The following is a 576,716-nucleotide window of genomic DNA, read 5'->3' on the forward strand; positions in this document are numbered from 1 at the left end:
TCATTTTGACTGAAAGCCACGAAAGCCGTTGCATAGGTAGCAGCCTTAAAGGAGAAGAAGGAAAGGTTTCCTGTATGAATGATATGTGAAAGTGCTACATGTCGAATTTCTGCCTGGATATTTACCAGACAGAAATCCATCAGGTGTATCTGTAAGAAGTGATTGTGATTTAATTAGGGAGCTTTCGAGTTTCTGACTGGACCGTTACTATATAGGTGACATTTTGGGGACATACCATGCTTTGTAGGGCTGCAGCAGGCAGAAATTCATCAGCGGCATCTTTAGTAAGTAATTCAGGAAGCTTCACCTATTGAATTTCTACATGGATGTATCTCTCATCAACCCATTTTCGAGCTGACAGACCAAGGCAAAGTGTGGTTTCATAGAGTCTCATTTCCAAAGCCAGGGTTATATGATACTCTAAATATGAGAATGTACAAAGTTTTTACATCTTATATGGCATGGGAGTTAATATGGACACTTTAACTCCAAATTTCTATGCTTTTTAGAGTGTGAGTGAAAACTGAAAGCATCTTAACTCTCATCTTAAACTGTAGCGTTGTTTAAATAATTGAATGTAAACTAAAGACCATATGCAGATTAAATGGAGATTACATGAAAAATTATCTATTATATATGTTTGACAATATACAATTGAAGTATAGATGGAAGAGATTATTACAGCAACTTATGACAAGACAAAGAAAAGGTCTTGGCTATCCACTGTGTACAAAACCCTGTGGAAGTTGATCTCATATTTCTAATCCTCTCATCTCTTCCAGCAGGGAAAAAATATCTTGAGAATAGAGGGATCAAGAAGCTAGTAGCAACATATTTTTCACAGACTGAACTCACATTAAGCAGTTAAAGTCCTACAAGGAGTTAGGCAAACTTAAACTCTATTGTCTCCAAAGGAGACTTTCAAATACCTAATTAATTTTCATTCATTTGATAGCTGAAACAGCTGTTGTGTTTTCACGGATTAGCTCATCACCAAAGTGAATGCTAAAACCAAGAGTTTTGCTAAATTCCCAAATATTGTAGGCTCCAAGAACAGACACAAAATGAAAACTTGAGCTTTCTAGATTTCATGGGGATTTCAAATGAGCAAAGACAGCTAATCCTGTATTAAAACCACCCAATACATTCAAGAGCAATCTTTTCCCCCCCTGATTGCTCATTTGAAGAGATCTTCTCCATGTTTTACTTTGCAGCATAACTTACCGCCCACAAGTACATCAAACTTTGACTCCACAACTTCAGCCTTGAAAACTAATGACCTGATTCACCTAATGTCCTGATTTTGTGATCTCTTATATTATTTCCAAGAAGTTTAAGATTGAAAAACAGCTCCAGTTCAAGTACAAAATGGTGCCTTGCGCTGGCAAAAGTTCCTGGGTGATATACTGCATAGCCTACATACATCAGTCTAGTATTTGTGTAAATTGCACAGAATGCAAAATTTTTGCACATTAATATTAAACAAAAATAAGCCCATTTTTTCTACTGGCTTTACTGTCATGTAACACAATTTGCACAGATTTTGCATGTTTGCAACTTATTCAAAGGCATCCTCTTGTTCAGTATGTCAGCCACTGAATGGTGCAATAGCAATGACAGCCATTCATGATGCTGTTCCACACAGTTGTACCCAACACTTGACATACAACAATGTTATATAAGATTTGTGCCCTATCTTCCAGGGGAGTCATAAGAACAGCTTGCTGGATCAGGCTCAAGGACCATCTAGTCCCGCATCTTGTTTCGCACAGTGCCTCACCAGATGCCTCTGAGAAGCCCACAGGCAAGAGGTGAGGGCATGCCCTTTCTCCTCCTGTTTCTTCCCTGCAACTGGTATATAGAGAAATCTTGCCTTTGAAGCTGGAAGTGGCCTATAGCCATCAGATTATTAGCCATTGATAGATCTTTCTTCCATGAATTTGTCTAAGCTCCTTTTGAAGCCATCCAGGCTGGTGGCTATCACCTCTTCCGCTTTCATTCATACCCACAAGAGCTGTGACACTGCACTGGCTATAACTGGAAGGAAGGAGGAAGCATGGAGAGTATGATGATTTTCTTGATGTCCATTTATGATATGTATATCCTACTGTTTGGTAAAATTTGCCTCCAGGACAACTCACTGGCTGACATGATGTGCGGAGTTATCAAGTGGTAATGCTGCTCCCTGGGGCTGCTGTGGCATCTTAAGGTAGCCCTGATACTAGTGGTTCACACCAGGTAGACAGCCAGAGTGGTCAAGCAAGAGCCAAAGGCCAATAGCACACCAGGGGTCAAATAGTCATCAGGAGTGAGAGGGTCAGACAGGAGTCAGGAAAAAGTTCAAGGCCAATCCAAATCAGCAGTCAGAGCCTCCTTGGTGCTTTCAAGACTGTGAGCTGAAGCATGGGAGGAAGTGGTGTGAAATCTGATGGCTTAGCCATCTTTTTTTTTTTTTTTACACCACTTCTTCCCGTGTTGAGGCCTTGAGGGGAAAGAGTGAGAGAAGGGAGAAGCAACCCATCCCCACCCCTGGATCCACACACAGGGTGCTTCCCTGTGAAAAAGATAGAGAGAAGCGGAGGAGGGTGCAGGTGACGCAATAACTTTCCCTCCCTTCCTCCCCCTCCCAGCCAGTGAATTTCTGCCAAAACACACTTTAGCCAATTGCAACCGAAGGAGGTGCTGCTGGTACCATTGTGCAAGAGCAGCACCAGGGACTTTTTTTAATTTTTAAAGCTGATTGCAGAGGCTGGTTGCTTTGTGCAAGAACAGTGTGTGGGGGCGGTTATAATAATTAAAAAGGTTGATTTCAAAAGCTGAGAGGCAGAGATTAAGATATATCCACTGATAAGCCCCTCTGTATGACACCTTGGGGAAAATGGAGCAAGCCTGCAAACTGTTCTCAAAACTAAGAAAACCAGCTATTTTTTCACGCACATACAACACTTTAAACCTGAAATGTCAAGATAAGATCCGAATACAGGCTATGGCTGTGCCAATGGCACCTGGCTGTTCCATATGCAAGACGGTGTCAAAACCCAGATCATTCGGACGCACTCCAAGCCTATATGTAGTAAAGCAACTTCAAGTTGCCATCTGGAAAGCACCCTTCAGATGTTATCCAAAAGCCCTAAGGTGGCTGTCCTACAAAAAGCTCTCAGGTAATTCAGAATTCCAAAATTCAGATGAGGAGGAAATTTGGAAGTCACTGTATACAGAAAAAGAGCAATTCCCTCTTGGCCTTCATAACACACATTATTTAAAACTATATTTATATCCTGTCCCCATTTGCTAAAAGAAAGAAATTTCTTCAAACCCATTTAGAGTTTAGCTCACATTTTCCCCCCAAACCATGTTTATTGTTTATGGACACCATGCCTACTTGTCCAATTCAATTACCATTTCAATCCAGTCATGCTGGTAGAATTTATGAAACAGCTTCTCTGTTTCCCCACATTTTAATTCTCTCACACATTTGACTGTGAATTTAGTCTGATTGTGGGGAGGTGGGAAAAACCAGTCAAGTTGAACTAGAATGGAAGAGATGGAGATAAAACAGACTTTGTTTGAAATTTAAAACAAAAAACAAATGAATTGCTCTTCCACTTTATTCCAGGCAACCTAAAACATGGCCTGGAAGAGAAATAGATCCATGAACAGAGATGATGGTTATATGAGTGATATTAAATAAGAAGAGGCAGATGGAATAAATACAGTTATGTCTGGCTCCTTAAACAAAGGAAAAGGTGAAAGGCATGGCCACCTGGTTCTCGGTTTCAGGGAAATCCCCAAAGTGGCATAAAGTGAACATGACTGTATGGTTACTAATAAAGGAAGAAGTGAGTCATTTATGGTTTGGAACTGTGTCCCTATCTCATTCTTCCGCTGTCTCTTCTGGAATGAAAGGCCTAGTTGTTTTCTGTTCTCATTGGATTTAGCTTCCCAGTAGCCTCAGCAAATCTAAGCAAGGAGTTGCTGGCCACCTAGCTGATGCACCATTTCAGAAGCGGGGTGGGGCGACAATGTTTTCCTCTTGTATTTCAACTTGCATGAATAGTCCTCAGTTGCTAAACAAGTCACTAGTTTCACACACTGAGTGACTATAGCTATAAATAATTCAATGGGCCCTTGCTACCCTTGTTACCCCTGCTAACTGGGCAAAGAGGCACCTTTTAATGTGGTGATTCTCTTTATTTAGCAGGGGGAGAGTAACTGGCCCTCTCCACCCCCAGCACAGGACCTCCAGTGACTGTTGCTGGTGTCTATCTTATGTTTCTTTTTAGATTGTGAGCCCTTTGGGGACAGGCATCCATCTTAGTTGTTTGTTATATCTTTGTGTAAACTGCCCTGATCCATTTTTGGAAGGGCGGTATAGAAATCGAATAAATAAATAAATAAATAAATCTAGGAGAGATCATATTACTCCTGTGTTGAAAGAACTACACTGGCTACCGATACGTTTCTGGGCAAAATACAAGGTTATGGAGGAAGGTTGGTCTTGTGGCAGCAAGCATGAATTGCCCCTCTGCTAAGCAGGGTCCACCCTGGTTTGCATTTGAATGGGAGTGCATGTGTGAGTACAGCAAGATATTCCTTATAGGGGATGGGTCCACTCTGGGAAGGGCACCTGCATGCTTGAATGCAGAAGGTTCCAGGTAGGGATGTGCATGAAGCAGTTTGGCAGTCCCTTTATGGACCACCAAACTGGTCGAGAGGTCCAGCGTTTGTACAAGTTCAGAGGCAGGGGGTTACCTTTAAGGAGCAGGGACAGTGCAAACACACACACACACACACACAAAAAAAAAACTTTTCCCCCACTAGCACTGTCTCCAAAAACACTGGCGCGGGGCTGCTGTGTTTCTCCTTGCAATCCTAGTCAGCATCGTACCAGCCACTTCCAGTACGACACTGACTGGGGTGTAAGGAGGTACACAGCAGCCCTGCACCAGCGTTTTTGGAGACAGCGCTGGTGGGGGGAAAGTGGCGGGGGGACATGGGCACCACCCCCCACCTCCCGGGAGTACACTAACCCATTCATGCACATCCCTAGTTCCAGGTTTTCTCCCTGGCATCTCCTAGATATTATTGAGGGGGACTCCTGCGTACAACCTTGGAGAAGTGTAGACAATACTGAGCTAGATGGACCCATGCTCTGACTCAGGATAAGGCAGGTTCCTATGTTTCCATGAGGTGTGCAGGCCAAAGACACACATTCCTTTGCTATAAAAAGAATGACTATTGTACCTTGTACCTGTTCTTCTCACTCCTTGGCCATTTGGCTAATATCAAGTGTGTGTGTGTAGTAGTAGTAGTAGTAGTAGTAGTAGTAGTAGTAGTAGCAGTACCTGTTCTGAGATGGTCAGGGATGTGTTTCAGAGAACACATTGAAGTCAACCAACTCCAAAAGTCTGGGTGTTGAACCCAGCATGGTACATTTGGGGGTGTGGAATTCTTTGAATAGATGCAATCCATCCCAACTCCAACAGTTTTGCAGAGATCATGTTGGTACTCCTGACAATGTTGCTGGCTTGGGGAGCTGGGTCAGAATGAACCTGACATTCATTCATTCATTCATTATTGTGGTGCACAGGCCTAATAATCTCCACCAGTATATTTTATTTAGAGATTATCTAAACTTTAAAGCATCGGACAGGCATTTGAAAACTGGGTGTGTTCTCCCAGTAGAGGGGGCAGGGAACAGCATGCTAATTAGCTGCAATCCTGCACCAGTAGCACACTCCTTAGCCATGCCCCCCTGATCTACCTGAGTTCAACATCTGTCTGAGGAGGGAACTGCTGAACCTGGCGATACGTGGTTCATTCAGATCTTAGAGCAAGCATTATGTAAATTAGTGAATACATCTTTGGGACATGTAGAATTGTGAGCTATATCTATCACTAAAGTCAGTTTAGGTTGGATTCCCAGTGAAGATATGCAGAACCTGCCTGAGTGGTGTTGATGGCTTCTTTTCTTTTGTTAGCAGCTGAGAAATTCCATAGGAAATCCTAGCATTAATCAAAATTCATATTTTATTTTATTTTTAAAAAAGAAAATGCCAAATGGTAAATACCACTGAACATGAGTATTTTGCTGGATATATCAATGTTAAATTCTTCTTCCCAGATGTGCCTTGTTCAGAACCCCAGATCTCCTGGTTCTGCTGGCTACTCTTATTCACTGAAGTAAAGGCACTCTGCACATACTCAGATGTTCTAATTCTTGGTGTGTGTGTATGTGGGAGAACTCTCCTTCTTGCTCTTCAGACATCAACTGGAGCACTTTCAGTACTGCATGGTTATCCCCTAACCCCAATCACAAAGAGTCAAACCATTAAAAGTTTGTTTTCATTTCCAGTTCTGGTTCATCAGCATTTTTCAACTTGATGGTTCAGATGCCAGCTTTAAACAGTGGCACTGTTACTGGTTCAGGCAGTCCAAACCTGTTTTGCAGTGCTTTCGATACATATGTTTCATGCCGAATAAGATTTTTCGCTTGCAATGCAACTCTATAACAAGAATATTATGATAACTAGTTAATGTGAGAAAAACATATTTTAAAAGTCTGCTCAACTTTGAATTTTAAAGAAGTATTTACAAACAAAATATATACACCACCATTTTAAAAACAGGATGATAAAATATTAATCATATAATTGCAAGCTGAGTACATAATTACTGAACAGCTTACCTGAATCCAGTTCCCACCTTTTGTGTTTAAGGATTCAGTTTCATTTCAGGTTCCAGGCAACCAAGAGATCTGGCTTTAGTTCTGCTTCACTGGAAAAATATCTATGAACTGGTTTTTGGGTCCTGGTTCAGTCTCACTCCCTAGCTAATACCTTTATAATCCTAAAGCAAAGCATAGCTTCTCAGTGGATTGAGGAGGGGTGAGGAATACATGTTCTCCATCATTTCAGAGATGAAATAGAAACATTTTATCCATCCATCCATTCCTTTCCCCTTCTATTCACTACTGCTCAGGGCAGCTCACAAAGTTAAAACAGATAAAGCATAAGAACAATAAAAAATTAATTAATTACTACAAATTAACTAAAACAAGATCCAGATTAAAAATGGATTTAAGAGGTACAAATTAGAAAGTTTAAACCCAACAGTTGCGAGCTACAGATAAATATTATAAGGCACATGCTTCTAACAACCCTATGCTTATAACAAAGATCACTATTCAAGCCCCCTCCCTCACAGAGACACATGCTACAGGTATCCTATGTTCTGTGCAACTTCTCAAACATCAGCATTTAGGGTGCATAAAGGGATGCTTACAAATTACAGTAATTCCTTTTATGCACTCTGAAAGCTAATACCTGAGAAGCTGCGTAGAACATAGACGCAAGAACCTATGTTCTTGGTGAGTGATATAATGTGACAGGATACACCTATCTCTTTGTAATGATATTTTAATGTGTATAGTACAATGAACCTGAGAATTCCACATTTATGTTGGAAGGGAAGCACTTTGCTTTTCGGGCCATTGTGGGCAGCCATTTTAAAATCCACTAATCTTCAGCCTGGCCATAAAATAGAAAGGTATAAAATCTACATTTCCTATTTTTATTCAACATTTCCTCCAGATGGATTGAATATAGAGGGTGAACTAAAATACCAAGGTTTTTGACAGTTATATTCTAAAAAAACCCACCTACAATGGAAATAGAAAATCCTCTATAGAATCAATACAGAATAGATGAACTGAGCATACAAAGTAGTCTTATTTTTAAACCTCTTTGGGGGATTAGCAATAGATTCTAATTGCTAGATAGTGTTTCTGGTTGCTATTCAATTCGACTCTTTGTCTTCTTTGCTCTGCATATTCCCCTTTCTATTCTAAATGCAATACACCAGAAAATGGGAAATGTAAAATCAGCTACACAACTTTGTATATTATTTTGCATCTCTGCAGGTAGTTTGGAGGCAAATTTCTAAGTGTTAGTGAATAGCGAGAAGACAACACAACCTTAACTTGCTGGCCATGCACAACCTGAATTCATATTCATTATATTCGTAATTCATATGTGGATAAAGAATTATTTTAAAACATTCAGTTATCAAAAGGGGAGAAGTGATTAAGGAACCCTTATCTTGACTTGTCCACTTGCTGGGAAGAAGGTGGCTTATGTGAGTAATGAGAAAGGGAAAAGCTGAGATCTGGGGCTCTTCTGGGAGTCTAGTAGGGTGAGTCAAAATGAGAAGGGGAGTGCTTTTCATGAAAAAATTCAGCAGTGTCAAAAAGTGCACTTTCTCAATGTTTTGTGGGGCTTGCTCTGAAAGGACATTCAAATGTTTGAGGGGCATCCTGATCCAGGAAGGTCTCTCAATTGCACTCTCTCAATTGGCTTTGTTTACCCAAAGTAGCTTTGATTTTTGAGTGAGAGAAGAGCTGTCTTCTTCAGCAAGCATGAATTGTCCCCTTCACTAAGCAGAGCCTGCCTTGTTTTGCATTTGGATGGGTGACTATATGTGAGCCCTGTGAGATAGTCCCCTTAGGATATAGGGCCACAGCTTAGTGGAAGACCATCTGCAGAAGGTTCCAAGTTCACTTCCTGGCATCTCTAGGTAGGGCTGGGAGAGACTCCTGCCTGAAAACTTGGAGAGCTGCTTCCAGGTCAGTGTAGACAATACTGAGCAAGATGGACCAATGGTCTGACTTGGTATAAGGCACCTTCCTATGTTCCTATGTACCCACAGCAATGGTGTCACATCATCAATTGGTTGGGTACATAGCATATGGTATCATCGTGATGTTCACCACATAATCCCTAAATGGTTGGGATTTTCATGTGGCCATTCTGATAAATGAAAAGAAGACCCAGAAAATAAAAGGGCAAATGAAAAAGGCATGATGTAGAGCTTTTCAGGAACAACTTGAGGCTTTCAAAAAGCACAACCTTCAGCATGAGAACTGAAACAGGCAAACATCCTGTGAAGGCCAAGCATCTTAAGAGAAGTCTGTGGGGGCTGGATTGAGTGCCAAGGGCACCAGTTATTTATTCCTAAAGTGGTTCCATATTTTTGTTTTTTAAAGTGATCTGTCTTTAAGCTATTATTAGTACGGCTTAGGTTCGAATTACCTTAGAGAGCGCTTTCTTCTGTATGATCCCCACCGCACACTAAGGTCATCTGAGAAGGTCTGCCTCCAGTTACCTCCGGTTTGTCTGGTGGTGACTCAGAGGCAGGCCTTCTCTGTAGCTGCTCCAGGCCTGTAGAATGCACTCCCAATAGGAATCCATAATCTGAGTTCATTTCTGGCCTTCAGGAGAGCCCTTAAAACCTATCTGTTCGGCCTGGACTTCCAGTGTTTTTAAATTGTTGCAAACTGTTTTAATTGTTGTAAATGTTCAACCTGGTTCTCCGGGTTTTTTTAACTGTTTAACTGTTTTAATTGTTAATTAGTTTTATGCTGTTTTTATAGTTTTGATTTTAATGGTTAATTTATTTTAATGGTTTTTATTTTGATGTAAACCTCCCTGAGCCATTTTTGGAAGGGCGGTATATAAATTGAATGAATGAATGAATGAATGAATATTTGGTGATATGAGCACGTTTGCTATGATTCAGAGAGCCATGTATGCAGCCAAGCTTGCTTGTCAGCTATGGAGAGTGGAGAAGTGCAAGCAACACTGACTGAGTTAGATAGACCAATGCTTTGACTTGGTATAAGGCACCTTCCTATGTTCCTGTGTTCCTAAACCACTTCCTTAGGTTTTCTTCCGAGACACCCTCATGTATTTTTAATTCCACCCCCCCAAGTCCTGCTATGCTGCCTCATCATGGTGGAGGATTGTTCCTGTGAGGGATGAGTGAGGTATGCTAGGAGGAATACTCCCACTAGGGTCATCCAAGGCACGAAGGTCACCCCAGCAGCCCAGCTATTCAGCTAAAGCAAGCAGGCATCTATACTGGGCAGCAACAATAAAGGATGGTCTCTTTAGTGACAATGACATAGGCATCCTTTAATACTACATGGGAGAAGGTAATGGTAAACCTCTCCTGTATTTTACCAAGAAAAACACATGGATAGACAAAATAGAATGATTGTTGATTTAATGTCGGCCCCTCAGGTCAGATGGTACTCAACATGCTACTAAGGAAGAGCTGGGGATTTCTCAGAGTACCGATGGTGTTTATGATGTGGTTAGGCTAAAGCCTTTTGGACATCTAGCGGCTGATGTTACCATATGGGAAAAGAAAATCCAAAGCTGCAAAGAATGAATTACAATGGGACCATGGAACGTAAGAAGCATGAATATGGGAAAGCTCAACATAGTGAAAGATGAAATGAATTGACTACAGATTTACATCTTGGGCATCAGCAAATTAAAATGGACTGGAATTGGACACTTTCAGTCAGAAAATCATACCGTTTACTACTTAGGATACGGAAAACAAAGAAAGAACAGTGTTGCTTTCATAGGAAGGATGTAACAATGACAGTACTTGGGTACAATGCGGTCAGTGACCAACTAATTCAATTTCATGGGCAACCCTTTAAAATGACAGTTTTTCAAGTCTTTGCCCCAACAATTGATGCAGAAGTAGAGGAAATTGATGAGTTTTATGTTCAAGTCCAGTTAAAAATTTATAGAACATGCAAGCAAGATGTGCTGCTGGTGATTGGAGACTGGAATGCCAAAGTTGGAAATGGTAAGGAGGAAAACACTTTGGACTGTATGGCCTATGAAGCAGAAATGAAGCAGGAGGACAACTTATTAGTTCCTGCCAATCCAATGGTCTCTTCATTGTTAACACATTCTTCAAGCAACCAAAGCGGTGCCTATATACATGAACATCACCAGGGAGCTTTCTGCATTACATGCAGCGACAATTTCACAACGTATCCGCTAAGTGTGCTTCCGTCCTGCCCACAATCCGACATCACTTGCAGAGAAGTGCCATCCATATTTCTAATGCCCTAATTCAGATTTATTGCTCTGCTGCAGCTTCAATTTTATTTGTCTTTTTAAATTTGATCTCCCTCCCTATTTTTTCTTATTTTTACACTGTATGAAGGGGGAGCAGTGGGTGGACAGGTGGAGCCTTAAGAGCCGAGAGGTTGTCTTGACTCGGGTCAAGCCCGGGTTGCCTTGACTCCCCTGCTGCGGTCCTCTTGTTCAAAATCCACCCAATCCCCAACTCCCCTGATGTCTATCTAGGGGCCCTCTCTGCCATATTTGTTGTTTGTTTTGCGGGATTGCTTGTGCAAGGGTGCAGTGCTGCAAGTAAATTCACACTGTGGAGTGGCGCTTTTCCTGCCATTGTTTTTTTATTTGTTTGTTTGTTTTGCTGGATTGCTTGCCCAAGTGTGCAATGCTGCAAGTAAATTTTTGTTTTTGAACAGCACTTTCCCTGATGGCTTTGCTCAAGGCAGTTGAGATTTTTTTTTTGGGAAGACTTCACATCATCTCCCTGCCTCCTCCGCAACCCCATTGGCCCAAAACGGGGCAGGAGGAGGTGGCAGATAACAAGGTTCAAAGAGAATATGGACACCCCCTGCCTGGAAACCACATTGCAGTACACAACAATATCAATGGCTACCAGCCTACCACAAAGCATTGAACAACCCTTTACTCGCAGTTTTAAACCATTGCACCATTCCGTTGCACCTTGCAAGGCTTTTATTGCCGCAAAGCTCGTGATCTGGAAAAAGCCGTGATGGAGTACACAGAAATCAAATTGATTACATTATTGGTGCAAGGAGGTGGGAGAGCTCAGTTATAATAGCAAAGACATGGCCAGGGGCCAATTGTGGGAACAGATCACAAACTGCTCATATGCGAGTTTCAAGTCAAGCTAAAGTGGAAAAATAAGGCTATCCAGTTTCCTCAATATGATCTTGAGAATGTACTCATCATTTTCAAGGAGAACATCAGTAACCACTTTGAAGCCCTGAACAACAACAAACAACAAATATTTATATATGCTTTTCAACAAAGCTTTCCAAAGCAGTTTACAAATAGAAATAATAAATAAATAAGATGGATCCCTGTCCCCAAAGGGCTCACAATCTAAAAAGAAATGTAAGACGGACACCAGCAACAGTCACTGGAGGTACTGTGCTGGGGCTGGATAGAGCCAGTTACTCTCCCCCTGCTAAATAAAGAGAATCACCATGTTTAAAAGGTGCCTGTTTGTCCAGTTAGCAGGGACTGCTAACATCATCATCATCATCATCATTATTATTATTAATTTGATTTCTATACTGCCATTCCCAAAATGGCTCAGGACGGTTTACACAGAGAAATAATAAATACATAAATAAGATGGTTCCCTGTCCCCAAAGGGCTCACAGTCTAAAAAGAAACATAAGATACACACCAGAAACAGTCACTGGAGATACTATGCTGGGGATGGACAGGGCCAGTTACTCTCCCCCTACTAAATAAAGAGAATCACCACGTTAAAAGGTGCCTCTTTGCCTAGTTAGCAGGGGTTTCTGTAGCGATGCCATCAATTCCTGTAGGCTTCCGACTTGGTAATGACCAGAGTGCTGATCTAATTTCATCTTCCTGTACTAGAGGTTCTTGCAAGTAGGGAATATATTCTAGAGTATCTTGGATGTTGACATCATTGATAGGGAACCAGAGGAACTGTCGAATGAAATCAAAGAGATGAATGTGAAAAGACCAAGAAACAGAAGAAAGCAAAATGGATGTCAGCAATTTCCAATGATGGTGGAAATTGCCAAGAACAGGAGAGAAGCCAAAGTCAAGAAAGATAAAGACCTCAAGAAGGAACTTAATAGGCAATTCTAGAAAGCTGTTGGAAGAGACAAGGAGCAGTTCAACAACGACATCTGTAAATACCTTGAAGATGGAAATAGACACGGAAAAACAAGGAAAGTTTTCCAAAAGATCTCTGAACTCAGAAGGAGGTTCCAACCTCGAATTGGTATATTAAGGGCTGCCAGATAGTAACTGATTCAGAGAAGATCAAACAGAGATGGCAGGAGTATACTGAAAATCTGTACAGCAGGGACATCAACATCTAAGATACTCTAGAATATATTCCCTACTTTCAAGAACCTTGAAAATGAAGATGAAATTAGATCAGCACTCCGGTCATTACCAAGTCGAAAGCCTACAGGAATTGATGGCATAGCTACAGAAATATGACAGACAACAGAAGAAGAATTAGCCAAAGCTCTAACCAAACTATGCCAGCAAATTTGAAGAACAACACAGTGGCCAACAGATAGGAAGAGGTCAGTCTACATACCCATACCAAAGAAAGGGGACTTAACAGATAGCGCAAACCATTGCACAGTATCCTTAATTTCACATGCTAGCAAAATAATGCTCAGGATCATCCAACACAGATTAGAGCCCTACGTGGAAATGGAAATGCCAGATTTTCAAGCTTGTTTCAGAAAAGGCCAAGGAACAAGAGACATTATTGCTGATGCACGCTGGATAATTGAGAAAGCCAAAGAATACCAGAAAGAAGTTAAGATGTGCTTTATTTACTACAGAAAAGTCTTCGATTGAGTCGACCATATCAAGTTGTGGAGTATCCTTAGGAAAATGGGCATCCCAGAACATCTCATTGTTCTTATAAGAAGCCTATACACAGGACAGGAATCCACAGTCCAGACGGAACATGGTGAAACAGACTGGTTCCAAATCAGCAAAGGAATATGACAAGGCTGTTTACTTTCTCCTTATTTATTTAACTTATATGCTGAAAATATACTGAGAGAAGCTGGATTGTAAGAAGATGAATGTGGTTTGAAAGTTGGAGGAAGAAACATCAATAACCTGCGCTATGCTGATGACACACCACTCTGATAGCTGAGAATGTGGATGATCTGCAAGCTCTAGTAATGAAAGTCAAGGAGTACAGTGGAAAAACAGGACTATGACTAAATGTAAAGAAGACTAAACTAATGACAGTGGGTACTGCAACCAGCCTCAGAACTGATAATGCAGACATTGAACTGGTGGATAGCTTCTGCCTTTTAGGATCGACCATCCATTATAAAGGATTCAGCAATCAAGAAATACGCCACGGACTGGCACTTGGTAGGATTGCAATGAAGGCCTTGGAAAGGATATTTAGACGCCATGATATGTCTATACCTACAAAGATTAGAATTGTTTGGACAATGGATTCTCCTGTGACACTATGGATGCGAAAGCTGGACTTTGAAGGAACAAGACAGAAAAAGACACTTTTGAACTTTGGTGTTGGAGAAGACTTTTGAGGATACCATAGCCAGGAAAACAAACTAATGCGTCATAGAACAAATCAATCCAGAATTTTCACTCAAGGTACAAATGACCAGGCTCAAACCATCATACTTTGGAGACATTGAGGCTCTACACACGACTGTGTGTAGAACCTAACCGGGCTCTGCAGGAAGCCCGCTCTCCCAGGAGATGAGCAGGGAGCTCGCCCTGGGCAGTCAGATCCACCCACATGATTACTGGCTCCATCATGGAGCTGGTAAGGGTGGCGGGGATTGGGTGCTGCACAGCCCCTGGAAGTCCCAGAATGCCCTGTGCAGGCCATTCTGGGGAGACCCCCAAGGCCAAGGGGGGGACCCTCGTGAGTCACCATGATGCAGAGCCACACCGTGGTGACTCACAATCACCAAAATGGGGTTAGTGGAGCACTCACTCTGCTAACCTCATTTAAGGGCGGGGGGATTAAGTGGGCTAACCACCGGGAGCCGCACAGCTTCCAGCAGTTTTCATAACTGCTTGAAAGTGTTCTGGGCTCTCTTAGCCTGCTTTCAAGTGGTCATGTGAAAAGCCTCATTATGTGAAGACCCAGCTCCCTTGAGAAGTCCTTAATGTTAGGAAAAGTTGAAGGAAAGAGAAGAGAATGACCAGCAGAAAGGTAGATGGACTCGATTATGACAGCAATGAATGCACCACTGAGAGACCGTAAAGGCAAAGTTGATGACAGATCATGATGGAGAGAATCTGTCTATGTGGTCGCTAAGAGTTGACACCAACAGCACTTAATCAATCAATCAATCAATCAATCAATCAATTTTTTAATCCACCATTAAACCTGTAATAGGATGAACCAGCATGTATTTAACATAAACGTAACATGTATTTAGCATGTATTTGACATAAATGTAACTATGTAGACCACTCTTGGCTCCTCTGAATAAAAACAGGATATAAATATAAACATAAATGAAATAAATAAAAATAATAAATTTACTCTGGAATACTGGCTAGGATCAGGAATGGGCCCATCATAAACTATACATCAAGGCTTGATTACTGCACTGTGCTCTATGTAGGGCTGCCTTTGTACATAGTCCAGAAATTTCAGTTAGTTCAAAATGTGGTAGCCAGATTGATCTCCAGAGAGAGATCATATAGTAGCCCTATTTGGATGTTCTAAAAAACAGGTGCTGGACTGGACACACTTACAGTGTCAAAAGCAGGTTGAAACTCCTGCCATGGTGTTTCACTCACCCACTCCAACATGCCGCTCATGATTAAGGTGGTGTTTGTTTGGAGAGTCGAACATCGTAATCATGATGGTGGGAGCTTCTCTGATCAGCAGCAAGATCATCCCAGGCTGCTGGTCACAGAGGCATCCTCCATCTCAGTTATGGTGTTTGCCTCTTCAGACGAATGCCACTGTAACCATGGAGGGGATGAGTGATTCACCAGGACACGACTCCCAATTCAGCACTGTCCAGTGCCTGTTTTTTGGAATGCCTGAATAGGGCTAATGGGTGTTCTCAAAGAGCTGCTGCTGCTATGTTTCCAGGCTCAATATAAAACACTAGTTATTACTTTAAAGCTATGAATGGCTTAGGTCTGGGTTACCTGAAAGAACACCTTTGTCTGCAGGAGCCCTACTATGAGCTTGGCTTTTAATAGTATGTAAATGAGATTTAATCATTTTAATGAGTTTTATGTTAATATTTTAAATGGTGTTATGTCTTATCATGAACAGCCCTGAGCCATTTTGGATGGGTGGTATAGAAATGAAATGAAATGGATGGATGAATCACCAGTTGGCTTAATAGAATGCATCCTCTGAACCATTCTGATCCTTCCTGCCTGTCTGATCTTTGGAAGCAACATTCCAAAGCAACATCCCTACAACATAACAGATTCTAGCACAATTAGAGCATCAGATGGATTTATGACAACTTGGACCCTCTCACCATATATGTCACATATTGGTAACATATTTGCCATGTTGTCGAAATGCGATCCCTCCACAAACAGCCTCTGGCATGTTAGGTTTATGCTGGGCCAGCTTGTGCACAGCTGATTCTTATTCCAACCTAGACACATGAGCAGACCCCTTAAAATAAAAGACCAGTCACAGACCCAGGTGGCAAAAGATTAATGTTCCTTTCCCCCCTTGCTTTTACACTTTAAAATGTACATGAACGGTTTAACATCTGTACTGTATCTGCTTAATTTTTGTTACCAGTGATGACCTCATCCTTTGGTTTTCTCGGTACCTAACCATCATAGAGTTTAATAAACCTGAGCTTACTGAATAATCACATCTGGATTGCTGCATGTCAAGAGCAGTGCTTGGAGTGGGAGGGAGGAGAAGAAAGGGATCAGTCCATAACCCTACAAATCAAATGTTATGGTACATGAAGTCGTTTCTAGGTGGAAGAAGTATATATGTTCCAGATGTTATGCAAATACACTTTTATCAGCACCTACTGTGAATTTTGAAAAGAATCGGAATTCAAATATTACTGACATTTCTTTTTTTAATATGTTGAAAATATTTTGAATGGGAGATTATCTTTTTATTTGCAATGGGCTGCCATGAAGATTAATGAGCATGCATGTGGTAAATGCACAGCACACACTTTAAGGGAGGGGTGCTTTTTTACTGTCTCGTTCCCTCTGATGCCAACTGTGACTCCCAAAAACATGTCCCCGAGGACTGCATGATAGGGCAGCCTGAGGGCTTTCCCAGAGGGCTGCATTTTTGGAAGTCACAGTCGGCTTCAGAGGGAAGGAGAGATCAAGAAATGCCATCCCTCCCCGGAGGTGTGTCTACAACATCACTGCACACAGACTTCATTAGTTGGCATTTCAGTCAACATTTATATCATCTTTCTGCAGCTGACAATAAAATTTGGATGGACAGATCTCGGTTTCCATTCTGTCCAAATGTGTCATGGTTTCCTGTAACTTCCATTCCACCATCTTCTGCTAAAAATCCCCATATTTATTTTCCATCAATGAAATATTTACATATCTATTTAAATACATATTAGTATCCCCACCCCACCCCAGTTATGCTCCCTGATTTATCTATTACAGTTCTATCTGGCTTTTCTGCAGATCTGCATTCAAAGTGGTGAATTTCTTAAAGGGCTGGTCAAGATCTCTTCTCCCATTGTTGCTATCAGGTTGAAGAAGACAAAATGGGAGGGGAAAATTCTGCACCCTCATGGGGAACTTTCAAATTTTCTTCAAAATTCAAAGATGGGGAAGGAGACTTGACTTAAGCCAGGGGGTGGACTTTTTCTTGCTTATTTCATACACAAAACCGCTGCCTCAGTGGGTGGCAGGAGCACTCAAAAACATTGCTTTTCTCATGCCAGCTTGCCTCCTGGCTGTGGCTGCATTTTGCTTCCTGAGATACCCCAGGAACTAACATTGCATAATGATGTCACAATGCAATAACAGTTCCCAGTGCATTCTGGGAAGCTGTGAAACCAGCAGTCAGGACTCGGGAGGTGAGCCAGCTGCTGCAAGAAAAACAGCATTTCTGCATGCTGAGGTTGCTGCTGTTTGCAAGGCATAAGCAAAATACCCCTTCATCTTAAAACAAGCCCTCCACCCCCATCTTTGTACTCTGAAAGCATTTTGTGGAACAGGAGAGTCTACCAATGTTCCCTCTAACAGAGATTCCCAGATGTTGTTGACTACAACCCCCACAATCCCCAGCCAAAGGCCACTGAAGCTGAGGATGCTGGGAGTTGTAGTAAACAACATCTGGGAATCCCTGCTAGAGGGAAAAATTAATCTAATCCCTGTTGGCCCCCAGCAAATTCATTGGAATTCTGGCACATTTTGGCATTGAACACTTTGAGCCAATGTCTTACCCAAACAGCTGATTCAGTAATATGTGGCTAGGTACTCATTGAAATGTGTGTTTCTATGCACATACAGGGAATGTATAGAATCTGTAGATATCTCTGTGAACCCCTGTCAACTAGGCTGAGAGGAACCTTCCCAAGTGGTACCTTTGACTTATTTTTAACAGGGGGAGAGAAACTTACTTGCCCCATCTAACCCAAGCACAGCATTTCTCCCATGGCTGTTGCTGATGTCTCCCTTGCAGAGGTGCTCTTACCCCTTGGCTTCTGGGCCAAACTCCAGGGCCACCATACCCCCTGGAGGCCTCCAAATTATCTTTAGTCTGTCCTGGGTAGTGTGGTCACTGCGCTGCTGGCCTACACTGCACTGGGCCAAGTGTGACTGTGACCTGCACCGGGCACCAAGCATGACCTCTGCTTTAGAGACAGAGGAAGGAGTGGGGAAAGAAATATGTGGGGTGGGAGTATGTTAAGTAGTGTGCTGAAATGTTTCTCCTAATGCATATTTGCATAAATATACCTGTTTTATATCTTCTTCTTCTTCTTCTTCTTCTTCTTCTTCTATGTAAACCTGAACCACCTTAAGTGGCACAGAGGGGAAATGCTTGACTAATAAGCAGAAGATTGTCGGTTCGAATCCCTGCTGGTACTATATTGGGCAACAGCGATATAGGAAGATGCTGAAAGGCATCATCTCATACTGCATGGGAGGATGCAATGGTAAACCCCCTCCTGTATTTTACCAAAGAAAACCACAGGGCTCTGTGGGCGCCAGGAGTCGGAATCAACTTGACGACACACACTTTATATAAACCACTTTGGGAACCCTTGTTGTTGTTGTTGTTGTTGTCATTTTGCATTTATATCCCGCTCTTCCTCCAAGGAGCCCAGAGCGGTGTACTACATACTTGAGTTTCTCCTCACAACAACCCTGTGAAGTAGGTTAGGCTGAGAGAGAAGTGACTGGCCCAGAGTCACCCAGCTAGTATCATGGCTGAATGGGGATTTGAACTCAGGTCTCCCCGGTCCTAGTCCAGCACTCTAGCCACTACACCACACTGGCTCACTTGTTGAAAAGTGGAATATAATTATTTGTAGAAGAAGAAGAAGAAGAAGAAGAAGAAGAAGAAGAAGAAGAAGAAGAAGAAGAAGAAGAAGAAGCATATTTATTTTCCATCATGAAACTTAAAGTGGCTTATATGTATGGAGTTCTCAAGTGGTCACATATCCAGGCACTGGCCAGATCTAAACCTGCTTCATTTGTGTACAGTAACTCTATAATACAGTGTCTGGTTCTGTGGAATGTTTGACACCTATGCAATGTGTAGCTTCATCTTTTTAAAGTTTACTCAGAAACCTCACTATTTTTGAATGGGAGTTGCTCCCATGGAAGCATAGGATTGCAGCCTAGACGCCATTACAATATTCTTTTATTCAGAACAGAATAAAAACTGCCACAACGTTCTTGTAGTTGATGAATGTGAGGTTGATAGATTCAAAGAGGGAGTGATTCAAAAAGATAGAAAGGGAAAGGGAGAGAGAGAGAGACAGAGATAGAGAGATGTTCTCTCCTGTCCAATTCAGTGAAGCTCAAATGCTATTTATGGTTAAATAGGTTTTTTTAAAACTTAATTTTCCTTCTCTGAATTTAATTCCCAGACTTCTGTCTATTTGCTATCAACTTCATAAAGGAAATCAACTGTTATATTGATTAACAGTGGCTGCATTTTCCAATTATTTCTTTAATGAGTTAAGTAGCAATGACCCAGAAAATGGACAAAGACCTCACTACAGACTAATGTTAATTTGGTTTAAATTGTTATTTTTCCCCTTCCAGCAAATAATGATGATAGAAGCCTACTGTTAATTAATCAAAACTTCTCAAAATAGAGTTCACCAGGTGGAAATAATTAGCCGTTAATTGTCTCTTGTTTATTACTCTTCAGAGATGTAAACAAGAAAGGCTGGGTTTGTTTGACAGTCGTTACTAAAAAGCTGCCTAATAAATAAATCAGAAGCACCAGTGTTGTTGTTATGATGGCAGGGATATTTGTTCTTTTGCATTTGTTCTCCGAGTCAATTTGACAGGTGAAGAATTAGTAATTTCCCTTTAGAATTAAAATATCAGATCAGCAGGTGGGAACATTTGCCTCTTGTTTCATCTTCTTCTTTTTTGTTGATTGTTTTCAAATTGTTTAACTGACTGGCAGAAAGATACAATTCTCATTGTCAGATGGAATAACTTTTAATGATGAAATTCAGGGGCAATGGAGAAATTCCGGTTGCACCTGTATTCTAATTTGAACAACAGTGCTTTGAATTTGGAAGAAGAAGAAAACAATCTCCTCAACTGTCTGCTTTTATGATAGTTTCTCTTCCCTCTGTGCACTCATTTCATCATATCAATATGGATCATTTGCCTGCACACATTTATTTGAAAATAGCAGTGGTGTGATAGATAAAACTTGGAAATGGTATTGGATTAATGGCCAAGGAAGAAATTATATTCAGATTATATTTCCTCTTGGTGAGTGCAGTGCTGGATTTAGGCACAAGCTATGTAAGCTTGAGTTATGTAAGCTCAGCGCCTCACGACCGGTGAGGGCCATTCCAGGCAGTTTGGTGAGGGCAGGAAAATACTGCTTTAAACAGTAGCAAACTTACCCCTCCCTGCCCGTATCCAAAATGCTCTATGGGGCAGAGGTGCCTGACTTGCTGTCCTCAGGAAGGCAACCCCTCCCTTGCTTCGCAGTTGGTCTCCACACGTATGGAGGCCACTTGAGGGGTTACTACAGCACAAACATGCTGTACTAACTCCTCAAATGGTCTCTGAGCATGCGTGGAAGAGCCCCGGGAGCAGTGCTCATAGGCCACTACCGCGTAAGAGCCTCTGAATACCAAAAAATGACGACATTCAAGTTTTACATGATTGGTTGAAAAAAGAAGAAAGGAAAACGCACACTCTAAAACACATTATCATTCTGATAGGACAAAAATATACCGTCATGGCGACACAATTATACACAAATCTACTGTTATGGCTACACACATAAGTAAGCGATTGTGTCGTTATGGCTGCACAATTATCATATTGAGTTTAAAAATTTGTGCAGAAATAACTGCAAGTTATATCGAGATTTTATTAGGCCAGGGCCTGCTTTAGACCAACACCCACCATCATGGATGCAGGTAATGTTCGTCTTTTTAGGCAAACACAGCTGTAACCATGGGTAGTGCAGGGAGGAGAAAGTGAGTGATGTGTCGGGGTGGGACTTCCGACCTGTTTTGTATGCTATGGGGCCTTTTAAGCATGACATAGCTTAGAGCCTCAGCATGTCATGATCAAGCTCTGAGCCAAAGTTAAGCATTTGGTAGTGGCTCATATACCACACTGCACATTGCCCATGGGAGAAAGATGAGTGTGGACTCTGCTCCAGCTGAGAGCCTGTCTGTGCACCTAGTGAGGGCAGAGAGGCTCTGTGAGAATGATGCTATGTGTTGATGCTGCAGGGACCTACTCACTTCATTCCCAAGGAGAATAGGTCGCTGCAGTGACAGAGCCTCCTCCACCCTCACTAAGAGCACAGACAGACTCTCAGCTGGGGCAGAATGCACGTGCATCCCTCTTCTATGCAGGGTCGATGCTACCATTAGGCCAACTAGGCAGCCGCCTAGGGCGCAGACCTCAGAGGGGCTCAGAGTGCACACCTCAGAAGGGCGCAGAGTGTAGAGTGTCAATGTGTTTGCCTAGGGCACAAAATAGTCTGGCACCAGCCCAGCTTCAATGGGCAGCGTGCTGTGCAGTATGTGAGCCAATCTCATTTGTGCTATCTAGAACCTCTGCATTCAGAGGCCATGTGCCTCTGAATATCAATGGGGATGGGGCTGTAGCTTAGTGGTGCAAGCTATTGTCTTGGATGTAGAATGTCCCAGATTCAGTCCCTGGCACCTCCAAGTAGGGCTTGGAAAGATTTCTACCTGAAAAGCTGGAGAGCTGCTGCCAGTCAGCATACACAGTACTGAACTAGATTGAGCAGGGGTCTGACTCAGTGTAGGTTCCTATACTCCTATGCACTAGATGTTCAAGAGACACAACAGGAGAGGGCTGTGCTTTAGGTATGTGCACAAAACCGGTTGGCCCGGTTTGGTTCAAATTCAAACCAGGTTTGAACCAGGAGGGGGTGGTTCAGTTTTGGTTTTGTTCGAACCTCCCCCTGGTTCAGTTCAAATTCAAACTGGTTCGAACTGATTTGGACTGGTTCGGACACCCAAAAATTGGTAGGATGGTAGCTGGCACCCAGGGGTACCTGCCACCCAAACCCCAAAGCAATCAGACACTCGTACGATATTTTATGAACTTTTGAAAATTATTTCTATTTTTTCTCATAGGATATAATGGGAATCGAACCAGACCATTATTCCTTATTGTAGAGCACCCATGGGTGCCAGCAACCATGCAAACCCTGAAACAATCAGACACCCCTATGATTTTTTATGAATATTTGAAATATTTTTAATTATTTTTCTCATAGGGTATAATAGGACCCAAAGCAGCCCATATCCCCTAGTGTGGAGAGCCTAGGGGCACAAAAGTGGGGTAGGTGGTAGACAACCAGGGGTGCCTACTATCTACAAAATTCCAAGGCAATCGGACACTCGTCTGATTATTGGTGAATTTTAAAATTATTTTGGAGTTCCTCATAGAGAATCATTAGGATTGCAGCAAATGTATAGCTTCACGTTGGGGAGAAAGGGGTGTCCTAGAGTGGAGTGTGGTGGGTGGTAGTTCCCAAGGTGGGCAAGGAAGCTATCAGAATTATTTGAAAGGAATTGGGCAAAAGATTGATTTTTAAGTGATTTTTGAAATTTACGCGACTTTAAGGTTTTTCTCCATAAAGAAGCATGGAGGTATCAGCAAATGTATAGCTTTACGTCGGGGGCAAAGGGGTGGCCTAGAGCAGAGTGTGGTGGGTGGTAGTGCCCAAGTGGGGCAAGAAAACTATCAGAATTATTTGAAAGGAATTGAGCAAAGGGCTGATTTTTAAGTGATTTTTGAAGTTTATGTGTCTTTAAGGTTAGCAATGAGAGTGGATTCATAGTTTGTCATTGAAAATCTTATATGCTACCAAAGAATCTACACTCAGAACACTTCAGAAACAACAAAACCCAGGACCCCATGGGTTAGCAACCCATGGAGGTGGTTGGCACCCTCGCTCTGGGCCACCCCAGCACCCCCCCAAGTGCAGTTATGGGGCTGATGAAACCTCCATTCTTCCCTATGGAGAAAAACCTTAAAGCCACTTGTGGGGTGCTGGGGTGGCCCAGAGTGAGTGGTGGTCTAGTGCAAAGAGGGTGCCAAACAAACCCATGGGTTGCCAAAGTTGAAGGCAGGGGTGACTCTCAGCCCTAACTTGGAGATGCTGCCAGGGAGGTAACTTGGAACCTTCTGCCTGCAAGCAGGCAGATGCTCTTTCCAGAGGGGCCCCATCTCCGGAGGGGAATATCTTACAGTGCTCATATGTAATCTCCCATTCAAATGCAACCAGGTTGCATTTAGCAAAGAGGACATTACATGCCTGCTACCACAAGACCAGCTCTTCTCCTATAAGAGATCCTTACTTAAAGCTGACAATCCTTACATAAGGCCAACAATTCAGGAGACCTCATCGGACGGATGCCAATTTGCACTTCCTCCAGCTTCTGATCCTCCCAAATCATTCACAGAATCTGAATTAGGGCTCTGCTGATGCTGTGGGACTTAGTGGGGGCAGCTGCAATGCTGCTCACCTGATGCCTAGCAGCCACTGATAAGAACATAAGAACACCCCTGCTGGAGATGAGTCGGGGAGACAAATTGCCCTTGAGCCCTGGGCAGCTGGATTGGCTGTGCACACGACTACTGGCTCCTTCATGGAGCCGGTAGGGGCGGTGGAGATTGGGGGCTGCTCTGCCCCTGGAAGTCCCAGCATCCCCTGCGCAAGTGCGCAGGGCATTCTGAGGGGACCCCAATGCTGAGAGGCTTGCTGCAGCCTCCGGGTTGGGGGTCTACTCGTGAGTTGCCATGGCGTGGATCTGTGCCACGGCGTCTCATGGTCATAAAAATGGCCTTAGTGGATCGCTCACTCTGCTAACCTCATTTTTGAGAAGGGCTACTTTGGCAGGCTAGCTACTGTTGAACTACCGGGCCCGCCCACGAGGCCAATGGTTTTCATGATGGGGGCAAACCAGGCTGGGCTCCCTTAGCCCGATTTCCACCCATTGTGATAATAGCCTCTCTGTATGTGAATCCTTAGTCTGATGGAGAATCTTGCATGCAAACAGCTGCTACATGTGCAATTCTCCTGCCCATTTTAGTAGCTGGGATTGTGCCCAGCTGGCCTAGCAAAACAAGCTGAAAACCCACTAATCAGCTGTTTTGGAGGGGGAGCAGGGTGCTGGATTCAGTGCACCCTGTTCCTCTTTCCCTACCAAACAGCTGACTGGCAAGTGTAGAGCTTTCTCCACACATAGCCACAGGTGCTGCTCACATGCACTATTGTATCCTGGCTCTGATCTAATGGATTTCTATATACATGCAGAATGCATGTATGAGAATGTACACTATTTCCTCTTTACAATCCAAAATCACTTATATCAGAGCACCATTTCCCATAATATCCTATGGGTGCCTAAAACCATATGAAAGCATGCGTTTGGGGTAGGGGGTAGTTTTAAATATTGACATATACTTTTGTCTGTTTACTACTGTGTGATCATTTCAGAGTAAGAGTTGACGGAAGAATAATATGTTTTGTATGTATCTATTTAAAAATTACAGTGTACGCAGCTGGACAATTACAAAGGCTGTAATTTCATTTTCTAGTCAATTCCAAGAATTTATAAGAGATCACCCCCTGCACTGAAATTATGGTTTGAAGCTCACACAAGGTACATTTTATTCTCAACCACTAGTGAAGATAGCAGTGAAATGCAGTGCTGAACCTGTGCAAAGAACCCCTACTGACATCTAACTGATACAGTCATACATAATTCCTTGTCACGGTTTTCAGGAGTCACATTTAATAATAAGATTACTCAAATTTTATTGTTTTCTCCTTGATTTCCCCCTCTATTTTATTTTATGCTTCCATCAATTCCAGCTAAAGATTAGAAATGGTGGAGGAGGGGTAAGGTGTCGGAGAGGGCTCTGTATTGAAACAAGCTTTGATTTTTAGATTACATTGTAACATGTAGCATTCTGATAGTCATTTTTCTTAACCACCAAATTAGAGCCCCTGAAATTGGAACTGATTTTACACTTTCCTATCATAATATTTTTATGAGAGAAATTGGATGAACAGCCACTCAATAGGAGGGAAGACAGAAATGAAGTTTGGCTGCTTACACAGAGATCTTTTTGAGGGGCTTAATGTTTTACTTGGAGGGTAAGGAGAATTCTGACTAACTAAAAAAAAACCAACAAAACCACCCTGTACAAGGATCCTTTTGTAAGGCTAACAGTGCCTTCACCCAGAGTAGGAATGAGTTTATTTCCACTAAGGATGAGTTGATCTAGTGTTAATTTTAGCCTCTGTTGCAGCAGCAATACTGTACTATGTGGGAGATGAGTTCTTCAGGACTGGGAGAATAGAATTACCAGGTTCCCACCCAGTGACGGTCACCCAGAAATATCTACATAAGATGGGAGTAGGACTTTGGTCAACTTTGCTTGTTAATGGGACTGCCACATTTTCACATGGAACATGAAAGAAATGAGTCGAAAATTAGGCATTGAGCTTATTCTCATGACCAAAGATTCCTGGATAGGACAGGGCTAACCCAGGAATCCATGGTCATCTGTGGAACCAGGAGGCCTCCCAACCCAGGAGCTTCAAACTCACTACCCAGGTTAAAAGTGAGATAGGATAAGAGTCGACATCGACTCAATAGCACACTTTTTACTTTACTTTAGGACAACAACAAAAACAACAAATATTTATATACTGCTTTTCAACAAAGGTTTCCAAAGCAGTTTACATAGAAAAATAGTAAACAAATAAGATGGATCCTTGTCCCCAAAAGGCTCACAATCTAAAAAGAAACATAGACACCAACAACAGTCACTGAAGGTACAGTGCTGGGGGTGGATAGGGCCAGTTACTCTCCCCTTGCTCAATAAAGACAATCACCATGTTAAAAAGGCACCTCTTTGCCCAGTTAGCAGGGGTCAGGACAAAATCAAAGTCAGGCCTACTGTTGTTGTTGTTGTTGTTTTCTGCACTTCAGCATCTATATATATAATTCTCCTGGGTGTGCCTTGGAATGTGCGTCCCAGCGCTCAGCTGATTGGCTGGGCAGCGGACCTGCCTGATTGGCTGAGGCGCACCCAGGAGGATTGGTCGCCATGGCGGCGGAGCAAGGCCAAGGAAGCAAGGCCCAGGAGGGGGGAAAGAAAGCGGGGGCAGAAGTGGTGGTGGGGAGGAGAGGCAACTGGGCCCGGAAGCGGAGACTGGGGCAGAAGGTGGGGGGAAGAGGTAACCGCCAGCCCCAAAGAGCGCACAAATGCTCTGTGCAGGGTTGGATAGTTGTTTTAAACTGCTCCCAGGCAGCCAGCGGCCATGTTTACCATAGAGTCCTATGGTTTGCAGGGCCAGGGAGAGAAGCGCTGCTGCAGTACTGAGGGTTGCCTCTCTGCTGCTTGCACAATGCATTGTGGCATATTGGAGGGCCCAGCTTTGGGTTTTCTGGATTGTCTGGGGCTTGGGTGAGGTTGGGAGAATGTTGGAAGAACATTGCAGTTGTGACAGTGCTTCCATCCTTCCCAGTGGGAGTACCATTGCCACAAGTGAAATTACACACTGCTCAGTAGCCAAGAAGCAGCCTTGTCTGCACAAGCTGCACAGGCACATTTGGAATGGCTCTCAAGCAGCATAGACACTGCACACCTCTTTCTCAACCTCTTTCAGAGTTGTATTTCTCTGCATGGCATGTAAGCCAATGTGTTTTCTTGAGCTCCTGGAGAAAAATGTCCTGGATTAATTCTCTTTAAGTAATTAAAAAGAAGAAGAAGAAGAAGAAGAAGAAGAAGACTGGTTGTAATGTGTTCTCTTGTGCTTCTGAAGTAAGAGAAATCCTGGATTAAATATCCTTTGTTTAAAACCAGTGACAATGTTTTCTGGTCCTTCTTAAGTGGGAAAAATGCTGGATTAATTCTCTCTTCTTCTTTTTAAAGGTGGCAATGTGTTTTTTTGTGCTTCATAAATGAGGAAAAGATCCTGGATTAATTCTACTTTTAAAACAAGAAATTGTTGGCAATGTGTTTGCTTGTGCTTCTTAAGTGAGGAAAGACATCTAAATGAATTCTGCTGTTTTAAACCTGCTTAGAAAAGTGTTTTCATAGTGATTCTTATCTAGTAGGAAAATCATTTTTAACGCTAGGGGAAACAGTGTTTGATCTCAGATCTCATTACTAGCTGCAAGACCAAGTATATGGGAAGTGTACATGGAACCCGTTTTATGATAACTAAATTAAATCTCTTTTAAATTTGCCAGTGTTTTATTCCACACAAGGAATAAAATATTATGCACAAATACTATGGAATGGAAGCAGAAATCAAGGTGATCCTGATGATAAAATGGGGCTAAAGACTGAGAAGACCTCAGGGCTAATCAGTCTCTGACTAAAACTTCCCATTCTGTGCTTGTAATGATGATAATTCTAATAAAAGCATAAGCCCTGTGGGTTCAGTATAACTATGCAATTCTAAGGATGTTTAATGAGAAGTAAGCCTCACTGTGATGGGAGTTACTGTCAGGAAAATGTGTTTAGGATTGCAGCCTGAAGATCCATCTTGTCCAGCATCAGCAGATGCTTTTGGGAAGTCCATAAACATGACATGAACCCATAGCCAGTGTGTGTGTGGGGGGGGTGGCCCTCATGTGCAGAGGTCATGATAATGGCCTCCGTGCATGCACAGAGGCCTGAACCAGGCTGCAGCTGGCCCAGGCTGTCATTTGGGAGGCTGGTAGGGAGGCTGGAGGAGCCCCACCACCACCGTGTCCGCTGCTGCCACTGCCTCCACTGTCTACGCCACCCCCACCGCCTGAAAATTAAAGGTTAAAAGTACCCTTTCACTCCTCCCCACCCCCTCCTTAAGCTAGGGAATCCCCCTTTATTCCTCGCCAGATCCCCCTTTACAAGTATTCCCCCCAACCAGCCCATGAACTGGTTCTTAGAACCGGGACCAGTCTTGTTTACTGGTTCATTTTGAACCATGGTTCACACATACCTAGTCCCTGTCCCAAGAGTCTTCAAATATAGAAAAAAACACAAGGAGAACCCTCTTGAGTATTGAGCTGTGGTAGAAAAATTCTGTGTGTCTGTTTATGTTTCACTGCCTATATTTTTGTGCCTGTCCAAATTGACAACAGGACATTGAAGCTGGACCCTAAACTTAAACAATTTCCCAACTTTCAGAAGACAATGGAAAGAAATAGCAGAGCAGCCATATATCCTATCCACTAAAGATGGAGAAGTGATTAGACTATCAAGCCAGAGGTTGCCAGTTCAAATCCCCGCTGTTATGTTTCTCAGACTATGGGAAGCCGCTATATCGGGCAGCAGCGATACAGGAAGATGCTGAAAGGCATCATCTCATACTGTGCGGGAGATGGCAATAGTAAACCCCTCCTGTATTCTCAAAAGACAGCCACAGAGCTCTGTGGTTGCCAGGAGTCGACATCGACTCAATGGCACACTTTACCTTTAAAGATAGGGCAAAAATCCCAAACAACAAAAAAGCTCCACACAGAGGCTATTCACATGAGCGTGCAAAAGTGGGTGAAGGGAGCCCAGCCCAGTTTTGCATGCTCATGTGAACCACCAGGATTGGGCCAATCCGGGGGCTACATGGTGGCAAACCCTCCTAAGTAACCTCCCAGTTAAACGAGGTTAGGGGAGCGAGCGCCCCCTTATGCTCATTTTTCTGCTCGTGTTTCAGCCGCAGCTGCAGAAGGGGGATCTCAGTAATGCACCACACACATGGTGCATTATTGGGGCTCCAGTGGGGCTAGGGGGAGGTCGGGGAAGGTGGAGGTAGCCATGTTAGGCAGCTGCATCAAAAACAACATTATGGCACTTTAAAGAATGACAGTTGTATTGCAGCACAAACCTTTCATGGAATAGATAGTGCTGAGTTTATTAGAGCCTACTTATCTGAGGAAGTCGATTTGTGTGGTAAAATAGACCCTGACCTGCAGATCGCCATATGGAGAATAAAATTGCTTCTGGGAATATGCAGAATTTGGCTGTTCCTGAGGTACAACCACTGTAGAAACGGCAATTTTTAAAATTGTAAAATTAAATAACAAACCCTGCAGTTCAGCATAGGAAACTCTGGCAATGAATGGTATCTATTTTCCAGAAAGCAAACTGGAAGTTTAATTACCAGTAAACATGATCATATAACTGGTTCTAATCTCCTATTGAGGGGATCATTAATTTTGATCTAAGTAAACAGGTGAAGCTGTGAAAGAACTTGAAATGCAGAGGTTTTCAGCTTTCACACACCAGCATTTTCAACACAGTTCCGCATTTACACACACCCTGACGATGAATGTTGATCCTTTAGCAGACCTCACTTGGCAAATGCCGGGCATCCTCCAAATTGTGATTCATTTGTCTCCACAGAGCGTCAGCAACTTTATTACATAGTCCAAAGCAGGTGGCGGATAGGGTATAGGCCAAAGTCAACAGGATAAAGAGTCAACAACTCCAGCCTACAAGATAGACGTATCTGTTAGCGGAACCATTTTTTAAATGACATAAATAGGCCAGTGGGTATCGTGAGCCAGCTCCTGAGCAATTTTAGCCTACATGTTGACAGGCTGGGTGGATTTTCACATGCTAATTTACCAGTTCATTAAAAAAGAAAACCCTGGAAAGCCTAGTGTGTGTATATCCTCCTCTATTTCCCAGGAAACCTAAATACTGACAAGTTATGTGGATTTTCACATGCTTATTTACCCCTTTGAATCCAAATGTATCTACCATAGGAGCCTCTGTATCGTGTTACATATAGAACAGTCTTCTTGTAACACTCAATAAGTGGTCTCACATGTCTACCATAAACCTTAGCTACACTTGCCAAGATGGAAAGGAACAGAAAAGCAAAACAGAAGCTGCCCTTTCTGACCTAGATTAAATATATACCTTCTCTGGAGAACATGGTTCTCATTGCCTCAGAGAGCTGAATGATACCACCAGCATGATCTAATAATAATGGAACTCTGTATCTGTCTGGAGCCTCTGAAAACCAAGAATTACAAAGCAGTATTACACCTTCAGGCAACAATCAATTGGACTTCATCATCTGTTGTTTGATACACTGAGGGCTAAAATGGTAGAGCATAAATATTATACCCATCTCTAGGTGCACAGAGGACCATTATGGTTGTAACAGGTAAGAAGGCAGAAGGACGTTTGGGGACCCTGCCTTTCCCTCTGTCCCCTCTAATAATCCAATAGCAATTGGATATTGACAGTCTACTGAATCATATATTCCCCAACCCTGGCGCTGGGTGCAAGGCCTCTCTGCTCGGCGGCAGACCCTCAGGTCTCTCGACCCTTTTCCTTGTCCCTGCCACTCGCCTCACACATGTTCGCTCCCCACCTCCTCTCTCCAACCAGTGAATAACCATTGGGTGAGCATATGGAGAAGGATTTGGTTGGGGGGGGGTGCCCCTGAGGCCCAAAATGCTGCTGCAGTACTGCTGTAACAGCTTATGGATGTCCTCACCTCACGCTTGTTCCCTCCCCCCATCCTCCTCCACATGTGGTGGGATAACCAACCTACTCAGGAAAGCTGGGGTGGGGGTGGTTATTTGGTTGGCCCTAATAAAAGTGACACCAGAGTGTCCGTTATATGAATGCGAGGTGGCTTTTCAGATCTTAAATGTTGACAATGGTGAGCATGCAACTCAAGGGGAATCATACTGTGTTACTATTATATGTTTTGAGGTCAGAGACGTCTTGTATCCCAGTGCATTATAATATAGTGCATCATAAAATATATTAAAGGTTGCCTTTTGAGTAATATTTTTGTGTGTGAAAACACACATAGCAAAATAGCCTGTCGCTCATAAGTAATGGTGAAGTCCTAAAGGGGAATACTCTAATTCTGTTGCTAAGTGTAATTAACGCCTGCCTGACAATCTGCTTTGATTAACAAGAGAGAGACACTAAACATCTGCTCTTGGAAAGAAGGATTAGTCCCCTCAAGACCTTTCCTTGCTTTTTAAAAAAAATCTAGTTTAAGGTTCTGCTTGAATTAGGCACATCTTCAAACATGCTTGTACAATTTGGAAATGTACTGGTTATTTCTCATTTATTGTTTTGCCTGCTTCTTGCTAGAGAACAACAGGTTTACACCATCTTCCCTGTTCATTTTTAAAATCAATAAATCTTCCATTGCTTTCACAAAGGAAGAGCTATTTGCTTATTAGTTGTCACTATAGGTTTACATTTATATTTGCAGTGCTTGTATATGCATGTTTTTCCATGCAGAAAATTTCCATTTTTCTTTCCCTTCACATCATTTGTCTTATGCTGCAGAATCTAAATTTTTGGCTATGATTATTTTGTGCTTTTGTATGCAAGGACACCCACCTGATATAGCTTAACAGTAACCTGAGCAACCACTCTGTTAGTGGCTCCTCTGTGCCAGACAGTGATAACTTGGGGCCAGGAAAAGGAGAGGAGGGCAGCGAGGGGCCCACTTTGAAATCTCGTCCCGGGGCTCACTCCAACCTTGCTATGCCCCTGACTCACCAGGCCTCTGGGTATGCATGGTGGCCATTGGAGTAGTCAGCAATGCATTAGGCAGGTGCGGGCCATGAACACACCTCTGGAGGGGCGGCCGGAGGCTTCTTTAAGAGTAAATGGAGCCGGTGCTCCATTCCGCCCAGCAGCCCCCATGGCAGGGAATCACCTCCACCATTCACCTGGCCGTTGGCAGGAGCTCGCCTCGTGGGAGCCAGGTAAGTGGAGAAAGCAATTCCCTGCCATGGGGGCTGCTGGGCGGCACGGAGCACCAGCTCTGTTACACTTAAAGAAGCGACCCACTGCCTCCCCCCCTCCGCATTCACGGCCTGGCATTAGGTGGGGCAGCTGCCTGGCCATGCGGCTTGTAGGTACTGGTGGTATGGCCAGTAAGGAGTTTTAAAGGTAGCTAGCTCTCGCTGCCCATCTTGCACCACCCTCACCATCTGCCATTGGTTCAATCAATGGCATCTCCAGGCAGGGCTGGGAAAGACTCAGACAGATTCGCAGCATATCGTATCAAGACAGATATGCAGCTATGCTTTTTGTTATTGTTTAAGAACCTGGCCATTTAGTAGCCCAGTTAACATAAGAACATAAGAACGGCCATGCTGGATCGGGACCAAGGCCCATCTAGTCCAGCATCCTGTTTCACACAGTGGCCCACCAGATGCCGCTGGAAGCCTACAGGCAGGAATTGAGGCCATGCCCTCTCTCCTGCTGTTACTCCCCTGCAACTGGTACTCAGGGGCATCCTGTCTTTCAGGCTGGAGGTGGTCTGTAGCCCTCCAACTAGTAGCCAATGATAGACCTCTCCTCCATGAAGTTATCCAAACCCCTCTTAAAGCCATCCAGGTTGTTGGTTGTCACAACATCTTGTGGCAGAGAATTCCACAGTTGATTATGCGTTGTGTGAAAATGTACCTCCATTTGTCAGTCCTAAATTTCCTGGCAATCAATTTCATGGGATGATGGCCCCTGGTTCTAGTGTTATGTGGGAAGGGGAAGAATTTCTCTCTATCCACTTTCCCCACACCATGCAGTGGTAAGTTCATTCACTGTAATAAAGACAATCCGACCTCTCAACAATATGTTTCTTGACAATCCTGAAGGCACACTTTCACAAGGGAAAATGGGTAGTTAGCCTGAGGCACTGAGGTGAACAGTTTTTTCTTGGCAAATGTAGAGAGCTGGGGTGATTAGAAGCTTACTGTCCTGCCTCCTAGGAATCCTAGCACACATACACCAGTGCTGCCATAGCCTGAGGGTGAGAGAACCCTCAAGCGTGTTTACCTGGAATGTGGTGAGAGACATGAGAACAGGATTGTGAGTCAGGCCTGCCACTTCAAGTGGGAACAGATTATTAGCTCCAAGGAATCCTGTAGCAAATGTTGCTCAGTGTGGCAGTCCCTCTAACATGGCCAGGTTTGGGACTTTTGATCCATATCACCATTGAGTTGCAGTCACTGTGGAATCTGTATGTTTTGTTTGCAGTTCTTGTTCCATTTCTGAAGGGGAGGGGGTAAGATGAGACTTTCTGGCATTTTAAGTTTCAAAAAAAGTTGGGGCTTGCATTGTAGAAGAAGTAAATGTCAAAAAATAAATCTTAAAAAATGAATAGGATCTGTGACATATTTCCCTGGTTATTATGTGTTTCCACATTCTTTCCAGGCAGCTTTGGGTGGTATGAACTTTGTCCCACTCAATTTGCCATAGTAATTGCCAGCTTGTGCATTTCAAACTCAGCACTTCAGGCTCAGCACTTCTGGAAATGATATTTACATCGCCTCACTATGCTCGGCCTGAATCAACCATCTTCACCATGCAGAAGCTGCCCTTTGAAAGATGAGGTGCATGCTCATTGGGCTGGGCTGGAGCACAAAAGGCAAACTGGAATGCGGAAACAGAAACAGACCGAAATGTGTCTACAGCCCCTATCCTGTGCACACTTACTTGAGTATATGATAGAGGTTTAAAAGATTAGGCAAAATATTCAAGTCTCTTAATATAATTGAACACTAAGCAAGAGTGGCTGGTGCTATCAAGCTGGAGGGGCAGGAAATGCAGAGGCATATCTAGGGGAAATAGCGCCTAGGGCAAGCACTGAAATTGCGCCCCCTGTCCAAGCATCTGACACCCATCTTTCAGATAACTTTACTATAATATTAGCTCAAAAATACAAGTCAAGCTCGTTAATCTTTTAATATTTCAAAAACTATTTAGCAGTGGACGTAGCCAGACCAAAAAATGCTGGAAAACTACAAATTTCAGTATGCTGGGGCTCATGAAATACCCAAACACTATGTGGAGGTGTACTTGGAAAACTAAACAGAAGTGCCTGTCTAATTCTCTACTATGCATTGTAGCATCACTATTACATAAGTTTTAAAAATAAATGAGGGAAATGAGCCCCTGCTTCTGGCCACTGCTCCCTTACTGCCTTCTGGCCCTGTTCTGACTGTAATTCAGTAGTGGCCGGTGTGTGTGCTGCTGTGGGAGGGGAGGTGATGAGAGGTGGTGAGAGGCACCTTTAAGGGTAAATTAATAGATGCTCACCTGAGCGCTGCTCTGAGCTGCAGTATGCTGTTCAAGCATCCCCTGCAGCAGGAGATGAGTGGTGGAGGCAATCCCCCGCCACAGGGGTTGCTGGGTGATGCACTGCAGCTCGGAGCAGCATTCAGGTGTGGTGGTAACGGAGGTAAGCACCTATTAATTTATATTTACAGGTGCCTCTCACTGCCCCCCTCCCCTGGTGGAACCCACAGCGGCCGCTACTGCTGTAATTGAGCTATGTGGGCTGTTCATTAGTCCTGCAGGGGAGGGAAAGGGATTTCCCTTTGCTACTAAAGCTAGTTTTCATGCCCCCCCCCCCGTGGTGTTTTTGGTTAATCCATTCCTTAATCCAAGCCAGCTTTTGGATGGTGCTTTAGTTACTTGTCTTCCAGTCCTGGAGTAGAGGCAGGGTTAAGAAAAAGCCAGCAGCAAGAGCACTGAAGGCAGACTGCATGTGCCTCTCTGTACATAGGAAGCTGCCATATACTGAGTCAGACCATTGGTCTATCTAGCTCAGTATTGTCTTCACAGACTGGCAGTGGCTTCTCCAAGGTTGCAGGCAGGAATATCTCTCAGCCCTATCTTGGTGATGCCAGAGAGGGAACTTGGAACCTTCTGCTCTTCCCAGAGTGGCTCCATCCCCTGAGGGGAATATCTTACAGTGCTCACACTTCTAGTCTCCCTTTCATATGCAACCAGGGCAGACCCTGCTTAGCTATGGGGAAAAGCCATGCTTGCTACTACAAGACCAGCTCTGTAAATAATATTGGTCTCATTAAACTATTAATATTCCTGACTGAACTCCTCCCTCCACTTCCTCTGGATTCTGCACTCACCAAATTGACCCCTTCCTTTGGAAAATCACCAAAAGCCACTGTTCAACTTCACTGCCTGTGAATTGGGCCACAAAATTGAGGGAGGACATTTCGCTCCGATGTGTTTTACACACACAAACACACATTTGCAGCCTATTCCATCAAAACAAAGGCTGACATTCAGAGCAAGGACACGCCAGTGCAACAAGAGAGCAGCCTAACAGAACTTCCCAACTGACTGCGCTGGAACAGTGGGGAAGCGGCAATTTTTGACATATTAGGTGGAACAGAGGACTTCCTGGGGAAGTGTCTAAAATTGCCACATCCCTGATGCACCAGTTAGTTGGCAAGTTCTGTTCAGCTGCTCTATTGCTGAACTGGCACTTCCTTGCTATGAATGTCAACCAGTTTTTTTTTTTTTTGTGGTTTGGGGGGATTCTATGAAAGTGCAATTATCCTTTGCTATATTGCTTGTAGGGGTGTGCACAAAACTGGTTTGCTTGGTTCAGTTTGAGTCCAGACCGGACTCAAACCAGACCGGGCATGTTTGGTTTTGTGTACCCCCAAACCCCCTCCCTTGCAGTTTGGCTCAAGTTTGAGCTGGTCCAGAGTTCAAAATCTTCTTTTTAAAAAACTCACTGCTGGGTCCAGGTTAACTCTGCTGCCTCTGGGGGTGGGGGGCTGCCGTGGTCGTGGGGGATGGCTCTCTAAAGCTTCCCTCTCCCTATGCCAGCCTCCTCCCAGGCTTTCGGGCCCAGCTCATAACCTGGGCATGCAAATAGCTTGTATGCATGTGTGGTGGCCTTCAAAATGGTGGCAGCTGCAGCACACTCCCCCCCTCCGAGAGTTAACCTGGACCCAGTGATGACTTTAAAAAAAATTATTAAAAATGATGTTGAACCCTGGACCAGCTCCAAGGTACCCCGGGGGGGAGGGGCATGTGGCTCAAGGATGAGCCAATCTGGGCCCAGACTGGCTCAAGGGTGAACCCTTGAGTTGAACCAGTTCAATGGCGAACCGGCTCGATCTCAAGCTGGTTCGCACATCCCTAATTAATTGTGAATCTGCATGAAGTGGGAGGGAGGATACAGTAACTCAACTACTAAGAGCCACAGGATAAAGTTTGCACTAAAGCAAATTTTTTTTGTTTTTGCTTGCCTGTTGGTGGGTATGTACAGTATGTGGTTCTTGCCCTGCATGAAATGCTTGTAGTAGAATTGCTGAACTTATTTTTATTTCTGTTTGGAAGGGGTGTGGAGGAATTTCTATTTGGCAAGGGTGTGGTTTTTTCCTTCTAAGACACAATGAGGTCATTTTAATAAGATTTGGGTGAAATTCTGTGGAGTATTTGAGATTTTATAGGAAATATGCAGCTGGTAAGATAGAATGCCTTGGACATTTTTTCAGAAGTGGGACTGCACATCTCTAGGTCTAAACTCTGGTGAGCTTAACTTATATTTAGTAATTTTTTAAAATCAGTTACCTGTAAAAAAATTCCTACCACTGCAGTATAGCAGGAAATATACTAGGCCAGGAAGAGAGCTGGTCTTGTGGTAGCAAGAATGAATTGTTCCCTTTGCTAAATGGGGTTCACGCTGGTTTGCATTTGTTTGAGTAGGAGACATGTGTGAGCACTGTAAAATATTCCCCTTAAGGGAGGGGGCCACTCTGGAAAGAGCATCTGAGGTTCCAAGTTCCCTACCTGACATCCCCAAGATAGAGCTGAGAGACATTCCTGCCTACAGCCTTGGAGACTTGGAGAAGCTGCTGACAGTCTGTGTAGACAATACTGAGCTAGACAGAACAATGGTCTGATGCGGTATTATTATTATTATTATTATTATTATTATTATTATTATTATTATTATTACATTCATATCCTGCTCTTCCTCCAAGGAGCCCAGAGCGGTGTACTACATACTTGAGTTTTTCCTCACAACAACCCTGTGAAGTAGGTTATGCTGAGAGAGAAGTGACTGGCACAGAGTCTCCCAGCTAGTACCATGGTTGAATGGGGATTTGAACTCGGGTCTCCCCAGTCCCAGTCCAGCACTCTAACCACTATGCCACGCTGGTGCCAAGTAAGGCTCCAAGGTATATGGCTGGCTCCAAGGTATATGGCAGTTTCCTATGTTCCTATGCCCCTATGATGTTTTTGAAGACAGAGAACACCACTTGAGTTGAGAGGACCATTGAGAGGACTATTGTACATGATCGGTATGCAGAGCCAAAAGGGGTTCAGTGGGGAGAGCGGGCTTGACCCATGCATGGAGCTGGCAACAGGGGGAGAAGTTTGATAACTTCCCATTCTCTGAGAAGTGCTCTGTGCCACTCCAAATTATGTCCTTGGTGTTGTGCAGCCTTCAGGGACATATTCTCAAGTGTCACACCCGAAGGAGTAGTCATCAAAATCCTCCACATACACAAACACTGGTAGTCTGGAACTCTTCAGAAGTATTGGTGCTATACCAGTACTTCATTAATCTGGATGCCAGCCACTTTAACCTGTCAGGTGTTGGGGATATGACTCTGGCTGCATTTGCACATAACGGGAAACCAGAGCTGAAGGAGCCAGAGGTTTATTTATTAATTATTTATTTTATTTTACATATTTTTATACTGCCCCAAACTTACGTCTCTGGGCGGTTTACAAAAAGATAAAACATTAAAACAGTTAAAAATGAAAACAAAAAATTTAACACACAACAATTTAATTTTAAAAAAAACAATATTCTAAAACAACATTAAAAACAATCAAAACAGTATCAGTTAAAAGCCTGGGTGAACAGATGCGTCTTTATAGACTTTTTAAAAATTGTCAGAGATGGGAAGGCTCTTATTGCACTAGGGAGCGCATTCCAAAGCCTCGGGGCAGCAATGGAGAAGGCCTGCCCCTGAGTAGCCACCAGAGGAGCCGGTGGAAAATGCAGAAGGACCTCTCCTGATAATCTCAATGGGCAGTGGGGTTCATAATGAAGAAGACGTTCCCTTAAATACCCAGGGCCCAAGCTGTTTAGGGCTTTATAGGTTATAACTAACACCTTGTATTTTGCCCGGAAACATATCATCAGCCAGTGTAACTCCTTCAATACAGGAGTAATATGGTCTCTCCTAGATGACCCAGAGACCAGCCTGGCTGCTACATTCTGAACCAACTGTAGTTTCCGGACTACGTGCAAGGGCAGCCCCACATAGAGCGCATTAAAGTAATCCAGTCTGGAGGTTACCAGCAGATGTACCACAGTTTTGAGGTCATCTGTCTCAAGAAACGGATGCAGCTGGAGTATCAGCTGAAGCTGATAGAAGGCACATTTGGACACTGCCTCAACCTGGGAAACCAGGGAGAGACTGGGATCCAGAAGCACCCCCAGACTTCGTACCTGTTCCTTCTGGGGAAGTGCGACCCCATCCAGAACAGGCAGATCAGAATTGTCTCCCGAGTTCTGACCCCGCACAGTGAGTACCTTCATCTTATCTGGATTCAGTCTCAGTTTGTTATCCCTCATCCAGCCCAAACCTATACGTGCAAATGCATGAAACCTTGGTTCTGTCAGAAGCACAACCCGAGGTTTCCCTTGCCAAACTCCAGTTTATTATTATATTTATTTACACAGTCAGACAGGTGTTATTGACTAGTTTGTTTTATCCAGACATCGAGTCCTTCCCAAGGACCTAGGATGGCTGAATTTTATTATTATTATTTTACACAGTCAGACAGGTGTTATTGACTGGTTTGTTTTATCCAGACATCGAGTCCTTCCCAAGGACCTGAGATGCCAGAATTTTATTGTCAATGTTGTTGCTGTTGTTATAGATATCATCGCAGAATATAGGCTGTTCCCAGTAAAGCTGCTTTTTGTAATTGGCTGATGGTGATTTCTGTGGCCCCTATGGTGTTGAGGTGCTCTTCAAGGTCTTTTGGAACTGCACCCAGGACGCCAATTACCACTGGGATTATTTTGGTCTTTTTCTGCCACAGCCTTTCAATTTCGATTTGTAGATCTTTGTATTTGGTGATTTTCTTCTATTTCTTTTTCTTCTATTCTGCTATCCCCTGGTGGTGGTTGTTGTTGTTGTTGTTGTTGTTGTTATTATTACATCATTTATATCCCGCTTTTCCTCCAAGGAGCCCAAAGCAGTGTACTACGTGCTTGAGTTTCTGTTTCACAACAACCCTGTGAAGTAGGTTAGGCTGAGAGAGAAGTGACTGGCCCAGAGTCACCCAGCTAGTTTCATGGCTGAATGGGGATTTGAACTCGGGTCTCCCCAGTCCTAGTCCAGCACTCTAACCACTACACCACACTGGCTCTCACTACACCACGCTGGGTTTAAAACCTCGGGTTGTAGAGTGTTTCACTGCTTGCACCCAAGGTTTCCAGCTGCCTGCTGTACATCCGAGTGAAGAACTGTGGACTGCACTGGCTGAAACCGGAGTTGAGGAACGAAGCTCCTCCCTCTCTCTGGCTGTGATTGGCTGTCAGGATTGTCCTTCATGCCATCAAGGAAATCAGTTATGCTGCTGCTTGGGCACAGAGAGGTGTGTCAGCTCTTCTCAGCTTCCACAGGTGGCAAGGGCAAGGAGGGATGTTCATTCCACTGCCATCAACTTATTTAAGGCAAAGTTGATGGCTCAGATGTTATCTGGGGTGCAGCTGGGACCCTATGCTCACTGTTCCCTCCTGGTGCAGGTCCAAGCCAGGTTCTTAAGAACATTATATCTGACTTCAGCATTTTTGGCTGGTAGATGCAGCAGAATTCCAATTGAGCAGAGAAATTGCCCTTGTAACTCTGATGGGATTGAGTCTGTTGCACATTCATTCATTCATCCAGCCACCCATCCATTTATATCCCACTCTTCCTCCAAGGAGTCCAGAGTGATACATGGTTATGTTTGTCCTCACAACAACCTTGTGAAGTAGGTTAGGATTATACAATCCTAGCTCATAAGCATCAGCTCTGTATTCACAAGCCCTGATTCTCTGTACATAGTGCCAATCTGAATATGTGTACAGTGACTTATATTATATATTATTATTTTTTTACCTGTAGCCCCTTCGGGGGGCTTCCTAAAGGCTGGGGGGTTTGCAAAGGTTCCTTCTCCCCCCACTGGCCTCTAGGGCCTCACAGGGACCATTTGAGCATGTGCAGTGGCCATTTTTAAAAGTCTTTTTTTAAAAATGGCCACTGAAAACAAAATGGCCACCACGCATCCTCAAATGGCCTCTGCAAGGCCTGGCATGACCTAGGGCATCACAGAGGCCATTTGAGCATGCACGGTGGCCATTTTGTTTTTGGCAGCCTTTTTTTAAAAAATTAATTTTACAAAATGGCGCCCCCCTTCAAGTGGCGCCCAGGGCACGTGCCCTGCCTGCCCTACCCCTAGATACACCCCTGGTAGGACTGTCCTCTGGTTCTCTCTTATTTCTGTTTCTCTGCTCCAAGTATCTTGCTGTTGGTGGACTGATACTCTTAGGACATTCCCTTCTTCTTTGTTCTCTCTATTCTTCCTTCTTCCTTCCATCACAAGGTAGCTTGTAGGGTGCAGGCTTTATTTCTAAGTCTGTAACTTGTTAAAATAAATCTTTACTTTTTTGTCCTTGAAACAATTGTCTCCAGATCTCCTCTATTAGCTCTGTTTCTATGAAAAACTGGGTTACTTTGCTAAATAAGGGGTTGATTCTAATTCTCCCCTACATCAGGAATGTTGGGGAGGAGGGGATGGATTAGGATTCTTGATATGCAAGGAATAAGAATGAAATCAAATCATGGGAGGACAAGGGAAGAGAGACCTCAGGGCTTTATCCTTTCCTTCCAATAAGCAAAACACAAACACAGGTATATATGACATATTACAGCCAGAATTCCACATTGTGGAATTCTATTTCACATAGACTGCAGTTATTTGATAATCTCAGTAAATTTCAATATTTGATCATTTCAGAAAAGTAGTAGGTACAAGCTGATAAAAAAATTACTGAGGAACAAACTAGATATTCCCCACAGAAACATATAATATTACCCCGAATGCCCTTTTTCAACAGGAAACACCACTTTAGAGGAGTGTTCACAATCAATGAAGTAGGGAAGGAGTGAAGAGGCACCTTTTGAAGTGGTGTTCATCTTAGCAAGGGGAAACCAATTGGCCCTGTCCATTACCAGCATAGCATCTTTCCAGTGACTGTTGCGGGTGTCCACCTTATGTTTCTTTTTTAGATTGTGAGCCCTTTGGGGACAGGGAGTCATATTTATCTATGTAAACTGCTTTGGAAACTGCTTGAAAAGCGGTATATAAATATTCGTCCTATTCATCCTATTACCCCTATGAGAATCCAAGGGTTATTCTGAAATAAACAAGGGCTAAAAAAAACCCTGGAAGTAGGCAGAAATAAGAGAAATAAAGAACTGTATCTTACTCTCCAGGTCTCAAACTATCAAGCAATGCCCCACCCCACCCCCGACCCCAACCCTCAATTCTTCTGATTTTCCACAAAAAGCCACAGGGATTTTTTTTTAAGTGTCACAAAATGGCTCTGCACTGTAAAATGATGGCCAGAAAAGACATTGGAAGTCATTTTTGGATCATTGCCACTCACACCACTCAAATAGGCTAATTGTAGCCTATTTTTATATTGCGGATACGCAAAAGCATGATTGTTGAAACCACGGGTAAGGAGGACCACCTGTACTGAGATTTTATCCCTGCTCATCCCTGCAACAGTACACCATTGCCAATGCCATTAAAAGGTTTTAAAGGTTGTGATTCCTCCCCTGCAATAAATTGGTTTGCTACTAGGGCAAAAAACTGGCTGGCCTGGTTTGGTTTAAGGCTGAACCAGACTTGGACAGTTCAGTTTTACCCCCCTCGGAAACTCCCCCCTGGTTTGGTTTGGCTCGGGGGGGAGAGTTTACAATTTTTTTTAAATTAATTTTTAAATTAAATTTTTTAATGTATCCCCTCCAGGGGGCTTCTCCAAGGCAGCAGGGGCTCCCTCGAGGTCCCCCCTCCCCCTGCTGGCCTCTGTTATGGCTTAAATCAAGGCCACCGCAATGGGGAAAAGATCTGGAAAGAGCTGAAGACTGCCCAAACTGGGCAATTTAAGTCATAACAAAAGGGGGGGCGTGCTGTTGAGCCAAACTGAGGGGGCAGGATGGCTTGACATCATGCCATTGAACTGAACTGGTTTGAAGTCAAACCAGTTCAGATTCAAAACTGTTTGCACATCCCTATTTGCTACTGTGTCATAAGTGACAAGCTTCTAATCACTGTGACTTTGTTGTTCAAGTGAACACCAATCAAGCGGCTGTTGCTTGTGTCTATCTTTTGTTTCTTTTAGACATGGCTTTGAGCCTTTTGGAGACAGGCAAACAGCTTATTTATTTTTTAATTTATTTTTCTAAGTAAACTACTTTGAGAACTTTGGTTGAAAAGTGGTACAGGTGGGCCTCATTATCTGCGTTTGGGTTCCATTCCCACATATTACCTAAGGTAATGGGACAATGGATATTGAGGCACTGAGTCTATGAGATCATGAGGTTAGATTCCCAGGCTTTTTTTTAAGCACCAAAAAATCACCCAGAGACATGAAAATGGGTCAAATAAAGTGCCCTACCATGCTTCATGAGCCTTCAGGAGTCCAAGGATGCCCACTCAACCCCCATGTCCCCAAGTCTCTGAAATTCCATGAAAATCGTGGGTTTTTAGGGTTGCTTTTTAAACAAATGAGCAACAAAATGGCTCTTCTCCACAAAATGGTGGCCAGAAATGACCTACAAGGTCATTCCTGGCCACCCCCGACCCATGGAAACACAGAATTAACCCTTTTTCTGATGGGTCTCCCCCCCACCCACGTATACCGTATATCAATTGCTCAGCCTTGGATGCACAAAACCGCTGATGTTGGATCCGTGTTTTATATGTAGGTCCACCTGCATATAAATATTTATTGTACTACTACTACTACTACTACTACTACTACTACTACTACTACTTAACTGTTCACTTATACTTTCTCAGCTAAAAATCATTCCCCAAGTGCTTTCTGCCTTCATCATGGGCAAATGCATATACAAGTCACACACACATAGAAGTTTGGGAATTCTGTCACTTCTGTGATTTATAAACATGGCTAGAGGATGAATCATCAGATTCCTTTGCATGTAAGTAGACTTGCATTTCACCCCCTTGGAGGCAGTGACAATCATGCCAGAAAAAGTATCCCCCCACCATTTACTTCTTAGTAAATGTGTGCTGGATGGTGGTGTAAATATATTAAAATGCATATGTTTCTCTCCTAATAAGCACATAATGCAAGAATGATGGGGGGGGGGACTACTAAGGAGCTTTGAGGTCTTCCAAAGAATAATGTTATTTTGTCCCAAAGGAAACACCTCATGTTGTGTGCTTATTAGCGATACATTCAAAACACTGATATTCCATCCTGTGAGTATCAGCAATTGTTCAATTTTTCTATGTGCGTGCCACTATTACAATGAGATATGCCAGGAGTTGTGCTTTTAACAGCATGGAAAAACACATCAGAAATGCACGGCCTGGCATTGCTCATGGCAGTGCCAACATAATGCATTTGCGTCTCGTCCATCTATGCTCAGCAAGGCAAATTGCTGTACTTTTTAAAATTCTTTTTCTTTCCTGTTTATGACCTGATTTGATATTGTTTCCACCAGGAAAGAGCATTCGAAGATACATGCAGTGAATCAAATTGTTCTGATCTGAATTCTCATCCCTGAACAATTAAGTAATTTTTATAGGTTTAAAAGAAATCAAGACAAACTGCTTAGACGTGTGTGTGTATATATTTAAAAAGCAGAGTCTGCTGAGCCTAATGATGATAGAATTGTCTGGAATCCAATCTCTGGTACGTGTGCTTCCTAATGCCTTGTAAAATGCTGGGATTTGTTGTGTTTTACTGCCTGAGAACTCATTGTAGCAGATCTGCGTGCCACAAACATGGTGTTCGGAGTCCGCTTAGCTAATCACAAGCATAGTATGTCCTGCTGGCTCCAGGGAGTTCTTGAAGTGTAGCAGCAAAACATGGGGTGAATCACATGCTGTGGTTATCCTACACTAACTTGAAAATAAATGGCACTTTGGACCAAATATTTCCCTGAAGCTCTCTTCAGCACATGACTACAAAGAGTTATAGATTGTTTTACTAGAAACAAGACATGCTATCCAAGCTTTGGTAAATTTGGGTCATTACAAGCAGAGATATGAACCCAAGTTTAACATCTGTTCAGTTTCATCTGCTTGATGATGGGAAAGCAATGCTGTCTCCTAGAGTGTCTAACATTGCCAGGAAATGACAGATCCATCCACTATCGGACTGTGGAGGTTAATCACTAGCAACCCATTTCTTTTCCCTGCTCTGAGTGAGAAAATCAGCACAATTGCCCATGCACATCACTGCCCTTCCCCAGCAGAGGAAGGGGGAAATAACAGATTCCTCCCTTCTCTGTGTCACTCTCTCTCTTTGCCTCATTCTCTCCTGCCATGGTCTTTTGTGCCTGTCTATGGGCCAAACCAGATAGGACATGGAAGATTCATCATCATGGCATGCCACTATTTCTGCTTTGCTCGCTAGCACCATCTTGGGGCAGCTCTAACAATTGGGGGAAAAATTGCTCTGAAAGAGAAAATATGTTTAACACTTTCTTCCCATACCTTTTCCTCAATATAACCCACCACCATTCTAGTTTGTTTGTTTATTTATATAGTTTATATACTGTCTGACTCCAAAGGCTCTAGGCAGTTCACAAAAATAAGCACAACAAAAACAAATAAGAGAAACTGTTAAAACCATTTAAAACATCCAAAGATTACCCAAAGCCTGGCCAAAAAAATGTGTCTTAAGGGCTCTTTTAAAGGCTGGTAAAGATGCCACCTAATTTTGCCCCTTTGCCCCTGCTAACTTGGCAAAGAGGCACCTTTTAACGTGGTGATTCTTTTTTATTTAGCAGGGGGAGAGTAACTGGCCCTATCCCTCCCCAGCACAGTACCTCCAGTGACTGTTGCTGGTGTCTATCTTATGTTTCTTTTTAGATTGTGAGCCCTTCGGGGACAGGGATCCATCTTGTTTATTTATTATTTTTCTGTGTAAACTACCCTGAGCCATTTTTGGAAGGGCGGTATAGAAATCGAATAAATAAATAATAAATAATAAATAAGTGGGGCAGCGGGGACAGGAGTCAACACTGACTCAAAGGCACAACATTACCTTTAAAGATGTTAAACCATGAATGTCTATAGGGAGGCATTCCATAGCCCAGGAGTGACTAAAGAGAAAGCCTGTTCCCGAGGTCATCCAGAGGTAGACCTCCCTCTATGACTTTAATGTGCAGTGAGGATCATGCAGAACTGGGTCCTCTCCCAGGTAACCTGGTCCTAAATCAGGTTGGTCTTGAGCTAGGGAGAAAATGACTGTATCATCTATACCTGTCATTTTCTGCCTCTTGTCCCCTCCATGAACTAATAGCTAGCTAAAGGTAAAGTGTGCCGTCAAGTCAATTTTGACTCCTGGCGCCAACAGAGCCCTGTGGTTGTCTTTGGTAGAACACAGGAGGGGTTTTACCATTGCCATCTCCCACACAGTATGAGATGATGCCTTTCAGCATCTTCCTATATCGCTGCTGCCCAATATAGTACCAGCGGGGATTTGAACCGACAATCTTCTGCTTATTAGTCAAACATTTCCCCCCTGTGCCACTTAAGGTTTACATAGAAGATGATGATGATGATGATGATGATGATGACGACGATGATGATGATGATATAAAACAGGCTTGTTAGTCAAACATTTCCCTGCTGCACCACTTAAAGTGGCAATAACAAGTTGGGGAGGACAATTTAGGTTGGCAAAACGGCACAGACAATCAGGATTCAACACTCTATCTTCTAAGGCACATTTTTCCCAATCTTCAAAGGAGCCCACAGGGATTTCTAATTGGGGGAAACAACCTCCACAATCTATATAGGACATCCTGATCACAAATCTCCCAAGTTATGCCTTCTTTGGCAACAATCATAAAAATGAAGTCTGAAATGAAATATGCTCAGGCTGCAGTCTTTAAAATACCCCTGGAGAACAGAATGAGGAATGTAGATTTATTTCCTTGAGCTATATGTTCATCGTCCTGGACACTTGAATGTGGGAAAAGATGATGGTGAGTGGGTGCTTAGCTACTATCTCACCATTTCCCCACTTCCTCTACAATTATATCAAAGCTGTCCGCTTATTGGCTGACATGATGCACAGCTCTCAGCCAGGTGCTGCAGAGGGCTAGAGGTACACCAGCAGTCTTCAACAGTCTGGGCGTGGAGGAGTAGACACAATTTTCACCTCTTTCCCCCCTCCCTCCCTCCCTCCCAGTGCCCTCTCCAGTTGTAGAAATCTGTTCCTGAGGGGAGGGGCTGGAAGGGGCTTTTCAAGGGGCCTAGAGCACTGTCCTTATGAGGCTAGGCTACAGCATATGGAGCTCTTTACCTTGGAAAAGAGGCGACTAAGGGGAGACATGATTGAGATAAGTTATGCATGGAGTAGACAGGGTAGACAGAGAGAAATTTTTCTCCCTCTTTCACAACACTTGAACGAGGGGTTACCCCAAGAAACTGAAGGTTGGGAAATTTAGGACCGACAAGATAAAGTACTTTTTCACATAGTGCACAATTAACCTGTGGAATTTTTTTGCCATGGGATGTGGTGATGGTCACCAGCTTGGATGGCTTTAAAAGGGGTTTAGACAGATTCATGGTGGACAGGTCTATCAATGGCTACTAGTCTGGTGACTATAGGCCACTTCCAGCCTCAGAGGCACAATGCCTCTCAATACCAGTTGCAGGGGAGCAACAGCAGGAGAGAAGGCAGGCCCTCACCTCTTGCCTGTGGACTCCCCAGAAGCATGAAAATGGCTCCCCCACCCCACTCACAGGGACACTGAAGGCTGCTTGCACACTCACAGTCCACTGCAGCCCTCCTTCTGGCGCCAGAGGCCTGTGGCTGGCATGCACAGCATTAGTCCCTGTATCAGCCATTACCAGACATGCTGCTGCTGCTGCTGCTGCTGCTGCTGCTTCTTCTTCTTCTTCTTCTTCTTCTTCTTCTTCTTCTTCTTCTTCTTCTTCTTCTTCTTCTTCTTCTTCTTCTTCTTCTTCTTCTTCTTCTTCTTCTTCTTCTTCTTCTTCCTACTGTCATTTGTTTTCCAATACCAAGTGCTTTCTCTAAGCACTTACAGAAGGGAATATCACATTGCAGACACACAGGGGCCAACTATTCATTATTACAATAAATGCATAGTTCAGCCCTACATGTATTGTTTTGTTTTGTTTTTTAATCTAAATAGCAACAGAGGGAGGGATGAATTAGGATTTGAACCACGACAGACAAGGAGGGGTAGTGGCCTTTTCTTGATGCACCACATTCATGAAAAATATCAGGGCCCGCAAAAGGCTATTAGCCTCCTGGAAGGAAGCTTCCATTAGGGCTCCCACAGGAAGGGGGTATTTAATTTAACACGTCCCTGCCATGTCATTCTGCTAATTAAAATTATGCCCCTGTATTGAGACCATGCCATGACATGGCTAAATACACACTTCCTGTGCACCATGGTCCAAATCCTGATTGGGCCTGCCGCACAGGCACAGTTGCTATGAACAGGCAAATACACTATTCTTGTTCCTTGAGGGATAATGGATAATTGGAAATTCCTCTGTAGAAGGTCCCAGGATCATAGTTGCCTAGCTTATTCTTGGAGAACAGAAGGAAGCCTGAGTCTCAGCATAGCAGAGTTTGTTACCAGCAGAGTGTAAGCATGAAGTTGGTCTGACAAGACAACAATGACCAGCGGCTAGATGACACCCCATCCTTTCATAGACTGCTGTGTGCCAGCCATTGTTTTAAATTAGGGATGTACTGATAAATTTCACTGGTCTTATAGGAACTCATTTGGCTTTTCTTGAAAATTCCAGATATTTCTCCTCAGAAAGAGCCCTGAAATTTGCTTCAAATTTCACTTTTTAAAAACTTCAGTGCCAGCCTTATTCTAAATTAATGTGTCCTACTCACACCCTTCAAAAGAAAGAGCCTGTGAATGTCTAGCCAGCACCCAGAGAGCACACTGCACTCAGCATGGAAACATCTGTCTTTTAGAAAGCTGCAACAGCAGCTGGAGCATCAAGGTGTATCTTTGCTTCTGTTCAAGCTAATATATTAATCCTGAGCATCCCCTTTTGTATTAATTAATGAAATGTTAACCCCTGACCCACAGTTAGGAGGCCTTTCTCATCAGCCATCAGATCTTTTCCATTAGATTTTGTATCACCAGTGAGAGATCAATAGCAAACTCAAGTTGAATTACGGTGGGTGTCCAAATAGGGAAAAGATTAACATCAGGGATAATATTTTTCTCTGCCTGTTTCCCTCCACTCCATGGTAGAATGCTTAATAGATTCCTTTCAAATTGTAGCCTACTCAGACTTGATGATGCTCACTAATGACGGAACTTTTCTGAAGAGCAGTAGCTAAAGAAACTGCTTCGAATATCAATGCCAAGGAAAGAATACAAGTGGCCCTGCAGTCCATGTGACTTCTCTTTCTTTACTTCCATATCCTGTATCTCCTTCCATGAACACCAAGGTAGAATGTTGGGAAGGGCTATAGCTCATGGAAGAAAGCCTGCTTTGCATGCAGTAGGTCCCAGGTTCAGTCTCTGGCATTTCCAGCTAGTGCTGGGAAAGACCCTTATCTGGAAACCCTGGAGAAGTCCTGTCAAGTCAACCAGTTTAGGTAATACTGAGCAAGATGGATCACTGGTCTGACTTGATATAAGGCAGCTTCCTGTTTTACCTATCAGACCCTGGAGTGTAGCATGCTAGGGTTTGACGATGATGTCTTTTCAAACGAGACTTAAGAAAGTGAAAGTAAGGCTGCCTTCGGATGTACCGTAAAATCTCAGGTAGATGAACCTGTGGTTGTTCCGTGAGCCTGTGAACCATCCCACATACGTTCGCCGAGCCATGGTTTCACAGCCTCCAGCTTGTGAACAGAAACACTCCTCTTCCAGGTCCACCAAGGCTGCATCCCAGGAAGCTCCATAGCACTCACGTTGCCGGACAGTGGACAGGGCATCAGGACAGCAACAGAGCAGCAACCATTGGCCACAATCTTCAAGAGGGCATGCTCAGCATGATTGTGCCTTTTCGACATTGGTTGCCCGCCATCGGGAGGAAACGGGCATTTAAACCTCTTCATCACACCACTTGAGCCACCCCCTTGCAAGGGCCCGGCAGCCATACTGTCTCGAACAAGAAGAACTACTGCTATCAGGCGGTGCAGAGGAGCACCAGTTCTGTGTTACTCCGGGAAGGGGTCATAATGACATCCTAGGAGGGAGCATGTATAGGAGGGTGGGCAAAGGATACTGGGATTTTGTCTGCTGTAACAAAGGATGTTCTTGGACTCATAGACCTGGGCCAAGCTGTCCAGGAAGCCCCAACAAACTTGTCAAGGACCTGTGTTAGCTTCCATCATTTTGAAGCGAGAGTATCACATTCACAGCATCCACCAGACCTGCCATTCAACAGTCCCATAATCCTGTCTAACACAGGAGAAAATGACACTTTGTACCCACCCACCCAGTGAGGATGGTAGTTGAAAACCCTTTCAACCATGGATAGGTATCAGTCCCACAATCACCTCTACTTACCAGGGCACCTCACTACCTCATTGGCTGAGGAGCTATACAACCTGAGTCCTCATTGCCTACCTCTGATTGGTGGAAGGGGCTCACCACCCTTCCAGATGCTTTGCCTAAGAAACTCTTAGGCAAGGTTTAGGCTTAGATTGTGTGGTGCCTTTGTTAAATGTCAGTTATTTTCCATCAATTTACTGGAGCATCCTTCACCAATACATGTAAGTGCTTTACTTTAGACTTTAGAATATCCTCTGAGTTAGAAATGACTTTTGGTTTATTTTCCTAATGCCTACCTGCTCCCCTTCCTCACCTTGGTTCTAGTAGATTAATAAAGTAATCTTTTAGAGAGAACAATCTTGGCTCTCGTGTGCATTGCTCAGAGGATGAATTGTGGCTCCCTGTGAGCTACGTTTAGGGAAACTTAACTGGAGGGGTGAACTAATCCCAGCTCCCACTCTGCAGACACAGAGGGGATCCTCCAAAGGTTGGTTCAGGCCCAAATTTGAGTTCTCTCTAGAAGCAAAGAATGGGGACAGCAACTACCAGGCACCACACTGGAGCAGGGGTGAATGAGTAAAACTGCCCAAACTCCAGTGGGGTTCCTGTACAAGACTCCTGCTCCGTGATGGATTGCTAGCTGAGGATTAGCACTCTCATGAGAGTGCCAGTTCACTGGGAAGGACAAGAGGCTCCATGAGCTTTGGGTCTCTGTCAGACTGCACTCTCATGATTAGGCCATCCAACTATAGGGGGCCCATGCTGATATGGGCCCCCCAGTATCTCTGTTTAACAATAGAACTCATACTCCACACCTTCCCTTCTCCACTCAATCTTTAAAGACTCCCAAGGAATCGGGGTTGCTCCATGTTTCCGGGTGGTTCTGGGTGGACAGAGTTGGGTAACATTGGAGATGGCTCCTAGTCTCTCTCTTCATGTGCCTTCTCCGATTGGGAGGTTGGCATCCAGCAAAAGCAGGGATCTAGCAAGCGGGCTGGGTGGCAACAGCTCTCTGGCCTGCATGCGTGCCTCTATGGCCTGTCACTCTCATGAGGGTGTGGTCCTTGGGAGGATGCGACAACCAACTGTTTAAGGTTTTAATGTGACACTTGGCTCCCCCCCCAATTAATGTAGTCAATATCTAAGTTTAACCCAGGATGGTTCTTCTCATAAGCTATGGCTGATATTGCATGCTTGCACCTCAGGGGAAGGGGCTGGGGCCACCTTCCCCTGCAAACTTGTACAAAAAATATAACAGAACCACTCAAGAATTGCAAGGGCTGTCTTTTAACCCAAACTTCACCATGACTCCATGTGCTTGTGAAAACACTTCTTGAGTCCTTGATTGCTGCAGACCTTTCCCACTGTGCCTGACTTGTCATCCCATCCTTTTTGTGCGGGTTGACAAAGTGGGGCCATAAGATGCAATGGAAAGCGAGCTCCCCCCCATGTGGTTCTCTGTCCTTACATGTATGGAAGCTTGGGATGCAGCAACGCAATGTCCCTGTTGCCGGGCAACAGCAGGAGGAGTTCAGGGACTGCGGAGGACAGAGCAACTAATCAGAGAGTTGGCCAAGAAGAAGTGGGCAGGCATAGAGCTGATGCATCTCTGGGCTTGTCTAAGCCGCCCTCTCTATGGTTCTAGCAGCAAAGTGAAAGCAAGCGTACGTAGGAAAAAGTCACTAGAAATTACCCCATTTGAATAGTCAGTCCATAAATCATAGTCAAGTCCAATATGGGTCAATGCCAGGAGAGGGGTTGGTTTCCGTAGTTCAGAGGGGTCTGAAAAGAGTCACAAGTTGATAGCCAAGCACAGGGTCAAGATCACAGGAGCAAACAGGAACAAGGTGCTCAAAACCAGGGATCTGGATCTGCATGCCAACGTGATCAATTGAAACCAGAGAGGTGCATAGTGAGCGGTGTGAATTTATATCTCGTCAAGGTTAAATGCCAGGTGAAGCTGATTAAGGCCCTGCCTGCCTTCAGAGCTATAGATTCAGGTGCCTCCCTGGTCAGACTTTGCAGCCAAACTGCTGCTTCTTCTCTGCACAAAACGTTGCTCCTTTCTGTGGCCACACCGACACTCCACGTAGTTCACCGGTCTGCTGCTTGGTCCTGGTTCCTCCCCGTCTGAAGAGGGCAATGGCTCCCCGGCAGCCTCCTGCTGTTCCACAGTAGGTAAGCTCTCCATCCATGGGGCTTCCTCCTCAGTGTCCTGCAGCAGAATTGTATCAGGGGACTCAGACAGTTCCTCCTCAGAATCTTCTGAATCAGACCACTGCCTGACACCAGGTTATGATGGTGGCAGGAATTGAATGACTTGATGTTGCCTTCATACCTGAGGTTCCAACATCAACCACAAAATTGGACGGCCACAAAAATGAACCTCTGGCTGATTCACCTCTGGTTTGGCATTATGAATATGAATACAAAAAATATTTATATACCACTTTTCAACAAAAGTTCCCAAAGCGGTTTAAATGGATATAATAAATACATAAAATGGCTCCCTGTACCCAAAGGGCTCACAATCTAAAAAAGAAATATAAGATAGACACCAGCTGCAGTGTTATGTGCAAAGATGGCCTAAATGCCATGCTAAGAAGGGGGAGAGATGGACACTCTTAGAGTTATAGCTCTTGAGATAAATCATCTAGAAAATCACAGTATATACATTTAGCTGTGTAAAATCTGCAGTTATGAAGCCAACTTGCAGCTCCTATCCATGTTTATTTGGAAGTAAGTCCCTGGTAAGGGATTTATTTCCAGCTTTGGACTGCAACCTTGGGAAAACTTCAAAACTATTTTAAAAAGCTACTGATATTGGAAGGTATGGATGCGAGGATGGGTGGAGAGAGAGAGAGAGAGAGAGAGAGAGAGAGAGAGAGAGAGAGAGAGGGAGAGAGAGAGAGAGCTCAAATGTGCAATGTCTCCTACTTTTCCTGGCCAACATTCACACTAACAATTGTGGTGAAAATTGCTGGTGGTCCTTCAGTGTTCCTGACTAATGTAGCACCAGCACTCATGAAGGGTGGGGACATTTCTACAACCTCGTTTTCTTCTGAAAGCCCTCTGTGTCACCTCAAAATATGGCTCTGAAGGTTGTGTGACCCTCAGGGACATCTTTTCAGGTGGCACATAGTGCTTTCGGGATGTGCACAGAACCATTCTCAGTGGTTCAGTTCAAATCTAAACCAAGTTTGAACTGAACTGCTGGTCTGTAAACCGTTTCATTAGAACTGGCCAGCAGTTTGGTTCAAGAAGTTGAGCTGGATCAAATCAGTTTGGCTCAGTTTGACCCAGTCCGGGGTGGGTGGGGGCTACGTTTATAAAGGGGAATTGTGTGAGGATTCCCCGCTACAAGCAAAAGGGATTCCTAGCTCTAAAGGGGTTCAAGGGCAGGTAGGGGAGTGAGCAACAGGGCATCTTTACCAGCAGTGAAAGCTCCTCCATGTATGAGTGGAGGTCACACAAATGGCCTCCTCGCATGCACAGAGGCTGGAACCAAGCTGCCATCAGCCTGCAGAGCTGTGAAGGAGCACCAGCAAGGCCTAGAGGAACTGCTGCTGCCACCGCCCTGCCTCAGGTAAGGTGCCCTCTTTCCCACCCACCCCACCTGCCCTTTGAATCCCTTTAGAGGTAGGAATCCCCTTTGCTTTTAAAGAGGAATCCTCAACAGATTCCCCATTACAAGTGTAGACCCTCAGACCAGGCCAAACTGGTTCAAATTTGGACCAGTCTTCTTTTGGGGGGCGGTCCATTTTGAGCTCGAACCAGTCAAACTGGGCCAATTTGAATCGAGGCTGCTTTGATTCAAACTGGTTCTGCACACCCCTGTAGTGGGAGATCATTGAATTCCACACCTTCCATCCCACACAAGTGCCAGTGCTACATTACTTGAACCCAGCACCCGCAGCACTTGTCATGTAGCACTCATGTTTCATTAGTATGGATGACAGCCCCTCTCTATAGAGGCAGCTTCTGGAGCAATCTTTTCACATTCTCTACCACCAGAGCTGAGAGTGTGCCATGCAAGCAGCATAATGTCTAGTTTGGCTCTAATTGCTCATATGGCTGATGCTTGTGCCATGAAATTGCTTCTCTGTGCTTTTTAATTTGGAATGATAAGAGGAGCTTTCTCCCCTTGCTAGGTGGAAGTTACAAAGAATGATGGAGACACCGAACAAAGCAACACTTAGGGACTTCTCACCACCCCGTTTTGTAGAGGTAAATGTTAAGGAGACATTTTTGAAGCAAATTCATGGAAGCTTGAGTTCAAGGGCAAAAATATGCCTGTTTGGAAAAGGCTGCAGATGTGTTTGCTGTTGATTGTTTTCCTCGAAGTGCCGAATGATGCTTCTTCAATGCAATGAAAATGCTGCTTGTTAGTGGAGCATGCTGTATCCAGAGAGAATTCATTCAGTAATTCATTCAGCCCTTTATGTTGCCCCCAAATATGTCTCTGAAGGTTGTGTGATGTTCAGGGACATATTTTCAGGTGGCACATAGTGCTTTAGGGGTGTGTGCGGAACCCTTCTAGGCGGTTCAGCCTTTGGCATGCAGAAATTCAAGTGCCCACTTTTATGGGAGCATTGTTTTCTGACATTTCTCTTGTCGGGCCTTCCTGCTGGCCGCTAGCAGGCATGGGTATTCACCTAGTCAGGCGGCCAAGAAGACGGAGGCAGTACAGTCCCTGGGTACAGGCAAAGTCAGCTGGAACCCTACACAGTTGCCAGGGAGTGCCAGGACACACAGGAACCCACAGCCCACTGATGGGTCAGCATGGCCCAACAGGTTGCCTCCTGGTGGCAAAGAGGGGAAGGCAGGGCCTCAACAGCTGGCAAGACAGGCAACAGTTGAAGGAGGTAGGATTCAGGCAGCTACATTGGATAGGGCAGAGTCAGGAAAGGGTGGTTGGGATTGTCCTGATTGCAGGGCTTTATTTAAGGCTTGGATGGCCAGGGATGAGGAGGTCTGGAGAGATGGGAGTGATTTGGAACTAGAGTCTCCTGGTAAGGAGCAGTCTTACCCATCTCCCTGAAAGCTGGTAGAGGAATAGGGTGACAATTAACCCCCTCACCAGCACTTCTGAGGCCACTTCCATAGCCTATGAACAAGATCAGAGAAAGGGAAGCGGTTGGATACTGTGATCCCAAGCCAGTACATGACATTTCTGAAAGCAACAACATCAGCAGTAGTCACTCAGCCAAAAGGAAGATGTTGGACAGAAGCCATTGACAGAAATGAAGTCTCCATGACAGCTTTGTCCTCCTAAGTAGTATTGTAGTTGAATTCCCAATGATTAGCCAAGTGGAAAGCGAAGATGTCTCTGTAGTTTAAAATCCATTCTGCTCTGTTAATCCATCTCAGAGACTAAAGATACCTGATCAGTTGTCTGTTTCCCCTTGGAAAATGAAAGTTGTGAATAATGAGAGAGGCAGAGAAACATTCAATCCAAACCTCCTGCAGGTCTTAAATTAACATATCAAAATGGTGTTCACAACAACAATTACCTGTGGGACAAAAATAGTTATCAGATTTCTAATTTTTTGACATGGTCGGGAAGAGACAGAATAAAAGAGGCAGATGCAAGCAACAATCATGAGTCAGACTGGACCTTTCTATATCTAAGGGCTATTTAAATTCTTATTATTTCATGTAGCTACATTTGGCAGCAAAAAATAATCCCTTGAAACTGGGCTATACAGTCCCAAATGGGTTGTGGCTTTGATTAGTTTGCTGGATTAATAACTTTTCTCTGTAATTTATACTTTGTTTTTGCCTCAAGCCACAATATTCAGCAGCTATGCAATTTCACTGTTTGTCCACAACATCTCTGACACACAATTTGTTCTTTTTTCTACATATACATCTTACATGGAGTGGGATCAAGGGCACAGTAGAACAAGATTCATGTCATCCAGTTCTGGATAAAGTCTTTTTGGTTTGGGAATAGATATTGTGTGTAGAATATCTTGGTCTAAATAGATAGATTCACACAATCATATGGGGGTGGGCTGGAGGGGAGGCATGCTCTAACCCCATGCCTCCCAGACATCTCAAGCTCCAAGTTGGGTTTACTTACACAACCCCAGCACAATCGGGCTCCTACACACTCCAGGAGAGGAGGAAAATGAAGTGGGACATCCAGTATCCCACAATGCATTGCATGAGCAGTGGAGAGTCAGTCCTCAGTACTGCAGCAGTACCACTCTGCTTGGCCCCACTTTACATAGGACTCTTTGGTTCTGATAGCCACTAGCAGCCAGAGCTGCTTCTTACATTGATAAGCCACTCAGACAACCAATCAAGGGTGTGCGAACTGACTCAAATAGAGCCAGGCTCAAGTTCAAGCTGGCTCAGCTCAAAGGCTAACACTTGAACTGGACCGGCCTCATAAAGGGAGAAGCTTTATAAGAATGACCAAGGAAGTCTAACACAGACTTTTTAAATTTCAGAAGAGGAAACTTCTCCAAAATGAGGAATATGATGAAAAGAAAGCTGAAAGGGAAAATCAGGTTAGTCACTTCACTCCAGAATGCATGAAGTTTACTCAGAACCAAAATACTAGAAACACAGTTGGAATGTATACCCAAAAGGAGGAAAGGTACCACTAAGTCCAGGAGGATGTCAGCACGGCTGACAGGTAATGTCAAGGAAGCCATAAAAGGGAAGAAGACTTCCTTCCGAAATTGGAAGGCCTGTCCAAATGAAGAGAACAGAAAGGAACACAAACTCTGGCAAAAGAAATGCAAGGTGACAATAAGGGAGGCAAAAAGAGAATTTGAGGAACATTTAGTTAAAAGTATCAAGGGGAATAACAAAAACTTCTTTAAATACATCAGAAACAGGAAACTTGCCAGGGAGGCGGTTGGACCCTTGGATAATGAGGGAGTGAAAGGGATTATTAATGAGGATATGGAGGTTGCAGAGAAGCTAAATGAGTTATTTGCATCCATCTTCATGGCAGAGGATACTGAGCATATATCTGTTCCTGAACCAGGCTTTTTAGGGATGGAGGCTAAAGAACTGTGTCAGATAGAAGTGACAAGAAATGATGTTATAAACTGTCTGGAAAAACTGAAAACTAGCAAATCACCAGGGCTGGATGGCATCCATCCAAGAGTCCTCAAAGTACTCAAATGTGAAACTGCCGACCTCCTTGCTAAAATATATAACTTATCCCTGGAATCAGGCTCTGTACTGGAGGACTCACTGGAAAGTAGCAAATGTAACACTGATTTTCAAAAAGGGATCCAGGGGCGATCTGGAAAATTACAGGCCGGTTAGCTTAATGTCCATTACAGGCAAATTGATGGAAAGCATCCTCAAGGGTAAAACTGTAAAGCACATAGAAGAACAGGCCCTGCTGGGAGAGAACCAGCATGGCTTCTGCAAAGGTAAACCTTGCCTCACAAACCTTCTGGAGTTCTTTGAGAATGTCAACAAGTGTGTGCATCAAGGTGATCCAGTTGACATAGTATACCTGGGCTTCCAAAAAGCTTTCGACAAAATTTGTCATCAAAGACTCCTGAGGGAACTTAGCAGTCATGGGATAAGGGGACAAGTACATGTGTGGATTGCGAACTGATTGAAGGACAGGAAACAGAGGGCAGGTATAAATGGAGAGTTTTCACAATAGTGGGAAGTAAGAAGTGGGGATCTACAATGATCTGTACTGGGCCCAGTGCTTTTTAATTTATTCATAAATGATCTAGAAGTAGGGGTAAGCAGTGAGGTGGCCAAATTTGCTGATGATACCAAACGCTTTCAGGTAGTGAAATCCAAAACAGATTTTGAGGAGCTCCAAAAGGATCTTGCCAAACTGGGTGAGTGAGCGACAAAATGGCAAATGCAGTTCATTGTTGGCAAGTGTAAAGTGATGCACATTGGGACGAAAACCCCCAGCTTCAAGTACACACTGATGGGATCTGAGCTGTTGGTGACTAACAAGGAGAGGGATCACGGGGTCATGGTGGACAGCTTGTTGAAAGTGTCGACTCAATTTGTGGCAGCTGTGAAAAAGGCCAATTCCATGCTAGGGATCATTAGGAAGGGAATTGAAAATAAAACTGCTAATATTAGAATGCCCTTATACAAAACTATGGTGCAGCCACCCCTGGAGTACTGTGTACATTTCTGGTTACCACATCTTTAAAAAGGACATTGTAGAACTGGAAGAGGCGCAGAAGAGGGCAACCAAGATGGTCAGGGGCCTAGCGCACCTTTCTTATGAGACAAGGCTACAACACCTGGGGCTCTTTAGTTTAGAAAAAAGACGACTGCAGGGAGACATGATAGAGGTCTATAAAATCATGCATGGTGTGGAGAAAGTGGATAGAGAGAAATTCTTTTCCCTCTCACAAAGCACTAGAACCAGGGGTCATCATCCCATGAAATTGATTGCCAGGAAATCTAGGACCAACAAACGGAAGTACTTTTTCACACAACACATAACTTGTGGAATTCTCTGTCATAAGGTGTGGTGACAGCCAACAATCTGGATGGCTTTAAGAGGGGTTTGGATAACTTCATGGAGGAGAGGTCTATCAACAGCTACTAGTCGGAGGGCTATAGGCCACCTCCAGCCTCAAAGGCAGGATGCTTCTGAGTACCAGTTGTAGGGGGGGTAACAGCAGGAGGGAGCGCATGCCCTCAACTCCTGCCTGTAGGATTCCAGCAGCATCTGGTGGGCCACCAGGCAAGGCTTCCCTTTTACAAGTAAAGGGCTTTACCAAAATTAAATGCATGGAGGGGGCAAGGTGAGAAAAAAATGTTGTCTTCTTTACCTTTAAAAACAAGCTGGTGTTGGCCTTGGCAGCGGGAGGAGGTGGAGGTGGTGGTGGGAGCTCCTTCAACCCCTCATCAGCCTCCCAAATGACTGGCTGGGCAGGCTGTGGCCTCTTTTGGGCCTCTGTGCACACATGGCTGCCATTAGAGTCACCTCTGCATGTGTACAGAGGCCATTTCCATCACCATGCAATTTGTGGCCAATCAGTGCCATCCAAGAGTATCTGGAACTGCGCGATTACTTCCGTCTTAAGCACCTTGCTCAAAGGGGTATATTGGTTACCTGTCATTAGTCAGTATAACCTTCTGGGTGCAGTGTAGATTTTTCAGGAGTGGCCACACATTCACCTCCCTCACACAAGAAGCCATATTTAATCCTCAGGTCTTACTCGGTTAACTTACCTCTACTTGATACTATGAGTCACAATCGACAAGAATTGACCAATCTACAGGTTGTTCAGTATATGGCTGTACACTCCCCAAGCATGAGTCTATGTCCTTCAGCCTCAACAACTGAAAATTGTTCAATGACATCTGACCACACTTGACCAATGTCCTGGGCTCATTGGCAGACAGCAGCAGTGGCAGGATCGAAATTGCTATGGAGTCAAACAAGTAGGGATGTGCAGAACTGGTTTGACAGCAAACCAGACCACTGGAAACTGGACTTCTTTGAGCAGTTCAATTGCGAAATGCTTTGAACCGGTTCGAGTTGGTTCGTCAAACCAGCCAGCCCAGCCAATTGTTCTGACTGAACTGGTTCAGATTTGGTCCAAATTCACACCGGACTGGACTGCCCCAACCTCTATGTGCACAACCCTACAAGCAAATCTCCAAGGTCTCCATTAACACCATCCTGATGGAGAAGAATGTTCTCCATTAACACCATCCTGATGGAGAAGGCTTCAGAAGCACTCTGAACTGCTCCTCTGGCAGACATTGTAAGACAGCAATGGTAGTGGGGAAGGACTGCCTAGTTAAACCAGAATGTGAGAAGAGATACGGTGTGGAGTATTAAAATTCATAGAACAATAAAAGAACAGAATGGGGGAAACCCATTCACTTATCTCTAGTCTCAGACCACTTACTTTACAACACATTGGAGCTAATGTGACTTCTTTGGAACTGGTGTGCAGTCATTGTGACTTACCGTGGCAACAGGAATACCAGCATAAATGGAGATCAAGAAATTATGTACAGAATGAGAGATATATGGTTCTGCTGCTGGAATGCTGATAATCCCCTCTTGAGTGCGGAGTAATGATTTTAAGAACATTGAGCTCAGAGAGGGGGGAGAATAATGAAAGGGGCTGACTTCTATCTCCGTATTTCATCTGGAATGCAGTCTTGAAGTGAACTCTTTTTGTTATGTAAACACTCAATTCATCATCTGTTCACATGTCTTTACTGCACCTGGTCTATTTGGAACTGGAACGAAATATTTTGTAAATATATACATACTATTTTACATATAGAAATGTCTAGAACGGTGGCGTAGATTTAGATGAAATGAATGAATGAGAAGCCAACTTCAGAAAGGAATCAGTTCTTGGTGTTTGTTATGTTTCCAAAACATGATCAAGGATAAGAATGTGGAGATAGGTTTCCAAATTGAGAGTTGCAACATATGCTGAAAATCTTTTGAGAATGCAACATTATGCACACTTAACCTGAGAATTAGCCCTACTGAATTCAGTGGGGCGTACTTCTAAATATGCATTGGATTGAGCTGTAAATGTTTTTCATTTAGAACTCACATTGTAACTCACGTTAAAACCTTGCAATATATCCTTTTGGAAAGCAACAATATAGTTGATTGGACTGGCTGACATCCAAATGAAGTTACTCTATAGTCCCCATCAGAAGTATTTTTGAGTTACTATTGAAATTTAGTTATCCTTTAGAGTCATTAGATTTCAATGGGACTTCCACTAGTAGCTTTAGTCAGGATGTCAGCCACTGATAGAAATCTAGTAAAAAGTTAGATACTTTATGGTACATTCTTAGTTTCAGATATGAGAGGAGGAACTTCAGTTGGAACTCCAAGTAAGGAGTTCGGAATGGCTGGTGGGCTGGCAGGCAGTTGGGTGGGTGGGTGGTGGAGGCAGTGGTAGCAAAGGGTGGGGTCTGTTAAGGCACCCATTGTCAGCCTCAGCAGCCCATGTGGTTAATTGCTACCACTGCCTCTGCCACCCACCCACCAACCAGCCAGCCATTCTGTGACCCCGCTAACCACCATCTGCCTGCTTTGCTTCAGATGTGATAGTATGGTGGGATGGGCATACACCAGGTGGTGATGTCATTCTATCACATCAGCTGGCTGGTAAAGCAGGCCGCGACCAATGAGTATGTTTAATGGGGGCTGCGGAATGGCTGGTGGTCAGGTGGACTAGCTGGCTGGCTGGCTAGTTAGCAGTGGAGGCAGTGAATGGTGGGTCCAGTGGCAGAAGAGGCCAAAAAGTGGGTGGGCGAGTGAGTAAGTTAGCAGGCAAGCAAGACTGTGAATGGGCAGGGGAACTGTGGCACTGGTGAAAAGGTCCTGCCAAAAAATATGGTGGCCACTATGATGCCACAAAAAAGGAGGGGTGCAGCACAAGTCTTAAACCTGGGCCCCTTCAGAGGTAGTTATGTTCCTGAGAGATAAATAAAATTGTCATTGTTATCGGAATTAACATTGTCATTACTAGAGATAAGCAGAGCTCCCCTGAGAAATTTTTGGAATTGGCAGGACTCTCAGGGACATATTTTTGGGAGGCACAAGAAGCTGCAGAAATCACCCAACTCTTACTTGGATGAAAGCCATGAAAAATAGAGGATGTGCCACCTAATGGCGCAGTGGGAAAATGACTTGACTAGCGAGCCAGAGGTTGCCGGTTCAAATCCCTGCTGGTATGTTTTCCAGACTATGAAAAAAACATATATTGGGGAACAGCGATATAGGAAAGATGCTGAGAAGCATCATCTCATACTGTGCGGAAGGAGGCATTGGTAAAACCCTCCTGTATTCTACCAAAGACAACCACAGGGCTCTGTGGTCGCCAGGAGTCTACACCAATTCAACGGCACACTTTATCTTTACACACATATATGGGTGCATATAATATGTTTGGGTGTCGATGGGGAAAGGCATACCTTGAAAGTTAGATTTTGGAATCTACAAGACATTCATTCATTCATACAAGACATTTTCATGCTTCTTGCTTTCTGCCCCACCGTCTTCATTCCTACAAATAAAATTCCTTTCCTTCTGAAAAATACCGCTATCTTGCTTCCTGCTATTAAAGTGCATTTAGTGCTTCTCATCATCAAAGCACATTATCAACATTAAGCTACCTTCTTGGTGTTTATTATCTTCAAATATTTATAGAGAATTTCCCTGGTGCTAATTGCCAAATGTTAGTTATGCTTCATGCTGTTCACTAACTATTTGCATAACATTTATTTAACCATGCCGGAACAATGCTACATGTATCTAGAGATTTCCTTGAAATATCCACTTCAGTATTATGTTCAATCAGCTTCCTTCCTTGTAATCCCTTGTCTTCCTTTGAAAGTAAATAACTTGTCATTACTAATTCCTAATGCTCTGATCCAAGAGATCCTTGCGTGCTCGGAGCTCCCACACATACAAACACTTCTCCTTGTAGCCTAGCATTCTCTTTAGTATGTCTGCTCTCTGCTTGTTCAGTTAGGGATGCTGCCAGATTTCATCCTTGCAAGCATCTGGGCCAGAACTCTGGATGTCGGCTGGGGTAGAAGCATTTCTGGAATGGGGTCAGGTTGTATGGTAGATTATATTTAGTAACTGACTGTTGAAATTAATTCCTAGGGTTGCAGAACCATGAAGTCATCTTCTGGCAAGCAGCAAAAAGCAATTTGTATAGCGTATGGTATACTGACAAGAGTAGCACAGAGGATAGAGAATGAAGGCTTCCAAACTGGCTGCCATTACCCAATAAAATCTCCACAGACACAAACATGTTGGTGCTCTCTTTTAATTTGCCAGGGGGAGTCCTGGTTTTCTGGTGCTTGTCCCTGATACATCACGGGCTTACATACTGTGAAAGGAGCCACCAATCGAAGAGAAGGGCATCTGTGGTAGACAAAAGAATACATTTTGTCCTGTTTCAGTCCTGGGTGAGTGTGCTCTAGAGCACAATGATGTGAAAAGATTTAGACCAGTGTTTCTCAACATTTTTGGAGTCATGGACCAGTACATGATTCATGCACAGTTTCCTGGACTAGCAGTTAGTAAGGGGGTCACCCCCTTCACCCCCACCCCCACGCACCTCCCAAAAAAACAATTTTGGGCAGTTCTCCAGAGCTCACTTCCAGGCAGCCCTCTCTGCTGGATAATGTTCATTTCAAGGAAGTGAAATGAATGCTATCCAGCAGCAAGGGCTGCCTGGAAACGAGCTCCAGAGAGCTCCCACTGGCCCCCACTGCCCCAAAATTGTTTTTTGGGGGAGTGGTGGTGGTGATTTTTATTAGTGATGCCTCACAGGACTGGTCCACGGACTGGTGGTTGAGAAACACTGGTTTAGACAACCTGTATGTAAAAACTTGAACAGGCAGACTCAGAGCTTACCTCGTGTCAGGAAGACCTTCTGGGCAGAAGACAGACAGACAGATAGATAGATAGATAGATAGATAGATAGATAGATAGATAGATAGATAGATAGATAGATAGATAGATAGATAATACACACACACTCACAAGCTTAGAAAGCTAATCATTTGTGCCAATATCGAGGAGAGTTTTGGTGACTCCTTTAGATAAATAACTTCTCCTTAGCTCAGGTCTACTCAGCAACTTCTTCTGTGCATGGACAGAGAGGGAGCATGGGGAGTAGTTCTTCCTTTCAGTTGATTGTTAGGCTTGACCTGGAGTTACTTTCCCATGCTACCTGCTTATTCATAGGAGTTAACCCATGTAGGCAAAGGGTAAGCCCGCAACCCCACAAGTCAAAATGGAAACTATAAGCCTGTAGTTCCACATCACATGTAGGGGTGCTCCTGGGAGCCCCCAAATAGGTAGTTCTCTTAACATGATGTAGCCACCATTGGACAAGGTGAGACAAATGTCAGGGGCCCCGCCATGGTGTCCCCTTGCCCTTCCCCCAGGACACCTCCTTGTCCTCCTTCCACACCCAGCTGGCATACAACGTGCTTGCCAGATGGGAATGTGAGGCATGGCCCCTCACTTGCTCCTTCCCAACTGGCAAACAAAGTGCCTGCTGGTGCTTTCTTTTCCCCCTCACTCAGAGCAAGGAACAAAGAAAGAAGCATGTGGCTGGCAATGAAGCGCTGGTTGGGAAGGAGTGGGAGAGAAATTGTGTGGCCCCTTCCTGGTGCTGGCAACGCCCCCTGCATCTGAACTTGACACAGGAGGTATGGCTAGTGTGCACATATGCAGCAGAGCAGGAAGTGACTACTGCCAGGAGCCTGTCCCCATGTTGCTGGTGAGCTCCCTAAATCCCTCGATCAAACAAAAGATTGCTTCTTTCCCTCAGTGCTGTATTGATGTACACATGCGCATTGGTTATGCAGAAAGGAGCAAAGATGCCCATGAATAAAAGGAAGTGAAAGCTGCAGCAAACTCTGCATGATTTAGTTCCAGAATTAATTTTAGAAATGTTACGAATTGCACCTGAATTGAGGACGAGTGCAGAACAAGCCCACAGAACAATAAAGGAATGGAATAGTAGAAAGCCAGTCTTCCCGAACTCTGCTAGTGCACATAATAACTAAATTCCTCCTGTAGCTACAAAGAGCTTACGGACAGAGTTTTTTAGGGCAAGACGAGTTCGACATCTGCGTCTCACATTGATGTAGGTGTTTCCCAATAAAAGTACTGAGTATTTTATGATTTCCACCAACTTTAATAGGGTTCTATGGAAGTTGCTTTATGAAGTGCAGCATTCTAAATGCATTGGATTGAATGCAGAGCATTATATATTTTCCATGGGTTATTTGAATTAAATTCAGCATCAGAAGAATAATTCCCTTCTAAATTGTAAGGGATCGTTTGAAACCATTCTATAAGGTTGTATTGCTGTCTTTTAAGCTCTATAGATACGGATGCCAACTATGTTAAAATATATGCAGGTAATAAGAAAGGGCTGTTTGGGAAGAATAAAAGGAGTTGGGTTCTTTTTAACCAGGTGTGTGATTTTTTGATGGCATATATAGTCATCTGAAGCAATGCATACTATCTCACAATTACCTGAAGCAGCATGAAGGCGTGTCAGAGATTAATGCATGTCCCATTCTTTCCTGGGTGCATACCTGCTGTCTACCAATATCTGATCTGACATTTTGATGGATACAGGTCAGGCATCTACTGCCAGTCGGTAATTTCATTTATCCATAGGTGGTTTGAGTGAAGCCTAATTTATCACAGGCACATCTGTGTTGATGCTGCTCTTCTCGGCTTGTAGTTGCCACACTTATGTAGCTGGAGGGGCGTTTATAAATATCTTGGCTGCCAAACATTCCATCACATCATCAGCTGGTACATTGCAATGTGAAATATGACTGCAGCATTACAGTATATAGATCTGATGGGGACTACAGGCCATCCATACAAGTTTCTGCCCTCTCTTACAGGTTGGGCCAACTAGCAGCCTAAGCCCCCCCCCCATCAATTTCCTTTGCTCACAACAAGCAGTGGTTCTGGGCTACATATATGAGGAATGGTCTGTATTGTGTTTGCAGAGAGCTAAGGCACTCTGTTCTTCTCCAGAGCCAGCGTGGTGTAGTGGTTAGAGTGATGGACTAGGACCGGGGAGACCCGAGTTCAAATTCCCATTAAGCCATGATACTAGCTGGGTGACTCTGGGCCAGTCACGTCTCTCTCAGCCTAACCTACTTCACAGGGTTGTTGTGAGGAGAAACTCAAGTATGTAGTACACCGCTCTGGGCTCCTTGGAGGAAAAGCAGGATATAAATGTAAAATAAAATAAAATAAAATAAAATAAAATAAAATAAATTTATTAAAAATAAAAAGCACCCCCATAGTTCTATAAGGCCTGTAGATGTCTATCAACTAGACCAGGGGTAGGCAACTTTGGTTCTCCAGCTGTTGGTCAACTACATCTCCCATCATCCCCAGTCACATTTTATTATAACTGGGGATGATGGGAGTTGTAGTTTAACAGCTGGAGAGCTAAGGTTATCTACTCCAGGACAAAGACTAGAAAAAGGAAATACAGTGAATGAAAACTAGAAGTTAAGGTTATCACATTCAGCACAGGAAAGTCAGACCACATATTTTGTTTGCTAATGTCCCCAAAGTAAGCAGAATAATATAAGGGGTCACACATCCCCTACCATACTGGTGAAGTGTGGTTTATGATCTATATCTTCCCCTTTCATACATTCCTCCATTAAGCAGACCTGAACAATCAGAGGTGCACCTAGGTAATTTTGGAGCCTGGACTTAAAGGCCTTTGGAGGCCCCCCGCTGCAAGTTAAGCATCATTTTTTAACACATAGGTTCTTGAGGGCACAAACCATACCACCCAGGACAGACTGAATATAATTTGGGGCCCCCCAGGGTGTGTGGAGGTCCTGGACTTCAGCCCTGAAGTCCAGGTGTAAGAGTGCTTCTGTGAACAATCAAGACACAATCTGACCTATGGCATAGCCACATTTCACCCTCACCTTGGAGTCTCTGGTGTGCATGCATAAGCGTTTGCAATACTGCCACGACAGTAAAGTTCTTGAAGTTTCTAATTAAAATGTTGCTACTATATCTACAAAGAATGCATTTTGCAATGGGCAGAGAGCCGGTTCTTGTAATCCCCTTCTTCTCATATTAACTAGTACAGTGTCCTAGTTTTCTCATCCCCTCCTCATTGGCACTGCTGCCATGTTCAGTTGTACTTCATTTTTATCATGTGGTCAAACATGCTGGAAAAAAAGAATTGTCTCTTTCATTTCTTTAATATAGATACTACTGTGTAGTTCACTCCTCATGTTCTAGAGAGGGAGAGGATGAAGGCAAGACACTCAGTCAGAACTTCTTGAATTATGCTTGAATGCTTCCTCCCCCTCCCCCCTTATTTGTCTTTCAAATCCCCCTTTGAATCCATTTCTGCTGGAAAGTCTGTGTCTAAGTTCTACTTTTGAACAGGATATCGAAGGGGGAGAATCAAAGGAGAAGTTTTACTAACATCTCCAAATCGTGGACAAAACTGTTGATTCATGGTGATTCATGATGCCGTATGGAAAGAGTATGTGGGGCCCGCCCTACATTTTAAATCCTAAATTTAATCTAGATTTGTCAAAAGTCATTATTGCCAATTTGCATTTTGGACTTCCCTACAAAGCTAATAACAGTTGCTAGGGAGGCACAAGCAGGGGCGCCCAAGGACTGTGGGGGCACCCCAAACAAAGCCTGGCTTAGGTGCTCCATCCCCTTTTCTGGTGTGTACTGCCCCATTCACCCTCATGCACTCCACCCCATTTCCCCATGTGAACTCCACCACATTCACATGCACATTGCCCCTTTGCCCATGTGTGCATGTGCCTCCCAATGAGCGGATAAGTAGATGCCCAGTTGTTCACCTCACCACCTCTGCCCACTCCTTCCACTGCCAAACCATGTACTTGCAAGAATAATTATCTCCGTATGTGTGAGGAGAGAGTAGAAAAGGTAGATGAGAGTTATATGTTAAATTTATTGTGCCCCCACCCCTTGTCTTTCTCCCTTCTCTTCCCAATCACAAAAGAAGCCCACATCACGATATACTTATTTTGGAGCAGGGTGTGTGTGGAAAAGGGGAACTTAGATACCAAGATACCATCCATACAGCATCCATTCCTGGCTGTAGAAGGTAAGTGTGAAAGAAATTCATCTGCATACCATGCAGAAGAGGAAGTCTGAAAAATTACTAATGTGAAAGATAAATGTATTCATAAAGAGAACCACATGTCACACTGCTTAGCTGGAAAAAAGAAACAGCAATCTACTATGGATATTGGTAGTTCTGAACCTACCAAGTAGAGCTTAACTTTATGGTGGCATTCCTGTTCCAGTGAATGTCCAAAATTTGCTTTGTGTTGTATGTCCTTGGAATCTTGTCAGTGCCGAACAAATTTTGGTACACCTGCAAAATCAGGGCTGTACTGGTAAATATTAAGTCATCTTGATAGGATTGCCATTTTATCTATATACTTATTTCTCTAAGATGGGCCATGCATGGGGACATGGCAGAAAGGAGGTGATTGGCTGACAGAGGAGGAGGAGGAGGCGATTGGCTGACAGAGTTTGCAAGCAGAAGCACCTGATTGGGCAGTGGGGATTCCATATGCAGATAGAGAGAAGTAGCCTGTGAGAGCAGAAGCACCGTGGTGATTGGGCAGTGGGGATTCCATAAGCAGATAAGTAGGAGGAGCCTATGATGGCTGAGGTCAGTTTGAATGCAATTGTTACTGGTCGGAAGATGTTCTTGATTGTAGAGGAGAGGAATCTATATATACATACGTAAAAGGATAGCGGGCAGGGGTCTGTGGGAGGGTTGTGCGGGAGGAAAAAGCCCCTTCAGGAGAAGGAGGCTGCCATTGTGCAACAGCCAGAAAGCCAGGCATGCCAGCATGGTGGGTGGGGGATGGCTGGGCCCAACTAGAGGCGCAGATGCTCTGCGCCCAGGCCCACTAGATCTATTCTTTAAAAAAAAAAAAAAGTCCCTACCCCTTTTCAAGGTTTTCATCATGGCTAATGCCAAAAACATACAATCACAGCAAAAAACTAAACCCAATTACAATTAAAAGCATGAAAACTATAATAAAGGAGCCAGTAAAATACTAAACTACAATGCATTGGCAATGAAAGAAAAAAACAATAATTGTAGGTCTATCTTATGTTTCTTTTTAGATGGTGAGCCCTTTAGGGGTCAGGGATCCATCTTTCTGATTGATTGATTGATTGATTGATTGAGTCATTCATTCATTCATTCCCTATGTAAACCACTTTGGAAGCTTTTGTTGAAAAGCGGTATATAAATATTTGTAGTAGTATATAAACATCTGTAGTGGTTTGTAGAAGTAGTATGAGATAGTACAGTATCCACTAAAAATCAGGAGAATAAGATTCTCTTTAGCTGATGCCTAATGGTTAGTAAGCACGCAGGGGGTCAACTGTGTGTTGACAGTTTGGGGAGAGAATTCCACAGCCATGGTGCCACAACAGAGAAGACCTGATCTCCAATTACCATTCATCTAACCTTAGAAAGCACAGACAGCTGGAGCAGGACCTCTGAAGAGGATCTAAGGAATGCCAGGGCCAGTTCCAGGTTTCTGAGGTCCATCAGTAACTCGATGGCTCCACTCCAACAAAGATGCATTTCCTAAGGTTTATGGTGGGGCCTACCTTGTTGGCAATATGGGAGGAGGTGGTTGTAGTGATTTTTATTGTGTGAGTCACTTGACCTGCTACATGAAGGGATTGCCAGCAGGCCATTATGAGGTCCTGGGCTCCTGGCAGTTGCCTGATAATCCCAACCTCGGACATCAGTTCTTAGAAATTGGCAGGTCCATACAGCAAGCATTTCCTCATTAAAGTCCAAAGAGTTGAGAAACTGAGACTTATTTTTGTACATTCCCCAAATGCATCTGGGTTATTCAGCATTCACATGGGTATGTCAGTGTTCAGTCACCAGAGTTTGGACGTTCACTGTAACATTACAGTAGCTACTGTTAGATGCCATTGCAGTTCATACCATAATGCACCTCCTGTTATTATCAAGAAGCCTGTCTCTCCATCTTTAACCATTTAAATCAATACTGATAGTTTTCTTGACACCAGTCTTGTCATAATCTCACCCCATAGTTCAACAGGATTTATGAAGGAAGGCACATGAGACAAAATGAATCAATGGACGTTTCTCAACAAACATTAATAAAAACATTGTAATTTTTTTTTAAAGTATCTTGCTTCTGTTCTAGTGGAAAATACATTTAATTCATTTGTACTTGCCTCACACACACAACTGTTCTGTGCTACTAATGTGTACATGTGCACTGGGGAAAAAGTAATTTTAATTTTATTCCACATATATCCCTTCTTTCTTCCATGATGGAACTCAAGGCTACATACATTCCCAGGTCCCTGAGTGTGGTCACTAAGGCCCTGAGCAGGCCCAAAGCTGCTTAGCTGCAGTAAGGCAGCCGCATTTGTGGCCTCAGACCAGGCCCTAGAAATCCTGATCTGCTCATCAGTATGATCACTGCATCAAGATTATCTGCTCAAGCCCTGCAACAATTGTACATCACAATCCACACATCACATCCAACACTCATACAGTCTTGTACAGTGTACACAGGTACAAATCAGTGCACAGGTACCACATTATTCCCACATTTAGTTAAATAAAGGTACAGCAGTAAAATTCCTGGTGCCACCTAATGGCACAGCAGGGAAATGACTTGCCTAGCAAGCACAAGGTTGCTGGTTTGAATCCCTGCTGGTATTTCCCAGACTATGGGAAACACCTATATCGAGGAACAGCAATATAGGAAGTTGCTGAAAGGCATCATCTCAGACTGCGTGGGAGGAGGCTCGAGAGGGCCTGTGGAAGCCCTCTGAAGCACATTCCCAGCCAACTGGAGGGAGAGAAAGGGAAATAAATGCACCCAGCCAGCAAATACTGGCTGCCAATGTGGTCCAGAGGGCTCACATGGGGCAAGTAAACTTGTCCCATTCATTTCATTAACACTGCATATGAGTAGCATCATCTGGATGTAAGCCAGTGACTGGAGTAGCCTGTCTCATAACTGCAACCTTTAAGTGTGTGTGTATAAAGGTAAAGTGTGCCGTCAAATCGGTTTCGACTCCTGGAGACCACAGAGTGACTCTGGGCCAGTCATGTATCTCTCAGCCTAACCTACCCCACAGGGTTGTTGTGAGGATAAAAATAACCTCTCTGAGCTTCTCGGAGGAAGAGTGGGATATCAATGTAACAAATAATAAAAATAAACAATAAAATCTTTTTATCTCAGAAGTGTTAGAGTTTTGCACCTATAACAGACTAGGAACTCTTCTCCACGGTATCCTTCAACCAGTGTCGGCTAGTCATTCACTGGTCGCCTGCATGGGCTGATCATTCAACATTGCAATTGCTCCACACCTCTCGGCTGAGGGGCACCAAAACCAAACGTTGCCTAGGGCAGGGGTTCTCAACCTGTGTTACTCCAGATGTTGCTGAACTACCTCTCCCATCATTGTTGTAGTTCATCAACATCTAGAGTACCACAGGTTAGGAAACCCTGGCCTAGGGCACCAAAAACCCTAGGCCTGACCTGGCTCTGTGTACCTCCTAGGGATACTTGAAGTATCCCTAGAGATACTAGTACCCGCTGTTGGGAACCCCTGCACTACATTAACACAACTTATTTGGCAATACTTTGGCATTTTAAAAAGCAGTTTGTTTTCTGTACTCTTAGCAAGCATGCATGATGGGCATGATAGTCATGATTCTGAAGGCTGTGAGCACTAAGCTGATGAAGGAAAGCTAGCAGGCAAAAGAAAAACCTGGAAAAGAGTAGGACGGTTTTAAGTGAAATCCCAGTGATAATGGGAACAAAATGAAAGAGAAAAACAAATTAAAGATCGCTGAGGCTACAATGGTGCAGCCGTGTGGAGTCAGAGCTTTTAAGGTCTCCAATTGAAAGGTTACAGTTTTGCTGATAAAAGGCAATAGGATTGTGACCCACTGAAATTGGAAAAAACGAGAGGAAATCAAGCTAGATGGAGAATATGTCTTCAGTTGACAATTAAAGTAGAATGGGAAATCAATGAGGCAGTGATAAGGCAGTCATATACTGGATTAGTAGCTCCTACAAGGTTGGGTGAACTTCTCAATGAAAAAAGGGAGTCAAGAGGGACATGTTCTATGGCATAATCTAGTACAAGTCCATAGGGGGTTATAAAATAAATGAGGTTGGCGTGCAACCTGGAACAAACCAATTTGTTTCAGAGTGCGCAGTCTGAAGGTGTGTCCTAACTCTGCCTGTCTTTGAAACTTGGTGGCATTTTATGAACACTGCAGTCCTGTGAAATGGAAAGGGAGTCTTATTGCCAGATTGGATTTAATGTTGAGTGCTGCATCATAAGAACATGGGCTGACGGAGGCCCTGCTGCAGAGAACCACCTCAGGCCCCACCATTTGCTGCCTTTGTCATGCCCCAACACACCCGCCCACCATTCCCCTGCCTGTCATGCCATTCATTGTCCTCCCTCTCTCCCTTTTGCTGTTGACCTCTGCTGGTCTCCGTGGCCCCACTAACCACCTCAGTGGCCACAGCTGGCAAAGAAAAGCAAGTCAATTGAATGATGATGCCACCACCCAGCACCAGAGAGTTAAGAGATGGATTCCATAAGAATCATGTATAAGATCCATATGCCATCAGCTGTTGCATACTGCCTCTTTAAGAGGAACACCCAGAAGGCCATGTGTAAGAACTGGGGAAACAGCTTCACTTTTGCAGCAGCAGCCTATAGAGGTGGTTGGGCCAATATGATCTTCTGAGGGACCTGAAGAGTCCCAAGCCTAAATGGACAACTAAGGCTCCATGCACCCACACTTTGCCTTGGTCTTTCAGTTGGACATTGGACTAGGGAGGGATGCATCCAGGCAGACATTTAACAGGTGCAGGTCCCTAATCATTTCCTAGATATGTCTCTGATGAATTTCTGCCTGATGCATCTCTGATCAAGACAAAGTGTGAGTGCATGGAGTCTCATTTCTAAAGCCATCATCATATACCAGACTGTACAAAATCTTTACAGCTTCTATGGAGCAGAAGTTAAGATGAGCACCTTAGCTTGCAATTTCCAATCTTTTTAGAGCACACATGAAAATGTAAAGCATCTTAACTCTCATCTTAAACCAAACGTTTTTGGATTACTGAATACACATTTTTGCATACAAACCTGCAGCTTCTGCTCATGTTTTATGAATAATAGCTAAATTATAGAGTTAAGAAAGCAGATAGAGGTCCACATCCACAGTGTGGGCACAGCAGTGCCAAGTGTGAACTACCTCTGTGCTGTCATGCAAGCAGGGGGAAGGGACAGTTTTCATTGATCTCCCATCTCTGAAGTCCACTCTGCATTGTGAAAATATGGACATAGGAACATTGGAAGCTGCCTATATACTGAGTCAGACCATAGGTCCATCTCTCTCAGTATTGTCTACACAGACTGGCAGCAGCTTCTCCAGTGTTGCAGGCAGGAATCTCTCTCAGTCCTATCTTGGAGATGCTGCCAGGGAGGGAACTTGGAACCTTCTGTTCTTCCCAGAGTGGCTCCATCCCCTGAGGGGAATATCTTACAGCACTAACATTTCTAGTCTCCCATTCATATGCAACCAGGGTGGACCCTGCTTAGCTAAGGGGACAAGTTGTACTTGCTACCACAAGACCAGATCTCTTCCCTGCTGTGGCGCAGGGGTGTAGCAAGGTTGGAGTGCGCCCAGAGACAAGATTTTAAAATGCCCCCCCCTCACTGAAGCTCAGCTCATGAAGTAAAGGAATCTTAAATGAGGCTGAATAGTGGTAACAAAAAGCATTGTGTGTGTGTGTGTGTGTGTGTGTGTGTGTGTGTCCCCTTCTATGTGTTCTATTGTGGCACATATCTCCTATGTGCCACAATAGAACATCATCCTAAATTGTTTTTAAAAAGGTTTTGTAAATTGTGGATGATGCAAGTCATTTAAAGGCACTAGAGAAAGACATGCTGTTCTGTCCAGTTCTTAACACCCACATCCTTTTTGAATGCAACTGACGGAAGTCCGGGCGGGTGTGCAGCTGAGGGAGTCAGTCATGTGACTTGCTTCTGCCCCCCCCCAGGCAGTGGGCCCCCAGACAACTGTCTCCCCTTGCCCTATTATAGTTAAGCCCCTGCTGTGGCCTCATATATCTGTGAGGGTTGTGTGACCTTCAGGGAAATGTTTTTGTGACACACAGTCAGATGTGCTCTTACCCCTGGACTTTGGGGACAAAGTCCAGGACCTCCACAGCACTGTACCCCCCAAATCCTCTTTAGTCTGTCCCAAGTGGGATGCTGAATTTGCAAAGGAGGAGGAGGGGCTTCCAAAGGCCACTTAGGTGTACCTCTGCACGCAGTGAGCTTCAGGGGGAAGAGCAGATTGGTGAAAACCACATCTTCCCCAACTCATGCGACACTGCAGAGGTAGTCTGGAACTCAGCACCACTGCACCCATGCAGTGCTAGCCTGGATGTCAGCCATCAAAAAGCAATGGAGGATTCGATTTTAAATCCTTTCAGAGTGAAATGTCCTCTGAAGAGCATAAAGTCACAACAAACAGAAGAGAAGTTGCCAAAAGCTGGTGTGCGTAGCCTTGGCCTTGGGATCTATTTTATGATAAACTGACAATCCATCCAGCCCTGTAACAGACAAGGAGAATACAAGTATACTCCAATAAAGGGCATTCCCTTTGAGATGAATGCTGAGTGCTTCCTCTAAAGCATGGGGATGGGGCTGTAGCTCACTGGCAGAGCATCTTCTTGGCATGAAGAAGGTTCCAGGTTCAATCCCTGTCATTTCCAGCTAGGGCTGGGAAAGACTCTGTCTTAAACCCTGGGGAGCTGCTGCCAGTCACTGTAGAATGTACCAAGCTAGAAGGCAAAGTAATGTTGTGCCCCCCGAGTCGCTGTCAACGCCGGGTAACCACACCCGATGCCCTAACTCAGTGTTAAGCAGCTTCCACATGCAGTAGAAGGATGGAGAGGAGTTCTTCACTCCATATCGAATATTATTACTTGTCAGTGACATGGAATCTCATTTATGTGCTGATTTTACATCAGAATAGCTTTCAGTCATGGGGCTCTAGGTGTATTTACTACTCAGTCCAAATCAATTGGCCTCTGCTTTAATTATCTAACCGTTTCAAAGCATTCCATTTGAAGGGGTGTTTTTTAAAGACATGGGGAAAATTGACCCGCCTTCCCTCTTCCTTGAGTTAATCTTCAGGGCTCTTAAAAGCCTTTTACCACTCCCCGAAACACAGTTAAACACTCTTACCATCTGCCTTTACTTTAATAAACCTAGCCTGTGTGAGATATACCTTTGCTCCTGACAAGGTTATGCATTTAACAAGTCTTTGCTGGATGCCTTTCTTTTCACAGAAGAACTGCATTCCATCAGTCGATGCTTTCACCCATTTGCCTTGTTGAGAAAATTCACTGGCCTGTAGAAAATCGACCGGGCAGATGACTGGACGGCCCACTCCAGCCATTACGTGGACTAAGGGAAATCTAATTGAGTTGGCCATCTAGATAGCTCCAAGGCCTTCTGGTGAGCACTCTTGCTGTGGCTCCCCCCACCCCATGGGTCCTACGATACTCCAGGCGATAGAGATGTAATTTGTGTTTTGGTTTTTGCAATTTATATTGATAATACAAGGGAAGGAGACAGTTTAGTTATTGGATTCCTTTCCCCTGGCTTGTCCATAACAGCGTGTTCATCAAGCTGAGGATGACAAGAGTTATGGCCTTTCTCCTGAATTCTATTGGCAGCTGCCGGGCACCCTGTGGAGAAAGTTCTAATGTCTAGTAAACCTTTGCGAATGTTTGGCACCTTTCTGCCCTTGTCTGGCCTGTTTTCCTATGCAGATGTTGTCAGCTTTTCCTGATGGGGGAAGAGACACTATTTAATTTCCCTGTGTAAGGGAGAGAGAAATCCATTAGTGTTTGTAGCCTGTCAGTGGAGATTGTGTCATTCGCCGATGCAAACTACAAATTTGTCAGATGGCTCAGCAGCACTGGAGACAGCCAGGAGAAAGCAGGTAGATAGAAGTTGGGCCAGCATTTCAGAGACCTCATCACTTGCAGGTCAAGTGCTTCCATTTCCCAGGAAAAACCAAACTTGATACTCCAAGGTAATCATCATAAAATTATTGCAAGGAACAGGGAAATGTGCTGACATATTATCCTCGTGCAGCCTTAAGAGTCAGGATTGTTCCCATCCTGCATGTGGCACCCTGCATTTCAGGGCAAATGTAAGACACTAAGCTCTGGTAAAATCCTACAGTTCCTTACACAGGTGGTATTTTGAGTCTATTGAACAGTACAGGTGTTAGGATCTAATATCATCAGGGAGGAAAAAGGCATTTACATGCAGCCTTCTGTCCCTTTGTTCAGTTAAAACCGCACATAACTGCAGGGTGTGGGGATCTATCTATCTATCTATCTATCTATCTATCTATCTATCTATCTATCATCACCAAGCCCAAGCCCAAGTCCATCAGCTCAGTAAGGGACTCCATTGGGAAACAAGGTGATGGGTACACTAACAGAAGTCCCAAGTCTATCCCTGGTCCCCAAACTTAAGTACACACATTTAATATGGTCAAATAATTCAACAGGGATCCTATTAAGGGAGATGTTGTTCTTTTGACCACTCCACCTCCTCACTCCACGTCCTCTCACCTGCTCCTCAACAGAATAACCTGGAGGGAGAATCTGGGACCAGACTGGGCCACCAGCTTCCCCCATCCAAGTCTCTGTGATACATACCAGGTTTGTCCCTTCATCCATAATGCATTCCTACTCCTGCTTTAATGAATGAAGCAGGGATTTCATTCATAAATTTGGTTATATAATGAAATATCAGCCATGTGTGCATTCCTTAAAAAAGTAGTCTCAATACATTATTGTTGTTTTTCCTGAATATGCTCATTCTGGAGGACTGGTTTCTCTGTTAGCCATACCTGCAAGGAGCCTTCTATGTATATGCAAATTACTGCTGTGTGAAGAAAGTCATAAGGTGAGGATTTATGAATTGAAGAATAATTCTCCCAAGCATTCTCCAACCCTCCATCTGAAGAATATTTGAAAGAAGAGTGGGTGGAGAATGTTCTCACTCACATCTACAAAATGTTCCTTGAAAGACCCCCTTTAATTTCCCCTTTCTTTTTATGCCTGTTCTCCCACTGTTTGCTGATGCACTGGGCTTCTTCTTCTTCTTCTTCTTCTTCTTCTTCTTCTTCTTCTTCTTCTTCTTCTTCTTCTCAACCCATCAGGGATCACAGTGTGCAGACAATGATCATTCCAGAAAGCCAATCACATTTGTCACTATGACAACATCACCGGGGCAAAAGTAGACAATTCAGAATGAGGACAATACTTTGTGTACTGCATTACATTGCACTCACTCTGGATGGGCATGGGGAGGCATGGGAGTGGGTCCATTGTTTGCTATTGCCTGCTCTTGTTGTTGTTACTAACTCTCCTTGGTGAGATGCATCAAACTTTGTAGCCCTGTTTGCAGTCCACACCCCCCCCAGTGTTCCCTGCAACAGGGATTCCCAGATGTTGTTGACTACAACTCCCATCATCCTCAGCCAAAGACCATTGCAACTGGGGATGCTGGGAGGGAGCTCTAGTCAACAACATCTGGGCATCCCTGTTACAGGGAACACAGCCCCTACTACTAAAACAGGGAAGGCCTTCTTGTTTCCTGTGAAGAAGGTTGCAAAGCCTGGGGAACTGTTTCAGCTTACTCCTAATGTATATTGCTTGACCTAAACCTACTTTGAGGCCACCTTAAGTGGCGCAGCAGGGAGATGCTTGACTAACAAGCAGAAGGTTGCTGGTTTGAATCCCCGCTGGTATGTTTCCCAGACTATGGGAAAAACCTATATCGGGCGGCAGCGATATAGGAAGATGCTGAAAGGCATCATCTCATACTGCACAGAAGGAAGCAATGTTAAACCCCTCCTGTATTCTACCAAAGAAAATCATGGGGCTCTGCGGGAACCAGGAGTCAAAATCGAATTGACAGCACAGTTTACATTTAAACCTACTTTCCTTCTCTCTGTTGATGTCTCTCAGGACACCAAAAGAAAAATTTGGCTTCCTTTTATTAGCCCTATTCAGACATTATGCTGTGTGTGTGATAGATGTCTGTACACCCGTACACATGTTTGTGTGAATGACTGTACCTGCGTTCATTTTAAAAGTAAACTGTGCCTACTCATTGCTGACGGAGCAAATGGAGGAAGTGTCTTAAGCTTGAACAATTTGTTGTTGTTTTTTAAAATTCTGGTCAGCATCAGTGTGGCACAGTTATGAAGATCTAAACAGTACAAGGTCACACAGCACATGAGCTGTCACAATGAGTTAAAGCAGAGTCCTCGGTTACCTGAATGACTGCTGCGGAAGCGCAAACTGCCTCATCAGGAATTCAGTGATATCGCTTGTGGTTTGTGCTTGCTTGTGTGTGTGATGGCACCAAGCAAGGTGGGAGGATCCATCCAGCTCAGACACCATCGTATCTAGCCACTCTTCCATTTCCCGCTTCTGTTCAGGTAGGAGATACATTATAAATAGACTTCTCAAGTCCCTGATGAGGGGTCCTTATCAAGAAAAGAACCTAGGGGAGAGATTTCAATTGGTACTTCCACCTTTAAAAAACAACAGCAACCTATGTGACAAAAGTCTTTCCCTCCTTTATGCAATTGATGTAATTTGCATGCGCTGAACGGTGAAAAGTCAGAGGAAATAGTAATCGGCTGCTAAGTGGTGTCAGAAATTAATTTGCTTTCAGACAATTAGATCTGAGATAACGTGCGCTTTAATACAGCTGAATAAAATGGTTTGGGTTAATTCCCACTACCCCACTGGCCGACATCCTGAGATTCTGCATGTATAGCTAAGTGAGTATGCAGGCAGCTGCTGCTGCTTCCCAGATTAAAGTGGTGGGGGTGCTCACATGGGGAAGGGATGCACACTGATCTCCCCTTCCTCTGACAGTGCTCTGTGCCACTGTGAAACAGGCTGAGGCCAGGTGTCCTCATCTTTGCTGAGAGGAAGGAACTACTGAAGCCTTCAGCAGCTCACCTACAGCAGAGAAAGCAGCAAAGATGGCATGGAGGCTTGCTCAGTTGCTGCTGTCCACAGCCTTTCCAGCACCAACACAAGCAGCCTTCTGGAAAAGGATGAGAGAGGGGCACTCTCCTGCTAACTGAGCAAAGAGGCACTTTTTAAAAGTGGGGGTTCACTTTATTTAGCAGGGAGAGAGCAACTGGTCCTCTCCAGCCCCTACACAGCATCCCTCCAGTGGCTATTGCTGGTGTCTATCTTATGTTTCTTTTTTAGACTTTGAGCCCTTTGGAGTCATGAAGCTTTTCCATCCTTCTTTCCTCCCTCCCTCCCTCACCTCTCTCTCTCTCTCAACCACTTTTGAAACTTTATATATAATAGAAATATCCATCGATATATAAATATCCATCATATACGTATCTATACATGTGCTTTGCTAGCAGGCTGATGGATGCCCTGCCCAGTTCCGGATTTAAATTAGCAACATCTTAGGGCCTCACATTATGAGGGGCCTTTGAAGACCCAAAATGACTAATTTCCGGTTTTACATTTGGTTGAAAACTAAAAGAGAAAGGAGGAAAAAGACTTGAAAACAGAAATCATCATTTAGAGACGACAAAGATATATTGATTTGGCTACACAATTATTTATCATATTGTGCTTATAAATCTGTGCAGAAATAACTGAGATATATCAAATTGTATTAGACAAGGGTCTGGTTTAGACCAACACACAGCATCATGCTATAATTATGAGCAGTGCAGTGAGGGTGAGGGATGAGCCAGCGTGGGACTTCCATTCCGGGATGAACCAGCGTGGGCTGGGACATCTGGGACAAGGCGCTCCCTCAGTAACCCGGCCTCAAGCCATTTAGGGCTTTAAAGTTAAAAATGGCACCTTGAATGCTATGGGCCCTTTTAGGCTTGACACAGTTTAGGGCCTCAGCCTGTCATAATCCACTCTTGGCCCTGGCCCATACTTAGCCTGCCTGCTCAGCTAGTATCTCTCTCCTGCCCTCCCTGCTAAGGCATGTGCAAGGAGAGTGAGTGACGGAGATCCAAATCCCTTAACAGCAGCAGCTGCTACTGAAGCTGAAGCAGGTTTTAAGTGAAAAATGGAAAGGGGTGTGAGTGTGTGTTGGCTTGGCTTCTTAACTTATCATCCACTCCTCCTCTAAATTAATTCCTTTTCAAGACAACATTGGTGGATGGCAGTCGGACTACCAAAAAAAGTATGACTACAAAAACAATGAAGGTAGATACCTCACTTATTTACGTACTCCATTTTATTTAGCTACCTCACTTTATTTGGGTCCAGTCTTGGCTGGAGGGGAGGGGGCAACAATTAAATTCAGCACAGGGTCACCAAAACTCTGTCTTCCTCGCTTGAGGTGTATGATGGATGAGAAAGCATGTTGAAGCAATAGGGTGTATACTTTGCAAAGACTCATGTTGGGCCTAATCAAGTAGTATTATTCAGCTCTAGCAAAGTATATAGTAGGCCTGTCTGCTCATGGCTCATAATATTTGGATTCTGACCCAATCTGACCATTGTCAAGTCATGTTGGGTTGGCACTGGTTGGAAACCTGACATATGTGTTGGAAATACCCACCCACAACACCCTTCCTCCTCCTCCTCTCCTCCTCCTCCTCTACCTACACACGGTCCTCTTAGCTCCATAGGGAGCATCTAACCAGCTGCCTTGACTTCAGAAGCTTCAAAAGGCACCTTTTTGACTCAAAATTTCCTTTTAGGTCCCTGAGTGGCATCGGTGCTCTGAGATTTGAAGTTTTTTTCTGAGGCGGCAACCAATGAATCCCAGAGCCAGCCATGCCAGTTGAGGAATTTTGAAGTGAGAGCTTTTAAAATTTTGTAGTGAGAGCTTTTAAAACAGAAACCACAGAAGGCAAGGCAGTTGGTTAAGTGTCCCCATGAAGTGAAGAGGATGTTGTACAGTCTGTCTCCTGCTCCCACCCAGTCCCAGGGGAAAGAGGATTGGGTAGTGAAGGGCAGGTCCAATATCCACAGACACGTCAGATATCCAGAGTGTTTCACTGCATCAACAGGGATGTTCTGACAGTTCCAGCTGTCAAGAGGCCATGATGGAAATCCCCCCAACAATGCCTAACAGACAGCATGTCAGGTTAACATGTCTGTCAGACCAACACTGCTATACACCCTCTACTTTACAGCTTTAAGTGTTCTCGTCCCTAAAATCCAGCTTTTTCTCAAAGATGTAAGTCCACAAGCACTTCCTTAAAGAACCCTTGCAATATTGACCAAGTTGAGCCCTCCTGGTCCATAGGCCATATTTTCATATTTTCTGGTCCATTGGCTGTATGTCCATAGACCATAATTTCTTAGTTCCAGAATGATGGCAACACCTGTGTCTTCCTGACTCTTTTGAGAAGAAGGGACAAAAGTTCTTCCTCCTCTTCATAGCTAAAGTTATATACCACAGCCCTCATATGAATGAAACACTTTTTTTTAATCTTTTATGAACCGTAGCTTCCCAATCTTGACAGCTATTTTGCCGGCTGGCACTGGAGTTTTGACCATTAGCTATATAATTTAGCCAGGAGCAAGGCCTCAGATGATTAAGGGATGACATGATTGAGGTATTTAAATTAGCCAAGGGTTATTATAAAATTAAATAGGATGATTTATTTGAGGCTATTGGCTGGGCTACAGCCAGAAGGTATAAACTAACATGAAAGAAGAATGTGCTTAAGAAGAATTTAAAGATATATTTTACAGACTGGTGAGTAGGGGGAATGGATCCCCAATTGAAACAGTATCAGAAGAACTAAGCTTACTGACACTGTTACAAGCCATATCTATTTTAGTTAGCCTTGGGACCCAAACTTTAATATAATTGAAGTGTTGGCAGAATGTAACAATGGTTTTATTGCATGTCTGAAAAGGGAAAGAGTAGACTTTTAAATATTTTTGTTAACATTTTGATGCCACAGAATGGAATTTATTAATACATGTGTAAAGTCACTTCCCTTCTTAAACTTTCCATTACTAGTACCTCTTTATTGCCCTTGATGTTTGTGAATGACCCTTTTCTCAGGGAAACTTTCAGAGAGAGAGAGAGAGAGAGAGAGAGAGAGAGAGAGAGAGAGAACAAACACTTTTTAGGGAATCTGAGGTTAAACCCAAGGATAGTGACCAGAGTAAAGAGCATGAAGTCTCTAACTGTAAGCAAGTTCAATGTGCATGGAACAATTTGCTTTTGGGCTTTACCATTTATATGGGTGTTGTTCTTCAAGTCCAGACATCTAGGCCTTTGTCCTGGTTAAATATATGGATATAATTCATAGAGCTTTCATGGACTTTGCGTGCACTTCCTGGGGTCATTATGATGAGAATATAAGGATGTCCTTAAGCACCCTCAAGTGAGAGGAGCCTCTCGATGTGCTGTGGCTTATGATCATGTCACCCTCTTGTCCCATTGATGGTGACCAGATTGATAGTGGTCACCTGTTGTCTAAATCAGCTGGATCAGCAGGCATTCAGGTCTCTGGCAGTCTCTGGGCTGAACCCTACTTGGTTTGCTCAAAATTCAATAGTGTTCTACTCTCAGAACACCTCAGAAACAACAAAACCCAGTGCTCCATGGGCTTGTGGGTTTGGGGGTGGTTGGCACCCTATGTGCACTACACCACCACTCGCTCTGGGCCATTCTGGTGCCCCCCAAGTTGAGTTATGGGGCTGCTGAAATCCCCATTATCCCCTATGGGGAAAGAACTTAAAGATGCACAAACTTCAGAAATTATTTTAAAATCCACCCATTTCGCCAATTTATTTGAAATCTGGATGGTAGCAGGCACCCATTGGGGCACTACCACCTGACCCACTCTTCTTCCCCCCAAACCCCCTTTCTGCCCCAAATCTGCCCCAAAGACATGCCAACTTCAAAAATCATTTAAAAATCACCCTTTGCCCAACTTCTTTGAAATCCGGGTGGTAGCTTCCTTGCACCCATTGGGGCACTACCACCCGCCACAACCCACTCTGGGCCACCCTGGTGCCACCTCACCAGGGAGTTATAATGAAGGCTGAGGAAATCCCCATTATTCCCTATGCCCCCAAGTGGTGACCTCAAAAAATGGCCACTGCCAGTACACAGAGGCCCAGAATAGGCTGGAAACCACCCAAACCAGTACATTCCAAGACTGGGGAAGGCCAGTTGGGGGAGGGGGAACTGCTGGAAACCCCCGTGGCTACGATAGTGCTCCCTGGAGGCAGTGAGTCCTTTAATTTATCTAGATCTAGATCTAGATCTAGATCTAGATCTAGATCTAGATCTAGATCTAGATCTAGATCTATCTACCTATCTACCTACCTATCTTTAAACATTCAAAATCCTGAACCAGCTTGAATTCAGGCCGAGCTGGTGGTGGGGTTCGGGGGTACACAAAAATAAACTTGCCCAGTTCTGTTCAAGCCTGTTTTGGATTTGAACTGAACCAGGCAAGCCATTTTTGTGCACACCCCTAGTGTCTTCCTTCCTCACCTCGGTATGCAGCATTTTCTCATTGAATTGTTCAGGCCTGATGGAGCTCACCTTTCTATGGCGGGGTGAATATATATTTGTTCGATCTGCAGAAGGGGCTTGTTGGATTCTTGGGTCGGGGGGAGGCCAAGGTGGGCTGACCTTTTCCTGTGGCAGGAGAAGTGCAGCCTGGGTCTAGATTTAGGTGGGAACATCTCAGTGAGCAGGTAATAGGTTCCTAGAGGCTTTGTGGCTCTAGGGTTTGATTGGCGCTCCTTTCTGTTTGTGGGGCTTCACAAACCTTAAAAGCTGAATGGCATGAGAGGGGAAAATCCCACAATTTAGCCCTGGCCCATATCAGGTTGGCCAAAAGGGGCAGCAATCAGCTTGCCTGATTGTGGTCTCTGACCCAGGGTGTGTTAACCATATCCCATTAGTGGGATATGTATATCTGATACCCAGCCTAAGGTAGGCCCATACTGCTTCAGGTGAAGTTAATTATTCCCCTTCTATTTGTTCAATAAAGTTCTGGCCCTTTTGACCCAAACTTTGTGTCTGTGATCCCTTTGTACCAAAGCTTGGGGCGTGGGTGCAAAGTCATCTGCCACCTCCTCTTCCCCTGAGCCAAGCACACATCCTCCTATCTCCTTCACAAAAGGCTAGTAATGAAAAGAGAAAGAAAGTGGAAGAGGAAATGCCAGATATTCTATAGAGAGGAATGCTTTGATGCCCCAGCATTATAATCATGGGTGAACCTCTCTTTACACCTTGTTCTGTGTGAACAAGCACAACCATAGGCTGCCTTCGGACATAATGCGGAACCATGGGTCCCGTGGAAGCATGGTTCCGTGCCACTCCCCCACCCAAATTCAGATGTCACGGAGAGCTCCCGCTGCAGAGAGGAGGAGGAAGTGGCTGCCGGGGCTTCCTTCTCTACTGAAGGACAGTCCCAGCAGCCAATAGCAGCCAGAGTGAGAGAGGAGCTTCCTCCCTCAACTCTGGTTGCAGTAGGGGGAGACTGTTGTGCCAGTGTTTGGACATAATGCTGGCACAGCAGAAACAGAGGTCCAGGCGGCAGACCTTACTACAAACTGAAGGTACAAAACATAGTTTGGAGAGGGAAACGGCGGGTCCATTTTTAAAAATCAAACTGTGGTTGTCTGCATTCAGACATACAATTTCCAAAACGGGAAATCCCTTCACCTCTGGTTTTGTGTTACTTGTGAATGCGGCCTTTTTCTGTTCAAACACTGTAACCGTGTAGAGCAGCGATTAGAGTTTCAGAGTACATCACAATGGAGTCAGGGCTTCCAAGTGTTCTCTTAGGGATGTTGTACAACCGGCATAAAGATCTTATTAATTCCTGCTTACTCAGAGCCAGCACAAATGGGTCCAAATGCAAGGGGGGGAAGCATGTGGAAAGTCTCAGATCAGATCCCAGATATTTCTACTGAAAGGATCTCATAAGGCAGGCACACAGGAATGAGTTAATGTGATCTCTTGAACTATGATGAGTTAATGTTATCCATTGGTTTCCAGATTCTTTTCAAAATTGCTCCTTTGAAAATATTGTCTCAAAATACACAGTATTTTCTCAGAGCCCCTTTCAAAGTCATGATGGCAATCACCTAATGTGCTGTTCTCAGACAGAAAGCCTCCAGATGAGTATTTGTAAAGCGCTAAGAGCTTCATTTATTCTGCAAATTGCTAAGGAAGTGGAGCTCTCTCACTCGCTCCCTGTCCCTCTTCTTCCCTCACACCTGCACAAACTGAAAGACAAAGCTTTGTGGTGCTGTCACTTTTCTTGATTGTTAAGCTATTTGTCACAACTGTTGTCTTCATCATGCATATATACACGAGTTTAATTACCCTTGTGTATTAACCTGTATCATTATGCTCTGGAGTGATGGGAAGACATACAGGAAGCCACAGGAAAACTGATGCATCATTCCAGCCTCCGGGGAATTAAACACAGATTTATTCTTCTTTGCACTTCCATCCCTTTTTAAAAACACACGTGGGAATAGGCCTGTGCAAAATTGGACCGGTAAAATCGGATATAATCCCATTTTACCAAAATTGGAGGGGTTCAGACAGTTTGGATCAGACTTCTCTGGCTCCCTTTGTTTAAAAAATATATATATCAGAACTTTCCAGAGCTCCAAATGGCAGCAAGAGACTGCTCTCTTTTTTGCCCTTATATAAATCTGGGCAAAAAAGAGAGCAGTCTCTTGCTGCCATTTGGAGCTCTGGAAAGTTCTGATCTTTTTTTCTTCTTTTTTTTTTTAACAAAGGGAGCCAGAGAATTCTGATCCAAACTGTCTGAACCAGACTTTCTCTGAACCCCTCCAATTATGGTAAAATGGGATTATGTCTGATTTTTAAAAAAATAATAATAAAAGATTTTTAGGCAATTTATCACCCACAAGCAGCTTATTTCCAGGTTTCTCCTGAGATTACCTCGTATTACATCACTTCCCCATAGTTCCTCTGATGTTACATCACTTCCCCATCACTTTCCCATCACTTCCCTCTGGTGTTAAATAACTTGCCTTCTTGCTTCACAGTGACTATCTGCAGTTACTTTAAAAAAACTGTCCAACCTCAACCCTCATCCAACCCTGTCCTTGACTCTGATCCCAATCCTGACCCTGACATATAAAAGGGTCCAAAGGCCACCAAACCAAAATTTGTGGGGTCGGATTAGAACAAGTTGAAACAAATCCCAACATTTGCATTCATGCACAGGCCTGTGTGGGACAGTGTTCCTCATTATCAGTTCTTTTGCAAACTTACTATCCCCTCCTTCAGACCCCCACATCAGATCCATTTCTGTAGCTAGGATAGATTATCGGGTGGCAGGAGTGGTGGAAAAGAGGATTAATTAAATTACTAAAAGGTTGAACAAGACAACATAACCCTTTTTCTGGTGCTTCTCTGCAGGCATTGTAGCTACATGGTGTCAGTGTGTTTTAAAAATCCCAAACCCTTCTCTGGCATCAGTGCTATTGACTGGCTGGGTTGGTTCTCTATATATAACCCCTTCCCCTCCTTTCTGGATAACCTTAGAGAGTTAGTAAAGGTGGTAGTGGGCCTCTGAGTTTAGTTGTGAAGCATATGAACAGAGAGAGCACCCTTTTCTCTATTGGCATCGTTGGGGTCCCCCTTCTCGCTAGAATACTCATTGCCTGGGAGTTATTCGCACATGGCTTCTTGCTGTGAGGTAAATGTTGAGCGAAGCCAGTTGGAAATACACTCGTGGCATTGAGAGAAGCAGCCCCGACCCCACCGCTCTGCTCTCAGGTTTTGTTTTGGTGGAAGTTCACATTGCATGCCTCTGTGTTTTCCTTCTAGCCAATGGGGGCAGGAGAGAGAGATATTTCTAAAGAGTTAAATCTGTATTTCTGAAGAGAGTATCCCCCTTATCATGCTCATGGTTCTACCCATAAAAACCCAGAAATTCATCGAGATAAGCTAGAATTCGCAAGTCAAAGCCCGATTTGTGTGTGTAGTGCTTCCAAGGATCTCGAAGCGACTTTGGGGTAAGGTTGGCTGGTGTCTGAATGCACACACTCTCTTCCAAAGGAGATTCGGGGTAACAGCCCTGTCTGTAAAGCCTCCTGATGCAGTACCTACAGTCTTGTGGGGGCCTGCACTTTGCCAACAGGACTTATCTCTTCAGTGGAGCAGCAGGATGAGGAGCATGGGGCCTTAAAACACAGCTGTCCTTTATGCAACACGAAAGTTGAATGTTTGCAGAAGCTCCACCTCCAGCTACTGCTCCCGAAGCTTTATGAGCTCCTAACCCTCCCCTGTGCAAAGAACACTACAGAGAAAAAAAATATGTGCAACAGCAACCAAGCTCCATCAAGCACTCCTTCCCATCATGGTACAAAACAGTAGTGTTTTGAAACATGCCCCTCGCCCCGGTCCCATTGATGGTTCTCTCCAGAAATTCTTTCTAATGAATGGAGCAACCTGTAGCTCTAACCCGGACATTATTTTATTTTTATTTATTTTATTTTATTTAAAATATTTCTATACCGCTCAAAACTTGCATCTCTGGGCAGTTTACAATTAAAATCATTTACACCTTAAATAAATTAAAGAATTAAAATCATTTAAACATTAAAATCAGTTAAAACCCAACATTAAACATATTAAAACTATAAATCTAATTATAAGCCTGGGTGAATAAATATGTCTTCAGTGCCTATCTATCTATCTATCTATCTATCTATCTATCTATCTATCTATTTATTACATTTATATAAATATTTATATTTAAAAGTTGCCAGAGATGGGGAGGCTCTTATTTCAACAGGGTTTTATTTCAACCTCTTCAGATGATCTTAACAGGCAGTGGGGCTCATGGTGAAGAAGACGTTGTCTTAAATACCCATGGCCTAAGCTGTTTAGGTCTTTATAGGCAATAACCAGCACCTTGTATTTTGCCCGGAAACTTATCGGCAGACGGTATACACAGGTGTAATCTGGTCTCTCCTAGATAACCCAAAGACCAACCTAGCTGCCACATTCTGTACCAACTGTACTTTCCATACTACGTACAAAGGCAGCCCCACATAGAGCGCATTGTAGTAATCCAGCCTAGAGGTTACCAACATATGTACCACCATTTTGTTTATCTCAAGAAACAGACGCAGCTGGCATATCAGCTGAAGTTGATAAAAAGCACCTCTGGCCACCACCTCAACTTGGGACATGAGGGAGAGATTTGGATGCAGAAGCACCCCACAGACTGCGTACCTGTTCCTTCCGGGGGAGCGTGACCCCATTGAGAACTGGCAGATCAAAATCGTCTCCCAAGCTCCTCCACAATAAGTATCCCTTTCTTATCTGGATTCAGCCTCAGTTTGTTATCCCTCATCCAGCCCATTGCTACCTCCAAGCAGGCGTTGAGTGAAGTTCTGCCTTCTCCTGATTTTGAGACTTATAATGGTGGAACATTTATTTATTTATTTATTTATTTATTTACTTATTTATTTACTTACTTACTTATTTATTTATTTATTTATTTTCTATTCACCTTAACTATTTAATAGAGTTTCTTCTTTGTCATGAACCCTGCCACCTACAATGATCTTCTGGAGAGGTCCAGTTATGGTTCCTGTCTGCTCATTTGATGGCTCATTTGGGACCGGGCTCTGTTTGTGACTGCCCCAGGGTTTTGGAATATGCATCTCCTTCTCTGTTTGTTTTCAGGAAGACCCTTAAGATGCACCTGTTCTCACAGACTTTTAACTGGAATTAATTTTTTAAAATTTAACTTGTTTTATGAGATTTTTTAAAATTGTGTTTTTATGGATTTTTAATATGTTTTTATTCTTTTATGTTTTAAATTTTGTACACTGCCTAGAGATTAACATATCAGGCAGTATAAAATTTTGATAGATAAATAAATAAATGAGCATTTCTGTGCTCTTTTAATGAGTCCATGTAAAACTCTTTTTTCAAAAAGCCTATTTTTTATCATTCACAGAAGCGCATAATTAGTGGCCTAAATATGATTTAAGTAGAATCTAGTTTCTCCTGTCACTAAAAAAGCATGCACATTTCTGTTTTAATATACTGTATTTACGTGAATCCAAGACTAGGTTTTTTGATATTAGAAATCCTTTCAAGTAAATGCAGGTGTAACCTAGGAACATAGAAAGCTGCCATATACTGAGTCAGACCATTGGTCTATCCTTCCAATATCTCAGTATTATCCTCACAGACTGGCAGTGGCTTCTCCAAGGTTGCAGGCAGGAATTTCTCTCAGCCCTATTAAGCTAGGCAAGACATTTAAGGAAACCCACTCACATTTCTTAAAAGAGTGTGTGGTAGCCAAAAGAGTGTGGCAGGGAGTAAGCAAGTTGTTTGAGCGGCCTGATTTGGAAAAACAGTCTTGGGAAGAACTAACCTCAAGTTTGAGCGATAGAACCTCTTTTCGAGGTCGCAGAAAGAAACTTTCAAGGGAACGGAACGGAACGGTTGCCCTCATACTAGGGAATTGGAACGTTCCCCTTCTCGTAGTCAGGTTAGTAAACCTGTATGTCATTTATGCAATGCTCCAGCAAATAGGTTTTACAGGCAGTAGTGCTTTGGTAATGCACAACTCGAGCTAACTGAGTTAATAATAATAATAATAATAATAATAATAATAATAATAATAATAATATAAATAAATAAATAAAGTACTGTATGCTTTGGTAATTTGTTGGTTCAATTAAAAAATCTCATCCTATAACAATCTTGTCCTATCTTGGAGAAGCCAGGGAGGGAATTTGAAACCTTCTGCACTTCCCAGAGAGGCTCCATCCCCTGAGGGAATATCTTACAGTGCTCTCACTCCCATTCATATGCAACCCTGCTTAGCTAAGGGGACAAGTCATGGTTGCTACCACAAGACCAGAACTCCTCTCCATTTTAAGGTGGTTGCCTTAAATTCAGAGTCATCTGAGAATCAGGAAAATACAGGGTACATCTGTGTGCGCACACACACCCGCCAGGGTGATGTGTACACACATACCACAAATGTCTCTGGTAAATAGGTTTTACAGGTGTTTCTCATGCTTAAAAAGGCCTGTTAAATCTGCTTGATCAGAGATTATTTTGAGTAAAAAAAAATCATACATACTGTGGGCAATGGCATCTTTATCATGCAGCCTTCAGGTCTCTGAAAAACTATTATCTGTCTCCAGCCACAGACTGTAATTTGCTTGCTCATCAATCTTTAGGATTAGTGTAGCACAAACTGTCAGTGTCAGTTATGGCCCTCATCCTGATCATGCCTCTCTGATTAAGGCTGTCTTGATCAAATAAATGCTTCCTAAAATGGAGCAAGACAAAAAAAATGAGATGACGGTTCATCTGTGCTTTGTGTTTTATTGCCTGTGTATTCTTTTTCTTTTCTTCCACTCCATTATTGAGCTGAGTGTTCTACGCCTTGCTGTGGCTTCAAGATTTCCATCATCATACCTGATCAGCTGAGATCAAAAACATTTGTCTAAGTCCTCTTCTATGACCTCTAAACTTCAGAAAGATTATTTGCAGTGGTGGCATTCTGCATCAGGAATTTGGCTCGTGAAACTATTTCACAATGTTTGGCCCAGATTGCTGAATTAAATTGGGGGGGGGGGGATAGCCTCCAAAGTGGTTGTGCAGATCAGCTTGGATTCAGACCCACTCTGGAGACCCTTCTTCTGTCACTGTAGTGGCACAGCAGCCATTTTCCATGGTTTCATCCCACACTGTCACAGTAATATTTGAAAGTGATATGGATGGGGCTGATCATAAGAATTATTCTTTTCTAGTTGTCATCTGGATGGAAAAGACAGCAGCAATTGAGTAGTAAGGAACTAATGTGGATGAAATCATGGAAAAACAGGTCCCATACCACTGCAGTAACATCTTCAGGGTCCCCCCTCCCAGATAAATAGCTCATCACAATATTTGTCCTGGGACATTCTACTTCAGAATAAGGAATTGAATATACTGTATTCAACTCAAGACTCAATAGAGAGTAGGCTTGTTCTGATGATCATTAACTGAGTAAGACAAGTGTCCTACCCATTTTGGGGTGACGGTGTTGTCCTGCCCAGGATATTACCAAGGTAGGATTAAACACCATCACAGCCTGCACCCACTTCTCACACAATGATTTTCCCCTCCTCTGACCTCACTTTTACCTCACACACAACTTAAAATCAGGAGCACACACAGCACCCCAAATTGGGTAGGATGTTTGTTCTACTCAGTTAATGTTCATCAGAACAAGCCAATACACAGACACACACACAAACACACTGGCTGACATGATGAGGACAATTACTCAAATTAGTTCCATTGAAATTAAAAGGACAATTTAGGCATTACCTAGTGTCCTTTTAATTTCAATAAGACTACTTTGAGCAAAATTACTCTTCCTGTCAGCCACTGCTGTTCCTGCATACAGAAAACTAGATATCAGACATAAAAGTTCTAGCCTGGTCTTATTTTTGAAAGTGTCCAGGGGGAGGATTCAAAAACAGAATTTCTCGACTGGCAGCCAGAAGTATTACCAGTCCAGTTAGAGCTGCACCATCATGTGACTGCTCTTAAAGAATGTTTTCTGCCTATTTAATTGTTTCCAGCAAAAAAATGAGGGTCTACCTTCTGCAAGACCTTGGCCACAATCAGATGTAACAGGGAACCATGGGTCCAATGGACCCACTGTTCTGAATCCCCTCCCCACACTCTCCTATTCACATTCGGAGAGGAGAGCTGACTCTTCCAGTCAGCGAGACTGCAGAGAGACAGGGGAGCTGGCTTTGCGGGCTGTCCTTCTTGACAGAAGGGCAGCCCATGCAGCCAATTGGACTGGAGTGAGGGAGGAGCTTCCTCCCTCAATTCCAGTTCTGTGGGGCCAAAACTGTGGTGCCAGTGTTCAGATGTAACACTGGCATCATAGGAATGAAACTCAGAACCAAAGGTCCAGATTGGAATACGAGGAAGGAAACCACAGGTACCTTACTGCCACAAATTCAATTTCCTGCATTTGGACATGTGGGTAAGAAAACTGATGGGACCTCCAGTTTCTAGGGTTGTGCACAGAATCAGTTTTACCAGTTAGGCTTGAATCTGGACCAGATTTGATCTGACCCAGTCGGGGTTCGGGCTTGGCCGAACCCAGTCCAGTTCAGTTCAGCAGACCAAGCCAGCTTGTGGACTGATTCCTGGGGGTATACTTGTAAAGGGGAATCCAGCTAGGATTCCCCTTAACAAATAAAGGGGATTCCCTATCCTAAGAAGGTTTGGGGGGAGTGAAAGAGGAACCCTTTACCTTTAGTTCTCTGCCGGCAGAGACAGCAGCAGTGACATCAGAGGCAGTGATGGGGGCTCCTCCAACCCCCGCTCCAGCCTCCACATGATACCGGTTTGTGACCCCGCTTTGTGCCTCTGCATGCACAGAAGCATGAACCTGTGTCAAAAAGCAACCTTTTGCTGTCATTTATTTTAACCAATGATTTAATTCCTCTGTTGTCATTTATGTGTTATAACTAATGTTTTAACTTTTCTGTTGTCATTCTTTTGTTGTAAACCGCCCAGAGATGTAAGTTTGGGGCGGTATAAAAATATGTTAAATAAATAAATAAAAGGGGGGGTGGCAGATGAGGAGCCCCTGCCACCACCATCTTTGAAGTCACCGTCACTGCCATCCCCCAAATCAGGAAACTATAGGTAAAGGATTCCCCTTTCATCACTCCTGACTTAGGCTAGGCAATCCCCTTTACTTATCAAGGGGAATCCTAGCCAAATTCTCCATTACAAGAATACCCCCCCGCCAGCCTGTGAGCCAGTTCTTAGAACCGGGGGCAGTCTGGTTTAAACTTGGACTGGCACTTCCCTTGGGGGGGGGGGGGCTGGGCCAGTTCAAACTTGGACTTCTCAGATCAGGCCAGCTCGATGTCAAGCCCGGCTCAATGCAAGCCAACTCGCACATCCCTGCCAGTCTCCTGTTAAGTCCAAATTCGGCCCTTGTTTCATCATTTGTCAACCCCCTTCTTACCTATTTGTTCTTGAGCCAACTCTGAGTGGCTGTCAGTGTCAAAGTACTTCTCTCTGCCCCCACCCCCAAAATACTTTTCACCATTTACTGGCGTACTTTTTAAACAGGCTTTTACATGATTCTTTTTATTGCTGCTTCTATGCGTTTTTACTTGTGTATAGTTTTTATTTTTGTATTTTATAGGTTTTATATTTGGTTTGTTTTTATATTTTTAGCTCAATATTTTATTGTCATTTTCTTGCATGTTTTTAACTTTTGTCAACCGCCTTGAGATTGTTTTTAATGAAAGGCGGTATATACATTCAACAATAAATAAATACAAAAAATATACTTTTGCCAGTTTTGCTTTCAAACATATTTCAAAAGCTTTTGTGACAGTAAGTGTGTTGACAAAAGATTAGGACACCAGTGCACTCTGTTTAAAATAATAATTTGCTAATCTGAGCGCTTACTTCTGTGATACTGGCAGATATCCAAGATTCTAATTATGCTCAAACCTACATTTTCTCTTTGTCTCATGACCCAATCCTCAAGGCCACTTAAGACATGATGTTTCCTGCAAAGGAAGTAATCTCTGCACTGAAAAAAAGATTCACCTTCACTCATTAAGTACAGTGCTTATTTTGCAGCAAGCATGCGGGTCGGAAAGCCTATGCATGTATAACCATTCATTACGAATAGTTCTGAACTAAATGTACAAATAGAAAGCTGTTCACTGAGTGCTGCTGTTGCTTCATTAATCTGCGGTCTCCATTCATCTCAGTGGGCTTTGTACACAGCCCCTGTGCATTTGTCATTGAGATGAATGAAGGTTGCACAGCAGCTGATTGATATTTCATCACTAGTAGGGGCTCCCACCCTTTGGGACAATGAGTATAGATACAATGGTTGCTTGTTTCATCTTAATAAAGGAAGATGGCTGGTCACAGTATGACCTTGCAGTTAATGATAGCACACAATGTTTGTAATTACTTCTCTCGCAAGGAGCACAGGCGTGTCCAACCCATAATGCTCAGCAGCATTTACAAAGTGGGCACCACTGTCTTCTAAAGTTCTTTTCCTGTTCAGATCAGGATTTGAGCTGGATCTTAATTCAGTTCTATGGTATCCTCCCAGGCACCAGGGAGCCTAGGAAACATAGTTCTCCGGGGCCTATTATGGATGCCAGTTACTCTGAAGACTACACTTCACTTAACTTTGCTCCAAGACACAGAAATATTTACACTACACTTAACTTTGCTCCAAGACACAGAAATATTTAAATTTATTCATTAATTTATTATATTAATATACTGCCTGATATATAAATCTCTAAGCAGTGTACATAGTCCAAGATGAAACAAATGTAAAACAGAATAAAAACAATTACCCACCTGTAATTAAACACCTGTTATGTATTACCCAGGTGTTTAATTAGATTGGGGGAAAGTCTTGGATATAAGTGTGGATTTTAAACAGTGAGATATAGAACACTGAGCTGACGTATATACAGCAAAAGGTCTGTTCTTTGTTGCAGCTCCCTCTTTCTATGTTTTAATTTACACAAGAAAAAAGGTCTGGAGAGAAGTATTGTAGCAGAATAAAAACAATTAAAACAATTCACAGAATAAAAACAATTAAACATTTAAAATTAGTTTTAATTTAAAAACCTGAGGAAATAGGTCTGTCTTAATTGTCTTTTAAAAAGCAATCAGAGATGGAGAAGCTCTTATTTTGACAGGTAACGTATTCCAAAGCCCTGGGGAAGCCACAGAGAAGTCCCGGTCCTGAGTCACCACTAGATGAGCTGGCGGCAACTAATATGAATACGACAAATATTTATATATCACTTTTCAACAAAGATTTCCAAAGTGGTTTACATAGATTAGATAGATAGATAGATAGATAGATAGATAGATAGATAGATAGATAGATAGAAGGGCTTCTTTTCCTCAAAGGGCTCACAATCTTAAAAAGAAATATAAGATAGACACCAGCAACAGCCACTGGAGGGATGTTGTGCTGGGGATGGATAGGGCCATAATTGCTCCTCAGGGATATGCCTCAGGGACCTTTGCCCCTGGGACACAGCTGTGTGTAGCCTTATTTATCAGTCCTTGTTTCATGCTACACATTCCTAGTAAGCCACTATCCCATTTTGTTGCTCTTTGGACTTGGGGAAAATGGGGTTAGATTAGAATTCTCCAGGTTTCAGCCTCCTATTCTGCTCGTCAGGGGATTCTATGAAGCTCTTCTCACGATCACTCATAGGTTGGCAGTCAGATTGGCCATCCACACGGCTGCTGACTCCATCATGGAGCCGGTCGGGGCTGTAGGGATCAGGGGTCGAGTGCATGGGGCATCCTAGAAACCGCCCCTCACCCGGAGCCCAGGAGGCTGTTTGCAGCCTCCTGTTCGGGGGTCTACTCTTGTGTTGCTGCACGCCATGGCAGCACACGGGCAATTAACCGAGTGTAACAGAGCGCTTGGTCTGTTAACCTAATTTAAGGGGTGGGTGTTTTAGGCGGGCAAGCCTCCTTGGGAGCACCAGGCTCACCCACGAGCCCAGTGGTTCCCACGATCCACGGAAAGTGGGCTAAGCTCCCTTAGCTTGCTTTCCATGGATCGTGGGAATAGCCTCTATGTGTAGGCTAGATAACAGGGAGAATCTCTTAACTGTAAGAGCTGTTAGACAGTGGAACAGCTTGCCCCATGCAGTGGTAAGCTCCCCTTTATTGGAGGTTTTCAAACAGGGGCTGGATGGCCATCTGTCAGGGATGTAGGAGCAGATTCCTGCCCTGAAGAGTGGGGTTGGACTAGAAGATTTCCAAGGACTCTTCTAACTCTACAATCCTATGATTATTTGGGAGGGGGTGGATATTGAATTATATAGTCCTAACTATTGGGAGCATGTTCATAGGAACATAGGAAACTGCCATATACTGAGTCAGACCATTGGTTCATTTAGCTCAGTATTGTCTACACAGACTGGTGGCAGCGGCTTCTCCAAGGTTGCAGGCAAGAACCTCTCTCAGCCCTATCTTGGAGATGCTGCCAGGGAGGGAACTTTGAACCTTCTGCTCTTCCAAGAGTGGCTCCATCCCGTGAGGGGAATATCTTACAGTGCTCACGCATCTCCCATTCAAATTCAAACCAGGGTGGACCCTGCTTAGCAAAGAGGACCATTCATGCTTGCTACCACAAGAACAACTCTTACAATTCAGAATACTTACTGGTGGGAATCACCACCTAGCATGATAGTTGTTGAGGTTAAAAGTATATACCACTTTCCAACAAAAATAGTACTCAATGCAGAATGATTGATTGATTGTCAGATTTGTTTACTGCCTTTCATTAAAAAAATCTGTTTTTAAAAATCCAATGTTTAATTTTAAAAAATCATTTTAAAAGTTTATATAGCAAAAAGATAAGAAAGTGGTCCCCTGTACCAATGAAGTTCACAAGCTGAAAGGAAACACAAAAGGACATCCTACTGCTAAAAGAGCTGCCATTTAAAAGGTGTCTCTTTGACCATTTTCTTCAGCCCCTGCGATGCATTGGGTTATTACACTGAATGAGAGTAATGGGAGTTCCTGTCTCCCACTGAGGTATCAGTGCCTCCCTCTGCTTCAGCTATGGGGCTTCTGTTATTGGGGTAGTTTCATGCATGGGAGGGTATGGACTGTGCTTTTGATTTACATTTTATACACACACAGTCACACAGGGAAACACACACTATCTTCTGTAGCAGTGCATAAGATTTGTATAACATAGGGTATTGATTGCAACAATACATGATACACTTCCACAAAGGGTGTGATGATGAAAGTGTGTTGTGACTGTGTGCTGGCATAATAGATATCCATTTCACGCACATCAAAATTCAGCATCCAGATGTTTATTTTAAACCAAAGCCTTTGAAGTCCCGCTGCTGATCATTGCCACATTTATTTCAGTTGATTCCTGCTCTGCAAAAGGCAAAAGGCAAAAATAGGATTCTGAAACTCCCCCTTTCCCCCAGTTCTTAATACAAAGTCACCTCACTCTGCCTTTCAGCAGTTCTTTTTAATGTATTCAGCAAAGTTTTCCTGACAAACAACTTGCATCAGTCTCTTACTTGAAGACGTCTTTTGACTCTTTTTTTTTTTTGTTATGTAAAACACTGTATTCATTATGAACTTTTTGGCTCAGTTTTCACTTGTCCGTGTCGAACTGGATCAAATGCAGATGCTTGAATAATATCAAATTTGACCCAGTAAGAAATAGGAAGGGAGACAGTCATTTCTGCTGGAGCCCTTTGCTGAAATGAGTCCAATTATTTTTCGTATTGTAAGGCAAAGGACTTTCTATTTTGGAAGTTTCCTCACTTTGTGTCTCTGAGCCAAGGATAAGGTGCTTGAGATGGGGCACCAGGTCTCCTGAATCACCTGCAGACAATGCATATCTAAAACCTAGGCCGCCCTCTTTTTGAAAATGATGCATCATAGACATGCAAATAACAGATCTGACTTTCAAATTGGAATAAGATGACAAACACAATCTCTTACAGTGCTCTGAGGTGTGCCTAAGTTGTCATTTCCCTCTACATTGTGTGGCATGGCGGGATTTGCAGATGGAAGCTTTCCAAGGTTGCTCTTCTAAAGGATTGTGTCACTGGAATGGGGCAACAGGTTTCACACATTATTTTCCACATAATCCCTTTCTGATTAGAGGCAGGTATCATCTTCTCTTGACTACCACCACCCCACTGCCAAAGTATCCCCAATTGCCATCTCACCAGTTGCCACTCATGAAATTCTCACTGATACTGCTGGAATATGTGTGGGGGATGGGATAGGTGTTTGTGCATTAGGGAACCAAGTCACAGATAAGATATCAGGGGCAGGCTTAGATGACATGGAGAACTGGCAGCACTGTCAAACTGCTGGTTCCTGGTGTGCATGGGGGAGCCAGACCTCTGGTGTGGAGACAGCTATGCTGGCATTGGGCATGTTGTCCAAACCCACCAATGTTGGCAAATCTCGCCCTACTTGGGGTCCAGAAACCAACATTGTAACCAAGGTTTCAAGTTGGTTACAGATGTCAGCTTCCGGTCCATACATATGGTGGAATATGCTGACACTGGTAGGTTTGGACAACATGCCCAATGTTAACAAAGCTGTCCTAACAGAGGAAGTCTGACTGCACCCTGGGAATCTGTGCTTCAGCAGCAATGCTGACTCTCCATGTTGTCTGAACCTGCCCTATTTTATTTCCATGTCAGTCTCTATGTCTATATTCCAGGGTCCAGGGACAATGTGTTGCAACTGAAATGAATATGGATAAAATCTGAGATGGTATCTCCCATAGGATAGCTTTCTCTTATCCTGCTGGAGGAAAGTTGGGGACTAACAGCAAAGCTCAAAGGGAGGTTTTTGGTTGTTTTGTTTTGTTTTTACAAATGATCCATATTCAGGTTTATGAAAGCATCAATTATTGGCATTACTTGGTGTACATGTTTTCCCAATTCAGACATTATGCTGTCCAAGTGTACAGATGTCTATACACCCATACATCTGTTTGTGTGAATAACTGTACTTGCATTCATGTTAAAAGTGAAACTGGGTACATGCCCCTCAAGTACAGATAGGATGTGTACTACTGTACCTGTGTTCAACATAACCTGTTAATGACTGAACCTGTGTAAACTGTACACTCATTATATGAGTGTTGAACATAATGTATGAATGGGCCTTTTATCCTGTGGACATTGAGGTAGTTTACACAACCTCTTTTCCCAGCCTCGATGGTAGCACACGGGTTACTGGCAGCAACCCCAATTGGGTGGTGGGGTAGGAGGGTGCGCATGTGCCTGGGGGTGTGCAAAACAGTTTGAGCTCAAACTAGATCTGATTTGAGCTGACCTGTTTCGAGTGGTTTGAGCTCAAACAGGACCAAACCTCCAAAAAGCGGGGCCTGTCTGAATTCGAGCCAAACCAGGCACAGTTCGGATTGAATTGGTCCAGCCTGGGTCTAGTGCTTGCAAAGGAGAATAATAATAATAATAATAATAATAATAATAATAATAATAATAGGGACAATCCAATAGATTATAATAAAAAAGCAGGCTGGATGAAAGAGGTCAGAAAATGTAAGCAACAAATGCAAGCTCTAATAATAACACCAGAATTAATAAGTGAAAGAGCAAAGAAAATTAAAAATTGGACTGCTCCAGGCGACGATGAACTGCATGGCTTTTGGCTTAAACACCTCACAAGCCTTCATAAACAACTATCAAAACAGTTCAATCACATTTTGCAAGGAGGTGATATTGAACAATGGCTAACAACTGGGAAAACTCATCTCATCATGAAAGACCCAGCAAAAGGTGCAGTTCCAAGTAATTATAGACCCATAACCTGCCTGCCAACCATGTTAAAATTATTAACTGGAATAATAGCAGATGAAGTCATGCAACACTTATTAACTAACAAACAGCTTCCAGTTGAACAGAAAGGAAATTGCCCAAACACCAGAGGCACAAAAGACCAGCTGCTGATTGACAAAATGATTTTAGAAAATTGAAAGAGAAGAAAAACCAATCTTAGTGTTGCATGGATTGACTAAAAGAAAGCTTTCGATTCATTGCCTCACACATGGATACTAAAATGTTTAGAAACTACTGGTGTCAGCAAAAACATTCAGATATTTATATAGAAAAAGCAATGAGCATGTGGAGTACGCAGTTAACAATCAATGGCGAGACACTTGGACAGGTTAGCATTAGAAGAGGCATTTTCCAAGGGGACTCACTATCCCCTCTGTTGTTTGTAATCGCCATGACCCCACTTTCACAAAAACTAAACAAAACAGGCCTCGGATACCAAACATCTAAAACATCAATTCAAATCAACCATCTGCTGTACATGGACGATCTGAAGTTGTATGGAAAGTCCCAGTCAGAAATTGAATCACTGCTAAACACTGTCCGTATATTCAGTAGCGATATAGCAATGGAGTTTGGACTAGACAAGTGTGCTGCATTAATAATGAACAGAGGGAAATTAAGAAAAACAGAAGGAATAGAACTGCCCAATAGAAGCAAGATCAAGAACCTGGAAGAGAAAGAACATTACAAATACTGGGCATTCTCCAGGCTGATAACATCGCACACACTGAAGTTAAAAGAAAAATGGGAAGTGAATACATCAGGAGAGTTAGAAAAATCCTCAAGTCCAAACTCAATGGCGGGAACACCATACAAGCCATAAACACCTGGGCTATACCTGTTATCAGATACACTGCAGGAATAATAGACTGGACCCAGGCAGAGCTAGAGATGCTGGATCGTAAGACCAGGAAAATCATGACCATCAATCATCCTCTGCACCCCCGCAGTGCTGTCGATAGGCTATGCCTCCCTCGCAGCTCAGGTGGAAGAGGAATGTTGCAAGTACATCAAACAGTAGAGGAGGAGAAAAGAGGCCTTGAAGAATATATCAAGGACAGTGAAGAAGATGCACTTCAAATGGTCAATAATGCGAAACTATTCAACACCAATGAAAGAAAGCAGGCCTACAAGAAAGAACAAGTCAAGAACCGAGCAGAAAAATGGAAAAATAAGCCACTGCATGGTCAATATTTGCACAATATAAGTAGAAAATCAGACATCACCAAGACCTGGCAATGGCTTAAGAATGGCAACTTGAAGAAAGAAACAGAGGGTTTAATACTGGCTGCTCAAGAACAGGCACTAAGAACAAATGCAATAAGAGCAAAAGTAGAAAAGTCAACAACAAACAGCAAGTGCCGCCTTTGTAAAGAAGCAGATGAAACAGTGGACCACCTAATCAGCTGTTGTAAAAAGATCACACAGACTGACTACAAACAAAGGCATGACAAGGTAGCAGGGATGATACACTGGAACATCTGCAAAAAATACAAGCTACCTGTAGCCAAGAATTGGTGGGACCATAAAATTGAAAAAGTTGAAGAAAATGAAGATGTAAAAATATTATGGGACTTCCAACTACAAACAGACAAACATCTGTCACACAATACACCAGATATAACTGTAGTCGAGAAGAAAGAAAAACAAATCAAAATAATCGACATAGCAATACCAGGGGATAGCAGAATAGAAGAAAAAGAAATAGAAAAAATCAGCAAATACAAAGATCTACAAATTGAAATTGAAAGGCTTTGGCAGAAAAAGACCCAAATAATCCCAGTGGTAATTGGCGCCCTGGGTGCAGTTCCAAAAGACCTTGAAGAGCACCTCAACACCATAGGGGCCACAGAAATCACCATCAGCCAATTAAAAAAAGCAGCTTTACTGGGAACAGCCTATATTCTGCGACGATATCTGTAACAACTGATAATAAAATTCTGGCATCCCAGGTCCTTGGGAAGGACTCGATGTCTGGATAAAACAAACCAGTCAATAACACCTGTCTGATTGTGTAAACAAGAAATAATAATAATAATAACAACAACAACAACAACAACAATTCAATTTCTATACCGCCCTTCCAAAACTGAGTAACTGTTCCTTCTGGGGAAGTGTGACCCCATCCAGAACAGGCAGATAAAACCCTGCACAATAAGTACCTCCGTCGTGTTTGGATGCAATCTCTCTTTTTTAAAAAAAATAAATTGTATTGGTTTTAAAGATACAAATATACAAAGGTGAGAGAGAGAAATGAAATTAATATAGGATCAAAAGAATAGGATGCATCTCCAAACTTACAATATCCACGAATAAAAACAGTTTTGCATACTTGCTTAGCAAACTTATTATCGACAAATAAAGTACAGTCTTATCATCAGAGTTGACTAATCCAACCAAACGTCCTTTTTAAGCAAAATCCAAGGGAAAAGGTATGACAATGAAAGAGTGGCAACTCTATCAGTTATGAGCTTTGGATGCAATCTCAGTTTGTTATCTCTCATCCAGCCCATCATTGCCTCCAGGCAGGTATTTAGGGAGGTCATGCCTTCTCCTGGTGATGCTGACACAGAGAAATAGATTTGGGTGACATCAGCATACTGATAACATCGTACACCAAATCTTGTGATGATCTCTTCCAGTGGTTTCATGTAGATGTTAAAAAGCATTGGAGACAGTATGGAGCCCTAGGAATCCATAAAATAATTATACTGTAAGCCACCTTGGGGTTATTTTAATGAAAGACAGTATATAAGCTAAACAATAAATAAATAATTCAAATTCAAACAACCCCAACCGCCTTGGAATTGTTTTTAATGAAAGGCGGTATATAAATGTAACAATAAATTTTAAAAAATGTGTTTAGATGATACTAGAGTCCTTGCAAGACACTCGGTAGGAAGATTTCTGTCTCTGACCATCTCAACAACCAGACAAATAAAACAGAAGAACATAGAATAAGTTTGAAAAACCTTGAGCCAAGCTGCTTGGGTTTTATCATAAAACAATACAAGCACATGTCCTTTTTCCTCACCAGGTTGTCTTTTACAAATAAGGCCTCCAACTCCACTATGAATGTAAAATTGAAATCAGGAACCTATAAAACAAAGGCTAGCTTCATATGTAGCACCAAACTGGGGGTCTGGTGGAGCTGCCGGAGCCATGGGCATGTACATGGGTCCTGCTTCTGGTTTCAGGAATAATATGTCAAGTTCATGCATGTTCTGTAAAACCATCAGTCTTGGCATATCCTGCCCTGCATTTGGCATGGAACCCAATATCTCTCCCTGCTTAAAATCTAACTTACAGATTAGGGGTGTGCACAAATCCATATCTATGATTTGATTCGAGGTCAAATAGATAGATTGATTCTTCTGATTGATCCGTTGAAAGCAGCTGGCTTGGCCAACTGATTCAACGAATCACCCTGATTGGCCCCAAATTGATTTGGGCAATTCAGGTGCCATTTTAAGGCCCTTTTTCCTGGAAAAATGGACCTCAAAATGGCTCTTCTTTATGGGGAGAGCTGGTCTACCAATTGAGATCAGCAGATAGACAAGCTCTCCCAGGTGGGCTGATGCAGAGGGTTGGCCTACCCAACCAGGAAAACCAACCAGGAAAACCAGGAGAGTTGGTCTACCAATTGGGATTGGCAGGTAGACCAGCCCTCCACTCCAGACTTGACACATCAGCCTGACTTGGAAAGCTGGTCAACTCACTGATCTCAGTTGGTAGACTAGCTCTCCCCAGAAAGCGGTGTCATTTTGAGGCCTGTTTTCCCAGCAAAACAGGCCTCAAAATGGCACCTGAATCACCTGAATCGATTTGGTTCAAATTGGGGGTGATTCTATTCTACCCTGAATCTGGCCCCTTTTCCCAGGATGATTCCATTTGAGGTACAATCAATGAATCACCCCTGATTCGATCCATATCTATTTGTGGGTGAATCAATATGCACATCCCTGTTACAGATATTGGGTTCCATGCCACACATAGGGCAAGATATGCCTAGATATCTTGTTCTCACGATATATCCAATCTTGGCCTATTGTTCCTGAAACTGGAAGTAGGGGTCACATGCATGCCCAGTGCTCTGGCAGGTCTGCTGAACCACAGGCTCAGCACTACATGTGAAGCCAGCCACAGGAAAATGCCAATGAGCACATGCAGTTCCAGGGTGCTCCTTCCCTGTTAACTCCTTTAACTTAAAGGACAGTAAAAGGTTGCATACATGCATGGTGAAATCTGTCTGAACTAGGAACCTATCAATATTGTTCCCCTTCTCCCCCCCCCCTCTCGCCATGAATTGACTTTATGGCTGCTGAACATGTGCAGAAGAAATAAAAATGGTGCTAGTCTCAGTAAACTGATGGAATTCAGGGAAATTTTGGAGATGATTCAAAACCATACAATTTTAGTAAAGATTTGCATTGTATTGAATGTTTGACATCCTTATTTCTCATGCGCTTATGTCCTTCCACTTTGCCTTTTAAAGTTGCTCTTTACATGTTCAGATCTTATAGCCTGGCTTCATAAATCAGTCCCTTAATTATGTGTGTTGCTGTTTTCAGCGTAGTCTCCAATTTGTCTATGTCTTTCTGGTATTTAGGTTTGCCAGATTAAATGCCAAAAGAGAGCAGTAAGCAAATCAGATCATTTTTAGACAATATTTTGTCTAGTATCCCACTTAAAATCATATTTTTTGTCACAAGAATTATTAAACACACATTCTTAGGTTGAATTCGCATCACACTTTTGTTGCCCATGTCCATATTTCCCCACCCAACAGGGACAACGTTACACTGCTAAGACAATTCTTGAGAGATTTATCATTTCTGAGGAAAATCTGAATTTGCGCCCATAGCCAACTCTACTCACTCGAACTCCCCAAATCCCATGCCATACATCCTTTCCCTTCCATTTAAGCCAGGGGTTCTCAAACTTGGGTCTCCAGATGGCGAAAGCCACTGTGTCTGAGGATGCTGGGAGTTGTAGTCCAACAACATCTGGGGATCCAAGCCTGAGCACCACTGCTTTATGCAACAATTATCCGTCTGGGGCAGAGGCAGGAGTGGTGAACATAGAAAGGGGAAAAGATCTAATCCCTCCCTCCCTTCCCTCTTCAGTATGCTGCATATATTATAGGAATAAGGACCCTGGCCAAGAGATCTTGAATAATGTCATTTTCCTGAGGGCTACTGCGGTAGCCTGTGAACCTAGGTCTCCCCAGTCCTACCCCAACTATTTTGCCACTGCTTTGTTTTTGATATTATATTCTGTTTTGCGTGATTTAATCTTGAATATCTCCCTGAGCAAGCTTTTGAATCCTGCTACTGAAATCTCCCCTTTACAAAAAAGAAAAAGAAAATCCTAAAATGGATTTGTCTTTTTAAAGACCCCTAACTTCCAGGTCATCTGTAAAGTTTATCCTGGTATTGTTGCATCATGGGGAAATTACATTCCTGGTACTGGTGATGCTGCCATAGCAGTATTTCATGTAGTAGGTGGGGAAAGAGATAGAAGGAATGGAGAGAAATGGGGGGTGAAGTGGAGGAGAGATAAAGATGTCTTTACTTTCTTACCACTTAAGCAGCATCAAACAGCACCAATGCCACTGCAGCAGTCAGGTATGATAGTTTGGAGGCTCACTGGGTTGCCATGGAGTTTGGGGGCTCATAGATTCAGGCCCTGTCATTCTGATGATGTCACTGAAAGCATGATGGGTCCAAATTGGGTATGGCAGAGTCCAAACCAAGCTGTTTTCCTTTTGGGAGGAGCGGAACAGTTTGATCTGCCAGACCCAATTCCAAATTAAATTGAGGTTAAGGTATAGTGTTGTCCCATTACTAATTTGAGAATTACTTTATTGAGAATGTTCTGGGGGGAAAGACAGGGCATGTTCTACTCCAAGTTCCATTCCAACTATCCGTGAGCTCTTCATTAAAATATCTGTGTTTGCAGTTTCATGACCAGGGAATATACGTATAATAAAAAGGAGGTTCTTGAAAAATGACTTCTGAAAGATTTCCTATAAAGAACAACCACTGCTGTACCATAGCTTTAAAAAAAAAAAAAAATCTGTAGTCCATATGGAAGAGAGTTTTTCTTATCGCTTTAAATCTGTGTAAGATCAGATGTTAACATATTTCAGTTGTGCTATTTGTTAGCTGATTCCCTGTTTTAAGTAAATGTCAGCATCTGCTCTTGGCTTTGGTTCTAGTTAAGGCTGACATGATAACTTTTTTCCTGTCTGACAAGGCTTTTTCTCATGAATAGTTTTTGTTTGAAGAAAGTCCCAGATTGTGGAGAAAAGCAAAAAGAGAAAGGAAAAGAAAAGAGAGAGAGAAGAAATGCCTTCTTTGGTTTATTTTTCTAAGGCAGAATGCAAGGTTTTCTGATAATGTCAAAACATGCTGAACTGAATTCACTTCCTTTTCTTTTCTCCTTTAAAAAACATATTCTTCTGGTAAGAACGAATCTGCCTAATTTCCTTTCACTATAATCTTAATTGATAATTACCATCTTCACAAGTTAGCCCCCTTCGGTCTTAAATGTACACACATCCACCGTCTTGACTTGAGGTAAGCTGTTGAGGAGTCCCTATTTGTCACTCACTACAACTGTACCAAATTTGGTTCAAATAGGTTAGGCAGTCCATAAGCTAGCCCACCTGTGCCGCATCTATTCACGCATTCACCATCTTGAATTGGGGTGGAGGACATAATCATAAACTATGCCCTTGAGCCATTCCTATTAGTCACTACAGCTATAACAAAATTTGGTTTACATCAGTTTGGAGGTTCATAAGTCAGCCCAGTTATGCCTCAAATGTTCATGTGTCCACTATCTTGAATGGGGTTGATGACATCATCACAAGTTATGCCATTGAGGTGTCCCTATTTGTCGCTCACTACAACTGTACCAAATTTGGTTCAAATCAGTTCGATGGTCCACGTTAGCCCATTTGCACCTCAAACATTTACATATCCACTATCTTGAATCAGGGTGGATGACATAATCACAAACTATGTCACTGAGGTGTCCCTGTGTGTCCCTACCACTGTACCCAATTAGGCTCATATTGGTCCAAGCATTGTAAAGTTGATAGGGGGACACATATACACACACAGTACTGCGTGATCTCATAAGGTTACTTTCCTTAAGGAAAGTAGGCTAAAAATAACATTGACTTCTGTGGATGCTAATGATTTTGGTACACATGTCTAAACTCAATAATCTCAGTTCAAGGTTTTGTGGCATGTTTTGAGCACAGCATTGCACATATATTCCCCTTAGGGGATAGGGCCATCTGAAATGTGTGAAACAGGATGCTCAACTAGATGGGACTTGGGCCTGATCCAGCAGGGCTCTTCTTATGTTCTTATGTAATGCACCGCGCAACAAGCACAATGCAATAGAACAATCATGTAAAGGCCTGGACAGAGAGCCAAGATCTAACAAGCTTTCTAAAACCTGTGATGGAGTCCGAGGAGTGAATGACCAGTAGGGGAGCACTTATACTGAGTTAGACTGTTGGTCCATCTAGCTCAGTATTGTTTTCTCTGACTGGCAGCAGCTCTCCAAGGGTTCAGGCAGGAATCTTTCCCAGTCGTACCTGGAGATGTCAGGGATTGAAACTGGGGACTGTTCGGCATGTCAGCAGATGCTCTACCAATGAGCGATGACCCCATCCCCTAAGGGGAATATCTTACAGCTGATAGTGCTCACATGTAGTCATCCACTCAAATGCAAACCAAGGCAAACCCTGCTTAGCAAAGGTGACAAGTCATGCTTAGTACCGTAAGACTGGATCTCCCCTCAGGAAAGAGAGGGCAAATTGACAACTAGATCCCACTGATATGAATGGAACTTAAGTTAGCTAATGGAAGGTCCAATTCCTTTGCTTTTAATGGAACTTATAGCCAACCTTATGCAAGTTTACTCAGATGTAGGTTTTACTGAGCACAGTGGATCTTATTCATAGGTAAGAGGGCAGCAGTTTTACTCTTGCTAGACTGTGATTGTGACTCCTTAATGACTAATATGAGGTGTGGTAGGTGGACATATGAAATCGTGCCTTCTCACCATGTGGACCCCAGACCTTCCAGTGACATAAGCAAAATGGGTATTTCTGCAAAGTTCTACCTCATATGACTAATTTGCATGCTGTTTTATTGGTATATTTTTTTAATGGGATTGTCAGGTGTCTGGAAGGTTTCATCCAATGAAAGAAGGCATTGTGGGTGGGTGGGTGGGAGATGGTTATGCATTGTGAAACACAGAGGACCATTATGACCTGTAATTCCTTGGACTGCATTTAAACAATGATTACTAGCCAGCCATATAGGAACAGTGCTCTGAGCTCCCAGGAGGAAGAGTAGGACTAACTGAGAGCCCCTGGTGTGCAGTGGTAAAACTGCCGCCCTGTAACCAGAAAGTTACAACTTCGATCCTGACCAAGGGGCTCAAGGTTGACTCAGCCTTCTATCCTTCCAAGTTCGGTAAAATGAGTACCCAGAATGTTGGGGGGCAATATGCTAAATCATTGTAAACCGCTTAGAGAGCTTCCAGCTATAGAGCGGTATATAAATGTAAGTGCTATTGCTATTGCTAACTGCTCTGTACTGAACGGTGATGTAATGTGCCAATGTCCATCATAATGTATTGATGTCTGTATGTTATAACTTCCCTTGGTTACTTTGGATGCACTTATAAGGAAGATTATTGTCCTTATTTATTATCAGTGAGTATTCCTCTCTTAAGTAACATATATGAGTACAGAACAAACTCCAAAAATATTGCCATGGCTACAGCCTTACATTGGAGAAAATGGCTTTGCCGCACCCAACCCTTGGGAAGCACATGAGGCTGGGGGTGAGGTGAGGGCAGGTACCTTTGTAGGGTGGGGCTTTCCCCAAGCTGTCGGCACATCTCTTGCCCAGCACCTCATTTCATTGGCTTCCTTCTTCCCAGAGAAGAGAATGAGCTTTGCTGGTGATCTTATTTTTTGCTTTCTGATGGACTGGCCTAGCTGGAAAGTCTTTTCACCTACTCTCTTCTGTTCCTTTTAATTCACTTTCAGGTCACAACTGACAGTGGAGAATAGAAACAGGGATGTACGACTGGTGAGCACCTTTGGGCATGTTTGCACAAGGGGGGAGCAATCGGTCAGTCCATAGAGCAGGGCTGCTCAACTTCGACCCTCCTGCAGATGTTGGCCTACAGCTCCCATAATCTCTGGCGATTGGCCACTGTGGCTGGGATTATGGGAGTTGTAGTCCCAAAGCAGCTTGGGATAGGGATGTGCACAGAACCGGGCGGCGGAGTTCAAAGGCGGGGAGATAACTTTAAGGGAGTGGGGAGTGTGTACTCACCCTTCCCTCTGTTTTCCCCATGCCAGTGATACATTAGTAAAGGCTTCGTCGGGGCAGCAGCATACATCCCTGGCGCCCATTCCCTCTTTGGCCAGAAGTGGCCAAAAGTGCCGGATGTGTGTGTGCCCCTTCCCCCCCCCGCACCTTCGAGCCTCCGAACCACTCAGTGTTCAAAACTGTTTGGAGGCCCCAAAAAGGGCCTCTAACAGGTCCGTGCACATCCCTAGCTGGGGGGTCTAAGTTGAGCAGGCCTGCCATAGAGGCTTGGCAGCATGAGAGCTAGGAATGGGGCTTTAGATGCACCAACCCCTCAAAGGCTGAACAGCTTGGTGGGGGTGATGGTGGTGAGGCTGCTGGAATTACCTTGACCTCCCTTTAGGGGCTGGCAAGGAGAAGAAGGACTCCAAATGGCTCTGATCCACTGCTCTGAGCCACGGTGTGATTGCCCAAACAGGCTTGGAGGAAGGATGCTGGTGTCTGACCTTTGGCCTGAAGGTAGTGCCTGCACTGCTTGGGAGAGTGAAGAGTCAGACCTGCTGCAGTTGCCCGATTTGTTTAACGGATTATTAAAGCTGTGGCCTGAAAGGCAGCACACACTCAGCTGTCTCTGTGTGCATTGCTTTCTTGGTGTGGGGACAATATAATTGGCCATTAGCACATAATGGTAACAGAGCAAGGTAAACATAAAGTGTGCTGTCCGATCGGTGTCGACTCCTGGTGACAACAGAGCACTGTGGTTGTCTTTGGTAGAATACAGGAGGGGTTGACCATTGCCTTCTCCCGCACAGTATGAGATGATGCCTTTCAGCATCTTCCTATATCACTGCAGCCCGATATAGGTGTTCCCCTCAGAGCAAAGGGGCACTTTTTAAAAGTGGTGATTCTCTTCAAGCACGGGCGAGCAGAGCAACAGGCCCTATCTATCCCCAGCACAGCATCTCTCCAGTGGCTGTTGCTGGTGCCTATCTCACATTTCATTGTTAGATTGAACTTTAGATTTTTAGTTTTTGGAATTTTTCTTGAAAAGCGGTATATAAATATTTGTCATCTTTGTATAATTGCAGCATACTCCTTTACAGGGGCAGGCCTCACATGGGGTGAGGTGAGAAGATCACCTCAAGGAGAGGCTTTCTGGAGAGCTACAGAGGTGGAAAATTGCCTCCCAATACTTCAGCCATGGAATTCACTGGGTGACTCTGGGCCAGTCACTTAACTTTCAGCCTAACCTACCTCACAGGGTTGTTGTGAGGTTAAAATAACCATGTACACCTCTTGGGGTCCTTGGAGGCAGATAGGAACATAACTGTAAAAACAAACAAACAGAAAAATGTAGGTTAGGCTGAATTATAAATTTCACTGCTGAAAAGGGACAATAATGGGGTTCCCCACCCATGTCCAGCATTCAAAGCACTTCACCACATATTTTGTTGCATGCTATGTGTTGCCCTATATGTGTGTGTGTTTGTGTGTGTGTGTGTGTGTGTGTGTGTGTTCCATTTATATACCACCTAATGCAAATCTCTAGGTGGTCTACAAAGTATGCAGTATAATTATTTTATTTACTTTGCACATTTATATACTGCCCCAACTCACGTATCTGGGTGGCATACACAATCAAATATTACATAAAAATTAAAACCACATTTTTAGTTTTTTTAAATTATTATAGGATTTGCTGAGGTTCTGTTCCTAGCAACTTGTAAATGCTTAGAGCCAGTCCTGAAAAAATAAAATAAAATAAAGTTTTGGTTTGGGTTGAAGCCATGAAGCATTTTAAAGATAGGACTTGCTCCATACAAAACAAGCAATCATCATGTTTATGAAACGCTTTCGAATTAAACTCTTTCATATTGTGTAGGGACACTAGCACGGTTAAAACCATTTAAAAGCATTCCGTTTCAGTCCAACTCATACCTGTTCATATTTGCTGGCAGCCAGAGGAGCACTTTGTGGAATGGTGAAAAATCTGGCTTAGAAGCAAGAAGCCTTGTTTGATTTAACTGAAACAAGACCATCTCAGATAGTATTTTGTCATAGCCTTAAAAATAATAATGAAAATAATAATGAATCAACCCTGTATTAAATTGGTGAAACATTGTATATCAATAGACCCTGAACTGTGTGGCCCAAACTTACTTGGGAATTAGCAGATGCTGCTGAAAACTTTAGGTATTGCATATCTTCTTGGCTTCCATTTTCTGATTTGGGGATAGCTATTAGGAATATACACTATGAAACAAAAACAGTATAGGATATTTTGAAATAGCATATACAGTTTTATTAGAAATGGCATTTGATGTCTCACAGCATTTACAATGCAAGGTGCTTACGAATGTAGAATAGCAAATTATTTACAGATTTTAGAAATAGCATAGCATAGTCTTTATTTCGGTCTTTGATCAGCATAACAGCAAAACAGACAAAAACAGTTCAATCTACCCCTACAAAATAATAAAGAGTGCTACAAAATAAAAAAGAGTCTCTATAAAATTACTTACTATGATAAGGAGAAGAAGCTAGAAGTTAAAACTATGAAGATAAAACTATATAAAAAAGTTAATCAACACTAATATCAGAATGACACTGGGTAGAAAGGTAGCAAGACTTCAAAATTATGCAATTAATACAAAACGGTGTAAAATCTCCTATCATATTATAGCCTATACTATGTATGGCAGCAACATATCCAGTGAGTGGAGGAAACATACATATAGGCGTTGGAATATTTAGTTCTTAATGAACTCTAAACGAATTTTGCTAGCTATAAGGCAGAACTTAGCCACATTATAGGATCTAGAGTCATTCTGATCTGTCAAGAGGCAATTTAGGTAAAAGGAATCAGTACAGCATAGATATGAGCTAATATATGAAGAGATGAGCTTATGCTGAATATTGTGGTAATACTGTCAGAACAAGGGTACATGAGCCATTATTTCAATTTCACCAGAGCCACAGGGGCAAATACACTCTCCATATGAAATTCTTTGATATCTCCCTTCCATCACAGCTGTGCACAAGGCATTGCATCGGGCTGATGTCAAGGCTCTGTGGTACTTTGGGACAGTTTGCTGGTTTAAATAGTTGTCAGGGGTAAACCTCAGAATTTGATTGCCCAAGAAGACACCAAGTGGAATGGAGCCCTGATCAATTTGCTGCTCCATATCATACATTCTTCCCCTTATTTTGAGTCTGGCATTTTCATAACCCAGGGTTAGCAGTGCGGTGGGAGGAAAACCTTAAAAATAGAGCCTTTCCTCCACCCCTTTCCCCCATGATTTAGAAATAAAGAGCTGAAAGGGACAGTCATGGCGTACAACTTGATGTCAGAAGAAGCAGGAACCCTTGATGCTATTGTTATCTCAGGACTGATTGATTGATTGATTGATTAAGTGCTGTCAAGTTGGTGTTGACTTTTCACAACCACATAGATAGATTCTCTCCAGGATGATCTGTCAACTTGGCCTTTAAGGTCTCTCAGTAATGCATTCATTGTTGTCATAATCGAGTCCATCCACTTTGCTGCTGGTTGTCCTCTTCTTCTCTTTCTCTGGATAATGTACACTTATCTCTAGCACTGGATGAACAGCTGGACATGTGTTAAGGGGGACCTCAAGTCCACTGTACAAGGGATGAGGGCTGGTTCATTCATGTATGCTCATCATTGGATCACTGCAGCATCAGGGACAATTTCCAGATGTGATTTTCCTATGAATCACAGATCTAACATCACAGATAGAACTTTCAGACCATGTCAAATGCAATGTTTTCCAATGAAGCTGATTTACATATTCTGCTGCAAGTTATCATAGGAACATAGGAAACTGCCATATACTGAGTTGGACCATTGGTCTATCTAGCTCAGTATTGTCTTCACAGGCTGGCAGCGGCTTTTCCAAGGTTGCAGGCAGGAATCTCTCTCAGCCCTATCTTGGAGAAGCCAGGGAGGGAACTTGAAACCTTCTGCTCTTCCCAGAGCGGCTTCATCCCCTGAGGGGAATATCTTCAAATGTAATCAAGTGATGATGTCCATGTGCAAACCAGCCTGGATCTACCTAAGCCAGACAGGGATGGCATTTTTTGGACTGATTCGGGCAATACCCTCACCCCCATCCCCACTACAAACTGGACTTCTCAGTTAATAAGGGAGTCACACCATGAGCACACCCATACTGATATCTTTTGCAGACATTTTTATGTCCTCCCAAACTGTCAGTCAAACTTTATTATGGTATCTCAGACCAGTATAAGATGTCCGATTAATACATTCCTTTATCATAGTTTGAGCAAATCAAAGCAATACAGGGGTCATGAGAGTAGAGCTGCTCTTGTGATAGGAAGCATGACTTGTCCCCTTAGCCAAGCAGGGTCCACCCTGGTTAGAGAGAGTCCTGCCTGCAACCTTGGAGAAGCAGCTGCCAGTCTGTGTAGACCAGGCCTGCTCAACTTAGGCCCCCCAGCTGTTTTTGGACTACAACTCCCATAATTCCCAGACACTGTAGCCAATAGCCAGGGATTATGGGAGTTGTAGGCCAACATCTGCAGGAGGGTCAAAGTTGAGCAGGCCTGGTGTAGACAATACTGAGCTAGATGGACACATGGTCTGACTCAGTATATGGCAGCTTCATATGTTCCTATGTAACACACAGGAGGACATCACAATGGGTGTGATCTTGAAACATCTCCCTTCTTAATCTCATGGGCCAATTTGCAAGAGGTGGGGAGTATCCTCTGAACTGTCCCCTGACCAATCTCGGTTTGTTTCTAACTGCAGTTGGAATTAGCCTTATGGCTGCTTAGGGAGGAACACACAATTCTGAGACTTGGAGCATTGCACAGATTGAAGATTTAACTTTGGTTCTGCGTGAAATCTGAACTGGATCATTTTAATAAAGCATAACCAAAAAGATGGGGGAGAAACTAGTAAGGAACACTAGAATATAGCAACTGTCCCTGTTGGAGCATATGGAAGCAAGGCCTTTAGGAGAAATGGCATGACCTCCTAGTAGGGTTACTCTCTCTTTTTGGAAAGTAAACACTGTTTTGAACTCAACCATTCTACAGAAATCCTTGAAATCTGTCACATCAGGGTTGCAGCAAATGCAGCCAGACTCCTGGCTTTGCACACATTTCCCAAATGTGGCTGTATTCATTCCATCTATTAACAGTAAATGAACCAAGTGGGGAAAATGAGGCCGAAGGAAAAGCATCTGCATGTTTATCTGTGCAATCCTCTGAGGAGGGAGCTCAGTTTCACGCACATCAATATATCCATCCACATACAGAGGAATAACCAGCAACACTGAGCCAAAAATAATAGTGTTTCAAACAGGAAGGAAAAATGAAATTTCAGGAGAAAGACATTTTCGTTCTCTTTGCATATCCTTCTTGGCACGGAGCATGTTTATTTATGGTCTTTGGGGCCATACTAGCCCTGCATTAGGATCATATGAGAGCCTTGTACTCCTTTTTTTTTTTTGATGTGGCTAATAGGATATAAAAGCCTTGGCTATGATTTACCACTTAGAAAGATGCTATGGAGACAAATTAGGGGAAAGTACGAGACACAAGGGGTTACTGTCAGGGAACTCTCCCTCCATACCTCCCCTTGTTCCCATACCATTGTCCTCGAGTTGAGGCTGCTGCAACATTTCTTACATGGCTGAGGAATGACATTTGTAATGGTTCTAAACAGCTGCCCCAGTGAGAAAGCTACCCTGGTTTTTCTGTGCAAGATTTTCCTGGTGTGTGTGTGTGTGTTGTTCTTTGAAATAACTTATGAACCCATTGGCTAACATCCTGATGAGCGCTGCGCATGTCCAGCCGAAAGACGCATGCATGCAGTGGCTGCATTCTTTCTTTCTTTCTTTCTTTCTTTCTTTCTTTCTTTCTTTATTTATTTATTTATTTATTTATTTATTTATTTATTTATTTAAAACATTTATATGCCGCCCAAAACTTGTGTCTCTGGGAAGTTTACAATTAAAACCATTTAAAACATTAAATCAATTAACAATTAAAATCATTTAAAAGATTAAAAACATTTTAAACCCAGTATTAAAATTATTTAAAACAATTAATCTAATTAAAAGCCTGAGTGAATAAATGTGCCTTCAGTGCCTTTTTAAAAGTTGCCAGAGATGGAAGGCTCTTGTTTCAAAAATTCCAAAGTACTGGGGCTGCAATGGAGAAGGCCCATTCCTGAGTAGCTGCCAGAGGAATTGGCAGCAGCTGCATGCAAACCTCCACAGATGATCTTAGCAGGCGGTGGGGCTGTATAAGTGTGGACGCCCACACGTGTGGGGGATGATTTTTGTCAATCTCCACTTCTCCTCAAAATTGAAATTTTGTCAATCTCCACTTTCTCCTCTGTGCAACCCACAAATATGTCCCTGAGGGCTGAGTGACCCTCAGGGGCATATTTGCGGGTGGCATTGAGTGCTTTCAGGGGAAGAGGAGATGGATTAAAATCTCCGCCCCCACATGTGAGCTCACATGTTGCTGAAGCAGGACTGCAGCTGTACACTTGCTTATTTTGGATGCATGGCACAGCATTAGTTAGGATGTCAGCCATTGGTTGTTGCTTAATAATAACAGGACAATTGCTTATGATTCATGAGCTTGTGGGGTTCCTTTGGTGCACTGCTTCAGAACATGCAGAAGCAATGACCTTATGTTCATTCATGGCTCATGCTAATTCCCTGATTTCATAGGTAGTACAGTGGGGCAAGGGGGCCAAGTGATCCTCCAGAAAAATAGTTGCCTTCCCTGCCCCTCATTACCAGACCTCTGTGGTTACATGAAGGAAAGGAACTTTGTACATATTCAGAATGCTTTTCTTTATCATAATCCATCATTATATACAAAAAAGTAGGGGTGTGCACGGAACCGCAGAGCTGCGGTCCGACACTGGGGTGGGGGGTTCCAAATAAGTACGGGGGGGCTTTACTTACCCCTCTCAAAATTAGAACGGTGCCATATTTCATTGAGCAAGCGGGCGGCATACCTCCCTGCCGCCCGCTTCATTCCCCCTCTCGGCGCGGCTTCCTTCTTTTGAATTCTAATGTAAATGTAAATAAATAAATAAATTCTGCATCGGGTGGCACGGTATCTCCCAGCCCCTGCCGCCCTCTTCAATGCCCCCGCTCGGCTGGCGGCCGCCCCCTTTGAGACCCCAAGACCCCTGCCGCCCCTTCCCTTCCCTTTCCATTGCAAGGGGACAAGCGGCAGAACTCCCCTGCCATCCCCCTCCGCTTCGCCGGCTGGGCTGCAAATGGCTTCTTGCAGCCCAGCCGGCAAGGCGGAGGGGGACGGCAGGGAGGTTTCAGGCAGGATTCTTTCCCAGCCCTATCTGGTGATTCCAGGGATTGAACCTGGGAGCTTCTGCATGCAAGGTGCTGTTAGGGGTATGCACAAACTGTTTGATGTAGAACCAGTTTGCATCAAACTGGGCCAGTTTGGTGGTTTGAATGGGGGCAGGTTTGGTCCGCAATCTAACCAGACCAAGCTCGGATTGATGCAAACTGGTTCTGCATCGAGGGGGAGTGGGCCAATGGTGGGGGAATGGTGAGAAAGATTGTTTAAGGCTCTTACCTGGCTCTCCATAGCTCACTGCTTCCAGCTCGCTGCTTCCTGCCGCTCACCTCCCCCAGCCGAATCTGTGTCCAGATTGCTCTTTAGATACAGGCTGCCTGCATGGTGGCCTGTGTTTAAATAGAGTGATTTGGCCGGTGATTCTGATGGGGTTAGGGGCAGCCAATGGTGGGGAGTGGAGAGTGGTGATGAGCCGGGCAAGAGCCTTAAACAACCTTTCTCACTGCTCCCCTGCCTCTTTACTTGTAAGGGGGGAATCCTCATCAGATTCCCTTTTACAAGTATTCCTGCCCAAACTGCCGAACCTGTTTGGTTGAATGGACCAGACCAGCCAGGCAATTCGACCAAACGGGTTTGGCCGAACGTGGTTCAGTTTGAATTTGATTTGAATTTGAACCAAACCATGTTTTGGGGGTTCGTTTACATCCCTAAATGCTTTTCCACTGAGTAGGGGTGTGCAAGAACAATTCATGCAGAACCGGTTGGTGCAGTTCAGTCCGTAATTGAACTGAACCAGGCCCAGTTCAGGCAAACCAGTACTGCAGAGTAAGGAGTGGCCAGGCAGGGGTGACGAGAGGGAGAAAGCTGCTTACCCAGCCCAGCATGGCTGCCGGTGCTGCCACTCACCACTGCTCACCTTCCCGGTGGAGCCCCAATCATGCCCCCCTCCTTTATCAAGCCCCCAGCTCAGCATGGCCTCTTCACATTTGGAGGCCATGCCCACTTGCCCCGCCTGGCCTCCCTCCTCTTCACCAGATTCCCTTTTACAAGCATATCCACCGAACCGGTTCAGCCAGTTCAGTGGTTGAACCAGACCAGACCCAGTTCGGCTGGACCTGGATCCAGTCTGGACCTGGTCAGTTTGAATCCAGTTTGGATTTGAACTGAACTGGCTAAACCGGTTCCGTGCACACCCCTACCACTGAACCACAGTCCCATCCCATCCTGCTATCCAGCACAGAAGCTAGATGGATGGGTCTTCAGGCAACTGCCTGAAGACTCTCCTGTCTGAAGGGATTTCAGGGGTACATTGCATTTCCCCCTGTAGCATCCATTTCCCCCTTGCAATCTTTTAATATCTGCCCATATAAGTATATGAAGCCATCATGTCTCCATGGATTTCAATGAATAATTTTAAAGAGGGGTGCACTTGGAGTGCATGGCTTGGGGGACAAAAGCAACCCACCTCTGAAGCAGGAAGAGAGGAGGATTAAATCCTCCCATCACTACATAGGATGTTACTGACAATTCTCCATCATTATCATCTCCAGTAAGGCTTGAGAACTGTTAAATTAGACCATTCCAGACTGAGTTAACTCCTTGACCAGAAAAGACAATCTTAATGTTTTAAATAACTGTTTTCCTTCAAAGTGTTACAGCAAACTAGAACAAGCACACTCTGCCTTCACAAATACTGCTTGTATTTTTTATTTGCTTTTACACTTTCAAGTGCTTCATTCTTTCTTGCGGTATCATTGCATTTTGTAAATAGCAAATAATTTATATTTTAACTTCTGCATCAAGTTCATTGCTCGTTTTTTAAGGCATGCCAACTTAAGATGCTTTGAAATCTTTTTTAATGGTTTTTTTTTAAAAAGGGGGGAAACATGCCCCAATTGCTTTGCACACCAAAGTTGAACCTCTGTTGGTATATTGCACTTGTCTAGCATATTGCACAGTTGTCTCATTTTGTACTATAATTGTTCTTGCCAGGTAATTCACTCCTCAAGGCCTTCTCATCCCCACCCTCTGACAATCTAGAGACTGAATGTGAAGAAGAATGCATGAGAGGCAATGGAAGTAGAGGTGAATTCAACTGCAGGCTGAGGTCTTAAGAACAACCTTTTTGTTCCCAGAGGTGAGTAGGGAGGATCAGAAGCATGGAGTTAGAGGTGCAGAGCTGTAGAGTGTCTGTTATATTCTATCCAGTAATCTTTTGTAGATTGGAGTTCATGGAGGGAAACCATGGTCTCCTTTCTCCCTTCAACTCCAGTTTCCTGAATTTGGACATGTGGTTAAAAAAAAAAACAAGATGGAAGGACCTCTGGTTTCCTGTTACGTCTGAATTCGGCCAGTGTGGTGCTCAGCCAAGATAATAGGATCCATCTCCTCCTTTCAATCAAAGTACACCAAGATATTTGCTTTTTCCCTCCATCACAGTCAAGATAGCTTTTCGACATTTTCATGGTCAGTTCTGAAAGAAATCTTGTGAGACAACAGCAGGGAAAGCCTTACCAATATAATTCACAATTAGGCAAGAACACATATAGGAATACAGAAAGCTTTCGCCTGATAGGATGATTCAGACAGGTTTTTCCCAGCACCACCACCACCACCAGGAGATGGCTCTACCAATGAGTTATGCCATCCCCACCCACTAACTTCTGTATATTCTAGATCTAGCATCCTTTCATAACAGAATGCTTCCTTGCAGTTGCACTAAGGCCTCTCTTTATGTTACATTTTGTACTCAAGATTTATGTAAACTGGAGCTTTTGTCTACAAAATCCATGTGAGTGACAATCAGGAAATGATCAGTTTTCAAGTTGTATTTCATGTTTAATGGTTGTTGTTGTTTTTTTAAAACAACAACAACCATGCAACATTCTGGATTTGTTCCAGGTTACTTATGTATAAGTAGAGGTTCATGAACTTCCATAGATAAGCTATCTTATTTCCACACTCACAGCATGTGTGGGGTAGGAATGATGTTTCCTGCTCACTTCCCCTCCTCTTCATCTTGCTCTAAATTCCAGAATCTTCTTCCCCCATAGCATCGCAGTTATCCTGGTATGCACACCCTTCCCCATGGGTAAAAGAATTGTGCCCAGAATAAGGGGTGGGTCTTTAAAAGAGATTACCTGTGATATCACCTGAGAAACAGGGCTGGGCAGGGCAGAGGTGTGGGTGTGTGTGTGTCTAGGTGGCCAGATTTGGCTTTTTAAAAGCCAAATTCTGGCTTACGGCCCATTTGACCCACGAGTATACCCCTTAGGTTCTGGCAACCTTGGTGTGTGTGTGTGTGTGTGTAAGAGAGAGAAGAAGAGAGAGAGGCCTCAAAGTGACTTGAGGAAGACACAACTGCAACTTCTTCCCCTCGTCCACTCTCATTCCCCTCCCGCTCCCTCACAGTGCAGCAGCTGATTGAGCCCCTACCTTAAAAGAGAGCTGAGCCAAATGAAACCTGTCTCCCAACAGAAGCCAGTCTAACTGCATGCTTTGTTTTACCATTGCTCACATGGCTAAGATGGTTCTGAAATTCTCCTCTTCCATAGGACTCCCAGTCAAGACTGGTGCCATGGAGCAGGAACATAAGACTGGAGCAGGAACACAAGAGCTCTCCAAGCACACATGAAGGCATGACACTCCCAGTTCTACACCAGTCCCTCCAAATCCCATTCCCCCAACCCTCTCATTTCTGGCTCTTCTGTCACACAGGCTTCTGGCAAAACACAGTGTGAATAATTTCTAGCTTGGTAGGAAGTTGTGACTTCACAATCCAGCTGTATAGAACAGCCAGTTTGCCCATTGTTCTTCATGACTGACTGGGCCAAGGTAAAGCCAGAGAAGGAAGGGTTATTTCTCTGTTTTGCATAACAGAACAGCTTGTCGCATATTATCACAAATTAATGTATGTGGCAATGTTATGGCATATACATTTCCAGAAACCATCTCTCTCTCTCTCTCTCTCTCTCTCTCTCTCTCTCTCTCTCTCTCTCTCTCACACACACACACACACACACACACACACACACACACACCAGACATAGATATACTTTCCAGGACACCTTAGCATGTTGGCATTTCTCCTGGAGAATCATGACCCTCAAAAGCATCCAGGAAATAGCAAGCACTTGGCCTCATTTGAATGGAAAGTTACTTTTCCTGATCCAGCTGCCAATATCATTATTGGCAGTTTAACAAATATCTGAAGGTGAACTGTGTTAGGGAAGAATGCCTGAAACATACATCTGAAATAGATTATAGGATCACATCAGGGGGCGGGGGGACTCCACCCAAAAAGCAAACAAAAAATCTCCTGTTCCAACCATATTTGATTATCTCCAGTGGGGGAAGGGGGGGTAGGGTTAGAGACTTCCATATTAACAAAAGCACAAAGAACTGCTGAATAATGTCTGTAGCTGGTTCAATCAGGGATTATGCCTGTAATGGCCTTTATGTTGGGGACCTGAGAGATGAGAGGTGGATGTGTAGCTTGTGTGCTACCACTAGGCTCTAGATTAAGGAGGAGATGACAGAAAAATTAGATTACAGAGACATTTTTTGTTATGGCCACCATTTTCCCACAGTGTCCTGGCATAACACTGCAACCAGGGCATTGTGGGAAATGCAAATGGTGGTCTGTAGCCAGTGGTTGCACAGTGGAGCAGCTGTTGCTGCTAGGACAAGGTACAAAATCACCCTGACTAAGCAATGAATGAATTCAAATGGGGTTCTGAAAACAAACCCCTTTGATATGACTTTGGTGCTTGTACCATTTGTTTCATTATGAAGGGAAATTGAACCAAATGGGCCCTTTCAGTTCTTTTTTAGCCTGCTTTCCAGTTGGCTTATCCTTCCGTGTGTCTGTGACCCCCCATATCAACTTTGCAATGTCTGGACCAATATGAACCATATCAGGTACAGTTGTAGAGACACATAGGGATATCTCAATGGCGTAGTTTGTGATGATGTCATCCTTCCCAATTCAAGATGGCAGATGTGTAAACCTTTGAGGGGCAAGTGGACTACCTAACTGATTTGAACCAAATTTAGTCCATTTATAGGGATAGTGAAAGTAGGCAGATTAGTTTTAACTAGAACAAATTGTTTAATTTGTTTTGGTACAAATGCATACCCCTGGAATAGATCAACTTATAGTCACTGGCTGACATCCTGACCATTGAAGCACTATGCAATGGAAGAAGCACTGGTGCTTATGAAAAGTTCAACTAACTCAGTTCCGTGGGGACAAATTTTGACAACCTTCCCTTCTCCTGGAAGCCCACTGTCGGATCCAGAAATATGTCCTCCACGGTCCTACAGACCTCAGTGACATATTTTCAGGTGACACCGAAGGCTTTCAGGGGAAGGGAAGTCACTCTAACTCTAACTCTCTCTCTGAGAGAGAGAGAGAGAGAGAGAGAGAGAGAGAGAGAGAGAGGTTTAGCGTTTGTATGGAACTCTTCAAAAGTTTGGGTGATGATAACCCATTGCACTGGTGCTCCATTAGTCAGAATGTCAAATATAAAAGAAACAAACATAATGTCAAATATAAAGAAACAAACATAATAAACAAAGACAAACAAATAAACAAATTCATGTTATTGAATGCTCTCTGTGGGAGACATGGCTAGAGGATGTGTCACCTTGGGGTCATAGTTAGCTGGCGTGTCACCACTCCCCCTCTACTGAGTAACACTGGCTGTCATATTGGCCACATTCACATGTAATGAGTGGATCCGCAGTTCTGCTTCCCCACTCCATTCCCCCATCCATTATTGCACATAACAGACAGGAAGCTCTCTGTAGTCAGGGAGACTGCAGAGAGGAGGTGAAACTGGCTGCACAGGCTTCCTTCTTTACTGAAGCACAACCCGGGCAGCCAATCACAGCTTGAGCGAGGGAAGAATTCCTCCCTCAACTCCAGTTACAGCAGAGTGGGCCTGCAGTGCATCATGTAACACTGGCACCACCAAACTTTAGGTAGGGGTGGCCTTCCCCAATACAAACTGAAGGTTCAAATCCGAGTCCCGGAAGGAAAACCTTGGGTTGCTTTGGGGTCTGGACTGTGGTTGCATGCATTTGGATGTACAACAATTTCAACATGAGGCCCTTTCAACTCCAGTTTTGCATTACATGCGGAGGGGCTTGACATGCAGCCTATCGACTCCAGAAGGATCTGCTGCAGTGCTCTTGTGGACTTCAAAGGAACTGCCCCAAGTCAGCAATTGTGGAAGCGGCATTTCTGCACGTCCCCATTTTTCTGAATGAATAAACCTGTGGAAATCCAGTTTCCACAATCACTTTCTCAGGATAGCAGTGAATGCTTAAGTAAGCAGTGGGCTGCATATCATGTCAGCCATTGTACCCTCATGATAACCAGGTCTGACAGCTCGGTCAAGAGTCACCCTTGTCTTAATGTATATGTGGGGAAAATCTGAGAATGGGAACCACAAGTTAGCAAACAGAATAGATTCTTCCTGTTGCAGTTTCTGAACTTATTGCTTTTCAGCTTTCTGTTGCCTTTCACAGGAGTAAAGACCTCAATCTAACTCTGCCCAGAAGTTTTGCTTACTGGCAAGGATTCTTTCACAACAGCTGCCACACCTGGACTCTTGTATGGCACTCCTGACATCAAAATGAATAAACTGTGGCTGGAGGTGATGGGGGTTGTAGGTCAACAACAATCACAGGGCCAAGATTGCCCTCCCTCTGCCATCATCTGAACTGGATGCAACCCTTGCAGGGTTAATCACTTTGTTGTGCGAGTGGGTCGGGAAGCCACTGGGGGTTAGATTTAGAGCACAGACAGCAGACTATCAAAGGGCTGCATGCTGCCATCCCTGCTGCCTCTGCTCTAATGTTGCTTTCCGTGTCAAAGACATTCACAAGGATAGCAAATGCAAGTGGTGCAATATTTCACAGGAGAAAAGTGTCGTACATAAAGGACAATCTGTAACATTGCTTAAAAAGAGTCAAAATACTTTGTACTGGAAGCAATGTCTAAAGTAGCAATTATAATGAAATGCACAAATGGGGCATTCACACTTATACGAAGCTGTTTATCTCAGTGTGATACAAACGTGTGTGGTGGGGGGGGATGCCCACAGCTTTCTCAACAGGAGCTCCGGATGTAGCCTTGCCAATCCAATAAGAGCAATTAACACACATTACTTACAGGTGTCACTTCTGTAACTGCAGCAGAAATCTCTATGCAGGATGCAAATCTACCTGACTGAGACTAGCAAAGAAATCACGAGGAGTGAGAACAAGAGATGAAGTTCTGGTTAGTGAAGTTGGGAGAGGATACAAATATGGCCCAGAGTCAAACTGGCTGTGGCATGGCAGTTCCATGCATCTAAATCAGAGGTTCTCAAAATTGGGTCCCAGATGTTGTTGCACTACAACTCCCATCATCAAATGGCCAAAAGGGGATGGTGGGAGTTGTAGTACAACAACATCTGAGGACACAGCATTGAGGACCCCTGATTCAGATGCATGGAACTGCCTCAATCACATTGGAAAGGGTCCGGAAAGATTATTTTAACATCAGGAGTAGAATTGTATGGTTGAAGGCCACTGAAATTTCCCCACATACACTGACATTAGGGGTGTGCACGGAACCGGTTGGTCAGGTTTGGTTTGAGACTGAACTGAACCTGAATTGGACTGGGCCAGTTCAGACCAGCACCCCCTTGAAACCCCCCGCCCCTAGCTTCGGTTCGGTCCGGGGGTGGGGGTTTATGAGCTTTTTTATTTTTCAAAATGTTTAAATTTTTTTAACTTACTCCCCCCAGGGAAGTTGTCTGAGGAGGCAAGAGGGGGGGTATCCGTGGAGGTTCACCCTCCCCTGCTGGCCTTCCTTAGTCCAGAAATTGGCTGTTTGGCTGTTCTTTGGGCAGTTTTCATCCTCCCACCCCCAGAGTGGTGGCCATTTTGGAGGCCCCTGCATGTGAGGAATAGGCCTCTGGGAGGCCTGTGCAGGCCTCTGTGCAGGCACAGTGGCCTCCAAAATGGCCTCCACGCTGGGGGAAAGGCCAAAAACTGTCCGAAGAACAGCCAAATGGCCGATTTCTGGACTAACAGAGGCCGGCGGGGGGACCTCCGCGGACCACCATGCCACCTCAGACAACTCCCCTGGAGGGGGTAAGTTTTTTTAAAAATTAAAAATGGGGGGGGGTCTTGCGAACCCCTGGGGTGGTTTGGCCCGAGGTTGGACTGAACAGGGTGTGGTTCGGTTCAACCCCGAACAGTCACACCAAACTGGTTTGATGTCAAACAGGTTCGACTGCAAACCTTTTTGCACATCCCTAGGGAACATAGCTGGAAAGAGAGCACACATACTAGGATGATTATCAAGGTAGGAGGGTTCTCCAGCGTAGTTTTGGAGCTGCCCACGCTCTCAGTATTTGTGTGTTAGATAAAAGTAAGGTTGGAGGCAGGCAGCTTGCTTGACTGTCAAGCTCCAGCTGGGAAGGATGAGTACCCCTACCCAGATTCCATCACCAGCTTCAGAACGAGGCAGAAGGAAACACCTCCTGTCCAGCTAGGGCATGACAGATGAGCAAGCTCCCCACCTCTGAACTTACTTTTATCTAACACACAATCAAATATTAGGGAGTGAGTGCAGCACCCAAACTAGGGTAGGAGAAGCCTCTAACTGCTAAATGAGCAATGAGGCACCTTTTTAGTGATGGGTGATGAAACGGTTCTGCATTTCCCATCCCATTACTCTTAAAAAGATCTGTCTCCCTCTTTCTATGCAACTGCAGCAGTTTCAGCTCAGATAACTTCCACTGTTGTGTCCAATTTGGCCCATAGTTTCTAAGAGCTTGAAAATGGCTTCCACAAAGCCCTATTCAAACACTGCATTATACGTGTGTGTGTATATATAGAGATGTACATGTTTTCGTGTGAATGACTGTACATGCATTCATTTTAAAAATGGACCTGGGAATAGGCCCCCAGAAATTCTGCCCAGAGATATGAAGTGAATTGAACATAATGTGTGAATAATACATTTGATGCATTATTTAGTATTTATGGAATAATACATTTTATGTATTATTATGAATAATACATTGAGCATATTCTTAGTAGTGCATGCATTGAACACAGTGTGTGTACACAGAAGTCCTATTCAGGTATTATGCTATCCATACGTTACAGTATGAGCAACTGTACGCATGTACATGTTTGTATATGAACTCCTACAGTGCTCACTTTAAAAAGGAATCTGGATACAGGTACAGATAGGATTTGTACTAGTGTTTGTGTGTTGGATATAGTGTGTGAATAACTGTACATGCATATAGATGTGCATGCATACACAATACATATTGTATGTGTGCTGAAGATAACTTGGGAATAGGGCTAGGTTGTATAGATGTTGAATATAATGTGCAAATAGGACTTGTGTTGTATTAGAAAGATGAGGAGGCAGGTGCATAACAGATCTGGAGGAGCCATGTTTAGGATTAAAATCCTTCCAAAATCTGGGGTATCAAGGTTAACTTGGTGTTAGCATGGATCAATTTCTACGGATACCTAATCAGTATAAAAGGTTAAGCAGACCATGAAGTAACATAAGCATGGTCATTAGATACCCCACTCTGCAATATCAAGCGGAAGCTAATGTAAGCATCGAAATGAAAATCAGGAGAGGCATCTCCAAGGATGGATAGTAGGTCACAGTCTTTTCTGCCTCTAGGTCACTGCTTCTAATGCAGACAGCTGTGATAAACCAATAAAAGAGCCTGGGGAAGAAAAAGAAAGCCATTCCCCCACCAATTCACTTTTAGCTGGGCCATTTCTAGTTTTCATGCCTTTAGAACAGGGCTTCACAACTTCGGCCCTCCAGCTGTTTTTGGATTACCATTCCATTCATCCCTAGCCACAGTGGCTAATAGTCAGGGATGATAATAGTCAGGGAGTTGTAGGCCAACTTCTGCTGGACTGAAGTGGGGTAGTAGCTGCTTTAGAAGAAGCTTGCTGCGTGTTCCATGGCGAATACAGAAGGCTAAAAACATTGTTAAAATAAATGAATATTAGATCATCTGTTTTTCAATGTTGTAATGTTATAAACCACCTAGAGACTTCAGTAGTGGGCGGTATACAAGTATGCGAAATACATACATAAATTAATAAGAATAAATAAATACCATAATTTCCAGGTTCTGTGCTCACCTAGCATATGGCTATAAAAGTAACCTCCTTTCTACTCCCATACAAAACAACATGTTACATTAAGCACTCATTATTAGGGATGTGTACGAACCACTGTTCGGATGATTTGGTGGCAGTGGGAAGGTTACCTTTAAGGAGCAGGGAGGATGCCCTTCTCCCCTCCCCGCATTTTCCCCACCAGTGCTGCTGCCAAAACTGCTGGCGTGGGGTTGGGGAGTATCTCTTTGCAGCCCTGGTCAGCGTTGGAAGTAGCCGATGCGCTTGTATGACATGCGAACGTGCACTGGCCACTTCTGGTATGACGCTGACTAGGGCTGCAAGGAGGTATGCAGCAGCCTCACGCTAGCAGTTTTGGCAACAGTACCAGCGGGGAAAATGTGGTGAAGGGTAAGGGCACCCTCCCTGCTCCTTAAAGGAAACCCCTCGCCGCCAAACTGGTCCAAATGCCAGACCTCCAAAACAGTTCGGCAGTCCAGAAAATGACCACCAGACCGGTTCATGCACATCCCTACTCATATCTAGGAGTGAGACTGATCAGGATCTGGACAACAGAATGGCAGGGAGAGGAAACAATCCTTTGACCCTGCAGTGGTCCTAATCCACATCCCTCCACCCCACAACGGCTGCTGTTTAGGAAACAAAAACTAAGCAAGCAAGGACCAAAGATGCTCTTATCAGAATGTGCAGTGTGTGTGTACTATTTTTGCGAATCTCTTGTTCTCTCTGAAACATCTTGTGACACCCAAAAATCTGTCCTGCCATGGTGTGAGACAGCTGAAAATACTGGGGCGGCCCTTTCATGAGGCACAGTATGGCAGTTGCCTCAGGCGGCAGATTACTGGAGCGCCAGCAGGGCAACAAGACGCCCTCCATTGCTGCCATTAGAGAGCCGCTCTTTGGGACACACCTGACCTTTGCAAGCTTTGCGAGGAGCACCTTTTGTCATATTTCTTGGAAAACTTGCAAGAAGCACATGGATAGAAGAGGTGGCTGCTGGCAGCTTTCCCTCCTCCCCACTCCTTGCACCACTCTCAAAGCTTGCAAGGGTTGATTTTGAAAGGCGACTGAGCCCCACCAAGGGCATGCCGTGAGGAAGAATCTGGTGCTCCACCACAGGCACCACAATAGCTTGAACCACTGCTGCAGAAATATGTCTTTGAGGGCTGCCATGACATGAAGCATCCAAAGCAACCTACCAGTTTGCACTGTACAGGGAAGTGGGAAGCACTCATTTCTCTCTGCGGAGCAATGAAAATAGGAATGTGGAATCCCCAGGTGCTCTTTGAGGTTCTGTGCCAGGCCTGCTCAACTTAGGCCCCCCAGCTGTTTTTGAATTACAACTCCCATAATTCTCAGCTACAGTGGCCAATAGCCAGGAATTATGGGAATTGTAGGCCAACATCTGCAGGAGGGCCAAAGTTAAGCAGCCCTGTTCTATGCATTGCCGCACACTACTATTTCTGGATCGGAACGTTTACCTCTTGAAGTGCTTGCTAGCAAAGCTCGCCTTCATTTGAATTCCCATGGCTGCATTAACAGGCTGTTGCTCAATCCCACTGGGGGCCATCTTCTAACTGCAATAAGGAGGAAGGAGGAGAGAAGACTAGAACTTGTAAGAACTCCCCCCGCCTTGTGAGGAGTCAGTGGTGACATTTATGGTTTATAATAGGTAGGAAATTCTTTGGGAGACAAATCAAAGGGACCGGGACAGTAAAAGTGATACCAGCAGGAGGTCCAAGACGCAGCAGGAGGCTTACCAAGCATAGACTGGTAACTGGCCATTTAATGAGGCTGCTGAAGAGCTTGATCATCAATGTGCATGGGGCTGCGGAGCTGTGGAGCTCTTAATGCTGGACTGATGCCAGTTTTAAAGATGAAGACACGTACGCTTTGGATGAACTAATACTGGTTGGAAGGGAGGAGAACAGAAGAATAAGAAAACTCAATTCTCTCTTGATAAGGTATTCTGGGTTGCTTTTGATACCTGCAAGCCGAACACCTTCCAATCTGAGGTAGTCGTGTGTGTGCATCAGGAACAAATTATCTTGCAGAGTCTAATAGGAAAGACACACCTTGTCCTTCAGCCCACTGCCGGCATTGTATAACATTCCCCACAGAAAAGGAAAACTGATCTTGCCACAACATGATGAAATCTGATCATATGGCACCTCCATTTCCAGTTAATATTAGCTGGAGTACAATAGCTTGTGTGTAAGGGAGGGAGGGAGCGAGGGAGACTGAGAATCTCATGGTGGTTAGAATGCAGTATGTCTCAGGACACCACAGTTCAACCTGAACTCAGCCATGACCTCACTGTTCCTTGGATCCTTGGCCTACCTTCCAGGGTTATTGTAAGGGTTACTGATATACATGATGTTTTTGGAGTAATTAGGAAATGTATTATATAAATGTGAATTGTTGTTATATGTATTATATGTAGATATCTTAAAAGAACAACAAACTCCTATAGTCACACAGTGAGCAGGTCCCACTGAAATAAAGTTATTCCCGACTTGCTTGTTCCATTGAGTTCAGTGGTTCTTAGTCATGACTTAAAATGTCATGACTTCCTAAAAATCAAGGAGGATGAAATGGGTGTTAATAAGGCATAGTCATGTTCAATATTGTGCCTCTAACATATAATAATGGGCTTCATCCTAAGGAGCATGAGTGGAAGAAATCTCATGCAAATGAATTATCTCCATCCTGTCAACAGGATGGCAGCCTTGTGCACCCTGCTTCTGTGGGCCAGAGGTCCCTCCTGAGCAGGATGGTTTGAGATGTGCAGGGCTGCAAGGGAAAGGGGGGAGGGGTTGGCTAATAAGACTCTGCTTGGGCAAACAGGAGTATCTTCCACTTCTGAAAGAGCTAGTTATGAGCCAGTTGAATGTATTTAAATGTTGTAACATTCACAATGGCTTAACATTGCCTGTATTCTACAGGCTCCTTTGGATTAAGTACTGTGGGGGTTGTGGCACTTAAAGTTGCATCAAAATATAGTGGGTATTAAGAAAAACACAAAACACACATGCCAAATCTTCCAGATCATTACAAACAACATGTGAGTGTCTTGTGAAACAAGGAGGAAATCCTCATCATTAAGGCATGGAGAGCTGGTCTTGTGGTAGCAAGCATGACTTGTCCCCATAGCTAAGCAGAGACTGCCCTGGTTGCATCTGAATGGGAGACTTGATGTGTGAGCACTGCAAGATATTCCCCTCAGGGGATGAAGCCATTCTGGGAAGAGCAGAAGGTTTCAAGTTCCCTCCCTGGCTTCTCCAAGATAGGGCTGAGAGAGATTCCTGCCCGCAACCTTGGAGAAGCCACTGCCAGTCTGTGAAGACAATACTGAGCTAGATAGACCAATAGTCTGACTCAGTATATGGCAGTTTCCTATGTTCCTATTTTCCTAGGCATCAATTTGATTGATTGATTAAGTGCTGTCAAGTAGGTGTTGACTCTTAGCAACCACATAGATTCTCTCCAGGATGATCTGTCTTCAGCCTGGCCTTTAAAGTCTCTCAGTGGTGCATTCATTCCTGCCATAATCGAATCCATCCACCTTGCTGCTGGTTGTCCTATTCTTCTCTTTAAGCCATCGATTTGAGCCATGTAAATTCACTCTAGATGCAGATGGCCACTGGCCATGGCGCAGTGGGACTTCTGAAAGTCCTTCTTGGAGCAGAAACTTCACTAGTTTCACTAGTGAAACTTCACTAGTCACAAAAAAACTTCCCTTTTTGTTGTTGGAATCTCCATGTAGAGTTTTCCCCTTCAGTGATGTGTGGTAACACATACCCCAACTTTATTATATTTTTTATTGGCCATCTTTGGTGGCAGGCATTTAACTGGCTGCTTTTGGTGGAGGCACAGAAATACTCAACCAGGACAGCATGAAACACAGTAAGTGTTACTGCATATTTCATAAGCTGAGAATGTGACACAGAGATGCCATTTAGAAAGGCTACTCTTGCTTAGACATAATAATGCCTATAAACCAAAAGCTGAACCACTGCTTGCTGGAAGATGTCATCTGACAGCGCAGGAAACAGGAAGTAAAACAGAGAAGACTTGGCCTAGGCCTTGAATGACCAGAGTGCACAACTATGAACCTCCAGTTGCTTTTGGACTACTACTCCTATAATCCCCAGCCACAGTGGCTAATAGTTATGATGGGAATTGTAGTCCATGATCTGCAGGAGGGCCAAAGTTGCACAGCCCTGAGTTGCAGGGTGATGAAGCAGTTGTGCCACCAAAAGTGATATTAACGTATGGATGGGTCTGTGCTGGTTTATGACTGTAATGATGGACTATGGATAGGCTTTCTGGGAGCAAGTGGTTCTTTAGCCACCCATGTTCTGAGCTGCATAGGGCTTTAAGCCCTCTCTGTCTTCTTTCTCCTTCAAAATAAATGCAAATAAATTGCAAGAAGAAAATTCTCACAATAACTTATGCAAATAAAATCTCAATTGGTCTTGTATATAAATGTATTTAAATGAAAGGATTTTTTTTTAAAAAAACATTCTAAAACCTAAAAGTGTAAATTCTGGTGCCAGATTCTGACCACAGAATCTATTTTAGTCTCTGCCTCTAATTTGGTCTGCTTGCTTAATTCTCAAACCATTTTCTTTTTGTCGTTTGCAATTTCTGTGTATCGGTGTTTGCTTTCCCCCCCTCTCCTCATCCAAACACATTCTTTAGTCAAGGCCAAAATCTAACTGTGCCTGTGTGCCAAAGTGGAATGGTTTTTCTTGCAACAGGAACTACTTTAAATCTCAGAGGACAAACTCGACACACAATACATTTCCCTTCAATTCTGTGGCTGGCACAAACTGGAATCTCCCAGAAGGAATCAGGCATCTGTTTTCTGCAGTGCATTGCAAAGACCAAATGAGACAAGGAGAATGATGTTCTCCACCTGGATTATAAACAGATAGGCAAATTCATCATTTTACATTTATTTTGCACATTCTCACTACATCCCACTGTCTCTGGAGGAGCCTGTCTCATATGTTGAATGGGGTCCTGCCTAATCTTAGGTAGACTTGGAATGGAACAGGATGTTGAACAGTACCAATCATAGAAGTAACCCTCCAAATAACCTACTTTAGTCTGTTACGTAAAACAAAAAAATGTGCTCCTTGGAGCATCTCCAGTGGTTATCTGTTCAACCGTCCAAAAACAGGAGATTCCAGAGCTTTCCTAGACAGCTTATTCCATTGCTAAACCATTTCCAAAAGCTACAAAGAGAACTACAAAACTGAAGGCTGCGTGAAGGTTGGCTTAAGGCTGTAGTAAAATTGAAATTGAAAAGGCTGCGTGAACTACAAAACTGAAGGCTGAAGGCCTCAAAGGCAGGATGCTTCTGAGTACCAGTTGCAGGGGAGTAACAGCAGGAGAGAGGGCATGCTCTCAACTCCTGCCTGTGGCTTCCAGTGGCATCTGGTGGGCCATTGTGCAAAACAGGATGCTGGACTAGATGGGCCTTGGGCCTGATCCAGCAGGATGATTCTTATGTGACAGTGGCTTACATAAAGCATGAGCATAATTTCCTGCCGCTCCAAGAGTGGAGCACGTTTGCTCATTTCATACCTCTCCAAACCACATCAACACTGCTAGTAAGCTTGTTATTATTGGGGATAATGGGAGGCTCATCGCTACAGCAATGACACAATTGAACAGAATCTTGTGAGATGGTTATTAGCATGGATGCCATTTGGAACAAGCATGTGTGCCCTGCCCTGCTCTTGGATGTGCTGTATACCATATGTATTCCAGAGACACTCTCTCATAGGTAACAATATCCCCAATCCAGTTCTATTCACACATAAGCACTGCTGGCACCAGTGGGGGATGCATTGCCCCCATATGCATCAAAAGATGCATTCAGACAATTCAGTAGGGCCTGAACAACCTCTACTTGGAATACACATCTGCAATCTCATCAGCTGTACATCGGAAGTCTGTTTCTGTGCCTAAATCTCCCTTGCTGATTTGGGGTGTAAATGTATATATGAACATAAACCAGTCCATTCACTTGCCACTGAGTGGAAGACAGGTATGTTTATACATCCATATGTACCCAGATTTAGTGTAATCTTTTCTCCCCCAAAGATGAGTGAAAAGCAGCAAAGATGAGTGAAAGCAGCATAGAAGAATCAGGCACATGAGTACATACCATCTGATACAAAACTGATGTATAGATGTGGATGTCTGCCTTCATGCGAAGCATTGCTACGCTAGGGAGTGTGTGAATCAGCTTTGCCTCTGGAAGTTCAGAGGGAAACTTTGGATGTTTGTGTCTTGAATGACAGCTTCCTATGTTGCCAGTACCCAGTTTCAAAAGTGGCTCAAGACACAGCATTGCTCCAAGGATATATATGGGGACGGACTTCTGATTATTTATCTAAATGCTTTGGATCCTTCTGGCCAAGTGGATGAAATAGGTTGCAATTTAAATAATTTGCTTACAGTAAAAGGAAACTGAGAAAATGGCGAGGAAAGCTATTAAGAAATTGACTTTAAAAAATAGTTTTATCAGGTCAGAGGAAAAGTTCCAATGGGGAAAGTAGATGCTGACAGAGTACACTTGATAATGTTGACTGAGATTAGCTACTATCAGCAAAGCCTGAATTAACTCGAGTTTTCAGCTAGATCTCACAGCACATCATTAATGGTGTTGTATTTCAAGACCTTGGGGAGACTCACCTTTTCCCACACATTCCTACAGGAACCAGAGAGTGAATATGGAAATGATTCAAACATCTTGGTTCCACTAACATGTGAGAACATAGGATCCATTCCACAGAAGACAGTCCATAGTTCCATTTTGATTTATAACTGAGAGAAGTCTTTGCTGTGTATTCTGTTAAGATGGTTAGTTGAATGAAGGCCGATCTTTAGCACTACATTTATATCATACAAGAACAATGTCATCTATATGGAATTTTATTTCCTGGTGTCTCAAAAGGGCTAATGGAAGGCAAATGATCCACTTTAGAAAATAGCTGAATGATGAGGATACTAGTTTAGATCAAGTAAGCACTGCTTATTCCCAGCACAAAAGATTCCAAACATTTTCATTTGAAATGTTGAAATGAATAGTAAAATACGTATTTGACTACCCTTAGTGCAGGGAATTCTTATAGCATGCACAAAAGTTCTTATGTCTATAGGGAATTCTTGTACCCATAGAGACTTCTCAATTTCAGTGGGATATCTAATATTTCTTTGTGCATGTGGATTTGCTTACCGTGTTGAAGTGAATGGTACAGCTCATACACACCAGAGTTTCATGTGCTCATCAAAATATGCACACCTCTGTGTTGTGGCACTTAAGTTTCCACTTCTTTATGACTTAAGTTAAGAAGAGGAATGACTCCAACAAATTTATCTACATCACTGGAGTTTGAAACAAGGTAATATCATAGTCTATATCCAAGGAGCTCAGGATTGTTAGGAGTAAGTCCCCTTTTCATCTCAAAACTATATGCTTATGGGTCTCCTAGGTAGTGGCAGGACTTTTTCAGGTCCACATTGGCATAACCAGAGATCAAACAGAAAAAAGACATTTTTGCAAAGAAATGTGAGAGAAGTTTTGGCATAAGAGCCCCTCCTCCATACTAGATACCAATAATCAAAGGGCTGAACTGGTCTATGAATAAATGGAAGGTAACTAAGCTTGGTATGCACATACTATGAAGCGGGGCTGCTCAACTTCAGCCTTCCTGCAGATGTTGGCCTGCAACTCCCATAATCCCTGGCTATTGTCCACTGTGAGTGGGGATTATGGGATCTGTAGTCCAAAAACAGATGGGTGGTCTAAGTTGAGCAGGCCTGCCATGAAGCCTTCCCCAGGAAATTAAAGATAATCACATGTAAATAAATTCCTCAGCAGAGCACTCTCCCCTCTCAGGTGTGAAAGCTATTTCCTGCTACTGATTAACCTTGAGGACTAGAGCCTCCTGATTAGCCAGTCTCAAAGAATAAGCCTAATCCTAACTGCACAGAGTTCCTCTCGCCACACAGATCTCATACCTCATCATCCCAGCCTAGACAAAGCAGCAGGACAGGTAGATATAGCCCCTTCCCACAACTGCCCACTATAGAAGAGGAATTCCTTTTCTTTCCTTCTATTTCTTTTCAATCTTTTACAGAGATAGAAATGGCGCAGCACTTGTGGACCATTGAATTCATCTATCTCTGATCACAAGTGTTGGTGGTCAGAGGTGGAGACACTGAGCCTTTTCAGCCATTGAGGCCCTGCACATGATCAATGGGGTTATGTGGGGAGAGTAGGCTTATCCGGCTCTCCCCACACACAAGCTCCCCACAAACAAGGAGTTGCTCATTTCTGGGTGGCCGAACCGGCCACTCAGACAAGCAACTGCCACGGTTGGGTGCTCCCATGCCCAGCTGTGGCTCCCTTGGGAGCTCTGGGGGTTGGGGGAAGGGGAGCAATGCCACATGGCACCCCAGCCCCCAGAGCCCCAGGAAGGCATTGTGCAAGTATCCCCCACTGTTCCTGTGGACCCCCTCCCCTCCCCCCACCCCAAGTGGGTCAGCTGCAGCTGCAAACAGCCATGGCTGTCACATGATCAAGCAAACAAGGTTAATGTAGCGCTCGCTCCATTAACCTTGTCTAAGGGGAGAGGATTTTAGGAGGGCTAGCCACCTTAGAACCACCGAGCTTGCCCGGTGGTTGTCACGATGGGGGAGAACCAGGTTGGGCTCCTTTAGCCCGGTTTTCCCCCATCGTGAGAATAGCCTCATTGTCTCTGTGGGAGCAAGAACCTATCCATGTTTTCTCCCTACATGAGAAAAAGAGCATAGCGATGAATGGTATTCGTGAACAGATTTCTCCAAATATACCCAAAGTTTGCCTAAGTTCTCTAAGAATCCCCATCCTGACCTTTCTCACTAACCACATAAATTATAGTAAACAGCCTGGGAGAATTGACCTCTCCTGTCTGTCTTTTCTCAAAATCTAGCCTTCCCTCTCTCTTTCCAAACTGCATGCAGCTGCTGCCAATTTGTCATCTGCTCTTCTTCCTAAGCAACTGCATTGCATTAACTTGTTTTGCCTATCCTCTCCTTTTCTAAGCAGCCTACCCTCCTGATTTGTGGGTCCCCATTTCAAGTCCCACCTGTCTCCGGAACGAGCTAGTGTTGCCACACTAGCAGCTAGTTTAACATCAAGGAGATTTGCTAGGAGTTGCGCTTCCCAAAACTCTATGGTTACCCCATAGGGCACACATGTCAAACACAAGGCCCGCGGGCCGAATCCGGCGTGCCTGGCCATTTTATGTGGCCCGCGGTGACTGTGCCGCATCCAAGCGCCTGACCGCGCTGACTCAGTACCCATTTGTAGGCAGAATGACCCAGTCCCAGAAAGCTAGGTAGGAGCAGGGCGCTCCACACAAGTGCCTGACCGCGCCACAGGCAGAAGGACCCAGTCCCAAACAGTGAGCTAAGTTGCTTCTTCATATCCTTGCTTCTGCACACCCCTTCTCTGCTGAGACCCAGCACTAGGCACAACCGTGCCAGAGTCCCGATCCTGCACCTGCTGCCAGTAGCAACTGCACAGGTATGGAGCTTGTTGTTATTTTCAGAACATGATTAATGCACGAGGATGGCATGTGAGATGGTGTCTCAGGGTGAGAAAAGGATCTATACTTCTACTACTAAGACTAAGTATCATAATAAAAAATTCAGCCCGCAACTTAGCCTGTGTTTTAGATTTCGGCCCCTTATGTGATTGAGTTTGACACCCCTGCCATAGGGGGTAACCATACTCTCTATGGTTATTGAAAACTCTATGGTTTCAATGGTTTTTATTGAATGCATTGCTTTTCTGTGATGATATACATGCAAGTGAGTTTGGTCTCAGATTCTCACACTGATGACTTGGTTTGCTAGTATTACAATTAGATATTTATTTTACTGATTCTCCAAATGAGATTGTGTATTTTGATGGTTACTCAATAAGCATCAGGAGTGGGAAAGACGTGCACACTTATAGAATGTAAACACCCTTAAAGTGAGTGCTATGGCCAGTGGACATGGATATGAATATGATATTTATAAACCGCTTTTCAATAAAAGTCCCAAAACGGTTTACATAGATTATAAATAAACAAATGAATAAAGATGGCTGCCTGCCTCCAAAGGCCTCACAGTCTAAAAAAGAAACTGATGAAGTATTGTCCAAACCAGCCCAAAATTTGTACCTCCATTTGAGGGTTCCAGTATCCAGATTGTTTTTAAAATTCATATATTGTCATTCACAGAAAAATACATCTGTGTGCAGATGTGAAGTGTAATATATGGAAACTCTCCTATTAAAACCAGAACTGAAATGTAGCTCCCAGAAGTACCGAGCAATAGCAACATAGAGTATCAGCTTTTAATTCTTTTAATATCCAGAAACATAAAGAGATACGAAGGTCCTTCCTTTTGCTCAGACATTTCTATGCTCCTCCATACATACCTGGCATGTTTGCAGGAGCTGCTTTGATAAGCTGAAAGTTGTTGCTTTTCCCTAAATGAAGCAGTCTGGGTGGCAGTTGTCAGGGGGCTGCCTTGTAGTCAAGCAGGCCTTGGGTTGTTTGCATATACGTGCATTTAGTTTAAAATGTTGCCATATTATGTAATCAGCTGGAATGATCAAAGATACCATTGCATATGTGTGTGGGAAATAGCTATACGGTCTCTTTTGATGAAAAGCTGCAAGACATTTCAGAATGCAAAATCATGTCTTGAGGACAAGTTTCTTTCAGCAGCTGTTTATCTCCTGTCACTTGAAAGCATTGTCTGATCTGTGATTCCAGGCAGCTTGGCACAAATATTTTGGAGGTTCTCATTTTCTGCATGGAGATACAACCCCACCATTCACATATGAAAACAGGGGCATGCCTTTAAAAAAACTAATTCTCATAGCAACAATTGTGGTGTTTTTGGTTAATCATTCTTTGATCCAGGCCAGCTTTTGAATAGTGCTTGAATTACTGGTATTCCAGTCCTGGCGTAGAGGCGGGGCTAACAAACAGCCAGCAGCAAGAGCACTGAAAAGCAGTCTTCACTTGCCTCTGTGCAAATAATATCAATCTATTGATTGATTTATTGATTAAATTTATATACTGCCTAATATAGAAATCTCTAGGTGGTATACAGAATTACAACATAATATAAAATATAAAACATTTAAAATTCATAAAAAAGATAAAAATCATAATGGATAATAACACATTGAAACTTGAAAATTCAGTCTCAGTTGAAGGCCTGGGAAAATAGGTACATCTTCAGGGTCTTCCTAAAAACAAACAGAGAAGGAGATGCTCTTATTTCAGCAGGGAGCACGTTCCAGTGTCCTGGGGTAGCCACAGAGAAGGTCCAGTCCCAAGTTGCCACTAAACGAGTTGGTGGCAACCATAACCAGACCTCTTGAGATAATCTTAATAGGCAACAGGGTTCACGAGAGAGAAGGCACTCTCTTAAGTACCCTGGCCCTAAGCCATTAAGGACTTTATAGGTGATACATTACAGTAGTCAAGCCTAGAGGTCACCAGCATATGGACCACCGTTTTAAGGTCATTTGTCTCCAGAAATGGATGTATCTGGCATAACTATGTCATTAAACCATTCATATCCCTGATTCAACTCCACTGCCTTGTTCTTGCATTCCACAGCTCTGGATTCTACAAGGATCACCACCAATCCCACTGCCCCCACGGCACATTTCTAATGGCTCTATTCTGCCTGTTGTATGCTGTATTCATTTGCTCTGTGACAGCCTCTCCTCTTCTGCTTAAAAAGTCAGGAAGTTTTGATGTGCACCACCTCCTTATCAAAAGAAGGCTGGGATAGGAACTCGGAGATGTACCCATTAAAATGCTGATTACTTTACTAGGTGTTTGCGACTGAAAAGAATTCCTGTGTTTGCACGTTCAACCACTCCATTTGCATCATCCTATTCACTCGTAGTGCAGCACAGCAGACAAAAACAATGGGAACTTTTGAGATTGCCCAGAACTGCCCTAGTCAAGAAAGAAGGTCAATTGGAAAGTCCCCTCAGGACATGTTTTGGGCTTTATCTGCCCCTGGATTCTTGAGCCAGTGTGCTCCCCTTGGCCTCCAATGCTATCCACTTGGTTACCACCTTGTGGAGTCACCTATTACTTTGACGCTGCAGCAAACTGTTGCTATACCACTTAACTGTGTTTTGCTCTGTGGGCCACCCTTGCTTCCAGGTCCTAGATCCGTTCCTTTGCCGGATCCGATCTTCACTGCCCTCCTCACAAACATCTGGAGCTGGCTTAACAAGAACAGATGCCCTTTGGATCCATCTCTGCTATTTAACTCCTTTGATTCTTCATTGCTTGCTGCTTTCCAGGCTACCCCTGAGGAAAGAGGTCCGTCGGTCGCTCCTGAGCCATGAGGATCCACCCACTACTGGAGGAAGAACCGAGGTTGTATGATAACTGCTGCGCCCCAACCTGGGCCTTCTCTATCCCTGTCTCTTCTATCCTAAATCCAAGAGCGTGTTGGCTCTGAGCCTCCTCTTTCTGGTCAGCCTAGAAGCTACTTTAATTTGGACATTAAGCTAATTTTCCTCTTAGCAGGTATATGGTTAATCTCGTAACATAGTTTTAGTAATAATATTGCTTTTAGTGACTCTTGTATTCCCTTGTACCCCTTACCCTCAAATAAAGCCTTCTCTGTTTTTGAACATCTCTCTCTGTCAGTCTGTCCTGTAACCAACACTTTGCATTAAAATTATTCTGACGTGGAACTGCTCCACTCCAGGCTCAGACTGGGTTACCAGGCAGTGGTGTGAATTCCTTGTGCGCCCCGTCGCCTGTGTGCCCTGTTGCCATCGGAGTGTGACAGCAGGCACCTGCGACCACGAAGGAGGGAGGGGCACTCACACTCCAACGGCGACAGGGTGCATAGGCAATGGGGCGCACTGCGAATTCGCGCCGCTGCCCAGTAACCCAGTCTGAGCTTGCTGCACTCTGAGCTAATATCCCCACACAAAGCCTCAACGTGATTTTTGGGGTCTTTACTAATCACCTGGGGCAGTTCCATTAACAGTACTGACTGGTTGGCAACCCTGTCAGGCCTGCTCAACTTAGGCCCCCAGATGTTTCTGAACTACAACTCCCATAATCCCCAGCCACAGTGGCCAGTAGCCAGTAGCCAGGGATTGTGGGAATTGTAGGCCAACATCTGCAGGAGGGCCGAAGTTGAGCAGATGTGCTGAAGATGATGCCTGCCATTTTGCTGGGCTTCCCAACCCCTACCGCCAGCTTTTTACAACATTATCTAGTCATCCTTCCTGAAAATGCACACAAATAGCTTTTCTCAGACATGCATCCAGTAGTAGCAAAAGCTGTACCCTTAGTAAATGTGTAGATATATCTAAGTGGCTGTTTGGCAGGCATCTTGTGTTCAAGTGTTTCATCATTACTTGTTTAAAACATTTCCATCCCACTTTCCATCCCATTTCCAAGATTACCCAATAATATGTTTAAGCAGGAAAACACAGAGAGTAGAGCAATACACATGCCCACACACAGACTAGCCAGGCCTATCAGTAAGTTTCACTCAGCCTCTAAACACTATTAAGGAGGGGCCAGGTAAAGCTTCCTAGGTAGTGTGTTGGCAGTCTGGGCTCTACAACAGGGAAGGCCTTCTCCCATGAGATCAGTAGCAGCCGGTACGGGCACCACCAGGGTGTGTGTGAGAGGCACCTTTAAGCGTACATCAGTAGGTGCTTACCTCCACTACCACAACATCTGGATGCTGCTCTGAGCAGCAGCTTACCATCCAGCACCCCCTGTGGTGGAGGATAGCCCCCGCCACTCACCTGGCTGCCAGTGGGAGATCTCCTCCACAGAGGCCAGGTGAGTGGCAGAGGCAACCCCCTGCCACATGGGACGCTGGCTGGCGTGCCGCTGTTCGGAGCAGTGTTCAGGTGTGGCAGTAGTGGAGGTAAGTGTATTCATTTCCACTTAAAGGTGCCTCTCACTGCCCTCCCCCCGGTGGTGCCCACACCGGCCGCTACTGCATGAGATTGAGATGCTACATCTCATGTAGTGCTGATCCAAAAGGGCCCTCTTAATTTCTTTACCATATTCAATCATATCAGAAATGCCCCTCCCATTTTCTCTAACATATTCTCAGATGCTGAACACAGGGGGTTATGTGTGTGTGTGTGTGTCTGGGGGCAGGGGGCAAGGTCAACCATTTCTTGGAGTAGAGAAATATCTCAGTCTACTGGCAGTTAGCACTTCCATTGCCCAGCATTCCCCTCAGAGCAGCACTGTATCATAAATAGTGCCACCCTGCTGCCTGCAGGGATGCAGTGAATGAATGAATGAATGAATACAATGTAAAAACGGGGGGAGGATAACTACTGCTTCTCCCACCCAAACAGTGGCAAACCACCTTTCATCATTTCCCCCCATGAATCTTTATAATAATATTGTTCTGCAAAATTGCCCTGTCACATCCTGAGAAGATGAGAAAATTTGAAATTTACTGAAATTTTCTATGATAATTTTTCACATTCGATCTACTATTATGGCCACAAACATAAAGCAACTCATCTCCCAATGATCTAACTGGGTGGGTAGACTGGTATTGAAAATTACATAGTAATATCTGCAAGCAAGGCATTACTATGTAATTTTCAATATTATCAAAATAGCAAGTATAATAATTAGGAGGTGGCTTTGGCATTTAGCGACAGGTGTTTATCCCATATTTGCCTGTCCTCAAAATCCCAAACTTCCTTACATGAGAGTTAGAGTATGAATAAATGTATAAACAAAAGCATTTCCTCTGCTCTCATCATGGGAACCGTGGGAGGTTTTTCACACCCGGCTTTTAGTCTGGATCTCCTCTGGAATGGAGGTGTGTGTTCACTTATTTATTTATTTGCTTATTTATTTAATTTATATACCGCCTAATATAGAGATCTCTACGTGGTGTACAGAATTAAAACATAATATAAAATATAAAACATTTAAAATTCATCAAAAGAATTAAATCATAATAAATAAAAACACATTAAAATATTTAAAAATTGGTTTCAGTTAAAAGCCTGGGAAAATAGGTACTTCAGGGTCTTCCTAAAAACAAAAAAAAGAGAAGGAGATGCTCTTATTTCGGCAGGAAGTGCATTCCAAAGCCCTGGGGCAGCCACAGAGACGGTCCGGTACTGAGTTGCCACCAAATGAGTTGGCAGCAACCGTAACTGGACCTCTCCAGATTATCTTAATAGGCAACAGGGTTCATGACAGAGAAGGCTCTCTCTTAGGTACACTGGACCTAAGCCGTTAAGGGCTTTATAAGTGATAACCAGTACTTTGTATTCTTTTTGGAAACATATTGGCAGCCAGTACACTTCTTTTAGAAACGGTGTTATATGGTCCCTTTGGGTAAACCCAGAGACCAATTTGGCTGCTGCATTCTTTGCCGATCGTACTTTCTGAACTATGTACAAAGGCAGCCACATGTAGAGTGCATTACAGTAGTCAGTCCTAGAGGTTACCAGCATATGTACCACCGTTTTAAGGTCATTAAAACGGTTATTACCTATAAAGCCCTAAACAGCTTAGGCTTTGGGTATTTAAGAGAATGTCTTCTTCTCTCAGGCTTTCAATTAGATTCATGGTTTTAAATTTTTAATGTTGGTTTTAAATTATTTTAATGTTAATGATTTTATTGTTTTGTTGATTTAGTTTTGATTTTAATTGTTAATTGATTTTAATTGTTTACATTGTTGAAAACCGCCCTGAGCCATTTTTGGAATGGCGGTATATAAATCGAATGAATGAATGAATGAATGAATGAATGAATTTGTCTCCAGAAATGGACTGTGTGTGAGAACTGCTGGGATCAGTCCTGATCCCAACAGGGCAGCACTGCCTAGCCCAGCTTTTTAGCCTGGCTTAATGCTTGACCCAGGCTCTGGGACTGTGTGTCTCCTCAGGCTGTGTTCAGCCTGAGAAGACACAAGACAGGTGCCTAGAACACCTGTCTCCTAGGGGAATCCTGGGGGAATACCCCGATGCATTGGCTTGGGATACCTGAGGCCACTGGAGGCTGGGATGCAATGCCCCAGCCTCTGGAGCTCTGTGCTTCTTGGCACAGCAGTGGATCATTTGGGAACGTGCTCCCTGCTCCCAGTAATGTTTAATGAATCATCTGGGCTGGGGGGCGGGGAGGGGGAGATATAAGATTTGTGTAGCTTTCCCCCTGCCCACCCATCCATTCACACAATGGGGTGGCCATTGTGTGAATGGCCCCAGAGTGCAACATAACTGGGAAAATAGCAGGCTGCCATAAACACCAATAGACACTTTTAAAATCAATATGAAAAAGGCTCAGCTTCCAACTACAGAGTTTGTAAAATATTGCTAAAGGGTACGAAAAACCTACTGCATGTTTATGAGTGTCAGAAATGCTAAGAGACTCCTGGTCACACCAGTGGGCAGCTTCTCTACATCTGCATCAGAAAGCTTTTCAACACCAGGCACCATTTCCATTGTTTAGGTTTGGCATCTGCAACACATCCCCCCTCGCCATCCTCCACCACCATTCACTGACACCAGAGATTTGACTCCGTGGATGTTTATGATGTGAATAGCAGCAGTGAGGTTCAGGGCAGGCTGCATAGATTTATTTTTCACATAACTATCTCCAAATATGGCTTTCTGAACAATCGGGAATTTTTGGACACTTCAAAATGTGATTGCTTGCCTCTATACACCAGAAGGCACTCTATCTAATTTTCATTGAGCGTATGACCTTCCAGGTCTCTAAACATGATTCTGCCCTAATAGAGTGATAATCTCAGGATCAAAGGTAGTCCTGTTATTCTCCCTGCATTTCCCCCCAATGATTTTCTCTCTAGCCCTATTCAGATTTTAAATAGATAAAGTGCTTACATGTTTACAAGCATTGAAAGTGGGTCATAGGCCCCACCCCAGTGCCAACCACTCCACCCCACATAGGTCCCACCACTCACTGACCCACCTCCGCCTTGCTTCTCATGGTTATGGTGCTGATTGTCTGCAGATAGAAACACCATAACTGTGATGGCCAGCACTTCAATGATTGGTAGCCTGGAGCGATTCAGGCTGCCAGTCACAGAAGTCCTGGACATCATGGTTATACTGTTTCCCTCTGCAGATAATCACTACCATAACAGTAAGCAGTGAGGTGGAGGATGCCAGTGATGAGGTGGAGGGAGGTCAGTGATGCACTGGAGCGGGACTTCCAATCTGCTTTCAGGGCTTGTATATGTGTAGGCACTGTTTTTGCTTAACCCTACCCTGTCCACGCACGCGCACGCACACATACACACACACATATATACACATTGCACTTGGGCTGCATGGTTCTAAGAAAGCATATTTCCGCTTCAGTATTTACAGTGGGATTGAGAGCATCAATGGATGGCCTCACATGATCCGCTGCAAGTCGTTACTCTGGGGAATCAGCAAATGTAAGGAACCAGCAGCACGTGCTCTCAGTGGGTGTGACATGTGAACCCATCCAGATCTGGTTTCCACACCAGATTCCTGCCATTCTCCCCAGATTCTCCAACCAACTTCAAATGTAAGTAACAAGTGGGTGGCAAATCTGGGGAGAACGTTGGGAGTTCAGCTCAGGAACCAGACTTGGATGGTTTCAGACATCATGCCTGCCGGGAATGCACAATGGCAGTTCCCTACGTACGTCCGATATGTCCCTGGTGTACTGACATGCAGTTGAACATGTGATGTTGCCTGATGTGATTCTTCTATAGTTGTTGGTGGCAGGGGGGCATTGTGTCCTGGAGAAACCCAGATCGGAGGATATACTGGGTCAGTTCCAATGATACTGGCCCCAGCAGCCCTCAGTACACGTGAAGAGGTAAAGATGCACAGAGGGTGAACCCACCCTGATGTAGTTGAAGGACATTCTGGTGCACTATCAGGGCATCCTTCATTAGTGCGAGAGTGCCATTCATCCCAGGAGTTTGGGGCATTTGTAGAGGGAAAATTCAGATGAATGCCCCTTCTGTTACATCAGGGTTGTAACTGAAGGGACACTATTGATCTCAGTGCATCCCTGCCCTCTTCACATGTACTGAGGGCTGCTGAAGCCAGTATTGTCAGAACAGTCTCTCCCCCACCCCCCCACATATTTCCTGTTGAGGACTCTTGAGCCAGTTGGATCCTTAGCAAGGCATGCACTTGTCAGTTCTATCTCCATTAGATAAATAGTGGATTAAAAAAATGTTCTGGAAAACTCCTTATGCACACCTGATTAGGTTCTTTGGGGGATGCATGTGTCCCCTTCATCAGGGATTTTCTGGAGATAATATCTACTCTTTGTCAACAATCAAACACGGAGTGCAAGCAACCCAGTTGCCTGCCAAAAGCTTTGCGCACCCAAGATAAATGTTTCTAGGGTACAAAAGCTAGGGATGTGCAATTTGATTCAACCTCAAATTGATTTGGGTCAAATTAGGGGCAATTAGCTGATTTGACCTCAAATCGAATCACCCTCAAAGTAGAGGGCACGATTCAGGGTTGAAGAGGATCACCCCTATTCAACTCAAATTGATTTGGATGATTTGAGTGCCATTTTGAGGCCTGTTTTGCTGGGGAAACAGGCTTCAAAATGCTGCTTTCCCCTGGGAAGAGATGGTCTACCAGTTGGGGTCAGCAGGTAGACCAGCAATCCACGTCAGACTTAGGAGGACCCAGTAGACCAGTACCCCTAAGTCCATGTCCTTAAGAGGACTTGGTAGACCAGTCCTCCCAGGTATGCAGATGTGCTAAGTCTGGAGTGGAAGGCTGCCCTACCCACCGACCCTAATTGGTAGAAAAGCTCTCCCCAGAAGAAAGTGCCATTTTGAAGTCAATTTTTCCAGCAAAAGAGGCCTCATAATGGTGCTCAAATCATGCAAATTGATTCAGATTATTAAAGAGCCAGCTTGGTGTAGTGGAGAGGGGGAGAACCAAGTTCAAATCCCCATTCGGTCATGAAACTAGCTGGGTGACTCTGGGCCAGTCCCTTCTCTCTCAGCCTAGCCTACGTCACAGGGTTGTTGTGAAAGAGAAACTCAAGTATGTAGTACACTGCTCTGGGCTCCTTGGAGGAAGAGCAGGAAATAAATGTAATAATAATAACAATATAATGCGAAACTATTCAACACCAATGAAAGAAAGCAGGCCTACAAGAAAGAACAAGTCAAGAACCGAGCAGAAAAATGGAAAAATAAGCCACTGCATGGTCAATATTTGCACAATATAAGTGGAAAATCAGACATCACCAAGACCTGGCAATGGCTTAAGAATGGCAACTTGAAGAAAGAAACAGAGGGTTTAATACTGGCTGCTCAAGAACAGGCACTAAGAACAAATGCAATAAGAGCAAAAGTTGAAAAATCCACAACAAACAGCAAGTGCCGCCTTTGTAAAGAAGCAGATGAAACAGTGGACCACCTAATCAGCTGTTGTAAAAAGATCACACAGACTGACTACAAACAAAGGCATGACAAAGTAGCAGGGATGATACACTGGAACATCTGCAAAAAATACAAGCTTCCTGTAGCCAAGAATTGGTGGGACCATAAAATTGAAAAAGTGGTAGAAAATGAAGATGTAAAAATATTATGGGACTTCCGACTACAAACAGACAAACATCTGCCACACAATACACCAGATATCACTGTAGTTGAGAAGAAAGAAAAACAAGTGAAAATAATCGACATAGCAATACCAGGGGATAGCAGAATAGAAGAAAAAGAAATAGAAAAAATCACCAAATACAAAGATCTACAAATTGAAATTGAAAGGCTGTGGCAGAAAAAGACCCAAATAATCCCAGTGGTAATTGGCGCCCTGGGTGCAGTTCCAAAAGACCTTGAAGAGCACCTCAACACCATAGGGGCCACAGAAATCACCATCAGCCAATTACAAAAAGCAGCTTTACTGGGAACAGCCTATATTCTGCGACGATATCTATAACAACTGACAATAAAATTCTGGCATCCCAGGTCCTTGGGAAGGACTCGATGTCTGGATAAAACAAACCAGTCAATAACACCTGTCTGACTGTGTAAACAAGAAATAATAATAAAAAATAATAAAGGGTGATTGGTTGAGACAGCCAGCCAAGCCAGCTGTTTTCGATGAATCACTTCAATGACTCTGCAATTCAAATTCGACCTTGGATTGAATAGCAGGATCCAATTCACACACAACCCTAGTAAAGGCTGTCCTTTCTGAATGAGCAATGTATATACTACAAATGTTACAAATAGGTTATGAAAATGAGCCTATTGTTTATTCATTTGGACTAATTCAGAGCTCTTGCCATTCACCTCACAACTGAACCAAGAATTGAACCCATAAGAATTTAGTTCAGTTTTTCATTTGCTGTATAATGAATGCACACCTCTATTGGCAAAGACCAAAGAATCTGTATTTCACTGGTGTTTCAGGCCCCAGCACTTGTTATTGGATAGTACAGTACAATGTTTTATTTGACAACAAAGACACTTTCCTAGAGAATTAGAGGCTAAGCCTACCTCTCAGTTTTCGGTTGGAAGGATTTGACAACTCATAAAACCACGCCTCTTCAGCAAAGGTTAAAACTCTAGCTCTAAAGACATTAAGGCTGTTCTCACGAGCAGCCTAACCCACACTATGGCAGCCCAGCCTGGGTTAGGCTGCTAATATGCAGCACCGGGATCAAGGTTGATCTTGGTGCTGCTGCGGTGCCTAACCCACCTTTTTTTTGGACCCGGCCTTTTACCCTGGTTCCAGGGTCTTATGATCGCTCGGGCTGCTTGCAGCCAGAGCAGACACAGATATGGCCACCTAGAGCACCTGTTCCATGGGGGTATTCCCCAATGTACCATGCTCGTTGTGCGGTGCATTGTGGGATATGTGGAGGCCAGGCATTGTCCCAGCCTCTGGAGATCCATACTGTGAGCAACAGCATGGATTGTGTGGGAGTGTGGTTTATGCTCCCCACCACCATTCTAGGATAATCTGGGGTGGGGGGGGGGAAGGTAAGTATAGGGCAGCCTTCCCCTCTGCCCACTCCACCTTCCTGTCATATGCATAGTCGGAGAGGCTCAAAAGAGGAGGCTATAAAGAGTGTAAATAATTGACTCCTCCACCCACAAAACATATTTTTCTTCTTTAATTGAAGGGCTGAACTGTCACTGAACTCTGTGTGAGGCTTAACCTTGTGGCCTTTTTGTGCCATCTGTTGATAGACAAAGGGATTGTTTAATTATTTTATATCTACTAGCAAGGAATTGCTAAGTCACATCCTATGTGTTCATTTGTAAGCACACATTATATATACTTCTTGGATTGTAATAAGTCATATTTAATTAACTGTGCCCCATCCCCTTTTAGACATAATCCAGCCTTATTTCCTCTCTTCCCTTGGCCTAGGAGGAACCCTGTTGCAGGCCTGTGTTAGGAACCCTGTCAGATAAATGTATAGGAGGCAGTTGAATAGTGTGGGTTCATTTCCTGTGGTTTTGCCCATTCACAAACTTTCTTGTATAACAATTTAGTTATCATGGGGGTATTTGCAGGTTTTCCAATTAGGAAAACTCCTTAACTACTTCCTAACTAAATTAGCTGCCAATATGTGTCGGCGGACCATTAAAGGTGATGATTATTACCTTTCATGTCCTTAATGGCTTGGGCCCTGGCTGGTACCTGAAGCACCACCTGCTCCTGGCTGAATTTAACCACCTGATTAGGTTGGCTGGCAGAGTGATACTCCATGTGCTGACACCTGCTGAATATCATTTATTGAGCATGCAGGACAGGACTTTTTCAGTGATTGCCCCTCAGCTATGGAACTAGCTCTCAGCTGAGCTCCACAGGACTTCCTAATTCCCAGTTATTTGTGCCCTATTTATCCAACTTTTGGCCAACTAGTAGCCCCAACTTTCCTTTCAGTGCTTGTAATTGCATCTGCTTTATTTTGAGGATGTTTTCATTGCAAATTTATTATTGTTTTAGCTTCTTGTTCATCTTCCCTGGAATCTTAGGATGAAGTGTGGTATTAAAATGTAAATAATAAATACATTATTGTTAGTTATTGTTAACCATTTTGTTGGACCATTTATTATGGGAGAGTGGGATATAAATAAATAAATTTCCTAACAAAGGAATGGTTGGAAAATTACGGCAACCATAACAGCAACCATTTCTCTCCCTAAGAATATCCAGTATACAAGGGATGTGCATGAATTGTGATTCGACACATGATTCAGGACACATACCTGGCCCCTTTAAGACACAGGAGAGCAGGTGCATACCTGCTCCTCCCCCACTCACTGTGGTTGCTGACCACACAAATGGCCACCGCTGATGCATGTGCATGCTGGCGTCCCACGAGGGGAACTGAGGGAGAGCGTTGCTGGCATGCAAAAATAGCTGGGAGGAGCGCCGCTGATTCAGGAAGTGGTGGCGTGTGGTGGAGGAGCAGGTATGCATCTGCTTTCCTCCATTTTCAAGGGGTCAAGGATGTGTTTGGAATTGTGTGTTGATTCGCAATTCATGCACATACCTACAGTAAACCTTGGTGGACAACAACTCATCAGGCATCCAAATGCAGGGAAGCATTTAAAAGAAGGCCTTGGTGTCTCCCCACTAATTTCCACTACCAAATATCTAAGAAGCTTTTTCTCAACAGTGAGTAATACCAGCTGAAAGTAAACAGGTAAGGAGAGCAAGTCTGAAAGTTCTCCAGACTTCAAACTCCAGTGCTGTCATCAGTCCAGCAGTGCCTCATTTTAACGTAAAAGTTGGAAGAAATAACAAGTTTGCCACAGAAGCCAGGCAGAATGGTCCTGTGTTATTTGCATTATTTTTAATCCTTCCCTTCCTCTAAAGAGTTCTTCAGTTGTGCACCTGGTGTTCTCACCTCCTTGTCAGCAGGCCTCTCTACAGCCCCCAAAGCCCATGTTTTGAATGTCTTGCAGAGGTTTGTTTATAGCAGTTAAAATTCAATTTGTTTAATTTGATTGTCAGTCTGTGGTCCCCATCCAGTGCTGGCCAAGTATGCATCCACTTAATTTCAAAGATGGAACATCTGTCACTACAAACTATTCTCTAATTCCACTTCTGAGCAGAGTAGGTCTACTACACTCGATGGATCAGCTGGATGGAATCTTCATGACTATGAAAATGAATGGTCTTTTTTTCACAATTTCAGCATATTTTTAAAAGAATAGAATTTAAAATTAAATAATTAAGAAACAATTCAAAGAAATTGAATGGGCATTATGAAGAACAAAAATGGCAGCTGCTATCCATCAAGAGAAACTCTGTTGCTGCTGTTGCCTATGGCCAGAACCAAGGCAGAATATCATGTGATTATTTGTTCTGATAGACAATGGTAATATCCAGGTAGCAAATCTGATAGACATAGATATGGTATCGGACAAGTGGTTTTTATGCAAAGCTACACCTTCCTGGTTAAACAGAAATGGTCAAAATAAGCTGAATTCATCTTGCTTTTCTGAAATACCTGATGGATATACATCAGCTAATGTACACCCTGAAAGATGAAAAGGTCTAACCAGTGTTCCCTCTAACAGGGATTCCCAGATGTTGTTGACTACAATTCCCTGAATCCCCAAGCAAAAGCCATTGCAGCTGGGGAGTCTGGGAGTTGTAGTCAACAACATATGGGAATCCCTGTTAGAGGGAACACTGGGTCTAACATGAGGATCGTGATATTATCTGTGGATAACTATATTCTGATCTGCTCAACCCATGATCTGAATTTGAACCTGTTCCTTCTGTGGCAAAAACTAGAATATCACTTTCAACCTGTTCAAATAATTCATCACTGAAGCAAGTGTTGGGTTTGGGTAAAGGGGTATAAAACTTCTTCCTTCACATCGGTATAATTATAGCTTCAAAAATCAAAGTACATTACTAAGCATAAATAATCTCATCTTTGACCTCCATTTTGAAACCCAAGGTAAGCAAAGTTACAGTTACCAGAGATAGCGACTCTAAAGTCTCCTCTTCATAGCTGAATATAATACATTATATGTATATAATATGTACATACCAGTTTTAATAAAAAGTTCCCAAAGCAGTTTACAGAGATAAAAATAAATATTGCCTGCCAAGTCAGTACATTTGAGTAGAAGTCCCCACAAGGAATGATGCATAAATCATCAAACACACCACAACACATCTGAATGCATGTAACATATAACTCAATCTACTACATATATAGAATGCATCTCCATTGACCGACTTATTCACTGAAAAAGAGGAACTGTAGACATCAAATCAAAAGTCAGGTGGATAGAAAGGAATCAAGAAAAAGGAAGGTATATTATTTTGGTGCTGTGATAGACTAAGAGCATGATCCAGTCAAATTTGGCTACACTTATTTTAGTGGAATAAATTTAAGCAGATACGTTCCTTTCCCGCTGAAAATAATGGGCCCTGTCAGGCACAATGTGGAGCTTTGGAAGCTTCTAACCAAGCTTTTGAAAACAAGTGGAGAATTCCCTCTACAGGCAACCAACAGCAGAGTGGTTTGTTTTGCTTCTGGGTAGGTTTATTTGGCCCTACCTCTGCCATTCACCCAAACCACAGCTACTTTCTCAGCTGCTCTGGGCCCACTCTGCTCTGCTCTGGTGTGGAGAAAGTGGAGAGAGAGAAATTCTTTTCCCTCTCACATAACACTAGAACCAAGGGTCACTCAATGAAATTGATTGCCAGGAGGTCTAGGATCAACAAACGGAAGTACTTTTTCACATAACGCGTGATCCACTTGTGGAACTCTCTGCCACAGGATGTGGTGACAGCCAACAACCTGGATGGCTTTAAGAGGGGTTTGGGTAACTTCATGGAGGAGAGGTCTATCAATGGCTATCAGTCGGAAGGCTGTGGGCCACCTCCAGCCTCAAAGGCAGGATGCCCCTGAATACCAGTTGCAGGGGAGTAATGGCAGGAGAGAGGGCATGCCCTCAACTCCTGCCTGTGGCTTCCAGCAGCATTTGGTGGACCACTGTGCGAAATAGGATGCTGGACTAGATGGGCCTTGGGCCTGATCCAGCAGGGCTGTTCTTATATTCTTATATTCTTATGTTCACCTCTCTTGCTAAGCTGAGAATAAACCTCTGTGGGGCTGGTTTGGATGCAACATGGTCAGAGGTGCTCTTGCCCCCAAAATCCTCTTTCGTCTGTTCCGGGTGGTGTAGTTGCCTGGCGGAGCATGATGATGCTTAATTTGCAGGGGAGGGGGGCCTCCAAAGGCCTTCAGGTCTAGGCTCCAAAATTACCTAGGTGCACCTCTGAATGTGGTGGCATTTCAACTATGCTTGAAACAAGCAAGCCAATTACCCTGCTTGGGTACAAAAGGCTTGATGGGCAAAACTGAACCTTGGGTGAATTTGAGAGGTACATTTGGATAGAAAAGCACAGTGGGGATTCTCAAATTCAACTGAGGTTCCATGTTGCAACTGGAAGCACCCCATGAGACATAGCAAATGCATAACATATGCTGCCTTATACTGAATCAAACCTTTGGCCTATCTAGCTAAGTATTGTCTACAATGACTGGCAGCAGTTTCTCCAAAGTTTCAGGCAGGAGTGTATCCCCGCTTTACCTAGAGATGTCAGGGATTGAACCTGGGAGATTCTGCATACGAAGCAAGTGCTCTACCACTGAACTACCACCCCATCCACAAAATGTTGGTTCGATTGTGCTATAAATAGTTCAGTTGAGTATGACATCACATTGCAGCCAATTCTAGTTCCAGTTCCATTTCTTCTCACAGATGGTCACAACTTTGCTACTGCATCCTTTCTTCTTGACCTATGATGTACATTATCACAATTTATGGAAACCTGTTTTTGCAAAACTGAGATTTTGCTTGTGACCAAAAGATCATTTGGACCTAATATATCCAAAGAACAAGATATGTTTGGAACCTCTCCTCTAGTTTGCCTTGGAAACATTAAGTACTTGGTTAAGATCTTGATATTTGCCCTTTGTTCCATCAAGATTTCCTATTTCAAACTCAAGGCTTAGGCCTCTAAGCAGCTCCCTCCACAGACCAAAGGTCTCAGGTTTAGAGTGTCTCGCAGAGGATTATTTATAGCAGTTAAAATTCAATTTGTTTAGTTTTATTGTCAATTTGCTTTAGAAAGATAAACTGCAGAGACTTGGCTTGGAGATGAGAATGTTTTCACAATTAGCATTTAGGCCATTAAAAAAGAGTGAAGGCATACTTCAAGTAACAGTGAATTGGATACCAGAGAACTCATAACATAACATAATATTTCAGCATGAATAGAATGCTAATATAACCTGAGGTCTGAATTAAAGAGATGGAAGAGATTTGTTATCAGACATGTGCAATTTGTAATTGAGTTGTTGTTGCTGTTGTTGTTGTTAACAATGATGCTGATGTTCTCTCAGAAAATTACTGAATGAGATCAAGAATTGAATGCTGTAGTTCTTATGTTGTTAAGGCCATGATACTACACACTATTTACGTGAGCTTTCTCCATGCACATTTCTTCTTCAGGTGCTATCTCCTACCATAGGTTAGCTAACATTAAGGCTATTCTGACTTTGGATGCCACTGCTCTAAAAGGCTGTACAGATGTGCATCCAAACCATTCTTGCACATTTTTCAGCCAGGATGTTCATCGTCTCCCAACATTACTTCTTCCTTTAATCTTTCCCTGCATGATTAACTGCAGTAAGGAGTATCCCGCCCCCCTGCAATAACATGGCCAAGATATTCAAGTTTTCTTCTCTTAATGATGTTAATTAGCTCTTTCTCTTTTGCCATTCTTCTCAAAATTTCGTCATTGGTAATCCTATCTACACATAATATTCTTAATATACCTCGATATATCCAGAGCTTGAGAGATTCTAGTATGTTCATATTCTGTTTTTTAAGTGTCCAACCTTGCTTCCATTCCATAAAGCAAGACGGAATAGATGTAATACCTCACCATAAGAATTTTCAGTTCTAAACTGAAATCCCTATTACAGAGCAGATGTTTCATTTTTACAAAAGCCACTCTTGCCATTTCAATCCTGGTGTTTATTTCTTGTGTACTCTCACTGTGTTCATTTAACCATGCTGCCAAGAATTTATCATGCAAAACTCTTTTAATTTGGATGTTGTTGATCATTAGATTTGTTGCAATAGGAGGTCCTTTGCTGACGAATATGTACTTGGTTTTTCTCAAATTCATTCACAACCCATATTCTACACTGATTTCAGTGCACATTTAATTTTCAGTTTGGGTTTGGCATCCCAGTGGTGGCGGCACCAGAAAAATGGGGGGCGCAAAGAAGGGGTAAAGTGAATTCATGGGTGGGCAAGCTGTGTCCCACATGTTACATTTTTGAAACTGAAATGGGGGGCAATGGGAGGGCAAACTATTTGCCTGAGAGGGCACTTGCCCACCTGTGTCCCTCCCCCGCCCCGAGCTGCCCTAGTAGCATCCACATCCATTTGGAATCCATGTGGTCTAGAAACAGGAGTTGTAAATTTGGGAAGAAATGAACAAGCCTTAATAGAAATGAACTCCAATGTTTCCTCCTGATACTATTCATTTGTATCTCGAGAGGAGTGAGATACAGCTGCTAAAAAGCAAATGCTGTCTTGGACTGCATTAAAAGAGGCATAGTGTCCAGATCACAAGAAGTCAGGAAATCTAGGACCAACAAATGGAAGTACTTTTTCACACAACGCATAATCAACTTGAGGAATTCTCTGCCACGAGATGTGGTGACAGCCAACAACCTGGATGGCTTTATGAAAGGTTTCTGATAATTTCATGGAGGAGAGGTCTATCGACGGCTACTAATCAGAGGGCTATAGGCCGCCTCCAGCATCAAAGGCAGGATGCCTCTGAGTATCAGTTGCAGGGGAGTAATAGCAGGAGAGAGGGCATGCCCTCGGATCCTGCCTGTGGCTTCCAGCAGCATCTGGTGGGCCACTGCGCGAAACAGGATGCTGGACTAGATGGGCCTTGGGCCTGATCCAGCAGGGCTGTTCTTATGTTCTAAGTCATAAGACCTATTCAGATGGTCAGCTGAAAAGCGTCTGAACACAACTAGAGCGCCAAAATGGGTCCCAGGCTGCTGATCATGGAAGTGCCTGCCATCACGGTTATAGCATTTCCCTCTGAGACAAATGCTGTGTGCACATAGTGAGGTGGAGGGGGTTAGTGATGTGCCACGGCAGGACCTCTGACCTGCTTTGGCATTGTAAGCCTGTTCAGAGGATTTTGATTTGAATGTCCAAATAGGACCATTGTTCCAATCTATTTTGTGCAGATCTGACAGTGGAACTGTCTGCCTCACACAATGGTGAGCTTTCCTTCACTGGAAAATTTCAGACAGAGGCTGTACAGCCAATTATAAGGGATGCTGTAGCAGTTTCCTTCACTGAGCAAGGATATGGACTTGGAGACCTCCAAGCTGAACTGTAAAATTCAGTGATTCCATTATTCAATTTAGACCATACATTTTGTAATTTTGTCCAGATAGTGGTCAAATTGTCCCAAAGAGGTGGGAAAAATGATCTCCTACAATGCAATACAGGAGGACCTTGATATTTGCAGGGGTTCTGTTCCATGGTACAACCGCGGACATGGAAACCATGAATATAGAGTCATTGCAGCAATGGGGAAATGGGGGTTAAGTTCCTGGTCATGGAAAAACATCAACAAAACATCAGATTTTGCAGGAGGGGGATGCAGGGGGAAGCTGCCTACTGTATGTAGCTGCTCACCCTGAGTCACACTGTATCCTGGAATCCCCCCAAATCGGCTGAAAATCATTGCTTTTTTCTTTTTTAAAAAAGCGGAGCCATTTTGAGGCTGTGAAACACAAAATGGCAGTTGGAAATTACTTCTGTGGCCACTTCCGGCCACCCCCGACCTGCAGATACATGAAGTCAGCATGTTTCCCCCCCCACCCCACCCACAAATGTCGAGGTTGGGTGTCTCATACCTTACGGCAGATATGCGAATCCACGGATAATGAATCTGTGAATATTGAGGATCAACTGTACTGCTTGTATTCCTCAACATTAATAAGAACAATTGCCCTGTGGTTTTCATTCCCATCACCCCCACAACGTTTCTTTTTAATTGCAGCATATACACTGACAGTGATGGAGTCATTTTTTCTCCAAATACATTAAATCTGAAATGGAAACTGACCACCACCAGTTTTTTAGTGTCATATTTGTTTATATTTGTGTATTTATTTATTATTTCTCTGTGTAAACTGCCCTGAGACATTTTTGGAAGGGTGGTATAGAACTCAATCAAACAAACAAACAAACACATACATACATACCAGAGTATCACTATTAAGACACCATTATCTTTGCTGCTGTTCTGTTCTTTTCTTGCCAAAGGGAAAACCTGGAGCTGGAATTTTTTTCTTTGAAGCTAGCGTCTCATGGTAGGCCTCTCAGATTTCTTATTTCTGTTACTTATGTAGAAGAAAATGTGGTCTTCACGCTGTGGTTATTATAATCCAAGTAACTGATTTATTGATACAAAGAAAGTTTCAGCTGAAAACGGGTCAGAGAGACCCCTTGCAGGTCACAGACCTGAACAGACCCCAAAGACCACTTGCAAAGTACAGAACGCTGTCTTATTTGGTCAAAAGAGGAAGTTACATAATTGTCTCAAGTTGCTTAAACATTTCAATCAGATAGCTGAACATTTACATGTGTATATTAAAACAAAGAAGTTACAGTGACAGACCATATTTTCCCTGCATGAGCAGAATGCTCCAGACAGGGTTTTGCAAAGTGAAGCTGCCATCTATGTTTGCTAAAGCGTTTTTCAAATTTCCCCAAAATCTATTTCGAGCCCAAACCCCAAGGTAGCTATTTAGCCCGCCTGCTAAGCTGGTGTCTTGTTTTCTCCTTGCAAAGCATTTCTGCTCAAACAGCTCTAGCATCAAACCAAAAAGATGGCTTCAGTTTGGTCAAGCAAACAAAATGACTCCCACACTTACTTTGGAGTACTTTATCCCCTCATCCATTACACTTTTTATTTGCATGAGGGTTAAGCGTTATTGAAAGTGTCGACTCAATGTGCGGCAGCTGTGAAAAAGGCAAATTCCATGCTAGAGATCATTAGAAAGGGGACTGAAAATAAAACGGCTAACATTATAATGCCCTTATACAAAACTATGGTGCGACCACACTTGGAGTACTGCGTACAATTCTGGTCACCACATCTTAAAAAGGACATCGTAGAACTGGAGAAGGTACAGAAGAGGTCAACCAAGATGATCAGGGGCCTAGAGCACCTTTCTTATGAGGCAAGACTACAACACCTGGGGCTTTTTAGTTTAGAAAAAAGACGACCGCGGGGAGACAGGATAGAGGTCTAGAAAACCATGCATGGTTTGGAGAAAGTGGAGAGAGAGAGATTCTTTTCCCTCTCACACAACACAAGAACTAGGGGTCACTCCATGAAATTGATTGCCAGGAGGTCTAGGACCAACAAATGGAAGTACTTTTTCACACAACGCGTGATCCACTTGTGGAACTCTCTGCCACAGGATGTGGTGACAGCCAACAACCTGGATGGCTTTAAGAGGGGTTTGGATGACTTCATGGAGGAGAGGTCTATCAATGGCTACTAGTTGGAGGGCTGTGGGCCACCTCCAGCATCAGGGGCAGGGTGCCTCTGAGTACCAGTTGCAGGGGAGTAATGGCAGGAGAGAGGGCGCACCCTCAACTCCTGTCTGTGGCTTCCAGTGGCATCTGGTGGGCCACGGCGCGAAACAGGATGCTGGACTAGATGTGCCTTGGGCCTGATCCAGCTGGGCTGGTCTTATGTTCTTAAGATAATTTTTAGGTTGAGAGGTTGTTTGGGACAAGGAGCCATTTTCTCATACCTTTTGCTACATGAACCACTTTTAGAACTTTATTGACAAGTGGTACATACCTATTTTCAGTAAAATAAAAGTGGCTGATATGCTGTGCAATGAAATATGGGTGGTTCTGAACTGCCCTCGCCACTGCGCATGTTTAAAAAGATGCCTGCAGTGTTGCATAAAAACGCTCTGGCACTAATATTTTAAGTTGTGCAATCACACTCCCGTGATGCTGCTTACATTGACTCACATTGTCAGTGAGTTGAATCAGTGTAATGCAGCCCTCCATGACACATTTCTGAAGCCAAAGAGGACTTTTGAAGGGAGGAGAGAGCAGCAAAAATCACTCTGCCCCTCCTCCTCCATGTGCATTTGCTGCTTGACAACACACTGGCTGACCTCTGAGACAACATTTCTGCAGGCACACTGCTCTGTTCCACCCTACTAATGCTACGCAGAAATGCCAGTGTTCCTCTGTACAACATGTCAGCCAATAATCATAACTCAAAGCAAATTACATTGGTTTTCAAAGCACTGTTCCTTCCAGATATGGTCTAAGATGAAATCCCCTTGCTGCGAATGGCTGTCTCAACATTTTCTAGGACTTCACCATTTCAAATGGCAATTCACAATTTTCAAGTAAAATGATTGTGAACTTTTAGGTGAGATTCCACTTTTTAAAAAAGAAAAGTACAGAAAAGTACTGCCAAATGTCATTAGGACAATCCAGAGCTCAGTTTAAAGCTGGGTTCTCAAAGCAAAGTGGATGTATTTTAAGGAATCTTAAAACATAAAAGAGAGGACAATAGAGAGAATGAACTAAAACATCTTCCTCATGTCTAATCTGATGGCAGCAAATTCAACCAATATGCATTTTCTTCATGAAAGAATGCTTGACTTCTTCTGAGACAAGGTTAACCACAATGGTTTGACTGCCTTTTTGTATAGCACATGGCTCTCAAGAATGAAATTATTATTTAAAAATAAACACCATGAAAGAAACGTGTAAATTATCATTTAGATGGCAAATTGTGGAGTATAAGCTAAGCAGGGACATTTAAAAGATCTACCAATTTAAGAATAAGGCTTATTCAGCAAAGCTGTTCTCTCCTATTTGCTGGACTACATTAAAAAATCAAATACAAGGATCAGGTCTAATGACTGTTGTTGAAGCTGCAGAATGCAAACACTAATCCTTTTTCATCCTCAAGCGTCTTTGCAAATAGACTGTGCCAGTTTGGCTTTTATATACATTAAGGAAATCTCGTTAAAATTTTTTGCTAACAGCTGGCTTAAGGCTGATACTTCTGAGGCCGAAAATAGTCACACTCTACCAGTAGGTTCAACTTTTTAAATGGAGAGGAAAATCTTAATTGGAATCTTTGAATGCCCCTTTGCTTCCCACGCACAAGAAAAGTAGTAAGCCGATCTATCATAGCTGAAAGTGGTATGTAAGCAGCAGCCTATAACTAGAAGACAGAACTACTTAGGGATAGAAATTAAACACATTATTTGAAATTCCACCATTATGTTAACAATAGAATTGCAGTCGTCAGCAAGATCACATCAGGAAAATAGGACAGGGGAAAGTGCTAAACTCCCAGTACCTCATTTCCAATTGATCTCCCGCACACCACGATGGCTATAAAAAAAATTTTTTTTCAAAGTGAGAGAACCAATCATGTGCCTCCTGACATCATCTCCAGGTGCATACTTAGTGGTGATAATGGGCTGGAGGAAACACAGGAGAAGAGTTGGCAAAGCTTTATGGAATAGCAGAGGCCCATTAACATGTTATGATTGACACTCATACAACATGTGTACAGTGTACAAAGGTACAGATTTGCACACAGCTACAGTCATTCACATTTTATGCTGAACACAGGTGCAGAAGTGTACTTCCTATCTGTACTATGCATTTGAAGGGCCTGTATCCAGGTTCACTTTTAAAATGAACACAGGGCCAGTTCAGATGATACTTTTAAACATGTGTTTAGTATATCTGTAGTTTGTTATCCCCACTTGGAAAACTGATCAACAGACCAATGTGGGTAGTGTCTTCTCCCAAGGACACATTTAGAATTTTACTGTACCTTTCTTTTATAGATGCAGGCCTATCACTCTCCTCACTCTATGGTCCCCAGGCTTCCTTTGTTGGATTTCCTGCTTAAAATACAGCACCTTCCCATAGATATTAGTACATAAAATGGTAGAGTCATGTGTGAACAGATGTTGAGATACAATTCTTTTCCAAAGCAGAACTGAGAGCTTTGGCTCCTTTGTGTAGAAGAGGGCAACCAAAATGATTAGGGGCCTGGAGCACCTTCCTTATGAGGCTAGGCTACAACATGAGTTTTTATTTATTTTTATTTTGTTTGCTGTGACAAGAAAAACTGCTCCTGTTTTTCTTGTCACGGCAAAAAGAAAAAATACAAAAAAATCTTGTTTGAAACTCAGAGACACACACAATTTTTCACATTTATTTTTTACCAGAAAGTGGATGAAACTTATAAACAGCAGAATTGTCTTGTAAGCAGCATTTATTCCACCTATGTCAGTTAGTGTGGCAAAGATTAAAATACTATCTCACAACTCTCCACAAAAGAGTTTGGACTTACTGCCAATAGTAAATCCTGTCTACATAAATGGATGATCCAGTCTTGGGCTCTGTCCTTGTTACAATTTAAACACTATTGTTAAGGGGGTGGGGGAGAGAAACCACATTGCCATTCAGATGATCATCTAATCACATGATAGTGATAACCCCACATTCTAAATCCTACATTACATCTAGTGTTTAAAAACAGGGTAGAGAACGTGTGGTTTTCCAATTGGATGATCGTTTGTACACAGGTAGAGGAATCTAATCATGCATTGAAAGTATCATCTGAACTGACCCACAGGTACAGTCATTCACAGAAACATAAATGGACGAGTGTACAGACATCTGTACACTCATAAAGCATAATGTCTGAATTGGGCTCAGGAGAACATTTGATGCATATATACTGGTAGCATACTGTCAGCATAACATTATGGGCATTCATCCAAAAAACTCTAACACTCTCTCTCTCTCTCTCTCTTAGAATATTTACAGGTATAGAAAATTTCACAAAGCAGTTTACATAGTAAAGGATGGGGGAACATAGGAACATAGGAAGCTGCCATATACTGAGTCAGACCATTGGTCTATCTAGCTCAGCATTGTTTGCACAGACTGGTAGCAGCATCTACAAGGGTTCAGGCATGAATCTCTTTCAGTCCGATCTTGGAGAAGCCTGGGAGGGAACTTGAAACCTTCTCCTCTTCCCAAAGCTGTGGCCGCATCCCCTAAGGGGACTCTCTTACAGGGTTCACATTTCTAGTCTCCCATTCATATGCAACCAGTGTGGACCCTACGTAGCTAAGAGGACAAGTCATGCTTGCTCCCACAAGACCAGCTCTACTATATTGTCTATACTATACTGTCCCAATGGGGCCCAGCTCAACATCTTTTTAAAAATTGGGGGTGGGGCACAAGGGCGAAACTAGCAACGGCTGCTTGAAAAGTTATGCTGGAATGAATAGGGGCAGTTGTTCCCCACCCCCTGATAAATAGAAGAGCCACCACTGAAACAATACAGAGACTATTCTCACAATTGGCTAAAATCGGGCTAGGGGAGCCTAGCCCAATTTTAGCAGACGGTGAAGAACACCAGGCTCGCAGGTGAGCCCAGTTGCCTCACAGCGGGCTACCTGCTTAGGAAGCCCTCCCCTTAGCCCAGGTTAGTGGAGCGAGCACTCCACTAACCTGGACTATGCAGTTGTGTGTTGCTGTGGCACGGCAACTCACGAAGAGACCCCCCAACTGGGAGGCTAAAAAGCAGCCTCCCGGCTCGGGGGTCTCTCCAGCATGCTCTGCACACTTGCACAGAGCATGCTGGAACTCCCAGGGGCCACGTGTCCCCCAAATTCGCAAGCCCCCGCCGGCTCCACGACAGAGCCAGCAGTCATATGGGTGGCCGATCCAGCCGCCCGGGGATGGGCTAATGAACGTCTGTGGGGAGAGCAGGCTTAGCCCGCTCTCCCCACAAACCCTCTGGAGGCGGGTCTCACCGATCATGAGACCCACCTCACAGTCTGGTTTTTTTACTGTTCAGAATATGCTGAGGAATACTACAGGCCTGTGATATAGTAACTTGCAGTTTCGCTTTATTCATTTAATCCCACACATTGAGCAGTACAACTGGAAGTCAAGTGAAATTTAGTGGCACCACTGCCTTTCATAACTGGGATTTGAAATATGATAGGTAGTGTGGTGTTTATGGTTAACCCATTCTTTGATCCTGGGAGTTTTCCACATTACACTCTGCAACAGTTTCACAACTGTTCGCTAAGTGCCTCTCTGTATTGCCCGTGTTTTGACATTGCATTTTCTGCATTGTCAGCTGGGTGCCGTTCATATTTCCAATGCCATGTTTCAGATTTTATTAATGCGTTTTAGCCCTATAACATTGTATATGCATTGCCAGAAAGAAGCTGTATTTTTCTGTGGTAGGAGGTTTGCCCCATCATTTATGTGTTGTAATGCAGCGTTGTTTGGACGGTTCAGATCACAGTGTGACGATTTGTTGATTTCTAGAGCCCCTTTCTATTCATGAATTTTTATTTCCTGCTCGGGTTCTTGTGCAACATTGCAAACAGATTTTGATTTGCTTTCTGCTTTTGTCTTTGATCACATTTATTTTTTGGAGGGCGGCTCTGCTGTTTCCCCATTCTAGTGTGGTATGCTGTGGAGGGCTCATTCCACAGTTCAAGGAGATGTTGATATATGTAAAGCCCCTTTCTGCACATTAACTTATTATTATTTTCCCACTGGGGTTTCCTTTTAATTTGCTACTTTGGCCAGAGACTTATACTATTGCAGCTGAGCAGATTTCTGAATCCAGCCTTCACCCTTTCTCATTCACTTTTACTGAAGAGGAAGCACATTGAACTAAATCATTTACTTCTGTGCAATCCCAATTGTTTACTACAAGGCAATGGAGCAGTCCAGGGCAGGAGGAAAGAATGGACACTTACTTAAGAGGAAGCCCATTGACCTGAATCATTTATTTCTGTGCAATCCCATTTGTTTACTCCAAGGCAACAGACGACCCCCCCACCCTTGTTTAGTGCAAGGAAGCCCAGTGAACTGAATCATTTACCAGCAAGCCCGCAAGCTGTTCTCAGTGCCATGTGGTGTGGAGGGCTCATTCCACAGTTCAAGGATTTGTTGATATCTAAAGCCCCTATCCATATATGAATTTTTTTTATTTAAAAAAAATGTTCAGGCTCTTACGCAAGAGGCAATCAAGGAATTGTAGTTTGTGACATGGTGCTCACCCTCGTGGCGGTTTTGCGAAAACCACCTAGAGAATTTAAAAAACAAAACAAAAAACCAACCTTGTTACGTCACACAAACCCTTTGACCCCATTCTCCTGAAATGGAGGGCAGGGCAGTGACTATAGGTGGAATATAGACACCTCCTGCACGGAAAACCCACTGCAGTGGTGGGCAATTTGAACAGCTACAACCCTGTCACGATGCACTGAAAAATGCATCGGGAAATGCTGTACTTGCGGTGTTGAGCTGCGGCCTCATACCGTTGCACTTTGCAACACTTTAACCAGTGCAAATCTCGTCATCCAGAAAACACCCTGGCCAGCTTGTGAATGGTGCTTTAGTTACTTTTTAGTTACTTTCAGGCCAAAGCTGGTCTGAAGTGAAACAAACCAGGCCAAAACCTTTTGCATAATGGTGTCAGGCTTAGAAAAAAACACACTGCATTTCCCAGAAGCACCCGCACCATTCCCAGGACTCCAGAGGGAAGGGAGGGAAGTCATTTAAAAAGTCAAGCCATAGAAGATGACTACCTGCTCCCTCATGGCCATGATCAAAGGCAGAAAAAAGTAACTCCCCCCCTGTCCTTGTAAACAGTCCCCAAACTGAAGCAGGGGTCCTTTGCACCAGTCTGATAGGTAGCAAACTTCTCTGTTCTGCAGGCAGCGTTTATTCTGCTCAACCCATGCTCATATCAGGCTTACAGATGACATCCACCAACTGAATATATCTGTTTGTCCCACCCTGCTCTTCACAGATATGTACTCTAAAGAACCTGGCACCAGCCTCAACTGCTAACAGCATACTGAGCTCTTTTAAGAAAGATAATAAAATGGTAGAATTAGAGGAAAATCATGCCTATCTTTTGTTGACATGAAGCAGTGATTAGGGGAAGGAACGCATTTTCTCTCCATCTCCTGAAGCTGCCACTAATTCAGGCTAAATCCTCCTTTGGTCCACCCCCTCATGTCGAAAAAAGGCATTCATTACTCTAAATGCCTTCTCAGGTTTTGTCTCAGCTCACTTAATGCAGTTTATCACCACAGCAAGAGCGAAAAGCACAGAAAAATTAGGTTAATCAATACCACAGCAGTTGTGCTTAGCATTAAATTCAGGAGACGCTCAGCTTGTCAAAGCTTTTACTAAAGGCCATATACTGCCCTAAGTCCTTGTGCACAGGCTGCTATCTTTGAGCACTCCATGCAGATCTAGGGCAGAATGAGGCCTTAAGCTTGAACAAATCACATACTTCCTGTGTGTTGCCTTCCAATAGTCATGCTACTTTGGCCTGCTGCAAATCCTGCAGTGCTCAGTGCAAGCAACCCATTTGAGTACCTCAAACTTTCTCTCCATATGGTATGATACACTCTCTGCTAAAATGTCAACCTGTTTTTAAATCTAAGTTCAGTTTTCGTTTGCTGCCCAGTTCTTGTTTTTACCCAGAGCTACGTTTTGTATTTATCTCTCTATAGGTTTTGTAGAAATAGTGGTAGCCTGTGATAGAGCGAATCCCTAATAAGAACTATTGGCCACGACAATGGAGCAATTGAGGGGAGACGGGCCAGGGCCACACTGCTGCCCCACAGGGATGGCAGACGTGGAGCACTGCTGCTTGAGGAAGCTTGCAGGTGCTGCCGTAATGTTGGTAAGCACCTGTCAGACATGGAGAAAGGGGAGCAGTAGTGTCAGCAACCAGTATGTGGTTGCTGAGTGGCTATTTTCACTCACGAGGAAGTCTGCATGCTCATGGGAAGTCGTTAGCCAGTCAACCACAGTGTGTTTGCCTGGGGTGGATGGAGATGCCCCTCACTTCTCAGCTACCTCCTGTAAGTTTGGTAACATCAGGAATTATCCTCTCCCCTCAATAGCAACTTGTGTGAGCGCTGTAAGATATTCCCCTCAGGGGATGGAGCTGCTCTGGGAAGAGCAGAAGGTTCCAAGTTCCCTTCCTAGCATCACTAAGATACTGAAGGGGGCTGCAAAAGCTAAAGGTTACCCTTAGCCTAACTAATGCCATTTTGCATCTGTGAACTGCTGCTTGGAGCTGTGAGGGAATAAAGAGAGAGAGCTGAATTGGGAAAGGGGACCTTTGGGTGCTGCGGTTTCAGGGCTAGAACCACAAATAGAAGGGGATTTTTGTCAACAAGAAGTCTTTTAGTACTGGAACCACAAACAGGTGGTTGGCCAAACAGATGCTTGCTTGCAAAACTGCTCAAGCTTGGAAACCACAAGGAGGGAAACAGAAGGAGGGGGACTTCCAAAAGGAGGTACCTCGTGAAATGATGTCTGCTTGAAACAGCCAATAGCATTGCTTTGCAAGAGGGGAACTGGGTGGACTTACTGTTTGTTTATCAAAAGGTATAAAAATGAATGAAACTGCTTGTAGGGTGTGCCACTTCTGTCTTAGTATTGAGGTGCGCACCCGGTAGCTTTTCTCAGCTGAATAAAAGATACTGACCAGAATCTCCTTCTTGTCTTTTATTAATTGGCATAATCAAATAGAGGGCAAGAGTCGGGCCTTACCCGGACTAGCTGGGAGGGCGCAAGCCTTCCCTGGCAAGCGGGACCCAACAATACGGCTGAGAGAGACTCCTGCCTGCAACCTTGGAGAAGCTGCTGCCAGTCTGTGTAGACAATGCTGAGCTAGATGGATGAATGGTCTGACTCAGTATATGGCAGCTTCCTATGTTCCTAACTTGACACCAAACCCCCTCAGGATTGATGCCAAGTTGTGCTGGCACCTGAGACAGGCAATTGTGCTGGTCTCTCATCCACATGTCTGTGCCAGGCCCCTTACCCACCAGGTTACAAGAAGGTGGTAGACAGACAGCAGCAGCTCCTCCCCTGTTTATCCACTGAGGAGAGGAGGGGAGGAGGCCACTGAAGCCAACAAAGGCCATGGCAGTAGGCAGCAGCAGCCCTTCTCATCCTCCAATGGCTGGAGGGAAGGAACAGCCACCACCATGGCCACATCTTTGGCCAACCCCTTGCTAACTGAGCAAAGCAACACCTTTTAAAGTGGTGATTCTCTTATACTTAGCAGCGGGAGAGCAACAGGCCCTATCCAGCCCAGCATCCTTCCAGAGGCTGTTGCTGGTTTCTACCTTATGTTTCTTTTTAGATTGTGAGCCCTTTGGGGACAGGGGACCATCTTATTTATGAATGTATTTTTCTATGCAAACTGCTTTGAGAATTTTGTTGAAGAGTGGTATATAATAGCTGTTGTCGTTGTCATCGTCATCTTCATCTTTTGGTATCACTGGCCGTGACTCCTTCCTCTGACACTCCTCTAGCAGAAATTGCCCCTGCAGCCACTAGCCAGAGAGAGCATCCCCCAGGGCTGGAAGATGCTCTTATTGGTCAAGGATTGCCTTGCCAGGAGTGAAAGCAGCAATGGTGTAGCTCTGTGCCATCACTGTTGCAAGATGGTGTCACTGCTGCTACTGCAAAGGGATGGATGGGCAACCTGGCCCGCCTGTGAAGTCTGCTCGCTGTAGTATAATTCTGAGAATTAGGTGTAAAAAGTAGAATTCTAGAAGAGACTTTAGAAGTCTTCTAATTAAGCCCCCGCTAAGGATGTGCATGAACTGAGGTTCAAGCACAGGTTCGGCTCCGAACCGGTTTGGCGCAGCGGGGAGGGGAGTGGCAAGTGGGGGCTTTAAGAAAGAGGAGACAGGTCCTTACCTGCTCTTGGCCACTCCAAGCAGCTTCCTGCTGGGGTGGCATGTGTCCCAAGTACCCACTCACGGCACCCTTTGCATGGTCAGCAACAACATGCTGACCATGCAAATGGCACCTGGGCATGCACGAATGCCATGTGCATGCTGGCACCGTGCAGGGATATTTGGGACATGCACCACCCCAGCAGGAAGCTGTGTGGGGTGTCGGAGAGCAGGTAAGGACCTCCTCTCCTCTTTCTTAAAGCTCTCTCTCGCCGCTCCACTCCCCGCCGTGCCGAACCGGTTCAGCACTGAATCTGTGCTTGAATCTTGGTTAGTGTTCGTCCTTAGCCTCTGCCCAAGGTAGGAAGTTGCTATAGCAGCTCTGACAGATGGCCACTGTGCCTCTGTTTGAAACCCTCTAGTGAAGGAAAGTCCACCATTGTATAAGGCAGACTGTTCCACTATCAAACAACTCTTACAGTTAGGAAGTTCTTCCTAATGTTTACCCTGAATCTGCCTCCTTGTAATATCAACCCATTGGTTCTAGTCCCAGCCATCAGGAGCAGCAGATTTCATGCCTGCTCCTTCTTCTACGTGTCAGCCCTTCAGACATCTGGAGGTGTCTATCATATCTCCCCTTAATCTTTCCAGCCTAAACATGCTGGGGATAAGCAACAGGTGAGGGTTATGCTGAACAATGAACCTTTTGTCTGATCTAACAGCACTCTTCTGTTCTTATGTTGTTGTTGTTGTTGTTGCTTTATATTATCAAAACTTGATATTAGGGAGAAATCCAAGTCTGCTTCCAAGTCAGTGCTTCCTTGCTGGCTGCTTCCATTCCATCTGTTTATATGGGGGCTCTGTAATCTGAGGCTGTTCGTGTCAAGATTTGAAGTGAGAATATTCATTCAGACTACGAGCACTGGGTTAAGTTTAGACCTAGGTACATGCAAACTCTCCCTAATCAAGAACTGCATGCTCTGTTAATTTCTTGAGATCCCAGCCTATTCTTGCAGGGGTAATAGACATGGAAATCTAGTATCCCTGTGTGGTATTCATCTGGTGCAGACTGCTCCTTGGTGGATTAGCACATCTTTTTTTTTACATTCACACCTCAGTCAATCAGGATCATGGCAAATAAATTTAGAATAAACCAAGATGAATGGAAACTATGGACCTCAACTGAGGAGAAATGGGTGGCAGGACAAGTAGAGGATTAACTAAAAGAAATCAGGGTTTTGTTTTTCTTTGCACAAATTTCAAACTCAATTTTGAATTCAATTCAAATTCAGAGATTAAAGCAATACTGTGGCCTTTGGCAGTTGAACTGTGGCCTTTGGCTGCTTTGCAGGATCGGGGCCAGGAGTGAGTCAACAGTTCCAGCCTGTCAGCTGACCAGAGGGTCTATCTCTGGCCCTATATAGGGACACTGTCTGTGGCGGCGGGTCCGCCAGCAGCGGGGTCGCCACCAAACTTTGGGGGACAACGAGGGTGAGGGCCAGGCCTCTTGGCCCCGGTATTTGTATGTGGGAGGCATTTAATAAAGGGGCTTTTGTTTTAACTAGTCCTGGGTGAGGATCTTTTAAAATGTGTCTGGGCTTATATGCAGATGGGGAGACAGGGGGAGTGTCCACTAACTGTAGGGCAGCCATTCCGATGGTGGTGGGGAACAGAAGACGTAACTGTCAGCAGGTCAGCAGGTCATTACAGGGGAAGGCAACATAGAAATTTACTAGCTGTTTCCCCTTCTGGCTGTCCTGCCAGCTCTTTGACCTTGGGGAGCAGTGCCAACCACTCATGGAATCTCACCTTGCTCCTCTGTAATGCCAGGTCAGTCCAGAACAAATCAGAAACCATCCATGATTTGATTCTGGATGAAGGTGCCGACCTGGTATGTGTTACAGAGACCTGGTTGGGGGAGGCTGGGGGCCCAGTGTGGTCCCAGCTTCTCCCTCTAGGGTACTCTGTTGAGGAGCGGGTGAGGAACCGGGGGCGGTGAGGTGGAGTGGCTGTGGTCTACAAGAATAATATCCCCCTTACCAGGATCCCTGTCAGAGTGTCAGACCATATCGAATGTGTGTACTTCAGTTTGGGGACCAGGGATAGACTGGGACTTCTGCTGGTGTACCGATCGCCCCACTGCTCAACAGAGTCCCTAACTGAGCTGACGGACTTTGTCTTGGACTTGGTATTGGAGACACCCAGGCTTGTGGTGCTGGGCGGCTTCAATGTTCATTTCAGGACCAATTTGTCCGGTGCGGCTCAGGAGTTCATAGCGGCCATGACAACTATGGGTCTATCTCAGGTGGTCTCGGGACTGACGCAAGTTGCAGGTCACACGCTTGATTTGGTCTTTCACTCTGATCAGGGTAGTGTTCCATGGGGAATCCTGTGATTTCCCCATTGTCATGGACGGACCACCATCTGGTTAAAGTTGGACTCACAGTCACATCCCACCTTCGCAGGGGCGAGGGACCTATTAGGATTGTCCGCCCAAGAAGGTTATTGGATCCCATAAGATTTCAAGAAGCTTTGGAGGGATTCAGTGTTGGCTCTGCCGGTGATCCTGTTGATGTCTTGGTGGAGAATTGGAACAGCAAACTCACTGGGGCGGTAGACATGATCGCTCCTAAGCGTCCTCTCCGACCCGCTTCAAAACTGGCCCCTTGGTATACAGGAGAACTATGGGGGTTGAAGCAGTGAGGTAGATGACTAGAGTGCAGATGGAGAAAGACTCGGCTTGAATCCGACAGATTGCAACATAGAGCTCATTTGAAGACCTATGCTCAGGCAATACGTGCAGCAAAGAAGCAATTCTTTTCTGCCCATATTGCATCTGCAAGTTCACGTCCGGCAGAGTTGTCCAGGGTTGTGAGAGGGCTAGTATGTGCCCCTCCTCCCTTGAATCAGAATTTGGAACCATCTATTAACTGCTGTGATGTGTTTAATGAATTCTTTGTGGAAAAAATATCTCGAATTTGGGCCGACTTGGATTTTGTCTCCGCACTTACTTCAGTATCTGATGTGGAGATATCCAGGGACTCCTCTTATGTGGTTAGGTTGGGTCAGTTCCAGTTTGTGGCTCCTGAGGATGTGGACAAGCTGTTTGGAATGGTGCGGCCCACCACCTTTCCTCTTGACCCTTGCCCGACATGGCTTGTTTGATCTAGCAGGGAGGTTGTTGTAGAAGGCCTGGTAGAGATCATAAATGCATCTCTGAGGGAAGATAGGATGCCTCCTAGTCTTAAGGAGGCAATTATTAGACCGCTTCTAAAGAAGCCTACCTTGGATCCCTCGGAGCTGAGTAACTACAGGCCTGTCTCTAACCTTCCGTGGCTGGGCAAGGTAATTGAGAGGGTGGTGGCCTCCCAGCTCCAGACAGTCTTGGATGAAACTGATTATCTTGACCCATTTCAAACTGGCTTCCGGGCTGGCTATGGGGTGGAGACTGCCTTGGTTGGCATGATGGCTGATCTCCAACTGGGAATGGACAGAGGAAGTGTGACTCTGTTGGTCCTTTTGGACCTCTCGGCGGCTTTCGATACTATCGACCATAGTATCCTTCTGGAGTGTCTGAGGGGGTTGGGGATGGGAGGCACTGCTTTGTGGTGGTTCCGCTCCTACCTCTCGGGCAGGTTCCAGATGGTGTCCCTTGGAGACTGCTGTTCTTCAGAATCTGAACTTTTGTATGGTGTCCCTCAGGGCTCCTTATTGTCTCCGATTTTGTTTAACATCTACATGAAACCGCTGGGAGAGATCATCAGGAAATCTGGTGCAGGGTGCTATCACTATCCTGATGACACCAAAATCTATTTCTCCATGTCAGCATCATCAGGAGAGGGCATAAATGCCCTCTCCCTAAATGCCTGCCTGGAGTCGGTAATGGGCTGGATGAGGGATAACAAACTGAGACTGAATCCAGATAAGACGGAGGTACTAATTGTGCGGGGTCGGAACTTGAGAGACAATTTTGATCTGCCTGTTCTAGATGGGGTCACACTTCCCCAGAAGGAACAGGTACGCAGTCTAGGGGTGCTTCTGGATCCAAGTCTCTCCTTGGTGTCCCAGGTTGAGACAACGGCCAGAAGTGCCTTCTATCAGCTTCAGCTGATACGCCAGCTACGTACGTTTCTTGAGTTAGACGACTTCAAAACAGTGGTACATCTGCTGGTAACCTCCAGACTGGATTACTGTAATGTGCTCTATGTGGGGCTGCCCTTGTACATAGTCTGGAAACTACAGTTGGTCCAGAATGCGGCAGCCAGGCTGGTCTCTGGGTCATCTAGGAGAGATCATATTACTCCCGTATTGAAGGAGTTACACTGGCTGCCAATATGTTTCCGGACAAAATACAAGGTCATAACCTATAAAGCCCTAAACAGCTTGGCCCCTGGGTTTTTAAGAGAACGTCTTCTTCATTATGAACCCCACCACCCATTGAGACCATCAGGAGAGGTCCGTCTGCATTTGCCACCAGCTTGTCTGGTGGCTACTCAGGGACGGGCCTTCTCCGTTGCTGCCCCGAGGCTTTGGAATGCGCTCCCTAGTGAAATAAGAGCCTCCCCATCTCTGACATCTTTTTAAAAGTCTCTAAAGACACATTTCTCCACCCAGACTTTTAACTGATATTGTTTTGATTGTTTTAATGTTGTTTTTAGAATATTGTTTTAAAATTTTAATTGTGTTTTAAATTTCTTGCTTTTAAATTTTTGTTTTTGTTTTTAATTAATGTTTTACTTTTAATTTTGTTGTAAACAGCCCAGAGATGTAAGTTTTGGGCAGTGTAAAAATATAATAAATAAACAAATACTTATAATAAATATACATATAAAGGACATGTTCTGAAGCAAGCAAACATTTCAGTCCTAAACACAGTTACTGGAAAGTCACCTCTGATCCGATATCCAAAATGCCCAGGGGGGGAAAGAGTCCAGTTCCGACACTATCAGAATTGGATCAGGTCAGGTTCGGATAAGAACCGAGTTTTTCAAACATGCACAGGCCTATTAGATACTACACTTAACTAGGCAACCCATATTCAATGTTACTTTCTTTAGAAAAAAATATGGTTAAAATCTAGGGATGTGTCCACACCCACGCCAGAGGCATTTTGTAAGCCTTATTGAAAGGCTTATTGAGTTTTGTTAGATATTCCAATCATAGCACTGGAACATGGATTAAATGGTGTTAGGTTGTCTGGCCTTCAGTAGAACCTATAATGAAAGCAGAACAGGAAGCAAGACTCATCACTGTGCTCTGAGTAGAAGTGGAAATATACTAAAGTGGCACTATTGGTGACTCTCTCATTGACCCCACACAGTACTGAGAGTGCAAATGCTTTGTGGAATCTCCATTGTACGTTGTCACCTCCTGCTACCTGGCATGACTTCCCACCAGTGGGGACTCTGAGTGTTCATTTAGCATAACAGGGCACATTGTGAGTGCCTTTCAGAATTGCTTCACTTTAGAATGTGTCCAGTGTCTCAGCTTGAAAGGGATGATCTCAGACTGGCTGGCTAGAGGTCAAGAATCTATGCCAGATGACACCCAAAAAAGACTGTATGCTCTGGAATAGAAACAGAGCTGTGTTGGAGGTTTCAGCCATAGGGTATACTGATGATGGCAATGCAGTGGATGAACCAAACAACATATCTCTGGTCACTGTTTTTCTTTCTTTTTATGCAGCTATGAGGAAATACAGTAAGTAATAACTAGCATTTTCAACTTTCTGTTCATTTTTATTCAAGTAAAATTCACACAATACTGTTTTCTGGTTGTATAAGAAAGTTCTTACTTTAAAAACAAATAAATGCTCCTTTTTGACTACATTTTTGGGTGATTTTCATGTTTATATAGATTTCCAGAGAGACATTCAAACGTTTTCCCCAAAATGCTTGAGTGTTCAGAGAAACCACTCAATTGTTCATCATAGTACCATACAGCAAACAAACAAACAAAAATAAAATAGATATTGTAAGTATAGCCTTCTGCCAGAAATAACATGCTCCTGTTTTTGTGTAGAACTGTTTCCTAAAAATTAAAATTAAAACAGCAGAGGGTTTCAGTCATACATTTCTCCACCAAGGAAAATACATTTCCATAAATGTTTTCTCAACTATAGAGGAAATAAAATATTATTTATTTATTATTTATTAAGATATTATTCCAGCTGGGTAAATTAAGATTTTTAAATGTTATAATGCATCTAATGTATAATATGTATAATGTTAAATGCATTTTAACATTATATAAATATAATTATACATACAATGGAACCTTGAATGGGCACGCACGCACACACATTTCAGGATACTGCATTAAAATACTTAGAATAATGTTAAAAAACAAAAAACAGCAGTTTGCATCAATAGGTGATCAAAAGCACCATAATGACAGAGGGTTCCTTCATACAACTGCTGGAAAGCCAGTAATTCAGGAACATTTAGGTAAAATGTTGGGAACTTTGCATGTACACTCCCAAGAGAAATAACGTATGAATGTGTCAAAGTCCAGTTCCAGCACTGGTTATCAAGTTCAACTAGCCTTACACCTGGGAGCCTCTGCCAACTTCAAATCTTTGTGATGAATGAGTGGAGGATCTCAGATAACAGTTGGGTGGAACTTGGTAAGCAGCATGGGAACCAAACTTGGGCTGTTCAGATGTCACACCTGTTGAGACCATGTGTTCCTGATTTCTGACATTTTTCCTAGATGTTCCCAGCTTACTGAGCCCCAGATGCTGTAGCCTTGCCTCATAAGGAAGGTGCTCTAGGCCCCAACCATTTTGATTGCCATCTTCTGCACCTTTTCCATTTCTACAATTTCCTTAAGTTATGGTGACCAGAACAACACAGTGCTCCAGAGATGTGGCTGCACCATAGATTTGTATACGGGCAGTATCATATTAGCATTTTAATTTTCAATCCTCTGCCTAATGATCCCTAGCATGGAGCTGGCCTTTTTCAGGGCCACCCCACACTGTCAACACTTTCAATGAGCTGTCCACCAGGACCCCAAGATCTCTCTCCTTGCCAGTCACCAACAGCACAGATCTCATTGGCGTATATGTGAAGTTAGGCATTTTTGCCCCAATATGCATCACTTTACACTTGCTTATCATTATTATTTTTACATTTATATCCCGCTCTTCATCCAAGGAGCCTAGAGTGGTGTACTACATACTTGAGTTTCTCCTTACAACAACCCTGTGAAGCAGGTTGGGCTGAGAGAGAAGTGACTGGCCCAGAGTCACCCAGCTAGTATCATGGCTGAATGGGGATTTGAACTCGGGTCTCCCCGGTCCTGGTCCAGCACTCTAACCATTACACCACGCTGTTTCTCATTGAACCAATGAGACATTGAACCACATTTGCCATTTTGTCGCCCGGTCCCCCAGTTTGGAGAGATCCTTTTGGAGCTCCTCACAATCTCTTATGGATTTCACTACCCTAAATAGTTTGGTGTCATTAAAAAGAGTCATCTTTTTAAAGTGATCATTCTCTTTGTTTAGCAGGGGAAGAGCAAATGGCCCTTTCCATCTCCAGCACAGCATCCCTCCAGCGGTTGTCGCTGGTGTCTATCTTACATTTACATTTTATATTGTGAACCCTTTGGGGACAGGGAGCAATTTATTTATTTATTTAGTATTTATCAAATTTGTATGCCGCCCCAAACTTTTGTCTCTGGGTGACTTACAACAACATATAAAACAAACCAAAGCACAGAGTAAAAACCTTAAAACAATTTAAAACCACAATTGAATTAAAAAGCTTGGGTGAAAAGGTCAGTCTTTGGTGACCTTTTAAAAGTTGTCGTAGATAAGGAGGCTCTCATCTCAGCAGAGAGTGCATTCCAGAGGGTTGGGGCAGCAACAGAGAAGGCCCGGCTCTGCATGGCCACTGGACGAGCTGGAGGCAGCTGCAGGCGGAATTCTCCGGATGATCTCAATGGGCGATGGGGCTCATGGAGAAGACGATATTCTCTAAAATACCCAGGGCCTAAGTTATTTAGGACTTTATAGGTTATAACCAGCTCCTTGTACTTTGCCTGAAAACTTATTGGCAGCCAGTGTAACTCTTTTAGTATAGGAATAATATGGTCTCTTTGCAATGACCCAGGGACAAACCTGGGTGCCACATTCTGTATAAATTGCAATTTCCAGACTATGTACAAAGGCAGTCCCACAGAGATCACACTGCAGTAGTCAAGTCTGGAGGTTACCAGTGTATGTACCACTGTTCTGAGGTCGTTCATCTCAAGAAATGGATGCAGCTGGAGTATCAGCCAAAGTTGATAAAAAGCACCTCTGGCCACCGCCTCAACCTGGGACACCAGGGAGAGGTATGAGTCCAGGAACACTCTAAGACTGCACACCTGTTCTTCCTGGGGAAGTGTGACCCTATCCAGAATAGGCAGATCAAAATCATTGCCCAAGTTCTGACCCCATACAATAAGAACCTCAGTCTAGTTTGCTATCCCTCATCCATCCTGTGACCACCTCCAAGCAGGCATTTAGGGAGGTTATGCCTTCTCCTGATGATGATAACTTGGAGAAATAGATTTCATAGAAACAGACCCACATACTGATAACACCCTGTACCAAATCTCCTGATGATTTCTCCCAGAGGATTCATGTAGATGTTAAACATCGGAGACTGTATGGAGCCCTGAGGGAAAACATACAAAAGTTCAGATTTTGAAGAACAACAGTCTCCAAGGGAAACCATCTGGAATCCGCCTGAGAGGTAGCAGCAGAACCACTGCAAAGCAGTGCCTCCCACCCCCAACCCCCTCAGATGCTCCAGAAGGATACTATGGTTAATAGTATCGAAAGCTGCTGAGAGATCCAAAAGGACCAACAGAGTCACACTTCCTCTGTCAATCCCAAATTGGAGATCATCCATGGAGAGGAGATTTGGTCTTCAGCAGCAAGCATTACTTGTCCCTTTAGCTAAGCAAGGTCCACCCTGGTTGCATATGAATGGGAGACATGATGTGTGAACACTGTAAGATATTCCCTTTAGTGGGTGGAGCTGCTCTGGGAAAAGCAGGAGGCTCCAAGTTGCCTCCCTGGCATCTCCAAATAGGGCTGAGAGAGATTCCTTGCCTGCAGCCTTGGAGAAGCCGCTGCCACTCTGTGTAGACAATACCAAGCTAGATGGTCCTATGGTCTGACTCAGTATATGGCAGCTTCCTATGTTGCTATGTTCCTATGTTCCAAAGGCAGTCTCCACCCCATAGCCTGCCCGAAAGCCAGTCCGGAATGGGTCTAGAAATAATCATTTTTATCAGAAGACTGCCTGGAGTTGGGAGCCATCACCTTCTCAATTACCTTGCCCAACCACAGAAGGTTGGAGACAGGCCTATAGTTGCTCAACTCTTGAGGGATCCAACACAGGCTTCTTCAAAGGAGGTCTAATAATTGCCTTCTTAAAGCAAGGAGGCATCCTGCCCTCCCTCAGAGAAGCATTTATAATTTCTACCAGGCCTTCAACAACAACCTCCCTGCCAGAGAGTATAATCCATGTCAGGTAAGGGTCAAGAGAACAGGTGGTAGGCCACATTGCTCCACACAGCTTGTCCACATCCTCAGGAGTCATAAACTGTAACTGATCCAGCCTAACCACACAAGAGGAGTCACTGGACACCTCTGCATCAGACACTGCGATAATTGTGGGAACCAAGTCTAAGTCGGCTCGAATATGAGATATTTTATCCACAAAGTACTCATTAAACATGACACAGTGGGTAATAGATGGTTCCAAATAGGGGTGTGCAATTCGGGATTTCGGGTGATTCGGCTCGGACCCGAACCGAATCACCCCTGTTCTGTTTTGTGCCCGAATCTGGGTCACCCGAATCACCCTTGATTCGGTTCGGATTTGGATTTAATCTGAATCCGAATCTGAATCGATTCGGGGGTAAAAAGGGGCCCAGGGGCAAAATTTTGGGGTGGGGTGGTAGTGCCCAATGGGTAGAGTCTACCACCCCAATTTCGGGGGGATTGGGCAAAATCCTGATTTTTGGTGAATTTTTTAAGTTTTAGTGACTTTGGGGCAGTTCAGGGGCATAGCATGGGATATGGGCAAAAGGAGTGGGGTGGGGTGGTAGTGCCTAATGGGTGCAGGCTACCACCCCAATTTCAGGGGGATTGGGCCAAGGGCTGATTTTTGGTAAATTTCCAAAAATTTCATGTCTTTGGGGCAGATTGGGGCATATTGGGGCAGAAAGTGGGGCCTGGGGCAGAATAGTGGGGTGGGGTGATAGTGCCCAATGGGTGGAGGCTACCACCCCAATTTCAGGGGGTTTGGACAAAGGGCTGATTTTTTGAGAATTTTTGAAGTTTTAGTGACTTTGGGGCAGTTTGGGGGTAGAAAGTGGATCTGCCCCAAAATATTGGGGTGGGGTGGTAGTGCCTCATGGGTGGAGGCTACCACCCCCATTTCAGGGGGATTGGGCAGAGGGCTGATTTTTTGAGAATTTTTGAAGTTTGGGTGTCTTTGGGGCAGATTGGGGGCAGAAAGTGGATCTGCCCCAAAGGAGTGGGGTGGGCTGGTAGATAGTGCCTAATGGGTGGAGGCTACTACCCATCCCCAATTTAAGAGTGATTGGGCAGAGGGGTGAATTATGGTGAATTTATTTGTATGAGGTTTGTCTTCATAAGGTGAAGTGTGCTAAATTGATTACTTCCTCATATTATTCATAGTAAAGGAAAGTGTGAAAAAGTGAAAGTGGGGTCATGAGAGTTGTTTAATTGAAAAAAATCTCATTTGCTATGATAGAATGAGAATTCACATCTCAGAAAAAACTTCTGAGGTGTGAATTCTCATTCTATCATAGAAAATGAGATATTTTTCAATTAAACAACTCTCATGACCCCACTTTCACTTTTTTACACTTACTATGAATATGAGGAAGTAATCAATTTAGCACACTTCACCTTATGAAGACAAACCTCATACAAATAAATTCACCAGAATTCCCCCCTCTGCCCAATCACTCTTAAATTGGGGATGGGTGGTAGCCTCCACCCATTAGGCACTATCTACCAGCCCACCCCACTCCTTTGGGGCAGATCCACTTTCTGCCCCCAATCTGCCCCAAAGACACCCAAACTTCAAAAATTCTCAAAAAATCATCCCTCTGCCCAATCCCCCTGAAATGGGGGTGGTAGCCTCCACCCATGAGGCACTACCACCCCACCCCACTATTTTGGGGCAGATCCACTTTCTGCCCCCAAACTGCCCCAAAGTCACCAAAACTTCAAAAATTCTCAAAAAATCAGCCCTTTGTCCAAACCCCCTGAAATTGGGGTGGTAGCCTCCACCCATTAGGCACTACCACCCCACCCCACTATTCTGCCCCAGGCCCCACTTTCTGCCCCAATATGCCCCAATCTGCCCCAAAGACATGAAATTTTCAGAAATTTACCAAAAATCAGCCCTTGGCCGAATCCCCCTGAAATTGGGGTGGTAGCCTGCACCCATTAGGCACTACCACCCCACCCCACTCCTTTTGCCCATATCCCATGCTATGCCCCCGAACTGCCCCAAAGTCACTAAAAGTTTAAAAATTCACCAAAAATCAACCGTGAACCGAATCACCCAAATTTTTCATGCCCGAAATTCGGGTGATTCGGCTCGTGCCTGAAAAATATCGGGGGACATCGGGGGTGATTCGGTTCGGCCCCGAATCACCCAAAATTGTTCATTTCGGGCACAGATCGTTCTGTGCCCGAAATTTTTTGCACATCCCTAGTTCCAAATTCTGATTCAAGGGAGGAGGGGCACACACTAGCCCTCTTACAACCCTGAATAATTTCGCCGGATGTGAACTTGCGTACACAATATGGGCTGAAAAGAATTGCTTCTTTGCCATCCGTATTGCCAGAGCATAGATCTTCAAAAGCACTCTATGTTGTAATCTGTTGGATTCAAGTCAAGTCTTCCCCCACTTGCACTCTATCCATCTACCATCTTATTTATTTATTATTTCTCTATGTAAACCAAAGATTTTGTTGAAAAGTGGTATATAAATATTTGTTGTAGTAGTAGTAGTTATCTGCGAATTTGGCCACTTTGCTGGTTACCCCAAATTCTAGATCATTTATGACAAATTAGAGAGTACTGGTTCCAGTACAGATCCTTGGGGGACCCCACTAGTTACTTCCTTCCTTTTGAAAACTGTCTATTTATTCCCACCCTGTTTTCTGTTGAACCAGTTCCCAATCCACACAAGAACCTCTCTACTTATCCCATGACTGCTAAGTATACTCAGGAGCCTTTGGTTGGGAACTTTGTCAAAAGCTTTTTGAAAGTCCAAGTATACTATGTCAACCAGATCACCTTTATCCACATGCCTGTTGACACTCTCAAAGAACTCCAAAAGGTTAGTGAGGCAAGACTTGCCCTTGCAGAAGCCATGATGGTTATCCTTCAGCAAGGCCTTTTCTTCCATATGTTTAACCATTTTGTCCTTAAGTATGCTTTCCATCAATTCACCCAGCACCGAAGTTAAGTTAACTGGCCTGTTGTTTCCCGGAACCCCCCTGGATCCCTTCTTGAAAATCAGAGTTACATTAGCTACTTTCCAGCCTGATTCTAGGGTCAAGTTACATATTTCTGCTAGGATATTAGCAATTTCACGTTTGAGTTCCCCCAGAACTCTTGGGTGTATGCCATCTGGCCCTGGCGATTTTTTAATTGTTAGATTTTCAAGAAAGTTTAGACCATCTTCCCTCATCACCTCAAATTGGCCCAGTTCTTCAGCCTCCAAGCCTGAGAAGCTCAGTTCATGCAAGCCTATCTGTCATGGCTTCTCCTCCACAGCCTAATGCTAATGCAATCATGTCCATGGAAGCAGCACGTTCTTGACAAACTTATTTTCTGTTGTTAAGGGTCATGACAGTACATGTTAGCTGAGTTTATACACAGGGCATTTGTGCATCTTCAATCAAGAGTCTTCATTCTACAAATCTACATGTGCTATAAATCTGTAAGACTGATGAGTATCCTCAGGGATATGAAGAAACCATCTGTGAAAAATTCTCAGACGTTTCTCCTTAGGAGGAATCCTGATGTTCTCTTCAATTCCAGATTCTCCTTAAAGCAACCATGAAATTCTTTTTGAATTTCACTTTGGAGAAATTTTGATTCCATGTGTTCTTGCCTTGTTATTTGTTCCTGAATGCTTTCCATAATAGCTGAAAGAGTATTAATGAAATAGTACTAAATTTCAGAAAGTTAAGACTTCCTGTAAATAGTAAAAGTAAATAGCAGTAGTAAGTAGAAGAGAATTGCACAGAATATGTCAGGTAGACGCCCACAAATTTCAATTTCAGTCAATAAATAGGAAGACGTATAATCAACCAGTGTGTCTTTTTTCATTTATTCAAAATCCACTCTCAGTAGTATGCTATCCTTAACTAGACATAAAATGGACAGATTGCATTCTTAAATCTGAGTCCCTGCAGACTGTTTGTGTTGTTTTATTAATGGAAGATGCAGATCCTGCTGCCTAATTTCCTGTTCCTGACATTCTTCAGGTAATAGTGATGTAGGATATGTTGTGCCTTCAGTAGAAATTTTAGCATAACACATCATAGCTATCAGTGTAAGAAAAGTAGCTGTCATAGTCATTAGTGTAAAGTTTCACAATTACATTCATTTTTTTCAGATTGATACGGATAATTACATTGTCGCAATAATTATAATAGTATAATAAGATCTATGCTCTAAGGATTTAGAGTGCTTATTGTAATTATATTATATTATTATAATTCCTTTTAATCACATTTACTGCCCATTTGCGTGATCTAATTGTTTTTTAAGAGAACCCTGAGGTCCACCAATAGAAGCCTGGTGTAAAGCAGACGTATACTCTGAGTGACGGAGCACACATAACTTAACCCAGGGGGCCAGAGATGTGTGGGGAATGAGACATGAGTGAACATGCTCCCCCATGATATGATTTGGAGGATTAGCCAGTGAAAAACTCATGCAATGTCTTAAGGGCTGGTTCTAAAGAGACAGCCCAGTCTTAGCCAAATAGTATGGCTTTTATGGCTTAGCTATAAAATAGCCATAGATAAGGCTTGTACATGCACATGCCCACCCTCAGAAGCAGCATCTGGTCCCACCCAAAAATCACGTTGCTGAGAGGGGGAGGCAGAATGTCCTTGACATAATTGCAAGCTACATCAGTAACCTTTCCCCAAAACGTTTGCCCTCACTCCCCCTGCTCTCCAACTCATGAACATCAAGTAAACAAAACAGTCCTCTTCCCTGGTTCTCCATTGCAGCATGGGAGACGTATACCTTTAATGAAATGCTTTGAGTCCTCTTTAAACTGTAGAATTGTTGTTGTGCAAGATCTTCCTCCAAGTGAAATGAAGAAAAAGGAAGGCATTACTCAAAGCATTAATCACAAATAAGCATGTTTGGCAGGCTGAGGGTGTTAGAGATGCTTGACAGCGACACAGCCAATCAAAAAGCCCACAAGAAAGCTGCAGGGAGTCACGTTCACCATGATTGCCTGTCATTATCTCCATATAGTATAAATTATAGCAATTAATTTCTTCCTCCTCATTTTTTATGCTCACGCAACAAAAAGGATGTCAGGAAATACCACAAATGTCTAGTCCAAAACCCAAAGGCAGTGGATACATGCTCAAAGTTCTCAGTGTTTGAGTATGAGATATAGAAGGTGTTGGTTCAGCCAACTAGCACAGAAGAAGGCACAGACAGGTGGAGTCTATTTGGCCCTTACTTTGTTGTTAGAAATGCATTTACCAAATCATAAGAATATAAGAACATAAGAACAGTCCTGTTCAGGCTCAAGGCCTATCTAATCCAGCACCCTGTTTCCTGCAGTGGCCCACCAGATGCCTCTGAGAAGCCCACAGGAAAGAGGCCATGCCCTCTCTCCTGTTGTCGCTACCATGCAACTGATATTTAGAGGCATCTTGCCTCTGAAGCTGGAGGTGACATATCTATATTTCATATCTGTATCAAGTTAAGGTACTGTACAGTTGGTAGGAAGATAGGTACAAGAAACTCAGTGGATTCCTCATCTCTATCTTCAGTCCAAAGGCATTATGTGTTCTGCACATACCTTGAATCCTTGTTCACCTCAAAATGTGAAAAGGCAACCACACCTGTTTCATGAATAGCTCATGGCTCCATTGTTGACTCAACAAATGGAATCAGCCTATAAGAGGAAACTGTATAACCTGACATGAAACATATGCAAAACATCACCTTTCCCCTTCCCACACTACAATTCCCAAGAGGCATAGCAAAATGCACACACGCAAAACGAGAACACACATGTGGAAGGGCCCATAAGCTGGCTTTCCTTCATTTCTGAATCAGAAAAACTTATTGAGCATTATCAGTTTTTTTTCCAATCAAGCCTGCACAAATTTGCCCATCCCTAGTTATTTCACAGGGCTTTTGATTAATGTATACTCTCTTGAAAACTGTGCCCAGCTGCTGCTATTCTGACTGTGCATTTTTTAAATCAATGATTATGATTATGGTGTTTTATGAGGGTGGTTTGTGTTGGTATCTGTTGTATTTTGTTTATTTTGTCAGCCACTTTAATGCAGTTTTATTCTGGTAAGATGGGACATAAATTATAGTAATAATCAGTACAATAGACCAGGATCCTGGTTTGCACAATGGACCCACCTTATGTTTCTGGGAAGGTCACAAGAAAGTCTTGAAAGGGTCCAACTGCCTCCCTGGCAGGTTTTCTGCTTCTGATATATTTAAAGAAGTTTTTGAGGTTGTTCTCATGAGCAGCCAAACCCAGGCTTAACCCGGCTGCCAGGATCATGTCCCATCTCCTGGGGGAATCTCCCAGTGCACCGATACATCTTGTGGTGCATTATGGGATATCAGGAGGCTGAGATGCATCATTCTGGCTTCTGGAGCTCTGTGCTGCCTGGCACAGTGCGGATCATCCCATCAGTGTTTCCTTGCTCGTCTGGAGGGAAGGTGAGTTGGGGCAGCCTTTCCCCCCACCCCCTTGCCTGCCTGGTTGTGTGAATGACCCCTTTGTTATTCCCCTGGACATTACTAGCTATATGCTCCTCAAACTCTCTTTTTGCATCCCTTCCTCTGTTGCCCCCCAACAACAGAAGACCTGGTCTTGTGGTAGCAAGCATGAATGGTCCCTTTTGCTAAGAAGGGTCTGCACTGGTTTGCATTTGAATGGGAGACTACATATGAGCACTGCAAGATATTCCCCTTAGAGGATGAGGTTGTGCTGGGAAGAGTATTTGTATGCTTGCATGCAGAAAGTTCCAAGTTCCCTTCTTGGCATCTCTAAAATAGGGCTGAGAGAGACTCTGCCTGCAACCTTGGTGAAGCCACTTTGTGTGGACAATACTGAGCAAGATGGACCAATGGTCTGACTTGGTATAAGGCAGTTTCCTATGTTCCTATGTAACAGGTTTTCAGTAGTGTACTGACTCTGAAAATGAAGGTCCCACTTAGCTACCATGGCTAATAGTTATTGAGGCTATTCCCACGGGCTGTCAAAATTGGGCTAAGGGACCCTAGCCCGATTTTGGAAGACCATGAGAACCACTGGGCTTGCCCACTCAAGGAAGTGTGTCACCCATTTAACTACCCCTCCCCTAAGCTCAGGTTAGCGGAGTGAGCGCTCCACTAACCTGGGCTTTCTGGTCGTGAGTTGCTGCAGCAACTCACTAAAAAGGCTAAAAAGCAGGCTCCTGGCTCAGAGGTCTCTCCAGCATGCCCTGCGCACTCACGCAGGGCATGCTGGAGCTTCCAGGGGCTGCACGGCCCCCAAACTCCCCAGCCCCTGCCGGCTCCGTAACGGAGCCGGCAGTCATGTGAGTGGCTGGTTCAGCCGCCCGCAGCCAACTGACAGGTCGTCTGCGAGGAGAGCAGGCTAAGCCTGTTCTCCCCACTAACCCAATTTCAGCAGTTCCCACTGATTGTGGGAACCACCTCATTGTTAGATCTACCCTCCATGAATTTCCCTCATCCTCTGTTGAAGCCAGTGGCCATCACCACATCTTGTGGAACCATGTAGCCCATGGTAGTCCTGCTAGTATCCATTGTCTAATATGAGTAGAAAAAGCAGGGGACTAGCCTGGAATGTATGCATGGACTGTGCTGCTCAGGTGTGTTGCAGATGCATATCTCCTTCCTCTCTTCAAAGAGACATGTGGAAACACCTTTAATCTTATGTATGGTGTGCACAGGAGACAAATCTCAGACATGACTTACTTTCAGAGATATGGGAAGCCAAATAAAGCAATGGAGACCAATGAGTTGATCAAGATACTTTGTTTCTTGGTTTATCCTTAAAGCAAAAACAAACAAACAAACAAACAACTATATAAATTGGCCAGGATGAGATAAGAAGATATGGGGATCAAAAGTGAGGTTTCCAGTTGCAGTTCAGTATCACTATCCATATTGCTACACATGCTTCCCACTTCCTTAAGTGGTGAGTAGCTCCAGGGCTAGAGCACTCCTTGGATTCTGGCTTCCTTTGGAGGAGAGATAATTGGAGGCTTATGATGACTTTTTGATATACAGCTGAGCATCAGGTGGAGATGAAATAGCATGGCACTCCTTTGAGCAACAAGAGGTTATGTCAGATCCCCTGAGAGAGAGAATGGCACACCTGCACACTAAGGTTCTTCACCGTTCTGTCCAGATTATTCCTGTCTCTGTCTGGTCTCACACCCAAGCAGCCTTTTAGTTGACTCTTATACTAATACATCATCAACCCCACTCTCGTCAGGTCTAGTTGGGCATGTACCATTTTACAAGACTTCAAGGGCCTCTCAGATAATTCTGTTCTCTCAACCATTTTCTCACATTGAGCAATGTCCACTGGCTTTCTGGACTATCAACCAGTGATCTGTCTAATTATTATTATTATTTATTATTATTATTATTACATTTATATCCTGCTCTTCCTCCAAGGAGCCCAGAGCGGTGTACTACACACTTGAGTTTCTCTTTCACAACAACCCTGTGAAGTAGGTTAGGCTGAGAGAGAAGTGACTGGCCCAGAGTCACCCAGTTAGTGTCATGGCTGAATGGGGATTTGAACTCAGGTCTCCCCGGTGCTAGTCCAGCACTCTAACCACTACACCACGCTGGCTCATCGAGCATTCATAAGCATAACCCCAAACTCATTACAATGTGTAAAATAATTACTGGCTTTAAAACTTGAACATTCAGAGGAATCCCATATAGGTGTAACTGAGCGTATAGCTTCTTCATGAGCTGCCATAGCTTTGTATATACTAGTAAATGGAAATGAAGCCAAAATTGGTGTGTGTGTGTGTGTGTGTGTGTGTGTGTGTGTGTGTGTGTGTGTGTGTGTGATTTACCGTCCCATTGCTAAAATGGGATGGTAAAATATCAGAGGCCTGAATACAACCCACTGAATGACAGCAAGAATTTTTACACACTGTGAGCCAGGTTCACACTGGAGTTCCAGTCCAGAGGACAATAAACAATGAGGGTGGCAGGAAGAAACATCTTGGACGACGTGGTTACTTGCCCCAATTTTAAGAGGCCTTCCAAATGTTGGCAGGCTAAGGACTGAATCCGTTGAGTGCTTTATTATGGCAGATGATAATAATTCTGCTGGGTACTTTATCAATTCTGACATTCCCTGGATAATGGCCAATGGGAAAAGCATTTATCTACCATGTGCATCTACTTAAAAGCTGGAACAAATCTTCATCTTTATTAAACAAGTCACTCACTCATAGCCTTGATTCCCACCCCCCGTCCATTTTTTCCTTTTTTTTTTTTGCCTCACAAGTGCAAATGAATGAGCACTTCGATTGAATGCTCATTCATTTCATGTAGAAATCTAATCGGACACAGGTATGAGGTTATTAGAATAAATCAAATATTTAACTATGTGGAAACAGACTTTCCAATAGTAGGCACATTTACTTAGATGTAAGCCCCCTGAGTTCAACAAGACTTACTCTGAACTGTAAGTGGTCATAGTACAACAGTCTAAATGGTTTTTTAAAACCCGGAAGAGTTTCTTTCTCAGCCAGTGACTCAGCATCATTCTTTTCCTGCCCACAACTCAATTCATTTGAGTCAGTGGCTTTTTACCTTTACTCCAGCCTCCACCCCTTTGGTTCTTAAAATTTGTTCTTGCACCCCTTATCAAAAATGCTTGAAGTAGGTCAGCTCCTAAGTCTAAGATATATCCTAACTATGGAATTAGAGAGAGAGAATTATATACGTATTTTAATTTTGCAGTAAAATTAAGAACACATGAATAATTACACACTCTTTAGAATTATATAATTATTTTGATTTCACAGTAAAATTAAGAATACACGAAAAATTACACACTTTTAAAAGGTTTGTCAGCTCAGTGACTCTTCTGCTATTGCTTTTGTTCAATGGTGTTTGAGAAACAAGGAACTTTTGGGGGAAATAACCATAGACACCATCACTCACATTTAAGCGGTTTCTGGCCTTTGTTTTGATGTGGAAGAGTGATGAAAATCCTATCTCACACAAGTATGTAGACACAAATGGCACAAGGATCTCCAGCACCTTCTTCACCAGCAGTGGAAATGGTGCCCAGTTCCTTGCATAGATGTGCTGAGTTCATTAAGGTGTGTGGATACATCTGCCATGTAGTCCAGGCAAAGGATAAACTCTCTGTTTTTGAAATCATCAACTAAATCACTGCCTCCATTACAAAGAAAGTGATTCATTTCTTTGTGCCTTTCAAAAATGTGAGTATGCATTCAGCCATGGGAAAGCCACTTCACTTCTGTATGGAAAAGAAGGACAGTGTGTCGGCATCAATTTCTTCGCAAAAAGCATGGGAGAGGTGATGATTTAGAGCAGGGATCCTCAACGTTGGGCCCCCAGATGTTATTGGACTTCAACTCCCATAATCCCCAACCAAAGGCCACTGGGGCTTGGGATTACGGGAGTTGAAGTCCACTAACATCTGGGGGCCCAACGTTGAGGATCCCTGATAGAGCATGCCTTCTGATGAAGTTTAGAAGTGCATGACAGTGCAACATGCAATGTGTTTTGCTGGTGGTAGGAGTTCTGTACCAGACTTCGTGTTATTTCATAAAATATTTTATGCTTTCAGACAAAATCATTTAAAATGTATTATGTTAATAAATATATAGGTTTACATAGGAAGCTGCCATATACTGAGTCAGACCACAGGTCTATCTAGCTCAGTATTGTCTTCACAGACTGGCAGTGGTTCTCCAAGGTTGCAGGCAGGAATCTCTCTCAGCCCTATCTTGGAGAAGCCAGGGAGGGAACTTGAAACCTTCTGCTCTTCCCAGAGCAACTCCATCCCGAGGAGACTATCTTACAGTGCTAACATGTGGTCTCCCATTTAAATGCAATCAGGGTGGGCCCTGCTTAGATAGGGGGACAAGTCATGCTTGCTACCACAAGACCAGCTCTCCTTTGTTGAAACAAAGTAGTTGTACTTACATCCCTGTTTTTAATTTGTGTTTTCAGTGATTTACCTTCTAAAACAGGCCTGCTCAATTTTGACACACACACACACCCCTGGTTTATGGGACTACAACTCCCATAATTCCCATCCATAATGGACAATAGTCAGGGATTATGGGAGTTGTAGGCCAACATCTGCCAGAAGGCCAAAGCTGAGCAGGTTTATTCTAAAATAATCTTTATTATTAAAGTCATTTTTATTATTAAAGTTGAGCAGGTTTGTTCTTAAAAAAAATCTGGCATGTTTCACACCCCCAGAAAGGTCATCTCACACTCCCAGGGGGTGCATGTACCCCAGGTTAAGAACCAGTGATTTAAGTGCTTTATAGGATTCTACATCCAGTGAAGTGTAGAACAAGGGGGTGTATGGGGGAGCATTTTTCCCCCTTGGCCAAAAAAAATTGCCATGCCTTTTGAAAAAGGTCAGTCATCAAAATCTTGTTTGTTTTTATCTCGGTAATCATACAGCTAATTTTCTAGCAGGTACATCTTTTTCTTGTGGAGGGAAGGGGGGACACCAAGAATTAGTATCCCTAATGAAGTTTGTTTGTTTGTTTGTTTGTTTGTTTGTTTGTTTGTTTGTTATTTCTCTGTGTAAACCGCCCTGAGCCATATTTGGAAGGGAAATTGAATAAATAAATAATATAAATATATAAATAAATAAATAAGTTAATAAACAATGTGGTATGCTACATTTTTCTGACATCATGAGACTGGAAGAAATGCATAATGCCTTTGCAATCTCTCCTTGGATCTGCCAAACCCTATTATCAAAGCTCTGAGACATCTCAAAGTGATGTAGTAAGGTGATATTGATCAGTTTCAAAACTTGACGTTTTTATATTTTGGCCTTTGTATTATTCTTTTGCTTTATTCTCCTTCCAATGTTTGGTTTGTTCTATATACGTTTATGGCTTTCCACATTGTGATGATAAGAATACAATTCTCTTTAGAAGATAAGGTATTAGAACAAATATCTTTTAAAATGATAATAACACTGAAGTAGCATTATATCTTAGAAGGAGATTAGATACCAAAGAGGGCTAAATAGGTCAGTTTGATGGACGGTTGTGCCTTCCCAGCGCTGCTCATTTTCTTACTGTGGTCCCATTCATACATGCAGATTCATTTTTCAGCCTCACTTGTGCAAATGTTTTATTTATTTATTTATTACATTTATATCTCGCTTTTACTCCAAGGAGCTCAGAGTACATGGTTATTTTTATCCTCACAACTATCCTGTGAGGTCGGTTCGACTGAGAGAAAAATGACTGGCTCAAAGTCACCCAGTGAGTTTCATGGCTGAATGAGGATTTGAACTCAGGTCTTCCCAGTCTTAGTCCAACACTCTAACCACAAACACTCTATGCTATGCTGGAATTCATTTAAACTGACATTCATTTAAATTTCCTTCTGTTACCATAATTCTCAATTGCCTTAATTAATGCATTACATTTTCGCCCCTTCCCCCAAGTAGCTCATTATGTTCCTCCATTACAGTTGTAATTGTACAGGAAGCCACTTTAACTGAGAAACAAGAGTTTGATATTTATTACTTACTAAACCATTGGCGAAGAAAACAGACTAACAGTCTTATATGCAGAGAGGGAGAACCTCTCAGTTTGAATTCAAGACAGCAAGTGAGGAGCAGACAAACAAACCCATACTCCTCCCCCAAGCCAGTACACATGATACATTCAAATAGACAAGGATGTCCTATACAAAGAACAGAGATAATCCTATAGCAAATCCCAGCACCTTCCCCTCAATTTTCTCATGATGACAACTTTGTGAGGTTAGTCAGACCGAGAGACAGTGAGCCGGGTCTCACAATAAGTGAGACCCGGTTCTTGAGAGTGTGCGGGGAGGGAGCCCTGGGCAGCTGAATCGGCTGCCCACATGATTGCCATCTCCATGACGGAGCCGGTGGGGGCTGGGGAGCTTGGGGGCCATGCGGCCCCCGGAAGCTCCAGTATGCCCTGCGTGAGCGCTCAGGGCATACTGGGGAGACTCCTGGAGCTGGGAGGCGGCTTTTCACCTCCCCTTGGGGGTTCTCCTTGTGAGTAGCCGCGGCGCAGAGCCATGCCGCAGCTACTCACAATCGGAAAGCCCAGGTTTGCGGAATGCTCACTCCGCAAACCCAAGCTTTGGGGAGGGCTAAAAAAGCAGGCTAGCCGCTTGTAAGCCACCAGGCTTGCCCGCAAGCCCAGTGGTTTACACGATCAGCCAAAATCGGGCTAGGCTCTCCTAGCCCGATTTTGGCTGATCGTGAGAATAGCCCCAGTGAGTGGCATGGCAACATATGAGCTTCATAGGTGAGCAAGGATAGTCACTCAGGTCTCTCTCTTCTAAGCCCCACTCAATCCGCTACTTAATTGGGTCAATCACGCAGACAAAAACTAGATAGGACAAATGGAGCTGTGTGTGCACCCAATTTTCAATTGTATGGGAGCAAACATGTAGGTAGGAGGAGGGGGACGTGATTAAACTGCATGTATATAAGAGACCAACTGGATCAGGGCTTAAGTGCTTTTTTTGATTTTTTAGGGATATTTCTACCCCATTGAAACTGGTAGACATGAAAATAAAACCTGGAGAATAGTTGGAGCAGTATTAAAATGTATTTCAGAATTACCAGTATATGGAGAAGACAGGGTTAGAAAAGGCTTACTTGCTGGTAATCATTTCATCACATCTCAGGTGGAATCAGGATGCTTGGTGGCTGGGAAGGTTCGCCTGTGCTCTTCTATTTATTTTATTTTTTGCAGATTAAAACCCATCTAATCCCATGTCCTCACAAGTTAATGTCACAACTGGGCTGAGCTAAATGGAGTATTCAATATTGCAGTCTTCACCCTCCCTGCCAGATTATTTTAGGAGGTGCTGACAGCACCTGGCACTTCATATGAGAGCATCATTATCAGGATGTTCACAAATCCAGTGTGAAGCTAGAGGAAATATTTGCTGTTAGCACTTTCCATCCGCTCTCAGCTCCAAGCTCATATTGCCAGATAATGATGCTCCATGATGCACGGAAACAACTTGGTTATTGATAAAGGCTCAGACATCATTTCCTAATGTTTGCTTCCTAATTATTGCAGCAGCAATTACTAATATAAACGGAGTGTTTTTAAAAAGGTTAAGAGTTCCTAATATGATTGGGAAAGACACGGGCACAATCCTAGCAGGCAAGCAGGAAGAAATTGCTGTTGTTTCGCAGTCTAGAACAATTACCCCTAATGCCCACCATATTCCATCACCATCTTAATATTTGGGGCCAGTTCATAGGGGCCATATTTGGGGCTAGTTCATTTCGCTCTGTAAAAGTGCAAGTGAGCAAGTGTGCCAACCTCCATTATATGCATAACGTAACAGTGAAGTAGTGGCATTGCACATACAGCTTGGTAAGTGAGGGCAACATAATAGGGCTGAGAAGTGGGTAAGTGAGGCCAATCTAAACATATGAACAAAAACACTGAGATTTTTAAATACACTGGAGCTGAGGCAGAACACACACAATGTATTTACTTTATTTAATAAAATAAGAATATTCTGCTTTTCAGTGTGAAATCTTCCAAGGCAACAACATTCTTATTTATTTATTTATGTATTTACTTATTTATTTGCAGGTGCAATTTTATATCCTGCCTTTCACTTCAAGGTTCCAAGGCAGCTGCTAAAAAATAAAAATCAATCATGTAACACGAACAGCAATAAAAATCCTACACATTGCACTATGAAAACACTCCACTGTGAGAGTTTCAAACAATCTAAAACACAATTTCCAAACTAAAAAGAAGTGATGGTAAGAAGTGATCTGCCTACTTTCCTTTCCCTATAATTTTAATTGATAATTGCCATCTTCAAATTCATGCACTTTTTGTTGTTAAACATGAAATCTACTATAAAGCGAAACAGTAGTCTCCAGACTCTCATCTGTAAGAACAGGGTGCGTCACGAATAGGTGAAGGATGGCACTGAGATAATAATATCATTATAAAACATGTTGTTGAAATGTCCCTATGTGGCACTACAACTGCACTAAATTTGATCCAAATTGGTCCTGGCATTGTAAAGTTCTTAGGGGCAGAAGTCATACACAGTGGCCATTTCAGTTCTGGAATTCATTGATGTGATATCAAGGATTAAAGTCCTCTATAATGTAAACATGTATACCAAATTTGCTGCAAATTAGCCCACTTGTGGCTCTTAATTTCACACATCCAACATCTTGAATTGGGATGACCTCACCACAAAATATGTCATTGAAGTGCCCCTGTGGAGCACTACAGCTACACTATAACTGTATCAAATTTGGTCCAAACTGGTCCACATATTGCAAAGTTGTATACAAACAATATACATGGACACAGACACACACAGAGACACCCCCGCCAAACACACACACACAAAGACACATACACAGAGTAATGAGATCTCATAAGAACATAAGAATCGCCCTGCTGGATCAGGCCCAAGGCCCTTCCAGTCCAGCATCCTGTTTCACACAGTGGTCCACCAGATGCCGCTGGAAGCCTACAGGCAGGAGTTGAGGGCGTGCCCTATCTCCTGCTGTTACTCCCCTGAAAATGATACTCAGAGGCATCCTGCCTTTGAGGCTGGAGGTGGCCTATAGCCCTCCGACTAGTAGCCGTTGATAGACCTCTCCACCATGAAGTTAGCAAAACGCCTCTTAAAGCCATCCAGGTTGTTGGCTGTGACCACATCTTGTGGCAGAGAATTCCACAAGTTGATTATGTGTTGTGTGAAAAAGTACCTCCATTTGCTGGTCTTAAATTTCCTGGCAATCCATTTCATGGGATGACCCCTGGTTCTAGTGTTATGGGAGAGGGAGCAGAATTTTTCTCTAGGCTGGGCTCCCTTAGCCCAGTTTTGCACGCTCGTGTCAATAGCCTCATAGTGTTCCATGCTTATTATTTAAATCTTAGCCCCAGTTAATACATTTGGTGCCGCTGCAATATTCTGGTGGATGTGTGAGCCCCTCCCCTCCACCATACAGAACGCCTCTATCTTAAATCCATCTTTCTTAACCTAGAGAAATAATATATATATATATAGGATCCAGGTATAGTCCATGTGACTCTTGGTACTCCATCCACATATTAACTGCTCTGAGCGATTTTTTAATATATAACAGGAAGCAAAGGAAAACTTGAAAACTGAAAACTATAAAAATAACAGGGGATTCTTGTCAAGCAGAAGTTCATGACAGTAGGTTGTAGGTGGGTGTCCAATCCACATTCATCATACTTGGCCAAGAAAATCCCATTGACACTCTTGACTGCAAGCAGAAGGGAGGAACCAATCATGTGAGTAGATTTGTCCCATCCAGTCAGCACCCCGCCTGATAACACATGGGATAACATCCAATAGAAGTAGCCAATTGATAAGAACATAAGAACAGCCCTCAGACTAGTAGTAATGGATAGACCTCACCTCCATGAATTTATCCAAACTGCTCTTAAAGCCATCCAGATTGTTGGCTGTCACCACATCTTGTTGCAGAGAATTCCACAAGTTGATAGCATCCAATAGAAGTAGCTATTATTATTATTATTATTATTATTATTTCTTGTTTACACAGTCAGACAGGTGTTATTGACTGGTTTGTTTTTATCCAGACATCGAGTCCTTCCCAAGGACCTGGGATGGCTGAATTTTATCATCAATACTAGTGTTGGTTATTATAGATATCGTCGCAAAATATAGGCTGTTCCCAGTAAAGTTGCTTTTTTTAATTGGCTGCTGGCACTAATAACTACTGGGATTATTTTGGTCTTTTTCTGCCACAGCCTTTCAAATTCAGTTTGTAGATCTTTGTATTTGGTGATTTTTTCTATTTCTTTTTCTTCTATTCTGCTATCCCCTGGTATTGCTATGTCGATTATTTTGACTTGTTTTTCTTTCTTCTCGACTACAGTTATATCTGGTGTATTGTGTGGCAGATGTTTGTCTGTTTGTAGTCGGAAGTCCCATAATATTTTTACATCTTCATTTTCTTCAACTTTTTCAATGTTATGGTCCCACCAATTTTTGGCTAAAGGTAGCTTGTATTGTTTTGCAGATGTTCCAGTGTATCATCCCTGCTACTTTGTCATGCCTTTGTTTGTAGTCAGGCTGTGCGATCTTTTTACAACAGCTGATTAGGTGGTCCACAGTTTCATCTGCTTCTTGACAAAGGCGGCACTTGCTGTTTGTTGTTGACTTTTCTACTTTTGCTCTTATTGCATTTGTTTTTAGTGCCTGTTCTTGTGCAGCCAGTATTAAACCCTCTGTTTCTTTCTTCAGGTTGCCATTCTTAAGCCATTGCCAGGTCTTGGTGATGTCTGATTTTCCACTTATATTGTGCAAATATTGACCATGCAGTGGCGTATTTTTCCATTTTTCTGCTCGGTTCGTGACTTGTTCTTTCTTGTAGGCCTGCTTTGTGACATTGGTGTTGAACAGTTTCTTGTTATTGACCATTTGAAGTGCATCTTCTTCACTGTCCTTGAAATATTCTTCAAGGCCTCTTTTCTCCTCCTCTACTGTCTGATGGACATGCAGCATTCCTCTTCTACCTGAGCTGCGAGGGAGTTATAGCCTATCGACATCACTGCGGGGGTGCAGAGCATGATTGATGGTCATGATTTTCCTGGTCTTACGATCTAGCGTCTCTAGCTCTGCCTGGGTCCAGTCTATTATTCCTGCAGTGTATTATTCCTGCAGGTATAGCCCAGGTGTTTATGGCTTGTATGGTGTTCCCGCCATTGAGTTTGGACTTGAGGATTTTCTAACTCTCCTGATGTATTCACTTCCCATTTTTCTTTTCACTTCAGTGTGTGCAATGTTATCCGCCTGGAGAATGCCCAAGTATTTGTAATGTTCTTTCTCTTCCAGGTTCTTGATCTTGCTTCCATTGGGAAGTTCTGTTCCTTCTGTTTTTCTTATAGATCATCCATGTACAGCAGATGGTTGATTTTACTTGATGTTTTAGATGTTTGGTATCCGAGGCCTGTTTTGTTTAGTATTTGTGAAAGTGGGGTCATGGAGATTACAAAGAGAGGGGATAGTGAGTCCTCTTGGAAAATGCCTCTTCTAATGCTAACCTGTCCAAGTGTCTTGCCATTGATTGTTAACTGTGTACTGCACATACTCATTGCTTTTTTTAAAAATAAATATCTGGATGTTTTTGCTGACACCAGTTGTTTCTAAACATTTTAATATCCATGTGTGAGGCAATGAATCGAAGGCTTTCTTGTAGTCAATCCATGCAACACTTAGATTTCTTTTTCTTCTCTTGCCATTTTCTAAAATCATTTTGTCAATCATCAGCTGGTCTTTTGTGCCTCTGGTGTTCGGGCAATTTCCTCTCTGTTCAACTGGAAGTTGTTTGTTAGTTAATAAGTGTTGCATCATTTCATCTGCTATTATTCCAGTTAATAATTTGAACATGGTTGGCAGGCAGGTTATCGGTCTATAATTACTTGGAACTGCACCTTTTGCTGGGTCTTTCATTATGAGATGAGTTTTCTCAGTTGTTAGCCATTGTTCAATATCACCTCCTTCCAAAATATGATTGAACTGTTTTGATAGTTGTTTATGGAGGCTTGTTAGGTGTTTAAGCCAAAAGCCATGCAGTTCATCGTCGCCTGGTGCAGTCCGATTTTTAGTTTTCTTTGCTCTTTCACTTATTAATTCTGGTGTTATTATAAGAGTTTGCATTTGTTGGTTACACTTTTTGACCTCTTTCATCCAGCCTGCTTTTTTATTATAATCTATTGGAATGTCCCATAATTTCCCCCAGAATTGCACTGTTTCTTCTTTATTTGGTGTGTCTACATTTTTTGCAGTTTCTCCTTCTATGCTTTGGTAGAAACGTCTCTGATTCAACTGGAATTGGAGATTCTGCCTGTGTTGTGTAATTCTGGCTTCGTACCTGCTAATCTTCTTTGACACTGCTGTTATTTGCTGTTTTATTATTTCCAGGACTTCTCTAATTTTCCTTGAATCTAGATGGTATTTTTGGATCAGATACTTTTTGGTGTTTTCATTCTTCAGCTTCTTCTCTTTCATATATTTCAATTTTTTTAAATTTATTATTATTATTATTATTATTATTATTACATTTATATCCCGCTCTTCCTCCAAGGAGCCCAGAGCGGTGTACTACATACTTGAGTTTCCCTTTCACAACAACCTTGTGAAGTAGGTTAGGCTGAGAGAGAAGTGACTGGCCCAGAGTCACCCAACTAGTTTCATGGCTGAATGGGGTTTTGAACTCGGGATTCCTTGGTCCTAGTCCAGCACTCTAACCACTACACCACGCTGGCTATGTGTGAGGTGGCCCTATCCTCCCCCAGCACAGTACCTCCAGTGACTGTTGCTGCTGTCTACCTTGTATTTCTTTTTAGATTGTGAGCCCTTTGGGGACAGGTAGCCATTTTATTTGTTTATTATTTCTCTGTGTGAACTGCCGAGCCATTTTTAGAAGGGTGATATAGAAATTGAATAAATTAAATATAGATAGATAGATAGATAGATAGATAGATAGATAAAAATAATCCCCCATTCTAGTAACTATTCCTTTTAGCTAACCTTGTAGCTATTCCTTTTTACTAAGTATTGGTGAGATTAAAGTGGACAGTTAAGAGAGCCAGCATGGTGTAGTGGTTAGAATGCTGGACTATGACCGGGGAGACCCGAGTTCAAATCCCCATTCAGCCATGATACTGGTTGGGTGACTCTGGACCAGTCACTTCTCTCTCAGCCTAATTGTTGTGAGCAGAAACCTAAGTATGTAGTATACCACTCTGAGCTCCTTGGAGGAAGAGTGGGATGTAAAAAATAAATATAAATAAATATTTAATTGAAGTGCATAGGAATAAAAGGATTTTAATATTCTGCCTTCCAAGGAAGGGCCCAGGATACCTGAGGGACTGCTTGCTCCCAAGGGTTGCTGCCCACTTGATGAGGTCATCTGGGGGCCTCTGTTCCCTCTGCCGACAATGAGGGAGGCTCTGATGTCGTGCAAGTGGGACAGGGCCTTCTCTGTTGCTGCTCCCAGACTATGAAATGCTCTCCCAGTGGTATTCGCTCCTCGGTCTCCATCACAGTTTTTAGAAAGTGTGTTAAATCTTGGCTTTTTACACAGACTTTCATATGATGGTCTCTACTGCTGCTGCTCTGTATTCTGTACAGTTCTTATGCTTGTATTTTAAATCCTTTAGTCAGATTTGTTTTTATATTTTAGCTTACTTTTGTAACTGTGTCATTTTTATAGTCTTGTTTTTAATTTTTGTGTGAACCACCTTGGGTCTGTTTTAATGAAAGGCAGTATACAAATTTATCAATCAATCAATCAATCAATCAATAAAACATTTATTTATTTATTTACACAGTTTTTATACCGCACTTCAAAAGATGGCTCAGGGCGGTTTACACAGATAAATAATAAATAAATAAGTTGGATCCCTGTCCCCAAAGGGCTCACAATCTAAAAAGAAACACAAGATAGACACCAGCAACTGTCACTGAAGGTACTGTGCTGGGGGTGGATGTGAGACTTAAAACGTGTGAGACTTAAATCCTGTTGAACACTGTAAAGAGTTTTAAGCAATCTATAAATGTATATGTGTATAGATATATTTATATGGTGCACAGCAAACTTTCCCTGCAGTCATAGCTGCACTATTTGGCATGCAGATGTATTTGCATTTTAATTCATAAACCTTCAAGCCTGCAGAGACCTTGACTTGCATAAAGATAAAGGGGGGTAAATGCAGCCTTTTCAAAATATTATTTTCCCTTTGCTTAAGAATGGCTGGGAATTTGGAGATGATGCAAAATAATATCCCATCTCCTCATGTAATAAAGTTAAACTGTTTATCATTCTGTGCGTCCTGAGAGTCAGAAATGCTGACAAGATAAAGCAACCACAAAGAGAATGGTTCATAATGAAAGCTAATGTCTTCCAAATACTCGTGGCTCTGCTCATGCTGGCAGCCTAATATCAAAAAGGCTGTAATTAAGACAGCGGCCTCTTTGTTTAGCTTCTTTTACTTGCCTGTTAACTATTCTTTGTCAAACAATTTGATTGTTTCGAATCAGGCCAGCTTCTGTACACATCATGATACAAGGTCAGGCATCCTTGATGGCTTGCCAGGTATCTTATTGGACTGCTTTTATGATAAAATGACATCCTAAGTTCCTAACTTTGAAGGATGATTCCTTCAACTGATGTGCTTTTTGCTGCATTTTGAATTACCAGAAAATGTGAGTCATTAATTTGTCAGTCACCAAAGCAAAGAGATATATCACTATCATTCAAGGCCACTAGGAGGAACTCTTGCTGAGGTGAAGACCTCAAGCTTGGGAATGGTATTCCTTTCTACTCAATCCAAAATCTACTGAATCACAGAATACTGTGGTTTGCTGGCCTTTATTAAATATGGAGTCACTCCTGCCATCTTTGAATACATACAGCTCATTTCCAGAGCGCATTCACTGAGCTACAAGGAGTTTATCCAATGAAGATAAAAATGCCACGTCTCCTTCTGGCATCTCTTTCTAGCTCCTGATTAGCCAGTCATTTTGCATTCCCACTGAGATTGTTCACATCATGTTCTAAATATAATCTGAAGCACATATTCATAGCAATCTTCCTCACCAGTTATTAAAATGGGCATGATTGGATAATGTAGTCACTGTGGTGGTGTTGTCAGCAAACCCTCTTGACCATTTAACAGACAAAATGGCCCAACACAACAGACATAAGATATCTGAATGAAACATCCTGAAAAGGATCCTGGCTCATGCTAAAGATAGTTCCACTTATTGTACTGAACTACATTTAGCACCAGCAGTGTGGTAGGCAGTTATAGAGCGATAGTCTCCCTGCCTAGGGAGTTTGCGTGATCCTATGCTAAAGGAACCTGGCAGGGAGGGAATAGGCAAATTGATGGTTGTAACTGGTCAAGGGAGAGTCAAGTGGAGGTGCCAGAAAGCTGCATTTAGGGTACAGGAAAACTTTATTATCTGCGGATTCGCTATCCACAGTTTCACATATCTGCAGTTGGGTGGTTATTATTATTGTTATTTACACTTTATAGCCTGCTCTTCCTCCAAGGAGCCCCGAGTGGTGTACTACATACCTAAGTTTCTCCTCACAACAACATTGCGAAGTAGGTTAGGCTGAGAGAGAAGTGACTGGCCCAGAGTCACCCAGCAAATGTCATGGCTGAATGGGGATTTGAACTCGGGTCTCCCTGGTCCTAGTCCAGCACTCTAACCACTACACCACACTGGCCTTAGCATATGTTGGAGGCAAAACATCAAAAAAAAGTTAAATTACCTCATGATAATTTCTGGCCACCATTATATAAAAGGGAGCCATTTAGTGACTCATTTAATTTTTTTTAAATAACACCCTTTCCCTTTGAGAAATTGCAGAATAATGGAACAATTTGGGCTTCTGGAGGGCATTGCTGGACTGCTGAAGGTCCATGGAGTATGATAGGGCACTTTACTTGGCATTCCCCCCTCCCTTGTTTTGCCTGTTTTTACCACGGGTTCCCTAGTCTCCAGGAACGTAACCACCCCATCCCCATTGACTTAATGCCCTGCTATCCGTGGTTTCGTTATCCATGATAGAAGCATGGAACGGGTCCCCCGCAGATACCAAGGTCCACATGTAGTTGAGAAAACACTTTGCAGAAGCAGTCTTTTCTGAGGACAGACTAAAAAGAGTCAAGGGTATTACACAGGAAAGCTAACATACACCAAGTGAGACCATCCATCTACCTTAGCATTATCTACACTGACTGGCAGCTGCTCTCCAGCTTTCAGGGGGGTCTTTCCCAGCCCCACCTGGAGATGTTTGGGATTGAACTGAGGCCTTCTGTATGCAAAGCAGATGCTTTTGCTCTGAGCTACAGCCTTTCCTATAACATTTGCTTACAAATACAGGGATAGAGGTTGGTCTGGAATAATTAGGCCTAGTTAACACAAAATATGATGAAAGCTATTCTTTGGATTTTAGAGGGTGGTAGATCACATGACATAATGCTTCTCCCAGCAGGGGGTGGGAACACCCTGCACATGCAAAACTAAATTTGAGGGAGATGGCTGTACTGTAATCCTTCCCCCTGACATACAGCTTTCCACCTGCAGAGAGGGAGGGTGTGTGTCTTTGGATGAAGGGTGTTTCATACACACACACACACACACACACACATACATTCAGTCAGGTGCTTTTTCCTCACCTGCAGTCTAAAATGGAACACTTTGATCACCTAATCCACTGTTGTTATGAACTTGGCCACAGAGATAAACTGGTTAGGATGCTTGGAGTTTCATGTGCTTAGGGTTAAACAATTGCACCACTGTATTCAGCACATGAGATTCTTTATAGAAATCAAGATAGCCTGTACTTTAGTGATCTGAGGACTGAGCTGCGTGTAATGTCCCAATAACCATATAACAACACTGCACAGAAAACTTGGGTTTCACATTCACATTAATTTAATGGTTCTGACAAAATAATTTAGGCAATACAGGTGATCCTCGTTATCCATGGGGATTCCGTTCTTCTCTACAACCTTGGATAACAAAACAATGGATAACAAAACCTTGAGTCAATGGGAATTGGGGGGTTTGGTTCCCAGAGCTTTAAAAGACGCTAAAAAAGCAGGGAAGAGGAAGAAATAAAAGAGATAAAGTACCGTACCATGCTCTCCAGATCTTCAGCTGTCCAGAAATGCCTCATCAAACCCCCAATTGCTCCATTTGTCCATGAAAAATCATGGGAAAATGTTTTTAAAAGAAAGAGCCACAAAATAGCTGTGTGGTGCAAAAAGGTGGCCAGAAATGACATTGGAAGTCATTTCTGGCCACCCAGAAACCATGGATAGGCAAACTTTTAGAATTTTTTGAACCATGTATAATAAGGTTGGGTCTACATTGTCTGACTACAGATATACGAAACTGCGGGTGCTGGGACCACAGATAACGAGGGCCACCTATACCAAGTGGGTGAAACACTCTTCATCCAAAGACAAATATAGTGCCTTTCCCCTGAATGAACAAGTAGATATAAATTATAGGAACATAGGAAGGTTCCTTATACCTAATCAGACTCTTGGTCCATCTAGATCAATATTGTGTACACAGACTGGCAGTGGCTCTCCAAAGTTTCAGGCAGGAGTCTCTCTCAGCTCTACCTGGAGATGCCAGGGAGTAAACCTAGGACCTTCTGCATGCAAGCATGAAGGTGCTCTTCCCTTAAAACATTAAGGAGAATATTTTACTGTGTTCCTATATAGTCACCCACCCAACTGCAAGCCCTGCTTAGCAAAGGGGACAATTGATACTCACCTCCCAAAGAGTAGTTGTTATGATGCTGTTGCAAGGAGGGAAAGTATAACAAAACACACATTTCTTACTTCTGGTTTAAATTAAGCAATCAACTCAAATCTGAGACCATTTAATTATCATATACAAGCATGGTATAGATATTAGACATTATGATTTCACCTTCTTCACTTGGTTAACAGTAAACAATTTAATGGTCAACATTTAGACAAATGCCACACTGGTGGAAGTGTGTTTTAAGTTGCATAATTTCTGGCATTTCCCTCTCACTTCTGCAGTTGCCTGCACCTCCCAAAATTATGGCAGCTGCACGGGGAGGGGGGATCACCAAAAATCACCCCATGAAATGCTCTTCCAGCAGCACCTTGTTAGTTATCTATCTAGTTTGGGGCAGTCTACAAATTTAATAGATAGATAGATAGATTTTTAAAAGACTTGTTAAAAGTTGTCAGAGAAGGGGATGCTCATATCTCAGCAGGGAGCACGTTCCAGAGTCTTGGGAGAGCAAAAGAGAAGGCCCGTCTTGAGTAGCCACCAGATGAGCTGGTGGCAACTGCAGATGAACCTGATAGTCTGCAGATTGGTCAGTAGGTTTGGCAGTGCAGTGGAATCTTTCTGAATCACACCACAACTTGGAGACCAATTTCCATTAAACGTGCTAGCAGACTAGCAGCAGATAAACAATGCAAAAGTAAATAAATGTTGGATAACATATTCTGCTAGTGTTCTCTGATAATTTCAGCTTAGTTTTAATTATTGGTAGCAATTCATAATGCACTGGCAAATGTTTTATGGTATGTTTTGTGCAAATAATAATCATGCAGAGAGATGAGGTCAGCTTTCAGAAGCTTGTGCTGCTGTGCATGGGTTTTTATGTTTGTGCAATGTTTGCGCAACCTTCATAGCAGTCAATAGGCAATCTTCATAAGCCCTGTAATATACTGTTATTATACAACACAACGCACAAGATCTGAACAACATGACCACTGGCTTTTGTATATGACTATTGGGGTTGTTGATGTGATGATGAGTAGTAGTAGTAGTAGTAAATGGATGATATATTACTCTTGGCCACATTCAATTTCTAAGGCCATATTTAAGTTGAGAACCATGAGCTATCTGGTTCAAGAAGACAGGTATTGTGAGCACTGACATTTCCACTCGCATATTGAGGAGAAGAGGAACTAAACCAGCACACTTTCCTCTTCTCCCAAACAGGGCATCATCTCAGAGACAATAGCAAGACATGCCAGTAACTTCCTGAATTCAAGGGATCCAAAGAGGGCTTCTTTAGGAATGCCTGTGCTATGCCTAGGACCAATCCTTCTCTCAGCTTTCAACCTAATAAGCTCAGCCAGACTCTGCTCGCAGTCAGTTTGGTCAGGAATTGTAAGGATCCAGATCACACATGGTTGATTGGACCACTCTAAGAATCTTCTCCACATCCTTGGGCAAAAGCTGGATTTCATTCAAGTAGGAGCAATAAGACAGAACTGTGGACTCCTGAAGAGGCAGGATGCCTCTAAATATCAGTTACAAGGGAGCAACAGCAAGAGAGAGGGCATGCCCTTACCTCCTGCTTGTGGGCTTCCCAGAGGCATCTGGTGGGCCACTGTGTGAAACAGGATGCTGGACTAGATAGGCCTTGGGCCTGATCCAGCAGGGCTGTTCTTATGTTCTTATGAAGTATAGACATAGTTGCAAAAAGTGAGTTCAAGTTGGTTCTGATGCAAGCAATCTTTTTCTGAAATTTGTTTAGCAAACAAGTCACAGCTTATTAGCATATGGTTTTGATGAGGAAAACAGCCAATGGGGAAAGGGTTAAGCACCCTCAGCCCACACACATACTACCAAGGCTCTGGTAAAACCCACAGCTCTTAATGGCTGTATTTCAATGAAACAAATCTTGGGCAACTGCCCTCGTTTCTCTTGAATCATCCGCATGCAGTAAACTAAAAAATAAAAATGGACCTAAGCATCACAGGACAGGGAACAATCTTTCTCTTATGCTATCCTGTAAAGTGCCCTGTGAATCAGTGGCAAATAAGAGTGGAGGTGAGATGATGCAGCTCCTCACAGGTTTGACAGGTTTCTGGTTTCCGGCTCATGGGTTTGAGATGATGCAACTGCCACAGGGTTTTACCTAATGCTGGGGTGGACAAACTTGGCCCTCCAGTTATTGTTGTTGAACTACAACTCCCATCTTCCCCAGCCACAATATATTATGGCTGGAGATGCTGGAAGCTGTAATCCCAAAAAAGCTGGAGGGCCAGGTTTGCCTACCCCTGGCCTAATGCAAAAGCCCCATTCAGACATTTAAGAGTGCTGATGGTGGTGCTGTTGCCACTGCCACCGCTGTTGCTGATAATACAGTTGCCACAGGGATTTGCCTCAAGCCAAAGCCCGGCTCAAACACTTTGATAACTCCTGCTAACTTGGCCAAGAGGCACCTTTGAACGTGGTGATTCTCTTATTTAGCAGGGGGAGAGTAAGTGGCCCTATCCACTCCCAGCACAATACCTCCAGTGACTGTTGCTGGTGTCTATCTTGTGTTTCTTTTTTGATTGTGAGCCCTCTGGGGACAGGCATCCATCTTATTTATTTATTATTTATCTGTGTAAACCGCCCAGAGCCATTTTTGGAAGGGTGGTATAGAAATCAAATAAATACATAAGTACATAAAATAAAGGATGTTGTACTTGCATACGGTGCCGAAGAATGCACCTGGAAATCCCACCGCTGTGTTTCAGAGCCAAGAAGCATCACCTTCCCTGTGTTTCCCATTTAATAGAATTTGTCTGAAGAGGCAAGCACTCTCACACTTACAGCATTTCCCTCTTAAGACAAAAGTAAAGAGAGGGCATGGAGGCTGTAGCTTCTCAGTGCTGGTGTGCTGGGGTAGAGCTTCGAGACACACCCTCAGGGGCATAGTGAGGGGAGAGAGAGCCTGTGTTCATTACATGGGCAGCCTCCAGGATTGGCAAAGCCTGACTGGCCGCTGAAGCAGGTGGCTGGCAGCGGTGATGGGCCGCATGCTAGGGATGCGCATGGAACTGGTTAGCCCAGTTCGGCTCGAATCCAGACCAGATTCAGGGGTAATAGTCAGGGGCGTTGCTATAATTGGGCGAACGGGTTCAAAGAACCCGAGCCGTGCCCAATCAGGAGCCGCCATTCATGGCCCTGACACGCCCCCCGTGTCTGACATCAGATGCGGGGGCAGTAGTTTAGCTCCCGAGCGGGGGCCACGCGGCCCCTTCGGGAGCTAAACAAAGGCTGGTGCTGCGAACGCAGCGCCAGCCTAACTAGCTCCTGAAGGGGCCATGCAGCCCCTTCAGGAGCTAAGACTCGTGCTGCGTTCGCAATGCAGCCCAGAAGCAGCTCTTCCCTGCAGGGAAGAGCCGCTCCTGGGCTGTGCTGCGAACGCAGCACCAGCCTTTGACTAACTGCCGAAGGGGCAATGCTGCTCCTTCAGCAGTTAAGCTGCTTCTCCCGAACGGAGCCTCAAGGCTCCGTTCGGGAGCCAGACCATGCCCCCCGCATATGACATCAGACGCAGGGAGCGGGGCTATCGGGGTGCCCGCCGTGGCCACACACGGGCTGCTGGCGGGCTAGCTACGCCCCTGATAATAGTATTGGGGCTAATACTAGTAAAGGTGAATCCGGCTAGGATCCCCCCTTACAAGTACAGAGGACTCTTTAAGCTAAAAAAGGATGCCTTGTAACTTTAAAGTGGGGGGGGGACTGCCAAGCCGGACTGTCAGTTGGGAGACCAGAGGGATGGCAAGAGGAGCTCCTGCCCCCACGTCCCAAGCCTCCACCACTGCAGCAGCTGGGCCAGACTGTCAGGTGGGAGGCCAGTGGGGCAGTGAGAGGAGCCCCCCCCACCTCCCGAGCCTCTGCAGTTGCGCCCACTGCCTCCACCACCACTTCAGTTTAAAAGGGAAAAATAATCATTTCGCTCGTGGCCTCCCCCCCCCCGCCCCCCAAACATTACAAGACAGCCTTTTTAGCTTAAGGAATCCCATACAGGTACTTATAAAGGGGAATGCTAGATGGATTCCCCTTTACAAGCGTTACCCCCCAGCCAGCCCACGAGCTAGTTCTGCAAACCGGGAGACTCAGACTGCCCGAATCGGGCTGGCCCAATGTCAAGCCTGGCTCCTTGTGAGCTGAATGGCACATCCCTACCGCAGTCATGCTCTCCTTCCAACGCTGGGAGTCCAGCCAATGCAAGGAGAAGGCACAGAGGGAGCTGCTGAGAGAGGCTGCAGCGGCAGAGGTGGGAGCCCCATCTAGGGTGACTTGGTGGCTCCTCCTCCAGAGGCTCTGTGGCTCCCGGATGCAGGCCACGGCGGGTTTTTTGAACCCATCACTTCTATCACAGCCCCGCTCCTGCACACTCTAGGGCACTGTATGCAGGTACATTATCCTTTAAAAAAACAAACCCTACAGTGTTAAGGTAAATACGTCAGTCCCTGTTCTGCTGAATTTTGAAGGAAGTAAAATGGATTGCTTCTCTGTGGAGGTTCACACATCTCAAACGTCTCCTTTTGTAAAAGACTGATGATATCTCAAGGGGTTGCTACAAAGTTAAACAAGATAAAGCCTATGGAGCATTCAGAACATTGAAGAAGTATCATGTGCATGATGATAATACTGTTTACTTTGAGTGTAGGAAGAAGGCTGGTAAAAAGCGATGTGATGCTATTTTTACTTCGGTATAAATAGAATAGGATGATACAGAGTTTTGGTTTTCGTTCTGATAACAAACGCAATCTTCCTATTCGGTTCCTTTGTATTCTTGTGTCAGTGAATGTTACTTCTGCTGTGCTGTGCCTGGGAATGATTGTAATTAGTGAGATTAAAATGGAAAGAGAATTTAGTTAGCAGCAATTTTAGAATTCATAAAGGTCAAGAGAAATGCTGGGAGAACATTCTAATAAACCAGCAGGCATAACACTTAGGATTACTGGATAGAAGGCACCATTGAAGCATTTGTCAAAAGAAGCACCTTTGCATCTTAAAATGGTCAAAGGCCTACTTAACATTTAGGCACGCCATTTTTTTAGACGCTGTCTGTTTTGTTGCCTGAGGAAACTTTGATGGCATCTGCCTTTTATATAGTATCTGGAGAGACTGAGCAGTATTTTTAGTACATCTTTTCAGCTAATATATAGCTTGATCCCCAGTGCTTTTATTGTGCTGTTGGAGGGGGAAAGGTCAAAATGATTTTTTTTTCTTTAAAAGAATTGACACCTTTGTTCAGATTTTATTATTTTACAATACGCTGTTTAAAAGCCTATTTTTGTAAGGAAGCACTTGCACACATTTAAGGCTTGCATATTTATGTGCTTGAGCAAAGTGAATAAAAATACAATGATATCTGTCCTGATAGTCAGGATTTAGAATAATTTGCATACTCAATTTGCTTTGAGGCCCAGTTCAAGGTCCTTACCTTTAAAGTTCTTCAATCATACAAAAAACGTTGGTTTAAGATAAAAAATTTTACATTATCACTTGTACTCCAAAAAGCATCAATATTGCAAGTCAAAGAACCCCTGCTAACTTGGCAAAGAGGCAGCTTTTAATGTGGCTATTCTCTTTATTTAGCAGGAGGAGAGTAACTGCCCCTATCCACCCCCAGCACAGTATCTCCAGTTTCTTTTTAGATTGTGAGCCCTTTGGGGACAGGGTTCCATCTTATTTGTTTATTATTTCTCTGTGTAAACCACCCTGAGCTATTTTTGGAAGGTCGGTATAGAAATTGTAATAATAATAATAATAATAATAATAATAATAATAAGTGTCCATCCTAACTTCCCTTCCATATAAGCTGTAAAAGCTTTGTAAAGTCTTGTGTATTATGCTGGCTTTAGAAATGAGGATCTATGCATGCACACTTTGCCTTGGTATTTCAGCTGGACATTGGACTGGGGAGGAATGCATCCAGGCAGAAATTCAACAGGTGCAGCTTCCCCATCACTTCCTAAAGATGCCCCTGATTAATTTCTGCCTGGTGTGCCTCTACAAGGCATGGTGCCTTGCATGTGTACGTTATTGAGTATGTACAACATTAGGCTGGATGTCAGCCAGCAACTATGAAGCATGTTAGTTGAATGGAACTTCCATATTCAGGGCCACTATCTTATATCTATTTTTGAAAGAGCTGGAAAAGTTGCGATCCTTATGGACACATAACCACCTGCAGGTGAGTGAGAAGCATTGGCAGGCTCACTGACCTGCAGATATGTTGGTGTTCAAAACATCTGGAGAGAGCCCCAAAGTACCCAAAACTGCCCCATGTAAGTTAATGGGACAGAATGTTCATGAGTTCAGAGTGCAATTAACAGAAGAGCAAGCAGGCAGAACTAACAGAACTATACAGCAAGCAGGGGAAGGAGGACTTAAACATAAAGAGTGGGGAATTTATCAGCTTGAAGAATACTTCCTCAAAACAGTCACAATTCCTTCTTCTTCTGAGGGGGAAAGGTGTCTAAAACTCCTTTGTTTTCTCACCAGTCATCTCACAGCTTCATGTTTCCAAAATAGTAAAACAACTGTGTGTGTGAACTCTTCTGAGGAACAGGAGGGGAAGTTGTGCAATGAATCTTAATGTGCTGATCATTGTGTGTGTGCACATGCACACAATAGTCACAATAAAGTCACAACATTAACTTTTTTGTTTTACACCATGGGTATATTGCAGTGTTTCATATTTATACCTCTGAATATTAAATCCTGGGGACAAGCAACTGGTGAGGACTGTTGCCTTTATGCCTTGACTGTGGGGCTCTTCTGCACATCTGACTTACTGCTGTCAAAAAGCGGATGCTGGACTTGATGGGACCTGTGTTCTGAAACAGCAGGGCTCTTCATATATCCTTAAGTTGTGCCTTAACAGACTTCCTCCAACATGTAGCTCAGGGGTGAAGCATATGCTGAAGATTCCTGCCTGAAATCTTGGAGAGCTGCTGCCAGTCAGTGTGTACAGTACTGAGCTAGATGGACCAGTCAGGACTATCGCTAAAGAGTGTGGTCAATGTAGACAGTACTGAGCTAGAAGACCAATCAGGGCCATCCTGAAAGCGGTGTAGGGCCCAGGATGAATGAGGTGTGCAGTACCCTAGTGAGAAGTGGAAGTGGTATGGAGATTCCTGTCACCCGGTGCTGCCAGTAGGGCTGAGGGGGCAGGCAAGGAAGAGCGTGCTCAGCTCAAGCAAAAGCCGAGTGAGAAGAGAGGGAGAAAGAGGCTGCTGCATTGGAGCAGGAAGAGAAAGGGAGACATGGTTGCAGCTGGTTCTGCATCTGCCTGCCCTGCCCGCTGCCTACCAGCCCCAGTCTTATTCACCAGCCACAGCTCCCACCACCTCCAAAGATCCCTCCAAAGGAGGGGTTTGGATAACTTCATGGAGGAGAGATCTATCATCAGCTACTAGTCAGAGGGCTATAGGCCACCTCCAGCCTCAATGGCAGGATGCCTCTGAGTATCAGTTGCAGGGGAGTAACAGCAAGAGAGAGGGCATGCCCTCAACTCCTGCCTGTGGCTTCCAGCGGCATCTGGTGGGCCACTGTGCGAAATGGGATGCTGGACTAGATGGGCCTTGGGCCTGATCCAGCAGGGCTGTTCTTTTGTTCTTATGTAAAGACACCACAGCAACTGCATGCACTCTGACCCAATCAGCCCTGCAGCACATTCTGCTCAGCTGTGCGCCACCACCACCGATGCAGGCCTCCAGACAGTTTGAGGTTTGGGGCAATGGCCCCTGATAACTGAGCAAAGAGATCACCTGTTAAAGTGGTGATTCTCTTACATTTAGCACAGGGAGAGCAACTGGCCCTATCCAACCCCAGCACAGCATCCCTCCAGTGGCTCTCGCTGGTGTTTACCTTATGTTTCTTTTTAGATTGTGAGACCTTTGGGGTCAGGGGACCATCTTATTTATGTGTTTGTTTTTTCTATGTAAACCGCTTGGAGAACTTTGGTTGAAGAGCGGTATATAAATATATGTAGTAGTAGTAGTAGTAGTAGTAGTAGTAGTAGTAGTAGTTCAAAGCCTCTAGGGATGCCCCCAGGACCAATGGTCTGTCTCGGTATACGGCAGCTTCTTATGGTGATAAAAGTCTTTGGAGACAATTGGATATATAGGAGAATCCTGTTATTCATGGAGGTTCCTTTCCATGGAGGAGATAGCAAAACTGCAGATAACGGGGCATTAGGGCAATGGGAATTGGGGTGTTAGGTTCCTGGGGTAGTGAAAAATGGTAGAAAACTTGAAGTGGGGGGGGGGACTGGGGGAGGGAAGTGCCCTATTGAGCTCTTTGTGTCCCCAGCAATGCCCCGCAAAGGTCCAACATGGCTTTTAAAAAAAATCATGTCTCCCTCCCACCCTGCAAAAAAGCCACAAAATGGCTCCTGCCTTCAAAATGGTGGCTGGAAATGACCTCAGAGGCCATTTATGCCTATCCTCAGCCTGCAGATATGCGAGTTTTAACCCTTTAATTGCCTCCCCCCCCCAACACACACCATATATACCGAGATCAGGTGGCAATTACCCAACTGCAGATACGTGGAACCATGGATGCCAGGTCCATGATTAACAAGGTTTAACTGTACACTGATGAGGCAAAGCAGCATCTCTCCCCCTCCTTGTACATCCATTTAGATGAAGAGTTCTGTGTCTTAAACACTATTTGTTCCAAATAAAGACATAATCCCACTTGCTTTGTGTCAAATTTGCACTTCCAGTTTGATAGAGGATTTATTTTGCCTATTTTGATCTGCATTTCTCTTCCCTTTTCATGTGGAGGAGTGATTTGCATGACAAGAGACTCCTTGCCTTTTTAGAGGTCACCTCCTCCTGCTGACTGTTCCACCCCTAAAGTCATAATCCTCTGCCTGTGACATCACAATTAGTTTCTGAGGAGATGATTACAGTCACAAACAACGGATTATGACTTCAGGTGGCTGATAAGCAGTGAGAACAGATGAACTCCTGAGGGAAAATGTTCTCTTTTCATGCTGATATCTTTAAAAACATGGAGGGTGGTGCGGTGGTGGTGGGAATGAATCAGAAGATGGAAGTTACTCCATGTCAGAAAATATTTCCCGACTAAGCACTTTCTCATGAGATGTCAGTGGCTGTTTAGCAGTTGTTGGTTGATTGTAGTGATTTAATTAGCTTCTAAATAAATGCTGTTTGATAGCTTTAGGGGATGGAAAACATTCAATGAGAAATGCTTTAAGCTAGAATTTCTCTAAAACATTCCATTTAGGACACTCAGTGCAATGTTAATCTTCATCTGACTTAAATGGCAAAATAAATGTACTTGGCACATTGTAATAACCCCAAATGGCAGCTACCCCAGTCCTAGAAATTTCCATTTTAAGTTGTGCTAAATATGAGCATCAGGAAGCTAAAGAGACAGAGCAGGCAGTTCATGAGACAGAGAAAGAGGAGCAATGAAATTAGGATTGTCAGATGGAAAATTATTATGTTTACATCGGAGAACAACACTAATTTTGGTCAAAGGGTAGTTACGCATATCCAAATCTATAATTGAGCACCTGTAGTTATGGAGGGAGGGTTAGTTGTGTTGGTATTGTCTGCTTTTTGTTTTGTTTTTAGTCCCTGCATTGTGACCTGCTGTTGACCATAATGCCATACCTGCCAACATTTCCCAATTCATCTGAATGGGAAAATAGGGCCAAGTTGGCAGGTATGTAATTCTTCTCAGAAATCTGGGAGATCCATCAACATCCAGTTTTGACAAGATTTTGCTAGAGGATTTGGTAATACTGTCTGTGAAACCTATCCAGCAACTCCTGGAATGAATCAACGAGTCTGGTGGTTCTATGCTATCCCTGGATCACTCTAAAGCAGGACTCAACTTCAGATCTTCTGAAGATGTTGGCCTACAACTCCCTAATCCCTGGCTATTGGCCACTGTGGCTGGAAAACAGCTGGGGGGCCAAAGTTGAGCAGGCCTGCTCTAAAGGCTCGTTCTTGTGATTATTATTAGGGTAGGAGAAGCTTCCTACCCTAGTTCAGAAACTGCATGCACTCATGTTATGTGATTGTCTGTGAGTTTAAAACAAGGAGGCGAGAGCTCACTCATGTGCTAAGCCTCAGCTGGGCAGGTTGAAACTATCCAGATTCCATTCCCAGATTCAGAATGAAGGAGAGGGGAAAAAACATCCTACCCAGCTGGGACTTAGCACGCAAGCAAGCTCTTAGCCTCTGACCTTGTTTTAAACTCACAGACTATCACATAAGGGGACTATGCACAGCTCCTGATCGAGGGTAGAAGGCCTCTCCTACCCTAATAATAATCATGAGAATGAGCTTTAAGTCTTGCTGCACAAGAGTCTAGACCAGTGGTTCCCAACCAGGATTCCTTCAGATGTTGCTGAACTACAACTCCCAGCATCCCTATCCACAATAAATTGTAGCTGGTGATGATGGGAGTTGTAGTTCAGTAACATCTGGAGGAACCCTGGTTGGGAACCACTGACATAGACAGTTACTTTGTTGACTTCATGCAAGCCATCAGAATCTTCTGTGCATGAGTAGTGAGGCCCAGATATTCTACACTTGGTTTTGGAGCCCAGGATAGCAATTTCGGAATCTAAGAGATTACAGGTCTCAATCCAGAACTTTCGTAGAATTCCGTTGGGAAAACTGGTACTGCTGTACAGTTTCTGAAGCAGAATGCAATGTTTCTATTCATCTCTACCTGAAATGATAAGGATCCGCCCCAAAGTGTTCTTTCCAGACTAAGCATAATTAAGCGCTTTGCAAATTAAAAATGCTACATAGATAAAGAAGCAGCAGCAGAAGATGAGTGCAATCCATCAAGATGTTCTCTTTTGCAATTCCCATTGAAATGAACGTTTACTGTTATGTATTACTTTTTTTATCCTGGCCTTCCTACAAGCAGCTCAGAGCAGCATACAGTACATAGTTCCTGCCCTTTGTCCTCATAATAATCCTGTGAAGTATATTAGGCTACTAGAGTGTGAGCCCTTTTGGAACAGGGAACCGTCTTATTTAATATTTATTTTTATTTCTATGTAAACTGCTTTGAAAACTTGTGTTGACAAGCAGTATGTAAGTCTTCATACTACTACTGCTGCTGCTAGTAGTAGTAGTAGTAGTAGTAGTAGTAAGGCAGTAGTAGTTAGACTGAGAGATTGACTGGCCCAAGGATTTGAAACAGAGTTTCCTCAGTCCTAGCCTGACACTCGGACCAGTGCACAATACCAGCTCCCTAACTCAGGAGCTGCAGCAAAAGGGAAATGCTGACACACAAGTGAACTCCAAGGTGGAATAGCTCCTTTTTTTTTTTGTCCTAACAAAGTAAAGAACCATGAGAAAAAGTCATGTTACCAAGGTTTGAGTGTACTGGGTGGGGAGGATTCCCATGGGTCCACATGAGCCTGGATAACTGAGTTTACTGCCTCTGACCCTCTTATTCATGGTTGTGTGAATATAGCTAATAGATGCCAATAGCTTATGCACATTAGAAATATGTTGGGGGGAAACAACAACCAAGTGCAGCTATCCCTGGGCCCACTAGAGACTGAATGGGAATAAAAATATAAATACTAATATTATAATGCCTTTATACAAATCTAAGGTGCAGCCACATTTGGAATACAGCGTATAGTTCTGGTCATGATATCTTAAGAAGGACATTGTTGAACCCGAAAAGGAGAAGAAGAGGGCAACCAAGATGATCAGGGTCCTGGAGCACCTTCCTTAAGAGGCAAGGCTATAGTATTTGGTGCTTTGTAGTTTGGAAAAGAGGAAACGGGGGGGGGGGGGACATGAAAGAGGTGTATAAAATTATTCATGCATTAGAGAAAGTGGTCAGAGAGAAATCTCTCTCTCTCTCTCTCTCTCTCTCTCCCCCAACACTAGAACCAGGGGTCATCCCATGAAACTGAAGGCCAGGAAATTTAGGACCGACAAGAGGAAGTACTTTTTCACATAGTGCATAATTTTAATTTTTCATATCCTCTGCCACAGGGTGTGATATTAGCCACTAGCTTGCATAGCTTTAATAGGGGCATGGACAAATTCATGGAGGACAGGTCTATCAATGGCTACTGGTTGTTGACTATAGGCCACCTCAACCCTCAGAGGCAAGATGCCTCTAAATACCAATTGCAGGGGAGCAACAGCAAGAGAGAAAGCATACCCTCACCTCTTTCCTGTGAGCTTCTCAGAGGCATCTGGTGAACAGGATGCTGGACTAGATAGGCCTTGGGCTTGATCCAGTGGGGCTGCTTTTATGTTCTTATGACGGGTTACTTCCTTCTGTGCAAATCACTCATGATATGAATGGAATGAATAGAAACCCCTGCTAACTGGGCAAAGAGGCACCTTTTAGAGTGGCGGTTCTCTTTATATTTAGCAGGGGAAGCAACTGTCCCTCTTCAACCCAGGCACTAATATTATAGCAGAAATGGACTATGGGAAAATTTTCTTCCTGCTACTTCTGAACCACCGAGTAGCTTCAGATTCAGATTATAGGAAACTTATTTTGAAGCAAAGAAAGATTCCTTGTAATATGAACTGTCCTTTCAGCCCTTCCATTTAGTGTAGAATATCTATATAATTAATTTTCCAAGATGGGATGCGTGGGGATGAGGCAGAAAGGAGGTGACAGAGGAGGAGGAGGCGATTGGCTGACAGAGGGGGAGACGCCTGTGATGCCGCACTGCTGCTCAGCGATGGGGCAGCCAAGGCAACAGTTATGATGGCCGGCACAGCTGTGGGTGCAGTAGGAGGTGGCCGGCCATGCGTGGGCTGACGACGGGGAGGGAAAGTGCCTGATAGAGAGAGAGAAATACTGAGGACACAGAGAGAGGATAGGAGGCAGCAACAGGTGGCCAAACGTTGTGCAGGTCCCAGAGGAGACGGCCGGGCAATGGTGGCGGGCAGAAGGAGGTGGGCAACAGGCAAGCCGGGGGAGAGAAAGCGGCAGTGATGCTGTGTGCCGGGTATGCTAGGAGGGCCTGAAGAGGCGGGAGGCGAATGGCTAGTGGGTGAAGAAGGCGGCAGCAGGCCTGGGCCTGGTCACCTGGAGGAGGGGAGAGAAAGGGGGCGAGAGGTGGGTGGGGGGAATGGCAGTGGCGGGCCCTGGCCTGGCTGCCGGGAGGAGGGGGAGAAAGTGGGAGGGGCACCCAGGAAGCTGGGCATGCCGGCGTGGGAGCGGGACAGCTGGGCCCAACTAGAGACACATATGCTCTGCACCCGGGCCCACTAGTTATCTTTGAATAGGCAGACAAACAAAAAGCTTAGTTGCACTAAGATCTTAAAAATATGATTGTTGGAAGCAAGTCCCAATGATTTCAACAGATCTTCCTTCCAAATAAATTTGTGGAGAATCTCTGGTGCTGATTAAAAAAAAAAAAAAAAAAACCACAAGAAGAAAAAGACATAACTCCTGATCTGCTGGAGCTTAAAGAAGCATTTACACTGATGTTACTGAAGCATGATATCTTCACTCAAATCCTTTCTAGCATTAATTCACAAATGACAATTAATTGATTTAAATCTTACCTTGATGAAAGAAACCAAACAGCTAAGATTAATCCTTTACTCTCTCAAATTTCCACTTGCCCAGAGGATATTCCATGGTGTTCAGTACTCAACCCCCTATTGGTTTTAATTTATATAAATGATCTGTGGCTTCTTCTCACACAAAACTGTAGTGGGTACCAGACACACATGCAAATTAGAGATGGGCTGTTGGTAATGAACGACACGGCAGACGCTCTCCACACAGGCTGCTGCTAATGCTGATTTAATTATTTCCTCAAGAAATTTAACATTCAAGGAGTTTCTTTTCCAGTATTGTCCAAGCTAGAGCCAGATGCCGAAATAAATTGGTGAGTATTAGAAATGAGGGGCTTTTTCATTTCAAGGCTCTTGAGGGAATTTATAGAGAACAGCACAATAAATAATAATTACAGCACCAAGTGCTTTATTTTTTTAAACCGGACAGCTCATGAAACAAATCCAGCACGGGGTGGGTGAGGAAGGTTTTCAGCATAGACTGGTGCATAAGGTAGATCACTTACCTAAGTATCATATGTCATTGGTCTGTTTTCTCTAATAGAACCCCAAACCAACCAACCAATCCTTCAAAACTTGTGGCATATTGAAAAACAGGATGAATGGTTAAATTTAGCACAAAAATGCACATTAATAATGAAATTGAGATTATAAGCTTACTCAGCTGCCTATCTTTAGACTGGTTGTTCCCTCCATCACAACAGAACTACTAAGCAGAAGGCTGTTAGCTAAGGCAAGGGCCACGCCCCCTCTTCAACAACGGTGCACTGTGATTTCGGAGAAGGTTAACCAATAGCACTGGGAGACATTGTAAAAGTAAAAAGATCCGGGACAGAGAAGAATATAGGAGAAAATAAAGAGAGGGACCACTATACTCATATGTGTTTATGTAGTTCGTTCTTTCCTTCCTTCCTTCCATCATTCCTTCCTTCCTCTGCAGAGCATCATGTCAAACTGCCACCAACCTCTCATTTCTCTTTTTTCCCCACTGGCTGCCACCTTCTGTTCTGAAGCATTTTATACATTTGTTAGTTTGGTTGCTGTACCCGATAAAGAAGAGCCAGGAAATATTTTCAGGGAGGGTAGATAAGAGATGAAAGAAGAAGAACAGAAAGGACAGGGCGAGAGAGGCTAGAGTGGTCCTTTCATCATAGCTCCCCTCCTACCTGTGAGATGTTATGGGCCTCTGGCTAGTACTATATGGACATATGAGAAAAGCATTCCCAACATTTTGTGTATGCTTATATGACCAGGAAACACAACTCTTATAATGGAGATCTGGTTGAGGCTGCTGCTTAATACAATTGGGATACATGAAGAGAAGAATATTCAAGTTAAAAGATTCCATGAACGCCTAAACTTTTGTAAAATGTCCCAAGCCACAGGAAAATAGCTTCAACCACCATTACCTTGTGTGTGGGATCCTGGGTGGTTCATTACTGTAGCTGGGAAACAAAGGCAAGAGAGAGACAGAGATTGGCACAGGCCGTCACTCTCCTAGCCACACCCCCTGCATTGGCATCAAACATACACCAGCACTGGGGTCATGGTCAGCACCATGAATGCGGGATGTGTGACCCCTTGCCTGTTCCCATTTGGTGCTTTCCTCACCAGCTGGGTGCTTCCTTTCTCTTCCTTGCTTTGAGTGAGGCAGAGAGAAAAAGCACCCAGCTGGCAAAGAAAGTGCTGGCTGGGAAGGACCAAAGAGCTGCACATCTCCCCTTCCCAGTGCTGTCCACAACCCCTGCACCTGACACTGATACAGGAAGGCAGGATGTGTGGCTCCTCACCCATTCTCAGCACCCGCTGGGCGCTTTCTTTCTTTCTCGCACTCTGAGCAAGAGAGAGAGAGAAAGCACCGCTGTGACAAAAACAGTGCTGGCTAGGAGCAGGCAAGGGGCCATGCATTGTGCTCCCAACTTCAGGGTGCTTACTTCACTGAGTGTGGGAGGGGGGCAAGAGGCTGCCCTGGGGGCACTGTGGTGGCCCCCAAACTTTGGCATCCCAGGAACATTTGTCTCCTCTTGTCCAGTTGTGGCTACACCATTGGAGGGAGGTAACTAGGGATGTGGAAACTGGTTCGACATTGAACATCTGACCCCGGACCGACCTCCCCCCCCAGCCAGATCGAGGGTTTGTGAGTGTGTGTTTTAAAATCAAACTTACCCCCTCTGGGGGAGTTATGCGAGGTGGTGTGGGTGGGGGTCTGTGGAGGTTCCTCCTTCCCCCACTGGCCTCCCTTAGTTGAATGACACAGGCCACGCATAGGCCCATTGCACAGGTGCTGCAACCTCCAAAATGGCCACCACACTGGGGGAAAAGGAACTAAAATGAGCGGAACAATGGCCGAACAGCCGATCTTGCAAATAAGGAAGGCTGGCAGGGGGAGGGGAACTCTGCGGGGAGGATTCTGTGGACCCCACCCTCCCCCCAGAGGGGTTAAGTTTGGGAAAAAAAATAAGCTCATGAACCCCCACACCCAGACCAAACTGAATGGGGGAGGGGGTACAAAGTGTTGCCGGACCTAACTGGCCCAGTCTGGTTATGGTCCAGTCTGGACTTGAACCGGACTGGATCAGCCGGTTCTGTGTACACTCCTAGAGGTAACCCCATTTCCATCACTTAAGATTAGTTGAGACATTGGCCAGATTCAGGTGACATACAGAACCATGGGTTCAGTTGACTCCCCTCTCCCCACTCTCCCATCTGCATTCAAACATACTGGGGAGTGGGCTCTCTGCAGTCAGCGAGATTGCAGAGAGGTTGGGGAGCTGGCTGTGTGGGGTTCCTTCTTTCCTGAAGGACAGCCTGTGCAGCCGATAGCTGCTGGAGCACGGGCTGCTTCCTTCCTCAACTCCGGTTTGAGGCAATAGCTAACTGCAATCCTGGGATGGGACATACCTCGGTCACCACCAAAATGTAGTTTACTGTCGTGTAACTTAATGAAAATCAAAGGTAACAAATGGAGTTAGGGGAGGGAAACCTCAGGTCCATTTCCCCCACTTTTAACTCCAGTTGCCCAGGTCCAGACATTTGGCTAGCGAAACTGGAGGTAAATGTACAGTACCTCCGTTTTCATGTTTCATCTGAATCTGGCCATTAAGTATCACAGGATGACCTCTGTTAACTAGGTAGCCAGGTGTGAAAGGTACAAAAAGAGCATATGCCTTTGTCAGGCTTCAGTAAAATGGATTTAAAAACAGAACAGAGAAACCAATGGCTGTCTGGCCAGGGTTTAAGGGATGCCTTTTATCTCCATGTGTGTGGTGTCATTGAGCTATAGCTCCTCCCCAGTCTTGTAATATTCAAGGATCTCATCATGTACAAGCCCATCCACCCTCCCTCCACACACAGTCTATTATGATGGTGGACATCTGGCTAGTAAATAAATAATTCTCAGTTATCTTTACTGCTCTGAAAGGGAACGTGCTGGTGTTTATGGACAATTTGTGCACAAGCCACCCATTACTTTTAATTGAATATGTTTTAAAAAACTTTTGCAATAACATAAAGTTGTTTCTTTTTCCCTGAGCCAAAGCTGAATAAATGAGAGGCCTGCTATTGTGTGGTTTGATGCTAGGGGATTTATGTTCAAAGGATTCCTCTTCCCTTGTATCTTGTAGGTCTTGAACTGACACTGCACACCGCTCATCACTTTCACTGACAGAGAAGCCACAGTATATCAGCCTCTGTAATGACAGCAGTGGCATGTCCTAGGATGAAAGGTCTCCCAGGTTTACTCATAGGATGTCAGTTGTTCTCTGTTTCTTAGTATTCATATTCCTCTGGGGGTTATGCAAGAAACGTCACGACTGTTTTAAACATGCCCTTGGAGCTAAAAATGCCCTCTTCTCTACACCCTGGGTATAATGTGTATTCAGAAGTTAGATTCGCTGACTTAGAAATAGGGATAGCGTTTCTTTCACGCCTGCCAAAATTCAATGGAATGTCAAGGATCAAGACTGGGGAGGAAGGGCAGGAAGGAGCCCAGGCAGATTATGGGGGGAAATAACACCAAGCACTTAAACTAGTTTTCTTCCAAACTAGGCATTAGCATTCAGATTGACAACCATTCTCAACAGATGTGGCATTAGGCTGTTGTATAAAGCACAGTGTAGCACCCTGAGAGCTTGAGAAACTTGAGTTGATCTAGGTGCAATTTAATTGTGAAAAAGGATGACCGTGGCGGACATCCAGACCAACAAAGTGGGTGTGCAATGACTCTATACTCACATTAGGGGAGGGGCAATTTTTGTCAATCTCCCCTTCCCTGTGAAGATGACTGTAACCCCTGAAAATGTCTCTGAGGGTCACGCAGGCCTCAGGGACATATTTTCAGGAGTCACAATTGGCTTCAGAATGAAGGAGAGTTTGACAAAATTTGTCCGCCCCTGAAGCGTGTACTGCATGTTTACTGCACCAGCATTTCGTTAGAGATCAGGTCCCTAACAGCCAATTCACATTTTAAAAAAAAATGTTTATCCTCTATAATAAAATGATTAGGTGTGCGCCCGTGTCTCTGTGGCCGTGTCTTTCTCTCATGCGCGGAGTGCATGCCCAGAACGTCCGAGAAAGATACGGACGCAGAGACACGGCAGCCATGTTGGCCGCAGGAAGGCCGGAGGCAACAGCCGTGGGACAGGTCGGACTGCGGGGAGGGCGAAGGCGGCGGCGGCCGAAACGGCCCTGCCACGGGGAGGGGAGAGGCAGCGGCGGCGGGATCGGGCCCGACCCGGGAAGGAGAGAAACGATGCCGGCAGGACCAGCCAGGCCAGGGGATGAGGAGAGACGACGGGGGCGGGACCAGCCCGGCCGAGGGAAAAAAAAACCAAAACCACGGCAGCAAGACCGGACCCGCAAATGAAAGAAACGGCGGCAGCAGATCATATCCCTACTAGCGCCGGTTATTTTAACGGGCTTAAAAACACTAGTATATTATAAAATCCCTCCTATTCACTAAAGTCAGTAACACAGTACATAATCAACTAAAACAATAGCACAACTTGGAAAATTAAACACCAGCTAAAAGGAAACTATAAGTGAGAAAATAGAATAAAGATGGGAGTAAGATGCGGATCAGGAGATGGTGCGGTTGGAAAGGAGATTAAATATGGCCCTGTCCTTCAATTACTGATAAAAAGCACCCTCCCAATTGCATTTGCCCCATAACCTTAGAAGTACTCTTAGGATTCAGTCATGTTTTCACAGTTTAAATAAAATAACATGTTCGTTCTCTCTCTCTCTCTTCCTTTCTTCCTTTCCATTGTCCATGGTAATAGCTAAAATTCTTATAATAAAAATTAAAAACAAAACCAAGATCTGCCTGAGGCAACTATTTTCTCACTGTTTTATTTAATGTTTAAATATTTAACTTGCAATATTCAGGAAAGAATCTGCATGGAAAAAAGGGCTAATCAGAAACAGCATTTTGTTTTGCAATATTGTATTGTACAAAACTAAACTGACTCATTCTGAGCCAGTGTGTTTCATATATTCTCAGAAGTTGGGAGAGTTTTCAGAAGTTGGAGTAGGAGATTTCCCAGATGACTGTAAAAGCAGGGACATATAACGACTAAATTACCAAGTGTCTTCTCATGTTAAGAAGTTAACCTAGTGCTGTACCATTTCGTACAGTGGCCAGCCAGTGGCTCCTGGGAAGTCTACAAGCAGGGCTTTAAGGTAATACCCTCCCTGTTGCTCCCAGCAACAAGTATTCAGTGGTATACTGCCTCTGAACCTGTAGACTCAATTTAGCCATCATAGTCGATAACTATTGATAGGCCTCTCCTCTATGATTTTGTCTAGTCCCCTTTTAAAGCCATCGCATCCATAATATATACTGGCAATACTGTGCCACTATAATTCAGACTCCAAAGCATATATCCTCCTCCTCCTCCTCCTCCTCCTCCTCCAATATACCATTTTGAGAACTTATTTTATTGAACAGCAGCATATGAATAGTTGGAGTCGTAGTTGGAGTCATAGTAGTAACTGTTAGGTCCAGACTGGGGCACCAAACTCAGACCTGGAAACTCCATTGATGCCAATAGCCTGAACTAGAGCATGAAGTGCAGGAGCAGGTCAAATTGCTCTTTTGACGAGACACAGGCAGAAAGTTTAGCTCATAGGCTTTATTTCATGCTTGACCAAAATCTTCATACTGTCTGTCAGTCAACAGGGGTGTGTATTGCACTCTGCTATTTCCTTCTGAAACTACTGAGAGCTCTGAGGCCTGGTAGGTCACTAGGTCCCAGCCTGAGGAAATCATCCTGAGGTTTCCATTTTACGCTCTCGTCTGGAGTCCCTGATGGTAAGAATGTTTTCTGCAGCATGAGTGACATACACCTAATGTATCACCAACCCTGGATAATGTAATGGTATCTATATAGGAATGGGGGAGAACCACCTGAGAAAATTCCCCCATGTTTGTCCTTGTGATAAAGGATTTGTCCTTGTGATAAAGGATGTTTTTCAGTTTCAGTTTCTCCTTGGCATAACCTTCACATTCTCTTTCAAGTTATGGTTTGGAGAAATTTCAGTCTCAGCCATAGGAATCCTGTATGAAATATTTTGTTCTTTATTCATGAGGAGGGTAGGAGGGTAAAAGCTAGTACTTTCCTATTGTCACAAGTTCAAGGGGGAGTGAAACTCTTTCATCTATCCCTTTTAGGTAAAGACACAGGGAAAAAGGAGGGGGGTTAATATGCTTACCAAATATCTGTGTATATGAGATCCTATCCATCTCCAGCAGAGCATCCCTCCAGTGGCTGTTGCTGGTGTCTATCTTATCAGGGGTGTAGCTATAATTGAGTGAATGGACCCCCCAGCTCCTGAACACCCCCCCCCCTCCACTCCTGAGGGGCCCCTAGCTCCACCTTTTCGTATTTTCTTCATTATCGACCTCACTCAGAGGGGCCACCAGGGAGAGGGATGAACATGGGTGGGCCCCTTCTCCCCTAGCTATGACCCTGTATCTTATGTTTCTTTTTTAGATTGTGAGCCCTTTGGGGTCAAGGAGCCATTCTCTCTCTCTCTCTCTCTCTCTCTCTCTCTCTCTCTCTCTCTCTCTCTCTCTCGTAAACTGCTTTGAGAACATTTTGTGAAAAGCGGTATGTGCATATTTGTTGTATTTGTCATATGTCACCTGGAAGGGCACACTGTCATCACCATGAGATTCTTTCTAGCTTTGTCCCTCAAGTCTAGGTGGTAGATATATAAGTGGGCCTCACATTGCCTGTGTAGATGGGTCTCGTTCACTCTTAAGGAACTCATTTGTGCTGGACACTTTTAGGTTGGCCCATCAGTCAGGGTCAGTGAGCAGACTGGCTGATCCCTGGGAATCTTCTATCCTCCATGTCATAGAGTCACAACCTATCTCTGGTCTCTTGCCTCTCTTTCCCTCCTCTCCAGGTTTCCTCCTCCTTCTATCCCCTGTCTTTTTCTGTTCAGTCTTTCTCCTATCATTCCCCTCTTGTGTCAAGCTGCTCCAGCTTGTTTCCTCACTATTGTCAGTTCTGGCCACTGGCAGCTGATCTGGGTGGGTTTCTCACCAGTTGTGCAGAAACCACCAGAGCAAAATTCTCCAAAAGTTGTCCTTGGGAGGAACCCTGTAATTCAGAGAGATTTTCCATTTCTGCTTGAGAGCAATCATAAAAACCCTGATATTCAGAGAGAATTTCCATTTTGGAGGCATTTCTCCACATGTGCAAGGCAAGGCATGCTTTGGCCTTCCCTGGACTACAACCATTGATTTCAAAAGCATAGCCACTCCATGTAAAGTTACTAAGTTGCAATCAGAAACCTAACTTTACTTTTGTGATGATCCGGGGGTGACTCTGGGCTTTCCTGGGATCTACTCTCAGTAGAGAGTGTTGCTCTGATCCCAGTTTAGGAGCACACTGCTCCTTTGAGGTAGGCTGCCACCAGTTGAAGACTGATCTAAAGCCACTAAGCAGGCTCAAATACAGCTTCAACAACTTAAAACTGTCTGGCTTGGGACTTACAGGCATTGCACAGCTGGAGTCCACACAACCCAGCTCTAGACAAACATTACCAAAAAGCAATCTTAATATGATAGTATGTCTGATTGAGTCAAGATTATTTTGGTGTGGTATTTTTTGATGTTCACATGTACTCTTGTGCATTGTGCACCACACAAAGAGGATCTTGATACAACCAAATGTGTAGTGTTTGGTCAATGTGCATGTCTGCATCAGTAATGTGCAATGGGGAAAGACATGAAAGAACGGAAGGAACCAAAAATGATGGCAAATTGTCCATGCACAGGGCTCTCTACAGAATTTAGAGATGAAACTATGGAGGATCTCTAATTCTTCTGTTCCACTTAGAGATCAGGTAATTTAAAACTCCAACATCTGCAAATAAATTGCAATGTCAAAAGCATCTAAACAAGTAGGTCCTCCATGTTTACCATCTCATTTATTTATTTATTTGTTTTGTTTGTTTGTTTGTTTAAAATATTTATACTCTGCCCCTCCAGGACACTACTGCTCGGGGCAACATCAAACATAGGATCCTGAACTGGGACCCAGTACAAATCTATGCAGCTTGATTTTACAAGCCCTCTGACAGTTCACAGTCTAATATTTTATTTTCTCTTCCACTCATAAGAAGCTGGAGGTAAAAATGTACTTGCAATACAAGTTATTTGGTGATGATGACAGTTGAAGGCAGGGGCAGGAATGAACCTTTTAAACTCCCACGCTTTGGAATGGAAGAGTTCAGTTAATTTGGATGATTTGTCTTCCAGCAATGGTGCAAGCAGAGCTTTCAAGCTGAACTTCTCTTGCACTCTACCTCCAATTAAACAAGACACGCAAAGAGGCCTGAGGTCATTCAGTATTGTGTGGGCTATTGACAGAGGAGGATTTATTTGGAGATTTTTGAATGCTTTCCTTCTTAGACTTGACTTCTTGAGTCTACTTTGAATTCAGAATGTGGCTAGTTTTTAATTAATTGTCTTGCTCTTGATTGCACATAAATCTGTGTTTAACTCAGTATGTAGTGAATCTTCCTGTCTAGGGACAGCAGGACATACTTTGCTACGTAGGCTTTCATGGAAGAGCCTGTAACACTCCCGTTAAACATAAGGTTAAAAGAAAGTTTAAACAGAAAAGGCCCACCAATTAAAAACAAAAAATGCTCTCCAATTCAATTTTGTGTTGGCATGACAAAGGAAGCCAAAGTGAAGACATCAAACATTGTACTATGAAGCACCATCTAGTATAAATCATGTGCCACTGGAATAAACCACCAAGCTTCCAGGATACACATCTTAGGCTGGAGACTGCTTTCCAGGGTTGATGCATGCATTTCCCATCAATGGAATGTGGCCTATAAATATTATTGAAATCAAACAGTAAGTGACTGAACACTATAGGTTCCATAAATATTGTTTTCTGTTGTTTTTAATGTTGTAAGGCACTCTGGATGCTTTCAGATAGAAATGTGGCTTATAAATACTGGATAGTATCAAACTTAGCACTGTTCTTGCATTAGAATGTTATGCACGTGCAACAATATTTACCAACCCCCTTTCCCTCTGCTGCCCCTGATATATGTCCCTGAGGATCCCTAGTCAGCCCTCAGAGACCTATTTGCAGGGGGCAGCAGAGGAAGGACAGATCAGCCAAAATAACTGCACATGCAAAACTTTCTAATGCAAGGGCAGTTTTAATCTGGATGTTGGCAGTTTTAGTCGGGCTCAGTTTCTTCTGGCTTAAACATCTTTTTGATTCTGTATCAAGATAGTTTTCTTCATCTTTAAAAAAAAAATCCAGGCAGGTATAACAAAAGGAGAAAGTGTCCAGAAGGTGTCTGAAGAAGTCTGTGTAATGAATAGGTGAATGTCTGGCCAAATTACCTGAAGCTAATCTGATGACACTTCCTTGATTAGTTTTGCACAATAGAAGAAATGGCCTTGCAGAACCACCTAGATGAGCACTCCATTTCCATCCAGATGTCTCCTTCTTTCCTCAATGCTTCTGATGTTGCAATCTACCTCGCTCTAATGGTGACCCTTCAGATTCATGTCGGAATCATCTGCCTATAGAATTTGAATATATAAATATGTGTTCTCACCAACTTTGAACCTGCCTGATAAAAACAAAGTGGGAACTCCCTCTATGATGGGGTGGAAAACACACTATGAAATAGCTCAGACCTTTAGGGAGAGGAGTTTGAATCAGTCCACCAAGCATGCTACTTCCCTGGAAGTTCCTTAGAGAAGAAAACAAGATGGAAACGGAGGCTGTTCAGCAGTGCTGCAGTTCATGGTGCCAAGACAGGGAACTGGCCCTGTAAATTACTTGCCATTTTTCTTGAGGGCCAGGGCACTGGCAGTTTTAGGATTTGCCTAGAGATACAAAAACCCAGGTGAGATTTGAAACTTGTTGGATTAACTCTTCCTGCCCCGGTAAATCTCCCACACCATATAGTACCTGATGCACAGATGCCTGTAGCTGCATTTCTATTAGCCACATTCACATGTAATGGGAAGCCAGTGGTGAAGGAGCCAGAGGTTGACAAACGAGTACATGTGAATGCATGAAACCCTGGTCCAGTCAGAAGAGCAACTCAAGGTTTCCCTTTCTAAACTCCAGTTTGAAACCTTGGGTTGTAATGAGTTTTGCTGCTCATACCTGAGGTTTCCAGCTGCCTGCTATATGTCCAAATGTGGAACTGCAAGCTATGCTGCCTGAAAACAGAGTTGAGGGAGGAAGCTCCTCCCTCTCTCCATCTGTGATTGTCTATCAGGGCTGTCCTCCATGCCAGAAGGAAGCCCACACAGCAAGTCCCCCCTCCTCTCTGCAGTCTCCCTGACTGCAGTACAGCTCCTGTCTGTTTCTTCCGAACACAGACAGGTAAGCGTGTGGGTGGGGGGAGCAAAACCGTGGGTCCATTGGACCTTTGTTCCACATTATGTGTGAATGAAAATGTTATCTTTCCACAACTGTATCCCATATCTCTAAGTGCTATATCCTGTTTTCTGCACCAGGTTGTCCTCTGCTCCAGACTGGTTCTTTCAAGACTTTCCCAGCAACACTCTGTGGACTCTCAGCCCAGTTGGAAGAGAAATATCCTACATCAGGGCTTCTCAAGCTTGGATCCTCCTATGTTGTTGGACTACAAATAGCCTTTGGCCATTGTGGCTGGGCGTGGTGGGAATTGTAACCCAACAACATATGGGGACTCAAGCTTGAGTACCCCTGCCCTACACAGACTTTAAGAATGTCAGTAGGAAAAGGTAGAGGTTGACTTGATCCATCTGTTTATTTTCCCACATCCCTTTTAGCTATTATTGATAACTAATTTGAAATCCTATATGGATTTAGATAGAACAGCAAATGTTGCTGATGTTTATTTTCTTCTGTGCAGAATTGATTTCTTTTGAGTTAGTACATGATCTTAGACCACATTTGAGCTTGGGGCACGGGAAGCATTTTTGTGAGCACTAAGCTTTGAATTAAAGTAAATGGGTTGATGATTAAGGGATGAAAAAATGCTACAGAAGAAGAGTTTTGCAACGAAGGACCACAAAACTCCTACAAACAATATTCAAGATAAGAACAACAGATTTTTTTTTAAAAAAAATGTCTTCTCTATGTGCATTTATTATGTATATCGTGTGTGCATTTATTATGTATATGGTTAGCATATAAAGAGTATACATGTGTGGATGGATGGATGGACGGATGGATGGTCAGACAGAAAGAAACAAGGATTCTATCCCTGGATTAAAGACATCATCTGAACTTTAGTCAATAGATCAGCTACTTATATTTGCACATACATAAAATCAAGGATATAACTTTTTTTCTGAGGAAAAATCTCATGTTACAGGTTCTGTTGCACAATTTTTATGTTCATCTACTATATCGATACTTCTCAATATAAATAAGCTTATACTTAGCCAAACTAGGCAATACTTTAGTTAAGGCTTGGAAACTGAACAAAAATTGAGCAGGCCAGAAATTCTTCTGGTAACTGTTTTGCACTGCTCTGTGCTAGGAAGTATTACAAATCGCAGAAGTTAAGCAACCAGTCAGAGTGCCGATGGAACGAGGTATTTGTGGCTAAAAGCTGATGACAGTAGCAGGAAAAAGAACCAGGGATGGGAAAAAACAGGTGACTACAAATATTCTGTGAAGAAGGAGCAACAATAAACAAGTACATATATGGACGTGATTCTGGGGGAAAGGAAAATGTCAGTTATGTGGAGACATAATATTCTATAGGAGACATATGTGATGGGTGGCACTGCCAACCAATTTTTTTTAAATAGCTGTTGTAGGTAAACTGTAGCAAGTATAAAATTTGGTGTTATTACTTTGTTCAGGGCTGATCTGGATTTCTGAATACAGAATCTGTCCAGTCCAACCAGTTGAACTGCCTAGCTGATTGCATATTTTGGATTGTGGTAAGAATTAAATACAGCCTTAGCAGAATAAACTGAGTTCTTTTCCTTATTTGGGGCATTCAGGGAACAGCTTGCCAAGATCTTATTCACTACTTGAGGTCAATCAGGAGAAGATTACCCAAACAAACCCAACTTTTTGGACAGAATACTTTGGGTAGGCAAGGCCAAGTCTATTTGAATTATATGCAATTGATTTTAAATTCTTTTACTACTTAATCTTTTATTCTAACAGTAAGGTTTTTTAAATTATTATTTATAAAATATATAAATATAATGGCTGACATCCTGAGTAGTAAAGTGCCAGTTCAACAGTGATGCACATCATTATATACACTGCCTAGATATATAGGTTATATCTGTCAGTATATTAATATGACACATAAATAAATAACAGAATATGATTACAATGATAAGTGAAACAGTGGCCGCATTTGCATATAACGTGGAGCTGCAGGCCCAATGGAGCAGTGGTTCCACTCCCCGCCACCCTGCTCTCCTGTCCAAATTCAGACTTTCAGGAGAGCTCCCTCTCTGCAGTCTCACTTTTACTAAAGTGAGTAGCACTTTTACTCAATTCTACTAAAGGGCAGCCCAAGCAGCCTACAGCACCTGACCCAGATCGAAGGAGGAGCTTCCTCCCTCAAGTCCGGTTGCAAAGCCACCAGACTATGGTGCCAGCATCCAGATGTAACACTGGCACCTCGGAATCAGAGGACCTCACTACAAACTGAAGGTACAAATCAGAGTCCGGGGAGGGAAACAGTGGGTCCATTTTCCGGCGAAACTGTGAGTGCCCACATTTGGACATACGGGAGGTCCCTTCACCTCCAGTTTTGTGTTATGTGCAAATGTGGCCAGTGTTGCTTTGCAGACTAAGGATCCAGAGTAAGGAAAAATGATCTCTTTTCTCCCACAGCTGCCTGTGCCACTCAAAAAAATATCCCTAAGTCTCAGCTTAGGAATGGGAGCTCATTTGTCCTTACTCTGGATCCTTAGTCTGGAGAGCAGCACTGCTGAACCAATCAGTGGTGTAGTCACCGTTGGATTCGGGGGAACAGATTTTCAGCCTAGGTGTCCGCTTCTGACTCAGCAAGGATCCACTGCCTTACAGGAAAGGCCTCTGAGGTAGGGGAGGGGGTTAACAACACCCTGTTCCTTCTGCTGTGTCTCTTTCTGGGTCTTTGTGCTGGTGTCTCTCCTCTCTCTTTAAGACCCAAACACTCCCTGACTCCAACCAGCCCTCACCACTGGCCCTGCCCTCTTTAAAGGCTGAATAGCATACCAGACATTCAGACCCCAACCCCTCCTCCCACCCCACCTAACCACTTAGTTATCCCTTCGCCTTTGTTTGCCCTCTACCCCGTTGCGGGCCGCCTCCACCCCACCACGAGGCTGCCCCCACCATGAGGCTGCCTCTGCTGCTGTGAGGCCCCCCTGCCAAAAGGCTGAACCGCCTCTGCCTCCACCACAAGGCCGACCCTCCAATCATTAAAATAATTCTAGTTGCCATGTGCGTGTCAGGGGGTGGGGTGAACCAAGCACCCCCCCGTGGTGGCAGGTGGAATGGGAGCGGCTGCTGAGCCTGACCATCTGGCCCAGCGGCTTTTGAGAACTGTGAGATGCTCAAGCGAACCTCCACAGTTTGAAAAACACTGGGCCAGATGGTCAGGCTCAGTGGTCACCCACTCTGCCTACCGCCGCCATGGGGGGGTGTGTCCCCCCCATGCCATACACATGGTGGCTAGAATTATTTTAAAGATCAGCGGTTCAGTCTTGTGGCGGTGGGGGCGTGGGGTGGTGGCAGGAGGCAAGGCAATACATATGCAACCTAGTTGGGCCCTAGGCCCCCTTCTGGACCTCCAGGCCATGGTAATTTTGACCAGTTCCCTCCCCCCGCTCATCAGCCCTAGGTATGTGGGGCAATATTATTCCCTTAGGACACCTTCTCATCCCCACCAAGCAAGGTAACTCATGTCAGCCACAGTCCTTTTGCTGGCATCAGCATGCCAAGGGGGGAGGGTTGCTGGGCACAGACACACGGCCTATTGCATTTCCTCAGCCAGTAAGGGCTATCACTTTCTTGGCTGCCTAGGTGCTTCTTTCTCTCTCTCATGAGTGAGAGAGAGGAAAGAAGCATCTAGCTGTCAAATAAAACACTCGTTCTTCCTGGCTGGGAGAGCGAGACAGGCCACACATCTATGCCCAGTGCCAGCTATTCCCCCTTCATTAGCATGCTGATGACACAGGTAGAAGGGTCATGGCCAGTAAGGATAGTTTACCCAGAGGAGGCACGCTGGGCAGTGAGATGTTGGTGGTCCGTGCAGTGGGGATGTGGTGTCCACTCTCACACCCTGTCCCAGGGCTGCTGGCAACCTTCCTACACCCCTGGCACCAGCACTTCATTAGTCAGGATGTCCGCCAATATTATTTTTAGACTGTAAATAAACAAACAGCATAATGAGAATGCTATCTGAAAAACCCATCAATACACTTAAAGTTGTTGCATTAAACAGAGGATCTTTTGATGGCCAATACTTGGATATCATCTGCTCTTTTTGACAGAAGTTATGTAAACAAAATATCCAATTGGAACATCAGAACTTGCAGGCAAAGAGTCTATGTAGCTTCATCTCACAGAATGATTTGCGTGGAGCATCCCAGATCTTCCTTGGCTGGAGGATCCCAGATCTCATACTGAACCTTGGAAAGGCTCACAAAACAGATTTATCTTGCTGGCTTCTAAGTCTCAGAACAAATTTGTCACGGTCCCCCACTTTTCTCCCAAGGAGTCCTTTTCTGAAGGACTGAACCTTGGAGGAGATAGGATCACACTGAGAAAGCTCTCTGTTTTCTGAGCAACTGGGAGGTTTGAGGCCTTGGTGATCTCCACACCCTTCTCCAGACTCGGGTGAAGGGCAGGAGAATCTCCCATACTTTGGGCTTACTTCAGAAAGAATTCAGAGTGTTTCTCTGAGTTTAAGTTATGCACTTTCACCCACAGAAGAAAAAAAAAAGGCATTGGATATAAACAGGTGAAATAGAAACTCTTTTCTTGGGGAAATAAAAAATCTTCTGGCAGATTCATAGTCTGAGGTTTTGACATGTTTGTCTTGCAAATTTTCCGATTCATACTCATTGACTGAAAACTTAGCGATTCAAAGCTTGCTACAACCCAACTGAAGAAATTGATTATTTATTGACATATATGTAGAATCCAGAGGAAATTGTTGTCGTATGCAAGGACAAGACAGTGGAGTTGAATCAGGAATATTAATGGTTTAATGAGACAGATATTATTTACAGAAAGGCAAGTGCAGTCTGCCTTCAGTGCTCTTGCTGCAGGCTGTTTGTTAGCCCCGCCTCTTCTCCAGGGCTGGAATAAAAGTAACTAAAGCCCCATTCGAAAGCTGGCCTGGATCAAGGAACGGCTAAACCAAGAACACCACAATATATAAAATAGCCATTGGCATTCCTGCTGGAAGAGAAGGAACATTCCTAGACCTGTGAGTTAACCTTGCCTCTCTCCTAGACAGAGCATAAGGGACTCCCATCACAGAAGAATATCCACAATTCTGGTTGAGTGAACATAAAGGTTGGTGAAGAGGTGCACCATATCGTCTGTTTAGTGTGAGGCCTATTGTAATATGGAAAGCTTTCTGAGCTTCATAGAGCCTGCTGGATTCCAGTGAGTTTGAAGGCAGAAATTGAAGCTCTTAATCTGAAGGAGATTATTGAATGGAGAGAACACTTGGTGATCATTTGCTTAAAAAATCTGCCAAACATTTTCCATTATGAAACTTTATGTTTAGATCTAGCTCGATGAACATCCTTCTTCTTCTAAACTTTTCACTGAAGGTTGCCCATCTTCATACATTTCCCCTCTTCTGGCTAGTTAGGAGGGAAAAAATGTTTCAGGACATCAAATTAAATTTTGCATCAGCTTTCTTCCTATGTCATGCAATGTTTTCTTTCTATGGTCTTTCTGTGGCCCTGCAGTGTTTTTATTGAGTTTGCAAAGAAAATGTCTGCCCTTCTTGCTGGAAAAAAAACTTGGGAAGGTGAAGTCAAATCTTCAGTATGTGAAACATAGTGGGTAGGATGGGGGAAGAGAAGGAAATAGAGATTGATACAATTTCATAAGCTGCTCTCCTTAATGAAACTCTGCCCCTGTCCTCACCTCTAGATGTAATAAAGAAGATGAGGACTTTTGTAGTTTATTCTAAAGGGAATAGACTTGTATTGATTCATGACTGCACGAGGAAATGATGGATTGCAGTAGCAACTAAAATATGGAGGGGAATACCCCAGATGGCTTTGTCATGATCAAAGTGGAGAGTGCTTCATCTCTGTTTCCTGTATACACAAACACACACTCCTGCTGATACTCATGTCAGTTTATGTGCAACAGGATTCTGTATAAAGCAAAATAGTATTATCAGTTATATTCCATTAACAGTTGTCTATTGCTTTATATCAGGGTTTCATAACTTCAGCCCTCCTGCAGATCTTTGCCTGCAACTCCCATAATCCCTGGCTGTTGGCCACTATGGCTGGGATTATGGGAGTTGTAGTCCGAAAAAAACTGGAGGGCCAAAGTTATGCAGCCCTGCCTTATATGATCTAGAGATGTGAACACATACAGTAGGAGTGAGCTTTGTACTCACGTGGCTATGTATGTTCATCTCCCCAACCTTAACTGACAATCGGAGGTGGCAACACGCATCACCTCTGCAGGGAAAGATGCATGTGACTGCAAAGACAGAGCTAAACGTACTGACTATCTGCTTAGGCTTACAATGTGAGTGCACACCTTTACTGATCTGGTCCTGGGAAGCACACCCACTGCTTCCCTTTGTTGAATACAGTAATCCAGTGCAGGTAACTATGCATGCAGCATCTACAGAGTGCTGGAGAAATAAGCAAAACACCTATATGTATGTACACATAGCCAGGCCAGCAGGAGATATACACGTGGTTGCATGGATTCTTGTGTGCATCAGCTCTGCTGGATCGTGTTATAAGTCACTGGCACCCATGTGTATTTTTTGCTCAATATAATTTTGCATCATTCTGTATAATTATGTGGATTGTGTGATTAACTTGATATATATCACAACTAGATCTTAGTTAAAAATTCACTCATGAGACCTTTCAGCTCAGTTTGGAAACCGGAGGGAAATGGGGAAATCAGCTTACTTTTCCCTCCACTTTTTCTCTCCTCCTGATTTACCCAGGATCCTGGTACATCATAATGTTCATTATGAACATTGTGGTTACCAGCTGGAAGCTTCTGGGAAGAGCACTGCTACCACAATCCCCCACCCTGACCTCCCAAACTTTACCCTTGTCCCCTAAAGGAATATCTGAAAATTCTAAACTTTGCTTGTGAATGGAGCTGCAAAAATGGGTGTTGGTGGGGTGAGGAGAGGAGAGCTGGTCTTGTGGTAGCAAGCATGACTTGTCCCCTTAGCTAAGCAGGGGCTGCCCTGGTTGCATATGAATGGGAGACTTGATGTGTGAGCACTGCAAGATATCCCCCACAGGGGATGGAGCCGCTCTGGGAAGAGCAGAAGGTTCCAAGTTCCCTCCCTGGCTTCTCCAAGATAGGGCTGAGAGGGATTCCTGCCCGCAACCTTGGAGAAACCTCTGCCAGTCTGTGAAGACAATACTGAGCTAGATAGACCAATGGTCTGACTCAGTATATGGCAGTTTCCTATTTCCCTATGGGGTGGGGGCTTTTGGCTCAGCAGTAACTAGAAATAAAATTATTATAGGATGAACCAAAATTGCCAGTGTGTGTAATCTTAAATATAACAGGAGGTTGACTCTAACATTTGAACACACATAAGTTACATAGTTCACAACTTCAATGAGCTTCAGCTGGTCTGATTCAGAACAGAAGGATGTAAAATTGGTAGAATCCAACTGTGATTGAGTCTAGTTCAAAAATGTAATGTGAGGAAGTATTTGGGCAAGAAAAGGCAAAGTGGAACAGCCCACCTCATGCAGTGATGGGCTCTCCTTTCCTGCACTGAATAAGGTGTTAGATGAGATGAGATCCAAGGTCCATTCCACATCTCTGTAGTCACACCTAGGATGTGGGATGCACTCCCTATAGACATTCATAGTTTAACATCTTTGCCAGTCCTTAAAACATATTTTTAGAGCCAGGCTTTTACTAAGCTCTGAATGTTTTTTAAATTGCTGTTTTTAACGGTTCCTTTTATTTTGTTTTACTTGTGTTTATTTTTTATGAAATGCTTAGAGACTTTGGAGTCAAGGGGTATATAATAATTATAATAACAACAACAACAACAACAACAACAACAACAACAAGAAGGCACTACCTTGGCATGGAAGGTGAGAGCTATGCCAGAGGTCCAACCATACGGGACAGGTCTCACCAGAGGAGTCAGACAAAGAGTGCCTCTCCAATCAACAATATGGTAAGACGTAACTTTAATAATAAACCTATAATAAACCTATACCAGATCGGTCATCGCCCGGGTCAACAAGGACTGCACCAGGTGTTGGAGTCCCTGGACAATGGACTCCATGGCAAGTGGGCAACAGGACTCAGGATCTTCAGTTGAGCAACCAGGGCTGGAGACGGCAAAGTTACTGGAAGAAACGTCACTTAACGGGGGGGGGGGGGAATACAAAAAATGACAACAAGGAAATAATGATCTGCTATTACAAGTCTAGTCCAACTAGAAGAGGTTATTTAAAAAGAATGTACCAAATTTGGAAAGAGAAGCATCCAGATACAGAAATAACAGAACAAAAGCTAGCAGACCAGAGAAGATTCATAATAAGAAATAAAGTATTCACAGGAGTTCAGCTGGAAGAACTGCAAAGAGCAACACAGGCTCAAGATATGGAAGAAGAATTATCACCAACTGAAGCAGTTGCTCAGGCGCAGGTGAAGAAGGTGTTAGAAATGGAGGATGCCACTGTTGCTGAACTGTTTCAAAATCAAAACCAGGCAACCTCCCCTTTGCCTTCACCTCAAAAACCCAAATGCCGTTTAACAGAAAAGCAACAAGAACTAAAGCAAAAAATAACTGAGCACATGAACCAAACAACCAGCTGGGTTCAACTTCCAGCTCTAAAAACAGTTGCCAAAAACAACTTGCTCAGGCATTAAAAGATGTCAGTGCTGCACTTTCAGAAATAACAACCAAGAATTTGCAAGAATCAAACCAACTAATGTACAGTGCAGCAACAATAACAACACAAGAGCTCAGATATAAGATCAATGTGCCTGTAAAAAAAGAAAGTAGTACATCACCTAAATGGAAGATTAGATTAGAAAATAAAATCTCCAGGCTTAGATAAGATGCTAGTAAATTGAAAGATATGAAAGACAAGAAGCTGATGAATGAAAACACCAAACAGTATCTGATCCAAAAATACCATCTAGATTCAAGGAAAATTAGAGAAGTCCTGGAAATAATAAAGCAGCAAATAACAGCAGTGTCAAAGAAGATTAGCAGATACGAAGCCAGAATTACACAACACAGGCAGAATCTCCTATTCCAGTCAAATCAGAGGCGTTTCTACCAAAGCATAGAAGGAGAAACTGCTAGAAAAATAGAAACTCCAAATAAAGAAGAAACAGTGCAATTCTGGGGGAAATTATGGGACAATCCAATAGATTATAATAACAAAGCAGGCTGGGTGAAAGAGGTCGAAAAATGTAACCAACAAATGCAAGATCTAATAACACCAGAATTAATAAGTGAAAGAGCAAAGAAAATTAAAAATTGGACTGCACCAGGCGACGATGAACTGCATGGCTTTTGGCTTAAACACCTAACAAGCCTCCATAAACAACTATCACAACAGTTGAATCATATTTTGTAAGGAGGTGATATTGAACAATGGCTAACAACTGAGAAAACCCATCTCATAATGAAAGACCCAGCAAAAGGTGCAGTTCCAAGTAATTATAGACCGATAACCTGCCTGCCAACCATGTTCAAATTATTAACTGGAATAATAGTGGATGAAGTGATGCAACACTTATTAACTAATAAACAGTTTCCAGTTGAACAGAAAGGAAATTGCCCGAACACCAGAGGCACAAAAGACCAGCTGCTGATAGACAAAATGATTTTAGAAAATTGCAAGAGAAGAAAAACAAATCTAAGTGTTGCATGGATTGACTACAAGAAAGCCTTCGATTCATTGCCTCACACATGGATACTAAAATGTTTAGAAACAACTGGTGTCAGCAAAAACATTCAGATATTTATTTAAAAAGCAATGAGCATGTGGAGTACACAGTTAACAATCAATGGCAAGACACTTGGACAGGTTAGCATTAGAAGAGGTATTTTCCAAGGGGACTCACTATCCCCTCTGTTGTTTGTAATCGTCATGACCCCACTTTCACAAATACTCAACAAAACAGGGCTCGGATACCAAACATCTAAAACATCAAGTCAAATCAACCATCTGCTGTACATGGACGATCTGAAGTTGTATGGAAAGTCCCATTCAGAAATTGAATCACTGCTAAACACTGTCCGTATATTCAGTAGCGATATAGCAATGGAGTCTGGACTAGACAAGTGTGCTGCATTAATAATGAACATAGGAAAAATAAGAAAAACAGAAGGAATAGAACTGCCCAATGGAAGCAAGATCAAGAACCTGGAAGAGAAAGAACATTACAAATACTTGGGCATTCTCCAGGCAGATAACATCGCACACACTGAAGTTAAAAGAAAAATGGGAAGTGAATACATCAGGAGAGTTAGAAAAATCCTCAAGTCCAAACTCAATGGCTGGAACACCATACAAGCCATAAACACCTGGGATATACCTGTTATCAGATACACTGCAGGAATAATAGAGTGGACCCAGGCAGAGCTAGAGACGCTAGAACGTAAGACCAGGAAAATCATGACCATCAATCATGCTCTGCACCCCCGCAGTGATGTCGATAGGCTATACCTCCCTCCTAGCTCAGGTGGAAGAGGAATGCTGCAAGTCTATCAAACAGTAGAGGAGGAGAAAAAAGGCCTTGAAGAATATATCAAGGAGAGTGAAGAAGATTATTATTATTATTATTTTTACATTTATATCCCGCTCTTCCTCCAAGGAGCCCAGAGCGGTATACTACATACTTGAGTTTCTCTTTCACAACAACCCTGTGAAGTAGGTTAGGCTGAGAGAGAAGTGACTGGCCCAGAGTCACCCAGCTAGTTTTTTATGGCTGAATGGGGATTTGAACTCGGGTCTCTTCGGTCCTAGTCCAGCACTCTAACCACTACACCACGCTGGCTTCCTTTGAGGATGCACTTCAAATGGTCAATAATGAGAAACTATTCAACACCAATGTCACAAAGCAGGCCTACAGGAAAGAACAAGTCAAGAACCGAGCAGAAAAATGGGAAAAGAAGCCACTGCATGGTCAATATTTGCACAGTATAAGTGGAAAATCAGACATCACCAAGACCTGGCATGTCTTAAGAACGGCAACTTGAAGAAAGAAACAGAGGGTTTAATACTGGCTGCACAAGAACAGGCACTAAGAACAAATGCCATAAGAGCGAAAGTTGAAAAATCAACAACAAACAGCAAGTGCTGCCTTTGTAAAGAAGCAGATGAAACAGTGGACCACCTAATCAGCTGTTGTAAAAAGATCGCACAGACTGACTACAAACAAAGGCATGAGAAAGTAGCAGGGATGATAAACTGGAACATCTGCAAAAAAGACAAGCTACCTGTAGCCAAAAATTGGTGGGACCATAAAATTGAAAAAGTTGTAGAAAATGGAGATGCAAAAATATTATTGGACTTCCGACTACAAACAGATGTTTCTGCCACGCAATACACCAGATATAACTGTAGTTGAGAAGAAAGAAAAACAAGTTAAAATAATTGACATAGCAATACCAGGGGATAGCAGAATTACAAAAAGCAACTTTACTGGGAACAGCCTATATTCTGTGACGATATCTATAATAATAACAGGAACAACATTGATAATAAAATTCAGCCATCCCAGGTCCTTGGAAAGGACTCAATGTCTGGATAAAACAAACCAGTCAATAACACCTGTCTGACTGCGTAAACAAGAAATAGATAATAAAATCCTATGTTTCTATGAGACTGTATAAGCACTTCAGTGAATTTAGGAGAAGCATTCACAACTTTGAATGGATCTTGGTGTGAAAATAATTTCACATTTTTAATGTGAAATCACCTTTACAGGTGGTAAGGGTAAAATGGAACATCATGAGAATAAACATTTAGTGTCAATACAGATCATTTTCTGAAAATCAGGGTTGTCTCAAGATGTACCCCTCATTTTCGCCTTCACTTTTGTGGGCTGCAAAATAGTGGGAGGAGAAGCAGAATCCAGGCTGCAACAGTTTTTTTCCAAAATTCCCCTTTGGAGCAGGCGTGGCTTACCTAAAGCAGAGAGCAGCTACATGTGGTGTTTTTCATTTTATTTTAATGTATCAAGGAAGGATGTTGTGTCATGGGGGCACTTAATGCTGTACCTGTTGCCCCCAGTGTTAAATGGGGAAAGCTTCCAAGCAAGAAACATTGCCCCACACAACACCGTACTCTCGCTTTAGGTTAAGCTACCTCAGGGCAATTTTCTAAGAAACTTTTTGAGGTCCCTTGAAAAGATTCTCTGAAAACCTTTTCAGGGTCACTTGCCATGGTCTGTGTGCCTACACATATTTCTGAAGCCCACTCAGTTAATTTTAGATCCTGTTCAGGTTGAACCAGGGTCTCAATTCTGAATGCACGTGCACACACACCGCTTTGATACTGCCACCTAGAAATAAACTCATTTCACACACAGATGGAAAAGATTAGAGCGGACAGTGGTCCCTTGAAAAACATTGGCAAGCTTGGTTTGGGGATGTCAAATATTTTTGCCCAGATCTACTAAAAACATAAAATTACTTCCTGTACGGATGTGAAACAGATTTAGTAAGAAACTATGCAGATTTGGGCAACTTTGCCTGCACTTTCAGACCATTACTCCCATTTAACAGAGCCACACTTTTTACCTTGGTTTTTATAATTAACGGATTTTGGTGGCAATCCTATTCTTAGGCATCATAGCATTGTTGATGGCAATATAAGTATGAAAGTGTGCATTAGGAGGAAAATCTAATCACCAAAGTTTCTCTCACAGTCATGAAACATGGACTAATAACTCACTGCCTTGTCATCTGCTATATTTCATGTTCCTTGGCTAAATACCCTAATGTATGACTTCTTATTTAAGAGCCTTCATTTGGTGAACAAAAGCATAGTAAATGGAACCAGTGTATACATCCATTTTTCTCTTTTGACACCTGCAATACTACATGGGTCACACTAATTAATCATATATTTAAGTATATAGAGCAAGTGTGTGTGTGTGTGTGAGAGAGAGAGAGAGAGAGAGAAAGAGAGAGAGAGAGAGAGAGGAGTTGATGTGAATATTTCAAACTTTTCTTCCCAGTTATCCTGATGTGGGTATATTGCATGTATATGAGAATCTCGGATTAACATTCTCAAAGCCACTAAAGGATGAGAAAAACAGATCCAACAGAGGAAAGAAAGTTAAAAATAATAAAGGACTACCTTGAGTTCCAGAATCTTTATTAAATCTGTTGTCTTCAACATCTGTTATTTTGGGAATTCTCTCTGGTAAGAGATACCCTTCTATTACAGCAGAGTGCACAGAGGCAAAACACAGCGGAGTCTGCCTAGGCATGCGTCTATGCTGAGAGTAAAAGAAACTTAGAGCCTGTTCATAGTTTCAAATCAATATAAGGAGTCTTTATTGGTGAACTCCATTCTAGATAGTGAAGTGAAGAGATAGGATCTCTAATCTAGCTAGCTAGCTGAATGCAAAGGGATGGTTTCTCCATCTCTGCACACATGGTGCAGGGAGAGAGGAGCATGTGTGTTGGAAGCAAGGGTAGAAGAAAGGGAAGGAGGAAGAGGAAGTGACAAGACAGGCAGGAAAGAACCCCCTCAGAGTAGCAATCTGCATATTAAAGGGATAGTGTCAGAGCATTAGAGAGAAGGGATGACCAATGTCTTGACCCCTCTAGCCCTCTGACTCAGTAGTCTGTCCCCCTCTGTCATTGAGACATGAGACAGTGCAGAGTCCTTAACTTCCAACATGTTATGCATACTAATGACACTTACTGATTACTGTATCCATAATAATATGAGGAGCCTTGTCTCTGCTGGGAAGGAGTGAAGGATTCTTTGTAGGGGTGTGCATTTTGGCATTTTCTTGTTTCGATTTGTATCCGAATCGAATCATCCCCATTTTGTTTTGTACCCAAATTTTCTGAATCCGAATTTGGATTTTTAAAAAGGGTCCCAGGGCAAAAGGAGTGGGTGGTGGTGATAGTGTCCAATGGGTGGAAGCTACCATCCAAATTTCAAAGGAATTAGGCAAAGGGCTGATTTTTTTGTGTGTGAATTTTTTTTAAGTTTACACATCTTTAAGAATATTCCCATAGAGAATAATGGGGATTCCAGCAAATGTATCGCTTCAAATGAAGGGAAAGGGATGACCCAGAGCAGAGTGTGGTGGGTGGTAGTGCCCAATGGGGGCAAAGAAACTTCCAGAATTATTTCAAAGGAATTGGGCAAAGGGCTGATCTTTTGTGATTTGTTGAAGTTTATGTGTCTTTAAGATTTCTCCCATGGGGAATAATGGAGGTTTTAGCAGCCCCATAATTCCACTTGGGGGGCACTGGGGTTGCCCAGAGTGAGGGGTTGTGTAGTGCACCTAAGGTACCAACCACCCCCACACCCACAAGCCTGTGGGGTAGTGGGTTTTGTTGTTTCTGAGGTGTTCATTGTAGATTCTCTGGTAGCATATGAGATTTTCAGTGAAAAACAAGAATCCACACTCATATGCTACCAGAGAATCTACACTCAGAACACCACAGAAACAACAGAACCCAGCACCCCATGGGTTAGCAATCCTTTCCCTGGCCAATGTAGTGTCAGTAAAGAGTGGGAAGAAGCAAAAGAGCCAATGGGGAACAAGGAGGGAATTGTCAGCAGGTCAGCCCATGATTTAGGTCACCAATCAGAAGGCTGGAAGGGTGGGAAATTCAAAGAGATGTCAAACACAAAATGGAGACTGACTCAGAGATCACCAAAAAATGGAGGTCTGAAACAACAAAACATTTTGTAGCCAAAACAGGGACATTTTGTTTTGTATACAAAACAATTGGATCTGGAAAATGGGTGTTTTGTTTTGTCTACAAAAGACCCGAAACAGTCTGTTTTGGGTACAAAACGTTTTGTATCTGAAACGTTTCGCACATCCCTAATTCTTTGTTAGCCCCTTTCTTACCTGGCTGCTTTGGGCTGCAACACCTGGAAGTTTTTCACATAGGGCTTTTAAAGCCCTTTAACTCACATCTCCTTCGGAATGAAGGGATATTTCTTCCTTCACATATCTGCCAGATTTACCCCAGAGTACCTGTGAGTTAAGCCACCTAATGGCTCAGCAGGGAAGCAACCTGCCTAGAAAGCAGGAGGCTGTTGGTTCGCGTTCCCACTGGTGTGTTTCCCGGAATATGGGAAACTCCTATATTGGACAGCAGCGATATAAGAAGATGCTGAAAGGCATCATATCATGTTGCGTGAGAGAAGGCAATGGAAAACCACTCCTGTATTCTACCAAGAAAACCACATGGCTCTGTGGTCACCAGGAGTCATCACTGACTCAACGGCACAACTTTCCCTTTCCTTTAACCTGTGAGTTAACCTGGGGTTTTTCACTGATCATTAGACTGTAGCCCAAATTTACATCTGGGGTACAAAAACCACTATTTGTGTCAGGTTTTGGGGACAACTTCGAGTTCACAGTAAAGCCTCCCAGTAACTCATGGTAAAGCCTGCAGTGTGTAAGATTCCCCTGTAGAATCTCAACCTCAGTCCCACTTTAAGTTTGGAAGAGAAAGGTTTGGATGCATCTGAGTTTAGCTGCAATTAGGGATGATGCTACATTATGGAAATGAGAGAGTCGGAATGGTGCATTTACACCCCCAACTGCTTTGATCTAGAGGTGTGCATGGACAGGTCCGACCACGAACCGATCCACCACTAACTGGGCTGGTGGCTGCCCTGGTGCCTATCCAAACTGCTTCGAAATGGTTCATCAACCTGACCATCCTGGACAGTGTGTTCAACCAAACCAGTTTGGGGACCCGCAGTTTGATCCAAGTTTGGACCAAATCACCGCTACCGGTCTGTGCACACCACTAAGTAAATCCCTATTCACTAGGGCTGTGAATGGACCCTATTATAGGGCTGATCCTGACCACAAGTCCAATACTGGTGAATCTCACATTGTTCTAACTATGCAGAAGGTGCTCTGGATTGCTATTGGTTTAGTGCATCGGTATGTAGGGTGGAGGTGCTTTGCTTTCCTGGTACTACCCTATAATGCACCAGGAAAAGAAGCTCATCATGAAATTGTATCCTTTTCCTGGTGCATTACTGGGGGTGGTAGGGAGTGGGGTGGAAAGGTCATACCCTGTAGTTACATGGTGCAGACATTTCCCCCCTCAATAATTACCAGGAAAATGATGTAACTTTAAAACATTGCTTCCTTTCCTGGGAGTTATTCGCACATGGCTTCATGCTTCGGGGTAAATGTTGAGCAAAGCCAATTCGAACTACATTTGTGGCATTGAGGGAAGCAGCCCCTCCCCTCTGCTCTCGGGTTTTGTTTTGAAACAAGTTCACATGGCATGTGCCTGTGTTTTCCTTCTAGCCAATGGTGTGGGGAGAGGGAGAGAGCTTCCTAAAGAGCGATATGTGCATTTCTAAAGAGCGCATCCCTTTTATCATGCTAATGATTCTATGTCAATGTTTCTCCCTATTTGCTCTGGCGTTTTCAGAAAAAGTAGCTTAAAACCAGCATGTTAAAAATCTGGAAATATGTCAAGATAAGCTAGAATTTGCATCACAAAGCCCGATTTGTGTGTGGAGTGGTTCCAAGAATCTCGAAGGGACCTCAGGGTAAGTTTGGCTGGTGTGTGAACGCACACACTCTCTTCTGAAGGATATTTGGGGTAGAAGCTGGGTGTGTAAAGCCTCTTGGTGCATTATAGGGTAGTACCAGGAAACTAAAAGCAGCATTTTGAAATGCCACCACTGACAGAAGGCAGCTAATTTCTTCAAAGAAGCAGGCTCTTCACTAGAGACAAGCTCCACTCCCACCTTCCAGTCCTATTCCATGCCATGCCAATATGATTCAGTATGGTTCTGAATTGTCTCCCAATACTGATCCACTTTTTCTCTGGAATTGTTTCTGAAGAAATATGATCCAATAAAGCTTACATCACCTTGGACCCAAATATTGGCTTGATTATTTGTTGGTTATTTGTTGTTGTTATTTTTGTTTACACAGTCAGACAGGTGTTATTGACTGGTTTGTTTTATCCAGACATCGAGTCCTTCCCAAGGACCTGGGATGGCTGAATTTTATTATCAATATTGTTTACCAAAATAATCCCAGTAGCAACTGGCGCTCTAGGTGCAATTCCAAAACACCTTGAAGACACCATAGGGGCCTCAGAAATCACCATCAGCCAATTACAAAAAGCAACTTTCCTGGGAACAGCCTATATTATGCGATGATATCTATTGTTTTTGTTTGTTGTTGTTTGAATTTATATACCGCCTAGTAGAAAAATCTCTAGTTAGTTAGTTATTTGAAATATTTATACCCTACTCCTCCAGTATACTACTGCTTGGGGCGGCTCACAACCTTAATAAAAGGATACAATTTAAAATAAGACTAATAAAGTTAACTAAATTTAAGTTTAACAATTTAAAAGACCAGGCTAAAACCACATTTTAAATTACAATTTTAAAAATAAGTTTCAAATTAAAAGTTATTTTAAAGGCTAAAAATTGAGAACTATAAAAACCTAAAGAAACTATCAGTTCTTTAAAGAGTTATTTAACTAAGTTCTTTAAGTTAAGAACCCACCAGATTCACAACCTTACTGTGCACTTGTTACATTCACTCCTACAACCTGTGTACAATGTACAAAGGTACAGACCTGTTTGCAGGCAGAGTTATTCACACATCATCTTAAAATGTAGGTACAGTGGTATACTTCCTATCTGTGTCCTGCATTTCTGGGGGCCTATACATTGGTTCACTTTTAAAATGAATGCAGGTATAGTCATTCGAAAAAACATGTATGTGTACAGACATCTGTACACATGTACAATGTGGTGTCTGAATGGGGCTTAAGCCAAACTACAACAAAGTTCAGGCCCAATTACTTTCCTACTTATCTGCGAGTGGCTCTGGTAACAATAACAGGGAGGTCTCACTGGAGGCCTTTCTGCAAGAATTTCATTTTTGCTCCCTCATGCCTTGAATTCTGCATTCTACAAACACAATTCTGACATCTGCATGATGGTGGGAAAGATTGCAGTTGGGACTTTTCATCAGTGGCATCAGCAGGGTAATGTCAGTGGAGACTATGGTGTGCCCTGTGAAGAATGATCCCTATATTTTTGTCAAGGCATCTGGTGTAGAATTGTATACTTGAAATTATGTTGTGTAATACTGTTTTAAACCCGCGGCACAGAACTGTTTTAAATAAAAGAAATAACATTTGGTCAATCATATGCATAATCCATGCATTAGGTGCAAGAATCAGGTCATGATGAAAAATGACACTTTTAGAAGTCTACCCAGCTTCAGATCTACCACCTATCAAGCCAGGATTCATTAAAGTTGCCAATGCTATATTTGCAACAGTGTTTTAGTTTACTTAAATGTCCAGTAATCTGGGCTGCGGCAGCTACCATGGCTCAGAAAAAACAAAAAATTCAATAACCCATTAAACGCTGCCCATTTAGTTAATGCACTACATTTACAGGGAGTGTCATTCCAAATAACTTTGTGCTAATGCAGCACAAATGCTGCCCTTGGTAGCCTTAAACACCTCCTCACTTTTGTCTCCCTATCACTGTATGTTAATTTTTACCTTGTTCTCTATGTAAGTGGCAAACTACAAGCAGCTCCACATATCACACTGAACTTCAGCACTGATGCTACCACAACCTGGGAACTTCCAGTGCTGGGAAGGATATGCCAAGATTGGGCATGTGTCACCAGAACCTGCTCATGTCAGCATGTTCTACCTTACTTATGGTACAGAACCCAACTTGTGTCCCTCATTTCAGATCTTGGGTACAGATGTCGGGTTCCATACCGTAAGTATGTATGGTAAGTATACTGGCAGACTTGGACAACACAGACAATGCTGGCATATCTTTCCCAACACTGGAAGTCAGGCATTAGCAGTTAGTCCCTGCTAACTGATCAAAGAGGCATCTTTCTAAAGTGGTGATTCTCTTTATTGAGCAGGGGGAGAGCAACTGGCCTTGTCCATCTCCAGCACAGCATCCCTGCAGTGGCTGTTGCTGGTGTCTATCTTATGTTTCTTTTTTAGATTGTGAGCCCTTTGGGGGACAGGGATCCATCTTCATTTATGTATTTATATCTATGTAAATGCTTTTGGAACTTTTGTTGAAAAGCGCTATATAAATATTCATCGTATTTGTATTTCTGTTCTTGGGGCTCAGCTGGCTCTCTGAACTTCTGGCATGATGTGTGAAGCTGTGTTATATAATTTATCACTCTGCATGCAAGGAGCTGCCATGCTTTTGCTTTTTTTCTCTCTTCTCTTTTAAAAACCCTCTCTCTAAATAGAAGCCCTATGGAGGTTTCCTCTAGATCAGGGTTTCTTAACCTTGGGTCCCCAGATGTTATTGGACTACAGCTCCCAGAATCGACAGCCACAAAGGCCATGTCTGGGGATCCTGGGAGCTGTAGTCCAACAACATCTGGGGGCCCAAGGTTAAGAAACCCTGCTCTAGATCAACTGCAAAGCACTGGAAGGAGTTTTTTTAAAATTAAACTCTTTGCTCTCACCATGATCCTGATCCCAACTGAGCCACATTTGACTGTTATTTTCAATGGGTAGGAAGTTGCCATTGGCACTAAGGAGAGCTTTCCTCCTGGGGCAAATAAAAACTGGAGGCGGGGCATCTGGATCAGGACCACAGAAGGGGCAAGTGCAAGGTTACCCAAAAAGGACAGTGCAAGGGGGAAAGGCTGCAACCTTATGCATGCATACACTGGAGTAGTCCTATTGAACTTAATAGGACTTACTCTTGTGTAATAGACATGCATAGGAATGGGATGCCTCTCACACAATTTGTGTGAGCATGTGTAACTAGAAAGGGAGGAAAACTAGCTGGGTGTCTGGGTGCAGAAGAACAGCAAACTGTAATACTTGCAAGGGACCCTTGCCAAGTAGCTGATCTTGCCAGTAGATTGTATCCATACATAGTGTACTACGTCCTGGTTAAAGCCCCCAGTGCCATAGCCTGGGCAATCTAGATAAGTCCTTCCCCTGCAAAAAATCTGTTGTTTAGAAAGTAAAAAATCAGCACTCAGAGAAGTATAATACAACATGCAGCATTTCCCTTAAGGCTTTCAGAAACCAGAGCTTCTGGGAAATATTTACATTTTTTTTAAAAAAAACATATACCTATGAATAATGCTTTTGTTCCTTGTCCTAGACTACCTAATTTGTCCTTCCTTCTGATGTACACTGAGGGCTTGTTCACATGATATGCTTTGGTTTGTGGTTAGATGCACTGTGATATAATGCCTAGCTATGGATGTACACTGTATATGCACTGGAAAGAATAAGTAGTTTCTAGCCACTAGACGCTTATAATGATAATCAACACCAGATCATGAACATCACCATCACAGTAATGGGAAGAGATTAAGAATGGGGTCAGCACAGTTGTCTGTTCAATGTGAAATCCTTTCTCTGCATGGATTTTTTTCAGGCAAAATGCAGAAAAATAGAAAAACAGCACCTGTGGAGAGATTTTTAGAAGAAATATGCTGAAATGAATACATTTCTGAATATTAATTATCTCATGAACTTTAGAAAAAAGAAACAAGAATGTCCTGACAAAACGAAAAAAAATAAGCTGGGAAGAACGGAACTTAATTCTGAACAATAACATATAAATGAATTCTGTGCATTATTACTTAAAAGTAAACCCTGCTGCATTCAATAACAGGACAGCATACATGCGGGGAGAGAATCACCAAGGATGTCTAACACAGACATTTTGAATTTCAGAAGAGGAAACTTCTCCAAAATGAGGAGTATGGTGAAAAGAAAGCTGAGGGGGAAAATCAGAAGAGTCACTTCGCTCCATAGTGCATGGAGTTTACTCAAAACCACAATACTAGAAGCCCAGTTAGATTGTATACCCAAAAGGAGGAAAGGTACCACTAAGTCCAGGAGGATGCCAGCATGGCTAACGGATACCGTCAAAGAAGCCATAAAAGGGAAGAAGACTTCCTTCCAAAATTGGAAGGCCTGTCCAAACGAAGAGAACAGAAAGGAACACAAACTCTTGCGAAAGAAATGCAAGGTGACAATAAGGGAGGCAAAAAGAGAGTTTGAGGAACATTTAGCCAAAAGTATCAAGGGGAATAACAAAAACTTCTTTAAGTACATCAGAAGCAGGAAACCTGCCAGGGAGGCAGTTGGACCATTAGACAATGAGGGAGTGAAAGGGATTATTAAGGAGGATTTGGAGGTTGCAGAGAAGCTGAATGAGTTCTTTGCGTCTGTCTTCACGGCAGAGGATACTGAGCATATACCTGTTCCTGAACCAGGCTTTTTAGGGATGGAGGCTAGAGAGCTGAGTCAGATAGAAGTGACAACGGATGATGTTCTAAACTGTCTGGTAAAACTGAAAGCTAATAAATCACCAGGGCCGGATGGCATCCATCCAAGAGTCCTCAAACAACTCAAATGTGCAATTGCCGACCTCCTTGTTAAAATATTTAACTTATCCCTGAAATTGGGCTCTGTACCAGAGGACTGGAGAGTAGCAAATGTAACACCGATTTTCAAAAAGGGATCCAGGGGCGATCTGGGAAATTACAGGCCAGTTAGCCGTTCCAGGCAAATTGATGGAAAGCATCCTCAAGGATAAAATTGTAAAGCACCTACTGTAGAAGAACAGGCCCTGATGGGAGTGAGCCAGCATGGCTTCCACAAAGGTAAATCGTGCCTTACCAACCATTTGGACTTCTTTGAGAGTGTCAACGAGTGTGTGGATCAAGGTGATCCAGTTAACATAGTCCACCTGGACTTCCAAAAAGCATTTGACAAAGTTCCTCATCAAAGAAAGACTATATATGGAGAGTTTTCATAATGGAGGGAAGTAAGAAGTGGTGTCCCCCAGGGATCTGTACTGGGACCGGTGCTTTTTAATTTATTCATAAATGATCTAGAAGCAGGGGTAAGCAGCGATGTGGCCAAATTTGCAGATACCAAACTCTGTAGTGAAATTCAAAACAGATTGTGAGGAGCTCCAAAAGGATCTCTCCAAACTGGGGAGTGGGAGACAAAATGGCAAATGAGGTTCAGTGTTAGCAAGTGTAAAGTGATGCACACTGGGATGAAAAACCCCAACTTCAAGTATATGCTGATGGGATCCAAGCTGTCGGTGATGGACCAGGAGAGGGATCTTGGGGCTGTGGTGGACAGCTCGTAGAAAGTGTCGACTCAATGTGCGGCAGCTGTGAATAAAGGCCAATTCCATGCTAGGGATAATTAGGAAGGGGATTGAAAATAAAACAGCTAACATTATAATGCCCTTATACAAACTATGGTGAGACCAGACTTGGAGTACTGCATACAATTCTGGTCACCACATCTTAAAAAGGACATTGTTGAACTGGAGAAGGTACAGAAGAGGGCAACCAAGATGATCAGGGGCCTAGAGCACCTTTCTTATGAGGCAAGACTACAACACCTGGGGCTTTTTAGTTTTGAAAAAAGTCAACTGCGGGGTGACATGATAGAGGTCTATAAAATCATGCATGGTGTGCAGAAAGTGGAGAGAGAGAAATTCTTTTCCCTCTCACACAACAACACTCAAACCAGCGGTCACTCCATGAAATTGATTGCCAGGAAATCTAGGACCAACAAACGGAAGTACTTTTTCACACAACACATGATCCACTTGTGGGACTCTCTGCCACAGGATGTGGTGACAGCCAACAACCTGGATGGCTTTAAGAGGGGTTTGGATGACTTCATGGAGGAGAGGTCTATCAATGGCTATTAGTCCGAGGGCTGTGGGCCACCTCCAGCCTCAAAGGGAGGATGCCTCTGATTACCATTTGCAGTGGAGTAATGGCAGGAGAGAGGGCACGCCCTCAACTCCTGTCTGTGGCTTCCAGTGGCATCAGGTGGGCCACTGTGCGAAACAGGATGCTGGACTAGATGGGCCTTGGGCCTGATCCAGCAGGGCTGTTCTTATGTTCTTCGGATTTAGAACTGCTTCAGATCAGAATACTTTCCTGGAGATAGCAAAGATAATAGACGAACTGAAGTTGAAATCTATTTCTGCAGTGAAGGAAAGAGAGTTGGAAGTTGCAGAAAAAATTCAGGCTGCTGGAATTTTGAACTAAAGTGGAAATTATAAGAAAGAGGTGAAGATCCTTGATTACAGACTAAAATACAGAGGCTGATAGATAACTGAGTCTTTTGAATGTTTTTTTCCCCATTGCCTGTTGGTGGACAGATGATTTATTGATTTAAAATAAATAAATGCACAACTAAATCAAATAATATTAAATTATACCAATTCGGTATTTTCATTGTGCATTTATTTACTACCTTTATAGATCACCTTTTGTTTAAAGAGCACAAGGAAATTTACAGACAGAGAGCATCATGCAAATATAAAAGATGATAATAGTTCCATTTTGAAAAGCAGCAGCAGGTGCTGACAAAGGTGACTTCCGACTTCCTGTCTTTTCCTCCTCCTGACACCTAAAGATAGCATTATTAATATTAATATTATTAACAGGGCAACTGTGGACAAGAGCTGAATATACCCCCACTCCTCCCAGTTATTTTACCAGGTAAATTGCTCTACCGTCGGCTGAGATATTCTGTTTTCCAGTGGCTTTTTTTAGTTTCAGCATGCTAACACTGGTCACCTTCAGACACAGCATGAAACCTTGGTTGACGACCTCGAGGTTAATTCTTGAAGTCGGGCATTGTGCTGCAGATGATACACCATCCATGGTCCGGCAACCTCTGGCTTCTGGGCAGAGGAGCATCTCTTTCTTGCTGGTCCACCGAGGTTGAATCCCAGGAAGCTACAAGCCGTTTGTGTTGCCAGACTATGGGCAGGGAATCAGAACATCAATAAAGCGGCTACCTTTGGGCATGATCTCTGAGGGGGCATGCCCGGTGTGATCATGCCCTTTTGGTCTTTCTCCACCTTCAGAAGGGCAAAGACATTTTAACCCCTTCTTCATAGTACTTGCACCATTGCCCTTATGGGAACTTCCAAGCCACACATCCATGAAAAAGCAAAAGTATTGATACCCAAGAATGGTAAAGGGCACTTCCAGATGGCAACAGAGTCTTGCGGGAATATACGCAGAATGGCAACCAATAACCTGGGGCTAGGAGTGGTTGGGTTATTGACTGGCTGGGTGGTACAAGATACAGTACACCAGAAAGTATTATCCTGTGACACAACCATGCAGCTGCTCCCAGAGCCCAGGGCAGATCGCATGCTATTGAATTGCTGATGTTTTTTTCTGAGAGGTGTTAGCTGTCCAGAAAGGTGACGCCTCACCAAGCCATGTGCCCCCACCTTGGCTCAGAAGGATTGAACCACATTCTATGCTTCCAGACTTGGGGGCGGGGTTCCACAAATACTTTGTGATCACAGCATTGGAAAGTGCTGTGGTGGGGATTCCCCTCCCCCCGTTAGCGCTCTGGGTGCTGAAGCACACCCCAGCATTTAAGGGCTGCCTGAGGGCAGCGAGGGGACTCTCCCTAGGAGGAATCCACTTTCCTGCCGGCCAGCCATAATTATCAATAAACAGCCAAAAAATAGTTGTTTATTGAATATGAGGATCCCTTCATTCCCCTTGTGGGGGGTCCTCTTTTTATCTCTGTAGGGAAAGACAACGAGGCTATTCACACGATTACAGAAAATCGGGCTAGCCTCTGCTATCGTGCAATCGTGAGAACCACCGGGTTCGGCTGCAAGCCCAGTGGTTCTTGAGCGGGTAACCCGCTCAAGTAGCCCGCCCCTAAAACCGGGTTTGCGCACCAAGCGCTCCGCAAACCCTTTTAAAAATCATGAGTAGCCGCAGCGCGGCTCCACAGTGTGGCTCCGCAGCATGGCTACTCACGAGGAGACCCCCGGAGGGAAGGTGAAAAGCCGCCTCCCGGTTCCGGGGGTCTCGCCAGCATCGCGCTTGCACAGGGCATGCTGGAGCTTCTGGGGGCCAATCGGGAAAAAGAATGAAGGAAGGATTGGGACCCTTGCTTCCCCCTGTAGCCATGTAGGGACAGTCTGCAAGAGCTTTCACCACACCTGCCACCACCTGTATTCCTGATGTGTTCTGCTCTGGGCATGAGCACAAGGCCATTGGTGGCCCATGGTTCCCAGTAATAGGGCACCCCTCCCGTAGGTCCAAAGCCACCCCTTCCACACACCCCTACCTTCTTTCCTGATAAGCTCAACAAAGCAGCCAACCTCTTCCCCATACCAAGTTGGACTCCCCCTACCAACTCTGCAGTACAGTGACAGCAGAGGAGAAGCAAAGATTTGCACCCGCGGCACAACCACTCCCCACCCCCACCCCGCACATGTCCTGTGGACATGCCAGGCACTTATAGGGCAGGTAGCACTGACACAGATACACAACACACTTTTGGAGAGAAATGTTAGCTATTTATTTTTCTGGGCAGTCAATGGAGGGTTCCAGTGGGCGTGGCAAATACAGGTGTGTCCTGGATTGATTCTTTAAGGGGCCACAAGTGCACCCATGGGCAGCGTCCAGTCTTCTCTCAATTTAAGAGTGGCATGCCCTTCCAATACCTTCCAACACCCGCCTGCCTCGCTGCTTCGCTAGTGGAAGATGCTCCCAGCATATCTTGCAAAAGTTGCTCTTACTGCCTGCGCCTCCTTGGTGTTGCTTTGGATCCTCTCTGGAGGAGTGGGGGCAGGTGCCCCACCCACATCTTGACCAGGTATTTGCCTGCTCCTGCTCTGACTTGTGATTTGGGTGGTCCGACAGGAGGATGTCTCCTCTGGACTTACAGATGTTGTGAAGGATGCAACAGGCCACTATCAGCTGTGGGACTATATCATCCTCCATCTAGGTGTATAGGGTGCACCAGTGGATTCTCAGGCTAACAAAAGCCTGCACCAGCACCTTTCTCACTGTGTCAGAATTTGAATTTCCTCTTAAAGGCACTCCAAGGTGCCCAGTAGGGGGTTACTAGTCACTTCTGAAATCTGTATCCCAGGTTCCCCAAATATCACAGGTTTCACAAGACAGCCACCAACAAGCACAGAAACCCTTTTTCAGGAACCCTGCCATCACCTCCTGTGGGTTCCCCACCAGGATCATGTCCTCAAGGAATAGTTCATTCAACACATTAACTACGTCCCAGAAAATTCCACATGCCATTAATGCACCAACCACAGACTGGTCAGGTAGTTGGAGGCCAACTTGTACAACTAGATGGCCAGCTGCTTACAGACTGGCACAGCACATGAATGCATCCTGACAGCGGAGGATTGGCTCCATTTCACTGGCAAGGAAGACTAAGGTCTCTCTGGATATTCTGAAGCTGACTATGAACCACTCATCATCCCATTCTGAGACATTGTCCATGGACTGCCAGGTGTTTTTGTCCTCCTACAGAAGGTGGACCAAGGAGGAGAGTCCCCCAACACTTCTTTGCACACTTACTACAGCAGCCCTAGAGCCTATAGTCAACCCGTCACGTCTGGTTGATACAGCGCAGAACCTGGCAGTTTCCTGGTGGGCAGCAGCTACCCATAAAAGAAGAACATAAGAACATCCCTGATGGATGAGGCACAAGGCCCATCTAGTCCAGCATCCTGTTTCACATAGTGGCCCATCTGGTGGGCAACTGTGTGAAACAGAATGCTGGACTAGATGGACCTTGTGCCTGATCCAGCAGGGATGTTCTTATGTACCCCCATGCTCCCCAAGCTCTCAAGAGCCCATAGTAATTCCCTCTCCTGCTGAGATCTATGTCTGTATTCTTCCTCCATGCTGAGAAGAACCATTTCCATGGTGCTGTGCACAGCCATGCCGGGTGCCCTGTCCACCATTGCAAAAATGTTCCTCAGTGCCAGGAAAGGAGGTGGGATTTGACCGCACACACTTTAAAGACATTGCAGTGCACGGATACTCTGATGGACAGCTCCCATCTCATGGTGGAGGGTGGGAGTGTCTTCCCTGCTCATGGACTGGTGAGCCTTCAGGGAGGGGGAGAGTAAGAGTGTACCAGTTGAACCTTTTGCAGGAAGCACACCCCAACATGGCATTATTTGCAACACTGAATTATTTGCAAGCAGTAGAACAGTTGTGTCTTGAAGGTTTCCACTGTGGGAACGCATGGCTGCCAAGAAGGGGCCCCCTGCAATGAGAGCAGACCGTTACAATGCTACCAACAATGGTAACTGTCTGGCCAATGGTCCAGAGGCATAAACAATCTGTGGTGGCAGGTGGATTTGTGTGGAGGTGCTGCTTGGGTAGGAATTGCCCACATTGAGAGCCATAGAACTCAGCTGCGCAGGCCATTTTGAGGACCCCGAAGCTTCCTCCCACTACATCCCAAAGTTGGCAAGGTCTAAACAACTCTGAGGAGGAGGCTGCAGCTTGTCTTGCGCCAGTGGCACACTGGTCAGGTGGCACATTTCTTAAGGCTAGTGGGCCAGAGTTGCATAGTGCACGGCATGAGCACCATTTGTGGCGTAAGGGACACGGATGTTGGAGGAAGTAGCCCACACTGGAAAACATCATTTAGAGTGCCCCTGTTCTAATGATAGGAGGATGGGGGTGGGGGCGAAAGAGACTTGAATACTGTAGGGTGCGCTCCATGATTTCTGCTACGAGGACCCCATGTATTTTTTCCATGGGGCACCGCATTTAATGGTTCACAGGAGAACCTCTCCTCATGTCATTGTCCCCATAAAACATTCTTTTCATGCCTAGTCCCAAAACATGCAGCAGAAAGCAGTCATCCTTCAATGTGCATTAAATACTGTCACTGGAGGGACACAGAATCCCTGTTGCCAAACAGCAGTGGGTGGAGAAAGGGGATATCAGGGGGTGGGTTCTGAGAGGTGACTGGTGAGAGGTGTGGGTGCTCTTGAACTGACGCAATTTTGGGCTACTCTGAGCCTGTTTCTTGGCGGTAGTAGGAGTAGCTTTGGTGCAAAACCCAGGTTACAGCAGCAGCAGACTTCAGTCGACACTATGGCACCCTCAAACCTGAGGTCTCAGTGGCAAAACTCACTACAAACTAAAGGTTCAAATTACTGTTTGGGGTTCAAGACCTTGTGTTGGCTTGGCGATGAAACCGTGTTTTCACGCATTCGGACAACAATGAAATCGAACCTCAGGCTTGTTGGCCTCTGGTTTGGCATTATGTGCAAAGGTGGCCATTGTCTTGGATTGTGGCCTCTTCTCTGTCTTCCATTGGGATCTGCTGAAACATACAAGTGATGAAGGTAAAGACAGGTATACAACTTGTGTCGAACAGGAATCAAAGCAAAAGGCACAGGTATTCTGCAAGTGGGGTCTTTTTTTAACCATTATTTTTGCTCTAAGCCTGCTCTGGGTTCTGGGACTTTAACTTTGCTTTCATGTACTATAGCACCCTCAGGGGCTCTTACTCACAGCAGGTAAAGCTCTGGGGTAAATGTTGAGCAAAGTCACTTCGAACTACACTTGCAGCATAAGAGAAGCAGCCCCTCCCCTCTGCTCTCAGGTTTTCTTTTGGTGCAGGTTCACATTGCACACTTCAGTGTTTTCCTTCCAGCCAATGGGGAGGGGGGGGAGAGAGAGAGAGCACTCCTTGGATAGGAACACAATGTTGCCTTCAAAACCTTGTGTCCTACTCTGGGAGCATTTGTATACACTGCCAGATTTCTTCCCTTTTTTCCAACACATGTGTAGTGTTCTAAACCAGTTCTAATGTCAGTGCCTCTCCTTATTTGCTCCGGCATTTTCAGAAAAACTTGCTTAAAACCAGCATTTTAAAAACCTGGAAATACATCAAGATAAGCTAGAATTCAGAAGACAAAGCCTGATTTGTAGGTGGAGTGCTTCCAAGGATCTTGAATAGAATTCAGGGTAACTTTGTCTGGTGTGTGAATGCACACACCCTCTTCCGAAGGAGATTAGTGGTAACAGCCCTGTGTGGAAATGCTCCAGGTTGCATACCACAACTCACTTCATTCCCCTGCACAATGAAAGTCCTGTAAGCCATGGTTAGCAGTCATTCATTCTATAAATTCTCTCCCTTTCTTCCCAGCTGGCTGCTGAGGCCAAAAGATTAATCTCCATAGGGGTGGACATTTCAGCTGCAATGGATCAGCTCTCTACCACCTTCTCTTGTCTTTGCATACCTTTTTCGTAAACTCAATAATCACAAGCTGTTTGTTAACCTCAATTGGAGGGTAGACATATGAAGGCTTTGTTATAAACCAGGCTTTCTTTCGTTTAATGTGTATGCTTTAAATCTTCATTATAAATTGCACTGAAGGGAATGGCTTTGGCATTGAACTAATAGGTTTAAGATACCCAGAGCTGTGCATGCTTAAAAGGTCTGGAGCAGTAGCTTGCAATTCTCGGTTTCCCTTGCTGGCTGTTCGTTCTTATGTCAAATTCATCCTTGCCTCTTCACATGGAACTTTGACGGATTTGTCTGGAACGGAACATTTGAGTAAATAAATATCATTGAAATCAAGCAGTGCAATACCTTTCCTTCCCTAGGCATCAGAAGCCAGGAACATGAGGATTACATAATGCCAGACAATTTCCCAAATGCAGCTTAGGCCGGAACGGCATGTTACAAAAATATAAGACGGTGAGCGAAACTAGCAGCTCCATCTCAAGTTCCTTCACTCCCTCTGTCCTGTCTAGCTCCACTTTCCCTGTGACCTGCCACCATTTTATTGTGCATTTCCACATACCTTCAATGTGTTAGGATAAGGTTCTTGGACAGTCCTTCCCAAAGCTGTTTCCCCTCTTTGCCCACATTGTCATTAACTGCCCTTCAGTGTAGGCTTGGGCAACCAGAATACAGGGTATAATAATGACACCGCAGAAGGAATTGGGTTGACCATCTATGATCCTCTATGCAGCCCAGGGCTGCATACCTTCTAAACATTGAGCAAGGAACTGATGTGGCTTGGCCAGTTGGCTTCCAGACACATGACAAACCAGGACAGATGTTACCTGATCTGAATTTGGGGCACTGTTATTTTATAGGGCACTAGCTGATCCAGTGCAGAGCATCTGTACCCCTAGTTCTCCCTGTCTCTCCTCCCCATCTTCATCCCCCACCTTCAGCACCAGTCTGTTCTTCCCCTCTCAGTCCGCTTTCACTTTCCAGCCGGCTTGGCCAGTGCTTTTTCCCCCTGCCGGCCGGCCTGACTGGCACTTTCCCTCACTGCCTGCCGGGGACATTTTATCTCGCTGGCCGGCCTAGCCAGTGCTTTCCAGTTCTCCCTGCCACTCTTCCCTCCCCTGCCTGCCCTCCCTGTCGCCACCATCGTTTTCTCCCGCCTCCACCTTCTCCCTGTGCCCGCCACCGGCATTTGCCCTCTACCGCTGTTATCTCCCAAGCCCACTGGCCGGATGGCTGCCACCACCACCATTTTCTCCCCCCCCCCCGTCCCGTCCCCATTGCTTCCCGGCAGCTGCCACGCATAGGATTAGCCACAGGTATGCCTTAGCGAATCTATATATTTAATTCTCTTGGGACATGCATGCCCAGGATTTGGCAGCGGAACTCTCATGACACACTGGGAGAGTTCCGAAGTGAGGACTGAGGAGGAGAGGGGGAAGAAAGTACCGGCAGTTTCCGGCGGGCAGAGGATGGAGGTGAGAAAGGCGGTGGCAGGCAGCGAGAGAAAGGCAGTGGGGGGAGATAAAGGTGGTGGCCGGTAGTGGGAGAGAAAGGCGGCAGCGGGCGGGGGGAGAGAAAGGCAGCAGAGGGCAGCGGGAGGGGGGAGAGAAAGGCCGTGGCGGCAGCAGGCGGATAGGGGCGAGGAAAAACGGCAGCAGCGGGGCCCTTCCTGGCCGCCCGCCACGGCTCTGTGTGTGGGGAGGAACAGGAGGGGAGGAGGGCTGGAGAGCGTGGGCTGGAGGGAAGGGGAAGAGAGGAGAGACTGGGGCAGGAGGAAGAGGGAGGAGGCAACAGCTGGCCCCAAAGCGCCGCACAGATGTTCTGTGCGGGGTTGACTAGTTATATATAAAGAATATAATAATGACAGCATGGAAGAGATTTGGATTATCAACTTCGGCCCTGCTGCAAATGTTCGACTATCATTCCCATAATCCCTGACTACTGGCTACTATAGCTGGGGATGATTGGAGCTGTAGTCCAGCAATACCTGAAAGCCCAGATCGAGCTCCATCAGGTCTAGTGGCACCTGAGGCAAGCTGTGAAATGCCTCCTTGCCCCATTACCTTCAAGGTGTCCAGGAATTATGTCAGGATATAGGCTCATAAGAGTTTACAGTGTACACAGGTACAGATCTGTACACAGATACAGTCATTCACTGTGTACGCTGGTATACTCATACATTGCATTATGTTGAATACAGGTACAGAAATATACTTCCTAGCTGTACCATGCATTTGAAGGGCCTGTATCCAGGTTCACTTTTAAAGTGAACACAGGTACAGTCATTCACACAAACACATGTATGAATGTACAGATATCCATACATTCGTACAGCATAATGTCTGAATCAGGTGAATGTGTATTCTCAGCAAGTCCCTCTTCTTAATCGTGTGGGCTGTTTCAGAGAAAAGGGATGTAATCTGAACTGAAGGAAAGGTATTGTAGTGCTTGATTTCAATGATATTTATTTACTTAAATGTTCCATTCCAGACAAATCCATCAAAGTTCCATGTTAAGGTACCAGGAGACAGGGCCTGCCCCTGATAAAAAGAGGCAACTGGTGTTGGGAATTCTCTCTGGTAGAGAATCCCTTTTTCAATTATAGCAGAGTGCACAGAGGCACAACACAGTTGATTTAGTTAGGCATGTGTGTATGCTAAGAGTAAAATAATTTGGAGCCAGTTCATAGTTTCAAATCAATATATAAGGCATTTATTAGAGAACTTCATTCTAGATAGGAAAGTGGGGAGTTAGGATCTCTAATCTAGCTAGCTAGCTGGATGCAGATGGATTCCGCATCTTCTCTGCACACATGGTGCAGGGAGAGGAGCTTGCTTGCATGTTGCAAGGTAGTAGGAACAGGAAGAGAAGAGAGGAAGGAAGTTAGCCCCTAAGAGTAGCAATCTACATTCCAAAGGGATAGTGTCAGAGCAGTAGAGAAGGGATGACCAATGTCTTGACCCTCTAGCCCTCTGACTCACTAGTCTGTCCTCCACTGTCACTGAGACAAGAGACAGCGCAAAGTCTTTAACGTCCAACAACTGGAACATATGTTACTTCTTGTGAGGTAAGGAGGTATCCTGGAATTATGTGCATATTAACTTGGCTATTCCCCACCCCTTGCTGCCAGAGTGCATGTGCATGTCACCCTCTATTTCATGATGTAGTGTGTGGAACAAGGAAAAATGTGTGTGGGGGTGTGTGTGTGTCATGCAAATTGGGCTATGTACATACAGCCTCATATGTGAAGTTCTTGTGGTGCATGTTCTCTTACAACCACCACACAAACAGGATCAGCAGTTAGATGAGTGTATGAACCGTTGACTGCAGAAAGTTGAAGCAAACCTAAAATACAAACACAGCTGTCTGTGTTAACACTGAGAATAGTGTTGCTCTAGGCATTAATGCCTGCGCCTTCCCAGTCTTTTGCCTTCCCAGAATCCTTTGTGTCTGCTGTCATGGTAAGGTTCTCTCTTTTTTACATAGCTGGCACCTTCAGGTTATACTTAGTTTTAGGAAAAGCCAAATTGCATTTTATGCTTTTATTCTGGGACTGGTAAGATCCGTAGCAAGTGTGACACCTTCTGGGAAGGATTGCCATCACTTGAGGACATTTTCTGTAGCATGACTCAACCAGGTATTTGCTCATTTCTGACTCTGAGGTGTGCAAGAGCAGACTGTGACCACCAGATTAATACTCAGCCTGAAGCCTCAATGGAAATAGTCAATCCCAGTAATTTCCTCAAAATGTAATAACGATCTATCCTTTCATGCTACTATTAAGCACCATTTCACAGAGAGAGTTGCTACTATTAAGCTTGCTTGTCTGAGGAAATTGATATATGTGAGTGATATATGAGTGTGTATGTTAGCAACTTTTTGTCCTGCCGTTTGAAAATCTCTTTCTTTTCAATGCATGTAATACCAGGTGATAGCAAAAATGTCATTTGTAGCTTTCAGTGGTTATTCTGCCTTAAATAAAATAACTGCATTTTGCAGGAAGAGACTGCTCAGCCTGAAAGAGCGGGAAACACTTTGTATAAGTTCATTTGTCAGAATCGCCAAGCTGAAAAGCAAAATGCTTTGGATCTTAATGGTCAGATGATTTGGAATGCAGTAGAACCACTGAGGAAATACACAAGGAATTAAACACATTTATATCTCACTTTTTCTCCAAGGAGTTCACCATGGTGTACATGAAGTTATCCTATTTTGCCTTCATAAGAACCCCTTTTAGGCTTAGAAACAATGACTGACATAGATCATCCAGTGAGTTCCATGGCTGAGTAAGGATCAGGAACCCCGCCTCCTTAGTTCAAGTCCAATACTCTACTCAGCACACCACATGGGCTCTCAAGGATAAAAAGGATAAAAACAGATGTAGCAAAAATGAATCCCCATTTCAGGTTTTATACAATGGCTGGAGTCGAGAATAATGCTGCACTGTGGGCAGCGACATCACAATCAACATCCCAATAAGTCTGCATAATACTTTTTACCCTGTCGCAGGAAAATCTTTGTGAAGATCTCACTCCATGCTAGCAGTAAGAATAACGCTTTCCCAGATTTTTGTAATTCTCACCCCTCCTTTCCAAGGAGAAAGAAATAATAGGATTATTGTGTGTGGATGTATTTCCCCACTAGATAGCTGATGATTCTGTGTAACAAAAATTGACCTGTTGTGGGTCGGAGAGGGTTAACGTGTGTACAGAGGCTCATCTGGAGCCTCGGGAACCTTTCCTATCCAGAGCCTACCTAAATGGGGAGCCTAGTTGTTCTACCCAGGCTTATGCCAAGGTAGAGCAGAACACCACCACCACCCCGCCATTGTCCTACCTCAGCTTGTGATCATGTGGGTGATTGCTCTGGCTTCTGCAGCTCCTAGGAGCTGGCAGCCATGTAAACAAAAGGGCCCAGTAGAAAACACGGACAGGGAGAAGCAAGCTGCTGCTTTGCCGAGGCACTGTGCAGTACGGGAGGGCTCCCAGCTCCCGAATGCAGCCCTGAGGAATGCCACTGAGGCTTCCTCTGCAGAGGCCAACAAAGGCTCTGACTTGTGTGGGTAGATCCACCTCCATTTGATTGTGTGAAAGAGCTCACTGACTAATTAACTTTAAACAATATTTTAGTTATCTTGTTTTGAAAGAATGATGTACTACTGTATGTTTTCCTGGAAATGGATGATCCCCCACATCTAGACCTTTTTGCTAATTTTATTGAAGACAGTGTTGCCTTCCTTCACAATCACTTGAGGTAATTTTGCCTAGATTTCCCCTCTAAATTTGGTTCATATTTTGCTGCAAAATTCAGTGGCAACCCAGTGGACTGAACCCAGTGAGATCCAATAGAGAGTATATTTGGCCTAAAGGGAAGAATAGTTTTATTGCAATTGGAAGAATGAAGCAAGATGCTTCCAAACACTTATTGCAGATTTTGAGAAGGTGTGTGTGTGTGTGTGTGTGTGTGTGTGTGTGTGTGTGTGCAGGCAGGCATTTTGTGGTGCAATAAAGCTGATGGCAAAAAATGTGGGAGGAGCATTAAAGATCAGATAGACATGATCAGTCCCTTTAACACTAATCTGTATATGAAATGTTATGCTGGTCTCTGACCGTAAAAAAGGTTGGTTGATTGATAGACATGCAATAAGGCAGTTCACAAGATAGATCCAATCTCGCAATCATGGAAGCACATACAATCACACATGGAGCTTTTCTATCTTCAGACAAGCCCCCTGTAAGCATGAGGGGCAGGGCACATTGCTGATTGACGTGGGGGGTGGATGGGACTTCCTCCCCCTTCACTATGCTGTACATGGCTAAAGAGGGGTGATTTTATAATGTCTGAATAAGGCTTCTCTTTTGTATTGACACACATGCATAAAATGGGAGTGGGCACAACTTCCAAACTCAGGTAGGATGCTTCATCATGTGAACTGCCTGAATATCTAAATGCTCTCTAGTTTGGATAGAAACAACCTATGATGAGCTGTGCATGTTAGGCATAATAAGTAGAGAAACTGTGTGGTGAATCACTGCCCTCCCTTTTGGCCACAACCCACAAGGTTGTGGTATTCACACACAGAGTGCCGTTATGAGGTCCGATGATGGTTTCCTGTGCCACGGTTATAGGCACCATTATTTTCATCCAAATGATAAACAGAGCCATATGGAGTCCATGGCCCCACAGTACCATGATCACAAATTCATCAGCTAGCAGTCACTTGCAAGTAGGAAGTGGATCACATCTGTTGTTTGGGAGCAGGGCGCTAGTTTCCTGCTGTCCAGACCCAAGGGACAAGTTTGTGGAGACAATGTATGCATCAGTGCAGGAATCCTAGCAGCTGCTAGCAGCAGCATGTATGATGCTCCGAGAGAGCTTTGGCCATCTGCTGTGTGTCCTGTACAGCACTGCCCATCTACAAGTCTTTTTTTTTTCCTGAGAAGCTGCTTAGCACTGCTGTGCTCTCTTCACAGTCAACAAACAGAGAACATGCCTCTCCCCAGCCAGTCTTCAGGGAGAAAACACTGCCTTGTAATTAATGAACAGGAAGAAGATACCTAGGGATCTTTTTAAGCAGCTGTTGCAGATGCTTAGACCCTGCTATTGATCATCGTCGGGGAAGAAGCAATGAAACTAGAGGTGGTGGAAAGAGAGAAGTTGGGAGATGTGGAGGTTGGCTGTTGAGATTATTCTACAAATGAATGAAAGGAAGCGAATGGCACTCGCACAATTAATGGCATTGCATAATGCACCACTTACTGAATATCAAAAAAGAGAAATGGGAAATAATTTGGTTATTAAAATGTAAATTGTACAAGAATGCAAATAATATGCTATGGGCAATCAAAGGTAATATGAAAAGTTCTGGAGAAGGGATGATGCCGATGAGCTGCTGATGTTTTTACCTCCATCACTTATAGACAACAATTAGTTGGCAATAGTGCAGATACTAACTACAATACCCAGCATACCACCAGTGTGGGCCAGGCTGTACCATCCTATGTGGAGGACAGAGTTTGGTGAATGGAGAGACTGCAAGCATGTAAGGGACAGAGACTGAAAAGACTTTAGAATTCAGAGAAGCAGTCTAAAAATAAAGACATGGCAGAGGTGGAGAGGGAAGGGAAGGGCGTCAGTAGAGAATAAAGGAGAAATGACAGAGGTGGCAGAAGCCCTCTTCAGATTATTATTATTTTTTAAGGATGGTGTACTCATGTACACCCAAGCATGTCTAGGAGCCCCGACCTCTATGTATGTTAGAGAGTTTCAGGAGGGGAGATTTCTGTATCTGCCCCAGCTACAGTAGAAGTGCACAAGTAAGGAAGCACTGCTAATTAATATTGTCTCGAAACATGTTCCAAATAAAGTAGTGTATTTAGGAAATCCATCAGGGATAGATCAAGACTGATCATGCCTCATGGCTAGCTACGTACAGGAAGTGGGGGAAGGAGAAGAAGGAAGTCTGGCTCTCCAGGTGAGAGAATGAAACCGGAGACTATCAATTTTACAAAGCGGAATCGGAATAAAGAATCCATGGTCAGAAAGGGAATGCCCTTACTGGCTACCTCTACCTCTAATGCCCCTAGTGGTCAATAGGGCTGCTGGTGCTAAGAGTCACTGCTATCAGGAGCTGCATCACCAAAAGTGTATAACTCACTTCCCCTGCCTGTGCTGCTCATGGTTATAGTGTTCATCTGAAGAAGGGAGCACTGTGAGTGTGATGGTGGGTGCTTTTGTGAACGGCAGCCTGGCACACACCAGCCTTCTGAGCACAGAAGTGCCCGCCGTCATTCTTACGGCATTCGTCTCTTCAGGCAAACGCTGTGACTGTGAGTAGCACAGGCAGCAAGAGTGAGTGGAGTGCCAGAGGCAGGACTTCCAGACGTGCTCAGGGTGACATACATGAGTACACCATTAAAAAAAAAAGCCTAAAGAAGGCTTTAGTTGTGAGTGAGTACAGTGGCCAAAAATGACCCAAGCCATTGGTGCCTTTATGTGAAGCAATGGATGGCAAGTACAGGATTGGGCAGGAGCTGTGGACCCATCCCATGCCCCTTTGGAAGTAATCACTGGTCTCCTTGGGGAATATCATTCTCAGCCGCGGCAGATCACCATCAGCTGGGCAAAGGATACTACAACAGTCATGTAAAGGGGTGGCCAAGAACAAGGATAAGTCCTTATGAATGAGGATGTTCTAGACAAATGAGATTTGGAATAGGAACTGGATGGCTGTCAGGTGGCCAGAATCATAGACTAGTACAGGGGTAGGCAATCTTTGGTCTCCAGCGGTGGTTGAACTACAACTCCCATCACCCTCAACCACAATTTGTGGTTGGGGATGATGGTAGTTCTCCACAGCTGGAGAGCCAAGGCTGCCTACCCCTGATCCAATGGCGGCCCATGAATGCGCCACTGGGGGCGGGCGGCGGGAGGCACCTTTAAGAGTAAATGAATTCAGTTCTTACCTCCACTCCTGTAGCAACTGAATGCTGTTCGGGAGAAGCAGCGTGCCACCCAGCAGCCCCTGCGGCGGGGAATCGCCTCCACCACTCACCTGACTGCTGGTGGGGGCTCAGCTCTCTGGAAGCCAGGTGAGTTGCGGAAGCGATTCCCTGCCACAGGGGCTGCGGGGAGACACGCTGCTTCACCCGAACAGTGTTCAGGTGCGGCGGGAGCCAAGATAAGTACCGAATTCATTTACTCTTAAAGGTACCTCCTGCCGCCCGCCCAGCGGCACATTCACGGACTGCCACTGTCCTGATCTAGTATGTCCAGCATGAAACTTAATCTGATCCAACAACTCTTTAGGCTTATGTTCTCACATAGGTATTTCTCTGAGAGTTGTGTGATTTCCATATATGAATGTTTTACACTAGAATTTTTTTTAAAAAAATTGAATTTAGGAAATTCTCCTTGCAGCTGAAGAAATCACAGAGTGATTTCACAGTGAGAGTCAGCGTGGTGTAGTGGTAAGAGCACTGGACTAGGACCGGGGAGACCCAAGTTCAAATCCCCATTCAGCCATAATACTTGCTGGGTGACTCTAGGCCAGTCACTTCTCTCTCAGCCTAACCTACTTCACAGGGTTGTTGTGGGAAGAAACTGAAGTATGTAGTACACCGCTCTGGGCTCCTTGGAGGAAGAGCAGAATATAAAATGTAAATAAATAAATAAATAAGAAATAAATAAACAGAGGGAAACAAGAACACCCTTTAAAAACTGAAGAGTGTCAACTGTATTTCAGAAATTATTGGAGCTGTTGCTTTTCCTCAGAGGCAAACTTCAAACTGGAAAATAGCTTTCATCAAAAGCTCTGTAAAAAACAACAACACACCACACACACACACACAGAGCAAATTTTTTAATCTAGTCTTTATGCATCTCATTCCTGACATTATATGCATTGAGTGGGAGGCATGAGATGGTGCATGTTCAACAAGCACATACATGCTCAACCAGAGCACATTCTTCACAAGCACTGTTAGAAACCTTGTGTGGATAACTGTATGTGCAAAAGTATTTTTCTACATGATTAGAATGTTGCTTTTTCAGGGTTTCTGACAACATGGAGAGATCCCTTCATGAGTACACTTCTACATGTGGGGGTTCTTTCGGAACTTATAGTGAACACCTGGAGGTCATAAACCCACAATCTGCTTTTTGCCCTGTCAGACTCCCAGGGAATGAGGTGGGCTCCTGGCCCTTCTTGAACTCTAGAATGACTGTGTAGGGGCTCAGAAAAGCGAGGGGAGGAGGCTAGTTTGTCACCTGAGTCCTCCTCCTGGCTTGCTGAGTTCAGCCACTTCCCTCTCCTGGAGAACTCCTGGATCCCATACTGAGAAGCAGCCCATCCTCCTCAGCTGCCTTGTCTTTCAATACCCCAGTGCAGAGCTGACAGGGCTTAAAGCCTACTTCCAGCACCGCCCCCTTTCTGACCTTGCTTCCTTCCTGCCCCACCCAACCTAGCTGTCTTCCTGGAGCTGTTCCTTGGAGCTCTCCCTGCCTTGTCCTTTCAACCCACACTGAGACTCAACCAGCCTGGACCCTTCTCACCCCTGCCACCTCCTGAAGCCCTACAGTAGGGACACCATACCTCCTCCATACTCCACAGGGCCACACAGGCAACATGTCATCCCAGCAACCTCCACACATTTGTAAAATGTCTGAAAAGAGCTACGGTGTTCCTCACTCCAGCCAAAAGAGTGCCCCTAAGAAAGCTGGATGGGGGTAGATCATACAGAGTTGCCACAAGGAAGAGCCTCAAAAGTTAACCAGGACCCTCTAAAGAATGACTCATCAGTTCATGGTTCTATTTCCTAGTTCACATAGCTCTACTTCCTAAAAAACTGATGCTCAGAAATGTGATTGCAGTGCCACTCTGCCTGAATGTAAATACTGAAAATACCATGGTTTACTGAATGTGTAATTGGTTGTGCTTTCTATATATTCTTTCTATATAATGCAATGAGGTTTTTTTCCAATGTTTTTTCCACACTGTTGTTAATATTGCTGCTTCATCCAGTGCTAAAGGCAATATTCATACATACATTAGTTACTGAAAAATTTAAAAATATCTAGTATCCATACAAATTTGGGTAGATTTCTTTGCGTAGTCAATCAGCTGTTAAAGAATAATTTTCCATCTGGGATTATTCCCTTTACAAAACTGGATTCACAATTTTAACTTAATAGGACTGAGCAGAGAGATAGTAAAATACGCTTTTTTAAAAAAAAAATGATAAGATGGCTGTAATAAATTGAGCTTTAAATAAAGTGGGAAACATTTGGTTTTTATATTTAACACTTGTTTGGGTGAGCAATAGGGTAAATCTACACAGCAGAAATCTAATTAGGAGAGATGCTGGCAAAGTTCTCCGAAGTCAGGCTCAGAAAAAAACTTCAAAGACTCATGACAGCCTGCCTCCATGGAGAGGCAAACTTTACAAGTTCCCAAATTGTTCCCGAATCCAAGTTCCCAAACTGAGCTCCATTACTTTTTAGTGGATTCAGATGCGTGAGGAGAAAGACCCCTGCAGGTCTTTCATGGGGGAGTGGAGTAGGGTTTGGCTTTCCCACTCTGCTGGGCATTTGCCCCTGCAGTGTCTGATTTTGCTCCCTAAACCCTATACAATATAATGGAGCCACAAAATTGCATTACATTGTCTGAAGAGGAACCTTTAAAGTGGTGATTCTCTTTTATTCAGCAGGGGGAGAGCAACTGTTCCCATCCAATTCCAGAACCACATCGCTGCTGTGACTGTTGCTGATGTCTACCTTGTGCTTCTTTTTAAACTATGAGCCCTTTGGTGACAAGGAACCATCTTACTTATCTATTTATTTTTCTGGGTAAAGCACTTTGAGAACTTGTGTTGAAAGGTGGTATATAATTATTCATAGTAGTAATTAATAGTAGTAGTAAAAAGTAGTAGTATGGGGCTAATTCTGTTGACACAGCAGCCAGAAGGCGAGGTTGGGGGTGACATCCAACCCCACATGTGTCCTCACAACAGGTTGGATTCCTTGACTTACTCTTGGCTTTTTCTCCTACTGTGCCTGACTGTGTGTCCAGTTCAGTACAATATAGCAATTTCACTCCATGACATACAATAGTAGGAAACTGATCATTTTCCTGAGCTTTGAATTGGCTTGGACAGATAATTTTTTCTCTTTTTCCAGAAGATCAGATAATTCATGGCTGGCTTGAGAGAACTTGTGCATACCTAGACACCACCACCACCAACCTTCTCAAATTAACACCCATTGGGGTAATCAAGACTGATATTTTGGCACAGAGAAAGAAAAGATTTAACCCTTTCCCCTCATTTAATGGTCTTTATGAAGTCACCCCTCTGAAGCTGCTATTGGCCTAATGAACAAAACTGCCACTTGAGCTTCCCTCCCAAAGCTAATAACAGCTACAGGGGAAATTTTTTCATCCAGAGTGCAGCATTAGCAATATAAATATCTGCTCCCAACATTTCAGGGTCCTGATCATGATTGCCTCTGTGCAATTGCTATTTTAACACTCAGTTTCTTCCATGAAATGATAAATTGTTGTTTTCATTATAGGGTAACTTTGGCCCGGTTCATATGAAATACAGAACCGTGGGCTGCAGTCGGTGAGATTACAGAGAGATGGAGGAGCTGGCTGTGCAGGCTTCCTTCTTTCCTGAAGGACAACCTGTGCAGTCAATAGCTGCTGGAGCAAAGGCTGTTCCTTCCTCAACTCTGGTTTGCTGTGAAGGCAAACTGCACCTGCTGGATCAGGCATAAATCGGTTGCCACCAAAACGGAGTTTGCAATGGCATAACTTAATGCAAACTGAAGGTAACAAATGGGGTTAGGGGAGGGAAACTGCTGGTCCATTTTTTATTTTAACTCAAATTCCCCGGGTCCAGATGTTCAGCTAGCAAAAGCGGAGGTGAACAGACCTCTGTATTCGTGTTTCGTCTGAATCTGGTCTTTGTATCCCATAAAACCATCTGGATTATATTGAAGGAGCCAAAGAAGCTGATAGTTATATGAGAAGGGGAGAGGTGTACCAGAGCCTCCCCCCCCCCAGGGCAAATGCCAATACGGGATTTCTTTTTTATCATCTATTATTTTTGTACCTGTAAATGGGAAAAAATGAAATAGATTTGAGGGACTCTCTCTGGTGACAAAGCTATTCTCACTATATATGAAAATGTTAAGAAAACGAGTATTTCTTCTATGCGGCTAATATGTGTATATTGCTGAGGCTCAGTGGTTGCAACAAGCTTCCTTGTTTTATTTATTCATTAAAACATTAGTATCTCACTTTTCTAGCAAGCTATTCAAGGCAGCTTACAATACCAAAATGGTACAAATATGGAATAACCAAAAATACTCATGGAAGGAAGTGATGCACTCTAAGGGCAGAAAACAACTTTAATTTAACCTGCTATCTGTTCTAAATGGGTTGAGATTATATTATTATCAGCTAGGTTTTCTTATAATGTTGCTTTTAAAAACCGCCCAGAGACCAAAGTTTGGGCAGTATATAAATGTGATTGATAAATGAATGAATGAATGAATGAATGAATGCTATTTTTGGTTATGGGGTAGCATTCAGACAAAGGTACTCATGAGAAGCAGCACTGAAATAAATGCTAGTTATCTTTACTACCAAAGCCCATAGATTTAAATGGAACTTAGTTTTGGCTAACTTAGAGCCAGGTCTCACGATCAGTGAGACCCGGTTTGTGCAGCAAAGCGGGGAGAGCGGGCTAAGCCTGCCCTCCCTGCACACGAGCAGGGTGGGAGCCCTGGGCAGCTGGACCGGCCGTCCATACGATTGTCAGCTCCATGACGGAGCCGGTGGGGGCTGGGGGGAGGGGGGGCAATTGGCCCCTGGAAGCTCCAGCATGCCCTGCGCAAGTGCTCCGGGCATGCTGGCGAGACCCCCAGATCCAGGAGGCGGCTTTTCGCCTCCCCTCTGGGGGTCTCCTTGTGAGTAGCAATGATGTGGACCCGCACCATGGCTACTCATGATTTAAAAAACTGGGTTTGCGGAGCGCTTGCTCCACAAACCCGGTTTTTGGGGAGGGGTACTTCGGCGGGTTAACCACCGGTGGCTCCCATGATCAGGCAAAATCGGGCTAGGCTCCTCTAGCCCGATTTTGCCTGATCATGGGAATAGCCCCTTAGTCTGAATGCTACCCATGTATTCTAGAACAAATTGCTTAGAGAAGCAATATATAAATATATTAAATTTAATACATTACGCTACTAATACATTATTGTTCATGTTCTGACAGACACACATAATGCCATTTTATTAAAATTTTACAGTGAGGCTGTTCTCATGCTCAGCCTAACCCAAGCTAGGGATGCCCAGTTTGGGTTAGGCTGTGCGTGAGAACCACTGGGATTGGGCCTGATCCCAGCAGGGCAGTGCCACCTAGCCCAGCTTTTTAGCCCGGCTGTTAGCTGAGGTTAAGGGAGCTAGTGCTCCATTAACCCCAGCCTATCTGCTCATGTGCAAGCACAGGCTGCTTCCAGTACACAGAGTCAGGAGGACAGAGTGCCCATCTCTCGGGAGAATCCCCCAATGCATTGTGGTGCATTGTGGGATTCCCAGAGGCCGGGGCGTTGCTGTCCTGGCCTCCAGAGCTGCGAGCTGCACCATGTAGTGTTGCTTGTCTGGGATTGTGGTCCACACTCCCATGAACACGAAATAGCTCATCTAGGGGGAAGATGAGTTTAAGCATCTTTCTGCCCCACCTGCCCACCCGGTCATGTGAACAATCTCAATGTGTTCTTTCTTTTGGAGCTCTTCAGGTGGCAAGCGTAGTGCCAGTAATAATCTCCTAGAAAGACAACATTATAGAAATATGGATCAACTATTTCTGCATCTTCTGGGCATCTCAGAGTAAAACACTAACCCAGAAATCTAATTAAGGGTTTTAATGTGTGAAAGAGATGTTGTGCTCCAGGCCTCCCAAGGCAGTCCTTACATGCTCTGCAGGACACTCAAGACATGGACTAGGAGTCTGGCACATAGCCTTGCTTGGATTCCCTGTTTGTGTTGGCTATTGTGGAGAGAAATGCAAGAAAAACACACCAAGTACCTTTAAAGCTTTTACTTAAAAGAAAAGGAGGAGTGTATAAAGGCAGTTAAGATAAGCTTCTGTTCTGTAAGGGAGGAGAGCTGGTCTTGTGGTAGCAAGCATGACCTGTCCCCTTTGCTAAGCAGGGTCCATCCTGGTTGTATATGAATAGGAGACTACATGTCTGAGCACTGTAAGATATTCCCCTTAGCGTATGGAACCACCCTAGGAAGAGCATCTGAGGTTCCAAATTCCCTCCTTAGCATCTCGAAGATAGGGCTCCTGCCTTTAGCCTTGGAGAAGCCACTGCCAGTCTGTGTACACAATACTCAGCTAGATGGACCAATGGTCTGACTGTATATGGCAGCTTCCTATGTTCCTAAACTAGCTGGCAAGAGATAGGGCAAAGGGGACTCTATTTTGCTGGATAGGATGGGAGAGGAGGGAGGTGGGAAAAGGGAAGGAATCAGCAGAGTTCATGGAAGGTCCATTACCAGGGATGGGCGTTGGGTGTCAGCCAGGCAGATGCTTGAATACGTGATCCAAAGAGGCTCATAGGTTGGCAGAGCAGAGTGGAAGGACTTCCCATGGATCCACCATGGAGCCCTTGGAAAAGGGTTAAACACCTCCTTTCTCAGCATTGCTTTCCAGATCACATTAGCAGCCCCATGTATCTATTTGCTGAATTGATCATGGATCTCCAGCATCACATCTATTTTGAAGTTTGCCTATTTGAACAGCAGCTGAATAACTACAGTTTTGTGGCTGCTCAGGACCCCACTGACCCCTAGTTACCCTAGCCCTAAGTGGGCATTTGGATCGCCTAGGGTTGTTGAACTACGACTCCCATCATCCCGAGGCAAAATTTAGTTGGCTGGGGATGCTGGGAGTTGTAGTAGTTGAACAGCAGCTGGAGAGCCAAGGTAGCCTACCCCTGCCCTAGCCCATGATGGGTCTGACTTGATTAGAGTTTATAGATGTATATTAATATAGAAGCTGGCTATAACTCTTTGTCTTCAAGTAGCAGTGCTGTATTCATTTCCTCTGCAATAGCCTGTCTAGTACTAGCTTACAAAGCAAGGTTGCATTGATAAATTGACCACAACCATTTCTGTTCTTCAAAACCTTCAGAATGTTTAATCTTGTGATGGATCTGGGTAGAGTGATAATAGAAAAGTTGCAGCTCAGATACATTTACTGTCTTGATAGGTGATTATGGGGGGTTGTGGAGGAAAGCAAGTAAGTGCATTCTAATGCACATGTGCACACAGGGAGGAATTTTTCAAAAAGGCATCCCCAAGATCCCCCCAAGAGTTAAAATAGGGACAGTGTTGTACCTCACATGTGCACGAAAATACGGACTGCCCCTTGTAACCAAAATAAACTAAAGGTAAAGTGTGCTGTCGAGTCTGTGCCAACCCCTGGCAACCACAGAGCCCTGTGGTTTTCTTTGGTAGAATACAGGAGGGGTTTACCATTGCCATCTCCCACACAGTCTGAGATGATGCCTTTCAGCATCTTCATATATCGCTGCTGCCCAATATACATGTTTCCCATAGTCTGGGAAACATATCAGTGGGGATTCGAACTGGCAACCTCATTCTTGCTAGGCAAGTCATTTCCCCACTGTGGCTTATCTGGAAGTAACCAGAGGAGAATGTGATAGATACTTGTCAAAATGCCTTTGTGTACATTTTGTTCTTTAACAGATCAAAAGGTGGCACTTGCCAATGGATTTATTTATGCTGAGAAGTACTGCAGGTTAGGGGGCCAGCAATGGCCCCCATCAACCCTAAGTGCTGCTCCCTGACTAATGGTTTATTGCAGGGGGTTCTCAAACTTGGGTAAAGTTTTAGAACCTCTATTTCATTGGGCCTATGTGAAGCTTCAGCCAGAGTTGAATAATCTGTACAGCCCTCTGGCACCATGCAAAGATAACCGTTCTCATCATACAGTACTGCACTTCACTCAGCACTGTAGTGGGAAGTTCCCTTAAGGGAAATGGAGCCATCTTGAGACCCTGCACCATCTTGGAAGGCATGCACAGTGTGCAGAGAAGTGTAACTCTTCCCAGAGTTTTCTTCCTAGAGCTCTTAAGAGAGGGCTCTGACTCTCTTAAAGGGCCCTCCCAGCACCAAGAACAGTGCCGTACAGTGCAGAGATCAGCACAGCAGGAAATGGCTCTCACACTGAAGGTCATGTTCCAAAATGGCCCCTGCTTCAAAAATAGTGAAGATCACAGGGCTAGATTTCTTTGTATTCGATCCTTGAGTGACAAGTAGAGCAATCTTGTATTTTATAAAGTCACAGAGTAGCTTTTAAAATGACGCCTGGGGGATTGCTGGCAGGAACAATGTGGGACCTGCTTTGGCCAGCAAAATCCCCTAAGGTGTGAGGGTGAACATGTTTCAAATGAACCAGAAGGGGACAGAGTAGAGCCAGGAGTTAAGCAGAAGGAAACACAAGACAGCTTGCCAAATAGGTCAAATGATGGTAAGGGGGATAGCACACGCCAACACCAGGTGAGGAACCTGGTGTATAGGTTTCTGTATACCAATTCCATAAGCCTCCAAGCCAAGATGGGTGAGCTGGAGTACTGGGTTACTAATGAAAACATATACATAGTGGGTGTAACAGAAACCTGGTGGAATGGTGAGAACCAGTGGGACACGATTATTCCTGTATATAAACTCTATAGAATGGACAGGGAAGGGAGGATTGAGTGAGGAGTGGCACTCACCCACTCAAAGAAGGAACAGATTCCAATCAGTTAGAAAACCTAGGTGGACCAGAGTCCTCCACAGAATCATTGTGGATAATATTACGAGGACTGAAAGGAAATGTGTTACTAGGGATGTGCTGTCGCCCTCTGGATCAAAGCGCTGAGAGTGACCTGGAGTTGGAGAAACAAATAAGAGAGGCATCAAAGAGAAACAGGGCAATAATAATGGATGACTTCAACTACCCACACATAGACTGGATAAATTCAGATTCAGGTAATGACAGAGAGGCCAAATTTCTAGATGTCCTAAATGACTGTGCCTTAGAATGTGCTAAATGACTGTGCCTTAGTCGCTGAACCAACCAGAGAGATGGCGACTTTGGAATTAATCCTGAGTGGTGCCCAGGACCTGGTGTGAGATGTCAGAGTTGCAGAACCATTGGGTAGCAGTTACTATAGTGTGATCCAATTCAGCATATATGTGAGTGGAGAATTATCAAGGAAGTCCAACACAGGTGTGCTGGACTTCAGAAGAGGAAACTTCTCAAAAATGAGGGGACTGGTAAGAAGGAAATTGAAAGGGAAAGTCAGGAGGGTCAAATCACTCCAGAAAGCATGGAACTTATTTATAACCACAGTACTAGAAGCACAGTTGGACTGGACACCAAGAAGGAGGAAAGGGATCATCAAGTTCAGGAGGATGCCAACACGGTTAACAAGTAGAGTCAGGGAAGCTATAAAAGGGAAGAAGACTTCCTTCAGAAAATGGAAGTCCTGCCCAAATGAAGAGAACAGGAAGGAACATAAACTCAGGCAAAAGAAATGCAAGGAGACAAAAATGGATGCAAAAAGAGAGTCTGAGGAACATATAGCAAGGAGTGTCAAGGGGAATAACAAAAACTTATTTAAATATATCAGAAGTAGAAAACCTTCCAGGGAGGTAGTTGGACCCTTAGATTGATTGATTGATTGATTGATTGATTGATTGATAGATTTCTATACCGCCCTTCCAAAAATGGCTCAGGGCAGTTTACACAGAGGAATAATAGATAGATAGATAGATAGATAGATAGATAGATAGATAGATAGATAGATAATAAATTAAGGATCCCTGTCCCCAAAGGGCTCACAATCTAAAAAGAAACATAAGATAGACACCAGCAAATGTCACTGGAGGTACTGTGCTGGCAGTGGATAGGGCCACCTATATTTATTTAGCTCCCCCTGCTAAATAAAGAGAATCGCCACATTAAAAGGTGCCTCTTTGCCAAGTAGCAGGGGTTATGAGGGTGTGATGATGAGGGTGTGAAAGGAGTTATTCTGGAGGATAAGGAGATTGCAGAGAAGCTGAATGAGTTCTTTGCATCTGTCTTCACGGCGGAGGATACTGACCATATACCCTCTCCAGAATTGAGCTTTTCAGGTTTAGCGGCTGAGGAACTGAAACAATTTGAGGTGAAAAGGGCAGATGTCTTGAAAAACTAAAAATTAACAAATTGCCAGGGCCAGATGGCATCCACCCAAAAGTTCTGAAGGAATTCAAATGTGAAATTGCCGATCTCCTAGCAAAAATATATAATTTGTCCCTACAATCAGGCTCTGTACCAGAGGACTGGAAAGTACCCAATGTGACTGCAGTTTTCAAAAAGGGATCCAGGGGGGATCCGGGAAATTATAGGCCAGTCAGCCTAACTTCGGTGCTGGGTAAATTGATGGAAAGCATACTTAAGGACAAAATTGTTAGGCATATAGAAGTACAGGCCTTGTTGAAGGAGAACTAGCATGGCTTCTGCAAGGGAATGTCTAGCCTCACTAACCTTTTGGAGTTCTTTGAGAGTGTCAACAGGCATGTGGATAAAGGTGATCTGGTTGACATGGTATACTTGGACTTCCAAAAAGCTTTTGAAAAAGTTCCCCACCAAAGGCTCTTGAGTAGTAGACTTAGCAATCATGGAATAAAGAGACAGGTCCATGTGTGGATCGGTAACTGGTTGAAGGAAAGGAAACAGAGAGTAGGAATACATGGACAGTTTTCACAATGGAGGTAGGTAGGAAGTGGGATCCCCCAGGGATAAGTACTGGGATCAGTGGTCTTTAACTTGTTCATAAATTATATAGAAGTTGGGGTAACCAGCGAAGTAGCCAAATTTGCAGAAGACACTAAACTATTTAGGGTAGTGAAATCCACAACAGATTATGCGGGGCTCCAAAAAGATCTCTCCAAACTGGGGGACTGGGGGACAAAATGCCAAATGTGGTTTAATGTAAGCAAGTGTAAAGTGATCATATATGTGCGTAGTACATAATCATATATGTGAGTAGAAGTTTAAAAAGGGGGTAGAGGCATTACCTTAATCTTCTTTAATCATCCTTCGGTGCCTAAATAAACGTGGCTATTATAATGCCCTTATACAAATCTATGGTGCGACCACATCTGGAGTACTGTGTACAGCTTTGGTCACTGTATCTTAAGAAGGATATTGTAGAACTGGAAACAGTGCAGAAGAGAGCAACCAAAATGATCAGGAGCCTGGAGCACCTTCCTTATGAGGCTAGGCGACAACATCTGGGGCTCTTTACCTTGGAAAAGAGGCGACTAAGGGGAGACATGATCAAAGTGTATAAAATTATGCATGGAGTGGGGAGGGTGGACAAAGAGAAAATTTTCTCCCTTTCTCACAACACTAGAATCAGGGGGTCACCCCTGTGAAACTGAAGGTCAGGGAATTTACTTCTTGTACTTCAACAAAAGGAAGTACTTTTTCACACAGCACATAATTAATCTATGGAAATCTTTGCCATGGAGTGTAGTGAGGGCCACCAGCTTGGATGGCTTTAAAAGGGGCTTAGACAGTTTCATGGAGGACAGGTCTATCGATGGCTACTATTCTGGTGGCTGTGGGCCACCCCCAGCCTCAGAGGCACAATGTCTCTCAATGCCAGTTGCAGGGAAGCAACAGCAAGGGAAGGGCATGCACATATCTCTTGCCTGTGGGCTCCCCAGAAGCATCTGGTGGGCCACTGTGTGAAACAGGATGCTGGAATAGATGGGCCTTGTGCTTGATCCGGCAGGGCTGCTCTTATGTTCTTATGTTTTAAGGTAAAGGAAATTGCACCACTGTGTTATGTGATGGTAGGAGCTACTCACTCAGTCTCTACTCAGAGAGCTGGAATTCACTGTAGCCTGGTGAGTGTACACTTGATGGCAATCCCGTCTGTTGCTATGAGCTGCATGAGGCACTGCTTCACTTGTGTTCTCTAAAAATGAAATATTTATAACCAGCATGGGCTATTAAAATTGGATCATGCTAAGCTTTTTTGGTGGGTTGCCTCCTTTGAAATCTTTCACAGACTTCAAAGCCAATGGGAAGAAGGGCACGGGAACTCAGGGAAATCTGAGGGGAGAAAACCCTCTCTGAGAAGCAAACTTGAGACACATAATCATCACAATTTAATTGGCAATAAAAACTTGTCAGTGACCCTGGTGTCTCTGTCCTGAACCACTTTTGAAAGCCCAACTTAAATTAATGTTTTTAAAAGGTTATAGGCACACTCTAACAAACTGACTGGTGTCACCCCCAATTATCCAGTGGGTTTTTTAAATTCCCTAGAGACTTCAGAATAATTGGGATCCTACAGTGCATAATGAAGGAAAGTTCCTTAAATAGAACTGAAGATATAAACAAATAAATGGAAGACGTGATTCTGCCACTGAATAGATAAGCATCTCTGATTTTATCCTCAGAAGGCTGTACAATGATGAAAACTCCAATATGCACTGTTAGTTCTGTTTGGCCTTTGCAGGGAGCTGGAATATCAGAGCAATGATCTGATTATTCTAATGCTACTGATTGCTCTTCAGACATCCTGCTTCAGTAATTAGAGCATGCTGGTAATCAGCAGGATCCAAAAATGGCTCGACTCAAATTCCAGTGGCTTCACTCTTATCTGGAGTCTCTGCTTTGAACTTAGCATTCATTTGATTCTCTACATAACTTAACTGCTTAGGATCCTGCTCCTGTTATTATTGCTTGATGGCTGCCTAATTGTCTGAATCGCGGGTTTGGGGTCCAAATATGAGGCATTGTCTAACTGGAAGACTGATCCACATTTACAGGCAACCTTTCCCAAACTGGCATGGCTTTTCTCAAATCTAGGTGCTGTGTGTATGTGTGTGATCAAACCATAGCCATTTTTAACCCATTTGTTTGAAAACACTTGTGAAATATATCAGCCTTTCATTTCTTCCTTGCTCCTTCCACGGGTTTATCCATTAACCCTTAGATAAGTAAATATGTGTATAGAAACAAGGGAAAGGAGGTTTTTGTTTCCCTTAGAAGAAAAATTATTATCAAGTGTTTCTTTCTGATCAGTAGCTGAAATAGAATCAAAATCAGAGGCCTATCTAGGGAAAACAGTGCCTAGGGCAAGCACTGAAATTGCGCCCCCTGTCCAAACATCTGACACCCATCTTTCAGATAACTTTGCCATAATATCAGCTGGAAAATACAAGTCACGCTCATTAATCGTTTAATATTTCAAAAACTATTTAGCAGTGGACATAGCCAGACCAAAAAATGCTGGAAAACTACAAATTTCAGTATGCTGGGGCTCATGAAATACCCAAATACTATGTGGAGGTGTACTTGGGAAACTAAACAGAAGTGCCTGTCTAATTCTCTACTATGCACTGTATCATCACTATTACATAAGTTTTAAAGATAAATGGAGAATTTGACTTTTCCAGATACTCTGAAAATAATTAAAGGATATGCAGAGTAAACTGTGTCACTGCTTGGAATATATTCTAGTATTTCAGAAAGACAGTTAAAATGAGAGAAAGAGAGCAAGAAACTCCCAGTGGGCCTTAATACTAAGGATTTCACACTGATTCAAAGACAGACTCACCATTAATAGCCATATTAGTAAGACATCACATTTAACTCACTTATCACAAGAAGCAAAGTAAGAACAAATGAATACAATCCTAGCTCATAAGCTTCAGCTCAGTATTCAGAAGCCCTGATTCTCTGTACATAGTGCCAAACTGAATATGTGTTCAGTGACTTATAGTATATTATATATTTATTTTTTTTACCTGTAGCCCCTTTGGGGGGGCTTCCTAAAGGCCATGGGGGGGGGGTCTGCAAAGGTTACCCAGCATGTGTGGTGGCCAATTTAAAAATGTTTTTTTTAATTAAAAAATGGCTGCTGAAAACAAAATGGCCTGGCATGGCCTAGGGCCTCACTGAGGCCATTTGAGCATGCACGGTGGCTATTTTATTTTTGGCAGCCATTTTTTAAAAAAAATTAAAAAATTGCACCCCCTTCAAGTGGTGCCCAGGGCACGTGCCCTGCCTGCCCCACCCTAGATACACCCCTAATCAAAGTACAATTCTCATTATTGAATAATTGAGCTGGTTGCCCCCAGCTCATTTGGTGGCGACTCAGGACTGGACCTTCTATGTGGTTGCCCCAGGGCTTTGGTGTATCCCCCCTGCTGAAATAAGAGCATCTCCTTCTCTGTTTGCTTTTAGGAACACTCTCAAGAAACACCTGTTTTTGCAGACTTTTAACTGAAATCAATTGTAATCAATTTGTTTGTATCAGACTGTTCTTATTGTATTTTGTAACTTTTTAACTGAGTTTACTCTGTTTTATATTGTGTCTTAAACTTTGTACACTACCCAGATATGTACATATCAGGCGGTATAAAATATGATAAATAAATAAATAAATAAAAGAGTGTGGTGACAATTTAAAGAGAAGGAGAAGGAAGGAGGAAAAGACTGCAGTTAAAAAACAAACCAATGCAGGGCCTAGAATTAACCCAACAATTAAGAAAGCAGGACTAATGGCCTTCATATTGTGCAGCAAGCCATGGCCCCAAGTGGCAGGCATGCTCACTGCTTCCGAGGTACTGCTGTGTGCTAAGCAGCATGCATATGGAGGAGCATGGAACCTAAGGAGCATGGAACCGCCCAGAGATGGAGGTTTGGGGTGATATACAAGGTTTATTCATTCAACATATTTAATTTTCTATACCACCCAAAACATGTGTCTGTGGGCAGTTGAAAAATGAATAATGAATATTTGAATAAATGCAGTCATGATGGTACTCCTATTAAGAATGATGGGAGTACCATTGCTATTGCATTTGCATGCATCTTAGTAGGCATGTAGCAGTCCTGCCATCAGAAGCAGCGTAGGCTTTACTGTGCTTTACAATGTCTTGGAAGCAGCCAGCGTGTGTGTCCCAGATTCAGTCCCTGGCAACTCTATTTAAATGATCACAGCAAGCTGGCCTCAAGAAAGATCTGTGCTTGGGATCTGATGCTGAGAAGGAAAGCGCTGATTTAATGATATCGCGGAGTATAAGGCAACATCTGTTTGGAGATGTGATTGTTCAGGATCCCAGGTTCACTCTTGCTGCTGCCCATCTCAGGATTATGGAATATCTGGATTTAGAAATGACAGCTGTATTTGGGGAAACATCTGCGGGGTGCTGCTGGAAGATGGTCCTGGGCAAGATAGATGGATGCTCTGACTCGTATCAGGCAACACCTAGATACAGAAAAGATACATGGGGGAAAGCTATATTTGTATACCTCCCATTGAAGACCTAGTTCTTTCCCTTTAACTGTCGTGTGGCAGAGAGAAGATGGCAGGTACCCTTTTCCTCATTGTTGCTATGCCATGACATAGGGAAACAAAGCTGCATCTGTGAAATGGTTCCTGTCTCAGTACTCAATCAATCAATCGATCGATTTATTACAGCCATAGGCCATACAGAGGTCTCAGTACTCTTAAAGCAGGTATCCTCAACCTTTGGTCCTCAGACCTCGCTGGACTATTTATTTATTTAAAATATTTATACCCCGCCCCTCCAGTGCACTGCTGCTTGGGGCAGCTCACAACAACAAGATAGACACAAGATACCATAAAAGTAATAAATTTAACGAAATTAAACAAAAACGCTGTCAGGTTAAAAATCGCAATCATTATTAGGGTCAAATTAAAGGTTATTTTAAAAGCTAAAAACCAAAAATCATAACAAGCTAAAGAACCTACCAGATATAACAAACAAACAAAAGGAGCATTAAAAAGCCTCCTTAAAAAGGTGTGTTCTAAGATGTTTTTTAAGAACACTGAGGGAGGGAACATGGCGAAGTTCTTCAGGGAGGGCGTTCCAAAGCTGAGGGGCCACAACTGAAAACTACAACCCCATCACCCCCAAACACAATAGCTGAAGAGCACTGTGACTCTGCAGATGATGTGATCTGTAGTCCGACAAAAAGACCCAAGACTGAGAACCCCCATCTTAAAGGAACAGGATCTCTAGCCAAGCAGCCTTAGAATAATATTCCATACATGAGGCCACTTGGGGACAAATTCCTCAAGGAAAAACACTTTTCTACACACTCTCTGACACAGGGCCATCGCTAAAGGTTACAGCTTGCCCTGAGCTGTGCTCCTAGCAGCTCTGCCCTCTGTGTATCCACTTCTCATGCCGTCCAAGTTTCGATGGGAACTCAGTGGTATGACGAATTAATGCATTAGCCTTTGGCCCCCTGAGACCCAAGCAAGGGTTTTGAGTGAAAGTGCGCTTAGTCCCCTTAGCTTATAAAGCTCCTGTCTCTTGCCATGATGAAACTGCCAATCATTCTGGCATAACACAGAGTTTCTGGTGCACCGCCTGCTCAAAAGAGCATGAGATTGGAATAACAGGATAGGCTCCAAGGGCACTTGCGATGCTGTGTGATCTTGTGGAACGCCTGCCTGCACAGTGTCTAGCTTTAATCATTGGCCTCAGTCCTTTATATCAGTGGAAAGAAGGTGCTTCAGAATCATGCTTCTCCTTTCAGAAACTTCTTTGCAGTCCATGAGCTGCACAGTGACCCAGATGTGGCATGACAGTAATGTGTAGGTTAAAAAACAGAAGGGACTTGGAGGACAGGAATTCAGTAGCTTGTGATCTCCGGGCCTGACTGTCCTGAGTCTGACCTACTGGCAGAAGTTTTTAGTCTGGTTTGCTAAAAGGCTTACAGGATGTTGGAGTTTCTGCAGTACACACCAAACACACACACACAAATCACATCTATTACCATCAAAGTTTACTGGAGTTGCAGCAAAGAGATAATGTTTTCAATGATTTTAATTGTTAATTGATTTGATGTTTTAAATTATTTTAATTGTAAACCTCCCTGAGATACACGTTTTGGGCAGTATAGAAATATTTTAAATAAATAAATAAATAAATAAATATAATAATAGCCACATTCATACATAAAACAAAACTGGAGGTCCCTTCACCTCCAGTTTTGCAAGCTGCATGTCTGAATGCAGACAACCACAGTTAAACAACAACAAAAAATGGACCCAGGGTTTCCATCCTGAAATGAAGAATTGAACCTCAGTTATCTCTGTGTCCCATGGTCTCAGCCTCCAGTTGAGTGGTGCCAGCATTGAGTCCAAACGCTGGCACCACTGTTAGCCTTGTACCCAACAGGAGTTGAGGGAGGAAGCTCCTCCCTCATTCTGGCTGCTATTCGCTGTGTAGGCTGTCCTTCATGAAAGAAGGAAGACCACACAGCCAGCTGCCCTGCCTCTCTGCAGTCTCGCTGCCTGCAGGGAGGAGGACGCTCATCAGTATGTCTGAATGCACATGGGAGAGCAGGGGGAGGGGGCACAGAACTGCAGGGACCTAAATGCTTTAAAGCCCTAAATGGTTTTGGGCCCTGGATACCTGAGAGACTACCTGCTCCCAAGGGTTTCTGCCCATTGGACAAGATCATCGGAGGGGGCTCTGCTTCGCGTGCCGAAGGTGAAAAAGGCTTGGCTTTTGAGCACACAGGACAGGGCCTTCTCAGTCATTGCCCCCAGGCTTTGGAATGCTTTCCTGGTTGGCATCTGCTCCTCAGATTCCACCACAGTTTTTAGAATACAAGCAAAGACATGGCTCTTCACATAGGCTTTTAAATTAGATTAGTTTTTACAAGCATTTTTATTGCTGTTGCTTTGTGTTTTATGTATTATTGTTTTATAGCGGTTTTAATTTTTTTAAAGAGATTATTTATTTATTTATTTATTTATTTTTAATAGTAGAGCTATTAATAGCTCTACTTTTTGTATTTTAATTGGGCATTATAACTAGACAGTACAGTGGAAAGAGAGAAATTCTTCTCCCTCTCACATAACACTAGAACCAGGGGTCATCCCATGAAATTGATTGCCAGGAAATCTAGGACCAACAAATGGAAGTACTTTTTCACACAATGCATAACTGACTTGTGGAATTATCTGCCATAAGATGAGGTGACAGCCAACAACCTGGATGGCTTTAAGAGGGGTTTGGATAACTTCATGGAGGAGAAGTCTATCATCGGCTACTAGTTGGAGGGCTATAGGCCACCTCCAGCCTCAAAGGCAGGATGCCTCTGAGTACCAGTTGCAGGGGAGTAACAGCAGGAAAGAGGGCATGCCCTCAACTCCTGCCTGTGGATTCCAGCGGTATCTGGTGCGCCACTCTGTGAAACAGGATGCTGGACTAGATGGGCCTTGGGCCTGATCCAGCAGGGCTGTTCTTATGTTCTTAGTATTGTAAACTGCTTTGAGATAGTTTTAATGAAAAACGGTATATAAATCAAACAATAGATAGACAGACAGATAGATAGACCCCTCTGTGACTCTAAACTCCAGGTCATGACACAGAGAAGTGGAATATATGTAAAATGAATGTCAAAGAAATCCGAATTGGAACCTATAGGTTTGAATTTCAGTTTTCAGGACCTATGCCAACAATAAATGAATTTCATGACAATGATGGGGTTTATTTCAATGATGGGGAGAAAAAGCATGCAACGAATTCTGTGGAAATATCTACACATTCCAGTTTGGACGCCAGTTTCTATATAATTCCTCGCTCATCATCCTACACTAAAAATTCAACTTTGTCCTCAGATTCTTGATCTGGAGCAATTAATCGTGTGTGCAACAGCAACCAGAACCATTATAATACTAGTTCAGACTCGCTGGTGTTGTCCTGCATATGCTGGTCATTCACATATTCATAAAACGAATTGAAACTGAAATGAACCTAGAGCTAAGCTGCGAAACACTCAAATTGGTCTATCTATCATACTTATATGCCGCCTCACATGTGTATCCCTAGGCAATGTAAAGTAAAAGGTAAAGTGTGCCGTCAAGTCAATTTTGACTCCTGGTGCCCACAGAGCCCTGTAGTTTTCTTTGGTAGAATACAGGAGGAGTTTACCATTGCCTCCTCCCGTGGAGTATGAGAGGATGCCTTTCAGCATTTTCCTATATCGCTGCTGCCCAAAATAGTACCAGCAGGGATTTGAACTGGCAACCTTCTGCGTGTTAGTCAAGCATTTTCTAAAACACAACAAATGTACAAAATGAATAAAAACCTATTATAACAATTTTACAGAATAAAAAAAATTAAACAGTTTAAAATTAATTTTAACTAAAAGCCTGCAAAACAGGTGCATTCTGAGGGTCTTTTAGAAAGCAATCAGAGATGGAGAAGCTCTTATATTGACAGGGAGTGCATTCCAAATCCCTTGGGCAGCCACAGAGAAGGCTTAAGTTGCCACCAAATGATCCAATGGCATCAGCAAATGGACCTCCCTCAATGATCTTATTAAGCAGCAAGGTTCATGATTGGGGGTGGGGAATCAATTTTATTTATTTATTTGCATTTATATATCACCTTTTGGCCTGAAACCCCAGGGCAGTGAACAACAAATTAAAAGCAACAGTTTACATTCTCCTCCGAAGCCTATTGATGGTGAGTGTGGAAAGGCTTGATGGCTCCTAAGAATTCTTTGCTGTAGCATCATTGCTGTAGCAATGATTTCCCCATCATTCCTAGGGAGAGAAGCATCCTTATAGCAAGCAAACAATTCTTAGGAGTGAAGAAGCTTCTCTGTGCTCACTAGGGGCATGGACCGGCTTTGGAGGAGCATGGAACCAGTGCATATGCCCTACTCTTCGACTGGCAGGGTGCTGCACAGAATATAAGTCAGCAATCGTAAAAATTTTTTTAAAAATGTTTGAAATAAAACAAACATAATTACAATCAGCACAAAGGAAACCAGAGGGATTTCTGCCAAGATTTCACAGCCTTCAAAAGCTTCTCCCTTTTAGGAGTGTTTAGTGGAGGTGGGGTGGAATATTCAGCAAGGCATGGGAGTGTTTACTATGCAGAGGAACTGTAACCCTCCCTTTTTCCTACATTGGGCACTATGACAATAGACTGTCATAGGACATCACGTTGACAAGGGGCCAATGTATCCTCTTCCCCCACCCACCCCAACCCCAACCCATTTATAATCTGGGTAAAACATTTGTTTGTTTGACCTATTTGTATACTGCCCCAAACTTATGTCTCTGGGCGGTTTGCAAAAAAATAATATAAACAAAACAAAATCAAAAGGTCAAAACATTACAATAATTTAATATGTAAAACAATGTTAAAAACTATTAAAATTAGCATCAGGTGTCCTTACTCACATGGTCACTTAGGTAAATCTAACTGGTTATGCAGTGCCATGATAGGAGGCATCGGAAGTAAGGATGTGCACAAAACCTATTTGCCCAATTTGGTTCGAGTCCAAATTGGACCAGGCACGTTCAGTTTTGCCATCCCAAATGAGGGTCCCAGCTCGGTTTGAATTCAAACCAGTTCGGGCCCAGCTAGGGGATGCCAGCACGTTAAATTTTGGGGTTTTTTAAGGTGGACTTACCACCGCCAAGGGTTTCAGTGGCCTCAGGGGGTGCTGCTTCGCCTGCAGGGAGGCCTCTGGCAGTTCCCCTTTCCCCTGGTCTCCCACAGGCTCCCTCTGTGAGCTAACAGTGGTCATTTTCAAGGCTGCAGCACATGCGTGTGGGCCATTTGCATGGCCAGATCCTGCCACACACACTCAGAGAGCCAAAATGGCCCAGAAATGGGCTGAAGTGGCCCATGGGAGACCGGGGGGAGGCCAGCAGGGGGCACCCACCAGAGACCCCCCTGCAGCCACAGCAGCACCCCTCAAGACCGCCAAAGACCTTGGTGGAGTTAAGTCCACCTTTTTAAAAAAGACAAATTTAATGTCACTGGCACCCCCGAACCGGGCCCTCGAGTCTGACTTGAGGTGGAACCCTCAAATTGAACCATTTCAAGCTCAAGTTGGCTCGAGTTCAAGCTGGTTCTCACACCCCTAATAGGAAGCTGCCTTATACTGATTCTGATCATTGGTCCATCTAGCTCATTATTATCTACCCTAATTAGCAGCAGCTCTCCAAGGTTTCATAAAGAAATCTCTCTCAACCCTACCTAGAGATGCCAGGGGATGAATCTGGGGGCTTCTCCAGGCAAGCAGATGCTCTTATCACTGAGCTACTGTCCCATCCCCTGAGGGGAATATCTTTCAACTTGGTTGATATCTTATAATATCTTTGTTGATATTTTTGTTGATATATAAATACAAACATGGTGAATATTTATATACTGCTTTTCAACAAAAGTTCCCAGAATGGTTCACATAGATATAAATACATAAACAAAATGGCTGCCTGTCCCCAAAGGGCTCCCAATCTAAAAGAGAAATCTACAAGAAACATCAGCAACAGCTACTGGAGGGCTGCTGTGGTGGGATGGATAGGGCCAGGTGCGCTCTCTCTCTCTCTCTCTCTCTCTCTCTCTCTCTCTCTCTGCTAAATAAGTGAATCACCACTTTTAAAAGGTGCCTCTTTGCTCAGTTAGCAGGGGGTTACTACAGTAGGACAAGTAAATAGGAGGAGGAGGAGGAGGAGTGCAGTGCTCACATGTAGTCACCCATCCAAATGCAAACCAGATAAAGGGAGCAGTTCATGCTTGCCGCCACAAGTTCAGTTCAGCCCTCAATATATCATGATGCCCACTATGTGATTATTGGTAGGATCATTCCAGGAGGGATAAAGCAGTGGGAAAAGATGCCACAAAAACAGTAGCATAGAGGGGAAACAGAGACTGTAAACCATTGTGCACAAGCACAAAAAAAGAACCACTTTACCTTGAGACCCTTTGGCAGTGAGAAGGCTCTCTTCATGAAAATCTGAAATATACATTTGTGTCACTTGCAGATAAGAACATTTTTTAAAAGCCTAGTTGTATCAGGCCCAAGGCCTACCTTGACTTGACTTGACCACTGGCATTTTCCTGACTTTTGGCTACCGGTTTGCCCTCTTGATTCCTGACTGTCTGATCAGCTTGAGTTCTCAGACTAGTAGCCATTGATAGACCTGTCCTCCATGAATTTTTCTAAACCCCTCTTAAAGCCATCCAGGCTGTTGGCTGTCACCACATCTATAAGATGTCTCAAATTCACAGGATCTGAGCTAAACTTAGTATTTAGAAAGGAAATAGAAGGCAGAGCTTGTCAGAGCTCAGTTGTTGCACTAGAGTGCATATTATCCTATTTTAATTTTTTTAGAAACAACTCAGATGAGCTCCTGTTGATATCAAAGTTAGTTAAAAATACCCTCTGTAAAACACCCATAGTGCTTAACCCCAGAGGGTGGTACCCTGATGAGGATACAATGAGAAACCTTCCTTTGAAAAGCAACATGTTTTTTGTGCACCAATGTACAAAGCCTTTGAAATCCATGTGGGATTGTGCCGCCTACTGAGTTTCACTTTAGACTCCAGAGTTATCAAATGAAAACCAAAAAATGATTGATTCTTCTTTCATGTGCTTAACCCACTATAAAGTTTTTCATAAAAAATTAACATATTCTGAGGGAAACATGTCAATTCCATCAAACAATCTGTTTGAAGGATGCAGCAAACTTGCATTGCCTAGTGAAGTCAACAAGTTTTCAGGATTTTTCCCCCTCTGAAAAGAAGGTGGTTACCCTTCCACCTCCCTATTGCAATCTGTTTTCTTTTTCTTATTCTCTTTCTTTTTTGTAGTGACTGACAACTTAACTAACAAAGCAAGTGCATTAAAAGGTTCTGTGGTGATGTGATGGTGGCCCATGAGCAACTCCCCCAGTACACTGTGTGTGCTGTTGAGTGAGAGGGGAAACTTTGAAACGGGGTGGAGCCACCATTGGGTGAACGGGTTCAAAGAACCCGGGCTGCCACCCCCAGGGGCCACACCTCATGGCCTCAGACATGCCCCCTGCATCTGATATCAAATGTGGGAGGCGTTATTTCACTCCCAAACAGGGCTGTGCAGCCCCATTTGGGAAAGAAATTGGCATGCACTCTGTTGGGCAACACGGGCCAGAGTGACTCTCGCTGCCAACGCAGTGGGGCCAAAATCCCTCCCAAACAGGGCCGCATGGCCCTGTCTGGGAGGCAGTGCAGGCCAATCTCCCTTCCAAATGGGGCCGCGCGACCCCGTTTGTGAGGAAACCACACCCCCATGCCTGACGTCAGACACGGGGGTATGTCTAGAGGCCCCTTGTGTCTGATGTCAGATGTGAGGGGCAGGGCCAGGGGGCTGCAGTGGTGGTCAAACATGGGCTGCTGCCAGCCTCCCTCCACGCCTGCTTTGAAACATACAGTACAGAGCTACCTTGTAAAGAGATCCTTTTTATTCACAGGTTTCGCATCTGCAGTTTTGTGTACCCACAGTCCAGTCATAGAGACCCAGTTTCTTTAATTGTAAGAACAGAGCTATTCTTTGCCTATCCATGGTTCCTGAGCAGCTGGAAATGGCTTCTGATTTAATTTCTGGCCGCCGTTTTGTATCACAGAGCCATTCTGTGGCTGTTTTCTAAAATAATCCCATAAGGTTAAGGTCTCTTTATCTGAGGTTTCGATATCTATGGCAATTGACCAGAATGGAACCCCTGCCAATAAAGATGGTTTCCTGTTCTAAATCAGACCATAGGTTCATCTAGCTCACTATTGTTTAAACTGATTGACAGAAGATTCTCCAAGGTTTCATGTAGGAGTCTTTCCCAGCCCTACCTGTAGATGCTGCCATCTACTGAATCTGGGGCCTTCTGATGCTTCACCACTGAGTTTTGGCTACATCCATAAATATGGCATACGTGGGTCTCCCATCCAAGCATTAGTTGCTGGTGTCTATCTTATGTTTCTTTTTAGATTGTGAGCCCTTTGGGGACAGGGATCCATCTTATTTATTTGTTGTTTCTCTGTGTAAACCACCCTGGGACATTTTTGGGTGGTATGGAAAGGGTGGTATAGAAATCATAAGAACGTAAGAACATAAGAACAGCCCTGCTGGATCAGGCCCACGGCCCATCTAGTCCAGCATCCTGTTTCGCAAAGTGGCCCAACAGATGCTGCTGGAAGCCACAGACAGGAGTTGAGGGCGTGCCCTCTCTCCTGCCATTACTCCCCTGCAACTGGTACTCAGAGGCACCCCACCCTTGAGGCTGGAGGTGGCCCACAGCCCTCTGACTAGTAGCCATTGATAGACCTCTCCTCCATGAAGTCATCCAAACCATTCTTAAAGCCATCCAGGTTGTTGGCTGTCACCACATCTTGTGGAAGAGAGTTCCACAAGTGGATCACGCGTTGTATGAAAAAGTACTTCCGTTTGTTGGTCCTAGACCTCCTGGCAATCAATTTCATGGAGTGACCCCTGGTTCTAGTGTTGTGTGAGAGGGAAAAGAATTTCTCTCTCTCCACTTTCTCCATGCCATGCATGATTTTATAGACCTCTATCATGTCTCCCCGCAGACGTCTTTTTTCTAAACTAAAAAGCCCCAGGTGTTGTAGTCTTGCCTCATAAGAAAGGTGCTCTAGGCCACTGATCATCTTGGTTGCCCTCTTCTGTACCTTCTCCAGTTCAACAATGTCCTTTTTAAGATGTGGTGACAAGAATTGTACGCAGTACTCCAAGTGTGGTCGCACCATAGTTTTGTATAAGGGCATTATAATGTTAGCCATTTTATTTTCAATCCCCTTTCTAATGATCCCTAGCATGGAATTGGCCTTATTCACTGCTGCCACACATTGAGTCGACACTTTCAACGAGCTGTCAACCACAAACCCCAAGATCCCTCTCCTGGTCTGTCACCGACAGCTCGGATGCCATCAGCGTATACTTGAAGTTGGGGTTTTTTGTCCCAATGTGCATCACTTTACACTTGCTAACATTGAACCGCATTTGCCATTTTGTCGCCCACTCCCCCAGAATATTATTATTATTATTTCTTGTTTACACAGTCAGACAGGCGTTATTGGTTTGTTTTATCCAGACATTGAGTCCTTCTCAAGGACCTGAGATGCGAGAATTTTATTGTCAATTGTTATAGATATCGTCACAGAATATAGGCTGTTCCCAGTAAAGCTGCTTTTTGTAATTGGCTGGTGGTTATTTCTGTGACTCCTTTGGTGTTGAGGTGCTCTTCAAGGTCTTTTGGAACTGCACCCAGGGTGCCAATTACCACTGGGACTATTTTGGTCTTCTTCTGCCACAGCCTTTCAATTTCAATTTGTAGATCTTTGTATTTGGTGATTTTTTCTATTTCTTTTTCTTCTATTCTGCTATCCCCTGGTATTGCTATGTCGATTATTTTGACTTGTTTTTCTTTCTTCTCAACTACAGTGATATCTGGTGTATTGTGTGGCAGATGTTTGTCTGTTTGTAGTCGGAAGTCCCATAATATTTTTACATCTTCATTTTCTTCAACTTTTTCAATTTTATGGTCCAACCAATTTTTGGCTACGGTAGCTTGTATTTTCTGCAGATGTTCCAGTGTATCATCCCTGCTACCTTGTCATGCCTTTGTTTGTAGTCAGTCTGTGCGATCTTTTTACAACAGCTGATTAGGTGGTCCACTGTTTCATCTGCTTCTTTACAAAGGCGGCACTTGCTGTTTGTTGTGGATTTTTCTACTTTTGCTCTTATTGCATTTGTTCTTAGTGCCTGTTCTTGCGCAGCCAGTATTAAACCCTCTGTTTCTTTATTCAAGTTGCCATTCTTAAGCCATTGCCAGGTCTTGGTGATGTCTGATTTTCCAGTTATATTGTGCAAATATTGACAATGTAGGGGCTTATTTTTCCATTTTTCTGCTCGGTTCTTGACTTGTCTTTCTTGTAAGCCTGCTTTCTTTCATTGGTGTTGAATAGTTTCGCATTATTGACCATTTTAAGTGCATCTTCTTCACTGTCCTTGATATATTCTTCAAGGCCTCTTATCTCCTCCTCTACTGTTTGATGGACTTGCAGCATTCCTCTTCCACCTGAGCTGCGAGGGAGGTATAGCCTATCGACATCACTGCGGGGGGGGGGGGGCGCAGAGCATGATTGATGGTCATGATTTTCCTGGTCTTACGATCTAGCGTCTCTAGCTCTGCCTGGGTCCAGTCTATTATTCCTGCAGTGTATCTGATAACAGGTATAGCCCAGGTGTTTATGGCTTGTATGGTGTTCCCGCCATTGAGTTTGGACTTGAGGATTTTTCTAACTCTCCTGATGTATTCACTTCCCATTTTTCTTTTAACTTCAGTGTGTGCGATGTTATCAGCCTGGAGAATGCCCAAGTATTTGTAATCTTCTTCTTCTTCTTCTTCTTCTTCTTCTTATTATTATTATTATTATTAATTTACACAGACAGGTGTTATTGACTGGTTTGTTTTATCCAGACATCGAGTCCTTTCCAAGGACCTGGGATGGCTGCATTTTATAATCAATGTTAATTGATGTCGTCACAGAATATAGGCTGTTCCCAGTAAAGTTGCTTTTTGTAATTGGCTGATGGTGATTTCTGTGGCCACTATGGTGTTGAGGTGCTCTTCAAGGTCTTTTGGAACTGCACCCAGGGCGCCAATTATATCATCATCATCATCATGCTCATCCTCATCATCATCATTAGTGTATAGAACCTAACTCTTAGATGTAATACCAAGACAAATGATAATAATAGTAAGTAGAAGTAGAGTATGGAGTAATAATATTGTTTGTCGTAGCAACAGCAGTTGTGATTGACATTGTAGTGATAGTTATTTTCGATGAAGAAGAAGAAGAAGAAGAAGAAGAAGAAGAAGAAGAAGAAGAAGAAGAAGAAGAAGAAGAAGAAGAAGAAGCAGCCTCTCAGCAAACATTAAGTGTAATGGGAGCCACAACAACATTCCACAAAGGCAGTATTATCCTAAGCATATTTATTCAAAAGATCTCCCCTCTCAACCTTCATCACTTCTTCTGCTGATACATATGCACACATATGAGCTTTTTTGCAGTCCTCAGTTGTGCTGGACTCTAGTGGTTACTTGGTGGGAAACTATTTGTAACATACCCAGAGTGCTTTTTATGCTGTCATACATCATTCATATGTGTGTGTGTGTGTGTGTGTGTGTGTGTGCGCGCGCTCACATCCATCCGCCAGTGACAGAACTGCAGTGAGGAAGATAATATCTAACTTCATAAAAATCAATAGGATTTACTCAAGAGAAATTTTCATAGGATCTTAGAGCTGGAGGAAATATGTGGGTCATATAGTCCAATCCCCTGCTTCTTGCAAAAAATCTGTAGCAAGTGAGTGACTTGTCTAGGGCGGGGGGGGGGTGCTTTCCTCCTGACCTCCCTCTAACACCACCCATGTTTTGGGCAGGGAATAAGGGTCTCTAAAGTGTACTGAGAACAAAAACTGTAATTTTCTGAGGCTATTTTTGAAGCAAATACACATGGATTTACTGTACATCAACTCTTTTAATCCATTTGTTTAAAGAAAAAGAGAGTTTTGGCTTAAGAAGTACACTTACAGCTTTTCGAAGCAGTTCTGATGGGATTCTACCCCTCCCCAAAGATTCCAAACATCTATACTCCTCGTCTCTGCAGTATAGGTTCCTGGTGAGGGATGCATTGAAAACTAAACTGAATCGTTCAGATCACAAATAAGGCTTTTGAAATATGTGCACAGATCTCCCACTCATTGCACTAGACTTTAAACTCCATATGTATGAAATTGTGCTTTCCCTCATCTCTTTCCTGTACCAGATGAATGTGCATCAAAAAATATTTAAATGCCTTCTGAAAGTAATGCTCACTCCTGACCATGGTTGTCTCAAATGTCTGACCTTTTAACTCCTGGAGAAATGCTGAGCTTGTCGTTCCATTTGAAATATGCAAAACATTAATAATGATAACAATCAGTTATTGCCATTGCAGGCATATCTCACTGTCCACAGACTCTCCATCTATGGTTTCTTGTATCGGTGGCCGGGTAATGGACACCCAACCTTGGCATAGGTGGGGAAAAACTGAAAAATAAGGGCTTAAATGTGGGTATCCGTGCATCGGGGGGGGGTGGCTGGAAATGACCTTGAAGGTTATTGCTGGCTGCCATTTTGTGGAGAAGATCCATTTTGTGGCTCTCTTTTTTAAAAGCACCAACAATTTTTCACAGAATTTCGGAGACTTTGGGACTTGGGTATGGGTGGGGGGCATCAATGGACTTCTGAAGGCCCGCAGAGCATGGTAGGGCACTTTATTTGGCCCATTAATGTGGTTTTAAAATTGCTTGTTTTTTAAGACTGGGAACCTAACCTGTGCTACCCCATAGGCTGCATTCACATATAATGTGGGATGGGAATTGGAGAAACACACAGTTTCCTTACCATTACATCCAAACACAGCCAACTCCGGTCCTGTCCAGAGCCTGACCCGAGGTGGCACTGACGAGACTCCAATTTAAGAACATAGCAACAGCCCTGCTGGATCAGGCCCAAGGCCCATCCTGTCCAGCATCCTGTTTCGCACAGTGGCCCACCAGATGCTGTTGGAAGCCACAGGCAGGAGTTGTGGGCATGCCCTCTCTCCTGCTGTTACTCCCCTGCAACTGGTACTCAGAGGCATCCTGCCTTTGAGGCTGGGGGTGGCCTTTAGCCCTCCAATTTGAATCCTTGATTTGTAGTGAGGTTTTGTTGTTCCAGACTGAAGGTCTATGAAGATTCCCTTCCATCTGAATGCAGCAATGGAGTCTGCATTCGACCAGACTGGAGTTGAGGTAGGAAGCTCCTCCCTCTCTTCCATCCTGAATGGCTGGGTGGGCTGTCCTTCAAGCAAGAAGGAAGCCTGCACAGCCAGCTCCCCCAGATCTCTGCAGTCTTACTGATTGCAAAGAGGACACTGTCCTAAACGTCTGAATGAGAATGGGAGAATGGAGGAGTGGGGTGCAGAACCATAGGTCTATTGGACCCGCAGCTCCACATTACATGTGAATGCTGCAATAGACTCAATGCCTCATTATCTGTGGTTTCATTACCCACAGTAATTTGTGAGAATGGAACCCCTGCAGATAATTTACTAAGTGCTGCATTAACCCCCTCCTGTACTAAGTGCTACTCTGCTTTCTGTTTATCTTTAGCTATGGGTAACTCCACAAGGTGGGGTTTCCCCTAGGTTTTGTTGATGTCATAGTAGAACATCCAGTGTAGGAAGTGAAATATATGGTTCTCACCACTGATCGATCTGTGAAATCTTGAATATCTGTCTAGTCCAATTCTATTTCATCATATATATTATTGGTAAAATATTATTAGTAAAATACTTTAAGGACTTGGTTATGTTTGTTCTTACAACACTATTGTGAGGTCTGAAATTATTATTCCCATTTTATATATAGGAAAGTGAGATACTGTTGCTTGTCATGGCCGAACAAATCTACAGCAGAGCAGACACTGAGGTCATTCATACAAGCGACAACTATGTTCTACCCTGTTTGGGGAGCAGTGTGTGTTCCCAATATTCCATTATGTGGGTGCAAACATCCAGGTAGGAACAGGGAGAAGTGACTGTGTGGAAGCAAGGTAGGTGGAAAAGCTACCCAGGTTTTCGTCCTACCTTGCTTCCACACATCACTTCTCCCTCCTTTTGGATGTTATACCTTGCGGATGTTATGCGTCAAAATTCTCCTTAAATTTCTCTTTAAGAAAACTATTGTAGCAACTCATTTAAAAAATCAATAGTAAAATGTTAAGCCGTATCTCTCCATGCCCCCAGCTCTTTATTTCAGATAGTTCTGCCATTTTAAAAATGTACTTTATGCAATTATTACTAGTATGTACAGCTGAGACCAAAATGAAATATACACAAAACCATCGTCTTATTGATTGTGATGTTTAAATAATGTTTCCCCTCAGAATCTTGACAATATCTGTGTTCAAACATTTCTTGAGGGTGTTTTCCATCTCAGTAGTCTATACAATCTTTTGAGTTATTTAGAAAGTTAGTCATGGCTCGCTCTCTGTCAGACTGTACGTTAACAATGGCTGATGACTTATACATGATCATAAAATTCCATATCTTCCTAGACCATTCCTTCACAGATGATTTCTTATTGCATTTCCAATTATTTGCAATTATCATTTTAGTTCCTGCTAGCAAGCTACCCACTAACATTCTATTTTCCATTCTTTGGGCTCCATTCTTTGGGCAGATACAATATTCATACAATACTGTATCTGCCTATCTGATTTGGAAGGGGACCTGGGAGAACCTCTTTGAGACCTGCTCCACAGATGCCTGATGCCCTCTCAGCACATCCCTTCATCATGTGAGGGGCCTGTTCCTCTTAATGCCCCCTCTACTACAAATAATTGTGCAGCCCTCAGGGATAAATTTTTGGAAGTAAAAATGGGCTTTTCTGGGAGAGGAGAGCATAAATCACTTCCCCATTGCCCTCCAGACACTGGAGTGCAGAACAAGTCTTTGCTGCAGCTATTCTCCAGCCTTTTTGTGTGGGCAGATCCCTTCTTCCACCCTCATATCACTGCATAATATGTGACCCATCTTCTTCTGAGGATTTCCAAGAAAAGTAGTTTCATTTGTACACAGGCCCTCCTTACTAATTTATTACTACTGCTGCTACTACTACTACTACTACTATTTGCATTTTTAAACTGTCAAATTATAAAATCTCACAGTGGTTTACAACAAAAATTGAGACAATTAAGATCACTTAAACCATTATAAGCAATTAAAATATATGGCAATATGCTAATTTCCATCAAAGTTAGATAGGGGTTAAGATTATACATGGTGTGGAGAGGGTTGATAGAAGATTCTCTCTTTCACACACATTAGAACCAAAAGTCATCCAATGAAAGTGAGGACTGAACACATTAAGTATTTCTTCACATAGTACATAATCAGTCTATGGAATTCTGTGTCACGGAATGTGGTGATGCCCCAAAGCTTAGATGGCTTAGACGGCTTTAAGCAGGGCTTAGACCACGCTGGAAAACTCCAGGCCCATGGGCCAGATCCAGCCTTCACTGATCCTTCCTCTGGCCTTCCTTCCTTCCCTCCACTATGTGGTGTTGGCACACAAATCACATTGGCACATGCATTGATGCCATTTGCGAGGCCAGCATGCTGTTGATGGCCCTGCAAATGGTGTTGACGCATGCGCCATTTGCATGCCGACACCACGTGAGGGATGCTGGGGGAAGCAGCCTGTCACTGTTTTAAAGGAGATTGTGGCATGGGCTGCCACTTTCACAGGGGTGTTCTATTAGAACAGCGCCACGATGGGGCTGGGCGGGGCAACGAAGGCTCACAGGAGGAGCAGGTAGAGCCTGCCTACCTCCTCTTAGGGTAACCCCTCTGAGCCCCCTAGGATGTGCCCAAAGTATTTCATGCACATCCCTACCATTTTGTACTGCTGAGCCATTTTGTGGCTCTTTTCTGCAACCCTCAAAAAAAGAGCAAATATCAGAGGATTTGGATGTTTTAGGGACATTGCTGGATAGCTGAAGAGCTGGAGATCAAGGTACTGTGCTTATTTCTGCTCCCCTCTATTTTTTCTTGTGATTTTCAGCATACTTCAGTGTGCTTAGGAACCAATCCCCAATCCTCATAGGGTTAAGATATCCATTTGTGGTTTTGTTATCCAAGGAAATAGGCAAGAATAGAACTCCTGCAACCTGTGAATAAAGAGGGCCTCCTCTAAACCACATTTTCAGCAGATTGATGCATCTGTGTGAAAGAGTCAGCAGAAAAAATACAGTTATCCTGAATCTGAGAGAGAACATGGCTCAACTGTATGAGCAGTGTGTGATCTACTTCTTTACCAGATTTCACCATGTCCGATGTTACATATGCCTGTGTGTCCCTTGGTCACTTGCTAATGTTTGGTTTGCTTTAGTTCCCTATTTTTCTGTAAGGATAGCCCTTCTTCTCCCCTTCTTCCTCAGTCTGGTGAAATATGGTACAGGTCAATGCTGTGTATGTTATTCCATGCCACTAAGACAATGACTCCACCATATGAACACTCCAGGCCCGTTGATTAAATTAGAACATGAGTCACCTTAATCCTTCAGAATGTGATAAATTGCATATTTTGATTTTATATGTGTCTGTTTGAAATCTCAAGTCTCTTGACTGTTCATAAGATATAAAAGGAAACAGACCCCTCTGGATGTCTCAACTTAATTATGCTTTGTCCCTGGCAGTATGAATACAGTGGACTGATTTCAGAAGGCACTGGGATAAAGCCGATATATGGTTTCCCACTGAAAGCCAAATAAAGACCCCACTGAGCCTTTAATGTCATTGTGGTAATTTTAAACTCTTTCTGCTCTCTTGCAGAACAGATTAAAGGAGGCTTTTGATGATGGAGAACACAAAGATGCTTCCTAATTCCAGAAATATTACAAGTGACAATAAATGAGTGTGTTACATTGTCTGTTTAATAAATTAAAAGCAGCATTTCAAAGGGCTGTGCAATGAGATTCAACAACTACAGGCCTCCTAAAACAGAGTTTTGTAAAATAATTTTACAATGGGCAAGAATGCACCTTGTGAAACAGGGTGTGCTTCTTGGAGCTGTTACGTACAGCATGAAATGTATTATTGAAAATAGGTACTTCAAATGTGCATTTGTGTAGGATAAACAATATGTACCAACCAAACTCTGTCAACTTTTCTGAAGGAAGCACAAGTTCAAAGCCACCAAGGCTTTCAGCCTTGAGAGATAACAAATGCAGCAGTACCTGTGCATGGTACCAACTGAAGGTGTGATAGTAGCACTTATGAATGATGCTAAAAAACAACTTGGACTTTAGACACATTTATGAGCCCTGCTTCTATCAATTGTCAGAAAACATTTGTTTATACAGTACATAGAGTACAGTACATCCTGTGAAGTTATAGTGCTGATTCTGAACAAGTGATGATGTGCAAATCAGAAGACAACTTTGTTAAGCCATTTTCTCCCCATTCCTTTTTGAAACAATTCCCCGTTCAGTTTCAACCTGGGAACAATTTCTCCCTTCAATTTTGCTCTGGGAAGAGCAGAAGGTTCCAAGTTCCCTCCCTGGCATCTCCAGATAGGGCTGAGAGAGACTCATGCCCTCAGCCTTGGAAAATCCACTGTCAGTCTGTGTAGACCACTAGATGGACCACTAGATGGACCAATGGTCTGACTTGGTATAAGGCAGCTTCCTATTTTCCTATATAAGGCCATGTTGGGGTTTGTGATTATTTAGCAAAGCACCAAAGAAGCTACTGCTCCAGTTATAGAGTGCAGAGTTTAGTTATTGCAGCTATTTAAGTAACACACATGGAGACCACTGTAGAGTCTAAACTAAATTGTTTTATTGGTGAAGTACATTTGAGATAGGAAAGACCTATCCTATCTACCTGCTACATAATGAATAGGTGGCGGGGGAGAGAGAGATGTTTCCATCTTCTCTATAGAAAGGAAGGAAGAGGACTGACTCACTACAGGAAGTACTTGAGGAGTCAAAGCAGGGGTCATAGAGTAAAGGAAAGTAGGAACATTTAAAGGAGATTCTCACTAGCTACCTCTAGTGCCCCTAGTGGTCATTAAGATAGTTGGTGCAAAAGGTTGATGCACTGGAACTCCATCTCCAACAGGCCACTTCATATGAACCATACTTCCTTCATAATCAGGGATTGAGACCACTGTTTGAAGTTAGTTTGCAAACCTGTGATGTTAACTAATGACAGAAATAATGGCCGCATTTGCATGTAGCATGGAGTCGCAGGTCCAATGGACCTGCAGTTCCACTTCCCCCACCCCTGCTCTCCTGTCCAAATTTGGATGAAATGGAGAGCACCCTTTCTGCAGTCAGTGAGACTGCAGAGAGGAGGGGGGATTTGCTGTGTAGGCTTCCTTCTTTCATTAAGGACAGCGCTCACAGCCAATTTGTAAGAAAACAATACAACTTCCCTAAAATGAGGTTTAGATGCTTTTGAGAGATCGTTTCACCCAGTGGGGAGCAGTGTGATATGTGAGCTGATAAAGGGCCTAGTTCGAAACTCACTTTTGTCACAAATATATTAGGTGGCTTTAGGCAAGCCACTGCTTCTCATCGTCAACTAGAGTTGCCAACTCTGACTCAGGCTATTTGCTGGAGATATTTTTCACAATATTAAGCCCTTAAGATCCCCAGGATTGTTTTCATTAATCACTCAGAGCTTGAAGCCGATTCCTGGAGACTCCAGGCCAACTCTGTGGGGTTGGAAATACTAGCGTCTGTCCCCTCCCTTTGCAATCGGAGAAAGTAAGCACTTACCTTACTGAGTTGCTATAAGGAGTACTGAAACAGTGTATGGTGTTCAGATACTCAGTTATGCATTATTATTTTTTTCTCAGTGCCAGAAATACAAAGAACATACAGAGCTATTACTTACAAAAACGTAATGATGGTTAGAGGTATAATGTGGATCCTAGAGTGAGACTGGAAGCATCTTTGTGCCATAATTCAGATTCAGGTCTTGCAGGAATGGGCAGCTTGTTCAGTGGTGAAGGGATGCGGACAGCTACTTTTCATTTTAGTATATATGCAGTCAACCTATTTTGTGCATACATCTAATTCTGCAGAATATGTATTTGTTTGTATTAATTCTGGATGCATCATCTTATTACTGTATTGTCAGGCAGTGAGAAGACAGATCCAGCTCCCATATTACTGAATTATTTCACTCACAAGTAAAATGTCCTTTCTTATTTGTCTTTCCTCTCCTAGAGATTATAAGCATCCTTAGGTTTTCTCAGACTGTCTTCCTATAATAGTACTTGATGCCTGATATAATTCTTACTGTGTGTGTCTGTACAATTGAGCTCCCGAGCTCCCGTACCATCTCCATTCAAAGCCCTGATGGCATAAACAACCAAGGTCAGAAAAGAGATCAATCATACAATGGTGGAAAGCCCTGAAAATCTTTTTGGAGTCCCTTTTCTCCTTTCTCCTCCCTCCTCTCCACATATACCATACTTCTTTCTGCATTTGCAGCCACAAATCCAAAGAGACCAAAAGCTAGATTTCACATAATAGCCCAATGACCTGTACACAATGTTATAGTCAGCTCCAAATTAAAATCCGTAACACAATTGAGAATTGTCAGTAAAAGCAATTGAATTCTCAGCTCTTTTACTTCTTAAATTGGAGGAGGGGAAATATCAGTTGGCAGCTCCCGGTCAATCAATGCCCAGTGTGAAGGGTGTTTGCTTTCCAACCCAAACTGTTAATCCAGTTTCAAGCAGAAATTAAGTTGTTTTCTAATTGAGTGACCAGTACACAACTGTCTGAATAGATTGCCATGAGACCGCTGCAGTAATACAAACACACTTGACAATCAGTCTGTATTGGCTTAAAGAACTGTGTGGTCCCAGGTGTTAATGAGATGGAAAGTTAAAATTGATTCACAAATAGCAGGGTATTAACAGATATGCCAAGGATAACAGTAACTCATTCAAGTTTTCTCTGAACTAAACGATTTTGTAGTTATACTTCCAGAAAGGCATCAGCTGATATTAAACGTGAACCAAAGTCAATATATAGTTTGTGATCCTAAATCTACAGTTCTTTACTTAGCTTTTCCTTAGTTCTGAACCACATTGATAGAAGAGAGGAGAGCTGGTTTTGTGGTAGCAAGCATGACTTATCCCCTTAGCTAAGCAGGGTCCACCCTGGTTGCATATGAATGGGAGACTTGATGTGTGAGCACTGTAAGATATTCCCCTCAGAGGATGGAGCCACTCTGGGAAGAGCAGAAGGTTTCAAGTTCCCTCCCTGGCTTCTCCAAGATAGGGCTGAAAGAGATTCCTGCTTGGAACCTTGGAGAAGCTGCTACCGGTCTGTGTAGACAATAATGAGCTAGATGGACCAATGGTCTGACTCAGTATATGGCAGCTTCCTATGTTCCTATGTTTTACCTGTAGCAGAGCAGGAGGCTTTCCTGCCTACTACTACTACTACTACTACTACTACTACTACTATTATTATTATTATTATTATTATTATTGCTTGTTTACACAGTCAGACAGGTGTTATTGACTGGTTATTCAGACATCGAGTTCTTCCCAAGGACCTGGGATGGCTGAATTTTATTGTCAGTTGTTATAGATATCGTCGCAGAATATAGGCTGTTCCCAGTAAAGCTGCTTTTTGTAATTGGCTGATGGTGATTTCTGTGGCCCCTATGGTGTTGAGGTGCTCTTCAAGGTCTTTTGGAACAGCACCCAGGGCGCCAATTATCACTGGGATTATTTGGGTCTTTTTCTGCCACAGCCTTTCAATTTCAATTTGTAGATCTTTGTATTTGGTGATTTTTTTCTATTTCTTTTTCTTCTATTCTGCTATCCCCTGGTATTGCTATGTCGATTATTTTAACTTGCTTTTCTTTCTTCTCAGCTACAGTTATATCTGGTGTATTGTGTGGCAGATGTTTGTCTGTTTGTAGTTGGAAGTCCCATAATATTTTTACATCTTCATTTTCTTCAACTTTTTCAATTTTATGGTCCCACCAATGTTTGGCTACAGGTAGCTTGTATTTTTTGCAGATGTTTCAGTGTATCATCCCTGCTACCCTGTCATGCCTTTGTTTGTAGTCAGTCTGTACGATCTTCTTACAACAGCTGATCAGGTGGTCCACTGTTTCATCTGCTTCTTTACAAAGGCGGCACTTGCTGTTTGTGGTGGATTTTTCGACTTTTGCTCTTATTGCATTTGTTCTTAGTGCCTGTTCTTGCACAGCCAGTATTAAACCCTCTGTTTCTTTCTTCAAGTTGCCATTCTTAAGCCATTGCCAGGTCTTGGTGATGTCTGATTTTCCACTTATATTGTGCAAATATTGACCATGCAGGGGCTTATTTCTCCATTTTTCTGCTCGGTTCTTGACTTGTTCTTTCTTGTAGGCCTGCTTTGTTTCATTGGTGTTGAATAGTTTCTCGTTCTTGACCATTTTAAGTGCATCTTCTTCACTGTCCTTGATATATTCTTCAAGGCCTCTTTTCTCCTCCTCTACTGTTTGATGGACTTGCAGCATTCCTCTTCCACCTGAGCTGTGAGGGAGGTATAGCCTATCGATATCACTGCGGGGGTGCAGAGCATGATTGATGGTCATGATTTTCCTGGTCTTATGATCTAGCGTCTCTAGCTCTGCCTGGGTCCACTCTATCATTCCTGCAGTGTATCTGATAACAGGTATAGCCCAGGTATTTATGGCTTGTATGGTGTTCCCGCCATTGAGTTTGGACTTGAGGATTTTTCTAACTCTCCTGATGTATTCACTTCCAATTTTTCTTTTAACTTCAGTGTGTGCAATGTTATCAGCCTGGAGAATGCCCAAGTATTTGTAATGTTCTTTCTCTTCCAGGTTCTTGATCTTGCTTCCATTGGGCAGTTCTATTCCTTCTGTTTTTGTTATTTTTCCTCTTTTCATTATTAATGCAGCACACTTGTCCAGTCCAAACTCCATTGCTATATCGCTACTGAATATACGGACAGTGTTTAGCAGTGATTCGATTTCTGACTGGGACTTTCCATACAACTTCAGATCGTCCATGTACAGCAGATGGTTGATTTTACTGGATGTTTTAGATGTTTGGTATCCGAGGCCTGTTTTGTTTAGTATTTGTGAAAGTGTGGTTCCCATCAACAATATGGTGAGATGTAACTTTAATAAATCTATACCGGATCGGTCGTCGCCCGGGTCAACAAGGACCGTGCCAGGTGCCATAGACCCGGGACATCTGGTGGCAAGTGGGCAACAGGACTCACAATCTTCAGTTGAGCAACCAGGGCTGGAGACTGCAAGGATACTGGCAGAAATGTCGCTTAACCAAAAAATAATAATAATAATATTATTATTATTATTATTTCAATTTCTATACCGCCCTTCCAAAAATGGTTCAGGGAGGTTTACACAGAGAAATAACATATAAATAAGATGGATCCCTGTCCCCAAAGGGCTCACAATCTAAAAGAAACATAAGATAGTCACCAGCAACAGTCACTGGAGTTACTGTGCTGGGGGTAGACAGGGCCATTTACTCTCCCCCCCGATAAATAAAGAGAATCACCATGTTAAAAGGTGCCTCTTTGCCAAGTTAGCAGGGCGGGTTGCCATTAAAAATTTAAAAGCAATTCAAGAGAGTCTTCTGGTTATTGGTTCTCAACAGCTGCCATTCTTCATTCATTCATTCATTCATTCAGTTTCTATACTGCCCTTCCAAAAAAATGGCTCAGGGTGGTTTACATTAAAACAAAACAATTACAATCAATTAACAATTAAAAACAGAGCCCATAAAAGACCATAAAATAATTAACAGTTAAAACATTCAAAACAGTTTTAAAACCCTGGAAAACCAGGTTATAGCAAATTAAAAACATTTACAATAAATTATAAACCCTAGAAGGCCAGGCCAAACAGATAGGTTTTAAGGGCTCTCCTAAAGGCCAATAATGAATTCAAATTACGGATTTCTGTAGAAAGTGCATTCCACAGTCCAGGAGCAGCTACAGAGAAGGCCTGCCTCTGAGTCGCCACCAGGCATGTGGGGAACATGCTGAAGAAGGCGCTCGCTGTCCCCACAATGCCTCAAATGTGCTGCTCTAGGGTATTCTGGGGGGAAATGGCAACTACCACAGGACCATGAAAACCCCAAAGATTGAGGTTCCCACCACCTCCAGAATGTCTGAGGTATTCTGGGGATACAAATGGTAGCTGCCAAAAGCAACTGTGTCATATGTTTAATATTTTAATGGTTAAAATCCCATTGCGCTGCTAAACTACATCTAAGGTACCCGTTATGAAAACTAGTGCATGTCCTGAATGAAATGAACCATGCATTTCATTCGGGGCCTATTGCATTTGTTAAGTAATAAATGGAAAATGAGCCAGTTCAGTTCATTTCTCTAGTGAAGGCAGAAATAGGCTCCATACATAGGACCTGGAGACATGGGCTCTAGGAAGTTGTAAGAGGAAGGCAGGCATAAGGGTGTGCACAAAACCGAGTTGCCCAGTTTGGTACGAGTCTGGACTGGACTCAAACCGGACTGGGTATTTTTGGTTTCGTGCACCCCACCCACCACCCCTGTTTGGGTTTGGGTTTGGGAGTTCACAATTTAAAAAGAAAACAAAAAGAAAAACAACTCACCACCGCTGCTCTGGGGTGCTTCTCCAAGGCCTCAGGGGGCTCTCCGGAGGATCCCCCTCCCCCATGGACCTTCATTAATAGCCAAGTCACCCAATTCGGGTGGTCTTTGGCCAATTCCAGGCTTGCCTTCCATGGCGGTGGCTACTTTGGAGGCCACCACACATGCCCAATGTGTCGTCTGGCCTCCATAATGGCTGCTGCCATGGAGGGCAGGCCCAGAATGGGCCAAAGACCTCCTGAACTGGGTGATTTGGCCATTAAGGGAGACCAGCGGGGGAGGGGGACCTCTGGAGACCCCTCCCCCATGTCCTCAGAGAAGCCCCCCTGAGCAGCGATGGTGAGTTGTTTTTATTTAAAAATGGTTTTGAACAGAACAGGGGGGAGGGTTGTTCTGATATCTAGCCATCAAACCAAACCAGCATGCATCCCTAGGAAGGCAGGGATATCAGTTGCTGTGCTATGCCTGACTTGGTACATTGCTGGACACACACACAGAATCCAATTTCTGCACATGTACAAAGTTGAGGGTGACTTGTCCTTGTGCCTGCAGACAGATGTTTGAAAATGTGATGACACATTTTTATTAAGTCACATATCAGGGATTTTTTAAAGGTTGACTCATATTATTTCTGTATGCATTTGTTTCTTACTCTTATTACTTATGAGCCATTTTTGGAAAGGCAGTATAGAAATCAAATTATTATTATTAATAATAATAACAACAACAATAATAATAATTTATGGGGCTGCCTTTGTACATAGTCTGGAAACTACAGTTGGTTCAGAATGCAGCAGCCAGGTTGGCCTCTGGGTCATCTCAAAGAGACCATATTAAGACCTATATTAAAAGAACTACACTGGCTAGCAATAAGTTTCTTATAAAGCCCTAAACAGCTTAAGTCCAGGGTATTTTTAAGACAGCATCTTCTTCACTATGAGCCCCATTGCCCATTGAGATAATCGAGAGAGGTTTGTCTGCAGTTGCCACCAGCTCATCTGGTCGCTACACAGGGATGAGCCTTCTCTGTTGATGCCCGAAGACTCTGAAATGAGCTCCCTGCTGAAATAAGAACTTCCCAATCTCTGACAACTTTTTAAACTCTCTAAAGACACATTTATTCGCCCAAATATTTTAACCTGATTTGTGTTTTTAGATTGTTTTAAGGTTTTAATTTCTGTTTTAATTTGTCTTATGTTGTTCAAAACCACCCAGAGACAGAAGGCTATGGGAAATATACAAATATAATAAATAAATGGCAAAGTATATATTGCCATAAATATTATATTTCCCATCTAAAATAGAATGTGCATTGACTTTTTTTGTTACTTTTGTTTCTGTTGAATTCTTTGCTTCTGTTGAATTCTTTTTCTGTTCCAATACAGAGGAAATCTTTCTACTTTGAAGATAATTTAACATCCCTTTCATTTGCTCTGTCATTTATTTTTCATCTGTTCTGATTTCCATAAATGAAAAAAAGAGGGAATTAATCTGTATCAAATCAGCAACAGCAACAACACCCACTGCTAGCCTGTTGAAAGAATCTATTAAAGGTGGCAGACAGTGTACTAAGGACATATACACACACATCCATTTTACATCAGTTAATTTTACTGCTCTGAATATGTGTCATATGATTTTATAGATTACGCAGTTATGAGCATTGCATTGATAATGCTCCACCATAAATACTGCAGCAACTAATTAAACTGAGTAGAGAAAAGCCAAGAGGGGAAAACGTCAGATTTAGGATAATAAAATATGGAAGAGGAATACAACACACTGACATCAAAAACAGATATTTTGTTGAGGCACAGTTTTAAAATTTATTGTTCCCTCCAGTTTCATCATGTTCTATAAGACTTAGGCTCTCCAAATGGAATCAGGTGAGAATTCGCATCTCATAAGAAGCAGATGTATTTTCTCCTTCCCCATCAGGACCTTTTTCAGACAGCAGGCATCACCACAGGTTTATCGTGAGGCTTTACTGTGAGTTCAGGGTATAACGGATACTCCAATGCAAAAGCAGGATTTTTGAAACCCTGACATAAAGTTCCAATATGGAAGGAAAAACCTGAATTGTGTGTGAAGTGCTTTCTGAAATATCATATGGACTTTGGGGTAAATCTGGCTGATATGTGAATGCACACCCACCCTCCCAAGGTCTTTATGGAAAAACAAATTTCCCTGTTGCACTTCCTGGAATTTCCTGCTGGATCCTCCCATGCTTGTAAGTGTGAGGGTCTGATGCTTCAAGCCAGGACTGGCATCATGTTCAGCTGGGCCCTGGGACAAGGCCAGGACCTGGGCACAGCCACCACAATGGCATGCATATTTTTCAAGTAGCTCATCCATGGGCAGTGGTCACTAAGAGGCACAAGACATGTATGGCACAGATGGACATGCAATGTCCTTGCTTTTTAGAGCATGAGTGAAAAGTGAAAGCATCTTAGCTCTCATCTTAAATCGAAGGTTTTTGGATGACTGAATTTTTGTTATGCTTTGGAGAGACTGCCATGAACCCCAAGCCTGACTCCATGGTACTTGGGTCTGATTCTGAGGATTTGGTGGAGGAGGCAGTCAATAGCCTTGGACTTGGCCCCACAATACCAGGGTCTTACACAGAACACTCTCAGGAGGAGGTGGCTTTGAGGGGCTTCTGCCTCCAACACCAATGTCCCCTGTGCATGACATCCCTCTCAACACTCCAATAGCCTTATCATGGATTTGTAGGATGAGACAGAGACACCACAACCTCCACCACCAGCTACCCAGCCCTGCCCAAGCCAGCACCTGGATATGAAAGACAGGCCCTTTAAGATAAAGGAGATTGTCCCCACACCACAACCACAAGGAAGACACAGAAACACTTCAATCTGAGTAAAAGGGCCACAACTTTAATAAATAATCAAATTAACAAACCGAGTGTGGCATAAACTCCACCCCGCAACAGTGTGGGCCTACCAAAGGCCGGGTTCAAACATTTATGGTCTTGACCGTGCCTTGAAAGGGCGACACACCCTGACTCAAGGATAGAAGCAGTGCAAACCTGCTTCATCTCCATCATTGTTAACCCCAAAGGGTCAGGGCAACTTCTCGGGCTTTCCACACCACAAGCCGCACAGCCTTTAAGGTTTGTGAAGTTCCAAAGCAGGTGCTATGGTGAATGGAAGTCCCTGAGCCTCAGAGCTTCTAAGGACCGACTGACCAGTCCACCCTTTCCAAATGCCCAAGGGTAGGGTTGGGCAAACTGGCTCAACGTCAAGCCAGTTTGATGTTGAACTGGTTTGGTTCGATGGTTCGGGGTCAAAATGAACCACCCCCTGTTCAGTCCAACCCCGGATCAAACACCCCCCAAATGTTCGGGGGGTTCATGGACCTTTTTATGTCTTGTTTTTTCTACCTTATCCCCCTTGGGGGAGTTCCTGGAGGCAGTGAGGGGGGTCCATGGAGGTTCCCCCTCCCCCACCAGCTCTCCTTGTTGCTTTCTCTTTGGCCAGTATTTTGCCTTCTCCCCTCGGCACGGTGACCATTTTGGAGGCTGCGTGCCTGTGCGACTGGCCACTGCATGGCTGGAGGGGGCAATAAGGAGAGTCAGCGGGGGTAGGGGGAACCGCCACAGACCCCCCACACCACCTCCAGAAACTCCCCCAAGGGGGATAAGGTTTTTTTAAAAAGTTTTTAAAACATAAAAAGGTCCACGAACCCCCCCAGACTAAACCAAGTGGGGGGGGTTGAGGGGGTACCAGAGTGAACTGGCCCAGTCGGGTTTGAGTCCTGTCTGGATTCGAACCGAACCAGGTCAGCCAGTTCCATGCACATCCCTACCCAAGGGTGCTCACTGATCTCGAACCCTTCTACAACTCCACCCAGCCCGCACTGTACCTGACCAGTTGTGACCGAAGACTGACTAAGACTAGGAAAGACAGAATGGAGTAGGGGAAAAGACCCCCAACATGGTCAATTCATTGAGGGGTCAAAAATTCCCACTCAGCCCCCAAAAGGATGAACAGCAAAGCCCACTCTGCCCCTAGTGATGGGAGGGAGGGGAAGCCAAACTAAATGAAACTGAAGTGGAGAGGGGTGGAACAGCCTCAATGGCATGTAGATCCTGCCTCCCCTTCAGCCCTGCCCAGTCAGGGAACTCCCTGTGGCTGTCTGCTGAGGAGATGGGACAAAACCTCCTCCCCCAGTGTGAGGCTGTAGGATGGAACATTCCAGGCTTGTGCAGGGCTGTACCTCTGATACGTAAGGCCACAGTTTGCCTTTGCCTCTTGCTGAAGCAACTTTATTTGTTGGTGTGCTCTGGTTCCTAGTTGTTAGTGTGTGATTCCCTGGATTCTGACCTCTTGTTCATGTTTGCTTCAGGCTTGGCTAATCCCTGTTGACTGATTCCCTGGCTACTAACCTACTGTTCATTTGACTCTGGCTCAGCTCCTCCCTGTTGGCTTGACCAAGCTTGTACCTGGCTTGACCACTAGCTTGTATTTCATTCTGGACTAGTTCTGTGGCCAATAGGTACCCTTTACATCCGCTTTGCCAGGTGGACTGCTTCGTTACACACCTGCCCCACCGAGGTACGACACAGATGACATGGGAAATGGCAAATTGCTGTGGAGTGTGGTGGTGAGCCTGACTTCCAGTATTGGGACTTCTATGCTGGCCCTATCCACCCCCAGCACAGTACCACCACAAAACATGTCATTGAGGTATCTCTACAATGGTACCAAATTTGTACCATTTTTTAAAATCATTTTTTAGTACTACAGTGGTACCAAATTTAGTCCAAAGGAGTCCAGGCATTGTGAAGTTGTTAGGGACACACACAAACACACACACAAACACACACACCCCAAGGTGATCTAATAAGACTATTTCCCATGAGACTAGTAGGCTAAAAATGGATCAAGTGTGCACCCCTTTCTCTCCCAGTCCACCATCTGCTTCCCAAACATTTCTCTTTGAGACATTTTTACACCTGTGTCCGAAAATCCATATACCCCACCCAGTAATAAAAAAATAAGCTAAATTATTGACAATTTGTTGCCCTTTAATGCTAACAACCTGAAATGAGCCCCATTACCCTACCTAATGGGAGCACTGGCCCTATGCATTCCTTCAAGAAATACCTCTTTGAGAACAATGCTTTGAACTATATTTTATTTTATTTTAGGAAAGGATGCACAGAGCTCCTCTACATTTCATTGGTCTAGAGGGTTCTTTTCACCTTGATATGCCAGGTGGTGGCTTTTAAAAAAAACAAAAACAAAAAAACATTTTTAATAGACTGCATTAGAAAATTTGAACTGAATAATTTCAATTTGAATATACAGTTTGTGTTTTACTATCTTGAGCCGATTTTCACATCTTGGCAAATGGGACCTGGAGTCTCATGGCTCTCCTAGGTTAAACAAAGAAGTCAATATCCTGACACGTCAGACAGCCCCATCGACACCATTTGGCATACGCCATGCATTTACAGGCGGCAGCCTAGTCCTGAAGTTCAACAAAGAGTACATTTTTGTTTGGAGCAATGTTAGTATTGGCACTCAATCTGAAGCAATCCGGTGTGTCCCTGTGCTTCTCTACTGTACGGTAAAGGTCTCCTCCAAACCCAGAATCAAAGTAGTCCAAGAAAGTTTTGGTTTGTTTGCTTATTTTATTTCCTTATGTAAAAGCACACTGGGTCATTCCCAATTAGTAGCGCTCTTCAAGGTTCTGCTACACTAGCAGACGGCAGTGATCCATCACAGCTGTCACATCTTAGGCTGGATTGCTAAATAGGTTTCAGATGTTTCCCCATTCTCATGTTTGGGTTTAGCTTTACATTCTGTTTTATGGACCCCCATAAATATAACAAATTAATCTAGGCTATGCAGAAAAAAAAGTGCAACTCAAATGCAGATAAGCTTTTTGAAAATCCATTCACCTGATACAGAGATTAAGTTGAAAAGTGGTACATTTTTGTAAAGACCATATCTTGGTATGAAGCATATACACAGACTGTTTTAATAGGCCAACATGCAGGATTTCTAACAGACATCCAGCATCAACTGTATTCCTGCTCTGGGTTACCATATTTAGCATGAGAAGTGCCTTTGTTAGATCCCTGTTTTTCTTGGCACTGGGTGGCCTAGTGTGTGAATGAGAGGTTCCTTCACTTTGTGTATCTAAGCTGTCATTTGGAAATATCTGATTTGGGGGTGTCTGTGGTTTTCCAAAGTTTGAATTCAAATATTTCTTCCTTACCAACATCATCTTGGCCCTTTGCAGAACTCTGCTTTTTCCAAAGATGTAACCAACTAATTAGCAAAAAAGCAAATAAACAAACAACAAATAGCCTCAGTTAGTTCTGATGATTATAATAATAACCATTCTGTCCAATCTTAGAAGGAGAAACTGACTAATAATTTATAGAACAATCATTAGAACCAAAGTTTAATCTTTCTTCATCAATTCAGAATGCTGAATCATGCAAATGGCCCACCATTTAAATTCAACCCAGTTTACTTATTTTGAGCCCAGTTGTTCAGTTCTGTCTCTAGTCAACTCAAAGGTTTTCTATTTTGTTTTTAATTCAGTGGAATATAAATTGGTTTTTGATTGTCCTGTCAGTCCAGGAATCCACCTCGCCCCCACTGGGGTGGAAGGAGAAGACAGCCCTTTAGGCGAGGCCTCAGAGAGAGGGGAGCGGGCTGCCTTCACCCTTGTCCTGGGCAGTGTGATCCTTGGAGCTGACTCCATTCCAGGAAGCTGCACTCTCTCTCTCCTCCAGCCCCTCATCATCGGTCTGGCCACTTTTAAAGGCTGCCTCACAGACTGTAGATCTGGGCCCCACCCTACTTGGTCCCAACCCAAATACTTTATTGCCCTTTCACTTGTCCCTCCTTCTCCACTCTTTCCCTGACCTCCTCCCTGAAACCAAACCTCTGCCCCTCTGCCCCACAGTCAATTGCACTGTCGGGCCAATGTTATCTGCAGGCGCCAGCTGCCCCCACCTGAAGGTATGCCACAGTCCAGATGTCTGAACTGCCCGTGCTCTCCTGGCTCAATGTGGCAGTCCTCAGAGAGGCACCAGCTGTGTCTGAGGCTTTGCACTTCTCCTTCACTCTCTACAGGCTGTCGTTGCTTCTGAGGTCTATGTGGGGCATGGGCGGGCTGTCCGGACAGCCCCCTATCTGCTTGAGAGGTGCTTTGTCTCATGGTAGTTTTGGTAAAACATTGATCCTCACAGTGTATTTTCAGGATTGCTATATAATCTTGATTCAAATATCTATTATAACCAGGATTGGCTGTAGTCCTTCAAAGTCCAGAAAGACACCATCCTTCTTCCTTTTCCTTGCTTGTGCAAGTCCTCAGAGGAGGTGAATATGACACCTCACCATGAGGTTTTGAGATGTTGATAGCTAGTCATCCATTGCAACCACTTGATGCAACTTACTGCTCTCCTCCTAATCCCTCAAGCATCTCAGGGCAGCTGTGTTGTCTTGGCACAAGAATTCATCTGTCTTCCTTAGGAATTGACAATAAAAGATGCCACCCAGGATAAAACAACCAAGACTTTATTCTTGTTTGAAATAAAGATAACATGACTTTTCTATATACAGCACCACAAAAAGCAAATCTTCCAACTAGTAACAGTTTCACTCCGGCTGACTTTAGCAGCCCTGGACTCTTTCTCCCTATCTGTATATGGAGTCCTCATTGCCCAGTCACAACAGTGCTTTTGCTACCTTTACTGCATTCAGTACAAAACCTCTAGTATAACTTCATACTTTACCTCAAACATAAAAGCAAATTTCTAGTTTCTTTTCAATTTCAAATCGATATTCTAACATAAGAGTAGCCTCCATTTCATCATAGTGAGCACTGAGGTGGGAATTTTTGGAGGACACTTTCAGTCTCTGTAAATAAGCAAAAACTGTGTTTGTTGCTAATGCTTGACTAACTGCGTTGCAGTTGTTCCGGTCCTTTCTTGAGGGGAGGGTCCAGAAGGTGGTGCTGGGGGACTACTGCTCGGCCCCATGGCCGTTGGCCTGTGGGGTCCCGCAGGGATCGGTCTTGTCCCCCATGCTGTTTAACATCTACATGAAGCCGCTGGGAGAGGTCATCCGGGGATTTGGACTGAGTTGTCAGCAATATGCGGATGACACTCAGCTCTATCTCTCCTTGTCATCTGATCCTAGGGAGGCGTTGGATGCCCTGAATCGGGGGCTGGAGGCCGTGAGGGGGTGGATGTGGGCTAACAAACTGAAATTGAATCCGGATAAGACGGAGGTACTGTTGGTCAGTAGGAGAGCCAGTCGGGATGAGGAGATTTTACCGGTTCTGGATGGGGTTGCACTCCCCTTGAAGGAGCAAGTATGCAGCTTGGGGTACTACTGGACCCGGCTCTGCTTTTGGAAGCTCAGGTGGAGGCGGTGGCCACGGGTGCCTTTGCATGGTTTCGGCTGGTGTGCCAGCTGCGTCCCTTTCTCGAGAAGGCAGATCTGGCCACGGTTACCCACGCCTTAGTCACGTCGCGGTTGGATTACTGTAACACGCTCTACGTGGGGCTGCCCTTGAAGAATATCCGGAAACTGCAGCTAGTGCAAAACGCGGCAGCGAGGGTTTTATCCGGAGCTGCCCGTTGGGAAAATATCACCCCCATTTTGAAAGAGCTGCACTGGCTGCCGGTTCGTTTCCGGGTCCAATTCAAGGTGCTGGTTTTGACCTTTAAAGCCCTTAACGGTTTGGGCCCGGGGTATTTGAGGGACCGCCTGCTCCCAAGGGTTGCTGCCCGCTTGACAAGGACATCTGAGGGGGCCCTGCTCCGGGTGCCGACAATGAGGGAGGCCCGGCTTTTGTGCACTCTGGACAGGGCCTTCTCTGTTGCTGCCCCTAGACTCTGGAATGCTCTCCCGGTGGCCATTCGTTCCTCAGACTCCATCACGGCTTTTAGAAAGCTTTTAAAGACTTGGCTTTTTACCCAGGCTTTTACATGATCATTTTTACTGCGGCTTCTCTGTGTTTTTATCTGTTATCTGTTGTCATGTTTTTATGCTTGTTTATATGTTTTTAGCTTGATGTTTTTATTGCTTGATGTTTTTACTGCTTTTATTGTATGTTTTAATTTTTGTAAACCGCCTTGGGGTTTTCTTTTAACGAAAGGCGGTATAGAAATGTAAAAATAAATAAATAAATAACAAGCAGAAGGTTGCTGGTTTGAATCCCCACTGCTACTCTAATGAGCAGCAGCAATATATGAAGATGCTGAAAGGCATCATCTCATACTGCATGGGAGGAGGCAATGGTAAACCCCTCCTGTATTCTGCCAAAGAAAACCGAAAGGCTCTGTGGTCACCAGGAGTCAAAATTGACTTGATGGCACACTTTACATTACTTTACAGTCTCCTTGTAGAGAGGAACTTCTGATGCACCCTCCCTTTCTCCATGGTCTCTAATGCACTGGAGACAATCTCACCGAGAGATGCAAGAGCCCTCTCAGGAGGAGTCACTCATGTCTAAACACTCATGGAAATGCAATGCATAAGCTGTCTCAAAGCAAAAGGCACTCACCAACGTTGCCCAACCAAAATGTTACCTCAAGATTGTGGAATGCACTCCCTATTGGAGTAATAGCTGTACCATCTCTGATGGCTTTTCAGGAACACACCAGTCAGGCTTTTCATTGAATTTTTACTTGATTTTAAATTTAACTGGTTTATCTGTGTTTATGGTTATTTTTATCTTGGTTTGTGAACTACCTCAAGACCTCTAGTTACTGACAGTATTAATTAAATAAGTAAGTAAATGGTGACTGCCAAAATATGTAATGGTCTATTTTGGAATACGAATTTAGCACACTTGGGAGGTGTGCCGGTACTAAAACCCGTGGTCCTCCAGATGTTGCTGAACTACAACTCTCACCATCCAATTCATTGTGGCTGGAGATGATGGGAGTCGTAGAACAGCAACATCTGGAGGACCACCGTTGGGGAACCCCTGCACTAGATTGCTGCCTAATATCTTTGACTAAAATTGTAATCCAAGTCAGAAAAGATCACCCTCCTTCCCCTCCCACCCACTCACTTCCTTGGCTTTGGCGGCAATAAAGATAATGGTGTCAGTGACAGGAAGAGAGATCTTTCTCCCCCTTCTTTCCCATCTCCCTCCCTCCCTGGTGCTTGAAATGCTACTGAGGCAGCTTCCAAGGGACCAGGGTTGCTGGGAAACGTTGTTTTCACTCTGCACTTAGGAAAACTATATTTAATTTTATTTATTTATTTAATTTATATGCCACCTGACTACAAAGGCTCTGGGCAGTTTACAAAAAATAAAGACAACAAAAACAAACTGTTTAAAAATGATTGAAAATAATTGAAAACATTCAAAGATTCCTAAAAGCCTGGCCTTTAAAAAAGTGTCTTAAGACCTCTTTTAAAGGCTGGTAAACCACAAACATCTATAGGGAATGTATTCCATAGCCCAGGAGCAACTACAGAGAAGGCTTATCCCCTAGACACCAGCAGACCATCTGGTGGCATCCAGAGATGGACCTCTCTCAAGGACCTTAATGTGCAGTGGGGATCATGCAGAAGAAGGCAGTCTCCTTGGTAACCCAGTCCTAAGCTGTTTAGGGCTTTAAAGGTAATTAGCAGACTTTGTATTTTGCCTGGAATCTTACTGGCAGCCAATGCAATTATTTTAAAACAGGAATAATATGGTCTCTCTGAGATATATGCTATATATCTCTATATATGCTATAGTTCCTAGCATCCCAGGCAGACAGAAAGCTGCCACAGCAATGTTTTAACTGCCAAGTGCCAGGAAAGGAAGAAGGGGCAGGAAAGAAAGAGGTGAAGCGGGGAGAGAGAAGAGAAGAACGATAGGCAGAGCTCTCTCTCTCTCTCTCTCTCTCTCTCTCCCTACCATCATAATTATCCCTGCTGAAGAAAAAGTAGCAGCTATCAGCTCTGATGTTTCCACCCTGCAACCATATCAGGTGGTTTGGGACCAGGGGCGTAGCAAGGTTGGAGTGGGCCCAGAGACAAGATTTTAAAATGGGGCCCCCCCACTCAAAGTCCAGGGCCTCCGCACACCCCAGGCCCCCAAGGATTTAAGTCTGATATTCCAAAATAAGTATGCTGCCTGGAAATACATTTCACTGAATACACACACGCACACCTCACAATATATAGTGATATACATTGAGTACTATACATTTGTTTTACTTTTAATGCCTAGAACACACTAGAAAGATGAATGATTAAAATGGGCCCCTCGCTGCAGATTAGCCAAGGAGACTTTCAACCATGCAGGGTGAGCCTATGTTTGTTTTCTCAGAATTCTGAACAAATTCAGTCAAGTTCGATTCCAGGAGGTTTTTCACAGGAGGCTTTTAAAGCCCTTTAAGACACCTCTCCTCTGGAATGGAGGTGCTGCATTCACATGTTGGCCAGATTTACCCTGAAGTCCCTGCAAGTTATTGGGGAGCAGTTCACACACAAGAAAAATAAAATAAAATAAAAGCAGAAGACATGCTTCACAGTTCTCACTCAGACCTTCTGGGTTGCAAAACAACTTGAACATAAGTGCATTTATAAATGAATGAATAAAATAAATATAATACTGTTTCTTCCAGAAGTTTTTGTAATTTTCTGCCATGAAACAAGCCACTTATAGGACTTTTAAGAGTTTTTTTTAAGCCAGCAAATTTTCCAAGCTGTTTAAAAATAAATATTCAGAGACTTCTCAGTCCCTCCCCCCCATATCAAAGCCCTATGGCAAGCAGATCCCTATATATCCGGGTGGGGGGGTGGGGAAGGTAACCACAAAAAGGAGTTCACACTCTACCTGGCAGCAGGGGGTCTTCTGCTGCAGAGAACAGTGGTGGCCACTCTGGCTGCCTCCTCCTTCCTGGCTGGCTTGGGCCCTACTCGAGTTCAGGATTCACAGAGGCCTACACCAGACCTCCGTGGAAGCCCCGCCCACCCGCCGATCAGCTGAGAGGCGGGAGAAAACGAGCTCTTTGCAGCATGTCTGCTGCTAGATTGCCGGCCAGGAGAACAAGCTGGAGAGACGGCGAACAGGGCAAGTGGCTGAGGGGCCTTGGGGCTGGGCAGGGGGCAATGGGGAGTCATGTGAGGTGCCTCTGGGGGGCCCCTCCAGGCAGTGGGGCCCCCAGACAACTGCCTCCCCTTGCCCTATCGTTGTTACGCGCCTGTTTGGGACACACGAGTTGAGGATGGGATTCAGACCTACACTAAGCAAAGTCTCTAAACTTTTTTTTAAAAAAAGTTATTGTAAGTTGTTTGCTACTAGCAGTGCATACAAAAACAAGAGTTCATACTGAAATTATTGACAGTGAAGGTAGCCTCATTGCAGCCAGCCACGGCACATCCATGAGGGCTTTGGGGATACCATCCCTGTTCAGATGTACAGCCAATGAACAAGCAGCACTGTCAGGTAGGAAGGAAGTACTGCCAGTCCCTGTAGAGAAAATGCCATGTGCAACATATTTTATTGCTATTGTGACGAATGTGCTTTTGGCAAGTTTCCTCCTGAGAGCTCTTGAGACTGTAATGGCTTCCAGTGGGCCTCAAGGAGCAGTTAAGCTTCTTTCCAGTCACAAAGTTAAGAGAAAAAGCTTCTCTGTACTCTTCTACATTATGAAGAAGAACAAGCTGATTTGTGTTTGTGAAGAGTTCTGGCAGTGCTCCCCAATGGCCCCTTTTCAACAATTTTTTGGCACTCATTTTTCTAAATAACTGAATATCCATTTAAGTTTGCCCTCAGATATGCTCTCAGTGATCTATCAAGTAGCCAAATCTGGTTGGCTTTATGGCATTGTGACATTGTCCCATTCATCATATCCTCCCAGTGATTGGCTGGGATCAACCACATGACTAATTCACAAAAAAGGAAGCAAAAACATCTGGTGTGGGGGATGGTATTGAGCAGGACTGAAGAAGGTTGATTGAAAAAAAGAATTAGTTTTCAGGAGAAATGCCCACCCTACCAAAACAGTTATCTGTAACCTGAAAACTAGAAATGATGAATACCTGGTATAGCCTTGTCATCTGGTCAATGGTCAATATGTGCATAAAATGAGCAATTCACATGGGATGCTGTTTAGATAGTATTTTTCCTAAGCAGAGATACATGTTTTTCTCTGCAGATAAAACACGTGTGTTCCATCAGATATAAAATGCATTAAAAGAGGGTTTTCCCCACTCTGGAATGAATGGTCTAAGCAATCACCATGTGCATCAGCTCCCCAATCAATCTACTGTAAGTGAAATAAATTATCATAGGGTACTTCAACAATTATAAAATACTCAGTTTCCCCTTTGCTGAGATTACCTTCATGTCAGGAAAAATGCCACATATAATGGAGCTTTAAGCATAAGGTAAAGAGGCGGTATAATCAAATTATAGACTTGTACATCATCCTATCAAGCAAATGGATGCTAGGATATGACACACACGTTCACCTTCATGGAATGCCACATTACCTGCACGTTGCTACTGCACTGATCAGTGGAAAGGTTAATTTTTCTGGCCAACATGATATGCAAGCCTAACAACATGAGAAGGCACTGGAGTGCTGCTACTGCCGACATGGAAGCGGCAACATCACTCATGCTGACCCACAGCTGCACAAGCAGTATTCCTGCAGTTTCCTCCATTCACCACAATGGGGGAAACAGCAGGAATATTACTTCCATAGCCACTGGTCAGCAATAGTGGTGCCACTGCTTCTGTGTCCTCGGCAGCACCACCTTGGTGCCTTTCGTTGCCGTTAGACTTACATATCATGTTGGTACTTAATGGATCAGCTTTTGAAGTTACTAAGTTCTTATGAACAGCAATTTGGAACATTCCTGCCTCCCTTGATATCAAATCTCAATTGATATAAGTTCAGACTAGATTCAAATGCCTAATAGTGGGTAAAAGATCCATCTGTCCAGAGAACATTATTCCAGAAGCCTTGTGCATCATGCCAAGAATTGTCCAGAATGGGTCATGCAGAATCAAAAACAAAACCATAAAGGTTTTGTTTGACAAAAACCAAACACCACTTTCCAAAATTAAAAACCTCATCCTGACTGTCAAGCATGGTGGTGGAGGTATTATTGCTTGGGACTGCTTTGCTGCATCAGGACCTGGATGGCTTGCCATCATTGATGGAACTATGAATTCAGCTGCAGTTCTAGAGGACAATGTCTGTTAGCTGAAGCTGAGTCAAAAGTGGGTCATGCAGCAAGACAACAACCCTAAGCATTCAAGTAAGTCTACCTCAGGAACTCTGAGGAAGAAGAGATTTCATGTTTTTGGAGTGATCAAGTTAAAATCCTCACCTAAATCCTATTGAATTGTTGTGGCAAGACATGAAGTTAGCTGTTCATGCAAGGAAGCTCACAATTGCCACAGAGCTGAAACAGTGTTGTATGGAAGAATGGACCAAGACTCTATGGATACGAAAGCTGGACTTCACAAGGTAGAAAAGGTATTGATGCTTCCGTGCTGGAGAAGACTTTTGGTGGTGGAGAAGACTTTTGAGGATACCATGGACAGCCAGGATTACAAATAAATCGATCCTAGAACAAATCAATCCAGAATTTTCACTCAAGGCACAAATGACCAGGCTCAAACTATCATTCTTTGGAGACATTATGTGAAAACCCAGCTCACTTGAGAAGTCCATAATGCTGGGGAAAGTTGAAGGAAAGAGAAGAAGAGGAAGACCAGCAGCAAGGTGGATGGACTCAATTATGACAGCAATGAATTTTTATTTATTTATTTATTGTTGAATTTATATACCGCCTTTCATTAAAAACAACCCCAAGGTGGTTTACAAAAGTTAAAAACATACAATAAAAATGACAATTAAAATATTAATCTAAAAATATAAAACAAATCTAATTTAAAAACTATAAAATATAAGCATAAAAACTATAAAAGAGGGAAAACACATAGAAGCAGCAGTAGAAACAGTCATGTAAAAGCCTGGGTAAAAAGCCAAGATTTAAGAAGCTTTCTAAAAACTGTGATGGAGTCCGAGCAGCGAATGACCACTGGGAGAACATTCCAAAGTCCGGGGGCAGCAACAAAGAAAGCCCTGTCCCGAGTGCACGACAGGCGGGCCTCCTTCATTGTAGGCACCCGGAGCAGAGCCCCCTCAGATGACCTTGTCAAGTGGGCAGCAACCCCTGGGAGCAGGCGGTCCCTCAGATACCCCGGGCTCAAACCATTAAGAGCTTTAAAGGTCAATAACAGCACCTTGAATTGGACCCCAGAAACAAACTGGCAACCAGTGCAGCTCTTTCAGGATGGGTGTGATGTGCTCCACTGGGCAGCTCTGGACAAAACCCTAGCTGCCGTGTTCTGCACTAGCTGCAGTTTCTGGATATTCTTCAAGGGCAGCCCCATGTAGAGCGTGTTACAGTAATCCAGCCGTGACGTGACTAAGGCATGGGTAACCATAGCCAGATCTGCCTTCTCGAGAAAGGGATGCAACTGGCGCACTAGCCGAAGCCATGCAAAGGCACCCCTGGCCACCGCCTCTACCTGTGCTTCCAAAAGCAGAGCCGGGTCCAGTAGTACCCCCAAGCTGCATACTTGCTCCTTCAAGGGGAGTGCAACCCCATCCAGAACTGGTAAAATCTCCTCATCCCGATTGGCTTTCCTACTGACCCACAGTACCTCCGTCTTGTCTGGATTCAATTTCAGTTTATTAGCCCACATCCAACCCATCACAGCCTCCAGCCCCCGATTCAGGGCATCCAACGCCTCCCTAGGATCAGATGACAAGGAGAGATAGAGCTGAGTGTCATCTGCATATTGCTGACAACTCAGGCCAAGTCCCCAGATGACCTCTCCCAGAGGTTTCATGTAGATGTTAAACAGCATGGGGGACAAGACCGAACCCTGCGGGACGCCACAGGCCAGTGGCCACGTAGCTGAGCAGTAGTCCCTCAGCACCACCTTCTGGACCCTCCCCCCAAGAATGGACCGGAACCACTGCAACGCATTCCCTCCGATTCCCATACTTGAGATGCCGCCCAGAAGGATACCATGTTCAATGGTATCGAAAGCCGCCAAGATGTCCAGCAGAACCAACAGGGACGCACTCCACTTGTCTAGTTCCTGGTGTAGGTCATCCACTAGAGCGACCAAGGCAGTCTCAGTCCCATACCCGGGGCGGAAGCCAGATTGAAAAGGGTCCAGATAATCCGTATCATCCAAGACCCTCTGCAGCTGGGACACCACCATACGCTCTATCACCTTGCCCAACAAGGGTAGGTTAGAGACCGGTCTATAGTTGTCCAGGTTGGAGGGATCAAGGGAGGGTTTTTTTAGTAGTGGTCTTACCACCGCCTCCTTGAGGCACGGTGGCATCCTGCCCTCCCTTAATGAGGCTTTAATAGTCACCTCCAACCATCTACCTGTACCCTCTCTGGCAGCTTTTATTAGCCATGAAGGGCAAGGGTCAAGAGCACACGATGTTGCCCGCACACTGCCCAGGATCTTGTCCACATCCTCAGGCTGCACCAACTGAAAAGAATCCAACACAACGGGACCAGATGGTACCAGAGGCATGTCTGCTGGAACTGCCAAAACTCTGGAGTCCAAATCGGCACAGATGTGAGTGACTTTATCTGCAAAGTGGCAAGCAAACTGATTGCAGTGAGCTGTGGATTATTCCTCCCCCATTACCTGGGGGGATGCGTGGAGCAATGTTTTTACCACACTAAACAGCTCCGTTTGTCTGCACTGAGCAGATGCAATGGAGGCGGAGAAAAAACATTTCTTCACTGCCCCCACCACCACGGAGTAGTCCCTAAAATGGGCGCTAGCCCATATTCGGTCAGATTCGTCACGACTCTTCCTCCAGCATCGTTCCAGCCGTCGTCCAAGTTGTTTCATCACCCTAAGCTCTGAGGAAAACCAAGGAGCAGATCGGGCTCCACCAAGCTGGAGAGGGCATTTAGGAGCAACCATGTCAACAGCCCGGGCTGTCTCTCCATTCCAGAGATCGACCAGGGCCTCAACAGAGTCACCAGCTCTGGACACTGGAAACTCCCCGAGGGCCGTCTGGAATCCAAGTGGATCCATAAGCCTCCGGGGGTGGATCATCCTAATCGGCCCACCACCCCTGCAGAGTGCAGACGGAGCAGTCAAACTAAACCCCACCAGATGATGATCTGTCCATGACAAAGGAGTGGTCTCAAATTCCCCAACCTCCAGATCATTTATTTCCCGGTCGGCAAAAACCAGATCCAGAGTATGTCCTGCCACGTGGGTAAGGCCTGATACCAAGTGAGATAGGCCCATGGTTGCCATGGAGGCCATGAAATCCTGAGCCACACCCACTAGGGGGGCCTCAGCATGGACATTGAAATCCCCCAAAACAATAAGCCTGGGGGAACCCAAGGCCACCTCCGAGACCACCCCCGCCAGCTCAGGTAGGGAGACTGAAGTGTAGTGGGGTGGTCGGTACACCAGAAGAATCCCCAGCCTATCTCGGAGGCCCACCCTCAAGGACAAGCACTCAAAATTCTGAGATTGCCTGACCGGGCATCTGGAAACGGGGAGGATCTCTCGATAGATGAATGCAACGCCCCGTCCCCGACCCTCGAGGCGGAGCTGTTGTGCGATCTGGAAACCTGGAGGACAGAGCTGAGAGAGACCAACCCCGCCCAGCTCATCCAACCAGGTCTCTGTCACACATACCAGGTCAGCATGCTCATCCACAATCAAATCATGGATGAGAGATGTTTTAGCATTAACTGACCTGGCATTCCGCAGCAGTACCCTAATCCTCGAGGGAGTGTTCTCAGAGCTCCCTGGGGTCAGAGGGTTGGGAGAAGAGCTGTAAAAAGGAACAGGCCTCGATTGCCTGGACCGTTTCCCCCTGTAATGGCCTGCCCAACTCCCACTGCCATACCTCCCTCTGCTCGCTACCTATGATATTGCTGCCCCCACTCCATCCCCATTTTTCTGCTCTCCCAGACACATCCCTCAGTCCAAACAACCACAGCTCCACTACTCTTCTCAGACTAACCACCATAGCTCCTTGGCTTAATAGAAAACCAAATCCAGACTCAACTCTTGCTGACTTCTTGGTCTTCTGGGTCCCCGGCAGCTCGCCCTTGTGCTCGCGCCAAGAGGCTCGCGCCCTTGGGCCAGCCTGCCCTATATAGGAACAGAGCCCCAGCAGCCGCAGCCCAGAGGAGTTCCAACACACCTGGAGGAAAGGTGGGGCAGAGGCAAAAACAGCACAGTCAGTGCCCTACCCAAGCTGCTCCCTTCTTCCTGCCCCACAATGCACCACTGATAGACTTAAAAGGCCAAGTTGAAGACAGATCATCCTGGAGAGAATCAGTATCTATGTGGTCGCTAAGAGTCGACACCAACTTGATGGCACTCAATCAATCAGTCAATTGTTGTTCAAGGAAATGCCACCAGACAGTTACTGAATGAAGGGTTCACCTACTTTTTCACACAAGGATGGTTGTTGTTGACTCCTTCTGTTGAGTGAATATTCAAAATGTATCCCTTTTGCCCGAGTTACTTATTCAATGGGGTTGCTTTTCTCTTATCATGGTTTAGCATAGGATCTGATCATGTTCTGAATAAGAATTGTGCTAACATACAGCCCATCTTAGGGGGTTCATGAATGTTTTCTCAGCACTGTACACAATACAGAGCTAGATGAAACTTAATATAAGGCTGTTTCCTATTATCCACTTCCTTTTTTCAAATCTCTCCTCTTTTCTTTGGTTACTGTTAAATCATTCCCCCCACCCCCCGCCTTCATATGTGCCATGGGGAGCAAAATTGAAATTAAGCATTTTCATTTGATTTTTGCTCTATACACATGGAAAGATACTAAGCAGGAAACTGGTAAAACACCTTCATTATGAGGCAAGGTTACAACACCTATGGCTTTTTAGTTTAGAAAAAAGATGACCAAGGGGAGAAATGATAGAGGTCTATAAAATTATGCATGGTGTGGAGAAAGTTGATAGAGAGCAATTTTTCTTCCTCACGCATGATACTAGAACCAGGGATCATCCCATGAAACTGTTTGCCAAGATATTTAGGACTGACAAAAGGAAGTACCTTTTCACACAGCATGTAATGAATCTATGGAATACTCAGTGACAGGATGTGGTGACGGCCACTAGCTTGGATGTCTTTAAAAGGGGCTTAGAAAAATTCATGGAGGACAGGTCTATCAATGCCTAATAGTAGGTGGCTATAGTCCACCTATTTGGTGGCTATAGTACAGAGGCATGATGCCTCTGAATACCAATTGCAGGAGAGCAACAATAGGAGATAGGGCATGCCCTCAACTCTTGCCTGTGGGCAAGAGAGAGGCCATGCACATACCTCTTCCCTGTGGGCTTCCCAGAGGCATCTGGTGGGATATTGTGTGAAACAGGATGCTGGACTAGATGAGCCTTGGGCCTGATCTAGCTGGGCTGTTCTTCTGTTCTAAACAAGTTCACTTACAAGTGAGTGAGAAAGCCAGTCTGACCAACGCCCCTAAATCGACTGCCTGAAGATACATTGTTTACTGGCAGGTCTGTCTCTGTCTCTGTCTCTGTCTCCTCTCTCGGAGAGGAGAGCTGGGGGCTATTCTCACAAGCAGCAAAAATTGGGCTAGGAGAGCCTAGCCCGATTTTTGCTGCTTGTGTAAACCACCAGGCTCGCAGGCAAGCCCAGTGGCTTACAAGTGGCTAGCCCGCTTTCGTAGCCCTCCCCTAAGCCTGGGTTTGCAGAGCAAGCGCTCCGCAAACCTTGGCTTCCCAATCGTGAGTAGCCGTGGTGCAGCTCTGCGGCACGGCTACTCACAAGTAGACCCCCGGAGGGGAGGCGAAAAGCCGCCTCCCAGCTCTGGGGGTCTCCCCAGTATGCCCTGCATGCTCGCGCAGGGCATACTAGAGCTTCCAGGGACCACGTGGCCCCCAAGCTCCCCAGGCCGACCAGCTCCATCACGGAGCCGTCAATCATGTGGGCGGCCGATTCGGCCGTCCAGGGCTCCCTCCCTGATCGTGAGCAAGGAGAGCGGGCTTAGCTGTTCTCCCCACTCTGCTGCAGAAACCGGGTCACACTGATCGTGAGACCCAGCTCCTGGTCTTCTGGTAGCAAGCATGACTTGTCCCCTTAGCTAAGCAGGGTCCACCCTGGTTGCATATGAATGGGAGACTTGATGTGTGAGCACTGTAACATATTCCCCTCAGGGTATGGAGACGCTCTGGGAAGAGCAGAAGGGTACAAGTTCCCTCCCTGGCTTCTCCAAGATAGGGCTGAGAAAGATTTCTGCCTGCAACCTTGGTAAAGCTGCTGCCAGTCTGTATAGACAATACTGAGCTAGATTGACCAATGGTCTGACTCAGTATATGGCGGCTTCCTATGTCCCTGTGTCCTACCATGCTGTATATGGAAGACTGTTTTTCTTCTTCACATCATCTTTGTTGTGTTTGGCTTTTGGCTAAACACTTGTTATGCTTTTCCCTTTCTTCATAGGAAACACATTTAATCAGCGTGATTTGCATATCAGAGACAGGACAAACGATGCATCAGTAAAACAACTGAACCAATCAAATAAGGAATCCGTTTCTCATTTTCTAAACTAGAAAGCAGAGCTCATTGGAATTTTCCAACAGTCTGTTTTATTTTGTGTGTTTTTTTAATGTAGTGTATTCCTGCTGAGCAATGTTAAGTCTTTTTTTTAGAAACTCTAAAATATTACTCAGGCAGGCAAGGCAGGAGATTGAAACCTATTAAGTCAGGTAACGCTTCATTTTCCATAGGCCTTGTGTTGAGCAGAGGTCATTTAAGGGGAAAAAAGCACAGCACTTCTTGTTATGTAGTTAGCATTTTAAATTAAATGCAAAAGTGCAGTCTGTCCAACTGTAAGGCAGTCTGTCAAAAGGACTTTCTGGTTGGAAATGAAAGGAAAATAAGGAACACTTTGCAAAAGTAGCATGATTAATGGGCTATCTAATTTGATATTTCAGACCTTTGCTTGATAAGCTTTATTGCGACAGCAGTTCTTTGAAAATGACAGAAGAAAACAACAGAAATGATGTTAAGTAGCCTTTTCAGCGTGGAAGTTTTCTGAGAACTTCCAAGGAAAGAGGCTCCTCAGACCTCCTAAGCAGGTTATTCCATTGCTTAACTCTTTATAATGAGAGCGCTGTGAATAATATCTTATTGACTTCTCTCTAGTTGGAAAACATGGCTTCCTATTCTATACAAATAGGTTAACCATACTGAACAATGGTTTCCCCCTCTTTCCCCTAAAGCGAGGACAAGATTTTTGGCACACATAAAAAAGGGATTCCAGCCAGTGGTGCCCTTTGGACCGGACTTCTGGTCAAAAGTAGAGTCCTCCACCACCCGCCCCACCCACAAATGTCCTGCCATGGACCTGGGTGCTGGCTGCACTGCTGGCGTGCACTGTGCTGCCACTGCCACAAGGCGCCCTGCAGCAGCCTGCCCACCCATGCAGCCCAGGCATGCAGCCAGCCTGCCTATCTCTGCAGCCAACTCGCCTGCCCGATCTCCTGTTGTGTGGGGGAGCACTGAGGGCTGAGTGTGGCTGGGCCTGTGCTGTCTGCCCATGCTGTCCGTGATGCATCTGAAGTGATGCACGGTACGCACATCTCACACAGCACAAAGCGAGGCAGCATGAGCAGAGGTTGTTGAAAGGGAACTCTTCTGAATGAGGAGCACTACCTGCAGCTGCCGAAAGATAGAGAGACGGGGGGCGGGGAGAGAGGTACTAAGTCTCCCCTACTTGGCCAAGTGATGACTACAGGGCTGAGTGGAGAGGAAGAGGCCGCAAAGAGAAGCAAACAGTCATGCCAGGCAAGCACCTGTCGCGAGCCAGCCAGTACATGCTTCAGTTGCTTGCCACCATGCACACACACACACCCCCAGATCAACAACCATCAGACCAGACCAGTCCAAAGAGGAGCAACAGTTAACACTGAGTGAGTGAACGAGTGAGGGGTGCGCACTTAGTGCATTCGGCTCATTGAAGTGGCAGAATTGTCCATGTAAAATGCGGTATCTGCAGGTCCTCTGAGCAGGGGTGGCAGGGGTGGAGGGGGAAGGTGGGGCGGGGGGGGAAGCAAAAGGCCTTTAGGTCCAGGCTCCAAAATTAATTAGGTGCACCTATGATTCCAGCCACAAGAAATTTTTATTTATTTTATTTTATTTATTGTTAAATTTATATACCGCCTTTCATTAAAAACAATCCCAAGGCGGTTTGTGTTTGGCAGATAATAGGGGAAAGATGCTTAACATGTCATCTAGCTTCTGCCTTTTCTCTGAAATCCCTCTTCCCAGCTGCCTGGGAAACTAATTTCTTTAATTGACTGTAATTCTCTAATTGGGAACAAAGTTTTGGAGCCAGACTGGGGAAGTACCCTAGTCACAGGGCTTTCTTAGTAGTTTCCCCCAGACTATGGAACTCGCTCTCAGCTGAGACCTGCAAGGCTTCATCTCTCCCAGCCTTTAGGAGGAAAGTGACAACTGCTCTTTTTATCCAGGTTTTTGGCTGGATGTTTTGGCTGGATTTTATCCAGGCTTTTGGCTGGTGTGCAAACTGGCTCGAGTGTGTGTGTGTGTGTGTGTGTGTGTGTGTGTGTATACACTCACACACACTTACTCCCTCTGGGTGGCTTCTCCAAGGTGGTGGGGTGGTGGTCCATGGAGGTACCCCCTCCCCGCGCCTAATAAATTCTAACAATTTCTTCTATTAGAAATTGCCTGGTTTAGGCATCTTCATCCCTTTCTGGGTCTATTTCCTGGCGCGGTGGCCATTTTGGAGGCTGCCGCACCGGCACAGTGAAACCTTGCATGGCTGGGTTCATCAAATCACCCCACCTCCTGAACCAAATCAAACTGGGGGCCAAAACCAAACTGGCCCAGTGGTTTTGTGCACATCCCCAATGAGCTGTCCTTTGCTCTTTTAAACCTTTAACTGTATTTGTTCTGTTTTTTCCTGTTTTTATTTAATTGTTTCTATCTTGTTAACCGAAGGCCAATATGGATAGATAGATTCGATTCGATTTGATACGATTAGATAGAATAAAGGATTTGGAATGCTCTCCCAGCTGGCATCTGCGCCTCAGCCTCCATGACGGTTCTTAAGGAAACAAGTAAAGATGTGGCTCTTCACCTAGGCTTTTAAATGAAAGCATTGGTTTGTTTTGTTTTTTACTGCCGTTGCTTTGTATTTTTTGTAATGCTGTTTTTAAAAGGGTTTTATTTTTAATAGAGATATTATTTTTGTATTTATATTATCTGTACTTTTGTATTTAAATTGTCCATTGTTTTAATTATATTGTAAACCACTTTGAGATTAATGAAAAGCAGTATATAAATCAAACAATAAATTGTTTGATTTTTTAAAATTTAATTAGTTAAAGTGTGTGAAGTATAGTATAAAGCGTGGATGCCTACTTTGCCTGTATGGGCAGAGTAGGGTGGCAGTAAACAAGATGCAGAGGCAGCTTGTTCCCAAACCCAGGCAAACGAGCAATCCGCATGCCTGGGATTAACACGGTGGTGGCAGAGGGAAGGCAGGACAAGGTAGCCAGGGCATGGAGAAGCGAGTGAGGCATTTGCTGCCTACTCTGACTGTATGGGATGCTGCTAGTTGGAAAAAAGAGCAGTGGATTTTTTTCTTCAGGCTCCACCCACTTTCTTCAAGCTTCACCCATTCAAAAATTCACCTTCACTTTGAATCCAACTAGTGTGAATAGGCACCAGGGCCACTAGGTGGCACTATTTAAGGAAGCTAGTGGTTGGAAGTGAAAAATAAAAATTAGCCTACTTTAATGTTTTTTATACCCTCCTTCCCGCAAGGCATTTGTATGCCTTCCTGCAAAGTATGCTTTCCACCCCAATTTTATCTTCATAACAACCTGTGAGTTAGGTTAAGAACATAAGAACAGCCCTGCTGGATCAGGCCCAAGGCCCATCTAGTCCAGCATCCTGTTTCGCACAGTGGCCCATCCGATGCCACTGAAAGCCACAGGCAGGAGTTGAGGCCATGCCCTCTCTCCTGCTGTTACTCCCCTGCAACTGGTACTCAGAGGCATCCTGCCTTGGGGCTGGAGGTGGCCTATAGCCCTCCAACTAGTAGCTGATGATAGACCTTTCCTCCATGAAGTCATCCAAATCCCTCAGGGTTAACCTTTCAAGTTACACTGAGAAATAGTGCCCGGCTCTTAATCATTCAGGTTGCTTTGTGGTTGAGTAGGGATTTGAACCCGAGTCTTCCCAGTCTGAGTCTTAGTCCAACAATCTGGCTCCCTTTTAGCTCAGCCTGGTATCCAGACTCTCTGTTAATTCTACACGTTATCAGAAGTGGGATCTAGACTCAAGCCTCCATGCTTCAACATGGTGTCCAGGCTCTTTATACCTTATGGGAAGTAAACATTGAATTAGGAATCCTGATTCCTAATTCTTGAAATGCCTTCAAGCATTTATCTCCACTCAAAGAAAACCTTAAGAATGTGAAAACGATCAACACGAGGCCATTCACACAATTTAAAAATAAATTGTGTTCTACCCAGGTTTGGGAGCTGTGTGTGCTCCCAGTTTTTGGTTGTGTGGAAGCAAGCTTTGCCTCCTACCTTGCTTCCACACAATCACTTCTACCCAGGTTTTCCTCTTACCTTGCTTCCACACAACCAAAAATTGGGAGCACACACAGCTCTCAAACCTGGGTAGAACACAGTTTTTGATTGTGTGGATGACCTCATTGAGGCAGGTCTCACGATCAGTGAGACCCTCTTTGAAAGGGTTTGCAGGGAAAGCGGGCTAAGCCTGCTCTCCCCGCAGATGATCAGCAAGCCCTGCCTGGGTGGCCAGATCAGCCACCCACATGACTGCGGCTCCGTCATGGAGCCAGTGGGGGCTTGGGATTTCGGGGGCCACACGGCCCCTGGAAGTTCCAGCATGCCCTGTGCAAGCGCACAGAGCATAACGGAGAGACCCGCCAGCCGGGATTCTGCTTTTTAGCTTCCAGGTCAGGGGTCTCCTCATGAGTTGGCGTGGCACGGAGCTGCGGTGCAGCAGAACACGATCCATTAACCCTGGTTAGTGGAGCGCTTGCTCAAGCGGGCTAGCCACTTGTAAGCCTGAGAGCCTGGTGGTTTACACGAGCAGCAAAAATCGGGCTAGGCTCTCCTAGCCCGATTTTTGCTAGTCATGAGAATCGCCTCAGTATCTTCTTTTCCCTTGCCAATGCAACTCAGATCCACAGCCACCACTTCATGTGATACTCTGATGAACCAGCCCTCACATACATGCAGGAAGAGCTTCCAAGCAGTATTTTGAACAATGTGACTAGATGCTGGCAAATCAGGTAGAGAAAGGAGACATACACAGTCACCCTCCTCCCTACATGTTTGTGAGGGCTGGTCAGAGTATTGTCTGAACTGGCCAAGACATGCTGTGTTAAGGGGGTTGCCTGCCAAGCAAGGCAAAGTTGTCTGAACAGGTTTTATGATGCTGTTCAGGCATCCTGAGAGATATTGTAGGCTTACCCAACCACCACTTCCAGTGTAATCCGACTGGTCTCAGAAATGTGCCAGGGAGCATTTTTCAGTATTGAATGAACCACATTCAACTCCCAAATCCACATATTTTCTTAGTATTTCAATAACAGTGGAAACCGAATGTGTATCATCAATTCCCGTGGCGTATAATCAATGCAGGAAGTTGGTGAACAGTCTTCATTTGAGATTTAGTCAAGTACAAACTGAAGATACAATAATTCCCTTGGCAAACATTTGCCAAGATTAGAAATGTGCACAGGCCACGATAACCAACACCTTTGGAATTCAAACAGATTTCATTTGTTTTGCACTTAACACCTAAGCTGCAAAGTAGCTACAAAGTTTGAGAGAAGATGAGGAAGTGGAGTGGAATATGTTTAGAGGGAAGAAATGAGAAAAAATTATGTCCAGAATGCTTCTGGACTTAGGATCTAACTGTTGGGTTTTACTGCATTTTCAGCAGCTTTGCTGCTTTATAACAGAACTAGTATGTGTAAGCCCGTTGTAATAACGGGCTCTAGTGGGGGGGGGTTTCCCGCTGCCGCCTCACCCACCTTGGGCGCACTCCTTGGGCCGCCACCTTTGGCCGAGGCGGCGGCTCTGCCGCCATCTCGGCCACACTCTCCGCCTGCCGTTTCTCATGGCGGTGGCCGCCGCCATCGGGGCCACTCGCCCCACCGCGGCCACCACCTCCTTGGCCCGCACTCCTTTGGCTGAGGCCGCGGCTCCGCCGCCGCCTTGGCCGCACTCTCCGCCCGCCGCTTCTGCTCCTCCCGGTCTCCCGTGGCGGAGAGGACTCCACCTCTGGCCGAGGACTCCACCGGCGGCCGTGTCCAACATGGCCGCCCGTCTCTGGGCAGCCGTATCTTTTTCGCCCGATCTGGGCATGCGCTCCGCTCCGCGCATGCCCAGAACGGGCGAAAAAGACACGGGCAGCACGGCCGCACGTCCAAGGCTTTTATGGTAGAGGATGCTTCATGCCAAGAATATTACGTTTAAGTAGTTTTGCTCTCCTTCACTTGCTGATATAGGAGAGAAGAGCTGTATTGCAGTAAAGGTAAAAGTAAAGTGTGCTGTCGAGTCAGTGTCAATTCCTGGGAACTACACAGCCCTATGGTTGTCTTTTGGTAGAATACAGGAGGGGTTTACCATTGCCATCTCCTGCACAGTATGAGATGATGCCTTTCAGCATCTTTGCTATATCGCTGTTCCCCAATATAGGTGTTTAGTCTGGGAAACATACCTGCGGGGATTTGAACCGGCAACCTCTGTCTTGTTAATCAAGTCATTTCTCCGCTGCACCATTAGTAGTGGACATGAATTGTCCCTTTGCTAAGCAGGGCACACCCTGATTTGTTTATTTTTAATTTTTATTTTATACATTTCTATACCGCCCCAAACCAAAGTCTCGGGGCGGTTCACAATAATAAAATAATACAAAAGCGCAAAAATTAAAATCAATTAAAATGCCAAAAAGCTGCCTAAAAACAAAAACAATTTACAGTATTTAAAATTACAAAAGTTAAAAGTTAAAAGGCCTGGTTAAAAAGATGAGTCTTCAAAGCTCTTTTAAAAACTGCTAGAGATGGAGAGAGTCTGATGTCAATGGGAAGTGCATTCCAAAGTCTCGGAGCAACAACTGAGAAGGCCCGTCCCTGAGTGGCCACCAAACGACTTGAAGGTAGCCAGAGACGGGCCTCCCCTGATGAACACAGTGGACGATGTGGATTGTGCAGAAGAAGACGCTCTCTTAAATACTGTGGGCCTAAGCTGTTTAGGGCTTTATAGGTTATAACCAGCACTTTGTATTTTGCCCAGAAACCTATTGGCAGCCAGTGTAACTCCTGTAATATAGGAGTAATATAGTCTCTTCGAGATGACCCGGAGACCAATCTGGCTGCTGTATTCTGTACTAATTGTAGTTTCCAGACTACGTACAGCCGGAAGGCAGCCCCACATAGAGCACATTGCAGTGATCAAGTCTGGAGGTTACCAGCAAATGTACTACTGTTCTGAGGTCATCAATCTCAAGAAACAGATGCAGCTGGCGTATCAACCGAAGCTGATAAAAAGCACTTCTGGCCACTGCCTCAACCTGAGAAACCAGGGAGAGGCATGAATCCAGAAGCACTGCCAGACTGCATACCTGTTCCTTCTGAGGAAGTGTGACCCCATCCAGAACAGGCAGATCAATATCTTTTCCCGAGTAACGACCACGCACAAGTACTTCCGTCTTGACTGGATTCGGTCTCAGTTGGTTGTCCCTCATCCAGCCCATTACCGCCTCCAGGCAGGCGAGGATATGCCTTGTCCTGATGAAGTTGACATGGAGAAATAGATTTGAGTGTCATCAGCGTACTGATAGCACCCAGCACCAAATCCCTGGATGACCTCTCTCAGCGGTTTCATGTAGATGTTAAAAAGTGTTGGAGACAATATGGAGCCCTGAGGGACCCTATATAAAAGCTCAGGTTTTGAAGAGCAACAGTCTCCAAGCGGCACCATCTGGAATCTGCCTGAGAGATACGAGTGGAACCATTGCAAAGCAATGCCTCCTACACCCAACTCTCTCAGACGTTCCAGACGTTCCATTGGACCTCTGAAAAGTATAAGCATGCATATGTATTCAGTACTTGGTTTGGGCCCCTTTTGCAGCAATTACTGCCTCAATGCGGCGTGGCATGGATGCTATCAGCCTGTGGCACTGATGAGGTGTTATGGAAGACCAGGATGCTTCATTAGCAGCCTTCAGCAATTCTGCATTGTTTGGTCTCATGTCTCTCATCCTTCTCTTGGCAATGCCCCATAGATTCTCTATGGGGTCAGGTCAGGCGAGTTTGCTGGCCAATCAAGCACAGTACACTGTATACTTTTCAGAGGTCCGATATTGTTCTATTCTTCAATCCTTGTCTTCTTGGTTCCATGTAATATTCTAATTTTCTGAGATTGTGGATTTGGGGTTTTCATGAGCTGTACGCCATGATCATCACAATTATAACAAATTAAGGCTTGACTTATCTCGCTTTGCATGTAATGCGTCTGTCTCATATATCAGTTTCACCTTTTAATTTGCGTTACTGAAATTAATGGACTTTTGCACAATATTCTAATTTTCCGAGTTTCACCTGTATATCGCTGCTGCCCGATATAGTAGCAGCGGGGATTCGAACCAGCAACTTTCTGCTTGTTAGTCAAGAGTTTCCCTGCTGTGCCACTTAAAGTGGCTATTGCGATCCCACACATAAAAAAAGCAGTATCTGCAGCTTGTGGTTTTCTGTTTCATGTGGGACATCTAAAAGACCCTTTGAGCTTGATATAAAGTACATTGTACTTGGGCTTTTTTAACTGCTGGTGAAGACTCTTAGGAAAGGGCTGAGAGAAGAGAGCAAAGATCCTTTGGGACTGTGGTGACTCAGAGACAGCATTGACAAATAAATGTACTGTATTCCTGGATTTGTGGCTGTGAGTGTTCTGCTTTAGAAAGGAAGCCTGACAGAGTGAAGGCAAGATGTGGTGTGGGCACGATATGGGAAGGGGTTAGAGATACTATAGCATGTGTTCCATCTCTTCCTATTTAACAGGAAGCTTCCATATTGGACAGAGAAGGGCATCTGTCCCTTGTGAATATGAATACGAATATGATGAATATTTATCTACCGCTTTTCAACCAATGTTTCCAAAGCGGTTTACGTAGATATAAATAAATTAATAAAGTGGCTCCCTGTCCCCAAAGGGCTCACAATCTAAATAGCTGTCTCTCTTTTGCCCGTTGGGGATATTGATTTGGGGGATGCCATTGGGGGATTACCGAACCTAGTTTGGAGCTTTACTCCTTTAGTTTTTCAGGGCACAAACCTGAAATACTCCTGAAAGGTCTGGCTCTGCAGCACCTACCTAAAGTCTATGGTGCTATAACATTGGGTTTTGGTAACTCATGGAAACAGAAATAACCTCTTGGTTTCCTTTCCTATTCAAAAATACATCTATCACAATTCTTTGATCATCATCATTTGTAAGTCACTTTTGTCAGCATGCTGCCATTCAGGATCATGGCTCTTGAAAAGTTCTTTTTTTAACCCCCTCCTCCCCGCAAAATCCCTCACAACCCTGTGGGTTGGCTCTGAGGCGAGTCTCACTATCAGTGAGACTCACCTGAATGGGGTTAGCGGGGAGAGTGGGCTTATCCCGCTCTCCCTGCAGACGAGCAGGGCGGCAGCCTTGGGGGGGGGGTGGATCGGCTGCCAACACGACTGCCGGCTCCATCACAGAGCTGGTGGGGGCTGCAGGGATTGGGGGCCACGTGGCCCCCAGAAGTTCCAGGATGCCCTGCGCAAGTGCTCGGGGCATGCTGGAGAAAACCCCAAGCCTGGGAGGCTGCTTGCAGCCTCCCAGCCGGGGGTCTCCTCATATATTGCCGCAGCACGGAGCAGCACCATGGCAAGACACAATCAGGAAGCCCAGGTTAGCGGAGCGCTCGCTCCACTGAGCTGGGCTAAGGAGGGGCTACTTTGGGGAGCTAGCCGCCAGGGAACCACCTGGCTCGCCTGTGAGCCCGCTGGTCCTGATGATGACTGGAAAGCGGGCTAAGCTACCTGCTTCCCAGTGATCTTGAGAATACCCTCACTGTGTATTCAGAGGGGAGATCACACAGGAGATCAGCATAGCCTGGGTTTCTCTGGGGGTTTCTGTGAAATCAAGCGTACTGTGACACTTCAGCTTCACAGCCTGCTTTCTGTGGAGAAAATTTCCATTGTGTACATTGCCTGTGCTCTTCTCTACACTTGTCTATTTTGGGATGTGTCTATGTACTGGCTTGAGGGTGGAGTCACAGTTTGTTTGTCTGCTCTACCCTTGCTGACTTACATTCAAACTGAGAGGTTTCCACTCTCTGCATAAGAGACTTTGAGGAGATTCTCACGATCAGCAAAAAGTGGGCTAAGGGAGCCTTTTTGCTGATCGTCTGCTGCCATGGGAGTTGCACAGTTCCAGCAGAAAACCCTCCTAATTCCCCCTCCCCTTAGCCGAGGTTAGCGGAGCGGGAGGCTGAAACAAGCCTCCAGGATTCCCCACGCACTTATGTGGGGCATCCTGGAATTTCTGGGGGCCACACGGCCCCCGATCCCCGCAGCCCCCACTTGCTCCGTGACAGAGCCGGCAGTTGTGTGGGCTGCTGATCCGGCTGCCCTGGACTGTCTGGGGATAATCTTTGGCTAAGCCTGCTCTCCCCGCAAACTCTCTGAAGGTGGTTCTCACTGATCGTGAGAATCGCCTCAATTAGTTTATTGTTTTCTTAGCCTACATTTAATTGGTAAGAAATACCAAACTCCTGTTTCTCAGTTAAAGTCGCTTCCTGTAATTTTTCTGCAAGACTTTCCACCTGTCTTGTAGAGTCATCTCAGTATCTGTGAATGCAAGACAAAAACCATATAACTACCAGTTACCAAAGAACTTCTAACCCTCTATTTTTGTCATGTCTTCCATTTTTAATCAAAGCCTTTTCTTCTGTTTCAACTTTTCCATTTTTTTTTTATTTGTCTGAAAACCTCCATTGTCACTCAGGGTCTGCAGGAAGAGAGTCATTTCCGTGGACTGCTGCTGCAGCCGACCCGTCAGGTGGCTGTTCAACTCCCATGGGGGTGTTTATATTCGGCAAGTACAAAATAGATAGAGCACTCATACTTGAATAGCCATATATTCGTAAATGCTCCCTCTTGTCCTTTCACTGTCAGATGTCATTGTTCACTCCCTGGCAGGAAACAAATTCAGGTTCTGTTCTTCAAGAAAGAAGCACAATTCTTTCACACAGAGGCTGTTTTCAATTTGGTGTTCATTTGTGGGTATGGGTGTTGGGTGTGGGGGGGGTGTCCACCTTAACTTTCAAATACATTTATATATGCTTATCGTGACAACACTGAGTAAGACTGTGGATGCTGCTGTGAGAAGGGAAAGATGATCACTGTTCCAGGAGTAATTTCTCTCCTGGAAGCTTTTATTTTAAAAGTTTAAAGCAAACAGACTGCACGTCACCTTTTCCTGGCTCCTCTCACCACTGAAGGCCCCTTAGCTCTTTTGTAAATCTTCCATTGGTGAGCCATTTTGCCTCAGCTATCCTGTCTAGCAATATCACCCCCCCGCCCTGTGCTATTACTTACCAGCATCAGAAATAGAGGGGTTATGGATGCAGGACAGATGAACAGGATTTTCAGCCTCCTTATCCCAAAGGGAGTACTCTGCCTTTTAACAATGGTATGACAGATATCTATCTATCATCTATCATGTAGTTTGAAGAATTTTTTGCTTGCTTGTTTGTTTGCGAGAAATAAAGCCATATTTTCCAATGTCCTATAGGTAATAAATTTTGCATAGACAGTCCTGCCACTGAAACTAGCAAATGCACGGCTTTTTACACCAAGCATATGCTCAGTGAAAATTTAAATTGGAGGGGGAGATTTTTTTTTAGAAGACATTCTGAATATCATACTTCCTGATTAGCTACAGATATCAATTTTTGCATCAATGATCCTGCCACTTAAATTAGCAGAATGTACTACTTTTTACACCAGAATATGCTGGGGGAAATATTTGATAGCTATATATTTAATTCTCTAAGACATACCTGTGGCTAATCCCATGCATGGCTGCTTTTGCGAGAGTTCGCAAGCAGTTTCCAGATAGCCATGGGTACGCCGCCACCAGGCGACGAGGGAAAGCACTGCCACTGGGCCAGCAGGCAGCAAGGGAAAGCAGCTCCGGGTGGTGAGGGAAACCACCGCCGCTGGGCCGGCTGGCGGTGAAGGAAAGCACCCACCAGGCTGGCTAGGGAGGAAAAGCACTGGCCAGGCCTGCGGGCAGGGAAGAAAAGTGACAGGTGCCAGCCAGGCCAACGGATGGGGAGGGAAGGGAAAGAAGACAGGGAGGGGGAGAATGAACTGGGGCTGAAGGGAGAGAGGAAAGACAGGGAGGACTAGGGGTGCAGATGCTCTGTGCCAGGTCAGCTAGTTTTAAAATTATTTTTAGAAGAAATTCTGGATATTACCATCAGATTTTAACTGTTATTGTTCTCAACATCCCCCCCCCCTCAATAATAAGATCAGTAATTCAAAAACAAAATCATGCTCATAAAAACCAGAAAAACTTTCTTGGGTTCAAATGTACTATGATTCAAATTTACTGTTATGGACAGCGTTCGGTTTGGGGTTGGTGTTCTAAAATGGACAGAAGGGCCTGAGTAGAGCCATTGTGACCCAAGGAAAGCCATTTTTGCACTGTCCTGTTTGCACAGTTCTGTTTTTGCTGAGAACGGCACCTGTTTTTAGCCACTCAGTGAATGAGCTAGTGTGGTGTAGTGGTTAGAGTGTTGGACCAGGACTGGGGAGACCCAAGTTAAAATCCCCATTCAGCCATGAAACTCATTGGATGACTCTGAGCCGGTTGCTTATCTTTCAGCCTAACCTTCCTCACAGGTTTGTTGTGATGGTAAACATAACCATGTACACCGCTCTGGGCTCTTTGGAGGAAGAGCGGGATATAAATGTAAAATCATCATCATCATCATCATCATCATCATCATCATCATCATCATCATCATCATCCCAGTAGTAATTGGTGCCCTACGTGCAATTCCAAAACACCTTGAAGAGCACCTCAACACCATAGGGGCCACAGAAATCACCATCAGACAATTACAAAAAGCAACTTTACTGGGAACAGCCTATATTCTGCGACAATATCTATAACAAGTGAATTTTGGCCCGTTGAATAACGGGCGCTAGTAATGGCGCTCCTGGCCCCCCGCCGCCATTCCCCCTCCCTCCGCCGTATGCCCCCCCTACCTTTAAGGGCCAAATCGGCCCAGGCACTTGCCCCCGCCAGGCCGGGGAGACGGAGGCCGGGACTGGGGGCGGAGCGAAGGCCATGTAACTTTTAAAAAAAAATTTACTCCCGCGGCCGACGCAGCCGACCGCCCACCCTCCCTCCCAGCTGCCGAGTCCCCCTTACCCTGGCCGACTGCTGTCGGCCGAAGACTGCCCTCAATTTAAGAGGCAGAGAGGAGCTCGCAAGCAGAGATCCTCTCTGTGCAAAGCCTCTTGCCGAACTGCCGCTTTGGGCGCAAGGGACGCAAGCGCCCAAAGCGGCAGTTCGGCAAGAAGCTTTGCACAGAGAGGAGCTCTGCTTGCGAGCTCCTCTCTGCCTCTTAAATTGAGGGCAGTCTTCGGCCGACAGCAGTCGGCCAGGGTAAGGGGGACTCGGCAGCTGGGAGGGAGGGTGGGCGGTCGGCGGTGTCGGCCGCGGGAGTAAATTTTTTTTTTAAAGTTACATGGCCTCCGCTCCGCCCCCGGCCTCCATCTATTTTGGCTGAGGCGGCGGCTCCGCCACCGCCTCGGTCACTTTCCCCCGCCGCCGCCTCTCCGGCTTCTTCGGGGCGGCCACTTCTGGCCGCCCAAGATGGCTGCCGGTGCCGGCGAGCGTGTCTCCCTTGCCCTGTTCTGGGCCTGCGCTTCGCGCAGGCGCAGAGCAGGGCAGGGAGGCACGGACACACGCTTGGTGTCCGTCCACGGACGGACACCAAGCGTTTTATTAGAGAGGATAATATCAGCATCAGCATTGATAATAAAATCCAGCCATCCCAGGTCCCTGGGAAGGACTCGATGTCTGGGTAAAACAAACCGGTCAATAACACCTGTCTGACTGTGTAAACAACAACAACAATACATAACATAACATAACATAACATAACATAACATAACATAACATAACATAACATAACATAACATAACAGGAACAGCCTATATTTTGTGATGATATCTATAATAATAACAACCATATTGATAATAAAATTCTGGCATCCCAGTTCCTTGGGAAGGACTCGATGTCTGGATAAAACAAACCAGTCAGTAACACCTGTCTGACTGTGTAATAAATAAATAAATAAATAAATAAAGGCCTCCTCTTTCCCTGCCCAGTCAAAACAAAACCAGGCATGACAACGGGCCTGTACCAGTATTCTGGGGCAGAAGGAAAATATCTGGAGTGGAACAGATGACTACTGTGAAGTGAAAACAACAGGGAAGGATATGTCTTTTGTGAAAACTGTATTCCTGGAGAGAGAGGGATTGTTTTGTATCTTTTTGCTTGCTCTTTGTACTTATTACTGTTTTTTGGAGTCTGCACTTCTACTGAACTGTGTGCCTAGGCTTGATGTCAATGACTGAGCATTGATGCTGCTTTGCCTTTTTGCAATAAAAGAGATGTTAGAGAGAAGAGTCCCTCTTCTTCATTTTTTATTTGTCTGGACTATCCTTGGCCTAGCTTAGCCTAGGACCATAGCTGTTTACTTTGCTGAGTGAGAAGCCAGACCAGGATAAAGTATATGTTCTCAGCAGGTACACACCTCTCCCCCTCAGGGGTGTCATATACATGATATTACCATATATGGTAATTAATCAATTAAATGCATAATGTTTGAAGAAGAAATCCTACAAATGTAGAACTGTTCTTTTACTTCCCAGCAGTCTGGTTCCATCTTGATTCAAGTGGAGCCCATCCCATTTGTAAAGATTCGTCTTGTCCCAAAATATATCCCATTGCCTAACAAATCTAAACCCCTACTCCCGGCACCTCTGTCTAATCCATACATTGAGACCCCTCAGCTCCGCCTATCTCTCTGGCCCTGCCTGTGGAACATGTAGCAGTTCGGAGAATGCTACCTTGCGGGTCCTGGACTTCAATCTTCCACCTAGCAGTCTAAATTTGGCTTCCAGGACCTCCCGACTACTTTTCTCAACATCGTTGATCCGATATGCACCACAATAGCTGACTCTTTCCCACCACTGCCCAACAGCCGTTCTAGATGTTATGTGGCATCCACAACCTTTGCACCAGGCAGGCAAGTCACAGTGCAGCCTACACACTGGTTAGAGGCCCATCTCTCTATACCCCTCATGATCAAATCACACACTTCTAGGAGGCCCTCATCCCTGGAGGAGTTTCCCCTGTGTGAGAGGATAAGGGCTCATTGCACCCGGACAATGAAGACACGAGACATAAGTGTGGAGTAAAATAGGGCCACGACTTTATTAATTATAAAGGGTCCTCAGGCAGAATCTCACCAGCTGAAGCAGCCCCAATTTTAGGTGCTATCCTCAATTTTGTGTCACTTGTGTTGCCTGATTTCATTTGCTGAGCTCATGCTTCCCTGATTGGCCAGATGAGTCTGGCTCTCTGGTAGGCTCTGCAGTGGTGCCACTCCTTGAGAACTGGCACCCTATTAGCCAGGTGGAGGTTCCAAAAAGAGGGAGTTCCACTTGTGGAACTCTCTGCCACAGGATGTGGTGACAGCCAACAACCTGGATGGCTTTAAGAGGGGTTTGGATGACTTCATGGAGGAGAGGTCTATCAACGGCTACTAGTCAGAGGGCTGTGGGCCACCTCCAGCCTCAAAGGCAGGGTGCCTCTGAGTACCAGTTGCAGGGGAGTAATGGCAGGAGAGAAGGCACGCCCTCAACTCCTGTCTGTGGCTTCCAGCGGCATCTGGTGGGCCACTGTGTGAAACAGGTTGCTGGACTAGATGGGCCGTGGGCCTGATCCAGCAGGGCTGTTCTTATGTTCTTATGTTCAAGTTTTATTTAGAGGTGAGCCTCTGGCCTTGCGAAATTACTCTTGCTGTAGTCCTTGGCTTGCTGAGTGCTGGCTGCTGCTTCAGCTGGTGAGAGTCTGCCTGCAGACTAGTGCTGTGTTTGTTCCTTCCTTTCAGTTCCCCTCTGCCTGTTTTTCTGCTTTCCACCACCACTGCCCCCTCTGCTTTAAACCTCCCCCCCCCCGGTGTGAGTGTGTACTTCTGCTGCTTATTTTCCCACCCCAGAGTGAGTGTGGAGTTTCTCTTTCTCCCCTCTCTTACTCTGGGCCAGGGGGCCCAGGCCCTTTGGCCTGAGACGCCTCTCTTGCCTATTTCCCTACCCCGAACTGACCCCCCCCCCTTTTTTTTTTTTGCTTCTGTCTGGACCGGTGGCTGATGCTTTTAATTCTGGGCTGAGTTGATAGTAGAGTCTTCAGTTCAGCAGCTGCCAGTTGCTTTATTTTATTTTGGAGTTTGGGTGTTGTTGGTGGTTTTTTTTGGGGGGGGGGGTTGTCTTGTTTTCTCTGGAGCAGGTGCTTTTCTTTTTTAACCCTTTTCTTGCTGTGTTTGCACACTGCCTGCTCCAGTGTATTCCAGCAGCGCCTCCCCTCTGTCTCTCCCTCCCCTCTACCTATTCCCCACAGCCTAAGTGGTGAGCAGACCTCGCAGCAGGGTGGCAGGCCGAGGTGGGAGGGTTCCCCAAGCTGGTGTGGGAGGGCAAGGTAGGGGCAGAGAAGATGGAATGGCGTCCCACAAGTCCCCATTGGGAAGTTCTTTGGCCCAGGTGAGGCGGTGGTGCGAAGGCTCTCCTATCCGGAGGTCCATTGGGTGGTGCACCACCAGCACTGCTGCCCCGTGCGGAGCCTGGCAATGCGGGGGGCTCTCCTGCCAGGAAAGCTGCTTCCGTGGTGGGGATGGAGGGCAGGGCAGGGGCTTGACGGCTGGCAGTGCAGTCAGACTTTCCCTCCCTCTTTTTGCCCCTCCAATGCTCCTCTCACCACTAAGTGCCCCCCCCCCCCGATGATGCCCAGGTCATGGCAGAGTCCAGCTCTAGGTCCTCCCGGTCTGGCTCTGAGGAGGAACGGACTGCTGCCGAGGTGGAGGTGCTCCTTCCTCTAATGAAGCCAGGCACTGTTTCTTCCTCGCAAAGTGGAAGGGGGTGGATGACACCAGTGGTCAATCACCAGCAGCCCCCCTAGGTCTGCTGTCACCCCAAAGGTCCAAGACAGCATCCAGGACTTTGGAGGCCAACCAGAACAGTGATGTCTGGTGGCATTTTGAGATTCCTCAAGATGCCCCACCAGCTGCTCGTTGTGTCCATTGCAGGGCACAGGTCAGTCAGGGCAAGGATGCTAAGCATCTGGGGACAACCTCTATGTGGCAACACAGGCGACGGCATCACCCGGATCTCCTTGACTCCGCTGGCAGCGCTACTGAGGCCTAGTGTATCTGCAACTATTTTATTGATTGATTGATTGATTGATTGTTGAATTTATATACTGCCTATCATTAAACCAATCTCAAGGCGGTTCACACCAAAAATTTAAAATGACTATAAAAATTACACAATTAAATTATTAAGCTAAAAATATAAAACATAGATCTGATTAAAAAGATTTAAAATACAAGGACAACATAACAATTCAATAATACAAAGCAGCAGCAGTAGAGTTAATAATATAAAAGCCTGGGTAAAAAGCCAGGATTTCACAAGCTTTCTTAAAGCTGTGATGCAGACCAAGGAGTGAATAGCCATTGGGAAAGCATTCCAGAGTCTGGGGGCAACAACAGAGAAGGCCCTGTCCTGTGTGCATGACAGTCAAGCCTCCCTCATTGTCGGCACCCGGAGCAGAGCCCCCTCAGATGACCCCATCAAGTGGGCAGCAACCCTTGGGAGCAGGCGGTCCCTTAGGTATCCAGGGCCCAAACTGTTAAGGGGTTTAAAGGTCAAAACTAGCACCTTGAATTGGAACCAGAAACAAACTGACAGCCAGTGCAGCTCTTTCAAAATGGGTATGATGTGATCCCAGCAGGCAGCTCAAGATGAAATCCTAGCTGCTGCATTTTGCACTAGCTGCAGTTTCTGAATATTCTTCAAAGGTAGCCCCATGTCGAGTGCACTGCAGTAATCCAACAATGATGTGGTTAAGGCATGGGCAACTGTGGCCAGATCTGCCTTCTCAAGAAACAGATGCAGCTGGCGTACTAGTTGAAGCCGTGCAAAGGTACCCCCGGCCACCGCCTCCACCTGAGCTAATAAAAGCAGAGCCGGGTCCAAGCAATACCCCCAAGCTACGTACTTGCTCCTTCAAGGGGAGTGCAACCCCATCCAGAACCAGTAAAATCTCCTCATCCCAATTGGCTCTCCTACTGACCAATATTATCTCCATCTTGCCTGCATTCGGTCTCAGTTTATTAGCCCACATCCAACCTATCACAGCTTCCAGCCCCTGGTTCAGGTCATCCACTGCCTCCCTAGGATCATGTGACAAGGGGCTGGTCATTACCTATAAAGCCCTAAAGAGCATCAGCCCTGGGTATTTAAGAGAATGTCTTCTTCACCATGAGCCCACCACCTGCTACGATCGTCTGGAGAGGTTCACCTGCGGCTGCTGCCAACTCATCTGGCAGCTACTCGGGAACAGGCCTTCTCCGTTGCAGCCCCTGGACTTTGGAATGCATTCCCTGTTGAAATAAGAGCCTCTCCATCTCTAGCAACTTTTTAAAAGGCACTGAAGACACATGTATTCACCCAGGCTTTTAATTAGATTTATAGTTTTAAATGTTAATTGATGTAATATTTTAAATGATTTTAATTGTAAACTGCCCAGAGACGCAAGTTTTGGGTGGTATAGAAGTATTTTAAATAAATAAATGAAAATAAATAAATAAAGGAGAGATAGAGCTGAGTGTCATCTGCATATTATATTATTATTTATTTTATTACATGTATAAACTGCCCCATCCAAAGGCTCTGGGTGGTGTACAGCAAATTTAAAAAGACGTTAAAACACACACCATTTAAAACACAGTGCTAAAAACAATATAAAAACCATTAAAAACCATTTAAAACTAATTAGAATACTTTAAAAACAATTTACAAATCTTGGAAGGCCAGGCCAAACAGTGAGCCTAAACTGTAGCTATCTGCCGGGAGTGCATTCCATAGGCCAGGAGCAGCTACAGAAAAGGCCCGGTTCTGAGTTGCCACCAGATGTACCAATGATAACTGGAGACGGACCTCAACGAGCGATGGGGATCGTACCAAAGAAGGCGCTCTCTAAGGTAGCCTGGACCCAAGCCATTCAGAGCTTTAAAGGTAATAACCAACACTTTGTATTTTGCCTGGAAACATATCAGCAGCCAGTGCAACTGTTTTAAGACAGGCATAATATGGTCTCTCCAAGTTATTCCAGAGACCAATCTGGCTGCTGCATTTTGAACTAACTGAAGTTCCTGAACTATGTACAAAGGCAGCCCCACGTAGTGCACATTCCAGTAGTCGAGCCTGGAGGTTACCAGCTGATGCACCACGGTTTTGAGATGGTTCTCTTCAAGGAATGAACGCAGCTGTCGAATCAGCCAAAGTTGATAGAAAGCGCTCCTGGCCATAGCCTCCACCTGAGATACCATGGTGAGGCCTGTATCCAAGAGCACTCCTAAGCTGCATACCTGTTCCTTCTCGGGGAGTGTAACCCCATCCAGCACAGGGAGATCTAACTGTCCCTTAAATTCTGACACCACCACCCCCAATGAGCACCTCAATCTTGCTTGGATTCAGCTTCAATTTGTTATCCCTCATCCAGCCCATTACTGCCTGTAGGCAGGCATTTAGGAAGTGAATGCCATTTCCTGATGATGATGATGATGATGATGATGATGATGATAAATAGATTTGGGTGTCATCAGCATACTGATAACACCCTGCACCAAATCTCCTGATGACCTCACCCAGTGGTTTCATGTAAATGTTAAAAAGCATTGGTGACAGAATGGAGCCCTGAGGGACTCCATAGAATAGCTCTCATTTTAAAGTGGAACTGTCACCAAGCTCCACCATCTGGAATCTGCCTGAGAGATAGGAGTGGAAACACTGCAAAGTAGTGCCTCCTATACCCAATTCCCCCCGGTGATCCAGAAGGATACCATGGTTGATGTATCAAACGCCCCCGAGAGATCCAAAAGAACCAACAGAGTCACACTCCCTCTGTCGATTCCCTGATAAAGGTCATCCATCTGGCCGACCAAGGTAGACTCAACCCCATAGCCCACCCTAAAGCCAGTTTGAAATGGATCTAGATAATTGGTTTCCTCCAAAACTTCCTGGAGCTGGTTAGCCACCACTCTTTCATTCACCTTGCCCAACCATGGGAGATTGGAGACCGGCCTATAACTATCCATCACTGAGGGATCTAGGGAAGGCTTCTTAAGAAATGGTCTAATCATTGCCTCCTTCAAACAAGGAGGCATCCTACCCTCCCTCAGTGATGAGTTTATCATATTAACTAGGCCATCTCCAACAATTTCCCTGCTAGACAGAAGAAGCCATGTCAGGCAAGGATCCAGAGAACAAATGGTAGGCCGCATCACCCCAAACAGCTTGTCCATGTCCTCAGGCATCACAGATTGAAACTGATCCAATCTAATACTGCAAGAGGGATTGCTGGACACCACCTTAATAGACTCTGCAGAAACAGTGGACTGCCAGCCTCTGCAGAAGCAAAGCGGGCAGACCAGAATTATTTTTTTGCCGCACACACCACCTCCGCATAAACCTTCAAATGGGCTCTATGCTATGTCCTGCCACATTCAAGCCAAGTTCTCCTCCACTTGTGCACCAGTCACCTACCTTGCTGCTTCAGATCTCGCAACTCTCAGACCCCACAACTCCCATATTTCTGACAACTCAGTCAAGTCCCTGGATGACCTCTCCCAGCAGTTTCATGTAGATGTTAAACAGCATGGGGAACAGAACTGAACTCTGTGGAACCCTAATGGCCAATGGCAGAAGCCAGATTGAAAAGGGTCCAGATAATCCATATCATCCAAGACCCTCTGCAGCTAGAACGCCACCACATGCTCTATCACCTTGCCCCAAAAGGGAAGGTTAAAGACAGGTCTATAGTTGTCCAGGTTGGAGGGATCAAGGGAGGGTTTTTAAAATAATGGTCTTATCATTGCCTCCTTGAGGTATGATGACATCCTGCCTTACCTTAATTAAGCACTAATAATCACCTCCAACCATATGCCAGTACCCTCCCTGGCAGCTTTTATTAGCCATGAAGGGCAAGGTTCAAGAGCACACGATGTCACCCGCACACTGCCCAGGATCTTGTCCACATCCTCAGGCTGCACCAACTGAAAAGAATCCAACACAATAGGACAAGATGGTACCAGCGGCACGTCTGCCAAAACTCTGGAGTCCGAATCAGCATGGATGCAAGCGACCTTATCTGCAAAGTGACATGCAAACTGATCACAACAGGCTGTAGATGATTCCTCTCCTATTTCCTGGGGGGATGTGTGGAGCAATATCTTTGCTACACAAAACAGCTCCACTGGTCTGCACTGAGCAGATGCAATGGAGGTGGAGAAAAAGCTATTCTTCACTGCCCCCACCGCCACTGAGTAGTCCCTAAAATGGGCTCTATCCCCTGTTTTGGTTGGATTTGTCATGCCTCTTCCTCCAGCATCATTCCAGCCATCATCCAAGTTGTTTCATCGCCCTAGGTTCAGAGGAAAACCAAGGAGCAGAATGGGATCCACCAAGATGGAGAGGGTGCTTAGGAGCAACAGTGTCAACAGCCCAGGCCCTCTATCCATTCCAGAGATTCACCAGGGCCTTGACAGAGTCACTAGCTCTGTGCACTGGAAACTCCCCGAAGGCAATCTGGAAACCATGCGGACCCATAAGCTTCTGGGGGTGAACCATTCTAATTGGTCCACCAGCCCTGCAGAGGGCAGATGGAGCAGTCAAATTAAACCCCACCAGATGGTGATCTGTCCATGACAAGGGAGTTATTTCAAACTCCCCCACCTCCAGATCATTTATTCCCTGGTTGGCAAAAAACAGATCTAGCGTATGTTCTGCCATATTGGCAGGGCCAGATACCAGCTGAGATAGGCCCATGTTTGCCACGGAGGCCATGAAATCCTGAGCGGCTCCTACTAGGGGGGTCTCAGCGTGGACATTGAAATCTCCCAAGACAATAAGTTTGGGGGAACCCAAGTCCACCTCTGAGACCACCCCCACCAGCTCAGGTAGGGAGACGGAAGTGCAGAGGGGTGGTCAGTACACCAGCAGAATCCCCTGCCTATCTCGGAGGCCCACCCTCAAGGATAATCACTCGAAGTTCTGAGATTGTCTGATCAGGCAACTGGAAATGGGAATGGTTTTGTGATAGAAGATTGCATTGCCCCCTCCCCAGCCCTCCAGGCAGGGCTGTTGCAGGATCAGTAATCCTGGAGGACAGAGCTGAGAAAGACCAACCCCACCCAGCTCATGCAACCAGGTCTCTGTCACACATACCAGGTCAGCATGCTCATCCATAATCAAATCAAGGAAGAGAGATGTTTTAGAGTTTACCAACTTGGCATTCAACAGCAACATCCTAATCCTCGAGGGAGTGTTCTCAGAGCTGCCTGGGGCTGCAGGGTTGGGAGAAAAGCTGGGAAAAGGAACAGACCTCAATTGCCTGGACTGTTTTCCTCTGTAATGGCCTGCCACCATACCTCCCACCGTCATACCTCCCTCTGCCCACTACCAGTGAAATTTCTGCCCTCAGACCATCCCCATTTTTCTGCTCTCCCAGACACATCTCCTCAGCCTAACCCACCACAGCTCCTCTGTTAGACAAAAAACCAGGTCCCAGACTCACTCCGTATACTCTCTTGCTGGCTTCTTGATGGAAAGAGGAAGGTCTTCTGGGTGTCCCAGGCTGCTCAACCCAAGGCTGAGAGCCACAAGGACGAGAGCCCTTGTGCTTGCACCCTTTGGCTCACGCCAAGAGGCTCACACCCCTGGGCCGGCTTGCTCTTTGTATCAGCAGCAGCAGCATCCCCAGTGATGACACACCTGAAGGAGGTGGGGCAGAGGCTAACAAAAGAGTCATTGCCTTGCCCAAGTTGTCTCTCTTCCTAGTGCTGACAAGGGCCATACAAAGGCTTCCATAAAACAGGACCCGCTGCTAGTCAAGTGGTGGACACAGTCATCAGACAAGAAACTTACCAGTAATGTGGAACCACATCTCCTTACCAGCCTCATAGGGAAGCTGATGGCCACTGACAAACAACCTTTTCAGTTGGTCAAGAATGCTGGCTTACACTGGATACTCCAGATGCTAGTGCCCGTTTACACACTTTAGCTACCCTCAAGGACCACGTTCAGCCGGAACATGGTCCCCTCCCTGTACAGGCGGTGCATGCAGCACCAGCTGGCACCAGCATGCATTTCACCACTGATCTCTGGAACAGTGTGAGTGAAATGCATGCTACATTCCTGGCCCTAACTGCTCACTGGTGGGGCCCAGAGAGAGAGGGGACCTCTGGTACTGCCTCTGACTCCAGTGCATCCCACACCGCATTTCGGCACAGGTGGGCCATCTTGCACTTGGAGACCTTGTATGTCAAGCTCACCAAGGAGAAGGTGGCAGCTGCACTCAGCCAACAATTTGAGTAGTAGATAGGCAGGTTGCCTCACCTTACCCGGGGCTTCATTGTAACAGACAATGGGTCCAACTTCACTACAATGTTAAAGTCAGTGTTGGAGTGTGTGAACATCCGCTGCATGGCACACACACTCTACCTGGCTGTGAGGGACAATCTTGGCCTCAAGGAGGTGAAGGTGTCCAGGGAACCGGGCCATCCCATGGTAGGTGCTGTTGCTGCCTAGCTGTGCTTGTGGACATGGCCTGCAAGATTGCAGCTCACTTCCACCGGAATGAGAAGTCAAGGTGCCTGCTTTGCAAGTGGCAGCATGACCATGGCTTTCCTCAACATCTCATCCCTATGGATGTAGATACCTGGTGGAACTCCACCTTCCTCTTGTTCCAGCGGCAGCCGGAGCAGGAGGTGACCCTCAACAGCCTGGCAAGGAATGGGTCCTTGGGCATGTGCGGCCTATCCAATGTGGAGTGGAAGCTCATGTCCGAGATGGTGTTGGCACTCGAGCCCTTCCTGTTTTTCACAAAGGAATTTTCTGGCCTCTTAACAGTCTATCAGATATAGATATAGATATAGATATAGATATAAATACATGTATGAAAAGTTCTTCAGATTAGGGATTCATTGAGAGAACTCATACGGCAGCAAGTCCAAACATGAACTGGATTATTCATTGCTGTATGAGTTGTCTCAATGAATTCCTATGAAGAATTTTTCATTCATATATCTATATCTATATCTATATCTATATCTATATCTATATCTATATCTATATCTATATCTATCTATCTGAGAATCTACTCTGATAGACTGTTACTGTGTTAAAGAGGCCTGAAACTAAAAAAAAAAAATTCTGGGGGAAAAACCCATAAAGCCCTTACTGGTTTGTGGCTCCCTGGAGGGAGTTGTAGCACAATCTCCCATTCCACCAAACCCACTTTGGGGTGCCCAGGCACCCCCTAAGTGGGGAATGGGGCTGCCTCAAATCCCCATTATTCCCTATGGGAGAAATGCAGAGATTAGAAATATCTTCAAAAAATCATTAAATATCACAGGAGTGTCTGATTGCTTTGGGGTTCGGGTGGTAGTTGGCACCTCTGGGCACCTACCACCTACTCAGGCTTTGTGCCCCTAGGTGCTCTGCATAGGGAATAATGGGCTGGTTCAAGTCCCCATTATACCCTATCTAGAACCTTTTAGAACCATTTCTAATAGGGTTCAGATTTGAACTGAACTGGGGGTGGGGGGGAGGGTTTGAGCAAAATCAAAACTGAACCTATACACCCTGGTTCGAAGATGGTTAAAATTTGAATCAAACAGGCCAAGCCAGTTTTGTGCACATCCCTAATGATTGGTTTTGTTAGCTGTTTGGGGTATTTGGAGATTGTTTATTTGAAAGTTAAGTCTTAGCTGAAGTCATCAGCTAATCAACAGTTTAAAAAATTCTTTCCCAAGAATATAAAAGAGGGTGTAGAACTTACCTTCTCTTTCTGTTCAGCTCCTTTTGATTAAGAGGGGCTCCTTTCAAGCTTCCCCACACACTTCCCCATTAAACTCCATGCAAAACTCCTATGATACCATTTTGCTAATTCCTGTTCACTATCTCTGGTCATTTAATCACCTTGGCTGCCTCCTCTTATGTAGAGAGTAAGCTTCAAACTGAGACAAACAGGCTCAACAGGAATGTGGCCCCACCCACAAGATGTGAGTCACCTCAGCCCTGACTGGCTCCTTCCACTGTCTCTTCCAGACAAAAGAGAAACTAAAACTGAAAAGCCAAACATCCACAAAACAAGGCCTGGCAAAAAAAAAAAGCCCTAGAAAAAAAACTAACACAAACACAGGCTTCTCGCCTACAGAGATAGCCTCTCAAAATCTCCCCCCCCCGTCCTGTTTGTTTGTTTGTTTACTGAAAAAGGTTTTGCTTCATTTTGTTTAGAAAAGCTTGCTAATTTCTCAAGTCTGCTTCTCCTCATCCCAAAGTAGCCTTCAAACCTCACATTCTCTGAAAATGTCATGTTGCCCTCTCTTTTCTAAATTCACAAGAAGAACAGGGGCATTTCTAAAAGAAAAAAGAAAAAAAAATCAATCGCTGCTCAGCTTATTGAAATTAGAAAAAGCAATAAGAGGGCTTGAATATTTCTTTTTGTCAAAAGCACTTGGCGAGCTACATTTTTCTTCATTTTATAAAGACATTTCCTTGTCTGGTTATTACTTGCAATGTAACATGTCAAGCTCACTTTCCATTTATTCTAAAGTTTGACGAGGTCTAGCTCTCTCCTTTGCTGTCTCCTTCTGTCTGCTAAGCCCTTTCACATCTATTTTCAACTCATCAAAAGACGAAATCAATGGTTTTGTTGGGTTTTATGTCTTTCTTCATAAGACCAAGCAAGGGAGACCTTGAAATACAAGAGCATTTGTCTTCAATCATTGGATTTTATTTTCACTGTACTTCGTTTGCATGTGCTTTGTAGCTTGCAAGTTTACAAGATGCATGTTTTCAGACAGTATCATCTTTTTATTTATTTGCTATTTCTTTCTGCTTTAATTTCCCCTAACGAAGCTGGACCTTCAGAAGTGTATCCATATCCATTCTGTCTCTCAAAATATATATGCTGTCATAACTGGCAGCAGTTAGTTTTGATGGGAGATATTTAGTTTGACTGAGTATTCCATCCAGAACAGTCTTTGAAGATTATGAATGAAAATGCAAATCAAAGCAATCATGGAAGAGAGAGATTCTATAGCTGTGGGGTATAGATATTGTCCCTGGGAGCCAAATGAAGATGCAGACTCAATGTTTTGAAATTAAATGGAACCATACCTCTGTGGACAGAAATGTTTAACCAATTCTGCAAACTGAATGAAATCAGGCATTCCTATAAATAATAGATTCATGCTGAAGCTCAGCATGCGTCTATGGATAAAAGCACCAATAGCAATCCACAAAAAGGACCAATTTGTTGCACATCTTTTACTTGAGCTCAGTTAGTGATTACCAGTTTATCAAACCATTCAAATGCTGAGAGCAGGTGTTTTGCTCTTACCAATTACATGAACACAAACATCACATGCTTCCTACAAAGCATGTTCCTGCTCACTATTTAATTTACAAACTTCACCCACAGTGGCTTTATACGGGAGCTAGAGAAGAGGCTGGTTGTCCATAGGTTCTAGCCACATAGTGAACTGTTACCAGCACTCACAGACCCACTAAACTGGTATTCCAAACATCCCTTTCCAATGTTGCCTTAGTGGTGTGGGAGAGATTTCCATGTGTGGCCTTCCATCACATCTTTGGTCATGTCAGATGCTCCAGGTCACATGGTAGGAGCCTACAACATTACTTCCCCCATATCTATGCTGACACATTTCCAAGAAGAAGTAATATAGGTGTGGCAAAGAGCTGCATCATGGGCTTTTCCTACATGGCCTGCAGCATCCAAAATAGACATGTGCACAAATTGAATTTTTGATTCAATTCAAATTTGAACCGGATTCTGAAAATTTGATTTGAATTTGAATTGAATTTGAATCTAACTCAAAAATTCATTTCAAATCTGAATCAAATTAAAATCAATTTGACCCTGTTTTGGTCCCCTTTTTAACCAATCAGGGTGCCTGGATGGTTTTAAAAGGTGCCAAATGATCCTTGAATCAAATTTGAAACAAATTTTGAAAACTCTATTCAAATCCAAATTGAATTACTCTGTTAAAGAGTGGTTCATTTTGAATTCCAATCACTTGAATCACCCAGATTTGAGTTGAACTGATTCAAATCAATTTGCACATTCCTAATCCAAAGTTACAGGAGGAGTATGAGAAGAACACACATTGCAGTTACTTCTACACAAGTTAATATGGTAGAGGCCTCAGTCAGGTTTAGCAGCATATCACTCAGATGACCAGAATTTGCAGATAACCAAAGAAACAGATCTACAGGTCACCATGTGATCAGAATGAGGATTGCACTGAATTTTCACTTATTAGTTTCAGAGTGAAAGAAGTGCTTTCAGAGCACTTGGAATGTCTCCTGAAGACACTCCTCTCTTTGAGAACATGCAGCATTCTTTTCCTAATCTCCTTCTACTTCAGTGTCATTTTTTCATTTATTACAACTTCTTACACTTTCATAGGTTGTCCCAGCCAGACAGGGGTTGTAAAGTGAATACAATGATGTCACAATGCTGCACAGCCAAGATTTGTCTACATGCTGATTCACTGAGGGCAAACTATACTGTTTTGAAGTGAAAGCAAATCTTCCTGGACTGGTGACAAGGGTGATCCTAGTCAACTGAGTAGATGAAGGTGAATAAAGGCTATTCAGGCTCATATTTCCGGAATACAACACTCTTAATCCTTTCCCAGCAAGATCAGCAAGAAGAGGAGGTGGCTTTTTGATGCTGGCAAAAATCTAGGGGGGGGGATCCCCCCTCTTTTCAATTCAGTCCTTGTTACAGCCATCAAGTAACATGGGAGGCTTTTAAGAGAAAAACGCAGGAGGCATCTAAGTCTATTGCGACAGAAATAGACCTTTAACAGAGAGCAAATTCAAAGCAGAAAAAATTTGAAATCAAACAGTTCATTACATATTTTACTCTGGTTGTAAAAAAAGAACTCGATGTACACTACAAAGACTCAGAGTTTGGCAGAATCAGTAAAGGTAATCAAGGAGAAGGAAATGGATTGTGGAACAACATAGTCCATAATTAAACTTTACCTAAGCAGCATACACAGTTGCAGATATTTGCAAAGATTAAATCTTTTTTCCCAAAGATCAATGAGTTTAGCTGGAACATTGCTGAGCTACTGTAGCCCATGACTTCCTACTGTATACCTATGGATTCCTCCAGTGTAGCAGTTACTTGAGCAATTCCAAATTTTAGTCCTAATACTGGACACCCAGTTTGCTGAAACTCACTTTTCCCGACATGATTGATATAACCCAAGAGAAAAGGTAACAAGATTAACATCCTGTTTCGGCTCCCATGTCTGTGCACTGCATAAAATCCAATGATTAATATCTGGTAATCACCTCTGACAATTCGTATGGAATGATTCCAATCTCCGGATGTCTTCACAGAGTGAAGACCACACTTTTGAGCCCAAAAAGAGCTGGACTACCTTAGATGAAATTAGATAGCAGGATACTGAAGGAACCTCAGATCTGCTGACAGGCATTCTGGAGAACTCTGAGAAGACAGCCAAAGTTCCAGCCGGCTTTCATAAAGTCAAGCAATGTATCTATCTTCAAAGAGAGGGTGGGGGAAAGGAGAACCTGGGATTTCCCCTAGGATATTGTATAACATTTGGCTTTTAGTTTGTGATGTGTGAAATATGAAGGAGGAGTTCAGCTTGCAGTTCCTTTTGCTGATCCTCAAGCAATGGATTTTCACAGATAATCCATCTGCCTGTTTAGATTGTATCCAATTCAGTTTTCAGTCCTACTCATATAATATTGTCAACTGCTTGCATCAAACAGAGGGGCCTGGGTGCTTTTGCAGAACCGTGTTTTGCTCATAGTCACTCTGTTTTGTGGACTTCATAGTCTAAAATCTATAGAAACTGGGGCTCATAGTCTAAAATCTATAGAAACTGGGCCCAAGGTAACACAGGTGGTTGGAGCACTGCCTGTGCTGCAGTGTGTGCGCAGACACCACCAATGGTGTTGCAGAACAGGGCAGTTCCATTTGTTCATGAAGTTGTACAAATACATGGGATGCCTTGTGCAGTACATGAGGCAATTATTGTGTCTTGGACTGAAGACAAGAGACACACAAGGGTTTTGAAATAAGCACTACAATTAATTAACAAGGATCTGCCACAGGGAGGGGTTGTCTCTCCCTTACTGATAACTGAATATCAAATCAAAGCTTTATTGCTATGGTCAAATGACCAGCCATAACAAGATGGATACTTTAAACAATATAGAATACAAACAATAAAAACCACAACTCATGATAACAGCATATATATGTTAAAAGAGCTTTGAACTCTAATTTAAGTAAATCATACATATTATAGTTTACTTTAATCAGTGTTTACACACCTTTTTGAAATTCTACAAGCTGCTATGACCTGGGGTCAGCTGCCTAGCTATGAGCTTTATAGGAACGCTGCCTGTGGCAGCAGGCTGCCACTGGTGGGCTGCCACCAAAGGGGTGACACCAAAAAGGGTCTCCCCTTTGGGGGAGCCACTTTGGAAGGATAATGAGGTCAAGGGCTAGGCTGTTAGGCTCAGGAGCCTCCGTGGTATGTGAAGGTGAGTGGGTATTTTAATTGGGCTTCTCTTTGAAATCTTGGGTGAGTTAATGTGTCTGGGTCTGTCTGGAGATGTGGAGACAGGGGATGTATATGACTATGGGGCAGCTATTCCAGTGGTGGTGGAGAATAGAAGAAGAAACGTTGACAGGCCAGCAGGCCATTGCAGAGGAAGGGAAATCAGAAACTTAATTGCTGTCTCCCCTTCTAGCTGTCCTGCCAGCTCTTTGACCTTGGAAAGCAATGCCAACCACCCACAGAGCCTTGTCTTGCTCCTTTGTAATGTACTTGGAACCAACAATTGCTCGCTGTGACCTTTTAAATGAGTTTTTTGTGGACAAAATCTCTCATATTTGGGCCAACTTAGATTCAAACTCCACAATTGTTATGGAATCTGATGCCGAGGTGTCCAGCAGCTCCCCTTATGTGATGGCCCTTGATCAGTTTCAGTTCATGACCCTTGAGGATATCGACAAATTGCTTGGAATGGTGTGGCCTACCACCTGCCCTCTTGATCCTTGCCTTACATGGCTTATAAAATCTTGCAAGGAAGCTGTTGTAGAGGGCCTGGTAGAATGCTTCTCTGAGGAAAGGCAGGATGCCTCCTTGTCTTAAGGAGGCAATCATTATTAGACCACTTCTGAAGAAGCCTGCCTTGGATCCCTCCAAGTTAAGCAACTACAAGCCTGTCTCCAACCTTCCATGGCTGGGCAAGGTGATTGAGAAGGTGGTCTTGGAAGGGACCAATCATCTAGACCCATTTCACACTGGCTTTCGGGCGGGCTATGGGGTGGAGACTTCTTTGGTTGGCCTGATGGATGATCTCCAATTGGGAACTGACAGATGGAGTGTGACTCTGTTGGTCATTTTGGATATCTCAGCAGCTTTCGGTACTATTGACTATAGTATCCTTCTGGAACATCTGAGGGGACTGGGGGTGCAAGGCACTGCTTTGCAGTCGTTCCACTCCTACCTCACGGGCAGATTCTGGATGGTGTCTCTTGGAGACTGTTGTTCTTCAAAATCTGAACTTTCCTATGGTGTCCCTCAGGCTCCATATTGTCTCCAGTGTTGTTTAACATCTACATGAAACCACTGGGAGAGATCATGAGGAGATTTGGTGCAGGGTGTTATCAGATGCTGATGACACCGAAATCTAATTCTCCATGTCAACATCATCATCAGAAGGCTTAACCTACCTAAATGCCTGCCTGGAGGCAATAATGGGTTGGATAAGGGATAAGAAACTGAGGCGGAATCCAGATAAGATGGAGGTACTTATTGTGCAGGGTTGAAACTTGGGAGACGATTTTGATCTGCCAGTTCTGGATGGGGTCACGCTCCTCCGGAAGCAACAGGTACGCAGTCTGGGTGTGCTTCTGGATCTGAACCTCTCCCTGGTGTCCCAGGTTGAGGTGGTGGTCAGAGGTGCTTTTTATCAGCTTCGGCTGATACACCAGCTGTGTCTGTTTCTTGAGATGAACAACCGCAAAACAGTAGTACATATGCTGGTAACCTCTAGGCTGGATTACTGTAATGTACTCTATATGGGGCTGTCTTTGTATGTAGTCCAGAAATTGCAGTTGGTTCAGACTGCAGCAGCCAGGTTGGTCTCTGGGTCATCTAGGAGAGACCATATTCCTCCTGTGTTGAAAGTGCTACACTGGTTGCCGGTACGTTTCTGGGCAAAATAGAAGGTGCTGTTTATAACCTATATAACCTCTGCCCTCCCTGGTTGCCATCTGCCTCCCGCAGGACTGCTTGTGGAGAGGCTTTGCAGGACTGGGGTTGTAAGGGTGAGTGGGCAGTTTTTGTCTTGGTTCCACCTGCTGAGCTTACTGCTCAGCCTATATAGGAAGACTGCCAGTGGTGGTGGGCCCGCCACCAGCGGGGTCGCCACCGAAGGGGCGACACCAAAGGTGGTTGCCCCTTTGGGGGAGCCACTTCGGGGGAGAAACGAGGGCGAGGGCTGGACACTTTGTCCAACCATTTGTATAGAGGGAGGCTTCTGTTTAATCAATTTTAGGTTGTGCTGAGGTTGGGTTGAAGTTGCAATGTGTGTGGGTTTGTCTGGAGATGGGGAGCCAGGGAGTGCCTTCGTTGAAGGTGGGGCAGCTATTCCTGTGGTGGTGGGGAATAGAAGAAGAAACGCTGGCAGGTCACCAGGCTGTTCCGGGGGAAGGGTAGTCAGAAATCTAATAGCTGTCCCCCTTTCTGGCTCTCCTGCCAGCTCTTTCATCTCGGGGAGCACGGCCAACATCCCACATAACCTTACCTTGCTTCTCTGCAATGCCAGGTCGGTCCAAAATAAATCAGAACTCATCCATGATTTGATCATGGATGAAGGGGCCGACCTGATGTGTATTACTGAGACTTGGTTGGGGGAGGCTAGTGGTCCAGTTTGGTCCCAGCTTCTCCCGCCAGGATATTCTGTAGAGGAGCAGGTGAGGGGACGTGGGCGGGGAGGGGGAGTGGCTGTGGTCTATAAGGATAACATCTCCCTTACCAGGGTCCCTGTTAGGTATCGGACCATATCGAATGTGTGTACTTGAGTTTGGGGACCAGGGATAGATTGGGACTTCTGTTGGTGTACCGATCGCACCGCTGCCCAACGGAATCCCTTACTGAGCTCACAGACTTGGTCGCGGAACTTGCGTTGGAGTCTCCCAGACTTTTGGTGCTGGGGGACTTCAATGTTCATTTTGGGACCAATTTGTCCGGGGCAGCTCAGGAGTTCATAGCGGCCATGACGACTATGGGCCTATCCCAAGCGGTCTCTGGATCGACGCATATTGCAGATCACACGCTTGATTTGGTCTTTTATTCTGATCAGGGTGGTGCTCCGTGGGTGGGGACTCCTACAATCTCCCCGTTGTCATGGACAGACCACCATCTGGTTAAGGTTGGACTTACAACCACTTCCCACCTCCTCAGGGGTGAGGGGCCTATTAGAATGGCCCGCCCGAAGAGGTTACTGGATCCAGTAGGATTCCAAGAAGCCTTGGAGGGATTTAATGTTGGCTCTGCAGGTGATCCTGTTGATGCCCTGGTTGAAAACTGGAACAACTTGCTCACCAGGGCAGTAGACACGATTGCTCCTAAGCGTCCCCTCCGACCTGCTTCAAAATTGGCCCCTTGGTATACGGAAGATCTACGGAGGCTGAAGCAGCAAGGTAGGCGACTGGAGCGCAAGTGGAGAAAAACTCAACTCGAATCCAACAGATTACGACATGGAGCACATTTAAAGATCTATGCTCAGGCGATACGTGCGGCAAAGAAGCGGTTCTTTTCTGCCCGTATTGCCTCTGCGAGTTCACATGCAGCGGAGTTGTTCAGGGTTGTCAGGGGACTAGTATCTGCTCCCTCTCCCTTGAACCAGAATTTGGAGGCATCAGTTACCCGCTGTGGTGTGTTTAATGAATTTTTCGCAGACAAAATCTCTCTGATTCGGGCCGACCTAGATGGAGACTCCACAATTAATTTGGTGTCTGAACTGGAGGTGTCCGACAACTCCTCTTATACGATTCGGCTGGATCAATTTCAGTTTGTGACTCCTGAGGATGTGGACAAGCTGCTTGGAGCGGTGAGGCCTACCACTTGTCCTCTTGATCCTTGTCCAACATGGCTTGTTCTATCTAGCAGGGAGGCTGTTGTAGGCGGCCTGGTAGAAATCATAAATGCTTCTCTGAAGGAGGGCAGGATGCCTCCTTGTCTTAAGGAGGCAATTATTAGACCTTTTCTAAAGAAGCCTGCGTTAGATCCCTCAGAGCTGAGCAATTATAGGCCAGTTTCCAATCTCCCATGGTTGGGCAAGGTAATTGAGAGGGTGGTGGCCTCTCAGCTCCAGGTGGTCTTGGAGGAAACTGATTATCTAGACCCATTTCAAACTGGTTTTCGGGCGGGCTATGGGGTGGAGACTGCCTTGGTCGGCCTGATGGATGATCTCCAATTGGCAATGGACAGAGGAAGTGTGACTCTGTTGGTCCTCTTGGATCTCTTGGCGGCTTTCGATACTATCGACCATAGTATCCTTCTGGAACGTCTGAGGGGGTTGGGGGTGGGAGGCACTGTTTTTCAGTGGTTCCGCTCCTACCTCTCGGATAGATTCCAGATGGTGTCAATTGGGGATTGTTGCTCTTCAAAATCTGAGCTTAGGTATGGTGTTCCTCAAGGCTCCATACTCTCTCCAATGCTTTTTAACATCTACATGAAACCGCTGGGAGAGATCATCAGGGGGTTTGGAGCTGGGTGTTACCAGTATGCTGATGACACCCAGATCTACTTCTCCATGTCAACTTCTTCAGGAGTTGCCATATCCTCCCTAAATGCCTGCCTGGAAGCAGTAATGGGCTGGATGAAGGAGAATAAACTGAAGCTGAATCCAGATAAGACGGAGGTACTTATTGTGCGGGGTCGGAACTCTAGAGACGATTTTGATCTGCCTGTTCTAGACGGGGTCACACTTCCCCAAAAGGAACAGGTTCGCAGTCTGGGAGTACTTCTGGATCAACGTCTCTCCTTGGTTTCTCAGGTTGAGGCGGTGGCCAGGAGTGCCTTCTATCAGCTTCGGCTGATACGCAAGCTGCGCCCGTTTCTTGAGATCAGTGACCTCAGAACAGTGGTACATTTGTTGGTAACCTCCAGACTGGACTTCTGTAATGCGCTCTATGTGGGGCTGCCTTTGTACATAGTCCAGAAACTTCAGTTGGTCCAGAATGCGGCAGCCAGGTTGGTCTCTGGGTCATCTCGGAGAGACCACATTACTCCTTTGTTGATGGAGTTACACTGGCTGCCAGTAGGTTTCCGGGCAAAATACAAAGTGCTAGTTATTACTTATAAAGCCCTAAAAAGCTTAGGCCCTGGGTATCTAAGAGAGCGTCTTCTTCGCTATGAGCCCCACCGGCCACTGAGGTCACTTGAGGAGGTCCGTCTCCAGTTGCCACCAACTCGTTTGGTGGCTACACAGAGACGGGCCTTTTCGGCTGCTTCCCCGAGATTGTGGAATGCGCTCCCTGCTGAGATACGATCCTCCCCATCTCTGGCAATTTTCAGAAAACACCTGAAAACACATCTCTTCGGCCAGGCTTTCTCAGCTTTTTAAAATTTGTTTTTAAATTGTTTTGATTGTTTAATTGTAGTTTTATGATGTTTTTAATTGTTAATCATTGTTATGTTTTATAATTTTTATTTTAATTATTAACTGATTTTAAGGTGTTTTAATGTAAACTGCCCTGAGCCTTTTGGAAGGGCGGTATAAAAGTTTTAATAATAAATAAATAATAATAATAAATATAAAGCCCTGAACAGCTGAGGCCCTGGGTATTTAAGAGAACATCTTCTTTGCCATGAGCCCCACCACCCAGTAAGATCATCTGGAAAGGTTAAGCTTTTAATTAGATCTAATATATATATATATATATATATATATATATATATATATATATATATATATATATATATATTTCTGGGTTTTAAAATGTTTTTTAAAATGTTTTAAATGATTTTAATTGTTAAGTGATTTGATGTTTTAAATTACTTTAATTGTAAACTGCCCAGAGATGAAAGTTTTGGATGGTATAGAAATGTAATAAATAAATAAAGTAAAATAAATAATTAAATATGACAATTTGAATGAAGAAAGAATTCCTGTTGCTTTGACTCCACCCTGTCTTAACGATTTATCCAGATATTATGTTGACATGTTTACAGGTTCTGTACACATATGCATGTTCTTTGTGTGAATGACTATACATGCATTCATTTTAAATGCTTACCTGCGTATACGGATGTACACAAAACCAGTTTTGCCGGTTCAGTTCGAATCTGAACCAGATGTGAACCAACCCAGCCCAGTTTGGTTTTGGCTCCAGTTTGTTTGTTTGTCTATTTATTTATTTATCATATTTTTATACCACCTGATATGTAAATCTTTGGGCGGTGTACAGATCCCAGCATTAAAAATCACTGGCTAAAATACATAAAAACACGATAAAAACAATATAAAACAAATTATTAAAATTATTAAAAATTCTAATTAAAAGATTGCAAGGACAGGAAAGTCTTGAGGGTCTTCCTGAAAACAAACAGAGAAGGAGATGCTCTTATTTCATCAGAGAGCATATTCCAAGGCCCTGGGGCAGCCACAGAGAAAGTCCGATCCTGAGTTGCCACCAGACGAGCTGGTGGCAACCATAACCAGACCTCTCCAGAAGATCGTAGAAAGTGAGGGGGTTCATTACAAAGGTGGCACTCTCTTATACATCCTGGTCCCAAGTTGTTAAGGGCATTGTAGGTAATAACCAGCACTTTGTATTTCACCCAGAAACATATCAGCAACCAATGCGGTTGGTCCCTTCGTGTTGTCCTAGAGACCAATCTGGCTGCTGCATTCTGTACCAATTGTAGTTTCCGGACTATGTACAAAGGCAGCCCTATGTAGAGTGCATTGCAGTAGTCAAGTCTGGAGGTTACCAGCATATGTACCACTGTTTTGTACGTACCATTGTACCACAGTTGAACTGGACACATCTCTACCTAAGTACAAGGCACCGTAGATGCATGAGTCAGGGAAGAACTATGTTTATTTAACATCATATGTTCAATATACATACTTCTGATATGTGTCCTGCATTTGAGGTGGCCTATACCCAGTTGTGCTTTTTAAATGTTAACAAATGTACATGCACAGATCTGTACATGTGTACATTGAAAACAGATTGTTCTGTGTTGGGATAAAGTGCGAATTGGGATAAAGGGTCCTATCAGTTCAAAATTTGGACCTTACTCCTCACTGTCACTTGGAGATGCTCTGAAAAGGTCTCTTTCAGTGTCATTAGCTTCTACTAGCTGATAAGCCTTAAGAGTCAATAATTTCATTAGAGACCCACTTCACCACACAGGCAGCCACACAGGCACCACACAGGCACCACATTAGAGACCCACTTCACCACACCAGTGCAGCCTATACTTCACACCCCCTCACCTGCAGCAAACCTGCCTGTTGTATGACCTTTTAATAAACGTCACAGGCAGGCTGACTTTATTCAACACCACAGGCAGGTGAGGGTCAACCTTCCACCCCAAGGGTGGAAAAAGTCTTCCAAGGCCAATACCAGAAAGGGCCAGACTTTCCTACTCAGTCCCCAAACACTGGCCAGTGAAGCGTGCACTCTGGAAAGTGGGTTAGCTGGGCAAGTTTACTTTCCAAAACTGAAGCCACAGGCAAAGTATAGAGGCTTTAAATGAAGAAGCTCGCCATGATTCTTGTTGGGGGTAATTATATAACAGAGTATTTCAGGAGCTAACTCACTCTCATATAGCTGAAGTTAACAGGATCTCAGGGGCTTGTAAATGATAAGCATGGAGATTCATGTAAGATTAAACTAATCTACTTTATTCAGAACTACATGTTGATAGGAAAGACTTATACCTAGCTGCTGACTACATGGTTGTCAGAGAGAGAGCTATAGAAGCATGGTACTCAGAGAGAGCTAGAAGCATTCTGGGAAGAAGAAGAAGGAATTCACTCCCAGGAAGTTCCTGAGTACATTCTACCAATAGAGCGATTATACAAGCAGAGGTAAACAGGAAAGACAAGGAGACCCTAACTGACTATTTCTACTCCCAATGCCCCCATTGGCCATTAGGGTTACTAGTGCAAAAGGTCAATGCCATCTGGAGCTGGATCTCCAACAGTTGCTCCTCTCAACATGCCTCATCCTTGCTCTCACTCACAAGCCATGGGATGGGAGACACTGAGGTCGTTCTCACGAGTAGCCCTTTCTGGGTAGGAGAAAGTTAGCCAGGGTACAGAGGCTCATTTGGAGCCTTGGAACCCTCTCCTCCCCAGAACCTGCCGAGCTGGGCGACCCAGATTTTCTACCCAGCCCTTACCTAATGCTAGACAGAAACATCCACTGTCCTTCCTTTGTGGTGGCTGGTGACCATAGAGAGCTGTGTGGTTTGTAGGATTTGGTGGGCGAGCCCTCATGTACTGGCGTAGGCCACCTCTCCACTTCCTGTGCAATGTGTTGTGGGATACTGGAGCACTTCCTCCTCCTGATTCCAACTCTGCTGATCATCGGCATGCCGGTTGTCTGGGTATGTGATTGTCAGAGCCAAAAAGAGTCTCTGATCATCTGGGAGGAGGCAGGTAGGAGCCTTCCTCCCTCCAAGCCTACCCTAGTTTGGTCTTGTGTATTACCTTAATGTTTGTTTCATATTTTCATGTTTTGCTGCTAAGATTGAAAGTGGTTTATTATGAAAGAGTTAAGGCATTATGATATAAAAGAGCTTTGGTGCAAAACGTTTCCGAAATATGAGATTTCAGACGTTTTCGTCTTCTGTGTCTGTGTTTTACATTTGAAAATGGACATTATTTGGTGCAAAAGAAGTTGAAACATAATGAGAATGAATGGAGCTAGGTTGGCACAAAAAGCTTTGAACTATCACGAGAATTCAGATATAGCAAAATATGTCACGGTTGCTCATATAAGCGTGACTCATTAAATCAATTTGACAGAGGCATGGCAGATTTTAGGATGGCTGCCAGAATTTTTGGATTAGGATTCAGAGGTAATGGAACTTCAACGTTTCATTCAAATTCCAGGATTGGTATGCGTTTTTGTTAAAAATTGAGTACAGTCTTTTGTGAAGCATCTAAAGCAGGCTGCTCAGCTTTGGTCCTCCTGCAGATGTTGGCCTACAACTCCCATAATCCAGGGCTATTGGCCACTGTGGCTGGTGATTATGCAAGCTATAACACAGCTGGGGAGGGGCTAAATTGAGCAGGCCTGATCTAAAGGAAAGTAGAATTACATACCCATCGAATGTATTTTTTATTATGCTCAGCATCCTGACAAGTACTTCCACTCGAGGAAGACCATCCACTCACACAAGCAGAAAGGAGCCATTTTTGTGGATCCCCCTTCTTTCTACAACCCAAGGTTCTCCCTGAAAATATAGCCTGATTCAGACATTATGCTTTACAAGTGCATAAAGTACAGATGTCTGTACATTCATACATGTGTCTGTGTGAATGACTGTACCTGTATTCATTTTAAGAATGAACCTGGATACAGGCCCTTCACGTGTATTGTATAGACAGGAAGTGCACTTCTGTACCTGTGTTCAACATAACATGTGAATGACTGTTTAAGAAATATGTTTACAGATCTGTACCTGTGTAGAGTGTACACTCGTTGTAAGAGTGTTGAACATAATGTGTGAATGAGTCTTCTTTCTCTTAGGGTTGGCGGACACCCAGGAGAAGACTTTTTAGAGGCTGCAAGGGACAGCAGAGGAGAAGGGGTATTGGCATAGATTACCTCCCCCACTCCTTTGTGTGAGTGGAATAGTGCTACTACTACTACTACTACTACTACTACTACTACTACTACTATATCACTTTTCAACAAAAGCTCTCAAAGCAGTTTAAATAGAAAATAAATAAGATGGTTACCTGTCCCAAAAGGGCTTAAAGTATAAAAATAAATGTAAGATAAACACCAGCAACAACCACTGAAGTAAAATTGTGCTAGGGATGGATAGGGCCAGTTGCTCTCCCCCTACTAAATATAAGAGAATAACCATTTTATTTTATTTTATTTATTATTTCTTGTTTACACAGTTAGACAGGTGTTATTGACTGGTTTGTTTTATCCAGACATCGAGTCCTTCCCAAGGACCTGGGATGCCAGAATTTTATTGTCAATTGTTATAGATATCGTCGCAGAATATAGGCTGTTCCCAGTAAAGCTGCTTTTTGTAATTGGCTGATGGTGATTTCTGTGGCCCCTATGGTGTTGAGGTGCTCTTCAAGGTCTTTTGGGACTGCACCCAGGGCGCCAATTACCACTGGGATGATTTGGGTCTTTTTCTGCCACAGCCTTTCAATTTCAATTTGTAGGTCTTTGTATTTGGTGATTTTTTCTATTTCTTTTTCTTCTATTCTGCTATCCCCTGGTATTGCTATGTCGATTATTTTCACTTGTTTTTCTTTCTTCTCAACTACAGTTATATCTGGTGTATTGTGTGGCAGATGTTTGTCTGTTTGTAGTCGGAAGTCCCATAATATTTTTACATCTTCATTTTCTTCAACTTTTTCAATTTTATGGTCCCACCAATTCTTGGCTACAGGTCGCTTGTATTTTTTGCAAATGTTCCAGTGTATCATTCCTGCTACCTTGTCATGCCTTTGTTTGCAGTCAGTCTGTGCGATCTTCTTACAACAGCTGATCAGGTGGTCCACTGTTTCATCTGCTTCTTTACAAAGGCGGCACTTGCTGTTTGTGGTGGATTTTTCGACTTTTGCTCTTATTGCATTTGTTCTTAGTGCCTGTTCTTGTGCAGCCAGTATTAAACCCTCTGTTTCTTTCTTCAAGTTGCCATTCTTAAGCCATTGCCAGGTCTTGGTGATGTCTGATTTTCCACTTATATTGTGCAAATATTGACCATGCAGGGGCTTATTTCTCCATTTTTCTGCTCGGTTCTTGACTTGTTCTTTCTTGTAGGCCTGCTTTGTTTCATTGGTGTTGAATAGTTTCTCGTTCTTGACCATTTTAAGTGCATCTTCTTCACTCTCCTTGATATATTCTTCAAGGCCTCTATCAAGGACAGTGAAGAAGATGCACTTAAAATGGTCAAGAACGAGAAACTATTCAACACCAATGAAACAAAGCAGGCCTACAATAAAGAACAAGTCAAGAACCAAGCAGAATTATTATTATTACTATTATTATTTTATTAAACTTCTATACCGCCCAAACATTCGTCTCTGGGCAGTTAACATAAAAACAATTAAACTACATATAAAAGTTAAAACAATGCAACAATTTAAAAACAGGCATAAAATTAAAAACAGACAATTTTAAAAAGCTTGGGAAGCTTGGGTGAAAAGATGGGTTTTCAGGTGTTGTTTAAAAATTGCCAGAGATGGGGAGGATTGTATCTCAGCAGGGAGCACATTCCACAATCTCAGGGCAGCGACCGAGAAGGCCAGTCTCTGTGTAGCCACCAGACGAGTTGGTGGTAACTGGAGACAGACCTCCTCAGATGACCTCAATGGGTGGTGTGGGTCATAGTGAAGAAGACGCTCTCTTAAAAGGTGCCTCTTTCTTCAGGTATCAGGAAATGTCTTCAACACTATGAATTACTAGTTGGGATATTGTCTGATGTGTATACATTATTATTACTTTGGTCTTGCAGCATGCACTTCTATGGGCCGGGATCCAAATCAACATGCAACTAATTTTGCTAGTACAAGATGGTAAACCATTCCAAAGGATCTTGCCTAAATAGGATCACAGCCATGAATAATGACCATAAAACACTCCCCATATGCCAGCTTCTTCCTAAACCAAAGCTATGAGTTGATAAATGAACAAATAATTTGCTCAACAGGCAAAAAGAGTAAAAGAGGGGACATGATAGAAGCCTATAAAATAGAACATGGTGTGAGGGAAAGGGGATAGAGGATACTTTTTTCCTCCCTCTCCCATTTCTAGAGTTTGGGTTCATTTGTTTGGAAGTCAATTGCAGTTGATTGGACAGCAGACATAAGAAAATAATTCTTCACACAATGCATCTGGCCACTAAAGGCATTTGGCATATTTATGGAGAAAAAGGCTGACTACCTAACTAAGACCCTAACAAACAAAGCACCATGAGTTTTCCTGGTGCTACTCAGGAGTTCCAGATTAATAGAGCACTGGTTAATTTTGCTCATGTTTTGGGGGCAGCGGTTTCCCCTGGAAGCCTTTTATGCTGCCGAAAATATGTTGCTGAGGGCTGCATGACTCTCAGGGACATATTTTCATGTGACACAGAGGCACTTCAGTGAGAAGGGAAGATTGCTGAACTCCCCCACCCCAACATGAGCACCATTGTTGTGTTAGTCTGGAACTCAGCAGCACTGGTGTACCTCACAGCACTTTGTTAGTTAGGCTGTTGGCCAAGATCTATTTGGAACTATTAGGCATGATAGTTAAAGATGGTGGCTATCATTCTGAGGACAATTATTCAGAGGATTCCCATTGAAACTGAAAGGACAACTTAAGAAATTAATTTCAATTGGGCAATTTGTATTTACTGTATCCAAGACCAGTCCCACCCCCCTTAAGTTTATCAATGTTAGAAATTGGAGGATTATCTTAAATTCAGGGTCTTCTTCCTTTTGAGTAAATAGTATAACCTATATTTAACTCGTATTTTTAAAGAGGGTTGTCTTAAATCCAGGCCCGTCTTCGATTCGGGTAAATATGAGACACAATAAACAGTTACAGATGCTTGGTAGAGTGTTGTCAATGACATGCCAGTCCTGGTTCATATATGTTCATAAAACAAAATGGGTTGTTGTTGTTGGTGGGGAGCAGATAAGTAGAACATAACACCCATAGGTTAAAGGTTTACAAGCAAAGAGTCCTACCTCAGTTGAGAAAGTGATTTGTACTGCTTATTCTGGAATGAGGAGTGTAAAGTTATCACTTTGACAAATGTCTGTCACAAATAATGGCACTTCCTTGTGCAGATGTGCGTAGGAGATGTGGCTTTGAAGAAATAGTCTAAGGAATTCAGGTTCACACATTTCCTTGCTTGGACAAAGGCAATATTTTTGAGTAGCTCAGGGGAGAGGGGAAATGCTTTCCATTTGAAACTCCTTTTGGTAACAAATGAGATTGCTTAAAAAGAGGACAAGAGTTGTGATACAACACCTGTAACAAAGACCTCCTCTGTAATCCATCTCTGGTTGCCATCACAAAACAATTATGACTTGCTGAAGTATCAGTTAACCCACTCCCTTTTCCTCTTTCATGAGTTGAAAGTCTGCCAAGAGAATGAAGGCATATCGAATTTTCACCCACTGCCAGTGGATCAAGCCAGGGGTTTCTTAACTCTTTAGCACATTGTTGTGAGGTAGGTTAAGCAAAGAGATCATGACACACCAAAAATATTGTAGCAGCTTTCATAGCTGAAGAGGAAATCAGTCAGAGTTCTCCTATGCAGAAGGCTAACGTCATCTACTCTAGCACACGTCTGCTCTGACGTTGAAGCCACAAGTATCTGACAGTGGTTACCTGCTTCTCTTTCCCCATTAACAAGGCAATGATAAAGAAATGAGCTCTGATATTATTATGAGAAGCAGGGAATCCTTTGAGCCAGAATGTATCACTAAAGCCCCAAGACATAACCAACTCCTTTCTCAACTGAGGACTGTACAGCCCTCAGGAGCGTTTTTTTCAGGTGGCATAGAGCCCTTGAAAGGAAAGGGGAAATCAGCGAAAATCCTTTCAGTCCACAAACATCTGCACTGCTTTAGTCTGAAACATACTACGGCCACATTCAGACATAACCCAAAACTGCAATTAAACTGGGCAAAGGTGGGAACTCTGTTACGTCTGAATGTGTGCAATCGTGGTTTCGAGCCAAAAGCGACCTGCGGTTTCCCTCACCAAACTCCAGTTTTAACCTTCAGTTTGCAGTAAGGGTCGCCACCACGACCTGAGGTTTGGCCACTGCAGTTTTATGTCCCAATGTAGATGCCATCATAACTGTGGTTTCGTGCTGATTTTGGGACCATAATAACAGAGAGGGTGGCCCAAACCTGCCCAGGAATGCGGTAGCTCATTGCACACTGTGGCTCTCAAGGGCACTCTTCTTCTGATGCTGAACAAAAGACTTTGCAACTGTTAAAATCTGGGTCAGCCGAGGCCACAGCTCAGATGTCGTGGGCCTTCAAAGAGGTCTCAGACCACACTGTGAGAGTAGTGGTGGGTGCCATGGGGCAGTTTACCACAACAGCTGAGAGGAGGTTTGAGCGGTACACCACCTATAGTGAGAATCGCCAACCGGCCACCATCAGCAGCTGCTTTACCAGCCTCAGTTGCTGATGCCAGGACCCTAACTGCTCACACCTGATAGCCACTCCCAAGCCACTCTAGCCTCACAAGGAGTGCAAGGGAAGTTCTTTACTCCCCTGCAGGAGCTTCCACAGGCCTGAATGCCCCCTGGCCCACCGCAAGGGACCTTCAGGGCTCTGCAGGGTGAGAGTTCACCATCCACATCTGATATTCTCTTAAGACCACCCCCTGTGGGTCCACGCACAGGAGTCAGGCCAGTGGGTGTGTCCAGGCAGCAAGCCAGCATCCCTGTGTGTACAGAGCCCATCATCCCAGTGAAAGCCCCTCTGCACCTGACATCCCAGGGTCCCAGGCAAGCAGAAGGAGGGCCCTCTGGTGCAGCCCCACTGCTATCACTTTGAAAGGCCCCCGCCAAGACAAGGTTTCTTCAGCACACAACACCCCAGACTAGGAGCCTTGTAGCTGAGGGGTTCTGCGCACATGTTCAGAAATGTGCCACCCCCACCCACTCCTCCCCTCACAAAAAGAAGGCCACCATGCAAGGCGGCACAGTGCAGCCACACTCAGGCTTGGGCTGCTCTGAGGTGAAGGGAAAGATAAGGGAGACAGGAGGAGATGGCCATGCACAGACCACTACTTCCCAAAAGCAGAGCAGAGGGGATTCTGAAAAAAACCCCACTCAATCCTCCTCCACAACGTAGGCTCACAACTCAACTTTAGTCTATGTGCTCCTGAGCAGGTAGATGCAACATAGTGGACTACGTGTTTAGAAGGAACTTTGCAGTAGCTTTGGATACCACCCCCCCCCCCAAATTTGCAAACCCCCAAACCATAAGCTTTCAAGTGCACAAACAATTTCTAGTGCAATTTTCACACCCACTTGTTCAAAATCCACCAAGTTGTTTTCCTCTGTGGAGTTAGCAAAGAGGCTTTGTTTGATTGTTTCTAGGAATAAAGCTTATTTCTTTGCTTTGAAACCTGTTGCCACTACTTTCTTTCAGCCCATTGCCAGCAGGTCAAGGACAAGGGGGTTCCTGTCCATGCTGGAAGGGGTGGCGGCATTCGTACTCTGAGGGGCTGCATACTAATGGCAGTGTCTAAGTTCTTGGAGAATCCCCTTGGAGGTTTCACAAAAGAAGCATTGGCATGCCCACAATGTCCTAAAGGGAGTTGAGGGGGGAGAATAGAAAAGGCAGGCAGGCTTGCTATTGCTACCTGTCCAGGTTGCACAGGCTCCCCTGCCAAGGAGGGAATCCATGGGCTGAGAACTTAGGCTGTGAGGGAGAGAGGGGGCCCCACACACAACCAGACATAAAAGGGTTGGAGTCCTCCAAGAACCAAGGAGGGTGTGCAGGAAAGCAGCCATAAATGGGTCATGTCAATGTGCCTTATGGGCATGAAGTAGGAGGCTGGACAAAGAATGGAAGTCCCCTTTCTTCTTGGAACACCACCCCCTTGTTCTGCCCACTGTGTGAGTTAGGTGGGCTGGCACTCTCACTGACTACCAACCCCTTGGATGCCCCAAGTGGGTGGCATGTGCAATCAAAGCTTCTACATAGGCATGCACCATCACCCAGCCTGCTAGCTGGCAAGAGAATAATAGTTATACCATGGTGGGCACAGCACCCAGCATCGCTGTCCACCGTGTGATGGAGATGGTCCTGAGCACCATGGAGGAGGAAGCAAGACACAGAGCCCAGCAAAGGAGGTGCTTGCTGTGGGTACAGGGGTGTTTGGGACCCTTGGAGTGAGCAGTTGCCCACATGGAGGCTGAAAGCTCCTTCGCTGTCTCCAAGAGATTCGAGGTGCTGATTGCATGCTCCAGGACAGTTGTTGAAACAGCCCAGAGACATCCTGCCCTCTCCTCTTCTTCCCAGGTCCTGCAGGGTGACTGGGCAGCAGAAAGGAGGAGGTGCCAAGGTATGACAGCACCTGGAGGTCTATGGAGGATGCAGATGAGAGGAACGATGAACATTTCAGGGGCAGCTTCAGGATGTCTCAGGGAACCTTCAACTTTCTGGCAAGTGAGATGGAGCCCATGCTCCACTGGCAGGACACTGTGATGCATCATGGTGCCAGCGTTCAAGCGGCTCACCATAACTATTTACAAACTGGCCTCCAATGTCAACTACCTGACCTTGAGCAACCTGTTTGCAGTTGGCACATCAATTGTCTGTGAGATAGTCAAGGAAGTGGTTGACCCCCTGGTGGAAACATTCCTGGAGGACATGATCCACATGGGTGACCCACAGCAGGTGATGCCAGGGTTCTAGCAGAAGGGGTTCCTGGCCATAATTGCCTGTATAAAAGGCACACACTGAAATTCTAGCCCCCCCCCCCATGCCACAAGGAGTACAATGGGTAGAAGCACTAATAAATCATGACCTTGCAAGGTATGGTGGAATCAAAGGGGTGGATCATGGATGTCTACGCTGTGGTGTTGGGCAGAAGCCACAACACGGCCATTTTCTGGACCACCCCACTCACATTGAAGTCGTGCTCTGGTTCCTGGGTGAATGTAGCACACATGGATGGCTAACAGGTGAAGCTAATGATATCTGAGGACCAGGGATACCCTGTTTCCCTGAAAGTAAGACCTACCCCGAAAGTAAGACCTAGCAGTAATTTCTGATGTACCGCTAATTGCCCTAGTACATTTTTTGGGGCTAAAATTAATATAAGACACTGTCTTATTTTGAGGGAAACACGGTATATCCTCCAGGAATTGTTGGTCACCCACTATTGTACACCCAGAGATGCCATGGAGAGGAACTTCATTTTCAAGCACAGCAGCATAAGGATCATGGTGGAGCTGGCATTTGGGAGGCTGAAAGCCCAGTAGTGCACCCTCTATACCTTGCCAGATGTCAAGGAGGAGCTTGTGCTGAAGGTATCCATCACATGCTGCATCCTGCACAACATATGTGGGTCCAAGGGAAACATCCTGCTAGAGGAGCCTGTTGACCTACCCATACATCTAGAATATGAGAATAGTAGTGGAGTGGTGCCTGGCAGAGATGGGGATGCTGTGCTGGTGGAACCCACAGAACTGGGCCTGAGGATTGCTGCCAGCAGCAGGGAGGCACAGGCGGGCAGTGAGTTCTGCCTTTGCAAGATATGCATGGGAGCATCTCCTTTTGACCCACAGCCAAGGTAGGCAGGTGCATAGTGTTGGAAGGGTGCTGCACCCTTTAAAATGGTAGTCATCATCTGCAGTTCTGGCAGCAGCAGGATCAAAGATTGGAAACACCTGTCCCTGCCACGCTAATGAAAAGACTGCCGGTGTATTGCTGTTAAATGAAGAGGCTATTCTCACGATCGGCTAAAACTGGGCTAGGGGAGCCTAGCTGAAACTTAGCAGAACGTGAGAACCACCAGGCTTGCAAGCGAGACTGGTTGCCTCAAAGCAGGTAACCCGCTTGCGAAGCCCTCCCCTTAGCCCAGGTTAGCGGAGCAAGTGCTCTGCTAACCGGGGTTTCCAGATCGTGTGTTGCCACGGTGCAACTCTGTGGTGCGGCAACTCATGAGGCGACCCCCAACCAGGAGGCTAAAAAGCAGCCTCCTGGCTCAGGGGTCTCTCCAGCATGCTCTGTGCACTTGCACAGAGCATGATGGAACTTTCGGGGGCTGCATGGCTCCTGAATTCCCAAGCCCCCACCAGCTCCATGACGTAGCCAGCAGTCGTGTCGGCAGCCAATACAGCCCCCTAGGACTTCCCCTCCAGTCGTCTGTGGGGAGAGTCTCACTAATTGTGAGACTCGCCTCAAAGAGAAAGCAGTAAAAATGTAAGTGCCGAGTTCCCCCCTAACACCTGACCAGTGGTGGGGAGCTCTGTTGCCAGATTTGGCTTTTTAAAAGCCAAATTTTGGGTTACGGCCGATTTGACTCACGAGTATACCCCTTAGCTACAAGCGGGTTGGATGATTAGCTGGAGCAGGGGTGAACATGGAATCTCCCACTCCACCCCAACTCTTGCTGTGTAGAGAAAGGATGATGCTGGGGATACGTGGTGTATGGAGGGCCTGCTTTTAATCAAGATGAAGGTGTATTGATCCATGGGTACCCAGGTTCAGAGAGCGGAGGGTGTGGTGAGAGGAAAGCTTAGTTATCTAGCAGCAACGGAGAGGGAAATGGCTAGCGGGACATCCTAGGCCCCCCTCCCCAATGCTACCCACATCCATTAAAATGTCTAGGGGTTTAAAGAATAAAACACACACACACAACCATGTGGATATGCCCCTCTGCTGTCAAATAATTAGCACACGATCCAATGTTCCACTGAACTTTTATTGAAAGACATAGCTGGGAGTATTGTGAGGAAGTGGCTAAACTGTCATCGGCCCAACAAAGCCGACTGGCAAAGCTGTAGCGAGCCAAGCATGATCAACATGCCCCTTGATCGCAGCCAATGGTGGTTGTCTGGATGACGTGCTGACACCCTGTCCTCAGTCTGGCGATGTGAGCAGTGTGTGGGTGCCTGGGATACAGGCTCTGCAACCAAAGAGCAGGGTTGGGCCACCCTGACTGGAAACCAGAGACTGCCAAACTGCAGTTGGACTAACCGCGGGTTTGTTAACCTCCCATTTCACGTTACATGCAGTACGCGGCCTGTGTTAGATATTCACTCCCTTTGCTGAGTAACTGATTTATTAGTCTGGATTTTGTTAGTCAGCCAATATGGTTGTGCAGAGTTTTGGGGCTTCCCTAGCCTGGGTTAGGCTGCATGTGAGAACAACCTCATTATTTTGCCTTTGTAGGAGCTTTCCCCATTTTCCTTGAAAGGGATGGGTTGCACATGCATGGTAAAAAGCTAAATAGCTGCACTCAGATGGTAATGATGAAGAGAGTGGCAGACCGGAGAGTGATATCCAACAGCATTCAGCATGGCTCAAATCTCATTTCGCAACTGTTCATGGAGGATCAGTTGCAGCAGATTAGATCCATATGTCTACATCTTTGGAAATCATTTCAAGAGACATCCCATGAAGCCAAAGCATGACATCAGAACTCACCCCATGGATCATGGTGCAAAACACCTGTCCTATGATTGTGCAACTTCTGGCCCTTCATTAGCTCTTGAGATCTAATCCAACCCTAAATCACTTGGTTGTTGATCCCAGTGAGAAACATTTTAAACCAATGACTGAAGTTAAGGATCTGTTTCAAAGGCAGTAAATAAAACCCTATTGTTTTATGGCAAGCAGATGCAGTCAATATGAATCAATTTATCTCAAGGTCAAGACTCAGCTACATCCAAAAGGTCAGCTATGATTTTATAAGCTAAAATAGTTTTTGAAGCTTGGAGTGCTGGTTTTTTGTCAGATGGCACAAATCATTTGCTTTTTGCTAAGAGTTTCCATGCACAGATTCTTTTTCTCCCAATTTGTCTTCCCAGCAGTTCTTCCTGAAAGGAGCAAAATTACAATACACTGTCCTAAATATTTTTATGTGCACTAAGAAACATAGGAAGTTTCCTTATGCCAAGTTAGACCATTGGTCCATCTAGCTCAGTATTGTCTACACTGACTGGTAGTTGCTCTCCAAGGTTTCAGGCAGGAGTCTTTCCCATTCCTACCTGGAGATCCAAGGACTGAACCTGGGATCTTCTGCATGCAAAGGAGATGCTCTGCTGCTGAGCTACAGCCCCATTCCCCAAAGCTGTTGGGAAAACAAAGCTTTTGGAATACAGCGAGAACAACATAGGTTGGTCAATGGTCAGGACATGGTGCTTCTGAGCAGCTAGGAGTCCAAAGTTGAGCAGGCCTGATCTAGGTGTTTTCTGAGTCCACTTTAGTAGTGTAGCATTTCAATCTTATGTACTAATTTACAGAAGCTCTACTAAAGGAATTCCCACCATGATGACCAAACATTAAGAGCTGATATTCAGACTATTACAGTACTAGTACTTTAATGTTGCTCTGGTGCGTTAACACTGCACTAGTGCTACAGGAGGGGGGTGATTCTCAGTCTCCCCTTCCCTCTGAAGCCCATTGTGTGCCCCAAAAATATTTTCCTGAGCTTCACACAACACTCAGGGACATATTTTCAAGAGTCACAGTCGGCTTCAGAAGGAAGGGCAGATCAACAAAAACTGTCCCTCCCTTGCAACACGAGCGTAGCACTAGCACCACTAGCATTTAATTCATCTGGATGTAAGCCAAGGTTTCTAGCAAATGTTTAGGAGAGTTTAGAAGCACTGGAGAAGTGTTGTGAAAAGATCTCTTTAGTTTGGAAAAAAGATGACTGAGGGGAGACATGATAGAAATCTATAAAATCATGCATGCTGTGGATAAAGCAGATAGAGAGAAATGTTTCTTCATCTAGCATAACACTAGAACCAGGGGTCATCCCATGAAACTGGGTGCCAAGAAATTTATGATTGACAAAAGGAAGTACTTTTTCACACAATGTATAATCAACCTATGGAATTCTTTGCCACAAGATGTGGTGACAGTCAACAGCCTGGATGGCTTTAAGAAGGGTTTAGATAAATTTATGGAGGACAGGTCTACCAATAGCTACTAATCTGAGGGCTATAGGCCCGCCTCAGAGGCAAGATGCTTCTAAATACTAGTTGCAGGGGAGCAGCAGCAGCAGGAGAGAGGGCATGCCTCAGCTCTTGTCTGTGGGCTTCCCAGAGGCACCTAGCCATTGGATGCTGGACTATATCGAGCAGGGCCCTGATCCAGCAGGGCTTTTCTTATGTTCTTTTGTTCTTATCTCCTCTTAGAAAAGCAGGTTATTTGAAAAATGAAGCTCATACAGGGCTAAGAAAAAGTTTGTGAACGCCCTAAGATCAGAGGTGTTTTGCCCCTGGACTTTGAGGCCAAAGTCCAGGCCCTCTACAACCACTGCCCGCCCCCCCCCGCCCCCAAAATCCTCTTTAGTCTGTCCTGGGTGGTGTGATTCCTCAGTGGAGCAGGATGATGCTTAATTTGCAAGGTGGGTGGGTAGAGCTCCAAAGGCCTATAGGTCCAGGCTCCAAAATTACCTAGGCCTTGTAGCCCAGTCCAGGCAGATGAGCATCAAACACTCTTTTTCCTAGGTCCTCTGGAAATTCTTTTGGCCATAACATGATGAGTTCCCACTGACTATCATGGTGCAAACCTAACAGAGGAGCATTCAGACTTTTATATAGGACAGGGTGCCCAAACTCAGCTTTCTTCTGAAGGGTGGTTTACCTTGTTACTCAATTAGGCACCTGATAGTGGTTGTGCTAAGGACACTAGAAATTGTGTCCATTAATTGTGCTAAGGACACTACTATCTCACACACTGATCCTGAATTAGTCTCATTGTTCCCACCCTGTACATTACTGTGTTTCAGGAAGCAACATTGTTTAATTCTTGCCCTTTTATTGCATTAGGAGTAACTGGTTCAATTATGCAAGGGCATCATGATAAGACCTTGCGATTCTCATTATTCTGCTTGGGGTTCACAAGCCTTTTCTCAGCACTGTAGTTCTGAAATGTAGTGAGGCTCTTCTCACGATCACGGAGAAGAGCCTCTATGGGGTTTGCGAGGAGAGTGGGCTAAGCCCTCCTTGCAGATGACCAGCCAGTCTGCTCTAGATGGCTGCAGCGGCCGCCCACATGATTGCCAGCTCCGTGACGGAGCCATCAGGGGCTGGGAGGATCGAAGGCCACGCGGCCCCCGGAAGCCCCAGTATGCCCTGTGCAAGTGTGAGTGCACAGGGCATACAGGAGAGACCCCCCAGAGCCAGGAGGCAGCTTTTCGCCTCCCCTCTGGGGGTCTACTCATGAGTAGCTGCGGTATGGAGCTGCACCATGGCCACTCACAATTAAAAATAATGGGTTTGCGGAGCGCTTGCTCCGCAAACCCCGTTTAAGTGGAGGGGTTGTTTGGCAGGTTAACCACCGGGAGGCGGCTCCCACGATCAGCTGAAATCGGGCTAGGCTCCCCAGCCTGATTTCGGCTGATTGTGGGAATAGCATCAGTGTCTCCTGGCCAAGCGCAAGCTCCCTTGGCCCCTGAGGTGACATGGAACCACCACCCCTACCTCTCACAGCACAAACTGAACATGGGGCCCAAGGGAGGTGGAGAAACTCGACATATAGTGTTGACCTGGGACTTAAAATGTCATTAAATTTACCTAAAGCAATATTTTTCAGTAGAATTAGGGTTTAATAAGATTAGCAACCTTCCTTGGGAGGTTCCACATATCCCTAATTGTTTGTCTGTCTTATAAGAGATCACAGATAGCTGGAATGAAGAAATCCTAGGAATATAAAGTAGGTCACCATAACTCTATTTTTCTCAGGGCCTTAAGCTGCTGCTAACTCTGACCTACCAGCATTCATTCATGGTGGGTTCACCTTCAGGGCAATATGAATTAGAGCTGACCTACAACAGTCTTTTTAGTTTTGATTTCACTTTCACTATTGACAAAAGGAGCCTCCACTTTCCAGTGCGTTTTTGTGTGCTCCACTGACATTTCATCTAGTTTTTATCCCCGTCCTAGAAACTTAATGAACCTGCACAAAAGCTCCCAAAGGATTGTTTTGAAGGCTCATGAGAATTGTACATTCCCTGAGGGAGACCACAGGACACAGTTTGAGGAAGCTCCTGAGTCATGGAAGCAAGCCAGCTGTGCAGTCCCTGAGCTTGTCCGACCAATCTCAGTGGGCCATCTCAGGCAGTATTGCACAGTTCCCTGGAGCCTTAACAATCAGCCTTCAGTAGAGGGCGGGTTGTGACTTTGCACAGCTCAGTTCGAGCTACGATTCATGCCTAGGACTCAGATGAAAAGCGGAATCATGTCTTCAGTTTTTGTGCCACTTGTTTATCTATTTGGTGAAAGGTTCCCCTGCAAAAGAACATACACATTCCTACTTGAAAATCAAAGCATGTGCGTCGGCCATGAGCATGGCTACACTGATCAGGGCTGCAAGCAGGGACACTGAAGCCCAGTGTGCTCACTTTTAGGAGGGCACCAGAAAGGGATAAGCAGCAGGGTGGGGGCTGTCAGGGAGGCAGTGCCTTTCCTGTCCCTTAAAGCTAACCCCCCACCCTCCCGGGAGTGCACAAATTGGTTCCATGCACATCCCTAATTAAAACCCTTATTTGCAGGGTGCTAACTTGACTAGGTTCTTACCACTAAAGTCATCTATGGTTTAGGAGTGTTGACTCATCCCATTGAAAGTGCTACCTTTCAATGGGAGAGGATGTTCTTATTATGTATTATATTGCCAGAGAAGACAATGAATTATATTCAGTTACAATACTTACTCTATGGGAAGCTTTCCAGACCATAAATAGGACAGTGAAACATTGGCTTTATTAATATGTTGCATTCTCCTCTACTCCTACATACTAAATGTAGTGGATAATGGGAAAGTACCAAACGTTCTACAAAAAGCCTGCTCTGGAGGAACCTAGGAGGTCAGAAAGTCATTGGAGCCAATCTGAAACCTGGCCTTTGCTCCATTAAGAGGTTGTCTTTTGTCAGGTACCTGTTAAAAAGCAGATGGATGAGCAATTACTTTTATTTTAAAGCCATTCAATTAGTGAAAACAAAACAACTGAGCATTATGGGAAATCTGTTTGGCTATTGATTTCCCCATTTCATACTGCAGTAAATCAGATGCATTGGGTTGTTTAGTGTAGAGTTTAAACTGCTGAGCCAATCTGAGTGCATTCTGAGGCCTCTTGCTCTTAAGATTTTTTTTTCTTTATTAGAGGATGCATATGATGTGACAAAAATATACTAAATAGAGAATTGCTACATATGGGCAACATTCACGTAGTCATCATTTGCAAGGACGGAGCCACCATTGAGCGGACGGGTTCAAAGAACCCAGGCAGCCGCCCTTCAGGGGCCACACCTCGTGCCCCAGACACGCCCCCCCATCTGACATCAGACGGGTGGCATGATTTCGCTAAATCAGCCAGCGCTGTGTTCGTAGCACAGCCAGAGTGACCCTTCCTGCCAAAAGGTAAGGAAAGTCCCTCTGGCCATGCCGTGAATGCAGTGCTGGCCAATCTAACTCCCAAACGGGGCTCCTCAGCCCCGTTTGGGAGCTAAACCATGCCCCCGTGTCTGACATCAGATGTGGGGGGCATGGCTAAATGCTCCCTGTGTCTTGGCATAAGGCACAGGGGGTGGGGCTAGGGGGCCGCAGTGGTGGCAGAATGAGGGCCACCACTGGCCTCCCCCGTTCCTGATTATTTGTTCTTTGATACATGGTAGATCATCAACACTGCACAGTTAAAGCACGCAAAATTTGCAATGCAACCAGTAATGGTGTCACCAAAATCTGTACTTACCTGGCTTGATATACAAAGAAGTCCAGCTCATAATGCTAGGTTGTACCGCAAATTGACCACTATTTCCCTCAGAGGTTCTTATCCAAACAGGAATATTAAATGTGGTACTGGGCATCCGTGTGGTCGTCACCATTTTTCAAATGGGCACCACTTTGGGACAAAACCTCCAATATTTATCTGGTTTAGAGACAGATACATGGCTGCAGGCAGCAAAAGAAGAGATTGCATCACTTTATAACAACACATGGACTCTCGTAGAGCTACCCGAGGGTAGAAATGGGTTTTTACAACCACATGTGATGCAGAAGGGGGATATCCAGTGATATAAAGCAAGGTTGTTTGCCAAAGGTTATGTACAAAAATGTGGAGAAGGTTATGAAGGAACATTTGCACCTGTGGTCAACTCTGCATCCATTTGACTGCTGCTTACTATTGCTGCATCAAGGAAGATCAAACCTTCATTTCCTACTGTGCTCACTTCTGCATAGTCAAGGGTGCTCACCCATCACTAGGGCTTGGTAACTGCCAATAACTTCAACCCTCCTGTGTCACTCAACCAACTATCCAAAGGCCTGCTCCTCTCCAGACCTCAGCATTCAGCATTCTCATGCTTCTTATGTAAGCAATTTATGCACCATCTGGCTGAAGAAAAACAGCAGGATCCTGGGAGCACCATGCAAAGCCAAGGAAGGCACCTGGAGGGCTCTGTGTCATTGGAAGGGATGATTTGTGCCAATATATATTTTTTACATGTCACTAAAGAGGCAAAATCAACAGTAAAGGACCTAGCAGTCAAGAAATATGCTGCAGATAGCACTTGGTAGGGTTGCAATGAAGGCCTTGGAAAGGATATTTAGGTGCCATGAAGTGTCTATACCTACAAAGATTAGAATCATTTGGACAATGGTTCTTCCCATGACACACTATGGATAAGAAAGCTGGACTTTGAAGAAGCAAGATCGAAAAAGCATTGATGCTTTCGAACTTTGGTGCTGGAGAAGACTTTTGAAGATACCATGGACAGCCAGGATAACAAACAAATGGATTATAGAACAAATCAATCCAGAATTTTGACTCAAGGCACAAATGACCAGGCTCAAACTATGATACTTTGGACACATTATGTGAAGACCCATCTCCCTTGAGAAGTCCATAATGCTGGGGAAAGTTGAAGGAAAGAGAAGAAGAGGATGACCAGCAGCAAGCTGGATGGACTCGATTACAACAGCAATGAATGCACCACTAAGAGAGCTTAAAGGCCAAGTTGAAGATAGATCATCCTGGAGAGAATCTATCTATGTGGTCGATAAGAGTTGACACCGACTTGGCGGCACTTAATCAATCAATCAATCAGTCAGTCAGTCAGTCAATCAAAGAGGCAAATATTGTTATTTCTACAGACATACACACCAAAGGTACATACCAGGGGGAAAACATGGTAAAGACATAAACACTGTATAAACAGCATCGAGGCATTTCTGGAGATCCTTCTGAAGTCTAAAATTCAAGGGCAAAGGTTTTCTGAGGAAAAGTTTCGGTTAGTCATACTAAAAATCATTGAGAACATGTGCACTAGATCATCTCCTAAAGCTATGCATCCTAGCTGGACACAGTAGTCTTACCCATTGCCATAGTACTTTGCATTCTTTGGAGTTGTTCCAAGATATTGCTGGCAATGCAAGAAGGAATGGAGAAATAGCATGCACATGTTTTTGTATTGCCTGCCAATACAGAGGTTCTGGAAAAACATATTCAAAACTGTGTTGGATATGCTACAAACAGATATTCCCTAAATCCCTTTCTATGTATGGTAGGACTTGAAAAAGAAGCTCGCTGAGGAAAAGCTGCCTCCAAGCTGCTGAACTTGGCCTTTGCATAAACAGGCAGAACACAACGAAGAACTGGAAACCAGCCAATCAGCCTTTGCTCAGCAGATGGAATTCAATGACTTGGTTGCACTAAGCTCAGCAGAGGACACTGGCAGTAGATGCATTTGCTTAATCTGTGCTCTCTCTTGGTGTGTTTGATGAACAAAAATGATTCTCTGCATACCATGCACTATTACTTCCCATCTTTCACCAAAAGGATAAGAAAACCCTGCTAAAAATAAACATTATGCATCAAACCAAATTGTCTGGTCAGTTCAAATCAATGAGGCTGTTCTTATGATCAGCCAAAACCTTTGCTAAGGAAGCAAAGACGACCAATGGCTGATCATAAGAATTGCCGGGTCCGCACCCAATACCGGCAAACCTGCCAAAGAGGCCAGCCTCTTAAATGGGATTCAAGAGAAAGCACTCCCTTCGCTCTTAAATCACCTGTCAGCGCCGCCAGGTTGCAGCCAGGGCTGATGGACTGAGGGGCTCCTGTTCAGTGCCAGGAGAATCCCCACAATGCACCACACATTTGTATGGTGCATTATAGGACTTCTGGGAGCCAGGATGACACATCCTGGCCCCCAAACTTCCATGCTGCCTGGGGCAGCGGAGGACTGTGTGTGCATGCACAATCTGCGCACCTCGCTCCCTCCATTGACCGGCTGTGGGGAAGGGAAGGTTCCGTCTGCCAAGCCCTTCTCACGGATCATGAGAAAGGGCTCAATGTGTAAAATTAAGCATCTCTAACAGGAATGGGTGATCACCTCCTTGACTGAACCACACACAGACAGCTCAAGTGTCCAAGTTGAACATTTGAAACAAAGTAGCATGTTGCTCATTCAACTTTGAATACTTGAGCATCTCAATTCTTCCCAGCATTTTCTGTCCCCTGACAGTTTTCCCGACCACCTTTACCTTAGGAAAAAAAACTCCTTACCTTGGGAGCAGAGGCATAATGAGGGCAGGGCAGGCAGGGCACATGCCCTAGGCACCAGTTGATTGGGGGCGCAGAAGTGCCTGCCAATGTACACACCTTTAAAAAAAAAACATTTTTAAAAAAATTTCCCAGCTAGAGGGCGCCTCCATGCTGGCACCCTGCTGCTCACCGCCATCCCATTACCGCTGCCGCCACAGCCGGCATCTGCCTTCAGCTAAGGGCGGCACCCACCCACACACACACACACAGAGACCCCACTTGTGCAGGCTGGCTGGCACAACAACCAGCAGTGCACTCGACTTGCGAGATCTCAGACTCCGAGTCTGGGCGGGTGGGGACGGCGCCCCACACTCAATCCGCGTGCACCTGCACAACCACGTGGTGTTGGACTGGAGAGAGAGAGAGAGAGACTAGCAGCTGCCTGGGCACGTGCTAAGTAGTTCTTCTTGTGCTGCTGCCATTGGTGTTTGTTGATGTTTTTCTTTAATTTTGCCCACCACCACTGCCTGCTTGATTCTACGCCCTCCCAACCTCAAGTAAGTAAATAAACAACAACTGACTGAGATCTCTCTCTGACTCTTTCTCCGTTGTGCTGCGCGCCCGCCTGCTTCTGTGGTCTCTGGATGATGATCTTCCTGACTTCCTCCTCTCCCGCTCCCCCCTAAGCCAAACGTAAAGAGTCCATCCCTGGAGGGTCGGTCAAGGCGCCGTCAGGGGGCTTGGGTCGGGAAACTTGCGTGTAGGCAGGCAGCCTGCCCCATGCATTGCTAATTAAGGCAGGGACCCGGCCAGGGTTCGTTCTTTGTCTGGGGGCGGGCTGCGAGTGACTGCGCATAGTCATGGAGGAGGGCAGGGCATGCCAAATTGCATTTGCTGCCTTAGTTATCTGGTTCTTCTTGTGGGTTTTTACAATTTTTACAATATATGCCATTACATTAGCTGCCTAGTGCCTGCTGCCTGCTCAGAGAGGCTTTAAGGAGGGACTCACGGAGCACAAAGGCAGCGGGGAGGCAGCAAGCAAGTCCTCCAATGGCTCTTGTTTCCGCCTGGAGTGAAGGGAGCCTCGTCTTGGCTTTTCCCTCCCACTCCCCTCCTCCCCAATCTCTGGCTCTCGGAAGCCACCAGTGAGAGAGAGTGTGAGGCGCGGCATCGGGTGTGTCTCCTCAGGCAAGCCTATTATTATCTTGCAGGTTTGGGTGGGGAAAGTGACTTTTCCATCTCCAAAGTGGTCAGGTAAATTAGTCCCAAGGATAAATAGACAGCCTCCTTTGCAAGTCAACAATAAGATTCCTGCTAGAAGGAGAGCTCCCTTTACCATTCATTTTTGTTAACCAGGTAAATGGGAAGGAAGAGCCATCTTCTTAAATAGACTAAGAGCAGCTCCTCCTTTGTGCATCTGATCCAATACACAAGGGAGATGGGGCCATCGCTCAAGGGCAGAGCATATGTCTGCAGCAGAACTTGCATTCTACCTCACAGTTTGAGAACCTAGGATTCAATCCACCCTAGAAAAGGGGAAGGGAAGGCAAGCAATTATTTATTCACAAGAATTTGTAAATAAATAATTGCCTGTTTTGGTTTTTTTCATTTACCAAAGAATGTGTGCAATATAAGTTTAAAAACACACACAATATAGCAAGTGCAGACAAAATGTGCATACCAAACTGTTCAGGAATATGAAAATTGGTCAAATCTGAAGGAAATAAATAAACCCCGTCTACTTTTCCTATCTGTGCAAAATAAATATAATACAAATCAAACGGCTTTTTACTAGTACATTGTTTTTTCCTGCTACACAACTAGCATAAATGCCCTTATTTGCATAACTATAGCTGCTTGTGAAAGGTGAATACTAAGGGATGCACAAGTTATTATCTCCTACCTCACCCTAGCAAAGTTTGACAGCAGATTTGTAACAGAACACTAGCCTTGTACTAAAACCAACACCAGTCTATGTGTTTTATTGCGCTAACATCCAGTTTATTCCCAGGAAATTGGGCTGTGGGCAATTAAGATTTATAAGTGAAATGGCTTTTAGGCTCCCAGCTATTTGCCTTTTGAGCAAGTGCATTGCTATACAGAGACCATTTCTTCTTATATATCCTTTACTCAAGAAGAGGAACTCATAGGCTCTTATGAAGAACCTATTTGCCTTTTTCTGTAATAAGAAGCTTTTTTTCCCAATACACAGAAATGGATGAAATATTTTGGTATGGCTGAAAGAGATGTCAAAAAGGAGTATGGTATTTGAAAACATCTCCTGCCCGCCCCAGAGATAAGCAGCGTAGTCTTCCTCTGATCTATTAGCTACCATGGAGTGTCACAGGCTCTGTACCCATATTAGCTGCTCTCCCTCCAAGGAGGGGCGAACCCAGGTTTTGTGGGTATATGTCATATCACAGATCAGAATAAGAATGATTTTTTTTTTTTAAGATAGGCAAAAATAAACAGTCTTGTCTGAATTCTTATTTTATACTTAAAAGGTTTGGGGTTTTTTAAAGGACAGGCACCCCACAGCAAGTTTATCATGATGTATATGTTTGAGGATTGTTTTTTTAGCCTAACAAATGGGTCCCATTGGCAATTTACTTGTGTACTTAGCATGTAAGCGCAGGCATTATTAAGAAAAAAGAAGAAATGAAACGCTTGCTTAATTTACGTATGCTATAAGTATGAGGGATTTTTTTTTAAGGGGTGGCTTAGTTATAGCATGGCAATATTGAAGTGATTAGGTAGGTAGGTAGGTAGGTAGGTAGAGAGATCCCCTGCCTGGGCACGCGCGCACGCACACACACACACACACACACACACACACACACACTCCTTTCCTCAGAAGCTGAAGTGGGTAGGAGGGCATTTCTTCTTTTCCGCTGCGCTTCCCAACCTACACAGTTGTGAGGGAGACCCGGGGAAACCTGAGTTCAAATCCCCATTCAGCCATAATACTTGCTGGGTGGCTCTGGGCCAGTCACTTCTCTCTCAGCCTAACCTGCTTCACAGGGTTGTTGTGAGGAGAAACTTAAGTATGTAGTACACTGCTCCGGGCTCCTTGGAGGAAGAGGAAAAGTGGGATATTAAAAATGTTAAAATAAAATAAATAAATAAATAAATAAGGAAGGAAGGAAGGTACAGTTATAATTTTCAGGTCATGCCATATTTTGTAAATTAAAAGATTTGTTAATTAATGAGCTTTACTTGTGTTTTTTAGCTGATATTATGGTAAAGTTATCTGAAAGATTGGTGTCAGATGTTTGGACGTGGGGGGTGGGGGCGCAATTTCACTGCTTGCCCTAGGCGCTATTTTCCCTCGATATGCCTCTGCTTGGGAATAAGACTGGGAATAGGACATAGAAGGCAGGAGAAAGGGGCAGGAAGCAGGAGGCAGGGATATTGTCAGTAATCCATGCTCAAACATCCAGGACCAGGTAGAGGTGGGGCGAGAGCCTCAGTCTGAGTAGAGAAAAGCTCAAAGGGGCATACCCAACTCAATTTGGTCGCACTATAATAATTCAATTAACAATACTTGTGTTGTTGAGCAAGGGTGCAGATCTGCCACTAAGCATTTGATAAGTTCCCCTCTCAGTTTACTGAATTCCCACTTCCAAACCTAACAACTAGTATCTAGCGTCTTTCCTCCCTTCAAAAAATAAAAATAAAAATTAAGTGAAGAGATGTTCCTAAGGCTTTTGTTCTGTCTGCACTTCTGTTGTTGAGTACCTCTGCTTTGAATGTTTGCCCTATATCTGCCCCCCCCCAGTTTTTTAGGCCTCATTGCCCCTTTAGGACTGACAGATTTTGATGCCTCATAGGGATGTGCACAAAACTGGTTTTAGTGGTTCAGTTCGGTTTTGCCCCCCTCCAAATCAGGGTCCAGCTTGGCTCCAATTTGAGCCAGTTCAGGCTCAGTTTGAGGTGGATGGGGGGCCTCTGTAATTGTTAAAATACTTTTAAAAATGGAAGTCCTTACTCCCGCAGTGGCTTCGGGGGTGCTATGGCAGTTTCGGGGGAGGGGGGCTGCAGTGGCTGCCCTTATCCCCACCAGCCTTCTCCTGAGTGCCCTGGGGCTGGTTTCATTGATTCAGGCCTCTGCATGTGTGGTAGCCTTTTTTATTTTTTTGCTGCCATGAATGTGCATGGGACATTTGCATGACCATGCAATTGTGTGGTCATGCAAATTGTCCCTATGGTGTATGCATGCACAACAGCCAAAGAAATGGTCCTGTGTGTTCACAGAGGGCTGAAACAGGCGCCAAATGGGCTGAACTGGCCCTGGGAGACTCAGGAGGAGGCCGGCGGGGGTAAGGGGAGCTGCCACAGTCTCCCCCATGGCCTCCACAGCACCCCCCAAGGCCACCATGGGAATAAGTACTTAATTACAGAAACCCCCTGCCCCCGTTTAACTGGGCCCAAACCGGCCGAAGTGGTTTGGCTCAACCTTGGACTGAACCAGACCCGGTTCAGTCCAAGGACGAGCCTTCAGTTTGAGTGCAAACCGGCTCAGTTTTGAGTGGTCTGCACACTCCTAATGCCTCAGTGACAGCAGAAGCCACAGCTAACAGAATTCTAGACCTGGCAACCATATCATTTAGCCACCCTAGCCTGATGTCTGTACACTGGTATATGTGTTTGTGTGAATGACTACACCTGTGTTCATTTTAAAAGTTAGTTATCTGTCCCAGTTCAATGCTGGTTAACTGCAGCGGTTTAAACAGGATAGCCAGTGAATTCCACATTCTCACAACACGTTCCATGGGAGTGTACGAGGCTTGCAAATTGCAGCTAACTCTTTTACCACAATCATTTTCATCTTGAGAACGTGGCCAGTTTATTGTATATGCTATTGTTACATTATTCTTTCTGCTTCTTTTTCATTAAGCTTTTTTTTAAAAAAATCCTGACTAAGTATAACTCAAAAATTCTAAAACAGACAGAATATTTTCTTTGGGGAATCTGGACATATAAGAAGGCTCTACTGACTGATCTTAAAAGAACATTGTTGTATAGATTTGCCTGGCATGCAGCTATCAATATCTCTGGAGCCAGGGCTCAATAATAGCTGGAGTCTCTGCTCCTTTTTCTGAGCTGCAATATTTCTAAAGATATTTTAAATGGCAATTCTGATATGCCATTATCTGTACAATGCCTGTTACTGCATTACTTTTGAAGCTGAAATGAGTAAAAGTGGTGCAGAACATGCCCAATCACCACCACTGTTATCCTGTTTTTCTGTAAGTCAGTCAGAAGTTCCGTCATTTTCATCTCAATCATAATACTCAGCCTTGTTCCCTGGAAGGCGTTGCTGCATTTTTACAGAATTTCCTAGCCCAGGCATAAGGCATGAGTACACATAAGAAGAAAACAAGAAGGCCAATAGTGACTGTGGATACTTGTGATAATCTCCAGGGGCATTTGACTAATGTTGAGCTAGGGGAAGGGCATGCAGAGAGCATATAAGACTCTCCCTTATCTTCAGTTTAGCTTGGGGAGCTTTTCTTGGTGAGTCCAGTTTGGTGAGTTTTGGTGAGTCCAGTTCATAGATTGCATAGCTCCATTGACCCAAAAGTTCAGGGACTTCCCTAAGCTGTGTCCTAGGCCAGTAGCTCAGGACTGCATATTTCCCTGGCTCGTTAAAAATCAGTCCCTTGGTACTTGTGCACAGTTGTTTCTGAGCTGTGATTAGTATCCAGAAGTTGGATGTACTGTAAAATAGGTGATAGGTTACAGTTGGAAAAAAATATCTGCAAAACTGAGGTGCCTTTTTTCAGTAACAAAAGCAAAAGCAAAAATGTTGACTGTGCCAACATTAGAGGGAGATCTGTTGGAAAACGGATGTGCTTTAATTAGAATTAGAGCTTCAGAAAGGACACAAATTGTGTGAGTCAAGGTGTCATGTGGAACTTCACAGAAAACTGACTTCATATGACATCTCTGAGCCTCAGGAGTACGTACTAGGTGTGTGCATAGAACCGGCTGGTCCAGTTCAGTTCAAGTCTGGACTGGACCTGAACTGGACTGGGCCAATTTGGTCTGGCACCCATTCAACCCCACCCCCACCAGTCCGGTCTGGGGAGTTCTGGGGGAGTTGTTGGAGGTGGCGGGCAGGTGGGGTGTCCGTGGAAGTTTCCCCTCCCCTGCCGCCTCCCTTGATGCCCATACCAGCTGGCCAGCCAGCTATTTGGCCCATTCGGGCCTTTTCCCTCAGGCGCTGTGGACATTTTGGAGGCCGCTGCACCTGCTCAATTGGCCTCTGCGTGGCCTGGGTCAATCCACAGACAGACAGACAGACAGACAGACAGACACACACACACACACTGCCTCCAAGAACTCTCCCAGGGGGGTAAGTTTTTTAAAAAATTAACCGCAAACCCCACAAACAGTGAGGGGGTGTTTGGTCCGGGTTCGGACTGAACAGAGGATGGTCCAGTTCAATCCTGAACAGTCAAACCAAACTGGTTTGATGTCATACCTGTTTGCACATCCCTAGTACATACTGCCCCCTCCCCTGCCTGCATATGAGATGGAATAATTCCATTCACTGTTTGAAACAAACCAAGATCTTCTGCATTGTCTGGAGCAACAGTTCTTGGTTAATGTAAGCAAAGTATTTGAAATAAACCACAATCTGAACACAGGGTTTGAAGTGGGTTTCAGATTGCAAGGTCTTACTGTGTAAGATGTCTTACCCTTCATCAGAAGCATTGTGGGAGAATTAAAGTGACAGCTCTAGCTGTATTGATGCTGAGGGCAGTGACTTTGGCTGCTGCCAGCCACTGCTTACTGTCTGTTCAGCCTGACAAGGCCCACACACACAGGAGAGGCACTTTACCCAGGGCCCTCTCAGATTTGGAGTTGGGCCTGTTTTGTGGGCAGGGAGGATCCCCTCCCCCCCAATCTCTGGGGGAGCATTCACACATTCATTCTCCCATATAAAGCCTGAAGTGAAAAAGTCAAGCATCAGATACATCATGGAGATAGCTGATGGCTTTGAGACACCGAGGTATACATATCAGCTAGGCTAGAACTGGAAATAGAGCCAGAGTAACTGAGCAGATTTTGGAGGCAGTGAGGCTATATCCAGACCTCCTATACACTGACCTCATCTAGATCCAAATCCATCCCTTGCCCATATAAGCCCCAGGACATGTCTAGGCAAAAGAAAGGGAAGGTGCAATCAATTGAATTCCTTACATCTGGACAAGAGTTAAAAGCATGCAGGTCTACAGAGAGAATTATAATCAATACAGCAAAAAGGGGGTGGGGAGAGCAGGCTTCTCCATAACCCTATTCCTAGAAATGGAATGATTAAAACCACAGGCCACAGTAGTAATGGAAAATGTAGCAAGCCTAGCTGTTTACAAGAATATTTTCTGTTCATAAACTCACAATTCAATAACATGCACAAAAGTTCTCCCTCCAGCAAATAACCAACATTAGATTAAAACTTTTTACAAGGGGTTCATATTGCAGTCCTTCCAAGTGCAGGCCCTCCATGCAAGTGCTCTCCTAGGCGGCAGAGTTTAAAGAAATTAAAATCACAGGGACTTTTAAGAAAATGCTTTATGCAGCTTGACCTGCCTTGATGGACTGAAGGGAGGGTGATGAAAACTGCAATCTTAATAAATCTCCTGCAGCTAGAGGTTTAAAACTCATACTGTTTCAAATTAGTGAGGACAGCAATATTTATTTGCTGCTGAATTCTCGCCAGCATGACATTTCAGCAGGAAACACTTTATAAGACTTAAATGTATGGCCACAGAAGTTGCAAACGGATTCTTCAAGGATGCATAAAGAGGAGGGCTTTCATTCTTGCTTTTAATCTTAAACAAGTGGCAAAAAACAGTAAAGCAAACATCTTTCCTTCTCATCTGCTGGGAATCAGAAAACCAGATATGCACGCAAAAATGGTTTACAAATCAGAGTTGACGGCAAGCAAGGGAAATATTGAGCTAGGTAAAATAATAAAAAGAGCGTTGTGCTTTGCTGCTTTGAGATGTTGAAGAGTGTGCAAACAGCAGCACCGCTGTCATTGTGATCAAATATTTAACCTTTCCATGCCCCTCAAATCATGTACCCAAGAGGCAGCTCTTTTATAAAACATGAAAGGAGTTCTTCTTCTCCCTCCTCTTCATCTTTTGAAGGTTTGGTTGGAACAGAAATGTGGAGAAACCACCTAAGACAGGGGCCATGTCCGCACGTAATGTGAAACCAGAAGTTGACGAACCCACGGTTTCAGTTTCAAACCGTAAATCTCATGGCAGACATTCGTCCAACCACGGTCTGACAACCTCTGGTTTCAGGAGAGAGGAGTACCCCCATCTTCCTGGTCCACTGAGGTCCATCCCAGCAGGCTCCATAGCACTTGCATCACCAGACTGTGGGCAAAGCATTAGCATATCACCAGAGCAGCTGCAATTGGCCACAGTCTCAAAGGGGACATGTTGATGGGCTCGTGCTGTTTTGGAATGGTCTGCCTGCCCTTTGCAGGGAAAGGGCATTTAAATCCCTTTATTTGCCATGCCATCCCAGTGCTCCTTCTTACAGTGATTGACCCTCCTCGGGGTCTCTTAAGAGCCCCACAACCAAGGTGTTCTGCACAAGCATGATTCCGGGGGTGTGAGGATCTGGAGGGCACTCTTTTCCAGTTACTCAGGGAAGGGAACATGATGATTTCCTAGGAGGGGATATGTATATGAGGGAGGGCAAAGGATCCTGGGGGGTCTGTCCAGCCATGACCTAGGATGCTCTTGCAAGGGCTTACCCCAGCATAGCAGTCCATGCAGACCAAACCACACTCCTGCTCCCATGGCATCTTGCTGCTGGCAGGCTAGCACTCTCATGAGAGGGGCAGTCTACTTGTGAAGACCTCGAGCTGTGAAAGCCTTGGTCTTCCATCGGACTGTGCACTCATGAGTTAAGCTAACCCAACAAAGGCGATCTATCTGAACATAGGAAGCTGCCATATACTGAGTCAGACCATTGATCTATCTAGCTCAGTATTGCCTTCACAGACTAGCTGAGGCTTCTCCAAGGCTGCAGGCAGGAATCTCTCTCAGCCCTATCTTGGAGAAGCCAGGGAGGGAACTTGGAACCTTCTGCTCTTCCCAGAGCGGTTCCATCCCCTGAGGGGAAGATCTTGCAGTGCTCACACATCAAGTCTCCCATTCATATGCAACCAGTGCAGACCCTGCTTAGCTAAGGGGACAAATCATGCTTGACCAGCTCTCCTCTCCAAATCTGCTTGGGGTCCCCACTCTCTCTGGTTAACAATAGCACTTTTGCACTGCATCCCCCTCCTCCCTGGGAAGCCTTTCACGGATCAAAAGTAGATTGTGATGTTCCATGTGTCAGAGCCTAGCTGTGTGTGCAGACAGGCAGAACACTATGTGTGGGGATGGATCTTTACTCCCATTCAAAACTGCCGAGTTCAGGCTGGCGTTGAGCCATATGCAGATCTTCCACCACAGGGAATCACGGCAGTGGGGAGCCCAAATTTCCAGCGACCCCAGGAAAGTGGGGTTGCCATTTGGGGGCACAAGCAAGGGTACAAATGTATCCATGAAGGAAACACATGGGAGGCATGCTTTGACATGTTGGCAGTCACCAGAACAGGGAGAGCAGTTGCCAGGGAGAGCAGACTACTTGTTGGCAGTCACCAGAACAGGGAGAGCAGTTGCTAGGGTACCTGTCCCCATGGCTTCTCTGTATAGAGCAACCTGGCTTGGTATAGAGTCCCATGACCTGTCACTCTTGTGAGAGAGCAGTCCATGAGATAAGGGTTCGTTTTGTCATCATGCAATATTAGCAGTGGTTCTTCTCATGAGTTGTGAGCAGGGGTGTTTCTATGGCCTTACACTCTCATGAGTGAGTAAGTGGCTCAGGATCAGCATCCATCACCATCACACATGTCAAATTGCTCCTTTCACTGGAGCAATGCTGATCCTGCTACCTGGCCCTTCTCATAAGTAAGCCTAGGGAGTGCACAGGGACCCCAAGGGGCTGGGGTCCCCTTCCCCCACTTATTATACCCCCCAAAATATAGGAAGTGGCTATTCAAAAATCCCTGGTTGGGGCTGCTTTTTAAACCCAACCATGGGTACCCCCCCATGTGTTTCTTTCCTGGCTGTCTAATGGGGTGCTACCTGGAGTGTTTGTGCTTGTAGACATTCATCATTGTTGTTTCCTTCTTGGGGAACAATGCACTTAGTGCCCTTCCTGTCATCCTGTCCCCTTTCCCTCCTGCTTGCTAGGAGGGGGGAGCAAGGGACAGAGTGAGAAGAGGGAATGCCTCTGTGCAATTTTGCCACTTGGCAGGCTGACAAACTTAGGATTGGACATGGTGTTGTCCTTGTTGCTGGGCAACTCCATTGCTGCATTGGAGACAGGAGGGGTAGAGCTTGTGCTCAGAGAGACAGCCAGAAAGAAGTTCTGGAGGCATGGAGCAGGAACAATCCTGGGCAGGTCTGCACTGCCATCTCTATGATTGCAGTTCCAAAATTTGCATGGAACTGCAGTTATAATGCCATCTGAGATCAGATATAACGCTTCAGTGGCCAAACCTCAGGCCTTGGTGGAAAACCTAGGGTTCAAATTCGAGTTTGGCAAGCAAAACAGCAGGTTGCTTTAGTCGTGAAACCACATTTGCACGCATTTGGGCATTATGGAGTTCCAACCTCTGCCCTGTGTAACTGCTTTCATGTTATGTCCAAATTACTACAGCTCCCATCATCCACAGCTACAATTTATTGTGGCTGGGGGTAATGGGAGTTGTTATTCAGCAACATCTGTGGAGTCCTACAGATTGGGAATCCCTGACCTAAGAAAAGTGAGCTCTGTGTGTGAGTGAGAGAGAGGGGGAATGCATCCCTGTTGGTTCTGCTGGATCTCTCTGTGGCTTTTGATACCATCGACCATGGTATCCTTCTGGGTCGCCTCTCAAGTATGGGAATCAGAGGCACTGCATTGCAGTGGTTCTGGTCCTTTCTTGGGGGGAGGGTCCAGAAGGTGGTGCTGGTGGACTACTGCTCGGCTCTGTGGTCATTGGCCTGTGGGGTCCCGCAGGGTTTGGTCTTGTCCCCCATATTGTTCAACATCTACATGAAACCTCTGGGAGAGGTCATCTGGGGACTTGGCCTGAGTTGTCAGCAATATGCAGATGACACTCAGCTCTATCTCTCCTTGTCATCTGATCCTAGGGAGGTGTTGGATGTCCTGAATTGGGGTCTGGAGGCCGTGATGGTTGGATGTGGACTAATAAACTGAAATTGAACCCAGACAAGACAGAGGTAATGTTGGTCAGTAGGAGAGCCAATCGAGATGAGGAGATTTTACAGGTTCTGAATGGGGTTGCACTCCCCTTGAAGGAGCAAGTAGATAGCTTGGGGGTATTATTGGATCCAGCTCTGCTTTTGGAAGCTCAGGTAGAGGTGGTGGCCAGGGGTGCCTTTGCATGGCTTCAGCTAGTGTGCCAGCTGTGTCCCTTTCTTGAGAAAACAGATCTGGCCACAGTTACCCATGCCTTAGTCACGTCACGGCTGGATTACTGTAACGCACTTTACATGGGGCTGCCCTTGAAGAATATCCGGAAACTGCAGCTAGTGCAAAATGTGGCAGCTAGGGTTTTATCTGGAGCTGCCTGATGGGAGCACATCACACCCATTTTGAAAGAGCTGCACTGGCTGCCATTTTTTCTGGGTCCAATTCAAGGTGCTGGTTTTGACCTTTAAAGCCCTTAACAGTTTGGGCCCTGGGTATCTGAGAGACTGCTTGCTCCCAAGGGTTGCTGCCCGCTTGACAAGGTCATCTAAGGGGGCTCTGCTCCGGGTGCAGAGAATGAGAGAGGCTTGGTTGTCGTGCACGCAGGACAGGGCCTTCTCTTTTGCTGCCCCCAGACTCTGGAATGCTCTCCCAGTGGTTATTCGCTCCTCAGTCTCCATCATAGCTTTTAGAAAGCTTGTTAAATCCTGGCTTTTTACCCCGGCTTTTATATGATTGTCTCCGCTGCTGCTCTTTGTACTGTATTTTTTATTGTTTTTATGCTTGTGATTTAAAATTTTTAATCAGATTTGTTTTATATCTGTAGCTTAATATGTATTATTTTTATAATCTTGTTTTTAAATTCTGTTGTAAACTGCCTTGGGATTGTTTTAATGAAAGGTGGTATATAATTTTAACAATCAATAAAAAATAAATAAAATAAGGAGGGAGGGAGAAAATATAATCAGATTAAGACTATTGTGATGATACCTGGAGAAACTCAATAGCTTTGTTAGACCCTTTGGGATTTTCAAAGAACTTTGCCACTAGGTGAGAGGAAATTCTTTCAGAATTTCTCAGGATTTCATACTTCTCCAGATAATGACACAGCTGCTGGCCACCCATGTTCCTCTCACAGAAAAGTTCTTCCAACTCTTTTTGTTAAAAAACCAAATAGCTTATACTGTCTGTAATGTATGCTTCTACTATGAATAGGAGCCAGAAAACACTACGTCTGCTATCCAAGGGCTCTTTTCTTTGTCTGATATTTGAACAGGGGCAAGCTTTATCAACTTTTAGTATGTTGGAGATAAACATTTGGTTGACAAATATGACAGAATTAAAAAGTAAAGTAGCGATTGTAGATAGGGATTACATTTTATACTGTTCCCCTTCTAAATAAAAAACTACCACAGCCAGTAAAGAGCTGAGACAGAGACTACAGTTGCACATTACACAAAACATGGTTAATATTTGAAACTGTGAATTGCATCACAGACATTTGTCCAACCATGATTCATCTGCCTCCAGTTTCAGCATTGCAACAGCTGCCACAGCAGCACCCTTAGCAGCAAGCACAGCCATAAGCTCAACTCGAGCAACTTCAGCCACATTTTGACTGAGTACTCCTTAACTGGTGCAGCGGGGAAATGCTTGACTAACAAGCAGAAGGTTGCCGATTCCAATCCCCGCTGGTACTATATTGGGCAGAGGCGATACAGGAAGATGCTGAAAAGCATCAGTTCATACTGTGTGGAATGAGGCAATGGTAAACCCCTCCTGTATTCTACCAAAGAAAGTCACAGGGCTCTGTGGGCGCCAGGGGTCGAAATTGACTTGACGGCACACTTTACCTTTACTCCTTGAAATGCAGATTGCAGAGCAGACCGGAGCAGTGACTGAAGCACAAGTTAGTCTAGAGCCCAGACATGGAGCTCATCACTGCAATAACCAAGAAATATTACACACAGAGAGACAGAGTTGCCACTATCAATTTCTTGCCACTACACTATCTCACAAACAATACAAACCACAACTCAAGGAAGGAAGTCGCTCAAGTTCTGCCTTTGTCAATCTGAGATCCAGCAAAACCAGATAGTTATGGCAGCATTAGCACAGCATATTATATTCAGTGCTGGGAAAACAACAAAATCAAACCTTCATTGATTCCTTCCTTCTCTCATCGTTCCTCCTCTCCTCTTCAAGAGAGACCCACTATAAAGGCTTTCTCTGCCTCTCAGTCTCTGAATATATTTTGATACTCCCTCCTTTTGGGTTCCCCCTCCCTCCTCCCCAGCCAATGGGGGCACAGTTGCCCATGACTTGATTTGCATGATAACAAGCTAACCAAGAAGCAAGGAGATCTCAAGCCAATTAGAAGCCAGTGCCAGAAGACCAATCAGCAAAGGAAAAACAGGCCTCCAAAATGGTGCTCAAAACGTCAAATCATTTCAAATCAAAACAGGATTGTTTGGTTCTGAGCTTGAAATAGGCTTCAAGCCCTCACAATGGCCTTTTTCGAGTTGAAACGTTTCAATGTTGAAACATTTGCACATGTCTAGTAGTTACACTGGCAAGCATCTCTGGATCTACAGCAGATAAAATAAATAAACACCAGAAGAAACTGAGGTGAGCAAAATGCAAACATCCTCACTGGACTGTGATCAAATCTGTAGCATTTGCAGGGTCTGACATTCAAATGACAAGGAGCCTTAATCTGTGCTCATAGTTTTACACTTGCCCACTGAAAAAAATCTGATATTTGCCAGTTTAATTCTAGTTCAGATGAGAGGATAACTGTAATCTGACAAGTGTACACATGCTGCAAATGACTAACGTCCACCAGTGCTCAGAGGTAGAGGCAAAATGAGTCCTAGGTGTTGTTTTTGAGTGAAGGGATGTGGCACAGACCATTTCTTCTCTTCAGGAAGACTCTCTGTTTGCTGCCTCCGACACTTCACCAACAACCTTTCAGCTAGTACTTTCATTCCAACACCCACGGCCTCGCCTTCACAATTAAGCATTCTGCATCCATGGCAATGGCAGGCCTGGTGGGAATCCTGAGGTGATTGCTGTCACTTTGACATTTTGTCAATGCTGAGGTCTTTTTGGCTGAAAATAGATTGCAGCCAGGGCAAACGCAGGGAAAGGCACAAATATAGCAAGAGAATGTCATGGTTTCTTAAACAGATTGCCCACTGAACCTGAGCCTGGCTTTTAAAATGTAATTTCAGAGTCTAACCTGAGAGTGCTAAGATGGGTTGATAATTACGTGGGTCAGTCACATTGCCCATACTTGAGAACAGAGACTGTTTTTGGCAAAAATTAAATGGTAGGGCATGGTTTTTGTAGATGGGAACATGACAGGCAAATCTATTTCAAGGGCTACAGCATTACTGTAGTATAATAACTGCCTGGCTCTGTTCAAACAAACAAAGCAACATTTGGACGTATTGCTTGCTCATACTGTTATCCTTTCACAACCTATTGTAGGATCACTTATCCAGCCTCTAAAGCAGGTCTGCTCAACTTAGGCCCCCCAGCTGTGTTTGGACTAAAACACTCATAATCCCTAGCCACAGTAGCCCATAATAAGGGATTATGGGAGTTGTAGGCCAACATCTGCAGGAGGGCTGAAGTTGAGCAGGCCTGCTCTAAAGACATGCCTCAAGCTAGAATTTGGCCTAATCTACCCATGCAGCAAAATTAGCTTGGTAGAATGGGTTATGGACTCTGCCTAGGGTTGCCAACACTGAATAAAGACTCATTTCCAATTCCCCCACCCCCAACATTTACCCTTTATTTTTCACAATATCAAACCAAGAGGTCCAGTTAAGGTTGCTGCCAGCTTGTTTGGTGGCAACTCGGGACTGGGCCTTTTATGTGGCTGCCCCGGGGCTCTGGAATATGCTCCCTGCTGAATAAGAGCATCTCCTTCTCTTTTTGCGTTTAGGAATAACCTCATGACATACCTGTTTTCCCAGGCTTTTAAACTGAAATTCCAATTCCAATATGTTTTTACTTACTGAGATTGTTTTTTTCTGGTTTATGAATTTTTAATTGTTTTATATTGTTTTTAATATTTTGTTTTAACTTGTACACCACCTGGAGATTTCTATACTAAGCAGTATAGAAATACAATCAATCAGTCAATCAATCGATGAAAATCAACCCCCTGCTGAGAAAAGAATCTCCTTTAAACATAGTGAGTCTCTTATGTTTAGCAGGTGGAGAGCAGGTGTCTCTCTCCAATCCCAATGCAGCATCTCTACATGGGTGCTTGCTGGTATCTCCCTTGTGTTTCTTTTAAAACTGTGAGCCCTTTCAGGACAGGGGAATCATCTTATATATTTTTCTACATAAAACTACTTCCAGAAATTCTTTGTTGAAAAGCAGCAAGCAAGCCAGCAAATGAAAGAAAAGAAAGAAAGAAAGAAAGAAAGAAAGAAAGAAAGAAAGAAAGAAAGAAAGAAAGAATAAAAGTAAATAAGTGGCTAACATTATGTGCAGTATTATGGATCCATAATGCTACAGCCTGGGACTGCTGTGATCTCCTAAGGCAGTTCAGGACTGGTAAGAACAGGCAATAGCGTAAACAGCACTTCTGCAGTTTTCCTCAATCATGACAATGGGCTACTGTCCATCATGTGGGCCAGTAAGAATTATAATTAACATCTCCAGGATTGCTTTCAGTAGTCACCTGGAGACTCATGCCAATTTCTGGAGATTCCAGGCTAATATTGGTGGGTTGGAACCCTAGTTTGGAGTGCTCCTCTATGCAAAAGGAGAGTAACTGGCCCTATCCACCCCCAGCACAGTACCTCCAGTGACTGTTGCTGGTGTCTATCTTATGTTTCTTTTTAGATTGTGAGCCCTTAAAGTGAGCCATCTTATTTGTTTGTTATTCCTCTGTGTAAACCACCCCGAGCCATTTTTGGAAGGGAGGTATAGAAATTGAATTATTATTATTATTATTATTATTAATAGCAAAGAGAAGCAAAACAAAACAAAACAAATCAACTTCCTCTAAAGATAGAAAAGATAATGGTCACATTCATATGTAAAGTGAAACGAGAGTGAAGCAGGACATAGGTTGGAACCGCTTATGTCTGAATGCCTGCAACCACACTTTCAAGCCAAAAGTGACCTGCGGTTTGCCTCGCCATACTCCAAGTTGAACATTTGGTTTGTAGTGAGTTTCGCCATCGCATCTTGAGGTTTGGTGGTGGCAGCAACACGCCTGAACATGAATGCCACCATAACCATGGTTTCGTGCTGATTTAGGAATCATAATCATAGAGAGGGCAGCCCAGACCTGCCCACAGATGTGGTAGCTCTATGGACAATGTGGCTCTCGCTGGCCGCCTCTCAGCTAAAGCACTGCACCCACACCGTCCTCATTTCATTCCCCAATTCTGCCTGGCAACAGTGACACCATGGCCCCACATTCAGAGTATTTAAAGAGAAGCTACCCTTTAGGGTTTTGCCGGCTTTCTGACACTTTCAAGGGGAACTGGGTGCCACACACACACACACACACACACACACACACACACAATATGGGAAAGAAAGAAAGGGACAGTGAAAAGGGGCGAGGCAGTCTAATCCACCACTGCACATGTTGTGCCGTTTAACCCATACTGGCAGCTGTCACTGCACATGTTGTGCCGTTTAACATATTCTGATGGCTGTCTGTGCAGAAACACTGGTCTGAACAATACAGCACTGCACAGCAGCACTGCACCACAACAGTGAGCCCTTGGGATAGCCACACACCCCAGAAAGTTCAGGTGTGCATGTATCCCTAACACAATGATGCCCCATGCTGGGCAACCTGTGCTGCTGTCCTCCATACCCCCAGCATAGGCGATCTGGCATAGGATAGGTGGTACCTGCACAAAAGGTGTGCACAAACAAAAGCTCCAGTTGTCGGATCCTATGAGGGTTTAGAGGAAAGGTTAAACATTTGTTTAAAATTTGCCCACTTGGAATCTACTGTAGACAGGTTCCAAAAGATTGAAGAAACATAACAGATATGCAGTGAGATTTCTCAACTCATGGAGGATCTGGTCAGAGCTAGGCTGTTTGAGGGGGCATCTTTGCTTATCACAGTAGCCCATTCACATGCTCAGATGAATGCAGGGAGGGTGGTCAGAATCTAATGATCTATCTGATTGCCAAAACACATACAGGTTGTACACATATAGATTTTCACACTATGATCAGGAACTCCAAAAAAGGGCAGGATCCAACTTTGCATGGAAACAACCGATACTTCTACTGTTATACTATTTGGACCTTAAATGTGACCTTAACTGTTATACTATTTGGACCTTAAATGTGAGGAAACCAGGGGCTGCGCCAGCAGGTGAGATTCCTCTTCACAATGAGCTCAGATTTCCATCTGAATAGGGCTATTGTAAAGCGTAATGCCTGTCTGTGGCTGGCCTAGAGTAGCAGAAGAGGGGGTAAAACTGTTCTTGAATTGTACCACTTCAGACTGTATAAACAGGGGTAGGGTTGGGGATCACATATTTGAATACTCCTCCACGGGGGGGAAATAAACACACTGCACATATAAAAATAGCATGTCAGGTGCTAAAATTCTTCCCCTTGATATATAATTTTGTATCTGCAAGAAATGTGTCTGTGTATGGTTTTGTGCAGTCTGCAATGGTAGGTTCTATCACTGTTGCTGCCATTGCTAAGGAAATTGGATGGAAAATGGAAAGGGACTGTGACAGAGGTGAAGAGGAGAGCTGGTGACAGAGTGAACCATTTCAAAATGAGCCTGAACTCTACAGAAGTTCCAAACTGGGTTTCCACACTTGATCTGAGTTCCAGATCCAGGTGTTCTGAACTGGGGGAGTGTATTTCCAAACTCCCAATTCCAAACATTGCCATAATCACAAGTAACTAATGGATATCTTATGCTATCAGAGATGTTGGTAGGAGTGTGCATGGACCGTTTGGCACAGTTCAGTCCAAATTCAGTTCGAATTTGGACTGAACCATGACAAAACGAACCAGTTCAGCCAAACTGATTGGCTGGGCCATTCAGTTCGATGAACCAGCTTGAACCAGTTTGAAGCGGTTAGCAATTGAACTGGTTGAACTGGCCCAGTTCGCAGTGGCAAACCAGTTCTTCACATCCCTAGATGCTGGGACATCCTAAAACATGAACTGTGCTTCCCAGTTCAGCAAAAATGGCTACTGAAAGATCAAATCAGATCAATCAAAAAGAGCCATTGTTAAAATGCTGAAGGCACCACACTTGTCCTTGAACAATGTGAAAGCCAAAATAATTATATCATTGCTAAGATTATTTGAAGTATGTTTCTCTTTAGAGTGGACAACTTTTTCCAATCAGACTTAAACACAGGATTTTACATTTTAATGTTCATCTAGAACATTTTCTAAACATTGGCATGCTTTACATTTTCATATGTTAATCAGACCTGCCATATGTTTTTGAGATTTAGTGCTTGTTTCGAGAAATAATCAGCATGGTTCAAACCAAATTCAGTTGCTAGATGAAAAGAACTCCTGTGAAGTAACTGCCCATCCACTTTCTATAGAGTGAGAAAATCATTATTGCATTACGGCAATTACTGTGAATGACAGTACTTGTATTTGAAGCAGAATTCTTGTGTATTCAATTTTAAGAATCAATGTAACAATTACAAATGACTTGATTTTTCTGAGATTCCATTGTTTGGTGTAGAATGCTTATTGGTAAAGAAGAAATAAGAGTATACCATGTATACAAAGTATAATAGTATGAGCCAAAGTGGTTAACGTGTTGGATTAGAACAATAAGCATGTGACACATGCACACGCATACTGCTCTTGAAAAAATCTTATTGAAAATGAATGTTACTTCTTTTAAAATTCCTTGAATGTTTCTCTTGGTCACGAATCTTCAGAATTCACCTTCCGCTAACATCTCAAAATTGCCAGAGTTGAAGTGATTTGAGCACACAGGTTCTAATCCAATCTACTGTATTGTATTTGGAAGTAAGTCTGATCGATCTCAAATGTACACAGGTTTCAGGAAACATCCATAGGCTCAGGCAGCAAAAATGATTTTATAGACAACTTTTTATTGCATCTCACAAGAGAAAATGTGAAAGCAGAGAACTGTGTTTCAGTTGTATGATAAGCGTACAACATGGGTACCTACCCCTAGCATAACAGGGAGAGGAATCAAGAGAGTCATATCCCAATCATTAAACCCAATCCCAGTCATTAAAACCAATCACATTTGCATACTATTAAAGTCTCTCATGCAGTGGAAGAAAAGGCAGCTACAGTTTTCCTGGATCATCATCAATCTGCTCCTGTCATCTGCTGACTTCCCACAGCTGCAAGAGACCTCCAGGTGCACTGCACAGCTGGTGGGAGAAGGGGAGGGAAACAGAATCAAGCCAATAAAGGGTGTGAGTAGTTTTGTCTGCTTTGTCTCCCATCCCGGGAGAGGTGGTGGTGGTAAAGCAGTGACCAGGGTCTAAGTCTGCAATTCTAACAGGGATGCAAAAATGGGCAGCAAAGCCCATGTAATGGGTTGGAAGTTATCAATATGATTCAACATTATGCCCTTTCTCATTGATTGATTGATGGATTGGATGGATGGATGGATGGATTGCCATTGTTGGTGTCGACTGTTAGCAACCACATAGATAGATTATCTCCAGGATGATCTGTCTTCAACTTGGCCTTTAAGGTCTCTCAGTGGTGCATTCATTGCTGTCATAATAGAGTTCATCCATCTTGCTGCTGGTCGTCCTCTTCTTCTCTTTCCTTCAACTTTTCCCAGCATTATGGACTTAAATGAAATCGGTTTTCACATAATGTGTTTGAAGCAGTTTGAGCCTGGTCATTTGTGCCTTTGAGTGAAAATTCTGGATTGATTTGTTCTATGATCCATTTGTTTGTTATCCTGGCTGTCCATGGTATCCTCAAAAGTCTTCTCCAGCAACAGAATTTAAAATCAGCTGTCAAAAGAAATGCTAGATGTCAGTTTCCACAGAGGGTTAGTAAGAGCAGCAGGTCAGGCAGTGTGGGCCACTGCAGCCTCTCATTGGCTCTCTGCTTGAAACTTAATACAGTAAAATATAAGGATTCAGTGGATGTATGACTCCTTTTTGCACAAAAACTTCTGAGCACGAGCTCTGAGAAATTTGAATTTCAATCCCAGTACCAATAAAGCTTCATAACCATTCTTAACCTACCCTAAGTTTACCAGCCTCTCAAGGGTAAATGGTAAATCCTGTTTTATATGTTTAATAAAATCTCTATTGCTCTTCACTCTCCAGGTAAAGGTTCAAATATTTGAACTGGCCAGGCATTTTGTGTTTGTGTGTATGTTCAAAGCATATCAGTGCATCAAATTAAAAGCTACCGTGCTAGAAAAAAATTTCAATTCCCTCCCCCGCAAAGACAAATGAACTTTGGAGCTAATGGGAGAGAGCTGTTCTAAGAAGATAACATTATACAAATTGCATACTGCAGAGTAATTAAAGGGCATATGACTGCATTATATGAGATCAATATGCACTTAAGATCCAGCCAAAATCTCTCTCTGAAATAATGTCACTCAGACTGATTTCCATCACATTTTCTGTATTGATCTGAGGAGAAGACCATCCTTCACAACCTGTTGTATGCAGGGAACTGGCTATGGCTTTATCCACCTGGGAAACACCCATGAAGGCAGTTTGGAAAACATCCATGAAGGCAGTTTGCATTTCTATATAAGCAGTATTGAACTGCAAGTTTCTCCAAACCTAACTTAAGATGTTATTAAAACTTGGAACATGTCAAATTTTAATATAGTGATGAGGTGCTGGCTAAGCTCTTCCAGTCAGTGCTCTTTGGATTGGCAACAACAAGAAAAGACTCCAGCTTATTGCTCTGAATTTTAAGATCGTTTGTTCCCGTTCAGTATTCAGGGGAGGAGCATTTGGGAATGCAATGGGAAGAGAGCTGGTCTTGTGGTAGCAAGCATGACTTAAGCTAAGCAGGATCCACCCTGGTTGCATACGAAAAGGAGACTAGAAGTGTGAGCACTGTAAGATATTTCCCTTAGGGGATGGAGCCGCTCTGGGAAGAGCATCTAGGCTCCAAGTTCCTTCCCTGACATCTCCAAGATAGGGCTGAGAGAGATTCCTGCCTGCAACCTTGGAGAAGCACCTGCCAGTCTGTGTAGACAATACTGAGCGAGATATACCTATGGTCTGACTCAGTATATGGCAGCTTCCTATGTTCACTTACAGTATAATCTGACAGAATATAATTAGGCGTGAGAAATATGTTGGAGAGTTCCATTTGGGCATGGGCACCACCACAGAAAAGGCGGGGACATCTTCTGAAGCTGGGGGTACCAGCTGTCATTTCCAGACACTCAAGGGCAGCCCCACATACAATACAGTTCAGTAATTCAGCCTGGCTGTTACTAGAATATGATGAATTATGGCCAGGTCAGCAGTGGTTACAGTGGGTTGCACAGTATCACATTAGTGAGACCCTGTGCTACTGCAGATAATGAATGAAAGAGGCCTTGCAGCACTAAAGAGATTTGAAGGCTGGAAGGCACACTGTGGAAAGTAAAGGCAAGCAGACTTCAGCTGAGAAACTCAGCAAGGGACCACAGGAACAGAGGAGGCTTGGAAGTGAGTGGCAACTCTGTGTGCTGCTCCAATAGGCCGGTGCTGATTTCTATAGGAGCTGGTGGTATGAGCTTACTGGTCCAAGTGCCTCTTCTTTCATCCTTCCTTCAGAGCACATAGACCTCCAAGTAGCTGCTAATATAGGGAAGGCAATGTCCCAATAATCCTCTCAGGCCAATGCTGGTCTCATAGGAACTGATAGTGTGAAATCCCAGGTCTACACTTCTTCTTCTATAACAAAACCATCTGCCTGGCAATGTAATTTTCTCAAAAATATACTTCATCTTTCTATGAATACATTTGTTTGAGCTCTCATTTCCCTCATTGTGGCATACTTCGCTTGTATGGGCTAGGCTGGGTAGAGTTGGTTGGTTGATCCTGCTGCTCCTCCCTTGGGTAGCCCTGCTTTTCTACCCAGGTTAAAAGTGAGGTAGGAAGATGAGCGCATACGTCCTACCTCATTCCCGGGTTGTGGGGGCATTTGGGCTGCCGGTAGCCATCTTGTCATAGAGCCAGGCAGAAAGAGTGTCCCAGTAACAGGAACTTTCCCAGTGTGCCATGTGAACATTGCGGGATTTGTGGTTGCAGAGTTCCCTCCAGCAGGGGATCCCAGGTGTTGTTGACTACAACTCCCATAATCCTCAAGCAAAGGCTATTACTGATGGGAATGCTGGGAATTGTAGTCCACAACATTTGGTAATCCCTGTTAGGGGGAACACTGTGTGGTGGCCCATTTGCTTCACCACTTGTCTGGGCGCACAGGTGGTGGAGACTGAACAGGGCTTCCCCGCCAGCCCTCCCCGCTTCCCCCCCAGCCCTCTCCAGCCCCAGCCACTTTGGTTGTGTGAATGACCTTAGTAAATTAGCTTTTCCATCACTGCAGTGCCCCATATTTTAAGTTGCCAGTCCTTAACTATAGACTTCTTCCAGACTCATGCTAAATCAGGGGTGGGGAACCTTGGCCTGCCAGCTGTTGTTGAACTACAACTCCCATCATCCCCAGCCACAATTGTGGCTGGGAATGGTGGGAGTTGTAGTTCAAAAAAGCTGGAGGGCCAAAGTTCCCCACCCCTGTGCTAAATAAACTCTTGTTACAACCAGCATGTTTTGTATCAAAAGTTGATTCTGACTGGAACTATTGCACGGCTTCAACCCAACAATTTAAAATGCTGAAGAATCTGTTAAGTTACAGCTAGTCATTAAATGATATCATATGGACACTTCCCAATACCTTCGGATATTTCCATCTACTTCTTTCCAATGTAGGAGAGTCACCCTCATGGCAGAAATGCCAGATGGCATTTATTTATTATTTATACATTTTAAAATGTATACCTGCCTCCCTTACAAAGTAAAGCAGCTTACAAGCAGCTTACAACAGAAGCAAATTTAAAACAAGAGAACATCTAATGAACAACAAATACAACAGTTCAGGTACAAAAATACAAAACTTCATGGGGGTGGGGATGACAGCAGAAAACAAACTGACCAGAGAATAAAATCAGACCAAACTCAACACCTGTTGAAAAAGTCAGGTCTTCTCCAGGTATCTGAAGAAATACACTGAGAGTCCATTTGGGTTTCTTTAGGGAGCATATACTATTAGGTTGGCAGTGGCAGAAAAGGCCCTGATCGCACAGCTTGATCGCACAGGAAATCAAAACTACTCTGCTTGGTAAACAATAGCTAGTTTTTACAGATTCACTTGGAACTGGTTCAGACAATGTGCCCAACCATATTTGTGTACCACACAATAAGGGTCACAAGCAGCATGACCTTCTCCTCCTCCCAACATGCAACTCTGTTTCTGCTAATCACATAGGCAGTTCCTCTAATGCTCTTGGATGTTCAGATTGCCTAAGACCTGTGTGTCAAGGGCCCATTACTTTGACCACATTCGCTCATAATGTAGAACTGTGGGTTCAATGGACCCACGCCCCTCCCCAGACTCTCCCTTCTGAATTCGGACTTACTGGAAAGCCCCCTCCCTGCAGTCAGTGACACTGCAGAGAGAAGAAGGAACTGGCTGTGTGTGCTTCCTTCTTTACTGAAGGACAACCTGTACAGCCAATCACACCGTAGTTGAGGGAGGAGCTTCCTCCCTCAACTCCGGTTCTAGGGGATGCAGCCGGCAGTCCCACATTTGGATGTACCACAGGCTGTGTGGAACCTTGGGTTGCAGCAACGAAACTCACTACAACCCAAGGGTTCAGATTGGAGTTCCAAATCTGAATCCTCAGTTTTGTCACCGCACCAAACCCCATTTGCTTGCATTTGGACATAATGTTCATGGAACCGCTGGCCCATTCAACTGCAGTTCTGCGTTACAGGCAAATATGACCTTTGTTAATTATTTGATGTATGCTGGTTCCTAGTTTGTTTACAAGCCAAAATGTATGTGCTGGTTTATCACATTTTAAAGCCATAAATAGTTTGTTTAGATACATCAAGGGAGTATCTGGACCAGGGTGCCTTTCCTCACATGATTCTTTCACTCTGAGTATTTGTGAAGGTTCTGCTCAAATCTGTGGCAAGGAGTGGGTCTTGAGACAGAAAGATGGGCCCCTGTCCACCCACAGCTTCTTCAGAAAGGCACAAGGGAGAAAGGAAAGAGCAAGCTAGCACCCAGATGGCAGGCCTCCCTCCTTCAGGGCCCCAGGGACATTTGCTCCACTTGGTCAATTGTACCTATGCCCCTGGTTCTGCCACCATCTGAGATGAGGATGGTGAGGATTCAGGAGAGGGCTTCTCAGCATGGTACAAATATGAATATGCCAAATATTTATATACCACTTTTCAACAGAAGTTCTCAAAGCAGTTTACATAGATATAACAATCAATCAATCAATCAATCAAATAAATGGAGGGAGGGAGGGGGAGAGAGAGAGAGATGGCTCCCTGTCACCAAAGGGCCCATAATCTAAAGAAGAAATGCAAGATAGACCCCAATTACTCCAACTAGAGGGATGCTGTGCTGGGGCTAGACAGGGGCAGTTGCTCTCCCCGTGATAAATAAAGAGAATCACCACTTTAAAAAGGTGCCTCTTTGCTCAGTTAGCAGGGGTACCAACCTCTGAAACTCCATTCCCAAGTGGACCAATCTGATCCCTTGCCTGCCAATGTACGGAAAGGCAGTATAAGTGTCCTATTTCAACTGACCTTTTATATACAAAAGTGAATAGTTGCTTCTGTGTGGCTAATTATGTTGATGGCTGCTGCTACTGCTTCATGTGTTTTTTGTCTTGCTACGCTTTTTAGCATTTTTCGTTTGTGTTGTTTAAAACTGAAATTATTGTGGGTTGTTTTCTTCTTGGTTGTATTTAGATGTGAGCCACTTTGGAGATCTTCATGCAAATGAAGGTAAATATATTTTTTAAATGCATGAAATATTTCCCAAACATAGCCAACTTGCTTTTAGAATGAATTCCTAAACCCTTATCTAATTTAAATAACCCTGATTACTGGCTGGCAGGTTTGCCTAATTGAATGCCATTTCCCACCAATTAGTGGATCCTTGATGTCATCACTCCACATCTAATAAAGACTGTAAATCACAGCTACTCTAAATCCTGAACAACTGTGAAAACAATGGATAAGGTGAATCACCTCAGGGGAAGCGGCGGGGGGGGGGGAGGATAAAGGTTAGAGCAGGATGCTCACCTGTAAAGGCTCACTCTCTGCCATGAAAAGAAATAGGTTTAGTTTGGCTTCCATTCCTGTTCTGAATTTCCATCCCAAGGTTGTCATGGATAATTTGATACAAATGGGTTGCTTTAGTTTCAGGAGGGGGAATGGGCAGAACAGAGTGAATCACCTGCAAGTCATTGAGAAAGCAGTTCTCCTTTCAGGTCAGGGTTAGGGTAATTAGTCATTCAAGCTAAACTATAATTTGCCTGAGGAGAAACAAGTGATTTGGATTTTCATGTTTTCAATGTTAATGGTGAGCCATAATTTTCCTGAATGCAGTGATCCCTCCCCTCAAAGAACAACTTGGGGAAAAATAGTTATTTGCCACAGCCTAAATAGCTGTGCTTCTTCCACAGACAGGAGAGGCAGTCATGTGAGTTTATAAACATCTATTTCTTAGCTTTCTCCCTTATTGCCACCAAACTTTGTAAAATATGATGAATACTTATATGCCACTTGTCAACAAAAAGTTCCCAAAGCAGTGTGTGTGTGTATTATATTTTATATTATATATAATTGCTCCTTGTTCTCAAAGGTCTCACAATCTACGCTACAATAGAAACATATATGTTTGTTCATCATCTCCCAATAGCTTGTTTGGCCCATAACAAGTGTACATAATTGTGTAGTATTAGGTCATCTGGGAAGGTCTTCTGCTGAGTGCTCCTGCTGTCCAAAGTGATGCAAATGGCTACTAGAGAGAGAACCTTTGTGGCTCTGGCTTCTTGCTTATTGAATTCCCTTCCCAGAGAAGCTCACCGGGCACTTATTCTAATGTTCTTTTGGCACCAGCAGAAGACTTTTATGGAATTAACCAATTAGTAGTTTTTTTAAAAAAATCTTATTGATCTATATAAAGCAATTTTAGCTTTTAATCTTTTTTTTCTTTGTAGAGACAGCAGCTGGTAAGATAAGCAGTCCTCCATTGCCAGAAAGGGGGCTGCAGAAGGCTGTGGGTGCACAAGAAGACTTCAGCATCCTGGTCCGCACGGACAGGGAGAGGGAGTGATTTTTGCATCCAGTTCCTCCCTCCAGAATCTCTTTATAAAGCTGTTTCTGAAGGATGGGGTTTTTGGAGGGAGAAGAGAGAAACAAAAATTGCTCCTCCTCCCTCTCCATGCCCACTTGGATGTGCAAAGGAGCCTTCAGTGCAGGGATACTGAAGGTTTCTTGCACACACTCAGCCCTCTTTCTGGGAATGCGGGTGTGTGTGCTGCTTATCTTGCCAGCCACTGTCACTTTATCGGACAGGGTATGGGCATTATCTGATAAACTAGCCCTGATGATATAAGGTTCTTCCTAACCAGTGGTTGGTTGCATTGGTATTTTAACTTTGGTTTTGAAACTAATTCAATTTCTAGTGTTTTCCCTTAGGAAAAATGATTCCATGTCTCATCTGAGAGAGAACTGAATCCCTTTTTTCATCTTTTGCATGACAATTTGTGTGAAGGTCCCATCCTCTCTGTTCACTGATTGGCATCTTCAGATTCTGTCTTCCGGTGTGTGTATCAAATGCAGGGGAATGGGGATCTCAAATCACAGACATGCTGTGATTCCAACTCTCCAGCTGTGAGAGCCAATAGTGGTGTAGTGGTTAGAGTATTAGACTAAGACCGGGGAGACCAGAGTTCAAATCCCCATTCAGCCACGATACTTGCTGGGTGTCTCTGGACCAGTCACTTCTCTCTCAGCCTAAACTACTTCACAGCGTTGTTGTGAGGAGAAACCTAAGTATGTAGTACACTGCTCTGGGCTCCTTGGAGGAAGAGCAGGATATAAAATGTTAAAAGAAAAAAAAGCCAAGTGATCCATATTTTTAATTCATTCATGAAATAATTCTTTATCTCTAACAAGGGGCCTGTAAAATGGTTCTGTTCTGTTTTGCCTTTAACACTGTAGCACAAGAAAAAACACAATTTCCAGTTTAGAAGCAAATGACAAAAAAGGCAGCATGTTTTCCTTGTAATTACAAAAGCAAACTCAATACACATTTAGGGTGCATGCCAGGCCATACAGAAATGCTTGAATTCATTGACGAATGGGCATTAGGCTGCATTTAGATATCATCAACAAGGAATTCAATTCAAGGTTCAAGCCTTGCTTTGGTTGCTTGGATAAGAGGCAATAGGACAAGAGGACATTAATATTTATACCAAAAATGAGTCAGGCACTTTACCAATTAGAATTAAATCAGAATTGCTGCCCCAAATGTATTCCTGTGTTAAGTGATCTATTTACTAATGTTCATGTGACCAATATCGTATTAGAAAATATTGTTATTGTAGTGATGCGGAGCTCTCTTTCTTCTCAGCGGCAACTTAGTCATGGAAAAGAAATTAGAAATGAAAAATAAAATAGAACCATTTAGATCTTTAGAGCCCAGGAAAAAACCATGCTGCTTTGCGTACAAATTTCCACTTCACACCTTTGTCACGGTGGCAAAGGCTGAGACCATTAGAAAAGATATGCTTAGACTGCCATGTGTGCTAGAATACAAGTTTTTACAGAAGGTATCTATTAGAATGTAATTCAGGCAGCAAGATTTGGGTTCAGGGCTCAGGAAATGGGGTGTGAAGACTGAACTCTGCCTTCAGCACATGGGAGAGAGATGGATTGATATCTACAGAAAATAATGAATCCAATTTAGGTTCTGGAGTTTGAATTTCACACAAGCTTGATGCCCTAGTTCTGGTCTCCTCTGCAGTAATCTATAGAACCCATCCCTGATGTTATGACTTGCTGTCTCTTGAATTTCAGATACTGGCATCCATATTTGCACATAACACGAAACCAGAGGTGAAGCAGCCTCCAGTTTCAAATTTTGAACGTCTGAATGCAGGCAACTGTACTTATGGAAGAAAATGGACCCACACAGTTTCCCTCCCCAAACAGTGATTTGTACTTTCGGTTTGTAGTGAGTAGGGATATGCAAGCTGGAGCCTCAAGTTCTATTCATCATTGGGTTGATCTAGATCTTCTCTGACACTAAATGCACAGCCAGAATGACACATTAAATTAAAAAGCAGCAGACATACTGCACAGTGAGACATGGGTGGCTGGAGCATTGCTTTCACTGCCACATGTGTATAAAGCTCACTGATGGTGTTCCATCTGAAAGTTGCACAAAAAGAGCCATCTTCTTTATATTTAATTCTCTAAGATGTACCCACGGCTAATCTCATGCATGGCATGGAAGTTTGGAGAACTGCCGGATAACCACGGGACAGGTGGGGGGGAGGGAATGGCGAGAGCAGTTAGCGATGGCAACGAGCAGTGGGAAGAAGCCGGCCAGCAGGCGGGAGGAAAAAGTCCTGGCTGGCCAGCAGGTTGGGAGGAAGAAGCTGGTCAGTGTGTGCGTGGGCAGGGAGGAAGAAGTTGGCAGAAGAATCTGGCCAGCGGGCGGGCAAAGGAAGAAGCGAGCAGGCAGCCAGGTGGGTGGGGTAAAGGAAGAAGATGGTGGGCAGGAAGGAGAAGAAAAAACAAAGGTGGGCAGGCAAATGCTGGCGCCGGCAGGCTGGCGGGTAGAGGCGCAGATGCTCTGCAGCCGGCCCAGCTAGTTGGGAATAATGGGTGTTGTGTTGTGCAACTCTGTCTGTAGCAAAGTTGGAATGAGCCATGGAGCAAAAATGAAGATTTCCACCACCATGCATTCTTGCTGCAGAAGAAGTGTAAGGATATGGTGAAAAACAAAACGTTCTTGGTACACCCTTCCTTATACAAAATAACACAAGGGGAAACTAGGTCCTACCCAAGTTTGGGAGCTGTGTTTTCTCCCAATTTTCAGTTGTGTGGGTGCAAACAACTAGGTAGGGGGAGGGAGAAATGATTGTGTGGAAGCAATCACTTCTCCCCCTTCCTACATGGGTAGACACAGTTTTTGCTTGTGCACATGACTTCAATATCACATACTTCCCTTTCATGTGAACACTTTAACACAGGGTTCAGATTATGTATTTTTTTTTAAAAAAATATAGCTTTTACCTAATATACACCTCCTGGAGAGATCTTTTTTGAAGCCAAGAGGAGTCCTCCAATCAGAAGCCAATAGCAAGCTAGGAAGTTGGGGAGATGGGAGGGGAAGAGTGAAAAGCAAGCTTTTACCCAACCAGTGGGCCCACTTCCTCAGGTGTCCCAGGGACATTGATTCCCCCTTCTTCATTTATAACCATGCACCTGCTTTGACCCAGCTTTAAGGCTGAGCAGAACTGCCCTGTACCACAACAGAGGGGACATCATCTTGGTTCTGCCTCAAATTGCTCGTGTTTCAGTGTTCACTATGTCAGTGAGCAGCTCCTGCTTGTTCTCCTCCTTTCCTTCACAGTTGTACAGCAAAGCCTATATTCTGATGGGATCCAAACATCAGTTTCCCAAGCCAGCCATCAATAGCCAGTGTTCTGGACACATTGGCTGTTACACATTCATAAGATGGAGGAGAACTCAACATGGGACTGAACTTTTTGATAAAAGCCCTGTGTTCTTCACAAATCTCCTCTCTCATCTAGGAGAGACCATATTACTCCTGTATTGAAGGAGCTACACTGGCTGCCGATATGTTTCCAGGCAAAATACAAGATGTTAGTTATAACCTATAAAGCCCTAAACAGCTTGGGCCCTGGGTATTTAAGAGAACACCTTCTTCATTATGAAGCCCACCACCCATTGAAATCATAAGCAGAAGTCCGTCTGCATTTGCCACCGGCTCATATGGTGGCCGCTCAGGGATGGGCCTTCTCCGTTGCTGCCCCAAGGCTTTGGAATGCTCTCCCTAGTGAAATAAGAGCCTCCCCATCTCTGAAAGCTTTTAAAAGGTCTTTAAAGACACATCTGTTCATCCAGGCTTTTAACTGATACTGTTTTGATTGTTTTTAATGTTATTTTAGAGCATTGTTTTAAAAATTTTTAAATGGTTGTGTTTTAAATTTCTTGTTTTTGTTTTTAACTAATGTTTTAATGTTGTTTTTATCTGTTGTAAACTGCCCAGAGACATAAGTTTTGGGTGGTATAAAATATGTTAAATAAATAAATAAATAGATGTGTAGTTTCACCCTTAGCATCTATTTTTTCTATCACTGAATTCCACATAAGGATTTCAGTGGGGTTTTTTCCCCCCTCATAAAGAAGATAAAATCCTTCCAACTGCAAGATGGTTTTAAGAGATAATTATAGTAGCAGGTCAAAATCTGACTGGACTTTCTCAGAAACTGGCAGATCCAGTGGCAGATCCAGAAATGTGAGGTTAACACAGCTTGCCAGCGAGCCAGATGCCTTTGCTGCGGAAAAGCGGGTGGAGGGAGAGAAACTGAATTGCCTATCTGTTTCCAGTGATTAACAACAGCAGTGCCAATGCACCATCATTACCTCTCTGCAGACTAATTAAGAAAATCTTGTGTAAAGAGTCTTAGAAAAGGTTTGAAAAAGAGGAAGGAAACATCTGGCTTTGAGTTCTGTTCCTTGCCTCATCCATTTTCATTCTCATATGCATAGATTTCCATTGTGTTTTTGTTTGGCTATAGTCTTGCAGGATTGCTTGGACAATAATGATATTGGGGTGTGGGGGGAATTGTCGAATAAAGAATTGCCATGCTATTCTGCAGGACAGTCCTTTAATTGCCTGCACTGTATGCAATGCCACTTTTGTGACATCTTATTCAGAACAGGTACATTGCCACAATCCAAGAGTTATTTTCAGTACTTGAGGTCCATGAGGTACAGCTGTATCATTATGATATAATTATTGGTTTTGTATGTTTTTAATTTGGGCCTGATTAGAACAAAAGACAGACCTAAAAGTCTTTGTGCCCCTTCTTTATAGAGTTCCCTCCACCCCTCCTATAATCTGTACAGTGCCACCAATGGCTACATCTTGGACTCTTGTGCACAGTTTTCTGAATGGAAATCTACAAGACGTTTTGTGAGTGGCTAAATGTAACTCTGCCCCCTACACCCCATACCAATAGTAGTTTTCTCAATAATAGTCACTGAACCTCTCCTTAAGCAACATTTTGAGGTGAGGTTAGAGCCTAGGATTGCCAGCTGACTGAAGCTATTCCTGGAGGCATTTTTTCCAATATTTTCCCCAGTTGTTTTGCAATATGAAGCTATTAAAATCTCCAGGATTGTTTTCAATAGTCACTTGGAGATTGATGTCAATTCTGGGAGGCTTCAGGCCAATCCTGGATGGTTTGCAACCCAAGCTCCTGCTCAGGCAAAACAGCTGAGGAATTTGGGAGACAATGAAAAAGAGCTTCAGTAAGACTAGTAAAATTTCTTTGGCAAGGGAAGTGCAGTGTTGGAGGGGAGGGCGTGTTTACATATCCTTATTTTGCCACTGAGTTTTTCCAAAAGTGACACTTTAATATGAATTTGGAGATGCTTGCTCAGGCACAAATTCAAAGCATTTCAGGATAAAAATAATGGTGGTTTGAGCAGTCTGATTTTGGACCGGAGCGATCCCCAGTTTGAAGAATCAGTTTGCAGGCCAGCTCGGGGGATATACTTGTAAAGGAGAATCTGGCAAGGAGTCCCCTTCACAAGTACAGGACATCCCCTACAGTAAATGGAGGTGAGGCAGATCGCATGGTGACACAAATGGCCTGTGCACATACACGGGGGTCATGAAAATGGCTTCCGTGCATGCCCAGAGGCTAGAACCAGGCCACAGCTGGCCCAGGCTGTCATTTGAGAGACAAGCAAGAGCACGGTTGGAGGCACTTTTTTCAAGTGGTGATTCTCTTATATTTAGCAAGCGGAAAGCAACTGGCCTTATCCGACCCTAGCACAGCATCCCTCCAGTGGCTGTTGCTAGTGTCTTATGTTTTTGTTTTTAAGCAAAGCTGTACTGTAAAGCCAGGCAGAAATGTAAGCCAATCCGTATGCTTCAACTAAATCCACGGGTCTTCTGTTCAGGGGCCCTTCTGCTGTGTGTGCCACCTGGATGAAACTTATGTACTAGAGCAGGGGTTCCCAACCCTTTTGAACAAGTGTACCCCTTCTGTCAAGAACCTTCAGCTCAGGTACCTCATAGAAATTGTGTGTGAGAGAGTGTGGGCATGTGCCCACACACATTTAAATATTAGTTATGAGACACGTCAGTCACTGGCTAACATCCAGACTAATTAACATTAGATTACATCCTGCTCACTGAGCAAACCCCCTGCTAACTGAGCAAAGAGGCACCCTTTTGAAGTGGTGATTCTCTTATATTTAGCGAGTGGAGAGCAACTGGTCTCATCCATCCCTAGCACAGCATCCCTCCAGTGCAGGGGTTCTCAACATTGGGTCCCCAGATGTTTTTGGACTTCAACTCCCATAATCCCCAGCCCTAGTGGCCTTTGGTTGGGGATTGTGGGAGTTGAAGTCCAATAACATCTGGGGACCCAACGTTGAGAATCCCTGCTCCAGTGGCTGTTGTTGGTGTCTACCTTATGTTTTTGTTTTTAAGATTCTGAGCCCTTTGGGGACAGGAAGCTATCTTTAGTTGTTATTCTTGTATTTAAACCACTTTGAAAACTTTGGTTGATAAGCAGTATATATGTAGGTGTTGTAGTAGTAGTAGTAACTTACTCATGAGTACTTCCATTGTAATAAATGGAGCAAGTTTACTTGGCCTATTAATTTCAATGGGCACACTAATATTCTGAAGCTTCTCAGTGAGGCTGAAGAGAGGGGTATGCGGAGCTTCAGCATGTAGCCTGGCAATCAGGAGCAGAGGAAGAGAGTCTTCACTTTCCTCACTACCTTCTGCAATGGACACATTGGCTTCATGCCAGCAATTCTCAAATCGGAAACAAATCACATGGCTGCAGCGTGGGTAGGTGGAGATCTCTGTGTATCCCCTGGGAACCCTTCACATCTCTAGGGGTACCAGCACAACCCTAGGAGTACTAGCACCCCTTGTAGGGAACCCCTGCTCTAGAGCATCTAGAATTGACAAGGAAGTGAACAGGAGATAATGTTCACGAGGTTATTTCCTCATGAAAACTGGATTCAGCTGCCTTGAATGTGCTTTCTAGGGGCGGCATTGGCTGTAGCTGTAAGCAGAATATCACATTAAAGGCACTATCTTTACTTTGATCCATTAAGCCTGCAATGCTAAACACACCTACTATGACATCTGTCCCAATTAACTAAGAGGCGGTTTTCACTCTGAAGCCTCGTCTGATCAGTGAAGTTCCACCAACTTGTTATAACCTGGGTTTCTGCTGACACGGTGGGGTATTTTGGGAAACGATGGCTGTTTGGGTAGACAGCCATGAAACACATCAACTACAGTCATGGCCAGTGCAGGATTTGAAGGGTAGATGTAACTCCCAGATAGCACACTGCCTTCCCTTCTATCTTGGCATTATATTATAAGAATGTGATAGGAGTTATAGCCTGTAGCAACAACAAAAAGCATGGTAAAAGTTCCATCCCCTTCCTTCCCAAGAGAGTTGAAAGGACCAACAATAGTTTCATCTTTTAATAGGAATTTTGAAGGAAAAAAAAGGGTGAGCACTTGGAAGTTGCTTTTTCTCCAAAGCCTCACAATTTTATGTGCCATTTCCCCAGCACATTGCAATCTTCTCCCTTAGTTACTAATCATCAGTCTCAGAAATGGCCGAGTAAAGAGTCGGCTCAAGTAACGCAGCCAGTAGAGGGAACTCTGACACTACACATGGCCAGACCAGCCAACCGCTACTGTAAGCATCATGGCACATATGCACATTCCTGAACGGGATAATTCAGGAGGCTTGTGACTACAGTATAAAGTCTCAATCCTAGACAACCATGTGTATGGATAGGAGATGTGTGTGCCCAACAGGGGAGTTGGAAAGCAATTGCTGTAGTGGAACAAGCGAGCTGAGATTTGAACACACTAGTGGCCTGCCTATTCCGCTGGGTGATCAGTTGCAATAACAATGATCAGCATCAAGCAAAGCACATGTGTCTTCCCCAGTCGTTCATATGGCTTTCTAGCAATGCATCCTCGGTTAAGATTCAATGGACCGGTGTTTAAAGGGTTGGAAGCTTCTCAGTCTGTGAGCCTGTTCTCACATGCAGGCTAAATGAGGCTGAGGAAGCCCAGCCCAGTTTTGCCTGCGTGTGAGAACTGTCGGGAGCCACTTGGCCCCTGGCAGCAGCAAAACCACTTAGGGAGCCCGCCTTCAGAATGAGGTTAAGAGAGCAAATGCTCCCTTGACCTCATTTGTTTGATCATCTGCCAGCCTCGGCTGCTTGTAACCAGAGCTGGGAGACTTCAGGGTTCTGTGCCAGTGCGGGGGGAATCCCCTTAATGCACTACACACTTGCACGGTGCATTATGGGAGTTCTGAGGGCCTCCCGGCCCCAAAACCTCCTTTCTGCTGGCAGCAGTGGAGGATCATCTGGGTGTGCAATCAGAGTGCGCAGCAAAGAGGAATGGATTGTCTGCTGGGGAGGTAAGCTTTTAAAGGCTTCCTCCCCTCACCCCTTCAAGCCCTTTCTTCTCATGATCATGAGAAAGGGCTCTCTGAGTTCTTCTTCCTAGGGGTTCAGAGCTAAAACCAATATATGAGAGCCAGTGTGGTGTAGTGGTTAGAGTGCTGGACTAGGACTGGGAAGACCTGAGTTCAAATCCCCATTCAGCCATGATACTTGCTGGGTGACTCTGGGCCAGTCACTTCTCTCTCAGCCTAACCTACTTCCCAGGGTTGTTGTAAAGAGAAACCTAAGTATGTAGTACACCGCTCTGGGCTCCTTGAAGGAAGAGTGGGATATAAAATGAAATAACAACAACAACAACAACAACAACAACATGGTTTTATATAGTTTAGAAGCATACCACTAACAGGGATAGACTTTAGCCATATCTGTATAAGCTCCATAAACCTACTGATGGCTTTCAAGTCTAATACTGCAAAGGCATTGAAATATTCAAAATCAGACAACGCCCAAAAAATATAATGCTTTCCTGTGAATAAAAGACTCCTCTATATATGAAGAGATAATTAGTGAATGGGAGGATTAGGCCCTGTGTGTGCTGAAAAGTGTCGGATCCAATCCAGCCCCAAAGGGAAATTGTCAGGAGGGCTGACGGGGCCAATTTCGATTGGGTTGGAATGCTGACATTGTCCTGACATTCTGTCAGCCTGCCCAAGCCTCCCATTCCCCTCCGCTCCCTGGGACCATATATGAGGCAGCAGAGGACAAGCATGATGTCCTCTTCGCTCTAGGAATGAAGAGCCAGATGGCAAGCTTCTTGCCTTTTAGCGAAACCCATTTTCCCCTTTAAAGGTTTCTACAGGATTGCAGTACTTAAAATCTTAAGAAGGTCAATCTCCTTTAGAAAGACAGGGCAGAAAAGAGACAAAAATAATCAGACATTTTCATGGATGAGAAGACAGTCTTGTTAAGCAACATGAGGCTGTGTGCATAGCGGATACTTCAACATGATCATGTTTTCTCAGTCCTAAGTCCCCTTGTTCAATGAGACTTCTATATTAGTAGTAAATTTAAACATAAGAACATAGGAACAGCCCTGCTGGATCAGGCCCAAGCCCCCTCTAGTCCAGCATCCTGTTTCACGTAGTGGCTCACCAGATGCCACTGGAAGCCACAGGCAAGAGTTGAGGGCATGCCCTCTCTCCTGCTGTTACTCCCCTGAAACTGGTATTCAGAGGCATCCTGCCTTTGAGGCTGGAGGTGGCCTATAGCCCTCCAACTATTAGCTGTTGATAGATCTCTCCTCTATGAAGTTATCCAAACCCCTCTTAAAGACACCCAGGTTGTTGGCTGTCACCACATCTTGTGGCAGGGAATTCCACAAGTGGATTATGCATTGTGTGAAAAAGTACCTCCGTTTTCTGGTCCTAACTTTCCTGGCAATCAGTTTCATGGGATGACCCCTGGTTCTAGTGTTATGTGAAAGGGAGAAGAATTTCTCTCTATCCACTTTCTCCACACAATGCACGATTTTATAGACTTCCATCATGTCTCCCTGCAGTCGTCTTTTTTCGAAACCCCTGCTAACTTGGCAAAGAGGAACCTTTTAACATCGTGATTCTCTTTATTTAGCAGGGGGACAGTAAGTGGCCCTGTCCACCCCCAGCACAGTACCTCCAGTGACTGTTGCTGGTGTCTTAAGTTTCTTTTTAGATTCTGAGAGCTTTGAGAACCAGGATCCATCTGTTATTTCTCTGTGTAAAACACACTGAGCCATTTTTGTTTCTCAAACTCTCTTTTCGCCTCCCTTATTGTCACTTTGCATTTCTTTTGCCACAGTTTGTGTTCCTTTCTGTTTTCATCATTTGGACAGGCCTTCTAATTTCAGAAGGAAGTCTTCTTCCCTTTTATTGGTTCCTTGATGGTACCCGTTAGCCATGCTGGCATCCTCCTGGACTTAGTGGTACCTTTCCTCCTTTGGGGTATACAATCTAACTGGGCTTCTAGTATTGTGGTTTTGAGTAAACTCCATGCACTCTAGAGTGAAGTGACTCTCCTGATTTTCCCTTTCAGCTTTCTTTTCACCATACTGCTCATTTTGGAGAAGTTTCCTCTTCTGACATTAAAAGTGTCTGTGTTAGACTTCCTTGGTGATTCTCTCCCCGCATGTACGCTGAATTTGATGGCACTATGGTCACTGTTCCCTAAAGGGTCAATGACACTGACATCACGCACCAGTTCCTGGGTGCCACTCAGGATTAAGTCCAAGGTCACCTTCTCTCTAGTTGGTTCCCAGACCAGCTGTTCTAGGGCACACTCATTCAGCGTATCAGTGACCTCTTTGTCCTGACCTGACTGTGAATTTACCCAGTCTATGTATGGGCAATTGAAGTCACCCATTATTACAGCCCTGCCTCTCCTTGATGCCTCCCTGATTTCCTGCTGCAACTCCCAGTCACTGTCAGCATTTTGATCCAGAGGACGTTAGCACATCGCCAGTAGCACGTTCCCTTTCAAGCCTTGTATTGTCACCCACAGGGTTTCTGTGGAGGACTCCAGTCCACCTAGGTTTTCTAGCTTGTTAGATTCTATGCCTTCTTTAACATACAGTGCTACTCCAGTTCCAAGGCGCACCTCCCTGTCCTTTCTATAGAGTTTATATCCAGGGATAACAGTGTCCCACTGGTACTCACTGTTCCACCATGTTTCTGTTATGCCCACTGTATCTGTTTCTCTGTTAGCAATTCCACTGTTATCAACTCCCACTGTATCTATTTCTCTGTTAGCAACTCCAGCTCACCCATCTTGGCTCGGAGGCTACTGCATTGGCATATAAGCACCTACAGGTGAAACTCGGAAAATTAGAATATCGTGCAAAAGTCCATTAATTTCAGTAATGCAAATTAAAAGGTGAAACTGATATATGAGACAGACACATTACATGCAAAGTGAGATAAGTCAAGCCTTAATTTGTTATAATTGTGATGATCATGGCGTACAGCTCATGAAAACCCCCAATCCACAATCTCAGAAAATTAGAATATTACATGGAACCAAGAAGACAAGGATTGAAGAATAGAACAATATCGGACCTCTGAAAAGTATACAGTGTACTGTGCTTGATTGGCCAGCAAACTCGCCTGACCTGACCCCATAGAGTATCTATGGGGCATTGTCAAGAGAAGGATGAGAGACATGAGACCAAACAATGCAGAAGAGCTGAAGGCCGCTAATGAAGCATCCTGGTCTTCCATAATACCTCATCAGTGCCACAGGCTGATAGCATCCATGCCACGCCGCATTGAGGCAGTAATTGCTGCAAAAGGGGCCCAAACCAAGTACTGAATACATATGCATGCTTATACTTTTCAGAGGTCCGATATTGTTCTATTCTTCAATCCTTGTCTTCTTGGTTCCATGTAATATTCTAATTTTCTGAGATTGTGGATTTGGGGTTTTCATGAGCTGTACGCCATGATCATCACAATTATAACAAATTAAGGCTTGACTTATCTCGCTTTGCATGTAATGTGTCTGTCTCATATATCAGTTTCACCTTTTAATTTGCATTACTGAAATTAATGGACTTTTGCACGATATTCTAATTTTCTGAGTTTCACCTGTATACGATGAATCTCTTCCCTGGTGTGTGCTATGTTACTCTTTGACCAGCTGGCACAGCATTTTGTCTTCTTTTTATGTGGTTCTGCTCTGTCCCCTTCTGTTTTATCTGAATCCTTTGCACCCTCGCACTTTAAAGGATGGCTTTTGCCGAATGGGATACTGCCCAGCTCCCATCGGCTGTTCCCCAGGAATCATTTTAAAAGCTGCTCTGCAACCTTTTTGATTTTAAGTGCCAGCAGTCTGGTTCCATCTTGGTTCAAGTGCAGCCCATCCCTTTTGTACAGACCTTGCTTACCCCCAAATGTATCCTAGTGCCTAACAAATCTAAACCCCTCCTCCCGGCACCAACGTCTCATCCACGCATTGAAACCCCTCAGCTCTGCCTGTTTCACTGTACCTGCGCATGGAACAGGTAGCATTTCTGAGAATGCTACCTTGGGGGTCCTGGACTTCAATATGCTACCTATCAGCCTAAATTTGGCTTCCAGGACCTCCCGACTACATTTCCCCAGATTGTTGGTGCCGACGTGCACCACAACAGCTGTCTTCTCCCCAGCACTGCCTAACACCCTATCTAGATGCTGCGTAATGTCCTCAACCTTCGCACCAGGCAGGCAAGTCACCATGCAGTCAACACGTGGGTCACAAACCCATCTCTCTATCCCTCTAATGATTGAATCACCCACTACAAGGAGGCCCCCACCCCCTGGAGGAGTATCCCGTGTGAGCGTACATGGACTCATCTTCCACCTGAGTCCCTTCTAAAGGAGCATTTCCTTCTTCCTCAGACCGATGTCCTCCTTCCCCAAAACCTTCATTCTCCCTGACAGCAGAGGAGCTATCAGCCCTGGAGTGGGATGCTTCTCCCATGTCCCTGAAGGTCTCGTCCGCACGCCTCTCTGTCTCTCTGAGCTTCTTCAGATCTGCCACCTTGGTCTTGAGGGAATGAACTTGTTCCCTGAGAGCCAGGAGCTCCTTGCACTGAGCACACATCTATGACTTCTGCCCATGGAGAAAATAGTCATACATGTGGCACTCTGTGGAATACACTGGGAAGTGCCCCCTCCCCTGCTGACCTTCTATCTTCATACTGGTTTTGTTGGCTGTTTACAGTATATAGAGATAGTTCATTAGAAAGATAGGTCTCAGCTGTACTGTTTGCCTATTTAACTGTCCAAACAGCCTTTCTCATGAATATGAGGGAGAAATCAGTAATTATATGAGGAAGGGATTTGTACTTACCTTCTCTTCTCCACCTGGCTCCTTGTGATTACAGGGGCTTGTTCCAGGCTTCTTCCTGCACTTCTTAGCACTTAGCACTTCCCGCTAAACTTCTGCAAAACTCCAACATCCTGTTTACTATGCTTCATTTGCTATGCTCTCAGGCCTTCACCTCACAGAGAACAGTCTTCTAACTGAGTCACAGGATGTGGGTCAAAGGAATGTGGGGCCACACACAGCCCTAGCTGACACTACTCCCTCCAGGCAGGGACAAACAAAAACACTGGCATTTGTTAGACCTGGCAGTTGCTAGCCCTGACAAATAACACACACAGAGAGACTAGGACTTATCCCTTCAAGAGAAACCAGCCCCTCAAAATCTCCCCTCTTCCTGTTAGTTATTTTGAAGGCGGGGGGAGTGGGGAGAAATGCCTCTGAGAAGTGCACAGGCAAGAGGCGAAGGCACACCCTCTCTCCTGCTGTTGCTCCCCTGCAACTGGTATTGAGAGGCATCATGCCTCTGAAGCCGGAGATGGCCCACAGCCACCAGACTAATAGCCATTGATAGACTTGTTCTCCATGAATAGACCTGTCCTCCTCGCTCTGAATGTCAGCCACTGCTTTTTAAAAATTTAATCCTTAATATAAACTTTTCACTGAAGTTTGCCCTGGCCAAATGCACTTTGTCCTCCCCTTTGCTCCCCAAAGAAACCCAAAATGGCCCCCTTGCCTTGTATTTCCTTAGCATGAACACACCTATACACCATAAAAGGGGGGGGATCCTTTGCTTTATTTGAAATGAAACAATAAATTCTCCTCAAACATCCTTGACTATGACATTACATGAACATAACTTTTCAATGCATAAGTTGATAGGTGATGATTCTTCTACATCATTATCTTTGAGTGACCTAAATGTGCCAAATATTGTATCGGAAGCCATTAATTTGCTGCTTGAGAAACAGCCCCAATATTGCAGAAAGCAGAGATTCATCCTGTTGATGGCTGATAATGATGCTGACCTGGATGGAGGTGATCAGAATGTTTTAAATAACCTCTCAGCTGATTTGTTATTTAATTCTCCATTTAATGCCATGTTATTTAATTCTCCAGATTCAAAATGTCACACAAATAAATAACATAACACCACCCCTAAAACCACAAGGTTTTGATGAAAAGAAAAATCATTGCATAAACTACCCTACAAATTAGTTGTTAACAGGTTAGAATAACATAATCATAGCATTTTAGAGTTGGAAAGGGCCTTGGAGGTCTTCTAGTCTAACCCCAGCTCAAGAAACAGCTACAGCATCCATGACTGGTGGCCATCCTGCCTCTGACTGAAAGCCTCTAAAAATAGAGAGCCCACCAGCTATCGCACAATGCATTGCACCAGTAGTGGAGAGGCAGCCCTCAGTACTGAAGCAGTTCTGCTCTGCCCAGCCCTACTGTCCACAGAACTCTTTGGAAAACATAGCCACCAGCTCCTGGGAGCTCGAAAACCTAGTGTAATCTCCCAGAAAACCAAATTCTGAGGTAGGACAATGGGTATTTCTGTCCTACCTTAATTTAGACCTGGGTTAAAAAGTTGGGCTACCCACTTAGACAGAAGCTGGGTAGGAGGGATTCCCATGGCTCCAGTCGAGCATCTGTAACCTGTTTTACCCTCTCCTACCCAGTGACAAATGGGAACAGCAACAAAAATGGATCATAGAACAAATCAATCCAGATTTTTCACTTGAGGCACAAATGACCAGGCTCAAACTATCATACTTTGGACACATTATGTCCAAATAATGTTTTTGGACACCAAACATAGCTCCCTTGAGAAGTCCATAATGCTGGGAAGAGTTGAAGGTAAGAGAAGAAGAGGATGAGCAGCATCAAGGTGGATGGACTTGATTACAACAGCAATGAGTGCACCACTGAGAGACCTTAAAGACCAAGTTGGAGACAGATCATCCTGGAGCAAATCTATCTATGTGGTCACTATGAGTCAACACCGACTTGACGGCACTCAATCAATCAATCAATCACCTAGAAAGACTGGTTATGAGAACAAACTCCATATGTTTTATCCGGATCTGACAAAAGGCTATCCCCTCCCTCCGAAAAAAAACCTGGTATCTCAGGACAAGGATAATCTGCTCAGGACAACAAAAATCTGTTCTCTTGTAATTTCAATACTTGCAATCTCTCAGTACAGAAATCTCATACTCCCGTCTCTTTCTATTCCTACTTCTGTACCATCCTCCATCTCTACCTCCCTTTACACTACAGTGTGCACTTGTCTAAAATCTATTGATGCCCATCACCTGAGTCCTGTTACTTTCAACTGGGTGTCTCTAGAGGGGGAACACTGTGGGGGGGGCAAGCACACCCCCAGACAAGTAGTTTAACCTCCACCTGCCCCCATTTCTGTTTCAGGAATCTAACATATGGGACACAGGTTGCTCAGCCATAAATTTACTTTGCTCCTTCTGTGCCCCTCCTCAATTTTTTGGTACTGCCACTGACTCACACACAAACTCAGGCACCCTCATGCAGCAATAGGAATATATGAACTCTTGCCCTATTTGTTTTCCGAGGGTAAACATTCAGTAAGGCTAACTCTGCTACTGCAATTCTCTATGTGATTGCATCTAATTTCTCCTCTCCACAATCACAGTTCCAGATGGAAAATTGGATCCAGTCTATGAATGCTGTAAATATTTGTGATTTTCAGCTCTGAAGCAAAAACTGCACATTTGTTGTAGTGAGGAATAATTTGCAGACAAGTAAGAAGTTTGCAAACATATTGCTATACCCATGATCTGAAAAAATGAACTGGAATCGTCCAGATGAAACAGGCAGCCAGGAGAGTTCTGCTACTAATTGGTTCAATAATTGCCCAATATTGTGCATTTTGGATCCAGTATCGTGAAAAAATTGCTCAAAAGGGCCCAGTCCAGTTGGATCTGATACAAAGCTTTGCCCACATGCCAATGAAACATGAGGCAGTGCCTACAGAGTAAAAGGGCCATAACTTTATTATCCAAAAAGCCAAATGAGTCAAAGCAACAGGATTGGGCACTCTGCTCCCTCACAGTGTATGAATCATTCCTAACAAGCATTTTTCTCACTATCAGGCATTTACACTCCACTCCAAGAGGATTCAAAGCCCTGTGAATCCTCTAATACTGATCCTTGCTACTTGGACTATCCCAAATGGGCCACGTAACTCTGAGAAGCATCACCCCCTCCCTCCTAGCCATAAGGCTGGTAATTTTCCCATTTAGAGAAGTTCATCTAAATTTCCATGGAATGACTTGAACCTTGGTACACACCAAACATGTACTTTGGGGTGCTCACCATTAAGCATCATATGCTCCTTGATTTCTGCCAGTTGTGACCAAGGCCAACCTAACTAAGGACACCAGTGCAGAAAGACCCCACTTCACAGGCCAATCAACCTAAGATGACCAGCTAAAACCTGCATTACTTCCCAGGAAGATGTCATGGCTCAGACTTCTGACTCAGAAGAGTCAGAGCAGGAACAGGAGGATTCGCCTACTAGTGAGGGCTCAGAGGCACAGCAACAGGATTTGGCTGGGAGACCAGACTCTGGAGCTGAGGATTCGGAACAGCTGCCAGACATGATTTCTGATGAGGTGGAGGCTGGGATTTCACCTGTCTTGAGAAGACATCTCAAGAGGAAAGCTCAGTGGGAGTCACGTAGGCACAGGAGATCACAAGAGAGGAAGCAGAGGTGCTGACTCAGGGAAGCCTGATTGGCTGCTGGTTCTCTTGAGCCATATATATTTAGCAGTCTGTCAATTGCTCAGATGCTGTCAGCAACTTTCATTGACTGCAGACAATGTGCTATTTTGAATTCCCAACTTTTCCGAGTTCCAGTTTGCCCTTGTTTGTGCTTTCCTGCTTTGTTCCATTAATTCCTTGTTCTGGTGTCCTTCGTTCTTTTTTCATTCCTTGCTTTCTGTTTTCTTTTCAGTTATTACTCAGTTATTGTACCCCTGCTAACTGGGCAAAGAGGCACCTTTTACCGTGGTGATTCTCTTTATTTAGCAGGGGGAGAGTAACTGGCCCTATCCACCCCAGCACAGTACTTCCAGTGACTGTTGCTGGTGTGTGTCTTATGTTTCTTTTTAGAATGTGAGCCCTTTGGGGACAGGGAGCCATTTTATTTGTTATTTCTCTTTGTAAACCGCCCTGAGCCATGGAAGGGCGGTATAGAAATTGAATTATTATTATTGTTGTTGTTGTTGTTGTTGTTGTTAGAGGGGGGGTACCTAGATCAGTTCAGGGGACTTAATTCGTTTACTATTTTCTTTGTGAGCCTTTTATTTTCCTTCGTGTAGCTTTGCTGCTACTTTCTGTTAACTCACAGGGGGAGTACTGAAGGGGGTTGTAAATCCTGTTGGGTTAGCTGAGCTAACAGATTTACGACAGTAGGGTGGGAATGATGCCTCTCAAAAGCCAAGTGAGCATCCAGGCATGCACAGCCAATTACCATCCTCCTCCTGCCTCATGCTTCCAAAAGGTAAAGGGGCAAAAGCTCCATGCCTGACACTAGGGATATGCCTGAAGCATAAATGGAAGATTCAATTTACATGATGATGATGCCTGTGGGATGCTGGGAACAGGGAACTTCCTGTTCCCATGCAGGAAGCCCCCGGCGTGGCTTATCTGCAGAGAAGGCATGGCCGTTTGGAAGTGACAGTGCCATGGTGGGGTCGTACAGGAGTGCTGGAGGAGCAGGTGAGAACTGCCTCCCTCCTTTAAAAGCACCCACCCGCCCTCAACCAAATGTTTTGGCCGGGGGAACTCAAATCATTTGGGGGACTTGAGTTAGAGAAACCAAAACTATTTTTGCACCACCCTACCTGAAACTAGCTCAAGTGAGCAGTGTCAGTTTGATACACCCTGTGCATATTGAGGGAGATCAGTGGAGACTTACAGGTGCATAACTAGTGGAGAGTAGTCTAATGTATGCCCATCCCTGGAGTCACACTTAAGGGGTGTAGCCAGCACCAGACAGGCCAATATGCCTCCCACCCCAAACTCATTTCCCAACCAGTTTTGTTGTCCACTGAGTATTTTCTTCACACTCTCCCACGTTTGGAGCGAAAAAGACACCCAGTCAACAATGAAGCTAGCCAGAGCTCAGAGGGAGGGGCAATCCATGGGTGAGCTGGGTGGCTTGGGTTCTTTGAACCCATCTGCTGAATTATAGCTCTGCCCCTAGAAACTTACCTAGAAGCAATACCATGGATGTTTCTTCAAAACCCTTCTGCCTTGGTAGGCTGATGTAGTGCCACTGAAACATTTTGCTTCCACGGAGGCAAGGATGATGCAAATATTTATGTGTGTGTGGAATGGGGGGGATGTCCATCTGATGCTGTTGCATGGAGAGACAACCCCCACCACCACACCGTTTATGCAGCAGGAAAAGGATGCAACGTCATGACTGGGAAAATGTAATTCCCCAGAGCATTATTGGCCAAGTGACAGAGAAGAAGATCAGCAGGTTTAAACAGCACTGCTGCCACCTATGAAGGCAGGAGGCTCTGAAGAAGGACTGTCCAATGTATTGCTGCAAGGTGAGCCTGCCCATACTCCTGATACATTTGATTGATCTAATGCAGGGCTGCTCAGCTTCGGTCCTCCTGCAGATGTTGGCCTACAACTCCCATAATTCCTGGCTATTGGCCACTGTGGCTGGGGATTATGAGAGTTGTAGTCCAAAAACAGCTGGGGGAGCCCAAGTTGAGCAGACCTGATCTAAGGCAACCTGAAATATCAGATCAATTCAATGACAGCTCCCCAATGTGCACTTTCAAGACTACGTGTGTGAAATCTGAATTCCAGGCATTTTGGCAATGTACAGCCGTAGTAGCCATGTCTATGATTCAAATGGAAATCTGATTACCAATAGTCTAGAGCCATATGCAAGAGGCATAACATATGGAATTCTCTGCCATGTGATGTTGTGATGGCCATTAGCTTGGATGGCTTTGAAAGGGGCTTAGACAAATTCATGGAGGTCAGGTCTATCAATGGATACTAGTCTGGTGGCTACAGGACATCTCTAGCCTCAGAAGCAAGATGCCGCTAAAAACCAGTTAAAGAGGAACAACAGCAGGAGAGAGGGCATGCCTCACCTCTTGCTTGAGGGCTTCTCAGAGGCATCTGATGGGTCACTGTGTGAAACAGGATGCTAGACTAGATAGGCCTTGGGCATGATCCAGCGGGGCAGTTCTTATGTTCTTGTGTATGTAGCTTGCTCTGTGCTTTTTAATGGGGGTACTGATGGCCAATACATCAACACTAGTAATGATGTGCACACCCCCACCAGCCTCCCCCAAAGTAGGCCCGGTTCGGGCCTTCGCCAGCCCGGTTTGGGCCTCTGAGAACATGTTGAGGTAATTTTAGCAATCTCCGTGTATGCACAAAGGCCATTTGCATGACCAGAGGCTGGTGGGAGGTGGGGGAAAACACTCCCACCACCACCGCCCCCCCCCCCCGTGGTCATCACCACCATCACCGCCACCAATGGAAGTAGTTTCTCACCCGTTCTACCCTTAGGGTAGCCCCCCTGCCCTTTTACTAGTAAAGTGGAATCCTCACTGGATTCCTCATTACCAGTAGAGCTCCAAACTGGTTTGGTTCAGGGCCCAGTTCGGTTCAAACTTGAACTGGCAGTGGCTGGTCCAGTTTGACCCTGAACCTGTCGAGCCAAACTGGTTCAACATCGAGCCCAGCTTGAACTGAGCTGGCTCACACACCCCTGAACAATATGCAATAAATGGTTGGATCTGCTTATGATATATATGGGAAACTGATGCGAAATATCAAGTGCCATATAGAGGGTATATAAAATAGAATCTTCTTCTATATAGTCTCCACTATTCAATTTATGGTTGCCACTGACACATTTAGTGACTGTTCAGAGTAAGGCCTTCTCAATGGCTGCTCCTGGCATCTGGGATTCACTTTTCCATGAGATGCAGAGTTTGACGTCTCTGGTGGTAGTTAAGAGGGTGCTAAAAGCACATCTCTTTTTCCAGATTCTGGGCTATGTGTAACAGTTTTTATTGTTTGTATGTCCTGTTTTTAACTGTTTCATTATACATACATTTTAAATTATTTGTACACCACTTAGAGATGATCGTGTGAGGTCAAATAAAATATAATGAAGATAGATAGATAGATAGATAGCCTGACATATGATGTACAGTAGCTGGTTGGTGATTTGAAGGGGAAACCATGAGAAATAATAAACATGGAAATTCATCTAAGCATGTGATATAAAGTGTTTGGGGAAAGCAACAATGTCCATGCGGGGGGTGCAGGAGGAACTGTAATGTTTCATACATCCCTAAACCTTTTGTTTCCACTCAGTTAGAGCTTGCCTGAGTAATGACTGAAGGAACGAAAGAGGCGGCCCAGTGTTGGACTTGAGATGAGGTTGGGAGAGTGACGGGTGGCCCTGTTACATTTTCCCACTAATCACCTGGGTACATTCTTTTCTTTTTAGCTACCATATAAAGGAGGAAAAGAGATGTCAGTAAGCCAGCCTGACAAAGTCACTTTTATCCCTGCTCTGTGACAAGTGTTTATTGCCTTCCATGAAGCAAAGCTTTGGTGCTTGGCTAGGCCCAAACAAAGGAAAATCACCTCAGATTCTACACAGTGGGAAATAGCTAGGAAATAATAGAAATCACACCCTGTCCCCACCTCAGAGCCCCTGACAGATCAAAGCCCTCCTAATTCAGTCCCAAAGCTTCTTTATATTAAATACCAGGGAAGTATGTTTAGATAACATTATGGGGCTGACTTAAACCATAAAAGCCAGGAAATTCAAAATTAAGGCTGGCACTCAAGTCTTAAATCACGCAGCTGAGGGGGGGAAAAACCAGGCAGAGTAGGCAGGCACACCAGCGGGAGCTGAGAACAGACTGTCTTTCTGAACCTTTTGCAGTTCCTCTGTTTTTGCCATTGGGCAACAAAGTCACACTCTTACTGTCTGTAATTACTGCCTAATCCTCCTCCTCTTCCTCCTCCCTGTCCTACAGGAAGTTATTTAGAAGATGTCTCTGAAGCTTTATTGAGATAGGGAGGGGGTTGTTTGCTTTAGAGCCATTTTTCTTCACAATATTCTCTCAATGGGATTATAGTGTTAGGTATTTACCAGCCATCCTTTTACAATTGTGTCTGTAACAGTGGGAAAGTCCCCAGGAATGGTAGGGTTCCTACAGCTGGTGCATAGTAAAATGTTATGCTATGCAAAGGATGTGGAAAAGAGGCAGTGTGGTGTAGTGGGCACAACACTGGACTTGAACTGAAAAGGTTCAAACCATGAACCTCACTTGTTGACCTTGTGTCACTTGATATTTCCCAACCTAATTTACCTTACAGGGTTGATGGGAAGATATAATCTCACAAGGATCCGGTGGGCCACTGTGTGATCTGGACTAGATAGACTTGAGCCTGATCCAGGATCTGGACTAGATAGACTTGAGCCTGATCCAGCAGGGCTGTTCCTATGTTCTTATAATGGTAACAAACTGCGGATATGCCACTCTGAGCTCCTTGACAAAAAGATAAGATGCAAAAATGGTGAATAATTATAACATAATTTACACATATAGAATAATTTGTTTGGTTTGCTCACCTCACCTAGTGCCCAGCTAAACCCACCCCCCACCAAAAAACCAAACAAACTCTTGTCGGGGCTCATCCAGGCAGCAAGGTGGTGGCACCAATTCAGAGCTTTTCACAGTTGCATTAGCAGCTGCCTTTCCCCCCCTTTTAACCACAATGCAATGTGGTTGCTGAATCTGCATCACAGACAACGGGGTTGGTCCAAGGTACTGTGGCACCTGAGGCAAGGTGCAAAATAGCACCTTGCCCAATGTTTCTGGTGGGGGGCAGTCTCCTTTCAAAACTGCCCCTTGCAAGCTTAGAAAGTGGCACAGGGGTGCAGGAGGAGAAATAGTTCACAGCAGCCTCCTCTGATCTCCTATTGCTTCTTGCAAGTTTAGGAGGCATTTGCCTGAGGGGCCCTTAGACCCTGGTGCTAGCCTAATTCCTGTAATACATCCCTTGATGTACCCAGTGCATAGGTGACTATAGCCAGGTCTGGCTGATGCAGAAATAGGCACTCTTTATAGCCCCAAGGAGTAAATCCCCCTGTTTATTTCAGTCCCAAGCAGGCAGCAAATACAGAAGACTTTATAGATCTCTTAGTAGGTTGCCATATTGTTGCATCCTTAAATCTGGAGTTCCATTCCAGTTTGTATTTCAGAGGTTTTCTTCCCAGAGGGCCAAAGTAGAAAGGAAGAAAGAAGATGGAGGACCAAGGAGGAATAGCAGAAGGGAGTAAAAAGAGGAAAGAGAAAGGAACAAGAAATCGTGAGAGATTCTAAAAATTGGTGTTTAGGTCTTGCCTGTTTCTTAGCAGAAACAAAAGTATAAAACATACATTGTGGGTGGTTTGTCTTTTATTTTTTACATCACGTTACATAGGCCCAGCAGCATAGGGGAAGCCAAATCTGTAGGACTTGGGCAGAATATTCACCAATGCATTAATTATAATTGAATGTTTTGGAGAATTATTCTATCTATTATATTAAATGCATTGACAAATATTATTTTCCAAGTTTATGAAGAAGCCTATCTATGATCTTCTCTCATAGATATAGTTCTCACTGTGGTGGTAAACCTGTTTCTGGGCTGTACCACTTCAGAATGCAGGTGGGGGGATCATGCTCTCCTTTGTGGGGGAAAGAAACCCAAATCCCAGGGAGGAGGCTGACTGCCTAACATCTCTCTCTCTCTTGCAGAGAAGAGCATTTAGTCATGTGATCCTCTATTGCAGTTTGAAGTGGCACAGCCCCAGGGGTGGCCTTTTCATGAGGCAAAGTGATGTCACTATCTAAGGTGGCAGAATATTGGGCAGGGCAACAAGATGCACCCCCATCACTGCCACTGGAACAGCACTTTGGAATCCATCTGACCCCTCATGTTTTGCAAAGAGTGCCTCACGTGCCTTGCAAAAGCATGCAAGAATCACAAGTAGAAAAGAGATAGCTTCAGGCAACTAGGGAAGTGCATGAATAGATTTTTTGCTATTCGGTTCGATTTCGAATTGAATCAGTCTGTTTAGATTCAATCTCAAATCTGCTGCCTCAGACCTGGGGTTGATTCGATTCGGATTTGATTCAGTTTGAACTTGAATCGATTTTATCTAATTTTTAAGGGCTAGAGGGCACCAAAGTAGGTTGTGTGGTAGGGCCCCATGGTGATACCTACCACCCAATCCCAAAAGGAATCGGGCAAAGGGGTGACTTTTTAGGAATATTTATGTGTGGTGGATTCTTGGTTTGGAATGACTTAATCATAGGTATTCTCTATGAAGAAGTTATTTCAGAACTGAGAATCCACACAGTGTATATTCTCAGTTCTGAAATAACTTCATAGAGAATAAGAAGTTATTTCAAACCAAGAATCTATACCAAGAAGCATGGGAGATTACGAGCCAATTGTGAGATAGTGCAAAGGAACCGACCAGCATGGTAGAGAAGCTCAGAGGGTACAAAATGGTGATTCTAATCTAGGTTGATTCGATTTTACCTCAAATCTGGCCAGTGCCCCCCCTCCCCCAAGGTGATTCTATTCAACCAGATTCCAGTCAAGTCTATTTGACCACAAATCAATTTGCACATCCCTACTGGCAACCTTCCCTCTTCCCAACCCCTCATGCCACTTTCGAAATCACAAGGGTTAATATTGAAAGGGGGCTAGCCCCCACCAGGGTTGTGGGGCAAGGAAGCCTTGCCTCAGGCACCGACCTTGGGCTGCCACTGCATTGCCCAGAAACCAGCTTACCAACCTGGCAGGAACTAGAGCATAGTTTTGTCACCTTCTACCACTTGTGCATGGAAAGAACTTCCAGATAACGGGTGGTGTGGAGGAGAATGAACATGGCAGCAAATAATCTTCGTTTCTGTAAATCTGAACCTGAAAACTGTAATATGAGAACTTGTCTTAGGTCTCTGAATGTCTGTGCCAGCCATGAAAATCTCTCCGACATATGCACTGCAAATAAAAAGATATCACAGGACTATTAATCACTTTGAAATTTAAACCAACTCCATAATTTCCAACAAAGGATTACGTCCTAACATCGTGATGTTGACCACTTCAAAGCAAACACCAATTCCAAAGCAGCTTATCAACATCAGGATATGCTATGGAAAGATTTTCACCCCAGTTACCTTTATCCTCATGTCCAAAAGCATCCCCTCCTCCATGGAAAGCAAAACCCAAACAAAACAAATATTTGATCAGTGAATGCATTTATGTGTAGACTGATGCATGTCCAGAAGATGCTGTTAATCATTTTGGAATTTGTTGCTTAAAGACATCTGAATACATTATTTCCTCTTTGTTTAAACAGGCCAAAGATATAAGGTACACATGGGGCCCAGAATGGTGAAATTCAATCTGGAGCAAATGTGTCCAAAACAGATAGAAACCTTTTAAAGATAGCGGTTATTATGGAAATGCTGACAAACCTTTAAGTGCAGCATTGGAAACAGGGATGCTATAATCAGAGGAATTAGGTTAATGACGTTTGATCCCTTCTTATTACATTTGGCTTCACCAAGTTAAGACAACAATAGAGTGAAGCTACCAACATATATGCAATTGATCTTCGCTGCTTTAATGTAATTAGTTCTTAATTCTCCCTCTAGGCCCCCCTCTGGATCTGCTTAAATTTTGAAACTTATTCAAAGAAATGCTTTAATTATTACAGCATGCTGCTTATGGGGTGTTCTGAGTGCATATCTCAGAAGTATACACCTACCAGTCCACTTCCACGTCTGCATTCAATTTCCAGCTCTCCTAAATCCAAGCTTTTAGCCACAGGAGACCCATCAAAATGTTATTCACTGTTCCCCTTTCACACACATAACAGAGGAATTGCCTTCTTGAATCAGACCAAAGTCCAGCGAGTCCAACATACTGTTCCAACAGAGTTCAGCCAAACCTCTCAGAAAGCTCACAAGCTTCTGTATAACACTGATTCTGCACATGGATATTCCATTTCTTTATCATGGAAAATAAATGTTGTTAGCTCCAACCTCATCCTCCATTCATCTGTCAAATTGTGTGTTTAAATTGATCTCAGGGCCGGTTTAGATGATACTTTTCTGGTCGGCATGATCAAAAGGGGATGCACTGAGTCCATGCCCACCTTGATGTCTCTTTTGGACATCCTGATGTCCCCCTGATACATTCCTTTAATGCATGGGGGTGGGGGTGAGGGAGAGTTAGACTCCTCCACAGTCAAAGGAGAAGAGCTGGTCTTGTGGTAGCAAGCATGAATTGTCCCCTTTGCTAAGTAAGGTCTGCCTTGGTTTGCATTTGGGTGGGTGACTGCATGCAAGCACTTTAAGATATTCCCCTTAGGGGGTAGTTGGAAAAGTATCTGCATGCTTGCATGCAGAAAGTCCCAGGTTTGCTCCCTGGCATCTCCAGGTATGAATGGGAAATACTCTTGCCTGAAACCTTAGGGAAGCCACTTGCCAGTCAGTGTAGACAATTCTGAACTAGATGAACCACTGGTCTGACTCAGTATGAGGCAGTTTCCTGTGTTCCTATGTTTGTCCAAACCACCACTCTAAACATGACTTAAGCTGGTTTAAATGAGTACTTGGTTTGTATGTAGAGCAGCAACCCTTCCCACACACATACACGATAAAAGAAATGCACCACAAAGATGTCAGACACCAAGACTTGGTGTGCTTTTGGGCACATTCCCCGTTTAATCCTTTGAGCCAGAAAAGTATCCTCTAACTCAGCTCTAAATCTTCACAATATTTTCTACTAGTGAACATCCAGACTGTTCTGCTCAACACTGGCACAAACTGAACACATTCTCTTGATCTCCTCTTAGTTGTTAACTGATCAAATCCAGAAGATCCCATTCATTCAGCATCTACTGTAGTAAAAGGAGTGGGGTAAGAAATGTGGATCCAGGTGCGTGGCTTCCACTGAGAGCACAGGGAGACGACCGTCCTCTGGGTGCCATGGCCCTGAGCACTTCTGGGGGCTGCCAGAGGCTTTCCCCTGCTTTTCCCCACACCTACAGGGGGCCACCAGAGTCTCTCATCTGCCCTCGCTCTCCACATGCCTGATATGTGGCCCTTATGCTTGTTGCACTTGGCGCTTTGCTCCCACACTACTGGGGTCAGGGCAAATGATTCTTTCTGTGCTCGGAGCAAGGCAGACACAGAACACATTTGCCCTGACCCCAGTGGTGCAGAAACAAAGAGCTGAGTGCAACGGGAATATGGGCAGAATGCTCATTGTGCCCCTGGTGACCGTGCCTCTTGCATATTGCATCATATCCAGGGGGTGGACAGCATGCACTAGCATGTGTACGTATCACCACAGGGGGGCCACCAGTTGAGGTTTCCCTTTGGCCAGCAGTGAGCTCCCTAAGGCCCTGTGTTGAGGGATTAACATGTATCAAACTGTGCTAGCTGTTGATAAATACTAGGGATATACATAAGACAGATTTTGCAATCCTTCTGAGCTTGGAACGGAATGCAAAATCCCCAGAACATTCCATCAGAACAACTGACTGAGCCAGTTGTTCTGACAGAACAACCCCATTCTGAGGTGGAATGTTCCAAATGCCATTCTGGATTCCAAAATGATGCTCTTCTAGCCTCTGCACAGACATGGCAGCCATTTGTGTTGTTCTGCTGACCACACAAATTACTTCCATGCATATGCAGAGGACAGTAGAGTGCCTTTTTAAATCCAAGATGGTGCTCAGAACCTTTGGATTGTTCAGACCTGGAACAGGATCGTTCCATTCTGAGCTCAGAACAGGCCCTTCATTTGAAAGGCATTCTCTTCTGAGCACATAACTCTTAAAACGACCTGTTTTGAGGTGTAATATTCTGATATCGGAACTTCCTGCACATACCAAATAAATACATATGGCCCAAAAGTCAGGAAGTGCTGCTGCTTACTCACAACTCCCACACCTGATAGAGAATCTTCTTTGCATGCCAAGATCTTTTTTCTATTCAGTGAACAGAAATGAATTCAAACGGATAAGGCAATTCAGACTTGGATTTTCTGCATGCATCCAATAGTATGTGTGCAAATCCTTCTATGTAGTTGGGAATACTGACTGTCCTCTTGAATCTAGACAGAAAAATCTAAGGGAACATGCATAGAGCTAGAGATTTTAAGAATTGGATTAGGTCATCATTCAGGTCCTATAAGATGAGCATATCTATTTTTATTGTTCCAAATTGTTGCATATGACAGATTCACTGGATTATTTATTTATTATTTTGGTGGGGGTTTTGGATATACACAGATCAACAGAGGTTTCTAATCAAACTTTCAAGAAAAAGGATATTTGCATCATACTGTAGCTCTGTGGTTCAATTTAGGGGTGTGCACAAAATCGGCTGGCCCAGTTCGGTTCGAGTCCAAACTGGATCCGAACTGGACTGGGTCAGTTCGGTTTTGACCACCCATTGAACCCCACCCTACCCCCGGTTCAGTCCAGAGAGGTTTGGGGTTTTTTTGTACTTACCCCCTCCAGGAGGGCTTCTTCAAGGACACGGGTGTGTGTGTGTTCCTGCCGAGGTTCCCCCTTCTTCTGCTTTCCTCATGGCAAAACTCACCCGGTTTGGGCATTCTTTGGTCCTTTCTAGGCCTTTCCCCCTCACGGTGGCCATTTTGGAGGCTGCCATGCATGTGCAATGGGCCTCTGTGTGGCCTGGGTCATGAAGCCCTCTGGGGGGATAAGTACGATTTTATTTATTTATTTTTGTTATTGATTTGTGAACCTCCCAAATGGCCAGGAGGGGGCATTGTTCAGGGGTTGGACTGAACAGGAGGTAGTATGGTTCGACCCTGAAATGTTGAACTGAACTGATTTGACATTGAACACGTTCGACATTGAACCCTTTTGCACATCCCTAGTTCCATTCTCAAGGATGGGACCTTCTTTGCATGCAGAAGGTCCCAGTTTCAATCACTGACATCTCTGGTTAGGGTTCCGAAAGACCCATTTCAAACCCTGAAGAGTCACTGCCAATAAGGATATACAACACTTAGCCAAATGGCGCAATGGTCGGAATCACTATAAGGGAGCTTCTTATGGTAGCATGAATAAATACACATATGTATTTCTACAGTACTACAGTATTAGTACAGAGCCTGAAAAAGATTGTTACTCCTTTATTTCTCCTGCATTATCAGTCAATCAATCAATCAATCAATCAATCCACTTAGTACACTTCCTTTTGTCTGATGATCTCAAGCCAGTTTACAAATCTAGTGACACATTAAAAACAGCTGTAAAATCATACCAAAAACAATCATACAAAACTAGCATGACAGTAGAACATCAAGCCCACAATCAAAGATCTAATAGGAGGACTAGTCGTAGAAACAAACGAATTTAATCAATCATCCTTTGTTCACAAAACCATTTACTTCTGGATTTGTAAGTTCATCAGATGTACAGCTGAGTTGTCTCACTGTCCCATGAGGTTGCCTCATACGGCATTTCTTTTTAGTTTCATGTAGCTTCTTTCTCTTTGTTGAAGTTGCTCTTTGTGACAAGCTGCCTTTGATCAGGCATATCTGGATTCCTGGTATTCTTTAGATCATGCCCATAGAGAATAATGAATTATCTTCTCAAAAACAAAAATAGAATGACAGAATCTAGAACAAAGGACCCCGCACTCCATGCTCTGTGGTGAAGTGGTGGCTTATCCCAAGGTATTTAAGGGAGAATTACAAACTGATAATATTAAAGGCCCTATTTCCTGCCCAGATTGTCAGCTAGATTGCACGGAAAAGTGGCACAGCCTCTCTGTCCATCCATTTTGAACTGAAGAACACACTGGACTTTGGTTGGTCACTCTTGTGGCAGCTGGGAAGGAATTTTTCTACAAGCCCTGATTAGCTGTTAATGGAAATGTTGTTTTTTCCTTTTCCTGGATCGTTCCTGTTTATGACAGCAGTTGGTGTATTCCAATTTGACTCCAATTTGACTGTTGGCAACTAATTATTTCATTTTTGCCACAACCTAAGAAGGGAGTAGAATGTGCACAAAACCAGTTTGTCCAGTTTTGATTGAGTCTGAACCGGACTTGAACCAAACTGGCCATGTTCAGTTTTGTGGCACCAAACTGCCTCCCTGGCCCAGCTTGAATTCAAGCCCATTTGTGGGTTCTAAACTTTGTTTTAAATTTTTTAATGCGGTGTTGTGGATCTTGTAGCCTCAGGGGGTGCTGGTGCAGCCATGGGTGTGGGGACTCCACAGTCTCCCTCTCCCCCCTCCGGCCTCTCCCTCTTTTCAGGCCATTAGGGCCCTTTTCCCAGTGGTAGCAGCCATTTTGGAGGCTGGCGTGCATGTTCCCTGGCCATGGGGAGCCCTTGAACCATGGGTGAGCCCTCGAGCTGGCCCATTCAATGGCAAACCAGCTCAACCTCAAGCTGGTTCGCATATCCCTAGGAGGAGGAGCAGTGTAATGTGGAAAATGTCAATAAGCTGAGATGGTGCCTGGAAGGTCCATCTGTACTGATATTTGAGATGTGGTGGGTGAGTAGCAAGACACAAATAAAACTGAAGCAACTGGTTATGGTGGCCAACTGGGGTTCTGATGGTAGGCTACTCCCAGCAGAGCTTGTCTGGTGAACCTGTTCACACCAGCCTCTCTCCATAAAGGGAATAAATATAACTTACTTTGAGTTCTCTGGAGGCTGACTATCCATGCCAATTATCTTGGGCATTTTGTAGGGAAAGATTCAAACTGCTCCCTCCATACTGGTCTTAGATAGTTCTGACTTGACATGTTCCTTCAGTCAATCTGTGGCCTGTGTCATCCCATTTACTGGTATTTGCCTCTTTCTCCCTCCCTTACTTAACTCTATAATGTGATTCGATGTTGAATTCAGTGTCCATAATTTTCAGCCTCAGAGCAGCTAACAATGGGCTTTTAAGCAGTGTCCCTTCTAGGCTCTGGTGCTTATCAGCCCAGCTTTGACAATGTTAGCTTTGATCATGTTAACAGCAAACGGTCCCCTTAGATAATTCTCCAATCTTTGCTAATAGTGTTCTAGTCCATGTTCTAACCTTTGCTAATATTGTTCATTCTGGGAATAGCCACGTAAATTACATGCTATTTTGAGAAAGTTCATGCTATTTCCTCTTGCCCAGAGAATCTCCAAGTATGTGGGCATAAAATAATGCTGGATTCCCCCTTAAATTGAGTGGGACCATGTGGAGAATAAGTCAATGGCCTGGATTTTTCATCTTTATACTCTCCAGATCTTTCCATAGGTCTTTATATTCTGGAACTTTCTATTATACTCCAGTTTCGCTTTTAGACTCTCCACAGTCTATTATGTGGGGGATGGTTGTTGTGATATAACTATGCTCTATCAGCACTGGAAGACTTAGTGCTTAAACCTAAGCAGAGCAGAACAATACAAGATTCATGATTCATTTCATGGTGACTCTGAAGATTATCCAAACTGAAGATTTGCTACTAGGGAATGATTTGCTACATTTTTGGCTGGAATGCATATAGAAACAGCAATTACATTAGGGGATGGACTGTGGGGGCTTGGGCCTCCAGTGAACGGCTCAGAGCCCCCCAATCTCACCAGCCACCTCCTTCTTGATGGTGGGGGGTGGTGGTAACCACCACTTGATGGTGGCGGGTGGTCATATGAACTCTAGCAGCAACAATCATTTCTCGTCTCCTTCCCAAAAGGTGCTGTGCTGGGGGAAAAACATAAACTTTAGCCCCAAACACAGCATTTTTCTCCTCTAGTTTCACTTTGAGGAGGAGTCAGACATAATTATTTTTGGGTCCACATGACTGAGTTTAATTTTCAAAATGAGGGCTGTGGGCCCAGGGCCTGGATCTTCTAAGAACCTAGCAATGCCCCTGTAGTAGCACCTTTTAGTTTTGGAGCTAATCTATCTATGCATTTGCTTAATCAGTCCTCAGAGAATTCAAATAGCTTTGAATATTTTAGGCTACTTTGCTGGAATGCTTGTAGAAACAGCAATTACATTTTCAATCATATTATCAACAAAACGCTTTAGAAGTAGTTCCTGAAGAAATCCAGCAGTGTTCTTTGGAGTGGAGGACTTCTGCAGCATGACATTAATAGTGCAATTAATGAAAGCACAGTAGACATTGCTTCATAATATACCATCCATTTTCACTTACAGGGGGAAAAAACAGGATCCCTTTAAAATTAGCTATTACAAGGAATGCAAAAATGCTGCAATGAGATCTTGCCACACAGTGGGTGCAGTGACTGTTAAAATTTAGAGCCACAAACCTATAGGAAACATGGGTGGTGGGAGTTTGTGACGGATTCCTGAAGGAGGCAAAGCTTAGCAGCAGAGCATGTGGAAGCTTCACCAGAAGGTTCAGAGAAGCTATATCTTATTTGACAATGATCCGCTACCCAGGCTAAAAGTAAGGTAGGAGGAAAACAGAGCACAACCTAGTTCTTGTTTGTCCGTAATACCGCCACTTTTAAACTAGGGGTGTGTGAGCTGGTTCAGTTCAAGCTGATCTCAATGTCCAACCGGCTTGGCTTGGCAGGTTTGAGGTCAGACCAGACTGGCCTTGGCTGATCTTAGTTTGAATCAAACTGGGCCAGGTTTGGAACTGAAACAGTTTGGAGCTCTACTGGTGAAGGGGAATCCAGTGAGGATTCCCCTTTATCAGTAAAGGGGCAGGGGGGCTTCCCTAAGCCAAAGGGGATGGGGGGAGCATTTTAGTACTTAAAAGTATTAGTGGTAGTGTCCACTGCAGGAAGTATTGTTGTCTCCCCCCTCACCCTCATCGGCCTCCCCCAGAGTAGCCAGGGCTGGTGGCAGCCCAGTTTGGGCCTCCACACCTGTGTGGTCATTTCAGTGACCTCTGCAAAGGTGTGGGTCCAGTTTGACCAGAACTAAAACTGAACTGGGCTGGGTTGGTTCGAATCCAGTTTGGATTGAAACCAAGCCAGTAAACCAGCAGGTTGTGTGCACATCCCTATTTTAAAATGCTCCTGGGTGGTTGGTGGCCATGTTTACCATAAAGTTTTGAGGCTTGTGAGGCCAGGGAGAGGAGTGATGTTGCTGTACTGAGGGCAGCATTATGAGATATTGGAGAACCCAGCATGGTTCCCCCACCCGCTGCTCCTGATCTCAGCTATGAAGCGTGCTCATGCCATTTGTGTGGGCAGGTGAGTGTTAGAGCCATGAACAGGCTCTGGTCATCTGGGAGCAGGAAGGTAGGATATTGCCTTCCCTCCCTCCAGCTCCTCCTTCCATCTGGTTATTGAACAAACCCTATATTTTACTTCTTAAAATGTGTGACCTTCATGTAATTGAACTTCTAATTTATCACAGTGGTCACATTCACGTGGATATCGACTGGAAAAGTCATCTCCTGGTTGACTATGCCTCCTCAGAAAGTTGTTTGAATCACTCCTGGAAAACATAACAGTGGCTGTTTGTATTTGTTGTGAGTGAGAGATGTCACTACAGTTCTATACTGAAGTGATGTATTTGCTCTCAATATCTCCTCCCTTCTTTCATCAGCTTGTTGTGGCAATGTAATATCTCTCCAGAGACATAGGATGGAGCCTATGAGACTTCATTGAGCCCTGCCATGCTATCAAGCTGCTCATTATAGGGACACTAGCAAAATCTCCATTGTTGGGAAGGGCATGTGATGGGATTAGGGAGAGCAAAGCCCAGCTGACATACTGTGAATGTCATACTTCCATCTGCCTTTTAGAGAAACATGTGCTCAGTTCTGCGAGTGCACTTTTGCGTAAATGCATGAAATGTGACACACACAGTTGCGCAATGAATAGCCATTGGAAATCTAATGGTCACCTAGAAGAGCATCCTACTCCATATATCCCTACCCGGAACTTAAGATCCTCTACAGAGCTGTTTAGTTGCAGGTGGCAACTGGGGAGAGGGCTGTTTTGGGGTGCTGGAACTCCATTTATAGAATAACCTCCCTAGTGAGGTATCATGGTTATGTATTTCTAGACACCGCAAGAAGACCTTTTTGCTTACCCATGCTTTAAAAATGCTTTAAAATATTTTAAACGCCTTTTGTCTTTTTAGTCTTTTGGTTGTACTGGTTGGCACTTTTTTGTTTCATTTGCTTTAATACAGGGGTTCCCAACCTATGGAGCTCTAGGTGTTTCTGAACTAAAACTCCCATCATCCCCATTCACAATAAATTGTAGCTGGGAATGATGGGAGTTGTAGTTCAGAAACATCTGGGGTACCACATGCTGGGAACCCCTGTTTTAATGTGTGTTTGATTGTATAATTTTCTGTTTTGTGAAATGCCTAGAGAAAAATTTGTTATAGGGTGACCTAAATATGATGATAAATAATAATTATAAAATAGATCGATAGATTGATAATGCTTTGCAGTATTACAGCCTAATGGTTACCAGCAAGTACACTACCTTTTTGAGATCATTCTCTTCAGGGAACAGACCAAGCTGCTATATCGACCAAAGTTCTATTTCTTGGTAAACCTCGAGTGGTTTGGATGTTTTGCAGAGATGGGGTGGAAGATAGAGCAATCACCCTGAGGCATTTCACACAATTGGTGTGAAGCACCATTCGGGGTAGTGCAAGGAGAGCGGGCTTAGCCCACTCTCCCCGTACACAGGCAGGGAGCCATCCCTGGGTGACTGGATTGGCTACCCACACAACTGCCAGCTCCATCACAGATCTGGCAGGGGTGGCGGCAATCGGGGGCCAGCCAGCCCCCGGAGGTTCCAGGATGCTCTGAGCAAGTTTGCAAGGCATCCTGGAGAGACCCTCGGGGCCAGGAGGCTTGTTTCAGACTACCGGCAGGGGTCTCCTCAGGTGTTGCTGCAGTGCGGAGTCGCACTGCAGCAGCACACGATCAACAAAACGGGGGTAGCAGAGTGCTCGCTCCGCTAACCTCATTGAAGGGGAGGGGTTGTTTTTGAGGTCTGCTGCTGGGAGCCGCATGGCTCCCGTGGCAGCAGACGACCAGGGGAAATCGGGCTAGGCTCCCTTAGCCCAATTTCCCCTGGTCGTGAGAATAGCTTCCCTGTTTCTTTTGTTAAATACAAATACACCAAACCTAATTGTGTGTGTGTGTGTTTAAACTAGGGATGTGCGAAACGTTTGGGTACAGAACGATCTGTACCCGAAACAGTGAATTTCGGGTGATTCGGATCCGAACCGAATCACCCACAAAGAGCCCCAAATAATTTCGGATCCGAAACGAATCACCCCTGTTTCGGATCCAAAATATTTGGAAGTTTCGGCCCTCCATTTTGTGGCCAATAGATCCCCCTCCATTTTGAGCAATGACATCTATTTGAATTTCCCGCCTTTTTGCCTCCCATTGACTTCAAAGCAAAAAGGTCTGATGTGACGTCTGCTCGAATTTTGGGTCCCAGGGGCAAAATAGTGGGGTGGGGTGGTAGTGCCTAATGGGTGGAGGTTACCACCCCAATTGCAGAGGGATTGGGCAAAGGGCTGATTTTTGGTGAATTTCTGAAGTTTTAGTGTCTTTGGGGCAGATAGGGGGCATAACGTGGGGTCTGGGCCAAAAGAGTGGGGTGGGGTGGTAGTGCCTAATGGGTGGAGGCTATCACCCCAATTGCAGAGTGAATGGGCAGAGGGCTGATTTTTGGTGAATTGTTGAAGTTTACACGTCTTTAAGGTTTCCCCCCATTAGGTATAATGGAGGGTGTATCGCTTCACGTCGGGGGGAAAGGGGTGGCCTAGAGCAAAAATTCAAAAAATTCACCAAAAATCAGCCCTTTGCCCAATCCCCCTGAAATTTGGGTGGTAGCCTCCACCCATTGGGCACTACCACCCCACCCCACTATTTTGCCCCTGGGACCTGTTTTTTAAATCCGGATCGATTCAGATTTGGATTAATTCAGATCCGAATCGAATCAGGGGTGATTCGGATGGGCCATATTCAGATACAAAACAGAACAGGGGTGTTTCGGTTCGGATCCGAATCGAAACACTGAAAATCCGAATTGCACACCCCCAGTTTAAACATTTTATATCTACAACTTAAAACCTAAAACAATTATGGAAAAATCTCCCTTTATAATCCCATCCGTTTCGTTTTTCAGTAACTACGGGAGATCCAGCAGCCTTCTCTCTCTCTCTCTCTCTCTTTCTATCTATCTACCCAACATGTGCACTTATTTCCCATAAAAATGCTGACAGGAATGGAGAAAAGGGAATTGATCTCAAGCATTCAAGCCATTCCCAGTTTTTGTCTCTTTTTGAGAGTGACACATTAGGACATTCTGGTGGCATGGCTACTGCCACATCGATTTCATTTCTTAGTGCTACAAACGAAAGCTGTAGTTTGGACACTGATCCAGCCTTTCCACAGTTTACATGGCATGCTATGCCAGAGTGTTATTTTTCTCAGTGTGCAGAATGAAGCGATTAGGAAAAGGCATTAAAATTAAAGAGTGGATGAGAAAATGAAGTGAAGGGCTCCATACTGTGACAGACTTCTCATTATTATAGCAGTGGAGAGAGCTTAAGCATAGCAGGCAGTACGAGCCACTTTATGCTTGCTAAAAGAAAGAAAAAAGGCTAGGGAACACCCCCTTAACACTGTAATCAAATGTGATTTCTTGGCAGGCTAAGGGACTGGTCTTGTGGTATATTCCCCTTAGGGGATGGAGCCACTCTGAGCAGAGCATCTAGGCTCCAAGTTCCTTCCCTGGCATCTCCAAGATAGGGCTGAGAGAGATTCCAGCCTGCAACCTTGGAGAAGCCGCTTCCAGTCTGTGTAGACAATTCTGAGCGAGATGGACCGATAGTCTGACTGAGTATATGGCAGCTTCCTATGACTGATAAGTCACTCTCCTCCCCCACTTTCAGCCTATACATTTATGCACAAATGACTACAAATCTAGAAACAGAGTGGTGGTGTTACCTTGATTTCCAGGTATCACATGCTCACACATTATATCAGGTATCACATGCTGACACATTACTCCCCCTGGAGGGGGTAAGTACTAAAACTACTGAGGTTGAGGCTAAATCCCATCAAAATGCAGAGGGTGGATTCTGGACCTGCAGAACAAACTGTAACATGGAGCTGGAACCCTCTGGACTTGCTTCAGGTTCCACACGCCAGTGAGAGATTCATTGTGGCTTACCTGGCAGAGTATAACACTAGGTGCAAGGAAACCCAGGTTCAAATTGCCTCTCAGTCATGAAGTTAACTATGTGATCTTGGGCCAGTTTTACCTCTCTGCCTAACATTCACAGGGTGGTTGTGAGGATAAAATTAGGGATAAAAAGAACATTGTATATTGCCATCCCTTCTTTGGAGGAAGTGACAGCCATATGCAATATGCCATCACTTCTTCCAATACTCTTTGAAGGGCAGGGTATTATTCCAGACCTCTAGGATGCCATCAGTATGTACCTGGTAAGGTTGTGAAATGGACAGAAATCTACAAGGCCGAGAAAATTGGGGGGCTTTCCCCTCCAGGCTGGGTCGGTTCAAATCCAGTTCATATTTGAACAAAAATGGCAAAACCGGTTCCATGTACACCCCTACCATCCACCACTTCCATCAGCAACCAGGCATCAACCAGACAGTAAGGAGCAGCAAGAGTAATGAGTTGGGAATGAGTAGCATTGCCATGTCCCCCGGAATTTTGGGTAGCAGCCGGATTTTGACTCCTCCACCCAGCTCCTGAATTCCACCCAGGTTTGCCTGGATTTCAAATGCGCTGGCCAGTTTCCCCAGATTTCACTGGCAGCACCTGATCTCCTCTGCAGCTGGCTGGGAGAGCTGAGAAAGCATCCTGCTCCCATCTGCCCAGCTGCTTCTGTGTGCCATGCACCTACGCAGTTATAGGAACACAAGCTGGGGGTAGGAGCAGGGCTGGTGGCGGCTGCCCCTTCATTTCCCAGCAGCTGCCGCTGCACACACAGCACAACCCTCACCATCATTTTCTCCTTCCAAGAAGCCAGGTGAGTCTGTTCCCAGGTAACAAGTCCACCTACCCGGGCAGGCAAGGGTGGATGGCCAGCTCGAGGAAAACAGCTCCCTCCTTGGCCTCCACGAATCATCCATCTGCATCCCCCCATGCTAGCTAACATCTCCTCTCCGGAAGCCTCAAAAAACCCACCCTTTTCTTCTTCCCTGCTGTCTGTCTCTCTGAAACCAGGGGCAGGCAAAGTGTGTGGCGCTGGCTGGTAACTGTAGCTGAGCCTGGGGTTGTGAGGGGAAAGGACAGCAGTCTAAGCAGAACAAGAATAGACATGCGTGCACACACGGGATTCTCGGAATGTGATAGTCTAGAGCAGGGATTCTCAACGTTGGGTCCTCAGATGTTATTGGACTTCAACTCCCATAATTCCTAACCAAAGGCCACTGGGGCAGAGAATTATGGGATCTGAAGTCCAATAATATCTGGAGACCCAACGCTGAGAACCCCTGGTGTAGAGAAACCACTCTTCTCTGATTCCCCACTGCCGGCTGGGCTGACTGGCTCTCTGAGGTGGCCTCTCGGGGGCGGCGGGGGCAAAAGTGTGTGGCGACTGCAGCAGCTACAGGGACAGTGTAATTTTCATTGAGCTGGCTGCTGAATTCCCCACTCAGACAATCATCATGTTGTGTTCTGCCAGCGCTTGAATGGAACATCCCAACCCATCACTAGTTGGTGGAGGGGAGCACGCTCTCTCTCAGCCCACTTCTAGAGAATGCTTCATAAGGATGGGTGGCAAACAGACAGGGGAGGCTTAGGGCCATGTTGGAGGTGCAGTTTGTAGAATCTAAAGGGCGTTTCCAGACTAGGTGCCCAAGAGCAGCAAAATGCCTCCGTTCAGGCAAGTCGCATTGAAAATGTAAACAGCAAGGGGAGCAGTCTTGCAGCAACTAACAACTCCAAAACCCCAGCAACTTTCTTATGCCAGATACAGTATACAACGTCCTAGCTCTGTCTCGCAGCAATTAAATTTGAGACAAGGCATTGGCAATGTGAACGCCACCTTCTGTCTGCATAGGGACTGCGGTGTCATGACGCAGGAAGTGTGAAAGCACACTTCTGAGATCTGACGTGACCCCGTTGCATGGTCTAATCTGGAAAGCGCCAAGATGGAGTTTAGGATGTCTGTGTGGGTATTGTAACTTCTGTGTGTACAGAAACTATCTTTCAGAGGCTGATCCAAGTCTGCCAAAAAATCTTCTCCATTCCATCTTCAGTCTCAGATTCTACAAGTTGCAGACTCTAGCACCTCAAACATGCCCTGTTATTTCCCTGCCCCATCTTTCATGCTGATGAAGAGTTCTGTAGGACTCAAAAGCTTGCTGTTCAGCTTGTTGGTGGTTGATCCTAATAAAAGCTTTACTCTGCTTTGTTTAGTACATTTTTAAAATGGGAAATCACTTAAAATGTTTTCCCTTTCAAGGCTATACCATGTTTCTTCACACAGGTGTCTAGTGTGACTACTCCCCCACCCCCTATCAATCCAACAAAAGCAAAAAGATAACCAGTGAAAATTGATAACTCCTACTTTTATTAAGCTACAAGAATGTATTGATGCAGTTTGGAACTGTTGGTGGTTGATGTCCAGAGGGGAGATACTTCACAGTGCATCACTTTCACACTTTGTATAGCAGGCAAAGAGCTGCTCCATCCCTGCTGCCTTTTAGGAAACAACTAAAGACACATCTCTTCAGCCAAGCTTTTTAGGTAGATGGTAGATTTCATTGATGTTAATTTTGTCTTTTATATCTTTTAACTGTAAACAAACATATTGCTTTGTTTCATTGTTCTAAACCACCTAGAGACTTCAGTAGTGGTGGGCAGTAATCAAATCTGTCAAATAAATAAATAAAATGCAAAAATTGCTGCATAATTGGCATAACATGTTAATTAGGCCACCTGGATTTGAGAAGCTTGAATATGGCAACCCTATGAATGGGGGAGGGGGCAGACAAAGTGACACAGAGAGGGAGGCAGGGAGGGATGTGCAGAACTGGTTCAAATCGAACCAGTTCAAACTCAGACCGAACCGGCCTCAAAAAAAGGTAGCCAGTCCAAGTTTGAACTGAACTGGGTCTGGTCCATTACAGACCGGTTCAATCCGGTTTGATGGTTTGAGGGGCTATACATGTAAAGGGGAATCCTTTTCAAGGGGGAGAGGATTCCCCTTTACAAGCAAAGGGGAATCCTGTCTTTAAAAGGATTCTAAGGCCCGCTGGGGGCAGCAGTGAGAGGCACCTTCCTGGTCTCTGGCACCTCCTCTAAACCTCAGCACTTCCCCCAGCAATGTGGCCAGCCAGAAGCACGCCACCACATGGGATGCACTGCCTGGGGGACTGCCAGGGTTTAGAGGAGCCGCCGATGGTGCTGGTAAGGTGCGCCCTCCTAGCTGCCCTTCGAAGCCTTTTAAAAGCAGGATTCATCTTTTGCTTGTAAAGAGGAATGTTCACTGGATTACACTCGATAAGCCTATTGAACTGGTTGAATTGGCTCAACGCGGTTTGATTGAACAGACCAGTTCGCAGACCGGAGGTTCCGTTTGGATTCAAAGCAAACCACACAAAAAAACAGTTTTGTGCACACCCCTAGAGGGAGGGAGGGAGGGAGGAAGTGGGAGGGAGAGTCTTTTTCGATATTTTAATATCACTGTGCACACAAGAGAGTAAGTGTGTTTGTATGAATGACCTCTACATTGTGTGGGACCAAAATAGGAGGAGAAGATACCCAGGTTTTCCTCCTACCTTGCTTCCGCAATCACTTCTACCCAGGTTTTCCTCTCACCTTGCTTCCACACAACCGAAAATTGGGAACACACAGAGCTCCCAAACCTGGGTAGAGCACAGTTTTTTGATTGTGTGAATGACCTCATTGTCTACAGCTTGGCGCACATATTTGAGTTAAGCACTTTCAGTAGGAAGGGTTACCCCTTAGGTTCTGGCAACCTAGGAAGTAGCAAAACCGAGTATGAAGGTATGTTGCGGGCAGACCAGACTCTTTTAAGGGGTGCTTATATTCTTGGTTCCCAGTGGTTGCCAGAGCTGGAAAGGCTGTTTCCAGGCAACCATTCCTGGGGCTTTGGTGGAGCTGTTAACTGGGCCAAGCAGTAAAAGCTCTCCAGCCCATATGTGTGATTCTATGGCTGGGCACTTTCATCCCATCCACTCAGAAGCAGGATTCATTTTCATCACACGAGGAATCTTTTATGCAATTTAATCCTGCTCTAGATGGACGGTTCTTCTTATGAGGTTTGGCTGAGACCAAACATGCTTGCACCCAGGGGAAGGGCTGGACCCCCTTCCCCTACTAACATGTACAAAAATTAGAGCAAAACTATGAAAAACAAAAAGGGCAAGGCTTAAGTAATCTTACCCCCTGCCTAGCACTCACATCCTATCCATCCATACATAAGCACTCATGCATTGGATAGAGGTGGGGGTCTAGGGGGAGGAAAAAAATAGAGGTCCTGGGAGAAATGGGGAGGGGGAGAAGTGTCTTATGGCATATGCACTGGAGAGGAGGCTGGTGTGGGTGTGTGCCCCTTCTGCCAGGTACCCCATAGAGATTTTTAGTGTTAAATTTAAATGTTACAGTTATGAAGCAGGCTTACATCTAGTCACTGGCTTACATCTGGACTAATTTAATTATAAGCAGTCTTATTGAAACTAATGGGACATGACTTTTTATTTGTCTTATTAATTTCAAAGGGAATACTCTGTGATAATTTTCTGAAGCCTGTCAGTCAGGTTGAGGGGAGCGGTACACTGAGATTCAGCATGTAGCCAGCTAATCTAACCAGGAGCAAAAGAGGAGGGTCTTCACCCCCCCATCCCCTTCTGCTACACATACCTTGCTGAGGATGCGCTGGCTTCAAGCCGGCGATCCTCAGATGGAGAACAAATAGTGTGACTGCAGTATAGGGAGGCAGAAGGGCTGTGAGAGCCCTCTGGGAGCTCTTCAAATATTTCTAGGGTATGGGTACCCCTAATGGGAAGCCCTGATCTACATCTGCAACAACTAACTCAATTAATTAGAGTGTGGGCAACTCCTCCTCATGGGAGGCTTAATTAAGAGAGCTGTCTTTACCATTGCTGGGCATTTCTACCGGGCTTGGAGGCTGCCAGCAGCCACTTGCTCCTTGCCACACCGTTTTCTTTCTTGTGGGAGAGTTCCTCGAGTCATTCCGCCTCCAAGCTCTGAGTGGGTGAGCCAAGCAACTCCCCAATGGGGTTCAATTCCCCGCCACCCCGAGCCATAAAACCCTGAGAGGCTGTTCCATAGAGGCCCCCTTCATTGTAATGGTGGCTCTGGTTGAACACCATTGACACCAGCCTACTTCTCCAAAGCCAACAGTTGCCTGCTAGTGTGACTAGAACTCATCTATCTATCTATCTATCTATCTATCTATCTATCTATCTATCTATCTATCTATCTATCTATCTATCTATCTATCTATAGCAAACATGCTAACCTAGTGCCTGGAACAAAAGACTCAGTGGAAAGTAGGTGAAAAGAAATGTCCACCAGTGGCCAAACAGGTGGAAATAAAACATTCCTCCTCAGATGCAGGCAGGTGACCTACTATACCACACTAAGTCATGGATGAACAGATATGTGCTGAGCTATGCATGAATTGAAGGCCTTCCGGTGGGGCCAGCCTAATAAGGCACTTATTATGTTGGTCACCCAATGGGGATGCAAACCTTATGCCAAATGGTGGACCTGTATGTCCTGCACCCCAGGAGGCTGGGCACAACTCCCCCCTCCCCGTCCCTGTGTTGGACGCTGTTAATATAAGTTATGTGATATTGCTATGGCAATAATTAGGCTGGCTGACATGATGCACAACAATAGGTCAGCTTAAGAAATGCTGCGGGTCTGGAGGGAGCCTCTAGCATCTCTGTGGCAGTGGCCCGTTGCACAACTGAGTGAGCCCAGAGGAGAAGGGGGAGTCACTTGTCTCTCCTCCCTCCAAAAGGCCTTTCCACTTGTATAAATATCTTCCTGAGGGCTACATAACCCTCAGGGACATATTCATGCAAGTTCAAAAGGCTTTGGGGGGGAGGGAAAAGAAGTGAAATTTGCTCCCCATTGCCTCTGCACCCATCTGGCTGCTCAATGGGCCATGACCACAGGGATACTAGAGGCTCCCCGCAGACCCACAGTCCTCCTTAAACTAACCTATAGCTGCACATCATGTCTTTCAGAAGAAAACTGCTCCAGTGTTGTGTAGTGCACAAAAATACACATTTAATAGTTGTATTTATTTGATTCTCATTTTCTTTGAAACAGAGGTGTGTGAATTCATATATTTGTCTATGCCTGGAAAGCGGGGAGATGAGAGAGCTTTATGTGAGTTCCTAAGATATAGAAATTCCCAACAATTTATTAGGCTGGCATAAATTTCCTTCGTTATGTCTCCCACCCCCAAACAATAAGGGCTGTTGGTATCCCCTGGCACCTGATGTTCAGGAGATCCCCCCCCTACACACACACACAATTAAATGGCAGGTAGCCACTGACAGCCCTTCATGAATTTGTCTAATATCCTGTTAAAACGGTCTAGATTGGGGGCTATCATCATATCCAGCAGCAACCAATTCCATAGCTTAACTATGGTGTAAAGAAGTACTTCCTTTTGTCTGTCTTGAATCTCCCAGCATTTATTGGTTATCATTGCTTCAGCAATGGGGACATGTTTCCTCTGTCCCAGATGTGCATATTCAGAGCTGCCTCCAGACAATGGGCTAATACTTTACTTTCTTATGCAACACCCTATGAAAAATCACCCAAAGTGTGGCACTTTTAGCACAGATCAAATGTGATCAAGAAAAGTGCCACTCCATTTTGGTTCAAAACTAGTGGTGTTGTTTTTTAAAGCACTTCATGCTTGCCATTGTGCCACAACATAATATTGAATAGGCAGCCCTACTGGAGCCCTGGTGATAGCAGGAAATGTAGGAACTATTCAAGCTGTCAACAGCCTCAGGTCAGTCTTCCAAACATCCTTTACTTCTTGCATTAAGTGAACATGTTGTGCTTGCATGGAGGCTAATGGCTTGGTTGAAGGGCTGTTTCTTTTTGTTTTTCTTGATTATAGCCATAAGGGTGATTTCTTTGCTAACCATAGTCACTGGAGAACTTGGAAAAAAGTTAAACTTGACTTCTTATACTTCCATGAAGTTATATTTATTTATTTATTTGATTTATATAATGCCCTTCCAAAATGGCTCAGGGCAGTTTACAACAGGATAAAAACAATTAAAACCATTTAACAATTAAAATCAAAACTTCCAAAACAGAATAAAACCAATTTAAACATTCAAACAGCTAAAAACCCTGAAAAACTAGGGCAACCATTTAAAACAATTTAAAACAGTTTACAGTAGTTTAAAAACCCTGGAAGGCCAGGCCAAAGAGATAGGTTTTAAGGGCTCTCTTGAAAGACAGTAATGATCTCAAATTACAGATTTCTGCTGGGAGTGCATTCCACAGCCCAGGAGCAGCTACAGAGAAGGCCCGGCTCTGAGTCGCCACCAGACAAACCGGTGGTAACTGGAGACAGACTTCCTCAGATGACCTTAACGTGTGGTGGGGATCATGCAGAAGAAGGCGCTCTCTCTAAGATAACTTGGACCTAAGCCATTCAGGGCTTTAAAGGTAATAACTAGCACTTTATATTTTGCCTGGAAACATATTGGCTGCCAGTGTAACTGTTTCAAGACAGGCATAATATGGTCTCTCCGGGTTGCCCCAGAGACCAATCTGGCTGCCACATTTTGAACTAAATGAAGTTTCCGAACTTCGTACAAAGGTAGCCCCACGTATAAAGGCAGCATTGCAATAGTCAAGCCGGGAGGTTACCAACTGATACACCACTGTTTTAAGGTCATCCTCTTCAAGGAATGGGCGTAGCTGTCGAATCAGCCGAAACTGACAGAAAGCACTCTTGGCCATGGCCTCCACCTGAGATACCAGGGTGAGGCCTGGGTCCAGTACTCCCAAGCTGCGCACCTGCTCCTTCTGGGGGAGTGTAACCCCATCCAGCACAGGAAGATCTAACTCACCCCTCAGATTCTGAGCCCCCACAATAAGCACCTCCATCTTGCTTGGATTCAGCTTCAGTTTGTTCTCCCTCATCCAGCCCATTACTGCCTGTAGGCAGGCATTTAGAGAATGAGTGCCAATTCCTGAGGATGAAAAGGAGAAGTAGATTTGGGTGTCATCAGCATACTGGTAACACCCAGCACCAAATCTCCTGATGACCTCACCCAGCAGTTTCATGTAGATATTAAAAAGCATTGGTGACAGAATGGAGCCCTGAGGGACTCCATATAACAGCTCCCATTTTGAGGAGCAACTGTCACCAAGCTCCACCATCTGGAATCTACCCGAGAGATAGCAGCGGAACCACTGCAAAACAGTGCCCCCTATTCCCAACCCCGCCAGGCAACCCAGAAAGATACCATGGTCAATGGTATCGAATGCCACCGAGAGATCCAGAAGAACCAGCAGAGTCACACTCCCTCTGTCAGTTCCCTGGTAAAGGTCATCCATCAAGCCGACCAAGACTGTCTCAACCCCATAGCCAGCTCTAAAGCCCCACAGGGGAAGCAGGAGCAGGGAAGCAACAACAGAAGGAGCCCACAGCACCCACCTGCTCTCTCACTCCAGGCAGCACTGGGTAGCAAGCAGATGGACTCTCCCTCTCCTCTGCTGGGCTTCTATAGAATATATATATAGGCATTACACACATATACACACATACACACACATATATATCCTCCAGAATCATTGCAGCTATGCTTTTACTTATGAAGCAGAAGTTTATCTCTGGAAGCAAGGGATTAAATGCCATTGTAAGGTGCAGTAAAACGGAGTCTAAATTGCCAAGGTGCTTCTACTGGAGTGGTCCGCCTCATGGACATTGACCAGTATGAGCTATGCAGGGTTCAGGTTGGCTTCCAACATTTATCTCAGCTATGGATCTGATTTCCATACTCATCATGCATTTTAGTACTATGCTAGGTCTACAAAAAGCCACTTCTGAACCCAGATGAGCCCTTTGATAAATGTTGCGAAATGTTTGAGTTTCTTAATTTTGACCAGTGTTTGCCTACCCCATGCTATTCTTCACATTGTTATCCTTCTCATTTTAAGCAATGCCATAACATTCATGACATCAGACCAGTCCAGATTTAGGCCCAGGAAAAGCAAGCTACAGCTTAGGGCCTCACATTATGAGGGGCCTCTGAATACCGTTTTGTGTGTGCTAAATTTCAAGTTTTATATAAGTGGTTGAAAAATAAAGGAGAAACAAGGGAAAGACTCTAAAACAGACATTATCATTCTGATAAGACAAAAATATACTTATATTGCTACACAATTGTTTATCATACTGAGTTTATAAATCTGTGCAGAAATAAGTTATATCAAAATTGTATTAGACCAGAGCCTGGTTTAGATCAACAGTTGCCATCATGGCTACAGGCAGTGTTTATCTCTTCAGACTAATGTTGCTATAACCATGAGCAGCGTGACAAAGGGGGTGGTGAGTGACATAATGGGGTGGGACTTCCTACCTGTTTTGTGATGCCATCGGGCCTTTTACGCTTGACATAGATTAGGGCCTCCACATGTCATAATCTGGCCCAGCATCTGACAAATCCCAGAGGGTTAAGGGAGCCCAAGCTCTTGAGGTGCCTGAGGCAAGGCACCAAATATTGCCTTGCCCCAACCCCCCGGTAGGGGTCTGCCCCCTATCAGAAATGACTCTTTTAAGTTTTGGGAGTTGTGCAGGGGGCAGGAAGTTCAGAAGGTTGCTAGTGGTCGCCTTTTCTCTCCCTGCTTCTTGCAAACTGTGCAAAGAGTATTTCTTTATCACATTTACTCCCTGCTAACTTGGCATAGAGGCACGTATGTTTCTTTTTAGATTGTGAGCCCTTTGGGGACAGGGGTCCATTTTATCTTATTTATTTATTATTTCTCTTTGTAAACTGCCCTGAGCCATTTTTGGAAGGGCGGTATAGAGATGGAAGAAATAAATAAATAAATTTTTATACTACCCCAAACGCAGTACGAGAAGAAGTACATGGGTTAGATTGGTTCTGAAGAGCTGCCCCAATGGCAACAGCGAGGGAAACCTTGCCATCCTGCTGCCACCCCAATATTCTGCTGCCTGAGGCAACTACCTCACCTCGCCTCATGGAAGGACCATTCCTACCAAAGGGGCAGGCATGTTAAACCTCTTGTAGTAAAAACAAACAATGAAGCATCCAGGGGCATCTTAAAAATTAACAGATACAATTAAGGAGAGAGAAAGGTCTGAAAACGGAGACCAAAAGGCCAAACAATGGAGAGATAACAGCAGGCATGTAATGTGTAACGATTGATTAATTGATTGATTAAGTGCCATCGAATCGGTGTTGATTCTTAGCGACCACATAGATTGATTCCCTCCAAGATGATCTGTCTTCAACTTGGCCTTTAAGGTCTCTCAATGGTGCATTCATTAATGTCGTAATGGAGTCCATCCACCTTGCTGCTGGTTGTCCTCTTCTCTTTCCTTCAACTTTCCCCAGCATTATGGACTTCTCAAGGGAGCTTTGCATAATGTGTCCAAGGTATGATAGTCTGAGCCTGGTCATTTGTGCCTCAAGTGAAAAATGTGTCACTATGCCAGGGCCTTTTTAAGACTCGGAGAGGCCCAGAGGCAGAATGTTCTTTTGAGGCCCCTCTCTTTCTTCTCTTTGGCTAACATACTGCACAACATGATGGATCTTAACAGGTTTACAGTTATTCAAGAGTGCTGCTGTACAAGTGTTAAAATTGTGTGAAGTTGTGCGACAGTGCAGTCATTATACGGAATAGCTGTACTACCATGCAATTCCACTTGCATAATTGTTGCACTTGCACAACTGTGCAAATTTTACATGATACCATGTGTGTGTGTGACATTGTGCAGTAGGTCAGCCACTGCATCCTGGGTCAATGTAATAACCAAAAATACTTATATTTTATTTAGTTAAATTAAATGAGTTATATTTTAACTCTGGGAACTTCACTATCTTTCTACTAGGGGGCACTTTGTCAAAAACTCTTCAGTGTGAGAGCCATTGTACTGAGCTCTGCACACTGGTGTGCCTCTGTGCTGGGAGGGCCCTTTTAGAGAGATGGAGCCCTCTCTTGAGTGGGGATGTGAGAACTGGCTCGAGGTCAAGCCAGTTCACACTCGAACTGGTTTGGTTTGAAGGCTTGACCTCGAACCAAACTGGGTCTGGCTAGGGCTGGTTTAGGCTGGCTCAAAGCCCTACCTGCAAAGGGAAATCCAGTGAGAATTCCCCTTTACCAGTAAAAGAGGCAGTGGGCTTCTCTAACGGAATACTGAAGTACTCACAAGTCCAGGTGGTCAAGCCACTAGTGGTGGTGGCTGCAGTGACCACAGGAGTGGCAGTGAAACCACCAGCCCCTGCCAGCCTCTCCCCTGTGCCTCCTGGCCTGCTGGTGGTCCTTTGGGGCCTGTTTCGGGCCTTCCCAGACCTGTTTCTGGCCTCTGCACATGCAGCAAGTCTCAGGGGAGGACATCAGAGATCAGGGAAGCTGCTGCCGCTACTAGTAATTTGACTGCCTGGCCTTGTAAGTACTTCAATATTCAGTTAGAGAAGCCTCTCTGCTCCTGCTGTCCTTTTTACTGGTAAAGGCAGGGGTGTACTTAGGTGATTTTGGTGCCCGGACCAGCCCTTCCGCAAAGTCTCCCCCTGCCATGAGGCCCCCCCACTGTGAGGCCCCAATACCTACTTTTGGGGATCCCTCTGCTGCGGCCAACCTATGTGCTGTTTTTGCCGGGGGGTTAACAAAGCCACTGTGTGGTCTGGGGGTAGCTGCCAGGGGAGCAACCAAGTAGTCAATCTCTTCCTCCCCACCCAGCCGTGGTAGTGACAGTGGCGGTGATGGCAGTGACCGACCGCTGGGCACGTTCTCCCGGCCCAGTGGTTGTTGTGAACTGTGAAGAAAAAAATCATTGCTAGCCTGTGACATCATAGGCTTGCAGCGATCTTCTTCTGAACTGCACAGGCACACTTCACAGTTCACAACAGCCACTGGGCTGAGAGGATGTGCCCAGCAGTCGCTCCCCGCATCACGCTGCTGCCGGGGGTGGGGGGAGGAGGTGGGCTACTCGGCTCAACCCCCCCTCCCAGCAGCCACCCCTCGGCCACGCAGCAATTTTGATTTTAAAAAATGCAATAATGGCACATAGAGTAACTGCAGCAGGCAGACATGGCTGGTAGTAAGAGCCCCCCCCCGGCCATCCCCCCCCCAACCTTGGAGGCCATGGACTGAGGCCCCAAGGTCCGGGGGTTAAAGCACCTCTGGGTAAAGGGGAATCTTCACTGGATTGCCAGTAGGTCTTTTAGCCGACCTGAACCAGTTTGAATTCAAAGCAAACCGGGGGGACTGGCTCAGAGGGGCAAAACTGAACCTGGAAAACCAGTTATGTGCACACACCTACTCTTGAGCTCTAGGAGGAAAGCAATGGGAATAACTATCTTTTTCAACACTCTGTGCACACCTTCCAAGATGTTCAGGGGCTCAAGAGGCCTCCGTTTCTCTTAAAAGAGCCCTTCGGTGTTGGGCAAAGCAGAGCACTGCATGGTAGGAATGGCCATTTCCACACCATGCTAGGGGGACAGTGCATTGTATTCAGCTTTGGTTGAAGCTTCATACAGACCCAACCAGCAATTAGTCAGGAGGATGCTCTTAGGGTTAATGAGGGCTGCCACTGTCCCCTGGGCCTTACAATGAAGAACACTGTTTTAACTGATTAGTTTTTATTGCCTTGAATGAAAATGAACTGATCATATCAAATACTGAACACACACACACACCCTCCGTGTGTGTGGAGGGGGGGGCTGGGGCAACTGCCCTCCTTGCCCCACTCCAAGGTCCTGTGCACCACCACCCCCCGCTCCCTTCATCCACATGGTTAGGCATCTCCTGTCAGGCAACAGGATTGGGGAGTGTCTGCTGAGTCGCCTATCTGCTTCCTTACTCACTCCAATGGGAGGTGTTCCTGCCTGCCCACAGGGGCATCACCCATGTGGGTGGCATGTGATCAAGGCCATTGGCGCCCCTCTCTGCTTGGTGCCCTAAGTGAACACCTAGGTCACCTAGTGTACAGGCCAGCCCTGAATACAAGAGCCAATCATAGTCAGTGTGGCCCACTTCCAAATAGCATCTGCAGTTTATAAATTAGCAAAGCTAAGTGGAAAGTACGAAAGAACATCTCTAGTAAACTAACCTCTTTTGCCCTGTGCTGAGTCTAAATTCCAAGTTCAGATTCGTGAATGAATTCCAACTCAACAGTTTCATATCCAAGTTCCAAGTGGACATATCTTTGATTATGAAAACTGTTGCTTCTTTTTCTTTTCTTTTATGGTTGCTGAGAGATTTTGCTTCCAGGACCTGTGGGCTAAATGACATTGGTAAACAATGCTGAGCACATCTGTCAGAATATTTATGAGCAATTGGAGCGATTCAGAAATGCTCTCCTTCTCCTCGGGCCCTGACAAGAGCAGTTAATCAATGTGTGGAAGGGACTACGGATGCTTCCCCTCCCCACATACAGTCCCACCCCCCAACCATCTGACGTTCACTTGCAGTCTGATGATGGCTGTAAACTGCAGAGCAGGAACCTGCACTGTACCAGAAATAATGCTTAATTGGCTAATTGCGGCTTGAAGTGCACTAGACACCAGTCTTATTCACAGGTTTCAATGACTGCAGTGTTCCTTTTGTTAGACAGCAGGAAAAACACAGCCGTTTACGTGAAAGTCATTAAGGTGATCATTTTATGCAGCTTTCCAGAGAGATGCTGCAAGAAGAATATAGGGTGCATTTGAGGGCTGCATTTGAGGGCTGCATTTGATTGCCTATTGTAACGATCAAAGGGGGGGCGGGATAGAATCCCTCCTATGGCTGTGAGGTGTCCTGGGCAGGCTGCCACCATCCATTTTTTTCTATGAGCAGATTCACCCTTCCAAGAGAACATTCTGGGAGAGTAAAGTGAAAAGCCCTTCCCTACAAAAAAAGACTGAGCATTCTTAGGCCTTCAAGTGTGTATGATTAGGGCAGAACCCAATAAAGAGTGATATTCTATAATAACAATAACAAAGATTTATTAACATTTTTATGATAAGGAAAATTATAGAGGCATCAACGATCACTGCTTCCCTTCCCCAGAAACTAAGAGAACCATGCAGTCAGATCCAAGCACTTAAACAAAAATAAATTCCCTGACACGTCCAGCTAAACTGGCCCCTGTCCTACCTACTTACTTCTAGGTAAGGAACTTCCAGTTGATTCCCAGCCCAAGGCTGTTAGTCTCCCCTTTAGTCTCCCATGATCAGCAACTGTAGCTGCTGATCAGTCCTCACTAAGAGGCCTCCAGGGAAGACTGGAACTCTAACAAACACCTCCCCTGCTCCTCTATAGGCTGTTGTCCAGTGAACCCTGCCCCTCACTCTGGATTGGGCCATAGGGATTTGATTCTCTCAGGCTTTCTTCCTTATTTGGAGAAGCCCACCCTCCAAACAGTTACTCTAACTGAGGAATAGTCCTATCTCAAGCCTGACTATTGCTACACCTATTAAGAAATCTTAGAGGTAGCCTGCCAAAAGTAGTCTGTTGTGGCCTTGCAATATTTGTGAGAACAGAGAACATTACATCAAAGGGAGGACAAAATGAACCCAGCATTTGAAAAAGTACCCCAGAGATAAATTTTAAAAAGAATTGAGATAAACTAAACTAATTTGCAGCAGAATTGCATCAGGACACAGTTGTGATGATCACAAGTGATGTTCACAGTCACAACTTTCCAGTTTGGCCTCTGGTCATTTTAAGGAATGGCTCATTTGGAAACTATTGCAGAACGTTATGATTCCCTTAATGAGATAATTGCTGTGTATTATGATACCACAATTTGCTCCTCCCACTGCTTGCCATATACATGTTTGAAGTAAAAGCTAGTAAAAATGTCTTGATTGAAGCAAACTTCTCTCTCAACACTGGGATCATTGTCATTTATAGTTAAGCAGCAGTTTAATGGGTATTACAGTAAGAATTTCCCTGTTGTACTTGCTAATGAAAAATGCCAGTCCTGAAACATGTTTTACACTCTCAGTCTCAGTTGTCTTCTGCTGCATTTCAATCTGAACTAATTCACTGCCTGAAGAGACAGCCCTGTATAACATGCACATGACCTGTCAGGTTAATACCATAGCTTGTTGCCTAAACATCAGATCTGTGTTCACTGAATTTTTATTCGTGGTCTCCTAGTATAAAGTCATATCCACAGACAACTGCTACGGATTGCATATTCCTTTGATGATTCCCAAAGATGGAGGTAACTCAAATCCATAAGTCTCTCTCTTAGGAAAGAATAACTATTAATGGCTGCCATTCAGAGCAAGGATGTGTCAGTGCTTTGGCACTGTGTTAATTTTACATGCCTGGGTTGTTGAAGATGGTTATTAATTCAGCGTATAGGATGGGATTTCCAAGGGCTGTGGATGTGGAAGTCAATTTCAGAGACTTTTGACCCAACAATTAACACTAGTAGGATCTTAAGGTGGGGCCTCAAAGCAAGCATGCTGAGTTTTGAGAGGTTTATCCCTAGCAATCTTTCTGAGATCCTATTTTCTTGCTGAAACTGCATGTACCTGTCCAATCCACAGAGAGGTGATTATCTGAACAATAAGGCTGCTGGGCAATTTAAGAGCTGTATAGCTGCTGTGATGAAGAACTCTATGGTGTCTTCTCTAAGCCACCCATCAGTAGACACCACTCATTTCCCCCTATTCTTCTGGTGTGGGAATTATTTCTCCTCTCACTTTGGCCTGACATCCCAGTGTCTCAGCTGTTTTAGCTGTAGCTTCGTGATTGGGAGAGCTGCCCAAATCTCCCTGGTTCAGTGCCTAGCATCTGCAGTTGAAAGGATGACTTCATTCATATGTAATGTGGAACTGAGGGTCCAACGGACCTGCGGGTCCACTCCCCCCTCCCTACACTTGCTTACCTGTCCACATTCAGACAAAATTGACAGAAGCCAGACTGCAGTCAGGGAGACACCAGAGATGAGGGGGGACTGGCTTTCCTTCTGGCATGAAGGAGGAGCTTCTCCCCTCGACTCCAGGTTCAGCTAACTCAGCCTGCAGTTCTGTACAGCAGGCAGCTACAAACTTCAGGTATGAGCAGTGAAACTCACTTCAACCCGAGGTTTCAAATTGGTGTTTGGTAAGGGAAACTTTGGTTTGCTTTTCAGATGGTACCAGGGTTTAACACATTCACATGTACATGTTTGTCAACCTCTGGCTCCTTCAACTCCAGCTTCCCATTAAATGCAAATGCAACCAATCTCTGAAATCTGGTGATCTAACCATAGGTAGCTCCTTTGAGACAAGTGACCTCTTGTCACTCCCTACATGACAAAATGCACTTTCAGTCCTGAGAGGTTTGTTGTGAGAATCCTGATATGTATGTTGTGAGGGAGTCCATTTACCTCAGCACTTAATACCAGAGGAGATTGTTCTACAGCTTAGCTCTTTTGACAGTAGGGACATTTTTGCTACTAGCTAAGGTCAATGTAACTTGTGTAGCTCCCAAGTCCAATAGACTATTAGAAAAATAAGAGCTTCTACTGACCCCCCCCCTTCTTTCTTTTACTTTAGAGGCACTAACTACTGGCAGTAGCAAGCATTAATATTATATTATTAACAACATTATCTTCTCAGAATTTCCAACTGTGTCACTTTGGGTAGTGAAGTAAATCCCTTCGAACTAATCTAAATATCTATCATTTTCTCATAACTGTCTTCTTCTGTATGCTTTGATTCAGATCAGTTTCAGACAGAATGCTACATTCTTTATGATTGTGATTCTTCTTGTAATTATTCTTCTTTTCAACAAGGCAGTTTACAAAGCACAAGAAAAGAAAAGATGGGTCCTTATCCCCAAAGGTCTCACACTCTAAAAAGAAACACAAAGCAGACACCAGCAACTGGAAGGGATGCTGTGTTGGGATGAAAAGGGACAGTTGTGTTATCCCAGTGCTAATTATAAGAAGATCCCCATTTTAAAAGGTGCTTCTTTGCCCAGTTAACAGGGGTATCCCAGTGTCATGAGCCATATCCAGACATTCTAAAATTGGGTTTGCTATAGGGTGCAGTGGGGAAGCAAGAGGCTGATGGTTCAAATCCCCCCTGCTATGTTTCCCAGACTATGGGGAACACCTATATCGGGCAGCAGCGATATAGGAAGATGCCGAAAGGCATCATCTCATACTGCACGGGAGATGGCAATGGTAAACCCCTCTGGTATTCTACCAAAGTAAACCACATGGCTTTGTGGTTGCCAAGAGTCCACACTGATTCGACGGCACCAATTTACCTTTATACCCAGATAGAGGGTAATGGGAGTACACCAGCTAAGCCTTCCTAATGCGCCAACACACTCCTTAACCATGCCCCATGAGTTTAGAATTTGTCAGAGGAAAGCCGCACTGAACCTGAAGGCAGCACTGAACCACTTGGGACCACTTCCAACTGCATGTAAAAAGTGTTCCTAAATACAGCACTTCCCTCTTTAGATAAGAGGGGGTAAAGCTGGTCCTGTGCTAGCAAGCAATAATTACCCCCTTTCCTAATCAGGGTCCACCATGGTTTTCATTTGGATGTGAGACTACACGTGAGCACTGTGGGATATTTCCCTTAGGGGATGGGGCCATAGCTCAGTGGTAGCATCTACTGTGCACACAGAAGATGCTATGTACAATCCGTGGCAGCTGCAGGTAGGGCTGGGAAAGATTTCTGCCTGAAGCCTTGGAGAGCCACTGCCAGCTAGTGTAGACCAGGGCTTCTCAACGTTGGGTCCCCAGATGGTATTGGACTTCAACTCCCACAATCCCCAACCAAAGGCCACTGGGGCTGGGGATTAGGAAGTTGAAGTCCAATAACATCTGGGGACCCAACGTTGAGAAGCCCTGGTGTAGACAATACTAAGCCAGATGGTCCAATGGTCTGACTTCGTATAGGGCAGCTTCCTACGTTCCTAAGGGTCATGGCTAAGAAGTGCATTGCTGGAGGAGGCAATGCTAGCTAGCCAGCATGCTCCTGTTCCTCCTCTACCTGAGTCCAGCACACTCCATTTTAGGTCAATGCAATAGGACAACAGATTAATTGGAAACTAAAATAAGCAAGATAAAACTCAGTCTGACACCCTGGACTGGTTCAGACATGCATGTTCACTGATAATAATCCTAACATCAAGTGATGACTTTAACATGATGTGAATGAGGAAATCACAGATGGAACACCAAATATAAAACTTCTATAGCACCTCAGATACAATGGTTCTCAATGCAATCAGTTCAAACATTCCATCCACAAAGGACACCATATAGTCCAATCAGTTTAGGTCAATTTTGGGGGTAAAACCCAAAAGTTTTGAGAATTGGTACAAATGCTGAGGACGTTGTTGTAAGCAACATACTAAAAGTCCTGATCATTACAACTTGAGCTTTGGCCACAATCTTGGAAAAATGGCTGCCAATTTTTTTCCACATTTATCTCACAAACTGTTGCTTTGACGAGAAAATGTTAAATATGAAAATTGTAGAGCATCAAATTCTCTATTAAAATGTGGTATTCTATGGAGATTTCAACCACAGGTTTTCCCATAAAAAGAAGGTTTCTGTGGACTGCTGCTTCATAGCAACTGCGCCATCCCTCTTTTTGTCTACTGTTCACTCATATAAACATATCCTGAAAAACTAGACTTAAATATAATTGAGCATGTATTTTACTGTCAGTCACAAGAGGGGGCTTCCCCCTTCTTTGTTCCTATGTGATTCAAGGGACACATGGAGGACAAAGTGCATGGAGTTCATGAAACGTGCCCCCTACACACTCATTTCCACACCACCCAAGAGATATAGTGCCGGCATGTGTTTTTTTAAACATGGAATCCCCTATTAGGCCTAATCCAGAAGTTGCAATTTAGAAAAATCTTGGTTTGTACTGAGAGTATCAGCATTCATAACTTTGCTCAGGGACATCACCTTCACCTGAATCAGAATGGCAACGTTGGACCTTCCTTCTTCATTTCTAGTTGCAAGTGACTGAAGACTGAAAGTGGCAGCCACTGTTCCTTTGAATCAGTAAATAATGAGCCAGCCCTGAAAAGGATTGGCGAAAACTTCAAAGAGCAACTGCAAACCCTGGAAAGAATAAATGGCACTACAAAACTGTGGATTCAATACTTTTGTATGGTTACTATTTTGAAACATGACATCCAAGAAGAAGAAATGAGCAACTGAAACCTACCGGGGTGTTGCTATAATTGAGCGGATGGGTTCAGAGACACCCCCCAGCTCCTGAGGCCCCCCCCATCTCCACCCCTCCCTATTTTATTCATTATCTCCCTCACTCCAAGGGGCCACCAGGGAGAGGTGGGAACATGGGCCCCCTCTCCCCTAGCTATGCCCCTGGAACCTACCTATTTGTTGCGTGCAAGTCACGCTTCGATATTTTCATGCCAGTGGCTACTTCCCATATTCACAAGGATGCCAACTGTCCTTGCAAGATACATTAAACCTTGAAGCAAAAATGGACAAAGAGGAGTACGGGGAGATTATTGACAAAGGGTATTTCAGTATCAGGAAGATAGACAGGTATGGGGAAGGACTTTGTTCTGACATGAGCATTGAACAAACATTGATACATTCTATGAAAACTTTAGGAAGATTTACTCATGGAAGAAGAATGTCAGTGTGTTGAGTAGGTGGATTTAGGGAATGCCTGGTGCTCATAATGTATGTGATAGTTGAGAAGGTTTATGTGGTATAAACTTTGGTACTATGGAACAGCATGTGGATATGAGGGAATCACACATAGCCAAAGATGATGCAGACATTCAGAAACTTGTTCAGTGGTTCACAGCTCATCCTCCTTTTCCAATTTTGAATATCTCTATATCAGCAGTTGTTGGTGATGAAAAAAATAAACTGTCATGATGCATTTGAAATAGGTAAAGCAACAATGAGTCAAATTATTGGCCAGAACCTCAAGAAACTTCAGCTGAAATTCACAGGGTACTTCCACTGTCCACACAAAAGTCCATGACACAATTGTGCCAGTTGATCCACTGCCATGTTTTCAAAGAATATGTATTGCGGAAAAGCAATGAGGAACTACAGAATGATTTCCAGTCTGAACTTGCTCCTTTCCCATTTTCTCTTTTCAATGAAGTTGGCATGCATAAAATGAATAAAGCTGCACTGTAAGATCTTTTTCTATCCACAGCAGAAATAAATTCTACTAACTGCACCTATGTCATTGATGGTGGGTATCTGCTACACAGTTGTATGACAGCAACATCAGACATACAACACAGTTTGTGAGACATATGTCTCCTATGTTAAGAGGCATTACCACTCTATTTCAGTTGTTCATCATAGTTGTTGATGGCTATTGTGAAAGTGCAACAAGCACAGAAAGTGCAGAGTGACACTGATGTTCCTTTTAAGCATATCTCTGCACACACATTTTTTAATGAAGGCATGGCTGTAACTGTTGGACAAGAAGTGCCTTTCTAATGAGAAAAACAAAGGCTGACTCATCTCTATATTGACAAAGAATTTTCATGATGAGGGCATTGTTGTAAAACAGGCACCTGAGGATGCTGATACCAAACTCCCATTCCAATGCTCAAGCCACCTGCTTCAGACATCCTCCTGCCATTTATTGCATGTAATTATTCAAAAGGATGTGAGTCAGGATGTGGTTATAGAACTATAACTGCTATAATGGAGCTACAGCCCCATCCACTAAGGCAAATAGTACAGACAATACTCACTGGAGTCACCCATCCAACTGCAAATCAGGGCAGGCCCTACTTAGCAAAGGGGACAATTCATATTCACTACTGCAAGGCCAGATCTCTTCCCCACTACAGCTACACACCATGCTCCCAATACTGGTACACGGCTTTTCCCACGATGGGAGAAAACCGGGCTAAAGGATCCCATGGCAGTTTTCTCCCATCGTGAGAACCAGCAGGCTTACAGGCGAGTCTTGTGGTTCTTGGGCGGCCAGCCTGCCAAAGAAGCCCTCCCATTTTCCCCATCATGAATCACCACAGCACAGTTCTGTGCCATGGCGACTTGTGAGAAGACCCCCGCTGGGAGGCTAAAATGAGCCTCCCGGTGTCAGGAGCATCCTGGGACTTCTGGGGGTTGGGCGGCCCCCCGATTCCTGCAGCCCCTACCAGATCCATGAGGGAGCCAGTTGTCGTGTGGGCGGCCGATCCGGCCTCCCAGCAATGGGCAACTGCTCGTCTGCAGGGAGAGCCCAGTAAGGCTCTCCAGACTGCTTGTGTGGAGAGCTTCAGTATTGTCTTCTCTGACTGGCAGGCGTCTTTCAGGGTTTCAGATGGATGTTTCTCAAACCCAGCCCTATGTAGAGATGTCAGGGATTGAACCTGCTTTTGTATCTGCATGCAAAGCAGATGCTCTTCCACTGAGCTAAGATCCTGCCCCTATCTTCTTGAACTTCCTTACATTTTTCTCCCCACTGTGCCCAGCAGCACAGAAGGGGAAGCCTAGAAAGAACAAAATGGCTGAGATTATTATGGCTATGAACAACCATATAATACTTAAAATGAAAAATAAATGTGGGTTTATTTGCGGAGACTTGGACCCCACTATCCCTCTCCCCTCCTCCTCCATCTCCATCATCTTATTTATTTATTTATTTATTTATTTATTTATTTATTTATTTATTTATTTATTTATTACTAATTAGCTGGATGATACCACTAGGGATGTGCAAAACATTTTGGGCACAGAACGATCTGTGCCCGAAATGACCAATTTCGGGTGATTCGGAGCCGAACCGAATCACCCATGATGAGACCCGATAATTTTCAGACCCGAAACGAATCACCCCTGTTTCGGGTCCGAATTTTTTGGGTGTTTCGGGTCTCCTTTTTGTGCCCTAGAAAAGTGCCAGCCTTGTCTTCTTCCCCCTCCATTTTCAGTTTGACGTCTCTTTGAATTTCCCACCTTTATGCCTCCATTGATTTCAATGCAGAAATTGCTTTCCTTTTACTTTAATTGAAAAGGTCCTGGGGCTAAAAGAGTGGGGTGGGGTGGTAGTGCCTAATGGGTGGAGGTTACCACCCCAATTGCAGAGGGATTGGGCAAAGGGCTGATTTTTGGTGAATTTCTGAAGTTTTAGTGTCTTTGGGGCAGATGGGGGGCATAACGTGGGATCTAGGCCAAAAGAGTGAGGTGGGGTGGTAGTGCCTAATGGGTGGAGGCTACCACCCCAATTGCAGAGTGATTGGGCAGAGGGCTGACTTTTGGTGAATTTCTGAAGTTTACGCGTCTTTAAGGTTTTCCCCCATTAAGTATAATGGAGGGTGTATCGCTTCATGTCGGGGGGAAGGGGTGGCCTAGAGCGGTGTGGGGTTGGTGGTAGTGCCGGGTAGGGGCAAGGAAGCTACCTGAATTTTTTCAAAGGATTTGGGCAGAGGGCTGGTTTTTGGTTAATTGTTGAAATTTACGCGTCTTTAAGGTATTTCCTCATAAGTTATAATAGAATGGAGCTTTCAGCAGCCCCATAAGTGCAATTGGGGGGTGCTGGGGTGGCCCAGAGCGAGTGGTGGTGTAGTGCACATAGGGTGCCAACCACCCCCATGGGTTTCTAACCCATGGCGTACAGGGTTCTATTGTTTCTGAGGTATTCTGAGTGTGGATTCTATGATAGCAAATGAGATTTTCAATGACACACCATGAATCCACTCTAATTTGCTATCATAGAATCTAAACCTTAAAGACATGAACTTCAACAATTAACCAAAAATCAGCCCTCTGCCCAAATCCTTTGAAAAAATTTAGGTAGCTTCCTTGTCCCTACCCGGCACTACCACCAACCCCACACCACTCTAGGCCACACCTTTCCCCCTGATGCAAAGCGATACACCCCGCATTCTACCTAATGGGGGAAAACCTTAAAAATGTGTAAACTTCAGAAATTCACCAAAAATCAGCCCTCTGCCCAATCACTCTGCAATTGGGGTGGTAGCCTCCACCCATTAGGCACTACCACCCCACCCCACTCTTCTGGCCCAGATCCCACTTTCTGCCCCTGATCTGCCCCCAAGACACTAAAACCTCAAAAAATCACCAAAAATCAGCCCTTTGACCAATCCCCCTGAAATTTGGATGCTAGCCTCCACCCATTGGGTACTACCACCCCACCCCACTCTTTTGGCCCCAGGACCAATTTTTCTTACCCGAATCAATTCAGATTCGGATTCGGGTAAATCTTAATCCGAACCGAATCGGGGGTGATTCGGGTGAGCAAAATTTGGGCACAGAACAGAACAGGGGTATTTTGGTTTGGGTCCGAACCAAAACACCAAAAATACCGAATTGCACACCCCTAGATACCATATCTATGCCTGAGCTTTTAATGGTTGAATAGCTTGATTTTTTGCTAGTTTGCTGTGGATGCTACCCCAAGAACAACTTCTGTTCATGCAAAGGGGGAAGATTTTTCATGAGTTTCGTTCTTCCCTTATTATTATTTATTCGATTTCTATACCATCCTTCAAAAAATGGCTCAGTGAGTTTACACAGAGAAATAATACATAAATAAGATGGATCCCTGTCCCCAAAGGGCTCACAATCTAAAAGAAACATAAGATAGACACCAGCAACAGTCACTGGAGGTGCTGTGCTGGGGGTGAATAGGGCCAGTTACTCTCCCACTGCTAAATAAAGAGAATCACCACATTAAATGGTGCCTCTTTGCCAAGTTAGCAGGGGTGATGCAACATATCTGCCAAATGCTTCAGTCCCTGGGCCCCTGAAAAATGTGCGTATGAATGTTGGGAAATGCTCATTATAGCATTAGAGTCCAAGAAATGTGACTAAAAAGGATGGTACAAACCATATTGTATATACCCTGACCCTGGTGAGTCATTAAACGGTTTGAAGGGGTGGGGGGACCAGACTTGAAAAATAACTTGCATAAATAGAGAAGCTCTTCTGGGGTTATCAAGAGTTGGTCTTGTGGTAGCAAGCATGAGCAGGGACCACTCTGGTTTGCATTTGCATGGGAGACATGTGTGAGCACAGTAAGATAGTCCCCTCAGGGGATGGGGCCACTCTGGGAAAAGCATCTGTATGCTTACATACAGAAAGTTCCCTCCCAAGTTCATTCCAAGTCGCCTCCCTGGCATCTCCAAGATAGGGCTGAGAGAGACTCCTGCCTGCAACCTTGGAGAAGCCTCTGCCAGTCTGTGTGGACAATATTGAGCTAGATGGACCAATGATCTGGCTTGGTAGAAGGTAGCTTCCTATGTTCCTATATGTTCACTCTTCTGCTAAGTCAGAAACCAAAGGCCTTTCATGAGCAGATGGCTTTCCGCTAGTAGAAGGCCATCTTTAAATCCATGCCAACTATATCGATTTTATTGCCTCTGTTGCCTGTTATCCTAATTCTTGTATCCTAATCCTAATGTACATGGAAGGAAGTTGCCACACAGGAATGTTTCTATCCTCTCCTCTCCGTAGCAACCACCCAAAGCCCCTGCAAACCCACTCTTTGGACACCCTCCCCCTCAGAGCATGATGGAATGTAGCATGGGGGCTGTTGAGGGAGGGGAATCTGCAAAATCCTTTCTCTTGTGTGAATTCAAGTGCTTTCCATTCTTGCAAAAGCAAGTCAAGCTACAACCTCTTGTTGATGTATGCTTTGTAAGTTATTTGAGATATTTTAATTTAATGTAATTGTTTAAATTTCATTTAATTTAGTTTGATTGTTTTTATTCTATGAAATTGTTTATAACTTTAGTATCCTATGAAATTGTTTTAATTGCTTTGGCTCTGTTTTATATTGTTTCAAATTGTTTACACCACCTAGAGATACAAATATCAGGCATTATGTAAATATGATAGATAAGTAAGTAAGTAAGTACATAAAATATTTTGAAATAAGTGGCCAAGAAATGTTTTAATCTAAGAAACAACAATTGTTATAGGCATTTAAATGGGTGTATGTTATTTATTTATTTATTTGTATTTATTTAAAATATTTCTATACCACCCAAAACTTGCATCTCTGAGCGGTTTCCAATTTAAAAAGGGCAGTTTCAATTTAAAAAAATGATAGACTTGTAAAAGAATATTCTCCGATACATTTAATAGAATGGGTAGAATAATTCTCTTAAATATTGTCTCCTATGCTAAATTATGCAGGAGAATATTCTTTTACATGTCTAGTGTATGTGGAATGCATGTGAAAATCAGGTCCCTTTGCTTCAAAAAAAGAAAGTGATGGTCCACTTTCAATAACACCAGCATGGTTATTGTGAGGTATGGGTTCACTGTTGATAACACTACCATAGATGTTATATGAGGTATGGACCATTGGTTCTTGCTAAATCTTGTCATGCCCCCCCTCCAAATCTTCTCCCCAGCCCCCACCTCAAAATATCTGAAACAGTGCTTCTAACTGCGTTAGAAGTTTAGCTGCAAGTCATTTAAAATGAGAGCTTACAATTGTGAAGGACAAAAATGGCTTGCAAGTTCTGTTCAGCCTTGGAATATGGAGAAGAAACAATTGGTTCTTACGTGCATATATTCACATATTTAAATTGACGACCATCATGGTGGATGAAAGGACCATCATGGTGACTGTGTAGAGTAGGGCAAGATTCCCACCAATAGATATGTTGCTCATATGAAGGTGAGAAGTCTGATGTTTTCCCCTCTGTATCCCAAATGGAGACTGCCTTTTTTGTTTGCTTTGGGCACAGACATTCTGGAGCCTGATGGTGTTGGTCTCTCTGTTTGAAGGTAACAGAGGAAGAAGGCAGAGCGTCTGGCTCAGCTGGAACCTGTGGCTGAACTTGCTGAGTGAGGTTCAGTCATTTTCCATTGCCAAAATTCTGCTTGTTCTGGACTCCCTGTCACTGGAGAAATATGGGAGGGGGACCCTGCTCCCCTTCATTTCTCAGCTCTCAATGGCTCACCGAATTTCTAATTCTGAAAAGTCTTGTTTGATCTCTTTAACACCTCCAGTTTGGCCATGTTTCAAGTGCTTATAGAATGTCGTGTTTTTCTAAAGAAAGCGAGGCTCTAACACTGGCTTTCACGGGGCATGACTGGAACACGGTTGGGGTTAAAATAATAATTGGTTTGCAAGCCTGAGCTAAAACAAATATTGCATTTGCATTAAGGGTATTCACTACAATCCTCCCCTCTTTGAGCACATCAGAAAAAAATTGAACTGGGGGGAAAAAGAGACTCATTTTCATTTCAGCCCCATGGGTCAATTCACAAGTGAAATCCTGGGGATTAGATCATTTTAATTCTAACATAAGCAGTAAATATTTATGCTTCAGAGGAGATAGTAGTTTGAAGTGCATGCAGATGAAAATTCTTCTGCTGAGTGAATATTCAAGTTGAACCTACAATGTGAATGGACACACACACACATGCACACACATATGCACTGTTTTAGCTAGATGAGCTTGTTACTGGAAGCTAACTTCAGGATTTTGAGGGCTTCTATGCAATATAATGCTTCAAAGAGATGGAGAGTGCAAAACAATAATTTCCTCACACTTGCCCACTTGATGCACAGCATTATGGAGGTGTAATGTTGTGCTGTGCTGTGCAGACTTCAAAGGCAGTGTAGTGGCTGCTGACAATGTGTGGTTGCTCAGGCAGCACTCCCACAGATTTCACCATTGTCACAAATGGGGAACCTGTGGAAATGTGGCTTGCACAACTGTCTATTTCTGAGCAGCCCCAAGTAGGGATGTGAATGGATGGCTCAAGCAGCCACTGGTGGGGCGGGGAGCAGCTCCCTTAAAAATCAGGTAAGGCTCTCCTGACCTGCTCGTCTACACCATGTGGGTGCTGATGTCACATGGAGGCTTCAGGCAATAGTGCTACAACCACGCACAGCCTTTTGGAGAGTGGCTGCTTGTAGTGGAAAAGCAGCAGGGCAGCAAACGAGTAGGTAAGGAGCTCCTTACCTGCTTTTTAAGAGTATCGCTCCTCATCCCATAGAACCGGTTTGAACACTAGCACCTGAGCTGGTTCGTTGCTTCCCAGAGGATTTGCCAAAAGGGCACATGCACATCCCTAGCCCCAAGGTTGCCTTTCAAGTCCTCAGCAACCCAGCAACAAAGTGTAATGCCTCCATAATGCTGTGTATCATGTGGTCCGCTGTCTAGAATATTTCACAACCGTCTCTGGGTGGTTTACAACAGAATAAAAACAAAGTAAAACATTCATTAAGACAAAAGGGGGGGGGGAAACCACATTACAACAATTTAAATTTTTTTAAATAATATTTTAAAACAGCATTAAAAACATTAAAACAACATTAATTAAAAGCCTGGGTGAAGAGATGTGTTTTCAAAGACTTTTAAAAAGCTGTCAGAGATGGGGAGGCTCTTATTTCACTAGGGAGCGCATTCCAAAGCCTCAGGACAGCAGCGGAGAAGGCCCGACCCTGAGTGGCCACCAGACGAGCCGGTGGCAGCTGCAGACGGACCTCTCCAGCAGATCTCAGTGGGCGGTGGAGTTCATGCCGAAGAAGGCATTCCCTTAAATACCTAGGGCCCAAACTGTTTAGGGCTTTATAACCAGCACCTTGTATTTTGTCCGGAAACATATCGGCAGCCAGTGTAGCAGTTTCAATACAAGAATTATATGGTCTCTCCCAGATGACCCAGAGACCAGCCTGGCTACCGCATTCTGGACCAACTGTAGTTTCCGGACTACGTACAAGGGCACCCCACATAGAGCACATTACAGTAATCCAGCCTGGAGGTTACCAGCAGATGTACCACTGTTTTGAGGTCGTTCACCTCAAGAAACAGACGCAGCTGGCGTATCAGCCGAAGATGATTGAAGGCACTTCTGGCCACCGCCTCAACCTGGGAGACCAGGGAGAGCCTCGGATCCAGGAGCACCCCTAGACTGCGTACCTGTTCCTTCTGGAGAAGTGTGACCCCATCCAGAACAGGCAGATCAAAATCATCTCTCGAGTTCCGACCCCGCACAATAAGTACCTCCGTCTTAGCCGGATTCAGTCTCATTCTGTTATCCCTCATCCAGCCCATCACCGACTCCAGGTAGGCATTTAGGGAGGTTATGCCCTCTCCCAATGATGCTGACATGGAGAAATAGATTTGGGTGTCATCAGCATACTGATAGCACCCTGCACCAAATCTCCTGATGATCTCTCCCTGTGGTTTCATGTAGATGTTAAACAACATTGGAGACAATATGGAGCCCTGGGGCACACCATACAAGAGTTCAGATTTTGAAGCACAGCAGTCTCCAAGGGACACCATCTGGAACCTGCCCGAGAGGTGGGAGCAGAACCACTGCAAACAGTGCCTTCCAGCCCCCTCAGACGCTCCAGAAGGATACTATGGTCGATAGTATCAAAAGCTGCCAAGAGGCCCAGAAGGACCAACAGAGTCACACTTCCTCTGTCAATTTCCAATTGGAGATCATCCATCAGGCCGACCAAGGCAGTCTCCACCCCATAGCCAGCCTGAAAGCCAGTTTGAAATGGGTCAAGATAATCAGTTTCATCCAAGACTGTCTGAAGCTGGGAGGCCACCACCCTCTCAATTACCTTGCCCAGCCACGGAAGGTTGGAGACAGGCCTGTAGCTGTTCAAGTCCGAGGGATCCAGGGTAGGCTTCTTCAGAAGTGGTCTAATGATTGCCTCCATAAGACAATTTTGGGAGTTGAAGTCCAATTACCTCTGGAGACCCACACATTGAGAATCCCTGGTGTAGACAATACTGAGCTAGATGGACCTATGGTCTGACTCAATATATGGCAGCTTCCTATGTTTCTAATCAGTGTCAGAATATAGCACTGCCAATTATTATCTCTCTCCTTCCTGCATTGCACCCTTGAAGTACTGCACAGTGGTGTCAGAATGCGATATGTAGTACTGCACCCTTCTCCCCAAAGGCCTGAACAGTCTACACTCCAAAATACCGTCTTCTTTGCTCATTGCACCTCATCCTCCAATAAACAGCTAGTCCCATAAGCTGCACTCCCTCTCGAAGATGAATTGCCTGCCTCAGCATTCATTCCCAAAAAGAAATGGACTCAGACTTCATTCCCAAATTAACAGCAGCATCTTTTCATCTCCTAAGTGTTAGCGTGTTGCTCCCACAATAGACTGGGAACTCTCTCCCACTGTATCCTCAAACAGTGTAGGCTAGTCATTCACTGGCCATCCATGCAGAAAGGATGTTCAGCCTCACAAATGAGCAGCCTTCATGGCTCAAGGTAAGCTGGAACTCCGCATGTCTCGGCTGTGGGGGCGGAAAAATCAGACTCCACCTAAGCCATCAAAAATCTTAGGGCTAAGCCTGAGAGTATCTATCATGACCACGCTGTAGTGCTGGCCCTGACTGAAAGTATTTCTAGCTGGCTGAAAAAGAGGTGCTTCTTCCCATGATTCCACTGCCAAGGCTGCCCACATGTAGCCCAATCTAGAAGACTGGCAACAGCTTGTTCAGGAAGGGCTGCAGGACATTAGATTTAGTTGCACTTCCCCTCATTCTGACAAATACTGAATAGTAAGATTGCTGGGTATCTGTCATGCACACGGTTGGATTGGAACTACTGGAGGCTCAACATTTCATGGGTTCAAGGAGGAGTGGTGGGGAGATTCAGCAAGGTTTCAAGCTGTACCCTTGGATCTATTCATGATTAAATTCTGAAGAAGTACATGAATTGATTGAAACCCTTTTGTTAAGACTAAGAGAAGTGCCCCCAATTAATAAGGTAGCACATTTTAAATTATTACAATTTTTGTTATTTATTATTGTTGTTAAAAATTTCAGAGGGCAAGCACTACTTTAAAAGATACATTTTCCTTTTCCTTTCACATAGGAAGGGATGGATGCCTCTTCTAAGATGATGCCTCTTACAGTACAAGCATGAATAATCCAAGAACAATGGCTATCATCCTGACTCATGCAGCATGCATGCAAGGAGGCTCTGCGGCTGTCCACACAACCTAAAACAGGATAGGACAAGTGTCCTACCCAAGTGTGGGAGCTGTGAGCACTCCCGACTTTTGGTTCTGTGGGAGCAAACAACTAGGCAGCAAGAGGGAGAAGTGATGGTTTGGAAGACCGGAGCTGGGTAAGACAGCTTTTCCTACTATTTTGGTCAAGTACTGGGTATGAAAGCTGGGCAGGACAGTACTGTTCTACCCTGCTCCTTTCTTCCATACCATCACTTTCCCTCCTACCTAGTTTGCTCCTACAAAATTGGGAGTGTATGGAGCTCCCAAACCAATTTTTGGTTGTATGAATAGCCTCTCTTGGGGGATGCTTTGTAAGCCTACATGCAACTCCCTCAGTCCTCTCATCTGCATTCTGTTGTGCCAGAGGAAATGCTTTGCAAGATGGGAAACGTGTCTTTGAGGGTCAGCAACATATTTCTGATCTTACAGAGCACTTCTAGAGCATGAGCTGTGATTGAAAGTCTTAGCTCTCTGGCACAATAGCCCACATGTGGGAGGACTGGGGGAGTTTCTATTTATTTATTTATTTTACATATATATTCTGCTCTTCCTCCAAGGAGCCCAGAGCGGTTTACATACTTAAGTTTCTCCTCACAACAACACTGTGAAGTAGGTTAGGCTGAGAGCTACATGACTGGCGTTTACTCATAGGCACATTCCATCAATCTATTAATTGACAAATATCATAGATTAATCAACTAAGATTTGTTTTAATTGGGATACTGCCCTGTAGAAAGCATTTAATTTTTAAGAGGGCTTATTGTAGCAACTATATTTTTAAATATCTCTTCTTCTTCTTCTTCTTCTTCTTCTTCTTCTTCTTCTTCTTCTTCTTCTTCTTCTTCTTATTCTTATTCTTATATTCAATTTCTATACCTCCCTTACAAAAATAGCTCAGGGTGGTTTTTGCAGAGAAATAATAAATAAATAAGATGGATCCCTGTCCCTAAAGGGCTCACAATCTATAAAGAAACATAAGATAGACACCAGCAACAGTCACTGGAGGTACTGTGCTGGGGGTGGATAGGGCCAGTTACTCTCCTCCTGCTAAATAAACAGAATCACCACGTTAAAAGGTGCCTCTTTGCCAAGTTAGCAGGGTATAGCACTGTTTAGAGACAGGTGACCCCTTCCAAATCAGAAAAGTATTCAGAAAAATATAAACTATTCCCACCAGAAAATTGCTATCTTCCCAGAAGACTATTCCCCCTCAGAAAATTGCTCTTTTGACAAATCCAGTTCTGAGCCTGTTTTGGATGCTGCTATCAAAGATGATTGGTTATGATTCCTCCTGCAAGTCACGTGAATGCCTATCTCTTGTTAGAGGTGGGCTTTTTCAAGTCTCTGAAGTTCTTTTCCAAGTGTGGCTCAGGGGAACATTGCCAGTATTTCTGGTTTTGATCAGCCTCAGGAAAATGCAGGGGACGTTTGGTGACTAGCCATGCACATTCTCCCATTTTTTATGTGAGCATTACAAGACGACCTATATTTTGAAACCTGTTTAGAATGAACTTGGCAAACATTCAGAGCTGTCTGCTGAATTTCAGAGCTACATTTCAGAGCCAAAGGCCAATGTGGCAAGCAACTCTCAAAGCGAGTGTACTGAAATACTGTAATTCTCATGTGTTTGACAAGTGAACCTTCATTTAACATATTGTCCTCTACATTCCCAGCTCTGCATTTTGCCAGTGAACTGACAGGTTAACAACTATTTCTGAAATATTCACAAATCTGTGTCTTTGAAATGGAAAAACAAAAAATACCATACTTTCCCCTTCAAGTCCAAACAAAACAAGACTGGCCAAATCTAAAAGAGGGGGAATGTAGAGATGTGATAAGATTCTTTGAACTATCAGCATTCCCCTTTTCAAATGAACTTGTCTCTCGCCTCTCTACCAATCCCAGTAGATTAAAAGTATCTGATTTAAATGCTAGCAATGCGTGATGTGAACTGCAGAGTAAGGAATTCTGAAATTCCACTGTAGGACAACCTATGTAAAGAGACAAGTCTTTAAAAATCTTTTTAAAAAATAAATAAAAATAGGATGCTATCTTTGTGCACATCTCTATAATCCTCATAAGGTAAACCAGTCTGAAAACATTAATTGTCCCATCAATCACCCCAACCATGCTTACCAAGGGAAATCAATCAATCACCGTAGATCCAGTCATGTACCAAGTACTATTTGTATATAGAAATCAGACTTGTCAGCGAGATCATGAACATGTGGAGAAAAGATGAAGACTGGCTGTTCCTGTCGCTTTCTGCTTCTTGAGCAAAAGGGCAAACTTTGTTTAGTTTTCTTTCAAATTATTATCGCTTGAAGTTAACTTTAAAAGCCAGTCAGCCGCGAGTGGAACAGTCCATATGGCTGCTTGGAACAAAGTATAAAATTCATACATATCATATTTAGCATATGTCTGCCTTATCACTCCAGAACAGAGGTGTCATTTCACATCTCAAAAGGAGCCCAAGATTCTTAGATATATTTAAAGCCTCCCCCCGCCCACCCCTGGATATATCAAGGTTAAATTTCAATAAAGGAGTTATTTAAGAACATTCATTCTGGCTACTATTTCATAATGATAGCCATATTATCAATAGAGATCAAATGGTCATCCCCTGATTAAGTAGAGGGATTTATACCTTTGGCACGAACCCCTAATGCATAGACCTGTTCAACATTTATAAGAATACTGAGGGTGTAGAATCAGTCAAATGGCCAGAAATCTAGTTTTTTCTGAGGAATAATCACATGCAGTCTGAAATGTCAGGTTGTGATGGTCTCCCCACAGCACTTCCTTAACTATAATGATAAAAAACATTCCCAGATTCAGGTCATGTTGAAATACAGGAGTGCTTTAAAAAATATTGAGGAGTAAGAGCAATTATACATGGTTTAAAGTAAAGTAAAGTTGTGCCCTCAAGTCGGTGTCAGCTTCTGGTGACCACAGAGCCATGTGGTTTTCTTTGGTAGAATACAGGAGAGGTTTAGTATTGCCATCTCCCACACAGTATGAGATTATACCTTTCAGCACCTTCCTATATCTCTGCTGCCCAATATAGGAGTTTCCCATATTCTGGGAAACATACAAGCGGGGATTCGAACCAGCAACCTCTTGCTCGCCAGGCAATAGCAATAGCACTTACATTTATATACCGCTCTATAGCCGGAGCTCTCTAAGCAGTTTACAATGATTTAGCATATTGCCCCCAACATTCTGGGTACTCATTTTACCGACCTCGGAAGGATGGAAGGCTGAGTCAACCTTGAGCCCCTGGTCAGGATCGAACTTGTAACCTTCTGGTTACAGGGCGGCAGTTTACAGGCAAGTCATTTTCCCATTGTGCGATTAGGTGGCTATACATGGTTTTGGATGGTATTGATTGTATAATTCTTATCCTATAGTGCAGTGACCTTCACTGTTGTTTTTATTATTGTTGTTGTTGTTTACACAGTCAGACAGGTGTTATTGACTGGTTTGTTTTATCCAGACATCGAGTCCTTCCCAAGGACCTGGGATGGCTGAATTTTATTCTCAATGTTGTTATAGATATCGTCGCAGAATAAAGGCTGTTCCTAGTAAAGTTGCATTTTGTAATTGGCTGATGGTGATTTCTGTGGCCCCGATGGTGTTGAGGTGCTCTTCAAGGTCTTTTGGAACAGCACCCAGGGCGCCAATTACCACTGGGATTATTTTGGTCTTTTTCTGCCACAGCCTTTCAATTTCAATTTGTAGATCTTTGTATTTGGTGATTTTTTCCATTTCTTTTTCTTCTATTCTGCTATCCCCTGGTATTGCTATGTCGATTATTTTAACTTGTTTTTCTTTCTTCTCGACTACAGTTATATCTGGTGTATTGTGTGGCAGATGTTTGTTTGTAGTTGGAAGTCCCATAATATTTTTGCATCTTCATTTTCTACAACTTTTTCAATTTGATGGTCCCACCAATTCTTGGCTACAGGTAGCTTGTATTTTTTGCAGATGTTCCAGTGTACCATCCCTGCTACCTTGTCATGCCTTTGTTTGTAGTCAGTCTGTGCGATCTTTTTACAACAGCTGATTAGGTGGTCCACTGTTTCATCTGCTACTTTACAAAGGCGGCACCTGCTGTTTCTTGTTGATTTTTCTACTTTTGCTCTTATTGCATTTGTTCTAAGTGCCTGTTCTATTATTATTATTAAAACTTAGATACCGTTTAGACAGCAGGGGCTGCTGGTGCATGGCCCCCTCACCACCAGTGCACCCCCATGGGCCTTCTGCCATGGCCCTGAGCTTGGTCCAGCACCCCCCCTCCCACTAGCCGTGAGGGGAGAAGGCATGCCCTGAAGGTGCTGGTGCCTTTTCTGCCTCCTGCCACCAATCAGAAGATGCAGCAGAAGGTGTGGGGCAGTGGGCACACCCAGTCGGTGGGGAAGGCACATGCCCTATCAGGGAGAGGGGAGCGGCATGTCAGGGGCTGCCAGTGGGATCTTCATGGGCCACCAGCAGCCTATGTACTGCACAGTGAAGATTGCTGCTCTAGTGAGCTTGTCCTTGCACTCGGAGCGTAATAACTGAAACAAAGAAAAAGAAAACTTTGGTCAGATAGGATTTTTGCTAGGAATGTTATCAGCATTCCTAGCATCAGTCCTTTAGAGTAACACATTTTTCATTGGCTGATTTGGGTGATACTCCAATTTGCTCATTTAAACACATAGGAGAGCATGGGTTCATGTGTCTCTCCTTCCCCCACATTTGAGACAGTGAGGCGGGTCTCACAATTAGTGAGACCCGCTTTTGCTGCTATTGCAGGGAGAGCGGGCGATAGCAGCAGGAACCCTGGGCATCCGGATAGGCTGCCCACACAATTGCCGGCTCCATGACGGAGCCGGCGGGGGCTGGGGAGCTCGGGGGCCGCGCGGCCCCCAGAAGCTCCAGTATGCCTTTCGTGAGCGTGCAGAGCATACTGGGGAGACCCCCGGAGCCAGGAGGTGGTTTTTCGCTTCCCCTCCGGAGGTCTACTCATGAGTAGCTGTGGCATGGAGCCGCGCCACGGCTACTCATGATCAGGCAGCCCGGGTTTGCGGAATACTCGCTTAGCAAACCCGGGCTAAGGGGAGGGCCACTAAAGCAGGCTAGCCGCTCGTAAACCACTGGGCTTGCCTGCGAGCCCGGTGTTTTACACAATCAGGCAAAGTCAGGCTAGACTCCTCTAGCCTGACTTTGCCTGATTGTGAGAATAGCCCCAGTGTCATCTAATTGCTTGGGCAGGTGGTTCATTTGAACTACCCCTCAACATGCAGTTTTAATAATGTAAGCTTAATGTATTATAGAAACTTGCATGTTGAGATTGAACCACCCTTTAGGTGCTAGTCCATTGTGCCATGGTGGGAGAAAGATGTGAACAGCCATGCTTTTTGCCCACACATTGAGGAGAGCTGGCCAGAATATCACCCAATATCTTGTGAACAGACCTTGTCCTTTTCTATTGTGTGTGCATTTTACTGAAACTCAAATTTCTTGGCCTACTTCAAGGCAATGGTTCCTTAATAGAATGTTGCAGTCAAAGGCTTTTATTAAATTCCCTTAAAATTTAGGTTGATAGCTGTTTCCAAATATGTGAAGGGCTATCACACTGAAGAAGGAACAGACTTGTTCCCTGGTTCCTTGTTGTTCATGTGAAAGGACTAAGGAATGGATTGAAATTACAAGATGCAGATTTAGGCTAGACATTAGGAAGAATGGGGACATAGGGAGTTGCCTTATACTGAGTCAAACGGTTGGTCCATCTAGCTCAGTATTGTCTACACAGACTAATAGTGGCTTCTCCAAGGTTACAGAAAGGAGTCGCTCAAAACCCAAACTGGAGATGCCAGGGAGAGAACATGCTTCCCAGAGCATCCCCATCTTACAGTGCTCACGCATAGTCTCCCATTCAATTGTAAACCAGGGAGGACCCTGCAAAGGAGACAAATCATGCTTGCTACTACAAGACCAGAAGCCACCTAATGGCACAGCGGGGAAATGACTTGACTAGCAGGTCAGAGGTTGTCAGTTTCAATCCCTGCTGGTATGTTTCAGCGATATAGGAAGATGCTGAAAGGCATCATCTCATACTGCACAGGAGATGACAATAGTAAACCCCTCCTGTATTCTACCAAAGACAACCACAGGGCTCTGTGGTCACCAGGAGAAATAAGTGAGAAAGAATGCCGTACAGAAGAATGCCATACAGAAGAAGAGGGAAAGCTATGATGGAACACTGGATCATCCAACCAGTGTCCAATTCTAAAAGAGCCAATATGTATGTCAGAAACAATGCTTCTTCATGTGTGGTGTAAACATGGCTGCCATGATTTGAACTATTGTAGCTTCTGGAATTTCTCCAAAGTGAAATTTGAAGGAAAACATCAGGCTTCCTACAAGGAGAAACACTGGAGAATTTTCTCAAATGTTTTTTCTTACCCTTACTAGAAATCACCAATTTTTGCCTATAGAATGAGCCAAATTTCAACTTTTCTGCATGAGCAAAATAACTAGGAATTTTTGATAGAAGCCAAGAACTTCTATAATACTAGGGGGAGAAAAACTGCCACAGATTTTTCATACATGTGACTTTTCCTCAAATTATGTGTGAAGTGAAATTTGAGGCAGGCATGTAGGTTCTTCCTGCTCGATGTGTGGTGTAGTGGTTAAAGTGCTGGACTAGGACCGGAGAGACCTGAGTTCAAATCCCCATCCAGCCATAAAACTAGATGTGTGACTCTGGGCCAGTCACTTCTCTCTCAGCCTAACCTATTTCACAGGGTTGTTGTGAAAGAGAAACTCAAGTATGTAGTACACTGCTCTGGGCTCCTTGGAGGAAGAGCGGGATATAAAGGTAATAATAATAATAATAATAAATAATTCTAAAGAAAACTGGAAGGTTTTTGATAAGGCCAGCAAAATTTGGTTCGAGGAGAAACATTTGCTCATCTTTGAGTAGCACAACATCAGCAGTTGGATAAAAATCAATGGAAATTGCTTGCTCTCTCTATAAAGTATTCTAATTTTATTTAAAATAATTCCTAAAAAGCCATCTTTCAAAAATTACAAATGAGTGGGCCTAGGAGGTTCCCCTCAGAAAAGAGTTCGACACAGAAGGCTCCACAGATGAAGATGTCCTGCTAATCATATTTCCAGCATGCTTACTTCTGACAACCAGACTGTTTTGAGCTGGGCCCCATCTGACAAATCTGTTTATGAACTTCTTGGAAGCATTTGGCTGGTCATTGCTGGAAATGATGCTGAACGTTTGGTCAGATCCAGAAGGGCTCTTATGTTCTTATTAGGGAACAGTGAGTGGGGTTATCATTTGGCAGGAAACACTCTCTTGTATGATATTTTAAAATGTCAGCACCGTAAGCATCTCTATGCATGCAAAAAAAATTGAAAAAAGCATTCAAGATCACCCTTTGTATAAAAATAAATGCTTTTAACAGCTGGGTCATCAGAACCTTGTGCCAAATGTGAAGAGACATAGTGATGAAAGAAGGTTTAAAAGCTTGTGTAGCCCCTATCCTGAACCCCTTTAGTAGATCCAAGGATGAAGCTGTCAGCAAACTGTAACCCAACACTTCCTCTTGAATCTCTGTCTTGTCCTTCCTTCTTAGCTGAGTCCCTATCGCTCCAGCGCTAAGTGCTTGTCTGAAATATCACTGCAGTTATGTAAAGCTTTTTAGGAAACATTACTTCAAACAGATGTTTAACCTCAGGGCCCTAAAGGGACAGCACTGCCAGTTGCCAGCCTTGTCGATTAATTTTACATCAAGAATCATGTTAATGCGGTTTGACACGAAGGAGAGCTTTTAGAGCCAGCAAGCTGCATTAGACAAACAAGGTGGATAAGTGTCATCCACAGCAAAACTCATTGGCACACATGCTACATGGCAGCGCATGTCTCAACAAGCAACCTTGCTCAGCTATTTTCCCCCTCCCTCTAACTCCAAGGATGAAGGTTAGATCCTCTGTTAATCCATGAAGCATTGATACCTCTGTCTAGGTTGTCATATTTTACAACATAAGTGCAAAGGGATTGTGACAGGCTGACATAGCCAAATCCATAGCAAATACTATAAAGCTCAGGCTGTGAATATCCAAAGGCGTCCTGGTGTTAGATTAGTGCTTCTGCTGATTTTGAACTTGTCCTTAATGACAGCTGGGAGAGTGGCGTAAGAACACAGCAGAAGTGATCTGTGTGGACAGGTATGTCTGAGACATGTATGTCCTTGCTAAAATTAAATTTTAAATGAAAGAAATCAGGGCTACCTAAAAACAAGAAAGTGTAAAAACAAGGAGGAAAGAAGGGATGGCCAGCACAACACATACTCATCTTGCTTTCTTTCATGGAAATTGCCATGAGATTTTGAGGTCGTTCACACAACCACAAGGGGGTGAGCTGGGGTGATGTCAGGATGCTATCCGCCTCCCCCAGATGATCATTTGTCCATCTGGTCTCTGCCACCCACATGAGCAATGCAGTAGTGAACCCAGCAGTCAGGGAGGAAGTAGGGCCACCAAGTATCTCACAATTGGGAAATTCCATTGGGGAAGCTCCACACTGCATGGTCACTCCTCCTCCCTGGCTCTATGATAAAGAGGGCTGCTGGCAGCCTGGGAGCCACTGCCAGCAGCATGGAGCCCCAGATGATCAGAGAGTGGGGCAGGAGGTGCTCACTTGTCCTCCTACATCACTTTAAACCTGGGTAGCTGATTAGGGCTATCCAGAGAAGGAGCAGCAGGGATAGAAGCAATCCCAGGGCCCCAGACAGCCAACCCTATCTGGGCTAGTCCTGTCTTACACAGGTAGTGCCAGATCCTGTCCATCTGGTGTCCAGGTCAAGGTTGCTGTCAAGGTCAAAGGCAGCTCCTTAAAGTCCTCCCTGGTCTGCAAGAAAACACTAGTGAACACTTTACTAGAAGTATCAGGTTCAGACAGTCTCCCCTACAAACTCAGTCTGCTCACCAGATAGCATGGTTCCAGAGCAAAAGAAGTGCAAGGCGTTCCCGGGGGAGGCATGGCAGCTAGGGCAGCTGTCAGGACTCAGTCAGGTAGCAGAGTACCAGCAGGAAGAGCCTGAGTCTCTAGAGGCCAACACGAAGCTGGGGTTTCCTCTGAGTCAGAGGCTCGGCTGTAGCAGGCTCAAAAAGACCTGTTGCTTCCAGCATCTAGCTGCTGCCTTCGGGCTTGATTTATAGACGGACTAAATTGTTCTCCGCCTTCGGCCAGCTGATACAGATTCAGGATTTATCTGGTTTGTAAAGCAGCCGTCTGCTTCTCCTGAGTTCTTCCACCTGTTGTCTGCATCTAATCAGTCTCCTCTCGCAAGGAAGCAAAGGTGCCTCGGTGTTCTGCTCTCCATTCCCTGTCTCTGCTACCTCTGATGGTCCCGCTAGTTCTGAAGCTTCGACTGTAGGGATGTGTAATCAGGTCTGGCGGTTTGAAGGTGTGGAGGTTCTGTCCGGACTGGAACCAAACCTCCGTATACATTTGCAGATTATTATTTTTAAAAAATAAAAATTAAAAAAAGAACTTAAAGTACCTTTAGCCCCTTCGGGGGGCTTCCCGTATGCCACAGGGGTGGGGTCCATGAAGGTTCCCCCTCCCCCACTGGCCTCTGAAGTCACCGCCGCAGCCTGGGAAATTGATCAATTTTGGTCTGTTCTGGCCTCTGTAGTGTGCAGCAGCTGCCATTTTGGCCGCTGCCATGCATGCGTAAATGACCCCAGCGAGCCCTGGTATGACCCAGGGGCTCGCAGGGGTCATTTGCACACGCGTGGTGCCGTTTTGGAAAAAACAATGTAGCTTTCTTTCTCTCTCTTTCACTTCCATCTCTTTGCCAGCTATGCTGATTGGAGCTTGTGTGTGTCAATCTTAACACTTTCTGCCCTGTGGACAGTCAGAATTCCCTTATGATAAAATCCTCTGAGTTGGATTTGGGGATCCTTCTGTCATATATTTACAATCTTTTGATTATTTCTTATAATGAGCACTTTCTGTACATCCACAAACAGGCCCAACACGATCCCTTGTTGCACATTCTGATTTACATAATCAGAATCTAGCTTCAGTATTTTCTGTTTGTATCTATGTTAGTTGCCAAGTTACTGCTTGGCAATCATACCATCATGTTTGATCTTTACCTTGTTGCTGGTAATTATTTGCTTTATGCTAGCTAATTCGTCACACATTTGCAAACTTTCATAACGTTTGCCAATTCCCTAAATTATTAAATTGGCTTCTATTAATAAATTGCATTGATCACAGAACTTAAACATATGTATTTCATTCCTATGTGCTAGTGGATTTTCTTAAGTGGTAACATGATGCCAGTATCTAAAAGACGCCAAAACATGTCCACACATTGATGTCCCTGAGCACATGTCATAACACTCTGTAGCTTCTGATAATACCCACGAAGCAACAGTAAACTAGCATTTGTAGTGTGTGTGTGAGGGGGGGAGCAGTTTTTTAAAAAATATATTATTTTATATTTTATATCCCGTTCTTCCTCCAAGGAGCCCAGAGCAGTGTACTACATACTTAGGTTTCTCCTCACAACAACCCTGTGAAGTAGGTTAGGCTGAGAGAGAAGAGACTGGCCCAGAGTCACCCAGCAGTATCATGGCTGAATGGGGATTTGAACTCAGGTCTTCCCAGTCCTAGTCCAGCACTCTAACCACTACATCACTCTGGCTTTCTTGTGTGGTGGGTCTCTAACCACCCACCACACAATTAGAGGAAAGTGCCATGGTGCATGAGGAAAGGTAAAGGACATGTTCACTGACAGAATGTGCACATCCTTGTGCACATTCGTGGAGATAGTGCAGGATCCCACGCACCCTGGAAACGATCTCTTTCAGCTTCTGCCTTCGAGAAGGAGGTACGGGGTCATAAAGGCCAGGACCAGCCGCTTGAGAAATAGCTTCTATCCAAAAGGGGGTTTAGCTTTGAATGCAGTAAAATACAGTTTCTGATGGGGTTTTTGTTTTCAGTTCTCAGTGTTCCTTCGTGTTTCTTTTTAGAGTTTTTTAGAGTAATGGGTATATGGGTGGGGGGGTGTATTGGGATATATTTAGCTATTTTTTGTTAGGTCCTGTAGGGGTTGTTGTAGATTCTTTCAATCTCGTTGTTCTGTACAGGACAATGACAATAAAGATTTATCGTATCGTATCGTATTGTATCCTTGGGTGTGGTGGACTGTATGAGAGCATTTGAGCCAACCCAATGATGTGCATGAAGTGTTTCATGTATATCCGGGGGGACAGCAAGTGGGCACTTTAAAAGGAGGAAGGCAGGTCTTACCTGCCCCTCTGTTGCTCATCCGCCCCTCCCTGCTGCCCCACCATGGCGCTGCTGGTATTAAACACCATGCAGTGTGGTTGCAGTGCTTCTCCCAGCAGCCTGTGAGTGGCATGGGCATGTAAATAGCATATGCGCATATACAGATGCCTAAATGGCTTAGGCCCTGGGTATCTTCTTCATTATGAGCCCCACCGCCCATTGAGGTCGTCCGGAGAGATCTGTCTCCAGTTGCCGCCAGCTCGGCTGCTGGCCACATGGGGACGGGCTTTCTCGGTTGCTGCCCCGAGACTGTGGAAAGCGCTCCCTACTGAGATACGATCCTCCCCATCTCTGACAATTTTTAGAAAGCATTTGAAAACCCACCTCTTCACCCAAGCTTTTTCCGTTCTTTAAATTTTTAAGGTTTTAATTTGTGGATGATTTTTAAATTGTTAAATTATTTTAAGCTTTTGTATATATTTTAACTTGTTTTATGCTATTGTTAACCACCCAGAGATGAAAGTTTAGGGTGGTGTACAAATGTAATAAATAAGTAAGTAAGTAAGTAAGTAAGTAAATGTGCTGCCACCTGCGGGCTGCTGGGAGGAGCACTGTAGCCATGCCACATGGCATTTAATACCGACAGTACTGAGGCAGTGGGCTGTGGAGGAGCAATGGAGGGGTAGGTAAGACCTGTCTTCCATCTTTTAAAGCACCCACTCGCCACCTGCTGAAATGATTCAGCTGGGCCAGCTTGAATAATTTAGGTACCTAGAATTAGAGGCACCAAAACACTTCGTGCACATCCTTAATCAACCTCTTATTTAGCAGAGAAACCCAGTATGATGAGAACAGAGCTCACAGAGGCAATCTGGAGACAATTGCCTAAGGTCTAAAACAAGGTTTATTTTAAGAAGTTACAAACTTGGATAGAAAACCTGCACACTGCACTAGCTATCTCATGGTGGAAGGAAGAAGAAAGAACAGAGAGAACAAAAAAGGGAGTGTCCTAAAAATATCAGTCTACCAATCACAAGAGACTTGGGGCCTTAGAGCAGAGATACAAGACTGGAGAGAGAACAAGATGGGGGTGTCCTATACTCTCTACCTCTACTCTGAATGTCCCTAGTGATCAATAGGAATTTGGGGTGTAAAGAGTTGATCCCCATACAGTCATATCTCAACATGGATGAAGTATTGTCTGAACTGGTCCAAGGTCTGAATAATGGTACAGGCATATGGATCTGTACATATGTGCATTGTACACAGACTCCATGTGTGTTGAACATAATGCGTGGATAGATCTATTGTTAAGCTCAAGTAACAATAAACAGGTAAGTGTTGGAATATGCAGTAACTAATATAGTGAACTCTTTGCCTAAGCCTAGACGAACACCATAACATTCCACTGAACATTAAAAAATATTACTATATTATTGGGGCCTGGATGCTGCTGGCAATTACTCTGTGAACTTGAGCCATAGGAAGCATTTTTAGAAGAATCTGTCTGATGCTTTCTTTGCCAGACAATGTTCTGATCTGGCTGAGTGAGTTTTTCTATTAGGATAGTAGACCAACTCAAACAGCTGTGTGGTGCTGTAACATTGTGGGGGACTCTTTTCGCTTCCAGCAACTGGCAATTCTAACTAGAGTTCTTGAGGCCCCACCATTATACCTTGGCTTCCAGCACAGGGCACTACTGCTAGAACTAGACATTCTTAATGATGCATAGCTCCCACCTGTCATCTCTTACTCCCCTTTCACCTAGTAATAGTAGTACAACAACAGGTATGATGTGATGCCATGGCACTACAAGTTTCCCCGCTCCCAGCAGCAGCCCTTTAAGGAGGCCTGGTCTCATTTAATGAAGCAGCCCTTGAATGAAGTGGCAGTCTCAGGCAAAGGTTGACCAGGGTTGCCTGCTCCTGCCTCCACACCCTCTTTTTCCACTGCCACTGCCGCCACTAATCACCACCTACTGCCACCAGAGCAACTCCTTCTCTCCTTCTTTTCCATTATTACTATCCCTTAACACACTCACTCTACTCCCTGTCCTTTTCATAGCTCGGAGAAGCAGGGAAAGGAAGACAAACTCTTGGCAAAGAGGTCCTCCAATGGCAGCAAGTGGAACATAGGTAGCTGCCTTCGGTTGAGTCAGACCATTGGTCCATCTAGCTCAGTATTGTTTCCAAAGTTCAGGAAGGAGTCTCTCTCAGGCCTATATCGGAGTTGCCGGGATGGGGGACAGACTTGGAACATGCTCTTCCCAGAGTGGCCCCATCCTCTAAGGGAAATACTCTACTGTGCTCACAGGTAGTCTCCCATTCACATGCAAACCAGGGCAGGCCCTGCTTAGCAAAAGGGACAATTCATGCTTGCTACCACAAGAGCAGTTCTCCTGGGCAGTGGGGGCAGCCCCCCACATCACAAGATACTGAGTAGGCATAGAAGGCATCCAATGTCTACAGAAAGCACACAAACACAGTAATAATGTTTTCCTTTAGTACTATGATACACTCATGCCTGTTCTTCCATTGGGCAGTTCCAGGCTCCTTACAGGATGGCCTCTTCCCATAACAACATTTTTCTTTAACTTCTTCTAGTTATGCCCCGCAGGCAGGCTGGTATCCACAGGTAGGTATACAACCACTCTCTGTATTCAGGTTTAGGCCAGCCTCCTCCCTGTCTTGCTGTCTTCTGATTCTATATACTCTCTCAGCCTGCCTGTTCTCTTGTAATTTCTTTCCTCACATTTCTTTCCTCCTGTTCTCATCTTCCTCAGGTGTGGCGAGTCAGCAAGGGACTCCTGCCAAGAGCTGGCTGGGAAACCCAGCTTAAAACCAAGGTTAAAGGAGCAAAGCCCCAGCTCACTTTGGCAGCAGCCCTAGTCATGTGTGAGATCAGGGCTGTGTTCTGCAGCTTCTGGCAGGCCAGCTCCCTGAGGACCACAGAGTGCCACTTAAAGAGTGGCCAGGCAGCCAGGAGCTGCAGCATTGCCTCGGGGAGCCTCTTGGCTTCCTGTGCAATGCATTGTGGGGTACTGGAAGACTTCCTCCTCCAGATCCCTTATGTATTCAGCCCACCACGCTGGTTGTGTGGGTGCATGGCACGGCAGAGCTCTAACAAGCATCTGATCATGTGGAGGAAGTAGGAAGGCTCCTGCCTTCCCCCCAGCCCTCCCTAACCACTAGGGATTTTGATCATAGGAATAGCCTCCTAGTCTCTTATAGCAAAGGACCACACAAGGTCAAGGAAGAGCAATCACACATCATATGAGCCTCTGGATGGGGTGGTTTATAAATGTAATAAATAAATAAATAAATAAAAAATATGAAAATTTATTTGCCCAAGTTCTTTACTCCACTGTAAACAAAGATGGCAAAATTTCAATGGATGTGAGTCATCACTTCAGCACAGTGTGGTAAATAACGAAAGTGACTGGCATGCAACAGCAGATGGGTTTTATAGCCCTTCTGCAGAAAAATCAATGGCATATTAAAGAGACTCACAAAAAGGTATAATATTGGGCCCAGATGTTATTTCCTAGCACAGTAAATTAACAATTAACATTTTGCTTCTCTGCACTTAAAAATAACATTTTACAAACAAGAAGCTTACATATGTAATAGGTTAAATACTCAGAGCCAGAAAAAATTAATTACGATAAATACATGACAGGAGAGACAGCACCCTCTGATCTAGTTGGTAGTTTCACTAAACACACAGGGGGGAAAATGTTAGAATGTTTTGCATTTAAAATGATTGCATAATTCACTGAATAGTTTTAGATTTGGATCATATTGGTAAACACTTTGCTGGCAATATTCAGAATGCATGTTTGCTTTTTTTTTTTTTCCCCTGTGCATTGTTTTGGTTCTTTTCTGAGACTGCTTTTTGCTTTCAGCAAAATTTCTTGACTTTTGTGTTATACTTTAAAGAGACTCCATAGTGGTAAAACATGCCATAGCTGTAAAAAGCTAATAAGCAAACTGCATCAACACAATAAATCTGTTATAAAATTGGTGCAAAATATGATACCTCCCACCTCAGAACTATAAATTTTAGTCTCATCTTGTGGCTGATGAAACAGCAGATAAACGTGATTCCTCATAATACTAAGACCTTGGTTGTTTCCTATGCTAAGCAACCGCAGAGTGAACTTTCAAGCACGGTTGGGAATTCTCCTTTCCTTTTGGAGATAAAGGCTGAGCGATTTTAAGGTTACGGATTGCAGCCATTTGATGCTAAAAGGCTGGAAATAACCCAGTGACAAGGAAGTAATAAAAGTGAAGTGTTTGTTAAAGAAATTTGTTTCTTTTGTGATCCCCTCTTAGGAGCAAACATTCTTCAAAAACATCGAAAGGAAACCAAGAATCCATGGGCCGGCTTCCCAGAGTCTCTTTCTTGATATTTCTTGTTTCCCTTCTTCTGACTGGCAACAATTTCGTAAGCTTCTGCCAGGAGATCTTTAAAACCATCATCACTCTCAAGAAATATCCAGTGCTGGCACAGAAGAGTCTATGGGCAAGCATAATGTTTTGCTCTCTCCCTTCCTCAAGCCATTGGAAGTTCATGGCAAGCCTTTTCAGTAACCTAGCTAAATTATCCAGAATAGAAAACAATAGAATTTTTTTTTCCATTTGACACCATGTATTTACATATGTGCAAGCTGAGAAAAGATCATTGAGAAACAGTAGTCTCTATGGATATCTGTAATCCCCAACTCAGAACTGGTTGGCCCATAGTTCAACAAGTTAGCAGCAGACAATCCTAGGGATGTGCATAAAACCGGTTCTCCCAGTTCGGTTCGGATCCAAACCGGGTCCGAACCGGACCGGGGTGGTTCGGTTTTGGTTTTGCCGAACCACCCCCGGTCCAGTTCAGATCCAAACCGGTTCGGATCTGAACCGAACTGGTTCGGGTCTCAAAAAGTAGCTGGTTTTGAATGGGACCTTGTGTTCTACCTGCCACCCAAATTTCTAGTCGATTGGACCTTCCTCTGATTTTTTACAATTTTTTTTTAATTTTCAATTTTTACCCATAACTCCCTATGTGGAGCACTTAGGGGCAAAAAGCTGGGGTGGGTGGTAGCCACCCATGGGTGTCCTCCACCCCAACAATCCCAAGGCAATTGGTTGCTCCTAGTATTATTGGTGAATTTTTGAAAATAAAAAATTTCCCATTGGCTAGAATGGGGGTTTTGGGCTGCCCCAGACCCGCCTCTGTGGGGCGGCAGCACCCCCAAAGTGGGTCCGGGGCCATAGAAAAAATGGCCTCAGTCCTTCCCAGCAATCCCCGGAGAGATAGGAGTGATGGTTTTTTTTATTAAGATTTTCTAAGGCATTAAATAATATCTAATTGGAAAGAATAGAATGTGTGTCACTGGGTGAAAGGTGATAAAAAGCCACATAGAGAGACAGTTATTCATTTAATGCCGTAGGAAATCCTAATAAAAAAACCATCACTCCTATCTCCCTGGGGATTGCTGGGAGGGACTGAGGCCATTTTTGCCATGGCCCCGGACCTACTTTGGGGGTGCTGCCACCCCACAGAGGCGGGTCCGGGGCTGCCCCCCTAAAAACCCCAATCTAGCTAGCCAATGGGATTTTTTCTCTTCTTTTCAAGAAATCCACCAACAATGCTAGGTGCAACCCAACAATTGCCACCCCAGCTTTTTTGCCCCTCTCTCTGGGCGCCCTAACACGTAACACCCAGTCAGTCCACCTTAATGCCTACCTACTACCACCACACCTATCCAAGCAACTAAGAGGACACTCAGAGAGACAACACCAACTCTCTGATCTAACAAAAAGGCCACTGCTGTTGCTGCCTGCCAGCACAGCAGCAGCAGTGGAGCAGCACACTAAGCACAACAGCACACACAGGGAGAAGAAGCAGGAGGCGGAGCAGCAGAGCAGCAGACCTGCTGCTCTGCATGATGGGTGATGTGATGCCCAAAGAAACCACAGTGCCTGCCACTGACTAGGCCCGACAGACAGAAGCCAGCCAACCTGCTCTGCTCAGCTCTGCTGCTCCCCATGGATGATGCAAACACACCCTACATCTGCATCCAAACCAGACCAAGTGCGCAGAGTCAGCACAGGCCAGCAGCCACCAGCCCAGCAACAACAACTACTACTACTGCTACCACCACATCTAGTGTGTTGCTGCTACACTAACATTCCCATTCCAGTCATGCACGCCACAGCCTGTGCCTAGCACACAGCCAACAGCTGCTGCCAGCCAGTGCCTAGCAAGCCAAGCCAACATGAGGAGGAGACCTAAGTAGACGGCGCACGCACACCAACCCATCACGACACAACTGCAAGGGGAGAGGGCGCAATTACAGGCAGGAGGAGGAGGCGAGGCAATCCTAGCACAGATTTGAAAGTTTAAAATCCACCAGGACAGGACATCTTCTTCTTTTCTACCACCACCAGCTGTAGTGTCTAGTTAGTGAGTGCTGTGCAGCAGCTCAGCTGAGCTGCGTGTGAGGATGATAGTAGCTAGTTTAGTGTCAGCAGACTGAGCATTGAGCATGGGCAGTGGCATTGGGAAGCAACACAATTACACAACACTTACCTGCTGCTGCTAGTTCTAGAAGTTGCCTCTTCTCATCTTTTCACCTCTTCTTTGTGTGTGTGTGTGTGTGTGTGTGTGTGCAGTGAGTGCATGCCTTTTGCCTTACTTGAAAGAAATGCTTCTCTGGTCCACCACCACATATTTGCTCAAGGACACAGAGAGGCCCAAGGCAGGTGGTGGCACCAGTGTGAGTGCATGTGTGCTGGTGGTGTTTGCCACCACAGGTGTTTTGTGTGTGTATGTGTGCACTGCTAGCTAGGAGGGGGGAGGGAGGGAGGGAGGGGAGGGGGGAGGAAAGGGGGGAAGAAAGGGGAAGGGGAGAGGGATGTGGCAGAGGGGATTGAAGGGGGAGGAGGGTCCGGCTCAGAGTTGGGTCAGCCACATATTATGCACACACGTGATCACGTATGTGCTTCGGTGGGAGACCAGATTCTCATCATCTGCCAGGCCGGGGTTTGGGGGCAGGTGAGGTGGTGGTGGGCTGGAAGGGAGGATGGAGGGTGGTGAAGAGGAAGGGGGGAGGATGAGGGGAGGGATGGAGGGAGGCATGGGGGGAGGGAAAAAATGTAGACAGACACACAGCACAGACACAGAAGACAGCACACTACACAGAAAGCATCCACACACAGAGACAGTGCTAGGCATCCATTCACACAGACAGACACTGAGACACACAACAGGAAGAGACAGACTGAGCCTGCACCACACACACACACACACACACAGAGACCCAATTCCCCCCCTGCATAGTTATCAATCAATATGTTGTGTTGGCAGCCAGTTCATTGCTATCCTGATGGTTTTTGGTTTTTTGCCATCAGCCAACATCAACAGTGACCACAATCAAGATGAACATAAGATGATAATAATTCATTCATTTCATTATAAAAAATCATCAAATTATTTTCTCCATGTAAACCAAGCCCCCCACACACATGATTTCTGTAACATTTTCAATAAAATTAATTCATTTAGCATTCATCAATCATTTTGTTCTCCCTTTGTTATCTCTTTTTTTTCCTTCTGCATAATTTTGAGGGTTGGTTTTAACATGGGGCTTTAAAGAAAAAATTATTTACATGTTTATTTACATACAAGTATTTACAATATTTACACTGCATTAGAACGTATACCTGCCACTGAGTCTAGTACTATTTGGGCTGTGCTACTTTTGGGGTGTGTGCCGTGCCCACGCCAGGTCCCCAAATGCTGACAGGTGGAGAGATAAGGGCCTGTGCTGGTCAGCATTGGGTTTCTTTTTATGTGGGCGTGGGCATTGTAAACGTCTGGCCAGTTGCAGCACTACAACAACTACTAGCACTGCATCTCTGTGTGGGCACACTACACGATGCGACTGGCTGGCACGGCTCAGCATCTGGCACGTCAGCTCAGCTAGAGGTGGATGTGGGGAGGGGAGGGATAAGCACAGAGGTCGAGCCAGGCAGGTGACCAACTATAGGGCAACTCACGGTAATCACTCGCCCAGCTCAAACTCCAGCTTGGGGTAGCCCAACAGGCGGAGGTTCACCTTCAGGAAGACCAGCTGCTCCACCAGACCAGGGTCCAAGCGGGAGCGAGAGGGTGTCACCACGTCTCTGGCACGTGAAAACACCCGCTCGCTCTGGACACTGGTTGGGGGGCAGGAGAGGAGGCACACAGCCACCACCGCCAGGTCCGGCCAGACTTGGCGGCGGCTCACTCAGAACTGTGCGCAGTCCACGCTGTCTTCCTCCACAGGCTCCTCCAAGTACTGCGCAACGCATTGCTCAGCACTGGAGGGGGGCCTGGCAGGTCAAGCCTCCCGCATACCAGTCATGGCGCCATAGCAGAACCGCTGAAACCACTGGGCGGATCTTGAGTCGGTAGCAACTGGCTGCTGCGATGGCGCCGCCTGGGATGCCGTGCTGCTGGACTGGGAAGAGGAAGGGGAAGGGGAAGCTGACGCCGGCTGGCCGCCCATGCTGCTGCTGGGTGTGGGTTGGGTGGCTGCCCCCGCACCACTACCAACATCCTGGTCTCTGCGGGCCCTAGTGGCCTCCTCCTCCCTAACCTTCTCTACCAGGATGCCCCTCCACCTGGGCAATTCGTCGGCACTCACAGCATTGCCCTTGAGGGCTGGGTGACAGAGACAAGTGAGGATATACTCCTCCCTCTCTCCCAGCACCCCAATGAGCCACCTGTCAACTCCAGACTTCAGCCTCCCAGCCAGAGCACGACCCTCTGGCATGGTCAGAGAAATCTGGAGTGTCTCTGTGATGACCATTCTGCACTTGCTTTCAACATCTAAGGTATACAAAATCCCTTGTATATCTCGGGTTAATCCATGGTCCATATGATATGTCCAGTTTTTCCTCTCTTTCGAAGCAAGCATTTCCCTGATCTGGGGAAGAAGTTTTGAACCAGCTATCAAGCTGTGGTCCAAAGGCCTGGAAGAAGCAGGATTGTCTAGGGATGTGCGGTTCGGTTTGGATCCGAACCGGTTCGTTCTGAACCGGTTTGGATTTGGCGGTTTGATCCCGGACCAAATCGGGCCCTTTTGGGACCGATCCGGACCGAATCCGAGCCGGTTCGAATCCGAACCGTTTCAGATTTTCCGAACGGGTTCGGGTGTGCCAGAGGCTTCTATGGACTGTTTTCAGTGTCTCTGTGAAGTTAGAAATGTGTCCTCCATTTTGTGGCTCATTCCTGAAACTTTTGCTCCTGGCATCCATTTTGTGGTGCTATTTTCAGGCATTGTATTGGCTGCGCTATTGATCCTTTGATTGGCCAGAATGAGTCCTTTGGTCTGGTAGGCTGCTTGGCTGTTGCACTGTTGAGAGCTGGCACCCTGTTGGCCGTGGGGGGAGTGCAAAGGTGGGGGCTCCCAAAGGAGGGAATTTCAAACTTATATAAACCCAAGCCTCTTGCCTAGAAACTTCTCTTGGCTGCAGTTGTGGGATCATCTCTGAGACCTTGCTCTTTTGCTGCTGGTGTCTGCTGTGAGTCCCTGACTGTGTCATATTAGTGTTTGTCTGTCTGTCTCTCCGCTCTCTCTCTGTGTTGTTGTGTGCCACCTTCTTTTGTCCATCCTCTCTCTGTCTGTCTGTCTGCCCAAAGTTACCTTCTTTACTTTTCCATCAACTTTTCCCAGCTTTTACTGTTGTTTTTTCTTCTATGTTATCCCCACCCTCCCTTTACCCTTTCTCTCTCTCACTTATTCCTCCCAAAGTTTTGGCTTCCCCTATCCCACCCCACCCCACCCCACCCATCTGCATTGCTCTCAATCATTGCTGTTTTGTGCCTTGCCTGTTTGTTTTTGTTCAACTTTTTGATTTTCATTCAATTTGATTGTTTATTGCTTCTGGGTTAATTTATATATTTGCTGCTGTGGTTGGTTTGATTGTTAATTAATAATTTGTACCATTGCCTGTGTTGTTTTTTGTTGCTGGCTGCCTGAGTTCTGCTGCTGCCTGTTGAGTCTTGCCTTCCTTTGATTTTTCTTGTGAAAACTCCTTCTGGTTTGGTTTTGCCCACTCTCCCAGTCCCCTTCCTCCCTGCTGCTGGTTGTTGTTGTTGCCCCCCTCCCCACCCGAGACTTTCTGCCCAGTTTGGTCCCAGGTTTTCTTTTTTGGACTTTTTTTGCATATTGATTGGTTTGGTTTGATTCATTGATTGTTCCCCTCTGTGTGGCCCTGCTCTTGCCCCCCTGACTCCCTGCTACATTTCTGGAATAACAAGATAATGTTTAGATTTTCTTTTTTGTGGTGTAATTTAATATAGACATGTAATTGCACTTTTTTTTTTTTTTTTGGCTAATGGATTTTTATGTTCTCGACTAATGCTAAATATTTCTGTTTATATCTTTGAAAATAAAAATTATATGTTTAAAAACAAATAATTAATGGACTGCAAATGGAAGAAAGCAAACAATCGTCTTGTTTACTGCCTGCTCAGCCTCCCCTATAAGTGCTGGGCTCATAAGCAATGATATTCTGGCTCACTGGCTCTACAGCTTGTATGATTGTTCAGTCCTCGCATATATTCTTCTTTTAGATGGGGACAGGGATCCATCTTATTTATTTGTTATTTCTCTGTGTAAACCGCCCTGAGCCATTTTTGGAAGGGCGGTATAGAAATCGAATTATTATTATTATTATTATTATTATTATTATTATTATTATTATTATTTAAATAACAAAATACAAAGATCTACATATTGAAATTGAAAGGCTGTGGCAGAAAAAGACCAAAATAATCCCAGTTGTAATTGGCGCCCTGGGTGCAATTCCAAAAGACCTTGAAGAGCACCTCAACACCATAGGGGCCACAGAAATCACAATCAGCCAATTACAAAATGCAACTTTACTGGGAACAGCCTATGTTTTGCAAAGATATCTATAATAAACAACAGTACTGATGATAAAATTCAGCCATCCCAGATCTTTGGGAAGGACTTGATGTCTGGATAAAACAAACCAGTCAATAACACGTGTCTGACTGTGCAAACAAGAAATAATAAATCTAGGAAAATGTAGCTACTGAGAAGCAGGGGGAAAGATCTTGTCAACATTTGGCTGTCAATGATAAGCCCCAACCAGAGTATTTGGGGGTGGCAAGCGGGCAATTGCCCTGGTTTCCACACATGGAGGGGCCCCCATCAAAGTATGATTCAGTATTTGAAAATATGAGATTGATCCTTTTCATTCAAGGCAATAAAACTACTGTTAAAACAGAACCCCGGAATCAAGCGTTATTTCAGTTTTTTGGCTTATGACATTGACACAGGATACAGTGGCTGACATACTGCACAACGTTATACATGTGGTGGAACAGAACATTTGTGCAGTTACGCAAGAGTGTTATTATGCAAGTGCAAATGGAATTGTGCAACAATGCAGTAATTAAATATAAAGGCCACACAGTTGCATACCTCCACTCTCACATGTTTTGTTCTTTTGGAACAGCGCCCTTGCACAACTATACACATAGTACATTGCACAGTATGCCAGACAGAGAAAAGTGTTGGGGGGGGGATCAATGACATTCTGCCCCCAGGCCTCTCAGAGTCTTAAAAAAGTGTGTTGCAAACATGAAATCATCTGTGTGGCTGTTTGAGGGAGGCTAGGCTGGCTTTCTGTGTTCACTGTCCTATGTTATTGTGGAACTCACATTCATTACAATTATGGTTGGTACCCCCAAGTCAAGAGGCGCAGGGGGGGAAATGTCTTGTATGTATCAGGGAAATTAATCACTCCCCTAACAAACATCCTTGGACATGAACATCTCTCACTTCAAGGATCAATATTCTAGGTAGAATTGTTCTGCTCAGATACTTCAGAAAAGAAATTTGCAAGAAATAAAATATGCGAGCTTGCCACTTTGCAAGCATAGAGGCTGTTCTCATGACCAAATGGTGGGCTGGGCTGGAGGGAAGGCAGGATCCTACCTTCCTACTCCCAGATGACCAGAGCCTCCTTTTTGGCTCTTATGCACTCACATAAACACTGCAGTGGCATTCTCCATAGCTGAAATTTGGAACTGGGGCAACCAACAGTCCCACAATGCACTGTGCGAGCAATGAAGAGGCAGCCCCCAGGACTGAAGCAGCTCATAAGAACAGCCCTGCCGGATCAGGCCCAAGGCCCATCTAGTCCAGCATCTTGTTTCACACAGTGGCCCACCAGACACCTCTGGGAAGCCCACAGGCAAGAGCTGAGGGAGTACCCTCTCTCCTGCTGTTACTCCCCTACAACTGGTACTCAGAGGCATCCTGCCTTGGAGGCTGGAGGTGTCCCATAGCCCTCCAACTAGTAGCCAATGATAGGACTCTCCTCCATGAAGTTATCCAAACACCTCTTAAAGCCATCCAGGTTGCTGGCTGTCACCACATCTTGTGGCAGAGAATTCCACAGGTGGATTATGCGTTGTGTGAAAAATTACTTCCGTTTGTTGGTCCTAAATTTCCTGGCAATCAATTTCAGGGGATGACCCGTGGTTCTAGTGTTATGGAAGAGGGAGAAGAATTTCTCTCTATCCACTTTCTCCACACCATGCATGATTTTAGACCTCTATCATGTCTCCCCGCAGTCGTCTTTTTTCTAAACTAAAAAGCCCCAGGTGTTGTAGCCTTGCCTCATAAGAAAGGTGCATTAGGCCCCTGATCATCTTGGCTGCCCTCTTCTGCACCTTTTCCATTCTTCAATGTCCTTTTTTAGATGTGGCGACCAGAATTGTATGCAGTACTCCAGGTGTGGCCGCACCATCGTTTTGTATAAGGGCATGATAATATTAGCCGTTTTATTTTTAATCCCCTTCCTAATGATCCCTAGCATGGAATTGGCCTTTTTCACAGCAGCCACACATTGAGTTGAGACTTTCAACGAGCTGTCCACCACGACCCCAAGATTCCTCTCCTGGTCAGTTACCGATAGCTCAGATGATGATGATGATTACATTTATATCCCGCTCTTCCTCCAAGGAGCCCAGAGCGGTGTACTACATACTTGATTGTCTCTTTCACAAACCCTGTGAAGTAGGTTAGGCTGAGAGAGAAGTGACTGGCCCAGAGTCACCCAGCTAGTTTCATGGCTGAATGGGGATTTGAACCAGGATCACATCGGTCCTAGTCCAGCACTCTAACCACTACACTACACTGGCTCTCTTATCCCATCAGCACGTACTTGACGTTAGGGGTTTTTTTGTCCCAATGTGCATCACTTTACACTTACCAACACTGAACTGCATTTGCCATTTTGTTGCCCACTCACCCAGTTTGGAGAGATCATTTTGGAGCTCCTCACAATCCATTTTGGATTTCACTACCCAAAAGAGTTTGGTATCATCTGCACATTTGGCCACCTCGCTGCTTATCCCTGCCTCTAGATCATTTATGAATAAATTTAAAAGCACCAGTCCCAGTACAGATCCCTGGGGGACCCCACTTCTTACTTCCCTCCATTGTGAAAACTCTCCATTTATACCTACCCTCTGTTTCCTGTCCTTCAACCAGTTAGCAATCCACACATGTACTTGTCCCCTTATCCCATGACTCTTAGGTTTTCTCATGAGTCTTTCATGAGGAACTTTGTCAAAAGCTTTTTGGACGTCCAGGTATACTATGTCACCTGGATCACCCTATCCACACACTTGTTGACACTCTTCAAGAACTCCAAAAGGTTTGTGAGGCAAGACCTACCTTTCCAGAAGCCATGCTGGTTCTCTCCCAGCAAGGCCTGTTGTTCAATGTGCTTTACAATTTTATCCTTGAGGTTACTTTCCATCAATTTTCCTGAAACGGACGTTAAGCTAACTAGCCTGTATTTTCCCAGATCACCCCTGGATCCCTTTTTTGAAAATTGTTTTTACATTTGCTACTTTCCAGTCCTCCGGTACAGAGCCCAGTTGCAGGGATAAGTTATATATTTTAGCAAGGAGGTCGGCAATTTCACATTTGAGTTCTTTGAGGACTCTTGGATGGATGTCATCCGGTCCTGGCGATGTGTTAGTTTTTAGTTTTTCCAGACAGTTTAGAACATCATCTCTTGTCACTTCTATCTGACTCAGTTCTTTAGCCTCCATCCCCAAAAAGCCTTTTCCAGGAACAGGTATATGCTCAGTATCCTCTGCCGTGAAGACAGATGCAAAGAACTCATTCAGCTTCTCTTCAACCTCAATATCCTCCTTAATAATAGGGTTGTGTTTTGGGGTTTTTTTTTCTGTTTTGTTTTTGGCCTGAATCCGAAACACCCCCAGATTCTCTGCAACCTCCATATCCTCCTTAATAATCCCTTTCACTCTCTCATTGTCTAATGGTCCAACTGCCTCCCTGGCAGGTTTCCTGCTTCTGATGTATTAAAATAAGTTTTTGTTATCCCCCTTGATACTTTTAGCTAAATGTTTCTCACACTCTCTTTTCTCCTCCCTTATTGTCACCTTGCATTTCTTTTGCTACAGTTTATGTTCCTTTCTGTTCTCTTCATTTCCATTTCCTAAATTTCCAATTCTTCATTTCCAATTCTCTAAATTTCCAATTTCCTTCCAATTCCGGAAGGAATTCTTCTACCTTCCTTGGTTTCCTTGACTTTACCTGTTAGACATTCTGGCTAGGGATGTGCATGGTCCGGAGCAGTCCGGACCAGCACCGAAGGGGGGCCTGCATTTTAGGGCGGGGAGGGCTTGTTTACCCCTCCCGCCTCTTTGCCCCCACCAGTGGCCGTAATCTATGGTAAAATTGGGGCGCTGGAAACCAGCCGCCCCAGCCGCCGCCGCTTCCGCCGCCCCCCCCCCCCCCGTGAGCAGATTAGAGAAGGAAAGGCTACTGCCACCCTGCCGCCCTCCCGCCCCGCCACCCGCCACCCCCCCCACGAGTGCTCACCAAGTTTAAAGAAATTAGAGAGGAGCTCGCGAACAGAGCTCCTCTCTTATCAAAGCCTCCGGCCCAACTGGGGCTTTGGGCGTGCGCGCACGCGCGCTAGAGCTCTTTATCCGCTAGAGCTTTTGCCGGAGGCCCGGTCTACCCGCCGGGAACCCCCCACCCGGACCCGGACCCCCCCACCCGGACCCGGACCGGCCCAGTCCGAACCGGTCCGGCAGTTTGGAGACCATTAGAATGGCCTCCAGACCGGTTCGGACACACCCCTAATTCTGGCAACCTCCTGGACTTAGTGGTACTTTTCTTCCTTCTGGGTATAAAATATAACTGGGCTTCTAGTATTGTGGTTTTGAGTACACTCCATGAATTTTGAAGCGAAGTGACTTTCCTGATTTTCCCTTTCAGCTTTCTTTTCACCATACTCCTCATTTTGGAGAAGTTTCCCCTTCTGAAATTCAACATGTCTGTGTTAGACTTTCTTGGTGATTCTCTCCCCGCATATATGCTGAATTTGATCGCACTATGTTCACTGTTCCCTAAAGGGTTGATGACACTGACATCATGCACCAGCTCCTGGGTGCCACTCAGGATTAAGTCCAAGGTCACCTTCTCTCTAGTTGGTTGCCAGACCAGCTGTTCTAGGGCACACTCATTCAGCGTATCTAGAAATTTGACCTCTTTATCCTGACCTGACTGTGAATTTACCCAGTCTATGTGTGGGTAATTGAAGTCACCAATTATTACAGCCCTGCTTCTCCTTGACACCTCCCTGATTTCCTGCTGCAACTCCCAGTCACTGTCAGCATTTTGATCCAGAGGACGTTAGCACATCGCCAGTAGCACATTTCCTTTCAGACCTTGTATTGTCGCCAACAGGGTTTCTGTGGAGGACTCCAGTCCACCTAGTTTCTCTAGCTTGTTAGATTCTATTCCTTCTTTAACATGCAGTGCTACTCCAGTCCTCCTGATGAGGACTGGACCCAGATGACTTAATCATAAATTAGAACAGTTAATACTTCTGTTCTACCTCAGATTAGACCTGGATTTAAAAATTGGGCTACTCACTTATGCAGAAGCTGGGTAGGAGGGATTCCTGTGGGTCCAGACAAGCCTCTGTAACCTGGTTTACCCTCTCCTACCCAGAAATGGCTGGTCATGAGAGCAAGCTCACATGGTGCTTTTTTATACCACCAGTCCAAGCAATCTATTGGCCTCAACTGACAGCAACTCTTCCAGACTGCAGCAAGAGGACTGTCTCAGCCCTTCTACCTGAGGTCCATGTAAGTGGAAACTGATAGGGGATGTAAAAAGACAGGTCTTTCTGTCTGGGGTCTTCAAGTGATTTGTAACAAAGGAGTAAACCTGCTGATATCTATGATCTTGTAGGAATGTGGAATGCATTTGGGACATCACCAAATAATTGATGCTAGAAGCAGAAATACGTTCAGTTTCAAGATAAAATATAAAAGGTATATCTGAAGTTTCTGTGCACAGATGGAAGAGGTCACTGGATCATTAAAGATTTTCCTGCTTCTTTGTCATACAGTTGACCTAATGCCTAGAAGAACCCTTGCAAATATTAGGTTTGCAGTGCTAATAAAAGGTTCAAAGGTTAAACAACAACAATAATAAAAAGAACAGAATGAAAACTGGACAAGAAAAGTGACCAGAAAGTCATATGCAAATTGAAGAGGTTAAATGCAAATAATTTCACTCATACTAAGGATAGATTGAAAAATAATGTCATACAACTGACAATTGTGGTTATTACGTTAAAGAACTTGAACTCACAAAATGAGATCAAAGGACGTTGTTATTAGAGATGCAAGTAAAAATTTTGAAGCTCAGGGTCAAAGAAGATTGTGGGAATAAAAAAATCTCCCCATATTTAGAGGTGAACATCAAAGGCACCCAAAGCTCTTCTTTGAGCTCAGACTCATAAAAGGTATCTTCCCATAATCCTCTCCACCAGCTTTCAACACCCAAGGCATGCTTCTCCATCCCTTCACTTATCCACTGGGTAGTGAGAGGTGAGTGAGGAGAAGGGAGGATTGTTCACTATTTATATCATGCCATTTGCCCAAAGAGTCCCTCAAAACCTCTAAATCCCTTCACATGCTGCCTGTTACCAAGTGGTTAGCCAATCATGGTTAACAACTCATCATGTGGATTAAGTGATATTTGCCGTGTCACCGCAGACCACTCTCAGGTTGTTCGTGATGAAATCTTGTGTGGCAAGCCACTGGGCATAAATCTCATCAAGGAATGGCATTCCTTTATCCAGGAAGTTTAACATTAAACATCCTTTGTTTTCTTGATCTCTCAAAAAATGTTGTGTTTAACTAGAGGAAATGTCTTAAGAAATATGAATTATAAAGGGCAAAGTCTTGTCAGACAGGAAACCTAGGTTAGCTATCACCAAGAGAGTCTGACACTGAACACATGTAGCTGTCTTAGGAGAAGATCAAACAGGATCTTCAGTCAAATAGGAACACAGATTTATCATCTTGAGTCACAATATAAAGACCTGAATTTCAAGAGAGAAGCAGAACAATGGTTTTGAAAATTGGGCTGTTCATAGATTCACCACAAATCTTTCAGGTCACCTTTAAGGATGTGGTTTCAGGCTTTTAATTTCTCCGTTTTTGTGGGTAAGACCTTTTAGCATTGTGTAGAGTAAATATTGTGGTTTTATGAGTACTAAGACTGACCTGGCACTTGCAAAATGGTTTTTAAATGGCCTTCCTAAGTGCAGAAAACCAAACTGTTTTATTCATTACAAAGTTGGTTATTGAACTAGAAGTAAACCAAGAGGAGAATGTCATCGATACACATCTCCATTTCCCAATCTTAGTAGAAAAGCTTTGGAGTGAACATTCTGTATTTTGGATCCAGTGTAGATGCCAAGAGAATATTAAGAAAAGGGTAAAGAGCCCTTTTTCACGATCCATGAGAAAGGTCTTGAAGCCTCAAAAAGCTTACCTTCCCTGCAGATCATGTTTTCTGTTGGTCTGGGCATGGAGATCACATGCCCAGACATGCAGCTGCCTTCTCTGAAAGTATGGAGGGTTGGTGAGGAGAGCTGGTCTTGTGGTAGCAAGCATGACTTGTCCCCATAGCTAAGCAGGGTCTGGCTGGGTTGCATATGAATGGGAGACTTGATGTGTGAGCACTGTAAGATATTCCCCTTAGGGAATGGAGCCACTCTGTGAAGAGCATCTAGGTTCCAAGTTCCTTCCCTGGCATCTCCAAGATAGGGCTGAGAGAGATTCCTGCCTGCAACCTTGGAGAAGCCGCTGCCAGTCTGTGTAGACAATACGGAGCTAGATGGACTTATGGTCTGACTCAGTATATGGCAGCTTCCTATGTTCCTATGAGGTGTCAGGAGGCATCACCCTGCCCCCTGGAACTCCTATAATGCACCACATAAGTATGCGGTGCATTATGGGGATTCCCCCAGTGCCGGCCGGAAGCCCCGCAGTCTCCCAGCCCTGGCTGGAAGCACTCTCTTAACCCCATTTAAGAGGGTGGTTGGCTTGGCAGTTTTGCCACCAAGACACTGCTGGGATTGGGCATGATCCTGCCAGGTCTCATGCACAAGCAAGACCAGGCTTGACTTCGCTAGCCCGGTTTTGCCTGCATGTGAGAACAGCCTCAGGGATTATCCAGTGTGCCCAGTAAAGGCATTGGGAAGTCTGAGAAATTATATTAAATATAAGCCAGCATTTTTCAGGGGAACTAAACACAATGCAACCCCAGCGGCCAACATCCTGACCAATAAAGCACCAATGCTCCATGAGATGAGGCAGAATTTTAGGTAAGTACCTGACTCATTGCCACCATGGCCAAAGCCAATCAGGGAGACAAATAAACCACACCCAGGACACACCTGGGTGAGCGGCATCATTCATTAGCATACTTTTTTCTGAACATGGAGCCAATAGCCATTGATAGATGTGGGTCAGCAGTGCCCAAGTGTTCATCACTAACATGTTTGGGCCTCAGATGTTTTGCTTGGAAATTTTTAAATGATGACAGAATTCTATGTTGTATAAGGAATCCCTGCTAAAATTTATGATAATCAGATCTGCGAATGATGTTCAGAGCAGACTCATTAATAGAGTTCTGTTTCCTGCGGGAACTCTGCTACACACTCAAAGAAGGGACAGAAAACCCATGCAAAGATAGAACACATAATGTTGAGACAATTTATTCTCAGCCAGCACTGGGAATAAGCTCATGGAATTTAGCATTTTATTACTCAGGTAAAAAGGTTATGTAGCACTCACTAACACCATTTTTATGCATTTCCACAAATGTTATATATTAAACTTGTTAAAATAATAGCCATCTCCCACTACCCACCATTACCTCCTCCTTGACTTTCCTGAGATTGTTTGAAGACTAAATCCGTTACTTCTGAGAAATTATTAAAAATTGCCAGTTTAATATTAAAATGGCAGCTGGGAGCTGAGCCGCTTCAAGACTGTCAAAATGCACAAGGCCTCAACTTTGCAATAACACCGCAGATGGAAATAGAAGTGCAAATTTCTCATTCTTGAAATTATTTCACGTTCAGTCAGGTAGATTAAATGGTGATGGTTTTGCATATGTATCTGACTTCTCCAGGGAATTGCTTACCTCCTACTCCAAAGTAATGCTAGAAATCATGAATGTAGTGGTGTCTGGTTTTCGCTGTCAAAATGACCATTTGAATGTTCAAAATGTCACAATGAGTTTTTATGATGGACAGTGGCATATACTATATAGTCTTGGATCTGTTGTAGGGGAATACATATGTTTGCAAATGACTAGAAACTAAAATAAATGAGACTCATTCAAGTTTACATTCAATAAGGCTATTCTAATGTTTGGGCAGTATAGAAATGTGTTAGATAGATAGATAGATAGATAGATAGATAGATAGATAGATAGATAGATAGATAGGAACTCCATTCATCCCATATTACATAATAACCCCTGCTAACCTGGCAAAGAGGCACCTTTTAAAAGTGGTGATTCTCTTTATTTAGCAGAGGGAGAGCGATTGGCCCTTTCCAACCCCAGCACAGTACCTCCAGTGACTGTTGCTGGTGTCTCTCTTATGTTTCTTTTTAGACTGTGAGCCCTTTGGGGACAGGGATCCATCTTATTTATTTATTATTTCTCAGTGTAAACCGCCCTGAGCCATTTTTGGAAGGGTGGTATAGAAATTTTATTATTATTATTATTATTATTAATAATAATAATCATCATCATCATCGCATGTCTTTTGGGGTACAAATGGGGGTGGGGGTGGGGGCTTGAAATTGATTATTTATTTACTACATTCATATCCCACTCTCCCTCCACAGGGCCCAGAGCCAGTAGGCTTTCTCTTGTGCAATTCAAATTTGGCATCTGCACAACTTGTGCAAATACCATGTTACTACTAGGCTGATGTACTATTGTGCAGTATGTCAGCCCCTTCCTCCATTCTTTGGCTCTTTTATCTAAGAAAAAACATTTCAAATCTTCCTTTGCAAAAGATTCAGTAGCAGGGGGTGTTTGTATCCATAACTTTAATCCTATACTTACTTTTGATTTGTAGTTAGACAAGAGCCATGGAGCATCATGATCAGACTTTGAAAGAAAGCAACCCCCCCCCCCAAGTCAGGAACTTGCTTTCCTTTCTTTCAGGAAGTCTCTTTAATTTAGATGAGGATGCAGGGGTGGGGTGGAATAAAACACCTAAGACATATTTTCCAATTATGCTTTATGTAATTGTTCTTCCTGCATGATCTCTCCAGAAATCAACTCCAGGAGGCAAGAACAGCATAACTTGCCTGCTTCCGCCTCAGTCTTCATCTTAAATTAGATATGGCATTTGGAGAAGGGGGAGGGAGGAAAGAGCCCCCCGTCTGTGCTTCAAACTCTCTAAAATAAACAGCAATGAAAACCTTGTCACCACTGCAACTTCTTGAGTTGTTACTCATGTGTTCTTCTCACCCCTGAAAGGCCATAAAGTAAATGTAAAGGTAAAGTGTGCCATCAAGTCAATTTTAGGAACATAGGGAACATAGGAACATAGGAAACTGCCATATACTGAGTCAGACCATTGGTCTATCTAGCTCAGTATTGTCTTCACAGACTGGCAGCGGCTTCTCCAAGGTTGCAGGCAGGAATCTCCCTCAGCCCTATCTTGGAGATGCCGGGGAGGGGACTTGGAACCTTCTGCTCTTCCCAGAGCGGCTTCATCCCCTGAGGGGAATATCTTGCAGTGCTCACACATCAAGTCTCCCATTCATATGCAACCAGGGCAGACCCTGCTTAGCTATGGGGACAAGTCATGCTTGCTACCACAAGACCAGCTCTCCTCTGATTTTGACTCCTGGCGCACACAGAGCCCTGTGGGGGTTTTTTTGGTAGAATACAGGAGGGGTTTACCATTGCCTCCTCCCGTGCAGTATGAGATGATGCCTTTCAGCATCTTCCTATATCGCTGCTGCCCGATATAGTACCAGTGGGGATTTGAACCGGCAACCTTCTGCTTGTCAGTCAAGCATTTCCCCGCTGCGCCATTAGGTGGCTACACAATAGGGAATTAACCCAACTGGGTATTCTCTTTTTTTGCGCACCAAAAGTGCTTCAGGCGAAAAAAGATGGGAGTGGGGAGAACAAATGGAGTTTAATGGGAGAGCAGACTATGTCGTCCAGCATACTGCAAAAGAGAACCCGGGTGGCTTGAGCACCACCTGCACCCCTGTGCACATGGAAGGACCACCAAGCGGCTGCATTGCCAGAGGGACATCACAGGAAACAAGCTTGTGCCGAGACAGATCACTGGTCCATCTAGCTCAGTACTGATAAAACAAAAAAACCCATATTTATATTCTACTTAGATTAATTCTAAATTATGTGAAACTTTAAATAATATCGAATATACTCTGACCTAAATCAGAACAATAATCCATTGCCAATTAGGAAAGAGGCAAAAGGATGGTATGAACTTATATCCACAGGTCTATGAGGATTTAAATAAAGCTGTTGTCCCCTCTTCACACCATGGACTCCAAAGGAGAGTGCAGGACCAAGTACTTGTAATCTAGTCAATGACAGAAAAATCACTGGAACATAGGAAGCTGCCATATATTGAGTCAGACCATTGCTCCATCTAGCTCAGTATGACTACCCAGACTGGCAGTAGCTTCTCCAAGGTTGCAGGCAGGTTGTGGTAGTAGTGGATAACTACTATTAGTAGTGGTAGTAGTAGTGAAAGAATATATATATAATATTACTAGTAGTTTTCAATACACACACACACACATATATATACATATATATACACATACACACACACACCTATATATTTGTACTACTACGACTTATATACCACTTTTCACTACTTCTACTACTACTACTATTATCTATACACCACTTTTCAACTAAAGTTCTCAAAGTGGTTTACAAAGAATAATATAGAAGGTTCCCTGTCCCTGAAGGTCTCACAAACATAAAACAGACACCACCAGCAGCCTCTGGAGGAATGCCGTGCTGTGGTTAAATAGGGCCAATCTGTCGAGAAACAAAAAAAATCTCCTGCCCAACCCCCCCAAATGGGCAACCAGCTACACCCATGCTATACCACAGGAAGGAGGGAAGGATGCCAGTAAATTCACTGAATGAAGTACTAGATGAGAGTGTGTGTGGAAGGCTTCTGCCCAGCCACACCCACTCTTGCTGGGAGTTGGTCCTAACCCACCTGTGCTTTATCGTCTAGGGATGCGCGAGCCAGCTCAAAGTCAGGATTCCCAAGTGAGCTGGATTCTCCTTTACAAATATCCTTGCCGAGCCCCTCGAGCTGAACCGTCCAGCCATCCACTTCACACATGCCTATTGTAATGTTCCAGTTGGGTGGGACAAAGCCACTTCCCCTGCATGAGGCAAAGGATATGGGAATATTCTTCCCTGATAACTCCCCCTCTCTTTCTTCTATACTTTTAATAATCAAATCATAACAGCCACAAGACTGTCTCCCCACTCTACTGGCTTCCTATCAATTTTTTGGTCCTCCGCCACTTTTTCTTCATTCTTTATAAAACCTGACTTACAATTTCCTCTCATTTGTTCTCCAATGTGAGCTTGTGCCAGTGACACATGCAAACTCCTAAGAGAGTGGTATGTCCTACTAAAATGAATACTAGCAGCCAGGTTTCTTTGCAAAGCAAGTTTTACAACAAAGAGCTGCCCATACCTCGTGATAACGTATAACTAAAAACACATCTAGAAAAATATTTACCATTCCATAGGGATGTGAACTATAGAAATGTAAAGGAAAAAGAAGTTTTCTATTATTCAGCATACTACTATTTGCTTTCAACTTTCAAAGGGGCAGAAGCTTTAAATATATTTCACAGAGGATGCAGCAGATTTTGTACTTCTCATAAAAGCAAAAAAAAGTGCATATTGCCTGCTGCAGATAAGTATCATGAACAGGCAGCATGTTTTAGATCAGTTGCTTGCAGAGGAGGACGAGGAGGTGGAGATTTATAGGGCAATATAAAATATAGCCCAGTAAGGATTCAGATTTTCTCATATTACTTAGAACTATGTCTGTGCTTTTTAATAGGGAGTAAAAATTATTTTAATAGGGTGTAAAATGTGAAATAAACCAATTGCAAATAACAATATGCATAAGATGCACAATCACGATTTGTATACAATATGTAAACATTACATTTCTGCTCTTGCAGATAAGTGTCTCGAATGTTATTTATGTGCAAAGGCAGAAATGTGAGTCATGTGCAAATTCATGTGCAAAGACAGACCTATCTGCACAAATAATTGCATTTGCACACATCTGCATCTTACATATTCCAGTTGCTAAGATGCATAATGAACTATGGGCATATCTAGGGGTGTTCAAACTGGCTCAGGTTGAGCTGGGCTCGACATCGAACTGGATCCACTTGACAGGTTCAGAGCTGAACTGCACTGGCCTCAGCTGCTCCGAGTCTAAACCAAACCAGGCCTAGTTCGAACCGAGCTGGTTCAGAACTCTACTGATAAAGGGAAATCAGGTGAGGATTCCCCTTTACCAGTAAATGCGGCTGTCCTAAGGGTAGAGGGATTGGGAGGGTAGTAAATCACTACTTCCAAGTGCCGCCGGTGCTGGCTTAGGTGGTAGCCACAGGAGGTAGGGGGCAGTGGCTCCCCCACCCCCACCAGCCTCCCCCAGAGTAGGGAGGCCCGGTGGCAGCCCGGTTCAGGGCAGCCCGGTGGTGGCCCGGTTCATGCATGGGGACCATTTCAGTGACCTCAGCACATGCACAGAGGCCATTTACATGACCAGGGGCAAAACCGAACCAGCAAAACCGGTTTTGTGCATATCCCTAGCAGTGTTCCCTCTAACAGGGATTCCAAGATGTTGTTCACTACAACTGCCAGCATTCCCAGCTGCAATGGCCTTTGGCTGGGGATTCTGGGATTTGTAGTCAACAACATCTGGGAATTCCTTTAGAGGGAACACTGATCACTCTAGCACTATCCACAAGAAAGTGCTCTTGCATATTTCCCCCTATGGCATTAACTTCTGTCAGTAATTTTAAAATGCGTTCATCTGAAAAGAATCTTTACATTCATAGAACAGATTCTCATTCTTTGTGCTACATAGTGGATTTCCCATTAGCCACATACATGTTGGGAAATGCATATACTGTGAACATTCCCAGCCGCTCACAACAGTCTGTGCTTCTCAGGGCACTTGGTAAGCTTTAATTCATTATGACCCTTGTATGCAGTGTTATAAAGTACCTTTCATAAGTGGGGTAGTTGAGCAGCCAAAGGATAATCTTAATGGCTATAAAACACATCAGATTGATCCGTGAATCAGATATGGTAAGGAAAATGACTGAAATATTATGTTGCATTCTTAAACTCCATAAGCTTCATGTTCACTGTCTCTAACATGGGTTAGAAGATTAATTAGAAGCATAAATCAGTGAATTAGGCTGTGATAACAAAGCCATTTACTAGAGGGTATTTTGTTGGTGTTGACCCAGTGACAGCAATGGAAAAACACAAGAAACTCTGTGCATATGGTGACAGACTGAATTGAGACTTCCAGCAGCCTGTGTCCTTATGCAACTTTTCTCCTTTTCCACCAATCTTGTGGCTTTTTAATAAGCCAAGTAGGCTGAGATTTAAGAGAGCAAAAGCTCCCACTGCACAGCAATGCTGTGCTAAACACTGACCCCTGGCACTGACCTGAATGTGGTCTGGTCAGCTGATCTCTTAACCCAATACGGATGCATCAAACTGCATCAAGCCCTGACCTCCTAAACAGCCTGGCAGTTTGAGAAACGTGTCTGCCCATTTCACATCATATTCTCCCCTCCCCTCTGCCTCCTTTCGGCAGTCCCTGATCACCTGTCTGGTTTCAGCCATGCCCGATCTCTGTCCCTCTGCTTTCACTTGCCTGATCCAATACTTGGTCCATCCTCAACTGTGTGTTCTGGACCTTTGTCTCCTTGCCCACCATCACAAGCGACAACTCCAAGGGGTAGCAGTCACACACACCCCAAAAATATTTCCTGCTCCCTCTTTTGTTCCCCATCTACCTGACAGGAACTTTATAGCACTGTCAGACAATACAGTCATAGTATATAATGGTACTATAGCTTGAATTAATTATTTTTAACGCCTCCGTTGTTTAAAGAAGCCTCACTTACTCATTCTATCCCAGAACAAGCTGAAGAAACCAGTGCAGCCAGGTACATAGTAGACTCATTATTTCCCCTAATTACATTAATTACTTTACCTCTTTAAGTATTTAATGAACCCTTTCATGTGAGCAAACGGGTGGACTGGAGGGGAGGCAGGGACCTACCTGATTACTCCCACATGATCAGAGCCTACATTGGGTTCTGCCACTCCCACATGAACACCACAGCAGCATTCCTGAAGGCTACATTTGAGAGCTGGGAGTCCTCCAGTATCCCACAATGCACCCCATGGGCAGCAGAGGCAGCCCTTGGCAGTGCAGCAGCGTGCCTTTCCCCAGCCCCACTTTCCACTGGACTCATTTGTCAACATGGCCACTGGCTCTTGGGAGCTGCAGAAGCTTCGGTGTTCACCCACATGATCATACTCTGAGGTAGTACAGCGAGGATCCTACTGGGCCACCCCACAATGGCCTTTCCTGAAGTTTGGGCAAAGCGTGCCACAGACTGGTGTTAATCATTGTAACTAGAGCCACATCATATTCTTCTCAGTTATTACCAAGTGAAACCAAACCTACTATTCTACTACTACATGGTTTACATAGAAGAATAAATAATTAAGTAAAATGCTCCCCTCTCCCCAAAGAGCTCACAATCTAAAAAAAGAATATAAGGTAAACACCAACAACAGTCACTGGAAGGGTGTTGTGCTGGGGTTGGGTAGGACTATTTGCTCTCCCCCTGGTAAATATAAGAGAATCTTATTTTGAAAGGTGCCTCTTCGCTTGGTTAACAGGGGTATAATTTAATTAGGTACAGCTGCATTTGTTCATATTCATCCCTTCCTATCTTCTCTTCCCCATTGGGTACAGGAGTGTGTTTATTTTTTTGGTCATGAAACTCATGCACTCTGGTAAGGGTAAAGTGTGCCATCAAGTCGATTTCAACTCCAGGTACCCACAGAGCCCTGTGGTTTTCTTTGATAGAATACAGGAGGGGTTTACCATTGCCTCCTTCCATGCAGTATGAGATGATGCCTTTCAGCACCTTCCTGTATCTCTGCTCCCCGATATAGTACCAGCGGGGATTCGAACCGGCAACCTTCTGCTTGTTAGTCAAGCATTTCCCTGCTGTGCCACTTAAGGTGACTCATGCACACTGGTAGTGCTACACAAATTAGTGACAATGACAACCATAATAATATTGAAGGGCATGTTTGTCCTTATTTGCAGACCGTGGGAAACAAAAATGGGTAGTACTCAGATAGAATGATGCACACAGCAGTATTATGAGAACTATCTGCAAGAAGATACTGAAAAGATGTGCATAATTGATGTACTAGAGTTAGATTTATAATATGGGAAATGCACTATATAATGAACTCAGAAACTATGTGTATGAACAGTTGGACAGAGAGCACTTATAAGTTGAACTCAAAGACTCTACAAATAAACAACTGAACAACAAAAACGTGTAGTGCTAAACAGTACATTCTGTGGTTTTTGTCAGTTTCAATTCATTCATAATCAAATCCACAATAGACGTTTTCTAGACAGATAGCCTTAATGGGAAACCTTTTCAAGTCTTTTCACAAAAGAATACAATTTATTTGCAGTCCATCATCTGTTATCTCATGATAATTATTAGGCTTGTCATTGAATCCTCCTTAAAACCGAATCCAGGATGAACGCTGAAGTTCTGCAAGGTCATCCTCCCAAAATAGCAGTGATTACTTTCAGAAACCATCAGTTCTGCTGCTGTGTTCTCTTCATTCATTTTTGTAACACATGAAAACAAACCAAATGAGTCCCAGTCAAATCATGTTCTCACTTGCTGAAAAAAGAATGCATACACCCCTGCTTCTCATAATTTCTCAAACCAGTTCAAAGGAGAGGGGAATCTTGTCCCCTATGCGCACAGAGGGGCACCAAGGTAATTTTGAAGCCTGGACCTAAAGGCCTTTGGAGCCCACCCACCCTGCTTCAAATTAAGCATCCCGCTACATGCACATAACATGACACACACACTGTTTTTGTATGTTGGTTCTTGAGGGCACAAAAAGCAAATGAACTCGCAATAATTTAAGAATACAAAACAGGCATAGTTATGCAAATATGCATTAGCAGAAACATTTGAACAAACAACATATTTCCATCCCACATATTTCTCTCCCCAGTCCCCCCTCTGTCTCTAAAGCAGAGGTCATGCTCAGCCGCCTGGTGCAATGCAGGCTGGAGGCACAGCAACCACACCACCTGGGACAGACTAAAGAGGATTTGGGGGGGGGGGCAGAGAGGGCAGAGGCCCTGGATTTCTGCCCGAAGTCCAAGAGTAAGAGTGGCTCCATATGTGTAACAAGATTCACATGCTGAGCTGAATGTGGCAGCCCGAATTTAAAAAGTGGTTCTGCGTGCACGCTTATGTGCAGATGTGCACGCTGAACTCTAGCTTGAGACATAGAGCTATTTTCCCTCTTTCTCTCCGAAAAACATATCTCACTTAATACTAATGACATATTCATATTGACAAGAGTTTAGCTTCTTCCAAAACTTTCCGTCTAGGATTCCACAACAAAATTTTGAGGAGACACTCCCTCCTATAATATCTCTATAGTTCTCCCTTTGGACCTGTCTGCAGTTAATCTGAAATAAAGGTTAATTCTGAAGAGCCAGCTTCATAATATTTATACAGTGAAGTCAAATTCTAAATGAAACACACTTGTAAAAACAACAGTGGCCTTTTCCTAGTGCAATGTAGGATGTGGTCAATCACTTGGCAATTCACTTTTGGCACATCCTGAACTATTTATTTGTTAAGTCCAGTTCTCGAAGCTGCTGAAGCCCTGAGATATATATTTTTTCCTTTCTTTTCCTTTTGTTTTTTGTTCTTCATTATTCCCCCCCCCCTCTCTCTTGGAAACTATTATGGACCTCAGTGTTTCTTTCACACTCAAACTAGTACTATTGTATTGATATTATATTATATTTAAAGACAGTAAAGTTCCTTGAATACAGTGAATGTCCTTTGTTTTACTGAAAAGGTGTTCTATTATTGAACAAATGTACAGTGGTCAGTGGCTGAAATTCGGAGCAAGGAAGTGCCAGTGGAGCAAAAAAGCAGCCACACAGAACTTCCTAAACAGCAGCACTGGGGCAGTGGGGAACCAGCAATTTTTGATGCCCCCACCCTTTCTTCAGGAAGTCCTCTGTGCCACCTGAAAATATGTCCCCAAGGGCTGCACAGCCCCCAGGGACATATTTTCAGGTGGCACATAGGGCTTTCTGTGGGGGAAGAGGGAGGCAAAAATTGACAGTTCCCCATTGCATTAGTGCTTCCAAGAACCATGGGAAGTTCTGTTCAGCTGCTCTCTTGCTCCACTGTCACTTCCTTGCTCTGACTGTCAGCCAGTGAAAGGAAATAAAGGAAAAAAATTCTCTACTGTGAAATGACACACACTGTGAAATGGCTCTACAAGATCCTCACCACTTATTAAGATCATCAGGAGGGGCCTGTCTTTGAGTGCCACCAGTGCATCTGGTGGTGACTTGAGATAGGGCCTTCTGTTGTTGCCCCTGGGTTGTGGAATGTGCTCACTGTGGATATAAGAGGATTATCTTGTTTGGAGGCCTTCGGAAGATCCTTAAAGACCCATATTTTTAGCCTGCCTTTTAATGATATCTAGTTTTAATCTTAATTTGGTTTAAATGTTATTGTTTTATTTTAATTGTTTTATTATGTGTTTTTTTATTATAATGTAAACCACCCTGAGCCACTTTAGAAAGGGCAGTATATAAATTGGATGAGTGACTGAATGAATTTCAGTTTGCAAAAAAAAAAAAAAATTAAAAGGGAAATGAAAATAAACTCATCAATCTGCAATGCAAACAAATCCACCTGGATTTGTCGGAACATTGGGGCATTGGGGAACATTTGGTACTAGAGAGGAAATGGAATATAGTAAGAAATATAGTCACAATGAAATGTGTAACAAATGACCTTGGGTAGGGATGCACATCAGCATCAGATGCATCCATTAAGTTCAGTAAGAACCATCTGACCACCACAGTACACACACATTCATAGGAACTATTCATATGGATTACCATGAATTGGGTGGTTGACGGAAGGAAGGATGAAGATGTTAATTGAAACGTAAGAACAGCTGTATTTGTTCAATCATACCGCAACATGCCCAGAGTTTTCTAATATTGAGATGTACTTCAATTTGCAGAATTTATTTCAGCATCTGGCTTAGGTAGGGGGCTACTGAAGTATCAAATCTGGCTTTGAAGAAACCTGCTTGCAGTGATGATGGAAGGAGTTGTCGTGTGCAATGACTTCCCATGAACCTCTCCTAGTATTTATTTTATTTATTTATCATATTTTTATAACGCTTGATATGTACATCTCTAGGAAGTGCACACAATTTAAAATATTTAAAAGTCAACACAGATTAAAATACACGAAACAAAAAAAATAGCATAAAACATTTATTAAAACAAATTATTACAAGTTGTTCTAGTAATAACTAATCAGCCTATTTTCCTTTCACTGTCTCTACAACTGGACTAAATTTGGTGCAAATCAAGGTCCACAAGTTAGATCTCTTGTATCTCAAATGTTCATGTGTCCGCCATCTTGGATCAGGGTGGATGAAATCATTACAAACTACACCACTGAGGTGTCCCTGTGTGTCACTCACTACAACTGCACCAAACTGGGTTTAAATCGGTTAGACAGTCCTCAAGTTAATGCACTTGCACCTCAAAAGTTCATATGCCCACCATCTTGGATTGGGGTGGATGATATCATCACAAACAACTATGGGGGCATCCTTATGTGTCCATACAGCTGTAGCAAACTTGCTTCAAATCAGTTGGACTATCCAAAATTTAGTGCACTTGCATCTCAAAATTTTACATCTGCCATCTTGAATTGGGATGGATGACATTGTCACAATCTACGCCATTGAGGTGTCCGTACTCCCTACAGCTGTAGCGTATTTTGTTCAAATTGGTTAAGTGGTTCACAAGTTAGCTCATCTGCACCTCCAAAGTTTACACAGTCTGCCATCTTGAATCAGTGTGAATGACATCATCACAAACTATGCCCTTGAGGTGTCCCCATGTGTCCCTACAGCTATACCAAATGTGGTTCAAATCAGTTAAGTGGTTTACAAGTTAGCCCACTTGTGCCTTAAAAGTGTATGTGTTTGCCATCTTGAATTGGGGTGGAAGACATAATCACAAACTGCCCCACTGAGGTGTCCCTATGTGTCCTTACAGCTGTAGCAATTTTGGTTCAAATTGGTTAAGGGGTTCACAAGTTCACTTGCGCCTCCTAAATTTATGCATCCACCAACTTGAATCAGTATGGATGACATCATCACAAACTATGCCACTGAGGTGTCCCTATGTGTCACTCACTTCAAGTGTACCTAATTTAGTTCAAATGGATTAGGAAGCCCACAAATTAGCTCACTTGCGTTTCAGATATTCACACAGCTGCCATCTTGAATTGGAGTATGAGAACAGGAGGGTCTTGTGGTTCTTCCTGAAAACAAACAGAGAAGGAGATGCTCTTATTTCAGCAGGAAGCTTATTCCAAAGCTCTGGGGCAGCCACAGAGAAAGCCCGGTCCTGGGTCACCACCAAACAAGCTACTGGCAACCATCACCGGATCTTTCCAGAAGATCATAACAGGCAGCAGGGACTATGACAAAGGAGGCGCTCTCTTAAATAGCCAAAGCTGTTAAAGGTAGGGGTGTGCATTTTGGAATGTTCTTGTTTCGATTTGTATCTGAATCAAAACACCCCCATTTTGTTTTGTACCCGAATTTTCTGAATCCGAATCACCCGTTTCATTTTGTAGCCGAATTTTCTGAATCCGAATCTGAATTGATTTGGATTTTTAAAAAAGGGTCCCAGGGCAAAAAGAGTGGGTGTTGGTGGTAGTGTCCAATGGGTGGAAGCTACCACCCAAATTTCAAAGGAATTGGGCAAAGCACTGATATTTTGTGAATTTTTTAAGTTTACACATCTTTAAGAATTTTCCCATAGGGAATAATGGGGATTCCAGCAAATGTATCGCTTCACATTGAGGGGAAAGGGGTGGACCAGAGAGGAGTGTGGTGGGTGGTAGTGCTCAGTGGAGGCAAGGAAGCTACTAGAATTATTTCAAAGGAATTGGGCAAAGGGCTGATTTTTTGTGATTTGTTGAAGTTTACGAGTCTTTAGGACTTCTCCCATAGGGAATACTGGAGGTTTCCGCAACCCCATAATTCCACTTGGGGGGCACTGGGGTTGCCCAGAGCGAGTGGTTGTGTAGTGCACATAGGGTGCCAACCACCCCCATACCCACAAGCCCATGGGATACTGGGTTTTGTTGTTCCTGAGGTGTTCAGTGTAGATTCTCCGGTAGCATATGAGATTTTCAGTGAAAAACAAGAATCCACTCTCATATGCTACCAGAGAATCTACACCCAGAACACCACAGAAAGAACAGAACCCAGCACCCCATGGGTTAGCAACCCATGGGGGTAGTTGGCACCCTATGTGCACTACACCACCACTCGCTCTGGGCCACCCCAGTGCCCCCGGCACCCATTGGGGCACTACCACCCAACCCACTCTTCTGCCCCTGAATCCATTCCCAGGCTGACATGCAGTAGCCATAGCAGGCTGGGCTCAGGCTGGCAACAAGGCAGGCACAGGTAATGGCATGGCATCATGGAAACTTGAGGAATGCAATGCTGTAAACTAGTTCTCTTTCTCCCTCTCTCTTCAATGAAGCAGAAAGGCAGAATGGTGACTACTAACTTTCTGAATGAATTGAAAACCCCTCCTTGAACTCCCTCCACCCTTGCCCCTTCTTCGACCCTTCTCCTGGCCAATGTGGGATCAGTAAAGAGTGGCAAGAAGCAAAAGAGCCAATGGGGAACAAGGAGGGAATTGTCAGCAGGTCAGCCCATGCTTTAGGTCACTGATCGGAAGGCTGGAAGGGCGGGAACACCCGAAACGGGCTGTTTTGGATACAAAACATTTTGTATCTGAAACATTTTGCACATCCCTAGTTAAGGGCTTTTTAGGTAATAACCAGCACTTTGTATTTCACCTGGAAACATATCAGTAGGGAGTGCAGTTCTTTCAAAACCAGTGTGCTGTCCCAGAGACCAATCTGGCTGCCACATTCTGTACCAATTGTAGTTTCCAGACTAAGTACAAAGGCAGCCCCACAGACAGTGCATTGCAGTAGTCAAGCCTGGAGGTTACCAGCATATGTACTATTGTTTTAAGGACATTTACCTCTAGAAATGGGTGTAGCTGACATATCATCTGAAGCTGATAAAAAGCACTCCTGGCCACTGCCTCAACCTGAGAAACCACAGAGAGCTTTAGGTCCAGGAGCACTCCAAGCTACATACCTGATCTTTAAGGGGAGGTATAACCCCATCCAGAACAGGCAGATGTAAACCATCTCTCAGGTCCAGTACCTTCATCTTATTTGGATTCACCTTCAGTTTGTTATCCCTCATCCTGCCCATTAATGCCTCCAGGCAAATATTTAGGGAAGATATGCAGTTTCCTAATGAGGTTGGCATGGAGAAGGAGATCTGGGTGTCATCAGCATATTGATAACATCCAGCACCCAACCACCTGATGATCTCTCCCAGTGGTTTCATGTAGATGTTAAAGAACATTGGGGACAGTTAGGGGTATGGAAACCAGTTTGAATCTGAACCATTCAACATCGAGTTAGTTCGGTTCAAAGGTTCGAGGTCAAGCCAACCAACCCCCCCACCCAGTTCCAAGTTTAAATTCACATACTAGCCCCCTCACAACCCTAGACAACTCAGCTGGACATGAATTTGCAGAAACAATGTGGGCAGAAAAGAACTGCTTCCTTGCCGCCCGCACTGCCAGTGCATAGGTCTTCAAATGTGATCTGTGCTGTGCTCAATCAGACTCATGCTGAGTCTTCCTCTACTTGTGCTCTAGTCGTCTACCTTTCTGCTTCAGCTCCTGTAGTTCATCTGAATACCACGGGACTGTCTTTAAAGCAAGTCGGAGAGGACGCTTAGAAGCGGTTGTGTCTACTGCTCTAGTTAGTTCATTATTCCATCTTTGTATCACAGTATCGGAACAATAATTAGCAGAGCCAACCCTAAACCCTTCCAAGGCTTCTTGGAATCCTATTGGATCCAAAAACCTCCTTGGTTGGACTAATCTAATAGGTTCTTCACCCCTCAGAGGTGGGTTGTGGCTGTAAGTTCTACCTTAATCAGATGGTGATCCATCCATGACAAAGGGGAGATGGCAGGTGCCCCCACCCTCAGAACACCACCCTGATCAGAACAAAAGACCAATCTGAGTGTGTGAACAGCATCATGTGTCAGTCCAGAGGCCAATTGGAATAGGCCCACTGTTGTCATGGCTGCTATGAACTCTTGAGCCGCTCCTGACAACCCAGTCTCAAAATGAACATTGAAGTCCCACACCAGCAACAACCTGGGCCACTCCAATGCCAACTCAGCAACCAGGTCCATCAGCTCAATTAGAGACTCCACTGGACAACGAGGTGATTGGTACACCAGCAGAAGTCCCAGTCTATCCCTGGTCCCTAGACTTAGGTACACACAATCAATATAAGCCAAATCCTTGGCAGGGATCCTGGTAAGGGAGATGGTATTCTCATAGACCACAGCCACACCACCTCCCCGCCCACATCCTCTCATCTGCTCCACCATGGAGTAACACTCTGGGAGAAGCTGGGACGAAACCGGACCACTAGCCTCTCCCAACCAGATCTCTGTGATACATACCAGGTCAGCTCCTTCATCCATAATCAAGTCATGGATTACCTCAGATTTATTCTGAACCACCCTTGCATTACAGAGTAATAAGGTGAGGTTCTGTGGATGGGTGGCATTCCTCTCCAAGGTCAAAGAGGTGGTAGGCCTGCTGGAAGGGGAAATGGCAATTAAATTTCTGAATCCCGCTGGCCTACCAATGCCATACCTTCGTTGACCTCTCATCACCACTGGTATAACTACTCCAGGGTCATCCCCCACCTCACCATCTCTGTTCAACCCAAGATACATACCGGTACTACCAGGCCTAACTAAATACTAGGCAACAATGATGTGAGCAGGAGTCTTCCTTCCAGCAGTCCAAAAATAATAAGTCAGCCTCAGTCCTCAGTCCCACCCCCCAAAGGCCGCCATCAAAGGCCAGCCCCCTTTGGTGTCCAGCTTTGGAGGCCACCTGCAGGCAGCCTGCAGCTGCACCTTTGGCTGCTGTCCACCCTAATAAGGGCCTGGAGAACAGAAGCCCAACCAGTGAGGCTCTCACTCCCACAAATCAAGCAGCTTGGCCCAGGTGCAGGCTATCATAACAAAATTAGAGTGAGCTCATCCCCAGATAGCAAACAGCTATCACAGAGGAGGAAAAGAGCACAGAAAAGCCTCAGCTAGACACTCTTTTCCCCACCCAAAGGGAGACTGGGGTGTAGAAGCCAGACAAAAACTCCTGAGCTGTCTCTGGCTGCTGCTCATCCTAATAAGGGCCAGGAGATCAGAAGACCAACCAGAGAGGCCCTCACCCCCACCAGTCAAGAAGCTTCACCCAAGTATGCTGCTGGCTGCCAACTCTTCCCAATAGATCACAGTGTGATTCTCACAACTTCTTGAAAAATATTTTTGTAGGATATGTTCTGATATAGCTTCAAGGCTATTGATGAATTCATATATTACCCTCCATCCTTCACTATAATGTGGCCCCATAGTTACTTGGTTACCTAACTTTGCCTGCCACTGTGATATAATGGAGTCTAAGGTGGATTTGAACAATGTATCTACAAACCATTGTCATGGTGACAATTTCTTTTAAGTGACAGCTTCTCTCTAGTGATAATTATTGCACAGTGCATACACAGTTGGTATTGAAGGCTAGGAGAAGCAGAATCCCTGATATTCTAAAGCATGAAACCATTAACCATCAAAAACACATTGCTATCACTCTGCCCACTCTAGGATCGTTGTGAGGGTACCACTTTGTAGTTAAAAATTTCAAGCATGCTCAGTTCAGCTCAATGACATTAAGAAACTGGCCAATCTAAGGAACCTGTAAGGGGCAAATTACATGTTACAAATTGGTTCTGCATACATATAGCCTGTTTTCCTTAAGGAAAGTAAGCTCATGAGATTACCCAGCTGTGTGTGTGTGTGTGTGTGTGTCCCTCAATCAACTTCACAATGCCTGGTCTGATTTAAACCAAATTTGGTAAAAATGTAGGGCCACATAGGGACACCTTAACGGCGTAGTTTGTGATGATGTCATCCACCCCAATTCAAGATGGCAGATGTGTGAATGTTTGAGGTGCAAGTAGGCTAACCTGTGAACCACCTAACCGATTTGGACCAAATTTGTTACAGTTGTAGTGACACATGGGGATACCTCAACAGCATAGTTTGTGATAATGTTATCTACCCCAATTCATGGCTGCATGCACACTTGAAGTGGAAGTGGGCAAATTTTTGAGGATGGTCATTATCAATTAAGATCATTGTGAATGGAAAGTAGGCAGAATAATTCTTACCAATTACTTCGTGTTTTAACAGTAATAGGAGCTGTTGAAGGAATCAGAACCGCATGGGAAGGGGGTATTTAATCCTTTCTCCCCATGCTATGGTCCCAATGGCCCCATAGTTATTCCCCCCACCCCACCCCGGACTAATAGCAGCTTTTGTCAGGATCACGGTGCAATTTTTGACAGGAACATAGGAAGCTGCCATATACTGAGTCAGACAATAGGTCTGTCTAGCTCATTATTGTCTACACCAGGCTTCCCCAACCTGCGGCCCTCCAGATGTTGCTGAACTACAACTCCCAGCATCCCTAGCCACAATTTATTGTGGCTGAGTATGCTGGCAGTTGTAGTTCAGCAACATCTGGAGGGCCACAGGTTGAGGAAGCCTGGTGTAGACAGACTGGTAGTGGCTTCTCCAAGGTTACAGGCAGGAATCTCTCTCAGCCCTATCTTGGAGATGACAGTGAAGGAACTTGGAACCTAGATGCTCTTCCCAGAGTGGCTCCATCCCCTAAGGGGAATATCTTACAGTGCTCACACTTCTAGTTTCCCTTTCATATGCAAGCAGGGTGGACCCAAAAGACCAGCTCTCTTCCCTAAGAAACACAGTGTAGTGTGGGAAAAGCTTGCATACCCCCTGCTGTGTACTGTGGACAGACCTGATTATTATACTCCCACCAACCAAACCTGCTTTTAAACTTTTTTTAAAAAAATACAAGGCCAAATTATGTAGCATTTAGTTCAGCCCTAAAATTACCTGCTATAATAAACATTTTAGACGTATGTCATAAGTATATGTGGGGGTGAATTCTTCTATATTCAGTTGTCTGAAATTTTTCAGTTGTCAACAGGGTGTGTGTGAAAGAGAGAGTGTGTGGGGATGGGCTCTCATTATAGGAGGTATTTGGGTGATCAGCGGATTGGGGCCCCAGCCTGTCAATCAAAGAAATGCCCACTATAATGCTTGGGGAGTTCACCTCCTATCTATCTATCTATCTATCTATCTATCTATCTATCTATCTATCTATCTACCTATTCTATGTAAACCATTTTGAAAACTCTTGTTGAAAATCTATTTATAAATATTTGTCATATTCATATTCGTATTACAGAATTCTGAGTGGTGTTCAAATCAATGCACATAGAGCAGAATTCTCCCAGTGCGCTCGCTCTCTCTCTCTCTCTCTCTCTCTCTCTCTCTCTCTCTCTCTCTCTCTCTCTCACACACACACACACACACACACACACACACACACACACACACACACACACGACGCTCTGTATGGAAAGAGCAACTGAAAGGGACTATTATTGTTCTTCTACAAAGAGGAAGCCAGAAAGGGCATCTGAAAAATTGCAGATCATTTGAAATACTTCAGATCCTATACCCAACCCATTGTTCAACTTGTCTGAGGTCCTTGTGTCCTCTCCAACATTTTATTGCACATCCCATCAACTGAACAAGCATTCTTTTTGCATTGAACTTTTACATAATAGAGCTATTTTCAAATTGTGCCTTTATAACGGTATTTCTGGTAAAACATGTTTGATTGCACTCTCTGTTTGAAAAGATCCAGTCAGAGCACAGAAAATAACATCTCGTGTGATCTGTCACATAACACAAGTACTGTATATTTAAAAAAAACAAAGTCAAAAAGTCAGGAGTTCATGTGCAATATATTTTATACGGGGCACCAGGGATTTTCATAACAGCAGCTGTGGTCAGGAATGGTATGTTTTGAGTTTACTGTATGAACTGTAAGGGGAAACTTGCAAAAAAATGGGGCAAATTAATCAATCCATCATTTCTGGAGCTTTGCCCACCGCCAAACATGTAACCTAATTTGGCTTATTTGGAGTTGTGTGGAATGGAATAAAAAGTTTAGAGCAGCTGGCCCTTCTGGGCAATAGCTTGTTTTTGTGGATACAGTTCAAAAAGGTGACCTCACATTTGATAGGTGATTTTGAAGTGATGTTCTGGAGAACCCTGCCTTCCCATGGAAACTTCTCTAGAGTTCCTCCTGAAAAGATCACAAATGGTAGGCAGAATTTGTCTCTGGACCCCAATGAAAACAGGATGCATGTGATGGTTTGAACTTGGGCCCCATTTCATCAACTAACAGGCTCTGCAAACGTGCAACACAACAAATCATTATCACCAGACCCTAGCCCAAGAAGACACAGACACCAAGTGTTGGATGAAACAGGGCCACAACTTTATTGCCAATTAATTTATAGATTTGATCAGCAAACAAAAGGAGGGAAATACTCCACCCCCCAATGACAGTGCGGGCCTATTAAGGCAGGGTTCAGACTCCATAGTCCTAGCTCACACCCTACATGGGCGAAACACCCAGACTCAGGGAAGAAGCAGGTGGCAACCCGCTTCTGCCCCTTCACAGTCGACCCCAAGGGATCTGGGCATCTCCATGACTTCACACCTCCCGGACCCCTGAGCCCTAGGATTTGCGAAGTCCTGGATCTGGTTCTGTGGCCAACCAGCCTCCCTGGGCCGCATGAACCACAAGGGAGTGAATAACCACCAAACATCCTAAACTGCCCAAGGGTTCTCACCGGTGTCAAATCCCTTTAGCTAACCCCCAGCCCGCACTGTCCCTGCCCAGCTGTGACCAACTAACCACTAACTAACAAAGGCCTCAGAACGGGGTAAGCGAAAAAACAACCAACCAAGCCAATACGTTGGGTGTAAAAAATTCCTATCTGGCCCCCAAAAGGACGACCAGCAGAGCCCATGCTGAGCCTGGGAATGGGAGTGAGGGGAAACCTCGGCGCCGAATGAGCGTTTGGGGCGGGGAGCAGCAGTAGCTGCCGGCTTAGCCCCGCCCCCAGCAAGGCCCTGACCAATCAGGTGCCTTCTCACACTCATGCCTAGGCGGGGCTGGGACAAACTCCCTTCCACGCTGCACGAGGCATCGGGGAAGGGCAATCATGACTAGAGGGAGAGCAACTCCTCCCTCGTGGGGGTAGCCTTGCTGTAAGGATTGCTTATCCTGGGTGAAGCAACCAGGCTTGGAGGTTGCCAGCAGTCAGCCAATTGATACAGCGGTAGAATCCAAGGGAAAGAGTTGTGGTATGCAAGGATAAGGCAGTGGAGTGGAATCAGGAATATTAATAGTTTAAGCAAACAGATATTATGTACAGAAAGGCAAGTGCAGACAGCTTTTCCATGCTCTTGCTGCTGGCTGTTTGTTAGCCCCACCTCTACTCCAGGACTGGAACACAAGTAACTGAAGCCCCCTTATAAAGCTGGACTGGATCAAGGAATGGATTAACCAAAAACACCACAATAGCTTCCTCTTTGCCATGCAGTTTCATGGATGGGGGGGGGGATTGCTGAAGTCATCACCCCCCGAGCCCCAAAACTCTGAGTGAATGAGACAAACAGCCCCCCACCCAAGAGGTTCAATTCCCAGACAGCCCTGAGCCACAGAACCCAAACGGGATGTTCCATGGACATCTCCTTTGCACTCTAAGGGTGTCCACCAAAGCTTAAAGCTACCTCCTCTGGCCTGTAACCACCTGCCAGTGTGACCAACACTACTCTATCCAAAGGGGCACACCCCTACCTACATGCCCACATCACAAAGAGGTTTCAGGGAGAAGTAGGCAGAAAAAAATCACAGAAAGTCAATCAATGGTCACCAATGCTTTTTAATATCTACATGAAACCGCTGGGTGAGGTCATCAGGAGATTTGGTGCTGGGTGTTATCAGTATGCTGATGACACCCAAATCTACTTCTCCTTTTCATCTTCAGGAAATGGCACTCGTTCTCTAAATGCCTGCCTACAGGCAGTAATGGGCTGGATGAGGGAGAACAAATTGAAGCTGAATCCAAGCAAGATGGAGGTGCTCATTGTGGGAGCTCAGAATCTGGGGGATGAGTTTGAACTCCCTGTGCAGGATGGGGTTACACTCCCCCAAAAGGAGCAGGTGCGCAGCTTGGGAGTATTCCTGGACCCAGGCCTCACCCTGGTATCTCAGGTGGAGGCCATGGCCAGGAGTGCCTTCTATCAGCTTTGGCTGATTTGACAGCTGCGCCCTTTCCTTGGAGAGGATGGCCTCAAAAGAGTGGTGCATCAGCTGGTAACCTCCCGGCTCAACTACCGCAATGTGCTCTACGTGGGGCTGCCTTTGTACGCAGTCCAGAAACATCAGTTAGTTCAGAATGCAGCAGCCAGGTTGGTCTCTGGGGCAACCCGGAGAGACCATATTATGCCTGTTTTGAAATGGCTACCTGTACACTGGCTGCTGATATGTTTCTGGGCAAAATACAAAGTGCTCGTATATTACCTTTAAAGCCCTGAACGGCTTAGGTCTGAGTTATCTAAGAGAGCGCCTTCTTTTACATGATCCCCACCACACCTTAAGATCATCTGAGGAGGTCCGTCTCCAGTTGCCACCGGTTCATCTGGTGGCGACGAAGAGGCGGGCCTTCTCTGTAGCTGTTCCTGGGCTGTGGAATGCACTCCCGGCAGAAATTTGTAATTTGACATCATTGCTGTCCTTCAGGAGAGCCCTTAAAACCTACCTATTTGGCCTGGCCTTCCAGGATTTAAAATGATTAACTGTTTTAAATTATTTTAAATTGTTGCCCTGATTTTCAGGGCTTTTAGCTGTTTTATGGGTTTTATTGTGTTTTAATAGTTTGGTTTTAATTGTTAATTTATTTTAATTGTTTTTATCATGCTGTGAATCGCCCTGAGCCATTTTGGAAGGGTGGTATATAAATCAAATAAATAAATAAATAAATAAGAAAAATAGAAACAAAAGATTCCAACTTGGCCACAAGAAATGGTTGACTAATTCCTCCTAGAAGCAAGCGTGGGCAAGTTGAACGTAAACTACTGCTACATGGGCAGGCTTGCTTAAATACCCGCTGCCCTGTCCGAATCTGATTGGGTATATAATCATGTGCATGGTGGATGAAGGCATGCTCTCCCCAACCCTCATAAGGCCAGCAGTAACTCTGCCGCTCCCAGTAGCTGTGCTGGGTACTGGGATAGGAGCAACTCTCCTGAAAGACAGCTTACTCACCACTATTAACGTTTTCCTACAATGCTTATCTGCAGAGGAGTTTGTGTGTATTCTAGAGACTGATTTGTGTAAATTATGCTGTACAGGTGTACAGATGTCTGTAGACTCATATATATGTGTTTGTGTGAATGACTGTACCTGTGTTCATTTTGAAAGTGAACCTGGAAACAGGCCCTTTAAATGCATGGTAAAGAGCGAATCTAGTCATTGACTCAGGCTAGTCCTCAGCATGGCTTGTTTGCCCAGCCTGCCTTCAGAATAAGGCATGAGGACTTTGGGTTGGCTGGCTTGACTGCCGTGTTCAGGACGGGTGCGGTCTGAGCAACCGAGGGTTCCTCCCGCAGTTCCATCCACCTGGCAGTCTGAGACTAGTTGAGTGACTGGGAGGATCATCCTCTGGTGCTCCCCCTCGGTCTGTGGGCCTGTTGCAGCAATGTGACAGTTGTGGCAGCGGCAGTCAGGCAGCAGTGGCCTAACAGCAGTGACAGTAGTGAATCAGCATCGGCAGTGGCCCAACAGCAATGGCGGCAGCCAATCAGTGGTGACAGTGGCGGCATGCTAGCCACAGCGGAGGTGGCATGCTAGGCTATGGAAGGGTGTTAGCCACAGAGGAGGTGGAGTGCTTGCTGTGGAGGTTTGCTGCAGGTCCACCCACTCCATGTTTCCTGCCACTCTGCCTGGGGCATCTCCCGCATTTGGTTCGGGAATGAGGCGGTTGGGTGAGGGGCCCAATGGCATGATATCTGATGGGGCTTTCCTGCCCCCAGCAGGGATATGGTCCAACCAAGGGTTGCTTGGCCTCCCTGAGGCCTTTTCATTTCCATTTTATTACAGGGGGTTTCCCATATATCCTGCAAGTGTTGATTTGGTTCCAGGGTTTCTCCCCACCCCTCATTTGGTTCTGTGTTGGAGAGCAAGGCTGGTCTTGTGGCAAATGGTGACTCATCCCCCCTTTTATTGCTAAACAGAATCTGTCTTGGATTGCTTTCCTCCTGTGGCTAAGCAGAGTCTGGCTTGGTAGCATTTTCCCTTTCACTAAGCAAAGCCTTTTTTGCTACGCAGTGTCTGGTTTGCATTTTCCTTACAACTGGCTGCAAGCCTCTGGTTTTGTCCCATTCTTGGTCTCTTCTCCCCCACCCCATGCTTGGCTTTTTTCCTTTTCCTGTTTGGATCACCATGACCTCCACCCCAGAAAGCTAATGGGAGGAAAGGGGGCAGGCCCATTAGGCCTTCTTGTTCCCTGCCTCAGCTGTGCTCCTCTGATGAAGTGGAGGACATAGGTCCCATCAAGGTTCTCATAGGCCTTTGCTGGATGGTTTCACTGATGGTTTTAGGATTCGCAGCCAGTTTCTTCAGCAGCATGAGTGGACTGATAGCCTGTACTCTGTCATGGGTGTGGAAGGGGTGATTAGGCAGAAGATTCAGAAGGAGTTGACTTTGGGCAGGGTTCTGGGCCCCTTTAGGGACCTGCCCCTTCCCACTCTGTGCATATGTCCGTTGGGTGTTGTCCCAAGAAGACCACTGTTGAGTTCTGGCTCATTCATAATCTGTCTTTCCCTAAGAGGTCTTCTGTTACTACGCCTCTCTCTATGCCAATTTCAACTCCTTTGCCAGGACCTAGGTGTCCAATGGGTGAAGGATAAGACTGAGGGTCCCACCCCAAAACGTACATTTTTGGGCACTGAATTAGATACAGTGTCAGGGTTGCTCTAGACTGACACTGGACAAACTTAAAGTGCTCCATCAGAAGACTGGGAGATGTTTGTCCTCTGCTAAAGTTACTTTATGCCAGTTAAAGGTAGTTTGGGGGCATCTTAACTTTGCTTGTTGGGTGGCCACCCCAGGGCGGGCCTTCCTGCATTGTTTGTGCAACACTATGGCAGGCTTGAGAGAACATCATCACAGATTGCGGGTGTCTACTTCCATGTGGGCAGCCTTGCAGATGTGGTCTTCCTTTTTAGACTCTTTTAATGGCATCTCCTGGTGCCAGGAGCTACTCCAAGAAGCCATCCTTCAGATACGTTTTGACACAGCTGGAGGCCTTGGCTTCAGTGGGTACTTTCAGGATTGCTGGTGTGCCCATAATTGGCCTGCAGAGTGGGTAGTGCTGGGTATTACCAGGGACCTTACCTTTTTGGAGTTATTTCCTTTTGTGGTGGCAGTCCAAATTTGGGCTGATTCACTAAGGAACTCAATGGTTAAATGTTGGTATGACAACCAGGCTGAGGTTCATGTTATAAATTCTCTATCTTACAAGTCAACTAGGGTTATGGTACTGGTCCAGGCCTTTGTATTGCAGTGCCTACCCTATGCCATAATATATTTTTCTTGACCAGGAACATGCCAGTCCTTCAAAATGGCATAGCAGATGCTCTTTCTCATTTGCAGGAAGAGCATTTCTGTCGCCTGGCCCCATTTGCCAGACGGGACACCAACCTGATGCCACAGTGGCTGTGGAACCTTGGCAGTTAGAGGCTCAGAGGGCTCTTCGGGTTTCTTTGGCCCCCAGCACCAGAGCCTCGTAGGCTAGGAAATTGGATGCCTTTCAGCTGCTTCTAGTCCAGAATGGTCTGCTCACTAGTTTGCCAGTTCCCCCTGAGCACTTGATGCAGTATTTAGTTCACCTTCATTCCGCTGGCCTTGTGCCTTTGTCCATCTTTCGGCTTTGGCCTTCCACTTGAAGTCTCAAGGTCACTTGGATTCAATGGAGGACTTCAGGGTATGTAGGATGATTGAGGGGTGGTCGCAGGAACAACCACTACAGCCAGACTCCAGGAGGCCTCTTTCGCCACAGACGATTGAGTTCCTTGTGACTAGTTTCCCAAGGCTTTGCTCCTCCCACTTTGAGGCCACTTTATTTCATGCAGCTACAGTGGTTGCCTTCTTTGGGGACTTTAGGGCCTCCAAGCTCTTTCCCAAGGGAAGAGTGGCACTCCAGTCTGGAGCCTGATCAGGCTAGTGCAGAGAAAGGACCTCACTGTGGTCCCAGAATATGCAGCAATTCACCTGCATTTTTCAAAAACTGATCAGAAAGGTCAGAGACAAACTGTCACACTCTAGCAAAGTAATTCCTCAGCGCTCTGCAATCCTATCTGGACTTGGGTGGCCCCACTGATGGATGTCTGTTCATACACATGGATGGTTCCCTGCTTACCCAGTATCAATTTTGGTCAGTAGTCCATAAGGGACTGGCTGTGTTGGGCTTGCCAAAAGGGGATTTTTCCATGCACTTCTTTCAGGTTGGGGTGGCTTATGTGGTGGCCCAACTGCTAATGCTTGCTCTTCTCTTGCTAGTGCCATGCCGCCTGCACATCAGGCTCAGGTGCTAATCGTATGTCATTCCATTGTGTTCTGGGGCAATAAATGTGCAAGCAGTGTCAGCGTGAGGATTCTGCTCAGCTTGGGCCATTTTGTGATGAACCGTTGGATCGTTATGAAAGGAATGCATCTCACTCATCTGTGGCTGGTCCTGCTAGAGTTTTTGGAGGCCAACCAGACCCTTGATATTCTTCCATTGCATTTGGATGAGAATGACTTGGGAGATAGTTTAGTTTCCATTTCCTGTCAGTTGTTTTCAGAGTTTGCTTTCATCCATGACCTGCTTCTGGGGATTCTCCTTCTCTGGTCTGGCCTTTTACATAGCAGAGTCTGGAGGAATGACCAGACTCTGGGCAGGGTCAACAGGGCATGTCAGAAAGCTAATAATGATGTGGGCAGATCTGTGTCCAGTTTGAATTGGGCATCTATACTGCACCCTGATATTTTATTTTCCCACCCAGAATTGTTTCAGGGGGGTGGAGTTCATCTATCTCCTTTTGGGTCTGATATTTTTCTTAGTGATCTTCAAAGGAGATTGGCCATTTTTCTTCATGGTGGGTGAGTGGCTGGAGGGCCAAGCTAGGCTAGCCCTCCAGTGTGGCAAGTACAGGGTTTTTGGGGGGCATTCAAATCTGATTGGTGAGCACCTTAGATACATGTTTGACATTAAGAAGAGCTCTTGTCAGTGCCTAGACACTGTATGGCTCAGGGAGTGCTGCTCAAGGGCTCCTCTAACCTGCGGAAACATCACCCACTCAAAATGCTGTGCAGCTTGGGGCTGGTGATGTTGAGGCAGTTACCTGACCTTAGGTCGGCTAAGAAGAACAGCATCAGCTCCAAGCAGGATGTGGTCTGGAGCCAAGGTGTTGTCGCCCTTTGCATTATAGGCCAGACTCACCCAGGGTGGCGAATCTTCAGGTTACACACTGTAGGGAGTGGAGAGCCAATCCCCTTCAAATCTGATTTGTCAGTCAAGTCATGGCTTGGCCCCTTTTACCCAAAAGATGGTGGCTTGTGTCCTTATTTGTCTGGGTGCAAAGTTTTCTTCTGTACCTGCATTCAACATAGCATGTGGATGAGGTTACCAGTGTACACTATACACTCATTTTACAAGTGTTGATCAAAATATGTGAATGGGCACACATACCAGCTCCATCATGGGTGTGCAGGGCATCCTGGGGAGACCCCCGAGACCGGGAGGCTTGTTTTAGCCTCCTGGCTGGGGTCTCCTCACAAGTCACTGCGGTGCAGAGCCACACCATGGCGACTCACGATTGGGAAACTGGGGTTAGTGGAGCACTCACTCCACTAACCCCATTCAAGGGGAGGGCTTCTTTGGTGGGCTAGCTGCCAGAGAACCACCGGGCTCACCTGTGGAGCCCGGTGGTTCTCATGATGAGGAAAAACTGGGCTGGGCTCCTTAGCCCAGTTTTCCCCCATCGTGAGAATAGCCTTATTATGTGCAGTTGTTTGTTTGGGCAGAAATCACATGTTCAATGAAAGAAGCAATTCTAGGCTTTATTATTTCTTGTTCTTGAACTCTAGTTTGTTCCAACCATGTCATCTGAGTACTCACAGTCCAGGACAAATCTAAAAGTACTCCCATTCTGCAAACCTGATCCTTAAGGGGAAGTACAGCCTCATTCAAGATATGTGATATTCAGGGTCAATTCTCTTGCCAGGCCTTCCCCTCATCATCAGTGAGACTCACTGGATGGCTTAGAGCTATTCACTCATGAAGAAGTTGAGGATACATTGGATGAAAATTGTAAAAGCATTTTGCAGCCCATTAAAAAGTTATGTAAATAATAAAACTTCCCCTCATATTCAAGGAATGGCTATGTCAGTGAACTTATTTCTAACTTTCCATATGTCCTCAAACAGAACAAATATGGAAAAGTATTTAGCAGCAAATCACAGAATCCAGACATTCACCCAGAACATTTAGGTGTGACCATTGGCTTCCCCTTGCAATGACAGAGAGCTGTCTCATATCCAACCACATGTGTACTGTATGCAATACATGGGACAAGAATCCATATGTGACTGAACAGGGCACAACTAACTCCCACTAAACATTCAAGGGACAATCTTTGGGAGCATTTCCCTGTTCAAATCTCATTGAAAGTAATGGCACCTGGGCAAGAGCATGTCTCTGTTCCTACACACTACCCAGAAATTTCAGTGGGGCTTGCCATGGGTCACGCCCTCAGTCTTCTGAAGGTTTAAGCTCCGTGATTTTGTGGGTTTTGCAGAGAGATTTGTCCAGCTTTGGTTTCAACTGAGCAGGAAACAGAAGTACTGAAATACCATGAGAAATGCCACTAAGTATAAAGCAAGAAGTACTGGAAACCTTTCAAGGAAGCTTTAATTCACTGTCAGTTGCTATAGATTTCTAAACCAAAGAGGTTTGGATTCTTCCCAATAACATCTAAGCTAAACCTTCTGAGAATCACCTGTTGCAATAAATTGTATATGCGTATATGTGAATTATTTCAAAGTTGGCTACTATTGCCATGGAAATCGGAGCTATAGTCTATAGCCTACTGAACTTGATACTACGATTCCCATTGATTTCTTATGGATCTGTATACATTCACTTTAAATCAGTGATTCTCTGTGGGTGTGGGAACATCAGCACAGCAAAATTGTACATGTGGATTATGTTTATAGAATCATGTGTAAAGAACCACAAGAATAATTTCAAAAATTAGCCAAGGGATGCAGAATGTTACTGGATAACCAGTTCACACGTAATTCATATTACACTTGATGAAATGTATTTAATTCTGTTAAAACTTAATTACATTTCTCAAGGGATTTATTTCCACTACATCCGTAATTTCTCCAACCTTGCAATTTTTTTTTTTTTTTTAGTTAGAGAAAGACTGCAAAGAATTAAATGAGTAGTTGTTACCTCCAGAACACTAGAGGTAAGGGTAGCTTCTTGTATGATTCATCATACATACGTACTTACATACATATTTTATTTATTTAAAATATTTATACCATGCCCCTTCAGTGTAATACTGATTGGTGTGGCTGGCTCACAAAATTAGCAAAACAGATAACACAATATACAATTAATAAAAATTAACTAAAAACAGAACACAGTTAAACCCAAATTTAAAAGCAGAAAGTTAAAAAGTCAAAACCCACCAGATATAAGGTGCAAATAAAACATGTTAAAGCCTTTCTAAAGAAATGGTTCTTTAGTTATTGTTTTTAAAACCCAGGCTTTTAACTGATATTGTTTTGATTGTTTTGAATGTTGTTTTTAGAATATTGTTTTAAAATTTTAAATTGTGTTTTAAATTTCTTGCTTTTAAATTGTTGTTTTGTTTTGTTTTTGTTTTTAATTAATGTTTTACTTTTTAATCTTGTTGTAAACACCCAGAGACGTACATTTTGGGTGGTGTAAAAATATGAAAAATAAAAATAAATAAATAAATAAATAAATAAGAGTTTTATAGCTCTTGTGAAACTCTTGCAGGAGCACGTTCCAAAGCTAGGGGGCCACAACCACAGGTCCCTGTCCCTAATCCCTGCCAACTGAATCTTAGTTGATGGTGGGGCCATGAAGAGGGCCTGAGATGCTGATTGAAGGGTCTTGTTAGGTTCATATGGGTGAATGTGATCTGACAGATGTCCTGGCCCCAAGCTATGTAGGGCTTAAAAGGTCAAGACCAGCACTTCTAGCATGGAAGCTGGATAACCAATGAAGCATACCATAGAATGCGCTGAGATGCTGGAGAGGAAACTGCTAGATCCCTCTAGAACAGGCCTGCTCAACTTAGGCCCCCCAGCAGTTTGTGGTCTAAGCACGTAAGTAAAGTGTGCTGTTGAGTCAGTGTCAACTCCTGGTGACCACAGAACCCTGTGGTTGTCTTTGGTAGAATAAAGGAGGGGTTTACCATTGCCACCTCCCGTGCAGTGTGAGATGATGCCTTTCAGCATCTTTCTATATCGCTGCTGCCCAATATAGGTGTTTCCGATATATAATGAATTAAAGAAAATATTTAAAATGGCATTTCCTAAGAAGCCAGAATCCTTCCTGCTGGGAGTAACACAAGGTGCAATCTCTACAACTAATTTAACATTTTTTATGCATGCCTCTACGGCGGCTAGAATTATATATGCACAGAAATGGAAGACCAGTGAACTGCCTTCAAAAGAAGACTGGCTGATAAAAATTTTGGAATATGCAGAGATGGCAAAACTTACAGCACTATTAAGAGATCAAAACTTGGAATGTTTTAAAGAAGATTGGAAACCATTTTTGTTGTATCTAAAGAATTATTTTCCTACTATGGACTTGACAGCAGGGTTTGAAATTTAGTAAAAATCGCAGGTTGGTTAGATTAATTATGTTTGTAAGGGTTTGAATTTACATTTTGAATTATTATTATAGCAAGGGTAAATTTTATAGTTGATTATTCACGAAGAAATATGAGCGGGAAGTCCACCTTTTTGTGTGTATTTGTAATGAATGATAATATTATGGTTGTTAAAATTAATAAAAATTGAATTTGGGGGGGGGGGAGTGTTTCCCATAGTCTGGGAAACATACCAGCAGGGATTCAAACTGGCAACCTCTGGCTTGCTAATCAAGTCATTTCCCCACTGTGCCTTTAGGTGGTTCTGTTTTTGGACTACAACTCCCATAATCCCCAAGTGCAGTAGCCAATAGCCAGGAATTATGGGAATTGTAGGCCAACATCTGCAGTAGGGCCAAGGTTGAGCAGCCCTGCTCTAGAGGAAGTTGAGCTATACATCCCATTGACATAAATGGACATATTTCAGTGTGCTGAGCACTGTGTTATCATTCTAAAGATGGGGCTAAAGAGCTAAAGATGGGGAGAATGGGATCCATTGTTCCTGAAGGTCCCTGTCCAGCTACACAGTGAGGACTTCTTCACTCAACCTTCCTGGGCTCACAAGGCCTGGCCTCAGAGTAGGGACAGGGAGGGGTTAAACAGCATGCTGAGTCTCCTCCGTCCCAAGCTGTTTGCTCCTGTTACTAGCCCCAGCTCACCCAGCCTCGTTTTCCTGCTCGGTGTGCCATGCAGTGGGGCGACTGGGTGGCCGGCGGGGCCCATAGGCATGCTGTCTTCCTCCTTCACCAGCTCGCCGTCCTCCCCCACAGCGCTGGATGGCCGCCTGCCCTTGCCCTGGATGGAAAGGGCGGTCGGTGCGGTCAGACATTCCCATTTCAGGTACACAGGGCTCTGAATGCTGGGTGAATGAGAGAAGGTCTTGTTTTTAATTACACAGATACATACACAATTTCATCCATTTAGCCCTAACATTTCATCTGGCAGGGAACAAGAAGGAAGTGGTTTAAAGAGAGGAAGTAGAAATCCTGAATACATGATTTCTCCAGATAAATAGAAGTATAAGAATGGCTTGGGTTGATGGATAAGACCAATATCCATGTAGCTGTCACAGTTAATAGCCATTGATAGACCTATTCTCCATGAATTTGTCTAAGCCTTTTATCTGGTAGTTTGTTTGTTTAATGATTTATAATCCGCTTTTCAACTTACAGGAGTCCTCCAAAACAGAGAACATTATTAGATTCTCTCTCTCTCTCTCTCTCTCTCTCTCTCTCTCTCTCTCTCTCTCTCTCTCTCTCTCTCTCTCTCTCTCACACACACACACACACACACACACACACACCACATACCACATACCACCCCCCCCCCACACACTACTCAATTAGCAAGCCCCAAAACACACTTGCAAGTTTACAAAACATGTTTTGAAAGAACACTTCTAACTCTATCACAAAAGCAGGGGTATGCTTTTGTTGTTGTTGTCCTTCCATTCATTTTTGTTATTTCATGTAAATTCCTTCCTATATAGGCATGTGCATGGAATGGAGCTTGCATTTCATTTTGAGCTCACAAGAAAATGCAGAGCACTCAAAGCATTTCACCGAAACAGCAAAACAGGTTGAGCCAGTTGTTTCCACAAAACATACTTAAATGTTTTGTGTGTTTTGAGTATTCCAGCCATAGAGAACAATGGGGAACTCAAAACACCCCATTGCTCTGCATGGGTAAATCCTAGGGATACCAAAGTGGATTGGGTGGTAGGGCATGAGGGGTGCTACCTACCACCCAACGCACAAAAGAAATGGGTAAGTGGGAAATTTTAAACAAATTTTTAACCTTTCCCCCAAACCCCCATAGGATTTTGAATAGCAATTTGCATTGCATTTTGCAAGTCCGCCTTGAAAAACACTGCAAGCACACAGTAAAATGGAACCCATCCTCACAACACAATACACATTTCAAACACAGTCCAACAATGGCCAAAAAAGAATTACTGACCCAGAATCCTCTGCCAGTCACCGTGCCTGCACTGTAGTAGCATCACTGGTACACACTGCTATCTCACATACAATTATATCAAGTCAGACCATTGGTCCATCTAGCTCAGTATTATCTACACAGAATGGCAGTGGCTTCCCCAGGGTTGCAAGCAAGAGTCTCTCTCAGCCCTATCTTTGAGATGCCAGGGGGAAAACTTGGGAACTTCTTCATGCAAGCATGCAGGTGCTGCTCCCAGAGTAACCACATACCATATTTTAAAGTGCTCATATGTAGTCTCCCCTTGCACACCAGGGCGGATCTTGCATAGCAATTTGCTACCACAAGACCAGGCCTCCCCCATTGCAACAACTGCCACAGCAGTACCTTTACTTAGCAGCAATCCTAGTCATAAGCTTAACTAGAGCAACTTCCATCACATTTTGACTGAATACATCTTGCAATGCAGATTGCAGATCAGACCAGGGCACTGAGTGAAGCACAAGTTAATCTCAGGGTCAGACATGGAGCTCATCACAGCAATCACCAAGAAATATTACTGTTACACACACACACACACACACACACACACACACACCGGGGGCAGGGGGGCGGGGAGAGCTGCCACTGTCCATTTCTTACCACAACACTGTCTCACACACAAAATAAACCACAATGCAAGGAAGGCAGCCAGACAGCCATGTTCTGCCTTTGTCAATCTGAGATCCAGCAAAACCAGATAGTTATAGTAGCAATAGCACAGCATATTATACTCAGTGCTGAGAAAAGAAAAGAAAAAACCTCACAAAACTTCCTTCCTCCGGTCAGATTTATCATCTTCTTTAAGAGAGGAACAGTAAGAACTCTCTCTGCCTTCCAGTCCCTTTGATGACATTTTGAATTTGAAATACCTTCCAAAAGTGTTCATCCTCCCTCCCCACAGCCAATGGGGACACATTGTCCCATGACAACACATTATTTGGATGATAACAAGCCAACCAAGAAGCAAGGAGATTGCAAGCCAATCAGAAGTCAGTGCCAGAAAACCAATCAGCAAGGGAAAAACAGCCTGCCAAAATGGTGCTCAAAACACTCGAAATGTACCAACCAAAATGGGTTCATTCTGTTTCGAGCTCAAAAATAGGGATGTGCAAAAAATTTCGGGCACAGATTGATCTGTGCCCAAAATGAGCAATTTCGGGTGATTCGGGGCTGAACCGAATCACCCCTGATGTCCCCTGATATTTTTCGGAGCCAAGCCGAATCACCCGAATTTCGGGGCTGAAAAATTCGGGTGATTCGGCTCATGGCCGATTTTGGGGGATTTTTTGAAGTTTTGGTGACTTTGGGGCAGTTTGGGGGCATAGAATGGGATCTGGGCAAAAAGAGGGGGGTGGGGTGGTAGTGCCTAATGGGTGCAGACGACCACCCCAATTTCAGGGGCATTGGGCAAAGGGCTGATTTTTTGGGAATTTTTGAAGTTTTTGTGTCTTTGGGGCAGTTTGGGGGCAGAAAGTGTATCTGCCCCAAGAGGGTGGGGTGGAGTGGTAGTGCCTAATGGGTGGCAGCTAACACCCCAATTTCAGGGGGATTGGGCAGAGGGCTGATTTTTGGGGAATTTTTGAAGTTTTGGTGTCTTTGGGGCAGATTGGGGGCAGAAAGTGGATCTGCCCCAAAAGAGTGGGGTGGGCTGGTAGATAGTGCCTAATGGGTGCAGACTACCACCCGTCCCAATTTCAGAGTGATTGGCCAGAGGGCTGGATTTTGTTGATTTTCTGAGGTTTGTTCTTCATAAAGTGCTTTGTGGTAGATTGATTCATTCATCATATTCATAGTAAATGCGAGTGTGGAAAAAGTGAAAGTGGGGTCATGAGAGTTCTTTAATTGAAAAAAATCTCATTTGCTATCATTGAATGAGAATTCACACCTCAGAAAATAAGGGAATAACATCCCTTCAGAAAAACTTCTGAGGTGTGAATTCTCATTCAATGATAGCAAATGAGATTTTTTTCAAGTAAAGAACTCTCATGACCCCACTTTCACTTTTTTCACACTCTCACTTACTGTAAATATTGAATGAATCAATCTACCACACTGCACTTTATGAAGAAAAACCTCAGAAAATCAACAAAATCCAGCCCTCTGGCCAATCACTCTGAAATTGGGGACGGGTGGTAGCCTCCACCCATTAGGCACTATCTACCAGCCCACCCCACCCTTTTGGGGCAGATACACTTTCTGCCCCCAAACTGCCCCAAAGACACAAAAACTTCAAAAATTCCCAAAAAATCAGCCCTTTGTCCAATCCCCCTTAAATTGGGGTGGTAGCCTCCACCCATTAGGCACTACCACCCCACCCCACTCTTCTGCCCCAGGCCCCACTTTCTGCCCCAATCTGCCCCAAACTGCCCCAAAGACATGAACACTTCAGAAATTTCCCAAAAACCACCCCTTTGGCCAATCCCCCTGAAATTGGGGTGGTAGTCTGCACCCATTAGGCACTACCACCCCACCCCACTCTTTTTGCCCAGATCCCATGCTATGCCCCCGAACTGCCCCAAAGTCACTAAAACTTCAAATATTCCCCAAAAATCAGCCCTTAGCCCAATCCCCCTGAAATTGGGGTGGTAGCTTCCACCCATTGGGCTCTACTACCCCACCCCAAAATTTTGCCCCTGGGCCCTTCCCCCCAAATTGATTCAGATTTGGATTTGGGTTAAATCCAAATCCGAACTGAATCAAGGGTGATTCGGGTGGCCCATATTCGGGCACAAAACAGAACAGGGGTGATTCGGTTCGGGTCCCGAACTGAATCACCAAAAATCCAAATTGCACACCCCTACTCAAAACAGGCCCTTTATTTTAAGGGCATTCAGTTTCCAGTTTGAAACACTTGAGACTGCCCATTTCAAGCTTGAAATGTTTTTCTCATCCGTATTGCTGTAGCTATCCATGTGTTGAAATTCACATTTATTTTTTGTTATTATTTCAAATTATTGAAATGAGCAGCCATTGCTTTCTATGGTTCCTATGCTTTTTTTCAGCAACTTTGCTAGCCCCAGTACTTTCTGTTGTGTGTCCAGTAGACAGAGACAGAAGCAGCTACCTCTGCCTCTTGCTCACTTCCTTTCCTTCTCTCTCTCTCTCTCTCTCTCTCTCTGCAGTGATGGTGGGCCCAGTCCTCTCTGACAATTGAGTGATTGCAGCAGCCATTTTGTGCAAACACAATTGCATATGAGCTTCTTTCTTTCCCTTGTAACCTATCTTACCTTTCTCAGCTGCTAGGAGGAAATTAAAATGAATGGCTTTGAAGAAGTAGCAAATGAAAACAAATAAAATAGATGACATTCAGAATTCATTCATGTCTCTGGCATGTGTTTCTTTATTAGTAGCCAATGAAACACAGACCCATCCATTTCAATTTTTAATTTGTTACAAAATGAATGTGTATCCCTACTAAGGAAGTCAAGCCATCAGTTCTGGTGAACCTCAGGCACTGATAAGGTCCATAAATGTGGGGTGTGACAGAAAGCATTTGTAATTGTCAAAGACAATCTAGTTTCCAAAGCCTTACTAAACCAAGAAGCCTCAACCCAGCTGCGCCCTATTTGGGTAGTATGCTTAATAAGGATCCCCTTCTACCCTCCCACTGTGCTGGGGACTATCATCTACACTGAAAAGCAGTTGATCTTCAGAGTTTCAGAAACAGTCTTTCCCTGCCCTTTTTAAAGATGTCACTGGATCCTGGATCTGGAACCTTTGTTATTGAAAACATGTGCTCTACCATTGAGCAACTATCCCTGCCCACAGAATGGCCCAAATCCTAGTTGACAAAGCAGTGGTGCTTTGTGAAGTGTGCTGGTGTTGTGGATGAGTTCCAGTCTAATGCAGCTTTGGTGTGGATGGGTGTGTGTGTGAATTTCAACAGCCTTCTCTTCCCCTGGAAGTCCCCTGTATCACCTGAAAATATGTCCCTGATGGCTGTACGACCCTCAGCAACATATTTGCAGGTGACACAAAGGGCTTCTGGAGAAAGGGGAGGTTGTCAAAAAATTTCACACACACACACACACTTCACAAATAGAGCTGACATCTCATGGAGCTCCAGCACTTACTTACTTAGGATGTCAGCCAGTGCATCTTCAAAGTATATTCCTTCTGCATTTAAAAAAAAGATATTCAATGTACACTCCTTCTTCCCTTACAAATTAATAATATGTCAATGAGCAAGTTGTATAATTCGAAGGCACTGGAAGAGGAAAGAAAAAGATCACCGGGGAAATAAAAATGTAGGTAATATTATACAAACATACAAAACTGCCTTCTTAAATCAAATAATTGGACCATCTATCCCAGCAGTATCTAATATGACTAGCAATTGCTGTCTAAGGCCCATGCAGAGGTAAAATCCTTGAAACAGAGATGCTGGCATTTGAACCTGTGATCCTCTACATGCAGAACATGTGCTCTTCTACTGAATGAAGGCTCCTCCCTAATATTACAGAACATTGTATAAACAGACGTGACCCTTAGAGGATTTGCAGGAAAGCAATGGAAGCCTAAAAGGGATCATGCAAAGGTGCATGGATCAGAGTAGATGGGATGTTCTAAGGAAAGATGAAAGGGAATTGGAAAGAAGGCCGAAAAAGGAGGAGTACAGAGGCTTGAGAGCAGAAATACCAAGATATAGTGGGAGGCTTGCAGCATGTGTGGAGATGGGGAGCAGGCACAGATATTAATATATGGCTAGATTTAACAAAGTCTGCTTCATATTTCACTCACATTTCTCTAAAATTGCAAAAGGGGCTAGAGTATTTGCAAGAAATGTGCTTTTTCCTTCCGCTGGTCAGGCCATAACTCCAGGCTTCTGCTAACAACGCCTGAAAACCACTCTTTGTACATGGATACCATTTCCCCCCCAGACGGGATTCCATTTTCCCCAGTAATCTTTCCATTCAGCCAACCTCCCACCTCCCACTCCATCACCATTGCTGTAAGTTCAACACAGAGAATGTAGATTTACTGGGCTCCCTCATGGCCTGGAGAATAAATCACCCTTAAATCTTGACACAGGCTTCATCTATTGAGTGCCACATTTGTTTTATAAAACTGTACTTTTCACTTACTGGGCCATTCAGAGCTGAGCAATCAGTAGTAAGCCAATTCAATCATCCAAGCTGCCTTGATGAACCCTCTTAAATTCTCTCTTTCTCTCTACCTATCCTTTGTAGGGGAAATACACACTGCAAGTTGCCTCACCAAAAAAAAACATTGTCCTAAATGGTTTCTTAATTTTCTGAGGAACTCATATTTTTGTGAGGTAATTTACACGGTATTTCCCTTATGAAGAATATGTAAAGTAACCATTTAGGACAAGTTTTTCTTGCTAGAACAAGAGGCTGTTCCCCCATAGTCTTAACATGGTGACTCAGGTACTGCACAAATTTCCATGCGTAACAGGACATTTTATTGATTTCTTTATTATGTATTTTCCATTCATATCTTCTTCCTCCCAAGAGCCCAAAGTGGTGTACATGGTTATATTTATTCTCACAACAATCCTGTGAAATATGTTTGGCTAAGTGATAAGCCCAGAGTCACCTGGTGAGTTTCATAGCTGAACTCAGGTCTCCCTGGCCCTAGTCCTACACTCTAACCACTACACCACACTGCGTAGTTGTGCAATGGAACTTCTTGCACAAATGCAAAAATTGCTGTGAGTTGGACTGACATTATTTCCAATGGCTGTCCATTGCACAACTCTGCTCACACACTTTTTAAGTTTGTGCAAAAAGCACTATTTTGCAACAATGTGCAAATATTTGAGATGATATTTGTGTATTTCATAGAAATGTCATCAGCCATTTCTCTGTCTTGCTAAAAGGTAGTTAGGGGTCCCAATTCTGCAATAAATTGTTATTTTTAAAAAAACAAAAAACAATAGGGGCTGCTGGTCTGTCAGAGAAAACTAACTTCATACCCCACCTCCCGCAATTGTCATCTTTGGCTATGAAAAGTGAACCCTCCAAAACTTCAACAAAGCTGTAGATGTATGTTCCTTTCTACTAAGCTTTTAAATTAGATGGTAAACGCTTGCCAACCAATGATGGCTGGCTTTGTAAGATTGAAAAACTAACAGCATGCCAGACCTTCCTGCAAACGTTTCATTGTCACACGCAGCAGATGGCGAGACAGGTGTGCAGCTGTGCGAAATCACAGAACCACTGCTGAATCACAGATAGCTGTTCTGAACAAGTAGCAGTGCTTTGTGCTGGGATGTGTATGCCATGTTTAGACAAAAGAAGCATCTGGATGAAAGGTGACTTGATGGACGTGGTTTGTAACTAAAATAATAGAAGATGCTATGAACCTCACCTTGACTAAGAAACTGCTTGTCTTTGGTCCAATAGATCTCAAGGAAGCAAATGCACCTTTCTGTTCTAGACAAGATGCTTTGATGGTCTTGAAAAAACTCCAGCTGACATCCCCAAAGATGCTGTGGAGGTGCCGCATGCAAAGTGCCTCTGCAGCATTTAGTAATCCAGAGTCCTGTGGCAAGGAAATGGAAGCAACTTTTGCCAATCTGTGCTTTCCCTGGAATTGCTCTTAACATACTTAATCAGGGGCAAAGCTATAATTGGGTGTATGTGTTCAAAGAACACGAGCCGCTCAAGATGTGGGAGGTGCCTCTTGCCTCCTTCCTCCTGCCACTGGCCTGCAGCCCACTCCTGCTGCTGCCCCTATCCCCTGGGCTGCTCGCTCACCATTCCTGCCCACTGCCCGCCATGCCATTCCACCAGTCTGCAACCAGCTGGCTACTGCGTGGTGGAAAGAAGGAAAACCCTGAATAGGAGCTCCCGCCTTCCTTCCCTCTCAGAACTGGCTGCAAATGAAGGATGCACATGTGCATCCTTCATTTGTAGCCAGTTCCAGGCTGGCTGGAGGGAGGGAGCTCCTGTTCAGGGTTTTCCTCCTTTCCACCGCCCGCTGGGAGCCAGCTGGATACAGAGTGGTGGAGCAGCAGGGCAGGCAACAAGAGGCAGTGTGAGGCAGTGCAGGTAGTGAAAGGCATTCCCACCACTTGGGAATTCCCACTGCCCGGGAGACTGAGGTAGTGGTGGCTGAGGTAGTGATGACAGGGACGCCAATGTTAAGGGGAATGTCCAAGCAAAGCATTGGCCACTACAGATGGGGTGGGTGTGGGGCTGCCCAGGCAATCTGCCCGCAGGGCCGCTGTGGAGGAAGGTGAATACAGGCCCACCATCCTTTAGCTATGCCAGTGCTCTAAATAAACACAGCCCTCAAGGACATATTTAGGAGTGTTATTTATTTATTTATTTATTTATTTATTTATTTATTTATATTTAATACATTTATATAACACCCAGTACGCAAGTTTTCTGGGCGGTTTACAGGACAATAAGAACAGCCAATAAAAGATTAAAACATTTCAACAAAAATAAAAAGTTAAAACTATAAAAACACAATTAAAACACAATTAAAACAATATCTAATTAAAAGCCTGGATGAACAAATGCATCTTGACTGCCCTTTTAAAAGTTGTAAGAGATGGGGAGGCTCTTATTTCACCAAGAAGTGTGTTCCAAAGCCTCAGGGCAGCCACGGAGAAGGCCCGTCCCTGAGTAGCCACCAGACGAGCCAGTGGCAACTGCAGACAAATCTCTCCAGATGATCTCAATGGGGGATGTGGTTCATAGCAAAGAATACGTTCTCTTAAATACCCAGGGCCAAAGCTGTTTAGGGCTTTATAGGTTATAACCAAAACCTTGTACTCTACCCGGAAACGTACTGGCAGCCAGTGTAGATGCTTTAAGATAAGAGTGATATGGTCTCTCCGAGATGACCCGGAGACCAATCTGGCTGCCGCATTCTGGACTAACTGCAGTTTCCAGACTACGTACAAAGGCAGCCCCACATAGAGTGCATTGCAGTATTCAAGTCTGGAGTTGACTAGCAGATGTACTACTGTTCTGAGGTCATTTATCTCAAGAAATGTACACAGCTGGCATATCAGCCGAAGCTGATAAAAGGCACCTCTGGCCACTTCCTCAACCTGGGACACCAGGGAGAGTTTTGTGTCCAGAAGCACCCCCAGACTGCATACCTGTTCCTTCTGGGGAAGTGTTTCCCCATCCAGAACAGGCAGATCAAAATCATCTCTCAAGTTCTAACCCCACACAATAAGTACCTCCGTCTTATCTGGATTCAGTCTCAGCTTGTTACCTCTTATCCAGCCCATCACTGCCTCCAGGCAGGCATTTAGGGAGATTATGCCCTCTCTTGATGATGTTGACATGGAGAAACAGATTTTTCTAAATCTAGAAAAATCTTAAAAGTTAAAGAGTGCTTCCAGGGGAAGAAGAGCCTGGAGAAGACCTCACCCCTGCACAATGAGTCTCTGGATTACTGAACGCTGCAGATTACTAAATGCTGAATTACTAAATGCTTCAGATTTGAACTGAACCAGAAAAACTGGTTTTATACACACCTCTACTTTTTAATCCCCCCCAAGTCCTGCTATGCTGCCTCATTGTGGTGCAGCGGGGGGTGTTCCTGGGAGGGATGAGCAAAGTACACCGGGAGATATACTCCTAGTAGGGTCACCCAAAGCATGAAGGTCATCCCAGCTGCCCAGATAAAGCAAGCAGGCATCTATATTGGGCAGCAATGATACTGGAAGGTGCTGGAGGTGGACGATCAATTCAGTGACAACGACAAAGGTATCATTTCATACTGCGTGGGAGAAGGCAATGGTAAACCACTCCTGTATTTTACCAAGAAAACCACATGGATAGACAAAATGGAATGATTGTCGATGTAGTGCCGGATGATGGGCCCCTCATGTCGGATGGTACTCAACATGCTACTGAAGAAGAGCTGGGGATCTCTCAGAGTACTGATGGTGTTTATGACATGGTTAGATTAAAGCCTTTTGGACATCTAGCAGCTGACGTTGCCATGCGGGAAAAGAAAGCTGCAAAGACAGAATTACAATGGGAACATGGAACGTAAGAAGCATGAATATGGGAAAGCTCGACACAGTGAAAGATGAAATGAATTGACTACAGATTGACATCTTGGGCATCAGTGAATTAAAAGGGACTGAAATGGGACACTTTCAGTCAGAAAACCATACTGTTTACTTAGGACATGAAAACCAAAGAAGAAACGTTGTTGCTTTCATAGTCAGGAAGGATATCGCAATGACAGTACTTAGGTACAATGCGGTCAGTGACCGGCTAATATAAATTAGATTTCATGGACAACCCTTTAACATGACAGTTCTTCAAGTCTATGCCCCAACAACTGATGCAGAAGAAGAGGAAGTTGATGAGTGTTATGCTCAAGTTCAGTCTGAAATTGACAGAACATGCAAGCAAGATGTGATGCTGGTGATTGGAGACTGGAATGCCAAAATTGGAAAAGGTAAGGAGGAAAACACAGTCAACCTATATGGCCTAGGAAACAGAAACAAAGCAGGAGAGTGACTTATTCGTTTCTGCCAAGTCAATGATCTCTTCATTGCTAACACATTCTTCAAATAACCAAAGCGACACCTATACACATGGACATCACCAGAAGGGGGGCACAGAAATCAAATTGATTACATTAAGAACACAAGAACAGCCCTGCTGGATCAGACCCAAGGTCCATCTAGTCCAGCATCCTGTTTCGCACAGTGGCCCACCAGATTATTGGTGCAACGAGGTGGAAGAGCTCAGTTATAACAGCCAAGACTTGACCGGGGGCCGATTGTGGAATCGAACACGAACTGCTCATGTGCAAGTTCCAAGTCAAGCTAAAGTGGAACAATAAAGCTATCCCTGCCACAAAATGATCTTGAGAATGTTCCCTCCATTTTCAAGGAGAACATCAGGAACTGCTTTGAAGTTCTGAACCTCATTGATAGGGAACCAGAGGAACTGTGGAATGAAATCAAAGAAGTTGTTAAGGATGAATGTGAAAAGAGACTGCCAAAGACCAAGAAACAGAAGAAAGAAAAATGAATATCAGAACAGACGGTGGAAATTGCCCAGAAGAGGAGAGAAGCTAAAGTCAAGAAAGATAAGGACCTCAGGAAGAAACTTAATAGGGAATTTCAGAAAGCTGTTATAAGAGACAAGGAGCAGTACTACAATGACATCTGTAAAGATCTTGATGATGGAAATAGACACAGAATAAAAAGCAAGTTTTCCAAAAGATTTCTGGACTCAGAGGGAGATTCCAAACTTAAGGGATGCCAAAGAACAGATAGTAACTGATTCAGAGAAGATCAAACAGAGATGGAAGCAGTATACTGAAAATCTGTACAGCAAGGATGTCAATATCCAAGATACTCTAGAAGATATTCCCTACTTGCAAGAACCTCTAGTGTGGGAAGGTGAAGTTAGATCAGCACTCTGGTCATTACCAAGTCAGAAGACTAAGGGGACGTTGATTCAAATGAAATCGAATGAATGAATGAATGAATGAATGAATTGATGGAATAGCTACAGAAATATGGCAGGCAACAGTAGAAGTATCAGTCAAGGCTCTAACCAAACTATGCCAGCAAATTTGGAGAACAAAACAGTGGCCAACAGATTGGAAGAGGTCAGTCTACATGCCCATACCAAAGAAAGGAGACTTAACAGATAGCGCAAAAGCACAATATCCTTAATTTCACATACTAGCAAAATAATGCTCAGGATCATCCAACGAAGATTAGAGCCCTATGTGGAAAGGGAAATGCCAGATATTCAAGCTGTTTCAGAAAAGACCGAGGAACAAGAGACATCAATGCTGATGCATGCTGGATAATTGAGAAAGCCAAAGAATACCAGAAAGAAGTCATTATGTGCTTTATTGACCACAGAAAAGCCTTTGACTGCGTTGACCATCCTTATGAAGATGGGTGTCCCAGAACACCTCATTGTTCTCATGAGAAACCTATACACAGGACAGGAAGACACAGTCCAGGGAGAACATGGTGAAACAGACTGGTTCCAGATCGGCAAAGGAGTAAGACAAGGCTGTATACTTTCTCCTTCTTTATTCAATTTCTATGCTGAACATATACTGAGAGAAGCTGGATTGGAAGAAGATGAACGTGTTTTTGAAGTTGGAGGAATAAAGATCAATAACCTGCACTACACTGATGACACCACTCTGATAGCTGAAAATGTGGATGAACTGAAAGCTCTAGTAAGGAAATTTAAGGAGCACAGTGAAAAAATGGGACTACAATTAAATGTAAAGAAGACTAAACTAATGACAATGGGTACAGCAACCAGCTTCAGAACTGACAATGAAGACATTGAAGTGGTGGATAGCTTCTGCCTTTTAGGATCGACCATGAACAGTAAAGGATCCAGCAGTCAAGAAATATGCTGCAGATTAGCACTTGGTAGGGTAGCAATGAAGGCCTTGGAAAGTATATTTAGATGCTGTGACATTTCTACACTTACAAAGATTAGAATCATTTGGACAATGGTTTTCCTTGTGACACTCTATGGATGCAAAAGCTGGACTTTGAAGAAGCAAGATAGAAAAAGCATTGATGCTTTTGAACTTTGGTGCTGGAGAAGACTTTTGAAGATACCATGGACAGCCAGGAAAACAAACAAATGGATCATAGAAAAAATCAATCCACAATTTTCACCTGAGGCACAAATGACCCGGCTCAAACTATCATACTTTGGACACATTATTGGAAGACCCAGCTCCCTTGAGAAGTCTATAATGCTGGGGAAAGTTGAAGGAAAGAGAAGAGGATGACCAGCAGCAAGGTGGATGGATTCGGTTACAACAGCAATGAAAGTTGAAGACAGATCATCCTGAAGAGAATCTATCTATGTGGTCATTAGGAGTTGACACCGACTTGATGGTACTTAATCAATCAATCAATCAATCAATCAATCACTTTTTAATAGTATAACAATAGTAATTATTTACATCAGCAAGAGGATTTGTTAAAAGCAGCGTTTTGATTGAATTGTGAGAAGCATGTTTGCTGTTTTCACTCTGATTTTTGCAGGCTGACACATAGTATACCAAACATGCTATCACATAGGGATGTGTGGACTGGTCCAGAGGTTCATGGGTTTGGTACGGAGGTTCGAGATTGAACCGAACCCCACCCTGGTTCCATCGGGACCGGAACCAAACCTCCAGACAAGTCCGTGAATTTTTTTTTGGATTTTAAAATTTTTTTTAAAAAAAATTGAAATAACTCTAGCCCCTTCGAGGGGCTTCCTGTAGGCTGTGGGGGGTGGTGGTGGTGGTTCTGCAAAGGTTCCCCCTTCCCTGCCAGCCTCAAAAATCACTGCCATGGCCTAGGAAAATGCTTCAATTCAGCCCATTTGGGCCTCTGTAACTGTGCGCAACGGCCATTTTGGCTGCTGCGCATGTGTAAATGGACTCTGCGAGGCCAAAATGGCCACTGCACATGCACAAATGACCTCTGTGAGGCCCTGGGTCATGCCCAAAGGGGATAGAGGTATTTAGAATTTATTTTTAGTTTTTTTAATTTTAAAAAATTTCACGAACCTCCCCCCTCGGACCGGACTCGGACCCGTCAATGGGGGCTGGACCGAACGTGGCTAGTGTTATGCAGCCAAGAGATGAGGATAGGTTGAGCCTACCCCTTAAATATATTTCTCGGAGGAACTGAAATAATTCTAATTAACACTCTTCACATTTCTTTATTCTTGCTAGTGAGAGGTATGTTTTCAGGCATCTGGAGAACTGAAGTAAGTAAATTTTGCCAAAATGCAAAACTACTGCCACCTGTCTCTGGTTCTGTTGGGCCGCCCCTTAACTTGCCACTCCTGCCCTGTGCCTCTTATAGCAGCCTGGCTATCAGTCCCTCCAGTTAATGGGGCTAATGGAACAGGGGTTCTTCTCCACAGGCAGCAAGTGTGCACACCTTGTTCCACCCCCACAACAGGTGTCACCCCACTGCCTTCTGCCATCGACCCATCTCTTCTGTGGTGCCACTGCCCCACTTCTGTACTTTAACCCCTTCACTGGCCCCACCCCTCATGTTCCTCAACAGCCCCACCCTCCACATGCTGCCCCAGCCCAGATACCGCTCTCATCCCCCTTGCTGTTGAGTGGAGTGCACCACTGCTGAGGTGAGAGATGGAGGTGTATCCCACTCAGGAGCAAGGGAGAAGAAGGTAGCCTTGGGACCAGCAAAGGATACAGGCAGTGCAGCCTGGGAGGGGATGGGTGGCATCAGTGCTGGCTCTGTCCCATAGGGTGAGACCAATGATGGAGTCAAGGTGGCTCATTGCCATTCTCCTCAAGCAATAAATGGCAATGAGCCAGTGCTAACTATTTGGTATGCTTGTGAGTGTCTCTTTTAATTTTTTTTTTAAAAAGAATTTGCAAGTGTTTGGACCACATTTCTGGGGTTTTTAGAGATACACTTGCCCGATAGGTTTGTCTATGAGGGTCGTCTATGAGAGGTTTTTCTACGAGAAGTTTGTCTACTGTTGCCACCGGCTAGTCTGATGGCTACTTGGGGACAGGCCTTCTCTGTTGCTGCTTCTGGGCTTTGGAATGCACTCCCTGTTAAAATAAGACCATCCGCATCTTTGGCAACTTTTAAACGGGCACTGAAGACCTATTTGTTCACCCAGGCTTTTAATTAGCTTTATAGTTTTAATACTTTTAATGTTGCATTTTAAATGATTTTAATGTTAATGATTTTAATGTTTAAATGATTTTAATTGTAAACCACCCAGAAACACAAATTTTGGGCAATTTAGAAATGTGTAAAATAAAATAAAATAAAATAAAATAAAATATGCTAAGTGCAACTTGATGGTGTATATTTGGAACATATGCCCATATAGACAAGAATAAAGATTAACTGAGAAAGGCTGCTTTGTAGTCATGCACCTGCTATGAAATCCCATTGCAATGTACAACAGACTTCTTAGGATGTTTGGATGTTGAAACTACCCCAGAAATTACAAGGAAATTTATGTTGGCCCACAAATCATGCAGTGTCCTATGGAAGGTTTCTGTTCTGCCCATGTTGCTGTAGGCATTTAAAACAAAATTGATACAGTTCTGCAAAAAAGCTCTTGTGCAAATACTGAAAAAAATGTACAAATGTAGTCAAGCAACACTAAGACTATTAGAAATAATGGCCAGAGTGTCATGCAACAGTGTTTCCACAATTTTTTGGCATTTGCAGAAGAATGTTATTGTGCAACCACATTACTTTAGCAGCTCCTCTTATGTGCTGACCCTGGATCAGTTACAGTTCTTGACTCCTGAGGATGTGGATAAGTTGCTCGGAATGGTGCGGCCTGCCACCTGCTCTCTTGATCCTGCCCAACATGGCTTATACTATCTAGCAGGGAGGTTGTTGTAGAGGGCCTGGTAGAGATTATACATGCTTCTCTGAGGGAGGGCAGGGTGCCTTTTTGTCTTAAAGAGCCCTCAGAGTTTAATAACTACAAGCATGTCTCCAACCTCCCATGGTTGGGTAAGGTGATTGAGAAGGTGGTGGCCTCCCAGCTCCAGGTGGTCTAGGAGGAAACTGATTATCTAGACCCATTTCAAACTGGCTTTCAGTTGGGCTATGGGGTGGAGACTGCTTTGGTCAGCCTGATGGATGATCTCCAATTGGGAATTGACAGAGGGAGTGTGACTCTGTTGGTCCTTTTGGATCTCTCGGTGGCTTTCAATACTATTGACCATAGTATCCTTCTGGAACATCTGAAGGGATTGGGGATGGGAGGCATTGCTTTGCAGTGGTTCTGCTCCTATCTCAGAGGCATATTCCAGATGGTGTCTCTTGGAGACTGTTGTTCTTCAAAATCTGAACTGTCCTATGGTGTCCCTCGGGGCTCCATATTGTCTCCAATGTTGTTTAACATCTACATGAAACTGCAGGGAGAGATCATCAGGAGATTTAGTGCAGGGTGTTATCAATATGCTGATGACACTCAAATCTATTTCTCCATGTCAACCTCATTGGGAGAAGGCATAACTTCCCTAAATGCTTGCCTGGAGGCAGTAATCAGCTGGATGAAGGATAACAAACGGAGGCTGAATCCAGATAAGACGGCAGTACATATTTTGCGGTGTCAGAATTTGGGAGATGATTTTGGATGGGGTCACGCTCCCCCAGAAGAAACAGGTACACAGACTGGGGGTGCTTCTGGATCCAAACCTCTCCCTGGTGTCCCAGGTTGAGGCAATGGCCATAGGTACTTTTTAACAACTTTGGCTGATATGCCAGCTGTGTCCATTTCTTGAGATGAATGCCCTCAATATGCATTTTGAGGACACATTTATTCACCCAGGCTTTTAACTAGATTTATAGTTTTAATATTTTTAATATTAGGTTTTAAACATTTTCAGTGTTTTCAATGATTTAAATTGTTAATTGAGTTGGTGTTTTAAATAATTTTAATTGTAAACCGTCCAGAGACGCAAGATTTGGGCATCACAGAAACTTTTTAAATCAATCAATCAATCATGCTGATGGTGATGGTGATGATGATGATTTACAGTGGTTTTAAATGCCTACAGCAGCGTGGGTGATGTGGAAAATGCCTGCAGAACGCTTCATCGTATGTGCACTGTTGTGGTTGAAAGCTGCAAATTTATAACAGGTTGCTAGGTGGAAAAGCAGATATGCCACTATTACAGGTTATTTATTTGATACAATATGAGAACTCAGTTGTGTATGAGATCTCATCTGAAACAAGGCATGCAACCCGTCTTTTATGGATGATGAATTAAAGAAATTGTTCCCATGTATTATTTTTGTGGACTCAGCAAAGGAACACATAAGTTGGAATCAGCTGCTGCAACTGTTTATTTTCTGTTGACTAATCACAATGTGGTGGTGACATAAAGTAGGGATGTGCAGAATGTTATAAAGTCAAAATGTTTTGACTTGAAATGGGACATTTTGAGTGTTTTGAGCTCAAAACAAAACACACCTTAAATAAAAGGCCTGTTTCAAGCTCTAAACAAAATAACCCTGCTTCAAGTGGAAATGTTTCAACATTTTGAGCGCCGTTTTGGAGGCCTTTTTCCCCTTGCTGATTGGTTTTCTGGCACTGGCTTCCAATTAGCTTGCAATCTCCTTACTTCTGGGTTGGCTTGTTATCATCCAAATCAAGTGTTGTCATGAGCAATGTGCCCACATTGGCTGGGGAGAGACATGAAAGGTAGGGTAACCCAAAAGGAGGGAGTTTCAAAATGTATAGGGACTGGGAGGCAGAAAGAGCCATAGAGTGCCTTTCTTGAAGAAGATAAATCAGGATGGAAGGAAGGAAGGTTTGGTTTTGCGGTTTTCTCAGCACTGAGCATAATATGCTATGCTGTTGCTTTTATAACTATCTGGTTTGGCTGGATCTCAGATTGGCAAAGTCAGAACTTGGGTGCCTTGCTGCTTTCCTTGAGTTGTAGTTTCTTTTGTTTTTGAGATAGTGTTGTGGTGAGAAATGCACAGTGGCAGGTGTGTGTGTGCTGTGTAATATTTCTTGGTTATTGCTGTGATGAGCTCCATGTCAGACCTTTAGATGAACATGTGATTCACTCACTGCACTGGTCTGCTCTGCAATCTGCATTGCAAGAGAGCTGGTCTTGTGGTAGCAAGCATGACTTGTCCCCTTAGCTAAGCAGGGTCCACCCTGGTTGCATATGAAAGGGAGACTAGAAGTGTGAGCACTGGAAGATATTCCCCTTAGGGGCTGGAACTGCTCTGGGAAGAGCAGAAGGTTCCAAGTTCCCTCCCTGGCTTCTCCAAGACAGGGCTGAGAGAGATTCCTGCCTGCAACCTTGGAGAAGTCTCTGCCTGTCTGTGAAGACAATACTGAGCTAGATAGACCAATGGTCTGACTCAGTATATGGCAGCTTCCTATGTTCCTATGTTCCTAAGGTTTACTCAGTCAAAACATGGCTGAAGTTGCTCTGTGGCAGCTGTTGCATGCTAGGAAGTAAGGTAAGGAGTCATAATTGTGTGTAAGAGAGAAACTTGTGCCAAAGAAGCTACTGCAGTACAGGCACTGTGGCTGGCAGTGGATTTCTGGGTCAGTTATTATTATTAATTTTTGGGCATGTTTGGACTGTGTTTGAAATGTGTGTTCTTTGTTGGTATGGACAGATTCCCTTTTACTGCGTGCTTCTGCAGTGTTTTTCAAAACACTGGTTGCAAAATGCAATGCAAAACTTGTGTGCACTTTGTGAGCACAGCTTGTTTTGGTCATAGGGGAAAAGGAAAAAACTCAAAATACTCCATTTCCCCCCATGGGTAGTTCCTAGGGACACCAAAGTGGGATGAGTGGTAGAGCATGATGGGTACTACCTACCACACAATCCGCACCAGAAATGGGCAAGTGAGTAATTTTTAACAATTTTTAACCTTTGGAGGGAAGGTTAAAATTTGTTTAAAATCACCCGCTTGTCCATTTACTTTGTGTGTTGTGTGGTAAGTAGTACCCGTCATGCCGTACCGGACAACCCACTTTGGTGTCCCTAGGAACTACCCATGGGGAACAATGGTGTATTTAGAGTTTCCCCACCATTCCCTACGATTGAGACACTCTAAACATTGCAAATTTTGTTCTTTTGAAACAGCTGGGTTGACCACTGTTTCAATGAAATGTTTTGGCTATTTATGTCCCATTTTGAGCTCAAAACAAAACACATATCCCTATTATAAAATGTCCATGTTTGCCTTTACATCAAGGAAAATCAGAGCTAAATTTGTGGGGACCTTGTGGGGAAGTCCAATTCTTTAATTTGTATCTTGAATATGCTCTGGTGTTGGATTTGTTCCATATACGTGCTCTTTCCTTTTTTCATGGCCTTTTGGCTTGTACAATAAAAGGTTTAATGAGGATGACTCAGCAAAAGGAAAGGTGTAAATCTTAGCTGAGTTCTTTTAGCCGAGAACTCACTCCCAGGTATGATCTGCATGACTCCCACTCTTTTGTAGGAGTCTAAAAAATGCCTTTCTCATTCCAACCTTTAGCCAATTGAGTCGCTCTTCCTCTTAGTTGATTTTAGCTGTGTTAATTCATTTTGAGTGTATATTTAATGAAAACCATTGTCCAGCTGCCCTGCCCACAACCCAAGCTTATCACAAGCAAGGAGGTGGTGGTGTGAATGTGGGGAAGCCATGAGGGAGGCCAGATAGAGCCAGCACTGGTCCTGGGCTAGGCGAGAGCAGTGCGGACAGTCAGACTCGGGCAAACAGCCTAATGGGTCAAATGGCACCTGCTGATGACATCAGCGAGGAGACACAGCTGATGGAGGTGGAGGTTTCCGAAGAGGCAGGGCTGGGGTTGGGAGGAGGAGGAGGAGAGAAAGGGGATGGATGGGAGGAGGTGAACTGAAGGGACTAATAAAGAGTGTGGAGGCAGAAGTAGGAAGGGTGGGACTGGGATGCTCGGCTTGTGAAACCACATTAAAAGGGCCCAGCCTCTGATGAGAGGCAGGAAGGAGGAGGGCTGCGGGCTCCCAGTGAGGAGCCAGCCCCAGGAACCTAAGTGGGGGGAAAGCTAAGGAGGAGGATTCAGGTGTTACTAAACCTCTCCCCTTCTTCTGAGGCTGAGTCTTAGGCACTTCCACCGACCCCCTTTTAGGGGACTAGGGCATACCCAGCTGGACAACTGTTTAATTAGTTTGTTGCTTGTAATTTGTTAATCACCACTCTGGGGAGTCCAGGATGAAGTGCAGAATATAAATTTGAGAAATGAATGAGTGAATTAATGAAGGAATGGTTATTCCAAACTTCAGATGATGTAGTCAATCTCTACTTGGCCCGTACCACTTCAGATTGCGGGTGGGGACCTATGTGTTGCACAGTGTTGGGTTCATGGAAGGACTTTGCAGTAGTGCTGCATTCATGGACAAGAGAGTTCCACTCTTCTGGGAGCTTGCATTACTAAATCGTTTCCACTTGCACAACTCTGATAGCACAGGAAATAAGCCAGTGCTAACATGGTGCATGACCTGTGCACTCGTGCAAGAGCAGTTAGCCATCCAGGCTGTGCTGTGCAAGGTAAGCTGTACAATTGTACTACTGGCAGATTTGGACATGACTCCTTCTTGTGTCTCCACAAATTCCTGGCTCCTACCAGCATAACGTTGCACAATCTGTCACTCAGGGTTTTTATTTATTTTTATTTATTGTTAAATTTATATCCCGCCTTTCATGAAAAACAATCCCAAGGCTTCACATGTTTGTACATTCCTCCATACAAAGGAAAATAAAATTCTTGCTCCTGTATGTCACAGAGAAGTCTAGGCTAGAACCCTTTTCTATGTGCAAGGAATTTTGTTTGTATGAAGAGTGTATGATCATGTGAAGCTTCACTTGCACTCTGGTGGTACCCAGGAGACATAAATTTAGCACCTTCACTGCTGCGTCTGAGGCCTTTGAAAAAATTGTTAAAGCCCCACTGAGGTTGAATTGGGAGGTATTCCTTTAAATGCATTAAATAAATAGTAAACACAGTCAAACAAATACTGTAGCGCCAACCCTGAAAACTCTATGAAGCTCAGAGACTGGAACATGATGAAACTGCATAAGGCACTCTGGGAGGATTTATAAGTTTTCCCATTATTTATTTTCGATTACAACAGTTGAAATTTGTCAGAGAATGTGATACCAAAAGCATTGCTGTTTCTACCAACTCAGAGAAGGAAAGCAGAGATGAAAAGAAACTGAAGAGCAGCCACTGACGGATATATCAGCTTACATCCCTTCCTGCTGGTTATTGACTATTTGTTCAGATCTCTGTTCCTTAAACACTTTCACTTTTGCCTTAGAGACTACAGCGGCAAAAATAGACTTTTGCTGAAATAATAAGTTTGTCCAAGTGCAGCAGCTCTTTACATGCAAAGAGGAATCAGCTTCCGAGCTCCCAGAGGCTGCCAGCAGACACCATCCTTGATTATGTTTTTGCCTTGCTGTGACAAAACAGGTGAGTTCTTTAGCTGGGGCTGGTTCATCACTTGATTTGTCTCCATGTGGCTCCTGTGCACTGGATGCATGACAGCCAAATGTGTGAACAGTGCAAGTTGAGGTGGGATGCAATTTCTATCTGTGGAGCTGCTTCTGTGATTACCATATCACTCCCGCAAGCTTATAAGATGGTGTTGTAGGCATCGGGTAAGCTAGAACATGTGGGTTAATTATGCTTGCCGTGATGACTGGATTAACCGCATAGAGACTTTGGTAGTGGGTGGTATACAAATTCGTTAGACAAACAAACAAACCAATGTTAAACTATCACCTCACTTCCGGAAGCTCTTCTTGCATCATGGAAACTATCTGATTGTCCAGTTGTGTCATGGAGACCTTCTAATCCCAGCACAGCATTCTTCCAGTGCCTATTGCTGGTGTCTACCTTATGTTGTTTTTTAGATTGTGAGCCCTTTGAAGATAGGGAACCATCTTTATTTATGTGTTTGTTTCTCTATGTGAACCACTACGAATTTTTGTTGAATAGCAGTATATAAGTAGTAGTAGTAGTAGTAGTAGTAGTAGTAGATGCTCCCTTGGAAGTGTGCAACAATCCCACAGTCCAATACAGACCCTAACATTGCACATCCTATCAGCCAGTGTACACACAAGCAGATCTACATGCAGGTACAGTTGTTCACATGTTATGTGAATGGCTTGGGCCCTGGGAATTTAAGAGAATGGCTTCTTCATCAACCCCACCGTCCATTGAGATCATCAGGATAGGTCCGTCTGCAGTTGCCACCGGTTTGTTTGGTGGCTACTCGGGGATGGGCTTTCTCTGTTGCTGCCCCAAATCTTTGGAACATGCTCCCTACTGAAATAAGAGCCTCGCCATCTCTGACAACTTTTTAAAAGTCTTTAAAGACGCATCTATTCACCCAGGCTTTTAATTAAATATCGCTTTAACAGTTTTAACTTTGTTAAAAAAATTTTTTTTAAAATTTAAATTGTTGTAATGTTTTAACTTTTACTGTATCATTTATTTTGTTTTAACTAATCTTTAAAGTTCTTTGTTGCCATTTATTTTAACTAATGTTTTAACGTTTTCTGTTCATTTTTTGCTTGGTTGTAACCCACCCAGTGACGTGAGTTTGGGGCGGTATAGAATTATGTTAAATAAATTTTTTTTTAAAAATGTTGAATGCAGGTACATCGGTATTTTTCCTAGTTATTTTCTGCATTTGAAGGGACCTGTACCAGGATTCACTTTTAAAATGAATGCAGGTACAATCATTCACACACTTAATGAATGGTGAATGGAGGGGGGTAGCAGGTGGCGAATGAGGGGCCACACGTCAGATTTTTGCCCCCGAGCCACTTCCAAAACTTGCTATGCAGGTTGCTATGCTGTCCTCTATGGACCGGGTCTCACTATCAGTGAGACCCGGTTCCTAGCCATGAGCAGGAAGAGCGGGCTAAGCCCGCTCTCCCCGCTCACGAGCGGGCAGGGAGCCCTGGGTGGCCGGATCGGCCACCCACATGATGGCCAGCCCCAAGACGGAGCCAGTGGGGGCTGGGGAGCTCGGGGGCCGCACGGCCCCCAGAAGCCCCAGTATGCCCCGCGCGAGTGCACAGGGCATACTGGGGAGACCCCCGAGCTGGGAGGCTGCTTTTAAGCCTCCCAGCCAGGGATCTACTTGTGAGTAGCCACGGTGTGGAGCCGTGCTGCAGCTACTCACAAGCAGATAGCCCGGGTTTTCGGAGCGCTCGCACCGCAAACCCAGGCTAAGGGGCGGGCTACAGGAGCTGGTTAGCCGCTCCAGAACCACCGGGCTCGGCTGCAAGCCCGGTGGTTCTGACGATCACAAAAATTGGGCTAGGATTTTCCTAGCCTGATTTTTGTGATCGTAAGAATAGCCCCTTTGTGTGTTTCGTATAAGGTCTAAAAGAACTTCTGTGCATATTAACTGTGTATGCCTAGGCCTGGTGCACACAACCAGGGACACTTGAATAAGTAGGGTCTCCAATTGCTTATAAAGGTCCTATGCATGCCTGGAGACTTTTTCAGACATCATGATCAACATGTATAAGAGACTGGACCTGAATCCTACTCCCCCTCTATGAATGCTGAGAGGAGCACCTGAATGGTCCTCTGCTCTTTCAAAAATGTAAACAGGGTACACTTTTTAGTCACGTAGATATCTTCTCTGGGTTTCTGGAAGCTATTTGGTTTTGAGGTACATGGTGAATTGGCATTTCTAAATGTTTAATAGCTTTTAAAAAGCACTATTATTTAGTAGCATTGCTTGTTTACCTAGTATGATCCTTTTTAAAAACACTAGGTGGGCTTTAATTGTGTGCTTTCCTTGGGTGATAAATACTAGCAAGAATAAATCCTTAAATGTTGAAGAAGAGGACACACAGCGTTTATGTTTTCCAGGCATGAAACGTTGCCTGCTCCGTTAAAGGCCGGCAGAGTCAGTTCAGTACTTTCCATTCCTGAAGGCTGTTTAAGCTCTAGTTCATTTTGTTCATCTGTCATGGACCTGTCTTATTGTCACTGATGGTCTGGAGTGCAACTCTTTCTTCTTTCCCCTTGTGCTAAGGAAGCTTAGCACTATATAGATTTATCCACATGTAAACAATTCATTATTTTTTGTTTCATGGTAGCAAAATATGGTGGTACATTGGCTGCAGAGTAGTTTTGATAAATCTGAAGCTTTTTTATCCCAGCAAAATGTCAGATCTTTGCATTCCTATAGGGAGACATGTAGAGGTTTTGTTGAGTCGTGCTGATATAGCCTGCAGATCAAATTAATAGACAATAGCATGGCTCGATTTTCTCTTAGGTTCATATGCTTTAGCAGTCCCTCTTTACTTGGAACAGCTCTGATGTTCTGGCATTTGCCCCTGTTAAAGCTCATCTTTACTTTCCACGTATTTGCTCTTCTGAAACTCCACATGCCTACCTTTCATCCCATTCTCACTGTGACTTGTGGTCCAGTAGCTTGCCAGAAGTGATTTGTTACTCACTCACTCAATTATCCAAGATTATATTAACAAATTCTCAGTGTCCTCTTAGTGCATAAGCAAACTTTGAATTCTGACCACAGTCCCATGACCTACCAAATATGCCTATGGCTTTCAAAATGTAAAACTGCCAATCAGTTTAAATGGTGACAATGGGGAAGGCAGTGGCCAAGCCTACTTGAACATTCTGGAGAGTGGAGTATAAAAAGAGGGTCGCAGAGAGAGTCAGCTGTGGTGTCAGATGGAGAGCTCTGGAAGAAGAAAGATCTGGAGAAAGAAGGAGCAGAAGGAAGAAGGAGCCCATGGAGGAGCTGAGTGTCTAGCCTGAGCACCAAAACTTAGAGTGATTCACCCCTGGACCTCCAAGAAACCAAGCAGCTGAAAGAGAATTGGCTTGGCTAGTGTAGATACCTCATCTTCTGGGAATCTGGAAGTCATGGTTAACAGTTCTGCAACAGAGTGTAGGAACAGATTGAAGACTTTGTGCCTCAAACAGCAGATCCAGGGCAGCAGTTGGAGCATGGACTTCAAAAGCATTCTTAGTCAGGTCAAGTCAAGTCAAGTCAAGTCTTTATTATTACAGTCATTGACCAAAATGATAAATACATTTAAAAATGAGGCAAAGGAAGAAGCAGAACAGAAGTATACTAATAGAACAAATCTTAAACTACTACAATTGAATATTAACAGCTTCTATCCAAATCTTACTACGGATACAACAAAACTTTGCAACCTTAAATAAATTAGCTTCATTGCTATCTGCTAACAGCAATATTAAATAATCATTATCAGAGAGTCCTGGATGTAAAATAAGTTGAGGTATAATAAATTTAGACTTGATATCTCTATAAAGTTGACAATACAGCAAAACATGAGATGTGGTTTCAATTTCTCCTGTGCCACATGGGCAAACACGGCCTTGGTAAGGGATGCCCTGAAATCTCCCTTGCAAAACTGCCGTATTCATAGCATTGCAACAGGCTAAGGTAAACGCTCTGTGAAATTTGAAGACAGTGAGCTGAAATAAGTAACTGGCAGGGGAGTGATTCACACTTCGTTTACCCAAAAAAACACCCTGGGGGATGCCACTCCTATCAATCTGGCTTTCCTTATCAAAAATTATTTCTTTTAATTTAGCTCTGGCAGCATCATAACTCAAAATTTTGATAGCTGCAGGGGGAAAGCTGTAACAATCCAGTCGCTTTTCTACTTTTCCCATCCACATTGACAGATATGAGTCCTGCAGTACTAATGGGGTTAAACCAATAGGATTGAATATTAGCTTAAGCCAGTAATCCAGGATAAAAATCCAGGCCCAAGCTTCCAATTTAAGCATACCCGCCTCAAGGCATAAAACTGCTCTAGGGACACAACCTGGTACTTGAAATACATTTTTTATAAAGTTTGATTACACTGCCTCAACTTTATTGAAGTTGGCATATAAACCAAGTTGGACCCCATATAATAATCGGGCACTTTAGCATTGTACAATTTTATGGCTGCAGGGATGAATCGAGCACCTCTAGAGCGAAAATATGATTGAATTAAATTTGTGCTCTTTTTCCCATTCTGGACAACATAATCTCTATGCAGAGTTCGTGTACCAGAAGCATGGAAAACCATTCCAAGATATCTGAGGTGACTGACCTGTTCTAGCTGGTGGCCATTCAAAGACCATCGATGTATTCTATCTAGAACACTTTACAAACACCATAACTTTAGATTTGGAACAGTTGATTTCCAGTGAGTTTTACTTACAGTAAGCATCCAAAGAATGCAAAACTCTCCTTAAGCCTACTTGAGTTCTTGAAAGGATAACCACGTCATCCACATATAGGAGGGCTGATAGATGTCTATTCCCTAATTTAAGGAGATGATGTTCTAATTTATTCAGATAAGGAGCCAGTGAGTTAATTTAAAGGTTAAACAACAGAGGAGCCAATAGACAACCTTGCCTCACTTCTCTGGAAAGCAAAATCTCCTTGAAAAGATGGCCAATCTTAGTGCAGTGGACTTGAATTCGTGAGTGATTATGAAGCCTATAGATCAACCACAAAAGTCAGCGATCAGTGTAGAGTTGAGCAGTTTAATCCACAGTTTTTCTCTGGAAATCAAATCGAAAGCTGCCCTAAAGTCAACAAAGGACTTTACAGAGCTGAACCTGCAGCAGAAGAATATTTCTCAACTAGATGTTGAAGCATTAAAGTGGGATCCAGTACAGATCAGCCAGCTCAGAATCCAAATTGTTCATCAGAAAGAATATTTTGACTATCGCTCCAGCAAAAGCATTCTTAAGGAACAGGCAAGCTAATTGAGAATGGTTTATTTTAAAATTTTTATATTAAAGTATGGGTTCTTCAGCAGAGATGTTCCAAAATATTTCTTGGAAGGCAAGTCAACCCAAAAATGTAGAACATTTGAAAGAACTACTTAAATATGCTATATACCCGAGACACTATGCCTTTCCCCCCTACTGGCTAATACATCCGGCACACATAATTATGAAGGGGATGCACCAAAAGGGTGTTGGGACATCCATGGAGGACATCCCAAGCCATGCATCCCCTTCATAATTTGGTTCACTGGGGGTTGTATTGTCTGAACCAGTTTATGACAATTTCTTTCATACAAGACCTTCTGCAAAAGTATCTGTTTCTAAATTAATCTAGCTCCTTTGGCATTTTTGTCACAATAGCACATCACAAAATCTAGCAAAAGTTCATCTTCCTCAAAATATTGAAGTTTAGCTGTACAATGACCTTTTATTATTTCTTTTGGCTCTTTCTGCTAAGAAGCTCAGTGCTTCTATGAACTAAAGGGCAGAATCGAACAAGGTAAAAGCTTCAGAACAGAGACTGATATTGTGGAAAACTCACACCTTTGAATGTTTTAAATGACATGCTGTTATAGCCTGTTTTCAGACATTCCATGCCGGCCATTCTCCTTTAATATACTGCAAGCTAAGAAGTTGCCAGGCTGTCTGGATAGAGTCTTGATGGAAGATCTCCAAGAAAAACTCAAGGTTCTATGCTGGAGGGAGTAGTGTCCATAAAGGAGTATGTGATTCCCTTCCTTCACCCAACATAGTGGTGGGGAGCAGTATGTAACCAACGGTACAAATTTCAAATTAGCAGCACAGATTGGTCTCTGTGGCTCTTGAAAAGTGAAACAAGAAAGGAAGCAAAGAGCTTCAAAAGTACAAATTTCTAAATATTTGGTATTCGTGCAAATTTTGTATGTATCTGACAAGTGCTTCTGATGCTGCATTCCTTTATTCATGTTTTAAACAAGATGTACATGTTAGCCACTGGCAAAAAGCTAAAAACATGAATACCCAGAATATTGGAAAAGTTGAATGCAAGTATCTTATTCACCTGAGCAGAAGATGACTCTGAATTTAAGACTACCTCCTTAAAAGGTAGAGGTTAAAAACACTTATACTTGCATTTACTCAAAAGGAGGAGAATTCTTAATTTGACCTCTGGATTTCTAATATCAAAGCACTTGGGGGGGAAACCTAGTCTTGGATCAGGTAAATACAGTATATGACACTGGAGCTTCAGAAAAGTACTAAGCTCTGGTAGTGTAGGTCTCATTATCATGTTCTTTCTTGCCATCCTAAGATAAGAGAATATGCATGCCTTTGGACATACCTTTAACTACTGTGTCAAGACCCGCAGTTTGCCTCCCAGTCCCCCAGCATGCTCCCAGATGATGACAATCTGCAGTCTGGGAGACTCCAAAGGGGGCGGAACTGGCTGTGTGGACTTCTTTTGACCCTGGAAGGAAAGCCACACCAGCCAGTTGAATTTAAGGGATGGGAGGAGCTTCCTCTCTTAACTCTAGTTTGGCCGAGTTGCCCAAACAGGATGACACATAGCCGCCTCCGTACTTTCAGTTTGGTAAGTGTACCTTACTTCAAACTGAGTGCTCATCCAGAGGTAGGGGGTAGGAATCAGAACCATGGTTGGATCCCGGAACTGCAGTTCCAATAATTTGGACATCACAGGGGGCCAACCTGAGGTGAGTTTGCCTCATGTTTCCCGTAATGTCTGAAGATGGCCTATATCTGTGTCTTAAGGCCACAACCCTAGTCTATATGATTAATTTATTTAAATTACAGATCATAAAATGTGGTCATTGTCAGCTTTGATTGGAAACATCCACCCTGTGTCTGAAGGATGGTCACAGGTTTTGCAGCACTTCCACCACAGGTTTTGCAGCACTTCCACCCATGAGAGACAGGAGCCCTGTCCTGGAACTCAGCTGTACATGTTTACAAATGCTAAAAGCAGATCAGTAGTCCCCCCCACAATAAGTCACTAGCCTCCTTCGTCACATTGCTCACAGAAATGGCAGCATTTGTCTGCAGAGGGAAGAGCTGTAATTGTGATGGATCTCCCCAACAAGGCACTCATGGAAGCGCTTGCCATCACAATTACAGCTCTTCCCTCTACAGACAAATGCTGCCATTTCTGTGAATAGCATGATGAGGGAGGTGAATGACTCACTGGGGTGGGACTTCTGGTCCGCTTTTGGCACTTGTTAAGTGTGCACATCTGAATGCCTGAACAGGGATAGGATGTTTGGGGAAAGGGGTGTAGCTCAGTAGTAGAACACTTTGTTTTGTATTCAGAATGTCCCCACTCCATCCCTGGCATTTTCATGTAAGGCTGGAAAATACTCTGAAGAGCCCTTGGCTAGTCAGAGGAGACAATACTCAGCTAGATGGATCAAAGGTCTGACTTCCTAAGTCAGTTTCCCATGTTTGGATGTGACCCTAGAAGAAGGATACCAATCTTTCTAAATGGAAAAAGTATTTTATTATAACCACTGTAAGGCTCACTCTGTTCTCAGAGCCTCTAGTAGGCACAATCTTCTTACACACACACACACACACACACACACACACACACACACACACACACCCTCTTTAACCATGACAACTATAACAGTTGATCTGAACCTTACATTCCCAGGAATCTGATTTGTATTAATTGTATAGTCAGATTATCCCTGCTCAGAGTTCTCTTATAGGGAAGGTGAAAACATAAGCAGGACTTTCTCAGTAATAGCCCCTAAATCACAGGCATCAGTTTCTAGATTCACTAATTTTTGCCCTTGCTGAAGTTTTTATCTATCTATCTATCTATCTATCTATCTATCTATCTATCTATCTATCTAATTTATACCCCGCCCAAACTTATGTCTCTGGGCGGTTCAGAAAATTGTAGAAAACCTCTCACTTTAGGGAGGCACTGTTTTAGAATACATAGCTGGGCAGATGGTTGTATATATTTGTTGCTTACATTTTACTATAGAGGCTTTTTTAAAAATGTGATCATTTTATTTAGTAAACTACTTTATACTTTAAAGTTCAAGGCAAAAAACCTTTCAACAATAAACAGACTCAAAGCCTGATTTGGCTATAGAGTTAAATGTTGTTCGTAGAAGTCAGACTTCAAATTGTGTTCTGTGTATTACTGCTAATTGTTCTCTGTAGTTAGTTTTCTTTTATCTGTTAATGAATGTTGCATTGTCATCTGTTTGCAGATTCGAAGCAAATAATCTTAATGATAGTGCTAACATTTTGTTTCCATACTCTACTTATTTAGAATTCCCCAGATGCTGAGTGTTCTCTCTCCTGCAAATAAACAACCCTGAAAGAAATCCATTGAGATAACATAATGCCACTCATCCAAAGTGAATTGCTATCTTTAATAGCATTGTTGGGATTCTAACATCAGTTTTTTAAAAAATACTTAATAGTTACAGAATAGCAGGTTCTGTATAATGTATTTTCCTTGCAAGTGGCTTGAGTGCACATTGCTCTTGCCCAGGAACTAGATATCACAAGCTCTACTAGCTCCTCTCCATGGCTGACTTTATTTGTTATTTATGTATTATATGTCTCAAACCATTGCTCCGAAAAGAAAAATATTACATACAAACATTGTAGAGCATCAAATTCTCTATAAAAGTTTGGTGTTCAATGTAGATTTCAACCAATAGTTTTGCTGTAAAGTGAAGGCTTCCATGGAACACTACTTCATGGTGACTGCACCATCACTGTTTTTTGTCTGTAGCTCACTCATGCAAACTCATATAAACTTTTCCTGCAAATCCAAACATTTTCCTGTTGGAGCAATGGTTTGAGAGATATATACAAAAAATGATTTTTGGTGACCATTTTTTTGAAGATGGCAACCAAAGCTTAAGTTGTAATGACCAGGACTTCTAGTGCATTACCTACATCAGTATCCTCAACATCTGTGCCAGTTTTCAAAACTTTGGGATTCTCCACCCCCCCAATTGACCTAAAATGACTCGACTACTCCCCAAGTGACACCATCTGAAATCTGCCCAAGAGATAGGAATGGAACCACTGCAAAGCAGTACCGGTTATTCTCAAATCCCTCAGATGATTTAGAAGGATACCATGGTCAATGGTATCAAAAGCTGCAGAGAGATCCCAAAGAACCAGCAGAGTCACACTCCCTCTGACAATTCCTTGTTACAGATCATCCATCAGGCCAACCAAGGCTGTCTCAACCCCATAGCCCACTCTAAAGCCAGTTTGAAATGGGTCTAGATAATCAGTATCCTCCAAAACTACCTGGAGTTGATCAGCCACCACTCTCTCAAGCTCCTTGCCAAACCAAAGGAGATTGCAGACCAGTCTATAATTATCCATCACTGGGGGCTCTATTAGGCTTCTTAAGTGTAGGTCTCACAATTGCCTCCTTCAAACATGGAGGCATTCTGTCCTCCCCCATTGAGGCATTTATGATGTCAACTAGGCCAACTCTAACCGTGGAGTCCAAGTTGTCACAAATCAGAGAGATTTTAGCCACAAAAAAAGTTATTAAAGGCATCACAGCAGGATGATGAAGACTCCAAATTCAAGTTCAAAGAGGAGGGAACCAGAGTCAATCCCCTCACAATTCTGAACAACTCTGCTGGATGTCAACTTGAGGATGCAATATGTACAGAATATAATTGTTTCTTTGCTGCACATGTTGCCACTGTATAAGCATTTAAATTTGCTTTGTGTCGTATCTTGTCAGATTCCAGTCAAGTTATCCTTCACTTGTGCTCCAGTCTTCTCCCTTGTCACTTCAGCTCCCATAGCTGTGCTGTATACTACATGGCTGGTTTTGATTTAGAACAGAGAAGATGCTTAGGGGTGATTGTATCTACTGCCCTGGTAAGTTCTCTATTCCAGGTCTCCACCAGGACATCAACAGAACCACTGTTAGAACCAAATCTAAAACCTTCAAAGGGCTCTTGGTATCCTATGGGATCCAATAGCCGTCTCGGGCAGATCATCTTGCACCATTGCACCACTGCAGAGGTGGGCTTTGGCCATGAAACCAACCTTAACCAGGTGGTAGTCCACCCATGACAATGGAGACACTCTAGAATTCCCCACCCTGATCTGATCAAAAAACCAAATTGAGGATGTTACTAGCTATATGTGTAGGCCCTACTACCAGTTGGGATAGGCCCATAGTTGTCATGGCCGCTATGAATTCCTGAGATGCACCAAACAAGCAAGTCCCAAACTGAACATTGAGGTTCCCCAACACCAAAAGACTGGGCAACTCCAACATCAACTCCACAATAAGTTCTGTCAGGGACTCCATTGGGCAGTAGGGTGCTCGATACACCAACAGAATCCCCAATATATCCCTGATCCCCCGGCCAAGGTATACATACTTAATATAGGACAGCTCTTTCACAGGGATTCTGGTAAGGGAGATGTTATTCCTATGGATGACAGCCACTCCACCACTCCCACCCATTTTCCCTAACCTGCTCCACAACCGAGTACCCAGCAGGGAGAAACTGAGTCCAAACTGGGCCACTAGTCTCCCCCAGCCAGGTCTCCATTATTCAAGCCAGGTCATCTCCCTAATCCAAGAACAAATCATGGATTATTTCAGTCTTATTTTGAGCTGATCTGGCACTGCAAAGGAGCATTGTCAGGTCCTGTGGGTAGTTGGAACTAGAGGTGTGCATGAACTGATTCCAGCACTTTGGTTGGCGTTCAAGCTAAATTTGAACTGGACTCCAGACCGTGAGCTGGTTTGAGCCAAACTGGCCCCTGGTTTGGTTTGGGTGTTGAACTGAGCTGTTCCAATGGTTTTCGAATGTTGTTCTGAACTGGTTTAGCAGTTTGAGGGGGCATGTTTGTAAAAGGGAATCCAGTGAAGATTGCCCTTTACAAGCAAAGGGGGAACCCCTGCCTAAATTTAAAATGTCCCTAATATAGGCAGTGAGAAGGCACCTGTAGTACATGGCATAGTGGTAGCATGGCTTGTCTGAATTGTCTGGACTGAAATTCCCTTGCTCAGAAGCCTCCATCGCAGGTGGATTATAGCCTGGGATCACTGGGGGAGACTAGTGGCCCAGTTTGGACTCAGCTTCTCCCTGCTGGGTACTCGGTTGTGGAGCAGGTTAGGGAAAATGGGTGGGGGTGGTGGAGCGGCTGTGATCCAGTGCGGCCTGGTTCCAACCTCCACACATGTACTAGAGCCCAAACACATAATTATAACTAGTCCAGCACAAACTGATAAGAGCTACATGACCTTTTTTGCTATCTACGCCAATGGCACTTTGCCTCCCCTCAAATATCTGGAGAAAAAGCCGCACCTCACACCCGTAGCTTCCTCCGGCAGGTGTAACAGATCAAGTCCAGTAAAAGCAATACAGTAAAAGATAGGCAGCCAAAAAGGATAAACTAATGATAAATCTTCTTCTTCCCACAGCCAGAATGGACGGACAGCTGGATGGCAAAACATTGAGCCTCACCTCCTCTTGCTCTCTGCCACACTGACCACTCAAATGGTCACCGTACATGTGCAGGGGCCAATTGAGCAGGCAAGAGTGGGGTACCCTCCACATGGGATGTTGGATCAGCCACCTCTGTTTTGCAGAGGATGCCAGGTGCTGGCAGCAGGTACGTTTTGCTTTTTTTAAAGTAATATTTTCACCCTCACTTTCCCTCACCCCCCCCACCCCCGAGCAGGCCTCACTGGCCACTACTGCCTTTCAGCCATTTTTCTGTCCAAAATGGTAAGCCCAGACTGCTTTTCTACCCATTGAGGGGGAAGATATGGAGGCTTCCCATGTGGGTGGAAAATCTCCTTGGGGGCAAGGTGATTTTGAGGAGGAAAGGCAAGGGAAGAAAGGGTTAAACGACCTTTCGCCATTAAAACAAAAAAAAGAAAGAAAAACATCTGGAGTCTGTTACATGCGTCTGCTATGATGTTTAGATTGGCCCTAAGATTCCAGTCTGTTATATGTTTTGTCAATGATCACTATACTATTATTAAGTATGCTACTGTATATGTGGATCAAGTATAACAGAAACATGTGAACTGGGTATAATGCAAAGTTATTATCCTTTGGAAGTTATGAGAGTTAGATCAAATTGCATTAGGGATAATTAGCCACTCTGAATGGATATGTTACTGCATTTGGAGTCTGTCTACTGTTATTCTGTCTACTGTTATTCTGTCTAATGTTTTATACTCGATTCTATGATTATTCCTTAAATGCTATAGCCTTTCGCTAATGCAATAAATTGATTGAGTGTCCACTTGTGCATTTCAAGTGTCCAGTTCCATTGTTTGGTCCAATAATAATCACTAGTCTTGAGCAACCACTTTCCCTATTAATCCAGCTTTCTGCCAGCTCTCCTCATCACAATTTCATTTCCATTTTTTTAAAAAACAACAACACTGAGATTAATGTTGCACCTGCCTTCCCAGTCACTTTGCAGGTCTGTTGCTTCAATCAATACTAATAATTTAAATGTATCTCCCGTTTATTTAAATTCTGCATAGGGTTGTGGGATTTGCAGCAGTTCAGGTCATCTTGTCATACACCTTTGTCATGCCTGGAGCCTTTTTTTTTTTTTTCATTTATCACTGAAGCATTATACATAAGTGAATTAAATCATCAGTAGCAATAATTGGCCAAGACAACCCCTTGTAGACCAGTGCCAGAAAAACCCTTGTATCCTTCTGCAAATATTTATTTTAATAACCAATGGCTTGTTTGGGCATAAGGGGCAATCAAAGCAAACCTTGACTCATCCAGTCATAAAGCTCGAAGCTTTTAACCCTTAGTTCCTCTATTTATACTGGTGCAATAGGACCAGCAGAGTTAAGATAGTGTTTTCAAAGTTGAAGCATTATAAACCCTGAACATTCTATTGCTTATAAAACCAAAACCATTAGTCCAATCTGCCTGTCCATCAGAACACATTCACTAGGTGACAAGAGACACCTCCGCTGCAAATTTGGTGAAGATCCGTTGAAAAATGGCTTAGATAGAGAAGCTAAAAATGTTTTCTCTTTTAAACAGGGATTTAAAGGGTTGCCGCCTCCCCCCTCCCTTTTTTTTCTTTTTTGGACGAGGAAGTGGTTTTTAAATTATTTTTTAGTCCATTTTTATAGTTTCAGCCTTTAGATTTCATGTCACAAAAAGTTCATTCTGTATATCCCTCTGGGACCAAATTGATTGTTACTTCACAATTGATCCTCAAAGTTGCATTTTAAGAGGCAGAAAAATGCACCTTGCCTGCTGAAAGAGTCTGTGCAGTAGGACCTTTGAAGCTGTGCTACCCACAGCATTTCTCACAACCAGTGTGGCAGTCTTGCAGCATGCAATGTTGTCAAGGATGCAGCCAGGTTTCCCACCAGCCTCTGCCCACTTCCGCCATTCCTGCCCTGGTCCAGCGCACATCCCTCACCCAGTCCAACGCGTGCCTCACCCCAGCCCACAGCCCTGCAAGCCGGCGTTCCTTGCCAGCTGCCCCAGCACCAGGACACCTTTGTGGACACACACACTTTGCCTTGATCAGAGATGTGATTAGGGAAACTGCACCTGTTAAATGTCAGCCTGGATGCATCCCTCCCCAGTCCAATGTCCAACTGAAAAATCAAGGCAAAATGTGGGTGCATGGAGCCTCATTTCTAAAGCCATCCGCATATGCCAGACTGTACATAGTCTTTACAGCTTATATGGTGTGGAAGTTAAGATGAGGCCTTAACTTGCCATTTCTATTCTTTTCAGAGCACAAGTGGAAATGTAAAACATCTTAACAATCATCATAAATCAAAGGTTTTGGATTACTGAATTCTTTCTAAGTATCAGTAGACCAGGTCTCGACACTTTATAACCGACCGAGCTGAATCTCGTCTTCCAGCCATGTTTGGCTGAAAACTAGGAGCTGATCTTTCAATCCCATTTCCCCACCTCACAGTTTGCCTGCCCCAGACATTTCCCCCCTTGCAGCAATCAGCTCTGGCCTGATTAGGACCCATGAGGAAGGGCTCTGGAATCCCATGTATTGAAAACAGGATCTGCATGGAAGGCTACTCTACATATGAGGTGTAGGCCCGAGAGCATAGCAAACAGAGCATAGTGGACAGGGATAGCAAACAGGACGTAGGAGTTTTGCAGGAGTTTAGCGGGAAGTGTGCGAGGGAGCCTGGAACAAGCCCCTGCGATCACAAGGATCACAAGGAGCCTGGTGGAGAAGAGAACGTAAGTACACATCCCTCCCTTGTATCCCTCATATTCTTGGGAAAGACTGTTTGGACAGTTAAATAGTTGACCATTAGAGCTGAGACCTATCCTAATAAACTATCTAATAAATGGACAATAAGCTCCCTAAATACTGTAAACAGCCAACTAAAACAGTATGAAGATAGAAGGTCAGCAGGGGAAGGGGCACTTCCCAGTGTATTGCACAGAGTGCCACATGTACGACTATTTGCCCCATGGGCAGAAGTCGTGGGTGTGTGCTCGGTGCAAGGAGCTCCTGGCTCTCAGGGAACAAATCCGTTCCCTTGAGACCAAGGTGGCAGATCTGGAGAAGCTCAGAAAGACAGAGAGGCATGTGGATGAGACCTTCAGGGATGTGATAGAGGCATCCCACTCCAGGGCTGGTAGCTCCTCTGATGTCAGGGAGAATGAAGGTCTTTGGCAAGGAGGACATCGGTCTGAGGAAGAGGGAAATGCTCCTTTAGAAGGGACCCCTTCTGTGGATGATGAGCCCATATCCTCTCGCACGGGGGATACTTCTCTGGGGGGTGGGGGACTCCTTGTAGTTGGTGATTCGATCATTAGAGGGATAGAGAGATGGGTTTGTCACCCACATGTTGACCGCACGGTGACTTGCCTGCCTGGTGCAAAGGTTGCGGACATTACGCAGCATCTAGACAGGCTCCTAGGCAGTGCTGGGGAGGAGACAGCTGTCGTGGTGCACGTCGGCACCAACGATGTGGGGAAATGCAGTCGGGAGGTCCTGGAAGCCAAATTTAGGCTGATAGGAAGCATTTTGAAGTCCAGGACCCCCAAGGTAGAATTCTCTGAAATGCTACCTGTTCCACGCGCAAGTACAATGAGACAGGCAGAGCTGAGGGGCTTCAATGCGTGGATGAGACGTTGGTGCCGGGAGGAGGGCTTTAGATTTGTTAGGCACTGGGACACATTTTGGGGCAAGCAAGGCCTGGACAAAGGGTATGGGCTCCACTTGAACCAAGATGGAACCAGACTGCTGGCGCTTAAAATCAAAAAGGTTGCAGAGCAGCTTTTAAAATGACACCTGGGGAACAGCTGATGGGAGCTGGGAAGTATCCCATTTGGCAAAAACCATCCTTTAAAGTGTGAGGCGGCAAAGAATTCAGATAAAACAGAAGGGGACAGAGCAGAACCGCATAAAGAGCAGACGGGAGCCTGTGCCAGCAGGTCAAAGAGTCAAAAGAATAGCATACATCAGGGGAGAGATTCAGTGTATAGGTGCTTATATGCCAATGCCAGAAGCCTCCAAGCCAAGATGGGAGAGCTGGAGTGCTTGGTTGCTAACGCAGAAATAGATATAGTGGGCATAACAGAAACATGGTGGAACAGTGAGAACCGGTGGGACACTGTTATCCCTGGGTATAAACTCTATAGAAAGGACAGGGAGGGGTGCTTTGGAGGAGGGGTAGCACTGTATGTTAAAGAAGGGATAGAATCTAACAAGCTAGAAAACCTAAGTGGACTGGAGTCCTCCACAGAAACCCTGTGGGTGACTATACAAGGCCAGAAAGGGAACGTGCTACTGGGGACGTGCTATCGCCCTCCGGATCAAAATGCTGACAGTGACTGGGAGCTGCAGGAGAAAATCAGGGAGGCGTCAAGGAGAGGCAGGGCTGTAATTATGGGTGATTTCAACTACCCACACATAGACTGGGTAAATTCACATTCAAGTCAGGACAAAGAGGTCAAATTTCTAGATACACTAAATGACTGTGCCTTAGAACAGTTGGTCATGGAACCAACCAGAGAGAAGGCGACCTTGGATCTAATTCTGAGTGACACCCAGGACCTGGTGCGTGATGTCAGTGTCCTCAACCCTTTAGGGAACAGTGACCACAGTGCCATCAAATTCAGCATACATGCGGGGAGAGAATCACCAAGGATGTCTAACACAGACATTTTGAATTTCAGAAGAGGAAACTTCTCCAAAATGAGGAGTATGGTGAAAAGAAAACTGAGGGGGGAAATCAGGAGAGTCACTTCGCTCCAGAGTGCATAGAGTTTACTCAAAACCACAATACTAGAAGCCGAGTTAGATTGTATACCCAAAAGGAGGAAAGGTACCACTAAGTCCAGGAGGATGTCAGCATGGCTAACGGGTACCGTGAAGGAAGCCATAAAAGGGAAGAAGACTTCCTTCCGAAATTGGAAGGCCTGTCCAAACGAAAAGAACAGAAAAGAACACAAACTCTGGCAAAAGAAATGCAAGGTGACAATAAGGGAGGCAAAAAGAGAGTTTGAGGAACATTTAGCCAAAAGTATCAAGGGGAATAACAAAAACTTCTTTAAGTACATCAGAAGCAGGAAACCTGCCAGGGAGGCAGTTGGGCCATTAGACAATGAGGGAGTGAAAGGGATTATTAAGGAGGATATGGAGGTTGCAGAGAAGCTGAATGAGTTCTTTGCATCTGTCTTCACGGCAGAGGATACTGAGCATATACCTGTTCCTGAACCAGGCTTTTTAGGGATGGAGGCCAGAGAGCTGAGTCAGATAGAAGTGACAAGGGATGATGTTCTAAACTGTCTAGAAAAACTGAAAGCTAACAAATCACCAGGGCCGGATGGCATCCATCCAAGAGTCCTCAAAGAACTCAAATGTGAAATTGCCAACCTCCTTGCTAAAATATTTAACTTATCCCTGAAATCGGGCTCTGTACCAGAGGACCGGAGAGTAGCAAATGTAACACCAATTTTCAAAAAGGGATCCGGGGCGATCCAGGAAATTACAGGCCAGTTAGCCTAACATCCGTTCCAAGCAAATTGATGGAAAGCATCCTCGAGGATAAAATTGTAAAGCACCTAGAAGAACAGGCCCTGCTGGGAGTGAGCCAGCATGGCTTCCGCAAAGGTAAATCTTGCCTCACCAACCTTTTAGACTTCTTTGAGAGTGTCAACGAGTGTGTGGATCAAGGTGATCCAGTTGACATAGTCTACCTGGACTGCCAAAAAGCTTTTGACAAAGTTCCTCATCAAAGACTCCTGAGGAAACTTAGCTGTCATGGGATAAAGGGACAAGTACATGTGTGGATTGCTAACTGGTTGAAAGACAGGAAACAGAGGGTAGGGATAAATGGAGAGTTTTCACAATGGAGGGAAGTAAGAAGTGGGGTCCCCCAGGGATCTGTACAGGGACCGGTGCTTTTTAATTTATTCATCAATGATCTAGAAGCAGGGGTAAGCAGCGATGTGGCCAAATTTGCAGATGATACCAAACTCTTCTCGGTAGTGAAATCCACAACGGATTGTGAGTACCACCAAAAGGATCTCTCCAAACTGGGGGAGTGGGCGACAAAATGTCAAATGAGGTTCAATGTTAGCAAGTGTAAAGTGATGCACATTGGGACGAAAAACCCCAAATTCAAGTGTATGCTAATGTTATCCGAGCTCTCGGTGACAGACCAGGAGAGGGAACTTGGGGTTGTGGTGGACAGCTCGTTGAAAGTGTCAACTCAATGTGCGGCAGCTGTGAAAAAGGCGAATTCCATGCTAGGGATCATTAGAAAGGTGATTGAAAATAAAATGGCTAACATTATAATGCCCTTATACAAAACTATGGTGCGACCACACTTGGAGTACTGCGTACAATTCTGGTCACCACATCTTAAAAAAGACATTGTTGAACTGGAGAAGGTACAGAAGAGGGCAACCAAGATGATCAGGGGCCTAGAGCACCTTTCTTATGAGGCAAGGCTACAACACCTGGGGATTTTTAGTTTAGAAAAAAGACGACTGAGGGGTGACATGATAGAGGTCTATAAAATCATGCATGGTGTGGAGAAAGTGGAGAGAGAGAGATTCTTTTCCCTCTCACACAACACTAGAACCAGGGGTCACTCCATGAATTTGATTGCCAGGAGGTCTAGGACCAACAAATGGAAGTACTTTTTCACACAATGTGTGATCCACTTGTGGAACTCTCTGCCACAGGATGTGGTGACAGCCAACAACCTGGATGGCTTTAAGAGGGGTTTAGATGACTTCATGGAGGAGAGGTCTATCAATGGCTACTAGTCGGAGTGCCGTGGGCCACCTCCAGCCTCAAAGGCAGGATGCCTCTGAGTACCAGTTGCAGGGGAGCAATGGCAGGAAAGAGGGCACGCCCTCAACTCCTGTCTATGGCTTCCAGCGGCATCTGGTGGGCCACTGTGCGAAACAGGATGCTGGACTAGATGGGCCTTGGGCCTGATCCAGCAGGGCTGTTCTTATGTTCTTATGCATCCCAATTGTTGTATTCTATCTAGTCATCTTTTATGTTTTGTTATTTAGAAGTCGGGGGTCCTGCAGAGAGTGTGGGGAGTGGAGTCAGAAAGAAAAGGCAGGACAAGGAGGAGGAGAAAATTGAGTGGTTGCTGAACAAAGTCTTCTTTATTCACAAAAGATTTCTTTGTGTTTATGAGGGAAGCTGTTATAAAACTAACTGCAATGGATATTTTATTCTCTCAAGAGATTGCTAAGCAAGCACAACAGCTAAGTATGATGATGACGTATATATTGTCATGGGTAGTGTGGCCCTTAGTTTGTATTTCATCTCTAAACAGATGCTGGTGCTTGGGGACTCATGACACATCCACTGTCCTTTCCTCCCTTCAACCAACTCAAAATTCTGAGTGTGACATACAATAGACTGAAACTGATTGGGCGTTCCCTCTCCCCACAGAACCTTGGGAACTGCAGTTCAGTGAAAGGTGGGCTAGGGCAGGAATTCCCATTTTGTTGGACTACTGTTGTTTTTTGGACCCAGGTACTGTTGAGTTTTTGTTGTTGTTGTTTGTTTTTTGCCATACTGGAATAACACAGCTGTGGTAAAAGGCTAGAGCAAGGGTCCCCATCAAACTTGAGTCCCCAGATGATGGACTACCTCTCCCATCATCCCCAGCCCCAATCAGAGGCGCTCTCTCCCTGGACTTGAAGGCTGATGTCCAGGGCCTCCACAGCCCCTGTGGGCCCCCAAGTCCTCTTTATTCTGCCCTGGGTGGTGTGGTCGTCTTGTGGAGCATGGTGATGCTTAATTTTCAGAGGAGGGGGAGCCTCCAAAGGCCTTTAGATCCAGGCTCCCAAACTACCTAGGTGCACCTCTGGCCACAATGGCCTCTGTCATTGCAGCTGGTGATGATGCAGTCCAGCATCATCTGAGGACCCAAATTTGGGAACCCCTGGACTCAGGGATCTGACAATTATCAGCACTCTCCCCAAACTAGAACTCCCAGGATAAGACTGGTATAAAACATGTACAGCCAAACCTCGTTATTTGCAGAACCACCCGATTTCATTATCTGTGGATACAAAAGAGTTAAAACCCACATATCCGCAGCTCCTAGACATCCAGAATTTACCGCGGAGGTCACTTCCGGCCACCATATTGTCAGCAGTTGCTATTTTGTGGCTCATTTCTTTTTCTTTTTCTAAAAGGCATTTTTCCTGTGGTTTTTTTTTTCCAAGGGGGTGGGGCATTCCTGGGTACATGTAGATCCAGTACAGTAAACATTTTCAGATTTATTTATTTATGTGCCTTTTTTCACCTTTTCCCATCAGTTTTTAGCTATTTTCCCACTATTTTTTCGCCTTTTTTGTCCATTCTGGAACCTAACCCCCATTTCCCAAAGGCATAATGGTAGTAGGTGAGAAACAGAACTCCTGCAAGTAATAAGGTTCACCTATATAAGTTTGTAGTTTAGATAGGGGCCCACCAGCAACAACATCTCTCCCCAGTGCTGAAGGATGACACATTGCCCTCACCTCTGAAGGTGGCAGTTATGACATCACCTGTGGCTGTTTTCTCTATTATGATGCATTCATTGTCTCCTTGGTGATGGCTAAAGCTCAGTAGTCAGGCTCAGTGGTGTGGTGGATACAGGAGAGGAAGAAGCAACATCTCAAAAGGACAGCTTGGTTCTCATCCTCCTATCCCAGTAATAGATAGGATAATCATGACAGAGTTTGTGCTCCTTTTAAATATACAAATGAGTGGTAAGACTGCCAGGTAAGAAGTATCTTTCTGTTCTAGAATGGGAATTTGTAATTGCTGGAGGAGCTTTGAAACCAAGCAGTCCAACAGATGAGGTGAGTATTTCAGCATCTCTAAATGCCAAATTTGTTAACTTCCTTTCTTTTTTTGGCTCTATGAATAACTTTTGCCAAGGCTTAATTCTACAAACAGTAGGGGGAAAGATACTACATTGCCTGGAGAAGTATCTTCACCCTGGAAACTGATCAACTTGAACAGGAAACTACAGATGAGTGGACAAGCAGACACCCTTCAATTTGGGAATCATCTGGAAAAGCTTGAAAAACCATAGACTTCATTCCACCAAGTTTAAGAAAATTAACTCATAACAAAAACTGCAACATGAGAAAAGGAATGATGCAAAATATGGTACAGTAATTTGTTGCACTGTTTCGCAAAAAGGTAAGTGAAAAACTTCAGATATTAACATAACTATACAGAGGTAAGTGCTCTGTATTGCTAAACAAAGCAGTCATTAGGTTTCTTCCCTAGCACCATCACAATGTGCTTTATTAGCAGAAAATGGCTTGGCTTGAAATGCAGGGTTTTCATCAGTATAAGAAAGCAACAAACTCATAACAAAAAGTCTGATAAACATCATTGCACTGTTTTAGGAAGGAGGAAATGTAAAAGAGCACAGGGGGTCACCACCAACATGGAGGTAAGCCATTAAGAGGTAAGTCCCATTAGAAGTGGAATAAGTAATTAGTAGCAATGATTAGCCAAAATAAGTATCTTGTAAACCAGTGTTAGAAGTATTTGCAGAAGGTTCTTTATTTTGATCCAAAAACACAAAAGAGAGACAGGGAGACTGGGGTTTGTTTGTTTGTTTGTTTGTTTTTACGGGTTGGTAGGTAACCCCAAATGCAATCTTTCTCTAGCATAATATGGAGATGGAGACTCTAGTGTAAGTGTAACCTCCACTCCTTTAAGGGTTGAACACCTAAGAACTTTTCAACATGACCAGTATCGGAAGCAGTCTCAGAAAAAGCTATGAAGCCCAGAAGTGCCAACACTGCTCAGGGACCTAGAAAAGAATTTTTGTGGTGGGTGGAGAGAAGTGTCTTTTAAACTGAGGTGCAGCCGGCAGAAGCTGGGACAGCTGCTGAAGTGCTCCCCCAGGAGTGAAAAGGATCATAGAGCCTATGTCCTGTTCCACCCCAGTGGGGACAAGTAAAGGAGGAGGAGGAGAGGGTGGGGGGTCTGGTGGGGGGGTCCAATAAATGTCAGATCTCTGACCCCATATGATATTACACAAAAGTTGGGAGGGCTGACATGATCCCTCCCACAAGTGCCACTGTTGTGTCATATCAGAATCCTGTGGTGTTTGGGGTCAATCCATTCCTCGATCCAGGCCAGCTTTTAAATGGGGTTTTAGTTACTTGTATGCCAGTCCTGGAGTAGAGGCGGGGCTAACAAAACAGCCAGGAACAACAGCACTAAAAAGCAGTCTGTACTTGTCTCTCTGTATATAAGATCTATTTCATTAAACTATTAATATTCCTGATTCCACTCCACTGCCTTATCCTTACATACCACAACTCTTTCCCGTGGATTCTACAAATTCCACATTTTGGGCAGTGCACAGACCTATTGAACACCACCATGTTTTCCCCCACAAGGCCATGGATGTTGTGTCAATCCAGGACATGGTGTAGGGGAAAAAATATGGTCAGCATTTAACCAGGAGGAGCTGTGACTCTCCTTCTGCCCTTTAAAAACAGTTTTAAAATTAAAAATTCTAGTGCCCTCCCACCTCAGTCCCAGTCCAGATCACTCCTACAGATATGCTTTTTAACAATGAAAACATAAGCTATAGCACATGCTTAAATTAATGTGCAGTATGTCTTTTATTGTAAGCTGCTCTGGACTCTCTTGTTAAAAGGTGGTATATGAATGCTAGTGATCAACTCACTGACTAAACTGAGTACCCACATTTTATTCAGCTTTCACATTTTATATTCAGTTTGGGGATGAAAACTCTTGTGCCACATCAACATAATACCCATCAATAGCAGCAGAACAAATGTGCATATTAATTGTACCATCTTCTGAACTTTGTTTTAGATTACCAGCTTATCTTTTCAGTAAAGTGGGAAAAAAATCAGAGGGCGGAAACTGAGATCATCCTGCAGAAATATTTTCCCTAGTTTATCATTGCAAACCTAACCATGAACGTATACTGTAATACTCTCCATAAATACCAGCATTTCCTACTGAGAGACAGGATTAAAGTTAATTGTAGCATCCCTTTGTTTCATTACGACAGTTTTTATTCCCTCTTTTAAAAATAAGAGCAAGCAAGAAGCACAGAACAGACACATGAGTTAATTACTGTCAAAGAAACTATGAAAAAATAGAGAAGAAATAGGCCTATTAAGTCGTTTTAGACCATCTCTGTCACAGCAAGATTAATTTATTTTTATACTTTGTCCAGATTATGAGCATCCATTTGGAGACTCTTCCAAATTCTAATTGATTTTATTAGTCTGTCAAAAGACAATGGTCGATATCCAGTTTGTACGAAATGCTGTGGAGCTGCCGCAGTCTTCAAAGGCAGCATTGAGGATGAGCCTGGAGTCCCTCCAGCGGGTGGTTATGCCGGGAAGCGATAACTAAATGCTTGCCACAGCAGCCACCTAGCAGCCTCCAGGAGGCATAGCAGCTGACCCAACGGTCCAAGTGGAGGCTGGTCTCTGAGCGTGGTAAAGT

Source organism: Hemicordylus capensis, chromosome 1 (genome assembly GCF_027244095.1).
Source record: "Hemicordylus capensis ecotype Gifberg chromosome 1, rHemCap1.1.pri, whole genome shotgun sequence".
Classification (NCBI taxonomy): Eukaryota; Metazoa; Chordata; class Lepidosauria; order Squamata; family Cordylidae; genus Hemicordylus; species Hemicordylus capensis.